The following is a 408,470-nucleotide window of genomic DNA, read 5'->3' as shown; positions in this document are numbered from 1 at the left end:
ACGCCCAGAAATGCCGTAGGTTTACGGAGAATGGGCACCGAAGCGTAAATTCAAGGTTTAATCACTGGTAAGGAACATTTACGTAATCACAACACTGCGATGCAACGTACACCGGGTTTAAAAGTATTTGTGTAATTTTTGTGCTGTTCGTTACTTGATCATGGGAATACAGGTGTGAACAGCAAGGAAACGTAGGGGACTAAAAAATGGCAAATCCCCAGAAAATAACTCCTGGGCATTGCATGTCATGGAGAGATCGACGAGGAGTCTGGTGCTTCATTAGCTCGCCAACTGGGCGTCAGGAACAGGTAACGAGCAGCAAAAAAGAAAAATAGGGGGGAAAAAAGGAAAATAAGGAGAAAAAAAAGGAAAGGAAGAAAAGAAAAGAAAAAAAGGAAAAAAAAACAAGGAAAAAAGTAAAGAAAAAAGAGCTATTATTGTGACACTAACTTCGCAGATTTAGTGAAACTTCATGAATATAGAAGCATTGTATATTGTCTTTTGTAACAGCAAATTAAAAATTCTTTTTAATTAAGTAGCAATAACAAAGTCTGATACCACAATGCATTTCATACATGCAGAAGAATGTAAGAACCCCATAGCAGGTTAGATTAGATTTACAGATAAATATTCTTTCTCAAGGGGTTGCCCACCACCGGTATTTAGGAAGGATTCTAAAAAACAGGATGTGCACAGAGCAATCATATCCCGATCCACAGTTTCTCTAAGCCAGGATTTGCTGTTAGACCACCGTGTTTAAAAAGCACTAGTGAAACTTTGCAGTGTGCAGTTTTCTACCACTGCTTAAGCCATTTATGCCCTTTTCTTCCAAAACATCTATAGAAACAATTTCCTTCATTTACCTGTTTATCAAATGAGAATTGCTTTCTTTTGCACCTCATCCAATGCAACTCCAGGCAACTTGAGACCTATATACAGTTATAAGCAAGTTTGCATAATATTACACGCACAACGGAGAAAAAAGTCAACTACTTAATTGTAGTAGAAAGTGGGCGTTGTAAAGATGTAATTTACATTTGGATACTTTTCAACAATGCGATATTTGGGATAAAAATATTAATTTAGATGTAAATTCTGAATTCAGTGTAAGAAAATATCAACCACAGGGTTTTATGGCAAATGCGGGTGCAAATGGCTTGATTCAGTCGTGGTTCAGCTATATTCAAACATAACCTATTTTATTGGGCAGACATCTTGTCAGTGAAGCTTCTCACATGCATGAAGATCTTTTATGATTATGTCTATGGTTTGGTAATTTAGCTGGCATTGAGGCCCTTGAACCCGATGAAAACTGGTAGACAATAGTATGAGGGTAGAAAAATCTCTCCTCTTTAGTTTTCTGATTAGAATTTTTTAAACTGCTGTAGAATCTGCTTGATTTTTGAGGAAGAAAGAATTCCTTGTTCTTTTTTGCAGTAAGCTTTTTTTTTTCCAAATCTTTCAGATACTTCTAAAATAAAGATGAAAAAAAATAAAGATGACCGTAGTCACTGCAGTACAGGGTAGATATATGCGAACTATTTTGAAATCAAATGGTTAAATTTATTTGGAAGTGCAATTATTAATTGAATATGGAAAGCTTTAAAAGTATATTAGCACTTCCAATTAAAAGCCAATTTAACAATTTACTTTCTACCAAGCTGCAGATGCTAATCCTTTTTTCTCTTCTGTATCCCAGTCTTCTGGTTCTGCATACATTCCTCCACTCAGCCCCATATGTGATTTCCTCTGCCTGACCCAGGGCCCTCTATCTAACTCCAGAAGTGGAGAGGCTGAGTCCTAAAAGTATCGAAAGGAGACAAAAAGGATCAGGAAAACAAACTTGCTTTTGCTCTAGCAAATTCAGTCAATCCCCAGACATACTTCTTCCAGCCTCTCCTCTTTGCTCCTACCTGTTAAATCCTACACATTAAATCTATAGCTTCATGCTAAATCAAAGCTGATCAACATCACGACTTTAAACCTGCTGGTTTGGGCAATGGTGGTGTTGAAGCATTGTTTCAGACCTTATTGCAAAATTGCCTCCCCAGAAACTCAGCAAACACCTGGACACATGTCGAGTTCTGTGGTGCCACACCTCAACACCTACCAGGCAGAGCACTTCATGGCTCAACTACCTGAAACAATAGCAGCTGTCTAGTAAAAATCCCCCCAAAAAATCAATTTAGTGTCCTGAGTCTGTCGTCTTCTCTCACATTACTCATGTTTTGTAAGCTGATGCTTCAATTTCTGCTAGCTTCCCAACTACTAGAGAATTTTCAGTCTTTCTGTCATTATCTATTTGCCCACCACTAAGACCCTAGAAATACCAGAGAATTTGGTGCTTAAATAGTAAAACTCTTGTCCTATTCAGTTAAGCTCTAGGTTTCAAGAATCTTTTTCTTTTTGTTCTTCTGTTTTCTGCAACTCTTCTGGTACACTGCCAGTCTATAATTCAGTCAGGACATTTTCATAATTTTGAATGCTTCTTTTCTACCTTTATCTAATTTCTTTGTTTATGGCCCATTGCCTAAAATTCCTGGATGTGACATGCAAGTTATCTGCTTTATGCTGATGATGCTCATGTTGAAAAATCTTAAAGTTATTCTTAGGGGACAAATACTGTAGCATTATATTACTTCAAGAATGATAACAACTTTAAATTAAATTACATGGCTGTAAGGGAAGTAGGAAAGAGAGAGATGGAAAGTTCCTCATTATCACTCCTTCAAAATGCTAAAGTAAAATGGGAGTCATTGCAAAATCCAATATAAAAAAAAATCTCCTGGATATACTAAAGAATTCGATTTTACACAAGCCAGTAATACAGAGAAGTTATTACAGAGGTATACTCAGAATAAAAGATTGCAAAGAGACCTCTGTGAGGGCTAAAAATAATAAATTGAGGAAAAAGAATCCCCAGTAATCTCAGGCTTTTGAGCAACAATATGGTTCTTTGATCCCCAACCAAGGGTATATTAATTCCTTCCTGTTGAGTTAGATTTGCTGCAGTTCCTTGATGAGTTAGGCAGGAACTAGTATCTTTTTCTAAACTATCTTTGAAAAAAAAAATTGCAGTATACCATTTTACTCATTCTTTTCCTGTTTACTATCACTATTATTGTAAAGAAATACAGTAAAAAGTTTAAATACCTACACAAACTGGGTATTAAAGCACTGGAGGTTTTGTGTCAGAAACAGAATACTGTTACTACCACTATTATGAAAATTACTCTGGTTTTTCTATTATCTCTCTGGTTCTATCTATTATCTAGATAATAACATAATAAAACTCAGGCATGTTAAAGCAGTGAAATAAAGAGCATGTGAGTACAGAGCTGAGCAAACAGCTGAACTTTCCTTTCACCTCTGCCATAGACATTCTACTTACGCAAAGCGCTCTCTGCATCAGGATTTCTATCTATAAATGGCAACATCAGTAGTTTCCTTGAGGGATGTTAGAAGGCGTACATTGTTAATATTTATAAAGCATTTTCAAACTGTTGTATGGAAAAGGTTAAAAAAAGCAAATAATAGTATGCAGAATAAGGATATTTTGGTTATTCTGTCATTGGCTATGGTAGTCTAATTTTCATATTCTTTTTACAGATTTTCATTATTACTTGCTATTTTTCTCTTCTCTTCTTTTTCTCCGACCCCCATTTTGTACTTCATATTTTGAATTTCAATGTCTGTTGCTATGACAACACCACGATCTGACTAGTGCTGCCTTCAGACCCTTTTCAAATCTACGTTGTGCTGTTTAAAACTATACATTTTGTGTTTAAGGTGCCTGGAGATTTCCTTAGAATAACCTCACAGGGTTTTCCCGATCATAAGGTATGGTGCAGATATGCATTCCTAAATCCTAGCACCTGTCATTTCTTTTCTATCCCTGTACACATTACTTTGAATAATTGCCTGTCTAGGACATGGCTAAATAGAAGATGGTGGGATTAACAGAAGGAAGCATATTTGTCAGTCTTTCCTTATATAAATATAAAAATATATATATAAAACACATATATAAACATATACATATATATGTATATACATATACAAATAGGCAGGCACATGTACATGTGCACATACACAATTTGTTTTTCAGCTGTGTGCAAGCTGGAATCTTCCACAGAACTTCCTAGAGAAGTAAAAGAGGCCAGCAAGTTCTGTTTAATTTTAAAATAATGAATTTAAACTCAGCAGACACAAGGAAAGATTGACAATGATGTGAGGGAATGTAAGTCATGTTTTCATAGAATCATAGAATTGTCTAGGTTGGAAGGGACCTTTAAGATCATCAAGTCCAACCGTTAACCTAATACTGCCAAAACAACCACTAAACCATGTCCCTAAGCACCACGTCTACCTGTCTTTTAAATACCTCCAGGGACGGCGATTCCACCACTTCCCTGGGCAGCCTGTTCCAATGTTTGGTAACCCTTTCGGTGAAGAAATTTTTCATGATATCTAATCTAAACCTCTCCTTGAACAACTTGAGGCCATTTCCTCTTATGCTATCGCTTTTCTCTTAAAAGGAGCTAGTGATCCTTGCTAATGCCCGAATACAAAAAACAAGCATGTAATGGAGCAGCCGCTCATAATCCAAAACTGAGGACAAGCATTCAAATCTCTGATTTTCTGAGACTATTTACATTCTTGATAAATTTGCTGCTGTTATCATTAATTAGAGTCATAGGCTGCAATCTAGCAGGTGGTAGCAGACACACTGCTCGAGTACTGGAACAGACTCACTATAATCTAAATGTGGGATCTAAATGATGCACTGCATCAATTACTGATAAGGAAGGGGGCAGAAGTCCCATAGATAAGTTCCTGAGCACTTAGTCCAATTTAAAAAATAATTACAGAGTTTATGCAAAGTCATTACAAACACTGGGCCCCGTTCCTAATACGCCAGTTTTATCCTGTGCATCAGATAGCATTGCAGACTGGCACATTGTTTTCATTTTCCTACCGCTAGCTCTGTGGACCAAGCATTGCTCATACATAATATTATGCTCCTTTTTATAAAAAAAAAGTGTTCTGCTGTGAAAATTTGTTTCAAATTCCCCTTCAGTTGCTGTCTGAAGAGCTAGTTACTACTCTTCAGCTTGAGGAATAATAATGTCTCAGCTAAATGTTTCTCCTTGAAAGTTATGGGATTTATATCTTGCTGCTTACTTACCTGCATTGGAGAAAGGTGTGAATGTTTATAATTCACATAATACAGAAACCACCTTAAAAGAGTTCAGCAGTGTTAAGGCAAATTAATTTTCCAACTGCAAGAATGTGTGACAGCCACACGTTGGTCTACCTAAGTAAAAGCACACCGCGCTTTCTGTTGATGTTTTCTCTTGGATTGTAGATTCATGATGTGAAATCTTTGGATACAATACCTTAAGTCAGTATTGCTCCCTCTGCCATCCTTCCACTACCACGGGTTCCCCTCCTTCATCTTCAGAATGCAGTTTCCCCACTAATGCCCCCAGAAGTGTTTATGCAACTGTTCTGCAAAGTAGATAAGGGAGATGACCCAGCTTAAAAAATAGTCTTGCTATTACTTTTAATTATACATAATTTCTTTATAAAAGTCTTGTTACGCTTTTTGAAACCAGATGTGTTCCCTATCTCCTTAACACCACAGCCAGACAACTAGTTGGACTAGCACAACTCAGCCACAGAAGTCTAGGTAAGAGCAGTCTGGGAAAGGGGATAAGTGGCAATACCTCAGGCTACTATTGCCACTAAAGAGTACAACTCCTGAAGGAGCAGGCTGAGATTACTTTCTTGGTGGCATCATACTGGGCTCCAAGCCTGGGACAGGAAATACACCTCTTTTTCAGTGAATTTGTTCACTGCCTTATCTACTTTGAGGAGGAGACAGTAGAGCAATGCACATACTAAGCTATTTTGTATTCTGAAATAAATCACGGCCTTCACTATGCATACATTTGTATGAAACAGTTGTCAGCATATTTAAAAAAAACAAACACAAAATACCTTGAGGCAAATTCCAGCTTAAAGTATTCCTGCCTCTCTCCTATAATGCACATTCCTTCTCCTGTGCTGCAATATGCTACTACTCTAGATTGTGCTGACACAACTGTTGATCAGATTACATTGTGAACAAAGCTGATAAGCCTAAATAAAATCCTGCAACCAAACAAAAAAATCTTTAAGAAAAGACTTGTTAATCCATGATCTAGAAGTTGAGCCTTTGCCTTGAGACATCAGCATGTTTTCCAGAACACGTTGATGATTTAATCCATCTGAGCAGGTTATGATTATACCTACTATGGTGAAGGACAGTAGCCTTTCGAAAATGTAAGCAGCAGCAGAAGATAAAGGTCAACCTCTTGATTAACGTGAAAATCCCCAAGAAGGCAGACAGGAAACAGAAGGGAAAGTTTATAAAACTACACATTTCTTGGGTGTTCTTCCTTTAAGGAAAAGCTTTTGCAATTTTGTATAAATTGGTATCCACAGCACCATGGCTGGTTTAGTGACTTGACATCTTTATAGGTGAATGATGATGAGAGGTGTTTCTTGGAGTTAGTGTACCAATAGGTGTAACTCTTTCTCTAAATCTCTCCCTAGACCTAACAAACAAGATGCACACACCAGGTTTGTGGAATTAAATTACCCTACTTTTATTTTAACCTTTGTCTGGTGCCAAGGGTAATTTCAGTATGAAAACCTGTATAAATCTTTTCCTCACTTTCTCATTTCCCTTCAGAGGAAGAGAAGGGAAGTCTGACTACTTCAGACGGTTCTTCCTGAGTGGGGTTTAAATTTCCCCATATTTTAAAATTTTGGTTTTGCTACCTAGATAGAGCTCAAGTAAAGAGCCAAAGTATTATTGTTGCCCCTGTGCCAGAAACATCTTACTAAAATCCCTTGTCTTTCATAACAGAACTGTCCTGTCTGGCAGTATTTTTCAGTACCTTTTAGTAAGAGTACCTGGAGGAACACCATGGCATTGCAAACTACAGAGCAGGAGAATTTAGGAAGAGACAATACTGGAGTTCCCAAGGCAAAAAAATGCCAATTTAGTCATTATTTACTTTCAAGTTTTTATGGAGAGACATAAGAACTTTGTTTAGAAGGTCTCTAAAATGGAATTTCTTCTTATCAGAAACTGCTTTAGATTTCTGGAGGTCAGTCCCCTGGGAAACTTTACATGTCATTACTCTTCTTGAAACAGAGCATATTTCACAACTAAAATTGTCTTTCAAGTTTTATACAGCCCAGCAATAATAACAACTGGGTACAAAGAGATACCTGCCACACAGTTTCTGTCTCTCAGAGTCCATCCCAAACCTCTTCCAAGTATATAAGAGCTCACACATCCTTGCCTGGAAAGACCAGCTAGTCAAGTCTGTGAATAAACATACATACATTAACAAGTAGATTCTCTCAGAAAGTGAATTGGGGAAAAAAAAAATGAGAGAGAAGGGATCAATATCTTTCTCACATTTTTATACAAACTCTTCTACTACTACATGCTACTAGTAAAGTTATAGCAAGTTGATTAGCTCATAGCCCTGGAAATCAAGCTGGTGCTTCCTAGCATATCTAACATGTTGTGCCACTGGACATTCAATGAGTATTTAGCAGATTGTACCCCTTTTATGTAGTTTAGATAGCCCCTGGCAGGCCTACACAATCTTTTAAGGGTGAGTGCATACACGCACACTGTTACGTGAGACCTGTGGTCAGTGAATCACACTGAAACCAGCAGTAGGATTTGGAAACAGGAGTTTTATGCAACAGCGATCATTATTCCACATAGCGAGAACCTTTTCCTGTAGGGTACTGATATCCTGCATATTGAAGCCAATGTATATTGACATCGATGGAGTGGGAGCACATCCAACAGCCGACACTATGAATTCCACAGCTTGCAGCAATATACACCAAATGAAAAACAGGCAGATATCCATCTTCCAGCTTTGAACACCTGCAGGTGAAGCCGTAACAAATTGATTAGTGGTTTTTACTTTTTTGCCCTTGTCTAATCAGCTACAGTAAATCAATTGTGCCCTCTAGAATCCAAAGCAGGATAAGACAGGCTTCTGACTTGATTCAATTTCATTATTTAAATACAGAAGTCAGCAAAGGATATTTGAAAGGAAAAGTTTATCAAAATAGTTTGCTTTGTTTCATTAATGTTTCCCTCATCTCTATTTTATTCATATTGTATGTAATCATAAATAGTGTTTCTTGTAAAACACAAGATTTTTTCCTGCTCTAATATATATTCTAGGATTATGTTGATACCGTTTCAGCAGAAACTGCACTAAAATTTTTGATGTAAATGCCAAGAATAAAATGTCTATAGCTTATCAGCATTCCTCACTTACTGTTAAATATCAAATTACAGAAATTGCTTGGCTAGTTCATATTAAATATCTGGAATAGTGTTTGTGCTTAGCTAAAAAATAATCTTTTTCAGCTGTAGGAAATATTGTTTTGATCTGATTTATTATGATCCTTTTAGGTAATCGGGATAGCACATTTAAAGACACATTCTGTTTGTTTCATCTGAGTCTCTTTTTATATATTTTATAAATGCAACAACACGCCTAACCTTGAAAAGAGTGAAATATAGCAAGACTCATCTCGCTGCATTATGGTGAGTTTACTTATTGAGGAAGACTAAATGGATCTTCAAATAAAGTATATAATGCAAGATTTCCATTGGCAGCTTCTCTGTAGATGACCCAAATAAACATATCTAAGTATGGATGTCTCACATTATTATTCTGTCTCAGTTCAAGCAAGACATGGCATCATTATTATCTGGAACTCCCTCTATAATAGTTATGAGAACTGTGAACCCCACAAGTATTTGTCACCATGTGACAAGGTTAGATGGCTTGTTCCCAGGCACCTATATTTAAGTATTTGAGTTGTACACAAGTGCAGAGAGCTAGCCACCTCAAAATGTAATCAAGACTAGCCAGGTGCCAGAGCACAGTAAGGACCAGCTGCTTCCTAAGGGTCAGTATCTCCCGGGCCTAGGGAGTCAAGGGGAAGCCCAGAGATGGCAGTGCAGGGACTTCACCAGCCACATCACCACCCTAGGAAGGAAGGAGGGCAGGTGCTGGGGGGGAGGGGAGGAGGGAGGGGACTGGTAGTGAAGGAAAGGCAGCCCTGAGTCCAGGGCATCTCACAAATCTATGAGGACGGGGCAGGTCCAAGATAGAGCCACCCAAGGAAATCAGCCCCCACAGGTCATCATTGGTAGGATCTATGGGGAGATGTGGCTGGAGACCAGTGCTCCTAGATAGGGGCCAAAGACCCAGGGCTGAGCTTAAATGGAACCCCTGTGCCCATGAGGGAGGATGGCAGTCCATTGCATGGGTGGGGGTCCCAATAGGGCTGATCAGAGCCACTAAAGTCAGTTAGTGCCTGTGGAATAATTACTAAATTGGCCAAGAATACAAAAGTGCAGCATTGTTCACACATTAAGGAAAGTCATAAAACCAAGGGGCTTCTGAGGTAGAAGAATGCAACGTTTGTGATTCTCTGTACAAGGCTGTTTGCGAAACTACAGGAGGGATGGAACGGAATGCGATTGTTCCATGGCCTTCCCTTGTGACGAACAGCAGATATGGGAACGAGATGGTACTACGGAACAGATAAGCTGCCTACTTGCTTACTACAAAATGGATAAGCGGCCCTACTTGCTACCCGAGCCAACTTTTCATCAAATGTTGATGAAATGCTGTCCTTTGTGCGAACTTTGCTCATTACAATGTACCAAAACACACCTCCATCCCGGAGGCTACCTGCCTCCAAGGTACGACCACTGCTCCTTGAGTACACCAATCATAGTAAAAGTATTAATGACTAAAGTCACTCAAACTCCACTTTGAAGATAAAAAAATAGTATAAAAATAGCCCCAGAGAGGGGGGATATCGGGGAGGACACCATCGTGAACAAGTCGAGGAGAACTCCATCACTGACTTCCGGGAGCAGTCGACGGGCTGAGCCTTTCTTCCCCCGCATGGGGACACCTTTGGGTAAGACTTAGGTCATACCGAGTGTTTCCTCGGGGAACTTAGAAATTTCTCTAGGGAATCCCTATCCTACATTTATAGCCAGGCTGTATTGTTTATAACTTTGTCACGCGTTTTGTGTACTTAACAATATCTTTATTTGCACGTGCTTTGCAGACAGTGTATTTATCACCGGCAATCCTAAGAACCTATATATGTGTTGTTTAAATAAACTGCACTGTTTAAGTAGCTGGTCGTTTTGGTTTCTCACTGAACGTGACCAAAGACTCAAGAGTGGCCATGCTAGTTCAGGAGCACGACTAGACTGAAGGTGCAGTCCACTATTAGTGTATCCAAATTGTAATAGTTTAATACATATTAAACGCGATTGGACTGATAGTGCTGAATTGGGCATCACTCAGAACTTAAACCTAGCCGCACCTAGCCTCCCAGCTCGGTGAGGAGCGTTAGAATGCAAGGGGGTTTATCTTCTGCCAAAACCACCTTTCACACAACAGTGCCCTAACAGGAGATTACCAAAAAAGGGTATTTTAGGGAGATGGAGACCTTCTTCATGGTTTTCTGCTTCACTTGCTCCAGTTTGTCAACATTTCTTGTACTGGGTGTCCAAAACTGGATGCAGTAGTACTCTAGATGTGTTCTAACATGCTGCGTAAGGCAGGGTAATCACTTCCCTTAATCCGTGCTTGTGTTAGTATAGACCAGGATGCTGTTGGCCGCCTTTGCTGCCAGGGCACACAGCAGACTCATGCTCAGCTTGCTGTATACCAGGACCTTCAGCTCTTTTCCAGCAGAGCTGCTCCCCAGTTTGTTAGTTGTTGCATCTGTTAACAACCTAACCTGGATACAAGAATATTGCAGGAGAGGGCTTTCAAAGCCTTGGCAGACTTGGAATATAGTCAGTGAATGAAGCTGCAAACCACAAAGGAAAAAAGTAGTTCAAAAATTTAAAGGTTAAGACAAATGAATGTTGGTCACAGGAGTTGAATTCTATCCCTGCCTTTGTTGTACAGACCTCACAGTGTGTTTGCATGTTAGTAGCAGTTCTCAGAATCATGAATTTCATATTTCATAGAATCATAGAATGGATTGGGTTGGAAGAGACCCTTAAAGATCATCTAATCCAGCCCCCCTGCAACGAGCAGGGACATATTCAACTAGATCATGTTTCTCAGAGCCCCATCCAACTTGACCTTGAATGTTTCCAGGGATGGGGCATCTATCACCTCTCTGGGCAACCAGTTCGATGTTTCACCACCCTCATAAAAAATTTCTTCCTTATATCTAGTCTGGATCTACACTCTTTCAGTTTAATCGCATTACCCCTTATCCTATCACTACAGGCCCTAATAAAAAGTCTGTCCCGATTTTTCTTTGAAGCCCATTTTAAGTAATGAAAGGCCACAATAAAGTGTCCTCAGAGCCTTTTTTTCTCCAGTCTGAACAACCCCAACTCTGATCATTTTTGTGGCCCTCTTCTGGACTCGCTCCAACGGGTCTTTCTTGTACTGAGGACTCCAGAGCTGGACGCAGTACTCCAGGTGGGTCTCACCAGAGTAGACTAGAGAGACAGAATCACCTGCCTTGACCTGTTGGCCACACTTCTTTTGATGCAGCCCAGGATATGGTTGACTTTCTGGGCTGCGAGCATACATTGTTGGCTCATGTCCAGCTTTTCACCCACTAATACCTCCAAGTCTTTCTCCACAGGGCTGCTCTCAATCCCTTCATCCCCCAGCCTGTATTGATACTGGGGGTTACCCTGACCCACATGCAGGACCTTATACTTGGCCTTCTTGAACCTCATGAGGTTCACATGGGCCTACTTTTCAAGCTTGTCCAGGTCCCTCTGGATGGCACCCCATCCCTCAGGGTTGTCAACTGCTTGGTGTCATCTCAGCTTGGTGTCATCTGCAAACTTGCTGAGGATGCACTCGATCCCACTGCCTATGTCATTGATGAAGATACTAAACAGTACCGGCCCCAGTACTTATTCCTTGTCCTAGAGTACTTGATGTGGCAACTTTAATGAATTTATTTTAAGATAGGTCTTTATAAGCAATAGAACAAAATTTCACTAAGTTCTTCTCTTCCCTGCAATCCTGTTTTTCATGAAGTACAGAAATAATTTTGTAACTTTAAATATAAGCAGGGATAGATATGTCTTTTCTGGTTTCTTCATACTCTTTTTAAAACAATAGCAGTACCTAAAAATGTTTCTCACATTCATCTTCAAATACCATATGAATATTTAATAGTCCGGTTTCAAATCTGCATATGGCCAGCTGTCACAGGATGGCACTACAGAGAATCTGGTATAACTTTGGTATAAGCTACAGAGTCATATCCTTCCCTAAATCTGAATTTGCTTGATAGCCTAGAGATATAGCTATTGTCAAATCCAGGAATAAATCCTTTTTTGCTTTCAACTTGAATCTCATCGCTTGGTTGGCACAAATTGTCTTCCAAAGATAACGGGTGTTCAGTCCCACCAGTGAGCAAGCTGAAAAGTTCTTTCTCTGTTGTGAAAGTCTGTAACATTTATCCAGAAGATCTGCAAAGGTTTGTGGTATATTCATTTGGGTTTTGTTTTATCTTTCTTATTCTGTCTCTGGAAGAAACTCATAGATAGCTGCAATTAAAAATTATTATCCAGTGAAATGGATTAAAAATAATCAGACTTGTGTTTTTTCTAACTGTAAATTAACAAATTGATAGTATGTATAGATTTAATGGGCAATAAGATCATGAAACTGTAAAATAGTCACCAACGTAGGTGACTATCAAAGTCCAGCTGTTCACTTACTAAGTTGCTTCTTTTCATTTAATTAGTAGACATTCTTTAAATTTTCACATAAAATCACCTGCACTTTTATTGAGAAAAGGGAAGATGAAATTTCCCTTAGATGAAATTTAGCTTAGAATCCACCTCTTATTTTAGTATGATAAATGCCCCGCATTCCATCTGTGTATTAAATGTTTAAATTTTCTTCTCAAGCTCCTAGGTGGTAGCTATGAATTCAGGCATAAATATCTGATTAAGATTGCATAAATCATGCAATGCTTTCCAGAGTACTTTTAAGATTGGAATGCCTACTAATAAAATCTCCAAAATTTGTGTAGCACTGATCATCCTCCAGAAACAGAAAATGCTATAAAAACTGTGCACTCAGTCTTCTATTCCTGACTTACAGTAATAGCAGTGCAATCCAGATCTGTGGGTGAAGTCACTTGTGATAAGCCAGGAAGGTTACTTTCACAGCTATTAAATCCTGAAGCTCCTAAATGCTCTGGATATACCTATCCTAGTATATTCCCTGGCATATTTTTGCTCTGTGCCTAACATTGACCAAAATTATCCTTGGGCATGATTTGGGAGTCAGAATTTATGGGGGCCTTCTCCCCTCTGACAGGTAGTTTGCTTGCAGCTCCTTTTGGAGACCCACCTAGTGACTTGACTAGAATAGCTGTGGTCATTTTGTGCCAGTTGGCCTCAATATTCAGGAACGCTTTCCTCGCACATTTCGTTTACTGGTGCGGATGAAGCCTCTGAGTATACTTGGCATCAGCTGCAGTAACCCTCAGTGGTGTTTCAGAGAGCATTCACATCTGTAGGGCAGGAGAAAGGGAAGAGGGCTTCTTATTCACATGTTTCTTCTCAAAGGGACTCTGATTTGCACATGCTGAAGTGACCTAAAACTTACCCCTTGTCAGAATGATCTCTGCAAAGTAGTATAAAAGCACTTCCCAACTACTAATTCCCTAAATATGTCCCAGGCTGTGAGTCCCTTAAGACTTACATACATTGCCCTCTGTCATTATGTGCTGACACTGCAGCCGCTGAAGAACATTGTCTTCAACATTGCTGATGTCTCAGCATCACTCAGAGAGCAGACATCATCTTGTCCAATGTTGACTGCATACTCATATACTAAATATTACATAAAACATTAGTCATGCACAAACTGTATGATGATGATGATCAGGATCTCTGATGTGTTACAGCCTTTCTACTGAGGGCAGATAATAATAATAGTGATAACAGAGTTGATCATAAGCTTTTTTGCTTGGACAAATGTGAGTCAGCAGGGTTTACCATCTAGCCCTCATTTGTTAATGAGGCTTTGGGGTCACAGTCCCAATGGACTGCTCCAGCTGCCAGTGGCTGAAGTACATAAATAATCTTTTCCCATGGCCGCATACTGGAGTGTTAAGAAAGGTGTCATAGCACTGGAAGTATCTGGCCAGGGGAAATTTAAGGTTTCTTTATGCTACCAGATTAGCCAAGGCAATCTTAACAGAGTAGAATATGATTCCAGAAGTCTTTTTTGTGCTACACGTGAGGGAATGAGGTCCATAGTTATGAATTATTTAGTCCATTCTTGCATATGGTGCCTTTCAAACAAAATAAACAGTTGAGCTACACATAGCAATAATGCTTCAAGAAAAGAAGTGAAGAATTTGTGTAGGTTTATTCAAAATTGTAAAGAGTATCTGCTTTTGACAAGCATTCCAAATTGGAGACTGGTTAGTATGATTTTTAATTCTGAGATCTCTTGAAAAGGTTTTGGGGATCCTTTAATGACAATAAGCTGTCAGGCCTAATTGTTGTGCCCCACTTTAAAAACTGTACCTTTGAATTGTATGTCCCTTTGAATTTTGCACTACAGCACGTGACCAGAAATATATTAGAGAAAAATGTCACTTCCAAAATCTTTCTTTAATACCACTTCATTTCATACTCATTTTGTTCCTCTTATCCCTGAAGATAAGAAGAACCCTTCTTGTTTCTCACACAGACAATTCCAGCAAGGAATATCATACTCTGATACAAATTCTGATACAGAAGAAGAATATTTTAAGTGAAATTGGAAATGTAAGGAAGAGCAAAGAATTACTACGTGTCAATGGTACAGGAGTATTTTCCTGCTGTAATTTATTTGCTGTTTGGCCATGCAGGCTGATGCATAACATACCCAGAGCTATGCTGGGTTTTTTTGCTGATAACACTTTTCCAGCCATTGACGTATCATGAAAGTATCATTCTATGGAAATCTCTTTTCTGCTTAATTTTCTACTTTATTGGATTTTTCTTCTCTTTTGCTTCACTTCTTCTAAGCTTGATATTTGTACTAAATGCCAACTGATTTTTTTTTTTTTTTTGCTTGCGCTCTAATGATATTGTTGGTTCACTGTCTTACTGTAACTAACAGCATTTTATGGTAGCTAGAGGATTTTTAGATTTCCTGTCACTCCTGTATTTGTTGTGGGTTTTTTTAAAGAAAAGTACTTTTCATCCATTGTTATGAGAATTTGTACATGTTTTCTAGATGTGTGTTTGCAAAATTTATATTTCTCTGATTGATAGATTCAGGGCAGTATACATCATGTTACACTTCAGAAGTAAAATTATAGAATTTTTCCTGGGATACCACCTGTTATCTGACAAATTTATATAGCTGCTAATGTTGGTCTCCGTGAAGGGATGCATCTACTGGAATAAACATATAATCTGTGTGCTGTTCCACAGAACCATCATATGAATGAGGTGCTATATCTTGTGACAGCTTTTGTAAGCATTAGAAATACCAGGAAGAAATTTTGCTATGAAACATATTATGTATGACCTGCTTCACCAGTCTTGGTCTTGTAAGCTGCTGTACAAGAACCTCCCATACAGGAATTCTGACTGAGCGATTTTCTATATATCTTAAAATTATGTATTTTAAAAAAAAAAGTGAGTATAATAGCTCTAAATTTCACACAATCAAACTGCAACTTTGAATAATTGCTCAAACTTACTAGTAGACAAGAGGACTGAGTTACATGGAGTAGTTTTTATTTATATTCAGGCTTGGAAAAACAAGGTCACCGGCATTCTGAACTTCCCCCCTCTGTTTCATTTGACCTGCCAATCAGATTTTTTGGAGTGAGAGTAGATGTCCAGTATTGTGCCTGTTTGGTGCGTGTTTCCTCTGTTAGTGCTAGCCAGGCTGCTCTGACAGTTTGGTGAGGTAATGCAGACTCTACAAGCCTAGACTCAGCGACAAGTCGACTTATAAGAGTGGCTTTCAATTAAAAATGTAACAAAACTGGAGTTAAAGACTGTATCTGTACATGGTGAGTTGCCTATTTTTGAGACTCAAATGTGTGAATTCTCCGATTTTGAAGGAACACATGCTTTCAGCGAAACTTGATCTCTTGATACTTATACACACATTAAGGAGGATGTGAAAGAAAGTCAGGAATGCTGCATCACATTGGAACAGGCTGTCCAGGGAAGTGGCTGAATTTAAAAGATGGGTGGACGTGGTGCTTAGGGACATGGTTTAGTGGTGATTTCAGCAGTGTCAGGTTAATGGTTGAACTTGATGGTCTTAAAGGTCCCTTCCAACCTAGATGATTCTATGATTGTGATTTTGGCAAGCAATTTAATTTCTAATATTCCATTCTTTTTTCTTGAAACCTGTCCTGCATCTCATCACAATGGCATTTTTGTTTGGGAAATGGGCTTAGCATCTTTTTTGAAAAAGCAGGCAATTTCTACCAGCAGAAGTGTGAGATCTAGGTGCAAAAGAGATATTGACAGAATATCTTTCTAGACATCCTATTCATTGTTTTCCATATATCAGAATATACAGAAAAATTACAGTAAGTGCAGCAGGTATTACTAGTGAAGCTTTTGGCCTAAAATCCACAAAAATTTGCATTATACTAGAAATTAGTGTTTCTGCTGAGTTCTCTTGAACCTCCTCTTCCCCTTTGCCCAAGGTGAAAAATCAGATCTGAATAGTTGCTACAGATTTATATTAAAAAGGATAAAGCCTTTTGTTACACTTAACTGACCAAGAGAGATTTCAGAAGTATTCAGGCATGCTAAAGCTCATCCATTGCGTGTGGCAACTTCTTGAAGCTTCTTAGCAAACTTCTGCCAGTGTCTGAAATTTCTGTTAACTTCTTTAGAGCACTTAAATTTATCTAGAGCAGAGGATTTCTAAAATTGTTTGGAAATCTAAAATCCGTTGTCAGGACAATGAAGATAAATTATGAGAACTTCCAACTCCATTATGGTATTTGGTGCCTTGAACACTCAATGACATGCTGTATACTGTCATGCGGTGTCTTCTTAGACGCATCTGTTTGTACTTGGTGTGGATGATGAGTTCAGACAATTCCTTTTTTGGTTCCACGCAGACTCTTTCAAGCTTTACAATTATGGCTGATCTTATGTCTTGTCTCATTCTAGCCTTGCTTCTGGAAAGATGCCTAATGATTCAGGTGAAGTTAATATACTGTCCTAAATTAGGAATAATGCTTGATATCTTTCAAAAATGGAACATTTCTCCAGTGAAGTGAGACAGACTTACTTAACTTTACCATTATCTGTAACTCAATGTCTTATGCAATCTGCTACAATTTTGACAGCTATAATTTTGTTCTTCCTACGTTACAGTCATATTTGATGTTCACATGCGTCCTGTCAATGTGGGAAAAACATAAAAATGTAAGAGCACTAAACCCAGCAACTAGCAGATGCCAACTACAGAAGTCTTCGTTATATTTACTAAGTAACTATTCATATTTGTGAGCTCCGAGTGGTTTTTAAGGTGGATCAATTAAATCCACTTCCCCCATATTCATATTTATAATTCCTAACTTTTAACCTTTAAACCCATATCTAAATAGAAAGGAAGCCTCAAATATATAAATTAAAATATACCTTACTGCTATTAAGGTTGATCTACTTTATACCTTATCAATTTGCCTTCATTGTGAAATGATGTTATGTATAAAACTACAAGACTACTATAAGAGTACTTTTATCTAATTATCTAGTAATTTAACCTTCTTTGCCTTTGCTTTTTGTTTTATAGGTTTGAGAAATTATAGAATATTAAGATTGTTAAGTACTGTCTAGGAAAAGTGGTGTCCCGGGTTTATATTTTTTTGTAAAAACCCCAGTATTCTGCAAAACTGAGGATAAACTTGTAAAAATTTAGGAAAATGTAATTAAAAATCCTTCCCTATATCTGTTTGTTCTGCAGAGATCTTAAGAATGTTCCTCCCTCTAAAGAATTTTTTGATAATAAGAAAAAGGAAATTTATTGTTAAAGAAACATATGTCTAAGAATCTTTAGCCCATGTTTTATTAAACACTTTCTCTGAAGCAAGAGGGTATAAGCTACTGGGACACTATGAAACTTGCAGACTTTGCTGATTGACTTGTTAAGGGATGATGCAGCAATCAGAGCGATGAAAAAAATCAGACAATCGGAGAAATGTCGACAGAATTGGAAAGGTGACTTTCTAAGGCAAAACCAAACTGTCAATGTGAATTTTTAATCTACTTTTTATACTTAATAAACACTGTAAGCAGTCTTTTATTTGTTTAACTAAAGTGTTTAAATTGAAAAAGACACTACCGTAGTTAGGCATAATTTAATCTCAGGTGGGATTAATATTCTTCAAATAATTCAGCCAGCAAATTTTTGGTTTCATTCCTATAACTTGTATTAGATTGGTGCAATTAACTTTTTCTTGAGATTCTTTTAACTGCATTCATTTTATATATCACTATTACAAAAAAATCATTTGTCTCTGGTAGGATCCCACACGTTTCAAAGGAGGAACCAAAGTGAGGTGAGAGAGGCAGGAAAAACACTGCAGCAAATCTATTGAATTAGGAGATCAGCTATAACATTAGACAAAACTATGGCCATGGTCATGTGTCAGTGGAAGGAATTAAGGTAGGTACAGCTCTTTTGAGCTTTTTCCATATTAAACATAAAAAGTATATTGAAAAAAAAATTGTCACATATTTATAACCAAGTACTCAACTGTTGGAATTTCCAGATTTTGGATTGTCCACATGCCTTTATTTCCGCATCTTCTGGCATGCATTATGAGCCTGGTTTTAATTAACTGATCACATACGGTCCGCCTTCCACCACCACCCGCCCGCCACCCCCTGCAGGACTCTTGTCTCCTGCTGTGCACAGTATAATGATAATGCTCACTGAATGAGTAACTATTCATCATTTTGTTTCTTTGTTATTGTTCAGTGTATGGTCCCATGCCACATTTTTAAGTTCTGCTCTGAAGACAGAATTTTTAATTTCCTCCTGGGCTTTTCTATGGTGCTCATCACTACAGTGTCTGAGTGCTTTACGAATCTTAATGAATTTATCTTCATAGCACTTCTGTGCACTGAAGAGGAATTATTATTCTAATTTGACAGAGAGAACTGAGACAGAATAAATTAGAAAATATCCACTATTTTTGACAGTCAATTTGAGGTGCTTACGAGCTGATTTTTCAGAGGGTTTAATATTATACAATATAGGATACCTTCAGTGCTTGTTGCCTATGTTGCAGATGGAGGTACTTAATGTTTTCAAACCACAGCAAGGGTCTGGAGTTTGAAGAAAGAGGAAAACAGAGGTAGTGACACTTGCAAAAACGTCTGTTCAAGTGATTTGGCTGTGCGACATCCAAGAGAGAGTGGGATACAGTTGTTCAGGGCACCACTCCATTCCCATGAATTTTCAGACAATCCTTTCTTTTCATCTAGTTTCTACTGCATCCACTGCTGCACATCTTCCAACTTCTGCAAAAGTAATGTAGGGATTATACAGCATCCTACTCTGTGTAATTCTGATTTGTCCCCAGAGCAAGACTATCCAGAGAGCACTGGAGGAGGAATAAATCTTGTGTAAAATAAATTTCCAAATTATAATGCAAAGACACAAGAGGGATTTATTAAGTTTGTGTAGGAAACTTCAGTAATGCTTTAAGATACGTTTTTGCATGTGACTTCCTGGTTTGTTTTTCTTTTTTTTTTTTAAAAAAAAAGCAAAGCAAAGCTGTGAACTGTATGTCACCATACATACAGTGTATGGTGTATGGCTGTGCCATGAATTTCGTGTGTGTCCTGGATAAACCATGTAAGTTCGCTGTCATTTTCTACTCCGTGGACTCACCTGGCTCATGCTAAGTCTTTAGACAGCTCAGAGTTGAGCTGGGGCAATAGTGTCTTTAAATTGACTGACAGTAAAGAGGACTTGTGAAGGATTTGCTGATAGTCCAGGAACTGTAAGATTTGGGACTTATAAATTTTAATCTAATTTCGAAAGGAGATTGTGCCACTGTGAGCCCCTATCCCTTTTGCAAATATGACTCTTTCTGGTGTTTTCCCTCCAGCCCGTGACAGCTCCAGTTTTGTTCCGTCGTTCCCGTTTTGAGCCCTTGCTTCCACTAGGTGCCCCTTTCTCCCTGTTCATCACAGTTCTTACCATATTACTCAAATCTGCTCTCTCCTCTAGGGTTCCTAATCAAGCCTCAGGCTTCACAGAAAGACCTCAGAAAGAAGGGCTTTCAAAATACCCTTTAAACCAGTCTTATCAAAATGTTGCTTTTTACCTGTGAGGACCTGTATGCTCACAAATCCATTTGTTATTCTCCTGTTTAATGCATTACAATTCAAAATGTTATTGTTTCTATGCTATTTTATCTTAAACCACCTTATTCCCTCTATTGATAAATAACCTGAAAAAAAGGAAGATCATTAGATTACCAACTTAAAAAATTGTATTACTAACTTAAAAATTACTAACTTAAAAAAAAAAAAATCATGGCTGTGCCATGAATTTCATGTGTGTCCTGGATAAACCACGTAAGTTCACTGTCACTTTCTACTCTGTGAACAAAACAGGGGTAGCAATATTTCCATTCTTTAATCCACAGTTTTCCTTGTCCATGTCTACCATGAACATGCTTAACATTATTAGTGTGCTTAATTCCACTATTTTCACAGGGTCAGAGGCTGAAGCTTTTTTTGCCCCTTGGCAGTGCTTTTGTAATAGGATCCTGGTCTCAGTAAGGCCCTTTGAACTCTATTATAGTTCCAGCAAATAACAGCAGAGCGGCAGCAGTTATTAGATAGTGCATGAAACATACATGATGCTGTGTGAAAGATTAGCTATAGCAAAATTGCCTTTCTTTCCTGCACAGGACATTATATGATGATTCAGCTAAAAGCCTCTTTGGTAAGTCAGTCATGATATATGTGGATTTTAAGAATTTAGTGCATTTATTTTAGAAGGAGAATATTGTCTTTTTGTTTAAAATGAGAACATATCTGATGCAGACATGCAAAAAAAATAGAACTGTTGAAGAACATGAAAATTAAAAGTTTCTTCAAAGGAAGCAAATGGTTTACAGGGAAGAAAAAAGAGCAGAAGGTACTGAGGAAAATTAGTCTTATGGAATAATGTAAATGAGATTTTTACTTATATGTAGAATAAAAGAAGTGCATAGTAATTAGGATAGGTATGTACATATTAATATGTTGTCACTGAGTCTTGCAGATATTCATTACTGATAGTTATTATTACTGAATTCTTAAAAAAAATTCACTGAGAAATCCCTCAGTCACCATTGTAGCACCAGTTCGTTCCAGTTTCAAAAAGTGAATGGTTTTGCATGGCAGTGGGCATAACAACAGCAGCACAATGGAAAAAAACTATAAATCGTTTAGAAGAGGAGCTGGACAGGAAAACACGTCAGGGAATTAATGCATGCAGTGAAAAGAGGCACGCAGGAATGTTTCTTTTTCACTAGTTTTTCAGTAATATGGTTTTGATATTATTTTGCTGGAGGACAGGAGCTGATTACACCAACCCACACATAGTAAGAAACAATATATGGAAGATGCTTCTTAGTAACCCCTCAGGCTGCAGCAATTCTGTCTTATCGTCATTGGCTGTGTGGATGTATTTTATCTTCCAACATAAGCAGTTAAACTCAATAATCCTATTACTGTAGTGAAGTAGGATGCAAGAATCCTCCAAAGCAGAAAAAAAAGCCACAACTAAATTAAATACATTTTGAGACATCAAAATATCCTTTAAAAATCTGCTTTATGCAGTGCTGGGATTTCTGCATAGATTTTTGTTATTAAATAAGCAAGTGCATAATCATTAAATTATTTGTAGTTATTCTACCCTGAAGGATACTTGATGGGATTCTGTGTCGTGGTTCTGCTCAATCTAAGTATCAGGCAGTTGCAATTAGGGCAGCCTGTGAGGAAATACAGGTAGAAACATTTTCAGGACGACAGCATGCACTCATCTTGTATCTGCAGCTCATCCTGCACAGACAGTGTGATCAAGCATCTCATTAAGAGCTTGGTAGGGACTGCGGCATGGTTGAGAGCAAATTGATTAAAGTTCAGTCTGGATATTAATACTAAGATGATGAGACTGGGGAAAGCAACCGGAGGATATGGAAAAGATGTCAGCCCTTTTACTGAGGATGTGCATCCATCAGTTGTCACTTCAGCTGACTTCCGAGTTGGAGTGCATCTTACTAGATTTTCTACAGCTTTTACATCATCATGTAGCTGCATGAATCTGGGTGGAATTTTATTTACTTTTAAATCTGGATCAGGTCACAATATTACAGCGGACTCTCCAATTTTGGAACTGATACAGAAGTAAGCTACTTATTTGTAGACCACAGCATCTTACCATGAGCACTTCCTGCAAGGTTTTTTGCGCTTGTATTCTGCTAGTTCTGGATAGAGCAGCTGTGCTGGCTTGAGCTGATATAGTACAGAGCACTGAAGCTTGAATAGCGTGGGATCTGACATCTATAAGATGAGAAGTAAGGATATTGGGAGGTACTCTAGGCACACAACCTCTGGACAAATCGCCTCTAAAATGGGAATAATGTTACTCATTGTGGCACTTCTAAAATAACTTTAAAATCTTCAAATAGAAGGCCCTATGAATTTTCTGGGTTTTATTTTCTTATAAATAAAGGGATGATCATAACAATATTTTCTATGGAGCTACTTGATTATGTCTTTCAGTGAGCTCTCCTGTACCTCCTTCATCTGACAAGGTTTGGTTTGGGTGGGGTGTGGGGAACAGACTCGTGGTCAGAGACTGTGGCACTTCTGACAGAATACTGATAAAAGGTCGGACTGGGTATCAGCTCTGTGATGATGAGGCTAGGATAGGGGAAACAACGTGTAAATTTATTGAGATACGTTTAACAAAAGCTGTGGTGCATTTAATAGTTGTCTGCTTTTATTTCTGGAGCTGCTATATCCAAATCCTTCCCTGTCCAAGCTCTAGTAACAGGTATCACAGTGAACAGTACTAAGGAATAAATCTGGCTGAAAATGTATCTTTTTTCCTTGGTAAGTTTTCAGTTTCATCAGTTCCTTGGTCTGCCTCCCCACTTCGCTACAGGAATGCCAGCACCTGTGTGAAGACAAGTTTGGAAACAAATGTGAGTCTAAAAGAACTGTAGAGCTGCTGTTGTAGCAACCATCATTACCAATCTATTCTTTTCCATATTCCAGTATTTGAGCCAGAAGCAAATATTTTTATCTGCTTTGTTATATTTTTAAAAATACCTAATTTCTATATGTTAATGACAAAGTTTTTAAACAACTAGTCAAAACAAAAATACAAGGATAAAATACCCATGAAATGTTAGAAAAATTAAACTTCCCATTAAAATAATATGTAGTTCCATTTCAAACTTATTATACCAGAAAGGAAGAAGGAAATTTCACTGTATCAATAAACATAGAAAATGCTGACGAGATTATGTACTTTTTCTCCCATACCTGAAAGCAGTCATTGGGGCCATTGTAGGCCAAAGGCAGCACTGGCTGCAGTGACCATGAGATAGTGGAGCTCAGTGTCCTGAGAGGAAGGGCGAAGGCAAAAAATAAGATTATATCACTGGACTTTAGGAGAGAAGACTGGCCTTTTTGCTTGGCAGAGTCCCATAGGATAAGACCCTGGAGGGAAAGGGGACCCAAGAAAACTGGTTAATATTCAAGGATCACCTCATGCATGCTTAAGAGAAGTCCATCCCAAAAAGCAGGATGTCAGGCAAGAATGCCAGGAGGCTTGCATGGATGAAAAAGGAAGTCCTAGCAAAACTCAAACACAGAAAGGAAGCATACAGAGGGTAGAAGCAGAGACAGGCAATATGTGAGGAATACAGAAACACTGAGCAACCAGGGATGAGGTTAGGAAAGCCACAGTCCAAATGGAATTGAATCTGGCAAGGGGTGTCAAAGGTAACAGAAAGGGCTTCAGTAAGCATAGAAGCAACAAAAAGAAGGCTAGGGCAGACTGCTGAAGGAGATGAAGGACCTGGAAAAGGATGAGGTACTGAATACCGGCTTTGCCTCAGTCCTTACTAGCAAGACCGGCCTTCATGAATCCCAGGTCCCAGAGACCAGAGAGAAAGTCTGGAGCGAGAAAGATGTGGAAGATCCTCTTCCTTGGTGGAAGAGCATCAGGTCAGGGAATACTTAAGAAAACTGGACTTACATAAGTCCATGGGCCCTGGTGGGAGACACCCATGAGTGCTGAGGGAGCTGCCTGATGTCACTGTAAGGCCACTCTCAGTGATCATTGATCGATTGTGGTGACTGGGAGAAGTGCCTGAGGACTCAAGGAAAGCACATGTCACTCCTATCTTCCAGAAGGACAAGAAGGATGACACAGGGAACTTCAGGCTGGTCAGCTTCACCTTGATCCCTGGAAAGGTGGTGGAAACCATTTCCAGGCATATGATAGACAAGACAGTCATTAGGAGTAGTCAGCCTGACTACAGTCTATAATGAAATGACTGGATTGGTAGATGATGGGAGAGCAGTGGGCATTGTTTACCTTGTCTTCAGTAAGGCTTTTGACACTCCTGTAAGAGTGGCACTCCTGTAAGATCCTCACAAAGAAGCTGTTGAAACTCGGGCTTGATGAGCAGACAGTGAGGTGGATTGAAAACTGGCTGAATGGCCAGGCCCAGAGAACATACTGTAAAGAGTCCTGCAAAGGATCATAAAGATGATGGACTGGGACATCTCCCCTAGAAGGAAAGGCTGAGAGAGCTGGGACTGTTCAGCCTGGGAAAAAGAAGGCCCAGGGGGATCTTACCAATATATAGAAATACCTGAAGAGAGGGTACAAAGAGGATGGAGCCAGGGTCTTTTCAGTGGTGACCAGTGACAGGACCAGATGTTCAATGGGCACAAACTGTGTGGGCACAAACTGTGTGGGTGACCGAGCACTGGCACAGGTTGCCCAGAAAGGTCATGGAGTCTCCCTCCTTGGAGATATTCAAAAGCCGTCTGGACATGGTCCTGGGCAACTAGCTGTAGGTGGCCCTGCCTCAGCAGGGTACATTGGATCAGGTGACTTCCAGAGTTCCCAGACAGCCTCAGCCTTTCTGTGGTATGATATGGAATAAATTACATTGTATTTTCTGATTACTTGTTATAGCTTATGTTTATTTTATAATCCATTTTAGTGTGTCATGTACGTATAGTACTGCTATAATCATTTCCTTATGCTGACACATTTTTCTTGTCTATTTCTTGGAGAAGAGTCTAGTGTGCAGTACTGGATGTTTTAAAGCTCTTTGCAGTTCTAAAAATGAAGATAACAGGCAGGCAGTTTAGAAAGAAGTAATTCAGCAGCTTCACCTTTGAGTTCTTGAACATTTCCCTGTGACTAGTGACTGGGCTTATTCTAGGTGGATGGGACTGGTTAAACTAGGTAATATGAAAGTGTTCAGCTGGATGTGAGGGAAGACTACTGTGACATGGTTATAGAGCTCAGTAAAGGAGTACTCCTGTAGGAAGTCAGAGTTAAGTACAGGAAAAAAGGGTTACAGGTCAATGTATTCCTCTTTTAGTTCACAGAGGATGAGTGTGGAGTGACTGATGGCTTAATATTGACTGATTGAAACTGGCTACGTTTCACATTTACTGCAAATGGTGACATTTCTCACACAAGATGGCCAGTCTGGCATTTTTCCATCCTCCAGAAAGCAAAGATCTTCTGAATGAAGAAGGAATACTTTGTTCTATTATGTAATCTTCTCACATTGATTATTTTTTTTTTTTTTTTACTTTAAGAGGCTGTGTTCTGGCCATCTGGCTGCCTCTCACTTTATTTGGCTCTGTTATTGAAGCAAACAAGATAGACTGTTGAAAAGACCAATATTATTTAGAGCATTATTGAATCTTAAAGACATTCATGCTCAAGTTTCTCACTCTTCTGATAAGCTTTGTTGGAAAGAAAAAAGGCTGGAAATTATTGCATGTGATTTTGTCAGTGTCTGTGAGTGGAATTTTCAAAATTTCAGTGTGAGCGCCTGAGTCTCTTTTCAAAAAATGATCTCACACTAAAACCAGATTGCCAAAGCTATGCATATCCCAGATCCAAAAGAATATCTAAGCTCCTAATGCCTGTTTAAGCCCTCCACTTTCTACAAATTTCCTTAACAATGTAGTAGCATTCTAAATTTTCTGTTTGTTCTATGACTACTTATCTAATGATAGAAATAGGCACCAACTCCTACTTTGAGAAGAATCTATGTAGAGTATGTGCCTAAATCTATAATCACCCATCTATTAATGAAACATGTTGGAATGATTCAGATAAGAGATGAAAAACAGTTGTCATGATCTATTTGGAAAACGTTGATTACTCAAAAAGACATAGGATGTGGCACTATACGCCAAAATTGACATTACCTGCTTCAAGTCATTTACAACCTGGAACCAAGTTACCTTGAATGCATATGGATTATTTTCTAATAAGCACATAACAATGTCTTATAGACGTCATATAAATGCCATATATCACTAAATGTCACTGAAGTGGTGGGTGAGCAGCTCAATGCACAACATATAATGTGTAGGGTGAAAAAACCCACCAAGTTACCAGTCTGAGTGACATATTACCCTTGCATGAAAACAGAACTCAGTCATGCAACATATACTTGAGGCTTCACAAATGGATTTGTAAGTCTTAGTGGCTGCCATGCTGAGGCACTTAAGCCCAAAACTATAGCTTTCCAAATTCCAGGCAAGCTGCAGTCTATCACAAAGGAAATTTAAGGTCAATAAAGGTCTCAGTTGCTGACACCAGCATGCACTTGGTACCTAATGTTAAATTCTGGGTATTCTCCTGATATAGCTCAACTTTTTCAGTGCTGACGACATCGCTGCCTATCAACTGCCAGAGCTCTCTCCAGATCCATGACCCAATCCTTGCAGGTGTGGTGCTTGATCCAGTTATTTATACACCAAACAGAGTCACAGCCTAAAGAGATGCAAGCTTTAAGCACGGCAAAAAGTGGCAGGAAAAGCTGCTAAAAGTGCCTTAAGTCTGTAGTATAGTTTGATGGTGAAGATATGTATGCTTATGAGGGAGGTGCGTGTCTAGATCTCCTTCAGACAGAAGAGACACCCAGTGCTCTCAAAGACCAGGGAGTTTCCAGTAGGCTTTCAGAGAGAACACTCTTAATGAGGGAAGAGTACGACATATCTCCAGGTTTTATGTCCACCTCGTATTCACTTAGATCCATTATAATAAGTTGATCAAAAGAATTAATTAAAAGTGTATTATTGAATTGTGATTATATTAATTGCTTTAGGTGTAACTTGAATTAGTCTTTCTTATATGATATGCTAATCTGAAAGTTAGTAAAGCTAAGAAGCACTGTCCAGCAGGAATTGGCTATTGTGTGTATTTAAAATTAAGGATCTTAAGCATAAATGGCATTTGGAGTCCATAGTTTATGCTGTCCATCTTTCTAAAAAGTTACTGACACAGGCATTTTGCTTGCCCAGAGCCTGTAAATTAGTCTCCAGGCTACTTTTATACTGGTTTAACAATTAATAAGAGCTATGATACTTGAAAATTTAAAACACCTTTTTATTCAATTAAATTTTAAGGACAAAACCCTTTCTTATGAATTATTAAAGCAGTAAAAAAGCAGGCTGGGGACACTGGGATTTCACTCTGGTTCTGTCAAAAATTTTACCTTACTGTCAAACAGATGCCTAAAAGAATTAGGAAAAGAAACGGCGAATGAAATTTTTTAAAAATGTATTCAGTTTAAGCAATTGTAACCTCTATGTCAAGTCTTGGCCATCATTAACCAGCTGAAATTGTTAAGTTTGTCTTAGACCTACAGTCCAATATTAGCTTCTACCAAATACTTCTCTTGTTAGCTAGATACGTTTGTCATCAACATGTAACAATTGCAAAAGAAAATGGTTGGATGACAAACCATTGATTGGGTGGCAAATCCTTTGCAAACATTTTTTTTTTTTCACATCTCTTAAATTACTTGGATTCCCCCTTTGCCAAGATTTGGTAATGAGAGGAGCTTGCTACAAAAGGGTTGCTGTGTCCTTTGCACCTGTTTGGAAGGCGATGTTGTCAGCTACCCTATCATGTCAGTTACTGAAAACCAGTGGCTTAAATTTAGGCCAATTAGCATACCATATTCAAATGAAGCAACAGGGAAGCTATCCACAAGTTTAAGGACAGAACAGCCAGCAAGTCTGTCCAGAATCTTACATCTTTACAAAAGTGCTTCCAAGCAGATGCACGTTCCCTCTCTTTCTAAGAGCATTCAAATCCACATGTCACTGTATTTCTAGTTATTCACAACAATGAAAGACTGGAGCCGTTTAAATTTAAGAACTGGAAAGATCTCAGTACCACTTTTTGGTCAGTGGTATCAAAAACTACTGAGATGATCAATCTTGTCATAACTGAGAAATGTTATAATTTTATGGAAGTTTCCATGGATAACTCTGAAGAGATCTAAAAGCAAGTTGTCAGTGGCCTAGGAAACTTGAAGTCTCTAGCTTCTTCAAGGGTTGCTTCAGCATAGGCCTAAGTAGAGGAAAACATTCTCCCTGAAATGCAAAGTTATTTAATGGAAAGTTTGGCTGACAAAGGTGGGCTATGTTATGGTCCTGAGCTGTGAACATCTGGCTGTGAAGTATGTTGACTTCACCACATATAAGTGACTTGTACCAGAGATCTGGTGACAAGCAACTGGAAGTTGGTAAAATCATAGATGGCCACAGCTGTCTTATCATGTGTTGCGTGTTGCAGAGTTCTTAATCTATTTTCTATCTGAGGGATGTTTAATTTATCGTACATGAAATAATGAATTCATAGAATGAAATTCTTCGTAATGAATTTCCCACAATCACGAAAACTCTTTAATGAAGAAATTAAACACAACTAATACACTGGTTGACTATTTGAACTGAGGAATGAATAAGTTTAGTGACTGAACTTCTCTTTTGTCTAAAATAGAGATGAAATACAGACAGCCTGGATAATTATTTGTTTAGGTATAACAGGAAGAATTAATTTTCAATAATTTTTATTCTAGGAAAATATGCTTATCGGAAAAATATCAGGTTTGCAGTTTTTGCCATGTATGCCAGTCTCTCAGGAGAGTCTTTAATTGCATATTATAAGCAAAGGCATTCAGTCCCTTAAAACACATTAAAGAAAAGTTAGAGCAGGTACCCAAAGCTCCTTTTGAACTGATGAAGATGCTGAACTGTTTTTGTTAGAGGTTTATGAATAGAATCTAGCTAACAACAGGCCACAAAACTGAGAGCACAGACACAATGAGCTGCATGGGTTTGCCTCTTTATGCTAAATTTATTCAGTTATTGGATCCAAGATAGAGGGATCAGGCTATTCCTAAAAAGGGCTGAGAAAGCTGAGCTGTAAGGGATTGAGTAGCATTTTCTGGCTGCCTCTTCCTTTTGTCTCAGAAGAGAGAGAGCTAAAGGCGAAGGACCCTGGCTACCTGAAACCTACTTGACTGGAGATTATTTTGCTTACATTTACAGTGCAGTTTTCATTTGACGAATGAAATGGAGGGAAGGGCCTGGCTACATTTTGGAGCTTCTATTAATTCCTGTTGGAGTGATATGCCTAGGAATTTAAAGACCATTAATTTCGTCACCATGAGTTAGAGGTTGAACGTTTCATACATAATTCTTTAACATGGTCTTCCTGCGCAAAATATATCCCCATGTCCAGAAAGGTTACAATGGCAACTGACTGGAACCTTAAGAAAAAAAATAGAAATCCATCATACCAGAGAGTTTTGGTGATCTGTCACTTTGTGTAGCCAGTGAGTCCTTGCAATCAGGAAAGCAACGGTCCTTGTATTCATGACAATCATCACTGCTCTGCGCAGTGGCTTCCACTTCTAGCCAGTCCTTTCTATCTGTTTAGTAATCTGATCCTCTATAGACTTGGGAAGGCTTTGAGATGTGCAGTATTTGTAAATAATAATCAGTCTGGGACATGTTAATTTCCAAATAGCATTATTCTACCAGTGAGATGATCCAGTTATCTCCAGAGCACAGTCCTCCAGTATGGTTGGCATGGGAACATATGCGCAGTCTTTTGTATTTACATGGCTTCTGCTGACACTAAGGTAATATAAAGAACTGACACTATTGCATAGGAACAGGGAAAGTAGGGCATTTTAATTATAGCATGGCGACTTAGTAATTTCTGCCCTACAGGTCATTTACAGTACTTTAAAATTACTCCTTTTCTTCCACCTTTCATTATTGCATAAGAGTTTTTCTAAAGTCAAAAGTCAAGTATTTATAGCTTTCTAAGAGAGCTTATAAGACACACAAACCAAAAACCTGTTTGAGGTTAAAATTTATAGTAAATTTATCTTACATAAATCATGCCATCCTCCTGGCCAAACACCACATCAGCTCCCCATGTTCTTTCTTTGCTAGGTAAGGATTAACCACTCTCTCTGCATTGCTTGTTCTCCTTTCTGGGCAAGAGAGGAGCATGCTTTTTCACTGCCACCTGAGCTATGTGTCTTAGTTTTGGTTGTACTGTTTGGTCAAATTAGCAACCGTACCCTCTAGTCTTCAGCCTTTGCCAAGTCCAGCTCTTCAGTGTCAGTGAGCACAGGCAAACAAGACTCTCTCCAAGCCACGCAAAGTTTCTACCAGGTACCAACTCACTGTCCCTACTTCTTTTTTATCCCAGTCATAGGTGAATCAGCCTGCAGTTGGAAGGAAGGTTCTTACTACCTCCATGGAGCAATGTATTACAGTACAGGTCTAGACCAATTAGTTTCTTGGCAAATCTCTCTCTTTTTTTTTTTTCTCTCTGATACTGAGGGTGAAACATTTTGAAATATCCAATGGATTTTAATGAGTTTGGCAAAATAAAGCTAAGACTGTTCTTTAATGAGTGTTAGCATTTAGATATGTTAATATATTTATTTATACTCTTCACTAGCAATCTGGTTTTTGCTGCTATTGCAGGTAAGATATTGAACCACCTTCAGTCTGACTTCAGTCAGTAAGATATTGAGACCTTTCAGTCTGACTGATCAGCCCTCTGCTATGAATTTTATATTTACACAGAAAATGCAAAAATAAATTATTCAGGAAACAAAAATAAGAGAGCAAAACCCCACAGAACTGAGACAAGTCTTCCTTTAATTACTTTTTCTTTGAAAATTTGGTGCAGGTGAATCTGGGATAGGAATAAATTCATGTGCAAATGAACTCGGGGCAATTTTTTCATTTTTTCCCTCCAAGACATCCTGGGAAGTTTTCAGGACTACAGAAAACTAAGTGTAAGTTAAAATCTCGGTTTATTAATCAGTGGCAGATTAAAAATGTGGGTTTTACTGTAACCTGTGTGTTTTCATGCTGCTTATTCCTCTGTCTCCACCCCATGTGAAGCCATTTGTTGTGTAAACACAACTACCTGGGAAAGGAGGACAACAGGCACAGACACTAATCTGAATTCTGAAACTTCCGTTTTGCCAAGTTGTTGGTCAGATTGGTTCCCTGTTTTTATCCACAGGATGTCCTCACAAGCAGTTGTGCTGGCAACACTAAGGATGGGGATAGCGGGGGATTCCGTGATGCAGAAGTAGGGCTGGGTCAGCGTACTGGTTTTGGCTAGGACAGAGTTAAGAAATGAGGAGCAGCTAAATCAAATGTAGAATCGTATCACTGCTGAGTGTGGACCTTTATTTTCAGGAAGGAGACATTGCAGCAAAGTATGTACAGACTATGGAATTTCAACCATACCAGGGACTCTGATGGTGAAATTGAGTTTATGGGATCTATTGACTTTTTTTTCTTCCTCATCTCAAACATCATTCAGGATAATAAAATGATTAAATTTTCAAGACACCAGCAGTCTTCTCTCACAATAGCTTCAATTTAAAAGCTTAGCTCATAGATCTGCTGTGATATAATATAACATCAGTGCTGGCAAAAATATAAAAATGATGCCATCTATTGCTGGATTGGATACAGATGTCAATTCTTTTAACTGGGCAGATTAGTTAATCTGAATTGTTCACAGCAGGAGTAGGCACGGTATCCTAAATGTTCACATCCTGGATTGGCAATCACGGTGGTCCAATGGTTACTGAATCATCACTGAAAACATCTGATAATCACAAATTAGACATTTAACAACAGAAGACCATATTTAAACTCAATGACAATGTCCCATGTCTTTTTTATACCATGCCAGTTCAAAATTTTTATGAGAGATAATGATGCATTACATGTAAAAATATTGTTACAGTCAGTGTAATATGTACTGTGATGCTTATTTTACATTACATTCAAATAATTTCTACGGTTTTGACTCAAACAGCTAGACAAAAGTCTGGAGTATTGCCAGTTGTTCTAATTAGGAAAAAGAGTGCTGATGCCCTTTTTAACAACTGCATGTATTTTATTCAAAAGTAGCCTGGTATTTTTCGTGTTTGCATTAACTCCTATTTTCCTGAATGCTGGAAGAACTGACCAAGAACATTTATCCCATGTTCATTATCTTATGCTGTGTCAGTTGTGCCCACGTCAAACGCTCATTCTCATGCCTGTTTTTAGGGCTAAATCCGGGTCTTCATGTAAGTCTTCAGCTTTACCTGTCAAGTTTCACACCACAAACAAAAGGTGCATTTGGCTTCTTACTCCCAGGCCCTAGTAACAGCCTTGGCATCTCCTGCTTTTGCAGTGTGCTGCTATGGCATCTCGCCCCGCACCTGGTGTATGCAGGAAAACCAGGTGTATGCAAGACATCCCGCTACCACAGCCCTGAAGGCAGATGCTCACTTTTACTGATTTAGCTTACTATTGAAATGTAGGTTACGGAGCATCGTTCACTAGGAAGAGATGAAACGTGTACTCCATACTGTGGTTGCTGAACTGCAAACTCTAGGAGATCCTTGATTACTGGAAAGAACATCCTGAAAAAGGGCACAATTGTGTGATCCCCACATCATGAGGATCGTACTTGATTGATCTTTTCACTTCTAGCAGCAGACAGAAAAAGGAACAGTACACAAAGAGTTATAGTAGTGGAACAGAGAAAATATGCTTCCAAAAACCCCTGAAATCAACCTATGTAAATAACGTTGAACTGACTCTGGAATGCCTTTGCTTCCATTCTGTCTCACTTAAATAAGATTGAGTATAGGCAGCTGTTCTATACAATGAAAATAGCTTGTTACAGTTACTGGCAAATTTGGGGCAAAAACATTTCTAAATTAGTCTTCGCATTTAAAAATTTTAAAGGAGAAACAAATGTTTCTCTGTTGGGCATGCCATCTTGTAAAGGGGAATACATCCATTCAAGTGCCTGTTCAGAATCAGGCAATTAATGTATTTGATCTCTTTATAGCCTCCAGCCAAGATCCGCATCTGCCAGTTTTGTGGAATATGCTGGGGTGGGTTTCCCACTGTCTCATCTGCTGAGGCTTGTGAGCTACACATGAAACACCTGCACTTGAGAGCCGTTGCAACTGGAAAATTTCTATTTCAGTTAGCATTTATTTTTACAATGTTAAAGGAAAAAAAAAGGTTAAACAACTTCAAGCGGGAAGGGTTGTAAAAGGGCTGTAAGATGGTTAATCGCAACAGAACAACTTATTGACGCAGTACAACTAATGACTGGTGAACCAGATCTATCCTGCAGGCTGCTGGTATCCAGCCTCATATCAAGGGCACCTGAGTGCCTGCCTGCCCTGCCGCAGAAACTTCAGAAGATGCTGCAGCTGGGGCTGCTATGACAGAGATCCTGCTGCTCAGGTGTCCTTCTACACTGACAGAAGCAGCCGCAGCTGCACAAAGAGAATAAGCAGGGCTCCGGCCTTCAACTGCATCCACTTCGGGATCGTGCTGGGGATGGATGAGATACGCAGCAGTGGTTGCATCTTCACATCCCAAGAATCTTCTCTGGAACAAAGAAAGGTGCGTTTCAGTAATTTCCCCCAAATAATCTGATGGTAGGTATATTCAAGCATCCCTGAAAATCCCAACCCTGACTTTTCTTTTAAAGTCTTAAATAAACATTCAAGTTAGTATTTGTCATTTGCTTTTAAATTCTGTCTGATGTTTTCCTCGAAGTAACAGAAAAGGAAGGGCTGCCTCCGTATTTGGAGCTGAAAAGACATTCTTGCTTGTTACAGGATGTAATGCTGAAATACAAGGAGAATGGTCTGATTTCAATCAAACGACATTTTAATAATTTAGTCTGCTTAATCTATTATTGAAAATCTCTCATAATGCAGCTCTAGAAAACCTTCCTATACTAAACTGAGTTTTTTTCTGGCATTGTATCAGAGGTTTCCAATATTCTTAATTAATCATAGCTAGGTTATAAACCCTATAAAATTAACAATATATGAAGCTTCAATATTTCATTTGATCTTAATGAGAACGGTCCACTAGAGCCAGTAAGTTTTTCAAAATAGATTAAGCTACAAAAACCAAATAATTAAACACTGATTTATTTTTAAAACCAGACCATCTCTGGCAGATTTATTCAGCACTTTCTACAGTTGGACTATTAGTATGCATATGTAAGACTTTATTTAAAAGTTAATCCTCTGAAACACACTTCCCATGGAAAAAAAAGTATATCAATATTTACTGATTGTGCACCTATGAATTCTCAAATGATTTGGAGGCCTGTAGCTCTGACAAGGTTATTGGAAAGGAAGGTGATCCTTTAAATTCCAGCAAGAATGTATTCTCATTCAGTGAAGGTCACTTATCAATCAATTGAATGTCATTTCATAAACACCCCTGAACAACTGTGTTCTATTATCTAAATGGGAAGGAGAGGTGTTAATGGGTGTCTAAGGGATGAAATCAGTTTAGCTTGGAGGCACTCAGCTGTTAGAACAGTTGTGAACATGTCTGGCTGCTAATATATGCTGATTAGTATTAATATCATACGATGTCTGAAATGTGGCTGGCATGACATTTCTAAACCAATAAATGGTGATTACAGCTCTGTTTTCTTTATTCTCTTATTTGAGTAATCGCTTCTGGCTGTGTGGACTATCAGGTTTGCAGCACGGGCAGTACTGAGTTTGAAGATCTGTACCCACAGACAGCTTCTCGTCGCTGTGATCCTGCTGGAGAAGGAAAATAAAGAGAATTTGACCTGTTATTTACTGGCAGCAAAGGGTTCTGCATAGCCCACTGAGAAAGTAACAAGGATTCCCACTAAAGTATTAGAAATATAAGCATATCATAGTATGCTTGATGCTTATGCTGATGACATATACTTGATGTGTTGATGATAACAAATTGGAGTTTTCAAGTGTTGAATTACAGAAAAACTTGCCTTTGTAGTCCAGTCCAGTTTCTCTTTGTGATTTTTTTTTTTTTTCCTTAACGTCATGCGGATATGGCAGAAAAGTTTAGTGCCAGAGGGAAGACAACACTGATTAAAAATATCAACAAAACAAATGTTTTGTTGTCTTTGCAGTTGAGTAACTTGTCTACTGTGCCATTTCAGTAAAAGAATGCAGAGGGATTGGGAAAAATCAGGGATGTCCAGACTCTCTGTGCCATCCTGGTGTATTTCAAATACTCTAGTGATGGCAGCTCTGCAACAGAGGTAAACTTGGGCCACCTGTCCTAGAAAAAGAATCTCTTCTAAGAAGCCTATTCAGAAGAAGAGACAATTAAATCGGTTCCCAGAAATATCTCGGTCTGATTCAAGAGCATTCAGTGATTTCTGAGAGAATAGACAACAAAGAGTCAGAACATGAGGGGGGAAAAGCAAAATATTAAGGAGTTATCATTAAGTCCAAATAAGTGCTACAGATAAAACCGGAAGTAGAAAAAGATAGGATTTCAAGTTCCTATAAAGAAGATAGGATCCTGAGAGAAGATAGGTTTTCAAATATCTTCATCTAAGCTTGATAATGCAAGTTTTTTAAGTCTGGGTCATTGAGGAGCAAATAGCTAAATTGATGAAAATTACAAATAATTCAATTTTTATACACGGGATCCCTACTTGTGAAAATAACAAAGTGTACATACTTTATGTGCAAGGGGAAACAATTTCTAAAAGCTGCCAAGTCTTCCTAAGGATTGTTTTTAAACATTATATTGAATCTAAACTGTGTCATATAGCTTAATTTAAAATACTCTAATTAGAATTTATTCTAAAAAAAAAAAGGGGGGGGGACAAATTGGAACAATTCAAAATCGCAGTACCTATTACATGCCTAACACAACTTCCAGGTTTGTCTTGGATATTGAGTCAGCCAAGGTCAAACTGGAAAACATGTTCAAATGCCTCAAAAAATAAATTGCGAAGCACCAGTTCCAAACACAGTTGTCCCCCCACTATACATGAATGAGAGAAAATTATCATTTCATGATGCTGGAATGCCATTAAGGAACATTTGGGGTAATAGGATCCATCACATCACCTTGGGTGAGTTATACTTTCTGTCTTATCTACTTGTCATACAGGGAAGAATAGTCAATTTGCAGAGAAAAAAAATTACATAGAACATAAGTAAAAAAAGAGAGAAACACTTTCGCAGTATGTCTGTAAGAAAGCAAGATCTCTGTTAATTGATGGAAATCAGTCCTTAAACTGTATAGAAGAACACTGGGAATAACTGCAAGTTGATTCTCATGGTGATAATCTATATTTTTTAACATGAAAAATCTATTGATCACATTTTTTCTTAGCTTAGGGTAGCTTGCACATGCATTCAACCCCTGGCAACCTGCTCCAAACAAAACCAAAGTCTTCACCTCTTATGTGTCTTTTTTTTCAGGTTAATCCAGCAATTGTGTGTATGAATTCAGAAGGATGGACTGATGGGCTTTTTACTGATACAAAACTATGGGGTAAGCAAGGCTGAAGCATGTGGATTTCATTTGTAAGTAATTACAGCCACAGTTTAGTTTTCCTTAAATTAAACCAGATGAAATAAATATTACTAATTAATTTAAACACAAAGCAGTTAACAGATACAGATTTAAGGCAATGGTATAGTTAATTCAGTCGTGGTTTTTATTCCAACTCATAAACGTAATTATTCCTTTATTTGTCTTTACAGTGAAACTGTTGAAACTCCAGAGCTTGGGAAAAAAAGAGAAAATACAAAAGCAGATTTTAAACAATCAAAGAAAATAAAAGAGGAAGAGATATTATTAAAAAAGAAAAAAAAAGATTCAATGCAGAAAAAGCAACCTCATACTCTTGTCCAGTATAATTCATGCATTATAAGATTTAAACATTAACATTTTCCAAAGATAATTAAGTAAATAGTAAAAACGATGGAAAGGAAACTCTTTTTTTTTTTCAGAATTAATCTACTTTCAAAACAGAATTTTGGAACATACAGAAAATCAGCAATATAATCTTAATGATGTTCAAAATAATCTTAAAAATATTGTTCATGCTCTAGTATTTCTATTGAGACAATATGAAGACTTTAAAAATCTCCCTTACATTTGGGGCAATTTGATTCAGAAGTAAAACTGGATAGCTGTTTTTTTTGAGCTACTTCAGCTATGCCCGAACTCACTTACATATTGAAAACCAGGTAATATTGTTCATAACAGTATTTCTTAGTTACCAAAAAAAAATTGAAATGAGATTTCCAGTTGCTGAGCTTATAAAAATTTGAAGAAGCAAATTATTTAATAAAGTTACAGGCTTAGGGTTTTTTTTCCCCTGCTTATTTTGAAAACATTATTTTGTTAAAAATATATTTTTAATGTATTTCTAATGTGAAAGTTATAACTGCAAAACAATACAGCAATTTAACAATTTAACATGGTCAGAAATGCTATCATTTTACCATGTATTTAAAATTATGCATCTCTTTAAAAACCTTTAAAAAATAGATTTTGAAGGTATAGATTTTTTTTGAACCAAACAGAATAATAAGCTTTTCATCCAGAATAAACAAACATTATTTAGAAAAGACTTCAGATGATCTATTCTTAAAAAGTGTAATTGTTTTTCTTTATTGTAGTATTTTAAACAATATGTATTTTTAAGAATATGAAATAATGGAGGTGTGTTAGAGAACAGAGGAGGATGACTGAGAATCATCTGGACAAGTGGGTACCTTTCAGCGAGGCAGATGCCTGAGAGAAGGCAAATTTTCATTATCATCTGTGTCGAAAGCCCTCTGCATCTTCTCTGAGAAGACCAACACAGACACATTGCAGTTTCTTTGCCTCTTGAGGAAACATGAGGGATGCAGAAGGCATACCTGTGAGCAGTAAATTGAATAAAAAACAGCTTTGGGATGAAATGTCTTCCTCCTGTGCCACCTGTATTTCATGTCGTACCAAAGCCTTGCCTTTAAAAGTTTTAATAGCTGTTCTGCGAAAGGGATTCAAGATGTAGAGAGTTTAACCTTCCTTGTAGTCTTCATGGACTTGCTATCTTAGTCTATAATATGCATCATCTCAATCATAGCAAATTTCCATGTTCATGAAATAGCAATGCCCAAATTCAGGCTATTGTGTTGTCCGTAATATACATCATTTTACCTTTTCAGTGCTCTCTCATGGGAACCACAAAGCTTTTTTCTTGTAATAAAGGATGAGCAAGGAAGGGTACACTTTTTGTTTAAGCATTCACAGCTGTGATAGAAGTGGATGGCCTCATTACCTGATGGTCCGTGATGCTTTCCTTCTGTAGTTCTATTGAACCAGGTTTTATGTCACTAGTATATCCCATGGCCCATATCTTATCCTATCTCACGGCCCATTAAAAGTCTTTCTTTGAATTCATGTGTCTTAGCCTAAATTTTTCAATAAAATTGCTGCCATACAAAAGGTTCTGCAAGAAATAGAGGTGTACATGATATTAATGACATAGGCTGAATGAAAAAAAAAAAATGAAACAGAAATATTTGGGAACCATTTTATCTCACTCCAAACTTGGTTGTTAATCAAGAATCTTAAATGAGATTGGACTTTGAGAGTACTTGGGTAGGAGATTTAAAAAAAAAAAAAAGTCTTATTCAGAAGAAAAACTATCTAACTGGGCTTACAGAAAAATCCAATATTTTGTACTACTGTTTAATACCACCTCTGCCCCATGATGTTGTCTGGAGTCCTACCATCCTTATTTCTGTAGTATCCATTGGGATGCTGATGTGATAAAACATGAGTAAATGGAATTTTAATAGGTGAAGAGGTCAGATCAGATTTAATTAAGAGACTACTTCTACTGCCGTGACAGAATGGCATGGCACAGAACAGTTTTTCCACAAAGATCTTATATGTGGTACCTCTACCTACTCCAAACTTCAAAAATATCAGTTAAGTGGAGATTATGATTGAAAGAGCTGCAGGGTTCACAAACATGAACACAATGAAGAAACAAAACCACAGCAATGAAAGTAGTGTTTTTCTGCCTATCTGGGCATGCTAGCTGGATTTGCTAACATACAGCATAACACTACACTCTAACTGAATATCTGGGATGTATCAAGACAAAGACCCTTTTGTATCCTTATCACCTGAAAAAAGAATTGTTATAGGTTCAAGAGACAATTTAGGATTGTACTGTATAAAAGGGGAGATAGATATAGATATAGATGATATAGATATAGATGATATAGATATAGATGATATAGATATAGATATAGATATATGTGTGTTTTTTACCTTTGACTCATGACTTCTTATTAATGGCACACGAGGTTATAATTTCATAGACATGCTACTGACTTCTTTATGTAGATGTTCAGTGCTTTACAAGAAATTACCAGAGCAAAATATTTTCATAAATTAATTCCTACTCTTCATTTTGTATGTCCAAGTATAAATGCAGTAGCAGGGTGGCAATGACCAAGACAAACCATACCACTGTGCAACTTTCTAAGCTCTGATGGATTTGGACATCTGGATGTTATAATTTTCACTGTGCCTAAAAGTCATCATATAAAAGAGATAAAGATTGTCTCCGTTTTGGCCTTAAGCAGCACATCGCTGACAAAAGTTTGTCCAATTAGTTTATGCTGTGGAACAGAATTTCACTGTATTTTCTAAATGTGCAGGAAAAAAGACAATTTAAACCTACCGTAGGTCTCAAGCTGGTATCTCCTAAGGCTTCTAAGTTCGCAAGTAGCTAAAAACTGGCCTGTTGTGTTATGCCCTAAAGCAACACGGCGGAGTTGAAACTGTGTCTAATTAACCTCCTGCTAAACTTGAAATGTCAGGAAGGAATATCACTAAACCTCAAAGGCTGTTTAACTTGGTATATATGGACAGTACTAGTTTCTCTAGAATGCAAGTCAATTGCACTAAAAATTGACTAGACAGTCATGGATAGATAGTTTGTATCTAAAAGCTAGGATTATGCCAAGAGGGAATTTTAATTTTGTGTTTATTTGCAACCTAATGGCTTAGGCAGAATCTAGTATGTGAAAGTACTTTTCTGCTCTACAGTTTTTAAAGTGAAGTTTGTTTGTAGGCAGTTGCTTTTTTCTACTGTGGAGCTTTCTCCTGCTGTATGTGCCTAGAACAATTTTAATTCATATAAATGTGGTAAAGAGAAGTGATCATGTGTAGTAATTTTAATCTGAACATTTTATTTATGTGATTTAATTCTTGATCCTCAAAAGCCATATCTGGATGTTATTCAAAAATATTAATTAACATTTTTCTAGGTAGCTTAGTAAAACCAGATGAGAGGAAAAATGGAAGCTTAGAAATGAAAATGCCCTCTATGAATCTCTGCGTGGCTCGGCAAATATTAGTTGTCACATATTGATCTTGCACATGTGCATCAGAAAATAGAGAATAGGAATTTCAATATTTTAATTGCTTATGGTCAAATTTACATTTCCATATGCAAGAAAATTGATTGTTTCATTAAAATAAGATTTATTTGACTGGAGTCCAGGAACTCTATGAACAGGGAGGCATATATATTGTTCCCAGGTTTGTCTTTCACTATTTATAAATTATCTTGCTCACATTCAAACAAATTTGTTGGGAGGCTCAAGTTTAACAGCAACTCACCCTCTCTGGATAGGTTTCACTGTAAGGACTAAGATTTAAGAAGGTTGGTTACCAATCCCACCCTGCCTCGGCTGGCCTTCCCTCCCTCCTCAGAAAAAACCTTAAGTGTATTTTACCAGCAGAAAACTTCATTTTCTTCCTTCCTAAACGATACTGGTATACACAGCATCTTCTATAACTTCCCAAAGCTGACTACTGTGGAAATGAATGATCCAGTGGTCAAGGTCATGGATGAGGAGAAAGTGTCTGCCTCTAAGGAACCTATGGAAATACGCATAACTCTTTGGAGTCCTGCAGGACATGTAGAGAACTCTCTATCCACCTGTCACTACTTTCAAGCCTAAAATGTAACAGATGAGGACGCAGATTTAGTTTGAGAGAAATAAGAGTATCCTTCCATCTCTACTGTCCGTGAAAACTTACTCACCATTCTGGACTTCACTTCCCCTCACAGCTATTTTCCTTTATCTAGTGCTACAGATGAAGAACACCAGTGTTAGCTCTGAAGGGTGACAGTTGGCTCTGGCAGAGCTCATTTCCTTAGGCTTAGCAATACAAAAAGATGAAAATACTATTTCTGAGGGTTCTGCCCACTTTTGGTTCTGAGAGGATTTGATAGTTTTGGACAGGACTGACAGTGCCTTCAGAGCCCTGTATGCGTGTTAATCACATCCCCCAGAGTTAGTGTAGTGACCCTTGCTAGAAACTTTTGTGGTGCTTTCTGCAAGACAAATGGAAGGGGGTTGTACATTAGCTGAAGGCACAAATTAATGTGGAAATACCTCCGCTATGTTTTTTCAGGATTTTGAAAAAAGCTTTGCGGTATCTTTTATGGCAAAGAGATCCTGAATCTGCATTCTTTAATTCTAGCAGACAATATACTGGCTGCAAGCCTTTCTACTGAATGGGATAGGCATCAAGCTTAACCACTGCACTGTATCAATTTATCATTTCTGTAATCTATATCTATTTTTCATGGGTTACCCTCTGCCACCTAAAATACTCTCTTCACTTCATGGATGTGACAAATGGAACAAGCCCTTGATCTTTCTTTGTAGGCAGAAGTATACCATAAAAAGTCTGGTGATTACTGAGGACAAAATTATGTTGTTGATTACATGGAGTTCAACAGCTTTGTGCTTTTAATTTTGTCTTTTCATTTTTATTTTTAGTATTTCTTCTTGCCCCATATAGACTATCAAATTTTAAAGAGTGTGCTGTTTTGAGAATACTACTACTACTACTACTCCTCTTGTGAGTTTTTTTTTTCAAATGAGCTATAATAATCTCAAGAAATATATGTGAGTAGCAATTATCACTCATAAATAACTTCTAATACTCAAAAATGATGGATACCTGACTTTTCCCCCCTCCTCACCCAGATACAATTACTTCCTGAGATAGTGATTTAAATTGAAAGAATGTTTATAAAGTAACAGTGAGATTGTAAGAATGCAATTCTTCTATATTTTCCATTTTACTGACAGCCAGGTGTCTGTTCTACCTCCCAGAAGACCATGCAAATGAGCAGGCAAAATAATTCCCAAACAACTCTTATGGGACACATTGCTCTGCCTCGCTGAGTTGGAATTACGGTTCCTAGTGAGATAAATGGGTCCTGTATTTAAAATGTCTTAATTACCACCTGCTTGACAATATATTTCTTAAATTTGGCAGATTTGTGGAGCTTCCTTTTGTTTTGCCAGGTGTTTATATTCTGTCCTTGAAATTTGAACTCAAAGTCTTACTTTTACAGAGGAATTTGACTCTGTCCTTGAAACTGTTTCACATTAAAAGTAATTTTTAAACAACCGCCTTTGGCTCAAAACGGAAAGAAGTGAGAAAGAGAGAACTAGTGGCTAGGTCGGACCTCAGGGCAAGGAAATTACTTTCCTTCCATTGCAGAGGCAAGAGATAAGCAGTTAAACTGCTTTGCTGCCTTTCACCACTTCTCATTGAGAGTGCATTCAGAAGTAACTTTTGTGGAAAGAGACAACTTCTCTGAAGAGTAGACTGACTAAAGAGGTTGCAAAAAATAGGAAGGAAGAGTAAAAACCAAGCAAACAAAACTAGAACATCTGCTTTAACTTCTGGGAACTTTTGTTAAACATGTAAAATAGAAAGTCTGAATAAGTAAGTTCTCCAGTATGATGAAGGTGTGCTTGGATTGATAGGAACCCACTGAGACTACCCAAAACACAGACACCAGAAGTCTGGTGAAATAAGAGTACAAACAGATCTGCTTCATAGTTTCAGCGGAGCTTGTGTGTGCAAGGCATGCCCTGCACCTCCAGCCATCCCCCATACATCTACTTGTCCTCTTACTTTGCTATTGAGAGGAGGCAGTGAAAGCAGATGTTTCCCTTACATGAGGAAACTCCTCCATTGGAAATCACAATCTGGCTTAAGTTCGTTTTTTATTGTTTGCATACTTACCTGGAGTACTGTGTCCAGTTCTGGGCTCCCCGGTTCAAGAGGAACAGGAAACTGCTGGAGAGGGTGCAGCAGAGAGCTACCAAAATGATTAGGGGACTGGAACTCCTCTCTTATGAAGAAAGGCTGAGGGATTTGGGTCTCTTCAGTCTGGAAAAAAGACAGCTGAGGGGGGACCTTATCAACACTTATAAATACTTAAAGGGTGGGTGTCAGGAGGATGGGGCCAGGCTCTTTTCAGTGGTGCCCAGCGACAGGACAAGAGGTAACGGGCACAAACTTGAGCACAGGAAGTTCCACCTAAACATGAGGAGGAACTTCTTTCCTTTGAGGGTGGCAGAGCACTGGAACAGGCTGCCCAGAGAGGTGGTGGAGTCTCTGTCTCTGGAGACATTCAAAACCCACCTGGATGCGTTCCTGTGCAACCTGCTCTAGGTGACCCTGCTCTGGCAGGGGGGTTGGACTAGATGATCTCCAGAGGTCCCTTCCAACCCTATGATTCTACGAACAGCTAAGAGAACCCAGCCAACATACTCTGTAACTTGTGACAGCCGGTCTGTTTAGCACAGGGACTGCCAGATTTTTAACATTTTTTGTGTTTCATTTTCTCTTTTCACCTTAAAGAAAGTCAAGTCAAAAAACTGTGGATCTGCCTGTCTTTAGAAAAAAAACCCAACACTTGACCCGCCCCCAATAACCATCATTTTATTCAACACAGTTTTTTGATTTCATATGTAATATAATGGAGGAAACCTAACAGCTGTGGGTGGAATCATGTTGCAAGACCTTGTGTGTGTACCAGAGTATCCCCTGAGTTGTATATAAAGGCTGTAACTGTTAATTTTCAATTAGGTTTGTGGGGGGTCTTGGTTTTCTGTGTTTTTTTTCTTGTGCATTCTGCTTATGTGACCTTCTGGGAACACATCTGCATTTTAAATACTGTATGGCATACCAATTTTTGGAAACAACAGTCCACAGTATTTTCTTCTGAAGTGACATTCACAGGTCAGACTTGCTGAAAATCGTTCCACTGTCACTTCCCTTTACTTCAAAATGCTGAGTTAATTGCTTCTTTCTCAGTATCAGTGCAAGTACTTCCTTTTGATAACTTAAAGGTACGTAAGCAGTATGGCTCACGCATATTTTGTAAACATTCAGGCCTCCAAATCATTTTTTAAAAGGGTATTGCTGTCCAGAGTGTTGGGATTGCAGAACAAATTACATCTAAGTTTAAAGACATATTTGCAGTCATGGCTGAACAGTGCTGAGGTAGTAGTATGTTGATCTTTCACATCTGCACATGATGAAACAAGGTCAAATTGTATTCCATCTGCTCATTTTGCTATTCAAGATGATAGACCATCAATGCATTCTCTGAAAACTCAAAACCAGATATTAGCATGATTACCAAGTTGGAAAGAGATCTCCTACAAGGAATTACTCTTTTTAAACTTTACCTCAAAGGCTGAAAATCCAGGACAGGCTTATTATAAAGAGTGAATTCAATAATACTAAATTGCATGTTTATATTGAATATTAATGAAGTTCTTTAGGAATTGACTTAGAATTAGCTCACCCAATCAGACTGCAGGCAGTCTGTGCAGTTGCTGACCCATAATGATGGGATTCCTCTCAGCCATCCATTGTCTATGTTCTGAGTGGTTCTAGGTCGTTGATTTGCATAATGGCAATGTTATTATTTCCCAAGCTAAAATGAAAATGTGCATCTCTCTAAACTGATCACTACAATGTTGCCACTCTGACTGGCTCCAAGCCACAATTCTGAAGCCTGTTGTTTGTTTGCGTAGTCATGCATTCTCTGATCCAGATTTCCAGAGAGTTAAGGGTAACAAGTGCTTGTGTGAAAATAAAGTGATAGTTGAAAAGTTGAAAAAAATAAAGTTTTGATGTGAAAACTGAGAGAGAAGGACAAAGATTGTAAGCACCTGCTTTTATTACACCCTTTCTCCTTCCTTTTTATCCAATTGTCTTCCTTCCAAATTCCTTTCTTATGAGTGAGTACAGGTTTTCTCTGCAGAGTGTTCTTGCTTACCACAGTTCTTTATATAAGAAGAATTCCAGACCTAGTTCAAAATAAAAGTTCTCTGTAATAAACTGTCATTTACTTTTCTTATCATATTTGATTCTGACATTTCCCTCTTACTTGGACTAAGATGCTAATATATGAGGCATCTTTAATTTTCAAATGCTACATTTAGATCAATGTTAGAATCAAGCTTGAAACGCATAGAATTAAGATTAATTTAATATATTCATAACAGCCTAGACAGTGGATTTAAGACAGAAATGGGAAAAGGTGTAGGGGAAGCCTACAAGAATGATCAAGGGAATGAAGGACCCGTATTATAAGAGATGTCTAGAAGAGCATCAATCTTTGGCCTAACAACATTAAAGAGGAAAAAGGACACAATCTGTCTTTTTGAACACATGCATGACATATTAGGAAAAAATCCTATGGATATTGCTGACAGAAGACCAAATGGTTATAGAATGCTCATAGTATATTTAGGTTGTAAACTAGAGAACTGTTTCTGAGTATTAAAAGCGTTCTGCAACAGTTTTTCAGTAGGAGTAGCAAGGGTTTGGGTTTCCTTATGAACGTGTTGGTATAGCATGTTTGTCTAAAATAGATGAAGACTGGATATGATGAAATTATCTGAACAACAGGTATCTAAAGCTCAAATCTGGCAGAACTGCTAACAGAATAAAGGGAACACTGAAAAACTTGTCTGTTGCTGGTATTTTAAAAGAATTTTATCTCCTACTGACAGGAAGTAAATATCTAAGGAAGAAAAAGCCAATAGGGGTTTGTCAAGCAGAGAACACCAAACTAAGTTTACATGTCTCTTTTGACACACGGTCTCAGTGGATAAAGGCAATGCAGCATATCTGAATAAAACTCACCTAACTATACAGCACAGAAAATTCATGGAAACCGCAAGAAAACGCTGCCTTGTTAACAGTATAGAATAAGGGAGTACATTCTTTTTATATCAGGCAAACTCACAGCAATGAATGTACTGATACCAGGATTCAATATGAAAACAATGTGTTTAGTAATGGCCTAGAGTATGATGTTAATGGAACAATAATTAACTTTAGTAATGAGAAAAAGACAACGGTACAGCAAATACAAAATGTTCGATGTACACATGGTCTTATTTTTCTCATCATGTTCTGATCTATGTGCTAGATAAAAGTTAAATATAAAGCACCTTGCTATGATTATTATTTTTCCTTGTAATCTATTTCATTTTTGTCTACAGAAAAATCAATGTAAGCTATACCACATGTCTGATGCCAGAGAAAAGGCTGCGTAGGAGAAATTTCAGGAGTGATTCATGAATCATTTTTGATTCAATACGCTGGGATTAAAATATTTCAAAATTATTTTCTGCTCTTGTGACTTCATATAATTTAAGTAATTCAAATCCTAGTACATTCCGCTACCTCAAAATCATGAATGCTTCTCTACTTATCTTTTTATCCCAGTTAAATTAAAAAAAAAAGTATAAGCACTTACCAAAGCTGCTCTAGACAAAGACTTCTATTGGTAAGGAATGGGAACTAGTTTTTGCTGAATGACTTTTTCATATTTTGAGTTAAAGAAAAAAAAAGGAGGAAGAGAAGCTAGATTGAGTTTCCATCCTTTCTGCTTGGGACAGTTACATGCAGGAATAACTTCAGGACAAAGCTTGGACGAGAGAGTCAACTAAAAATCAAAGAAAAGAACTGGGAGAGAAAATATTCCGGTTTAGCTATATATAAAAGAACCATATATTTTATAGCTTTTGCTGCCTGCTGCTTTAAAGTTTGCCTTTAAAAGGGAAAACTGAACTAATAAATATATTTGAACAGTGTTTATGAAATCTACATAGACAATCTTCATGTGACCTTACATTTGTAACAAGAATGAAAATAAATTTTGTGAAAAGAATTGAGTCAGTTCTGAAATTGATTGAAAATTAAATCCACTGAAACGATTTTAAACTACAGAAATGTAGTGTAAAAAAAAATAGAGCCTCCTTGTTTGGTGAAGATACTTGCAAGTCTCTTGTCATGCCCAAGAGCAGAAAAGAGTCCCTGCTAGAAAAGGAATGCAGCAGTTAGTTACCTGTTTTTCTTCTCCATGTAACCCTATATACATGTCTAGCCTAACCCAACTCAGTTTTGAAAAGTCATTCCTATAATAAAAATGTAGTTTATTCAAGGTAATTTTTACTAGAGCATATCATAGGTTAATGAGAATTTCTGTGCCTTCTTCACCTAGCTGAACTCAAATAAGTTTCTCAAATTGTCCTTTAATTGAATTTTGTACTGTCTTGCTTTAAGACTTATTGCTGCAGTATGTTATGAAAACAGAATAAACTTCAAATCCGAACATTATCAGAAAAAGCTAAAGCTCATCCGTTATCAATGATTCTTGTTCCAATGGCAACTTAGGTATGGAACGGTACTTAAACAACACAAGTATAAAATGAAACCAACTGGACAGAGAAAAATCCATTTTTTTCACCTCTTCAAGGAAACACCCTTTAGAGGATAGAAAGAGCAGACTGTAAATAGTTTATTACTTGATGCTTCAGTCTAATGCAAAGGAGCACTGATGCTGACAAGTCGTCACGCAGCCAACAGTGCCAAACGGCTTACTGTAGCCCAGCAGTTTCTCCATTTGGAGACATTAACTCTTAGAAATATTGATGTGGAGGAACAGAGGTCAGTATATAACCTGCTGTTTTCAAAATGCAGGCTAGACTGAATAGGACAAGGTACTCCCTTCAGGATTTTTCACTTCTGGAAAAGAAACAAGCCAGCATTAAGTACTGAATTGATAGTAAATGAAAAAAGTTAGAGATGCTTATGAAAAAGCCTAAATATGTGCATCGCTAGGTTTAAATTCTCTTTCCTCTTCACTTCAAAATGATTTAGTTGGAAACTTTCACCATTTGTATCTACTGTCACTTCTATCCCAAGCTAAAACATACTTCTGGCACTAGATTCCAACATGGTCTTTGGCAGACAGCCATTCAGTTGGTGCCTAATCCCATTGCATTGAGGTTTCACCAGTTTAGTTCCCCGAAACTTAAGTTCTGACTTCTAGGCAGGAGCCAAACCTAAATTTTAACCATGCTAAGCTTCTTGGTACTCCATCACATGTATTCCAGTAGGATTTAGATACCAGATCCTCCTCTGCCATCTCTCATTTGATGCCCACTGTGACAAGTATATTCAGAGTGTGATGATTTCTGTGAATCCAGTTCTACGTGTTCCTAATCCTCTATGTGCAATGAACAGGATAACTAAGACACTTAATTCTAGATTATCAATGCCATTGGAAAAAACACTTAAGTCTTTAGATCATGTTGTAAATCTATCCTTTTCCTTTAGCACTTCTATACTATTAGTCCAAGAACTAGCTTTTGCCAGCTTTGCAAACAACATTTTATTTGTATTATTTTGAAATATAATATATCAAAAGTTTTATCCTAATTTCTTATACTGTAACTTCAAACTAGCTCTAACTTTTGAATACCCAGCTTCTGTTGAATATTCTTTTTTCAGGTACTAATCTTGGAATTAGAAATACTTTCGTTTTTATCACTGGTTTTTAACTTCTATTATTTCTTAAAGACACAACCCACAGAAGAAGTAATAATTCAATCTACTAGCATATGTTAATAGGTGGTCCATGACTTATCATCTCTCATCCAGTATGTAAGTGCACTGTCCGGGCCAGTTCCATATAGCAAGTAAACTACATTACTAGTTTTGTGATCCACAGAATCAGTTTGTCCATCTTCAGGAAAAGGATCCTGTCTTCTTCGGGTTGTGCTGTTTTTTCATCTGCTTTACATGATGCTATAGGCTGATGAATTCAGAAGCTTGCTGGTCCTGCCTGCTGATTTCTCTCCTCGTCTATGTTATTTATAAAACTGTGAAATCTTTCAAACTTAATCTTCCTCTTAATCTTTTTATGCGCTTTTCACACCTTCCCACAGCTACTATCTCATGTGATGCTGTGTTTCTTCTTCAAGAGCGTAATTCTTCATTTGAGAAGGGTTCATTTTTAGGTTACTATTTAGGGTCCATCTTCACCTGAAACAAAAGATCTTGGATCTAAAAGACAAGCAAGTAGTGTCTATTGCCAACTGACTGATGGAGAGAGGGACCCCTTATCAAAGGGGGCCGATGGTGTAATTTTTAATTTTTTTTTTAATTTGTGGCATAAAATGTATGTTTTTAAATTTTTTCTAGGGTACTAACTAGTTACAGCAGGGGGAATTTTCACAGCGGTTATACTGAGTCAAGTACAGTTACTACCTAATTGCTTTGCTCAAGTTAGTAATGGCAGCTGGAGTATATCTGTTATATTAGCTGTATAATATGATAGCCATTATTGATAAATTTCTAACATTTTCCAATCTTAGTAAAATGCACATACTACCTACATTCCTGGTGCCGGTGGTGGGTGATTCCTTGGCTGTTGTGTATTTTGGGAGACGGTTTCACTGGTGGTGTAGCAGCATCACCTGTTGCTGCTGGCACCTCCCACTGATACGAAATTGTTTTTCTTGTTTGGGTTTTTTGTTTGGTTTATTTTTCTTTTTTATTTTTAGGTTCCTCGTTAATTAATTTTCAGGAATTAGCCGGGATGCTGTTGTAATTAGTTCCTCTGCAAACTTCTGAAAAAATCTTGCTGCTGATTTGACTACTTTAAGAAAACACAGGTAGAAAACCAATCCATGGTTTACTAGAGTCCCCTAAACCATTTTTTAAGTCTAATATAATTCAAATTATCTAAACTTTTCTACTGATACATTTTTTAACCCATTGTCAACTAAAGATGGTCTACTCAATATGCAAAACCCCTCAAATTTGTAGGGTATTATAACCTTCAGTATGGTCACCACCCAGGAATAAGGCTCAATATTATTATAACCTGGAACTTGTACGTTTTATGTTCTCTCACATTTTTTAAATTGCCAATGCCGCATCTAAATGTCTCATACTATAGAATATGGCTTTAACCTTGAGCTCACTGTATCTGAAGCAGTTGCTGTCATTGAATTTTAAGTGAGTATAGAATCCATATTTATAGATAAGCTTATGGTGTAAATTGTCAACTCTCTAAAATGCTAAGCAGCATTTGTTCAAGATGAAGCTGATAGCTTTGATGCAACAAACTCACAGAAAAGAAATACATTTTGAAGTTAATTACCAACAAATCTCTGATTCATTTCAGTGAGATCAGGAATCAGTCCCAGACACACATATGTGACCCTTCCTATAGTTCAAAGTTGACCTTTTCAACTTTGGGGGTTCTTCCTAAGTATTCTTTATGCAGCCAGTAACGAAGCTGTTAAGAGAGTTTCTAAATATAAAGGCTTTTTTCCTTTTAAACACCAAAAGTTTCTTCTTTTGCATGTGGTAACACCCTATCAGATGCATGCAGAAATACAGAGTTAAAGCTAAAAATTAGTGGTTGCCTGTAGTGCCAATGATCATCATTTAATTTTATATATTCTGTATGTACAGAATGCAGTGTCAGCATGCAAAAACCAGGTTTAAATCTTCTAAAAGGACAAGTAGGCTTAAAGCAACTATTATTATACATACTATTATTATATAAACTCTCTATTATATATACTATTATTATATAAACTCTCTCAAACTAAAAAAAAATGAAAAGTACTAATAAATACTAGAAACTCTCTCAAAAGATACCTTACTGAATACCAAAAGCCATTATTCCATAAACAGAAGTTACACTGCGCAAAAAGTCTTTTAAGGCAGATGTGGTGATAAAGCATTTTTCATGGTGAATGTGCTTTTAAATAGAGTATAAAACATAGAAATTAAATATCAATGAGTAGATTAAATATCAATGTAAAATGTAAACATAGGCTCTCAATGAGCAAAATTAAATGCATACCAATGGCCACTACAATCAAGGAAACAATTAGGCCTCCTTAAGTCCTATATTCAGTTCATGATAGAGACCCTTGTCAATTCATTGTGTGAAGGTTTGGTTTTTATAGCTTAAGTGTCGGAAACATCAATGTAACTCGCTGAACACTGCCTGCCACAGGTGGGACAATACATCCGTATTCAGTACCTAGCACCTTTGACACTACGGAGCACAAATGTGGCTTTGCCCTTAGGCACTGGCTGCACCACAGTACAGTATCCCATGGGATAGTGTATTCACACAGGATATTACATCCACAGCTTTCAGAGCTAATGCCAAAGAGCTGAAGATTTTTCTGCAAGTGTAATCTCGTAACGTTTCAATGACTTGCCTCTGAGTTGCTCAGCACAATGAAAGGACGCAGCAAAAACAGTTCTGGGCAAACTATTGCACTATATATGCATCGTATGCCCCCAGCAGCATAACTAAGTCAGTAAGAGCATTGCTTTGATCACAGATATTTGACAATAAGATGCAGATGGTGAAGCTGTAGATGGCAATGTAGAAAGAGCAGAAGTTTCTGCTTTGTATTTGGAACAATGTTGGCGGCTGTAGCTGTAAAGAATGGTATTGTGGGCAGATAGATCAATCCCATACCCTTTTTTTTTTTTAGAAAAACATTAACAGCTTTAATTCAAGATAATCACAACAGTAATACTCCATAAGAATGGAAAAGCCAGTTATATATAGAATTGTACCTAGTCCCAGGACTGGCATCTTTCAGAGGTATGATTGAAGAATGCAAAGAAAGAGGCCAAGAAACAATCAAATCTGGTCAAAATAATTTCACTGTAAGATGAAACCTGTAGTTCTGTCAGAAATATGTTTGTCCAACAGGTTGACAGTGTATCGATTACTGTAAACCTGAATTTTTTGCAGACACTTTATTTGGTACCATCTTATACTTCAGTTGCCTAGCACAACATTGTATCTGTCAACGATACTTCATAATTCCTTTATGCATGTCATACTAATACTTACTGCAAGGTACAAAATACATGCAATTGGATTTAAAATTCTTTCTGGCAGACCTTAAAATGGTGTCAAAGATGTGAGGTTGCTGAACAGGGTGCACAGATTTCCCAGGAAACAGGCACTGGCCCAGGATATTTTTCTCAGTAACTCCATGGAAGTCAAATCTTTACTGATAAGCTTTGATGATAACGCAGCAGGAGATGCTATGCTTGATGACAAGTTGCTGTTCAGTTGAAATCACTTCCCTGGCTAAATGTTTGCATCCAATGTGAGGCACTTGGATTTCTCATTGGTGTATCAAATTCATATACTGAGAGGAAACCAATTCTCAGATCTGCAGTTTAGATTTAGTATTTCCAGTCTGACAAATTAAAAACACAGCAATATTTTGCACCTTCCTTTCATAGCCAGAGGCAGACCTTGCTGGGCAGGCCCATGCAAGCTCATCTTGTCTAGGAACCCTCTGCAATTGCAAGGTTTGGGCCACACTTAGCACTCCTTTTTGACCCTTCATCTTGTCTCAGGTGTGATGTGCTCCTGGAGCCACTGTGGCTCACCGTCAAAAAACAGCTGGCACTGCAGGAGGAAAAGAGTGCAGCTGACCCAACCATGAAAGCTGGTTCACAACAGCAAGCAAGAAAGTACTGTAAACTATACAGCTAACTGTAGTGACATCTCAGAAAAGAAAAGAAAAAAATAAAATAAAATGCCATGGTGTATGCACAGGTCTGCAACAGAGTTACCAAGAACCTATGGTCAATGGGGTCTGGATTTGGAGTGGGACTCGAGTTTTGGGTTCTCACTCTCCTTCCACCTCTCTCTTGTTATCTAGGGAGAGATTAAGCTTTTGAAAAGCTGTAATAGAGGAAGACTTAATGTGATAGTTCATAGGGGAGTTTGTTTTTCTGGTGTGTAGATCCCTACTGTAATTCACTGTAAGTTACTGATTGTAGCAGAAAATAATTTGACACTAGCCCATGGCCTGTCGTGTTAGCTCCTGTCATCTGTGAAGCTATAAATAAAATGAGATCATCCTATTCAGTTATTTTCAGCTCGTGTGTTCACTAACGATATCCCTATCCCCAGTAATGAGTCCCTTCAAAATGCTGCACAAAATACTCAGGAAATGGACCACAAATAATAAATGCATGTTAAGCAAAGAACATTGTTGCCTTTTTTGAAAGCACTGTGACTCAGCAAGATGACAGAAGCAGCTAGTATATAACCTATAAAAGTACAATGCAAATTATAATGGGACACCAGTTTACTGAAAATTTTGGAGTGGTTCCACCTGTACAACAAAGTGGCATTGAATGTCTAAGGTTGCCTTTTGTTTGAACACAAACTAGGACAGAGCAAAGTTTTCAGAAAACATGGAGACAGACCGAAACGAAAGGACTCATACACGAATTCTTCCTTGTTTTGTCCACTGTCCTGGCAAGGCAGTCCTCTTGTTTAGCTCATCTTGAGGCAAAAAGCTTTTACTGGCCACCTGAGTTGTCATGGACTTTCAGGACTCTGGGCTTCTCCAGATCCCTATGGAAAGCTGGTGTTTCTGTCTGTCCTTTGTCACTGCTCTCTGCTTGGCCTTGCCCTCTAGGTTGTCATTGCCTTCTCCTGTCCCAGCCCATGCCGCAGGGACCCTCAGGGAGAATATGGTCTTTTCCCTCTAAGCACAGAGCAGCCCCAGGCACAGCAAAGTGGCTACCACCTGTTGAATACACCCAGCTGTGAAGCATTTATACTGCAAACTCTGAATGAATAAGCAGCTCTACAGCTACACCAATACTTAAGCTTGCTTGCCACCAGAGCAAGCAATCATCTGTGATGTTGTGGTTTGGGCAGGGCTGGCCACTAAAATAAATGACAGATGCTGTCTTTTACAGGACATGTGACACAAGCAGGTTCACGGTGCGCTGGGTGAAGAACTGGCTGAAGGGTAGAGCTCAAAGCGTTGCAGTGAATGGGGCTACATCTCGCTGGAGACAGGTCACCAGCGATGTTCCTCAGAGCTCCATTCTAGGGGCAGTTCTGTCCAATATTTTTATCAATGATATGGATGCAGGAGTTGAATGCACCATTAGCAAGTTTGCTGATGATACCAAACTGTGAGGTGCTCCTGATTCTCTTGAGGAGCAAGAGGCCTTGCACAGGGATCTAGAGAGACTGGAGCATTGGGCAATTATCAGTGGCAAGGAATTTAACAACTCCAAATGCTGGATTCTGCACATGGCATGGAGTAATGCCAGGCACAATTATAAACTGGGAGAGGAGCAGCCTGAGAGCAGCCCTGCAGAAAGAGATCTGGGGGTGCAGGTCAACAGCAGACTCAGTAGTGTGCCCTGGCAACCAAGAGGGCAAACGTCATTCTGGGGTGCATCAAACACACCATGGCCAGGGGGTCAAAAGAGGGGATTATCCTGCTGTATTCAGAGTTGTTGCCACCTCATCTTGAATACTGCCTGCAGTTCTGGGCCCCATAATGTAAGAAGGATGTGAAGGTCCTTGAATGTGTCCAGAGGAGGGCATCAAAGCTGGTGGAAGTGTTGGAAGGCATGTCCTGTGAGGAGTGGCTGAGGACTTTGGGCTTGTCTAGTTTTGAGAAAAGAAGGCTGAGGGGCAAACTCATCAGTCTCTACAGCTTCCTGAGGAGGGTAGGTGGAGAGGGAGGTGCCGATCTCTTCTCCCTTGGGATCCAGTGACAGGACACCTGGGAATGGCTCAAAACTGCACCAGGGAAGGTTTAGGGGTTTAGGCTGGACATTAGGAAACATTTCATTACCAATAGGGTGGTCAACCCTGAAGTGGTCAGGCAGTTGGACTAGATGTAGGTCCCTTCCAATGGAACTATTCTATTCTATTCTATTCTATTCTATTCTATTCTATTCTATTCTATTCTATTCTATTCTATTCTATTCTACATGGGTGTTTATGACAGTTTCATGCATTATTTCCACAAAACATAGAACAGCCTCTAACTTGAACAAAGAAACCAAAAGATTCTCCATCAAGTACTGCATCACTGCATGGGGTGTCCATGCCCAGGTGCTGGCAGAAGGGGGTGCAGGGGTGGCTTCTGTGAGGGGATACTGGTCCTTCCCCATGCCAGACACAGCGGATTCCATACAGCTCCAATGAATCCACTGCAGGGCACAGCTGAGCACCTCATCCAAGATGGTGGTGGCTCTGTAATAACGTATTTAAGAAAGGGAAAAAACACTGCGCAGCAGCTGAGAGAGAGAGGAGTGAGAAAAATGTGAGAGAAAGAGCCCTGCAGACACCAAGGTAAGTGAAGAATGAGGTGGGGGGAGATGCTCCAAGTGCTGGAGCAGAGAGTCCCCCTGCAGCCCCTGGAGAAGACCATGCTGATGCAAGTTGTCCACCTGCAGCCCATAGAGGACTCCATGCCACAGTAGATGGAGGTGCCCTGAAGGAAGCTGCAGCCTGCGGGAAGCCCACGCTGGAGCAGGCTCCTAGTAGGAGCTGCAGCCTGTGGAGAATAGCCCACACAGGTGCAGGATGTGTCAGGATCTGTCACTTGTTGGGAACCCATGCTGGAGTAGACCACTGCTGAAGGACTGCACCCTGTGGAGAAGACTAGAGCTATTTTTTTCAAACAATTTTATTCCTATGAGTAAGTTGCTTTCAACTTTTACTTGACCCTTGGGAAGCTGTGGAGCAAGTAACATGATAAAGGGAACGTCCTAATTGCACTTCCTGTCAATATGGGCTGCAAGGGCAGATGGTTTGTGTGGCCACCACAAGTGCTGTTTTCAGATCTTCTGAGCAATATATCGCTTGTGAACCAAAAGCTGGGATATACTGATATTACACTGTAAAAGAAAAAAAAAAAGACAGACAAATTCTAGTAATGACTTTAAAATGCCGTCAAATCGAATGCAGTGCATATGAGGAAGAAGGATGGGTTTATAATTTTCCATCTACATACTAATTAAGACTCAATTTTCTTGTATTTTGGAGCCTTTCATGCTGATAGATCACAAGTTGTATGTCAAGAAATAATATAAAATTGTCTGAAGACTCAAAATAAATCTCTTCAAACTGGAAACCGTTCCCTTTTCATCTCCAAATTATTTCACACACTTTGCATCATGAAGTCTTCAGAACATTTAATCCTAATGAAGTTGAATCATTTCAGACATTTTAAGACACTTCAGCATTTTAGGATTTGTCTCAGAGATAGCATTATTCAGGGATGTACGACAGTCCTGAACACTCCTTCCCCCTTCCCCCACATGAGGTTCTAGTATTAAGATGTGGAATTAAATTCATTCCCAGCCCCCATTATGGGGGAAATGAGGTAAGTAAGGAGATCATAGGAAATGACTGGCAAGTTTTGTTCTGCTACAGCTTTCCTATGTGACGATAGGCTGTCTTATCCTGCCTGTGCCTCATAGTCCCCTTCTGTGCATGTAGATAACAGTTTTTTTCTCTCTTCATGGTAATGTGAATCTGAATTCATTAATCTTTAGAAGTCACTTTCTCCTATAAGAGACACACTTGCTGTGTACTGCTCCCTCAGTAAACCGGGAAAAGGCTCACATTATTCTTTTTTCTTTCCTGCACTTTTGAAGCCATTGCTATTTCAATGTAGGCTAAGACTTCCTTTCCAAGACAGCAGAAAACCCCTTTGTCCTTCTCTAAATTGTGGCTGTGACTGCCGGTGCCAACATCACAGCTCTTCCTTAAGAAAATCTGTTTGAGAGCTGTGGACTACAAAAAAGAGAACGGGAGGCTTATCTTTTCAATTAAATTCCAAAAAAGATAAGTATTAGGTAACTGCTACCGAGGCATCCATTTTCCAGTTCATCTATACTGTTCCCAAAAGTGCCCCATTGATGTGTATGAAAATTCTTAACAATTAAGTATGAAAAGTGTGTTACCTTTGGAACAGACAAATCAAATGATCAGCAAAAAACTGATTGGGATGGCTGACTTGGGTAGAAACATTAAAATGCTTTTGTTGATAAGAGATCCAAGTTTCATGGCTTAATGGCTTCCTGGAGTGGTGCGCCTGTAAGTGGTATGCCAGCTGAAATGGGCATGAGCAAACTGAAGTACTTGTACTTCACTGTTCTCTCACATTCAGATCAAAGCTTTAATCTGCAGCCTCTGGTTTTAATTATGTTAAAATAACTTTAGAGAAAACACTTTTTTTTTTTTAACTTGAAATACTATTCGTCTTAAAGAAAATACTTCGAATGTGAATTCCACGTCTCATGGAGGAAACATGAGATTATTTTGTGCGTGCCCTAATACTGCATCTGAGGACTTTAAAAGTTGTAGGTAGGACAAATTGACCTTTCACCAGCAGAGATTCCCATGGGAGAAGGACTTACCGAGCAAACACGCCCCAGCTTGCACTCTACTATGTAGCCCACCTTAGTACTGACAATCCTATATCAACAAGTATCTGAATACTTTTAAGACAATGCAGAAAACAGTAAAATGAGGCATCTTTCCTTTGGTCTTAACTCTATGTTCCAGTTGTCTTCCTACCAAAACCACAGCTTCATCAAGTTGTTCCTACAAATCCCGCCATCATTGCTACCTCATTCCACATCACTACACTTCATGCAATAATACAGCTTGATTTCGTACAGATAATTTCCAGCATCTACTGCCAGCCCCTGCGCAGAAAGTGTCATGATACATCTGAGGCACCTGTTAAAATAATATTTTTTGCTTTTCAAAGACTTGTCGCTGTGTTCTGGAAGAGCATAAAGCATCACAGGTCAACTTTAACTCTGTGTTAATAATATTGAGAAGTGACTTTATCTTATTTTAAACATCCAGATTATGACCAAAGCATTTATTTGAGTAAAGAACTTCATTCTGAATATGTAACAGGAAACATAATCATAACCAATTCAAATTGACATCAGTGTACAAAGTGAAGAGTAAGACACAGGATAATCCATAGGGAATATAGACCTTTAATTAATGAATATTAGGCACTACTGCCCAAATTAACTGCAGCGGAGAGAGTACTTCTCAAGCAGTAAAGGAACATTGTATGTGACAAGCAATTTGTGCAATTACTTCAAAATAATCCCACTTTGTAACAAGAGAGTTTGCAGGTTTCTGAAAAGAAGCTGAGTAAATATTAAATTTCAGAAGTATAACTGTCATACTGCAAAATTAGGTAGCATATGCTCTAGTTCTTGCAGCCACTGACATGAAGTTGTTTTGCTACTGATATCCTATAATGGTATGACGCTTTATGCAACTACCAGAGCCGTGTCACCCTGTCCTTTGCTTGTACTGCAAAATGGAACCACCTCTCTCTGAATCCTCTGAATTATATTTGCCTGCAGGCTAGGCAGTGTCATGCACTGCACACGCGGCTAGAAGATGAATTTACTGTACTTCATGGATTGCAACAATATTATTAGGAGATGTAGACTTTGCCAAAGAAAAAAGCAAACACAACCCATCAGGGTTCAGGTGAGCAAAAGACTACACTTTCATTTAGATTTGTGAAAATACTGGATACATTCATGCAATGAAAGAACATTCACACGTTCACATTTACGTTTTTCTTTAGGTACTTTGATCATCTTGGTGTATGCCCAAGACACATTTTCAAAACTTGAGTTAGACATTGAAGGCTAAATGTTTTCCCCAAGTGATCAACACCTACAATGGGCACCAGCTTTCAAGGCTTTTTTAAAGCACCTAAAGAATTTTTCAAGTTGTCTGCAACACCCTGAGCAGTTAGAGCAAGAAACGCATTTTCTATGTAACATTTTCAAACAGTTGTTTTGTGGATTTTTTTTTTTTCTTCTGAAAAAAACTGTATCAAGCAAGCTAAACGTTTCCTGTTTTAATACTTGGAGAAACACTCTTCAAATGCTGCCTTATTTCTGTCTCATAGTTCCTTTAGTCTAAAGGAAGTCTCACAGGTTGTTTTTTTCTCCCTAGCTTTGTAGCCCTTGTATATTTAAACATGAGTGTGCAAACTGCACATTAAATCTCTGTCAGAGAAGTTGAGCCTAAGCGGCAAGAAGAGCACCTCTTTCACAGCACGTTTATGCACAGGTGGGAGAGGCTCCTGCCCTTGCTCACTTCCTTGAAGGCAGCGCTATGGTCTTTCTCCCGGCCTGGGATGCCGTTTTCCGCACAAAGCCTGTCACACGCTCAGGACAGCCGGTTGCATCATGGGATCTTTTCACTCCACACCCACGTGCCAGATACTGTTAGACAAACGCACGGGGAGCGTGAAGCAGCAGCCGATTTCATAAGTCTCGCACTGAGCGCAGAAGACAATGGCTGTCCACAGCTGTCTCTGGCAGCTCCCACACACTTGTTGCACTTCTGTGGCATGGCCCTTCATTTAATCTTCTACTGCAGCAGAATTGTTGCGGTACGTAATTCGGGACTTGGCCTTAAAACCTTAGGTCACACATGGCTATGCTAGGCTTTGCACGGGGATAAAAACTGGAGAGTTGGCTCTGTCTATCCAACATTCAACAATGTAAGTGCAATATTGCATATAGCAACTGGGACAGTTTGATGCTAAGGCAGAACATTCGTTATTTCAATCAGTCTCTCTCTCTCTTTGGAAACGCACTGGTAGGAAAAGTTAAAATGCGCAAAGCTTATTTTGTTCACTTTTTAATTCAGTTAGTTGTGTTCCCTCCCATCCCTCAGCCATGGGACAGCACGGAACCCTATCAGGCTTGTGCACCTAGAAATATGTTTCCTTTTCTAGCTAGGCTAGTTGATCTCATAATTCATATCACATGCATTTCGCTGCCGTGGTGACAGATGGAAGATAGGTGCATTTCATTCGATATGGGTCAACCCTGTAGGAATACATCCTATCTTACTAAAATGTGCAAATGCAGAAACGTAAACTATCCTAACACCAGCATTCATATAAGTTGTCCAGGTGGCTCTTGTCTTCCTGGACTTCCTATATTTGTCAGTTAGATACTTCTTTAGTTTTAGCGATATGCATTTTACGAGAGTATAAATGTTTAACATAGCTGCTCTTATGGGAGGAAGGTGATGAAATTTTGAGAGGTTACTGAGAGACACAGTTTCTCTGAAATGTGGTGCTGCAGCTGCTGCTTCCAGATAAAGGGCCAGTTTGCCTGTAGGTTTTTGCCAGCAGCAGTTAACATGAATTCTGGCAAAGGCCCCAATTTCTTTTCAAAGACAGAGACTGCAGGGAGTTGGCACTGCCTAAAAATGTTGCTACAGAACCAAAGGCTACCTTTTAAAAAAATCTTTTAGCCATGATTGATTGTATTATTTTTTTTTTAATATACATCTGCCAAGGTTATAAGTTTATACCATCAGCCTAATAGACAGATGGTAACTAGGCAGAATAATACGGCAGTGGGACTCATCTGTTTGCAGCCATTCTGCTGTTTGGCTGCTTGAAACGGAAACATTTGTGGGCAGGACAGAGGGATGAAGAAGAGTCCAGACAGGGAAGGAAGAGCATGACCTTACTAATTTATAAATTTATCATAAAGATTTCTTACAAATTTTGCTTGAAAGTGATTCTTCAAACATCCCTCTTCATGGAAACTTATTATGGGCTATCTTACTTGCTATCTTGGGGGTTGTCAAGACAAAATCCTCTTTAACCTGCCCCACTTATTTCCATCCAAAAAAATCAGAGAATCTTATCTTGGCAGGGGTTGTTCTCACACGGCTTTAGCATCTACTTCTACACTTAGACATCCTATACCTAGAGAGATTGTATTCTTTGTCTGTGTGTGCCTGCAATATAATTTTCCTGCTCCTGTTCCTTAGAGGTATATGGAAGAATGAGGAGTGGCATGGGTGGGATGTGGTTTGTTTCATTGTTTGTTTGTTTGTACTTAAAGGTACACACATGAATACTATTTGGGAGCCATCCCCTAAAACACCTCCTGTTTTTTTAAAATTCCTACCATATCTTGTAACACTATTAAATTACTGTGATTGCTTTTATTATAAATCCTTTCCAAGACCACTCTCCAACACAGATTAAATGAAGTGAAATCTGCTGACAAGCCTTGATTAGAAATAATGAACCCGGTTAAAATCAGGAACTACTTAAAATGTCATTTTTCTGTGCATTAAGAACTTCTCATATAGCTTCTTCTTTCTTTTTCTTTGTGTCCTTGAAATGACTGTGACCCCTTTAGACAAAAAATGAACACAAACCAAAAATCCTGCAAGAAATAATCACCCAGTTTCTGGAGTACTGGGTAACTGTTCTGGTGGCTTGCCACGTATTCAGGTGCAAAATTTGAGCATTGCCCTAGCGTTGCCAAAGACTTCCTCTGCTCCACCCAGTTGTAAACACATACCAGTCGCTTAGACTGGAACGTCAAAAGCTGCCGGTATGATGCTTCCCACATCACACCTTTTCGTGGCGCTGCTTGCAGGAACTCCTAGCTTAACTATATACACTCCAGGTAAAGTAAGTAAGCCTCTGAGCTTTGGAAAACACTTAGCGAGGTAAATGGTATGTCTACATGGCTGTCTGAGCACAGAATATCACCCTGCCCCCTCTGGTGTATGCGGGACAAAGGGACGGGGCACAGCTCTCGTCCTGCAGCAAGCAGTCCCTTGAGGGCAGGTGGGGTGGTCATCCAGCTCCCCACTGCCTCCTGCCACATTTTAGTAGAAGGCAGCTGCTGGCTGTAGATGCTCATAAGCCTGTTTCAAAGTGAATTCTTCTAATGTGACCTAAACTTGACTGATACAGATTTGGTCGCATTTCATATTCACTTTCAGCTGCCAGAGTCTTAAAAAGCTATTGCTCCTTTCTTGACACACAGTGTTTGAGTGTGACAACAGGAACGTGTTCAGCGCACACCAGTACATCAAATGGATGCAAACAGTCTGTGATCTTAAAAGTACCATACGCAAGCCCAGGACAGAAAGCAAACTTCCTACATAGATAATTAGCATGGAGCAAGAGACACCACATCTTTTAGAGGAAGTAAATGGTCACATGCTTAGCTTTTCCCCCTTTAAGGGATTCAAAGTACACCTGTCAGTTTACCAAAATCTGCCGTAAAAGATGCACAATTAATCTCACGGTCTAGAGAACTGCATTTATGAGCAAAAGAGTCTATCTCTGGTTATGATGAGGAGGGTATTTATGAATCCAGTTATGATTCCTCTTTTCCTTATTATGAATCCTTTTTTTTTTTTTTTTTTTTACCCCATTTTTACCTTTTTATGGTCTTGCAAGCCTCATAACCCAGTTTGGGAACCACAGCTCTATTTTAGAAGCAACTATCATAAATAATAAAAGGTGGTCATGTTACCAGAAACTAATTTCTCAACTCTGTCACAAGACAAGAGCATTGTAGTTGTGATGACCACTTATAACTTGCATTGAACCTCAGGGGTACTGTGGAGTCTTTAATCTAAGCAATGAAAAGATCTTCATATACCCATATAACCCAGTGAAATAAACCATTTGGGATGGTGAAAAAAAAGCATTTATGCATAAAGCAGATGGGATTTCCATGGATATGTTGAAAATAAGAGTAGCCCAAGTGTTCTGTTTAAGATAGCTTTTATTTTGATTTGGGCTGGGTTTTTTTTGTTATTTACACAAGGCTTTTCACATCTTGTAAAGAAGAAATTCGCTACAAGGCAACTGTAATGATTCTGTGAATTACTGAAAGAAATATAAAGTGAATACTTAGTAAGTTATCAACTTTGTTCTCTCCTAAGGCAGTAGCCCCTTCAAAGTTGCATATAGTTTTAACTTAAAGATGATACTTCATAGCTAATCTTTAAATATCTGGATATAAAAGATGTAAATTCGGTGCATTCTCCAACACTTAAAAAAATTGCTAAATGGAAGCAAAACACTGCTGACATTTTTAGCATCATCACTTCATTATAGGACAAATCTTAATTGGCAAATGTTTAAAAAACAAAATACCCTGAAATGAAGGATTTCCTAGGAAGTGGTGTTGGAGACTGGAATGCAGGTGTTGTAATGCTTGTAAATAGATTATTACTACACGCTCACTAGAGAATCTCCATGCTGAGAGAGAAGGAAAAATTATAGCAGGTCAGAAAACTGTGAAACATGCGCCCTCTTTTCTCCTACCCTCCCTTTAATTATTGACAGCCTGTCATTTAGGTGCTGTGGTACAATGAATAATAAAACAGAACTCAAACTGCAGTTCTCGCCGGGATTCACTCTTCCAAATCAAATACTGCCATCTTCAGGGAGACCGTGTTTCATGTTTACCAGCTCGAGGGCTTTTTAATTGCTGAGCAGATCATCACCTCAAAGAAACAAAAAGCTCGTTACTTCCATGCTCTGCCAGACAAGGGATTGATACCTTGCATAAGACGGAAGGGGATCTTGAGAGGTTCTCTTCTACCTTAGGGTATAGGTTTACCACTACCTAAACACACCTAGCTGTTATGCTGAGCAAAACATTGATGAGAACAACCAACTATTTCTCTTGTTGTAATGAGAGCTTAGCAGTTAAGATTATAGCCATACTTGAGATGCTAACTGCTGAAAGATTATAGCCATACTTGAGACGCTAACTGCTGAGTACTTTCGAGTATGCAGACTGCATGTTGTCAAACACATAACCAGGTCATTGTAGAAGCAGAGTGTAAATTATTACAGTTAAGTGGGTTAAAATTATGTGTCAAATTTACATATTTTTTTCTACCCTTCCAATAAGTAGACCTTTAAGATGGAATTTGAATAACAGATGTTTATCTCTGCAGTACAAATCAGAAAAGGCAATTTACCCCAGCAAACACGTAAATTGTTCAATATAGACTACCCAAGTATTCAGCAGAGCACTGATATTACCTTTCCTTTTACTTCTACAATGCCCTGAATTGAGATGACCTACTGTATTCAGCCATAAAGATCACACAATGAATTAGACAGTACAATAGTTGAAATGAAGACTAAGTCTGTAAAGGTATAGATAAGCAGCCAAGTCTTTCTTTTAAACACTGAGAAACAGATTTTCTAAATTCCTTATTAGAGTGCAAAATCAGATACTTCTGTTTTCCCCAAAATATTTTTTTCATAATGTGAACCACTGCTGCTCTCTCACTGTACTGGCAGGATATGATATGATAATACATACATATTGTATTCAGTGCAAACACATCAGAATGCCAGCCAGCAAAAAACAAGTCAAGAGCAGCCAGATCCTGACCACTGCTTTCAAACAGGCCTGCAGGCCAGTTTAAATTAGGCAGGCTTTTTATGTTCCTTAATATCCTATGAAGGAAAAATCAAATTCTAGGCTACGTCCTCACAGATTTTATGATGTTTCACGTCTTGTTTGTGCTGTTTCTAACACTGTAATCTGTTACTAGGTGTGAGTTCTCTGATCTCTTATCTCTTCTCTATGCTGAAATATTCTTTCATACTTTCATATGCTGCCTCTGTGTTGGGGAGCTTATCCTTTAAAGTGACTCCTCCACCCCCCAAAGAACTGCTTTTTTTGCAGAAGAACAAGAATTTTATGATATAATTCATCAAACATATCATGACTTCAAAAATCTTCTTCTCCCCAACTTCTCCACCTAATCCTGAAAAACATACTGAAATATGAAACTTCCACACTGCACAGAATAAGATTTGAATCTCTACTAAGTTTTCACGATAACAGCCATGAGACATTAGTCCCCTCAAATTCTGTTTCTTCTCTGGGCCTACTGTAAGAGCAGGCCCTGTCTCATGCTATTTTCCAAATGTTTTTTTACTATTTCTGCTTAAGCCTTTTGTGTCAGAAAAAGATCTCTGACTTCTTTTAGTCTCTCCTGTACTCCCTTTTTTAATTTCCTTGTATTATGAACCAACTTGTAAACTAGATAGAGCTCTCAGGTGTTCAATAGTTGTTCTAATTAGCCCTCGTGGCTGCCTCCCTGCATTATTACAAGGCATGTAACATGTAACATGAATGTTGTTGAATTATCTTTTTGGTTGGAGTTTCCTCATCCTGGAAAATTGCCTCCTGGTCCATCAGGAGCAGGAACTCACAACCGTTGCTGAATCTGACTCTTGCACAGAAAGGAAGAGCTTACTTCTTCAGGTCCTTAGTAGTGAACGTTTTGCTCTTTGAAATATGAAAATTTGACATTGTAAACTGTTGTGAAGCAAAGTCAGTAAGAAATTTCATATGAATTTTTAATATTACAAAATATCAGATACTGATACTTGATGGGGTGAGGAGGAGATGGAGAAATAAAGTATTCTTGTGTACGCTGAATAAAGCTCCAAGGAGTTTAGTTTTCTGTGAACTAACACATAAAACTTTACGAAAATACTTGCTTTCTCTCATGTTTTCTGTGATACAGTATGTAAGTAATCTAAGTATAATAACCTGTGGTTATTTGTCTTAGTATACCAAATACAATCACCACAGGCCTAAATAACCTTTATTAATCATTTCATTAGAAAAATAACACAAAAGAAAGGCAAATTTACTTTATGAAAATAATGCTTTGAAACTCTGAGCTTAGTACTTGCTTTAATAGTTGTAGAAATCAAAATGTAGGCAAATGAAGATAGCTGAAACTTATCCATTGTCCTTTCCCTCAGCTGCAGCATTGGGTGAAAAAATGAACATAATCAGCCTGCTGTTAAGGAGTTGCTCAAGTAGCCCAATGCTTTCACTGTGGAAAAATAGGATAAAGTTTACATGCCCAACTGTACTTCCACAGTTGCAGATAAAATGGAAGTCTGTATTACTAATAATTTCCAGCCATGATCACAGTTATGACAGGCACTTATGGAGGTGGGTGCCATCTTCCCAGGTAATCTACAGCTAGGTCTCTGTCACTTCCTAGAAAAGCCCAGCAGTTTCATGCATGTGTACTGCAAATCACCACACATAGGGTGTTTGCAGCTTCACAGTGGAGATAAATCCTGCTCTGCTTCCACTCATCTAGAAGAGCTTCTTCAGGATCATTTTACACTTATAGATAAGAATTTAGATCTTCTATTTCACAAGTAAGACAAAATACACTTCCTGTCATCCATATTCTGTAGGATGTGAACGAAAAAGTGCCTTCACTGTCTTACATGATCTTCTGGGAGCTGCTCTGAGCAAATTCTGCTGGATTTAGTCAGCATACAACACAACGGACAGCAATGCCTGTCAGCCTGCACCCCCTCTACTTGCCCAAGAAATAGGCTCACCTCCATTTTTATTCCAGGGCCAGGAGAACTAGGCAAAGTGAGAAAAACATTGCAGAGGGATAATTTGAAATTTGAGGCTGAAGGAAGATCTTGCTCTTGCAATCAGCTCTTGTCTTCTATCTCTTTCCTCCCTTCCCTTTTTCCTCACTCCTGTGCCTGAAGTTCCATACCAGTGCTCATCCAGTACAGCACAGTGGACCACATCTCTCTTACTGCCTTGTTGCCAGCTAACACATGTCTTTCTCTGTGGAAAAAACAGTCAGGAGGAAGAGCACTTTCCCCAATCCCTGCACCATGCTCTTCACCAGCAATAGCTTACTGTTCGGTATTGGTGTAACCTTTGCAGCTTGATAAAAACTGTAGGTCTACAGGAGTGGAGGACTGGGGAACCTCCATTCATACTCATGTTGACTGAGGGTATTGTTGTGGTTTAATCTGGTAAGTAGTTCAGCCCCATGCAGCTACTCACTCAATTTCCTCCCAGTGGGGTGACGCAGAGAATCAGAAGAGTAAAAGTGAGGAAACTCATTGGTTAAGATAAAGGCAGTTTAATAGGTAAATGTGCAAGCTAAGCAGAATAAGTAATTAATTCACTGCTCCCCATGAGCAGGCAGGTGTTCAGCCATCTCCAGGAAAGCAGGGCTCCATCACACCCAATGGTTATTGGGAAAACAAATGTACCCCCTTCCTCCTTCTTCCCCCTAGTTTTATTGCTGAGCATGCCACTATATGGTCTGGGGTATCCCTTTGGTCAGTTGAGGTCAGCTGTCCCTGCTGTGTCCCCTCCCAGCTCCTTGTGCACCCCCAGCCTGCTCGCTGGCGGGGTGGACTGAGAAGCTGAAAAGGCCCTGATGCTGTGTAGGCACTGCTCAGCAATAACGAAAACATCCCTGTGTTACCAACACTGTTTTAGTCACAAATCCAAAACACAGCCCCATACAGGCTACTATGAAGACATTTACCCTATTCCAGCCGAAACTGGTACAGGTACCAAAGGCAGGTCTGTGCTAGCTCTTATTGTTGTGTAATTTATTGCAGGCTTTGTGGCTTATCTACAGACTACAAACATTTTTCTTTCTTTAACAGCACATACCCTTCAAAATTTGTATTTCAGTCATGACTGCGGTTCTGTAAGGTTTCTATAGCGCTCTATAGAAACAGAAAGAGAACAAGGAAGAAAGAAGTGAGGCTACTGAGTAGACGTCCAGATAACATGGACAAGGTCACCTCTCTGCAAAGGATCTTCTGCCTCTTCCATTGGCTTCTGCTAATTCTTCTGGGACCTTGACTGATGTATTTCAGGGATGGCCATTTATATTAGACATCATTAATATTTGCTGCTCTGTAGTTTCTTCCTCTCACCCAAGAAGGATTTTATATGACATTCAGCCAAAGAATTCATCCAAAACTCAGTGTTTTTTTTCACGTAGGACGACAAGTAACAACAACAATACTGAGTGTTGGTGACCAAACGGCACACAATGGCATCTAGCAATCCAAAACAAATATGCAGCTTCCATTTGTATACAACTTGTCAGTACCTTGCATCTCCCTCTTAGATACAGTTTTCTATCATCCAATTATCTGCTTAATATTATCTTTTTACATGAAGTACGCACTCAGACTTCAGTCCATTACAGTCCCATGTGATCAACTCATGTTGTTTATCTTAAATTCTTTATTTTCATAGCTGGTCTGCCCATCCTCATTGTATCAATATCATATATGTAGTGTGTACACCTCATTAATGTTTCGAATGTACACATCTTGCTTGTTTAGTCTGTTACCTAACTGCTTACCAATCATCGCTGCAAGCATTCCAGCACATCAGTTGCATAGCCACAATAATTAGACTTCCTGTTTTTCAGGTTTTTTCAGTGTTGTTTTAGCTTTCGCTGAGATAAAAGCAATTGCAAAGCAGTTAACACACTACAGGCAAAAGAAGAAAGCTACGTTGATCCCAGAATTTAACAAACTAAGCTGCAGATCTAATACAAATAAGCTATAAAGGCATGAAATTGGGTTCTTAATGGACAATTAATAAATTTAATCTGATATCCAATCATGAAAAGTGTGAGATTGTAGTATAGCTTTTTCATGGGCGTGGTCAGACCAAAAAAGCTTTAAAATGGAGATTGGTAAATGTAGTCAACAGGATTATGCAATGTAACTACCCATGATTGAATTGACTCTGGAGGTGTCTCACAGACCTGTATTTTCATATAGATTCTGAAAAGATGAAACTTGATTAAACATATGCATATGATCAGAAAACAGGACATAGTTTTTAATCTGTCATGTTAACACTGGATGTCTCAGAACGTGGATATTAGGTCATTATTCCTTTTACACAGAGACCACCTGTTTATCAGGCATTACATCTTGCTGTTCTCAGATGAGCAAATGTTCAGATGAGCATTCGTAGCATAAGTTACTACTTTCACATTACAAACTTTCCACTGTATCATACCACAGATTTCAAGCTCTTCAGAGCCTGAAGTGCACATAAAGTGCCTGGGAAAATGAGGCTTATATCTCTCTTGAGTTTTCTATGAGCACGCTTCCAAGCAGATACCATAACTTACTGTCTTGATAAAAATGTTGCAAGTTATCCATACTATAATTGCCATATACACGAACTTTGATGAGAAAGTTACAACAGATTGTTGTAAAAATAGCAATAAAACCAAAAATATACCAATAAGGAAGAACTTCAGGTCTCTACTTTGTATTTACTTTTATGCTGTTTCTAAACCCAAGGTGCTGGGGTTTAGCAATTCTGCAACTTCCTTCCATCTATTCCTTAATCATGTTCCTAACACACCATTTAAAAGCAAATCCATGCCTTAAGAACCTGTTCTCATGAATTGGTAATTTTATGAACTGTTGGTGGGATCAACCAGCAACAAGCTATGGCAATATTTCTCATAGACCCAGTTTCCTGAAGGTCAGTCCTGAAATCCAGATGAACATGCACTTATGGGTATCAGGCCCAGATAGAATATGATAACTATTTTTTGAATTTTTATTTCTTGTGTTCTTTCGCAGCTCAAAAATTAAATACCATCCTACTCTTGGGTCATCAACCTGTGTGGCCTATTTAAATATGCACAGAGATAACATTGAAAAATGCCACAATCTATTGCTATATATGTAATAAACCTTTAATATCATAAATTTAGGGGATTTTACTGCTTAATTTCTAGATCGTGTTAGTTGTAACTTTCAGGCTTCCAACATTACTGGTTTTATGACTTCTAATTTCATGAAATAGATACAGTGATAATGAAGAAATGAAGTGTTAGTTATATCTTCCTTCTGACATTAATGCGATGAAGATTTCACAGCTGTTAAAGATCATGTAATATTTCATCCTGCTTCTACAGCAAGCAGTTAACATGCTTCCCTTGCATGAAGCAATAGTGACATCCAGTGTCAAAACCCTTGCACTGATCAGAAGCACCATACACTTCTCTATGTTTCTCACTTATCGTTCAACGTTATCATTTAAAATTTGTTCAGCTCTTGCTGGCTATCAGAAAAAGGACAGTCTACCATCTTGAAAAGTGGTCTAAAGCCTCCCTGTATATGTGCATGTTTGTATTTTAAGTCTTGTCTAGATTACTAAAAACAAACTAAAGCTTATTTATCGTACTGACACCATTTTCCTTTTGAGATGAGATCTTGATCACAATGAATTTGTTTTACAGTTCAGAAATTTTAGCGGATGGTGCCTTGAGAGAAATGGGTTTCAACTTCAGATGGAAGAGTGAAAGCAATGGAAATAATCTGGCTGCCTACAAATACTACAAATCCTTGAGGAACTTTGAAAACCTACTTAATTGAAACAGCTAGATGACTAGACACAGATACGTATGTTTAAGTAACAAAGATACTCCAAAAGAATGCTGTTAATTAGGATGTGGGTAAAGGTTACATTTCATCACAGCTGGTGAGTCCCTGCCCTGCCCTGCCTGCCCCATGGGGACCCCCTGTGGGCCCTGATGCCCTGGCCTCCATGGCATCTTGACAGCACCATTGGCTTGTAACTTGCCTACTTACTGTGTTCAAAAGTTCAAATTTCACTACATGGAGCAATTTCAGAAATAATATAATTTCTGATACACATTATGTCTGCTAAATCCTTTGTGGCAGTGGCCCAGCTGTACAAAATATTCCATTCTCAGGTAACAGTGGCATAAAACCACTGAGAGGATCAATCTACTTAGAGGGGAAGTAAACATACTGAATGTATTTATGGTAAACACGGTTGTTGGGGTTCAACCCTGGCCGGCAACTATGCACCACACAGACCCTCACTCACTGCCCTCCTCCTGCTCCCACCCCAGTGGGACAGGGAAAGAATCGGAAGGGTAGAAGTGAGAAACAAACTCATGGGTTGAGATAACAACAGTTTAATAATTAAAAAGAAATAATAATAACAACAATAGCAATAATAGTAGTAGTAGTAGTAGTAGTAATAGTAATAATAAATTTGTAAGGAAAAGACGGAGGCGGGGACAAAGAGAGAGGAAAATAGAACCCAAGAAAGACAAGTGATGCAAATGAAAACCACTGCTCACTACCAACCGATCAATGGCCAGCCAGTCCCTGAGCAGCAGCCCCCCCCCACAACCTTCCCCCTAGTTTTATTGCTGAGCATGATGTCCTGTGGTCTGGGGTATCCCTTTGGTGAGCTGGGGTCAGCTGTCCCGGCTGTGTCCCCTCTCACCTTCTTGTGCATCCCCAGCCTGCTCATTGGTTGGGGCAGCCTGAGAAGCAGAAAAGGCCCTGACTCTGTGTAAGCACTGCTCAGCATAAATGAAAACATCCTTGTGTTACCCACTATTTTCAGCACAAATGAAAAACACAGCACCATACAAGCTGCTATGAAGAAATGTAACTCTATCCCAACCGAAACCAGCACAACAGCGAAACAAATAGGATTTTGCAAAGAAAGCACATGGCTTTCTCTACACAAGAGAATACTGATAGGTAAAAAACCTATCTGCTGAGACTCCATCCATTACATGGGGGCATTCAGCTGTCTAAACAGGGGATGCCATAGAGCAGCTGGTGCCCCTACAGGCCATAGCTATGCCCTCTGTCACATACCCCGTTCCTTTGTGGGCAGCTCTGTCACTCAACACATCTAAGAAAGAGCTACAACTATTCGTAGGCAGTTGAATCCCACCCTCTGAAACTTCATCCAGGTGACCTTTTCAATATCAGATGACCAAAATACATGATTCTACATATAAATGACAGAATTGGCTAAATCCTGATCCTGACAACATTGGTGAGATGAATTCAGTAAATTAAAATAGCAATATAACAGATGTGCAGAAGAGGCAGTAAAAATGAGCAACAGCAGTAGAAATTAGAAACACAGTACTCGAGGTGGGGCCTCACCAGTGTGGAGGACAGGAGGATGATCACTTCCCTAGTCCTATTCACCACACTGTTCCCGATGCAGGACAGGATGCTGTTGGCCTTCTTGGCCACCTGGGCACACTGCTGGCTCATATTTAGCCAGCTGTTGACCAACACCGCAGCTCCTCTTCTGGCAGGCAGTCCTCCAGCCACTCTTCCCCAAGCTTGTAATACTGCATGGGGTTGTTGTGACCCAGGTGCGGGACCCAGCACTTAGCCTTGTTGAATCTTATACCATCGGCCTCAAACCATCAGTCCAGCCTTACCACAGCCCTCTGTAGAGCCTTTCTACCTACAGCAGATCCACACTCCTGCCCAACTTGGTGTCATCTGCAAACTTACTGAGGGTGCACTCAGTCTCCTCATCCAGGTCATTGATAAGGATATTAAACAGAGCTGGCCCCAATACTGAGCCCTAGGGAGCACCACTTGTGACTAGACACTAACTGAATTTAACTCCATTCACCACCACTCTTTGGGCCCAGCCATCCAGACTTTTTTTTATCCAGCAAAGCACATGCCCGTCCAAGCCCGAGAATTGAAAACTCTATCATTGCTATGCCCAAGATGGTCTTCAGCCACCACAACACTCACAGGTTCTCTGTTCACCAAAATATAAACCTTGAGATAAGATTATTTTTCTCTAAACATTATTGTCTCAGTTTCTCACTCCTGCTCCGTGGACAGTTAAAATTCATTTCTTGTATCTCGTGCTGGAGCAGACAAACAACATGTGCTACACCGATTCCGCAGAAGTGGTTCTGAAAATGTTTATGGTTCTAATATCTGCCAATACAACTGCCAGTGGAACAGCTCCGCTGTCATCTTTAGGGCCAAAATCTTGTTACCGGATAAGTGACAGTGCATAGAATGAGTAGCATATGAAAACTGACCATTTATGATCTTAGTTTTCTTTCCTTCTTTTATTCTGCAATCTTTACAGCAACAAAAAAAAAACCCTCAGGAGCAGTGTCCCAAAGACCAAATTCAAGGACTGAGCTGTAGTTATCAGGAGAAAAATGACAAGAATTACGTAGGAAAATTATCTGAAGGTGAAATTGCTTCGGAAAGGCAGATGAGATGAGACGTGTCCTTGTCTGTGTTCTGTGCAAGTCAACTTATTTCAAAAGGAGGTAGCAGAGATGGATCACGTCAAGGTAAATATTAGAGGAATGGGAAGAATTCCATGATATATATGTGTATGCATGGTGTGTATACATCTCAAAATAATGGGTCAATATATATCAGACATGAAAGTGACATGCAGAAGTCAGGCACCCTTGACAGCATTTCTGTAGGAAAAACTAGTATGTGATGATATAAGTAAAGACCATGCCACAATGACTATTCAGAAGCTGCACAGCCAGATTTAAAAATTATATTTATTTTGAATATTTGACATTGCAAACATTTATTCTGAATGCCATTTAGTTTGAAGTCTTGACTTGGACTTCCATCTTCTCTTAATGTTGTCTTTGTTTGTTCTTATTGAAATATACATTTCAAAGCTGAGGGAGGAAAAGACCTTGCCAAATTTTTGCCAAAATTTGCTGCAGTTTATATTGATGGGTCTCAGTGACTTATAAATTCAGATAAAATATTCTACTGCTCTACTTTTATTCAATGGTATATTTAGTATTTTTCTCATAGCAAACATATTTTTACTAAGCTGTTGAAGACTAATAATAATACAAGTAACAAACAAAAATAATAGCGTCACAGGTATTTTAGTCCTAACATAACTCGTTCCTGGGAAAAAAGCAAAAAGACCTGCTTCACAGTATGTAATACTGGGCATTTCTTTTGCTACTCTTTGTTATCTAATAGTGGCACTGCACCATACATACTCTAGCTATAACTTGCCTTCTCCATCCTGAAACACCTTTTACTAAAGACAACATTCAATATGTATTTAAACCTATATATGTAAGTCAATTTACACCAATAATTTAGAACTGAGTGCTGAAACATGCAAAGGAATTTTGCTAGGCATTGAGGATAGTCCTAATTGAAGCATTATGGCCCATTTTTGCCAAGCTTTATATACTCTGGGCACTTGCAGGGAGGTGCAACATGCTGCATTTGGAGGTGAGCGTCCAAGGAGCAGGGGCGTACAGGGATGGAGGCCCTTGTTCTGGCTGAACAATGATTTAAAACAGCAGAAAACAGGTATTTGCCCGAGCACGTCGGTGGGAAGAAGGCATTGACGGAGAAAACTTGGTGTGGGTCTCAAAGCTTGTGCCACCCTGTCGCTCCCAAATCCCAGCCGTGGTCCTGCACGGATGCGCACCTCAGGCACCAGTGGGCAGGAGCCTTCTCATCCTTCCCTACAAACTGTGACCAAAAAAGCCTTTATTTCAGGTATTCAGAAATGCGTTAAGTATTCTATACATATTATATACATATAATAATACACGAACATGCGTATGATATGCTTAGATACTGACTCCATACATCTGGATTTATACACACAGTGCATTTAAACAATGCCATGTACGCTGCACGCAGTGGCTACGCCCGCCCGCACCCCAGGGGTGTGTGTGGCAGTGAGTGCGTGTGGGGCGTGTATGCGTGTGGGGCGATTAAGGGGGTTGTGGGTGGGATGGGGCAGGGGCGGCCCGCGCCCCCCCCGCGGAGCCGCCACCGGCTCCCTGACGGGCGGCTACGAGGAGAGGCCGCCGGGCCCGCCTCTGCCGCCGGGCCCCTCAACGCCTCTCCCCGACGCCGCCGCTGGCGGCTGCACCGTGAGGCGGCGGCCCGGTAGCGGAGCGCCGCCCCCTCGCCTCCCCCGAGGGAGGTCAGGGCGGCGGTAGCGGAAGCTTCTCCCTCCCGGCGCCGCGTCCCGGAACCAGCCCCGCCGCTGCCGCCTCCTGTCCTGTGCCGGGCCCGCCGGCTGCCGCCCCCGCCGGCAGCATGACAGCGCCCGCCGCCGCCTCCCGCAGGTGACACCCCGCGGGCCCTTCCGCCTCTGCCGCCTCCTATATGGGCCACCTGCTCTCCAAGGAGGCAAGCAGCCTGAGCCGGGACCGCGACCGCCGCTGCCGCCGGGGGAGGAAGGTGCCGCCGCGCAGCCGGAGCTGCTTCCTGCGCGGGCCCTGCATGCTCTGCTTCATCGTGCACAGCGCCAGCCCGCCCGCCCCGGACCAGCCCCTGCCCGCCGGGGACCCCCTGCTGCCACCGCCGCCCTACGCGACCCTCGCCAGCGCGGAGCAGCGCGCCGCCCGCCGCCTCCTCCGCCTGCCGCCCGCCGCCTGGGAGCCGCGGGGCCGCTGCCAGCGCCTCCTCCTCTCGGGCCTCCTGCCCTCGCCGGTGCGGGGCCTCCTGGGGCCGGTGAGGCCGCCCGGAGAGGTCGCCTCCGAGATGGTGTGTAAGCGCAAGGGGGCCGGCCTGCCCGCCTGCCCGCCCTGCAAGCAACCGCGCTGCGCGGCCGCTGCTGCGGCGGAGCCCGAGGCCGCCGCCTGCCAGTGCCCCGGGGAGGCGCAGCTCTGCGCCCTGCCCGCCGCCGACAGCTGCGCGGCGGGCGGTGGGGGAGCGCCGGCCCGAGAGGCCGCCGGGGACAGCGGCGGCGGGGGGCAGCCCACCTCGCCGCCTCCTCCCGCGCCGGAGGAGGAAGGGGAGAAAGAGAAGGAGAAAGGTGGCGAGGAGCCGCTGGAGCACCCCGGAGACTGCTGCCGAGAGCCGCTGCCGCCGCCAGCCCCGGACATTAACCAGCTGCCGCCCTCCATCCTCCTCAAGGTGGGTCGGGACGGGAGGGCGGGCTGGCCTACTCCCTCCCCGCGGGGAGGAGCGGAGGGACGCGGAGGCCCAGGGCTTGGCCTGCCCCCGGGGTGTCGGTGTCCCTGGGCGGGCTCGGTGGCTTCTGGGGCCCGGCAGCCGCCACCTGCGGCGGCTGCCGGGACTGAGGGGAGGGAGCAAGTCGTTAACTGGAGGTGAGGACAAGGCCATACTGCTGGAGAAGCTGCCCCGTTCTTCAGCCTGGAGAAGGGAAGGCTCCGGGGAGACCTTGTAGCAGCCTTCCAGTACCTGAAGGGAGGCCTACAAGGAAAGATGGGGAGGGACTTTTACAAGGGCATGTAGTGGTAGGACGGGGGCTAATGGCTTCAAGCTGGAAGAGGGTGGATTTAGGCTAGATATCAGGAAGAAATTTTTCACTCTCAGGGTGGTGAGGCACTGGAACAGGTTGCCCAGAGAAGCTGTGGATGCCCCATCCCTGGAAGTGTTCAAGGCCAGGCTGGATGGGGCTTTGAGCAGCCTGGTCTAGTGGGAGGTGTCCCTGCCCATGGCAGGGGGGTTGGAACTAGATGATCTTTACAGTCACTTTCAACGCAAACCGTACTGTAATTCTATGACATATTTTTTGACTCATACCTGTTAACTTTGTAACATGTCCTTCACAGGTAGCTTATTTATATCGCTGATGGAGTACTCAGCAAGGGGGACAATCACTGTATTTAGTGCTTCTGTGTAGGTCAGAACTACATAGATAAGTTTTCAGTGTTGGCTGGGGGGAAAAAGGTTGTATTACTGTGTATTTTGAGTCAATGTTGGGTTTACCGGTTTCACAGTCAGCCTGAGTATTTGTAGCCCTCTTGAATTGCATGCTTTCATAACCTCTTACCCCGTACCTTCAAAGAACAGTCTCGCTTTTTTTCCTGTCCCTTTTGCTTTCTTTTGGTTCCTTTAATACTACTTTCTGTTGAGAACTACTTTTCAAGCTACTCTGTTGATCTAGTCAGCATGCTGCCTTTCTGCAGCAAAGCCTTAGGTAAAAGGATGAGTCTGGCTGTAGCTGAAGCCTGTGATGTTTTCCACAGTTTGATGCAAGTACATCTTTAAATTTTGGGGAACAGAGTTTCAGTATTACGGCAGCTTGCTCTGGGGTAAGATGGCTAAACTTAAAGCAGGGCATGATAATGGCGGAGACTCTTCTTGTTCTTTGCATACTGCAACTTCTAGAACCCCAGTGTAGAAACTACTTCCTTTACTCTTTTGTTAACAAACAATCTATTTACCTGTCTGTCTTGCAGATAAAATGAATTCTGTGGCATTTTCAGTTTGTTTGTTTTGGTGTTTGTTGTTGTTTGGTTTGGGGTTTTTTTTAGGTACATGTGAATGTGTTAGTAGGGGTACATCATGTTTTATAGATGCACTATCCAAATTCCTTTTTGGCAAATATTTAGAACTCTTCTATTATTCTTTCAAACTATTCTTTGAACATAACTTTTTCTTTGATATTCAGTTGTTTTAGGATTTCAAACCGGACTGACTTGATTAGTGTGGCTTATACACTTTTTCTGATCAATGGTATGAGTACTTTTCTGTGGTTACTTTAGTACTCAGTTTCACTTTTTCAAAAATAATAACCTGTAACTGTCATAATTCGTTTAATAGTGAAGGTATGTCATGCCCATCTCACTATGGACTAGTTTAAATATTTTTCCCATGTGGTTTTCTGTTTTATATTGACACAGTACCTCATTTGTATGTGTAATTTCAAGGGTTTTCTTTGACATATTCCTCACCTCCTGCAATTATTTTGTCTCTTCAGTCTCCCTGTAGTCCAGCAGCTTCTGCAATGTTTTTGAAAAAGGCTGCACTTAATTCCAGCAGCTGGAAGCAACCTACTCACCTGTTGGGGGGGTGGGGGGTGGGAGTGTTGTGTGTGTGGTTTTTTGTTTTTTTTTTAAATTATGTCACACACACACACACCCCCATTGTTGCCCCCTCCCCCATTTGCCCTTCAGTCCTTAGCTAGACTTGTGGGTTGGGTTGGTTGTTTTGTGGTTTGGGTTTGGCTTTTTTTGGCTGCTTCCAAAACATCCTATTCTGTTATGGGATGTATAATTTCAGATTTCTGATCAGGTGTCTTGTTAACTGTATTATGCGGGTGCCTAAAGGCCTTCATGTGCTAGGTTTTGATACAGATAGACTATCCCAAATAGAATCCTTTCTCCAAAGGTGCCACTTTACTATGAGAGGGTGGGAGACAAATATACCCAAAGTCTTTACTAAACTTTTCACAGTAGGCAGTGGAGACACAAACCTTCATACAGGGACAAGAGATTCCACCTTCAGAAGTCTTGGGAGGAAGGTCCTGGGTTTTTGTATGTGTTCCTTCCCTTAATTCCCATCTCTGCGACCTCCTGACAGCACAGGAGTGGCTATCACCCGTGTCTTTATGTGGGCTGGAGAGAAGCCCAAAGAAACATTTTAGGATTTCCTAAGTAACAGCTGGCTGCTTAGAGGTGGCACCATGGCCTGTCAGGTACTGTTCTGTTGTTAAGCAGTTGTTAAGTCTCCCCTAAGTGAAGGATACGGTGCTGGACGGAAGGGTTTGTCAGACTGAACTTGGCCTGCAGGTCGTCGCATGGGTCCTACTGAATCGGGAAGCTTGTAGTGCATTGTGCCCGTTGATCCTGTTCCCCTGGCTGGGAAGAGGCCTTTTCCTCAGCATGGGGGGCCAAAAGCACAGATCAAACATGCTTACAGATTGCTTTGCTTTTCATTTGGTCACTGAACATATATCAGAAAAAAAGTGTTATACAGTGGGCAAAATTTCATCTGTAAGCTTTGTAGATGAGGGTGATTACCTTTGACTAAAGGGTAGTTTAAATCCATAATCTTTAAAATCTGAGGGGAGCTAAGGAGTTACAAATCAGTTGATTTAACTGTAACCTAGAGGGATATGTGAATGAAAGAAAATAAGGGAGCTATTTGTAAGTGTGCAATGCAGAAGATTACAAAATCTTGTGCTATATATCACTAAGTTTTCAAAACTTTGTGCTATATATCACAAGTGTGGACCTGCTGCGATTTCACTGCTGTTTATTTCTGGAAAGCAGAAATTAATCTTCCTGTTGTAGCACTTGCCTCTTTGCAGTGCTGCTGTTGAATAAAAAAGTTAACTGGTGTAAAATGGTCTGCAGACTGAGTGAACTTGGTAATGCTGATTCAAACACTTCGGATTTTCTTTTGAGCTGTATTAATAGGAATTGTGCATGTAGAACAAGGTACAGAAGTTCTCTGCTGTGCTTGGTGCTTTTAAATCCTCTGGTAGAGTACTGCATTAGATTGTGGGCACAGGGGTCTCCTTAAAAAATCCACAGACAAATTGGAGAGGCATCAAAGGAGAACTAGAGGTCGTGGAAACATGGCCCGTGATGGTAGTTGGAAGATTCTGTTCAAACCGAATGACACCTCTGTTCAGAGGGAAGACTGAGATGCCTCATAATCTCTTATTATGAGAGAATTGATAAAAAGTCCGACTGCGTTCCTGTCCTTTGTCAAATAAAAAGAAATCATAAGCTTAATTTGATGTGAGGGAAGTTTAGGTGAGATACTTGGAAAACAACACTGTGAGAAGATTTATGTCTTGACAGAAGTGGTTTCCTGTTTCTGAGTTTATGTGAGGAGTTGAGATTTTTATGTATTAATTCCTTTTTTTTTTTTTTTTAACAGCAAGGAGGATGCCCTTATCAGGGATGTTCTAGGCTTACTTGAACTTGCTTCAAAACAGAGAAGGGTCTAGAATAGATGACCTTTTCAATGTCATCTTTCTTGGTTTTGCTGCTTTTATTTTTATAAAGCATGGACACATGCTGCTCTGCAGCAGAGACCTTGCGCGTTTTAGCTTAGAGCTAATGCACTATGAACAGACGATAAGTGTGTGTATGTATTTCATTTAACTTAAAGTTTTCATAAATATATTATTATTTGAGTCACTACTAGCTCCTTTTCTTGCATATTTACTCAACGTTTTTTACTTATTTTTCTCATTCTTCCCTTGCTGTAATAACTTGCATGTTTGCTTTTGTTGCTGTAATAACTTACATGTTTGCTTTTGATAATACTGATATTAAATGCAGTGCTGGCATTGCTAGCAGCACTGCATCTAAGATTATTTGAGTGATATGAAGTGGGTTTGATAGACAAGAGCTAGACCTTTAGTTTTGTCTTCTGATTTCTGAATGCTGGCATTTATTTTTAATAAACTTGCACCTGAAAAGACTGGATATACATGTTACAGTTGCACTGTGATTTTATTTTTTTATTTTTTTTTAATTTTTTCTGGCCTAGTCAGGAGGCAGAGGCATCAAAATACATCATTTGGATGTATTTATCCACAATTTCATGGAGTCACTATTGTAATACCAGCTTTTTTTCCTTCTTAAGCTGGCGTTCCTATCAGTTCAGTCATGTAGAGTTTGCGTTGAGCCTTACTTTCAGCTCTAGCACTGAGAAAAATGGAAGGGGTTTTGAAACTTTGTGGCTGATGCAGGGAGGTAGATGTTCATTTATTTCAATCTTAATTGTTCTGCTGAACTCCTTTTTCTCTAGCGATGGACAACACAGCAAGATCGCATTTCCCCCCCCCCTTTTTTCTTTTTTTTTTTTTCTTTTTTCCCCATGAAGCTTACTGTCACCCTGTGATTGCAGCAGGGAAATGAACCACCTTTAACTTCACTGTGCTGGTGCTGGGCTTCTGGAAGTGCAGCTGAAGGGTACAGTTATAAAGGAAAGGTGCGCCAGTAGACTAGTAACAAAAGCAAAGGTAGTGTATGGACGTTACTTCAATGATAAAGTTCTGAAAGATGTCCTGATACATTTTGTGATTTGTTGCATAATTATAAAAATAAATAAGTATTTTGCTTTCTACAGGGGTGTGTGTAAGGGTGACTTTTGTGTAAGCATGTATGTTTTCACATTACAGAACGAGAGTTATGTGATGGAGGAGACAAATATCTTGGAATTAAATTTTTGCTTTTTCCTGAAGGCAGATGCCTTGACACTCATCTCACATGGCTGACAAAATTTTCTCCTATTGTTGTTTAGGTGTTGCTTGGCTTGCTTTACATCCCCGAAACTATGTACTATTGCATGGAGAAAACTAATGGATTGCAAGATGTGTAGTGTTTGAATGCAAAGTAAATTAAATATAGGTCTTGCTTTCATTTCCTATTCATTTATTGGGTGGCTGTTTTTGTTCAGGGTGCCTGGACTGTGTTTGGTCTTTCACAAATTTTTTGTATTTCGGTGTCTTCGCTTTTAAACTGTTGTGATTCAGAAGCAACACGGGTGTCTTTTAGTGAGGACAGATGGACAGTGGAGGACATGTTCTTTTGCTGTTAAGGCTATGAACTTTTTGGTTTCAAAACAAATCTAGTTGATGCAATGTAATGAAAACAGTATCATAGATATCTATTATTCTTGGATACGGAAGATTTTTATTGAGAAAACTTGATTTGCAAAAATCTTTACCCTTCTAGTTAGATTGAAAGATCTTTCAAATGAGAAAAATGGACAGAAATAGGAGATGTGTGGATTCACCTTTTACAGTCTGTCTTCTGCCATGAGGCCTATGGTCTATCTTTTGTTCATGTTCTTAAAGTTCACGTTCAGAAACACACTCATCGTTCTTAAAGTTGGTAGTATCTTTAAAGAATGGTAGTAGGAATCAACTGATTTTTCTTGCCTCTGTTCCTAAGGCAAAAGCTTCTTAAGTCTTTGCAATCAATAATTTTAACGACTTGACTGCGGTTTTTAAAAGTCTTTTATTTTTGAATAAGAATTGTCTTTTGATAAGTTAAAATTCTTTCTTGAACTATGCTTATGTTTCTTTCATATTTAGTTTGTATGATGTGAATTCTTGATTTTTGGTTAACTTGATGCTGAGGATATTGTGTCAGCAAACACATGCACAATTTCCTAGTGTTACACTTTTTCATAGTAACATTCATAGGTGTGATTAACTTTTCATTGTTTCCTTTGATTACAAGTGCAGTTAGATATCTCCTCCACTTGATTGAACTCTGTTTGAGAAACTTGATTTATGGCCAAAGTTATCAAATACTTACAGATAAACTTAATTTAATGCATGAATTTATGGTATTTAAATCTTATCTTTAATCTTTTAAGAGAAAATATTTATAGGCTATTTGGATGGGGCTTTGAGGCGGGTTTTTTCGTTCTTTCCCCTGTTCCTGCTGAAATGCTAACTTTGAACTTTTGTACTAAAAAGTAGTCCTTTTTTGATATATAGCTTGAAATACCTAGCATACATTTAATGGAAAAACAGTGGGGAATTGTTAAGGGTGTAATGTCTGAAGCCTGTCACATAGGGACTTGATGGTGAAGGAGACAATTACATATAAGAACTTTTATTTCTAGCTTTTCTGGTTCGACCCTTCAATAATATTTGTAACTTGTTTCTTTTGAGAGTGATGAAGGATATTTCAGTCTCGCTGGTGCTTGGGAAGGGGGATTAGACAGGGAGTTGAGGAGGGGAACAGTGAGTATCGGGCATGTAGGTGTACATGCCTGAGTACAATTTTCAGGAATTAAATGCGTTAACTAGTGCACCCACTGCCCTCAGAACGTTATCTATTGTAAGCAGGAGTTAAATGAACAAGCTTGGGAGTAGGAATGATTTTGGCTTTCAGCTGTATTTATACAGCCTTAGGAATTAAAAAGTAAGTTAAAATTCAGGATGATTAAGCTGCCATGTTATCAGTACATATCTAGAGAATGAAACTGGTGAAAGGATGGTGAGGGTCATCAGAATGAGTTGTAGAATTGTATCCATTAGTGTGGTATTTTAACTAGCAGGTAAGATAATCCCTTAATATAAGGACGATGTGCCACCAAACTGGAATATGTATAGGCATTTCTACTAAATTCCATTTAGTGTAATTCAGTACATCTTCTTTTAACAACTGCAAGCTCTGAAGAGAAACTGAAGTTTTACACGTCCTGGTTTTGTCTGGGATAATTTTCTTCCTAGTAGCTGGTATAGTGCTGTGTTTTGGATTTAGGATGAGAATAATGTTGATATCACACTGATGTTTTAGTTGTTGCCAAGCGGTGCTTATACGAAGTCAAACACTTTTCTGTGTCTCACGCCACCCTGCTAGCGAGCAGGCTGGGGATTCAGAAGAAGCTGGGAGGGGACACAGGACAGCTGACCCAAGCTGCCAAAGGGATATTCCATACCATGTGACATCATGCTCAGCATATAAAGCTGGGGGAAGTTGGCTGGAGGGTGGGGGCCAGCTGCTGCTCGGGGACTGGCTGGGCATTGGTCAGTGGGTGGTGAGCAATTGCATTGTACATCACTTGTTTTGTATATTATTTTTTCATTATTATTATTCCTTTTCTGCCCTATTAACTGTTTTTAACTCAACCCATGAGTTTTACGTTTTTTCTGATTCTCTCCCTCATTCCACTGTGGGGGGAAAGTGAACAAACAGCTCTGTGGTGTTTAGCTGCCTGCTGACTTGAACCACAGCAACATGGCATCATTCAGAATCCTTTTACAGTTGGAACTTTTATAGCTATTGCAGACAACAAAACCAGCAAGGCCTTCTCTTTGAACCCGTACTGCTTGTGTAGCTTCTGTGTCTGCTCCTGGAACTTCAGAAATTACTTTGTCAGCAGCTACTTTTCCCCTGGTGGGAAGTGCTTAAGTAGGATACGTGATACACTCTGGTTATTGTTTCTCTAAGAAGTCCGTTTGCAACACCTGTACACTCCCTACTTGTCTCTGCAGCTAGAGTTAAGTACAGCATGGACTAAAACATGACCACAAGTGCTTTCAGGCATTTCTTCCAGAATAATATTATCTGTGCAGAAATACTGTTTGTGTCCAGTTCTGAATCAAACTTGCATTTTTATTTTTTTTTTTTTATTTTGGCATTGCTGCTGTTGCAGTAATGCATGTATGTATGTAATGTAGTAGCAGTAGGTGGTCTGTGATTTGTGAGGGCTTTCAGCTTTTGGTAGAATGGTAGTTGGAACAAGAATTATTTAAGGGCTTTCATATTCACAGTGGCAGCTGGATTAGCAACAGTCTTTCCTAATTCTATGTTTGCTATGTTCTTATTTTAAGAACTGCAAGCTCTTGTTTCTCAAAGTGAAGGTGATATTTACACAAATAGGCAAACTTATTTCCCACTCTAGCAAAGATTAAAGTATTTTATAATGCCAGCCTTGGAATCCCTTCTTAGTATTAATTAGAGTCAGCCTGATACCTGTCTAAATATAATACGGATCATATTGTCTTGTTCACTTCTGATGTTTTTGTAGCTTATAAAACATTCAGTCTTCTGTTTCATATTGTTCATGCTTTTAGTAACTTAGAATTTCTGAGAATCATCAGACTGTCATCTTTTTCTAATGCTTAGAATTACACTTTTGCAGTAGGCGTGTCAGATGCCAAATTACCACTTAGTATTTAGTGCGTTTTCCCTGGTTGACTGGGGGTGATGGTATTTTTTGGGTGCTGATCACAGCCACCTCCTTGCTCTGTGCGTGGATTCACCAGTTCAGACAAAGAACTGCAGGGTGGAAGCCAGCATTGATTGTCTGCCTGTGTTCAACTGATTCCCTAATAAGAAACATCTATTGACTCCTGTAATGGTCAAGCAAAGGCCTGTGGGGAAAAACAGGATTCATGCACAATCCTTCAGCACTGTGAGGAGTGTTACGTAAAAGGTTGTGAGTTTCTCATAGCTAGAAGATGGGAGTGATAAATCTTGCAAGCATTTACAGAAGGGAGTGAATTTGACTTTTTTATTTGTAAATTATTACTTCCCCCCACCCCCTCTATATTTTGCAGATCTTTTAGGAGAATCAACCAACTCCCCTTTGCCAAGGGGGCTTAGAGGGTTATACATATTTAAAACCACTAAGCTAAACCATCCCCTAGAACAAGGGACAGTAATGGTTTTACTGTTGACAGTTGATTGTCTAGTCTGTTTGAAAGACCACCCAATGATGGAAATTCTGTAAGTTACCAGGTATTATATTCCAATCCTTCAATGTCCTTAGTTTAGAAGCCTAACAAGTTTTGAGACTAATTGTCCAGCCCACCACAAAGAAGATGAAAGTGGTGTTCTCACTAGTTTTTTTACCCCCTTTGCTGTACCTTTTCCTTGGTTAAACAGTCCTAGTCTTTTCTTTGAATGTTTTCATGTCTTCTAGACCTCAGTGCCTTCTTATGGACAGTCTTCAGTATTTTCAGATTTTCTTGAGCATATTGCCTGAGATTGGCTATAGTGCTTCTACTTAGTACTTGATGTCCTCATCAGCTGAATGGGAGAACTGTTTCACGTTTTACAGTCTGTACTCCTGTGCAGGTATCTTAATCCTGTGATTGCCTTTTTACATTATAGGATGATGTGTAGATTGAAGTTCATTTGTGGTTACAGGGTACCTTCATATGTAACTCTTGACAGACCTTCTTTTTATATTTATTAATAAAAAAACAGCACTTCTGAGGAAGGGCTGAATATAATAGACATAACAGCAATTTATAAGCCTGCCATAAAGTTGGAGTTTATTCTTTTGTTTCAGGCTGCTATGTTGCTCAAAACCTTGGGGTATAAAATACTAATTCAGTGCTTAGTTTCCTTGTGTGACACTGATTTGCTCTACCATCTCATGCCCCCTTCCCACAAGACTGATGTCCTGGTTCTGGTGGGGATAGGGTTAGTTTTCACAAGATGGGATACAGCCCCACCTACGTACCCCCAAACCAGCCAAATGGATATTCCTTACCATGTGAGCCATGCTCAGTATATAGCTGGGGAGCTGGCTGGGGGAAAGGGCAGAAAGAGTGCATCAGAGTGCAAGCCACCATTTGCTTTCACTTGGAGGGGTGTCCAGTACACCTGGAATTGACTGCCCCAAGCTGGGGTGAAAACACAGCCCTAACATTTGCCATGGAGTGATCCAGACTGCACTGGAACAGGGTGAAGCTCTGGAACACCTGCAGTACGTTGGTAACATCATTGTGTGGGGCAACACAGCAGAAGAAGTTTTTGAGAAAGGGAATAAAATAGTTCCAATCCTTCTGAAAGCTGGTTTTGCTGTAAAATGAACTAAGGTCAAGGGGCCTGCACAGGGGATCCAGTTTTTAGGAATATAATGGCAAGATGGATGTTGTCAGATCACAATGGATGTGATCAACAAAATAGCAGCTATGTCTCCACCAACTAGTAAAAAGGAAACAAAAGCTTTCTTGTTAAAAATGTTGTGTGAGCAGATGCAGGCAGGATGCAGGAACAACCACAAAACCGTGGGTGAAAGGCAAAGAACAAGTTTAATCTTGATACCTCACAGAGCAGGGAATCTCTGAAGCAACACCTGGGTAGAGTCACACAAGCAGGGGATGTGGACACCGCGGAGTGAGAGAGAGTCCTTGTTAGCAAGAGTCCTTGGCAGTGAGAGAGTCCTTGTTAGCAAGAGCGCGCACCATCTCCCTGTTCTTGCTGGTATTTAAAGGGTTCAAACAGGCATAGTTTTCCCACTGTACTTTGATCTTCTTCAACAACAGTCCAGGATTCTCAAGCAGCTAGATAAGGTGTCTCTGAGTGCATCACAGACTTATGTTATCTAAGTGCAAGTGTTTTACTTGCAAGCACCCAAGACTGAAAAACGATTAGTGTGATATGTGTTTCCCAGAACCCCGGGTGTGAATCACTTGAGTGTATTTACAATTCTCCTTGCCGATCTTCCGATCATCCGTTGCTTTCCCACAAATGTGCTGTACACTGCAGCTGGGGAGAACTGTCCTACCTGAAGCCTCTGGCAGAAAGCACCAGGGGAGACCTGAGGTCAAACCCTAGGGTTTTGGAGTTCGAGATACAGAGGATCCAAAGCCTGCTATACTCCAACAGAAAAAGAAATATTGGCAGCATATGAAATGGTTTGAGCTGCTTCAGATGTGGTTGGTACGGAAGCACAGGTCCTCTTAGCACCTTGACTGCTGGTGCTGGGCTGGATGTTCAAAGAAAGGGTCCCCACCACATATCATGCAACTGAAGCTATGTGGAGTAAGACTGCACTGATCACACAGCAAACTTGAATGAGAAACCCCAGTTACGCAGGAATCTTGGGAGTGATCATGGACTGGCCAGAAGGCAAAGATTTTGGAATATCACCAGAGGAGGAGGTGACATGTGCAGAAGAGGCTCCACTGTATAATAAACTTCCAGAAAATGAGAAGAAATATGCTGTTTACTGATGGATCCTGCTGGATTGTGGGAAAGCAATGAAGATGGATGGCCGCTGTGTGGAGTCCTACATGATGAGCTGCAGAAGCCAGTGAAGGACAAGGTGAATTGAGCCAGTTTGTAGAGGTGAAAGCCATCCAGCTGGCTTTAGGTATTGCCAAATGAGAAAAATGGCCAGTACTTTGTCTCTATACTGACTCATGGATGGTGGCAAATGCTCTGTGGAGGTGGTTACAGCAGTGGAAGCAGAGCAACTGGCAACACAGAGGCGAATCCATCTGGGCTGCCTGACTGTGCCAAGATATTGCTGCACCGATAGAGAATCTTGTTGTGAAAGTACATCACGTAGATGCCCATGTACCCAAGAGTCAGGCCACTGAGGGACATCAAAACAACCAGCAGGTGGATTGGGCTGCTAAGATTGAAGTGGCTCAGGTGGTTTTGGACTGGAAACATAAGGGTGAATTATTCATAGCTCGAAGGGCTCATAACATCTCAGGCCATCAAGGAGGAGATGCAACATGCAGATGGGCTTGTGACCAAAGGGGTGGACTTGACCATGGACACTATTGCACAGCTTATCCATAGTGTGAGACATGCGCTGCAATCAAGCAAGCCAAGCGGTTACAGCCTCTTTGGTATGGAGAACGATAGCTGAAATATAAATACGGGGAGGCCTGGCAGATTGATGATATCACACTGCTACAAACCTGTCAAGACAAGCACTGTGTGTTCACAATGGTGGAAGCAACCACTGGATGGCTGAAACATGCCCTGTACCCCATGCCACTGCCCAGAACAGTATCCTGGGCCTTGAAAAGCAAGTCTTATGGTGACATGGCACCCCAGAGAGAATTGAATCAGACAACGGGACTCATTTCTTCATAGACACCAGACACCTGGTCCAAAGAGCATGGCATTGAGTGGGTATGTTCCATCCCCTATGATGCACCAACCTCTGGGAAGATAAAATGATACAATGGACTGTTAAAAACTACACTGGGAGCAATGGGTGCTGGGACGTTAAAACACTGGAATACACACTTAGCAAACGCTACCTGGTTAGCTGACGCCAGGGGATCTACCAATCGAGCTGGCCCTGCCCGATCAAAACTTCCACATACTGTAAAAGGGGATAAAGTCCCCATAGTCCACATGAAGAATATGTTAGGGAAGACAGTCTGGGTTAGTCCTGCCTCAGGCAAAGGCAAACCCATCTATGGGATTGCTTTCGCTCGAGGGTGATGTGGCTGGATGGGAAGTCCAATGTGTACCTCATGGGGATCTGATTTTGGGTGAGAATAGCCAATTAATCAAATTGTATGATGTTAATTGCTAAATAACCCTGCTATTGTATGTCATTATTACTGTAATTACTAGATACCATACCAATGGTACAACAGTAAGAATCACCCAAACCAATGACCGGTGGACTTTGGTGAAACTGAGTGAAATACAGTGGTGGTGGGATCAGAACTGACCTCAGCAACTGGCACCCAGCAACATGCTTGAGACTGACATCTTCAACCCACAGACCGTCGGCATGGGCTGCACTGGATACACCAGCTGCGGGCTCCAGATACAGCATGCAGCATTCCAGCACCACATGTCATGCCTGGCCTGAGAGACTGTTCTAACAGATGGAGCCTGAGGTCATGGATTAAATGAACACAACAGACAGTTTAGAGGGATGGCCCATAAACTAAGGGAATGGTATCTCTGTGTGTGTATATATATATAGATGTATCAAAGACAGGAAAAAGTGGTCATAATTAATTGGAAAGTGTAAGCATAACACAATAGTGTAGGATATGGGGTGGATAATGTCCTGGTTCTGGTGGGGATAGGGTTAATTTTCACAAGGAGCTGGAATGGGGCACAGCTGGGTTGGCTGACCCAAACTAGCCAAATGGGTAGCCTTGCTGAATATATAGCTGGGGAGCTAGGCAGGGGAGGGGACAGAAATTGCCACTTGGGAGCAGGCTGGACTTCGGGTTCCAGTTGGTGAGCAATGGTATATTAATTGTGTTGTGTATATTCCTCTACCAGTATTATTATTGTTGTTTTCCTCTTTCCTTTGTTGTTTTCTTAAACTGCCTTTATCTCAACCCCTGAGTTTTGCCTTTTTCTTCCAATTCCTCCCCCTATCCTGCCACTGGAGGGGGAGTGAGTGAAAAGAGTGCTTGGTTCTTTGTTGCTAGCTGGAGCTCAACCATGACAACCTTTATAACTCTTCTTTTAAATTCAGTTAAGAAATGGAAGGAAAGGTTTTTCAATCTGAGTCAGAATGGGAATGAAAGCACCTTTTAAATGTCTTGCAAATAACATTGAGCTATTACTTGTATTTGTAATTCTTTATGTATGTCATCTCAGAAGCACATTTGAAATTTGGTCTAAGAAATGAGTGCTTAAGTAGGATATGTTCTGTTGTTGGTTGTGCTAATGTCACTTACTAATATTGTCAGCTGTTGTGGGATGTAGGTTTTTTTTTTATTGTCTTCGACTCATCAGTTTGGGGGCAAGTTCTAGAACTGTGTGTTGCAGTGCATGCTAACACTTCTGTCTTTTACAAGGCAAGTTAGTAATACAATATTTCTTTCTCTAAAAATGATTACTTCTGACAAATAATATTTTTTTTCCCTTTCTTTACAGATATTTTCCAATTTATCCCTGAATGAGCGTTGCCTTTCAGCATCATTAGTCTGTAAATACTGGCGTGACCTCTGTTTAGATTTTCAGTTTTGGAAGCAGCTGGATCTCAGTAGTCGTCAACAGGTATGAAGGTATCATTGTGGAAAAATTATGTTTTGGCGACTTAGAATTTGTTCACAGAATTTTTACTCTTGAACAAAGGTAAACAAACCCATAAAATGGTGATATCTATGCTTTCAGGGATTTTTCTGCTAGAGGCTGAAAATGTCTGAATCCTTAGATTAATTCCTTTAAATGTAGCTTCTTTTGACTGAGATCAGTTGTTAAATAGTGTGAAGACAAGGGCTGTTTGAAATGGATTGTGAGTTACTGGTCTTCGGTCTGCATCGGTCGTGGTAGTGCCATTTATCAGAACTATCTGATCTTATAGTAATCGAAAGACATACATGAGCTTTTCTGACAATGCTGTAGTTTGAAGAATGGTCACCTAACTGGTGCTTGCTCTGTCTGTTTTAAGAAATTTTCTTCAATTTGTCTTCTACTGATGTGGCTTCTACCAATCAGCAGGCAGATTGTGTCTTTTTAGGCCTTTTGTGAATCCTAGAATTAAGTATGTCTGGGATTCATGGATTTCACTTAGTGAGGTCCTTAAAGAGCCTAGCCTTAGATTGTTCAGGTTAACTTTCCTCATTGGAAAACTTTTTTAAGGATGCCTGTGCTGCTTGGCCACCCCCTTTAGCTTTCTTGTTGTTTAGTTACTTGCAAAGGTTTATAAAATAATTTCTGGAGAGTTTCATGAAAATACAGGGTTCAGAGGAACAACCATTGGAGGGTCCCATTTGAAGAAGCAGCAGCGTGAACTCATCTGTGTTGGACATAAATAGTCTATGTGGAATAATATTCTCAGATCACCAATTCATAAGAAAGCATGCAAGTTCTCTTGCTTCTAGAGATACTAGTTAACTAGAGATACTTCTGAACCTCTATGGGAAAGCTACGTAGCAGATGGTCTGAATTTTCTCAAGTGACTCCAAAACACGCTCAGACCAGAGGTCCATCTTTTTGCTCTGTTGGTACTATGCGTCATATAAGTCGTCTTCACTGTCTTGAGGTGTAGCCTGGTTTCTTTTAATGGTTTTGCCTATTAGGCGTGTTGGGATCTCACTAAGTTTGTCAGTTCTGACATTGGCTTAAGAAACCTATCTTGCAATTTTTTTTATTGAGTTCCTAAACCAATATTAAGCACAACTGTTATCCTTCTCCGTGTGTAGGGAGGGTTTGGTGGTTTTGGTTGCTTTGGTTATTGTTGGTGGTGTTTGTTTGGTTTTGGTTTTCTGTTTGGCGGGTTTTTTGGGGGGTGGGGGGTGTTTGTTTAGGTATTGTTTGTGGGTGGGTTTTGGTGGGTTTTTTGATGTTTTCTAGCTAACAGCTCCCTAATGAAATAGCAAGAAAAAAGATTAGACTTGCTGCTAATGGAAAACAGATTGAGTGCAGCAAAGAGCTTGTTTCTCAACTGTGTAGGAGAAAAACAAAAGGGATTTGTGTTGCTTTCCTGCCCTTTCCAGGCTTAAAGCTAAATCTCATCTATGCTAAGTGGTGGATAAGTATTCCTGAATGGTTTTGTTAGAATTTCATCGTGTGTCACCAGGTTTTTTGAAACTAAACTTTTAAAGTGAGAGAGTTCTATACGTTGTGTCTTACCTGCTTTGGTTTTATTTGTTTTGTTTTAACTTGAAAGCTTGAGCGTAAGGAATATCTTATGTTTCTTACCTGCTTTGTAGGACTGGCTTCTCTTAAAAATTATTAGCACGTTAGCTAACTACAACGCGAACAAGTACAAAGTGGACAGAATCTTTTTTTTTTTTTCCAAAGGAGCTCTAGGAAAATAGTGCATGCATCTGATTTAATGGTCTTGCATAGACTAACACTTAAAATATGCAAGTATTCAGTTTTAAAACTGAGCAAATAACAGAAGGAAACTGCTGGGGTTTAATTAGCTTTTTTTTGTTTTGTTTTGTTACTGTGTTCTTTCCTTCTCATCCCTTTCATTCACTGCTACCTTAAGTGACTGTTTTCCATTAAGAAGCCCATTGTTACCTCCTGGTTTTGGATGATTACCAAAGCCTAAGTGAAAACCTGTTGCATTTCAGAGACATGTAAACCCTTTATTTCTTTGTAAATGATACCTTAGGTACGTGAGTGGAGTGCTGTTATAGAAGGGCAAGCAAATCCTTTTCTTATAAATGATGGAGGATTCTTTGTCTAAAATATGAAGAGGACCATTAACTGTTATTCTCTCCAAGTGCTGGAGCAGAATTCTTTAAAGATAACTATAAAACTGATTATACCAGTATGCTCTTATCCTGGAAAACAAATCTTTGAATTCTCCCAATAGCTTATGGAAATACATCTGACAAATAGTAGTTTTTGTTTTAATTAGATTAAAGATGTCTATGAAAAAAGTTAAATTTGAATATTTGGATTTTCTTTGCAGGTCACTGATGAGCTGTTGGAAAAGATTGCATCAAGAAGCCAGAATATTACTGAAATCAATATTTCTGATTGTCGCAATGTATCTGATACAGGAGTATGCATATTAGCAATTAAATGTCCCGGACTCCTAAGGTATACTGCCTACAGGTGTAAACAGCTTTCTGACACGTCTATTATTGCGGTTGCCTCTCAGTGTCCTCTTCTTCAGAAAGTGCATGTAGGCAATCAAGACAGACTGACTGATGAAGGTCTAAAGCAGGTAACCATCTATTCCACAAATTTCTTTTGTAAACTTAGTATCTTTCAACTTCTTACCAGGTGCAAAAAGGGACATGAAAGAAGGTACCCTCCTCTAAGGTTTAATTAAAATCAGATAACCTCTTTTACTTTAAAAGTTGGTTTATGGACATACTTTCTTGGTGCAGTGAATGTTGTTCTCTTGAGACTGCACATACTTTTTTTTTTTTTTAATTTTTTTTAAATAACATCCAGGGATTAAATGATCCCTTTTATAATGAAATCTCCAGTTTGACATCCTGTACTTCAACTCTGGCTGACTGAGTTTTCCTGAGCTTAGTTGCTCTTTGGAACCAGTGTTTAAGTAACACTTTTGTTGTATCATGAAAGCTGAAGGTGACTGAGACCGTTATTAGTTAGGCATGAGGAAGGTTTCAACAACTCTCTCTCTCATGTGAAGAGTTATGTTAAATCAGATATGCTGTCAATGGCCTAGCATACAGGCATTGTTAGCTACTTATATATGTGCCCAATAAATAACTTAGCTCTTATGTGCTGCTCTTAGCTCCATTTTGTTGGCTGTAGTTAGCAACTTCATTTTGTCATGCGTGTAATTATAATCTTTCTTGTGTATAGTACTTACAAAACCTGTAAAGAAAGATAATTTTTAAGGGATGGTGGAGAAGTAGAAAGAAATCTCAACTCCCAGCTGTCCATTTCAGTCAAATCCTGTTGTTTTTTTTTCCTTTATGCTTAAATACTTGCTTTGATTTCATTAATTGCAGCTGGGATCAAAATGCAGAGAATTGAAAGACATTCATTTTGGGCAATGTTACAAGATCTCAGATGAAGGAATGATCATTATAGCTAAAGGCTGTCTGAAGTTGCAAAGAATATACATGCAGGAAAACAAATTAGTAAGTACATATAATGATTCTTTTTTTTCCACAGTGTTTTCATTGTCAAAGCTTTCTCTTGCTTTTTATCTGTTTAAAACTTCCTTCTGAATAGCTGCTTTTTGCCTGTGAATTGCTTAAAAATGTTCTATTGCTGTGAAAATTTAGGTTCTACAGAGATAGCTCAGAAGATGACTCAAAGTACAAGTTAAATTAATGCTACTCCAGTACATATTAACTTTTGGTTTTGACATGACATTCCAGGAGTTAATTGTTAGAGAGATGTCTAATTTGTGTAGGAAAATGCTTAGTCCATTCGGAATCTTTCTTTTGTTTATACCAGTACATTTTTGTACAGTAAAAAGTGCAAACTGATCTAAACTAACAGGTTTTTGGAGGTAGGTTTCTTGATTACAAATGGTACACTGGGCTAGTCTTCTCTTGAAATTTGTCACTTTCTCATCAGGATGCAGTACAGTAGTGTGCCTGTGCTAGTAGTTTCATTAGTCCTTAACAGCTGCCTTCTGTCTTATGTCCTAATTATAAGCAGTCTCTGAAATGATGGTTTCTAATGTTGAAAACCGGTATCTACTGCAATGGTATAGTAGAACACTGGCTTTAAATTTTTTATTTTTTCCTGCAAGTAGGTGGAAAAAACACCTTGCAGTTAAATTCTTAACTATGAGTTAATGTCAGGGTTATAACCGTTAGTTTGAAAACTGCTGAACTGGGCCAAATAAATCGCATTTGTAAGAAAACAGCATACCTTGTACTCAGTTATTTGATATTTGTCTTCAAACAGACAAACACATACTAATGTGTAAGGTGGTTCGTTTGAGAATGGTTTCTATTTAAAAAAAAAAAGAAAATAGACACCACTTACTGGTTTTGTTCGGAATTGCAGGAAGTTGAGAGATAGGAGATAATGGCCACAGCTAAGATCTTGGAATAATTCAAATGCAGGAAAAAAAACCAGTGTGTCCCCTCTTCCCTTATTGAAGCAAAGTCTTGAGTACTGTCAAAATTAGTCCTTGTAATATTTATCTTCATGCATTAAAATCTTTAATTAAAAAAAAGAAGTTAAAGTTCTGAGAAGCCTGGAAGGAAAGCATATTCCTGAAAAAATAAACTGGAGAAAGGCAGGGAAATTCAAAGTATTATTTATCTTTGAATGAAGGAATAAAAACCTGTTGTGCATAGTCAAGGTGTGCATAGTTGCACATGAAGGATTACTTCATTGTACATAGAGATTATTGTATATATAAATACCTACATTAAGTGCATTCTCCTTGGAAGGTATGTGGGTAAGGTTAATTTGACCTTTCTTATGGATATGTCTTACACTTCTTGCCATTGAAGTTTTCATTCTCTTTATAGTCTGAAACATAACCTAAGAAACTGACATTACCATTGTTAGTTAAACATTCTGTGGTTTTATCATCTGAAATGTCATCCAGGGTCACAGTTGGAATGGGACGTAAGAAGTACCTTCTTGTTTTTAAGACAATCAGAAAAGATGTTGCTCACTTGCACTGTATTTGGTTGCCTTCATTATTGGAAATGTAATGTTAATTTTTCATTGGAAGTAAGACAAAAATATGTACTCTCAAGTGAATAGGAAACTTCTCATTATTTTGTCACTTCTGAAAATTTGTCAAGCGACTTAGGAAAACTAACCCTATGCACAACTTTTCATGAATGTAGGTTTTTAATGTCTAATTTTATTTAAAGATGCTGCCCAATCTTAATTTTTCAGGAAAAAATAAACTTGCAGCAAACTTGGTTTAGCTTTGTAAAGTCTAAATTCAGCTCCTTAAATCTTGGTCTAGAAATGTAAACATGAAATAAGTTATAAAGCTGTTATAAACTCCAGGGTGCTGAATCTTTAGAATAAAACAGCACTTCAGTGATTCAACTAAATGACAAAGCTGCAGAAGCTGACATGCTTTCTTCTTGCTAGGGGTAAGAGACTTTCAGGTCTTGCTGGAAGTGTAATTTTGGTGCTCTTTTGGCGAAGAAGGTAGTTTGGGGAAGTGTGTGTTTGTTTTCAAAATAAGTATTCATTCTCTGAAATCAAAATATTCTGTGACAAGAAAAGTGTAGTTGACATACGAGGGCTTGGTTTGTAGATTGTCAGTCTGCTATAGGAAGAAGGCTCCTTTCCTCCCCCGCCCTCTCCCCCTTTTTAAACAGCTTCTGTGAGCGTACTGTAAATTGAGTCTGTGTGTTTTGTTTTGTGTTTTTTTTCTTCCTTTTTCAGAGGTGCTCAAAATCATGTGTCTCTTACAGGCAATTTCTCTTAATTTCAAAACGCATAGTCCATTATAGATGGTACGTGATGGCTGGGTTTTCATGTAGGCTTGTCTCAGACTAATGGATTTTATACTTCAAAAATACATTTATACAGAGGCAACCAGCAGCTAAATAATGCCTTTGTGAGTGTTACTTTACAATGAAATGTGGATCAGGCAACACAGTTCAGTTGCTTCATCTGTTGCTAAGTAACTCCATTACGAGACTGCTGAGCAGAAACAGAGAAAGAAGAATTTATGTTCTGATTGTTTAATGTACTAGGCATTTCACAGAAAAATAGACTCTTTCCTTTTTTTGAAATGCTGTTTATGTCATGGTAGTAAGTGAAAGATGCAAGTTAACAGCTGCAAAGGATGTGTGAGGAAAAAGTTAACATCTCAAGGTTAACTTAACACAAGGTTGTTGTTGTTTGCATGGGTGTTTATGATTTGTGTATCTTCAAAGTATGTTTATTATTTCCTCTGCCCTTTGAATGGCAGAGTAGTTATATGGAAAGCCTCTTCTCTGAAGCATCCTGGCCAAATTGGGAACCTAGTGGGGGAAAAAAATAAAAAGCTGGATTTATGAAGTGTGCCAGTATATTGAGTTGTCTTTCCTTATCTGTCCCCAAGCAGTTTGATACAATCAATCTCACAGAATTTCAGTGTGAATGGAAAACAGATTATAACTCTGTCCAGACAGAACTAGGAAATTTCCTAGCTTGGTTGAGTTTAGCGGAACTTCTTATTTTGTGGTCATGGCTGGAATGGAATGCTGTGAGTATAACTTTCATGTTTGCTTCATATGAATGATTGATGTGAATGAAACTTGTGGAAGATGAATTGGTTAATTTCATTGTTAGCTTTGTACCAAACCCTTTTTTTGTCCTTCCACCCCAGATAGATAGTACTAGCTTCACCTGCAACATCAGAGAACTGCTCTGCACTAACATGCAGTACTGTCACTGAGACGTGGAGTGGGGCTGTACTTAATCTGAATTCTTAAGGAAAATTAACATGTGTCATTGCAGCCTTCCGTAGAGCACTGGAGCCCTAAAAGGTTTTGTGACCTCTTTGTAGAGGGATGCAGAACAAGCTTGTGACTACAGTGCACCAATGGGAACGGCTGCCCCCAGAAGCAATTTTGTACAAGCAGTGTGTAAACTATCCTTTTCCTCATTGTAAGTAGAGTAGCCCTAGATTGGGGAGTTCATTTTAGAGCTGGGAAAATCCTTCTCCACTTAACTGTGTTGATTTTTTTTTATGGTAATTTCTTTTTCATTGCCTTTCCCTTCTGAGTGACTTAATGGCTAAAATTATCGTACAATGATTGCTAAAACTTAGCAGGCAGGAGTTACAGACTTGTAGCTCACTATTGCACGCAGTGTCTGTGTTTTTTCATGATGAAGTAGATATGGATGAGGAGAAGGAGGTTCTAAAGGTGAAAGGAGATAAAGTTTTAGATACTATAACAGGATGACAGCATTGCTATCTCTATACTTTTTTCCGTTCCTCTCTTTTCTCTTTGTCAAGCTTGGTTAGGGATAGATGAGAAATAATAGTGTAACTAAGCTACTACAGTTGGAATTCTGGGAACATTTGTCCCTCTCCAATATAATGATCTTGTGAATTAGATGACTTAAAGATAAATAATTTGTCTAACGGTTCCCAGATACGTTCATTAAGATAGTTATGGTCTAATGACCACGTTTCTATTTCCTTGTTTGTCTTTTGACTCTGTTCGGGAACAGTGTTTAGTGTGAGAGGTCTCAAGATAACCAAATTTTGGTTCAATTGGCAGTGTGTTTGATAATCCTTTTTTCATGCTCAATGTGTGCGACCATTTTTATATTAAATATTTTACAGATAATTACTTAATGGCATCTTTAAAGATGAGTATTCTGTTAATGTTTGTAGTTTGCAGTTTGTAGCAGAGAATACAGAGTAGAAACTTGAGTCAAGTGTGACACTATATTTGATAGAAACTATGGTACCTAAGACATGTGAATAATATACTTTTTTAGTTTTCGTAAAAAAGAACTAAGATGGACTAAACCATTTCAGTTTTATGTCACATAATTAAATACTTAACATACCCTTTTAAAGCATTGACTGGAATGAACCTAGTGTAAAAGCCTATAGGACAAAATAAACTTAGTTTTCATGTTTTCTGACTAATCACAGCATAGTGTACTCTTATTTATCCATCCATATGTATTTTACTGAGATTCCCCCCCACCTCCTATTTTTGACTTTGGGAAGCAGTTCTCTTTCTTCTTCACACGTCAACTACAAAACAGTTACTTCAGCAGTGTGCCCAGTGCATGACACAGGGCAAACAGGGAGAGGATGCTTTGAGTTTAGTCCAGGCAGATTGTCTGAGGAGAAAAGTCAGTATTACGAGGCGTGTAAATTGCGCATCATCTGATGATGTGAACGACTGAAATTTAGAATAAATAGAAGTAGCTTACTTTTTCACTGGTAACAAGTAAGTGGAAGAGACTTTTGGGGAAAAAGTATTCCTAAAGTGTGTCATTTCCCTGCTCTTCTCTCCCTTCCCCCCACCATATTCCATATGCTGTTTCAATTTTTACATACAATTACTTAAACCTGTTTTTCTACATGGAGAAATGTCAGAAAAAGGATTGTTTTCCTATGCTGCTTTGTGAATAGTTTCCCAAAGTACTTGCTAACTAGTTTATTTCATTCTTTTGAGGATTTGAAAAGAACTGTAGTTGTTTCAGACTTTTCCCCTTAATTTTTATTTTTTTTTTTAATTAAAAACTCATGTTCTCCAGGAGAATGTTGCTGGTTTTCTTTGGAGACACAGAATGCACATACAGGACTAGTTATTTGCTAAACGTATGCATACATATGAGGATGATGCCAATACTGAGATTGATTTCTCTACTGTATATGATAGCTGTGGACAGTGATGCTTCATCTTCTGTCAAGTATTAAATTGGAGATTTCTAAAGCAAAAACTCTTTACAGATGACATTATTGGTACTGTTCACTAGTAATGATAAATTCACTCTTGTATTTTAGTTTGTCAAAGGTGTTACATATGCATCAAAAATTACTAATGTACCATAAAAATAATGTTTAGTGCTTTTAAAATGCATTGAATAACTATACTGAAACTAAGCTGAGATACAGGAAAACATGCTTTCATAAAAACTGAGCTATCTGTTCAGTATTATAAAAGGCGCATCAGTTTCAATAAGCCCTTCTGAAACATTCACTTTGTTCATTTTTGCAACAAAATAAAATGATTTGATCGTTTCTTCAGAAATACAACCTTATTGCTCAGAGTTTGATAATTTCTTTGCTTTTTTTTTCTATTTTGAACTGTTGCATTTTGAGTTGCACAGTTTCTGTAGTACTATTCTTAAGGTAAAACATTCGTGCTGGGTTTGATGTTAATAGAAGAAAAAAAAAGTGAAGGTTGCGTGCTCGTGCATAAATATGTAATTGCTGTAAAGACACTTGAACCATTATGCAGGTGTCAGACTTTTATTTTCTGCATAAATATTTCTGTAGTCTGGCAATGAATACACTACTTAGTCGTCACCCTTAGGTGGCGGTATTGACTTTGTAGTGGTAACAGGTGTTTGAGGTCTTGCTATGGCGGATTACCAATACACAGCAGATAACTTCTGAATATTGTGCTAGTTCCACAGATCCTGTTTTCGATTCGGCTGCCACGATCACTGTCTCAGTAGTTCTAAATATCTTCAGACTGTTAGTGTAACAAAGCCTGCTCAACTAAATAGCATTTGACTCTTGCAGTGCAGTTATATGTATTCTTATTGAAGCATTTGAAGAGGTTTGCTTTGTGTAGTTTGTTAAATATCAGCAAAAAGGAGGGAGGAAACTGATAGAATCTGGGGACTCTGTGGGTAGTTTGTGGGGTATTTTGTGTTATTTTGAAACAGAGTGCATTCAAAGAACATACGATGGAAACGTGTATATCTTGGAACAGGTTGCCCAGAGAGGTGGTAGATGTCCCATCCCTGGATACATTCAAAGTCAGGCGGGATGGGGCTCTGAGCAACCTGGTCTAGTGGAATATGTCCCTGCTCATTTCAGGGTGGTTGGACTAGGTGACCTTTAAAGGTCCCTTCCAACCCAAACTATTCTAGATTCTGTAGTGCTAGATATACTAAGTATGAAGTAAGTGAGTTGAAACTAACTGCTATGGAAGATCCTGAGCAAAACTATGGAGAAAACCACCTATTGTTCCTTGATTTGCTTTTTACTCATTCCTAAATAAAAACATCTTCCGCAATGATAATAAAGTTTTGAACTTGTGGCTTCTTAAAGGCCAAGAATGCGTCTTCTGGGGATGTGTAGTTAAGAATACAACACCGGAAACTTTGTTTTTTGAAGCAAATTATTTTATGTGCACCTTGTCTAATAGTGTGGATTCTTATTTAGTACATTCATTTTATTTTTTTTTTATAGTGTAAAACAAAAGTGCTTCAAGTGTCTCGCTTCAGTTATGTTTCAAGGGTACGTGTCAGAGAGGCAAACTAATTCTGGTTCAGCCCTTAATGTCAGATAAATTAGGAGCCCCATAAAGTAATAATTTTCAGCTTAATGCTTAACACCACATTTTGGGTTTTATGCTGAAAGTATTTTTCTGTCTTGTATTGCTCAAGGCATCTGCAGGAGGAAGTTTTACTCAAGAGTTGCAAGGTGTGGTTTTTGTGTTTTTCTTTTTGTATGATTTCTGTCCCCACGTCTTCCCCTTACAAACATTTGTCTTCAATGGGGAAGCTTTGTATTTAAGGGGAAACTTCCATAAAATGAAAGAGAACTTCATTTTAAGATGAATTCAGTGTTTGTGAAACTCTTTAGACTGACAGCATTGGAAACTGAAGTCCTCTTTTTGTCCACTGAACAGGTACAGCGTCAGCAGCAGTGCAAGCTTCACCCCACTGCCTCACCACTGTGCTGCAAACCCTGACCTAGAGAGAGACCTCTAGCAGGGGTTAAGAGGCTTGTTCAGTCTCCATGCTCACTCAATCGTTACTGTGGCTGCCACCGGGAGTACCCAATTGTGATAGTGGATAGATATCCACATCACAAGAGCACCAGGAACTGGACTGAAAGCACCAGCTTATTTCATAAAAACTACCGACCATCTGTCAAATGATTTAACTTCAGTTACCACAGACCTGGGCCACTGGTAGAAGTGAATGGCTCCATGTCCCATTGCCAATTCCCCAAGTTCAGTCTCTTTATAAATACTAGTACAGCTTCTTTATACTATATACTATGCAGAAACAAAATGTGTGTATAGACTGGAAGCTTCTTGTAAAGCTAGTTGTATACTCATTTCAAATGCTTGACTGTACATGTAAATACTCAGGCTTAATAATAAGGTCAGCTATGTGGTTTCACTACTCTGTGCTTTTTTTGTTTGGTTGATTGTTTTTTTGGTTTTGTGTGTTTTTTTTTCTTTTTTAAAAAAGCACTGCATTTAGTTAAGTTTTTAACCAAGTATTTGATGTTGCGAGTTGACTTCTCATGTAAAGTGTGAGTGTGTGTGTACATATACATCTTAAAAGGAACTAAGAACTGCAGTTATAATCTGTATTGTTGCATTAATTATGTTTTTTGACTTTTGTTAGGTTACATGTGGTAGATTAATGGCTCTACCTACTCCACAGTTTAAAAAACTTTCAATTTTTATATGGATATAGAATCAGGTATTATACCACTTACAATAATTCTTTAGGCTGTAATTTGTTACCACTTTTTATGAATATTTTATGTATAAAAATGTGTAGTGCATACACTGTAAATTAACATAAAAAGAACTGAGGAGTGGAAAGGTGGCTGATAAACAGCTTTTTTCTACTTCTTGATCAACATTTTAAGATGATTACTTATTTTATACTTGCAGATTATATATTTTGTGTACAATTTTTTCAGAAAAAGCTAAATACATTTATTTATACATTCAAGTGATGTCTGCTAATGCCTGCACGTTAACAATAGGCATGTTAGTGAACTTTACATCAGAGTACTGTAATGAATAGTATTTGCAATAATGAAGATTCAGGTACTAAAAATCCAAATGGATGGACTTAATGCAAAAAACCTAAAAACAACCCACAAGCAAATTGCAGCAAGGTGGGAGTCAATTTTTATGCTTTCTGTATAGTTATTTAAAGAGCCATTGTATATTGTAATTGAAATACATATCAAAGGCATTGGCAATACAGAAATGGATAGTATTTATAGGGTATTTCTGTATTTCTAGAGCATGCAATGTTTTGTTTTTATTAAGTGCTCTGTCAAACTGCAAATAGAAAGTTAAAATGCAATTAGTAGTCTGCTCAGAAGATGCCTGTAGAATTTCTTTACTGTTGTAGTATTTTGTCTAATTTGACCTGTTAGCATTTTGTGGAAAAAAACCAAAAAACCAAACAAACCCAAAACCAAAAACAACCATTGACTTCAAAAGAGGCTTTTACTGAAGCTATAAACCCTCTGTAATAGTATGTAACTGCTGTACTGAAAAAGATGTATGCAGTGATTTTTTTTTTCTCTGGATTCAAGTAATTAATAAATTTTACAAGAAAATTTTTGCTTCAGTCTGCTTACTGAAATGATAAATTTATACTGAACTAAGCAAAATGCTTCAGTTTTATTACGTAGGGTAGATTTATATAAATTTTAATGGATATAATAGATCTTAACAAACTAGAATGTAGGCACTTATTTGGATTCTTTGTGTTTGGTTTTTGTTTTGTTTTTGTTGTTGTTGCTGAACAAGTTATTTGAGCTTTTAATCTAATTTAAAAACTTGGTGACCAGGTATTGGTAGCTGGATATGGAGCCTTTTTGATTGTTTGAAATACACATATTTAATTGACATTTGGGTCAATGGTCCAAGTATTATTACACTACTTCGTTCACAGACAGAATTCTATGATGCTAGAGTGAAAAATCCACTAAAATGCATGTTTTAATAGAATGTCTGCTGCTAGATATTAAAGGCACCTAAATTGAACTGTAACAAAAATCTTCAATTTCTGTAGGGTTTTTTGGGGCAGAGGGGATGGTTTGGTTTTATTTATTTATTTTTTTAAAATCTAGTGCTATCTTGTGTCAGAGACCACTGGCAAATTCCAGATGAATAACTTGTAGTTCTTCATTTGTTAAGTCAGTATCTTGACCCTTGTTGTACTCTGTAAAAATCTTCAGCCATTCACTTAAGGACAGCAATAAATCAAAACTGATAATATTGCTCCCAGTGAGCTGTGATGCCTCTTACTGAAAGAGATCACAAGTATGATGCTGTGAAGCAAGTCCTTAAAACTGTCAGTATCATTATTTTAAAATGGTGGTAATTTGCATCCATCAAAGATAATACAAATGTGTTTTTATTTGTATAGGACAAAGACAAGATTATGTAAAAATAATGAATGACAGACAGGCATCTTTGTTTATATCATTGGTTCCAGCAAATTCCAGTTGAACTTATTATCTTTATGGAGCTAGAAAAATGAACACGTCAAATTTCTGAAGCTGGATGAAAACACTTTGTTTCCCAAAGAACTCGACTGTAACTTTACATAGCTTAAAGTCTTAAGTATGAAAGATCAAACCTTGTATGCAGTTAGGTGTAATGGAAGTAAGTTCTACAAATGTCCACATTACCTCTCCCATGCTGCCATAGTGACAAGTGTCTGGGAACAAACAGATTCATGTTCTCTCATGGGTGTTGTGAGGTGCTTTCTAGGTGGTTATGTTCACCAAAATATTACATTGTTGGCAAATACATTGCAGTGCAAATCGAGTGGGCATGGAGAATGAACTGATTAAAATATCCTAAATGTTGTCTTTTTTGAGTCAAGGTTAAGTTGTTGTTAACTTTCGAACTGCAACATCAGTACCCAGGATGAATAAATTTTTGGATTTTCACTTTGCTGAAGGTTTTTCATTGTAAATTCATCATCCATGTTTAAACCTGGCTTTGGTGTTCTGTTTTTTATGCACTTGCATCATCCCTAGGAATTCCAGCCTTATTTACTGTAGAATGTGCTATGGTATTTCAGCTGTCACTGTTCTTTTTATCCAGAATGCTAATGCTTAAGAAACTCCCATTTGTCTGGGCTTTAGACACAGGTACTGTTGTACTTACTGTAGCTAATCTTCAACATACTGTTCTCCCTTTCAGAGCTACGTGCAGCTTTTGCCCTGGTATTTTTCTCAGAGGCCTTAGTTCCTCCTTTATTCTGTTTTGTATCATAACTCCTGCCTTCCCGCCCCAAAAAAAGTCTGAAAATTCAGTTGCGTCTGAGGCTTTCCTTTAAGATTGTCTTGCTGGTGTGCCTTTCAAATACCAACGTGTGACTGTCTTCTGGTCTCTTTGCTCCATTGTATCCAAATGTGGTTTTGTCTATGTGGGGCTTGTACCTTCGTCTGACATTATGCAGAAATTATTGTTTTCTAAAAACATGAAATTATTTTTAAACCTTTTAAGTTTTCGAGGGGTGGGGGTTATAGATACTTGTCTGCCTGGGACATGAACGCAGTGAGTGTAACTAAACTGAGTTTTGGCTGGCATGGAGTTAAAATTCTTCATAGTAGCTCGTGTGGTGCTAGGATTTTGGATTTGTGGCCAAAACAGTGTTGACAACTGAGCAGTGCTTATACAGGGCCAAGGTGTTCTCTGCTTCTCGGGCTGCCCTGCCAGCAAGCAGGCTGGGGGTGCGCAAGGAGTTGGGAGGGGACACAGCCGGGACAGCTGATCCCAGCTGACCACAGGGATACCCCAGACCATATGGCATCGTGCTCAGCCATAAGACAGGGGGAAGAAGGAGGAAGGGGGGGGGACGTTCAGAGTTACGAAGTTTGTCTTCTCAAGTAGCAGTGTGATGGAGCCCTGCTTTTCAGGAAATGGCTTAACGCCTGCCTGCTGATGGGAGTGAATGAACGCCTTAATTTGCTTCACTTGCATGCACAGCTTTTGCTTTACCTATTAAACTGTCTTTATCTCAGCCCTGGAGTGTTCTCACTGTTACCCTTCCGCTTCTCTCCCCCATCCCATGGCGGGCAGTGAGTGAGTGGCTGCGTGGTCCTAGTTGCTGGCTGGGGTTAAACCACACCAGTGGAAAAGATTCTGCAGGTGTTCTGTCTCATACCAGTTTGGTAAAATTATGAGAATGGTTTGAGAATATTTTCTGTCTAAACTACAAAAAAGTAAATTAGAAGAAAGTCTGGGTTAAAAAATTATGGTGAAAAAGATTAAATGTGAGTGGGAAATATTTCTTTTTAAATGTTCTTCTGCTTAAACATAAACATTTGAGCATTGTATAAGCTGAAATGCAAAAGTAATAACATTTTGAAGGCTGAACAAAAAGTGATTGCTAGTGTTAGTATTATCTAACTAGTACTTAAAGGTGGTAGGACAGCATTGGTATTTGGCGGGCTAATCTATACAATAAATAAGAGTGTTTCTTTTAAGTTTCAGGCTGGTTAATTGAGAATGAAACAAACACACACAAGTAAATGGTGTGAAATGAACTTGCCCTTCTGGTAACTGCTGGGTTGGTAAGCTGAGCTGACTCTGCAGTCAGCTTAGAGAAGGTGATGGGTCTGTCAGGCAGCATGACCAATGTAAGGGCATGAGGGTAAGCAGGAGTGGGCAGCCGTGAACTGTTAAGTTAGCTTTACTGTTTCATTAAACAATACTATTAATTTTGAGACCCTCCCCATACTAAAAAAAAAAAAAAGTTCTTACAAAGTATTTTCCTCCCTCCCAAAACAAAAAAATTATTCTTTTTCGTAAGCCAATGGGCCTGCTTTGATGTGAGTCAGCGTGCAATGGCAACTGCAGTTCTCCAGACAACTTCCACTGACTACTTTCAGGGATGGCATTTCCACAGTGACAATCGCACAAACGATGCTGCAGTTAAAGGGGTAGCTGTGCCACTGCTCTTGTCTCCCTTATTAACATGAATACCGTGTGCCCAGAGGATTTGTTTCGAGGCCCTGTGTGTTTGGATGTGTTTCGCTTCTGATGCTCTACGAGTTTTGCAGCGGGGGTAGGGTTAGACAGTTCACTACAGTCAGGCTTTGCAGCAAGAGTGTAGTTGTTGCAAAGGAGGTGTTTACTTGGCACAGAATGTCAGCTGTGCGACTCTTTGCATCTGTGCAGTTCCCTTCTGTTGTATTTCCAAATCTGTTCGTGTTTGGGGACATCTTAGAGTTTTGAAAAGAAACTATTATGAAGGCAGTTTTACAGTTTTCTTTACGATCGCCTTAGTACTTTTTAATACTTTGTTTGATTTACTATTTAAAATACATGAAAATTAAAGTTTTCCGTTTCACTGAGGTTATCTGACTTTTTTTTTTTAGGGGGGTGATAGCTGCTAATCTTGTGAAGCCTCTTGAAAATACAAAAGACTGCTTAAGCATATAGGGAATTTTTACACTGTATAACACAAGTAAGAGGTTTGTAATTGTGTTCTTGAAATTGGATGATTTCGATACATACTACATAAATCTGTTTAAATATAGTTGTTCTTTCATGAAAATGTGAATTTCTAGAATGAAACAGTGCTTGAGAATTTCTGTGGTTTTAGGCATTTCTGAAAATAGCTTAATGGTAGATACTTCAGCAGTTCCTATTTTATAGATATCAGAACACCTGTATGTGGTACCATTTTCTTTCGGTTTTAGTACTGCCCATTACATCTCAGAATACTTTAGAAAATTTCTTCTACTTATAGGAGTCATTCTTGTGCTAATGTCTTGTTTTTCTCTTTTTTTTTTTAAAGTGACTCTTAGCACTGTGCAGTCTGAAAAGCACTGTACTGTTCCTCTAGCTCATAGATCATAATTTCTCCTGTTTTTGAAGTATTTGCGACAAACTTTCAGTAACCAATGAGTTTTGCAGTGCATTTAAGGAGACAGAAATAGTATGCATCTGAGCTAAAGTTGTTTACAGAATGTACATCTTTGAGATGTTCTTTGCCTTTTTTTTTTTTCTACTACAGAAGTTTTATCTCACTTGGGAAAGGTGTTGCAAATAAACTATTATGGAAGAGTTGCTAAACCTGACCTTGTGTTTTTTCAGTTGTGATACTAGTCCTCAGTGAAATGAGGTGCCTGTAGAGATGATTGATTTTTTTATTTTTTTTTGTCTTGCTGGAAGAAAAAGAAATCTGGACAGTGTGTTTTAAACTTGAATTATACTACTTTGATACTTAAGCTGTTGTCCAAACTGGAAACAAAGAACATGATCGTGCTTTGGAGAAAGTAATCTTTTTTGGCACAAGGTAGCAAAGGTCATGTGATTATACCCGGTATGGCTGTGATGTCCTGTGAAGGTCTCTACCCACCTCCTCCATATTCCTCATTTCTGTTGTGGGTGGAGTTGTCCGGATATTCAAAACTTCAGATGGCTTTCAGATAGCGGGAGTAATTTCAGACATTTCAGATAACTAGGGAGTGCCTCATTGCTTTCATGCAGGTGACAATTTAGCTGCATTATTGTGTGGACTCAGTAAAGGACAGAGTAACGTATACTTATGTTTTCGTCTCTTGTAAAGTGCTCTCTTCTTGGGCTGAAAAGAATTATGTAAACAAGGGATATTCTGTATTGGCACGGTGAGATACTGCTGGTTTAGTTTCTTTTCGTGCTGCTTTTACATGGAAGTAGTCGCTCACTCAGCGGTATCTTGGACTGTAGAAGCAGGTCTAATGTATCCATGAATCTACATCTTACTTCCATAAAATAAAACTTGGGGGAGGTAATGCAAAAAGTTGCTATGTTAAGTTTTTTTATTTATGTTAACTTGGGATTTGATAGTAATTTGCTCTCATCCTATGAAGATGATGATAGTACCATTTGTATGTCAAATTACACACAAGTAGAAGACTGAAACAAATACTTTAAGCTCCAGTTCTCGAACTACAGTTACTTTTAAGGAAAATTCCAAGTACATTTTAAGTAGTGTTATAACGATAAATAACTAAATCTGGATACCTATTTTGACCATTTTTGTTGATTTTAAGCTATTTACTTAGTAATGCATAAAAAAAGTGGTATCAGTGTGACACTGATTTCATGATTCATAAGATGCAAATATTTCTTTGCAGAACAATTTTTATTTGTCATTTAGTACTAGCTTTTAAGTTTGAAGATGAACGAGATGATAGATGTGGCAAAACATATTGAAGATACTAAATGTACATTAAAACCAGTTGAAAGCTTGGTGTTTGTGGTGGTATAAGCATTTTTTGATCTGAAGACTATTGCTGATTGCATTTGGTTTACATTCAGATGCTACTAGCTGTGCAGAAATTTTTGTAGTATAGTATATGTATAAATTTTATACCCTTTTTGGCATGTTATTTGAAGAACAAGAATTCAAATATTTCATTCTATAATGCTATTTGGTTTATATTTTTAAAGAAAATATGCAAGCAAAAATGTAATATTTTTGTCTGGTAGTTCAAAAAGAAATTTCAATAGAATCTTCTTGAATTAAACATGTTTTGTATCTTTCTATGGCCAGTATTAGTAGGAAATGCTGCTTTGAAAGAAGATAAAGTTTGATGCATCATAAAAGGCAACAGGTAGATCAAGGATTTAGATACCTTGCCTTAAGACTTTGTGCCCAAAATAAATTGTTCCTTTTATCTGGTAGCTCTATTAATGATGTCATTTTTTTTGCACCCAATCTGCCATGCTGGAATCATTGGTATGCTGTGACTGTGTTTACTAGGACAACTGACTTCTGCACTAGTTAATGTTCATTACAGGAGAGTAATTTGTTTCTGACAAATCTTAAAAGTAACATTCAATTTCTCTGATTTCTAAAAGTTGAAACCAGATTTTTTTTTTTTTTTCAGGTGAGCACTGCAAATTATTTTCTTTGCTGAACTACACGGAAAGGGAATATAGTTATTACTAGTTAACCTGTTTGTAGTTGTATTCAGAAGACACATGATTATGGTTTTCTTGATTTAAGCTTGTCATGCAGAAAAGTTAGGCTCATGAGTATAAGGAGTAATTACTAGTCTCTTATACACCACAAAATCAGCATTTTTGTAAAAGCAGCTGTTGATTTTGAAAACAAATATTATTGAAGAACTACCAATTAATCTAATTTTGGTGGCTGTGCAGTTTGTATTACCTACATAAATATAGCACAACAATTTCCATTTTAAGACCTTTCATTTTTAGTTTCATAGAGCATTCCCTCCTTGATTACTTTGGACAGAAATTTCCCTTCTAGTTGAGAGTATGTGTGTGTGCAAATATTTTCTGTAGAAAAGTTCTAATTTTTCACAAAACAAGTAAGAAATGTGTATGAATGTCTGCTTATTAATCCTGAAAATTCAGTTTTTTCTGTACTAATTAGCAGCGGAAACCACCACAATACGAACATTTTCTGTTTAGGATCTGAAAATATTTGGTAAGGCTACCTGAAATTTCTTTCCCTAGATGGTGTGCTGTAAGTGTAGGACCAAGTAAAAGCAGGCACTAGTGGTTTTTGTGTTATTTTTTTCTTGGTTTTGTTTTCCTCATCTATGTTTTGTACCTGGGTGGTTTTATGTGAGGAACATAGAAAAATGAGGAAACGGGGAGGCTCTTGACTATCGCTCTCATGTAGAAGATGGATGCAATAATTTAAAAAGAGGTCCCACTCCTCTCTGAGAGGCTTTCCATCCCTGTAGCAAAAATTAGTGGAGGGAAAATACTGAAGAACAGATCAGTGCAGTACCATAACACTCCTTTTTTGGCAACTTTAACTAAGATACCAAACTTTTGTGTTGGAAAAATTATGAATAAAGTTGCTTGGTGGTGGGATTTGAGTGGGTTTTTTTGTTTGGTTGGTTTTGGCGTTTGGGGGTGTGTTTTTTGTGGTGTGTAGTTTGGGGTTTGTTTTTGTTTTTGTTTTTTTTCTTGGTGATCAATTAGGCTATATTGCCTAGGGATTTAAGGGAATGAGAAAAGTTCTGAAAAAGCCTTGCTGGACACGTCCTCAAGACGAATAAATTACACTTTCTTTCACAGAAGTTATATGTTCTGTGATACTGAAAAGAGACTTTATGAGGGGTTTCTAAACTTCATTACTACTTTTTTTTCCATGGATCCCCTTAAAGTTGAGGCCAGGCCTAATCAGAGGATAGGTCAGTTGTTTTATTGTCTTATAAGTGATGCTGCTCTCCAGCATTTCCTGTCTTACAGCCTGTTCTGGCTTTTCTCTGGTGGAAAAGAATGGAGAGTGGTGTCAAATTGCCCCCAACCCAGCTTTTTTTTTTTTTCCATTTTTGGGACATACTTAAATCATCAGTGTTATTAGTATTATTTCTGACAGTAAATGTTACCTGCTTTTATCACAGAGGGTTACTAATTCCTGCTCCTCATGACCTTATCTTAAAGAAAAAAAAGTTACCAAAGTAATTTATTCCATATGGGTATGGAATAAAAGGTGTAAATTATGAGTATCAGACTTTAAAAAAATCATTCTTGAACATGTTCCATGGTGCGTAGTTTCCTCAAAACGAAAAGGTGGAGGGGGAATGACATCTTAAAACATTGAGGCTGCTGATAGAAATTATGAGAAATTGTTTTGGTTTCATCTTGAAAAGTGAAGTCTCAGACAGCTGTACAGCACAGTGTGGAAAATTAAATCACTGCTGAGCTGGAGTGTTTTTGCAATAGATAGACTTCCACCATATAGACTGCAGGTATAAATTGACACAGATATTTTCCTCCTATGCTACCAAGTGTATTTTATGAGCGTTTACCAATGCATTTCAGTTATACAAAACTATCTTTAAAAAAGACAAATGTGTTAAGTAGAGTAAAGACTAAGAACTGGCTAGTATACAGGTACCCACCCACTCCGTGGTGGCATGTCATTTATAATTTTGGGAACTTTGAACTTAATTTTCATGTACTCTGATGTCTTGATGCAACCCAATCTGTTATATTAACACCGTGATTTTTTTATCAACTAAACAGAAAAATTTTATCGGTGAGTTTTAAAACTATTTCTGTATGAATTTATGAGCCCGCAAGTGCCAAAATCAGTCCTTAGACTTTTTATATGTGAATTACACACATAGTGAAGCTTTAAATTACCCACTACCCATTCGCTGCTGTTTGTATAGTTCTTGAATTACTGTTGAAGTTGAAGGCATTTTGTCATGCAGTATTCATCTTGTTGCTTGTTTTCCTCCTTCTAAACACAAACTTAATAGCATGTAAATAATTTCAGTATCGATTCATAAAATGCTTAGATTCGCTATTTTAAAATTTACTTACTTGAAGTAAATTGTATGCATCTGTATAGGGTGAAGAACTCTACTATGTCAAAATTATGGTTTTGTTTTGGTTTTTATTTGGCTTGTGTTTTTTTTTTTTTAAAGGCCCAACACGCAACATTATTTGATGAATTTCATGAGTTAATGCCAATGTGTGAGTTCTTCTGATGGATTGAGACTGACAATTCAGCCTCAATATTCTACTACTGTTATTATGAGTGTGTTTTTCCTGACCAACTGTTTGGCGTTGGGGCAGAAAGGAGGAATTTTGCTCTAGCCTAATTATTGTATATTTCAGGGGAACTATTTATTTGTTATTGTAATCAATGTTGGACTGTGGGGTGGTTTTAGAGTCTCTTATGTTCTTTCAACACTCTGCCTACTCCCCAGCTAAGCAAACAAAAACAGAATTCCAAAGTTTCAGATAAAAGGAAAAATCGGGCTCTTGTGTTGATTGAGAATTTTGATTTAAGAGTAGCAGAAATCCTGACCCTAATTTAAAAAAAAAAAAAAAGTAAACTTTTACATGAAGTATGGGATTTTTTAAAATTTCTTTATATAACGAAACTCTTGTATATCCACATTTCTCTTCAGCATTTCTCCTTTGAAAGCTAAATCATTTTGCAGCAGTTTTATGTTTGTTATTGAATCTAATCTAGTTGTTACAGAAATAGCATGTCTTTTTCTTTTAGCAACTAACTCACTTTTTTCTATATAGTGCAAGTGGTATATATCGAAAATGTTTATCGTTAGTTATTATTTCTCTCACAAAGATTTTTTTATTTATTATTATTCTGTCTTGCAAACTGTTTGAAGGAGGTAAAGGGCTTCTGCCTTTGCAGACCTTAATTCCTTTTTGAATTCAAGTAGTAGAGTACAATTATGATGCAACTCCATAATTTTTACCTTGCTGTTTTTCTGTGTTACTGAGATCCTTTTAAGTTGACTGAAGTGACTTCTCTTTTCTTTTTGTATTTTTTTTTCCCCCTCAAGCATTCCTTCTGTTGAGCACTTTTCTTTTTGCCTCGTATACTTTCACAGTTTATTTGCAGTTTTTACTTATCGACACCAAGTTTGTTCAAGGTCAGTTTGGTTAGCTTTAAATCTGTCTGATGCCATTAAGAATGGTATCCTCCCTCCACCCAGTACAAAAAAGTAAAATTTCAAAAAGATGGCTGTTTCCCATCAGAACAAGAGCGTTAAGACTTCTATGAAGAGGGAAACAAAATTACCAGCAAGAATCCCGAGTTAAGGGCACCCAGCTGACAGTAGGATCTGTTCCGCTTTGCACAAAACAGTTATTCGCTAGGATTTGATCTGTAGAGGACAAGCTGGTGGGGTGGGGTGGTGGTGGTGGGGTGGTGTGTGTGTGGTTTTTTGTTGGAGGCTTTTTATTTTTTCCTCCCTCCTCCCCCTGCCCCGAGTGTTAGTAGCAGGTGCACACGCGTTGTGTGCTCCACCATTAGTGCAGTACTGTGTAGGCCTGGCTTACATGTAAGACAGGCTCAGACTTGGCATTATGCCGGTTGCGTTCAGACAGCTTCCATTTAGTCTAAAGTAAAGATTAGCCTGAACTAAATCCTGCATTGACACAACTTTATGCTCAGTCATTGTAAATGTACCTCAATGTCCAGGCTGCAGAATCTGTACGCTGTCCTTTATCTTGTGTGACAGGGATAACATGTCTCTCCTTCTTGCTGTTGGTCGTCTGTTTCCATGAAAGTTATAATTTCAATGAACTTTTCAACTGTTTCTGGAAAAGTATCTAGCAGTCTCTAAATGCCTGCTGTCTTTCTATATTGCTTTGATTATCTTTCAAGATTGCTAAACTTAGGTTTTGTTCTTTTTTCTATTATCTGAGGGTTTTTTTAATTCTACAATAGTTGAATTATTTGCCTTCTAGGGTGTGTTTAAAATTTTGCATAGGTTCCTGTATGCAAACATGTCTCATCAGTTTGATTCCTGTGCATTTTATTATATTCTGTTCAGACAAATGGAGAAGTAAGGCAGATACTTCTCATGTTTTTTTTTTCCCTGGGTCTTGCAAATGTTTTTGTCCTTCTCGTGATTTTCTTTTAAACCCTGTAGTGTCTTGTTTTAATTCAAATCAGAGACAGATCTGGTCCAGATTAATTCTCACAATTTTGTGTACTTGTCTCCCAGTATTATTTTGTTCTGAAGATCTAATTGTATCCATTATATTCATCCAGTAACCCACTTTTTAGGTTAAAAAAACTCCCATTTGCAACAACGATGCAGGGATATAGGCTTAAATGGTCAGGCAAAATGTGATTGTTTCATTTGAAAATGCTGAATTTTGTCAAGAAACCGTGGTTGTATTAAAGCTTGTGAGGATCATTGTCTGTCTTTAAGTTAACCAGCTTCCTTAAATACAGTCATATGATTGCAGTGCTTTAGCATTCCCAATTTGTGCAAAGCTTTGCACAAAGTCTGACAAATCCATTTTCCTTTACCAGTTTGGGGTTTTTTTTTGTCTGATTTTGCAAGAATGGACTTCAGGATTCTGTAAATCATGATGATGTTAATATAGCAGCCTAGAGCTTCTTGATGGAAAAGTGCTGAGCAGAGACCTCATTTTCTATGCATTCTTTCACTTCATTTCAGGATTATTCTAGGATGCATGTGGGGTTGTCAGCAGGTTATGATGCACTATTGCTGTGCATGATTATCTTACCACATGAACTTCAGCAGTCCCTGACAGACACTGTTCCAGGTTTTCAAACATCAACAGTTAGATTCTAGAGTTCGATTACTATTTTTTTAAGAGGAAATAATTGGAAAAATGAGTTACATTTTCAACAGTACTTAGTTAAAATTTAAATAGTGAATGGAGGCACTGTTTCTGAATCATGTAAATGTTAATTAGACTTACAGCTCTTTAGAATATCTGATTTCAGTTTTGGAAATGGAGCAGTTTACGTAGTTGAGTTCCTAAACTCACGCTTAGGTCCTCAAAAAGTTATTTCCAAAGACTTTTAGTACGTACGGTTCCTATTAATTTTAAAATATGAGTATGCAATGCTCTCTGGAAGTCAGGACGCTTTTATTTAGCATATCAAATGTGTAATCTTTAAGAATAGACTCTGATCCATGTCATGCAAATCTTTATTTATGTAGTAGTGGAAAAGTGAGATTGTATCCTTTGAGATGTGAGTTTCAGTTCTTTAACTGGGCTTCCAGGCTGAAAAAGCTTTTGTATCTTTCAAATATATGTTACCACACTGAAATTCAAACACCACCACCATTAAAATACTTGTAATTAAAAGCTAAAATAGAATCCGTTTTATCTTATTTTACATAGTAGTACCTGTGTAGTTTTTATCCTTTTTTAATATATTCTCCAAGTAACGTGACCTGATTTAGAATCCTCCTCTGCTTTTCTTTACCTGCTATTAAAGGACACAATAATTCCAAAGGAAAAATGGATATAAAGAACTCACTCATTTAACTCTCAAAGACTTCTTGTCAATAAAACAAAAATCATATCCTTCCCCTCTCACTTTCTCTGCCCTTCCAGTGCTACCAGCCAGCTGGCCTTTAGTGACCTCCTATAATGTCAGTTGGAAAACTTTAATAATAATAGTTGGGGTAGAAATAGTGCTTCTTAGTTTAACTAGAGGACATTCACTGGCTTTTCTTTTCCAGGGAAAGAGGATTTAAACAAACTTTCCATAACATTTGCTGGATGTGTATTTCATAGTAACCACCATGAAGTTCACCGCATTTAAGGAGACGATGAAGCCGAGATGAAAAGATATAAATTCATGAAGGCTCAGCTTCACAGCTGGTGTATAATCCTTTCTGTTGTCACTGGTGCCCTGGCCCCGGTACCCAGCAGAACAAAGGGAGCTGAATTGGAAATGGTGGGAGCTGGGGAGCCTTTCGCTGGCAGCACATCTCATGGCCATAGGCCTTGTCAGGGCGCAGTGTGATACCCTTTATTCTGGGTGACAGATGCGAGGTGGGTTCTGCGAGGGGGAAGTCATTACTAGCGTGAGGGCAGTGTCAGATCAAAAGTAACCAGCGATCAAACAAGGTAAAGGGCTGTGGAAAACAGGCTTTCTGTCTGGCCTCAGCACCTGCCAGATCACTGAGGGGAATAGTCCTTGTGTGTCAGGTTGCGTTGATTCCCTTTGATGTACGGTGAATGAGTGAAGATGGAGAGTGAAGTGGAGAGGGAAGCGGTTTATTTCCTGTTTTTTCGGGGCAATTAAAGGTGCTTTGCTATGTAATGCTGACATGGACTTTACAGCCGAAAAATCTCTGAAAGACCCCTGTTTGAAGCGAAATGTTCAGGGCTTGGGTTTTCTGTTTCCAGCCCTGTGTCTCACTGACGAATTTTTCAATGGCATTGCATTTCGATGACTGAGGAAAAAGCAACATTAATATTTTATTTTATTGAAGAAAATGATAAATTGTTATAATTCTATTACTTTTTCTAAGCTGTTTAATGAATTACAGCATACAAGAGATTAATACCATGTGAATTTGCTCTGAACTGCAGGATTTAGATTTTTAACTTTTTTTTATTAATGTGCTCATTAAGGCATGTGTTGGGCTCAGTTTCTGCATTCTGTTCAAAATTTCATAAATTGATCAAAATTTATTTAAACATGAATGGAGATGCAGAAGTTATGCTACAAGTACATATTTTTTTATGTGTGAAGATTTTTACTATAATTCAGAATATAAGGTCTGCCTAGCTATAAACTAATTATAAGTTATTCTGTATTAATATTCCAAGTGTGATGATAATATGCCATACTTGGTGTTCCATAAATAGCATTCCACTTGTTAAATATTTATCTGTATATATACATGCCTGCAAAACATAAATAATTTTATAGCTTTAGTTTTTCATGGTATTTCATGACATAATTCTGTAAATTATTGTATTTTTTTAAGCAAGCTTGCTAGAACTTAAGCTAACTTCCTCATTTCTGCATCCTTTTTATTCTGTTAAAGATATTTTACAATACTTTACAATAAGCTTTTGTTATGGGTGGCTGTCATTATACAGCAAAAGTAGTGACAAAAAAGTTTATTTCGTTAGGAGGCATAATTGTAACATTTCAATTAAAAATTTGGTTTTCCACTCTCAAAATAAGAAGTATGCATATATATCTTGTAGAGTGTTTCTTACTGAAAATAAATTTTAATCAAATCAACTACTAGAAATTGTTCCCTAGTTTAACAATTACATAATCCTTTTTTCTGATAATGATAATCTAAATTTTCAATGTTTTCTAAATGAGATTCCCAACTCTATTTTCTTTCTTTTTTTTTCTCTCCTAATGAATATGTGTTGTGGCAGTTTTTGTTAGGTCTGGAAGTGGGACTGTTTGTATATTGCCAGATATTTCAGGGAGTAAAGGGGTCCATTATCATCTCCCTTGATAGCTTAGAATAAAAACAAAATGAAACTTGCTTAAAAAAACTCCAGCAGTTTTATTATCAGTTGGGAAACCTTTACGTAGTCAGTATTGACTAAGCAAAACTGAAATGTCTGTGCAGCTCTGTAAGCATTTGAAGGATAGTGCCAAATTAACAGAATATATACTGTATTTATTAACAGTAATATTTGCGCTATTGCAATGCCTAAAAAAATACTGGTGTTCTGAGATTGTTCTGTACATTTGTGGCAGGCCTTTTGTTCTTGATTGTGTAATAGTTCAGCTTTCATGCAACTTTTTAAGTTCTGTATTAATTGACCTCAGTCTTCCATTTCAAGTGACCATATGGTTTAAAGTCAAAATAATTTTCAAAATAATTGCAATCAATGACTAGTATTCATATATCTTTTGGAGAAATACATGTTTAGTTTGGTTTATTATTTTCATCTCTGAGCTACAGAGAAGTAAGTGGCACTCACAATCTTAAGTTCCTGTGAGCAGTGAAGTATAATACAACTTCAGCTGTGGTGCCATCTGAGTCCTCATAGTAATCACTTTGTCATAAAGAATTTAGAAGAACCCTGTTTTATTTTGCCTATAGTTTTTATTGCCTTAACAGATTTATCATTTCACATCTGGTGAACACACACATGATAAACATGACGCATTTAGGTGTCGTGTTTGTGTTCTGAAAGTTTATGTTCTGATTGGCAAAAAATAAAACCCTACCCAAAACAAAAATATCTTCCTAAATTTGTTCTGCATTCTCTCTGGACTTGCAACCAATGGAAAACAAACAAACAAACAAAAAACAACTTGTGTGAGACCCTTCTGAAGTAAATGTGCTGTTTATACTTTTTTTTCTTTAATTTTCTTTTTTTTCATCTGTGTAGACTACTAGAGCTACTTAATGTGATATGCCTGTTTTGTAGCTCCAGATTTAGGCTCAAATTAAACACAAAAAAACCCAAATCCAGACACCAGAAATTGCCTGAATTTTATAAATAATGCAGGCTTCTGTATTACGCTTATTTTGTTTGTTTTGAGATGCTTCTCATAAAGCATTGCATGAGTTTTAGAGGTAGCTTTCATGCCTCTAGGAATTAAGGTATTTTTCATATTATTAAACTATTTATTCTGAATTGTTGTTCCACCTCCTTCCATCAGTGGGTTTTGGTTTTCTTATTTTTCAAATAAAGGTTTTCCTTGTGAAAAGTCTGCTTTTTAAAGTAGTGTGAGCCGGTGCATCTGCTTTTTAATCCACAGTATTTTACACTTTATTCTTCCATGCTTGTCCAACGTGTCTAAAACCATAATGACTTGTGACGATAAATGCATGATTAGTTGCAGGGAATATGGAACTCTCGAGGTTTTATGTTCTTCTGTATACTAACTCTCTCTACATTTGTTTCAAATTTAGGTGCCTTCCTCCTTTTTTTCATAGCATTTCTACCTTGTTTAGAAAGGTAAAGTTGAAGCTTCCTCTCATGTTTACTTTTGAAACCTTCTTTTTTTTTTTTTTTTTTTTTTTTTTTTAGTCCTGAATGCGCAAAGAATTTGCCTTATTTAGATTTGCTTTTTTGCTTTACTGTCGGGTCACATTTTTCCACTACAAAGCTAAATAACTGTTTTGAGAGTTAAAATGGAAGTTCTGAATCTTAGCAGAAACACTGAAATCATCTGAGTTTCTCTGGTTTAGTTACCAAAGAGAAATTTGGATAGATGTAAAGCTGAAAAAAATATGACTAAATGAAGGGTAGAGGGACACTTTTATCATATAAATCCAAGCTAATCGGAACATTAGACTTCAGACATAATAAAAAAGGCAATCAGCCAGCCTTTTTAGCAAATAGTTACTAGAAAGGTCTAAGTCAAATCTTTCTGCTCAATGAAAATCAACAAAGAGCCCCCCATGACCGTCCAAGTCCCAAAACAAGGGTTCCTTGTTTTTAGGGTGCTGTAATTAGAGAGGAAAATATCACATTAAAAGTGTTTTAGCTAATACAGGTAAAGGTCTTTGTGCTTGGGAGAAGAGGAAATTGAAGGGAAAGGTAGATTTAGAACACTGAATAAAAATAGTTCTAGGTACCTAATGTATTAAAAAGTCACTTAAAAGACAAATAACTTGAATATTGAAATATGTACTAACCTAAAGGTAGAAATGAAGTGTATTCTTAAATTTGCAATTCTGAATCACACAGAGTCATGTAATGGTAATAGTCCTACCTATACATTCAAGATTTTTTGAAGGCAGTGGTTGTCTCTTAATCTGGCTCTTAATCTATAAACCTTGTTTATACCACTTACTGTGCAAGAGCATTGCTGTTATATAGGAACAGTAGCAACTAATAGGAGTCAAAATGGTCATTCTGTTCTATGCTAGTTGGCAACATAGCACAAAACTTGCCATAATGGCATTGGAATGTTATGTGTGGTCTTAATCTGGCATTGGTATGTACACAGTCATCCCTCAGTACTATAAGCATAAATTATTTTACTTACTAAATGAGTTCAGAAGTAGTTTGCATATTGACAGATGTTTAATTCTGTAGTCTTTTGAAACTGGTATGAAGTGATTTCCCTGTACGTTCATGGTACATAGTGTTTTTAACTCTTCTGAGATATCTGATAAATGTATCACAGTTTGAGAAAGTAAATTAAGGTATTAATTTGGGGTGATTCATTACTTTGGATGTCTTGAGAAATGTTCTGTTGTGCCCACTGGATTTGCTTTAAGAATTGTTTTTCCTAAGACTTCTCAGTATGTGTAAGATTGTAATCATGCTTCCAATTTCAGTGTTTTCCTCTTAGCAAGAACTAGAGCATATCTTGCCCCAACTATTGCGAAGTCAGTGCTGAAAGTACAACTCTGTGTGTGGGTATGTTGGATACTTTAGGTACTTCAATAAGCTTTCTATAATAGTGATGCAATTAATTTCCTGAAACAAGATAAATTTGTGTCACAGGACACTGACATCCTGTTTGTTTGTTAAAGCTCAAGGCCAGAATAATGGTTCAAGTCCAGATAATGGTTCATCTTACATTTTGCAGTACTTGAGGAAATTATTCAACAAAGCCTCCAACTGAAAACCTGTATAGTATCTACTGATTTCAGTGTGTTGCGGGTTGGGGCTTTTTGGTGCGTCTTCAGTTTTATTTTGGTTTTGCTTTGTTTTTTGTTTGTTTTTCTCCTTAAAGCCACTTCACTGGCACCGTGTGCTTTCTGCATTGTTGCTGTAATGCATTTACACAGGGTATGGTCTTGTAACAGGACAGAGCTCATTGTTAAATATTCCAAATTATTAAAAAAGCACCCATGAAATTTTAAATGTGGCAAAAATTACATTGCAGTTTGGCACATCAGAAATACTGCAGCTATTTGAATGAAGATCCCTTTGATCTGCAAATACATCTTTTTGATGTGTTATTTATGTACTAACTAATGTTAGTACACATACATTGCGTAGATATGTGTAACTGATGAAGTAGTACGTGTTAGCGGGATGAGCATATCAGTAAATTTTTAAGGATTCAGTTAAAATGATTGTTCTAACATAATTTTCGTGGATTAAAAAAGGCTATTAACTATTTTGTTAACAGTGAGTACACTAGTGTTAGTACTTCCAGCATAAGGATTTGCAATTACAAATAAAGGCTGCAGACTGACCTTACAGACTATACTGGAACTGCAGCATGCCTTAAAAATCCTGCTCGAGCATTCTGTACTTCAGTGAATAAAACGACTTTGAAATCCTGAGAAAGATTGTTTGTATCTTCTGCGCGTTTTTGAATACTCTTTCACAGTTGGTGGTGTATCTGCTTGCAAGAAGATGTCACTGAGGCAGTAAGATAAGACCCTTGAGGTGTACCAAAGTATTGGCTACCACTTCAGTTTCTTATCTGTTTGCCGGAGTGCAGTCAAAGAAGAGGAGGGGAGGGGTGGGGGAAAAGGAAAGCTTGGACAGTTTCCAAGGCCCCAGTGTATGTGTATGAGAAGTTATAATTGCAGGCTCTGCGAGGCTGACTTTTATTGGGCAGGCTTTTCTGGTGGGCTTAAAGCCCCCCTCCATCCCTTCCCAGGTGGTAGCTGGCTTTTCATAGCCAGAATTGCTTGAGGTTCTCAGACATGGCTAAATGGGACCTCCGCCCCGAGGTTCATGTGCTGCCAGCTGAAAGTAACAAATGAGAACAGATGACAAAACAGAAGTGCGTAGTAAGAGAGGGGAAGAAGAAAAGCAAAAACAAAAGGTAGGAATAAGAAAGAAAAGGGTAATCGTAGCGGAGGAAGGGATCGCGAAGAAATGAAATGGCGGTAAATAATGAGCTCTAGGAAGTTGTGTTTGTGTGGCAGGCACTCTTTTTGTTGTGACAAGAAATGCAGTAGAATTTGCATTTAATATTTTGATGATGTTTGTTATATAGTGATAGTGTGCTTTGTAATGATAAAACAGTTATCAGGATGGTGAAATTTGAGGGGTATTTAGTGGTATTTCTTGTCAAGGCCATGTGGTGGTTGACCCTCTTGTAATAATTTTGCAGGGTAGCTTATGTTCCTTTTTGAAAGAAGTTTCTTCAAATATTTGGTTTGGTCTTCTTTCTTATTTCTATAAGATGTGTCTTTGAGGTGGCAAAATCCTCTACAATTTAGAGGTCCTCTTAACTTGCAAAACAGATATTAGTGAACACCACAAAAAATTATTTACAAAAAAAAGAGGAAGAAAACTGAAATTAAAGGGAGGGGAATTAGGTCTGAAAATGAATTGAAATAATTTCTGTACTTGTCATGCCAACACGAGTTCAAAATTAGTTGTTTTTACGTTACTTTTAAGTCTTTGTTCACTGTTCTGAAGGCAAAGGATGCCTCTTTTTTAGATTAGATTGTTTTTCACTCAACAAAAAACTTAATTGTGGTTAAAGAAGCTGCTTATTCTCTTTGATCTGCCTGAACTGTGTAGTATATAAAGTTCTGCTCCTACTAAATCAAGTCAGAAATTTGCCACATGTTTCAAGTTTGAGTATTGATCTCATGTAATTAACTTTGATTCTTAAGATGAATAACTCACTGTGATTTAGCTTAAATATTAAATATCGTAAAGATCCCATAGGATTTTATTTATTTATTTTTTTAATGCAGAAGCGTTTAAAGTCTGAAATGGTATCTGAGCATGGTAAATAGCAGATCATGTGTCTGCAGTCTGCATTGGCTATTTTGAACATGGTGTTTGTGTCCCTTATATTTAAGACTATCTTTTAATATTGGTTGCAATATGAACTGGCTTTATTGTATGAAACTATAATAAATGTGGAAGAGTTTAAAATAATGTACAAGTATTTATGTAAACTTCTAAATATAAAAGGCAGTAGGTACTAAATAAACAAAAAAGTGCCACGTGCAACCTGACTCATTTGCTTATACTTTTAACTTTAAACCTGATGAATACAGTCTACACTTACTTTGGCAGTGATGAGACCTTCCATTAACATCTGCATTTGTAATCTTCAATACAAATCTTTGATGGTTTAAAAAAATAGAAAATAGCTACTGTAGATAAGTGGTGTGGATTGTTCTCATCCATTGTCCTTTTTTCTACATCAATTTAGATGACCAGACTGGTTAGTCTTGCACTGCTAAAACACAAATAAGGAAGTTTTTAAAACACCAAGCTGTAATGTGAAGACAGTTGGGAATGTGGAAATCGATCATTTTAAATTTAGTTTGAGCACGAGTTAAGTAATGTGAGGGATGGAACAATCTTGTTGCAACTCGTACTCCAAAAGGAAAAAGTAGTTGTGGATGGGAGACGTGTGATCTGGCAGATGAATTTTTAAAATGTGACTTGCTCATCAAATTCTATGAAATCTAATACTACTTTTTCCTCATCCATCTATTCTGTTTTTACTCTTTCTTGAAAAAATGTAATAAACTTTACAGCAAAGTATAATGATGGAATGCTAGTCATACAGCACTCAGGTTATTTCGAGGGTGCTGATTTCTGCTGCCTTATGTACAACTAGCTCATTGCCTCATTAATATATCTGATTACTATTACAAATTTATACCAGTCATTTTTGTACTGTCAGAAAAGACTTTTGTAGAAGTTAACAGTAAAAGTATGACCTAAACATGTTGTGTGTTTCTCATCTATGATTTTGCAGGAGAAGGTTGGAGGAGGGTCTTAAATTACAATCTTGTTTCATTTACTTTACGTTCATATTCATATTGCTGGATTACCATTATGTTTCCTATTTTCAAGACATATGAATGAAGTCTTTATTTAAAACAAAGAAAATCTAAGAAAACATTTGATGTGGTAGGCATGCCTCCCCTTCTGCTGCCGGTTTTTGTGAGAGGCAGTGCTTTTTCTTGAACATGTTAGTAAGGTCTCACTTGGCATATTGTTCACTTATGATGATTTGATCCTTATCCCCAGAGTTCTACTTCTATTATTTTTCTATAGTTTTAATTTTAATAGTAAATTTAATAGAAATGTATTATCAGCTATATATATTAGTTGTTAGGATTTTTTTCTTGTACGTTTCCCTGGGACTTACATTAGCCCCGGGTATGTATTTCGTGGCTTTTTGCTCTTCTATAACTCTATTCTATGCTTAAACAATTGTGGATGTATCTAAGATGGACCCGGCTTTTTCTTTTGTAGTTCTGGTAAGTCTAATGAACATAACTAACTTCAAGGAAGAAATGCTTATTTTATTATTATTCGCACCGCAAATATCTACAAAGTAAAGAATGAGTAAATTAAAACCTTCAGGAAAGGATGTAAGTTACTATCTATATTATGTTTACTAGTTCAGAAACAGTAGTTTGAAGCTGAATGCAAAAAGATGTTAACCAAATAGCAAAGCAGCATGCTTTCTGTATTTTGAATTTCTTTTTGAGACTGGGTTTAACTATTTGAAAAATTAATATTTTAATTAAACCTCTGTAAGTACAGCCTTTTAGGTTCAAGCTTTTATTAAGGAAATAGTGCTCTTAGTTCAGATTTAACTAGAAAATGCTTTACCATTCAAGAAAATACTATTCTAAAGACTTGTTATTTTGTTGGGGGTTTTTTTTGTGCAGTGACTCTAAAGGCTATGCTAAATTTATCAAGGTGCTTGTTTTTAAATTTTAAATAAGTTATTTCACAATTAATCTGTTTTATTTGAATGTACTTTTACTTATCAATACAAAAAATGTTCTAGTGAGTGTCCGATTTTTCCTTTTAAAATTTTTTTAAATTTTAATTAATTTATTTATTTTAATGAAGACATTAATGCTATTGTGTTTACTGAGCTTCCCCATGAGCAAAAAGAATTTGCAGGTTATGCCAGTCCTATCTGGCAATATGGTTACGTGACAAAAAGCTGAGATTCTTTTTTTTTTTTCCTGTTTTTAATTGGAACGTTGGAGAAGTCAATGGAAGGCTACATTTTGCTCAATGTCCTTAATTGTTGCATTTTGTGAAGCGAGTAAGATGAAAATTGCAACGTCATAATCTATGTGCTTTTAATACTAGTCAGCATTGACTGGTATTCTAAATAACGGTATGTGTAACAGCATCTACTCAGCAGCGTGTTGTTCTGCTTTTCAGTTCATATGAAATGTCATCAAAATCATATCAGTGTGCTACTACAGTAACTGTCTTAAAACAAATCTAATATTTGATAAAATAATACTGCAATTAACAATCTGTTTATAATACTTGCAATAAAGTCTAGAAAAAAAAGATTGTAAAAATACTCTCTTACTTCAAAATACTTCATCTATTTCTGCATTTAAGTCCTGAATTTAAGAATCTTCTGGTTTCTAAGAGGTGACATGAGTGTGCCAGTAATTTTGCATAACAGAAAATTGTTCTGTCTTTATACAGTTAAATGTGTAATTAAATGTGTAAGTTAATGTGAATCTGTTTATGCAGAAGCTATTTAGCATTTTCCGACACAGATTAAGTTAATTTTTAAGTGTTCTGCAATGGTTTTTAAAGACAGAAAAAAACCCCTCTGTATGCAGAATTGTGAATGCATTATTGAATTCCCATCAACTGTATGTTCAATATCTAGGCATGCACATGAGGGGGGAAGGGTGTGTGTTTACTTTAATTTCAAGCTTTGTGCATGTTGCAAATTCTGAGAAATAGAAAGAGAATTTGTAAATTAATGCAAGGACTTGACATTTACTTTCCAATAAATTATTGTACGTAAATTGTTTGGGGGTAAGTGCGACTTGTATGCTTATTTCTGCATACAATTCAATAACTGAAAACAAGTCTGTTATAAGCTTTTATGTCTCCTAAATTGAAGATGTGGTATACAGTACGCGTTCTCAGGTAGCTATCTCTTAATCACTGTAGATTGCATGCGTAACAGAAAATATTTTTAAATTAATGAAAATAGTACCTTTTACATAAAAAAAGTCTTTGAATAAAAACTGCAGCTAATTAGTCAGTATGTAGTATTATTCAGTTATTATTAAGCAGTATTTTTATTTTAAAATTACTCCACATGTTCTGAACAGTAATAGAAGACAAAAATAATAATACAAGCTTAATAAATTTGATTTTATTCCTGAGATTTGTATGTGATTAGCCATTTTGTGGTTGTTCATCAGAATTGTAATTTAATACATAATAAATGCAATCCACTAAAAAAAAAGCAATAGTTTTAATTATTATCAACAGTGCAGTGGCTCTGTAGAATAGTCATTGCCGTACTTCGAAATTGCAGAGCTAGTTTCATACTGACCGTTTGTATATGCTGTTGTCACACAGTTTGCTTGTTAATAGTGCCTATTCTGTAATATTATTCCAATTTAAATAGTTGTACTTATGAAGTATTAAAAATGAATGTATTCTGTATCACGTAGTAATAGAAAGAATATCCAAATATTTTCTATCTCGTTAAATTACAGAAATAATCTTGAGGGGCAATACACAAAGAGTTTTAGGTTTGATGCTCAATAGCTTTGTATTAAAAATCAGTTGTTTGTGCTAACGTATCTAATGTAATATTGTTATAGCTGTAGAACATTTAGTGTGCTCATTAGTTAGCGATGTAGTTGTTGTGAAGATGGTTAAGGTTTGTTAATGAGGAGAACAGTAGCATGATACTTTCGGTGGTTTTGGGTATCTTGAGGTCCTTAGCAAAGAAAGACTGTTATTTACAGCATTTCTTTTTCCTGTATGTGTTATAGGCAATTGTTTTGTTCCTGTGATGAGATAGACTATCTTCTTGCTGCTGTGAACATTAAAGTAGCTTTTTTTTTGCATAGCTTTTTTTTAGGTCTTCCTTTGTCTTTTGTGCTCTAGTGTAGCATCGCGCTTTAGGTTCACTATTTTGAGAAGGTTATTTAAAATACATGTTTACTTTTGTTTAGGTAAAAGTGACTCAGTGTAGCTGAAAAGAACTAATTAATACTAAAGGTCAGGCTGTACAATATAAAATACATCCTTATGTGATTATTTCATGGTAGGTTTTTTTGCATAGTAGGTAAGTGTTTTGTTTGAGCACAAGTCCCTTTTTATTCTGTTCTTGGCTAGTGTTACACTGTATGATCCATGTGGTGCTGAGAGGGAGTAGCTCCATTTGCTCTATTTATAGCTCAAATAAAACAAAACAGATTGCCACCTTACTATTCACCATTTTTATCTCAGTATAATAAATCTGGAGAAAAAGAAAAAAAGGTACATAAAAGTAAGCACCTCATCACAAGAAAAGGGCTTCTTTTTAAAGAGGGTCTAATCAAATGACACTGATGAAAAGAGGTCTTTGAGTCTTTATTATCTGATGTAGATGGCTGGGCTCTCGAATTTTGTACTTATGAGTCACATTTTTCAATGCAGTTTGTCAAACTAGAATGTGATTAATCTATCTGTCATTCTGAATTGATATTGGGGAACCTCGTCATGGTGTACATAATGATGTATGACTTTGTCGGCTTTTGATAGTAATATTATATTTACAACTAACAAAACTTAAGCATGCATCATTTTGACCTTGAAATCAGCTTATTCTGTTGCCTTGATTTGTGAAAACGTGTGGCTCTTGATAAAAAGGAAAACGAGCACTTTGCTGGAAAAATGTAGCTTATTTAACTTTTTGCACTCATTAATTAAGAATACTTCTTGTTGCACACCAACTCATGTGCTAACAATTTGAAATTTGATTATAATTAATTTTTTTTTGCCCTTCCTTGCTCCTTTTCTGTATGTATCACTTGAAAGACATAAAAATATTTTAAAATAGCATTAGTATTTTCAGGTACTACCTAACATACGAAAATATTATTTTACAATTTTATCAGGCAGCCCTGTGCCTAAGAAAAGTTTGGGACTGAAAAGAAGTGGGCAATATATAGGCAATATATATATTTGCCTGGGAAGTCAAAGTGATTTTCTTCACTGACAGTGGGAGCTGGCTAAAAGCCTGTAGAATGTCAAGGCAGAGGAAACATTTGTTCTGTCCCTGTGATAAGCTTTTCTAGATACTGTAACACTGGAGTTTTCCAAACAGGACAAGCTTTCCTTGTCTTCTTGGGTAAATCACCTAACTCCTTTGTGCATCGATTTTTTTCCCCATTGACACAACACTGCCAATAAGAGCTACCTCGTGAACTGTTTGAAGAAGAATAAGTATTTTCAGTCTGCTTCAGGATTGAGACCTAAGCCCCATGGAAGGTATAATGTGAATTGTTCGAGTCTTGAAAATAATTTAGCTGGGAGTCAGAATAGCTTCTAAACTGTATGCTAAAGTGTTTGGTAATGTTTAAAAGAAAGGAAAACGAACCTACTCATTCAAGTCCTAGAATTGCCTGTCATAAAATCATACAGATTGGAATGGATCTCCAGAAGCTATCTATTTCAGCCTCCTGGACAAAGCTAGAGCAAATAGTTCAGGTCTTGTCCAGGTGAGTTTCGAATATCTGCAAGGATGAAGATTCTACAGGCCCTCTGGGCAACCTGTTCCAGCATCTGACCACCCTCTTGCTGTTGTTCTCTTGCTAGCACAGCCTGTTACTCATTCCAGTGAGGCAAATACTTGGAATATCCATGCATCTGCTGTGTAGCAATATTTCGTTTCACTGGTGGAGATGGAAAAATTCCAGTCAGACTGTAGTGCTTGATAAATTGAGTAATTTTTCCAAAAATAGGGAATAATTTTGAAAATAAAAAGCATGGATTTTTTTTCCTCCAGACTTTGCGTGCAAATGGACAGGAGATCTACATATCAGTGATTAAATAATTATTAGCAAGAATAGAAACAGCACTAAAATTTTTATGTTTTCAAATATTAACCTTTATTTATATATAAAATAAATATATTGAGAAATATTTTAATAAAGGAGCATGAAGGATGACGTAGAGATAAATGGAATGGAAAAAAAGTAGTTGCAATTTGTAAGAATGTTATTGTCAGTTCATGTACTATGGTGTATTGTGGTGGAACTGTGTCTGAAGAGTTAGTTCATCTGGCAGTTTTGGGGAGGCGTGGTTAAAATAAAGACAAATTAATGAGAAGTTTCTTGTGCATTTTTAAGGCTAATGAGCAAAGGATATTGCCCTTTTAAATGGATTACTAAGATACAGAAATATAAGCATTTTAGAGAAAGTTCAGTTATAGTGCCTTATTTGGAAGACTTTGTTTGGTAGAGAAATACGGTTGTAAAGAGCGTGAAAGAACTGAAGAGATGAGGAACTCTGAATGTTCTTCCATCAGGTCTGAGACTGATCATAGGTTGTTTGGGTTTTGTTTTTTTTTTTTAGTAAATGAAGCTTTTGGTAGGGACAGTAGCTGGTTTTCTATCCATAAATTCATTGGATTATATTGCTAATTTGCAGTGTGATTTTGTATTGGGAGGAACAGCATTTCTGACAAGCCAAAAGCCTGATGCTGTGTTTATGGTATCTCTGTACTTGTGCGGGTGCCAGAAAAGAAAGGGCAGCCTTTTGGGTAGAAATGACAATTTCAGAATACAAAGAACAAAAACTCCACATAACCATGGAAGTACTTATGTAGCAAGCACAACTTACAGACAAAGTGAGAGGTATTATCCTGTACAGTAAGGAAGCCTTTTAGGAAAGTCTTCAGAAATCTTTGAGGAAATGTGGGCAGCAGGAGTTGATCTATGTACAAATTTTACTTTTAATGAAGGTAGCAATACTATTAGACAAATGCACCCACCTCTCATTATTTTACTGAATGAACCACTGCATTCTTTGCCGTTTTTAATATGAAATACAGGAAAGAGTGGAGGTAACTTAAACAAACCAGCTGAATATTAGAAAGGATGTGTGCTGGAGAATTTATCATTGTATTTGTGGTTGACAAGCTGCTTTGTTAAGGACATTGATCTGAAAAGAAATGGCAGGGGACTCAGATGCTCTGAAATGTATAGTAATTTTTAATATAAAAATAGGACCCTCAATTACAGCTTGCTGGAACTAAGAATTAGAATGTGTTTAATTATTTTATTGTATTTCTACATACCTGACAAAGAAAAAATGAAAGGAAAATTACGTGAGTAGGTGCTTCTGCTACAGTTAGTCTAAGTTTTTAAGCTCAGTTCACTGGATGAAGAGTGTTTTTAATTATAAAATTGTAATGGGAGACAATGTTTTTTTATGCTGATGGGATAGATAAAGGAATTTTTAATCTCTTCTATAGTGTTTCATTATCTGATTTTAAAGGAAAACTCTTACACTGTTCATTACTCTTTTATTTTGTATATAGATAAAACTGTAATTTTGTGAGTAAACCTCAGTAGCTTTGGTCAAGTAAGATACATTTGACACTGTTCACCCAATGCACTTTGAAAGGTCGTTCTCAAAAATTTTTTTTATAAGGTTTAGCTTATTCTGATTAGGCCAAAACATATAAAGTGTGCCTCTTTAGATACGCTGCCATTCTGTAGAAGTGTTTTATGTAATGAAAACGTAATAAAAACCCTCTCCGGGAGTTAAAAAAAAAAAAATTAAGATCTTCCTTCCAGGAACTGCCATCCAATAATACTGAAAATCCTCTTTGTAATGCATTTGATTTTTTGGAAAAGGACAGTATCTTGTCTTTAGCTTATTGGCCAGAATGCTTTGAATGATAATACCTAGCTCTTATATAATTCTTTGCATTTCTAAAGTACTCTCTAAATATGGAGTAGTTAATCCTTTAGAAGTGTATCGATAATAAACAACGAAAAGCTTAATGAAACCCAGACTTTTTCTGATACCTCAGATCCTCAGGCCCACGAAAATTGAAGCTGCGTTTTCCTTCCTATAGGTTGTTTTTCTAATCGTATTTTGATGGCAAATGTCTGTGATTAATGTGATCTTTTTGAGAGTATTGTAAATAGATTTATATTCTCAGAATTCATTTGTCTTAGGTCTTTTACAACTAGGGGATTGTATGTGTACTGCCTGTTCTTGTAAACATAGAACTAACTGTCACTATAACAGAATAATGGCAGGGACTTGAATAGTGCCTACTAAAACATTGTCTCAGATGAAATTAACGTTAACAGTTTTTCTTCTTTTAAGTGGTCTGTGAGAAGATGACTAATACATGGAGATCTGTTAGTGCTCTAGTTCTGAATTTCTGGTGGCCTTTAAGTCATGGTTACTAAGCAAGAGTAAAGGGTGCTGTTATTGCACAATTATGAACATGAATGATTATGGTTCATATGGTTAGCTGTCACTGAATGTTATGTGGCTTTTATGGAAACTACCAAATAATGTAGCTGGAATCAGGTGCAAGCCTGTTGTCTCCAACTTCAGAGAGCTAGCGTAGCATCGTATACAGCTGAGTCAGGATCAAGAGGGTGGAACACCATGATTACTTCTTTGTTCTGTCTTTGAAAATTCTCTTTGTAGTCTACAGTGTACTTGAGGAGGTAAACCCAGGGCTTCAGTTGGACACTCATAGCCAGAGAACCACTATCAATAATATTTGTATTAAATACTTACAAAAAGAAATGTACAGTCAGTATATCTTCTGCACTAGTTAGGAATATTAGGCTGGAAATATCATTCAAATAGTTTCTTCCTGTACTAAAAGATGCAGTTGTTATTTTGATCAGGTCACTTCTGAATCATTCTGCTATTGTATAATTCTGTTTCCAAATTACCCTAGCTCATCTGGAAATTTGACAACATACGATATTTTGTGTTCTACAGGTTTCATGTTCCTGCCTTTGTCCACCTTGTGTTAACATTGAATTCCTTTCTTTTTTAGTTCAAAAGTGTTGCTCTGTCATTACACCAAATGAATGAAGGAATAGTAAGGATAATTTTTTTAATTGTGAATCCAATTTCAGTGGCTTCTTGTAGTTATTTCAGTACATAAGTGTTTGCATTCTGGACTTTCTGCTGAAGTATATTTGTGCAGTGTAACTTTCTGGGGTGCTTGCTGCTGCCCCTTCTCCCTGACCTCACCCTCCCACCTTCCCAACCTCGAGTGCAGCGTCATGTAGAAATCAGGGAATAAATTAGTCTGTCACAGGAGGGAGGAAGTGTAGATGCAGTGTTACACCTGACGAAGTAAAACATGTTCCCCTCTTTTTCCTAACTTTCACAAGGCCTTTTAAAAACATATTCAAGAACACCAAAGTTAAGAAGCACATTTAGAGTGTGTAGGTATTTAGAAAGCAATAGAAAAAACAAAGCAAAGATGTTTGAGGTAATGAGTAAGCAGTACAACTTATATTAATTTGAAATTTTATCTGCTTATAATTACTTCCGTGAAGCTAGTGCAAATCTTCATGTTTAGCTTTAGAAAGCTGTAACTTGGTGTTTCTTCTCCCTTTGAGAGCAGCTTTCTTAATTCAAGGCTTTCAGCAGTGTTCTGTCAATGTAAATGTCTTTAACAGCATTTGTATTGTCATTTTGAGTAAGATTTGGAGGGTGAAGGAGTACTGTATTAAATATAACATTCACAGTGGAAAATCGTAAAGTAACAAAATGTTTTGAAAAACATTTTTACTGAGATTTCTAAACATTTTTCGTGTCAGTATATCTTTTTTTTTGTTTCGGCTAAAATAAAACTTAAGTCAGTTCTTCCTATATGGAAAATAATTGACTGTCTCATGTTTTGCTTCTGCTCTGCAGCAAAAGTTGCCATGGTAAAATTTGCATTAAGCTGTGGACCTGTTTTTAATTAAACATATCACATGTAACAAAGCAGTATTTAAAGCAGAGGTTAAAGAAAGTGTTAAAGGTTAAAGAAAATAGCCAGTCTACCACAGTATAAACATGAGACAGATACGGAAAATATTGAATTTGGAAATTACTAGTGTAAATTCTTAGAAGATAATTTCTTTAACAAACTGTGGTTTTCAAATTATCGATTTACCTGTGCTTCAAAAATGCCAATGTATTAATGTATAACATTCAGGGTGAAAACTTTGACTATCTATCAGTGATTGGTTGGCAACATGAATGAGCATCTCTGAAGAATCCTTTTACATTTCACTTTAGTGTACTCATAGAAAGATCAAACAGGCGTAGCTAGGAACGCGTTTGAAATAGTGTAGGGAAAATTATACACCTGTTAATCCATGCTGTTATTCTCATATGAAGTGAGAGTGATAGGTGATACTAGTTATTTCACTGCTCTGCAATATACTTTATGTGAAGTTGACAAATAACATGGTAGGATTCTTTACAGAGTTACAGCAATGTTTAAAATGACTGCATACTTTGGATTTGTAATGTGTTTATAATTGAATTGTATCTTTAGTGTCAAAGTTAGCTGGTCAAAAATTAGGAAAACATGATTTAAGGTTGTGCATGTATCCTTTCTTAGCCTTCTTGACATGCGTACTCTGATACAGTTTTTAATTTAAAATATCATATTTTCCATTTCTTACTTCAGAACTTCACTGTATTCAAACACAAAATGGATGTTGCTTATATTAGTGGGAATTTAGCCAATATTTTCTTTTCACTTATTTTTCAAATTTTGGCCACTGGTCATATTTAACTGTTTGCTCCCCTGTTCATATGCTGTTCTGAAGGCAGCATTTAGGCAGCACAAGTCTCCTGTTCACTCACAAATATAAGTGCCTCACAAATCTCAACTGACTAATACAAAAAAAGATGCTGCTGAAGGAGAAAGTGAGGACAGGGTTGAGTCTAAACGATCCAGCAGCTAGGGTGACCAGGTTGGGAGCAACTATGACAAGAAAGTTGCAGCTTCACTTCTGTAACAGTTTGGAGAAGACAGTATGAAAAATCTGCTGCTGAACGAGGGGGATTGAGTTTCTTAAACAAGAGATTTTTCCAACCTATTTTGTCCTATTGAGTGGGGCTTTTTTTTGTGATTTTAATCATTTAATATTCTAAAAGGAGAATAATGAAAAGCAGACAAAGCTAGATGTGTCCCCATTTAGGAATATTTCATGATAATCTATCTTTCAGATGATCTTCAATAGAACTGTGAAACTTTACTGCTGTAAATGCTTCAAGAGCCAACTTTTGTGTATTGTTAATATGCTGTAGGCTGGGATTCTGTTGTTCATAAACAAGTCTGGGAAGGAATCGAAAGTTTCATTCAGTTTTTTCTTCATATTCATGCCAGGACTATTTTGTGAGATCGAATGCTTCATGAAAACGTGATAGTTGCTGTTGTAATGGAAAAGAAATGTTATATTTCTGTGTCAGTTTAGAGGAAGGAGTTTAAATTTGGTTCACTGTTGTTGCATGTTTTGACTGAATGTTACAAGAAGTTTAAAAATAGTAATACAGTCTGACTTATTGCGAGAACGACAAATTATTGTATGACATAAGTATATGAATTTGTTTTTTTTATGAAAGTAATAAAGAGTCTAGGACAGTGGATTGATTGTCCTTATGTTCTTGTGTTCACTTAAGATTTTTGTTGAAAATAAACAATAGAATATCTGTAATTCAGATGAATCCTATTTGGTGTGTAACTCTAAAGATTTGGAGTACTTGTTTTTCCTCAGAATCCTTAAAAAAATCCCAACTTGCTGTGTGTTGCTTTCTCTCTTCCTGTTGTAAAGAATTAAAGAATCATAAAGAATTAAAAGAATGAAAAAAGAATTTTTTTCTTGACCAAAAAACCCTTACTTTTCTAAAGACAGATTTGTTGCGTGTTGCTTTCTCTCTTCCTGTTTTCATTCTTTAAAAGAATGAAAGGAATTGAAAAGAATAAAAAGAAAAAGAATGAAAAAATAATTTTTTTCTTGAGGGGAAAAAACCTTACTTTTCTAGAGACAGAGAAGTATATCCCAGAAATGGGGTGCCACTATTTTGGAGAGGTTATTTTTTCCTTGAATAAAATTGCTTTCAACCGTATGATTTATAAGCACAGCTATGGTAATAAAGAGATCTTTTCTCTTTTGAAGTACCGCAGAGTGAGTGACTTCAGAGAGCGCATACATGGTTACCTTAATTTTACAGTTCTTGAGTTGTTCCCCCCAACTGTTTTTTTTTGCAGTGAGGTACCACATCAGCTTAAACAGATCTAATGTTTATGGTTCCAAAACAATGCATTAGATTGAAAATGACTCTTAACTTCATATGCATAAGAAAGAGAAGATGATAGAGTTCAGAGCAAATAGTCAAATTTTGACAGGGGCTTCCCAAAATGCAGAATATTTCTTTGACAATAGGTATAGTTGAAGATAAGATGATGATGAGTTGATGATTATGTTTGATGATAACGTAAAAGTCTGTGACGTGTTACTGAACTACATGCTTTGAGTTACCTATGGCAACAGGTATAACGTTCAGTATGAGCATGCTCACAAATCTTTACTGTAATGATTCAAAAGTACATATTTTCCCTATTAGAGCTTCATTTTGCCATAGGCATAACTCTTCAAACCCTCTTGTCATCTGTCAGTGTATGAGCAAACAAATTTTGACACAAATCAGAAAACTGTGACAGTTGAGTGACAAGCTGTCAAAGGTTCCAGATCAATTGTACAGTTTATTGCCTTAAACTCTGCTAAGCAGATAAATACCAGGAAAAACCCTGAAATTAATCATTACAAATACTGCAGAAATTTCAGTGATTTAAGAATAACAGATATTTGAGGTTCTTAAGTTATTTCAGCGCTAGAAAGAATGTTGCAGGAATGTTTTTTATAGAAATCATCAATGCTAAATAACACTTCATGTCTTAGGAATGTTACTTTGAATATTTTCAGAGATTGTAATAGAAACACGTGCTAAATTTTAGGGTCTAGAGGAAAAAATGGAAACTGAAAGGTCAGTAGGCCTTTTTCATCTTTTACTCTTGCAAATACTGTGTGTGGTAGCCGAGCCTAATGTTTGGATGCACTTAATGGGAAGGGTGAGGTTGATGGCTGACCCCAGTGTGTTGCTCCTGCACCCTGCTCTCAGAGTCCAGCTGGGACGGAGTTAAGTTTCTTCATGGCAGCCTGTACGGTGCTGAGCGTTGCGTTTGTGGCTGAACAGTGTTGATAACACACCCATGTTCTGGCTGTTGCTGAACACGTGCCTGCACAGCGTCAATGCTTTATGTCCAACCCCATCCCTTCCAAAGGTCAGTAAACTGGGAGTGGGTAAGAGGTTGGGAGAGGACACAGTGGGAACAGGTGACAACTGACCGAAAGGGTTTTTCCGTACTGTATGGTGACATGCTCGGCAGTAAAGCTGAGGTAAGATGGAGAATGCAGGGACACTTGTAGCTATGGAGTTTGTCTTCCCAAACGACTGGTACACATACATTCTGCTTTCCAGGAAGTTGCTGGGCAGTGCCTGCCACAGGGAAGCAGTGAAAGAATTCCTCTTTTTCCTTTGCTTCCATGCATACCTCTGGATTTTTCTTAAATTTTATTTAAATTCTAATAAGGAGTTGAATAATAGATTATTTATTATGAAAGAATTAAAAAGAGAGGCATTTTATTTGCCGAAATATATGCTGACTTCAAATGTACACTGAAATTATTAAAAGCATTGAGAGGTTGCATGTCTTCCAAATTAGTTAATAATCTTCTCACATGATGAGTATCTTTACTAATAACCTTAATACTTTTTCAGTTTAGGAAAATACTTGACAACAGTGTAGCATCAGCTATTCAGGCACTTTGTTTTGAGGAGATCACAGAAATCATAGAATACTTTGGGTTGGAAGGGACCTTTAAAGGTCATCTAGCCTGACCCCCCTGCAATGAGCAGGGACGTCTTCCATAGATCAGGTTGCTCAGAGCCCTGTCCGACCTGACCTTGAATGTTTCCAGGGATGGGGCATCTAACACCCCTCTGGGCAACCTGTACCAGTGTTTCACCACCCTCATTGTAAAGAATTTCTTCCTTGTATCTAGTCTGAATTTACCCCCTTTCAGGTTAAAGCCATCACCCCTCGTCCAATTGCAACAGGCCCTGCTAAAAAGTCCATCTCCATCTTTATTGTAAGCTCCCTAAGTACTGAACGGGCACAGATGGGGAGGCAGGAATAAATGCCACATAAAAAAAGATGTTATTCCTTAATGATGTTTATATTTTTCATGTGTGAGAAGTTTGGGTTCAAAATATGACTAGGTACAAAAGTTAGTACAAAACATTGGGATGTGTTTTGGGTACAAAATGTTTTGTTTCCCGGGAACAATATAGCACTTGAGAAGAGTTTCTAAAAGTTTACTTGAATTCAGAAGCTCTGCAAACCTCTGTGATGCACTCTTCTGTTGCCTAAGAAAATTATATACTAGTGAACATTTTGGAAGAAAATCCCTGTAAGCTTATCACATAAAACTTCCAGCTGATTTTAAGAACAAGGGGAAGAAGTGGTGTGCAGTGGTGGCAGGGTTTTTTTGTTGTTGTTTTTTTGGCATGTTTTGGGTTTTTTTTTTTTGTGGTGGTGTTTTTTTTGTTGTGTTGTGTTTTTTTTTTTTCCACAAAAGAAAGGCTTGGATGTTATTTCTCATTCCTCGATGTTGCTTAATGATGAGGGGAAAGTAGTTCAGTCCTTCCCTGAGGCTGTATTAGGTCTTTTGGTGTAAGTTTTGCAAGTAAGAAGAGAGGTCTGTGTTCTTCCACCTTGTAGCTGCAGCAGTGAAAGGAGATACGATTGATTTGTTTACAACAGTATGTTTTTCTGAAGTGGAAGATTTCTCACGTTTTTGTCGAAGGCATCTATTTGGGTATCCATTCAAATCTAATTACAAAAGGAGAATAGTGTATTTTTTTTAAAGTAATTTAAAGATTATCTGAATTTTGAAGATAATCAGATATTCACTGAATCTAAATATCAGTGATATCACTGATGTTGATGAATTCCAGTAACTAGAAAATTATTGTCAGTTTTCTGACTGATCTGGTTACAGTTCTAGTGGGCACAGCACGATATGGTCTTTTTTAGGTACTGTCATTGCAGTACTAATTCTTCAACTATTCGTGCGTTTGAGCTTTGGATTTTCAGCCATACCCGTTGTCTGAAAGCACTTGAAAGATGTAAGCATACAGGGAAAGAATGTCTTAAGTTGGTAGAAATCAACAGAACTAGCACAAAATGCAAAAAAGGTAAGTGACTTGATCTTCAAAAGTGTTGAGCAAACGAGTAATGAGGTACTTACAGTAAATGTGTTTTTACCCCATTATTAGATTGTATTAGATACAGATTTTAGGTGGACTGTTTGGTTTTGTTCTAGCATCTGCTTTACAGTCTGTGTGCCTCCTGGGATTTCTTTGTAGCACCATTCCATATATCATGCACAGAGCTTGCAGGTTCCTCAAAATTGTGATCCCATTAGAAAGAGAGGGATCCTTAAAGAAACTTGGCTTTGGAAAATTAATAGAAGGAAAAACATCCCTCATACTGTATGCAGAGGTGTCTGAAAATACTCCTTGGCTAATGTGGGGCTAATATATATGTGATGTATTTTATAATGTAGTGTGTATATTATATTTTTATAGTTCAAGGTGTTGTTATGTAGTAGCACAAAAGTGTTTCTTAGGCTGAGATTTCATGTATAGTTTTATCTATATAGCTTTGCAATGCTTTATATAGTTTCATATGCTTAGGAATTCAGAAGCGCTAAAGGGGGAGAGGTAAGCTTTATAGAAAAGTACGTGAAAAATTATTACCACCTTGAAAGACCAGGTGTTTTTAATACCGGGGTTGTTCATAGTTTTGTGTTGTAACTCCACTTTGTTCTTCTGTAGTTTAGCTTCTGAAGATACTGCTTTAACCTTTAGAGTAGCCTAATTGAAGTATGTGAAATTATAATTTATAGTTGAAATTATTAATGAATAGGACACCGTGAATCTGAACTGAGAGGTGTGTAAAGCTAAAGCAGTGCTTCAGTGGTAAAAATAAAGGAGTGGGCTTGAAGAGATTTGCAGTCTTTCGTGACATTGCTTCAGATCAGGTCTGTGACCTGAAACAGCTGAATCTGCGTCTGTGTAATGGAATAATACTACAGTTTTAGTAAAAACTGTGGAGACCGGCTAATGAAAATCAAAGCTAGGTAATGTTTTTAGCAATATGAACCTATAAATATAACTTTGCTATAAAATGCTTTTATGTATTAGGATCCAGAGGTGTGTGTCAGGGCTTGGGTTTGGACCTCGACATCCTGGACTCCAAAATAAGGAGAAGCAGTAATTTAGAAGCAATCACTATTAAGAGGTCAGCATTTAGTTGCCACCTTCAGATACATTAGGTAAGATCTTTATGTTGCTCCTGGCTGGTCAAATCCCAGACGGTTTGCTGTGTTCTTTTCTAGGTTTTGGGGTTTGTTGTTGTTCATTTGTCAGCGCAGTGCGTGTCTGTGGCAAGGTGCTGACTGCAGGCAGCTGCCACGTGGCCTCCGTGAGAAGTGGCCGGGGCTGCCCTGAGCTGGACACAGACAGTTCCAACTGGCTCCAGACCACCCACCCCAGGGCACGGCTGAGCCCCTTGGCCGAGGTGGTGGCAGTTCTAGGAAAGAGCATTTAAGAAAGGGTAAAAAATTCTGCACACATAGTGTGAGAGAGGAGTGGGAAAAGCGTGAGAAGCAGCCCTGCAGACACCACGGCCAGGGAAGGAGGAGGGTGCTCCAGAGCAGAGATTCTCCTGCAGCCCCTGGAGAAGACCATGGTGGCACATTTCCACACTTGCAGCCTGTGGAGATGCCATGAAGAATGTTGCAGCTATGGAGAGCGTGTGCCAGCGCTCTCCAGGAGCTGTGGCCTGTGGAGGGGAACCCACGCAGGAGCAGCTTTTCCGGCAGGAACTGCGGCCCGTGTGGGACCCATGGTGGAGCAGTCTGTTCCTGAAGGCCTGCACCCAGTGGAACAGACCCACGTTGGAGGAGTTCATCAAAGACTGTATCCTGTAGGAGGGACCCCACAGGGGGAAGAGTGTGAGGAAGGAGGAGCGGCAGAGAGGAGCTGTTATGGACTGACCCCAACCCCCATTCCCCATCCCCCTACACCCTTCAGGGTGGGCAGGAGGTGGAAGAGTCAAGTCTGTTTATCCTGTGATGGTGATTGCTCAGGGATCTCTTTAACTTGACCCATGAGGTTTTCCATGTTTTGTCCCCCACCCTGTTGAGCAGAGGGCATGAGAGAGTGGCTGGAAGGGTGTCTGGCAGCCAGCCATGGTCAGCCCACCACTGTCACTTTTGCTTGTAACAATTTAGTGTGCTATCTTAGGCAATGTCTGTAGCTGGTACAGATCAGTAATTTTCACTTGGTGCCTGAACCTGTCCAAACGTTAAGTTCCTGTTGGAAGCTGATGCCTTTTTGGCTCAATTTTTAGCGAACAAAGTTGATCTGCAGAAAAATTTCCTCTTTCCTGGCAATTCTTTCAACTTTGACTTTGTGAATCACTGAGGAGAGCTCCTTTTAGAGCATTTGGACCTGTGACATTTGTGAACCTGGCTGTGAATGAGAAAGCTTTCTGATCTTGTGTAGAAGATTTACTGTTCTTTATACAGAGATACAGGTGCTTCCCAAGTACCCTATCCTGAAGCACACTGTGTCAGCATGACCTGATTAACAGGGTTCCCATATGAATTAGGATGTGCTGGTTTCAGGGACTGAAAGTAATACATTTCTATCATACCTAGACCCCAAATGAGTAAATGCTCTGAATCTTTGCTGGCTTCTTCAAAGCCCTTCTGGTTATCATTGCATTGTGCAATACACCTGAACTCAGTGTCAGGGAAAAATAGGTCAGGCACACTTGAGTAGCTCAGCAGGACACTCTGTCTGTGATCAGGTATGTCTAGAATATATGTGTTGATTACAATTTCTTTATTAATTTTTTTAACTTTCTCTTCTGCCCATTGGGATGACCATGAATCACCAGCACCTGGTACTATTCAGAATCTGTAGGATTCTCTGTCTGTTCATGGTGCTGGCTATTATTTTCCTGTTACTTAGAAATTGTGTTCTCTGCTAATGCTCTGTCACAGCACCTTGTAAGCAGAAAGATTGAAAATACTTGTTGTTGGAATGCAGTATTTTATTCTTGCACGTTATTGATCCATAAACACTTACAATCTATTGTAAGATTGCTGTTGAAAGACTGAGGAAAAAATTAAGAAACTGCACTTACAAAAGTCATCATTATAATGACAGGCAATTTAGTTTGAGGTAACTGGAGCAGTAAAGAATGCAATCAATCATATCAGCAAGTATCTTTACAAATTTTATTAGTCTGACAAATGTTATACAGATCATCAAGGTCATTTCATAGTGAAGCTGGGATATTGTTTCATATTCTTACAGCAACAAGAGTGCTTTGAATAAACTGCATGTCCAGTTCCCTGGAGTTCTTGCAGTGCAGTGAAGCAATGAGACAGGAAATAAAAACAGCTGTAAAATGAGGCAGTCACTTTTTCCTATTTGTGTATGGCACATTTTCAAGCTAATGGTTCTAAGGGCATGCAGTGGTAGGACAAGGGCAGTGATTTTAAACTAGAGCAGGGTAGGTTTAGATTAGACATTAGAAAGAAGTTCTTTACAATGAGGGTGGTGAGACACTGGCACAGGTTGCCTAGAGAGGTGGTGGTGGCCCCATCCCTGGAGACATTCAAGGCCAGGCTTGATGAAGCCCTGAGCAACCTGATCGAGTTGAACAAGTCCCTGCTTACTGCAGGGGGGTTGGACTAGATGACCTTTAAAGGTCCCTTCCAACCCAGCGCATTCTATTGTTCTGTGATTCTATGAATATGCTGGCAACCATGACTACAGTTGAGTTATGTTTTTATGCTCTGACTACTTGTCATAGTTTAAACTCTGCCAGCAGCTAGAACTATGCAGTTGTTTGCTCACTCCCCCCAGTTATGATGGAGGAGAGAATCAGAAGAATAAAACCAAGAAAAAACTCGTGGGTTGAGGTTAAGACAGTTTAATAGGAAGTGCAAAAGCCATGCACGCAAGCAAAGCAAAACAAGGAATTTATTCACTGCATCCCGTTGACAGGCAGGTGTTCAGCCATCTCCAGGAAAGCAGGGCTCCATCATGTGTAACCATTACTTGGGAAGACAAGCACCATAACTCTGAACGCCCTCCCCTTTCTTCTTCCCCCAGCTTTATATACTGAGCATGATGTCACATGGTATGGAACATCCCTTTGATCATTTGGGGTCATGTGTCCCAGCTGTGTCCCGTCTAAACTTCTTGTGCTCTCCCAGCCTGCTCGTTGGCAGGGTGGTATGCGGCGCAGGAAAGACCTTGAGTGGCTACCAACAGCCAAAAACATCAGTGCGCTGTTCTCATCCCAAATCCAAAACATAGCACTACACTAGCTGCTAGCAAGAAAGGCAGCTCGTTAACTCCATCCCAGCTGAAACCATGGCACTGTTTCAGCAGGGTGGCTATTAGACTACAACATTTCCAAAATTTTCCTGTGTAGTAATGTTCATTGAATTCTGCCAAGTAGTCCAGACTCCTTGGAATTTCTTGTTAAATCTCAAGGTTCCTAAAGTCTAGGAGACTTGACTGATTATATTAACTGGTGTAAGGAATACATGGAAACATATGGAAGAGAGACCTGTTGTGTCAGGGAGGCTCATTGCTTGCTACTGTAGCTAATCATATGATTCAGCGCTGTGCGGAAGTATATATATGTTTTCATCAAAAAATTAGTTACATTGCTTATGCTATTAATACTGGGATGTTTGTTTGAATTCCTAGTCTTTGTTACGAGTCTTCCCACATAAGATTTGTGGTGATAATTGTCCTTAGCTAAGATAATCTTTCCTTATGTTCTCACCTCCTGGTATATCTCCGGTGAGAGATCAGGTCCTGGCTTTATCCTTGATAAACTGTGCTTTTTTGATTGAAGTCTCATTGGCTTCCATTTCATTCCATGATTTTGGCACCTCTTTTCTCCATTTGTCTGGTGATGAGTGAGCAGAATTGCAAAGAACTTGCTTTACATGCTTTTACTGAATGCGTTGCAGAATTGTGTTCCTCCTCACTTCTAGGAAAACCTTACTTGATACTTTATAGGACAATTTGTCTTTTATGTGGCTGCATCAAATTGGTGCTGGTACTACTAATCTGTAACCAGGCAGTAAGGCAGTATACCCGGTGTTTTCTCCTCTGATGTGTTTCTAGCTGATGGATCTGAGTTTGTGACGGGAGTTCTAGTGTCTTTGTAAATAATGCTCTCCAGTTTCATCCTGTTTGCTTTACTCCAGTTCTCCATGAACAGGCATTTTATTGTCATCTGTGTTGATTATACTCCCAGCTTCACCAGTAAAGTTCATTGCATTCTACTTTTTGGGGATTGCATAGTCGTCTTAATAAACTAATACCTACTTCAAGACTGTTATTTTACAAACTCTGCTTGTAACTGTTCACCCAATCCAGCTCAATTGTTCTGTTTTCAATCCAGTCCGTTGCTATCTCCATCTCAGCCAGTTCCTTTCTTGTCTTTTAATTCTTATATTGATTTCCACCTTCCTCAGTTTAATAACTTATTTTGTGGTATTCTGTGAAGGGCATTACTCCTAGAAATTGTTGTTGCTGCATTTTCTTCATCCAAGAAAACTCCCCCAAACGGTTGTAAAAAAATAGACATGCTAAGTTGACAGTAGCTGACTTTGGGTAAATGTGTGGTTCAGGTTTTTTATTTACCTCTGCATTCCTTTTTCTTTCCTTAAAATTTGTTCTGATAATTGTTTGAATAATTTATACCAAGGAGGTCAGAAGAAGAGGAATTGAGTTAATGAGTTTGGAGAGCCAGACACTGGCTCTCATTTCAAGGTAATGAGACTAAGACAGCTAAGGGTCCAGCTATCCAAGCATAAAGGAACCAGGTAGGAGATGATTTTTATGATTATCCAGCTGATCATTCTGTTTTTTCTGAAGAATGAGGTTGCCAAGGAAAGCCTGAAGAGGGAGGTGTGAGTCCTCATTTAGATTCTGCTAGTTCTGCAGATGTATGAGGATGGGAAAGTGAGTTGGGGATGGAGAAAGACAAGAAACAAAAATAAATTTCTAGCACCTTTCCATATATTACATTGGGAATAGAAATAGGATAAATATTCTTCTGTTTATACTTACAGGTAGGGGGAACTTAATTCTTGCTGTCTCTGTCTCTCTTTTCTCCCCCCTGCCCTCTCCACTGCCTCCCCCCCAAAAAAAAAATGCTGATGCAGTACAACTGGAAGTCATTAAACAGTGTACTTGGGCACTACTGATGATTATTTGAGAGCTGACCTAATTGATTGCTTTGCCAGAAGCTGGAGATGTTGAAGATGCATTGATTATGCAAAGCATTGGATATTGTGTAGTTTGCTGTTTTCACAGAATTGCAGCTGATTTGTGAAGGAAATCATCAAAAGATTTAGGAGGTTGGCAATAGTTTGTGTGTTTTTCAGTAAGGTAATGGCTCATCTTCCCTTATCGATCTATATAGCTTGTTTTACGGCACTGGCATAAAAAATTACTTTCCTGATTGTAATTTTCATAGTTACCAATAGGGAAGGGTGGGGTAAAGGTGAAGAATGTTACACAGGCAAAGATTAGAAAGATCAGAAACAAAATAATTTCTTTCAAAAAGTCTTGTTGATTATCTTCACTAGAAAAAGATGCTCTATGTCTGTTATTTTATGTGTCTGTTTAGAATTGGGTTTATTTGTTTGAAGGTGTATTGGTTTTGTGGTGGTATGTTTTTGTTTTGGTTTTTTTCTTTTAAACTTTGACTTTCTTATACCGAAGTGGGAATTTTTGAAACACTGTGTACTGGTTTCGTCTGGGATAGAGTTATGTTTCTTCATAGTAGCTTGTATGGGGCTATGTTCTGGATTTTTTGCTGAAAACAGTGTTGATAGTGCAGGGATATTTTAGTTACTGCTGAGCAGTGCTTACAGAACCCAGGATGCTTCTGCTTCTCATGCTGCCCCACCATTGAGCAGGCTGGGGATGCGCAAGAAGTTTCAGGGGGGCACAGTCAGGACTCCTGACCCCAGCTGACCACAAGGATATTCCAGACCATATGATGTCATGCTCAGTAATAAAATTGAAGGGGGAAGGGAAGTCGGCTAGGCTGCTGTTGCTCGGGGACTGGCTGGATGTCGGTTGGTTGGTCGTGAGCAATTGCTTGGGGATTTTTTGTGCAATTTTTTTGTCTTGGTTTGGAGTTGTTTCCCTCTTTACTGTTCTCTTTTCTTTTCCTTTTTTTTTTTTTCTTTTTCCTATTAAACTGCCTACTCAGCCCACGGGTTTTTACACTTCTGCCATTCCTATTCTCTCCCCCACCACACTGGATTAAGTGAGTGGCTGTTTGGTGCTTAGCTGCCTATCAGGGTTAAGCCAAGACATACTGATTTAGTGATTTAAGTAAAGTTGAAGAACCTTAAAACATTTTTTCTTTTTTCCTGCTTGCTTATTTCTTACTTTTGTCCTGTTTTGTGGTTTTTTTTCCCCTTTCCTTCTCTGTGATGGCCTAGAGACTAACAATGGTTTTGATCTCTATTTTTGGAATGGGCTGAACTCTAGGAAGAGTAAGCAGGTTTTTTTCTTCTCTCCTTTTAAAATGGAATTGCTGAACTTCAGCACCCTCTTGTGCTGGTCCTGCCATTATCACACAGCATGCATTGCTTCACTCAAGCCTGTCAGCCTTTGGGTTATGGATCCATGTGATGACAGGTTCTTCTGCTTCAGCCTCTCTGCATGAAGGTCTGGTTCTGCATGAGGCTTAGTCAGAATTGTAGCCTGCCTCCAATCATAACTAATGCAGCAGTCCCACTTGAATTTTTCATCAGCAAGGTGCTGTTCTTGAATGTGTGTATGCGGTAATAGATTTAAGTAATCTAAACAGATCTTTTGTATGCCTTTAGACAGCATGTAAGGATAAAAAATCAATTCTAACTCATGTTCACGTTCACATCATGTCACCTGCTTGCTTCTAATACCTTTTGTAATGTCTCAGTCGTAACTTTCTGGGCCTGTTTCAGGTTTTGCCTTCATACAATGACAGATGACATAAGATGACATACCTTCATTTCTAGTTTCTAAATCTGCATGCTTTTCTTGGAGTTGTATATTCCTACTCCTTCTCTTTCTGCTGTGTCAGTTAGGGCCCTTGAGAGGTGATTCGTCTTCCTATTTTAGTCTTTGGCCTTGGAAATATACAATTATTTAATCCAGATGACAAAAAGGCAAATGGCTATCATTAAAATGTTTAAGTGTCTCCCTGACTGTATTTTATTTGTGCTTATTGTTACATACTCTCAGTTTATTTTGCCATCTGCATCCTAACAGCCTCTTCAGACTTAAGTCTGATATATCAAATTTAGTGATATGAATGATACCAACCAGGTAGACTACTGTACATACCATTTTCTTATCAAATAACACTGATGACTTCCTTGTTTGCCCAGCTTTCAGAAAAGAAAAAATCAAGATTGCTTTAAATACTATGAGAACAAATAAAGCAAAACAAAACCCCACTGTTTTTGTGTTTTGAAAAACTACTTGGTGCAAAGGTCTGTTTAAAAAAAAAATCAACTCAAAGAAATAAGTCTGTTATGAAGAATTTGGGTAGATTATCTGTTACCACCTATAAACACCATTTCTTTAATGCTTTTTGGAGGTAGTTGTCTTTCCTTGCTGCTTGGAAAGTTTTGGGAAAAGTTTTAGGTTTTTTGGTTTAGTTTGCACTTTTGTTTGTGTTTTAATGTTTACTGCAAACATTAAAAAAATACAGATCAGTTTCTATTTCGATATTTTCATTTTTTTTATCACAAGGTATAATAGTGCGCTATTTGTAGCTGAACAAAGAGAGATGTATAATGAATAAAGCATAGAATGTGCAGATCTTTTGCTTAAGAGTTTTCTTTTCCTGGGCTAGAGGTGATTGTTTGCTAAAATTTGTAAATTAGATTTCTACTGAAGTGTATGCAAGAATATGTATATCCTATGCGATATCAATTTTTATTTTAACTTTTTTGAACCGAACTCTGTTATCTGGATCTGGGTCCTTGTGTAAATGCACATTAAATCTCTATTTCTGCTGTTTTAATTTTTTTCATTGTTGCTATATTTGGAGGTCGCTTGTACCAGTTACTGCTGATATCAAACTGTGATTGTAATGAAGTAGTCAATCACAGTAGTGAATGCTGAAGATTACCATTTTAATGACTAATTTTCCTGCAGCTTTTTGTCGTAGGCCAGTACCATTCATGTAATAACTCTCACAGGGTGTAGCGTGTTTACTTCTTACCATAAAATTTCTTGGAGACTTCTGTACCAATTTGTAAATGTAGGGACAAGACTCTCAAGCTGCTATTAAGAGAATCATGATGTCCAGCCTGTTACACTAGAATTTTTGCTAATCAGACCATATGTACACTGATTGTAGTTCTGAGTAGATCACAAAGCATGAAAACAAATGTATTTCATACAAATGCAAAAGTTAGAGAATGATATTAAATCACATCCTCTTTCTATTAGTCTTTTCATCATGTCTGATGCATTCAAGATTTTAACTATTTAATGATTTAAAGCTCATTCTGCTTCAGTGTGATAGAATATGTCGGTTGGCGTACTACTTGATCAGACTGCTGTAACTGTTTAAATTAAATTAGTTGAAATACATGCAGTTCACTAAGAAAAAAATTACAAAGGAAAAATCTCTTCCTGTTGCTTCTAATTATCAAGTGTTTCCTTTCAATGGTAGTTCTGTTGTGTGAAGATCATTTATAAATCAAACCAAAACGATTTCAATTTCTATGCAATGTGTCTCACTTTCACTGATGAAATATATATAGCTCATGCTATATTTCCTGAGTTCATCTGAACTTGTGATTCCTATCTGTTCTGAATACAGGTGCTTTGAAAAATATGTCCTCTCCAGTTAGGATTTGCATTCTGGCTTTACCTCGTTTTTGTAGGCTGGAGTAGTATGGAATAGTCTAGATTTTTTGCTAATGAAGCTTCAAGACTCCTAGTACTCATATTGAGCAGGATGATTAAGCAGTACTACTGAATACCTACACACTGTCTGTTAGCCAGTAATAAAGATATAATGTTCATTAACCTATATTAACAAGAAGCTTTTTTTCCTGCACATATAATTCATCCTTTTTTCTTTTTAGAAGAACTTCTCATAGGGAGAATCTAATCTCATTTTAACACCTTACAATATCAGAGGGACATCTACAAGGCTGGTAAAGTTCTCTGTCCTCCCTAAGAGACGCATTAAAATAAATTCAGCCAGTAACCTTGTTTGTGTCTGAAATTTGAGTGACATTCTGAGTGTTTTTTTCTTCTTTGTTTTAAATATAATGGCATATATTGTATAATAAGTATGTTACCCAAGAAGGCTATGTAAATTTATTTGAGCAAGATGTAATTATTTTAAGAAGCTCTTGTGGTATCCCAATGAGTGGTAGTGTCAATTAAAAGGTTTGTATTTCTTGTGAGCTTTGGTCTAGAATGTTGGGTTTAGATATTATATACCCAGTCATTTAATATTTTTCAATAAAATACCTTCTTCCTTTTCTCCTTGTGGAGTCAGGTTATTGAAGTATAGAACAGGAAAAACAACTAATTATGAAAATACTTTCTTTGGCCTTTGCAGCTGTTAAGAAGCCCAAGCTTCATGTTGAAGAGCATAATTTGCAATATAAGACTTTTTTCCTTCCCCCTCTTAGTACGTATATTTATCCCATCACTTTTAACATATGGTGACTGTATGCTTCAAATGGAATCCACATAATCAGAATTTATCAGTTCCCTGGATTAAATTTATTTTTGTGGATTGGGCAGATAAAACTTTTGCACCTGTGACGTATACTGGACAATTTTGGAAAATCTTGTCTTTCTATGCTTGTGAAAGAGGGGGAGGTGATGAATCTGTAAAGAGTGTGTATGGAATGCCATAGGATGGAAATGTCTTGAAGGTGGGTTGCAAGAAAGGTTTTGGTGTTTGTGCCCACTTTCGGCTTCTGCAGTAGCAATCTTTAGATATTTGCTGGTGGCAGCCTTACCTATATGTTACAGCTGATGATATCAGCTTCATGATATCACATTGTATTTCAGTTGTGTAGTTTTATGTATGGATAGTATGAGTAGATTCAACTTAAAAAAGCAATCTGCTTTTTGCGTGAAAAACAGATGCAAGTGCTATGATTTCTTTAGTGGTTTTTATGGTATAGAATGTACTGTGTGTATACATTACACCACATTTCAACTGCTACAGGAGTTTCCCTGCTCACTAAAATTACATGGTATCTCTGAAACTTGAAGGAAAGATTTGAACGGGAGTTGCGTAAATTTTCTAGTTGTACTAAATGTCCTAAGTGTCTTAACTTTTTTAAGAGAAAATGTTCACATTATTTTAAAAAATTACCTTTTTGGTTGTATTCACGAGCTCGTTAAATAAACATGTGATATGAAGGGTTATATCCTACTTTTCCTCTTAAGATTTCTGGATGATTTTGTAGACATGAGTAAATAGCAGATATTTGCTGTCTTTGTGTGCATATTTGTCTTCGAGGTTACAATGCCTGTGTTATCACTGTTGTGTGTATTAACACTATGTAGGTGTTACAAGCCTGTATTATTGATTTCATTGCATACTAGGAGTATACCTTTTTGTGGGCAAGATGGAGGGATTTGGGATTTTGGTTAGATACATCACCCTCTTATCAGTGTTTTGGCTTTCTTCTGTTTGTTTATCACTTTGTTTCATTGAGCAAACTTCTTTAGACATACTGAAGAATCTGGCAAATATTTATCCCTATAGCATACCACAATGGCACATATAGTAAGCTTTATTAGAAGGAGAGTTACAGCACGTTCATACTGCTCTGTTGCTCTGTTAATATACAACTATTTCTCAGTTGATGTTGTGAAATAGCTGTGAGAATGATGCCTAAATTGGTATTTAAATTTCTTACCTGAAATAAAAACATTGAGGGAATAATAGATTAGTTTTCCTTGTGACAATGATCTGACAACAGAGCAAGCTCATGCTACGATCGTGGCGGTGCTTTTAATGAAAGGAACATGGATTTGTCAGATTCTTGACCAAGTAAACTGAAAGGGTTTATTTGAGCAGTTAGGAGGCCTTCAGAAGGTAACCAGGGTAATGAACAAAATGAAACAGTTAATGTGTTTGGTGTGTGAAAATATTCTTGGAACAAAGCAAAGGGAAGTAAATTAACAGTGTTCAATAGTTTGCAGGCATAATGACCTAATAGTTGAAGGTTTGTGTGTGAATAAGGCCTCCTGTATTTCTGAACATTAACAATGCTCTTCTGGGTCTGTTTTAGAGGGGAAAGATTGTGAGCACAAAGCAGCTATGTGAATGTCTGCTGTAAAACAATCTTCCATCCCCTTTAGCAGCCTTGAAGTTGTGGTAGAATAGACAGGTCAATGTGCCATAGTACGTAATTTTAATGTGAATGATGAAATTGTGTAGGTGAAGTGAAAATAGAAGTTAATTTATTCACAAAAAGATTTTAAATGGGAAGGAGATCCGTTCTGTTAGGATGAACAATAAAGCTGTTGGATAAACTGGGGTTTTGTGTTGTTTTTCCACTCATAATATACAATAGGAAATATGCTTGTATAGCTGTGGGGGCATTAGAAGGGGAGACAATACAAAGTCATCTCTGTCACAGAAAGGGTGAATATTTGTTTCATACACTCCTTACACAAGGAGGAAACATTAAGTGGCTAGACCAATAAACCATGGACTTATTTTGCAGTTACATGAAAATATTTTTCTTCCTTTGTATTCAGAATGATACTAAATGAAAACTCCTGATATGTATTTCTTAGCATGTGGACACATCAGTCTTTTTGATTCAGTATTATGAATAAAAAAAGATGGTCAGGATATTATTTTTAATTTTTAGAAATTATTATGCATTGTTCTGTTTAAAAAATATGCTGAGCAACACATAGTTTTTCCATAACCTTTTGTGAATCCACAGTATTCATGATGCGTGGTTCTCATTACATAATTTATAATACAGGAGCACTGTCTGCAAATAAGTGTATAATTTTTAAAGTTTTTCTGAAATTTTAATGGTTATCAGGTTATGTACGCATGCCATTTCATGAAAGATGTAGAGTTTTATTTTGGAAGCAGTGTTTTGCCAATCCACAGTAAACACATTTTGATAATAAATTCCGTCTTTCTGTAGGAGGGTGATATTTTCTAAGCTGGAGAACTGTTTTTACAATTTTATTTTCATCTTGCAACAAACAGTTTAGGGTGTGCTGATAGCCCTCTTCAATATAAGTATATTGAAACTGTAGTTTATTAAATTGTGAGTTAATGGGAATCAGAGATAACGTATATTGAGAATTGAGATTTGTTTTCTAATCCAGACATTTAAACGAGTCTGAAGGTAGTGGTTGTCTATAGTTATTTATTATTTCAAACTTAATATGTTCCAAGTGCGTTGTTTTGTTTAGTATTGATTAATTCGGGTTAAAATACATAGGAAGAGGAACTCGCCTGTTTTGATGGCTGTATCAATCCTCTTCACTCTTCTTCTCCTCCCAGCTGTGAGGGTGTGTTAGCACAGCGTCGCACAGAGCCTCATCAAGAGAGTGCGTTCTGTTGAGGTCTGAGGTAGCCAGGGTGCACAGGGCAGAAACTCCAGGAAGACGTCACATTCACATCTCAAAATGAGACAGCCGCAGAGTTAATGCTTCACAGCAAACACATAAGGGAGTACTGCCAGACCCAGTATTGTATTTTGGGATGCTGCTTCAGGCAGCTAAGGCCTCCTCTGAGTCCGTGCTTTAATTAGTTATATTAGTCTTGTGTGCAGTGAATTGTTGATTCTGATGGCATGGCTCATATTGTAAGGTTCACCTTACAGTATGGGCTCTACTTCTGTATTTCATGTTCACATTTCAGCTTAAATGGTGAGACCCATTTCAAGAAACAGGTTTCTGAAATCAAATAACATTTAAAAATTAAGTTGATATTAAAATACTGTAGAATATTTTTTCCTTTCCTTGTTTGTAAAAAGCCACTTAAATCGTTGAATTAACAGTCATCCCTTTCAGTTAATAGTGAAAGAAGTCTTACTGACATTAGTAAGCAGCGGTGTTCTACTTTATGAAAGACTGCACATTTGTTTTGTACAAAATCTTGTTTTTATGATGAAAGGAAACAAATGAAAGCTTATAAACCCAGATTGTAAAAAGTTGTGCTGTACAGACACATATTAAAACACATACTAAAAAATGGAGATAGTTTCCTTTTCAGTTAAATTGTTTTCTTCAAAGATTAAGGAATAGAAATATTTATGTTTCTTAATTTTGGGTGCTCACAGAAATTGGCAGTACTTCTTAAATCTTCCCTTACTGCTGCAAGTTAAAGCTGACAGTAGTTGAATTTCTTTTGTGATTAAGTAAATGGTTACATTTAACCATATATGTTACTGAATGTAAAGAAATACATAATTTGTCCAATGGCATTTAGTTAAGATGAGCTTTGCTTTGCTGCCATTCACTAATGAAATTTGGGTGTCCTGAAAACTTGAGCATGATTAACAGATTACCCTTGCCTTATTTTTGTCAATGTTCTGTAATTGCAATAGGGGGTCATGAATTAAACGCATCTTTGCCAATAATAATTACTTTGTCACAGCTTTTATGACAAATGTCATTTAAGTTGATGCTTGTGGAAAGCGGACTATGTATCACTACTATTCAATAGGGAAAGTCTTTTCCAGTTTAAGTCTGAAATAAATCTTTTAAATGTAAACTTTTTTTTTTTTTTTTTTACCTTTTGTGCCTTTTGTTTCCTGGGGAAGGAGAGGAAAAGAACCCTTTATTAGGATTCGTGTGTGTTTGTGAGATATGTTTCTGACATATTCCTATTTGGTTTAAAATGAGTTCGTTTTATACTCATGGTCAATCAAATAGTATAATCTATTTCTAATAAATTGTATTATTAAAATAGGCTTAGGAACTGATGCTAATGAGTGCCCTGTAATATTTTGTGGAACCTTAGGATCAAATCTGTGTGTAAATACTTTGAGTATTGCAGTCTCCTGTAGAAATGAATTTAAAAAAGAAGTTGAATTTGTATTTGAATTCAAAAGTGATTAAATTAAAAGAATTTGCTTATAATTTCTTACTCATTGGAGTAGGAAGGTATATGTAATATTAAATGGTTGTAAGTTTAATAGTGTAAAATTTACTGGTATTGAGCTTCTGGTGTAATATCGTGATCTCTGTCTGACTCTCTGTTAAAAAGTTATTTTAAAAGTGTTAGTCAAAAGAGAGACAATGTTTTCTTTCCCTGTGTGGCAAAGAGAGATCATCTGATCATAATTCTTTGCAATGATTAGCTTTTATTTACATCTTTACCCTTTGACAAAGTGCAATAAATTCACCAACTCTTATATTGCATCATGACAAGCTGTTGGTGGTTACATTTTAGGATAGAGGTAGCAATGCAAATTTTAAACTGAGCAGGAAGAATCTACGTAAACACACACCTGTAGTGAGGCAGTTTCAAAACTATTTAATTGCTGTGGTTTTTGATTTTTTTTTTTATTATTATTTAATGACATTTAGTGTCATTCCTGCTGATAGAACAGCCTGGCTGTCTTTGTTTACAGTAGGTACAGATATTTCTGTATATGAGCAATTTCGTTGCATCATGTTTCTTTTTTTTGTATGTATTTCATCCTTGTCTATGTAATTGAGCTCACCTGTAAGCTGGTGATCTGAGTTAGTCCAGGATAAATGCCTTCATTGTGTGTGTTTTGCCTGTATCTTGTGAAATGAATGCATTTCAGGACTTTTGGTAAAGAGGAGTAAAACGAAGTTATGCCTGAGGTTAGCCTAACTGCACGTTATGGTCAGTTATGGCATGCATGGATTTCAGGGAAAACAAACCAGGGAAAATGCACACTGGGTATGTGCTATAAAACACAGTATTGGAGGGCTTGGCCACACGCTTCAGGCAGGGCAGATTTCTGAGTAGGTTGTATGTGGGCCTTGTCTATAGTATCTCTTTTCAAACATAAAACTGAGTTTTGGTAAGTCCTCCCTGAGCCTTCCCTTCCTGTGCTGCCCCTAAAAAGATATGGGTAAGCTGGTGTCTGACCAAGACAGGTAAAGAAGGAACTGGGAGAAAAGGAATTTCTTCTACCATTGGTGCTGACTTCTGCAGTTGATACTTAGGTGTTACGTTCATGGAAGACAGACTCTCTACTTACAGGAGAACATATTTCACTCTGGCAGAGTTTATCCTGCTAGATGTCTCTCTTAGGAATATTTTCATGTTATGCAAACTTTTATTTATATGTTTTATATGGAAATAAAATGCACGTTAAGATGTACTTAGATTGCAGTGCACCTGTTTAAATAAAGTGAACGTGGTGTTCATTCTGTCTGGTTACTATTTATATTCCTATCTCTCTTTTTCGGTTATTTCTGTTTGATCTTCTCTAAGTTTTTATTAATTGTGGGGTTTTTTTATTGGAATTTAAGTAGCTTGTGTTTTTGTACCTCAAACTTTTTTTTTGAATTATCATCTTTGCTTCAGAGCTGTTCCTTTTTGCTCCTCCAGTTACTGAATAGAATGTAAAATAAACTAATACTTGTAGAATCTAATTCGGAATGGTCAAAATATTGAATTTCTGTAAAACAATGCAGAACTGGAATTCATATATAATAGGCTGCAATACATAAAAAGAAAATGATTAAACCATATCTCACTTATCATAGATCTTTTTAATAGGAGCAAAATCTGTGCCATTAGTTCCAGACCAGCGTATTTCCCATTCACAATGCTTTAGTGCATAACTTATAAATCTGTCCTCATCATCCTATATTACTTTTTCAAAGCAAGACTAACATCAAGCAAGACAGGATGAATGAAAGTCAATGAAGGTCGACTAGGCAATCCAATTATTAAAGATTCTTGGAAGAACAGTACCATGATCTATAAAATAATTGGGTGTGAATTTCTGTATCTTTGTTGACAAGGGTTGTTTCTGTAGAACTGCGGTATATTTTCTATGGTATTTGTTTTTAGATTATGCTAGTCTGATCCGTTTGTGTAGTAGGTCTGAATGTCTGTTGTTTATACTCTAAAATATTTGTTAGTTTGTAGAAGCTGTATTTATAATACAGATTTCACGTACCTGTTCTATCTCCTGGGTGGTGAAGAGGCCTTTGAGGAAAATGTAACATACAGTTACGTTATTGCAATATGAAGAGACAGTGTTAAGATTACGTAATGATTGCATATATGCCATTGCTAATTTTCCATGCATTTTTTTCATCAGTCACTTACCTTTCATTCATTCTGCAGGACAGGCCATCTCTTGGGAGCATAAAACACATCCATACAATAAAAGAGGTTACTATTTCTGGTACCTACTAATAGTAGGAGTAACGAGCTGCCCTGCATGTTGGAGTTTAAATACAAAAGTTCAAGTATGTATGTAAGCCATCTATGATAGACACTGTAGATCATAAAATAGGAGAAAGTAATTAAGCAGAAGAATAGTTGTTTTCAGCCTTGAACTTTAAATTTAGCTTTGTTGCTTCTATTTCAGATCTGTCTGGAACTTACCTACTTTTTTTCTCCCTTATACAAATAGGTCTAATGAAAAATAATACTTCTGCATACAAAACTTGTTTTATTATGTTTTTTGAGCCGTATATAAATAAGGACAGATAGGATTCAGTTACCGATTATTCTAACTGAAGTCTAGGTAATTGTACTTGACTATAATGCCATACATAAGCTTATAAATTCCAGACCACTACATGTTATTACTGTGCCCTACCCCTTCAAAAAGGAGAACAAAAAGACCTAATATAAGTTACATTTTTTACCTTTTCATCTGATATTTAGTTTACAGGTGTTTTGATTTGGTATTTCTATACATAGTTTCTTATATTCATTTTATGAGAAGCCATTCTTGTGAATTTGCAAGTGTGCATGTGTATATGTGTATATAGAAATACAGATGTATCTTTTACTTCCCAACTAATGCAATCACAGGAGAGTGTGGCCATGTGTTAAGAGTAGCTAACCAAACAGATTATCACGTGGCCTTCATTACAGGCTGGTTGGGAATCGCATTGATAAAATATCAATTGCTATAAGTGACATAGGGTCTGAAAGAGAAGTAATATATTTCTAGGCACTGATATAGTAAAGGATGCTGACTGTGAGATTACAGCGCTGATCAAGAAAATTTTTACAGCGTTTCCCAATAAAACTTGAAGTCACCTCCTGCAGATGGTGAAGTTTTGTTGGCTGGTAGCAAAGGATGGGATCTGGTATTGAACTAAAGACAGCAACAGGCTCGATGCATTGCTATTTTATTTGTAAGTCAAGATTTAAGAACAGAAATTGCTATTTGCAGTAGCAAAATGCCTGTCTAAGGTAGTGATTTCTACCACAGAAATTGTAAAGCGTATTCAGGTAATGTTACGCGACTTTTGATGGATAGTAAATGATTTTTCTACACCTGGAAAATCATGAGGCTTGTATGGCATGCAGAGGTAATGAAGAATCTTTTTCTGACTAGATAGGTGCTGCATATCTAACGAACACTGAAACGATTCACTGCTAATCTGTAAACTATTTAATATATATAGTCATAATCTGTTTTTTCACAAATTTTGTTTAAAATGCAGAAAATTCCATAGTACGAACAGAAGAATTTTAAGACATAGTAATTTTATATAGTAATAGTAATTCAAAATGTCATTTTTTTTTAAGTCTTCATGCACCCAAATTTCAGCTATATGTAAGAAATTATTTGTATTTTGAAGTTTTAAGCTCTGTAATGAATTTGTGATGTTAGGCATTTATGCTATTAATTTTTCATTACTACGTCTTCTTGCTAGCTAGGGTAAACCTGTCTGCAACAGAGAATCATACTCTAATCCTCTGGAGAGAGAGGAGGGTAAGATTTTAACAGGGTCCTCTTAGATTTGTACCTGAAACAGAAGGTTTAGTTTATCTTCTACATAGAAGACAAACTTTTTACTTTTCCCTCCCTGCTGTGTTGCTGGTAGAATGGTAAATAGTACAAATCTTGTAAGTCTTTGATTTCTGATAATATGTGTCAAAGGTTATTAGTCAGTATCTTGAAATTCCCAAATAGTTGGTGTGGCTGTACTCAGCTGAGAGGAGCATGCAAAAATAAAAATGTAAGATCATGTCAGACCAAAATCAAAGAAACTTCTTGCTACACTGTTGGGTTGGTTTTGGGTTTTTTTTTGTTAAGTAGATAGACCTGAGACATGGGTCTGTGCAGATATGACATGACTGTTACCCAATTTGTGATTGAATCTGTTTAGCTGACCCTTTTCCCCCTCTTTTTTTGGCCTATTTTCAGTTTCATTGGCTTCTAAATGCACAATCCCAAAAGGCTTGCCTTTGCTCACTGAGAAGTTGTTACTTTGAGAAAACTCCATTAGAACTATATCCATATTCAGGAACCCCAAACCCATACAGATTATATGTGGTGGTGTACCTATAATCTTGTTGGCCTCCCTTATCTGTGGGCTGTCTTTTCAGAAATTGTTTTTCCAGAGTCTTCACCAAGGTCACCATATGCTGCCAGTGTGCAGTTAGTCAGGCAAGTTGGAACTGTGGATAAACGTGATCCGCAGCACACTGGGAATAATGTTCCTATGTATGTATTCACCTGAGGCTCAGCTGTGGACTACATATTTCAAAAGCTGTTTTGCTTCTGAGTTCTGTGATAACAAGAAGACATCCTTACAAACCCAGAATGTCCTCAGTGTTCAGGATTAATGATTCCAGACATGGTGAAACATTCCTGAGCAGTTTGGCTAAAAAATAAAGGCTTTGTCCCAAAAATCAATATGGTGTTTTGCATTACTGTCATTTGCACTGGGAATATATACTTCTCAGGAAAAAACCCACCTTGTTTAAATGAAGATATGCAGGTGTCTTTAGTGTACCCATGTCAATATTATATTGTTCAGAAATTTCACAAAATGTTGTCCTTTTTAATATTTAGTCTACCTACAAAGCATTACATTTATGCAGCAGATTGTGTTTCATAGTTATTGAATTTTATTAGACAGATTAATTATAAAGGAAAAGTTGTAGAAACAATTAAATCACAACAATAAAATAGGTAACATCTCCATTCAGTTGATAACTGACACAGTTGTGTATTACCATGAGATACAAGTCTGATGTGGGAACCAGATGTAATATTATCTTTAAGTTAAAATTGTCAGTTACTTTGTTTTAGTAAAAATGTTTAGAAAAGGAATATAAACTTAAGATGTCACACAGTTCAAATTCTGTGCAGAGTCAATGATGGGTATAGCACGAGTCTGCAGGATGCAATAACAGATTTGTTAGTATTTTCATATTTATATATCGTTTATGAGAATAGTGAATAGAATGGTCTCTTAGGTTGTTTGCAGATAATATTTGAATTTGTGATCATCATTCTCTCTTTTCTTCTGTTTCTTCTCCTTCTCCAAGATGATGATTCCCCTCTGTTGATGATGATTCTCTGATGTTGGTGATGATTCCCCATGCAAAGTTGATCTTTTTCCTTCCTTTTCATGCATGTATATGGATGTGTGTGCATACACGATGTTTTCTTTCAAACTCTTGAAACAAATAATAGTATTGTGAAGAATAACAATGAAAGTATTAATGAGCAGCTTGCCAATGTTACAGAGAAACTAGCTAGACTGTGTTAAGTATGGGTTCATATCACCTATTCAACTGTTATATCTTTTCTGCAGGTGACAGATCAGTCAGTGAAAGCTTTTGCTGAACATTGTCCTGAGCTGCAGTATGTTGGTTTTATGGGCTGCTCCGTTACATCCAAAGGAGTCATTCACCTTACCAATGTAAGTATTGTAACTATTTTTAGCTAGTCATTAGCGTGTTTAACTATTGCTAAATCATAGGTATCAGCCAGGATAAGTTTATACATATGATGAATAACACTGTCATGGATAGAAATGTGACAAGATAAATGAACTTTGCATTATTTGAGCAGACACATTCAGATTTCCCTGTGTAAAAACATTGTAGTAAAAACATATTCAAGGGGTGATACTTTTTCTCAGAAATAATAATACTGTTCAGGTCAAAAGTCTTTAAAATGCCTAATTACATCAGATTCCATTGCAAACAAAACAAAATTCCGTAAACGGAAGTGCAAAATTCTTGGTGCAAGAGATTTAGACAGACACCTTACTGCAACAGTATGTCCCCTATGCATGTACGTTTTGTATATATCCATCTTTGTATTTTAATGTAGACAGATATAGACAGGTTATGTAGATTCATAGATTGATTCATAGATTGTGTTTTGTTGGAAGGGACCTTTAAAGGTCATGTAGTCCAACCCCCAAGGTTAAAGATCATGTAGTCCAAGGCAATGTGGGACATTCCCACACAGGTCACTTTTGAGGTGCATGCTTTGGTTACTGCATTATTGTGGCCTAGATTTATTGAGCATTTAATAGATGTTTTATCCTTTAACGAAGTGACTTTATAATCCCATTTATTTGATTAAAGAAAAGTCAAGATCTTGACTTTTCTTTAATTAACATTTAGTTTTGATGTTCATGTGGTTTAATAATAATAAATTATTATAAATCCTGATTTACACAAGAGTGACAATGTTATACATGGTCCTTCAGAAAATATCTAGGAGGCCGCTGTGTCACAAACTTGGAAAAGTCATATGGGATAAGTAATTGGGGTATGTGCTTTTTGTTGGGACTTGGGGATTCCAGTTTCCTTCCCTCGGTCTGTATCTATACAAATCTTCATTAGGCTATTACTGCAAAGGCAGTGATGCAGTAACACTGAACATTAGGGATTGTTCAGCCTAGAGATGAGAAGGCTCCCAGGAGACCTTATTGCAGCTTTTCAATACTTAAAGGGAGCTTATAAGAAAGGTGGAGACAGACTTTTTAGCAGGACTTGTAGCAACAGGACAAGGGTAATGGTTTTAAACTGCAAGATTCAGACCAGATAGTAGGAAGAAATCTTTTACAATGAGGGTGGTGAAACAGTGGCACAGGTTGCCCAGAGGGGTGTTAGATGCCCCATCCCTGGAAACATTCAAGGTCAGGTGGGACAGGGCTCTGAGCAACCTGATCTAGTTGGAGATGTCCCTGCTCATTGCAGAGGGGTCGGGCTAGATGACCTTGAAATGTCTCTACCAACTCAAACTATTCTATGATTCTATGATAAGGTGCCTGTAAGGTTTGCTAAGTATTCTTTCACATATGAGTGACTTTCTGTGCACTATAACAAGGTATTTTTTTATATTTATTGTTACTTTAAGCTGAAGTATATATGCATTTAATATAGCCAAGTGGGATGATGGTATATCTTGAGGCGAAAAGAGCGAGTAGGAGATTTTCCCAGTCATACAGTGAATGGGAAATTGTATTGGAATTCTCAGCCTTCTTTACTCAAGCTGTTGAGAAGTGATATCTGCTTAATCTTGCTGCAGTGACTTCAGCCAGTTTCCACCTGGCTCCTCTGTCAGGTGTTACTTCCTCCTAGTACAGCAGGCAATTTGAACTAAAACTCTGAATTGTACTGACGCATCCGCCACAGACACATGTTCCATTTTTACAGTTCTTTGGAGGAAATAAGCTCCAGCAGGGAATTAAAACAAATATCTGGGGAGAAGTAACATGATCTTTAACTGCTGCATCTGTCTTTTCCAGAATTCATCTGTTGATGACATCATTTTTTGTTGTAACTGTCATGCATTTCTTATGGTCTATTTTGTGTTGAGTTCTTAATTAGTACTTCATAAGTGCTTAGTGATAATTCCGGTCCCATGTTCTTAGAGAATGCGGAATCTGTTCTTTGCTCTACCTGGCCTGTGGGTGTGTCCTGCAAGGCTGTGAAGAGGTAGTTACCTACTGTCCTTCTGCTCCGTGTGTGGAAACTGGAGATAACAGCACTGGCCTCTGTTGTAAAATCGCTTTGAGGCTGATGGATGTATAAAAATTAAGTGCTTTACTATTACTGTATTTTCCCCCTAGCAGTGTTAGCTTTCTTTAAAAATACTGGCACTTGAAAATTCTGAATTACAGTGCTGCTCAATCGCAGAGCTTTTTATTGTGGGGTATGTAGTGAAAATGTTGTATGTTTTAGAAAAAGAAGAAATATTCACAGTTTATTTTCATTATTTTTCTACTGAACATAGTGACATTCAAAAATGTCATGCTTCTTGAGCAAAACCGTGTTATCACACTAGTACCTTTTTCCTTGAAGTTGTTATTAAAAAAAAAAATGCACCTAGAGTAAATAATGATTATTGGGCAAAATGAGAAGCACTGCATGTTCGTACACTGGGAGAGAGAAAGGGGAAGAGGGAGTGTGTGTATATGCAATTCACAGTTAAAACTCCCAATTGAAGCCAATGTTTTCAGTACATCCCCAGCTATTGTTTCCTTGTTTTATCTTTTTTCTCACTTGTTTTATTATTTAATTATCTTTCCCTAGGTGATTTGTTTTTTCTTTTTTTCTTTCTTCTTCCCCTCCTCACATCTGTGTCTCTCAAGAGTTTATCACTGCTTATTTTTTACTTTTCACTTTCTTGTCCTGTAAGCACAGAGATCTATGCAAACATGCAAACTACCTATGCGTGTTAGGTAGTTGCCTTGAAGATGGAATAAACAGATGGGTAATTTTTATTCATTAACCAATTGTGAATAAGAAACTCTGTATGCTAACTAGTAAAGTAATGATTTTTTATTTTATATCTTTGGCCCCAAAAGTGGTGGTATTCTCTTCCCCTCTTGTGTTAATTGCCTCTCAGCAGTTTAATTTTTGCACTTCCAATAGAATATTAACAGCTGGCATCAACAAATCTCAACATCTAGATGTAGCTTTGTTTCCAAGGCACTTCCTTGGCTTCTTCCCTTAACTTGTGATACATATGCAAGAGTAATTGCTTTGTAGCAGCATACGTCCGCGCTTCTACACCATGTACTTCTGAGAGACTGTGTCTGGTAAAGTTTATTACAGATATTTTAATCTAAATATGTGTGAATCCTCGGACAACATCTTAATAGCAAAAAGTTCTAACTTATTCTGCTAGTCACCAATACATGAAGTCAGTTTATCTAAGAACTAGTTTTGGAATAATGTGATCTTTATTCTTTCTTTGTGTCGTAATTGTTACCTAAGAGTCATGTCCAATCTAACTTAGTCATGGCTGTGTCTGAGTTGGTGGCCAGTATGAAGTCAATCAAAATTCAGATTTACAGAGCAAATATTTACGACTAATTTGGTGCAGACATTATCAGCTTGACAGGTATATAATGATAACCTGCACATGACAGGATTGATCTTGCTAGAGCCTTTTCTAAACTGAGCTACTGTATGGTCCCTTTCTTTAGTAACTGATTTATTTTGACATGAAGTGCTCTTTTTATGGTAACATTTCAGCATACCATCTAATCTTAAAATCATTGTGGTTCTTAGCTAAGAACATGATTGTTCTTCTTTGTCTAGGTCTAGAGAAAACAATTTTTTAATCAATTTACATGATGAACTGTATTTCATAAGATTTCCTTCTAAATGTTAGTCTTCCAATCATAGGAAAAAGTCATTAAGTAAGGATTTCTGAACATTCTGGGAGATTCTTTGTGATGATTGGCTTGATACTTTAAATGACGTGGTGCTCCAGACTGTGTAGGAGAATCTTCTTACATCTTGTCAAACTAAAGCTGAGCATTTTGTTGAATGAACATATCTGTGTCCCTCCTAAGAGATTCTTCTCATAGTTTTTCAGAATTTGGTAGTTGTGCTCAACTGCTGTTTCTTTCACGTTGAAATGAAGTAAGAAAGGCATTGCAGAGAAGATTGATAGCATAGTTGAAGGGCTTTCAGTGCTCTGTGGGTGTGTGAAACTTTCAAAAAAAAAAAAAAAAGGTTCCTTAGAGGTACTTGAGAGTAAATAACACAGAGAGAGAGTAAACTATGACTCACCAATAATGTAATTCAACACAACTTTTAGACTTCATAAACTGGAAATAAGTGTTGTCATGTGGGTTCTATATGTGCAGTCTATATGTGTGCGCAAGTAGCTCCTCTACAATGGGCCTTAATGTTAGCAAGGAGGGCAATATATTTTTGTAACATAATTTGTAAAAGTATGCATGCAATAAATCAAAACCCAAATTATTATTATCAGTTATCTTGGAAGGAGTAGCAGCTTGAATACAAATGTGATTCACTTTCTTATTGTGTTTTGCTGTGGTACCTTACAAAACAAAGGAATCTATTGAATGAACTTGCTTCCTTAATTAAGATAGATTTTCCACTCCCTTTTCTCAGACATGTTTTTTTACAAATACGTATGGTCTTCAAAACAAACCTCTGTTTTATTTTTTGTAAACAATGCATATTAAATCTTTGTGCTTATAATGCAGATTTTGAGTGTTTATTTCTTATTTAAGTAGTGGGACCTCAATGTTCTGCGATATTTAACTTTTAAAAGGGAAATTAAAAGTTGTGAATGTGCAGAACATTAAATCAGTCTATGGGAAAATAGTCTCCTCTGTAACTATTAAATAATTTTCCAATTCTTTAAACCATGTATGATTACTGTTTCAGGAGCACAGTATATCTCAATAATATAGTTCAGTTACTTTAGCTCTTAAGTAAAAATTAATGTATGTGACCTTTTTAAAAATAGTTTATAGATTCTATTGGTATAATAACAAAAAGAATGTGATTTAAAATTTTTTCAGGTTGTTATTTTTTTATTTCCTGTGATCATACATTTGCTTTTGGGGGCTTAAATCAAGCAGTTTATTCCCTGAAGACACGTATACACAGAGAGTGTCAAGAAAATTAAGCTTAATTAGCAAAAGATGGGAATTTAAAGCTCATTAAGTCCTTGTAAGCGCTTTCCTTCAGAAATAATTTGGCTTTACTTCTGAAGAGGATTGAACTTACATGAATTGTTTAGTGGTATACTTGGCAGTGTTAGGTTTGCGGTTGGACTTTGTCTTAAAGCTCTTTTCCAACCTAAAAGTATTGAACAAAAATTATTTTATCATAATTTAAAATATTTGACATCCAAAATAGTAGGCAATTTCTTAAAAATAGTAGTATTTAATTTTTTAATTTCAATATATTTTTGAAAGCACTGAATCTCTGTTTTTCAAACTTTCTTTGTCCAAAACCATTTTGTGATCTAAGCGGTTCTTTTGCATGTGTCATTCACAATGGAATAATTCCCTTTCAGTACAATCTAACAGGCCACTTCCTCACAAAACCTTTAGATACTGGGCTGTCAGTTCTGTCTGTTAGTGGGACTGAGAGGAAGGGAACAACATCCTGTTCCCTTCTAATCTCATTCATCTAACTTGACTCCCTCTGAAATTTAAATGCTATTATTATACTATCTCATACAATTTTAACACTGAGTCAATATTCAGTAATTTCAGCAAGGTTCTGTACTTGTGTAGCACACAAAATTAGCTTAGCTGGGTTTGCTCTCTCTTAATTCTTTTATTTTATTTTCTATTTCGTATTTTAAGCCCTCTGTCTACTATTTGCGTTGACTGTTTTATTGTCACATTAAATATTCCTTTCTCGGTTAAAATATTTTGTCTGCTGGAGCTGAGTTTGAAGTTTAAATTCTGCTCATGCTAAGCATTCTTTGTACAGCTATAAAATTAAGAGTTGAAAAAAGTTGTGAATATCTGTAGAGGTAAGGCCCTGAAATTACTCAATAAAGTGGTATTGCTGCATGAAGAAAATTGGTTTTGATTGAAAAAAACCCAACAAAACAGAAAAACTTTATTCATCCTGGTGCCCTAAGATTGAGTATTTAAGTAAAAGAATGTCCTTTTTCTGTGGAAGAATGCTAATTATAGGTATGCTATTTTAATCTTGAGATTTATGCATGGACTGAATATTCGAACATCCCAACTGTCCAGTTGTCCGCTTCAGAGAAATTTATTTTTTTTTATATCATACTACTTTTAGATGTGAGGGTTAGAGGTAGAATGTAAAACTTATGTGATTTTTCTTGCCATTTTTTTATAATACTAGTGAGTAATAAAGAATTCAGCATTTTTAGTGTTATACCCTTAGAATTGCTTTTTCAGGTAAAATATAGAGTAGGAAATTTGTCATTAAAGTATCCATCCCATTTTTTTTTTAATAAAAAATGGTTACATATGTATTTATAACAATTCTCTGACCAGTAACAAGATGTTGATACCTCTGATTTAGATAGGCAAAGGGGTATTCCTTTCATCTGTCATGTTTGGATCAATAAAAAATCATGTCAGAAAGTCCAGTACTTAAAGGAACATGTATCCAGTTCTTCAGCTCTTGAAAGTCATTCACTTATCTGAAATGGCAATAATGAGGTTGTATAGTTCAAATTATACTTGAAGAGTTTGTATCAATCTGGTGCAGTCTCTTCAAACTTCTAAGACAGTAAGGTTTTCTGGATGAAGTATGTTCTGCCCAATAAAAAGCATTATTAACCGACGAAGTAGGTCAGGTGTCAGGTAGGCTGTTTAAAATGATTGAACATGGTTAAGTTACTGTATATTGAATATAGTGGTAGACCATTATTAGTAGGAAGGAAAGAAACAATGAGGGAATGATCATTCTCATCTGATGGTAAAGGATAAAATCTACCTTGGAAATCCTATTAATTTGGTCAATAGGAATACTAGGAATTCGGTTTAGTTTTTAAGTCTACCCATGCAATGCAAATGTCTTTTTCCTGCTGCATTCCTTATTGCCTCAATGAGGTAGATACTCTACTGTTACCTCTTACCTAATTTGAAGCCGTGTTAGGTACTTTTCAAAGAAGCATTGATTGATTTATCTTTAGTGTAAATTCATGGTGCTTGCTCTATATGTAATAAAAATGACAAAAGAGTCACCAGTATTATCACCTGCTCATAAGAAGATGTTGACGTGAAAGAAAGCATGTTTTAGTGAAGAATTCTGTTTGGTGGGATTTTTTGTTAGTTTGTTTGTTTTTAATGGGAAAATTTTCTACTGTCTTTGAGATCTGCTAGTAAATATTTGTTTACTGTCATAGAGCGTAGGCATTATTGAATTGTCCAGTAGGTTTATTCCTATGTCATAGGCATTGGCCGTGTTATTGCCTAATAGTATAAAGGCTGAAGTATCTAATAAGAATAGCTGTATGAATGTGAAGAAAAGTCAAGTTGGTCTAAGCGTCCCCTTCTCCTTGTAATTTGTGCAAAAAAAATGAGGAATTGGTTGTGATCTTTTTTTGAGTGCATAGAAGGTAAGTCTTTTAAACTTCCTGCTAGAGCAGTATGTGTGAAATGCAGAGAGACAGAGCTTTGTAAAATCTGTCCATTTTACCAACACGATATCAATCATATGTGCTTTTCAATCATTATGGGCTTAATCCATATTTCAATAAAATCAATCATTATGTGCTTTTCTCCCTAATAGGCAAATAAGATTATCAGAACTTCAGTAGTTTTACAACAAGCACCTCCACAGTACATCTGTGGTAGTATCCTAATAACAGGAATATTATTGTGCTGCTTCCTATAGACATACTCTGCAGTTGTTTCTCAGAGGTCAGGTTCCTTAATTTTATGCTTGTTCTGCAGAGTTTTTGGAAGCAATGTGTGGTTTATCTTCAGCTTTAGTTTGGAGAATGTTAAAAACTTCTGGAACAAAACACCGGAACACCAGCTTCTGTAGAAGACCACCTACATTAGAAGTCTTCTTTTTTTCCTTTTCTTTTTTTCTTTTTTTTTTTTTCTTTTTTTTCCCCCCTTAAATACATTGACTTAATAATTAACTACTGAAGTGGACTGGTTATATGATCTCAGTTGTATGCCTTTACTTAAATCCTTAGTGACTTAAATCACTGAATAGGATTATTTTTTCTCTTTTACAGGAAAGGTAAATTTAATTAAAGTGTCAGTATTACCTAATGCAATTATTTTTCCAGAGATTAACAGAGATTATTTCAGACAGTTTAAAAAGAAAACAGCACTTGGAGGTTATTACGACTAAACTGATCTGTTATTTAAGAATACTGCAGAAATATGTAAAAATTTTCTTCTCTGAATACGTAGCACATAAAAGTAGTAAGAAGGTTTTGTTTGCTTTTGAAGGGCATTATAATGATTAACAATAGTAATAAATCAGATTAATCAATGCATAAATCTTAATCATGTTGTGTGACTCCAACTTTTGTTGTTCAGGATATTATTGATGGGTGTGCAGGTGAGACTACAGTACAAATACTGTACTTTCTAGGGAGTTTCTAGTATTTACTTAGTTTGAAAGTCTTAGACTCTGGATTCTTTAATCATGTACATTTGAATCTAAGCACAAAGGTGCTGTCTCCCCTTCCTTCCATGCCCTGTTTTTCTTATAATTAAATGTGTTCATATCTTAGTACCTTGGTATCTTACATTACATTACACTACATTAAAAGGAGGAGGGTCTAGGACCCTATTTTAGATGTGTTGGACCATGAGTGAAAGTGTCTTGATATCATGGAGTAACTGAGTGTCTGAATTCTGAATTTGCTAAAGATGGATACTAATAATATCTCTGATATGTTTCCTTTTTGTGAAAAATACAGTAATCTCATCTTTCTTGACTGGCTTGCACATCTTATACATGATTCCAAAAAGTTTACCAGATTTTACATCATTTGTGTATGTGAACAAATTTTTGATTCTTTCTTTTGTCTCTTTGTCTCAATAGCTAAGAAATCTTTCCAGCTTGGATCTACGTCATATCACAGAACTGGACAATGAAACCGTGATGGAAATAGTAAAGAGATGCAAAAACCTTAATTCCCTCAATCTGTGTCTGAACTGGATCATTAATGACAGGTAACTTCATTATAGCATCTAAAAGCAATATAAAGCAAATTTAACTAGTTGTATTAGTTGACAATTTCTCACGGCTCAGGGGTTGGAGAAGATCAATAAAATCAAGCAGTGTTTTCTGAGTGTTCGTTCTTGCTTGTTTTGGGTAAATCATCTAGACATATTTTACAGAGTGTGTGTATATTTCTGTAGTGGAGAAAAGTTTAGTTATAACTGGATGGCAGCACTGATCTGTTTCATATAGAGTTCATGAGAACGTGCTCTTTACCACATGCGATTGAAATGTACAGTTGCAATTATGACTCCTTCAGCAGGTAGCCACGATTTAAACAGATTCATATGCATACAAACAATGAAGCATATTTTTTACTACATAAGGAAAAATATACTGCTTGTCGGTTAAGTAGTGGAATTCATGGGGTTTTTTTAGAAAGCAAAAAATTCTTCTTTTTTTGGCAAAGGGACTCCCCAGAATGAGACTGAAAGAATAACAGGGGTATTGCCTTAGGCTTTTCCTTTTGACCAGCTGCTGTATTCTGTCCTTTTGATCAAGTAATTTTAGCATTAAATAAATGTAGACAGGTGATGTATAGTTATATTGCAGATCAGATGAAAAATTAAAAATATTGAGAATTTAAGAAGTGGAAGCTTCCTTTTAAAATGAGAAAATTGAGCAAAGCCACTACCTCAAGGTGTGCAGGACAGGACATTTTGAATAACCTTTAACAGATTGGTTTATTATAACTGGTGCTTTAAACAAAAAGGAAAAAAACACTTTTAACAAAGACAGTTCTGAAACAGTTTAACATAAACCAGAGTTATGTGTTTCAGCAATTGTACTACTTCTGGTTAGATTTTTTTTTTTCTAACATACTCTCTTTCAGGGTTTTCTGAAGTCTTTAAGAATGTGCTAAAGTGTAAATGAGCTTAGACTTTGGTGAAAGCATAACGTTCTAAAAATACTAAAATTGAAATGTGTTGAATAAGAAGTGTCACTGAACTTTTACTATAACTCCTTTTAGCCTTTAAGACTGTTTTGCAGTTTTATAGGTTTAGGTCAGACCCTTAACGTAACTTCAACAGTTTTGAAAGCATTTAGTTGCCTCAGATCTTTCTGTCTGTACAGCCTTATTTTCATATGCACAACAAGGCTACTGTAATGGAAAATTTTAGAATATGTCAGAAAAAATAGTAAGAAGAAAATTATAAATTTAAGAAAGGCACGTTCCAGGTTTTAATTTAAGTACTTAGCAATGGTACACCTTTCTGCATGAATGTTTTGAGCAGGACAATCTGCTGAGTGTGATCCAAACTGATGTCAAACTGTTATTGAAATTACTTTACTAGAATTACTAGAATACGAAATATATCTTTTAATCATATGCCTATGACTCTAAAACTTCATATTGAATGTAGTTAGAGTTATGAAACTTAAAAAGAAAAGGAAGCCTTTTTCAGCAATGACAGATAACCTTTTGTTGTATGTGAACTTTTAGGTTGTTGACTTTTATCTCTGTAGTTCTTTCCATTTTGTGTTTATTTCTGATCATACCTGTCAGTACCTTTTCAACATGTGACTAATAACTAAAACTTGACTACAAATTTAAGTTCAGCTATTTAAATTAGCTTCTAGCTAAAAGCAAACAGAGAATTTAGAAAATAATGCCTGTTAAATCTTATTCATAGGCAGTCATTTGGCAATTTGAGTATTTTTCCTATTCTGCAAGTGAGATGAAGCTCTAAATACTAGTCTTAACTGAATAAAGTAATTTCCTCTACCCCTTCTAAATGCTGAATTGCGAATTGCTGAAAATGATATAAAAGGAACGTGATACAACCACTCAACTTTAATCAACGTAGACACCAGTTCAGCAGAGTATTATGAGCATATTCACTTTGAGAATATGAGTGATCCTTCAGAAGTTCACAGGACTGTTCAGGTACTTACCTTGAGTAAAAACTCAAGTTAGTTTAAACTAAGTAAATTAGTTATTAATGATTTAAGGCAAGATGAGCTTTATTTTTTTTTTTATTTGATGCTATTTGATGGCTTCTAGTCAGGGGGAATGTCAGGTTCTGCATCTTGGTACCTTTGAGTAAACCTTTGTTTGTCATTGTTTCCAACACATATGAGGTAGCAGCAGTCTAATGTTTTACCTGACTCTTGGTGTTAAAATACAGATAATTTCCACCACCTCATCCCTCACAGACCCCTTTATCAAGCCTGCTTACTTGTGAGATCCAACTACACAGGGCTTGTATTCCAGACTTTTTTCAAACTTAACAAGATGCTTTTTTGTTCTGTCTAGGATGACTGAGGATTGGGGTTTTTTCAGAATCAAGGGTGAAAGAAAACTAGAAGGTTCTCAAAAATACCGGTATAGCTTAAAGATGTATCTGGGAAATATCCCTTAAAGGTAGTTGATTATTGGTATGTTTTACAGCAGAAGTAAATCACTGGTTTTAAAACTTTATTGTAGGTTTCTTTATTGTTTCCAGAAATCCATAAAAATTCTTTCCATAAGCAAGGCTGTGGCCCCAGAACATTTATAGTGCTCTCTTGCTTGTGACACAGTGTTAGATCTAATGCTGTGACCATTACATTTCTTGCGAAATAACTGAAAGGAATGGAAACAGAGTGCAAGATCTCTGCATGGCGGTCACTTGCTAAGATTTTTGGTGCAGCGATTCATTTGCATGTGCAATAATTAACAAGAACTATTATTCCTCTGCTTTGATTAAAGCTATTTTTGTTTTTGAAAGTAAGCATCTAAAAGGCTTATGTAGGGCAGCAAAAAATAATTTATTTTACCTGAGGCAAAAAATATGTTCAGTATGTTTAGTTGAGATCCTCTTGACATTAGTTTTTAAATTAAAGAAAAATAGGTTCTTATAATGACTTGTAAAAAAGTCTTTAAAAGTTGAGAGTTAAGCAAGATCAAAACAAGAGCTATTAAAGTAATTTAACATAATGATCTTTTCTCTAAGTGTTACAGCTCCCTCAAAAGCTTCATATACTATTTATCATGTTGGTTAAGTATGTTATAGAAACAATCCTACTACTTCTTTCAAATATGAACAAAACCAAACTTGCAAATCCTTTTTAGTATGCATCATGAGATTATCTCAGGTTTTTGGAATTGGAAAGGAGTAAAAGTGAGCTCTCTGTACATGGTCATGTGAGTAACATACTTTGAGGCTTGATTTAAATAACCTTATCACCTTGAAGTTGTTTTAATGGTCGCTGCATTTGTTCTTTTGAATTTCAATTGATATAACAAAAATAGTGACAGTTAGAAATAAATCTTATGAGGGATTCAGGAAAATATAGTATGATGTACTGGTAGAGTTTTCAGGGATGCGTGATTTTTCTAGTATTTGAGGAACATCTGCTGTATATTTTATCTGTAAATGATCAAGGAGCAAGCAGCAGTTAATCTAACATTTTTTTATGAATCTTATCACTAAGGACTTTGCGTTGCAATTCACTTCAATTTCTGTGTTAGATAATTCACCTAGAGATAGACATTTAAAAGCTCTGCAGTGACTGTGAAGAGTATTTCTGCTTACTTAAGTCATCCTTCTTACTAAAACACTCCCTTAGTAATATTTGTATAGAGGATGTTTGCCAGCCCCTGTTGTGTCTGTGGTTCTTCTAATAAACATCATGGTGCAGGGAATAGTGCAGATAAGGTAAGGAACTTTATCTAGAACTACGGTGAGATTTTTTGATGCCATAGCACTGCTAGTCATTCCAGGATAAGGTTCCACCTGCATAACAAAATTAATGGTGAGTTTTGCAGTCACAGCATAATAATTTTCCAACCATTTGAGAGCTTTAGTCCTCTCTCTGTGGGTGGTGCCAAGTGTTCTTGTAATAATGTATCGAGCACTGTATTTTTTCACATAATTTATCACACACCGATTGTAGAGGACTTTATTAGCAGGTGCTGAGATTTGCAGAGCATCTGGAGGTTGTGGAGAGTAAGCTATGGTTGTGACTTGGAGGCAGATATGCAGTATCTGCATGGCATAGTAAAAGAGGGAGTAATGTTGGTTGTTGACCTTGTAGTGGTATCTCTTACTGACATCAGCCTTCTGATTAGTGAGGTGGGGGAAGATAAGCCTTATGTGTACCTTCTTGAGCATTCAGCACAGGTGGGAAACTTGGATTTAATCTAATTCTACCAGTTCTGAGAAAACTGTGTCCTTTTATAGTGCTTTCATGAAGTATCACAGTGGATAAACCAGAGTAAACATTGCAAAGGGACAGTCTCCCCATACTGTAATGATTAAGACTTGTTGGTGAGGATTCTACTTGGAGTCCACGGTGGAGGAACTTGGAAATACAAACTTTTGACAAGGGTAGTAGTCAGAAAGTCAAGATATGGAAGAAATTCAGAGGAAATGTGGTAAATTGTTGGAAGCCAGGCCATAAGCCTGAAAACCAAACTGTTTGTGCAGCAGCACAGTCATGAAAAAAGAGCATTTTCTCCTTTGAAGAGGCTCCATCTGCTTTATTCTGCTGGGTCACTAATGCAGCATCATTTTCTCAGGATTGGGTGTCATTCTTGTTGGCATAGAGCATATGGGGGTTTATGCATTGTTACTTAGCAGCGTAAATTGTTAACATGGTCTTCCATATGCCAGAGAACTGTTTAAAAAAATTTGTGTTGACTGCCTACCATGAGTTCATGTGAACCCATGTAATCAGCCTTGGGAGCATCTGCTGTGATCTGGATGTGTTGTGGGTAGAGGATACAATGCTGAAGATGGTCTCAGCAGGTGATTAGCTCACTATGTTTAGTCGCAGAGCTGCCGGCATATGTGAATGCCTCAACATTTCATTAGCAGACATGAGCATCAGAATAGCAGCTCAGTTCTTCCAGTATGTTTTTAATAAAATGCACGATTAGTGAATGCTGGAATTATTTTCAAGAAAAATAATAAAATTAATCTTTTACTGAAAGTCTTAAGTCTCTGCATATTTGATATGAAAATTATTTGAATAAAGTTACTTCTAAACTGAAAATTTCTAAAGCTTTCACTTGCCTATATTTTTGCCCAGGCAAAAATGTTCATTTTATCTGTGGTGACTGCAAATGCTGATGTTGCGTCTTAGTATTCATCACCTTTGATCTGACTGAAGTGGAAATGTGCTTCAGGAGCGCTGATACTTATTGCTGTCATTTTGTATAATCTGGACTTGGGGATATAGTAGAGCCTTCCAGAAAAGTAACTGTACTTTTATATGATATTTGTCATGAATCATTCTAGGTGAATACTAGCATTTCTTAATTCTAATTTAATTTCATCTCTTCAGTGTTATCTGAAAGATGATCTCCTTTGCGTTCTCTGAATATTTATCAAGTGTTTAGTCAACTACATGAAAAATTGAACTCCATAAAAAGTTATATAGTGTAACACAAATTAATTTTACTTTTAAAATTACTTATTCTTCTGAATGTCATACTTTTTAATTAAATTTGTAAGAAAATTTGCTTCACTCTGCAGATGTGTTTTTTAAATTGATTTGAGGCTGACTGTCACTGTCAGGTTTTTTTACATTTCAAAATAAAGCGTAGAATTTGGACAAAAAAAAAATTGGCGTGCTTTCATGAATTATCTACTTTAAATTCTGGGTGTTTTTTTTTTTAATTGATTATGAAAAAACATATGAAAAAATAATCCTTTCTGATTTGTCTGGAGTGGTGGGTTGTGCAGAGTTGGGTGGCTGAGAGATGCCCACCCAGCTGCTCTGTCAGTCCTCATCCACCAACAGGACGAGAGGAGAAAATAAGATGGAAAAGCTCATGGGTTGAGATAAAGACAGGGAGATCAGGCACCAATTACTGTCATGGGCAAAATAGACTTGACTTGGGGAAGATTAATTTCTTGCCAATTAAGGTGGAGTAGGAGTGAGGAAAAGAAGGGCAAAAATAAACCACCTTCCCTTCCCCTTCTTCCCAGGCTCAAATTCAGTCCTCTACCTCCTCCCCATGAAGCAGCCCAGGGTGGTGGGGAGCAGGAGTTGCAGTCAGTTCATAAGTCTTCATCTCTGTCCTCACACTTTTCCTCTGCTCCAGCATGGGCTTTTGTACTGGGTCTATGTGGCAAGGTTTTGGGAGTAGAGGGGCTGCAGGGGTGGCTTCTGCGAGAAGATGCCAGAAGCTGATCCTGTGTTGGACAGAGGCAGTTCCAGCTGGCTCCAAAACAGTCCCGCCACTGGCCAAAGCTGAGGCAATCAGCGGTTTGATAACATATTTAAGAAGGGCAAAAACCAATGTGGACAGCAGCCAGGAGAGAAGAGTGAGAATACGTGAGAGGAACAGACACCACGGTCAGTGAAAAAGGAGGAGGAGCTACAGAAACTGGAACAGCGATTCCTCTGCAGCCTGTGGTGAAGACCATGATGGTGCAAGTTGTCCCCCTGTAGCCCATGGAGGTCTATGAAGGAGCAGATATCCTCCCTTTAGCCCATTGAGGACCCCACACCGGAGCAGGTAGATGTGCCCTGAAGCTGTAACCCTTTGGAGAGCAGGCTCCTGGCAGGAACTGCCCATGGAGAAGAGCCCATGTAGGAGCGCGTTTTCTGGCAGAACTGTGCCCCTGTGGGGAGCCCACACTGGAGCAGTCAATTCCCAAAGGACTGTGCCCTGTGGAAGGGACCCACGCTGAAAAAGTTCATCAAGAGCTGCAGTCTGTGGGAAGGACCCACACTGGAGAAGGCTGTGAAAACTATCTCCTGTGGGAGGGATCCCGTGTTGGAGCAGAGGAGGAGCATGATGAGGAAGGAGCAACAGAGACAAAGTGTTATGAACTGACCACAGCCCCCATTCCCCATTGCCCTGTGCCATCTCAGGGGGGAAGGTGAAGGTTGGGAGTGATGTAGAGCCCAGGAAAAAGCGAGAGGGGGAAGAGGTGGGGGCGTTTTTAAAGTTTTTATTTCTCATTATCCTACTCTGTTTAATTGACAAGAAATTGCATCTGTTTCTCCAAGTCAAGTCTGTTTTGCCCATGATAGTACTTGGTGAGCTATCTCCCCATCCTTGTCTTGACCCATGATACCTCAGGGTATCTCCATCCACTCCATCATGGAGTCCTCCACAGGTTGCAGTGTGGATATCTGCTCCAGTGTGGGCCTCCATTGGCTGCAGGGGGACAACTTGCTTCACCATGGTCTCTTCCACAGGCTTCAGGGGAATCTCTGCTCTAGCACCTGGAGCACGTCCTCCCCCCTCTTCTTCTCTGACTTTGGTGTTTATAGGGCTGTTTCTCCCCTACTGTCCTCACTTCCCTCTCTCACACTCTGCTGTGCAGCATTTTTTCATTTTCTTAAATATGCTTTCCCAGAGGTGCCTTCCTCTTGGCCTGATATAACTTTACTAAAGTATTTTATGGTAGTTTCTTTGACCTAAACATACAGAAAACAGAAAATAACACTGTTGTGTCTGTTAGCTACTATTCTTCCATAAATAATTTGTTTTATTCTTGTCATATGTTGGCCTTGTCTAACAGCCAAACATCCACCTAGCCACTCATTCCCTTCTCAGCAGGACCAGTGGGATAAAAAAATAAAAGGAAGCAATTGGCATGAAAAAGCTCAAGGATTGAGATAAAGACAGGGAGATCGCTTACCAGTTACTGCTGAGGGCAAAGCAGATTTGACTTGGGGAGAATAAGCTCTAATTTATTACTAGTTAAAATAGATTTGGTTAGTGAGAAACAAAAAAGCAAACAACTAAAGCACCACCTTTCCTGCTTCTTTCCCAGGCTTAACTTTATGTCTTCACTCCTGAGTCCTCTTCTGCCCTAACCAATAGAGGAGCATGGGGAGAGGGGTGTTACAGTCAGCACATGGTGATTTCTCTCTGCTGTTCCTTCTCACATGTTTCCTCTGCTGTGGTGTGGGTTCTTCATGGGCCACAGCTCCTTTAGGAGTATTCATTTACTCTGGCATGGGCTGTTCCACGACCTAGTTGCACTAGTGCAATGGAGCGCCTCCACCTCCTCCTTCCCTAATCTTGCTGTTTGTGCTGCTGTTTTCATGCTCTTTCTTTTCCCACTTCCTCTCTGTGTGTAGTAGGATTTTGGCTTATTTTTCATAGAATAATAGAATAGTTTGAGTTGGAAGGTCATCTAGTCTAACCCCCCTGCAATGAGCATGGACATCTCCAACTAGATCAGGTTGCTCAGAGCCTCGTCCCACCTGATCTTATATGTTTCCAGGGATGGTGCATCTACCACCTCTCTAGTCAACCTGTTCCAGTGTCTTGCCACCCTCACAGTAAAGAATTTCTTCCTAATATCTAATCTAAATCTATCCTCTTTCAGTTTAAAACCATTACCCCTTGTCCTATTGCAACAGGCCCTGCTAAACAGTACATTTCCATCTTCCTTATAAGCTCCCTTTAAGTACTGAAAGGCAGCAATAAGGTCTCCCCGGAGCCTTCTCTTCTCCAGCCTGAACAACCCCAATTCTCTCAGCCTGTCCTCATACGAGAAGTGCTCCAGCCCTCGGATCATTTCTGTGGCCCTCCTTTAGACCCACTCCAACAGATCCGTGTGTCTGGAGAAGATCCATGTGTCCTCCTGTGCTGAGGGATCCAGAGCTGGATGCAGTACTTCAGGTGGGGTCTCACCAGAGCAGAGTGGACCTCCCCTCACCTGCTGGCCATGCTTCTTTTGATGCAGCCCAGGGTACAGTTGGCTTTCTGAGCTGCGAGCACACATTGTCGGCTCATGTCCAGCTGTTCATCCCCCAGTACCTCCAAGTCCTTCTCCACAGGGCTGCTCTCAATCCCTTCATCCTCCAGCCTGTATTGGTACCAGGGGTTGCCCTGACCCAGGTGCAGGACCCTGCATTTGTCCTTGTTTGACCCTCATGGTGTTCACATGGGCCCACTTCTCAAGCCTGTCCAGGTCTCTCTGGGTGGCTTCCCATCCCTCAGGCGCATCAGCTGCACCACTCAGCTTGGTGTCATCTGCAAACTTGCTGAGGGTGCACTTAAGTCCCACCATCTTTGTCACTGATGAAGATACTGAACAGTGCTGGTCCCACGTTACCAGGGGCAGGATTTTTCCCTAACCAATTAAAATATGAAGGTGCATGGTTCTTCTTACTATGCTTATTGAAACAGATATTCTGTAATATTTCATTACAACACTGAGGTAGCATCTAAGCTGCAGTGTTTCATTTGATAGACTTGAGGAGCTGTCACTCATAGCTTATTTCAGTTAAGTGGTATCTACGTGCTTTGTTTTTGCTCTCATTGTGCAACGTGGTGTGAGAATGAATGCAAGATGAACTTCCCACAGAATCTTGCAGTAGCCACACATTTGTGCTATTCTGTATAACTTCGGTTTAGACATTACGTTACTTTTCAGTGCAGTCTGCAAGTGGTTTAAAAAATATTTGGTCTGTGGTTCAACACACGTCTCAGCAGTTATCTGCCAAATCACTATCCTTATCAGAGTTAGTAGACCTTTCAGTTTCTGGTTATAAGCACTGAACCCACTTTATAAAGGCTTCTGAGAACAGTTTCTTCGGCATTTCTATCAAAGAAATTATTTTTTACAAACATTTGATTGGACAGATCATTCTCATACTGTCTGCAGAGTTTAGCCAATGATAAAAATCAGAATGCGTTTCTGTAATTGAGTTTAACTGTCAAATTTTTGACGTTTTAGCCTGCTAATTCTGCTTCTCTCTGTAAGTGGTATTAAAATAAATAGTTTTTTAGGAATCAGTTTCTGGTGGAAATGGGTGGATCAGAAAGAGTAAAACTTTCAAGCTATTGTCATGATTTGCCACCCTTTTATCTTCCTTTACATACTTGTAAAGTTGGGAAAATAGCCTACTGTTGTCACACTGCTGAAATGTATGATAAATGAAGCTCTGTAAATAGTGAAAATATGAAGAGGGTGATTAAGTCTGACAATTCTGATGTAAAAAAATCAAGATTATAAATATCTCTGGTGATTAGTTATTAATTTAGTGCAAGAGACTAGCATCAGCCTAAACAATTTTATGAGTTGTGGCATAAAAAAAATTTTGGAAGATAGGTATGCACTGGTTAAACCAAAGGAGAAATTGCTTAGACTTGATTGCTAATAATTAAAAATGGCAGACTTGACACAAATGTGGCTTGATTATTTTCTGTATGACATTCCTTACAGAAATTAAGAAAGTGCAATGTTCCCTGAAGGCACGGAAATGACAATGTGTTATAAATCTGAATCCTTAGTGCATCATGAAAACTGAAAAGTTTTCTATGTGTATCATTTCTGTATAGATAAAATATTTGCAATGTTATAATTCGAAGTAGTACAGACAAATAAAAAATCCAACCTACTTATGCTCAGAAAAGAAAATGTAGTCCTTATTGCAATTACTATTGGATTCTCACGTTGCAACCTACAAGTCACCATGCAGCCAGAATAGGCACAGTACTTGAAAAAGAAAGAAAGGAGGTCTGTCTTAATGATTTACTGTGCTGACTGTATTCTTTAGAGTCTGCCATTATATCCATTATAAAAAACAATTAAAAGGAGCATACCCATGTTCTAAATTTGCTTTAAGCTATTCCTTGCTGCATGGGTTACGAGCTCAAAATTAAAATAATTTCACAATTTTTTTGGTGTTTTTTTTTGTGCGTAAGTGAGCATAAGACCTATGTTACTGGTGGGACCATGCCATGATATAAACAGGAAATGCGTTAGATGCTAAATGCTGATTGCCTTCAATCCTGATGAGTTTAACTCAACAATCCCTCCTTTTTCTTTTGTTAAAACCAAAGAAGGCTGGTATATGCTGAATTTTCTATGATGTTAAATGTAGTTATTTTTGTGTGCTTAGAATTCAAGATTAACCAATAAGTACTGACTTGTAAAGGACATGAGAATTTAATATAGCTTTGAGAAGTTGTAGGAAGCTTGAAGAGGAAGATGGTGATGAAATCAAAGTTGAGCTGACAGAAAGAATGACTAGGTACTTCTGGAATTGGTAGTAACAATGTGATGAGGAAAACAAGCAGTAACTTAAACGGAAAGTGGTCATCATGATCATGCCTGTAGGGTAGAGGTAGTGAACAAGAAGTGAATGATGCAAAGAAAAATGAATAAATAAAAAGGCTTAACAGTGACTTATGTTTGGATTGGAGTCTTATTGACTTCTCTGCATACCTTGTGATCATGATCTATTGATTTTCAGAACTGTGGTGAGGTGGTCTGAGACTTCTTTCAGTCCATGCATCTAGTTTTTAATCTCATGGAGTGAGGAAAAAACTGGTACGTGCCAGTAGGCGCAAACTGAAGGTAGATTAAGTGAGCTTCACCATAGAAGCCACCTTTCCCACTGGGTCCTGATTTTCCAAGGTTTATCATGAGGTGTTTGGACAGACCATTATCTACTGATTCTGTAAAATGTATTGGCCAAGCAGGACCTGAAGAAGGTCTGCAAGGAACGTAAGACATATTGACATCATCGTCATTGAAGTTATTGCTTACAGCAGAGTGAGAAGAGATTGGTTTCAGCTCTCATAGAATGAATCATATAATGGTTAGGACCTCATAGTGAAATAATTCTTCCTGATACGTAGTCTAAATCTACCCTCTTCCAGTTTGAAGCCATTACGCCTCGTCCTATCACTACCTGCCCTTGTAAAAAGTCCCTCTCCAGCTTCCTTGTAGGCTCCTTTCAGGTACTGGAAGGCTGCTGTAAGGTTTCGCTGGAGCCTTCTCCAAGCTGAAAAACACCAGCTCTCTCAGCCTGTCCTCATAGGAGAGGTGCTCCAGCCCTTTGATCGTCTTTGTGGCCCTCCTCTGGATCCGCTCCAACAGGTCCATGTCCTTCTTGAGCTGAGGACTCCAAAGGCGGTACTGCAGGTGGGGTCCCACAGGAGCTGAGCAGTGGGGGAGAATCACCTCCCTCACCCTGCTGCCACACTTCTTTTGATTCAGCCCAGGATGCAGTTGGCTTTCTGGGCCGTGAGTCCTCATTGCCAGCTCACGTTAAGCTTCTCGTCAGCCAACACCCCCAAGTCCTTGTCTTCAGGGCTGCTCTCAATCCGTTCTCTGCCGAGCCTGTATTTGTGCTTGGGATTGCCCCGACCCAAGTGCAGGACCCTTCTCATTCTTTGTCTCCCCCAGTACTAATTACCTCCTCCTGCTCTGTCTTGTTTCTTGTCTTTCCTTTTCCTTTCCTTCAGATTTCATCTAATAAGAGTCTAGTTTATCTTGCCAACGGCATTTAATAGATGATTGTGAGCCTATGGTGGTGGTAGAGTTAAGAGCAATGCCGAAAGCTGTGCGCTGGAACAGGTTTGCCAGGCTGCAGTGAGTCCAGCTGTGGTCTGTAGCCTGCTTCTGTTGCAGCATGCTTGAAAACATTGTTTCCAAGGACAGAGCCTGCCTTCTGTGTGTGGTGTCATCCTTCCTCCCCCCTCCCCTGCTGCCCGTGACACTTTCCTACTTTTTCTTTTTTTTTTTAAAGAAAAAGAAAAAAGGTTAAAAAAAAAAAAAGGAACAAGAAAAAGCAGGACTACGACCTTAATACCATCATCAATGTCTAACCTTAAATGGTTTTGGTTTTTACCAAAAGAGAACAGACAATACAATCTTTATATGACCTAAAATATTGCTAGAAAAGCATTTTCTTTGTAAATTCTCCCTGTTTCTGAGGGGGTAGAGTTAAAATAAAACTAGTTTACAAGTACTTAGGACTTTCTATTTCAGATTTCCATATTTTTTGATGAGTTTAAAGCATTTTTAAAGGTGGTTGTTGCCACCATGATCAGTCCATATTTCTGGTGCAAATCCTATCTTTAGAAAAGATGCCACCTGTGCTTTGCTGGGTCTGTTTGATTCTTTACAGTACTACTTCTGTTTCCATTGTGAAAAGAGCTCATATTAACTCTTGAGATGCTGCCGCTAGCTGGTTTTACCAAGACCTGCCAGTTTGTCATTAGTAAAGGCTTTTTCTAGATCTTTGATGATGCATATGGTTCCCTAATAAATGAAAAGTTCGCCTGAGAAAGAGAGATGTATCTTCTGGAGGAATGGCATCGCCACTAGTGTTTTCCTGGCTTCTTTCTTAAGTTTTCCACAGCCAGAGGGACAGCAAGCTACATTGAAATACAAACCTAATTGGAAAGCCGTTTAAATCGTGTGGCTAGTAAAATAAATAGATTTCTCTTTTGTTCACCTTTAGGACAAGAGTCTTCACAAATAGAAGTGGCAAGTCATTAATGATTAATACTTTAATTCCATTCATATAAAATGAACTAATGTACTTTTAGATGAATGTTCTATAGAAGTCAGCAAAAGAACAAGCCATACATGATATGTCTGGCATCACACACAAAAAAATTATGTGTTGAAATAGAACTTACACTTTTTATCTGAGGTTAGTGAAATTAAAGTTTTGGAATGGTTTCTGATATATTTTGATATTGTTTCCATTTTATTTATCTTTAGTTATTTTTGTTTCCAGTGTATGTATTTTAAAGCTTATGCTTTTGTTTCTTCATTTTATTTCATATTTTTGTTGTGTGCAAATGCACACACATATGTATAATATAGTGTGTATGTAACAAAGAGAACTTTGAACATAATATGCTCTGTTTTCTGGGTGGGTGGTAACAGATTTTTGCATTTGGGTAGGCATGCTAAAGGTGTTGAGTGAAGGAATGGTTCCTATTTAAGGATGTCTAGGTTTAGATAAGAGTTACATCTAGGTAAGTTTCTAAATCTGAGTTTCTATAATTCGCTTTCTTCAGGAGTAACATATAAGACAGTCATATTTTTTATTTGAATTCCCACCACGTTCCAGTTTCAGACTTAACCAAGAGTTAGGCAAGCCAAACCCTTTGTGCCAACACCTGAGGCAGGGTGCAGCATCTAAAAAACGCATTTGCAAGAAAGATGCAGTCATTTGCTGCTTGTGGACCCTGCCCAGAGCAGAGTAGAATGGAACCCAAAGGCTAAGTGTGGTGATCCACCTATTATTAAACAAATGGGAGTTAGTTTGTAAAACTGAATTTCAAACTGATGGATGTGCACAGTTGTGTAATTGGATGTGTAATCTATTAATTGTTCTGCTCCTCTCTGGTTGTTTCTTGCTGCAAATTACTATTAGGTAAACTGTGTTGAGTTATGCAATACTGCCAATGCATGATGATAAGCTCCTTGAAAGTCCTCTTCAATGCTGCTGAAGTTGTGCATTGTACCTCAATCCAGAAAATCAAACATGAGTTGATTTAAGAAAACAGGGGCGTGTGGGGAAAGCATACTGGATTGGAAGAATAGTGAGCTAAATTTGATTTTCACAATACTAATGGGCGACAAAAGCCCTTTCATAGTTCTTAATTAATGCTACACTTGGTATATAATATAAAATGCATTCATTCAGACATGTTTTCAGCATGTTTATAAATCATATATTGATTGACCTAGAGTCTAAAAAACTTAATTTTGTATTTTTTTGATTAGTGAGACTGAAAAGATATCTGTTTATATGATTTAGAGTGAAAGGCATTCTTGAATTATTTATTTCCTTACTACAATCTCTTCAGGTAAATTTTACTCACAAAGTCTAGATACCAGTCTATTGTAGAAGTTGCTTTTCCATGCTGATCTTGGCAGCTGTCTGGCAACAAGGCATAACAATAAGCCTGTTAGACTGAACAGCATATAAAATGTTTCTACGCAAGGTCTGTCAGATGGCATTCAAATATTCATGACGTCTTTTCAGATGTTGAACGTACCTTCTTACTGCGAATAAAGTACTCAAAGCAGAAGGTCTTACCTTCAGAATTTTATTGCTTTATTGTTTGCAATCTATGTATTTCTTTTGAACAATGGTTTTCAGTGGTTTATTTTTCTACAAATCTGTATGCAGTAGTTCTGATTTTTCTTAAAGTGATCTTTTAAATTTTGAAATACGCAGGCTATATGGATAGAATTCCTTTCCTCAGGTATTTAATATAGCCTGGATGTTTTGTTATACTTGCATTTTAAAAACCGCAGAAAAAATAAAAACATTAAATAGTTTAGTTAAAAATTCAGATTATTAGTAGTGTATTATGACTATACTTCTGTGTTTACTGATATATGACTCAATTCACTTAAAATAGTTTATATAGATAGTATGAATCTATAGTCATTTAGACTCTTCTCATATAAACGCTTGTAAATCCAGTTTTTGGGTTATAGCAACGTTTGAAACTTTTAGCTAATAGAGCAGAAATGTAATCGATCATTTAGACTTTAAGGAAAGTGTTTCTCTAATCTGTATTGCAAACTGTAGTCCCATTTCTACTTTCAGACATAACAATTAAATATTGGCCAGCTGAATTTGGCTTAGAAAGTTTGTGCCATCCTTTAGCATTTCACAGGGGAAAAATAAAAAGTGTGTGCACAACGTTTCATCCATTAGTTGTCTTCTGGCCTGAGACTGTGGCAGGAATTTAAAATTATATTAGACTCCCCTGGGGCAACCAAACAAGAAGGAAGAACATTCTGTGAAACATAGTTGTGCTCAGTGGTCTCCATTTGGACTGTTTTCCTTCCTGTTTCTGGTCCCTGTGTTGATGACAGTAGCAGCAGAATTGCTAATATTTGTTACAGCTGACTGTAATGTACATTCCTGATTTTACATAATAGCAATAGTAGCTCAGAAATTTCAGGTTACCTTCAACCCTCAATTCATCATTGAACCACAAAAATTTGTTTTCTTTTAGTACTCTGTAAACTTCCAGGGCAAAATAATGTTGTTTTTTTTTTAAATTTAACATCTGGAATTCAAAATAAGAGTATTGAAATACAACTAAAACCTAGATTTTCCTAGTAATATCTTACTTTTCCAAACGTTACTTGAAAACTAAAGCTCTTGCCTTTAGATAGATGAACCTCTTAAACTTCAAGTCATCCCATTTGCAGTATCAATTAATCATTTTTACAAATTGTATTTCATGATATTTTCTGCAGCTCAGTGAATTGCAGTCTACAGGAATTACATTTCAAAGCATAACTATAATATAGAAGTGTTCTTTAGACAACTCATCAGAATAACTTCTTCTGTACTCGCTCTTCTGCTTACCTGTAATGCTAAATGATTGTCTTAATCATATGCTCTAAGCAAAAAGCTAGAAGTTCTTACTATGAGGACATTCTTGTGTCATTCTGTCCTAAAAAATGTGTTTGATTATTCTGATTACTGTATAATTGGTGTAACAAAACATACTTTGTCTCTCTGCTTAACAGATTTCATTTTCTAAGTAAAACATTGTTTTGTTTTGAAAAAAGAAATGTCATGGCGATATTGAAGGCTATTAAGAATTTGCTTAAATATTTAAAATATTGAGGTAAAATTTTAAAATAAGCATTTCAGAAAAATTTTCAATATCACATATGCTTTTATTTTTGCCTGTAACATTGTTTTGATTCATTGCTTTCCTATATAGTATATGTAGCTCAATAGTCAATACTGTCAAATATATGCTGAGTAAGATTTGTAAAAATGTGTTCTGATTAGCCCTGATCTAAATGGTGATATATTAATATATCTATGAATCTGAATACCTATGAGTTTTATGAAATAAATAAGGTGAAGAAATGTGAAAACTGTGATTATTTTTAAAAAGCAGTACAAAAGTTAGAGTTTGAATTTTCACTGTTATATCCATTTTTTTGCCAACATACCAATCATAAACATAGAAATTGGGGTCTTTTGGTTTTGTTTTTTTAAGTATGGAAAGGTTGGTCCAAACACCTCAATACAATGAATGTACAAATCTGTACTGTAATGTATACTAATACAAAATGCGTACCTTTTAGAAATTAAAGGATATGCTGTTTTCACATTAATTTGATTTTTGTTTTTATTTTTCCTTTTGTTGTAAAATAGTTTTCCGTAACTTTGCATTACAAATGGCTGTAAGTGAAGGACAGACTTTGTAAAAAACCTTCCTGAAGCATTTCTTTGTGTTGGCTGACAAAATAGAAACTGCAAGGATAGAAATAATAACAGGTGCAATTTTTTTTTTCCTTCTCTAGATCTTGCCCTAGTCTCTGATCCTTTCATTTACAGGCTTAATAAAACATTAATTATTGTTCATTCAATTTTTAGTGGCTTCAGTTCAGATTTGATTGTTTACACACCTAACAATCACAAAATTTAGCATTTAAGTTCTCCTAAGTTTATCCTGAATTTCTGAGCATATTTTCCATTTGTATAAATAACATACTGTATAGGCTTTTTGGGTTGTTTTTTTTTTTAGTACATAGATGTCTTTTGGAACAGAGATAATTAGTATGGTTATAAAGCATTATTCAAAATGTAGCTGAACAATGGACTTTTTCCTAGTAAATTAAGACTTTTCTAACAAGTAACTATGCTTTAAACAAGAATTATATCAGGAATTAAAACATGATGTGTTGGATATAGTTTCATGTTGTTAAAAATAAAAATGCACTCTGTGATCTTGAGATCTTGAGATCCCAGAGTAGCTGTGGCTACTTAGTTGGACCAGAAGACAGTGACAGTGGTCCCGCAGCTGGGAACAGGTTGAGGGCTGGAGTTGCCCCTTGGCAGTGGCTGTGGTCTGTGGGAAGAACTCAGATGGGTTTAAGGCTACTTGTCTGCTCCGAGCCACTCTGAATGTTATGGATTACAGTGACATTATCTGATAATATTCTGTTAGTTTTGTCTCTGGGATATTTTTTCTCTAGTACTTGTTTTTTTCAGTGTGTCTTCATGCACTGTCCTGGTATTCCCAGCAGCTTCACTTAACTGTCCTTTAAAAAGAGTTCACTTACCAGTGGTTGTCCTTTCCAATTTGTTTGGACATTTCCCTTTACTTGCCTTTGTTATTTTTTTTTGTTAGTTTTTGTAGCCAATACTATATCTCTTGTTTGTACAGCATTTAACACAATCTTCATCCCAGTCTTCATGTTGGCAAGACGATGCTCCAGCCATATGCCCTAGCTCGTGATGGATGAGAAGGCAGGCTGCTATGCTTCTGTGTCTTAGTGAACTTTCAGTCAGAAGCTGTGACTCCAGACCCTGCATGCTACTGTTGGACAGTGGATGAACAAAGCTGGTGTTGCACTACAGTTCACTGGTGGTTTAGGTGATGATTTTCAAGTAAACATTTCCCTAGACCTTCCCAATGCGTATTTTTGCAGCCCCTAGGGCCTAAGACAAGGACTCAAAAATTGAGCTTACAGCTAAAATATGTCACTGGATCTTCAGTTTAATTTCAGGAAATTATGTTATCACACTGCTCTTTCAGGCTTCATTTTACATAGATACTTTGAGTATTCAAAGGGTAAAATGAAGTGTTGTAAAGCAAAATAAAGCTTCTCCTTCTGAGACTACAAATTATGCTGATTATTGTATCAGGAGAGAAGGCCTTATACGCATGCGCCCTTCTTCCTATGCTGCCTATTGTCTGTCACAATTACTCCTTTTCAGCAAACGCCTTGAAAATAATGATATTAAATAGATACTTGCATCAAAGTGACTTTTGTTATAGTAAGTCATACGATCATAGAAAGATTCATATGTATTGTTCAATTGCATCTTAAAGGAGCTACAGGAAAAGCAAATAGTTAATTTTTTTAGGTACTTTGGATGAGCATCAGCTCTCAGTTTACAGTGTTTTAAAATCCACTGGTGATATAGTTCAGGTAAGTAACCCAGCTATCTTCAAGTTAAAAAACACTATTTGAATATATCAATGCAGTTGTAAATGTCTAGAGACAAGAGTTGCACAAAAATTCCTCTACTTTGGAAACAGAAATTCTTTCAACAAGTACATACATTGTTAATTACTCTTAAAACATATTTTCAGAATGTGAGAACTGCATGTGATTTAAACCATTATTTTTACTTACACTGTTTACTTTGTGTAAGTACAGATGACATTTTACAATTTTTACCATAAAGATTTCATCATCTGATGTAAGTAATACTTTAATGTTTCCTGAAATTTCAAGATACTTTTTTTGCACTGAAATATGAAATACTGTATGACATCTATATACATAATATACATACATGCATACATGTTATGCAGAATTTTTTCAGGTGCTTCAAAGTGAATTTTTGTGCAAAATTTTCCTTAAACACCATATGTTTGAATATAGGAGGGGAAGTTTTACTGATAAATGTTCAGTGTCAAGACTTTTAAAGTCATACATCAAGACCAAATAGTATTCTAGAAATATTAGATTAAAGCTGATAATATTATATTATTAAATCTGTTTTATGAACTTATTCTCCGTCTTAGAAAATTGATGTGACTTCTTCAAGCTCATCATAACATCACTTCTAAAACCAGCATTAAAATCCTGATTACAATTACACATTCTGCAAGACATTCATTTCACTGTTTTTCCACATGTGCATTGCTAGTGGTTGTCCATGGCTGTCTCATGAAGAGAGAGCATCCTAAAACAGGATACTCTGTAATTTCCTATTAACAGTCATGGATATTTTGTTTAATGGCGTAGCAGAAAGATCAGAATATATTATTTTTCTGTCATCTCACCTTTGGTATCACACAGTAAGTATCTGCGGAGGTAATGAAAGGGGTAATGAAAAATGAGGAGACAGTTCTAATACTGAATTATCCGATGGAAAATCCAACTGTTACGAATTGCTAAAGCCTTCTTAACATGCACAGGTGGTTTAGACTGTATCTGTATAAAACTAGATACATATTTTACTACTTAAAAAGCAGGAGCTCTAAGTGAGACAAAGGATAAGTGAAAGTGTGAATTGTCAGGAAAAAACTCTTTTATTTATGGTAATAACGAAGGGCACAAATGTTCATTTAGGACACAGTATTTGGGAGATTGGATGATGTAGAGTATTTCTAACATATTTGTCACTTTTTCTTATAGTACATGATTTAAGACAATTTTTTTCATTCCAGCTTTCATGAATGTAAGTGTAAAATGCTGTTCTGCTATAACATCAGCATGAAGAGGTGATTGAGAATCCCATACTTTTGCTTTTTATTTAGTATGAGTGGGAAACGATAGAGGTGATGATTTGTCTAATTGCTCTACTGTAGTTACAATTATAGAGAAAAGGTCAATCTAGTCATTGTCAATTAAACTACGAAAGAAAACACGTTTATAGCCCTGGAGAACCATTATGTCAATTTTATGCTGTTCATCAGTGTATAACACGTTTCCTAGGATATATAAATCTTATCTTTCTTCGAATTACAGCAGACTTGCTCTATTACAGGCACTTGGTGCTGCTGAGTAGAGATAACCTTAAGTATTGTCTGTTAATTGCACATTCTTTCATTGTCTCATGTTTCTCAAGATTTGTGTACAGTAAAGCCTGACTACTTTAAGGAATAGAAACGGATGTTCCAGATTGAAATTTGACCCTTCTGTTTTCACATAGTTAAGACATGATGGGTGACAGGACAAAATCTGTAGCTTTTAGCTGCTATAGTTGTGTTGGTATCAACTTCAACAAATTATTATGGGACACTTACTAAAATTGCAAATGCCCTGTTTTAGGTACCCTCCTTGCCCTTCGGGAAAGTTTAGTATCTCATGTGGGTACTATTGCAGGGAGTGCTTCTTTTGTAAGGACCTTGTATACTGTGGTTACTCTTAAGTGACGAGCAAGCGCTACAAGGTTAATCAACCAAGTGGAGGCAAATATTAGGTGAAATTCCAGCCTTTATGATTGACTAGTACTCATTTTGTCTTTCTGTCCTGTATTCTAGTATAATTAACAAAGTGACCCTCTTTTGATGTGTTCCTTCCCTTTCTCACTTTGACAGTTTGTTCATGGGAAAAGTCATATTGCCCAGGACCATATTCAGGCATAATGAACAAATGCCTCTGTTGTTGTCTGCCATTCTGACACTTAAGCAACCCTGTGTCTGCACTTTTGGCTGTTATCTGCGGTGGCAATACCACGTCTGTATTGGTCTGGCTGGCTACTGCAGCCACCTCTAACTGACTTAGTCAAGTTTAGCTCTATATGGGTGGACAATTGTTGCAGATGGAGTGATGCACTTCACCCCTAGGAAAGAAGTAGCAATATATTTATTTATACAAAACAGAGATTTAATAAAGTTTGATAGTAAATGCAACAGTGTTTTAACAAGATTCGATGGCAAGGTGCACTTGGTGATTTACTGCATAGAGGACAGGGTCAGACAGAACTGTCAGGGACAGTGGAGTCCTCCCATTGAGTCACAAGGTTCAGTAAGGACCCCCTTGTTTTCTAAACTCCTTCTCAGAGAGGATTCTAAGGGCAGCTGGATCTGATTCTAGTCCCAGACTTGGTCAATGGTTTATGTCTAAAGGATTATATATGCACAATCAATCCTTTACATCATGTAGTTAAGATTTCAAAGTCTAGCATGCTATTAGTTACTGAGCATCTGTTGCAGCAAGAAATTTCTGCATCTCCAGAAATAACTTTGAGAGGTCCCTATTCAAGGGGAGATCCTGATGTGCAGCCCACTGCTCTGCAGGACAGCTCAAAGGGCTCTTGGGCTGTTCACTATTTATGGGGGTAAGATGATTGAATTATAGTCATATTTGCATATTGACCACAGTACCAATATTGTGGTTATTTAGGTGAGTGATTGCTCAAGTTAGCCCTTGGCTATAGTGTTGTTATGTCTCCCCGAAACCACCTTTGAGCCAGGTGCAGCCGTCACGACTGTGTGCATCCATTGTGACCACCATGGGCGGTTATTGCTTGGGCAGGTTTATGGGAGATAAAGGTCAGGTAAAGGTTGGGTTGGTGGTGGAGCACAACCACCACAACGATGTAAATTGAGTTTGCTGTGCTATGCAGCTTTAAGGAACGATTATGAATTTTTTCATCTCTTGTTGCTCTGATAGGTCAAGCTTAGATCGGCCCTCACAATCAGTCTTCTGGTCATGATGGTGCGCACTAACATTATTGGATATGGAAGAGTTTGGCACAACCATAGGAATAATGGGAAATAGTGCCATGCGTTCAAGTTCCATTAGAGCAGAATTTGCCATTAAAAAATGGGAGCTTGAGAAGAAACAGTTGAGTATTTTCCAGCAATCCAGTGTTTTCCAGTGCTGTCTGTCTCTTATGCAGCTTTTAGGAAGACTTTTTGTCAGGTGGAGGCAACAAAAATGAAGAACATGGTTTCTTGTTAGTAAGCTGCATAATGAACTTTTTGTGAGTCTATTCCACAATTGCATTGATGACATAGTAGAGAATAGGAACAGTAAACACCATGAAACTGTTTCTTACCTACACACTAAAATATGCAAAATAATTTGATAAACTTGTTCTTTCTTTGTTAAAGGGAATGAACAGTTTAATAGAGCGACTCTCACTGTCTTTAAGTCATTATTTTCACTTCTTATAGCTGAAGACACTGTCTTCCTCACCTGCTGTTGGATTTTGTACATAAAAATGATTAAATAGTAAACCTTAAAAAGACTGTGTTATTACATGAGGAGAATAGATGTATGCAGTATTTTGAAATGTAAAGGAATATATAATAAATTAGCTAGTCTGTTTCTTTCTGCCCTCTGTGGTGGGTTTTTTTTTGTGGTCTGTGTGTTTGTTTTTGTGTAAACACAATCTTTTACACACCTTTAAGGCAATATTTTGCAGGTTACTCTAGGAACACAAAGATTCAGTAATGCAGTACTCTTTAAATGAGAGTATGTGAGAGAAAAACAACAAACCAGCTCTTGATTGAGAATAAAATACTAAATATCTAAGTAGTAAATTTAATTCAAAATTAAACAGTAAAAGTTACTGACCATTTCATCAAATCCATCTGAATGAGACAACAGCACTCAGTAATGCAGAGTAAATTCTATTCCAGATTCCTACTTCATTTAAAAAGGTGACATTGATATGGAAACTCATGTGATGCAAATATAAACTTATACTAGATAGTTAAGAAGGCCTGGTTTTTTCCTGCTTATGAAGACTTTGAGACTTAATCTTTATATTGAACTTGCAAAGTCTGAAATGGTTACAGAGTTACAGCAAACATCTAGATTGTAATCTATTCAAAATCTCAAACTGATAATAAGGCTAGACAAAGAGTATTTGTAATGCATAGTAATATTAAATATTGAAATAGTTAAGCTAAGTTTGATGTAGTACATATCAAAAAAGACAGCAGTATCTTAACCATGACACTGGTTTTTCTACTTTTTTTCTTTCCCTTCTGTACTGTTTTTCTTTCACTCTTGATTCTCTCCAGGATACGTACACAAAACAGAGGTCAGTTATCAGCATAATTCAATATAAGTACTCTCCTGACAGCCATTTTAAGTGTGGTTATGTTTCTGTAGGTTGTCCTGAAAATGTATTTTGCGCTAACAGATTGTTGAGAACTTTTTTTTATCCAAAAAAAGTTTCAAGGACTGTCAGTGTATGGTAACATGTTATCTGCAAATTCTGTTCTTATTCAAATAATCATCAAGGAATGAATTAATTTTAAGGAAAATGTTCAGATGTTTAAGACCACTAAAAGTTTCATAAAATTGCTAATAATTTCAAAGGAGTTGCACCAAAATAGATAGGTTGTTGAGGGGCAAGCTGACAGAAATGAGAACCAATTCAATGAAAACAGAAAAAATGCCTTTTGAAGACTTACAGTTATAATCAAGGTTAAGGTTGGTATTGAAGTTGCTATCGTTTTTCTTTGTGAAGAGATCAGTAGAGGAACATAAAATGATATAGCAATATATGATTAAATATTTGTACATTTGAAGTCCTCATTTCTTTTCTTCAATGGAAATCACTCAAGATATAAAAATGTGAAAAACTGTTTTCTACACTGTTGGAACATGGAGAAAAAATAGAGTTTTTCTCCAAATAAGCCAATTATTAATCCACAAGCCTGGAAATACCCTAAGAGAAAAGCTGAGTCTTTCATCGTATCTCAAGAAGAAAGATTCCCACTGTGTCAGACCACAGGTTGTTTTCTTATGTTGCCAACACCTAATAGAACTGTATATGTCAAAATGGAACACTGAATCAAAATTAATTTTAGAAGCAATCTAGAAATTGACGTAACCTCTCAATTATGCCTTTAATGTAAAGAGTTATTTTGTTAATGTATGATAGGAACATAGGAAATATGAACACTGGTAATATCCTGTTGAAAGGTGAATTGCTTTTGGGATGCATTTTCTAGCAACGTGGTGGAGATATTCACAGAGGTATTCATAGCAGTGGAGGTATCCAAAATACCTAGAAGCAAAAGATCCGAAGTCACTATATTTAGAAAGAGCACGTAAAACAGTAACAAAATGCGGAGACATAGACAGCTGCTTACAGCTGGGCCCAGAAGAACAGGAGCTGTGAGTTGGCTGCATTTTTTTTTTTTATCCAGGTGTGTAGATTGGCATCATTAAAAAGAAGGCATGTGGCAGAATGTCCATGCAGCTGCTGTTTCTTGTGAAGCCTTGTCCATGTGTCGGCTGCCTGACTGCAAGTTCTACTAGGCTCTCCATAGGTTCCTGGACAATCTTACCTTGGTATATTTGGTCAGAGCAGGCTTTGGAGTTATTTCAGCATCCCATCATTTGTTGTGTTTTGAACCAACATCTTTGCCATACAGTGCATTTTTGGTCACTTCCTTTTCAGGGGTCATGGGGAAATCCTCTTGAAAGGCCAAATCAACATTAGATGGACCATGGTCTTCTCTCTTTCCATACTCAATATACCTCTGTATAGGATATTTTTTGGTTGTTTTTATGGCTTTGTTTTGATTTTTCATAAAAAAAAAATATGAAATGGTGAGATCTAATAGAGTTGGTATTACTAGGAGCAATGCCTCAGGATTGCAGGTATTGTGGGTGTGAAGTGGGAGTGGAGTGAAGGTCTTGTCAGACTAGAGTCTCCCACTTATTTTTCAAAGGAACGAATAAGCTGATAGTGTGTGGGTCTAGATACTGTGTCTAGATATTTATATTTGTATTAATTTATATTTTAGGTCAAGTTGTAGCTGTTGTAGGTCTGTTGTTGTAGCTCTGGTTACAGAGTCAAACATTCTCTCTTTACTACTTTCAGCAAGAAGCTTTAGAACAACAGGTTGCAGGGGAGGAGAATTATGCCAGGTTCTGGAGGCACTATGGCCTTTGCACTTCTGTGTTGTATGGAAAACAAGGGATGAGGTGGAAGCTGTTGAATTTATTGTTATTTCATAACCTTTGAAAGGCCAGGTTTTTAGGATTTTTGTTGTTTGGGGGCTTTGATAGACCTTGTAAAATAATTTTCCATTACTTGTGTGTTTCTGAGCAGCAACAAAGAAGTAGACCATGGACACCTGCATTGCTTGTCTTGAGCTCTTGGTACACAGAGCAGGATACTGGACTTTTGGGAAGGATTGATGGATTGAGACACTGAAATTAACAAGCTGAAAGTGTTGTGTATGATATTCAGTGTTCAGGTTTGACCCACTCTTTTTGCTAAATGTTATTCATTAAATAATGTCTGCTCAGGTTATGAAAGAGTCATTGAATCTTAAAGTTTTACATTAGTTTCACACTAAATAGCGAGTACCTAAGGAAGGGAGATTTTATTTTCGACATCATCCTGTGTTGCAAGCAGAATAAGCTTTATACGTAAGAGAAAGAAGAAAACATTATGTATTTATTTGCATAATAGTTTGGTTAAAAAAGAAAATTAAGAAATGCTGAGACATTCTGGAAAACTGTATGGTCCTGTGAATATGGTATCAGAGTTGAGTGTTATTATAGGCTTTACTGTTACTGTCTTTTTTAGCTTGACTAATTTAAACTGTCAATGATTGTGTTTCTTCCTCTATAAATTAAGAAGGGGAAATTATCTATTTAAGGACTACTAATTAAAAGATCACAAATATTTATTGTTTTATCTACAAAGCACAGCTGAACAGGAGAGAGATCATTCATTGTATAAATTTGGAATTGAATTTAAGAAAAGCAGAAATGGCTATATTTCAGTATCTAATAATTTGAGTCTCTGTCTTAAGATGTAAGAGTCATACCATACATTATATTCGTAGTATTTGTAGCTCTGCAGGATTCTTTTCATATATTGAAAAAAGACTCAATGAAGTAGAGTGTAGTATCATTTATTTATAAAGACTGCATTTTATAGATTAGAGATTTACTGTATTCATTTTTCATTTGTGCTGTGCTTCCCAAAAAAAAGGAATAAGAATCTATTAAATACTTGCAGAAAGAGCTCAGAATGCATCACTTGCTGCACTAGTACTGGGAATTCTCTAATACTTAACAGAAGTTGCGATTTGTAGTTGTAGTATTCCCTTGCAAGGGACATAACACTTGATTGCTTGGGAGGTTTCTTCTTTCTTCTTCATGGGTAGTCTTGTCACGTTTATTTCTTTCTCAAGCAGCAGAATAGGGACTATGAAATATTTATTTATTCATAAATTTGAAGACTAGGCTAGCTCATATTTATAAATTCAATTTTTATATCCTTCAGAATGAAGTTAATATAATCTTTCTTGTACTTCAGAATCTTACTTCTATTTTTTCCATGCATTTTGCTTTCTTAATTTGAACCTGGGTTGGTGTTATACATTGAAAGAAATTGGTAAGAGATCAGTCAAGAGTCATTCATTATTTGTATGTATATCTTCTAGGTGTATATAAAATTACAGCTAGTAAAATCTGTGGGGGGATTTACTACTTCCCTCCTTCCACAAAAAGGAGGGAAGTAGTAAATAACAGTGACGATAGACTGTTGATGCCAAGCCATCTTGATAATTTTAGTGAACTAAGCCCATGCTGAGAAAAACGCATTTCAGTATAGCTGTAGACAAAATTGTGTATTTAGTACTGAAGAATGCAGAATATACCTACACAATGGGGAAGGAGTTACACCTTTGAGAGCAGTGATTGTGAAACAGATTTAGGGATTATAAAGAGTAAAGTCAACTCAAGCCACTATCTAAATATGACAGATCAGCATTTGTTGAAAGGGACAAGTGGGAAGGAATTTACTTCATCTTTGCATAAACCCTTAAAAAGGATAATATTACAATGTGACAAACAATTTCCATATTAATGTTTTTTAAAATGAAGGAATATGGGCTTCTAACATTTCAGAAAGATTCAAAGGCAATTGACTTGCAAAACAGCTGTAGAAGAATTTTCAGGTAACGGTGAAGTTTTTAAATCTGTAAATAGGAATGAAAGAGCTTGTATTTGGAAATAGACATTTAAATCTGAAATTAACAATTTTAGATAATAATTCTATCTTAGAATGAATTACAAAGGAAAGTGAGTTCTGCATATTTTTTTTTTTCATTTTCAGATTGTGACTGACATGTCTTAAATTTTCCATAAACCACTGGCTTACAAGTGTACAGTATAATTAGGATAGGATCATTCACCTGGACCTCAGGAGGTCTGTAGTTCAACACCCTGCTCACAGCAGAATAAGCTGTGAGACCAGACCAGGACAGTTGAGTAGAGTATTAAAGTCTCCAAGGGTCTGCACAACCTCTCTGGGCAATTCGTACCACTGCTTGATTCTCCTCATGGGGAAGAAGCCTGAAGTAGGTGCCCAATTTGAAACTCATTTCAACTTACACATTTTCTCAGTCTACCCACATGCATTCTAACTAAGAGCCTCGATCTGTCCTGTTGTTGACCTTGTAGGTACAGGAAATCTGCTTTATGTCCCTTCAAACCATCTCTCCTCCAGGCTGAAAATGCTCCTCTCCCTCCACCTCTGCTCACAGGGCCTGTGTTCCAACCCCAGACCATCATGGGCCTTCTTTGCTGCCAGGGTGCGCTGCTGGCTTATGTTCATTTTGGTGTCTTCCAAGACTCCAGGTCCTTTTCTGCAGAACTACTTCCCACCCAGTCAGTACACGGTCTGTACCATTGCAAGGTCCTTCCCCTTGCAGACAAGTGCAGATGAAGATAGTTAATAAATTTCAAATTGATTTACTGCAATTATTTCATTGTTATAAACTCTGCTGATGCTTGAAAATCCTCAGAAACAGGAGTTGTTGTATAGGATCTTTGTGTGACATAGATGGCTTAGGATTGCTTGGCATTTGTATCAGGAGTTTGGTGGATGCACAAATTTATCATGGCTCACCTCTCTATCATAAGATGACCTTGTTGGATGTTGGTCCAAATAGTAGCAGCTAGTTCAGAAAGTTGTAATAGTGTCTTTTGGGAGGAAGAGAATGCCAGCTGTTGGTACTGTGCCACAGAACTCAAAGAGTGGGTGAACGCAGCATTGTTTAGGTGTATAGAATGTCAAATTTAATTTTACTACTATTCCTGAAAAATATTCACAGTTTTTGCATAGCTACTGCATGCACATTCTTAGCATTTGTGGACATACTTTATAAACAAAAATATTGTACAAAACTCTTTGTCTGTTTTTTATTGGTAAATCCAGAATATTTTCTACCCGTTTTCTGGCTTTTTTTAAAGTGTAACATGGTGCCCTAGAATAGATCCCTGCAACTTCCCTAGGACTGTCATATGCCTGCCAAAATTGGGCAAGAATATATGTAAATTGTTTTATTTCTCTTCATATACTATTTTTTTTTCTTTTTTTTTCATGTAACTGAGAGCGTGGCTATAAGTGGGTATTACATAACCTATAGTAGCCTTTAAAGAAAGTCTCATATAATGTATGTTTTAGGCAGTGATTAGCCTCATAAATTCTGGTTCACAATGCGTCTGTGTAATTATTGTTAAAGCCTTAGGATATTAGCAGGACATTAAACAGGACATGTTTTTTTCTTTATATATTGTGTAATGCTTCTGTAAAGTCTCAGAAAAAAAATGGTATTTAGATATAATTAACCTAAAGAGCTTTTAAGAGATTACAAGTTGAGCAAGGCAAAATGGCATAAGCCTTTCATGTTTTATTAAAGAGCCTTCTTGAACGGTTTGTACTGTCCCATGGCTGCAGCAACTTAAATGTGAGATTCTTCTTTTTTTACTGGGTGTAATCATGATTCTGTTTCATGTTTTATGCAAGCCATGTCTTATGTAATCTTTTCATTTGAGCCTTGTGTTTAACTTATTCAGATTTCATTTTTTCTCATGGGAAAAGAAAGAAATTCAGGAAAGAAGCCAAGTAACTTAAGGAATTTGTGAGAGCATATTTGAAGATGAGATACTCAGCATAATACTGACAAGGTGTAAGTGCTTACAGTAGAGTTTATGGATATATATCTTTTCCAAAAATAAAAAAAAAGAGGTACATTCTGCTTATTGGAACACTTGGAAGGCATTGGCAAAATGCTAGGGCTGATGACAAACTAAATGGAATTAAACATTTCTTGAAGAAACACCGAGGAACATTTATTTTCAGTTTGCACCTCAAGGTGTTTGGTGTGGTTATTTAGAGAAGATGGGCTTAGTACCAGTAATTTTTTATTTTTACAGGAAGAGGCTGATAATAATACATGAGTAAATTTTATTCATTTTTTCATGAAAATCTGGAGCTTTGGCACTCAACTCTAGTAGGCACTTTTTTTTAAAATGAAGTGTTATGAAGAATATTGATGAAGTTATGCTCACAGATGTAATTTCCACAGATTTTATTAAAACCTTTAATGTTTTTTATTCTCTCTTTTAATGGAGATTAATATGATTAATACAGATAAAGAAATACTTTTGCAATTCTATTTCTTACTGACACTTCTGTGATAAAAACATTTCCTGGAAAAAGCTGGCAGGATCATTTACGTATGCTTCACCCATATTAAAAATAACTAATACCGTCCTTGGAACTTTAAAATAGCATTTGGTATTGATATTACAAATGTGATGTCTTCTTCTTCCCCCACCTTTTTATTGTATTTAATTTCTGTCCCCTTTTGTATTTTGAAATTAATATACGTAGAAATTATTTATGGCTACAGTTGCCTGAGTTTGAACTCAAAAGCTGCAGAGAGAGATTCATCCTGAGTCCTGAAAATGAAGGTGATTGACCAAGACTGAGTAGAAAGAGGATATTCACCTGGTAGCACTTTGGAAAGCAAGGCAGGAAGTTGCCTCCTACTGTGGCGCTACTCAAAATAGTGCTGCCATGTGTTGCTAAGAGGCAATGTTCGGTCTACCACAGAAGAAAAAGAATCACAGAATCACAGAATGGTAGGGGTTGGAAGGGACCTCTGGGGATCATCTAGTCCAAATCCCCTGCCAGAGCAGGGTCACCTAGAGCAGGTTGCACAGGAACGCATCCAGGCGGGTTTGGAATGTCTCCAGAGACGGAGACTCCACCACTTCTGGGCAGCCTGTTCCAGTGCTCTGCCACCCTCAAAGTAAAGAAGTTCCTCCTCATGTTTAGGTGGAACTTCCAAAGTTACATTGTGTCTAGGGCTCTTAAGCAATACCAGGAGAATAAATTAATCTCTGTTACTATAGATTTGCTTTCCAAACTAGCTTGAGCAAAATACTCCTGTGTTGCTGGTTACTCTTGCTGTCTGAAGACTCTGCATATGGAACTTTTATACTCTCATTAGGTAACACCATGGATAATCATTATATGGAGTGTGTGAAAGTAAGAGCAGTGGGGGTCCTTGTTTCATGAAAAGGTGATGAGCCAAGAGCTTTATGGGTGCTGGAAGACTATCACAGCAGGGATGTATATTCTATTAAGAGATTCTGCCAAAAATAATTCTGCTATGCCTGATAGACATTAGAGCTCCCTCATCTGAAGTAACTAATAATCTGCTTTTTTTTCAGATTGTTTGTATATGACTCCAAGTAACAAAGTTATTTAAAAATAAGCACATGAATAATCCTATACTTCTTTTGATTGCTGAAATCTTGCTAATCTCATTTGGATATATTCAAGTGATTAACTTGAGCATATGCTGAAATATTTTGCTGAATAGACAATTGGGAGAGTGGAAGAAGGAGTTATAATCTCCTTGTTCTGCAGTACTTTATCTTTCAAAAACTGGACTTGAATGAAATTGCTATTCTGAGGAATATCTAAAAATCAACTTTTATTTCATTGGCGAGCTGATTTAATTAAGAGAATTGCAAATGTTAGTTCACAAAGCTTTATTCTGGGATAGAGGTGCTTGACAATGACAACAAGCAAATGGTTGTGGAATGTCTGTACTGGCACTTATGGTGGTTAAATTTACATTGCTTGTAAGCCCATTAATACCCACTTAAGCTTATTGAATTTTTATCTGTGGAGACAAAGGAAGCCAGATGTATGTTGGTTCTACAAGATCCAGACACGTGTTTCTTCAGGGCCTCAGTCTTATGACCACAGTTTTTCTTAGTTCTCAGGGATCTGCATTATATTAGTTCTGTTGGCCCAGTTCACTCATCTCTTACTTTATCTACCCTATAAAAAACATCAAAAATTCTGATTTGTGTGCAGTGGATCTGCACTAGGTTCCCTCTCTGTAAATCTCTGTGCCAAATGGCAGCATAAAAGGAGAAATATTTTCTTCAGAAGTAGCTTTCTTGGTATTATTTCCCAAAAGCTTTTTTAAAAAGAGATGGCGATACAAGATTTATGAATTTTGCTTTAGCCTAAACCTGAAAATCTTGTCTTAGAGTTATATTTTAATTGTACAGATACCAGATACCTAGAGGACAAATAGTAGGGTTTTTTTCTTCATAATACTGGTTGAAAAATGGCTGAAGCTACTGCAGTATGCCAGTTGTCATCTTAAAGTGTGCGTGTTCACAATAAAATCATAGCTCAGAGGAATACAGACCCTTAACTTTTATGGATGCCGTTAAACCATGCTGGTGTTTGTCAGTGTCTTTGCTTTATTTCTTTTCTTCGCCAGCTGCTTTCCTAAGCTATGACCCACCCGAGCTGTGGGGCGTTGCAGGACCTTGGAGAGCAGCTGGGGCACCCGCCAGCCCGGGCTTTGGCGAGCAGCTCCCCCGTAGCCTCCGGGCTTCCCGATAATGGAGTATGGATATCTGACTAAGCATATCTCCTAATGTAAGCGGGGAGCTTTAATGAAATAATGAAATTTAGCAACTCGCTTGGAAACACGTGTTGAGTGGAAACACAATTTGACTGTGACTTGTCAATAAAGTGTTCCCCAAAAGTTTCTAAGCTGCTGTGTGAAAACAAGTGTCCCAGAAATACGTGACGCAACGTGATTTCAGAGAGCCCTCCAAAGGGAAAAAAATTATTTTCTGCCTTGATCATAATGTTCCTGTTTCATTCAACAAAAAGTATAATTTTTTTTGTTTTGTATTACATTGTCTCTACACCATACTGTGTACTAATGTAGTCTGTATACATACCTTTCATTTAGCCATCATACTATTCTATTTTCAATTCTTAAAAACACAACAAAACAAGAAACTATTGATATAAAGTTTTTCTTTGTTCTTTTTTTCAAATTTTAAAGTGTTTTTCAAAAAAGCAGTAATTTCAATTAAAATGCAATTACATATAAAATGTAGAGACAAAATAAGTCAACATACTGTAACAAACTGACATTTGTAAAAATAATTGCCTAGTATTTTGTGGACCGAGATTGTCCCTTGAGTTGCTTTGAGTAGACTTGCAAAAAAGATATGGAGCATTTGGAAGTTAAAACACAAATTGCTTATAATTCTGAAAATTAATACAGATTTAGCTCACTAAACACCTTTTAAGACTCACCTGCTGCTGGAATAAGCTGAGAGAAAAAATTCTCATAAAAGAGGGAGAAGGAAAACATTGACTGCAAAAGATTTAAACTTATAGTATAGCCTCTAACTTTTCTCATGAAGTTGTGATACGGCTTGCAAGAAAGATGCAATTCTGAAGAAGTACATGAATAAATAAATAGAAATATTTGTGATTAATAAAATTCTAAATATTCCTTCTATTATCTTACCATGTGATGATTGAGTTAAATCCCTTGTATAAGGATCATACAGCCACAGTGCATTTTGATTTTAAGCTACATCAATGTTTCTTAAATAAAAATCTTCCTGAGAAGGCACCTAATGACATAAAAATAAAATAATAACTAAATAGAACTTTGCTAAGACTGTTTTTGAGTACAAGCTGGAAAATACTTGGGAAAGAGTTTGTCAATGGAGAATTTAGGAATTAGAAGGAGATTTCCAAAGCCTTCTGGAACATTTCATAAGTTTAGGTATTTGAAAGATTTGGAGCACATTGCTTCTTATGCAGTGTTATTTTACCCCTTTACCTTTCCAAGAAAGCCTTAGTTAAAATGACATTTATCTTATTTTATATTCAGATAGAGAAGGGGAGGTGCAGAAGGAGGGATGTCTGTCTACAGGCATTCTAGACTTTAATCTGTGCTGACAGTGCAAGATTGCTGACTTTTTTGGCTCATACTAACTGCTACGATTAAGGATGCAAAGTTAAGGCTGCAAAAGGAGAGTATTCATAGGTGAAAAGTCTGTACATAAAAAGTGGACACCTCCTGGGTGCATAACTAGATATATATGTCCTGAATCCTGCACATCAGCTGTGTGTTTCAACATTTCAGTCCCTCACACCTACCTCCAAAACCTGCAAAGACCTAGAGGAACTGTCAGCAGTTATTTCGCTTATGCCCATAGAAACCTGTGCTTTTTATTCAATGTTTTAAAATGTAAAGCAATGATAGGGCAGTGCTGCTAAGTGCATGTGTTCTGATCTGCTTCCTGTAACTGCCAGCTGCAGACCAGCTGTGCTGACCTAAGTGATGCCAGGACTGCAGTCAGTCAGCCCTGCAGAGAGTCTCCGTGTGGACAGGCAGCAGCAGGGGGAGCTCAGATGAATGAAATTTGTTTTTCTCTGACCTCTTTTGCAGGAGTAAGGTAGGCAATGTGGGCCCCGGTGACAGCCTGACTTCGTATCCGTGTGAGAAACCAGAAATCATACACGGTTTCAGTAAGAACTGTTCAGTCTGTTCTGGGGTTTCTCAAGAAAGTCAGACAAAATGACTGTGTCCAGTCCTAGTATCCTGGTGTTCTAGTTGGGGTTTTGTGTCTGTATCTCTGATGCTGTCTTTATGATTCCCATGGAAAAAGTTATGGTTTAAGCAGCCTAATTTTTCTTGCTTTTATGATCCGATAGGGTTTGATAAATATCTGGTTTCAAAATTCCATGTTTGAAAATAAAGAATTTTCTGCTTACCAACTCTAAGCTGAATTTTCTCCTCTCTTCCCCCCCACCAGTACATTAGCAACAGAAGATGATAAAAATGAAAGGAGGTGATGAGAGACAGAGGAGAACTGCAAGCCCAGCTGTGTAATTAGATTGTAAATCCTTTCAGGCACAGTGATAAGGTGATAAAGCATAGGAACAAAACAGGTTATTCACTGATGTTACCAGAATCACCATATTAACCTGCTGTCTTCAGAAAGCGTTATAAGGGTCTAATAATTGTTTTGCATCACTTCCTCTCCCAAATTTTTTTACTCTGCTATTGATATAATTATTTTTTCATATGTAGTCTTGGAACTTGCTGATGTTGGGGTTTTTTTCATATAAAAAGCATATTGAGCTGTGAATTATGTAAAAAATCATCAAGCATGCTGCAAAGGGCAGGAATACAGTGCATGCCCGAAAAAAACAGAGAGATGATTGAAAGTAAACACCTTTATCACATACTCTAGCTGAAGGGCTCTGCCAAGGATCAAGCCACTTATTCTAGAGTAAGTAGAGTATGTAGTTTCTTTGCCTTCTGTTTGCATGTTTTATACCTAGAATTCTCCTGTCTCGATGAATTCTTCTTCCTCTACTGGTCACATACTGCTTCCACAGTAGAGAACAAGACTGGTAGAGGTCAAAATCAGACCCCTTAGTGCAGCTTATAAATGGCTTAACTACAGTTCTAAATGGTTTCTAGAGCTATCGTATGCTTCACCATGTGTGTAGTAATTGCCCTGAATAATTTCTTTCTTTGTACATCTGCAACTGCCACAAAAAAAAAATTATGCCCCAAGGTGCATGTTCATATTCACAGTTTCTTTGAAAACAAGAGATAGAGATATTTCTATGTCACTACATAGTGTAGATGAAAAAAATATTTTTATACTCACATGGGAAATTCTGTGGTGCCCGTACCTTCCCAAACCTATGACTTTGACTCATGTTGCCATTGGATTAGCTGCAGGATATGAGCTTTCCTGTCGTCCTTTCTGCACTTTTTATTGACCCTAGGTATCTGATGTCATCATTGCTTCTCTTATGCTTGTCCTGCTATTGCTTATACCTTTTTTCTCTCTGCCTCATAATACAATAGCATTTTCTTCTTGCTTTCCCTTCTCTAAATTTGGTGCGTAAAGATGCTGTTTTGTCAATGTCCAGAATTTCTGGTCTTTGTATATTTCATGACTAGTTACTGTTTTGAGCTTGAGTTTTTCTTGAGTATTATTTTAAATAAACTTCCCTGGATTGATTAACATTCACATACTGAAATCAGGTTTGTATTTTAACACTTTTCCAGCTTCTTCCTGTTAGTTCACACATTCTATTTTTCACATACAGAATTCTTCCTTTGTATGTTTTCTTTTTATCCTTCTCAGTAGCACTATTCTTCGAACTGCATCCTGTAACTTTTACAATTCAAAAATGATGCTGCTCTCTCCTCTCTGCTGAATTTATTTTTATTGTTCCCCTCCATCACATGTATCCCCATAGATTTTGTTTTGCTCACTGTTTTGAAAATAAACTCAGCAGTGTATCTTGATGTTGTGGATCTAGCCATTGGTAGCTTACCTCAACAATGCTAGCTTGATTAGTCGCATAGTGAGTATGTGATATGGTCAGGTTGTCTGTTTAGATTCCGTTAGTGTGCTTGTGGATTCGACCAAACTCTTCCAGCAAACCTGGGCTAAGACATTTGGAAAAAGGATTTGTGAAATATAGTTAGAAACACTGATCTTTAGTGGCTAGTACAACTGAAATTCGTATTAATCTCATTATGTAGTCATCAGCCTCTATGATGATGTCCCAATCTATTTGTATTCAGAAACCGGTAGTCTTGATTGTAAATGGTTGCTGGGTTGTGCCTTATTGACATGTATATTGTGCGTATATTGGAAAGCGGGCAGCTTGCATGTCTGTGGTTGTCAGGCAGTCTTATAATACATGGTAGGTTTTATTAACAGCTCTTAAAGTTCTTCCAGCTCATGGCTTTTCCAGCACCAGACGGCAACATCTCTGTGGGACTCCACTGAAAACTGAGAAACTGCATGAGTTCTAAGGGATTGGTGCCTGAGTTAATCATGGTTGCAAATCTAGTTAACACTTAAAACATTTGTTACACAGCAAACATCACGTGCGATAAGTGTCATGTAATGGAAAAGTACATGCTGCATTCATACTTCATTATATCAGTAAGTGGATTTTTTAAAATAGCTTTTAGTTTTACAGTAAAGAAGAGATGTAGTTTATCCAGAAAAACTCTCCACATGAACTGATCCTATCTTTTTAAATATCAGATAGGGAAATGTATCTTTTAAATTATATTAATTAAACATGGATGCAGCAATTATCATTGTGATAACATTGCTCTGGCATTATTTGATTATGCATTTTGTGAAAATAATCTTTGTATTTTTTGTCCCTTAAATAATTTATAATTAAAAAATGTTTTTCTGAATATATGACTTCATATACTGAAGCTCATTGTTGAAATCATCATCATCTCTGTGCTGAAGTGTCTCCCTATTGCTTCTTTTAACAAGTGATATAGGAGATCAACATCTCATTAAAAGTTAAAAATGCATTGGAATAGCATGGTGCTATGAACTTCTCATGATTTTCAGATGTGCTTTGTAGACTTTTATTACATTTGAAATCTCATGACTGAGGTGACAACCACCAGAAGAATTTTTGATTATTTTTTTTTTAATATTGGAATACTAGTTGCTTCAGGGCAAGGTATAATAAGGTGACAAAGATGTTAACCCTTTCAGTTCTTCATGTATTTTACAGTGGTTTTGATTTGATAATAAAGCAATGACCAAGCTGGTTTGGCTGCAAGTGTCCAACTATTTACATCTGCACTTATGAGATAGAAGGTGTATCCAGTATTACCCAGGTGAAGCTATTCTGTCATTACTCATACATCAGAACTTTCGTAATGCTAACTAAATCTGTAACTGACAGGTATGCATTTGGGAAACATCTAAAGGAATTTTTTGTCTTCTTTAACAGGATATCTTCATCCCACTTTAGGATATCAGGATTTTTTTCACATAGTATCTACATAATAAGACTTTTAAGAAAAAGAAAAACAGCCCCCCCCAAAAAATCAAAAACCACTTTTGACAACTTCTGCATGGCTTCTCCATCGTTACTCTCCATAGCACAAGAAAACTTTCTTTAAAAATGCCAGATCTTTCACGTAATGTCAGTTCAGTTTTGAGTGCATCAAGCTTTTCTTTCACTGACAAAACAATTATATGTCTAGTTTGGAGAAAAGGAGGCTGAGGGGTGACCTAATTTCTCTCTACAGCTTCCTGAGGAGGGGAGTAGAGAGGAAGGTGCTGAGCTCTTCTCCCTGGTATCCCGTGACAGGACACCTGGGAATAGTTCAAAGCTGCATCAGACATTAGAAAACATTTCTTTACAGAGAGGGTGGTCAAACACTGGAACAACCTTCCTAGAGAGGTGGTTGATGGCCCAAGCCTGTCAGTATTTAAGAGGAATTTGGACAATGCCTTTAATAACATGCTTTAACTTTTGGTCAGCCCTGAAGTGGTCAGGCAGTTGGACTAAATGATTGTTGTAGGTCCCTTCCAACTGAAATATTCTTTCTGTTCTGTTCTATTCTATTCTATTCTGTTCTGTTCTGTTCTGTTCTATTCTATTCTGTTCTATTCTATTCTGTTCTATTCTATTCTATTCTATTCTGTTCTGTTCTGTTCTGTTCTGTTCTATTCTATTCTATTCTATTCTGTTCTGTTCTGTTCTGTTCTGTTCTATTCTGTTCTGTTCTGTTCTGTTCTGTTCTGTTCTGTTCTATTCTATTCTGTTCTGTTCTGTTCTATTCTATTCTATTCTATTCTATTCTATTCTATTCTATTCTATTCTATTCTATTCTATTCTATTCTATTCTGCTCTGCTCTGCTCTGCTCTGCTCTGCTCTGCTCTGCTCTATCACTTGTAAAACTTGTTTGCAGACAGTACAACTCATATAAACCCAACCAGTTGTAGGTAAATTCTTTGATTTGATTGGAGGACTCTTAAGGTGAGCAACAGGTTAAGCTTCCCAAAGTCTGCAAGACTCAGTTATGGCTTTTGCAGCTTTGAGTCTCTTAGACAACATCTAGGAGATCAGGTGGTATGTGAGGGTCTTATGTCTTCCCATTCACAGAGTCATGGTAGAGGTCTGCAGGGACTTCTGGAGGTCATCTGGTCCATCCTCCTGCTCAAGCAAGGTCACCTAGAGCAGGCAGCCCTAGACCATGTCCAAATGGCTTTTGAATATCTTCAAGGGTGTAAACTCTATAGCCTGTCTGGGCAACCTGTGCCAGTGCTCAGTCACTGTCACAGCGAAAACGTGTTTCCTGATGTTCAGGAGGAACCTCCCATGTTTCAGGCTGTGCCCATTGCCCCTGGTCCTGTCACTGGGCACCACTGAAAAGAGCCTGGCTCTGTCCTGTTCGCACCCTCCCTTCAGGTATTTATATATATTGATAAGATTGCCCCTGAGCCTTCTGTTCTCCAGGCTGAACAACCCCAGCTCTCTCAGCCTTTCTTTTGAGGGAAGATGTTCCAGTCCCTTCATCATCTTAGTGACCCTTTGCTGAACTGTGTCCAGTATGTCCATGTCTCTCTTGTACTGGAGAGATCAGAACTGAACACAGTACTCCAGGTGTGACCTCACCACTGCTGAGTAAAGGGGAAGGATCACCTCCCTCAGCTTCCTGGCAACACTCCTTCTAATGCAGCCCCTTAGCATTCTTTGCTGCAAGAGCACACTGCTGGCTCATGTTCAACCTGGTGTCCACCAGGACCCCCAGGTCGTTTTCTGCCAAGCTGCTTTCCAGCTGGGCAGCCCCCAGCATGTACTGGTGGCTGAGGCCATTCCTCCCGAGGTGTTGGACTTTGCACTTACCCATGCTGAACTGCATGAGGTTCATGTCAGCCCATTTCTCCAGCCTGTCTGGGTGGCTCTGGATGACAGCACGACTCTCTGGCATATCAGCCCCTCCTCACAATTTCATTTCATCAGCAAACTTGCCAAGGGTGCACTTTGCCCCATCATTCAGCTCATTAATGAAGATGTTCAACAGGACCTGCTATTAGGAAGCTCCTTCTCTGACATCCCTGTCCAGAATCAATTCCATTTGGGCTTTGGCTTTCCTAACCTTATCCCTGAATGCTTCGACAATGTTTCTGTATTCCCCCCACATTACCTGTCCCTGCTTCCACCTTCTTCATATTTTCTTTTTCTGTTTTGTGAGATTTTACAGGAGCTCCTATTCCTATTTCTCTTATAGAAAGACCTACATGGAATTGCTGGTATTCCTCCTGCTCATACGGATCTTTAAACAATTATCAGCAAGCATACTTTATTCCATTTCTTTCCAAGAGGAAATAATATTCCAATTTCTGCAGGAGGAATATTGGGAGCCAGCTCCTTCATCTGCTACATGAGGTGTTGAATTTCCTGAGTTACATTTATCCAACTTTTATACAAATGTCTGGGTGTATGAGATTTCTTTGTTTAGTGTCTAGGACTCTTATTTTATATTCTTGTCTATCTTACCTTATTTTTAGTGATCATAGGAAGTTGTGTGTGATCTCATTTGAAATGTAGAATGGTATCAGAAAACTAGGTATTTCTTCCTTTGAATAATTTTCTATTTCTTTGCATAGCCGGACAAAATCTTCTGTCTTTAAGGCCAGCCAACTTTCATAAGTAGGTAACTATTTTGCAGAAAGTGAGCATGAAGGGTAATAGTGTCTCATTTCTGAGAGTTTGACTCTCACTCAGATAGTGGGAACTCTTTTCTTTGAACCCCTTGCCAGGAGTTCATTTTTCCTAGCACCACATGTGTGGGCATTTTGTTTGGATGGTTTTGGCCAGTTATTCTTTTATTATTGTTCATGTGTTTCTCCATTCCATATAAACAGTTCTGTTCATATGGATAGCACTGAAAATATCAGACTGTAAAAATAAAATGTTAGTGAGTGTAATGACTTATAAATGAACACTTCTATCTAGCAATATTATGCCCAGAGTTTGGGGTGGGTTTTTTTTGTTTTGGGTTTGGTTTTGTTTTTTTTCCACAGGATATGAACTGATATAATAGACCACTGTGGCTGGGACGGTTTCCTGAACAAGCTACATCTGTGGGAAAAGAGTATTTACAGGTTTTAAAAATGATGAGCTTTCTAAAGCTGTATTGGCTAGATTTTGTGTTGTCAGCAGCTGGAATATTGTTTTCAGTTCTTTGTCTTTTAAATACTGCTCTGGGACTTATGTACAGTGTAATTGATAAACGCAGAAAGATTTAGAATTTTATATTCTTTAGGTTGCCACACTTATGTGGAATAGAAGAATGAGACTGGGAAAGATATTTTCCTCTGAGGATGATACAGATTATTGCCTGAATCTTTACACCTCCTAAACCTTTTTTACAGTATATTTTCATACAGAGCTAGTTATGTAGCCAAGATGTTGTTATAGAATAATATTTTAGGATAGAAAAAAGCCTTACAGTTGTTTTGTTAATACAGCTTTAACACAAACTAGATTTGTGTATGCTATTTTGCTCATAAAATTATAAAAGGTATTTTGGGACAAGAGACACCATGCAATCATTCCTTGCCCACTGAGGACATTGATGTTTACCACATAAAGACCTCATAGTTCTGCTAACAAACCATAAACCCTTATATTGGCAAACAGTTGTTCTCAGTAGATGATCTACTTAAGGGAATAGATATATAGCGTATGTGTGTAGGGACCAAATGATGCCTCCTCCTCTTTAGGCATTTAAGCTTCAAAACAACAAACATTCCCTTACTCCATTGTCAGGAGGCATGTAAAGGTTTGTCAGCCTGTGAAAAGAGAAAAAACAATGGTTACTAATTAACAGAATCCTTTGCCTATGATAAGAAAAATTTCTTAGATACTTGAATGTGCTGCATATATGTGTGCAAGTGTGTGAGTGTATATGTACAAAGTATTTAATTCTCCTAATAATATCTCTTAATAATGTCTGATTGCGTAGAAATTTCCATGCAAATAAAGTCAGTGCATTTTCTGTACATCAGAGTGACATATTGGTTTCAAAATGCTCCCTTCAAGGGCAATACAAACATGGAAAATTCAAGACAAGCTTAGCTGAGTCCTGTGCTGTGAAGTATGAAGAATGGAATCTTTGGTATTAGGGTTGGTGTGTTCTTCCTTTAGTTACCTGTCATTAACATGTTATGTCCCTTTGCAAAGAGAATTAGTGTGACACCCTGGCAGGATTAAAGTATCTAGAACAGAATGTAGATACACTAAAAGTGTATTTGTACAGTCTAGAAAATAATACAAGATAGAAAGGACTTAATGGGTACAGGTAGAACCCACAGTAATAAATGTAAACCTAAGTATTGTCACACAAACAGAAAGACTTGCATCTGTACACTTGCCCAGCTCGTTTAAATATTTTTTTCCTGTTGAGCTGAGATGATATAGATAAGGCATTTTGATATTAATGAAGAGAAGACAAAACAATAAACATGGTGTGTCATATACGACAACAGAAACGGGGGCTTATTTTCTAGAGGGGGAGAGAATAAGTAAGCATCTTTTGTCAAATCAGATCACACTGACACATCACTCAATAATTCATCATGGCTTTTGCCGCTCCTCCTTTGAATGTTCCCACAAAGTGGAGTAGCAGAGAATATTATACTTGAGACTACTTTTAGTGGGTTCTAGGTTTCATATGTATTTATTTTAAAATTTTAGCCAGGGCAATACACCAGCTAAGGACTGAGATGGTTCAAAACCAAAGTAAATGGAGCTAAAGGAACTAAATGAAAGAATTACAGGATGGAATGATAGTGTGTACTGAATTAAGATATTATGTATTTAATGCTTTATAGAGAATTTTTTCAGATATAAAAAAGCTTAATGGACTAATAGGTAGGCTTTTAGGTTCACAAGGACGGCTTTAGTGTTCTAGTAGTTAGGTGGAGTAAAAACACTGTAATCATTCTGCAGCAGAAACCATTTGGCTTATAGATGGAGGCATCAGACTGTGCTTTCCAGCACTGAATTATCAGCATTACTGTCCTTCATATTGAAAAGTGTTACAAAAAAGAATTTATTCTCTTTTCCTTTTCTGATAAGCTTATTGATGAAGATGAGTATGGATTTTAATTTTTAGGTGTTACAATTACCTCTGTTTTTCTGCACTATACATAGGTTAAGTCTGTTTTTTCCCCTTGTACTGGAAATGAGTTGTACAGAAAAACAGCCTTGTTTGTGTATTTATGACCAGTTCCCAAAGTTCCAGTGAAGAGATTCTCTGGTCTCCTGTAATGCATTGCCATGTCATATTCAGAAAGTTTAAAACAGTTTGGATAGTTGTCAGTTCAGGAAAATATTCCTGTTCAGCAAAGCAAGCAAGCTTCAATGTAAATGCAGTACGAGCCAAGTACTTAATTCAGTGCTTAGCTGAACAAGGATGAACTTAAACATCGTGCTTTCCTGATTTCTTCCCCAAATGAACGCGTAGATCGATCTATGACCATGTTTTTATGATTCCACAGTGTCCGGTACTCCTTTCTTAAGTGTTTGGCCCATGTTTCTTCAATTAATGTTCATATATCTTAATCGCATCTTTGCAATGTCAGCCTATTTCCTAGCTTCTCTCTTCTGATCTTTTTTTAACCTGCTTTGTCCCTTGTCTTTACATATAGTAAATGAAGGTGTCTTTCTGAATTTCCTTCCTCTATTTTTCAGTTTAAGGCTCCTTCAGCTGATTGCAGGCAGCCATATAAAACAAGTCTGTCAAGAACAATCTTCTTTGTGAGTGTCTTCCAAATGCTGAACTTGCAAAACACCCATATCTTGAGTTTTCATAAATTTGTCAATTTTTCCCACCTCCCATCAGAATGGGAAGAATCTCTTGTTATCAAGGAGTTTGTGTAAGTGTTACAGAGCTAACTTTAGGCTTAGATTCATTATCTTTCATGCTGCAGCATAAAATGGAATGATTACGGTTTGATTTTCATATTAGAGAATGCATTGGTAGTTTTGCAATAATTTTTAATTATTTGTAAAGTGACTAAAGTTGTGAAATCTGCTAAGAAAAAATAATGATTGAAAGCCATTATGCCATTATTTGTAATCAGATTAGAGTATTATCCCCTAGATTATAAGAAAATCTCATTAAATGGAATTTTCTCCTTTAGTATTGCCTACTTTATATAGTCTCTTTCCATTACCCCCAAACCAAAGGGAAAATCAAAAATAAAAGAAAAAGGAAAAAAACCAAATGTAGGAACAAACATTGCTGTCTTTCTCTGCCACTTATGAACTCAGTGTAACAGATTTTCAGTAGTGTTAAATGTGGTTATTGACTTCAAACTCTTAAGTTCAATAAGACATCATGAGACTGTGTACCAATGGGAATTTAAGAAGGAAGAAGAGAGTACTCCTTATGAGTAGTAGTATCATACTTTCAACTGGACAGAGTTGAGAGTATGATATTACTACTTTTCCAAGTATAATGTTCCAGGAAACCACATTAGACTATGTGGTAAAGTAATTAAAGAATATCTTATACTCCTGCACTCCTGATAGCAGGTACTGGGAAAAGGGAGTTTTATGTTCCAAGCACAAATAGAACTATTATAACTCCTTGTAGTCTCCCCATAGTCTTTGTGTTTCTCTTGAATAGCTGTGCCTGTATGTGTGGTGTTCAGCAACTTGTCAGTAGTATGCTTTCAGACGCAGTGAATCCAGCCAAAATCACGGCAGAGCCAAGGCTCCCAGTTGTTTGTGGCTGATTGTTAGTATTGCGGATTGTATCCCTTTCTAAATTTCTATCTTCTACAAAGCAAGTATATCTATAAGAATAGTTTTAAAGTGTTTCTGTCTTACTAAAGCATATGTTAAGAACTGTGGAGTTTTGAATATAACAGCTTTATTTCCTATTATGGGGTATAAAATTATTTTCTTGCATAATTCGCTTCCGTCAGACATTATGTGATCTGTATATAGCTTTCCTTCAGTAACAATGAAATTCAGTTATGACAAATGGTGATTTATATTTAATTTTCATTAATTTTCATACTGAATTTATAATGATTTTAAAAGGAAAGACTTGAACTTATTTGGAACTTAGTGCAATGACTAACTTAGTGGAATAACTCATGAGTAAGTGAAAAGCACCTTAAAAGTAAGCAAATTTTCAAGGTTGCAATGCCACCAAATATTTAAAGGGCACAATAAATCAATAAGCAGTTGTACAGTTTCTTAGAGGTGGTGTAGGCAAAAATTAATAAATTTGTAATTGCATCATGAAGTGCCAACTCTTCTATTAGATTTATTGTTGAGTATTTGCTACAGTGGGAACAATCAGAAAATCAATTAACTTGCCTTCTCTTTTGGCATTAGTTTATGGGAATTGTTGTATTTGCTATTCAATGCAGATTCTTCAGGAAAAAGCAGAATGTAACTAAGAGAGACTTTGATTGAAACATTAATGAATAGGCATGGGTGATTAAAGTAAGATATTCTATGATAGTACAACTCAGATATTTGTGTAACACATTGGCTCAAATTTAGGGTCAGCTGTTTTTATATCCTTCGAATAAAGTCTTTTTGAGTCTTCTTATAATCAGAATGCATAGGGTTTTTTAAAATGAACTGAGTATATCTCAGCTGAAGCTCTTTGTTAGGAAGTATATAATATATTTTTAAAAATATATAATCCAGGCTGAATTGAAGCTTATATTTGTGCAGCTTTAAAATATCTGCAGATAATTTTTTTCTTTTCTAGAAAACGTTTTAGTCTTAAATTGAAAATAGACATAGGAACAATGTTTCTTTTCAGAGTAAATCTAACAAGTTAACGTTGCTTTAGACAAACTTTTAAATGCTTTTTAGTCAAATCTGTGAACAAATACAGACTTTGGGCTTTTCTCGTGTTCAAAGAATACATGTATTTTAATACTTTAGATAATTACGGCATTCTGAGAAATACATTGAATAATAAGATGATTTTGTTCTAACTTAGTACTATAATTTGTTGTGGAAGCCATTATAATACTATTACATTAGCTCAAATTCTCATTTTGTATTTTCATTGGTGTGCGTTAATTGCTTAAGACAATTGAAATTATTCTAAAAATCATATAACATTAAATCAATAATGAAGGACATTGCGACTTCTATTTTTCACTTTAGACACTTGAAAACTAAGCTATTCTTTTATTAGGTTTTAGTCCCTTAACCCTTTTTGGCTTGTTTCCGTCTGCGTCCTGAAAATCGCTGTCTGCAGATAGTTGTTTATATGTATAAATTCACTGGTTCATTCTAGTGCGAAACAGGTGATTCTGGAACAATAAGACATGTTAGTGAATTTCAAGCAGTTTTTGCTGCTGAAATGGCTGTGTTGAAAATGAAAAGAGCTTAGATTAGCACTTGTTCGAAGTTGCGTCATTGTCAAAGCTAGAAACCTAGTGCTAGTATGAATTGTCACCTGACTGTATAGGCACTATAAGAAAATATACTGTTGTAACCAAAGTATTTGACTAGAATAATTTTAGAAGTATTAAAATGTCATCCAAAGTTTTGAGGTTTTTTGTTTTAATTTTCAAAGAAAAATACATGCCCATCTTTGCCACTTCTCGTTTCTGAGTTTTCTCCTAATTTTGACCCTCTAGTTTGCAGCATCTTGAAGAATTGAGCCCATATCTTCTGCATAGTTGAATGTCTGTCTTGAGTCCTGATTCTGCCTTTCTTAATGATACAAGTCATTGTGCCTCATTTTGAAATGTGTGATAATTAAGCTCCTGCTTTTTATTTTATCAGTATAATCTTCTGTGGGCCTTTTGTGCCTGTGTTCTTTATGCATATGAATTTGAGAGTGGGAGGAGAGGATGGTAGACTACATGAGTGGGTCTCTTCATTTCAGTCACGCCGTGCTCGGCATGAGCACCTCAACTCAGCATTTCTTGTGACGCTCAAGACCTAAAAGACCATGCGATACACTATTTATCTGCCAGTACGCTGTCCTGTAAGCAAAACCCTGTAGCCTCACACTACCTCACAGAGAATACTCAAAGCAGATCAGGGACTGTGATGCGAGAAAAAATTTGAGAAATTTAAATCGTTTTGAACTTTATTTTCAGATTCAGAAGCTAATCTTAGGGGAGAGGTGATTGGCCATAAATCAAACAATAAGGTACAAATCGTGCCAGTTGTATAAACATTTATTTTGCCAGCAAATTAATTAAATGCTGCTTATTCCTCATAGGACATGAAGACGCTTCCAGGAAACATATTAGTAGCCACATTACACACGTTCAAATACTAACTAAAGTATACAGTGTTCTGTTCTCTGTTCTATTTTTGATTAGATGTAAAGAGATTCAGTTATACCAATTTGATGGTTCATTTGGGCTAAGCTTATTCACTTAGAAGTTCTGAGTAATGAAAACTAACATGTTGCTTACTTGTAAATAATGGATTTGGAGATTTTTTTAGCATCTTCAAATATGATACAGAAGAATAATCTGATTGCCTTTTTCCCAAGGACTATTCTGAAAGCCAATCAAAATTGAGTAAAGTTGTAATGAAGAGCAAGTGAATAGAGACTTCTGATGATTTTTTCACTGTAGTTGCAGATTTCTTTTTCCATGATTGGATAAAATATATTTGTTAAATATAAAAATGGAAGCATTATAAAGAATCTGGAAGCCATATACTTAAAAATCAAGAAGGCCTTAATATCATATATGAATTTCTGCTTTAATTGATTTGTTTGTGCTTATCCTCTAATGAATGAATATTGTTTGTGAAATGAGTATTGTCCAAGTTCTGTCCTTCTCAGTCATATGCCTGCTTACACGCACTTCACAACAGTGCCTGAGTAAAGCATGTATTTTGTCTTCCATAGTATAACGTCTAAAGGTGCATATAATGCAATTTCAAATATATAAATTAAAATGTAAGGGATGCAAACTTAAGGAAACTTTTCCCTTCTGAAATTTGAAATAGACGATCTTTGTTATTTCAGTCATAACATTGGATTAATTGTAGAATTCTTCCATCTTTGTTTTATTATCATGACTTTTTTTAAGGGAATGAAGGAGATGAAGAATTCAGTTGAGAGGCTGTCATCAGCAGATCTTCCACATAAAATACTCCGATCTCTAAATTCAAACATTTCCCAACCATTTCTGATTTAGAGAACTTCCAGAACCCAATCTGTAAGAGATTACCTGTAGTTGCATTTCAGATCTCTAAAAATCTGAGGCTTTTTCCAGAAATGAGATGCTAAAAAGCTGTGGCATTGAATTAATCTAAAGTATGAGGGTTTCAAGTTGACAGATTTAGATACCACAAACTTCTAAAAACTACGCAGCTTCTTCAGTTGCCTTAGTCTTGTTCTCATTTTTCAAGACTTACTGACATGCATCTACACAATCAACGCTGAATGTTCTGATTATCTGATGAACTGAATTTGCCAAGGACAACTTCAAGCTTCATTTGAATTATATTTGTTTGATGTTGTAAGAGTAATTTTTAGCTTTTGGACTAAAATGGAGAGTTGCCATGGAAAAATGAATGTTTGGACATTCTAAGTATTTGGTTAGGGTAGACAGTAATTTGGAGCTGAGCTGTAAGAAGACACAAATAATGTCTAGTTTACCGGCGGCACTGTTTAGCTTTTTAGTTTTTATCCAATAAATGCCATTTCAGAATTTAAAGATTAGTCAGATTGCTGTTCAGGATACTGTATGAGATTTTTATTATCCCGTTTCTCCAGCCAGTAATACAGAAATGATCTGGTGCAAACTTTGGGGCCAGGCTGAGGAGTTACCAGTGTGGTTGTTACATATAATCCTTTCAAATACCAGGAATATGTTTTTGAAAGAAAAAGGAAGGAAACTGACAGTCTTCTCCAGATCACACAGACCTATATATTGTACTCTTTCTATGCTATAGTGTATAGTATATGTAACTTCTATTTCTTTTAAATTTGTCCTGATACTATACGGCTTTTCATTTTCCACAGCCCGTTCTGTACTGCAAAGCAAGTAAAAGTTTTTTTAGGATAGAACTTCTATTTCTAATTCAGTAATTAAGTATTTTCCCACTTATGCTGGGTGATAATGAAATTCAAGAGAAAAGTAACTTGTTGTAGTTCAAAAGCCACTTCATAAATCAGAAGAATTAACTAGGAACAGTACTACATCAGCACCTTATGCCAACGTCTGAGCTCTGCATGCAAAACACTGGCTCACAGAATCATAGAATCGTCTAGGTTGGAAAGGACCTTTAAGATTATCAAATCCAACCATCAAGCTAACACTCTTTGAGCTCCTTTGATTGGACCTAGCATTCAGCTTGCACTGAATGAGCTCTGGCCGAAGCTTGACAGGAACCAGAGAATGTCAGTATGTGTAGTAATGAGTAGTGGAACATGGAAAGGCTCAAGTATGTTGGCACAACCAATGTCTCAGTATGATGAGCTAAACATAAGCATTGTTCACTGAGAAGTCTGTGTCTTTTGAAAATTAAGTCTTGGCAACTGAACATTAGGTCTGTGTACACATATTGAATTTATTTGTCTTTAGGTTGTGGTATTTCATTCTTAATTAAATACTTAAAGCAAAGTTCTAAAAAGGTTCTTGAAGGCGTCGTCCTTTAGCTATGCCCTGAAAGAAGTTGTTGATGTAAGGATGACAGTCTTCTCCCTTTATTTGGTAGCATTCTTCAGTTCAATTCAATTCAATTCAATTCAATTCAATTCAATTCAATTCAGTTCAGTTCAATTCAACTCAATTCACATCAAAAGCTTTAAGAACAAACTTACTATACTATCTACATTTGCTACTACAAGCGAGCATAGAAATGTATTTCTGTTGGTTTTATAGTGCCTACAAATTCTGTAGTAAGAATGAAATTTGCAATTAAAAATGTAATGTACAGCACATTTATATCCTGAATAGCCCTGAATTTGCAGTCACAGTTTCAAAGCCCCCCCAGAATAAATTTGAAGAACCTACATTCTCAACAGAAGTCTGCTGTGTGAGTGCAGAAGAATAAGAAAAAGAAGTTATTGTCTATGGTCCTGCAAACTGATCTGCTGTGATTTATAAAATTCTCCTTCTTGGACATTTTCAGCACTGTTCTTTTTGTGCCCTGAATTTAGTAACTTAACAGTATAAGAGATAATTGAGAAAAACAATCAGGTTAATGAATACAAGCCTTTTACTGTGCATTTCAGATATGACTCACTATTGCATTTAGTGGTTCTGCAGTCATGTAATTGTTTGTGGGAAGTGTCAGTCTTCAATAGATCATGCAAGCTCCCTAGATAGTAGAAAAAGTATTAAAATTATTTAAGGAAGCAGAAATCATTACTATGCATAACTTTTGAACTCTGAGCTAACTTCATGGTGGGGAGGAATTTGAATGTTTAGCAACTGTTGTTATGAGAAGTAGTAATACTTCTTCCATGAAATAAATACACTTTTACAAAATGTGCCAAATCTGTATTCTCCAGAGCCTTACTGAGCAAGTGGCTGAGGCATAGAAGTCATACAGATGCATAGGAAATGTTGCTGGCCTTTGTTGCTTTGAGCAAAACTATATTTACCTTGCAATACTCGCCGTGTAGATTCTTACAGTTGAACAATAACCCAGAAAAGTAAATAATTTGTGTTTACATTTATTTATTTTTTACATATTGGAAAAATATTAGTCAACTTCAGCGTTCTTACATGAATTCAGCATCTCACAACTGCTTTTTAAAGTGCATCTTTTAGATTTCAAATTTTCTGAAGTTTTGCCATAAATTTCTTTAAATTTCAATGAATAAGCTTGTAATAGCTAAAGAAACATATGAAAAAGAACTTACATACGCTGTAGTGTCAGCATTACATTAAATGCCTAATACTCAGTATTTCAGTTGAAATAGTACTGGCACTGTACTCCTGCTTTCCTCTTTCCTTGATCATCTAAAACACATCTCTCTTTGGCCTGTCTTCAGTGTTCACCCAATGTGCCTTCAATTCATTTAAAGCAATGTTCTCCAAAGCAACGCAAGCTGATTATGGCCAAACTTTGTATTATGAGTAGTTCAGGATATTGTAGCAATGGGAATCTGTGTGGTTTAACCCTCTCTGGTTTTGGGTTGTTTTTTTTTTTTTTAGTTAAACTACCCCTGTGTAAGGTTATTTTCACAAGCTACATACAACAGCAAGAAGAAATGAACTTTCTATGTGTCAAACTCTGTGATCTTCCTTTACACTACAGTGCTTGCATGAGAAGATTGTGATGGAGTTATGATGTCTGTGTTTTATAATAAATGAAGTACTTACTGGAGAGTACTGTGATTTGAATGTGTATACCTACCAAAAGTTGTTCTGACACATTTATTTAATTGCAGTCAAGCAAAATTAGCAATGTTGGATCAGTCCAATGCATATGATGGGGGAATTTGAATTGACAGTAGTCTTCTCGGTCACACAAAGTGACATTATTTTTTGAGTGTGACTATTATGTTATTTACTTATTTGTAGACAAAAATGTTAGTAGAATGAAGCTCTGTAGTGAATTTCCATTTTGAAAGCAAAGTTTGTTTTTCTAAAAGTCAATGGAAAACTATGACTTTTTTTACACTGTTTTGTAATCATAAAATTATAAATGGCATTTGCAGAGATTAAACTGATTTAAAATATTGTGGAGTTCAAAAAAGATAATTAGTTGCACTATAATAAAAAAAAAGTAGATTCACTGTTGGCAATCCTTCCACATGTACGGTGGAAAAATGTGTGCCTGACATGTTCACCTAGGAACAATAATTTTTGTGAACTATTTTCTTTTTATAGAACCATTTTGTAATTAGTACAGATATTACTGGTTTTACTCACATTTTCCCTAACTGTTTACCAAGTTAATGATTTGATAGGCTTTGTAGAAGATTCAAACAATCACCAATGTGTATATAATTCATTCTGTGCTTAAAAAATTCTAGAGGTACTTTTAACTTGCTTATGCAGGAGTGTGTTTCCCATGTGATTCGAGTCTCTTCTTTAAATCAGTAGTCTCATGACACTCAATTTGTATAGAATAATGGGTGAGGGGAAAGCATGTTTGAGTATTAGAGGTCAGTTTATCAGACCTGTACTTTAATGATGTGAGTCAAGAGAATTTTTATAGATGTCTGTTATTGAATCGTTCCATATTGGCAGTATAATACTGCAAATTCCTTATAAAATCATGATATATTTCTTCTAATTCACTCAGCATTTCGGGTGAAATGAGCTCCTGTATCATTGTAATACGGAAGTTAGGGGTTGATAGGTAGTACTAGTGTACTGAGTCATTTGTGCATTCCACTATCTAATAATCTGTGCTTTGTTACTGAGCACAAATGGAAATTTAAATGCTCATTTTAGGAGCACTGTATGTCTTCCCCTAAGTTACCTAGTGATTCTGATTTCATGTTTATTTAGATTACAGTAAACTATTCAACTGGGTAAGCTCATAGAGCATTTCAGTTACACCTAAAACAAAGTGAACTTTAAGAAGGTGCATTTGCTTTTTCTGTGCTACCTGATCTTCTACAATGTGACTTCTGTATGCTGTGAGGTGGTTAAAATAGGGACATCCTCAGAGTTCAGGATTTGAGAGCTTGTAGAACATTGTTAATGGTTAAATATACTTGTTGTGGGTTGCAGGTCTCTCTATGTAGTCTCTTATTAATCAAAATGCAGCAAGAGTGCCATTTTGGAAGATGTTTTAAGTTGTCAGTACAGTAGTTATGAAAAGTCGTGAAAAAAATCCTGTCAGAAGATAAAAGTTGTTAGACTTACTCATAATTATTGGGGAGCGGGTGAGCTAAAGAAATAGTAGCACTCAAAGTAGTGAGAGTGTTTATAATTTAAGAGTATGTAGCAGTGCAAATTGTGTTTGTGGCTTTTAGATAAGTTGCAAAGGGAGTTTCATATTCAAATTCAAAGCAAATATTTTTTACCATCTTATATCAGTGTGCTCTAGTTGCATCTTTCATAGTTTTTCTTACCATGTCCGATACTTAAAAAAAAAAAGAACAACTGGCATGCATTTTTACTTTGTTACAGAACAGGACAGCAATTCTAAGAAACAATACAGACCTGTTGCACTTGCATTATTTGGATCATATTTGTTTAAAGTGTAACAGTAGCAAATTACTATGTAGTAGCAGGATGAATGGAAAAATAGTTTGAAAATCTTTTTGTCTTATTTCAGCTGTTTATGGTTTTATTGAAGTCAAAGGTGGTTGTTAGCTGCATTTATTTATTTTTTCTTCTAAAATACATTTTAAAATACATTCCAGTCCGTCAGTAATACTGCGTTGCCATTCTTATTCCAGTGAAATGCCTCAGGATAACAATTACTGTGCTGAAATTTGGAAAAAAAAAAAAAATCAGATTCTAAAAGGCTCAAGTTTGACGATATACTTCAAAACTGGGAAAAAGCTTTTAACATAATTAAAACTTATCAGGCTTTCTTTTCAGGAAACATTTTTTCTTCAAATATCAATGCAATTTGTGATAGGTTATTAGATGCGCTCTTACCTTCTGGTTTACTGTAACTCCTGCAAAAAGATTAAATCATCCATCTATATGGGTACAGTAAACACAGTTAAGGACTCCTAAAAGCATACTTCAAGATCAACATGTAGTAAGGGAATTCCTCTCTTGTTCCCAGGAAGAAGACAACATATCTTAACTGAGCCTCAATATGTGATACTCAAGAGATGTCTCTCCCTTGCCAGAATAATTTTAAGTTTTGAAAAACAATGAATAGAAAGGGCAATATTCCATCACTGGATTCCAGTGGAGAAATTACGGAATATAGAGACAATACGTTTGCTGTACAGATATATTTTATTTTGTAATTATTTTTACTGTCTGTCTATTTTGTGTTTCGAGTGTACATCACTACAGCCGAACGACAGAAGGTATTACAATATGGGCAGAAGAAATACTATCACATACGGAGTTTTAAGGAGTAATGATAATGAGTGACCACAAGTCAAGCACTTAATGAATTGGTTGAAAATATATAAGGGGATATGCAAGAATATAATCCATTGTAACCTGGTATAATGATACTTAAAAATATAATTTTATTTCTCTGTTAAAAAATTGTCGTAGCAAGTGGATGAGGTTGCAAGCTTACTCACACTTATTAATTATACTAAATTTTTAGTTTTAATTAGAGTAGCTCTTTTGAGACTAAACCTTTTACCATTAGGCCGTTTGAAACCTATGAGATAAAAAGGAAGAATTCTTTCAGAATATTATTTACATGATTTTAATTAATGATTATAATCTCCATGGTCATTTTTGAAAAAGAGCATTTAATCCCTTAACCAGTTTTCATGATTTGCATTTTGCAAAAACATGTAACCCCTGCAGGCTTATTATCTCCGATTTTTTTCAAACCAAACTTATTATTAGAGAATTTTATTTTGTTCCTGCTCCAAGTCCCATTTCCTATCATAACACCTGTTTCTCATGCAGAGTGAACTGATTGGTAGAAAAGTAAAGTTTGCTTCCTTTTGCCAAGACAGAACATAGCCCTTGGCAAGGTTACCTTTGAAAACAGTTTTTCATGCAGAGACTGTATACAAGCACTATTGCTGTTGCCAAGATCCTCTGACTAATGAAGGTTCGGAGCAATAGTGTATTCTTTCTGGTTGCTGGCGGCACGTATATGTAGCATTTCTTCTGAGAAAAGGCACTCTAGTGTTTCAAACAGAAGCTAGAAGTTTAACCTTCTAGGAGGAAGGTCAGTGTTAGCTTTTATTGATAACATAGAAGAAAGCAACTACATAGGAATATGAAAGATAAATTCTATGGCAAGCTGAAACTCTTAAAAACAATGAATTTTCAAATTTTTTTAACAAAAATCAGTTTTCAGTTTGAAAACTTTTATGTTTACAAAGTTACTTCTTTGAATCTTAGAGCAGGCTTATGCTTAATGTTCCATACTGATGATCTGGGGAACCAATTCCTAACTAGGAAGGATTAGCATATAAACTGAATTTAAAGGTCAGGTCTTCAGGAACTCACTCACAGATTTTTTTTTTTCTTTTTTTCCACTTAATGGAAAAATGTGTAGCAAAAAAGATGTAATATTCCTCTTAGTACCAATTTTGTTTAGAGACCCTGGCTATTAAAATTCATTTTTTTCCAATGTGTGCAGCAAATAATCTTGTGTGTGACATAGGATGAATACTCAGGTATCCTCAACTCAGATTTTTAAATAGAAGCTTCCAGTAAAACTTGTTTAAAATGGACAGGCTGTAATCTATTAAGAAGCCAGGAATTTCTAAAGTAAAATGTTATTTAAAATATTAAGTGTCTCACAGCTGTAGAAATATAAAGTATATATTCTAGCAACAACTGAGTAAATGAAAATAAGATGAGGGAAGTTACTTCAGGCAGACAAAGTAGTAGCTACTCTGTGGATGTCCTCAGGTAGTTAATAAAAGATCTTAACTCTCAAGAAAGTTCCTAGTGAATTTCTTGTATTACAATTGTTAAGAAATCACAGTAGTCCATTCACATAGAGCACTCTTCAAGAATTTAGTTAACTTATCAGCAGCACTCACGGGTGATTAGAATTGGCTACATATTAATGGCAACTGAATGCACCTTTTATAGCTGTCTTTTCCCATACTCTTAACTAATCTCTAGGAAAGACTTCTGTGTTTTTTGTCTCAGATTACACTTAACTGGTTGCAGGAGGCTTCTTTTGTTTTGTAACATTATATGGCAGAAAAAAACATAAATTTTGTAGTTGTTGTCCCAAATCAAAATTTCTATACTTCAGCTTGATAGAATTTATTTTGATTGTAATAGTAATCCCAATAATTTATTTTCATTGCAAATACATTTTTTTGGGTATTCAAAGCATCTCTGTCATGTATCTTAGCCTTAAATAATAATTGTGCTTTGAAATTTACTCTTAAAATAGATTTTTGTAAGGAATCTTTGGTTTGTTGTTGTTTTTTTTTTTTAACTGATATTTCACTTTTTACTTAAACATCATCAGTGAATATGTAAACTGAGGAGTTCCTATGAGATCTAATTTTGATACTGCACCTCTTCAAGTCGTTTCAGATATTGTCACTTTTGCTTTCAGATACGGATTCATTTGCACTCTTTGGCTTGTTGTACAGAAGCAGCACAATGGACAGACAAGCTAAATTTTTTGCCTTCTTTTAAATTGCCAACATAGTGAAAGTGTAAACATCCCATCATACCCAGCTTGCGCGTGTAGACACATGGTGAAATTAAATGAAAACAAGGAGTTATCATCTTTGAAAAATAGTAACCATCAGTTAATATTCCTGTGGGAATATGCTTTAAGAGATGTAGCTAAGGGACAAAATGGCATGCAAAAAGAGACAGCAATAACCCTTCTTACCAGGGCAAGCCTGTGGCTGCAATCCTGTTGAAAACAATAGTATATGTCATAACAAATCTGAAAGTCAACTTTAAATTCTCTGATAATCTTGTATTTTTGAACCTGAGTGCTGCCTTTTCTATTACATTTTAACAGGCCTGTCTATATGGGATATTTGAAATGCCTTGTGTTTGTTCTGTTAGCATTACTGGAGACCACAAAGATCTCACTGGATGGTGTTCATAACTCTATCTAGTTGATCTGTCTGTCTTAGAGAGGGTAATATCTCAGTACCTCAAAGGTAGTCAGTCACTACTGAGAAAGTGAAAACTCAAAGCTCAAAGCCACCTTGGGTAGTCAGTGTCTCTCCCTTACCTCTTTCTGATTAAAGAGAGAGTGCTTGCTGAAGTTAAGCTTTGTGACTATCCCTCATGATACTGATAATCTTGCAGGACCAATATTCAAAATGCGTTTTTTAACTAAACACCTTAAGGTGCGTATTTCAAGATTCATAAAATTGCTTACACACTCATCTTATGTAACTTGTAATTTGTGGAAGATGTGGTAAAATTTGCGCATGTAATAGAAATTGAACCCATTTTTTTAGATGCAAAGTGAATGCAACCCTTATTAAGAAGCTGCAGGATGCAGTTTTTCTCTCTTCAGGCTTGTCATTTACTCTTTCAAAACATGGAACATCTCTTGTTCTGATTAAATAAAACTGTTTAATAACAAGGTCACAGATTGGCTGTTGCATTTAATACTTCATTGAACCATTGGTTTGAAACTGTCTCTTCTGTGTTATCTTGACATGTACATACCACAGAGTTAAGCATGTCTAAAATAATTTTAAAGCTTCCTTTGTGTGCTAGTAATGATCTTTGAAATGAAATTTACTTGGGTCTTGACTAGCAGGAACTTGACTAGTTCATCCTTTCAGTTTTTTTCAGAAAGAATTTGGTATATATTTTCAAAATCAGTACATTTCCTTGTTTCATCATCAGTGGTGCAGCAAACATGAAGTGCTTCCTTACAATGAGGCATATATATTCTGTTACATATATAAAAAATGTACTGTAGAATCTCGAGCTTAATTTCAGTATCTTGACTTCAGATTTTAATTGGATGTTTACTCCTGGGGCATGAGGCTGAAGTGAACAACACCGTAGGAACAACACTGTTTCTTGAGCAAAGTTAATTACTCTTTCTTGAGTTTTCTTAAGTCACTTCTGAGTAATGGTTGTGTAAATTGGAACCATTGCTATAGCTGTGTGATAAACAAGGTACCACCCATTATTGTATAACATACAAGGTACCAATACACTTGATAATTCTCAAACCTTAATGTGATAACTGATAAAATCTCTGAATTTATACAAACAAGTAACAGGACAAGTTGATTATGTAGCTCCAAGTCATTGAATTAGATACTAAATTTTGTTACTAAATGTTTGTGATAATAGTTTCATATTTTCAGTAAGTCTTTTCATATTGAGTCCGCTACACAACAACCAGTTTTTAACAATCTGGAATGCCATTAATTACTTAAAAGATATTTCCCCATCAACGCCATAGGAAAAAAAAATAAAATTATGCAATCCTAACAGAGAAATAACAGACTGAGGAAATCTTTTGGAAACTAGATAGTTTGTTAGTTTGATACTATGCAGAAATCACTTATCTTCGTGACTGTGTCATTTCCCCTCTAGCAAGTTGAGGTATGGCCATCTCAGGTTCAAACAGCAGCTCATCTGTCAATTATTTAGCAGAACCTGAGAGAGATTTGGACAACAGCCACTGAAATTACCCAAATAATTGCTCATCTGATGAGGAATTCCTTATGTAAGATTGCTGGTCTGTCCTCAGATAATCAGTGATTCAGTTTTTTACAAATCCCTGATGCTTCTCTGAGAGATTCAAAACTCAGCTTTTACAGTTTCATTACATTACAGTATAGATGTGTGCATGAACCAATACTCTTTCAGCTATTCTCTAGCTTATCTAGTGATCTTATTTACCCTAACATAGCAAATGCATGACGTGGAATAAGTTGCAGACTAACTGAAAAACGCAAGCAACAGAAAAAAACCCCAAATTATTTGGTTCCTTATTTCACACTTTAAAATACAGAAACAAGAGCTGTAGCCCTTTCTTCTTTTACATATGTTAACATTTTCTGCAAGCTTGTTCAACATAATACATTGGATAACCAAGGCAGCTGGTTAAGCTGAGGTTTACAATGGTAAGTTCAATGTTCTGATTTTAATACAGAATCCCAGAAGTCTATGGGGCAGGAATCTGTGTGGATCACCTGGTCCCACCTGCTTCTGAAAGCTTAGTTATGTTATCAAGGACCCTGTTGAGCCAAGTCTTGATTATTTCTGTTGGGGGAGATTCTACCACTTTGGGGAAACCTACTCCAATATTTAAGTACTCTCAGGGTTGGCTTAGTCTCTTCCCAGTGGAAGACTAAAAAAAATACAGAAGAAGGAGAGAGGAAGCTGTGAGTTTTATGTCATTCCCCACTATTTCCCTACTGACCCCCCGCCAAAAGAAAAGTCAAGTCCTAAATTATGAGACTGTAACAATTAGCAAAAATGCATTCCAGAGGAAGCAGGTTGTTTTAATATTTCATTTGAATCTGATTAAAATTGCAGCCAAGAAGTGGAGCTTGTGTGTTGGTTTAGTCCTTTATGTCAGCAATGACGAGTTCAATCATACTTTCTGTCATCTTTTAATTGTTAGTAATTCATCAAAGAAAAATCACTACTCTGAACTTTGAACAGCAGTTCTTCAGGGAATTTGTTGAGACGTTCCCAATTTCAAACAGTATTGAATAACTCCTGTTGAAAAAGTAATTATTAGGTCTTTTTCCGTTGTGTTTACAGGACAGCCAAAAATACTAATCGATTTTGAAAAACATAGGTCATAAAAAATATTATTTTTACACTTCACATTATTCAAAAACCATTTCTTATTGCTAAAACGTATAATAAAAATGCAGCTTTTCTTTGAAAAATTACAGTAGTTTTGTATACTTAAAAGCAGCAACTAAGACCAAGTGTAACTTAATTTGCAGTTTTTTACTGATGAATGTCTAATTCTGTGTTCTTTTCTAGAAAGAACTAATGTTTAAACTTTTATCACTCAGAGTGAGTAGGACACCCATGAACTAATACTAAACCTGATTTGACCAGAAATTTGCACTCTTGCTTATATTCTATATAATATTTTCAATTTGTAAATTATATTTTAGAGTGAAAATCCATTTATTTCTTCGGTATCTTAATCTTCATAGATATTCCTTTACAAAATGAAACAATACCAATACATTTTTGTTAGTTTTAAACTTTTATAAAATAAAAATAAATTTTTAGTGTTGGAAGAAAAATGCTACTAATGCAGGTAGCATTCAGTAAGTTATTTGGAAAAGTTTCATTCTTGAGCACTTTGATGTTAGAAACCATATGCTTTTTCACGGTCTTCTCAAGTGGAATATCAGGCATAGCTCAAGTATTTGTAAATGGGCTTTATGCTTAGAAAAATCTAACATTGCTTTTGAAAGATGTTTTAGTTTTTAATAGAAAATTGCTCATTAAGAGTAGTATTTTTATAGGTTACCAGTCTTCCTATTCAATTTTTTATTTACAGCACTAAACTTTAACAGAAGTTTATTAATGGAGGCATTAGTTCATTTTATATGCTTCTCTGTAAATAATTGTCATGTGTAAAAGCCCATGTTCTGAAGGTTTATTTATACTGTTCTAGTTTACCACTTCATAAGACCTCTCTCCATAATGTTACGTTTTCTGAAGATTCTTGTTGAGAAGCTGCTTTTATTACAGTTAAGATCCCTGCTATGGTCCCACATTTTGACATAATCGTTTTATAAGAGATTTTTCACAAGATCACTGAAGAAGGTCTGGCTAATCAAGTTCAATTTATGCTGCTGCTTCTAAAGCAAAATATATACAACTCTGGAAGCTTGTTGTGACCTCCTGATCTCCAGATAAATTCTCTAGCATTCATGTTAAAATTTTCTGGAAATATTGCATGTCCTTTTTAAAGCTTGTGGATCGCTTGTCTTCATAGGGCAGTCTTAGAAGATTTTGTGTAATGAAATGGCTCACTACCACAACTTTGCAGCTAATTTTTCTAACTTTAGCATCACAGCACTGTGCTGGTCTTCTTCAGCTCACTACTGTTGTACTCTTCTATTCAAACAAGTACAACATATTCTAAGGCCCTCTCCACAGCACTACTGATGTACATTATTGTGTTGCTTTCTCAAATAAAACCTATTGAGAGCAGCCCCAGTCATCAATGTTTTCTCCCTGCAGCTATTTTTAGCCTGGATTTATGTATTGTTGAAGAAAGGCTGAAGTACAAAATTAATTATAGCTATTTGAGGGCAAGAGAATAAATACTTTTCTGTCAATTTATTAGAAGAAGAAGAACGCAGGGAAGTGTGAGTTCATTCCTTAGCAGGAAATGTGAGCAAATAATGGATAATTTAGAGAAAACTGAAATATTTAGTGACTTTTACAAGAATTGGTTGGCTTTGAATTCCTGCCTAAGCATAATTTTTTAAGTTTAGCCTGTGTCTTAGGTTGTTTTCCTGCATAGACAAGTAAGCTTAGGGGCAGGCTCAGAGGCAAACTCCAATAGCTTCAGTAGTCAATCAGAAAACAGCGGTTGAGGCCAGTGGGCAGCAGGAGCTTTGGTTCTGCAACTGCAGTGTATGAGCAGGCAAAAATAAGTGTCAAGTTAATACACTGGATAGCGTAGCACTGGATAGGCTAGTTATCGGGGAATGAAAAGCAGGATGAAAGAGGTTTGGGAGTAGTAACCATTGGGTGAGACTGACCATTGGGCTGAACAATGTCCTAGTATTGATTCATCTTCAGTTTATTACAAATTATAGTTTACTGGTACTTTTTTCCTAAAGTTATTCCCTACTCTGTATTTTCTCTATTGATTATTTTGTAGTGGATGTAAGAGTAATTATGGGAGCTATGTAGGTTTGACTGTTCCTAAACAGATGACTTTTCGCTTGTCTTCATTGAATTTTATTGTATCTTTTAATCATTTCCATAACTGCTTGCTATCATTCTGAATTCTAATTCAGCCTTCCAAACTGCTTTTTGTTTTAAAGAGCACATATTTTAGTCCATCATCCAGGTTAGTCTGAGGCTTTGTTATTGTTGTAATTGAGGTAGCCATCTGTTTGTAGGTGATTCCTTTAGTGAAGTCTGAAGTAAAAAGGGCGTTTAATCCTGGTCTTTCAGCATCACGTGTTGACATATTTCCTTAGCTATTGAATGATCTAGCAGTCCTTTCCCAGGTCTTCCTGTACCTATTGAGTATATTTACGGCATAGGTTTTGCTGTTCTTTGTCCCTTGCTAGTTTTGTTTCAGCTTGTGGCCGGTCCTCTCTGATTTTATCCCTAAAGTGTTAGTCTTTTATGCTTACTTATTTGGCACAGTATCCATTTCTGTTTATTCACTTCTGAGTTCAGGATTGTTGAAGAGTTATGATTTATCCACAATGGCTTTTTCTTGCTATTCTTCCTCCTAATTCTGATAAATGGTGCTTGTTTGACCAGTATATTTGTTTCCCTAATGACTGGAAAAAAAAGAAGGAAAAAGAGAAAGAAAGGAGACCAGTTTGTTCAAGACTTGGAATACTTGGAATATAACCAGTTTGTAGTGACTTTCATTTGACCTCTTACTTCATAATCACTTTCATTAAGTTGTCTTCAACTTTAATTCTCAGCCCTCTAGTTACAATGTGTGCTAAAAAGTCTCAGTTCTAGTTGCCTCCTTTGTTGAAAATAGCCACAAGCACATTAGAAAACATTTGGGAATTTTCTGTTCTCTTCTGCAGTTGACTGAAGTCTCAGGTCTCCCAATTCAGATCATCCTTTTCATAAAAAGCCTTATTTGTGATGTTGTTCTCTAGCAAATTCTTCCCATGAAAATGCAAAGTCCTTGCCCAATCTGATTCTGAACTCCAGAAAGTTTCAACTGAATACTCCTCAGTATAGCTAGTGTTACTTTTTTTTCTTAAGTAACATTAAATATTTTTAGAATTTGGAAATTACTTCTTATCTTATAAGCTCGAAACATTTTATTCGGAGAAAAAAAAAGCAATTGTGTCCACAGCTTTTTATTTCTTTTAAACCCATTTGAGATACAGCGTAAGATAAAGCCATAGATTACTACGTACATGTTTGTAATGTTACTCTCTTATATTCTTTATAACCAGTGAAAAATCAGTAATTAATAGCCTATCTTAGTATGATGATTAACCTTAAGTAACTAAGAATGTGGAATCTTACTCAGATTAGGAGAGCTGTTGACGAGGCTTGTCTCACTAATGGAATCTATATTAAATACTAATTAAATAACTGTGTGAGATGGCCCTAATATTGTGAAAATATAGCTAGGATTCTTCTTTTTGATTCCAGCATTTGTGAAGTGTGGTAATTTTACATTTCCATAAGAAAGACATTATTCATCTTTAATATAGTTTGTGTGTTAATGCATTTTCTTTTTCATGTAGGAGTAAATATAATAATTATCTCCTAAATAATAAAATAAGTATTTTTCAGTTAACAGATTGTAGATAATTTTTTTTTCCCCACAGATGATTTCACAGTAAGATTTCTACTGTCATTTCTTGGCCTAACATAGTGCAGTCAGTGATTATTTTGACGGGGTTTTACCATAGTGGCAAAACTTGAATTCTTATGATACATAATCTATATTTAATTGCTTTGAGAATAAACTTCATCAGAACTTTATGAAACAATGCCCTGGAATAAAATGCTTTTTGGTTTTTAAATCTAAAATACCCGTGTAGAAGAATATTCCACCTGAATCTTACAATAAAACTTTTTTGGATGGCCTTACTTACAAGAGTATTTTTGTCATTTATATCCAGATATAAAACAGTTGTTCTTAAGTGGAAATTGTTAATTATTGAAGGGTTTCTGCCATTACATAATACAGGACTGAAATAAGTGGGTATCACTCTACTTGAATTTAGAGGCTCTTTATGTTATGAAAAGGGTATCCTCAGGATGTTTTATGTATTACAAAGCATAGAATTAAATTATAAATTAAATAAAACCATTATATGTGCCTTAGTCACACAGTAAAACTGATCTGTCCAACAAACCAGTCAATATGGCTGAACACTGGTACAGTAAGTGTTTTTTAACTAAGTTATACATATGTTTCAAATAGTAACTCAGTTACAGCATAATATTTTTCTGTGCTGTTATTTAAGATAATGCAAGTTGCGTCTTGTTAAGCTTTGTGAAATTAGGAATTAGAGATTATAGAGACTGGATTTAAAAAATTAATGTAAAATTTGGACTGCTTTACAGCTTAAAAACACTGCAAAGGACCAAAAATATGTCTATGTATATAAACCCTGTATATTCTTCTATGCATGTATACAAGCAGAAGTTTAAAACAATGACCAGTGGATTGCCAGTGGTTGAGCATACTTCTGCTACCGGTTTTCTGAAGGAGCTTTTTGTCTATTGCTGACAGCATTGCTCTCAGAGAAATGGCTTCTCAGGTTGGGAGGGTCGCTGTAAGGCAGGAGAGGATGTGACAGAGCTGTACAGCAGCGTTGCAGCCTACGTGAGCGGGGCTCCCTCCTGCATCAACACCTGCAGCAGTCGTGATACAGCAACCCAGGACCCCCATGAGGGGGAGGTGCTTTTGGCACAGTGAGGGGACATCATGCCACAGGCTGTTTGTCCCCAGCTCCCTGGAGCTGCGCTGGCAGCTGAGGGGCTGGAGTCACAGTGACGCTGTGCTGCCATGCTCATGGTGAGGATGCAATACCAGTTCAGATTTCCACGCTACAGTCAATAAGGATAGAGAGTTTCATCTGGAGGTGTAAATGTATCATCACTGTCTTTTCCTTTCTGGAAACACTTTTCCTTACTTACAAAGCAAATACAGTATTTTCATACACTGCTTCTAAGTTTGTTATTAGGCTTAAAGTTCATATAGAGGTCAGGTAGTTGGTCTGGAGAGCGTAAAATTTGAATGGTGAATCTGATTGATAGGTTAGGACAAAATGTATGGAAGGACAGCAGGGCATAGGAGGAATTTTTGTTTATACATATGTCATGATGATTCAAATAGCTTCAGTGTACTAAATAAATGTATTCTAGTGTAACTATATGTATGTTTGTGAGGAGGCAAAATAACATATCTCCAGTAAGCTGTAAGAATTTGTATTGAGAACATTAAGTTCAGTGATGCTGTTAGTGAAGGAACAGAGGTATTCAAAGGTGCTGTCAGCATAAGCAGGGAGGGTGATACAACATGGCCCTTCTAGTCATAGCTGTACCAGCCTCCTCCTCCTCAGGGCTTCAGAGCCATGCTTCTAGTGTCCCTGTACTCCTTTACTCTGCTTTGTAATGAGTTTCTTCTAATAGCTCCTGCGTGTGTGAGAGAACTGCTCCAGGTCAGTGTCACAGAATCACAGAATGGTAGGGGTTGGAAGGGACTTTTGGAGATCACCTAGTCCAACCCTCCTGCAAAAGCAAGTTCACCAAGAGCAGGTTGGACAGGAACACGTCCAAGCAGGTTTTGGATATCTCCAGAGAAGGAGACTCCACAACCTTTCTGGGCAGCCTGTTCCAGTGCTCTGGCAGCCTCAAAGTAAAGAAGTTTTTTTCCAGTTTGTGCCCGTTGCCTCTTGTCCTTTTGCTGGACACCACTAAAAAGAGTCTGGCCCCATCCTCTTGACACCCGCCCTTTAGGTATTTATAAGCATTGATGAGATCCCCTCTCAGTCTTCTCTTCTCCAGGCTAAACAGGTCTCTCAGCCTTTCCTCATATGAGAGAGGCTCCAGTCCCTTGATCATCTTCGTAACCTTCCGCTGGACTCTCTCCAGTAGTTCCTTGTCTTTCTTGAACTGGGGAGTCCAGAACTGGACCCACTACTCCAGATGCAGCCTCACCAGGGCAGAGTAGAGGGGGAGGATGACCTCCCTCGACCTGCTGGCCGCACTCTTTACTGCACTCCAGGCTACCATTGGCCTTCTTGGCCACAAGGGTATACTGCTGGCTCATGGTCAACTTGTTGTTTGCCAGGACTCACACATCTCTCTCTGAAGAGCTGCTTTCCAGCAGGTCGGCCCCTAAACTGGGGTTATTTGGGGTTATTCCTCCCCAGGTGCAGCATCCTACACTTGCCCTTGTTGAATTTCACCAGGTTCCCCTCTGCCCAACTCTCCAGCCTGTGCAGGTCCCTCTGTATGGTGGCACAGCCTTCTGGGGTGTCAGCCACTCCTCCCAGTTTTGTAGCATCAGCAGACTTGCTGAGGATACGCTCTGTCCCATTATCCTGGCTGTTGATGAATATATTGAACAAGACTGGACCCAGTACTGACCCCTGGGGAACACTGCTACTTACAGGCCTCCAACTGGACTCTGTGCTGCTGATCACAACCCTTTGAGCTCTGCCATTCATCCAGTTCTCAATCTAACTCACTGTCAACTCATCTAACCCACACTTCCTAAGTTTACCTATGAAGATGTTATAGGAGACAGTGTCAAAAGCCTTGCTGGAGTTGAGGTAGACAACAACCACTGCTCTCCGCTCATCTACCCAGCCATACTACCCACCAGTTATGCCATCACAGAAGTCTATCGGATTGGTCAAGAGTGATTTCCCCTTGGTGAATCTATGTTTATCACTCCCGATAACCTTCTTTTCCTCCAATCCCGATAACCTTCTTTTCCTCCACTCCCGATAACCTTCTTTTCCCCCACGTGCTTAGAGATGACATCAGTGAGATCTTCTATCACCTTTCTAGGAATAGAGGTGAGGCTGACTGGCCTGTAGTTTCCTGGGTTCTCCTTTTTGCCCTTCTTGAAGACTGGGGTCACATTGGCTTTTCTCCAGTCCTCAGGCACCTCTCCTGTTCTCCATGACCTTTCAAAGGTGACGGAGAGTGGCTTTGCAATAACATCTGCCAGCTCCTTCAGCACTTGCAGGTGTATCCCATTGGGGCCCATGGGTTTGTGGGTATTGAGTTTGCCTAAATGATCTCTAACCCAATCGTCCTTGACCAAGGGAAAGCAGTCCTTTCTCCAGACTCTCTCTTTTACTTCCAAGGGTCTGGGATTCCTGGGGGCTGGCCTTAGCAGTAAAGACTGAAGCAAAGAAGGCATTCAGTAACTCTGCCTTCTCTGCATCCTCCGTCACCAGGGCACCCACCTCATTCAGCAGCAGGCCCACATTTTCCCTAGTCTTCCTTTTGCTGCTGATGTACTTGAAGAAGCCCATCTTATTGTCCTTCACATCCCTTGCCAGATTTAATTCCAAGTGGGCCTTAGCCTTCCTCATTGCATCCCTGCATGCTCTGAAAATGTTCCTATATTCCTCCCAAGTGGCCGGTCCCTTTTTCCACATTCTGTAGACTTCCTGCCATGCCTATCTTGTCTCATGCCTGTCTTGTGCAAAGGAAGTCTCTAGAGTTTCTGTGGAACAGTGCTATAGGGAGCAGGCTTCCTTTCATCCCACTTTAAAGCTTCAAGGGCTAAAGCGTTGCCTTAAAGGGGATCCACACTGAGGCTCTTACTGGGTTGTCGTGTTAGTGCAACAGCAAGAACAGGAAAAAAACAAAGTTTCCAAAATTTATTTAAATTACAGTAAATGGGGTGACAGGGCAGAATCGCTGTGTTTATTGTTATTGTGTGCTATGAGTGCACAGTAATAAACAGAATATAATTATGGAACTCTTAATGTGATATGAACTATGTAGTTTCATTTATGTTGTACTATAGCATAATTTTGTATTCAGGAACCCCTTCAGAGACATTGCCTTAAAACCTTTATATTTTTACACACATTGAGGTTAAAAATAAAATTAATTTATTTCTGTAGTTATTAAATTTATAATGCTTCAGGTATCCCTGAAACGTCCTATACCACTGCATCGTAAGTACATACCACTGATATATAGCAATAAAAAGGGAAAAATAGAATAATACCATTTTCTCCAATTGAAGACAATGTTACCATTAAGGGAATCTGCCCCAAAGGTTGTACACATTTCTCAGATATGCCACATGAGTTACAGATACATTTTGTGTTTAACATGTTTCTGTAGAACAGTAAAATATTGATTTTGCCTCTAGCTTCCTTGGGATTGACTTTTCATCCCCAGAGTTAATGTTAAAAATAATATTGGTTAAAGGCCACCTCATGGTCTCTTCTTTTAATTGCACATCTGGGTACGCCAACTTACACTTTTAATGTCTAAGTTGCAGTATGGTTACCTCCGTCTAAAATATTAACCAGATAAGTCACTTCTAACCTTATACTAGCAACACAATGGTCTGTCTCCTTTGATGAAATACAAAATTAAATCCATTACTCAAGACAGAGCTGTAATAACAGCATGTATCATTTGACATAAAGTGCTCAAACTTTGTAAAGTGCAGAAGTAATATCCCTCTTTGGTCTTCGTTTAACAATTGTGTGCTTTCACAGGCTTTTCAAGAGAACATTTTAGACACTGGAAGTGCCTGGAAATCAAATCTTTATTAAATATTTATGGAGGAGGACACCTAATGACTTCTAGGGGACCCTGCAAAGAGATTCAGTATCCGTAGAGTGCACTTATCATTGTTTGTTGTTATTATTGTTGTTGTTATTAATTATTTAAGTGCTGGCAATTTGCTCAAAGCTGTACAAGGCACAAAAATATTTTATTCCAGCCTTTAAAAACTTTGTCTCAATCAAACCAATGTGTAAAGTACACTAACTCACTGTGGAACAGACACATCAGAAAAGCAAGCCTGCTTACTGAGGAGAGCACCTTTTCACATTGCTTCACGTTGCCTCTTTTTTCCCTCTGCCATCCTCGTGTATCTGCCTTGGAAGAGCAGAAGCTGCTGCAGGAGGCAGATGCGTGCTGTTGGAGAAGGAGTAAACGAAGGCCACTGTTTGCTTCCTCACATTTACAGCAACTTCAGGGACAGCTCTTTCGTTTCTTTCATTTCCCCTGTGACATCTTGCTGGAGAAGATGGGAAGGGGCGCTGTTACTGTCTCCTGAAAGAGGAGGCCTGTGTACCCAAAGGCTTTGCAGACCTAAGGACAGGTCAGGAAAAAAGAAAATGGGGCCAGAGTTCTTTGTGGACTGGGCCCCTTTAGACTCCCTTTTCTACCAGAATAGCAGGGTGTAGTTGTTTCTGTTTAAGAGCTGACAGATATAGTATGCTGTGCATACATTGGCAGATTCGGCTGGGGGTGGGTGTGGGGGTGGGGAGGGGAGATAGAAGAAAGGCATAGTACCCAGTGCTGCTGGTGAAAAAAAAGATATTATTTTTAAGAGCTATTCAACATCTAGGCTAAATAGGTTCTCATAAGATTTTTAAAAGACAAAGCAGACTAAAATTATGATGAGGCTTGTTTTGAAGGACGATACCATTTTACAGAAAGTGGCACATTGTAGCACATGTGTTTCAAAATAGTTAGGTGGGCTTGATACCAAACAAGCAACTAGACATTTTAACAGATTTTGTGGAGAGAAACAGGGAGGAGACAACACTGAATTGAAACCTCTGACCTTAAATAATGAGGAAATAGTGCAGAATAAAGTATTATTGTCTCCCTTGAATAATATTTCTGTAGGTTCAGACTTCTGTTTTGCAAAACAAACTAGCAGAGCAGAATGAAGAACAGACTGCAGAAAGAAGTTTGAGAATCATCAGCATGTGAATGAATTTACACAAGAACAGAGGATAAAATGACAAAGAGGTGGAAATGGGAACCACCAGTAAAATAAAATTAGAAGAAAGAGAAAGCATCAAAAGATATGATCACTGAAATCCCAATACAAAAGGGGTGTTCAAAAGCTTTGGAGAAAAAAAAGTGGCCTCAAGGATTTTCTAGGACAGGGAAGTGGGACCCTGTGAGACCACTTCATTTGAACTAAGCTGGAGCAAAGCATGCAAAATTGGATTGTAAGCAATTCAAATGAGAAACAGTAGATAAAGAGGTGGATAGGTGTGTATTAGTTCTTGCACGTAGCTCCTCCAAGCTGTGTTTAGTACAAGATAAGATGAACTCAAACCATTGTGTATATTAGGTCTTTTATGTTAATTAGGAATTGATTATGTTTTACTAGTACAGTCCTGATTCATGACGCAGCTACAATGGTATAACAGATCTATGTGTGTTGTTTAATGTGTATCTGTCAGTTGGCAAAAGAAAGACTTTAATCTAACTAAATCAATAAAACATTTGCAGCTTGGTGCACAGTTACTGTTGGTTTTGACCATTATCTGATTTTTCAAATACTATTTAAAAATAGAAAGCTTTAACCTTTTAGCACCAATGGATTCCTGTTTCAGTTTATTACACATTTCCAGATAATTTAATGTTGGAGAATGTTTACTTCTTTAAAAACAATTACACTGATTTTTAATATTCCTTTAGTTTGTAAAGGAGAACAATAACCACAGATTTGAACTCTTTTGTGAATTTAAACAATGTAAGGTTTTTCAGATGTTAAATGGATTTAAAAAAACAGCAACTGAAACCGCATATGTAAAGAATGATCACTTCTAAAATTAGATATTGAAAATCTTAGTTTATTGCAGTTTTACACTGCAAATAACACAGGACTATCAAAAACTTAAATATGATCTTTTGCCTCAAAATTAGCATGATGTAGTATGTCATGCAAGTTACCTGATATAAATTTGTACCATTACGTGCATGGAGTAGACTTTGGAATATGGTGGGGAAAACTATGGGAAAAAACACAGAGGAAATGGTGATAATTTTAGTTTTATGATCACAATGATAACTAATGGAAGATGAGGTGATGTTCATCATTCTACCTGTAGTTTATATGGACATGAATATGTTGCACTTCTATAAAGTTTACAAAACTGCTTTTGCTCCCAAGTGTCATGTTGCATAATAAAAAATGAAGGCAGAAAGCAGTCACCGAGTTTTGAGAGATGAAATTGTAAGGCTTTATGAAAATTACAGGAACATAAATATGTAAATTTAGAAGACTAATAATTTATTTTAAATTCATTCTCTGTTTTGAGGCAATTACCAAGTGTACTAGGAATATTCATCACAAAACTATGTCTAACCTCTTATACCACACAACTTCGTAGGAAGCCTGTTTCAGTACTTTACTATTCTGACAGTAATGTGGGGGAACATAAGCAAAACAATCTCTGCTACAAGATTTGTTTTTCTTCCGAAGGTCATGGAGAACAATATATCAGAGTGTCTTTTTTGAGAACTACATTTGGCATACTGGAAATCTGTTGTTACGTGTCTCCATCTTAGCCTTTCTATGAGACCACCTAAACCCAGTACCTTTAACATATCATTTAATTGCTAAAAATCTGTCTAGAGTTGATTTGTCCATTTTGGAAATGGCGGTCCTGGGCTGGAAACAGGAGGTAGTGTGAAACAACTCAACAGTAGGAATCACCTCTTGTGCCTCACACGTCTTACTTCTGTTAATACAGTGCTGAATGAGATTCACTTGCATGATGCTGGTGACTCTTGAGTAGTCCGTAATAAGTTGAAATATTGTGCCAATCTTCGTTCTGTTTGGTTTTATCTTTACCAAAGCGGAAACAACAAATCTCTGTTCTTTTTCTCTGCTTTAGTCTGCAGAGGGGTCTAAATTTGTGTATGTTTAGAAAGAAAACAGATGTTGAAATCACAATTTCATTTTATATTATTGTATCTTGAGTAATAAATTACTTTCAATTATTCAAGGCTTGCCCATGAATTCTGAAGTACTTCTGGGCACAATTTGAGTTACAGGAACAGTGGGAAAATAGTGTTTAGAGTTTTTTGTCATATGTAAAATATAATGTTTAACTCCATAACCAAAAAGGATAACAATGTGATTAATAGAAGTTTTGTTGTCAGTTTCTTGTGAGGGGTTGTGTAAGAGTAATTTTGGGAAAATTATTGTACTGGAGCATGACAATTGTGTAAGTAGTTTGTAATCAGAAATCTTGAGTCACATAGTTGTTAATAATGTATTAAGTCTATTGAATATATATTGCTACTACAGCTGTCAACGTTGCCATTTCCATTTTCTTACCATACAGACTCCCTCCCTCCCTCACTTATCTCTCTTTCTCTCACTCTTATTCCCCGCCCCTCTTTTTGCCTTTCTGTTTTTTCCCTTTCTCTATCTCTCTTCCTCCCTGTGTTTTTCCCTTCTTGCTGCACACTCAGCAGTACAGCAGAAACTTTCAGACCCTTGGTCGTAAGAAAGTGCAGAAGGAAAGTGTCAGAACTTCTGGTGCTCTTTTAATATTTGCAATATGAAATGCAAGTAGGTCTCTTTACAAATAAGTTACCAGGAAAAACAAAACCAAGTGAAAAATTACTCTTGCTTTTAAATTACTGAATTTAAATAAAACAAAAAGGTTGAGATCAGAGCTGAGTTACGATGGGAAAACTGAAAAAAAAAACCCAGTTTGATTGCCCAATGCTGATAAGAACTGAGAGTTCCACTGAAGCAAAGTCATGATGCCCGAGATTGTCTGCAGAACAAGCCAACAAGATACACTTTCTCATCAGATAGCACCGGTTCAGGCTTATCAAAATCAAATTAGCAAGCAGGAAGCCAGGATTCAAACACTGTTGGTTGCTTTTGTGCTTTTACTTGTACACCTGATGTTTCTCTTTGGGTACTAGTCAACAAAGCATGAAAATTCCTAACTAAATGATTGAGAAGTCTATATTTATATGACACAGTGCAGTGCTCCAAGTCTGCTAGGACACATCCTACGTTAATGCAGCCCTCCGTCGTGACTGGTTTGTCCTACTAAGGAGTGGTATCTGCATCTGCACTTCACTGCATTGTGCTATTTAGACAGTACCTAAATTTTATTTTTTTCTTTGTGAGTTAGGAAGATATACTGTATTATATATATATGTTTCATACATACTGAAGTATTCACAGAACTCAACATACATTTAATTGTATTCTTACTGTTTACATTTTATTAGAAAACGATTAAGCATGAGGGTTTTTTTCTATCCTGGCAGTGTGTGGGAAGCTACATTTCGATGAGCATTGGAGTGGTTAAAGTGCACAAAGCAACATTTTCTGATTGTTTTTCAAGTAGTTAAGAGTTTATATTAAATTTTATTCTTGATCTACATCACGTATTCACAGTTAATTTTACATAGCTTTATTTCTGATGCAAAGTTGTATATAGCTAGATTTTAAATAAATCAGAAAGATAATTTGAGATGTGTGTTTATATGTGATTTTCTATCTATATATCTCTCTAAATATATTTTAACATTTAAATAAATTCTGCTTCTCTTCCTCAGGCTGAAAAATACAATCCATGTAAGTGTTCAGCCTAAATTAAGGAAAATCATGTAGTATCAAGTTGCATGATGCATTATGATTGGTTTCCCTGAACAGAATCACTAAGTATGAACTTAGAGCTACTTAGATTTCTATTAAAAGGTGTTCTCTGCAAATAGGGAGGGAACAAAATTGCTTTTTAAACAAAATTTGAACCAGTTGGCTCTTGCATTATTTTTTAACGTTAGAAGTAATGTATTCTGTGGGATGCTCATTGTGCGTGAAAGAGATACACACAAGACAAAGAATTGTCTTACGAAGAGATGTGAAACCTGAGGTAGTTTTTGTGGTTAACATTTTAATGGTGTAATTTACAAAGTTAGTCATTTAATTGATCTGTGATCCTTAGCAAGTTTTGAGGATGCAAGTGGTTCCTCATTGGCGAAGGTTGTGCTAAGAAATGCCAAGTTCTTTCAGTACGTTGTTGAGGCATGACAGATTTACTTCTCATCTTAAAAAACTTTCTGTATTATTGATGCTTCATGTGCTGTCACTTGATATTGACACCCTGGGAGGTTGTTGCCTTGTGTCCTGTCCCTGTTTTTCTGATTTGCAGCATTGGAAAGGCTGTAGTGAGACAATTCTTGCTATGTATTGCTGCCTATAAATGTTTTTGGTAATCGTAAGTTTAAACCCTGAAATAGGTATGGAAGGGGTACTGTATTGTTACTGTTGTTAAGTGGTCTCTTCTAGGATTGCTAGAGGTCAGGTAAATTGCTGAAATTAGCAGGTGTGTTTCTTTTCTTTCTGTACTTTTGACTGGAGATTGTTGATTCATCTGCAGATTACATCTGTGGAAGGACAGGGAACAACTTGGATGTGTTTTTATTTCTTTAAATCTTGTTTTGGAGATTAATGGGAAAGTGCTCATGATCCCTAGAAAAGTTCTTGTGCATGATTCTGTCCTGTGATGCATGTTTTTCAATATTCATCATTTCATCAATAAATAAACATGCCAAGCTGATAACTGAAAAGACTGTAATCATCCAACTACTCACTAGTCTATAACACTAAACAAGTATGATATGGTATTTCATTTAAGAATAGGTTGGGTTTTTTTTATTTACACAGCTTTTATAAAGCTGTGAGCACTGAAAATAGAAAAGCTTCTTAATTTTCCTGAATTCATTTGTTTGGAGTGCCAGGAGCAATATCTTTGTGGTGCTGAGTATAGCTGTCCTTCCTATGTTACTTTAACTTGGAGAAAACTTTGGGTTTTCTGAGACAAAAATAAAGTGATATGAATACTGATGTTTTATAAAACAATTGCAAACCTTTGTTTGCGTGTTTATTCTTGATATTTTCTTCATTTCTTCTTGGGGTTTTGGTAGACAGTATTTTTTACTAAATCATCATCTTTTTTTAGTTCTTTCATGGTTTACTTTTTTTTCCCCTTCAAATTAAATGTTTTAAAATATTATTGACACAGGCATTAAATAATGTGAATAAAATTATATTAATGAAAAACATTTTCAGATGTTAATGGTAATAAATGAGTTCAGTTAGCATTGAAGAATCAAACGGCTGTAGTAGCCAAGTCTTATCCAGTAGCTTTATTATTACAAAAAAAATGAAACCATCCTGCATAGTATGGATTGCTTATAATGTCTGTCATTAAATGACTGAAAGAACTTCCAGACCCTACTCAATGAGATGGCTTTAGAACAAACATCTGTTAGAATATAGCATAATAATTTGATGCCTAATCTCAAAAAACATTATCATATTTTCGTATATGTCAGTGCATCACACACATCAAGAATATAGTTTTATAAATACTGAAAAGAAGTTTTAGGAGAATGAACATCTTTATAAAATATTTTTAAAATATTTTTTACAGCTACCTGGAGGCACTAATCTCATGTTTCTCTAGGTTCATTCTAATTTACTATTTTTTCTGTCATATAATCATATTTTTCTAACATTTATATCATCTTCTTGTTTCAAGGTACATTTACAGTCATGACAATATAAGGGAGTATGCAGCAAGTATTACTTTTTCATCCTTTATACATTCTTTTAGTCCCCACTTTAAAGTTTCAATTAGCCCAATAAGCAAATTATTGTCCTTTTTAAATGTGAGCATAAATAACACTTTGATTCTACCATTTAGTTTTTGTGGACTTTCAGTGATTAAAAAAAATGCATTGTTCTGTTAATTAGTCGCTTGAAAATCAAGTCATTATTATAAATTTACTCAAAATATTGAACGGCAATAATTAGGATGGATAGATGAAATTACGCTTTCTGTTTTTCAGGCAATCCAGGAAGTTCAACAAATGACCTAATTTAGACTTTTGTCACAAAGTGAAAATGGTTGTTTTAAGAGCAGCAGCTATTGTATTTACAAAAAGAGACATTCAATCTTTTATATTAGACAGTGTTTGTTATGTTGGCTTTTTTCATTTAACACTTTTGTATTGATGAGCAGATATCTCTCTCAGGTGATCACTTGGACCACAAGAGTCATATGCCCTGTTTTTATTGAATTTTATACTCACTGCTTCTTTTATTGATATTGCATTGTCTGTAAATTATTAAGAACATTTTAAGATTTTAATACAGTTGTGTTGTTTTCTGATATGGGATAATACCTTATACTTAGTGACAGAGACTGATCTCTGTAAATTGCTTTGTTTTAGTGTATCTAATTTTCTTCCCCACATGATCTCTAGCTATTTTTGTGGCCTTTCCCCCAGTAACTCATGCCAGTATTCAAAGGGACAGTTTCTGAATGCTGTTGCTAGCCCAGCAGTGTATGAAAGATACATCTAAAGTGTAGGATTGCAGGTTTTCTACTGTTGCGACAGAGATTTGTAATGATGTGTTGCAAGGCAGGGGTCTAAATAACTTCTTGTTTTCTGAGAATGGAGAAGTGAACTCTATAAAAAATTTTCATTTTGATGTCTATTGTACGAGTATAGAATCTCAGCGTAGATTACTATATATGCTTGGACCTCCGTTGGTGCTGTTAGCTTATATAACCTCATATCAGTTTACAAGAGTGTATACTGGCATTATTTCTTAGATTTCTCTAGTTTGATCACACTTCAGTATTATTTTCTTTTACTATAATGACTTCATAATCATTCATAGCTCTTTTGTAATTGATTAACAACTAAAAGAAAAAAGGTGTAATGTAATTTAAATTATTTTTCTTATCATGAATGTATAAACCAGTATTAAACTATATAATCTGTATTAACCAGTACAATCTTCATGGCAAGATTGCCCCTTTGTAATCTGTCCTCTGTCTGGGGCAGGAAATAATTGCATTGTCCCTTGATGAGAAATGAGGATACGTCATGTTTAAACATGGTTGCCCTTCCTGTTCATGCTTTTTACACTTACATTTTTAACAGCCAAGAAAGCTGAACAGAACTGTTAATTTATTTCAGAATTTTGTTTCACAGTTTCCTATGCAGCTATTTGATGATGCGTTTGGTGAGAAAGGGCAACATTTCTTAGGTCACAGAAATTGGTGGAAGCACATGCATGTTTGAGTTTTATTTTAAATATGAGCCTGCAAAAGATGTCCTAGTGGAAATCGTTTTTGCTTTGGTCTATGAAGCAGATACTATATTACAAAATGTCTGTGTGTTTTGAGGGGTTAAATTTGCACACTATTAAATGAGCTACAGCAGCTTTCACACATGCATTAATTTAACAAATGCATTTGTGGTTAAGTGCTCCCTTGACAATGAAGGGAATTGAATCACCAAGCCCCAGAGCTAAAAACCCCTCCGGATTTAGCCAAATAGCCAATGCTTTGTAACTATGAGTTTCAGCAGATCATAGGCTCTGTGTATTGGGACAAAGAGGGACTTGTATTACGCACTTACTTTTGGAATAGATATCCACTTATACTGGAGCCATGGTGCAGATAGTCATCTCTCAGAGATGCTGTCTTTTCTAAATGAGGGAGCAACTCTTTTAGTAACATGGTGGCCATCACAGTGTGCCCATAGCAATATGGTGGAAGGGTCTTTTGGTGACAGAGATTGGCAATGGAAAAACTTACTCATGGATGGAGCTGTCATGTACACCAGGTGGCAGCTAAATACACTGTTCCAGATACCCTTTAAGAGGGCACTTCAAATCGGCCAGGATGTCATGTTGAGGCATCTTAAAGTTTGGCATGTCAACTTCAACTGCAGCCCAGAAAGCCAGCCGCATCCTGGGCTGCAAGAAAGGAAGCGTGGCAGCAGGTCGAGGGAGGTGATTCTGCCCTTCTACTCTGGTGAGACCCCACCTTGAGTACTGCATCCAGCTCTGGAGTCCTCAACACAAGAAGGACATGGACCTGTTGGAACGGGTCCAGCAAAGGGCCACGAAGATGATCCAAGGGCTGGAGCACCTCTGCTATGAGGACAGGCTGAGAGAGTTGGGGTTGTTCAGCCTGCAGAAGAGAAGGCCCCGGGGAGACCTTATAGCGGCCTTACAGTACCTGAAGGGGGCCTACAGGAAGGATGGGGAGGGACTCCTTATCAGGGAGTGTAATGATAGGACAAGCGGTAACAGCTTCAAACTGAAAGAGGGGAGATTTAGATTAGATACTAGGAAGAAATTCTTTATTGTAAGGGTGGTGAGGCACTGGAACACATTGCCCAGAGAAGCTGTGGATGCCCCATCCCTGGAAGTGTTGAAGGCCAGGCTGGATGGGCTTTGAGCAGCCTGGTCTAGTGGGAGGTGTCCCTGCCCATGGCAGGGGGGTTGGAACTAAATGATCTTTAAGGCCCCTTCCAACCCAAACCATTTTATGATTCTATGATTCTGTGATTCTGTGCATGGTATTTGCAGCAATTCTTGAAATATCAGAGAAATAATATTGGTTTTGGTCAGTGGAAGGTGGATTACTGGCAGGTTGGGATTTTTTTCTGTGAGCATTTCTGTGGTAAGTTTGCCATGCTATGCTGAATTACTTCTCTGCGGAGAGAATTTCTATTTTATCAATCAGCTTTATCTGGATTTGAGAGCTTTGGGATTCATTTTAAGTAGTAATGGTGTACAAAATAGTGCCCAATTTATTGTGTAAAAGTAGAAAATGCATAGCAGGGTGTGACTCATCATTTCATAAGTCCTCTGCATTTTGGTAAATTCATCTGGATTGCTGATTTTGAGGGCGGGGGGAAAAGCTTTTGAGAAGGGAGGATAGGCTAGCAACATTTCCGTGTGTTAAACCAAGGGAGGTTCTTACCGGCTTTCACTGCTTATGTTTTAAGCTCCTTTTCAAAATATTTCCCATCCTAAATCTCAATATTATAATATTATGCCTGTTTTCTTTTTTCAAAAGAACAGATTTACAGTTGGCACCTGTGGCCTTCAGGGAGCACAAGGAACTTAGGTGCAAATTGTGGAGGTAGTTTTCATATCCAAAGACTTACTTGTATAGCTGGCACTTACAAGAGTTATTAAAGGGTAAGAACCTGTAGATTGATTGTTTCTCTGCTCCTTAGAAGGTGATGCATTATATGCTGTGTTTTGCAGAAAGGATGTTATATCTGGACTGTGACCATTTTGTTCTGATACATTTTTATTCCTGCAGTTGTCTCTAAAGAGGGTAACATAGGTTTTGATGGCTGATATTGAGGGGCATTTTTTTTACTTTGGCTTGGATAATTGCAGCTATAATTCGGAGTTGTTCAAAACTTCTTTCTAAATGGCCTTCCTAGTCTCTTGACAAGCTTTATTCTTCAAAATCTCAAGGCAAGGAGGTCGGCTGAACTGCACTTTTCGCCTGCATTTTTGAGGATTTTCTGTAGGTTGACCGAGACTCCAGAAAGAAGAAAACAGTTCTTCTCCTCGTGTAGTATGTGGGCATTTGATAGCTTTTTTCTGAGGTATTAATGAATGGTTTAACCATTAATCTCTTTTAGGGAGATATTGTGGGCTCCATCTTCCTCTATAGGAAGAACCACTTAATTGTTCTTTAGGCTCCGGCCTGTTAAGAGTACAGATAACTAGTTTGCTCATTCCAGTATGAAGGTGGATGAACTGTACATTTGTTTTCACTGGGATAGAGGAAACTTCTTTATTGTTCATCATGAGTCTAAACCAACAACAAAGTAAATCCATGATGCCCTGGAGGTCATATTGTGGCATTCTTTTTATATGTCTGGCAGGAAGACTTGTCAGCAGTTATCTTCCCCATCTTTCTACTCCAGCCCACTTTATATCATAGAATCATAGAATAGCTTCTTCCAGAGCTTGTTTAGGGAAGGGCAAACTGCCCGGTGGTAAGGTGAGAAGAAAAGAATATAGCAGGCTCGATAGTATGTCGATCAAAAGCTGGAAAGAGCCACTGTTTTTTTGGATGTTTTTAAATTGTTGGCTTGGCCAATGAGTTTGAAAAAGTAAAAGGGTAGTAAAAGGTTTGGGAAACTTTAACCCTGGTGGAAGGAGATATTAATCCATGATCCTCCTTTTTCTAGCATGGTTCTTAAACAGACTGAGATCTCTAGGTGAAGGTCAAGGGTCCTTTATTTGCAATGTAGATTCTGATTGTGCTTGAAGGTATATTGTATTGGTTAATTACAGCGGTGGCCTTCAGTGTGTCACATATTTCTGTGTAGGTGCTATAATTTTGCTGGTACCAAAGTTAATCAGTGTTGTTACATACTATACCTTGTTTTGTACCCTGTGGATTTCTGTACCATGTATTTCTCAGTTGATGACTGCTATCCTTACCGTTTCTGAGCTGAGTGTGTTTGTCTGGAGGCATTGTTGCTCTTTCTGGTAATGAAAAGTAAGAGATGTTGGAAATCAAACTAAAAGAGCCACTTAAATGAAGGAAGAAAATAGAGAGTGAAGATAAGATACACACATGACATGCTCCCTGCCCTGGATTATATGCCAAAGGATCTTTGCATCAGCGTATGCAACACAACAGAAAAGTTGAGTGTGGGAGTCGAAGTGAGGCTCATGAGCATTCGTTCTGTGATGTTGAAAAAAGTTTAGACACTTGCATAATAGAAGGATGAAGGTAAAAGCTCTTTCTTGTTGAAAATCTGGGACAAAATACTACTGCAAATATTTTTTACAAGATGTCAGGAGTAATTTTCAGTTTCTGGGAGTGTCCTGACTAAAGGGGAAAGTCTAGTTACCTTATTTGAAACACAAAGGTCAGTATAATTGTAGATCTTCAGCAGCACAGATATAAAACTATTTAAAAGTATACATTTGCAGCTGTATACCCCACTTCCTTCAGGTAATGCTTTCCCACAGACACTGAACTGTTTGAAACATTTGAGGTTTGTAGTTTACCATGAAACACTAGAAACAAGAAGTTTTCAATACCCAGCTTCAGGCAAAACGTATCTCCTAGGGAGCATAGATCTCTCTAATCGTCCCCAGTTTCTTCTATGTGGCTTCCTCTGATGAAAGCCCGTTGTCAATCCTATTCTGAAATACCATTTGAGACAGTTTGTACTTACATGAGGTTCTATTAATTTTTCTTTTCATTGCAAAAGATCCTTCCTGGCTTATTACAATAGCTACTGTACATTAAACATAGGGATATTTTTAAGATTTCAAAAATTCATGAAAAGTGGCTCAAGAGTGTTCTGCTTGGCATTGTACGTTGAATTATCTACTTAGTTTTGTTGCCATAAAATTCTGTTATCAAGATGTTTTCTATTTCGTTCAGTTGGCAAATAACCATACTGTTAGAAATACTACTGTTTTTATACATAAGGTGACTGAAGCATCTGCTTTCAATGCACTTAAAAGTGGGGTTTTTTGCAGAAGGAGCAAAGAATATGTATTTTTCATATCTGAAATAAATGAACTGATGTTAAGAGGCTGTGATTTTTAAAAAGGCATGTGTAGAAGTGAAATCGTATTTGCTGTATTTATTCCTGCAGTAAGCTAATATTGGCTCTGACACATATCTAGATGTATGATATACAATGTGCAGAGGTTCATTTGGAATCTCCATTTTTACTGACTTTTCCTGAGGATTATAAAGGGTGCTTGTGCTCCCACATGAGGGTTAGCTGTATGGAGGAGGCGACCTCTAACGCATGGCTTGAAGCCCTTTGATCTGCTACAGATAGTAGCCTCTATTATTTGTATTGAACTTCCCACTTATTTTGGAAAACTGGAATTATTTTTCTCCTGTCTCATGCATTCCTGCTAGATGTTTTAAGATTCAGAATTTCAGCTGCTTTCATGACTACCGATTGCTGCCACAGTTTTCTGAAACATCAATGTCAGCATGAAACACTTGAGGAAGTGTTGAGACATCTTTCTGGAGGACTGGGAGGAAATTTTACTCATTTTTGAACTGAACAACACTAAAAGCTCAGGATGCTGTTATGTGTCAGTTTTCTACAATTTTCTAAGTTTTGAACTGGAATATAGAGTGTCCATTCCTGTCTGCCTACCCCTCACTTGTAGATAAAAGCCAAAGAAAGGCAAGTTCATGTAAAACTCTTCAGATAAATTTAGTTTTGCGTCCCACTTGGGCACATGTTCTTTTTTGTGGCTTCCTGTCACTTTTCACAAATTATTCCATGTGACTATGTAGCAACTTATATTTTCAGAAACAAAATTCAGTATTTAATTTACATGTATTATCAGACGAATTTATCTGGCTTTTTTTCATACGATTGCTTGGATGGGTATGTATCTATTTGCAAATGTAGTCAGGTGTGTACAAAGATAGATGTTAAAGTTATTACTCAGTCCAGACAGTTGTCCAAAAACATGGACTGTTAGTGTATTAAAGCCTGTGTAATACTTATTACAGAGCATCTTGTAATATAGCTACTTGTATTCACTGTTCAGTGATGGTTAGGTTAATTACTTGTGTTGGGTTTTTTTCTTGATTTTCTGTAATTGCACAGTAAATGAAAACTATTTTGAACGTCATTTAACATAAAGTAAGTGTTTTGGGTTTTTTTATTTTTCAAGCTATCTAACTTGTAACAATTTATTTGTGAGATCTATAAATTCATTTTTCATTATTCCCTAAAGACAGAAGATTTTTTTTTTCTTCTTGGAATTATTTATAGTATTTTTGGGGGTACTTTATGTTGTTATTTTTATTTATTTATGTTTAATATAAGGAGCTTGAACAGAGCTGTCAGCAACTATTTTTTGCCTGGTGTAAGGTATTAAAAAGAACCTTGAAACCTTTAATTAGGCCTCACATTATTATGTTATTGTGAAGTATACAGATATACTAAGTAATGACAGGGAAAAATCTGCATTGATAATACTGTTATGTGGTTGCATTTTTTCAACAGATATAAGATACAGTGTAAGCATCTGGGTTGTTAACTGCTAGATTCAACACATGAGTTAAAACAGTCTAATTTTCTTTTTGTTTTTTAATATTGTTGTTTCCAAAGGTATTTTTTAAACATGATTTTCTTTAAATGCTTGTTGAACCTAGAGAATTCTTTTTCCTACATGACACTTTATCTAGCTCATTTATTTTTATACTAGGAAAGATGTTTTTTCCTGATGTCTTAATTTGTTTGGGTTTTTTTGTGTTTGGATTTTTTTTGTCACTTGATTAATGTATTACAGTATGTTATTTACCTCAGTCTGGGGTTTTGGAAGCTTTTCATGGACTATATTTCTCCACCTACTCTCTTTCCCTTTGCTATAAAAGAGGAAAACAAATAACTTTTTGTTTCTCTTTGTTTTTCTCTTTCAGATGCTAGTTTTTGAGTGTGAGTTTGTAGGGGATTACAAAGTATGGTAATAAGTTGTTAATTACCTCACTGTGATTGTCTTCAAAGACCACTGCTGAAGTATATGAGAATTCTTAAGAACAGCTTATCAAGAACCTTTATATGCCTTTGACCCTAAATTGAGTGCTTTTAAGATTAGTGGCGACTTCTGTCTTCCTTGATCTTGTTGGGTTGAGAGGCCTACAAAGAATTATTTGAATGACTGAGGTTTTGCTGGCTTACACAAATCACTGAGATCATAGCTGAATCATTTTATGTGAGGCATAAACAAAATTTAGAACTGTTATATATAAACCCAAGGAGTGTGTTATTTTCTTTGTTCTTTTTGTCCTATGTTTTCTTACAGTAAGAGGAAAAAGAGATTTTAAAAGCTCCTGCATGTTTGCAAAGCATCTTTTTTTTTCCCATTCCTTCAATTCTTTGAGAATTTTGGGTGGAAAGCTTTAATCCTTTGAGTTTATTGCAGTAACAACAGGTACAATGAACTTTACCTTTCTTCCTAGCATTTCCTTTAAGCAGTTGCAGGCGTAAATTCTTCTTTTATGACTCTTTTTCTAATAGACCTAGCAGGTTAAGGAGGTTTTCCAAACTGTTTAGGAAATCAAATACTCCCACTGTACAAACATATCCTGAAAATTCTCCTCCACTGTATTTGGCAAACATCACTGTTTTCACCTTTAGTAACCCTCAAACCTGACTTGAGCTGTTAACTTGCCATCTCTTACGTTAAGCAAAATTAGTCGGGATAAGTCCAAATGAAAATAATTTTGAATGTAAGTCAACATGTAAGTGGATACTGGAGAGAGACTGTGTGGTTGAGAAAATGAAAAGACAATAACTAGTTTCCCATCCCAACTCCTCAGAGTAGTTCCCATCCTGACTCATCAGATGCCATCCCATCCTAACCATTTCAGATCATAGCCACCTGTGTACAGTGATTTAGTTGCCTTCCTCATTGTCAGGGAGTATGCTACAGCATGCAGTGGTTGTCTAAGATAACTGGGCAGAGACACTGTGTTCCATATCAGGAGCTATTCCTCTGTTGCAGCCCAAGTCCATCTAGGCTCCTTTATCATTCCCTCTCTGTTTTGTTGTGGAAAAAACCCAGACCAATTAAGCTTCTGGGATGTTTAACAGACAGCATCATAGGCATATATTTAGTATGGGAACCTATGTTGGTGGAATGGTATAGCTAGGTGAAATAGAAATAGGTCTGGAGGACTTTGGCTCATCAAGTGAGTTTTTGTTGCTTTTAATTGAAATATGAATGTAAATGGTCACCTCTTAGCAATAGGACATGTCCTTATCTGCAGTCACAGATCAATTGTGAAAATTTTGATTATATGGTAGTGTAGGGTCATCTTAATTTCTGTGATTAAAATAATTCTAGCTGCTCTTGGTTTTAAATTTAAGCTGCAGTTCAGCCAATAGATCTGTAAAGCCAAAAGATCTTACAGAAGAGGATTTTGTAAGAGCCACAAAGATCTTTTTAAAGGAGAAAGGTGCTACATAAGTAGATACTACTACTGTTAATAAGTATGTGCAGGATTGTATGTGTCAAGGCATTCTGAAATCCCTGTGCCACAGCTCATAGTCTTATTTTTGAAGTAATGAGCCCAGAGGGTGGCAGTGAAGGCAAAGTTATCCAGTTTTGTCCAAGCATTTCTTACAAAGACGAGTCACGCTGAAAAGTAGAGACATTTTAGAAATCACCAGGTTACCACTGGTAAAAAGAAACTGGCTGAGAGGAAAAGGGAAATGTCTTTCTGTTTCCAGCTGCCTACAAGACAGACACACAAGAAACCAAGATCTGAGATTACTGTAATCACTGTGGTGTTTCGTGCAGGGACAGACCTTGGTTTAATAATTTCTCGTACTGAAGGAGAGTAAAAATGTTTCAGAATAATGTATTGGGAGTTGATGGTAGTTATGATAGCTGGTGCCATCTGATGGGCAAGAATTATGGCTGTTTCTTTATTCCTACACTAATGAAGTTATTAAAGGACAGAAAAGTCTTCAAATCTGGATTCAATTGAAGAGGTACCTGGATTTCAGTTAGATAGCTCTCTTACTTCCACATACTTTGCGCGATTTCAGTTTCTTACACTATGGTGCTAAAGATTGTGGATTATTATTCTAACAGCATATTAGAGTAATAAAGGTTTATTGATAATTTTAGGATGCCTTTTATGTTGCATCCATTTCACTGAAACGCTATTCTTCTAAATTATCCTTTAATAACTGTTTATATCCAAAATAAGCTTAATTAAAATTCGTTTTAGAAGAGGGGCTACCTACTTTAAACACTGACCTATGACTAATTGATATTAGCTAATTATCTGGATCTGAAGTCAAGGAAATCTATGGACAGAAGATTCATGCTTTCTCTAGTAACTATAAAATCCTATAGAACATCTGAGTGAGAATGACTCAAAGGCATATACTTTTGAAATTGATTATTTCTGATGAATGCTAAGAGGAGTGCCCCAAAAAGCATTTCTTGTCACCTTGTATATTACTTACAGGTCTTTGTGCTGTAGTCAGAGTGTGACTGCAAGTAAATCCATCCTTGACGTGAAAAAGTTGGTATTCACACTTTTGGAGTTTGTCTTTAGAAGAAAACTAGCATTGTTTTATGGTGGACTGGCTTATATTCACATTGTGTATCTCTAATTTATATACATGAAGTGGCAATGCTTTGTTTGCTTCCTGTTACCAGTATATCTGCACACAGAATGCTACTGTAATATCATTAGCATTGTTTTCATATTCTTATACCAAAAAACATGGGAAAATCCTTCATTAACATAAGTGTAGAAAAATAAGCAGATACTGTATATCTGGTATGTTTTCATCTATGTCATTAATTGGAAATATTGATGCATTAAAATATGTTAAAATACATCTTTGACAGCCTAACATTTCAACCTTGAAATATTTACAATACATACAAAAATCTTTATCTGAAAAACTTAACATTAAAGAAGACCACAAAGACAGCAAACTGTGTCATAATCGTCATTTCTATCTAAATTGATACCTGCGTATTATTTAAACTATTTAAATATACAGTTCAGAGGTCTTGATGCTGCAGTGATTATAGCTGACACTTTAATGTTATCAGAAATATTTACATCTTTAGAAAACAAGTTAACCCTCACATGAAGGTCATCCAAGTGAAATATACTTACGTAATTCAAAGATGTTTTCCTTCTTGTACCTTGCTGAGCTAGTGTTGGTGACATGAGCATGCTTGTAACTGTATCATACAATGAGAAGGAATCTTTGTCAGCCAAGAGTAATCAATTATAAATTTTAAGTGAAAATACAAACTGTAACCAGGAATCGAGAAAAGTCTATTAGGAAAATTCCATTAGGAGACAGTCAGTCACATTCTGCGCTATTTGCGGTTTTGAAAGATTACAAAAATCTTACTTTGTAAGGTTCAAATACGTAAGCAACATATTTGTAGGAAACAAATATTTCAAAAACTTCTTCATGAGGTGCAATTATAGAATGAATTTAGTGGTGACTGAATTACAAATTAAAGGTATGGATACAAATGCCTTATCTGTTTTTGTACCTATAATGATCACCATCTTGTTTGACCACATATTAGATTGGGAACCTGCTCAACTGAAAAATATGATTGGTGACAGCCCGAGTTACAGATTCTGTTAGTTTGGGTCTATACTAGATTGATCTAATCTCAGGGGATATGATGTTGGTTTTCCTGTGACATGTAACCTGTACTCTTCATGATCTGCTCCTTCAGCTGGTTGTTCCACTTAGCAGGGAAACATTATTTAATGTTGAACTAGGTTAAGTCTCATTGCTGTTCCCAACTCCACCACAGAGTAGGTAAATTTTAAAGGGGACAGAATTGTCTTGAAGATGCTCGTACCTTATTTCATCACAATGATGAAAAAAATTGTATCTTGAGGTGCCTAGGATATGGTGATTAATTCTGCCAGAGCCACACAAGTCAAACAGGAGAGGGTGATTGCATTAAATCAACAGAGAAGAAAGATCTCCAGGCGTATGAGCTCTGCTTACTGATACTCCCCTCGGTTTTGCTACAAAAAATAAGCAGAGTGACTGTCATCATTTTCTCAACAAAGCCAGTAGAGATACTGTACAAAAGTTTAGCCGCATACATGAAGAATTCATCCTGATGCCAGAAGGAAATAAGTGAACTCTTTTCTAAATCTGGGATTAAACCCAAAGTCGCTGAAATCAAAAAAGGCATTAGGATTCCACGTAGTAATGGAGTTGCCTTACTGAAAACTTCATAAATGCAATTGTGTAACAACTGGCTAGAATGTGAATGTGAAGAGTCTGGCTCTGCTTTTTGTGGCACAGTTTGGTAGTTATTTGTTTTAGAAGAAACTGGTATCTTATCTTTGGGTGAATCAAAAAATGCTACTTCGTTCCATTCATGGCCCCAAGCAACAGATTTAGCCTGCCATATCACTACCTATATGTTTCCTGGTACGTCCGAGACCAACATTAAGTAAAATGCATCTCCATAAGCATATATGATGATAATTAGTAACAGAAGTACTTTAAGTTCTTGTCAGCACTTGAAAGTAACCAGTAGTGGAGATAATGAAACCTACCATCAAGCCAATTTGAAGGCCTAACACTGTTTCTGGCCACATCACAGAGAATCTGTACCTGGAGTTGTAGATTCAAAACTACTTGCCATGGCAAAGAATTTGCACTTACGTTTTATGGAGAAGTGTGATTTTTCTTTCATGTTGACGATCATTGTCTCTAAACCAGACTCATTCTGTGTACTTGATGCTGTAACAGACAAAAAATGAAATTGTAGCAACAGGTAGAAACTCAACTTTCAGTCCAATGTGAACACGTTGCCTATGCTTTGTGAATTGCCTTGGCTACCAGTTCACCTCCTAATGGAATTCCAATCCTGCAGCTAGAAAACAAGTGTTCACGTCTCCTGTACATTTAGGATCTAAAGACAAATAGAAACTCAAATTTACCTGTGTCTGTCTTAGGTGCAGGCAGGTTAGTAAGAATATAAAGGCTTTTATCCAGATAACCATTTGAATTTATAGTATATTACTAGACTATGTCTAGTAACGAGTAACAAACTCTTTTATGTGTTCTACCAATAATCTGGGAATTACATGAGGCTTCCAGGTGAACCTTGGAAAATAGTAATTTAATCAGAACTAAGAGTGTGAGAGCATAATCTTTTCCAATTATTTTTGTCAGTATAACCTGTGAATATCTTAGTACACGGTGGATGCTACTGAAAACAAGGTGTCCTCTGACACAGTATTTATTCTCAAAGTACGGATTGTGCTTATGTTATTTTAGAGATTTCTTCGTACAGTTTTTCTAACGAGGTACAGCAAATGCAGGGGCAGCCACAGAAATTCTGAACGCAATAGATGTCAGAACAACTTTGGCAGCCATTATCTGCTTTGAATTAATTTCTTAATAACCTGAAACATTGTGTTGAATGGTGGACATGTTTGCTCCAGCTGACCATCAGCATGCTTTTGCTGTCTGGGTTGCTTAGCTGTCTGGAAAGAAAAGTGCAAAGTGAGTTTATGTCGTCCTAGTACCGTTCCTTCTGTGATTTCTCAGAGTTGCACATATGGAAAATATGTAACATTTTCCTGCCCCCCGCTGTTTCCATCAAGCGCACACGCTAGTTACTTTGCCTTTCCCCCATCTTCCCTGGTGGGTGAAGAAATGTGCCTGTATTACGTTTATACAGAAATTACTTCTTACACAGAGACTGGCAATGCCAGCTCTGTTTGACCTGCTTTAAGTGACTGACAAGTTTTAGAGCTAAGACTGATGTGGTAACACTGTCCTTTCCTTGGAAAGCTTCAACCATCAGCAACATTTATTACCTTAATGCAATATATTTAAAAATAAAAGGTGTATCTTTAAAGTTGTGAATTAAATAAATGTGGCTTGCTCTAACCTTAATTTAAATATATTACTACAGGAAAGTAGGGAAAGGCAGATCTACCACTAAGTGATTTCATGGGGTTTTTTTTATATTTTATTAATAATGGTTTATTAAAAATTCTATGGAATGATAGTTATGTATAAAGATTTATGATACGTCACAGAATTCTTGCCCAAGTTCTCCAGAGAGGCAAAAATACAACCCATGGAAATTTCCTTGGCTTTTTTGAATATGTAGATTTTAATTGACTACATAATTTCTAATGGTTTAGACAGTTGCACCCTTGTGGGTCCAGTTGGATCAATTTAAGAAATCATTTGAAGCTGTTTCTGATTGTCTTGCAGCAGAACATAATAATCACTGTCATAGCTGAGATGCCATTAAGGAATTAGATGACTATTTCTGTTCTGTTTCAGTGCAAAGTTAGCTGAGGCTTGCCGGAAAGACATCTAAACTTAGACTTGTCAAGATTTAGGGTATTTACATCAATGAACAGAGAAATTCAGCTAGAAGATGATATGAACTGTTCGTTGTGATGGTTTCTAAATGCTTCTCGTACATTAGGAAGAAAAAATTATCAAACTCCTAAAATTTCAGTGAAAGTCCTTCTACTTGTTCTTAAGTTTTTTTCTCTTGTTTCAGGTGGCAATTTATTACATTTTTACAACTAGATAGCTTTTGGGGTTGCCAATGAGACAACTCTGCAGATGCAAGTGCAGGCAGATAACACTAAGTGATGTTTCTTGTACAAAAATATAAACGATGCTATGATACACCAAATATTACCAGCATGCTCAGTGAATGCCCTAAAAAAATCAGAACTATCTCTACAAGACTCGGGGCCCTAAGACAAGAGGAACTGAAAAAAGTTTCTTCACTTATATCTTACTGTGTAAAGCGTCTGTCATCATATTACATAAAGCTAATTTATAATTCTCTTGTGCTTTAGGACTTCTGAATTCTGCAAAGATGTTCAAGGTGCCAAAAATTGTTTCTGTTGCTGCATAACTGTCTGGGAAACTGCATTTCCTATGAGATTCAAAGTGGTCACAGGGATCGGCCTTCAGGCTCGGTTAATAAAGCAAATTTTTACAAATTACATATACGCCATGTAAAAACACATGTCCTTGATTTAGGTATAATAGTTCTTAAGATTTAGGTTTAGTTTACAGGATTTAACTATGAATTAACCTACCTGTTGAAACTTTTCTATTTTTACCTACAACAGCAATTTACACTAATTTTCTGAATGATTTTTTGGTAATACTTTGAATCAGGAACACAAAGAAATGTCTCCTTTATTTCATTGTGTTTGTAGTTGCTCAGTTATGAATTTTCCAGCTACTGAAAATTATAGTGTTTTCTCACTACGGCTTAAAAGGGTACAGAATATCCTAGTATTCTATCTAGCCAGATTTTCCAGTAAGAGTACATGAAAAGTTATTCTGTTAAGTACTTCTACAAATTGAATAATATTAGGTGAAGTTCATACATTATTAGTTGGTATTAAAATCTGTATTTACAGAATATAATTGGCAATTTACTCAGATTATGACACGGAAAGAAATACTGCTCTTCCAGTTTCTAATAAATATTTTTGCTAGTGTCTTGTCTGAGTTAAAAGGAGGCAATTTTACTTCATACAAGGCACAGACAGTACCATCAAGTCTTTTCTTGTTGATTTCTCCAAGCAGTGTACCATTAATAGAAATGCTAGCCAGACAGCCTTATGGAAGGGAGTTCATAATAATTTCATGAAGAGGTTCTGAAATTCGCCGTAAAGCCTTTAAGCATTTTTTTGTAAAAGTCATTGCTATCTCTGGGCATACTCTCTCTCTAGGTTAAAGTGAAGTTTCTAAGAACCTTGGTATTCTTATCAAGATTTATATAGTACTTCATGGCAAATCAAGACTTTTAAGATTTTATTAGGCATGGAGGGTTTTTTCTCAGCTAAAATTTGTACACTAAAATATTTCTGGTAATGTAAGGTGTATGAAATATACCAAATTTGACATACAAGCTTTGCTGTGATGATACCCTTTGTATGGGACCATAGTGTACTGGCCTTGCCTGAGAACTGTAGAATTCAGTTATTGCTTGCATTCTTTAATCTCTCTTCTTTACAGCATTTGTCTGAAAATGCATTGATCTTGATTTTTCCTTTCATCAGTTTTACTAACATCAGCAGCATAAAATTAATGTAACATCTACCAGTTTGCTCTATACTTAAAGTATACAGATAATTGCACCCTAAATCAGTTCCAAAGATACATGAATTATGATGAGTACTGGATTATTATTTTTTTTTCCTCTTTGGAGGTTCCTTCCTCTTCTTCTGCTCTGTCATCATTTTATATAAGCAGAAATTCTCTACAAACTTGAATGTCCTTCAGTAGTAGAGGAGAAAGATCAGATCTGATGATAGGACTGTTTTGCAGAAAGCTTCCTTATGTCCTGTAAAAGACTTTACTATTTTTACTGTCTAATGAAAGAGATTACCTCTCCCTGTAGGACTTCTTCATCTCTTATAAATTTTGATCATGATAACTCTTAACAATACTACTGCTGCCAAGAATGGGCTTGAGAATATTTATCAAACTTCACAGAACTAAGCCTTTACCAATACTTAATCACCTCTGTTTACAACAAAATTGTCATGGTTTGGGCCGGGTTGGCCAATGACAAGATGACAGATGCTCTCCCCCACCTCTCGCTCCAAGGAGAAGAAAAAGAGAGATAGAGTTATGAGTTTAGAAAAAAACTAAACTACTTTAATGAAATATTAATAATAAAATTAAAAAAAGGATATAATGAAATAGATACAATATAAATAAATATATGCAAAACTGTATCAAGTTCCTAGGGAGATGTCACTGGCAGGAACTGGGAAAGTTCCAGACTGGACTCAGTGACAAATGGGAACTGGAACACACTAACCAGGATCAAAAGGCAGATGAGCTGATGGGGTCCTCCCCAGATGCCAGCCATTGAAGAAAGAGAGCCATTGAAGAAGAACCCACAGGAGAGGAATCAACCTGACCCCTTTGATCCCTCAGCTTTTCTACTGAGCATGGCAGATGGGATGGAATACAAGATTGGTCAGTTTGGGTCACCTGGCCTGTCCCCTCCTCCCCACAGGTGTGACCCCTCCACAAGGTGAACACCCAGGTCAGCCGACCCTGGTTGACACAGCAAGAAGTAACAGCAAGAGCCCCTCACTGAACAGAAAGTTGGCTCTGCTCTACCCCAGACCAGGACAAATAAAAAAAAATATATTTATAAAATGTATTTCCATCTCCGTGGAAAGGTGAAACTGAAGTAGAGGTTTTGCGGTTTTCTTAAAATTAGCAGGAGAGGCCCTTGATGAAGTCCATTCTCAGTCCACATCACCCATTGACCGTGGTCTACACTGTCATTTCAAGGAAGGGTGGTCTTTAAAGGTATCTATAAAAGAGTAGCTGGTAGTGGTTAAAAAGAAGTAAGTAAGTGGCACAAAGGGGATTAAAATCTCAATAGATTAGTTTAGCTGCCTATGTGCAAGGCTCTGTGCAGTGTATGTCAACCTCTGTGGTATGAAATCAAGAATAAGGCAGTGAATGTGGTGAAATCTTCTTTCTTATGTGTGCAGTCCTTGTTGAGATCAAGAAGTACAGGGCTGTATAAACACTGAATACTTTATTTTCAAAATATCAAGTGAAGTTTTTTCATTTTTATAGAAAGATTTTGAAGTTTATACAAGCATTCTAAAAGGACAGTCTAAAGAACATTTTTGGGAAGTTACAGCACAGCGGTACAGTTCCCATTTCTTATTTTTACTATTAAACTTGGAAGCTTTTTTTATGAAAGAAGGCTATTTTGCATACAATAAAAACAAATTGATTGTGAATACTCTTTATACTATACCTTAATGAGATGACACGAGACTGCTTTAATAAAAAAGAGTCTGTCAAGCCTGAGGCTGCTGTAACTCCATGAAAAATCTTGAGGCCTGAAGCATGTAAATATAATGTCTAAAAGGCCAGGAAGAAGTAAAGCTGCCCCTGCTCAAAGCGCAGTATTTCCATGCAAGAAATAGTGCAACTGTGCCGTTGTATGCCCTTGTGTGATTTGTACTGGGAGAGAGAGTTATAGTAGTACTTCAGGCTTTCCTTCTCCTGAATGTCTCTTCTCCTTTGCACACCTCTGAAATTGCAGTATGTGTGGTGGTGGTCTGTCTCTGAACTTCTTCCCATGCGCAGCATCAATTACCGATCATTTCAACTAAAGATTCAGCCAGAACACACATTCAGCATCTGAGTGTCACCAAACCCTCTCTGTACACTGCAGTACACTTTATGGAAATTAAAGTGAGGCAGTGGGACATCAAGTGTCTTGTGCGAATTCACAAGGATTTGCTTATGCGCATAGAAATAGAATCTAAAATTTGCCAACTCCTGATCCTGTCTGTAGCTACTATGCGGTCACTATTTCCTAGATCTATACATTTTTGCATTTGCAAGTAGATAACATTATGATAGTTACCTTTACGCTTGTCTTTGGAAAAGCCATCATGAATTAACTCTGTGAAGAAGTAACATGTGTGCAAGCAATAACTTTTTACACCAGCACCCTAGTATAGCAGAGTAATCCAGCTATATCATAACTGTAAAGCAAGAACTTTACCAGTTTTCCAGTGGAAAGGCACAACTGAAACAGTTCAGGAAGGAAGCCATTTGTTTGTATAATACAAACCATAATGCTCACTAAGAAATGTACATTTGTTTGCTGGTAGTTAACAGTTCCTTGGTTTTGCTTATGACAGTGGACAAGTTGCCACAATGGATTTAAGAAAGTGTTTGAAGTCCTGTATCAAATGGTTTTTTTCATCTCAAGTCTGAATTCCAAAATATTTCAAAGTTCTTAAAACATAAGAGATACTATTTAATTGTTTTCCAGACTTTAGTGTGATTAGCTGTGGAAAATCAGATCCATGAGGGTTTTAGAATAAAATTATTTTTCATAGTTGTTTATTTATGTTAAATCCATTATGGTATCTAGTTCCTCCAAGTCAGAAAGGAACCAAAGGCCACATGGAATAGTACTACATGTAAATGTCAGATAGTGGAACTAAACAATTTGCTAAATCTCTCCTTTCTTGGCTTAATTGCTTGCTGGATTTACATGCAGTCAGGGTAATAGGAATTATAAAGGCATTTAATTTTAGATAAGACTGCTAATAAATATTTGAAAATAGATATTTATTGCTGAAAGACAGGGCATAATAGCTTAAGCACAGTGGTGATTAATTTATCTGTGTAGCTCTCTGATTGGAGCTTGCTTGCACCTGACCAGCTCACAGCACAAGCGGACACTGTGGGACTCGTCTGCCCTTACCTCTGTAGTTTGTGAGTTCCAGTGTGAAAAAAAGCTTATCTATTTCCCCGTGCTGTAAGTGGCAAAACCATTTGGTAAACCTAATTTTAAATTACATTGATTTTCTAAAGAGTACCTCCCTGCTAATCAGAACTTAATGACTGCCCTAGGATAATTGCTGTTAACTTGTATAACTAGTGACACTTTGCATATTGGCTCCAGACAAAAAGTGCTTTTCAAATTCAGTTTGTGCTTTTGATTGAAGGTCTTACCCTGTTTTGCTGGATGTATGATTAATATTATTTCTTATAGATGCAGTTCCTGGTGTTCAAGTTAAAAAAAAATTAAATTATGTGTTTTGAATGTGATTGGAATGTTGAAATGGCAGTAAAAACTGTGTATGAGGAGAACTGAAAGGCAAGTAAAAATCATACCTCTTATTAGTATTAGGAAATAAATACATTGGAAGAAATATGTTTTTGATAATTAAATCAAATGATCAATAAAAAAGAATAGAAGAGAATCGTGAACCAAGAGTACATATCCATCAGCATGTGAAGTTCATCATTTATTGCTGTGAGGTTTTACAAGGGTTTATAGATCTCTCAACAAAATGTTAGTCCTTTCACTATTTTATCATTCCAATTATTCCAAGTGCAGAAGGCCTCAGATTACATCAGTTTCTTAAGACTCTGTATGTACTTCTGTGGTAATAGGTTTTTTTTTTGTTATGGGAGAGACTCAGTTATTATATTGTATTATTGCCTTCCACAGGAATTTTTAAGTCCTCAAAACCAATGACTGCGAGTATTATTATATATGCAGCTACTATTTTATGCCTGAATTTAACCTTTGAACCACTAATTTTTGAGGAGCTCCGTATGTTTATTTGGGAAAGTTTTCTGGTTTTGCATTGTATATTTTAGTATTCTTGTTCTTTCCAAAGTCTCTTTTGGTTTACAGTAGTGATCTTGGTTATGTTTTGAAGGATAGTAAAGGTGTTCACTTTACTGGTTAGAGACAAATGTATGCCAGTCAAATGCAAAGTTGACATGTAAACAGTCTGTTGTTCATTTTTTATCTTACCAGGGGAGTGTGTTAATGATTTAGGTTTTCTATAGCTCTACAGTGAGTGAAACTCAGTCCCTCAAATTGTGATCTCTTAACCAGTATATGGCAACTCCAATTAGCTTCACTCGGGGCTGAAAAGCATCTCAGACTGTAACAAGGTCTCCCAGGACCACTTATACTACAAATACTGTAGTCATATTTTCTCATTAGTTCCTTTCGGTTGTCACAAATATGATTTTCCAATGTTTTTAGAATTAGACTGAAAACATAAAAGCTGTGTATGTATATGGAAAAAACAACTATTTTCCATAACTCAAGGATCTTTCATATCTTTTCTTATAGGTAGAAGCTTGCACAGTTTAATTCATTAACCTCAAGCTTTTTATTTAAGTCAAAGAATGTAGGGATCATTTGGCTAAGAGTAGAAAATTACAGGGTTTTGAATGACTTCTTTTCTAATTTGTCTTTTTATTATTATTATTTTTAAGCTCTTATATTGTGCATTACATTATGGAAATTCAGAAGCCTTGACTTTGTGAATTCATTGCACAGATTTGTATGTGGGAGCTGTCAAGACGGTGGGCCTAAATTTGAAGTTATCAGTAGACATATCTGTGTCTTGGTCAGTCATGCAGTTTTGTTGCTTGTGAAGAAGAGACTTGTTTGCAGAGAAGCTTTATACCAGTAAATCTTTGTACACCTAAGCAATTTTTGTGGTCATGTATACACACTAGCTGTGAAGAGTAGTATATGCAAGTACATGTTAATAGACAAATTTCCATAGTTTCTGTAACCCAGATTGAGAGTTTTTTCCTGGCTAATACTAAAATAATTTGAATACTGAAATTGCTGGAATTTTAGCATTATAGTTATATCCTTTTCTTCTTGAGATTTGTTTAGCTTTTCAAGTAAGAAGACATTTTTAGAAATTATGACAGTAAGAGAGAATCTTAGTTCTGTTGGTCCCTGAACATGGAACATGATCAAGTTTGGGGTGTTGGAATGTTGATGGAAACATCACAGTGCTGAGCAAGCTCTAGTTGTCTTACAGACATCTGTGGTCTTGTAACTGTATTTTGTATTAACAGTATATAGGTATGTTTTTAGTTATATTCTTGGTTTCTGATATATTGTTGGATTGGCTTGTTTATGTGAAATCAATTTCTGCTCTTTGCCTTTTTCTTGCTCCTGATTGCACTGTAAATTCCATAGTGTGTGATATTAATTTCTTACTTTCAGAATCAAATGCAATAAAACTGAATTGCACATCAGTCTATTAGAGAATAGTATTCATGAAATATTGACTAATCTAGAGAAAGCTTGGCGTAAGAATTTTTAGATAATATTTTCAGGTTTAAAGACTAAGCAGTTTTTTCCTAAAGTAAGTATTTTATGTTCTCTGTTTTGATATTTTCCTATCATACGTGGTTCTAAATAATACTTTACAAAGTAAGAAATGAAGAGATTTTAGCTTTGGCCAGCTCTGATCCAGACTTGAGTATTATCAAAGCTCCAATTATAGTCTTGTTTCTTTATTCCTTGGCTAATGAACCCTTGTCTCATTTTTGGTAGTAAGTTATTTTGAGTGTGAAATTAATTTTCTTCCTGGAAGAGTGTTTATATTTTAACACATTTGGAGGAAAAACATTAGAGAAATATCTGTGTCCCAGTAACTTTCACTCCTTCATCTAGACATTGCATGTCTTTTTGTTATTAAAATTAGTAGGATGAGCTGATAATAGCCTGTTGGGTAAGGTTGGGTTGAGAAACAGATCTTCTCTCTGCCCTGGCACACAGCTGTTGTTACCATGTTAACCATGTACCATCGTGTTAGCTCCCTGTGCCATTTTTTCGGGCTCAATTATCTGTTTTGCTCACTTCTGTCTGCTTGAAGTAATAATTTTGCTTCTATTTACAGCATAATCAGTATTGTGCTGATGTGTTTAAAGTTAGGCTTCTTTGTTGTCTAATACAGTAACATTGTAAATATAAAGACTTCCAAAGATAGATATGGCAATAATCTGATATAATTTTGATGGATTATTACAACAGAATTAACATGACTTGGTCCTTGCTTTCTAGAAAAGGTTAATTTCATTTTGTTCTTTTAACCTTTTTCTTTGCTGTCATATTTAACAAAGATTAAAAGGTAAAAGCAATAAGTCCACAACTACTCTTATTTTTCCTTATGTTGTAAAGAAATCAGTTGTTACGGACAAGTATGTATTGTGTGACCCCGCTACAGAGCAGAGGCTAATGAGGCCTTTCAGAGGCTGAAGTTTTTCTTCTGTCACTGCAAGTTGATTTACATGAGCATGATCTATAGAAAGGGTAATAGAAATTAAAACTGAAATTAGATTGACTTATGCAAGTTATAGAAGGCAGGCAAAAAAATTGATAAATTCAATATTTCAGCTATATTTATTTTTTTTCTTCTCCAAACTGGAAGTGTCATTACCTCATTCTTTTAGATGTTAGGTGATTTTAATATTTTCAAAAAAAAAAAAAAAAGAGGCAAAGCTACTTTTTTTGCCTTTTTTTTTTCCTTTTTAATGGAAATAGCTAAAGACTGTGAACAGTATTTCATTTAGGCTCCAAGATGTCACTAAGAACAGGATTGGAGTCACTCAATCCACTTGAAAAAACTTTAACCCTTAGAGCAGGCACTATCTGGAAGGATTAAAGGATATAATTATAAAGACCACAGAGGCAAATACTTTTGTCCTTTGCTCCTGGAATCAAGTGACTGACTGCGTCTAAAATTTATTCTGAAACACTGCATTTCTAGCACTTTTTATTTGTTATGACAAGCTTGTAAATATGTAATGGCACTCTTTATGGGTGGGGGTGGGGCAGAAACTACAACTTTCTTTTCTTCACAGTTGAACTGATTTTGTTTGAAGCCAGAGAATGGCCAACATACTGAGATTTAAGTATACAAGGATGCTGAAGTATGTACATGCAGATATGTCTGTGTGGAGATAATACAGATTTGACCCTGATTGGTTGAAAATTTGTGTAATTTGTGTAAGGAAAATAAGGTAGTCTTTTATATCACCTTGACTGTGTTGTGGTATTGTTAGACACTGATCGCTATAATGTATTTTTGATCAATTAATTTCTCTCAGTAAGTAAAAATTATCAGAAATAATTTGAAAACTTTTTATAGGTTGAAAACTATTTTTATAGGTTGAGAGTTTTTATCCAAGGTAAGAAGCGTTTCATAATCTCAGTACACTGCTAAATGATATATGCGATAAGAATTAATAAAAGCTTTTTTTTACTGCAGTGTCCATTCACTTTTAAATTATATCATATTTGTTGAAATGTATAATGAACATACTAATAATAAAATACAGGATAATGATTTTCTATTTAGTCATATTACTCATACTAGCAATAAATTCTCATTATTAGGAAGTTAGGAAGTATTTTTTTGGAATAAATAACAAAAAGTCTTTCTCATAGCCTAGTTGATCCCAATAAGCCAGTTAACAAAGATGACTATCTTGTTCAAAACCATGTCTTGCAGGAACAGAAGTTTTTCATGTATGTAGAATGTGTTTAATGCTTTAAAACTTATCTGATTTTTAGGAAAAAAAACTGATGAAAATGTGTAATTCTGAGGTTAGTTTACATTTAAAAGCATAGTCCTGGTGTAGCTTCTAGAAGAAAAATAACTGCCATGCTTGCTAATCTTCTTAGCAGAGAAATTGCAGGTTTAAAAAACTATTGAATCTGGAGGTTCACCCTGTTTTTCTTCCATGTCAGGATTACCATGTTAAATATTTCTCTCCTTTCTTTGTGTATTCATGAAGTAACGCAATCTTTTCCCAATGAAAAGCATTGCAAAAATTTTCCAAATATTAGGCTCTTACAGTTTTCAAGGGTTGAAAATTGATGATAGTGGTAAAGGAGATATGATTAAGGTACTCTGTCAGAGGCATGCTGTTTTATTAGTAGTAGTGAATTTTCATTCTAGATGTTAGGAGAAGGAAGCAGAGAGGGGACAAATAGATATGAAGGGCTAACAGTCAGATATTGTGTTATTGTAAGCTGTAAGGATTAGGTGGTTGCTTTTAAAATATAAAGTGGGCAGCACGAACAGTTAAATCAGATTGGGAGATAATCTATTGGTGGTGGTACGTGGAGGAAAAAGGTCCCTGAGGGTGTAGGTGTATTTTCCAAAAGTTATGACAAATTTAGCAATACCTAGTTTTTTCAAAATTGTCAAGTAATTTAATTTTGTATACTGTAGGAGGGTTGATTTAAGAGGCAGAGTAGGTGATTGGGTAATTGATCTGAAAATTAAAGAGGAATATATTGGATCAGAATAAATTTTTATGATTTATCCTATAAAATACACTTTTTAAAATGTCTCTTTGTAGAGAATGGCACAGTAGTCATGTTAGATGATCTAATGAACAGCGGTGCACTTACATTAAGGGGACTGAAAATATAATTTATGAACTACATTTTTGAGTGATACACTGTAAACAATGCAGTTGTAAGCATAACATTAATATAGACTTGATCGCAAGTATATAATAAGCTCCTATTTTACAAGACAATTTTAGTTTTCGTATTAATTTTCTTGCTTACAAGAAATCAAACGAGATTAACAGAAAAAAACTTTTGTGTTTCGTTGCAAATTCATTATAGTTGTGACAAGGCAAAAAATTAGCTGTCTTCTCATGTATACAAGCTTCTCTAGCAACATATTGCAACACCAATGACATGTAGCGTTTCGTGACCTGATGAATACTGACTCCTGCAATAATCACAGAAGAAATACAAACATGATTTTGAAATTACATTTTCTTATCTTTTGTCCTTATTACGATGTACTTACAGTTCTTCCCTAGAAGAAAACTCTCAAAGCTTAAATCTTGTAATAGAAACTTTCTGAAGTTACACAGTAATGAAGAAATGGAAATTCACATTTGTATTGTTTTCCTGTATATATTTCAAGCAACTGACATACTCAAAGACTTATGGGAATATTGATATAAAAGCATTCAATATAAAATAATATTTTTCTCCAGTGTATACATGTAGCCATATGCATTTTCAGTGAATTGAACGGAACAATTCAGAAAATGAAGAAATTGAGATACAGTACATTACACTTGTGGATTGTGCTCTTGCTGTTTAAAAACGATCTATTGTCTTTTAACTGTGATTTTACCGTATGTGTCTTCCAGATGTGTGGAGGTGATTGCCAAAGAAGGCCGGAACCTGAAAGAGCTGTATTTGGTATCCTGTAAGATCACTGACTATGGTATGTAATATACCTATATCTTTGGTTTTGTGAAGATTGAGCTCTATTAGCTTTGCACAGGGACTCTTATAAAAATGTTAGAAATGTATAGGTAAAAATTTTCAGAACCTTTATCCGTAAAAATAAGAAATGTACAATAAGTGTTTGACATGCTTAAAAATAGCTGTGATTAGAAGTGTGAAAGTCAGTGTACCTATGTGCTGCAAAGTGTTCCTTACAGAATTGACAGTTACAGGGCAGACTGGGTAGAGTGCCCTTTGAATTGTCCTGGAGACCAGGAAAGCATTTGAGAGAAAATCCAAAAATACATGTGTGTTTCTAGATACTGTAAAAGCATAACAAAGCAACTGTGAGCGTGGATTAATTGCCTATTGTAGGCTATAAAATTTGAATGAACTTGATGATCCCTTAAAAATGCTGTTATGATTAAGTAGAGAGGAGCACCTTAGGAATTAGGCTTGCTGTCTGATAGGCCAAATAGGGAGTCAGAATTTGTATTTGGAATATGAAAACTTCTTAGCGCTTGAGTGTGTTTGCAGAGGCTGCTTTGGTTTGTCTTGGTGGTTTTTTTTTCAAATAGGATACTAACCTCAAACGAGACACTTATTTCTGCAACAAGGCCTAATTCTCAAATGTCTGTTTCCCACTTACGTGCCCAAATTTCAGTAGGATTTACAAACTGTACCTTTGAGATGTGCATTTCAGGCTTTCTGATTATTTTGTTTCTCATTCAGTCTTTTTTTATTTTAACTTTTTACTCCATAGCTTTTATAAAAAATTACTGTGTCAAAGCAATAAATTACCTTTCCAGTGGTCACAAACTCATTCTTTTATGCTCCCCTTCAGATTTTGCTCTTCACTGGGGTTTGCATGGGTGCATTCACGGGTATGTTGGTCTGCAGAGTGCAGCTGGTCTCATGTCGGCAGCATTTGAATGTGAGCTGTAGCTCACATGAGAGGGGGAGCTTTGGGGCATGGCAAAGGAGAGGGAGCATGTGCCTATAGCACCATTTTTTCTGGTCTGCAGTTGTTTGTACTTCCATTTGCAGAACAGATCTTGCCAAAGTTGAAAACATAGATGTTCTTGGCTTGATACCACTTGGCCAAGATGAATTTGTGCATTTGCGAAATGGAAACTGTCTGCTGGAAATTCAGGAGGGGAATTGTCTGTAGAACACAAAGTGACAATGAAGGTGCTTCTTATCACTGCTGTAGGGTCAGGGGTGCAGGACCTCAGTGGGAAGTGAGGCTGTCCATTTGTGTATTGTAGATCTACTAGCTGTACATTCATCCCTTCTGATTTCGACAACCCATGTATAAAGAATTATTATGGGAATAATGGAGTCCACATCTTGCGGAACAAAAATTTCTCAAACTAATTTCACCCTTTATTGGCTGCAGTTATTGAGAGGAAAGCAGGATTTCTCCCAAAAGTGGGGAAACACACACTGAGAAACTGAAGTAAAGCAAGTGAGGATAGGGAAGGTCTTGCTTACGAAAGAATGGAGAGAGGGGAAAGGAAGTGTCCATGGCTAGACAAAAAGTGGGAAGTGTGCTTCACAAAATGAATGAGTGGAGAGTTCATGGAGAGTTTGGATGATTAACATGGCAACCATAGTCATCCAACCTGAGCTTCTGTTGACTTCTGTGGACTAAGGCTCACGTGTCACTGCTGTGTTGGATTCTGCAGTCATTCAACGTTATTGCTGTCAGTTACCGGGACTTTGAGAACATTTTCAGGGGGTAATGTTGATACTAGGTTTTAGTATTCACTTAAAAATAAGGATCTTGCTAATAAGGATCAGTAAGACATCCAGCAAAACAGCTGTGATACTGACTGATTTTGTATACATTATTAAGACTAATCGATTACCATTATAATCTTCAGCATATCTCAGCGTGTCAGCCTGACAAATATGTTCATCTGCTTGTGATATCTGAGCTGAGAATGCAAAATAAACTGTAGAAAAGTAGAATTCATGAGCATAATCTATGCTTTGTTAGGAAGTCAAAACTTTGACTTAGATTAAAAATGTGATAGCAAGTGAATATTAATGCGTTCAACAGGATTGTGGCAGGGTGGAGCCAGGCTTCACCCTTTTCCTTTCTTCCTTTTTCATTTATTTCCTGATATTTTAGTAACAGACTTTCCCACATTTGGTTGTGGTGCTGTTAAGTTTAAAAAGTGAGCTCCTTACAGTGGTGAAAGTTCAATTTGTTCTTGAACTTCCTTTATCAAAGAAGCTGCCTCTCTTCTACAAAGGGAGGAGAGCAGCCTTTCTCTTCCTCAGATGCTTTTCAACCTCTCTTGTCCTCTGCACCTTTGTATTTGTGGCAAGTAGAGGAAATCAGCTGAGAGGCATGTGCGTGACTTCTTGTGGGTTCATTCAGGTGGTCTTCCGTGGTCTTACAAAGATTTACAACTTTACACACATAGTTGTTCAGGCTCCACCAAGAAGCAGGTAAGTAGCAGCTGAAGCTCTGTGAGGCCGTGACTGGGTGGGAGCATACAGCCATACGCAGCTGTGCTTTTTCTGTTTGATAATCCTGAGGGTGAAACACATGATTGTCCTTGCTTTGGAAATTAAAATCTTAACACCCATTTTAAATTATAACTGGACACATTTTTTTCACTGGGTTTTTAAAACGTACCTGGAGCTGGTAACCAGATTTCTTGCAGCTTGATGGAGTACAGATGCAGGCATGGAGTGCAGATGCAGGATTTTTAAAGCTCTCTTTGAAACTGTTCAACAACAATTTTTGATGCTACAGCAGTTAGCAGAGTTTTGACCTCTGGGACAAGATCGTAATTGCTTAGCAATTCAACTGGAAAAAAAAATAGTGATATTGCTAATTTCCAGAAAATTTTGTAATCTTTTAAGGCATTAATTAAGAAATAATAATAATAATAATAATAATTGCAGTAAATAAAGAAAATAGTTACAGCAAAAACTGTTATTGTTGCCCTGCAATTAATGCTATAAGTATGTATGTGAGAGGTAATTTCATGTGCTCTAGCGAAGACTATGAAGTGTGAGCTTCATCATTTTATTCATTTCATTCTTTTGTTTTATGATTTCTACAATAAGACAGTATGCAAAACTGCCAGACAGACATGCTTATATGCAATTAATATTTTTAAAACAGACTAAAATACTAAATTTTATTTGGAAGCCTAAAAGATTAATTAAAAACCCTTCACCCTAATAATGTAGCCACAGGCAGCATTACTTTCTGTGACATTTAGCTGCCCAGAAAAATGTTTTATTATGTTATACAAAAAGACAGAAAGAATAGGATTCAAAGAGGAATTGAAGTATGTGTACGTATTAAGAGTTGTTAGCTTGTGAAAAAAGAAAAGAAGATAGTGCTCTATTTCATGTTACATTACAAAAAGGTTAATTTTGTATTTTTTTGTATACAAAAAAGTATATTTTAATTACTTCTGAAAAATTTATAGAATGATGTCTTTGTTTATGTTTGTCTAGCATCATTTTCTAAAAATCCATTTTTAATTAATGGTGTTTGTTACAGTCTAACATGCTAGGTTGCTGAAAATTAGTTTAAAAGTTTCTTTACATCCAGCACATTGTTAAATGCTGCATAATCACTAGAATTTACCTAGACTGACAGGAGAGACTGATTTAGTGTAATCTTTGAGATAAATACCTGTTTGCCCAATAACAGACAGTGAAGTTAAAGCTGACATTAGTTCCTCAATATCATTTTGCCCTTTTGTTAAACAATCATGAATTAAGCATGGATTGTCATTGTTATCTTTGAATTTCCTGCCTTTTGTTGATTTGTGTCACAACCTTAACTTTACTTAAACATAGGGGGTTTGTATTTAAGCTTTTACTAAGAACTAGTAAGAAAGCCAGGCTTTCTCAGCTGTGGGGAGACTGTGTCAAATGAATTAGGTTGATGTGAAGAAGTATAGCAGTGAGCTAGGGCAGCAAGCGCACACAGAATTGTGCAACTGTCTTTTCAATTTTATGCTCTAGTTCTGGGTTTTATTGGTATCCTTAAAACTGGGAATTTGGTTTAAGTAAATTATTACTTATAAAGTTTGTAGTGGTGCAGAGTGCTGTGCACTCTGAAACACGTGAGATTTTGTATTCAAAGATGAACAGATTTGATGAAGCTAGCCTGTGAAACAGGAGTAGATGTTTTAAGGGTCTGAGCTTGCAGTAATGCTAAGTGTAATTTTACTAAGAATTACTCAAAAAACTGCATTATTACCAGTAATAAAAGATTAAAGTCTCTAATACTTAATACTTTACTTCCACTTTAGAAAAATAGTCAGACCACTGTTTTTTGTCTGTATGTGCAGAAAGTCTTTTGAAGGCAAGCTTAAAATTTTAGGCTTCCAGTAAGAGAAAAAAGAAAAAACAAACAAACAAAAAAAACCAAACCAAAACAACCATGACCACCACCACCCAAAAAACAAGTTTTGAAAAAAGTTTGGAAGGAAATGCTCAAAATCAGCACTCTGTACAGCTGCACCATGAGAAATCACTTAAGAAATGCCTGAAAAACTAAAGTACCCAAAATGTCATTAATAGGAGTGCGGTCAGCATAGTTCGGTGAATATGTTTACCTCACAACGATTCCTGTCAAGTAACCTGCAGAAGATGGCAGTTGTCTCGATAGTTGACTTGTAGAATTTCCATTACCTAGTGGTTCTGGATTTTGCCTAACTTAAAAAGTCTCTATTTCTAGCTGTAAAGTAATTGCACAAAGCTTTTCAGATGAAATGCTTGTCACAAGGACCTGAGGTTTACTGTGGTATTTTACTGATACCTTTCACATTCTGAGTATTGAAAAAGAGCTCTATAGTTACGTAGCCTTTTTGTTTTCTAAAATTGCGAGTATTCCTTTTTCATATTGCCTATTTTCATCATTTACTGATATATTTAGTGTCCCTGAGGACACATGATTTTTTCAAAAGGTTTTTCTTCTATGAGGATGTTTGCTGAAGCAAAAAACAAGCTTCAGCAAGCTATAATTGAATTATATAGTTTTTATTTTAAAACAGCTGTTACAAGTAGATGTCTGAAGGAATAAGCGCTTATACTGAGTCAAGTCCTTTTGTCACAAGACAAAACATAACTGTAGGTTGCATTTTTTTCTTCTTAACTAGATTATGGGTTCTTTTCTGAGAAGTGAGATACAGCTAACAATGTTAAAATAGTTTTCCAAAATGCTGTTAAACTCTAATGTTAAACTCTAGTATTTAGGCTACATAATCTTTCTATTTTAAAATAGAATATTTTAATTATCAGGGGATCAGGTCTTCCTACTGAATAATACAGATAAACCACATGAGAGTCGCTTGAGTTTTCTCTCCAATATTTAGCATTTGTCATGTAAATCGCAAAGAATAAGCATACTGTGGGTATTTCCTCATAACAGAATGTTTCATTTCTGCTTCGCTCTTGGTTTAGCATATCTTTAGCAAATCCTTGATCTGACTAGAACTATTTCTTTCTTAATTTTAACCTTTTTAAATCTATTTTTAAATCACCATGTCTTTTGTGCAGTATTTCTCGGAAGGGAAATACATTTTTTGTGGGATAAATGCAGCACTTATGGATAGACAGAATGGAACATGTAGTAAATACATTTTTGAGTTAAAAAGATTTCATCCTTACACATTACTGGTTTGCAATCTCTTACTTAATAGATATCATTTAAATAAATATAGCTTTCATTTTCTCTTTCAAAATTATTTTGAATTGCTGCTATATCGAGTTCCAAGTTTCCCTTCTTCTCAGAATCCATCTTTCCCCTATTATGTTTTTCTGTGCTGTGCCTATTTTCTGCATTCAAACAGCGATCACACTGAGAACTGTGTGCTTGTGGATAAGTGTACACATAATCTTTTAAGGACCAGGGGCTCTCTTGTTTTTAGTGGTTACGTATGTTATGCATATATGTATGTCTGTGTGTGTATAAAATGGTGGTATTATATTATCTAATTACTTTATATATTTATTACTATATACATTTGAAAGAAAAAGATATATATGTATGTATAAATATATGTGTATATATTAATTTCCTATAAACTTATTTTTTCTTCCTCTCACAAAAGCATTTTCTCTCTACTTTTTGTTATGTTATTTAATTATTTAGAACCCTGAACTCACTGAAGTAAATCACCAGGACTGATGATGTTTAATGCCAAATTTTGAGGTTCTTTTGGGCTTAGTTTTAAGGTTCCTTTTCCCTGGATAGGCTGCAACTATAACTCCAGGAGACTGTAATAATTAATAACCTGAAGAATAAGTAGGTGGTAAGCGATCTGTACCTTGTTGTATGCATTAATGATACTTACTTTGGCAAAACCTCTAGCAGTTAGTAAAGTGGTTTTGTTTGCTTTTATATTAAAATGTTCAGAATTCTGAAGCAAATATTCCTATAGAAACTGTGGAAATTAATAAGGATCAGTGAAAGCTTATTCTAGCAATAGGGTTTTATGTAGTTTAATGAAGCACAGCAATACACAGTATAACTTATTGTCCCTTCCTCCATTTAAATGGCATTACTGTTTATGTTGGAGTGTGCAGAGTGAAGATTTTGAGTCTTTTCTTGTATTTCAGTACCTCTGTGCATTTCCCTCTAGCTAGGAGAAAAAATTATAGAGTATACAGCTTTTGTAAGGACGTTTTTCAGCTTTTTGGTCTGATATTTTCTATTCCTTTTATGTTGTCGTTTTAGTTTGGAGGAGTTGTTTATACACAGCCTTGCATGTATTGACACCTAATTTTATTTCCAGAAGGGATCCTGTTGGCATTGAAACCGAAAGGATTATTAATGTGAGGAAGGATAGCTGCATACTCATGTGTTCTGGGATTCGAGCCCTATCAGAGGACATCTTCTTTAGTTCTGCTAAGAGTGTTCAAGAGTGAATAGATAACTTTAGTCACCTGTCTGGAGTTTTCAGTAGAAATTGTTAATAAGAAAAAGTCAAATTAAAACTTTACCCAAAGTAATCCCTGAAGCAGAAAAAAGCCCTTGAACAGTATGTCAGCACCATATATTATTCATAACGATCAAAAACCAAATTTTCTTTGTGTAAATTTTATCAGTGTTCCCAATGTCACTAAAATTTCATGCAGTTTTCTTTAGGAGTTGATTTGAGATACCACCGTGCATTTTCAAGACCCATTCAGTGAGATAAATTACTGCAATAGCATATTTCTCAAATAACAGATAGTTGCAAATCTTTTGTCCTACAGTACATGATAAATGATTTTCTCTTTGAGCAATGAGATGACACAAACTTCCAAACTTTTTCTTGTCATACTAGAAGGTGGGTTGTCCCCCGTCATCTTTACTCTTAAAAATAATGCGGTATAATAGCCAGTTGGAAAAGACTGGATGCACTTTTGAATCATCAAGATGAACAGAGCAGAAGTCTATGATTTCTACACACTTTGTTCCCAATTGGTTGTTCTAAATGTGGAAAATGGAGATGTGTTGTACTTCGGGTTTGTTTTGTCTCATAGAGAGATCCACAGGTACTGTTGTTTTTATTTAATTTCTTCTGTGGGAAACTTAGTGGTTTGGGTTGTTATTTCAATTTTAGGAGACAAACTTAGCAGTAGTTTATCAATCATAATAGAAAGTTTACTTTTGTGCTTTTTCATCTCTAGAGAGAGGTGCTTCCGTTAATCTTTGGAAAAATGCACCTCATTTCTGAGTAGCAAAACACAAAATTTATTTCTGATACAACAAAAATTGAAATGGCCACAACCTCTGCCTATGTTGCCAGAAATACATTTTCAGGTTCTTGTTTATTCATTTGCTGTATTTACTGTGTTAGGAAGCTATACTGTAATACTGAACTTTCATTTGACCCAGGACCCAGCTTCTGTTCTCTTGTGATATTTGTATTTCCTGTTTTATATGACCTTTAGAAAATAACATAAAGCTTTATTCTGTCAGTGCTCATGCTAATCCCTGTACTGAAAGCAGTGCACTTGGTGCCTCTTCAGTGAGCTACCACACAGCAAAAATATTTTTGAAATTATAATATCTAAAATCTTATTGCTTGCAGCTCAAGACTGATTTGAAGTGCAAATAAATTATTATACGAAAACTATGTAATTACGATCATATTATGAACATTAAGGTCATTGCAATTTGGTTTTGTACGTTGATAACCTCCCCCCAAACTAACAAATACATGTATTGTCACTTTATATTTTTATTTTATCTTTCATTTCAAATAGTGTCTGTTAATTTCACACTGCAATGGAGAATACCATTGCCAACAGAACATTTGATTTGCAGTCAGTGGTAGATTTACGTGATAAAAACAACTGTGGAACTTGTATTTAACATGAATCTATTTGTGGTTTGGTTAGAATATAATTTAATTTAAAAGTTTGAAACATTTAATACTTTCTGACAATCACCAATAATGGCTCACATTAACACACTGTTGCTATAGTTCAGTTTTAGATTTAATTCATTGAACTCTGAATTAATTTAAAATTTGCCCCTAAACACTTTACTTCTTGAGTAGCAATTACCAGTATACTTCAAAATATTCATACATTATCTATATTTAAAATTATTATTACTTAAGGGTTCCTCTCATAATTCTAAATTTAAAAGCAGCATTTGTGTTTTTCTTAAGCGAGAGAAAACAGAACTCAAAAGGAAAAAAAAAAAAGGAATTTGCCAAGTATTTTCCTATACAATCAGTTATAATACAAAACTCTGGCTGATATACGTAATCATACCAGTGAAGAGTTGCACCATATTTTAAAGTGACTGTGCTAGTTTGTAGTTGCAATTTATTTCATCTAAATTCTAGGAGCCGGTTTTATGATCCCCTTTTTTATGCACTATAAAATATATTTTAACAAATTACATTTTAAAATTAGTATGTTACTTCAGTGTTGCCTAAATAAAACCAATTAGTTTCTTCAAACATCATCAATAAGGGAGATTTACATTCAGAGGGCTTAAATACGATAACTGTTGTTTAAACTTGTTAGCAAGTAATATAGTTGTTGCAACATAATTACTCAAACTAAGTTAAGACTCTAAAAATATTAATTTTTGGTGGTAGGATTGCCTTTCTGTATTCTATTTTGTAACTTCTCTTGACTAGTTGTTGAATTCCAGTAATACTGAGATTACTGAAGGGAACATTCATTTTGATCATAATCTATCTGACTGCCTGCCTTAAAAAAATATATGAAGAACTTCATGGAGGTACTAATAATGCAGTTATTTTGAATGCCCAAATTTAAGAAAAAAATGATTCTGTTCTTTTAATAATTTCTGTAGTCTCAGGGATTACATTAAGAGACAATACCTAGAAACAATTTTTGTCTTTAAATGCCTGCAAAAATCCTGATTTAAGATACTGATGTAGTTCACTAAAATAAAAATAAAACCAAATGGCTAATATCACAGCAATATGATAAATATTGGTTTAGAGCCTTATGTTTTTAATAAATAATTAAATGTTTTTAAGAATGGAAAGGAGATTCAAATTCTATATCCATTCCATCTCTGCCTTGTGGCATATTACCGAGGCCTCATTATGTATGTACATGAATAGATCTGTTATGCTTAAGTATGGCATCTATGGCAAAATACTTAAATATCAAGAAATAGGTACTGTATCATTTTTTAATTCATTTTAGTTTGAAACATGAACTATGAGTCAACAGCAAAAACAGCAATAAAAATTGTAATAACATGGGTTTTTGTCAACTTGTCAAAGAAAGAGGATGCACCCAAAATACAGTTTATGTTAGGTAATGAAGTGAAATGAGTGGTACTTCTGCTCTGCGTTCCTTTGATTGTGGTGGTTCTGGGTTAGCTTTGCTGTGACAAAAACATTTGATTTTTACCTCTGTAGTGGAGCATACGAAGAAGTTCATGTTATCTTTGTAAACTGTAAGCTCTTTCCACAAAACAGTACAAGAGAGTGTAGAAACTGCTCTGTTACTGATGTAGGGAACATGATTCACCTCATAAATAATCTGAAAGGCAAGTAACTATTGTGATTTCAAAAATTAATACTTTGGCATTAAAATTTTAAAGACTTAAAACTTCAAAGATTTGAAGAGTTTTTTATAAAAAAATTAGCCTCAAAGTAGCTTTTAAGTTATATATTTTAGTCCCTCATAAGTCAAGTGGGATCATTTTAGCTTTTGAAATGTCAAGTATCTTTCTAAAACGCTGAGAGAACAAGATTGCTTTATTTGCAGTCCTCTTTGGCTTGGTGCCATTGCCCCTAATTTTTAGCTCTATATACTGAACCATATTACTTCTAAGTACAAGATGCCTAATACAGAAGTGTAGTAAAATAATGTCCAAAAATATATGGGTACAAGACTGATAGCACAAAGAGAAAGAAATAAAAGTGGATGAAGAGAATTCTTGAATAATGTAAGAAAACAAATTTTATATATATGTGAATTTTTTTAAAATATGCCATTTGGATTCTTCTGTTCATTTTTATACCTATTTTGTAACTGATAAATGAAATAACTTCTGTTACGTCAACCTGTTTAGATGCTTTAAAAAAAAATACAAATACTGGGAATGTATGAATGTTATTAGCGAGATATAATGATTCAGTTTTACGAACTTCTAAAACTTTTCAGTAATCTGAAGGTATTAATACTTTTTAGCTTTTGTCCAGGCCAATGTTTTGTTGGGTTTTTAAAAACTTTTTAAATAGAATTTATGTTATGCATGATCCAACTGTATTATCTCTTAGGAACTTGGTAGTTCTGTCATGTATGGATTTTAGAATAAAAGTGAAATGCAAAAGAAATTTTCAATACTACCAAAATTTGAAAGCACTGAAATTGTAGGTTACATTTTGCATTAATCATTTTAATTTGAATATGTAGTAGCAGCATCTCTCTCTGCTTCAAGTATGGAAGCATATATGTTCCTTGATTAAATCTGTAGGCCTGCATCAATGTAATAGTCTAGTGTCAAATTTATGCTTAAAAACACTGAAGCTCTCTTTTTTTTTCTTTTTGTACCATTTTAGATGGTAATGAATACAAACTTGTCAACAGTGCTAACAGTTCACAGTCCCTTACCTGTGTTTTCTTAATGAATTCCTTAGTTTGTGCATCTTGCTTTTCGAGAACCTCAGTTAATGCGCCTTAAACTAAAGGATTTTCTCAGTTTAAGCATCTGTCAGGTATGTTAAGTTGTCTGCTCACTCACACACAAAGAAAGCATCCTAGAACGACTACTTGCTTTTTAAAGAATTGCTGTCCTCTCCTGAAGTTTAGCAAGCAACCAGGAAGCAAAAACAACAAGGATAAAATAGGAGTTTTTCATCAGCTCGTTTAAGGTTTGTAAGAATTTGTGAAAGATCTAGATCTTGCTACATTAGAGATTGAACATGAACATTAACCAAACTACTTACCTGGTATGATCAAAGGATCATAGAAATTTCGGTTGAAAGGGATCTCTGTGAGTCATGTAGTCCAGACTTGCACTCAAGGTGGGGCCGTTACCAGTCCTACATCAGGCTGTAGGCTCTGACTGGCTATTTCTTGAAGACCTCCAGGGACAGAGGTTCTACTACATCTCTGAACAATGTTTCAGTGCTGCACTTACACTTCTAAAGCTTTTTTTTTTTTTTCCTAATACCCAACCTAAGCCTCACAAGCCACACTGTGTTGTCATTGACCTTGTTACACCTTTTGTTGAGCTCTTGAGTCAACTTTGATTCTGTCATTTTCATAACCACCAGTACAACTCAGATCTTAATGCAGTACTGTATTTGTGGGAAGAAGAAACGTGTGTTGGTTTTGCATTTGAACTGAATCTGGAACTTAATAAATTTAAAAGTGAACAAATGTTAACAAATACTCATTAAAAGAACTTTCTACTTCTTGGGTAGCCAACCAATGGCTTTTCCTATCAGGAGCTTTTTATGCTGCATATTTATCACATTGAATTTTTCCTTAGGCCACGAGCAGTTTTTTCACTATTTCCTTTTAACTTATTAACTTATGATTTTGAGGAAAAAAAAATAATGCCTTGTGAATTAATTGTATTTGTTTTCTTTTTGCAGCTAGCTTGAAATATCATTAAAAGTCAGTGACAGTGTTGCCTATAGCTTTGTTTTAAACCAGTGGGGATATTGTAAAAAAAGTAAAAGCTTCTTTTGGCTGCTTGGATATTGCTATATTTTCATGTTGGTAAACCACAAGTTCTTTAAGTTTAATTTTGGTTTGAAAGCAAACACAATGAAGAAAACTCCTTATATTTGAGCAGCAATACAGCTTAAAGTTCTCTAACGTCCTCACCTGCTAGCCCTGCTGGTAGTATCTCTGTTACGGAAAGTGAAAAGAGATCATAGTACTTAATGGGTACCACCACATAGCATAATTAACTTAAACCAGTTGCTCGTCTGGTGTAACAAATCCCAAATTATATGTATGGTACATCTCCTATGCTCTTCTCACTTTTCATCTGAATCTCTGCTATTTCCCTAGAAGTTTGTATCCATTTTGACCAATGAAGTGGAAAATAACAGTGGAATGTAACCTTCACTGTTAGTCTACCATTGGGCCTTTCTCTTTCCTTCTTCCCCTGTAAAACTTTGTTGTCTGATTTAGTGTGTCAGTTTTTTCTTGATTTTCATGATTTGCATGGTTTCTTGATGTTAAGGACAAACAAGAACAGTGTAGCAGAGTTTGGAAGCTATTTCCAAACCTAACGATGTCCTAAAGTGGCATTGCCGTACCTAAGTTTTCAGAACTTGTTCACATAGAGGAAGCCAGAACTGCTGACTGGGAACAGGATATCCTTCAGGTTTTTGGGTACTTCAGATGGCCAAGTGGAAAGGTGACACTAAATGGAGAGTTATTTGGAGCTACTTTTTTAAGGAAAAATAAGCACAGTAACGTATTTAAAATTTCACTCTCTTTTCTTTGATTTGTATATCTTAGTTACATCACATTCATCAGTCAAAGTGATGGTGGCTGGTGTGTTTTGTGTTGAATCTGATGGCACCGGCACATGTGAGGAGTTCTTTCACTTCTGTACTAGAAATCAGTGGAGGACTTTGTTCTTTCTGGGACATGGGACTGCTTAGATCAGGGTAGTTCTTGTATATGGTCAGAAATTGGAAAAATATATTCATAGGGAATTGTCAGTGAAAAGGAGGTACTTTATCTAGGGTAATAATTTCAGCAGCTACTAAACAGTGTTATTACTTGATCCAAATCTTGAATTTTTTGCCTGTACATCCTTGAAAGAAGTGATAATACCCACAGATTCACTTTGGCTACTTAAATGATCTCTTCTGTTTCTCTTTGGTAGTTTAGGCACAAATCACTTCTTTGTTTTTCCTAATGTAGTTCAACAATTTTATATAAACAGAACTTGTTTTCTCTACCATGCTGTGTTCTTGTCAGATAATTAAAGGAGGATTAAGAAATCGTTCTGGTCAAATGTTATTACTAAGAAAAAAGAAACGAAAAAGAAATCTATTTTGTCCTTTAGTCAATAAATATAAAAGTACATCTTGAAAGTACTAGAGACTGCAAACTGAAAGAAACCTAATTTATAGAGGTCTCTATTCCCCCTGCAATCCATATTTTCTTATGAGCTATGATTTATGACCAGTGAGGTTTTGCACGGGTTCTGTAAAAGAGGCTAAAAGATACACTGGCTTTGTATCTGCACAAAATCCTTTTGTGATTTTATGTAGAGGGGTTTGCCAACAGCTATGTGTTTGCACATGTATGCATTTACCCATAACTGCACATGCATGTGCAAACATGCACACAGAGAAATACCTTGCATTAATGTTCTTTCTTTATACTTGTTTCTTATTTATTATTCGTATACATTATCATTACTTAGGGTACAGAAATAGCACACATTTTACAAGGATGTCTTTGAAAGAGAAGAAAGAGGATTAAATAGCAGTTTAAAATAATTTTTTACGTATTTTACTTACTTGTAATGCAGTCGAACATTTTGTAAGTCAAGATTACTGGTGAATTTCTTCACATGCATTCCTGTTATTTTTTAATCAAAATAAAAAGGTCAACAATGTAGTCTTTCTGGTAAAATAAAGTACAATTTGATTGCTTTCTGCTAATGCGTAATGCCATTTAATTTGATTTTAGAAAGAGGAAGGTCTCTAATGGAAGGGAAATGGACTGTATAAATTAGGTGCACCCTCTTATATTTACTTCTGTTCATGCAATTGTAAATATTGCTGCTAGTGCCAAACAAAGAAAAAACAATACTTGATTTGTAAACAATTTTGAGAAATATGAATGAAGTGTGTAGGAACAAAACCTGTTTCAAATTTACAAAATGCCTGAATCTCATTGAGGTATCTTAACTATGCTATGGTATTTTAAAAAAAAAAAAAAAACAAAAAACAAACTAGAGGCAATTCTGAAAGCTGTGGAAACTAATGATACAACCCATCACACAAGAACGCAGTTGCCCAGTTCCTGGTGATTTAATTAATTATATGGGTCATGTGGAAAGATTGATTGTTTCCGATAACATACAGGTAGCCTGTGATGCTTTTTTAGTATAGGTGCACATAGCTCTTTCTTTATACAGGTGAAATTACCTGTCCACACATCTGTGCTCTGTTCCTTAAGTAAGATGGTCAGGATTCTCTAATCATCCTAGTTGCAACTTTGTGCATTGTCACTCATCTGATTACCAAAGATTCCAGTACTGGACACTTTGAAGCACCTCGCAGTTTGCAGATAAAAAGTCCGTAATCTTGAATCAAGATTTAACAAAGAAGCATTTGTGTAGTTCCTATGGGAAGTGGCTTAGAACTGCACGCAGAAAGTTAAGCTTATTACTGTACTTGATAATGGAGCTACTGACAAGTCTTTTGTTGAATGAGAGTTGGCGCACATCAGATCATGAAAGATGGAAAGCCTTGTTGGTTTTTTTGCTGACATAGACTTTAAATCTTGAACATCTGATGATATCACATAGGGAATAAAAGCAGCTTTAGATGTATGGGAATAAAAGCAAAAGAATTCAAAATAAAACCAATCAGTCACAGCAATAACGTGCAGCCACGGTTTAGGGAGAAAATCCTTGGACTTTTTGCCGTCAGCTGGAACCTTGGTCTGTCCTGGAACTCAGAAAAGATTCTCTCTGCTTTTCAAAGTTTTAATTGACTATGTAAAATATTTTCAAAATCTTCTACACTGAATACAGCATTTATGGTAACTTTCAACTCTGTTGATGGTCTCAAGGCAGTCTTGGTCTGTTTTGGAGACATCGGCCTTTACTGTTATGTTCCAGAATGTTTGGAAAAAAAGGAAAAAAATCAATTGTTAAGTTTTGCCATTGCAAATTTGGATATATGTTGCTGAATTTCAGTGTCTTTGTATGAGGAATGTTACTGTAGGTGCCTTCTTACCTAGACCTGTCCTCTTTTCACTTCCTAATGTTTTCATAAGTGCAGCATAGGTATTTTCAATCTCTTTCATAGTTAAGAGCCAAAGCATCTTTTCTCTGATGGGCCAGACAAGATAGCAGGCTCAAGTGGAAGCCATTAATAGGTGCTGTTGGACCTTGGGAATAATGGAGGAGAAGAGAGGTCCAGGGATTTGATTGCTCCAGCAGTTTGATTGGCTTAAATGGAGTTAGGACGTAGTTTCAGCCAGGGAAATGTGGGCTGTGACATGGGGAGCTCTGAGGCGAGACCCTCAAGAAAATTGGGGAATAGGGGAGTCATGGTCTTGTACATGGAAAGTACTTATATATTAAATAATTTTGTCTCAGGAACAGGAAGAATAGCAGGTATGGATGTTAAAGTGGAAGGGGTGGGACAGGGTCTTCAGCAAGGGTTAGGGGACGCCCATACCACCCCTTGCTTTGGGAGAAGAATACACACACAGGTATGTGCCCTTATCCTTCTTATTCCCTGTACAGGAATGTTAATTCCCAACCCATTCAGCCTCTCTGTTGCTACCAGAAACGTAGTATGCAAGAGTGCTTTTAAAAGCACACCCTCTTGCCCCCCAAAATTAAGCATTTAAGTCAGCCTTATCTCTACTATGATTACATTCTTTCTTTTTCAGGTAGAGACTGAGAACTAGAAAATGGTATCAATTTGCAACAATGACACATATGCATCATATATTCAAAACCTTTTCTTAGAATCATATGCTTTAGATGATGGCAGTTTCTAGAGGCTTAGAAGGAAAGTTTCAGAGAGTCAGATCTGTGTTCTGAAGCCATGGAACCTCTTGCTGTCTGATGCATTGTAGAGCCAGTATTCATTTAGTTTTAAAGCTCTGTGTAATAGCAAAGTGGTTTTTTTCTTAAGAAAAGCTATTTTGAAAAAAATAGAGTATTCTAGGCCATCTGGTAGAAATACTGACAGTAAGAAAATTGCCACGCAGTGGTGTGATATTGGAGTCAGAAATTTACAGAAAGCCAGACACTTTTCTTAGGGTTTTTTCATTCTTCATTACTATTGTAATTTCAATCAGTCGCATTCATAAACTCTTTAGGTACTCTTCCACTTTAAGTGTGCTCACTATTTTAGTAAGTCACTTTTTGTGGCTAGATATGAAGAATCTCTACTGTCTTTATACCCTTAGACTGGAAGTTTTAATAGATGTCCACCTCTATTTTCAACTTACAGTGGCAATACAAACATCAGCTTTACCACACAGTCTTGTTTAGCAAATACACAGTTTATAGAACAAGCATTTCTGCTGCCTCTCTGTTGGTTTTATTGTTATTTTCAAATTACAGTTTCTCTTAATTTGCCATTGTTACCTGCATATTTACAGGAAATTGTCTTAGCTTTTGTAGATTTAAACCGCTTGTTCTTCAGATATGCCCCGTGCCCTCAGTTTTAATTTGTTCTTGAAGCAGAAAAATCCCCCGTTCAAAAATGGCTTCTTTGTGATGGTAAAGAAACTTAGTTTTTTAAGTTGTTCTTTCCAGCAGCATGCTTATGTCTAATTTCAGCTTTCAATATTTGGTACTTATATTTATTTTTTCCAAGCATGTGTTTTCCATCTTACCTTAGTGTAGGAGTAAGCAAAACAAATACTTTCACATTTTAGCTGTGATAGTAAGGACAGAATGCATCTGAAGTTGGGTTTTTTTCTGTTTGCAAACAGCAGTAGAAAAAAAGTTACTTAGTTCTGTCTTAAACACTTACATGTGTATTTTGTGACTAGAAAATAAGTAATCTGATTAAAACTAGACACAGTATTTATGGGTTCTGTACAAACTCTTGGACACACAACTTTTAAGCAGATTTCAGAAATACGGTTTGTGTCATCCAGTATTTGAAAGCTGCTTTGTGAGCTTCTTGTGAGTATCAGGGTTGTCAGTTTAAAAGTGGAATTAGCTAACAGACATTTTAAAACAATTCTGTCTATCCAAATAGCATCTGAGCACCAAGAGAGCAATATTGATTGATAAAATATTTGTTGCTCTGTCTAGAATCTTTGGCACCAATTCATTGGTCTTACTGAAGAAAGGATAGGCTAAAATTACATAAAACTAAGTTAGGTGGGAAAAATAACTGCATTTGTGGTAGGATTACATAATATACTTGGAGCTGTTTTATGTAATTATGAAAGTATGGATTGCTCTTATAAAGTATAAGTAGTCAGAGTGACATTTTAAAGGGAAAATGAAGATTGAAAATAAAAAATGGACATAAATGGATGTGATCCAGAAAGCTCACAAATTGATCTGTTACTCTAATAGTTTAAATAGAGAACTAAAAGCTTCTTTCTATTTTGATTCATGAACAAAGAAAAAGTATAAAGAGATGTGAAATATTAGGAAAAACTCTCTCCATTGAAAGGAACCTGGGAAATAATTCTCTAGCTATCAGGGTCCAGGAGACATCTTTTCTGTCCCGTAGGCACAGGTAAGCCTCAAGCTGTCTGGCAGCAAATAAACAGGGAAAATTATGCACAAAATACGTCTGCTTTAGACTCCAAATTAGGCAAGCTGACCTGCCGTGTCGCCACTTCAGAAAGAAAAATGGACACAGCCTAATGTAAGAAGCTTTGCAAATGCGTTAGTCAGAAAGGAGTCTCCAGGACAGGATGGAAAAATACAAGCAGCAGAGAGAGGGATTTATTTTCTCTGCTTTGTAGAAATTGGCTTCCTGAAGTTTTGCTTTTGGATATCATAGATGACTAGAATTATTTGGAGCTTATCAAATCCCTCTCAGCCAGCAAAATAAGTAAGCAATAGAACATACGATATAAAGAAGCAGACAGTTTTCATGAGAAAGACCATGATACTTTGTGCCTGGAAAGTACTATTTCATAGTCCCAGATGTCAGCTACACTGTACAGGCACAAAACCAGTCATCCATCCTGCCTAAGTGTTTCTCTATTGTCTTGAAAACTGACATTTTTTATTGCCTGCAAAGTTCTGCATTAATTATCAAGCTAAGACGACTCCTTTTGGTAACACTTTGGCTTCCTGCAGAATTGTAACAAAATTAATGCTGAAATAAGTTCCTGTGGTTTTTACACTTGAAAGATAAGATTGTGTGATGTGGGAGAGATAAGTGATGCGATTGCAAGAACCCTGAAAATTTTTCTTCTTCAGGTCTTTATATCTTCTTGTCTATTGCAGTGGTAGCACAGTTCTGAAGTCCCTATGCCTTGACATAAAAATCCAAGCCTGCCTGCCATGATTTCATGGTTGTCAGTGCAAAGTAGAACATTTTGCTCAGTTTCTAGCATTTTCTTTGTGCAGAGAGTATTTTTCAGTCAGGTTGTTCATTCCTGCCCACTGTTACTGCATGTTTGACTTCTGCTCAGCCTCTCTTCATGTGGGTGATGCAGTTTCCTATATTTTCTTTTATTGCTGCTGGTAGGCAGGACAAATTATTCATTTTTTGAGATGCATAATAACTGTCTACTCGAGGAGTTAGTGAAAAATAAGATTCAGTTTGCTCTCTCCGTTGAGGATAATTTTTGGTTTTATATATCAGGGTAGGTCAGAAGAAGGGCAGAATCAAGCCTTAAGGAGAAATAAAGGCAGAGATTGAGAGAAAAGTTTTGAGAAGCAAGAGGTATTTAAAGGAAGGTGGTGGAGGAAGGGAGGGAGGAGGAGGTATAGAATATATGAAAAAAATTAAATTGTGCTTTAACCTGTAATCTACCCTAGTTCTCTGCTTTTGAATTGTCTTCCCAGTCTTGTTACCTACTGGGGAAGACAAATTCCAAAATTGACTGCTGTCACTTTTCCCTTTATTCTACTTCTTACTGGGAGAAAAAATGAATAAAAAATTGATGTTTGGGGATATTTATATCTCTTGTAGCTTACATAATAGAAAGTATATGTCCTCTATTGTTACTAGTACTTTCCATGTACTATTCAAGGAGCTTTAAATGCTTTATGTTCTCTATGTGTGGGATAAGACTGATTATGCATACTTTAAGATGCAGGATAATTGTCTACTCAAGGCGTTAATGAAGCATAAAGTACAATTACTAAATTCATACCCTGAATTATTTTGCTATAGCTTTCCTAGTTAGGCAGACCAGAAGAGTTGTAGAGCTATCCTGCACCTTCTGGATCAATACTATATCATGGACCATCTGCAATGCAACAGCCTGACCTACTTCATATGTAATGAAATGGTTTAATATCATCTCTTAGCCCTAGCACATAATGAGCAAAGTCTTCTTTAGGCTGGACTCATAATATTTTTAAAAGAATGTTTCTGTGTTTTATTTATGAATATTAAAATCACCTTTCTAACTTTCATAAGGAAATGTTACGCAGCTACAAGAAAACTGGAAGAGAAGATAAAAAAGGAAACAGTTTATCAAGTGTGAAACCTTTTTGTAACATTTTTCATCTCAAGCGCGTAAAAGATTTTGTTGAAGAATTTTTATTTTGTTGTTGATGATCTTTTGTTTTTACAAACAGCTGTCACAGGGTATGCTAGGGTGAAGCCTAAACCCCTTGAACAAAGCTTTAAAATGGAATGGTAACTTACCTGGTCAGCAGTGTTTTGATTTCATCACTTTAATATCTCATAGTCTCTAGGGAATACAGATGTATTAAATTGAAAAAAGGGATGATGATTTTATCAAATAAGCAGTCTCGTAATTGTGATGAGATAGTTCCATGAATGGAACAGTTTTCCAGACGTGCACTGATTCTTCAGCAGATTTCTGCCTTATGATTTAGACAAGTAGAAAAGTGTTTGTTGAACTAGCAAGGAAAAAGACCAATTTCTAGTATTGTAGGAAATATTTTTCTTACAAATAAATGATCTATACTGAGGTAGCAATTTATCTGGCATTGAACAAAACAAGCTGTTTTCAGGATTTTTTTAGCAGTTGAAAAAAATTATTAAAGCTAAATGTCTTCATGCAATGTGTTCACAAACCAAAATCAGTCCTGCTTCTGTTTAAGGCAAATGTAGTTCGGGGAGCATCCCTGTTCATGAAAATATTGAAGTACCAGCTGCTATGAATAGAGATGGCTTTAAATGCAAGCTTAACTTTTATTTGAAAGTAATGCTTGCATTTGCTACATGTAAGAGTATTTCTAGTTATGTGTGGTGGTGCTTCTTTATTTATCAGCGGTGTTTGTTAATAGCCTTATAGTAAATGTATCTGAACAAGTTACGTACACAGCTACGTATGATTTGTCTCCTTGTGAGGTTGTGTTGTTTTGGGTTTTTTTGCTTTATAAATGTTGTTGTTATAAAATGCAGTCCAAGCACTGGGCAGGTACTAGAAACATTTTCTTCTCAGGTCAGAAAGCAGAAAAACGTGGTGTGTGTACTAGAGCAATTATTGACTTGCTTATTTTCAAATAATGATATAATTTGAGGTACAGGGAAACTGAAAGGTTTCATAAGCAAAGATAAAAGATACCTGTGCTTAGAGGTCTTGAACTCAGTAGCTGACACATTAATTTTCTATCTCTATTTTTGTTTCAGTGAATATTGTTTTTGATGTATGATACATTGTTGTGTTTTTTTAAAGTGGAGGATAGTTATTTTCAACAAGTGATAGTTTTCAATGCAGATTTTATCAAATATTCACTGTAAATATTATCTGTTTATAATTTATAAAGATATGTTTTATTGTGGCAATCATAACTGTAATCCAGCTTTGCAAAATTGTCATGATATCGTCTTTTACAAAAAATGCCTAACAGCATTTTTATAATAAAAATATGTGTGGACTTGGTAATCCTTTTTCCTCCTACCCATTCAAATGTGCGTACTGCATGCAGACTCACCCCAGGGCTATCTTTCTGTAGCATCTTAAAACTTGTTTGCACAGCTATGTCCTTGGATATTTTGTTCCATGTGCACATCATCTCAAATACATACATACCTCTATCCACGCTCTATTATACTACCAAAAATTCTCCTTTTTGCCTGTATGTATCATGCTTAACCAAGACAACCAAGCCATCCCACTGATTGTTTATCCCTTATTCTGATTGTGTCACATGCAGACCGTCTATTTAGGTTGCTACTTGTATTCCTCCATATGAGAAATATTTTCTGTTTTCTTCTGTAGGATATACTGGGAAATAATCATTATTCTGAATATAGCTGACGTTTTGGTTTCTTGCTGTGGGGAAAGATTAAGAGAATCTGCTAAAAGAACGAGGAAGCAAGACAAAGACTTAAATAAGCAGTGTATCAGTAAACAAGTGCAATACACAAATTAGCTGTACAGAAGCTAGCTGCTTGGCACGAGCAGTTATTTTAGAAGCATATGTAGAGGTTCTGTAGGGAGCACACTGTCTATTCCTCATATGTGGGAGATTTTACTTCTAGTATTTTTGCATTTTGATGTATATATTTGACCAGCTTCTGCCATTAACTTCGTGTGTACTGCTAATGCTGTTACTGTCAGTGGTATAGGCTGTAATGATATAGGCTGTCCATACTTACTTACGCTCAGTGCAGTAGTGGTTCGTTTTTTTCAGGTGGTTCTTTATGAAAAGGTGAGTGACATGCACATGAAATAGTAGGTTTTTCAATACTACCTTAGAAGCTACAGAAATGACTTTTCACTTTAACCTTGCTGGCAGTCTACTTCCTGGAAGCAAAGAAATAACATAGAATATCAATTGATTGTTTATAAACCTGGAAAAGTTGATGTTATGTCAATAAAAAATAGCATGTTAAGTAGTGCTGTTTGCCACATTACTAAGTAGTTTGTAATGTAAAAGGGAGAAAAGCTCAAGAGGCCAAATTGAGATGCTTCCTAGCACAGTCTCTAACATATCAAGGAATAACACAACTTCAGAGGAGTCAGACTGTTCTCCAAGGTAACCCAAGAATAGCTACACTGTCTGTACCTAATGTACTGGATTTTTAGTTTTCTCTTGAGACAGCTGGCAATGTGCCATAACAGCCTGATGCCAAAAGTAAATGGCTCATCCTCCCTAAACACCCTTATATCTCAGCTACAGAGGTGTGTAAAAATCCTTCAAAAACAGAAATCTGATCACAAGACTGAGACATCTTTTTTCAATTAGTTTGGTCACTGAAGTTCATCAGTCATCTTTACCCTGTCACAAGAATTTGTGATAAACCTGTCTCACATGGATAGACCTAGTTTCATGTGAAACTGGGATGCAATGGTTTATTTTTTTGTCATTTCCTTTTTGACACTTTAGATTTAAAGTTGTCCATGTGGTTAAAAAGAAACCTGATATTTGCAAAACTGCTTGAGAAGGAATTGTTTTGTACCTGTGGCGTAACAACATAGTGGGTTATAGTATTCTTCACGTTAATTTGTTCTGGTTCCATAATAAAGTTAATTTGTTCTAGTTCCATGGTTGATTATGTTTATAGGATGAAGGAGGAAGGGCAATGTGGGGAGAGAGAAGTTATAACTCTTCATGTCCTGGTTTAAACCCTATATGAGTTAAACACTGAGATTTATTGTCTCACAAAAAACTGACATTAGTTGCATGATCTTCAATATACCACACTGAATATTTAAAATTAATTTACCAGTGCTTACCATGTATCTGTTTTGACTGGGACTATTTCTGTGACAGAACCATCTGGAATGGATATGGACCAAAACTTAAGTAGACATATTACTTTAATTTTTAAATATGTTAGCATCCTGGTACTGTTTCCCAGCATCTTGTTCTGTAAGAATTAGCTCTGCTTTTAATGAAGATGCAGCATGTTCATATGATTGTAACTGCTGCATATATAACCTATTTTGCAAGAGATGTGTGCTAACTGGGCCAACTGAGCCAGAAATGTTAACGTGACCTTTTTATTGTGTATTAATTAACCAAGATTTGAGTTTCAAATACAGAAACCTCAGTCGACTTAATCCCATGATACGTAAACTAGAGAATTCAAGACAAATTCTTGAGTGTCCTAAGGCTAAATCTATGATAGAAAGCTATAGCAGTAGGCCTTTCATTTGGATTATTTCAGTTTGTCTCCCTTTTGAATCTTTCTCACTAAAATGTATTGTTAGAAGTTATTGGAATATTTTATAATCTTTAATTTCCTTTCCCATGAGTATGCTTAAGGCAGAGGTAAATATGTATAGCCGCAGTTATTTCAAGAATTGTCTATATTCCAAAATGTCATAAACAGCAGATGCTTTATCAATAATGGGACTGCTGTCTGATTATGTTACTTAGGCATTACTCAGTTTCTGCAGATTTCCCCCTTAGGTGTGGAACTTCAGTACAGCTTAGCTTCAGTTCTGTATTTGTGTGCATTAATCTTCTTACATCAAAAACAGAAGGGAAAATTGTTATGCAAGGAAGATGGAAAGATGTTTGGTGAATCTGAAGAATGTCAGCATCATAGAAAGAGATAGTTCTTCAAAGATACAAGTTCCAGTGAGGAAGTCCGGCTGACAACTTAATGATTAGGCCAGGAGCTAGTAGTTGTTTTGGGGAGTTTTAAAATTCAACCTTCTCATAGTGATACCGCTTGTTACTAAATCTCATGACGTGCTAGGTGCTGTATGAGTGCATGCTTATTGTTTAAAAGCTAACATTCACAACTTACACATCTAATAATTTATGCCTGGTGTAGGTAGAAAGTGAAGCTGTTTTATAATGGAAATATGACAGAACTTTAGCTGGAAATGCTGTGCAGGGCGTTGGTGTAATTAATCTCCTGTTCTGTACTTTTAGGTTGTTTTCTAGAAATCCATTAAATATGATAGGAAGATGGATTGTGGTCTGTTGCTGAATGACATTATAATCAGTGCATATGGTAATTAAGATCAACTTATAGAAATGTTGTCTGCCGACAGTCCCCGAGTTGGCTAGATATTTGGAATAAACTGAGGTGGGTGGTACCTAGTAATTTCAGAAGAACTTCTAGTTGTACAAATACATTCAGCATACAACAAATATTTTTCTGAACTTCTGATTTCTGTTCATATACATGCAATTTCTCCAGAACATGTTAAAGTTCATAGCAATGTTTCTGATGCTTAAATGTGAACCAAGGCCTTTAGAGCTGTAAAATCAAACATCCATTTACAACATAAAGGACAAGATTGCTGTTTAACTAATGATACCTCCTTTGTGAGACGTTTGTATTACTGTCTCTCGAGTGGATACCAAATGGCACAGAATTTATTGTTGTCATCATATTCTGCTTTCTTTAAGGACACTCTAATGCAAACAAAACACAGAAATACATGATATTTAAAAGGAGATATGACTGTAAGTATATATTCTAGGTCATGAAAACAACTTAAAACTCGAAGTGCAGATGCATGAAAAATATATCCCTTTCGCTTCAAGTGTAGCTTGACAAACGGGCCAGTAGAGCATCTGTCAAACTGCAGCATGGCTGAGCAATGGCTCTACAGTTGTTATGCATTGAAGGAAATCCACACAATTTGTGCACTAACCATGTCCTTGCTTTCATATGTCTGTAAATATCAGTGGCTTACATAAGTTTGAGCTTTAAAGAGGTTGAGAATTATTTACAAAATGGACACTATGAGTGTGAATGTAAATTTGTGTGTATTCGATATGTGGTCTATAGCCAGCCATCAAAAGATGCAAGAGCGCTGCTTTGTATTACATTTTATTTACATTCTTCACAATTTTTTAAGGGACTGCTTATTTAAGCATCTTTTGTTTGAAAAGGAAAACACAGCAGCTGAAAAGATACCCAAGATCTGAAATGTGTAGTCTCTTGTAATATTCTTTCTGGCATGTGTCATGGGAGAATAAGTGGTATCAGGCCCTGAAGTTATATTAACACTGAGTATTTTGAACCTGAAGAAGAAGCTTCAAATAATACATTCCTTTGCAATCTTTACTCAAAGAGAGCTTTAAATACAACAGGCATTTGTCATTATTTTGGTTCAGTTTTGTTACTTGCATCAAGACCCTGTCATGAACTAGGACCCTATTGTGGTGTACTGCAAGGCCAACATTTACACTTCGATCTACACAAAGCAATGAATTAAAAATAAAATAAAAACAAAACAAAGGATGGATTGTAATTGTGATGTTCATTAAATTGCCCACTCAGAAAAATCAGATGAAAGTTTCTTTATAGGTGGTAATAGTAGTCTCCTTTGTTACTACAATATCTTAGCATTCATAAAACAATTGCTTCATACAGCATTTTACAAAGCAGTAGCTTTAGGATTGCAATTTTGCGATATTTAGTAGTCATTGCAGGCTAACTCTTTTTTGTTTGTCAAAATGGCTAATTATTCTGCAGAACAATACAAGAAGAAAAATGTTGCTTTCCCCATGTTAGGTGTTTTATAGACCATTCTGTTTGAAATCCAATGGCACCTGTAGACTTCAGAAGAGGGACTTGACATTTAGAATATGGTCTTAGCACCAGAGACTGCCCTCCTCTGGAAAATCCACTCAAGTTAAGCTAAGTTACAAATCTTTGGAGCATTGCAGCTCATACAAGCTTCTAGAATTTGCAAGAGTGAAAAATATGAAGCCTTATTAGTATTAGGCTTAAGTCCCCACTGCTCCCTGACCTGACCAGACCTACCATGGCCACAGAACAAAGAACAAATCAGGGAGAGTGCTTCAGCGAAGAACTCATCCTGCCTTGCCTGTTCTCCCCGTTTGTGGGCTGAGCCAGGGCTGGGCATTGTGATTGAAAGTAGGGCATTTGTCTGTTCTTTGCTGGCAATAATCCTTTTGCTGACAATTTGGTATCTTGACAAAGAAAGCTCTGTTTCCAAAGCTGAGCAGCCAAAACTATACTGAAGGGAAGGGAAAGGGAATAGGAAACAGTTCAAAGAATATGAACTTCCTCAAGGGGGGCAGGGGCCAGGGCAGGGGGCTTGAAGGGGGAGAGAATGGGGGAGTGGCAATGCTGATCTGGTGACCAGCAAAAGGACACGGGTAAATGGAATGAAGCTGCGCCAGGGTAAGTTCAGATTGGACATTAGGAAAAGGTTCTTCACTGAGGGGATGGTTGGTCACTGGAACAGGCTCACCAGGGAAGTACTCATGGCGCCAGCCCTGTCAGAGGTTCAAGGAGTGTCTGGACAGTGCTCCTAGTCATATGGTTTAGTTTTAGGTAGTTCTGCGAGGAGCAGGGAGTTGGACTTTATGAGTCTGTTCCAACTTGAGATATTCTATGGCTCTATAAATATTTATGAGGTTAGGGTGGATAAAGTGTGACAGACCGCGAGAGTGCTGGATTTCATGAAAGGGAAGGCCTTCTGATGTGTGTGCTGTGGAGTGGGCACCAGTTCTTCCCAAAGGTGTTGGGTAGGAAATAACTGCTTTTAAGTTAGGACAGCTCTTTGACAAAGGAGTACCGACTCCTGTTTTGAACGCTTCAGGATGTTGGAAGAGATAGAGCAGCACCCTGGCCATCCTTTTAGAATGAGTTGGATTGAAAGTGCTATCAGGTACCATGTGGTTCTGGGATTTGGAATTGTGGCCAAGAAGCGTCAATATATTAGTAGCCAAAGGTGTTAAAAAATTCTGACCAGCCTTTGATGAGGACAAGGTTATTCTTGCTCCTAGGAAGAGATTCGGGTGTTTGCAGCTTAGTAGCCAGATATGTGTGTAAAACCGTTATGAGAGAATTAAAGAAGTGGGACAAGCATGTTTGTATAAATAGTCATTCCTTTGGTTGTCAAGATTGTATCCTGTATCACCAGAAATTCATTTAAACAAGTATATGATTTAGCAAAAACATGGCTTAATTTTACTTGCATACCTGTGATTTCTATCAGGCACCATTTGCCTAGAAATTAGGAATACAATCTAAATGTGCAAAAACAACATTTCATTTTTTGTTTTATTGGTTAAATAAAACTATTGTGAATGCATGGAATGCATAAGAAAATAAAAAGGCTTATCAAAACATGTTTCGTACGAGCAGTCCAAATACACTGAAATTCTTTAATCTCTAGCTAGAGCAGGATTCACAGTTCACTGCCTACCTATTGCCACAGGTACTAAAAGATGAATGAATACCAAATTGTAGGACTTAAAACATGACAAAACACATCTTAAACTCTTATTTACTGTCTAAAAGATTTTCTGTTGTTTTTGAGTAAATACAGTCCCCGTATGAGGAAAGTGGAGAGTTTCTTTATTCACTCATGTTTCCATCATATTTTCCTATTGTGAATGTTAATAAGGTGGTGCAGGACATTCCTTAGCTATTTAAGAGTTGTCCATAGTACAATGCATTTATTTTGATATATGAAGGAGTTTTTCAGTAAGAACTCGTTAGATAAAAACTAAAAGTGCGTTTGTGTGCTCTTGAAGCATGTCTGGGCTTTAACTGTGAAGTGGTGGTGTAAGTGCCAGGACATTACAACTTAGTCATAGATGCTTATGATGCAGTAGCTTCCTTTCTTTCTGACTGAAATACATGATCTCATGGGGTTTTGGGAACTTCTGTTTCTTTCCCTGCAGGGATATTTAAATACAGCAGATCACTTTTTGGCCTAATTTTTCTTCTGCTTTCTAAGTAAACAGATGGTAAATGGCATTCTATATTTTACCTTGAAATCTTTGTGAAAAAACACTGTTGAGTGTTTAGGGAGCGCTCACCCTGTTGCATCTTAGAGTGGGCTCACTAAACTCACTGCCCATGTAGGTATGTTAGGTGACTGACTTACAGCCAGACTTTTAATTAAGGAATGGAAGGTTACTTTCACAGATAAAAGCCTCATCTTTAAACTACTTTCTGGATTTCTTATGAGGCTGTGGGCTTGGCTGACCATCAGTTTTGGGGTCTGGAAAAAGTGGGAAACTGCACTGTGGGTCCTACTCGGCATCCAGAAGGATGAGATTTAAATTGCATTGTTACAGTATTTTGGAAAGTCCCGGTGAAATTATAGGAAGAGGCTATTGAAGGGTTTTATGACCCACATGTCTGGTGTTTGGTTCTTCACAGTCACATGATATTCATTTATTGAATATAATTATTACGATAATATAGTCATATTTTTGTTTATGGGCAGTTCTCTACCATCTTCCAAGATACTGACGTTATGACAGAATTAGTTTTCTACCATATGCAGGTATTAAAGCATGAAGCGTTTCACAGTATTTGGTCAATTGTTTCTTATCATACGTATCATTTCTGTGACAAAACTGGCTTTTAGCTGATGTGAGCCCTCCTTCAGGGTGCCCTGCAGCACCTTGTTATAGTTTTTGCTGAATACCACTCATCTTTTCACTCTTCCTTTAAGTATCTGTTGACTACCAAGATGTGTTTGAGTCCCGACTGGTCTGCTTAGATCTGCTTGCAGAACTACAGAGCTGGGAAAAATTCCTTTCTCTTACATTTTTTGGTGTGTCAGATTTTGGTAAAGACCCCAGAGTAAATGCCAATTATCAATGCAAGTGAATGCATTAGATTGCATAATGCAGCCATTCATACCAAGATTATGCACCATGTGTCTAATTAAAGAGAACTTCCCAGGTTCTTGAGAAAAAACTTATTTGATAGGCTAAATCATTATGTTTTTTCTTTTGTGTAGATAATACTTGACAACTTTTTGTATCCTTTTCTTATTTCATTATTATTATTTTTTATTTTCTTTCTTAGCATGGAATTACCCGTTGTGAATCCTTTTTGACTATAGTCAGCAAGGGGACAAATAACCTTGAGATACTGGAAAATACTGAAGGCTAATTCCTGTTGTGGTTAGGATGCAAAAGTATTGTTTGTGGCTGGTAATCAGCCTTGCAACCTTGAGATAAGTATTTCAGGGAGATGTTTTGCAAAGTGCTTGATGGTCATCAAGCGTTCTTCTTTGTGGAAACCTGGACTGGGTGGTAACACTGGGAAACGGGAGAGCATCCTTCTTCTCTGCACATATGCAAGAGTTTCTAATGATAGAATTTGGCCTTAATCTCAGTACCTACCATTTGTAAGTTCATTACAAGGTGCTAAAAAGACAGGAAGATGGCGGGGGTGGATGGCTGGGGAAGTGGATACCAGCTAATGGGATGGAATGCACTGCTAATAAAGCAGGGGAAAATCTGGCAACCTCATCAGTATTCTATCAAAGCATTTGATTTTGTGGAACATACTGATATAACGTATCAGTGTCATGAGCAGTGACGCACCTTTTGCTTTCAAACTGAATGTGTGCCATTTAGGTTTATTTCTAATGCTTGTTACGAGAGTTAATAGGTAAATGTTATTTAAAAAGATGCCCCTAAAATTTAATTATTATTTCAAAGCTGTTTTAATCATGTTTATAAATGCTAAAATGTTATGAATTGAACAATTGAATGAATCATTCCATCATTGTATAATTAAGACTGACTAAAAGTAAAATTATATTTTAATGGCCCTCTATTCCCATTGAGGCCAATGGCAAGAGTCACATTGACGTCAGAAAGTGCAGGATTAGGCCTTAATATGATCTTTTTTTTGAGTAACCTCAATATAAAATGCTCTGTTTTTTTTTTTTTTTGAAGATAAATGTTTAGCTGACTGTTTAGTCTCTAGTTCAAAGCTTGTAGATGGAAAAAATGGTTCTGAGCGAACATAAATATTTTTCTTAAAATCTAGCAGATATTATCATTTTTTCAGCCCTGAAAACAGATTATTAAAACATAGATCCCATTGCCTGAGGTTTGTATATCTAACTATGTCACTGAATATTACTAAAAGACTAACCTTTTTAGGCAGTGTAGAATTATTTGGTGGGAGCAACATGAAAATTTCCTGGCTTGCTTTGAGATGCATCTATCTCTGATTCTGTTCCGGTGGCACACAGCTGAGTGAAGCTCAGTGCCATTTCGAAGCGACAAGCTGAACTCAGCCATTTTGGGCTCAGCTCAGCTCTTCGATTGTTGGTGCAAGTTTGGATTCGCAAAATTGGAAATCTCAGTGGAATAAGAAAGAGAGAACTACAGCAGGGTGACATTTGTCTCAGGGACATTAAGAATGTCAGTCCAAGGGACTGTAGTAAAATGTGGAACTGAGAGAAGTAATATGATTGATGTTGCGGTTCACAATCCTCCTGCCTTTTAGCACATGCCCAGGCTATGACTAAGTGAATGAATTGATTTATTTTTTTTCAAATCCTGAAACAGAAAAGAAAAAAATATTATTTTTTATTTAATAAGGTGAAAGAAGACAAATATGAGATGTGTTTGATGTTATATTCCCTTTTTTTGCTGATTATTCCTCGTATTTATATGAAAAGCAGAGAAAGGGAAGCTTCTGCTCTGTTCCACTCCAAAGATGGATTTCTCACTCCCTTCTAATGTTGCATCACTGTTTTTTACAGCTAACTAAATACACTCTTAGTGTGTAAGCATTTTATACAAAATTAATCAGATCCAACTGGGAAGGACTGGGAAAGATCAAATGTTGAATATTCTATGTAGGGAATGGTTATTATCTGAGAATGTAAGAAGTTTTGTTTCAAATTCATGGCCTGACTCAGGTGGACTTTGAAGTTGTGCTTTCTGTATCTTGGTGATTTCTTGAACTGGGGAATTAAGAGGGACAAGGAAAAGAAGAAGAAACAATAGAAATCATCAATTGCTTTTCTGACAGCCTTATGCAAGCAAAATGCCAACCAAAACCACTGGCATGTTCCCAGATACTTTTAGGATGGCTGAAAATGTTTTGTAAGAAAGTTTGTCTCGTATCTAAATACAAATAATTACCTGTTATGAATCTTGTAATCTAAATATACTATTTTGTAGGACTTGACATTCAAAAAAAATATTTTTTATGGTTTTTGAAAGATTTTATATCTGTGACAAATTCCTTAAAATGAAATAAGAAATAGCAGTAGGACATTTTTCCTGTGAAGTGGAATATTGGTGCATAAAATAGTTTGAGTCGTTGTGCTACAGAGATTAAATTTGAGATCAAAATGTACGTTATAAAGAGCTCTTTCTTTCCAGATACTTACTATGAAAGGGCGTTGCTATATGCATAATTTTGTAGCTGTCGTAGTGTACTACATGCAGTTTATTCCCATCACGAAATACATTTTTTCTTATGGAACATTGTAAAATGGAAAATTCTTTGCAGCTGACTCTCACTGCTACTGTGGTGTTAATTCTAAACCTATATTTTTAGGTTTTAACAGTGTAACCCAAGACATAAAGAATGCATCCCTGCAAGAAAGCTAATGGCAGAGTTGACCCACACAACCTTCTTGTAAATTGGGACAGAGGTTTGTAACCCAGCTAGGTGTAAGGAGTGTAGCTTAGAGAGAAGAGTGATCAAGACAACTGGAATAAGAATGATTTGTTCAGTTCATTATTCAGTGCGCATCTTATGGCAGAGTGAAAAAAAAACCAGACATAAATCGCAGTTCATCTTTCCCCGTTCAGGATTAAAAAGAAAAGAAAACTGAAAGAGCAGTGTAGTATAACTGTAATCTAATATTGTTTTATATTCTCTCCACTATTTCTTTGGAATCAAAGTTTTTAAAGCACTGGTGAAGGTATCCACACAAGCTCTTAAACCTAGGTAATTTGTTTCATCTGACTTTAACATGTTTTACATATTGTGCATTTAATAATGAGCGAAGTAGCTAGGCCAATAATAAACCAGTACAATATAGACAAAAGAGAACACTGATTTAAGGTCATTGTGTCAAATGCAGCAAAATGCTCTGTTTAGAGCATGTCAGGAATGGCTTTACAATTAGCACTAATTACTGAGAAAAAAATCAAAACAGCAGCTTTAAGGAAGGACACTTTTCAGTGCAACATCAAAGCCATGTCTCTGCAGAATAGCAAAGCTATTTAATTGCACTGAAGTGCTAATTGGATTTTGAGGTGCTTTCATGTGCTTCCCCCAATTAGCCAGTCATCCCTGACCAAATCCACCTAAGAAGAGATTATGAGTTTTAAAACTTTTGTCTGCACAGTTGCGAATGGAGCTACCTGTGTAAAAACAGTAGTGCCTTCTTTTTATGTAAATTGAGGTCTTTTGGGTCATGTTACTAGCCTTGCAGGGATGAATAGATAAGGAGCAAAGCAACCCCACACTATGTGATAAACAATTATCTAGATATTCTGTCATTTAGGTATCAGTGCAAGAAAATAGAGAAGCTATAGCTAACCCCCTTTTTTGTTACTTGTTCATTGGTACCTAGTGTTTAAAGAGAGATTTTGATGCCCGAGGAAAGTCGTGTCTACAGAGGCTTTATCTGTGGCTCTGCGTTTCTGTTAATTACACAGAATGATTTATTTTCAGTATTTTTTAGGTAAGAATTGCGGTCTTTTCCTAACTTTCTAAATAATTTAATTTGTGTTTTTCATATTTGTAACAATTACTGTGATGATAATGTTTTTTTTCACTAGCCTTATTTATGGCTTTAATTAACATCATACACATTTATAAAAGCACAAAAAGTTAAGATAGTGGTGACAATGGATACGGTGACACAGTTTCAGAAAAGCTGTCATTTGTTAGTAGTTGAACTATGTCAAATACTCATAAACCATAGTCCCTATATGCAAGGTGCAGATGTACTGTATTCCTATCAAGATTTCTTCTGTGTCCTCAAGAGTTTTGCCTCTTCCTCCTCCAGATGCTTAGACAACTTGCTGGCATCCAGTCATAACTGTAGTGAAATCTTGAGGAAGCAGAGACTTTTCAACCTGATAGAAGAGAGGAATAAAGCAGGTTTACCTAAATAGGAACAAAGTGAAGTCCTAAATCAATATGCATTTTTTTCTGTGTCTCACTAAGCTGGAAGAGTGACATCATGCATCCTTGAAGAACTCTGTGTGAAATCACATGAGAAATTGCACACAAAAGTCCTATTGAGATTTCCGTAACAGGGCAAAAGGACTTGTGTAAACCAGAGTCCACCCAGATCACCAAGATCTTGCCATGCATTGTGGTGGTAGGACTCATCGCATGGCTACTGTGCCAGTTATCCTAGCTGAATTCTGAGTATTCACACTAAATCCCTGGTTTTGTAGTCACGGTATCCTGGATGGTGCTGTCTTAACTCCCTGTGTGCTACAGAGACCTTGGGATGAGTCCACTGGGTTTTTTACTTCTTTAGGATTAGTTTTTGTCTTCAGTTAGCCAGTTCAACTGGGTGCTGCAACGTCTGCATTAAGGGACTGAAGATCATGGAATCAGAAGACTGAATAGGAACGAGCATGATTCTGTGACCCTTGGATTGGAGGAAAATGTTTGAGTTTGGTGTCAAGTGTCCTACTTCCCTCATAAGTTCGTGCATTTTACATTAAACATGCAATTTATATTAAATATGCACCAATGAAATATAATATGGATGCAGTTTTTCCCTCAGACTATGGGATTTTGTGTTGCTCTTGGTTACTTGGTAAACTATGGGGTTTGCTATTGCTCTGATGGTTGCTCGAAGTTGAAGTGCTCCATTGAGAAAACACCCTTGACGTGTCCTTATGTTGCACACTTGATATTTTGTTGCAATTAAGGTCTTTCACCCAAGGCTGCCATAATTTAAGAGGCAATGTAAGCAGCAGGCCTGTCACACTGATTTCAAGATTGTGTTTTTTTTTTCTTTCAGAGCATTGCAAGACAATATATTCCTGATTAGTCATTTGAATATTTGCTTGACTTTAAGGGAACATATAGTTCCCTTGAAAGCACTTTCTTTGGAGTTTTTGAATTGAGTTTGGATTTGAGAAACATTTATTGTTTTTAGAAACTGTTGACTTCACCTTGTAAGGCCCAGTTTCATTGCTTCTTGACTGTGAGAAGACACCCAGCAGACAATATCACTGGAATGAGTTGGGTAGTACTTGCATCCAAAATACATACTTGCATGTGAATTGTTCTTGAGTTGTGGTTCATTTTTATTGCTCTCACACAAAAAGCTACTATGCTAATGAAATGTGAGAGTTTCAGGGCCCAAAGTACATAATTTTCTTACCAGACTAGACCAATAGGCCAATAAATCCCGCATCTAAGAATAACTAGGATTACGTGCTGTACAGAAAGATGAAAAGGAAATAACATTTCCATAGAGGAAGATTAATTCTAACCCCAGCCCGTTAGCGATCAAGCTACAGCGTTTTTTGAGAAGTTGTGGCACGAGGAAGTAAATGCTGTACTGTAATGTTAACACAGTCCAATTGTTTATTCAAGTATTTATATCATACTTTTCTGTTAATTACATATTTTATGTTTATAATGAAAAGTAAATGTCACTGCTTCCTCTTTTGAAAGTACTTAGCAAAGTATTTAGAGTATGCAATATAGCTGTGTAAATGCTATTGTTACTAAATTTACCATTTCATGACTTTTTTATTGTATGTTATCAGTCTACAGTTGTTGTTACCTTACATTAACAGGAAATTGGTTTAAGATTATAGCCTTAGTTTTACTACGTTTTTCCTTTCTACCTATAGCAGTATATTCTATGCTTTTACCTAATGTCATCTGAAATTCTTCTAGCTTTTAGATAAAACATACACTAAATATATGCATATATAAATCTGACAACATGCACTGTATCCCTACCACGTGCTGTATGGCTATGTTTATCCTTTTTGAAAACCAGAACTGTTACTTATCCAAGGAACAAGTATCATGAAAACAGTAATTCCAATATAAGCTTTCAAGCAAAAAGGCTTGTCCCATTTTGTGTTTATTTCTTGTTGAATTATTCCTCTTTTTCATAAACAGTTTTTATATTGGCTCAGCTCTTGGCCTTTACTCAACTGAGACTGGCAACACTTAAGAACCTGCAATTTAGTGAGTTAAGATTATTTGTTAAATAACTTAGAAGCAGAACTGAAAAGTCTCAGTATTAATAAGCGATCGTTTCAAATACAGCTGGGACAGCAGACACACATTTTGTATTTAACGCTTATTCTGCTCTTTCTCATGTAAATAGTTAATGCTTTGTTATGACAGAATACATGCTTTGCACCACAGCTTTTATGTCTACTAATGTGTTGAAGTGGAGTTTATTCACTGTTAGTGCCTGAGTTCAATCAGAAACTGTGTCCTTGTATGACCTTGGTCATTGGCATTTTCATCCTTCTTTGCTGTTCAAAAACATATTTTTAAAGGAAACTTGAAAAGCACCAGCTTAACTGGAGCTATAGTGTTTGGGAAAAATTCTTTCTAAAGTCTATGAAAAAAAGTTAGCTCAATTTGCATTAAAAGACTGAAGTGTTCCACTCCTTTATGCCTTTCTCTTTCTTAAATGATCCAGTTTTTCACAGTGTCTATGTGAACATCATTACCATATTGCTCTCAACACTTCAGATCCTGCCAGGGTCTAAGCACAGTGAAATACAATGGAGGATAAGGGTTTTGCTTTGCAACTGGTAGGAACAGCCTTTGTTTGAAAAGCCCTGAGGATGAGCATCCACTTTTTTGTTTTAAGTTCCATGAGGCCATGGTCCTTTTTAGTTTTCACCTCCCTATCCTATATGTTGAAGGACTGGAAGTGATTGGAAGTACAGGCTGTTCTAAGCATTCCTATATAATTTTTTTATTCTTATGAAATTCAAGTCCGCGGCTATTTTTTGTCTTTTTTTTTTTTTTTTTTTTTGGTAATATAAGTATTCTCAGTGTATTTTGAAGCAGTTCATATGATTCCTGAAGAGCATCTTTGTAAGACTAGGTATAGAGGGAACTTAAGAGTAGAGATCTGAATATTATCTTCAGAAAAATAAGCTCACTTTCAATGAAAGGATAGGTTTGAAATAAATAAGCCACAGATGATACTCTGTCACTATGAGGCAAATTTTTTGTTTAAAATAATAAATTAGAGTTTTCCTACAAGTTGGGGCATTTTTCATGGAGAAGGGCTGTTGGTGACACTTTCTAAAGTGCTGCAACATTTTACTAATTTAAAAAAGTCTACTTCAGATCGATTGCGACCTTATCAATAGGATAGTCTCATTCATCTCCTAAGCAGGCTGCTGTCGCATTGCACGCTAATAGCTTTCAGCTGCAGCTCCTTTTAGAAGATTCAACACTTAGTAGTGCTTTCAAATGAGCTTTAGAGGTAGGTGTTGCGGTGTGGGTAGCTTCCTTGGAGACAATGGTTTTCACTAGTAAATTCCTAATTTGCAAATGTAACTTACTAAACCTTAAATCACATGGAAGTAAAGTGTTTTCTTAGGGGTGATTAAGAAAAGTATGGTAGATTTGTAGTAAATAGTTTTCTATGCAATAGTTTATACTATCAATAAGATATTTACTTCAAATAGCTTTCCTAGTTGTACGTAAGTGTAGTGCAGTCCATAACTATGGCTTTTTGGCACTCTTCATTAGATACATGTTTCCAGTTCTTTAAATTTGTCCAAAACTTTGAGATTAATTTCTCCATCGGAGATGTATGTTTCAGCTTAACCTTCTGAAAGATTTCTGTTCAAGCAGTTTAGCAGTTTTCAAGAATTAAAGTAGGTTGTTTTGTCCATGTTAACCATTAATAAAGTAATTCCGTTGAGTGGCTGTCATGACTTTGAAATTACATGAAGTTTGAAGGCAGGGTCATACTGGTGTAATTGCTCTCTTTGTACAAATTCATCCACTTATGGCTAAATTATAAACTTTTAAAAAATCTGCTTGGATATGTTCAGGTGAGATTGGCCATACTCAGTCTGTGGTGGCTATTTTGTATCCCTTCACAGCTTTTCATGGAAATTGTCCTGAAAGAGGGAACATTTTGCGGAACGAGTCTTCAGGGCTCTCAGCTGGTTACGGCAGCTGGAAAGGAACCAGCCATTTTCCAAGTGGGGGAAGAGAGAAAAGAAAATCTTTCCTCTGCACCTCACGCTCCTTCATCCAGCACTCTGGATCCTGGCAAGCCAAAAGGAAGGACATTATTAGGAATGGGGAGGAAAGAGCAGAGAGGTTCAAAGTGGAAGTTAAAGGAGAAGGCATGTAAGCTGGGAAGAGAGTAGAAGGTGGTTGCTGTAAATATGGGAGAAGGGTAAAATCCAAATGAAGGGGAGGGATTAGAGCTACAAAGAAGGCGGCAACAGTTTGAAGTCTAAGGAGAAGAGGGTAGAAAATGTTGGGAGGTAAGACTCAAGAGCTGGTCAAAAGAACAGGGGACAACATGAGCTACAGACAACAAGAAAAGAGGGAGGATCAGGGCAAATGACTTTATACTCACTAGAGCATATTTCTCCAGAATGCAGAGCTTTTGTGTCAGCTTATTCTCAAGAAGGAGAAAAAGGATGTTGCATGTTTTTACAAGTCCTATTGATGGTATTTGAGGATTTTTTAATTTTATAGTTTTACCAGTCTTAAGAAAACTGTGGGAAAAGGGTATTTACCGTTAAGATTCCAAGTACTTTTTAAGATCAAATGCACCGGTAAGAAAAATTCTAAATTAATAGTTGCCTGGATATTTTATGTACATTGCACAATAGATTTTAAATATCTGTTGCATAACGCTTTTCATCATCTCCTTTGAACAGGATGAATTGTGTACTGAGGACCCATTGGGATTGCAATGAGACTGTTGTCTGTAGTACATCTGCTTCTTTTATTGCGGAAGTTGGAAAATATGTAGTGGATGAATTGGAGACTGTAGAAGAAAGTATAGTGTCATGCTAAGGCAGCTGAATGCTCTGCCAGAGAACTGAATTGCTGCATGCCTCTGCCAGAGGGTTGTTGTGTGATGCTGGGCAAGGGATGTATCTGGACTTCTTACAGGCCCCTCTGTGTTACAGTGTATTGAACTACTGTATTTAGGATGAGTAGGTGAAGTCAGGATACTCACATGAGGTTTGGTGAAAACTTCTGTCATCAGGCATTTCAACATTGTTTGATGGTTTCAACCCTCTGGCCATTTCTTCATTAATCTGAATCTCAGATCCCCGTGTGTAAAATTGCGATGATAAACATTATAGTTATGGATGTACCATCAGATCTTAATTTTTGTGAAGAACAAAGATACAGTAGCAGTATCACCATATCCCTAGGTTGTAAGCATAAAAACATACTGTATGCAAAAAAAAAAAAACACCTGCTTAGTACATTTTGAGATTAGTAAGAAATATTAAATAGATTCTCATACAGTGGCAAGCAATCTGTTCTGCACATTCAGTGTGGCAGGGGTTTGCTGGAATCTCTTGCTTAATTACCATTCTGTCATCATCACATGGAGGCATGAAGGATGAAATTAAGGTAAGCAGCTAAACTCAGTACTAGTTTATGTGTAACTTATATGTGTTTGGATTTACGGTGTTTCTTATCAGTGTGTGTTTGCTTGCATATTTGCATCTGTTTTCCCCATCCTACAAATATTTTTTTTTTTTTTTTTTTTAGTTTTTCAGCTTATTTCAGCAAAATCTCAGATATATTAAGTTCCAGAAACTTTAATGAAAACAAACTTTTGGATAAAAGAGAGAAATGCCAGTAGTTACCCCAGTTAGCAAACTGTGCAAAGCACCATGTGTCAATTTTTATTAGATGTCCAAAGATCGAGGTAAAAAAGAGCTACTGTGAATGCTGTAATTGTAGAGTGAATGCTATATTAGGTGTCAGATTACCTCATAGTCAGAGTTTCTTTTCAGGTTGAGTTCTTTAGTCCATTATGGCTTTTCCTTCCTATGTTGGTTCTCTAATATATAAATATAGTCTTAGTGTAATGCAATTAAAAACTCAATCAGCAACAAGACACATCCTTTGGAAACCAGGCTTCATTAATTCATAAGGTGATGTAGCTATTTGTTTTAATTATCTTTTTTTTTTGTTTTTTAATTAATGTGATTTTACAATACTTTGGGAGAAACACTGAAAACCCTTTTGCAGTAACAGGTTGTGCCACTGCAAGAACTCGTGGTTCTGTGTACACTATGACTAAGGCCATTAGATCCCATCATCGTGCACATCCCATCCTCAGAGTAGGACTCCTAAAGACTGGGTCTGAGCCCAAACCACTGGTGTATTTGGCACAGTATAATAACAAAATAATGAAACTTGCCATGTCTGAAAGCATTTATCTTTTGTTTATTGAAACAGTTTATTGAATTCATTACTCTGTGTGTAAGGTATGCCTTCACTACCTGGGGTAATGCCTGCTATCGTGATACTGTTATTTCCCATTCACACTGAGCTGCACAAGAGCAGTCATTAATCTGCAGTGTTACTGCACTATTTATCACAGCACCATGAGTGACACTAAAACCCCTAGCAGCAAACTGGGGAGTCCACTTATACAAGGCATTGTTTAAAAGCAGAACTAAAGGCTCCCTGAGGTCCTTGCGCTTCAGAGCTCGTGCTGCATGTATAAAACTGGAGACCAGAGGTAAATAAAATGGAAACAGAAAATACAAAGAATCAATGAGGCAATCCTGGTCAACATGAAAGACAGCAATCTCAGCATGCCAGTGGTATTGGTGATGATTGTGGTGATTTTTGGGTGATGGTGACTTTTGGGAGTCTGTGGTACTTAGTATGCTTAAACTAGAAAAGTTACTAGAGTCCGGAGGGTGAGAGATGGTAAGAGAAGTCTGACTTTTTTATTACTTGGGTCACATGCAGTTTCTGTGGACTGGTGTATATTTAAAGTTACTTGAGAATGTTTTTTCCCAAGTAGCTGCTCCTGAGTGATTGTGTGTGTGCGCTACAGAGTATGCTGTACTGGGTCTTTTATAAATGATGGGACCTTTCAGTATTCTGAAAGTTTCCCATGTGTCCTTTAAACTGTCTCCCCTTCTTCAGATTTCTGCCACTCATGTTCTTGGTCAGGATTTTCCAGGATGTTCAGCTTAGACCACTTTTTTTTTTTTTTTTTTTGACATTGGAAGAAGTACATGCTAATCCTTATGCTTTAAAATATTTAAGTCATCCAGTTCCAGTCTGTCTTAAAATTTCATCTTTTTCTGGTAAAAAATCTGTTTGTTTTCAGTAGTCAACGGAAATACGAAAGAGCCGTAAACTTCAGAACTCTTTTCTGTAATAAAACCTTAATTATTGACATTTCAGATACTCTTTCAAATCTGAGTGTGCCTGAATGTACGGAAGTGTATACTGGATATGAGAAATCCTTCTTACCTGAAGTCTATCTTACATGATTGTTTAAAAAAATTTCATTAAAAAGAAGATAATAGCTTTTTTGTTCTCAAAGAACATGAAAGAAATATAATGCCTGGGAAGGTGGAGGGATACAAAGATGATAACCTCAGTCTCATTGCTAGAGAAGGCAGTGGGTGAGATTGAAAGCAAAATGAGATAAAATTGGTCAGTGAATCTTGAAGTCAAACAGAAACATGAATTAGATGTACACTATTTTTAGGACAGAAAGAGAAATTGAGAAAATTATGTGACAGAGTCTGGATTATTTTCTGGAATATCCTGTCGGTACACTTAATAACAAAAATGCACACCTGTGTAGTTCAGCCAATTCTAATCTTGATTTTCATATTATTTTTTTATTATTTTAGAATGATGGAAACTAGTTTAAATAGTGGAGGTCCGTGGCAAAAAACAGTCCTTGTTTACTCCTTGTGTAAAAACATAATGTCTACATTGTGAGTGATCAGAATTGTAGAAAATACTGATGAAAGCCCTAGCAAAAATGTGTTGTCAGACTTGGGAAACAGGATTGTGAGAAGTGAGTTAGAATTCTCAAAAACATCACCTTGAGCCAGCGATAGAACTTGCTTTATGGCAATAACCTCTGACTTTATGCATGGATAGGCTGGTATGCTGGCTTGCTACAAGGCAAAGGTCTTGATGGCTTCCTCTGCTGTTAAATATGACCTCAAAAACAGTCAGTTCTTCAAATATGTATTCTTGTGCTACATAGAAAAGGCAACGGTTTTGAAACTCATTGTTATAATTCAGATGTTGCCTGTATTAATATATGGCATCTGGAATTACAGACAGCATGTTAATCAACTAGCATGCCTTTATTTACATGTGGTGATTGTCACAGATAATGACTCATGAATCACTACTGTGCATGAAATATAGCTTACAATTACTCATTACTAATATTCTAGTTATTTTCCAAGTGTTCTTTGTATTTACATCTTTACATACAAAATTACACTTATAAACCAAAAAGCTACCTATACATTCATAAGCTCCTTGGCACTATCCTTGTGTGTTAAATATCTTAAATTTAAGGAAAAACATTGCTAAAATTAGGAAGGTACTATGTAGTGCAGTGGACAGCACGAAGAAGAAGAAGACAAAATTCTTGAGAATGAAGTAACTGCAAAAAAAGCAAACAAGTTTGTACATCTAGGAAATGCTGAGCATCTTAGATTAAATATATTTCTAGCACAACCAAAATGAAGGTGAGGGGCGTATATATATAACTGTGTGTGTGCATGAGTATGTCCGTGGATGTGTATACATATATACAGAAAAATTCTCAAAATGATAGTTTCGTATTTGGCAAAGTTTGATGGTGATAATTTCCATCGAAAAATATTTTACTACATCTTAAGATGAGAGAAGAGGGAAAATTTTCTGACAATTACCTGTAAACTGTCTTAGAGCCTTGTGCTAGTTTTATACCAATTGACAGCTTCAGCCACATCACCTCAGAATATCCGGTGAATTTATGACATTTATGTATCTTTCTTTGTGCAAATATGCTGCAGTCAGGAAATTAAGTAAGATTTATGTTCACAGCAAACTCCCAACATTATGCTTTCTTAGTTTTTACCAAACTTAATCAATTACTTGATGCCAGTGAGTGCTACCTACCACCCTATGCGACAAGATGCAGAATGGGTCTTGTGATATGGTGTAGGTGCATGAACCCTTTCTTCTGCAATTTGCTCCTATGTGAAAACCAGAGGACTAAAAGTCTTGGGCTACTGTTGGTAACAGTAACTTGAATATTGAAATTATTTTAGGATAGGGAGGATCTATTTCTGTGTACCACAGAGCCATTATTTACTCTCAGCTAAAATGGCCAAGTTATTTACAATTGGGTTTACATCCTCTGCAAGCTGAGAGTTTATGAAACATGAATAGAATACCACTCTTTTGTGCATCACTTCAAAGATATTGATGAGAAATATCAAACTTCCACTTTAGTTATGGTTTTCTGTTCCATTTAATTTTTGTATGTTATAGGAGATTGGTTCTAGAAAACAGTTTGTTTTCTGAGTGGTACAGCCAATGAAGCATGGTCTCCTCCATGGATTTGCATTTGTGAGCTTAACTCATGTTGAGCCCTTGAAGTCTAAAAGCAAGGATGAGCTCACCCTGCAACTGTTTCCTCCATGAGGGCATTGATGGGTCCTCATAAAACAGCTCTCAAAAAACTCGTAAGAAGTTACCAACTTTGAGACTCCTCCTCTGTCAGACTTGGTTGGGATTGAGCAATGAGTCATGTTCCAATGGGGCATTGGACTTCGCAGATTTTCTTGTTTTGTGGAGGCTGGGAAGAGGGAAACTTGGGCACGCAGACATACGCAGGCACTGCATGTGCTCAGTTTACCCTCCCTTTCCTTAGGGCATCAGGCCAAAGACCCAGCGCCAATTGTTGACAGGTCTGATCTCAGTCCTACTGCCCCTAGTGACCATGCGGACAGTATACGTAGGTGCACAGTCTGCTGTAGAAATTTATGAAGCCTGGAATTTACCACAGTAAATTTCCTGCAGTGACTCGACTAAATATGGAAAAAAGTATGTCATGGCAGTCTTCATATGCTGTAATCTGTTCCTTTGTCCTAGTAAATTAATTCTGTAGTCAGCTCTCCAAATCAATTTACTTCTAGTTTTCAAAGATTCAGTTTTGGAACTGAGTGGAATGTACTGTCATTTACATTATGATACACAACTATTAAGAAACTAAGATAATCAGTGTTAAAAGAGCTGAAATTAAAAATCCTTTACAAAAATTTCAGGATTGAAACATTCAGCAAAAACACAGGTTAATGTGTTTGATTTGGTTTGTATGTTGGATTGTAAGAATATAAAATAGATGGCAGAAAAGGCTGTTACTGACTGTGATACTTCTTAAATTTTCTTCTAGTAAATTCCAAGTTTGTGGTTTTTTCTGCACTAATTATTTTGTTTCTGAAATAAGTATTTCAGTGACATCACAAGATGTGTGGTGCACATTGATCACAGATTATAAGTAAATTCAAAATCAGAGGATAATATACTTTTAGGCATAATTTTATTTATGGCTATATTTTATAGATTGAAATATTTTTTAAATCTTATTTTAGTAAAATAATGAGTTATTGTAAATGAGATTGGTAGTAATATTTTATCGTTTATCTTTTTGGGTTCTCAAAACAAATAAAGCAGATGTCTGAAATCATAGCATATTGTGTTAATACACTTCAGGGCTTTTCTACGTAGTGATGAATTAGTGTATATAAACACACATGCGTGTGGGAAGTATAACTCAGATTGCATTCATCTTCGGCTGCTGTCATAAACCAAGGGCAGAAGAAGAGAAATAAAATCATGTTTGATCTAGTGTTGAGTTATATATATTTCATTTCTATATTTGGAGTTTAATTTTGCAGATCTCTTCCTATAAGTAGTCCCACTGAAGTATATTATGTTCAGTGTGCAAAAAGATGCATTTATCTGCATTGATAGAAAGTAACTGCAGGTTGTGTAGTTACTTAGGTGTAGAACCTCTGCATGTATTAATTGTGTTTACAGTCACGACCTTAATTGGAAATTTGTGCTTCTTTTGAAGGGAATGGATAGAAGTATAGAGGGAGGCATCAGTTACCGGGCAAAGTTACCTTGTCCCTTAATATCCTGCACTTTTATTATCAATTTCACCTTGTGTGAGCACTAGAAGGAAAGAACACACTGCCTGATAGCGAGATAGATCTCTCTTTAGGAGGATTGTTATTTTAGCCTGGTGTGTTTTAGATGGATAAACAACGGCATAAATCAACTGAAAATGAACTAGCTGGTATTTTTTTTAATCCACATTTTGATAGATAATTTTTTTAATAATGCATAATAATTAACTTATAAGAACTGTATGCATTTCTAAATAAGGACTGCAACTGCAAAACCTTACTGAGATTAAACATCTTATTAAGTGCATACTAAATAAACTTCAGATAAACAGATTTTTTTTTATCTCTGTGGGAACACATCAAGCAATAGAATAAGAAATAGTGACATAACACTGAAACAGCATGAAAAATGTAATTGTTGATCAATGAAAGAACATCATGCTGTGAAAATGTTATTACAAATGGCAGTAGAGAAAAGAGCTTTTGACTAGACTCTCACTGGACAATTTTAATTTTATATGTATGTTTGGGTTTTTTTATTCCAAACCAATAAATAAAAGTGTGTAGAAAGATCTTGCAAAGTCAATACCAATCTCATCAGTTCTCTTTTCCTTATGAGCATTAACACTTGTTTTTAGTTATACTTTATAATTTTAGACATGGCAAGAAAAACGTGACATGAAAAAGACCATAAGCTCATTTTACTTTTCCACAAGGGCATTAGTTTTTCCTCAGTAACATGGAGGTTCCTCTGCAATTGGATTTCAAGATGAGGGCTTGAGTCTTAGGGGTTCAGAAATAGCTCATCTCCATGACATCTGTTTCCTCAGACCTACAGGAATCTTGTAAGTTAATGCTCTCTGTCATTAGTGGCCTACCCACTACCTTTTTCTATGCCCATCGTGTGTCTGAGTCTCTAGAAGAGCCAGAGCTGTACAGAGTGATGACAGAGTAAGATGGCATGTGAATTGTATTGATTCCAGCTGTCTCTTTGCCAGTCTGTGTGTGAGGCTTGCGTGGATTCCCTAACTAAAATGTCAGTCTGCTCTGACAGATGGAGAAGACAATCCTCTTTCAGCCCAGGCCTGGAGAGTACAGTTTTTTAGTACCAAGCTCGTAGCCTGCGCCTGGCCTGATAGGCAGGATGGATGTCCAGAGTCCCACGGTATTCCAGAGCAACACCGTGGCTCCGTCAAGATGCGTGCTATTGAATTGCCTTTAGTGGACTAAATTCAAGAGTGAATGTTCTGGTTTTTTGCTCGGTATCACATTAATAAATCTTCACCACTTTTCTTAGGAAGAGAAGAAAAAAAGTGTGCGTAGTCAACACCGAAGTCAAGAAATATTTCTCCTTTTTTAAAAATCATTGCTGAAAACAGCCAACAGTGTGGAAGCACTTCTAAGGATAGCACTGCACAGAGTTCAATATAACATTAATTATTCTCATGCTACTTAATGCCCACAGGTATTTCAAATGCACAGCGAGAACGACTGTAAAAATAGAAGAAAGTCTTTAAATTATACAGGTTTAAAAGTGAAACATATGGCTATTTCCTGGAAGATATGTTACTAGTAATATGGCATATGGGTGTCCATATGGAAAGGATTGCACTGCCAGTGCTGTAGAGATTAAACTAATATATCACTACTAAGGAGATACAAAAATGTGTCTTAGTCACTTGCTGATTATCAGTGTTGGTAATGAAAGTTTTTGGTTTGTTTATTTTTTTTAAAGCTGCAGCATAGATAAAGTGGTTATTTGTAAAGGCATAGATTATAAAATTGTAAAATACAGCTGTAGGGTATTGGGATGGATTCATAACCTGAATCTAATTCAACTTACTGCATTTCTGTAACAGTGTACTTACTGTACTCTGCATCAAAAAATAAATCTGTTTATATTCATTAAAACAAAGTGATTCATGCGGCAGTGATTCAGTTACACTCCGCAGTTATGTTTCTTAAGCCACTCCTGAAGTTCTTTCATTTATTGTGTCCTTTCACTGGGAAGAATTCAGTGGGGCATTTGTGTACTGCCCCATTTTCATACCTGGCAAACAACCAATTCTCTCCTGTAACGTTTTTCTCTACCTTATTTATTTCCTTCCTTGTTCAGACTTTGCTCATCTTTCTTGCTATTTTATGTTGGTAACATTAGGAGCAGGAGGGTTTTCCTCTACATGATCTTGAGTGATTAGGAGAAAATATCCAGACTGCCCTGACATTGCGCTGCATCAGGAACATGAGAACTTCCCAGCAGTGTCTTGTCCTGCATTTGAGTTAACAATTTTGAAGGCTAAAATTTGTATTGTTATATATTTGATCCATCACAGACAGTAGGTGCTTCAGAAAGATATGATAGTCAGGTACAACACATTCTTACTTATGCCTAGGGTGGATATCCTCCAGCATAAACGCTTGGCTGTGTGATTAGTTTGCAGCTGGGCTGATTCAGATATTATTCACATTTCTGCCTACCTTTATTTTCAGCAATTGGGGATGTTAGTGATGGTGGCAAAATCAAGATTGCTGGCATAACTTTGTAGCACTTTCATCAAAGATCTCTCAGATTTTTTGTTAGCCTTGCTAAGGTTTTCAGTAATGAATATCATCTTAAAATAGAGACATCTTAGAAAGAAGCATTCATAGGATTTTCTGGAGTGTGTGCTTGAAGGTATTTTTGCAGGTAAGGCTAATAAAAAGTAGTAACATTCCAGTCTGATTATGTTAAAGTCTGTGCCCAGCACAGGATACCTAAGTGCCAAACAATGTACAGCGCACGTTTCTTTTTTCTTTTTTTTTTTTTTTAACCCGTGTAAATGGATTACATATTTATCTGAGGTGTGTATCTGCAGCAGCCTTCTAGACAATGCCTACCTGTAGCAATTAAAGAAAAAAAATAGCCTTTTCTGGCATGCTAGAGAAATACTAGTCATGCAAGACTTGCTTTCGGTGCTAGTCTTGCAGTGGTTCATACAAAGTCTACACTAAGATGAATGACAACATGAAATATGGCAATATCTATAATAAAGAAAACATATATTTACTAAAAAACTGGTAAAAATATGCTAAGCAGATTTTGAAAGTGATTAAAGCTCTCTAAATTACATTAAAGTAAGATACAGGGCAGAAAACAATTCTATAAAAGAATCTTAAATTAGGTGGTTCTAAGTTAGCGCATTTGCACCTTTTATAAAAACGCTACCTGAGGTGAAGTTTAAACCTGTGAACTTTTTTTTTTAAACATGATATTTTAATAATGTGGATTTTGTTAAAGCTGAACAAAATAAATTACACTCATAAAAATTTTAAAAGCATGACATGACTATGTTATGACCGTTCCCTATGTTATGACTATATTCAAATAGCACCAATTTTCATAGAAAATACGTAAATAATTGTTCAAGTTGCTTATGTTTGCCTTCCATTTTTAGTCAGATAGTGTGGGATTCATGTCACCTTGTGTTAGCCATGAGTCTAAGCTATCTGTGCTTCCTCAGCTGGCGAGGAGCGAGACCTAGGTCCCCGGTATGATTCATCTGTTTCAGGCATCTTCAGAAGTACCCCTCCACTGAGCTGAGTACACAGCTTATTTAGACAAACAGCAAAGATGAGACTTCTAACTTCCCATGGCTAAAATAAGATGAGATTAATCCATCCTTAATTTTCATTTTAGATTTTATTACTATACCTTTAAAAAGATAATACAGCTTTATGTTGGCAAACAATTCATAAAGTGTTTAAATGTGAAAAACACCTGATGATATCATAAGCAAATATAGTCCTATCTTTCATAATGAGTAATATCAGTAGCATTTAACATTAACCTTAACAATGCAGTTAGATGCTGGATAATTTGAAAAGAGCCTACCAAAGAATACCAGCATCGGCAGAATGCCAGGACAATTAGGTAAAGACAAAGTTGCTTAATGAAAAAACACTTAAAACACCCAGCCCCTTTTTTAATCACTTTTTTAAATTGCAGATGTATTTTTCTGTACCCTAGTAAATTATCAAATCAACACGTACTGTAGCATTTTTACAGACTTCTTTTTAAAGCACTAAAATTCAGCAATTCTGAATTTTCTTTCAGAAATACTAGCTACAATTGTTTCTTTTATCCTCTTAAAAATTGAGAGGCAATACAATATCTAGTTCAGTTGGTAACATGTTATTAAATTTCTCTAATTGCTTCAGTTTTAAGCATATGCAACCACTAACTTCATTGTGCCTTTGCTATGAGAAATGTCTTTGTGAGAAAGGTAAGTTTGGATGCTAAAAATTAGACCAGCCGAGACTAAGGAAATTGTAATGGTGGTGATATCAGGTGTCAAGGGAGGGATTCAGACGTGTATCCTGCCCGTAACATCTTAGCTGATTCATCAAGTAGGATTGGGGTCAGAAAGGCAAAAAGGTATTTAAACAGCTTTTTAGCTAGAATCATGGAATTGCACTCAGAGTGCCAGTAAACTTAAGGAAGAAGAGAAGGATAGCTGCAAAATCATAAAGGAACAGCAGAAAGTAGTCTGGTGGAAAGAGAACATTAGGAGCAGAAGTGTCACATACAGTTGTGCCAGCTGCAGTGAGTTTAGGTTAGTGTCTACTAGGGATTCTTGCTCTGTTGATTAACAGGAATGAAAGCCTACCCGCTGTAGCTTGCCTTCTGTATTCTAGTAGTTGTGTATTACTTTAAAATCTGGAGCTAAGAAAGTCAAGGATCATAGAGTTAAAAAGCTGTTCATGTGGATTTGTGCAGATGCCTTCAGTGCCTGTAGCTGCGCTGATTCTGCTCGTGTACTGCGGATGTGGAATAGAGGTGTTTATGAGACCCAGGGGTACAGCTATGTTATTGCAGGCTGGGTAAGACGCTGTGTCACTCCTGGACTCCACAGGCTCGCTCCCGAGCTCTGAGGTGTGGAGGACTTGCCCTGCACCTGTCTGTAGATCCATGCCTCTCAAGACTACAAAGGATGAGCTGGTATGAAAACTTGCTGAAAAGCATGCAGTGGCTACTGTTTTGACGGGAAGGAGAAAATCAATCTTGACGCCTTTTGCCACTGGTCATCCCTCTTGTGAGGCTCACTTTAAAATATATGTGATGGAGACTACCACCAGGAAATTCCCAGGCTAACTGAATTGATACGTAAAAAAGAAACCCTTTTTGAATACTGCAGTAGCATTTTTTAATGTCTCAAAGAGATGCACAAGTTTCCATTCCGAGAAGTGACTTTTTAAAATGCCATGCTAAAATTCTACTTGTATTGTATTTCTTTGATACCCAGACCGTGTTTCCTTCAATTCATAACTATGTGTTTGGGGTTTGTTTTTGTTTTTTTTTTTTCCTTTCTCCTTTTTCTGCTGGTCCTGCAAAATCCTTTGTCATCTGAACATTAATCTTGGTTGTACTGTGCTTCCTCCCAAATGCTGGTTACACAGTGTATGTACCCTTTATCAGCAGAGGGGTACCCAAGTGGAAGCCAGGACAGATTTCGGTTTGCATGCAACGCAACTGCATATGCTGTTTTGCTTCGCTGCCTTGGGGATTTAAATCTTGCCCGTATGAGATGTTACACTGTTTTAATTAAAATGTTTTTAAGTCAATATAGTTAAATCTGTTCAAACTCCTTATACAGAAGCACTTAAACCTGCTTAACCTTTGCTAGAATTGGTTTAGCTAACATTGATAAATTGCTGAAGTAAGCTAAATCAATTTAAGTGAGGTCTTAGCTGGGGTAAGTGCATTTACATTAGATGTTTGCACCAGTTTAACTGGATTTAAAATCAATCAGTTTAGTTAAATCAATGCATTTTTCCTTGTATAGGCATGACCTTACTTAAATAATTTTGTTGTTTTGTGAAGCATGGGTCTTACAAAAAACAAACCCTACCTTTCTGAAATACTTATTTTTGTTTCTAAGTAAATTGGCTGAAGATTTGAGTACATAGTTGAGCTTAGGACAAGTTTGTCATATCTGTAAATCATGTTTAAGGCTCCCTGGCAGTTCTATGCAGGATGGTTTTATTTTAGAAGGGAGGAAACTTATTCACCTTTTTACAACTGGGAGGTCTAGAATTGCTGCCAGCTGACCTGAACTTTTCTCAGTGTTTCAATCATGATGATGTGTACAAAGTAACAAATAATTGCTCACTTTTCTAATTTGTTGAGAAGCAAAAATATGCTTATAGAATGATTTCACTGAAAGAAGCTGTTTAAGTTATTAAAGAAAATGTATTATCTGTTCTTTGTTATCTGTTACTGTGGATTTAACTGATAGCAGTAACATAATGTAGGCATATAATTTGAAATCCTTGATCTTTTTAAATATAAATTCTGAAAGTCCATCCAAAAAACTGATTGTTGGAATTCTTTTTTGAAAAATTTTCAACACTTCTGCTTTCTGGTCCTGTATGAATTCTTATAGAATAATCTTGGGAACTCAAGTCCAATCCCCTAATGTCCTTCCACATCCAAAAATAAATCCCAAATATCTGAGAAGGAAAAGCTGATGTCCTATTTAATTGTTGTTCCGTCCTGAGATGTGTTATATAAATGTTGCTGTACACTTTGTCAAGAATTAGAATTTTTCAAAATTTTTTACTGTGCTTGGGTTACAGTCACACTCCTTGGATTTAAAGAAAAAGCTGAAGTAGAAATATAATTTGGTTTATGTGAAGAACTTTGGGTAATAATTTGGGAAACTGTATTCAGCTTTATTTTGTAATCCAAAAGTATAACAGTGTACATAATAGTAAGCAGGGAAATTAATTTTTAGGGTTTTTATAAATATATATGTTTAGGTTTTTTTCTATCCCCTAAGATTCAATTAACAAATATCTACCTGTAATTTTTGCAGGGAACTGAAGTAATCTTGATCTTTCAAGTCAGAGACTAACTAACTGCTTTTATTTTACATGCCAGAAAATTACATTTTAATTGTGGTTTTAACAAAAACAATTTTAATGGATATACTTTGCATAATATGATTACATATGTTGCTAACCATCCATCTATAATAAACGTCAGTATTACTGAAAAAAGCTGGTGTTAGGTGCCTGTGACTTCTTAGCTAGAAAGGCAATAGGTACTTTGTGTCAGCTTTTAAAATATGTTGGAAGATATGTGCTGTGTTACTTAAAAATTGTTTATCTCACTGAAATTGTCAAAGACTGCATAATAAAACTTCAAATTTGTCATCTTTTGTTCCACAAAAAAAAAAAATAAAAAAAAAACAGATAGGCAGTGATCCTTTCTTAGACAAAGGTTCCCAGGGGAAAGTAATAGTAATTATGGAGCGGCACAGCTCTTTGGAAACAGCATTTCCAGGAGAACAGAGGACATCCATTAGTCCATGCAAATGGGTCTGATCTCCCGTAATACCCTTAGGATTGCTCTGTTTTTATGCATAACCCCCATAGTTTAATTCACATCAGGTAAAATGCTAGAGCCCTCACAACTGAAAGACACTGGGGACCCTATGCAAGGGGATTAGGTTTAGTGTTTTGTTTTCTCTTCTCATGAACTACCATCTGCAGATGTGAAAAATCGAACAGACTTAAAATCGTACTGTATCAGCATAAACTCAAATCTCTTCTTCACCTTAGAAAAAGTATATTATATTCCTGAGATAAAAGTTTTTTCTTTATTTTTATATATTTCAAAATAGATCTGTAATACTATCATATTTTAAGTCTTATGCCAAATTATTATCTTCTCCCAACTGTCTATTAGTGTAATTAAGTTTCCATTCTATAACTCTTCTTGATGGGCTCTGGATACTCTGTGGTACATACTGGGTACTGGGTTTTTGCCCAGTAAAGCTGGAAATCTCAGCTATTAAATGAACGATCCATCACTTTTTATTTTCGGCAGATGCACTTTGTCAGGAGTTCTGTTTTCATATCAAAGTTCATCATAAGGAGTCTGCAGTACTTGTAATGCATTTGTGCTGATTTCTGTACTCTGGGTTCTTTTGGTACTACCATGCTGAAATAGCCTTGAAAATGTTCCAATGAAATTTGCAGCTGCACATATATTCATAGCACGACTGAAAAAAAAAAAAAAAGTGAAAGTATCCCGGACTCATCCAGTTTGATCCCAGACATGTGGTTAGCGTCTCATTCTTAACTTTTAATGTAGATTTCTGCAGTTGGTTGTGAAGGTGTAGCAAACAATTCAAAATTGTGGCACACTCTGGCGTGTTTGTCACAGTTATTTTCCCAGCTGTTTAAATCAGCCTCTGCCAAATACTCATTGTATATGTATGAATGTTTTTATATAGCTCGGGGAGTGCTCTCACTATATGCCTGTCTTATTATATCTAATTACACTAAACTGTAGTCTCAGTGTTTTATTTTTGTTTACTATGCAGTCTTACAGGGAATTTGAAGGCAGACCATTTAGCTACGCATTTGCTTGAAACTGTTAAAGCTGTTAGTAATTCATGTATTGTTTTGGGAAGAACTCCCAGGACTTAAAGTATTTTGGTTACACAAAATTGAGGCATACAAGAGTTAAGAGTGATAAAATTTTTTGACATACAATCTCTGAATCCCTTTCTTCCCAAAAATTGAAATAGAAAGATCACTTGCTTGGGTACAAAGTACCAGAACTGGTTATTGTGTCTTTTCGGTTGTCAGAGTGCTCGAAATTGACAGTCAGGTTTCTTTTTACTGTTGATATGGCGAGATCCTTTGAGGGACCATATACAGTCAGAAAGAGAGATGGAGAAAGATTTTACCTTTCATTGCCAATATTTTTCGCCCTCCATTAAATGACCTGTGGATATATAAACCATAAAAGACTGTGTTTAACAAAGCAAGGTTTGATTTATTTGGTCCTTTATATCTAAAGTGATTCTATGCTTTCAGTATGTAATGTAGACATTTGCCAAATAAAGCGTCTTTTTGAAGAAGTCACTTTAAAATGGGTAACATTTTAAAGCTTTAAAGAAGCATCTATATGCTGTTTGAGTAACTGATGTAATTATAAGTAGGTATGCAACTAACTGAAATGTGAAAGTGCTCGTCTTAGAAATGGGAAAAGATTGATTTCTATTCTCTTTGTAAGAAGTAATTCTGGATCAACAGTAAGCCTGTTAGAGAAAAGAGATCCTTTTTCTAAAAGCATAAACTGTCCATCCAGCTGCTGTCAACTTGTTTTAATGCCACTGATCCAAAAAGCTGCAATCAGTTTTAAGGGCTTTTGACTTAAATTCATTTTCTTACATTAGCATTTACTGAAGAAATAAAATTGCTCTGTGTTTAAAGACAGTGCCTGTGTCTACAGGTAAAATGTAATTTTATTGTTATTGTTTAGAAAAGAAATCTCTTATTGAAAATGAAACCAACTTCCTGCTTGCCAAATCAAATCATAAAACAAAACTACCTTACATAAATACAGCATAAAAAAGTTTTAGAGCCCTGAGTGGAACGGATTGCTACTGTATACTCACTTCACTGCAAAGCTAGTCAAAGGATTTGGTTTCTTTTCCCTTTTTAATCTTGGTAAAAGCTATTCCTGAGAGTTTGAACATGCACCATAGGTGTCCTATTTTCCCATTATTTGCCTCTACATGCTTCTGCTCTTCACGAGACTTTATGATACAACCAGGTTTCCTACACCAGTGGTCAAAGAGAAACAATATATTCTCACAGTTATTATTATTTAGAATCTCTTTTGTTATGGATGAGAGTATGTCCAAAGGCTGCTTTTCCCAGGACAACGCTAATGTTTTTAAATGGCCTCTGCAGGCAACCGGAACTTCAGATCTCTGAGAGTGACACATGCAGCCCTGAAATACTTTCTTTTCTGCACTTAAATGCCAAAGAAGGTCAGGAAAAAAAACTAGGTGGAAAAAGTGTAATTCATGCTGTTGCGTGGGAAGAGGGATAGTGCTTGCAGAACAAATGCTCAGCTTTGAATTAAAAAAGTGTTTTATTATTCCTCTCTTCCCTTTCTGGCATTCTGCAGCAAAACTTGGAGTGGCTATTTATTGGTTCTAAAGATGCAGAAATGATTAAAGAAAAACATCAAAATAATGAACAGTGCATAATAATGCCCTGTAATTAATGTCAATTAAATTTGATTTTATGTTTGTGTTGCATATGGAGAAGTCAGCATGTCAAAAGACTAAATAAACTGGGGGAAAAAAGTCAGGAGAGCCATGCTTTGTTTCTGTCCCTGTCACAGATTTCTTTATGGCTTAGGAATTACATTTAATCTGTCTTGTTCTGTTTTTCTATCTGATAAAAATACCTTTTCTAAACGGGCTTTGAAATGTTATATTCTACCTACGATACCAATGCTACAGGCAAGCCTTTATTCAAGCACGTTTTATTCTAATTATATGTTTACATTGGAATAGTGCAAGAACCTTACCCAGACTGTAATCTCATTTTGGTGCATCACCAGTAAGTGTTCCTAGTATAGACATAGAGAAATTCTTTGACACTGCAACACAGCACATGAACTGCAGACTCCTATCAGTTGCCATAGCGTAAATATGAAATTTAGATATGAGTTTGTTTTTACACTTGTTTCTATTTTCTGTGAGGAAATTGGTACAGTGAAGAAAATGCTAGAAACAGAAGGGCAGACAAAATAGTGGAAAGTTGCTGTGGAATTACTGCGTACATGAAGACTTTCAAGTCTTCTAAGCACTCAGACTTTTTTTTATGCGTTATACCATTAAAAGTGAAAAACAGGGACCAAGTTTTTCCATATGAAGAGTATCGCCCGTGTTTCCCAGTTATATGGATGATACGTGATATTAGATGTACTGCATATGTTGTAGGAAGACACATGCATAAACTCCTTAGTTAACCTTGAAAAGCAATGAAGTTTTTGAAGGGTCAAAACAAGCACACTATGCAAAATCTTGAGGAAGCTGGTCCTTTGATAATGGGAAAAATTAACTTCAAAATTGTATTTGTTTTATCTCTTTTTTTTTAATCTTTTCTGATAGTTACTGTATTTACTAGTATAGTTAGTATTTACTGGTATAGCAAAACCTTCAAATAAGTTGATATTCTTTTCCAAGTTGAACGATAGTTTTTAATTTGTGTAAAATAACATTCAGTTTATTCAGTTTATCCTCTTAGCAGAAAAAAAGATAAAAAAATACCACAAATTAATCAGGTGTAGGGTTTTTATTCTTTCTGGAAGCAGACTTCCAAAATCTCTCTAGTCAAAATAAAGAGGACCTGATCCCATTCCTTCAAAAAAAATCAGTGCAAACTTTATAGCTGACTGTTGGAGAGGTATTGACCCCGAACAGAGCACTATTTTTGTAAAGCGATTTTCAGAACTCCACGCAATAGTTCATCAATTGAGGAAAAAGCCTATAATCAAAACCTATGCACATACACAAGAGGGAAATCAGCTTCATCCTGATTCTTTGACATTTTCTTGCTTTTGAATAGATATAAATAAAAGTGTGTGTATCAGCTTTTCAGTAGTTACCCTGCAATCAGCTGGCCTAAAGAGACATTTTACAAGTTACATTTTTCATCATTTTTTCATTGAACGTTGCACTTGGTCTTTTTCTTTCCGTCTGTTTCTGTCTGTATGTGCGTATATTCATAAAATGGAAGGAGGAAAGAGCAAAAATGTAATTAACAAAAAAATGAGTTAACAAAGGAACCTGTTGAAATGGGTTGTAAATTATCATATTCATCTATTACTAATGCAACTATTTGACAAGAATCCTCAAGTTTGCAATTAGAGCAGTCAGAGCATGGTTTTTCTAATCTGTGAAAGCTATTTTATAAAGAACATTCATATTCCTCCAAAATCTTGTTTAAATAGCTTAGTTTGATTTAATCTACACATATTTTACATTTAGATTTTAATTCTCCAATAAGGAGAATTTTTATTTCAGCATTTTTCTGAATGATATAGGAAATTGCATTTGAAAATAATGCAACTGCACGTGTCTCATTTACAGTCAGAAAAATACTACTACTCAGGAAAAAAATAAAGCTAACATGATTTTTAATATGTTTTGAAATAAATTCTATGGGCTACCTTTTTGTTCTTCAGTTACGGAGATACTAAAACTTTGTAATTTTAAAATGCAATGTCAAATAGAAGATTTTGGGTTTGTATATAGGAAGGTCTTGAAAATCAGGATCTTGATGAAAAGCAGTAGGTTTCAGGAAGAAATCAGCAAATTGTGCTTAACAAGAACCGCCTTTGTAATAGTCCACATCCCAAATTGTTTTTAAATGGGCTACTATTTTTCATAAATATTCCCCATTAGCTTCTCTTTTGGTCAGCTTCCTGATCTTGATTCACCTGATTATACAGGTTTCCAAGTGGTCTAGTCAATATGTAATCTCTTCTAATGTGAGGTGTAAGGGTGAACTCTTTTATGCCCAAGAACCTTTTTGCCTTTATTTCCACTGCCCTTTTGGAAATCACTTCAGTGAAATTGGCAGTGAGTGGTGCACACATACCTGTTACATTGGTATACCTGGCCAGGCATTAAAGTATTTCTTCTAAGTTCTGGTGTCTGACAGTTTACACTACCCTGAAAGCTGGATCACCCTTTTCAAGAAACCCAAAAAGTTATCTCAAATTTGATTCAGTATTTGTTCGGTTTCATTATTTGTTTGTTATAGTCCCCTGGAAATTGTTTGCCCAAGCTTCAAATTTTGCTGTTTTAGGATTCTGTGCTGATATGGTAACACCTAAAGCAGAGTGAGGAATCTGTTAATGACAGTCGTTGCTCATGAAAGGAATGTTGGTTTATATACATTCTACTTGTCAGTAATGAGCAAAATTCTACAACCTGTTATGGGCATGGGAAAACCTTCCCGCTGAGATAAGCGTTTAGAGCAATACAGTATTTAATGTAATTTTATGCAACCACAAAATGGTCCAGATCTTTGGTTGTGAAAACCAGGATAGTGCCATTGAAGGCAATGAAACTTCAGATTATGACAGGTTAGGTCTCTCTGAATGACTGATAATGCCTATTATCATGTACTTGTGCTGCCATACGAAGATACTGTTTTCCGTGCATCTGGAAAATGGACTGTACCTGTGACTGAGAGCAAAAATGTTTAACAGACATGAAAAATTTCTCATGTTTTGCTTGAAGCAAGCTTCTCTGTGTTTCAAAGTGCTCCTGACAGCCTGCAATGCTGAAAGTAACAATTCTTAGCTATGATTTTGTAGAGTACTTCCTCAGAAACAGCTTCTTTTTCTTTGGGAATAACCTTCACTTGTTGCTGAGGAAGAATACAGCTGAAGCCATTGTCTGGATACATCTGTAGAATTTCTTTTGGAAATTTTCATATAAAATATCAGTTCCAGGAGAATTGTCATTTTTGGATCACAAAGATAACGTGTATAACAGAATTGCTTTACACAAATACAAAACATTCACACACTAGGATTTTCTTACGAGTTCTTGAATCCCAGGGGGATCATTAATGCTGAACTCTGTCAGTTCTACTGCCCATTTGGCTACATAACTGATGTTTGATAGTGTACACCTTCAACCAAACAGAAATGGCCACTGTTATCTCTGTAAAGTTGCTTGAAGAGAACAGTATTCTGTAAAAGTATCTTACCTGAAAGGGTCCTTATCATGGTATTGAACACTACTAGGCATTGGTTTCTTGATGATGTATTACGCAGACTGCGGGGGGCTGCATGTGCGTTAGCTGACAAGTTGCTGCAGCGGGAGTTGTACATCTGGCACCATCACTCCAGTGACCAGCATCTCACTTCTGTATCATGTTGGGTCTACACGAGTTCAATCTCAGCTGTTAATTTACTTCAGAACTATAGTATTTCCCACATGGCAGAGAAATTCTCTTAAGTGTTGTTTCAAAAAAATGTGTATTTTACATTTACTAAATTCAAAAAAAAGAAGACAAATCTTGTTATTCTTTTGCATTAGGAAACATCATCTCATTGAGGTGAAAGGCTATAAAATCATATTAAATTATTTTTCCAGTGCCTTTTTCCCCCTAGTATTTGATCTACCTAGTTGGGACAAATATATTAAAAAAACCCAGTGGTTATCTATGCTCACCAGTATATTTCGTGTCCTAGCATTGTGGTTAACCCACTTTTGCTAAGATTATGTGTGAAGTTTATCTGAGCATAGTCTGACTAGCTGAAAGATTTCAGAGGTTAAATAGAATCATGTCAAATGGATTCATTAGTCTATATAGTTTACAGTCCCTGTAGAAATAGAGCTTGCGAACGGATGGAGGGATGAAGTTGGCCTTACATCTGAACTTTCTAAATCTATTGGCAGTGAACATATATTCTAAGGAGAAGAGCATCATCTAACTACTAAATAAAAATGCAGGCAAGTGGGAAATAGCATGAAACCTGTGCTTGGGCCCTGTGGAACTGTCGAGCATCTCTTCTAGTTGTTCTGACACAAGGAACTTGTACAGCTCCTAGTGGAGCTATGCTGCTATTTCCATGGCTTTAAAGTTGCAACAAAATCTTCTAGCACTGACAGATTATGCTTTGGAGGCCTGTTAAACATTTAGCCATGGTGAACACTAAATATGCCTCAGCAACAGGTTTATTGCTGTATGAGGTACTTGTTTCAGATGACTAGGTTGCATGTGTGGCATTGATCTGAACTGGTGAGCAGTTCAGTTGATTTAGAACAGGTTATTATATGCATTTAATTTCTGAAAATTGTCTCTGAAGTCTTGCAATGCAGAACACTTATTCCTTTATGAAATTGTTTCTTTTAACAGTACTCATTAAAAGCATTTTGGCTACATGACTGTATTTTCAAAAATTGAGCAGCAAACCCAATAACGTAAGGCTTAAATAGCTGAGATTTTTTTATTCCTAATAGTGTTTGACATCTTTGAGGTATTTAGAATAAACAACAGGTAACATACCTAAATCTAGGAGGTTTTTCCACTGATATCCAAGTTTATTATGTTTTTCAACATAATAAAGTAACTCTTCTTGTACAGTTAATACGCTCCCTTCTTTAAGATCATCCAGTATTTGCCCTTAGTCAGTGGGGAAGATGCCTACATTTTGGTTTATAATAGAACCCAAACAGTTAAAGTCAAGTTTGCTTTTTTCATTGAGATGAAAGAAGAAATTTCTTTCTAATTCAGGTGTATAATAAGGAGATGTATAATAAGAGATAAGGAAGAGGGCTGCCTACACAGCTATCAAGTTATTGAATATAAAAGTGATCATTTTCAGCAAAAGCGATTAGTTTAAAAGAAGAGCTCAGATAATTGATTTTATACCGGATGATACTTACATTTGCTGGTAAAGCGTTCTGTATATGAAATTGTTTCAGTTGTTCTCTGCTTTGAAAAGATTAAATAGAAGTAAACAAGCAGGAATTATGTTTGGTGAGGAGGCTTCAAATTTTTTTTTCCTGGCTGTTGTCTACACTCCATTAACTCTTGTCTTCATCTGCTGTCTTGAGAGCATATTAAGGCAATGTACTCTTCTTGAAGCTATGTCTGAAACCTGTTCTGAGATTCTGACTAGAACAGAATATTGCTGCCTGTTGTTTCAGTGGATTCTTTGCAGAGCTTTTTGCTATATACTCCAGAGTGTGCTCTAGTTTTTAGGTAGTTTTTAACTTCATTCAGCATGTTGATTTTACTGTAAGAGCTCATATGATTTTGTTTCTCTAGGCATCTTCTGGCCTATAAGTTAAATTTAGTTCAACGGATAACTTCCAACAACTAGAATAGGCGAAGATATTATAGTGTCTCATTGTAAAAGACAGATGATTTCATTCAATGTCTTGGGACCCTGGACTTTAATCTCCCAATGAACCATAGAGCGTCTGTCTTTGTAAGTGTAATGTTCACATTTTTATCTTTCTGTTGAGTCTTTTCAAAGAAGGAGTGGGTGTCTGTGGAAGGCTTGGGGGCAGGGAGTGTTTCTTTCAATTTTTTAGAAATTTTGAGCCAAGTGATGAAGCAATTGATTCTTTGGATGCGTTGTTAATCTCTTTAGGATGTCCATACAGATTTGGTTATTACATTTATACATTTGTGCATTTAATAAATGCATGCTTTGTTTAAAGTTAGGCATCTTTGATATGTATAATATGGTGTATTTGCTGCTTTAAATGTGGCAATAAAATTGCCAACAAGCTCTTCCAGGCTTCTAATGCATTTATACAAAATATAAATGCACTGTTGTTGTAAATATACCTACACCAATGTACCTGTTGTTTCATACCAGTGGTGTTCGTCCTTTAATTTGTGGATCTCTCAAAATTTTCAAAGGGAAATGTGGACATTCTAGAAATATGTATAGATTACTGTATGTCGTGTTTGAGTCTGTGGTGGATCCTTCAGAAGTATTCCAAATCCCTACAGTCCACAGAACACTGAAAACCAATGCATTATACCAACAAAAAGCTAATCTCTGCTCATTCATCTTCCTTAAATCATGAAGTCATAAACTGAGAGGTATTGTAGAAATATGGATTAGTCGCTGTTGCATTTGAAAAATATAAAGAAACCTTTGCATTATAAGCAGTTTTCTTCTTTTTTTTTTTTTTTGTGACAGATTTACAGTGTAATTCTGTTAAAACTGTTAATTGTCTTGGCTGTACTATTTTCTGTTTGTGTTATGCTGTCACCTCTGGCTATTAGAATGGTAAAGGAAATTTGTACCTGATATAATTCAGACTTCTGTCTATAATTCAGGGCAGGTTAGATGGGACTTCGAGCAGCCTGGCCTAGCGGGAGGTGTCCCCGCCCATGGCAGGGGGGTTGGAACTAGATGATCTTTAAGGTCCCTTCCAACCCAAACCATTCTATGTTCCTATGATTCTGCTTCTCCTTTACTGAGTTTAAAACTGCAACCAAAATATAACTTGATATGCAACAAGATATACTTGAACATGACCGGATTAATTAAACGACAGTCTGTTGCTTACTGTACTATTTATCAGCCCTTACAGGGGCCATCTGTTTATGACATACTTATGACTTGTCTCCTTTTAATTCATCTACTGTTCTTACAACTTTCAGTGTAATTTTTGCCAAGAAAACAGAATCTATTTTGTTTTGTTTAGCTTTTTGAGGTGGGAATAGGAGAAAGGTTACTTTCTATTTATACAGACATCCCAGAAGGGGAATATTTATTTAAAACAATTTGATTTGTGTGGAAAATTTAATGAATTCTTAGACAAAAAGGGACTGTGACTTAGTGATGTACGTGTAATTACAATTTAAGAGTAAATTCCTAACTTGTGATCTAAATGAAAGGTTTTCAGTAAAGGAATATAAGTTATATTAATGGTATGTGGTAATGCCATTCTCCAACATAGTCAGTCAGAAACGCACTCAATTTTGAAGAAAGCAAGAATATACGTGAGCTAGGGCTTTTTTCACTGAAACAGCTACATGAAAGTTAAGTGTCTTTTTCATCAATTTCACTAAAGTTTAGAAGACTGAAGAAGAGGTCTTGCAGTTTGGGGATTTCGTTTGTTGAAATTTTCCGTCTTAAAGGCTTCGGGGTAGACTTTGGCATAAAGTCTATGGAACCTGGAAAATAGAAGAGCAGAGAAACTTTGACATCTCCAAACCTCTAGCTAGCTTTTCTTTTTTCTCTTTTTCCTTACCTTCTTTATCATGGATCTGTCATCCTTTGAATAGTAATAGGCCAATAGCAAGGGAGAAGAAAGTCCACAGATTTCTTCTGCTTACAGCAGTTTGGTGGCAAAAAAGTTCATGGCAATTAAGTGGGTAAATGAAGATCAGCATCTGTAATGGAGTTTGTGTCTCCCACCACTAGTGAAAGTTAGCTGCTGTACATGTGTTAAACTCTTTTTATATGTGAATAAATAACTTTTTTTTCCCCTCCAAGATAAGGCTTGCTTTAATGAAGCAGCATCAGTTTCCTGAATGTTTAATGTGGCTATGTGTGGAGCGCAGTGAAAGAGGATTACGGCTTCTGTTCGGTGTACCGTTTTTAAAAGATGACTCCGTATACCTCTGAAGTTTATATGATGCTAGCTTCTCAATGACATCGTACTCATTTCCTGTGTGATTCTGCAGCTAAAAAAATTTGTGGACATAATTTATTTGCCAAAGTAAATTAAAAAGTAGAGGTATGGATACTTTTTAATTATCCTAATTTTAGTGTCACTTGCATTGGAAAAAAGTCAGTATTTAATAGTATATGCTCATTGTTCTTTTGGATTTGGGTATTCTTCTGGGTTTGATTCCATGTTGAATTTTACTGTTCTATTTACAGATGAAGCACTTAGTTTTAATAATTACTTAATACAGTAGGAGCCATGATGTTCTTGAGTATGATTCTGAGCAGCAAAAGGGCTGGAAACAAAAACAAAGTAGCAGACAGAACTGACAGAAAATATTTTAAATGGCTGGCTTCAGAAAGCCGGAAAAGCTATCATAAGTAGACTTACTGGAAGATGCTGTTTCCTAGCAGCGTCCTGACTGATGTCCTAGCTAATAATGGAGTTTACAAAGTAGGTTCTATGCAGCAGCATATTTTTTTGAACAACAAAAAAGTTTAAGTGCAAGGGATAGAGGTTTACAGCAGTAAGCACAAAGTTGTAGCACAAGTACTGGTTTGGATGAAAAGAAATTTTAACTTTTTTTGAAACAATTACTGTCAATATGATTGAAGACAGAGATAGTGAGGCAAAAAGCAATAACAACAGAATGTGGTGTAAGTTCATTTCAGGTTTGGGGATGTATTGTCTACAATATAGTAGAACAAAAGACATCCAGAATAAAAGTAATGCTGAGAAAAACAGAGGTATTGATCTATTGCAAGGATCAAAATTATTTTTTTACACTACATGCACAAAGGTGTGTTTGGTGTTGAAAATTATCTGTAGCAGCACTGTTGATATTTCTGAGAGTAATGTTCACAGAAACTTACGGCTAGCAGGGAGAGAGAAGAAAAATACTTCTTTAACTTCTTGACAAAAGTTTGTCTTGCTTTTTTTCCTCTTAACTGTTGAAGAAAAGAGGAACTATGGATTTGGGTTTCAGTGTCATTATACTGACCTTTTCTTTTTGTCTCCTTCATGCCTGGTCAGTAGCTTTTGTGAACATACAATTCAACTAAATAGGAATAGTTTGGGGATTTCAGTAGCATGTAAGTTAGCTATAAATTTGGAAATAACTTAGCAACATATCTCCCACAAGAAAATTGCCTTTATACATGCGTACACTTGGAATTTCGTGACCTGGAATGTTTAGCGAGGACTGGGGCCCTTTCACCCATTCACCAAGTGGTCTGTAACAGAACGTAGAGCCATACAGTCTCTGAAAGCTGTCAGAGGACAAGCCAAAGAAGGGTGAATTTATCTGCTGAGATCATGTATCTCGGAATTTCAGTTGGTAGCAGTTCAGCTTTCACTTTCATGGTCGCTGTTATGCTAACTCTACAAGTGCTTGCCCTTCTGGATTACAAAACAGAGAATGATTCACCACATTCTTCCTCATAAAATTCTAAAATTCATGCTCAAAAGTATAAATAATATTGAAAGGAATTATTCTTCTGGCAGAAAGGAGCAAATGTGTTTTTTCAGCCTGTGTGACTGCTTACACATCAAGAAAACACTTCAAAACTGCTGCAGATGTGCTACAGATAAATGCCTGCCACTTTCGTTCAAGTTTCCATGTATACCAGTCTCCATTTGGATAATGTTTGAATGTTTGGATCCTTCCCATGAGCTGAAATTTGCTTAATTTTTAAAAAAATTTACCTGATAATAGAACAGACTGCTTCGACATTCTCAGAAAGATCATTCTTACAGAAGACAAGGCAAGATTTTGGACTCGTTTATCTGAATAATACCACTGTTGAAGGGAAGGACTTCTCCTGTGACAAAGTGAAACAAAGGATTTTCTGAAAGACTTAAAAGTAGATCCAATAGATTTTTCATGGCGCCATTTTTAGAGTGCAAGTTTTAAACTTTGAGTAAAGATACCAGAACCTGAAATTTCCAGTGGTTATCTGACTTAAGATGTATTTCTGTGTCACTGTCATCCCTATAAAATGACTTTCACTTAAGCTTGCATTCAGTACTTTATTAATTTAAGCATATATAGAGATATATGCATATGTATATATAACTGAACATGTGTCATTAAAAACTTCCAAACATTATTGAGTACTGTCATATCCACAGTTTATAAGGGACCTTTTTCTTCCTCCCAAGTTTCATCACAGATAATACTCATAGACATTGCCTATCATTTATGGCAAACATGTATTTAATATGGGTTTCGGACCTGCATAAAGAAAATGTAATACTTTGTGTGTCAAAAATTGTTATTGTCATGACAGCACAAACTGTAAAGAAAAAAAATAGCTGACACACAAATGGACTTCATTACTCAGCCACATAGCTCCCAGTATGTAACTTTCGTTGACCTTGTACTTGGGCCACTGGTTGTATGCCAATTTGCAAATGAAGAGTTATCTTTTTCAGTATTAAGGAATTCTGCTTTTTGGAAAAATTGGTACCTGATACAAAATTGGAGAAGTTTTTATATTCTAAACTAGTGTTGTCTTTGTGCATCCCAATTCTTTATCTAGCCACTTTTAAAAAAAACAAAATTACTTCATTAAAAACTTGATTTTTGTTTCAGTGTTTAGTTTCTTTTGAACAAGGTGTCCTGAATGAAGTTGTTAGGTAAGCTATTACATTCTTACATAACAACATAAAAGGGAGAAACTTCCATGTTTATATTAAGCAGTCAAAAGGAAAACTAATGCCCACTAAGCAACTTAGATAAGCAGTCACTTTAGGAAGCAGCAAGGCTGTGCATTTTTATTTTGTGGAAACCATATTTATATTGTAAATTTGGAATTTTATTAATGCATAGAAATTACCTAATTGGCATAAACTTTTCTGTATTTTCTGATCTGGTTAGATAAAAATACCAGGTTTTATCAGAGAGAAAAGGTTCTACTTTGCTAAACTGCTTTCCTGTATAGTTCCCAAGAAAATGTCCTTTGTTATTAAGGGAATAGATTAGATGCCTAAATGTGAAGTACACTGGAGAAATACTTCATAAAACAAGTATTTTTCAAGCCCTTAGGAACTAACATTTTCTGTTTGCATTTCATCATGCTAATTATTGTTTAAAGAGTTCCTTAGGTGATTACACTCAGCTAATTTTATGAAGTTTCATTCCATTCGTTTTACAGGACAGCTAATTAATGCTGAAAATGTTATTCTTCTGAGGAAGATTGTGTAACTGTTCAGCTACAAACATCTTGCAGATGTACTGTAGGTGTCATTTGAAGGCAGTTTGATGACCCCACTGAAATATTCTTTAAGAAATTACAGATAAATTCATTTTTTTCATGGAAACTCAGCTCTAGCTGTCGAACTAGAATATTCACAACACATTTCAGATATTTAACAGGAGGATCTTCAAAATGAGTTCCCTGAAAGTAGCTCCTTCATTATTTTTCAAGCTTGCTTGTGATGATTCACAGTATGGAACCTTTTTAAATTATCTTCATTTCTCCCTGTCAGTTGTACTCACTCTCAGCATCCAGTTGTATTGATTTATATGAACAACTTCAGTTTCATTAGTCATAATGAAATTAATGGCTAGTTACATCACTTTTCTCTGACTGTGTTTTCCAAAGCAGAACAATATAACTGCATTGGAACGTATTAAATGTTATGTTAACAGACACAAAATCCTGTGTTAAAGTTAATTTATGTTGAGCTGTGGAGTGATACGTGCTGACAAAAACAGAAAAATGCAAAATTGCGGCTGACAGTCTGTCCTTTCCTGATTGTATAGATTTGTTGCAGCACATGCAGTATGTAACTTCATGCTGTGATTTGAGACCCAAGCAACAATCAGCACAATAGGAAACAGTCAGAGCAGTCTGTCAGACACTGCATCAAATTTTATTGTCCTTTTTTGATATCTTTAAAGATCTAAAAGATACTTTCAGTAATATACTTTCCCTCAGCAATTTTAAGAAAAGTATTATGTCAGTTCCAGGCTTCATCAAAGTAAAATACATATAGATTATGTATAAAAGCATCTTATTTTATTTTTAATAAAAAGGTGACATAGGTTTACACCTTGACAACAGCTTAAAATATATTTTGGCAAATATACATGTGATTCTATTGTGTATTACTACACATCTGGAAGGTTAATCCGGACCTTAAATTGGTTGCATGAACCCTCTTCACACCTTCTTCCATGGCTGTCCAGTCTCCTCTGTTTGTGAAGATTCAGCTCTCTGACAAAATGCAGTGCTTGTACTTCTGCTGATCACTGCAAAGCCTTTAATAACAAATGGTATTCTCAGAGCTGTCTTGAACACTCATGTACAAATGTACTCGGGCATAATTAGATAAGAAGTCTGCACAAGCTTAAGGTTGTAAAATAGATACTATCACTGCCTATATTCATTTAATCATGCCATGGCCTAACTTCATACCTTCTCTTGTCCTACTTGGTTTTCCCCCATCAGCAGTGGAAATAGAAAGAACATTGTTCCCACTATACTTGCACTACTTGTATTACTCCTGTGTAATCACATTTGTTGGTGACTGTCTTCAAAAAGAGGTTGCTTCTGGTCAGATTCACTTTGGGAAGAACTATGTTGTCCCACAGCTAGACCTGTCCAAATGCTTTTGAATCACAGAATTATAGAATCGTGTCATTTGGAAAAGATCCTTAATATCAAGTCCAACCGTAAACCTAACACTGCCAAGTCGACCACTAAAACACATCCCTAAGTCCCACATCTATATGTCTTTTTAATGCCTCCAGGGGTGTTGACTTCACCACTTCCCTGGGCAGCCTGTTCCAATGCTTGATAACCCTTTCGGTGAAGAAATTTTCTTAATATCCAGTCTAAACCTCCCTGGCACAACTTTAGGCTGTTTCGTCTTGTCCTATCACTTGCTACCTGGGAGAAGAGACTGACCCCCCCACCTCACTACAGCCTCCTTTCAGGTAGTTGTACAGAGCAATGAAGTGTCCCCTCAGCTTCTTTTTCTCCAGAATAAACAAAGCCAGTTCCCTCAGCTGCTCCTCATAAGCCTTGTCCTCTAGACCCTTCGCAAGCTTTGTTGCTCTTTTTTGGACGCACTCCAGCACCTCAGTGTCTTTCTTGTAGTGATGGGCCCAAAACTGAACACAGTATTCGAGGTGCAATCTCACCAGCTCTAGATCTTTAGAGAAATTTTCTAAATATGATAGCCATGTTAATGTTAGTTCCTCTGTAGATTTCAAACTTCTTTTTTAAATGCTGTGGAAATGTTGTAATAGTGTCTCAGTCATATCACTAGGTATCTTCTACTATAGCTGCTGTTTTTCAGATTGCTTTTCTAATATAAGCCTAAGCATATCTTCATTTCTTAAATATGTTTTAGAATAATTCTGGCTTTTCTGCTCCCATCTGAAGCTGAATAATTTCTTCTTTCTCTTTATGGATTTCTTGAATCTTCTCTTTTTGAAATAGCAGCTTTCAAACTGTTGTGCTCAAGACTGTGGGAAGTAGCCACTGGACCACTATTAAACACACATGTCTTTTGCAGACAAATTTGACAATTGGGATATGCAGTGATTTATGGGATATATTGAGGCTTGGCATTGAAGTGATTTGTTTGTTCACATTTTTAGCAGCTCACTGCACAGCCAAATTATTGCAGATGTGCATGGGGCAAGTAAAATACAATGTTTGATGCCAACATATTATTGGTTTTTTTTAGGAAAAATGAAAAAAAAAAGTCCAAAAGTAGTTATAGAGGAAACATAATGTGTCAGGGAATGATGTTCCAGGGCTGTAAAGAGTTTTAGTAGAGATGTTAATATTCTATGTTATCATATATTCATGGATTTGTGTGGGCTATACAGATATGTCTGTGTATATACATGTAGAATTTTTTCTTGTTTCACTTTTTAAATTTCATTCTCTTTTCTGTTCTTCTCTTCTTTCCAAGTGTGTTATATTTCACGATCACTCACTTTCTGTCTTGCCTAGCCCTTTCACACTGCTAGCTGCATTTTTATAACAATCCATAGTGTCTTGAAGTCCACAGAAATTTTTTTCATCTGCTCAAGTGCTGTTCTGTCAAGCCTGTATTCCTAGTTCCCAGGCATACAACTGTACAATGTTATGCAACAATTCTAACCCTGTTGCATGAATCTCAGTTTTCCAGTCTTCACTTACCATTTTGCAAGAAGAGTAAGGAGAGTGAATATGAACAGGCTGAGCTAGAAAAATAGATATGCAATTCTCTGTTCTTCTAGAGAACTTTAAATAAAGGCATTGGGTGTCTTTCTGGGACTTAAAAAGTACTGCCCACAATATTTGTTGAAGTGCATAAACAGGCTGTCTGATGCAAAAACCTATATTTGAGTTTATTACCTGTTACTTTTTATGTGTTTTTGTGAACAGTCAAATATCTGCCCTCTTGGTAAGTACTGAACAGTTATACACTAGGATTTTTACAATGAAAACCAAAACTTTCAGTAGCCATTTTCTTCCGTTTTTAGATTGTATACCTAAAATTTTATTTTTGTAAGCAGTTTCTGTCTTGTAGTAAGTATTTATTTGGCTCCTTTGTCTCCATTCAATTCAACTTTATGTACTAAAAATGTGTCTATTGTACTCTATTTGCTGCTTAGTTCATGGAAGCTTAAGAGTTGTTATACTGAATCATGGTTTAAGTAGTCATTGTTCTCTTCTCACCATCAAACAGTGTGAAATTCTTTAGTGCATGACACAGAAGTAACATGTGGTCATGCACTTATTAGATGTTCTTCCTCCTCCAGTGTTCTAGTCTTTTTGATGTGTAGTCTTTCAAATTGTTAAATTTATGAGTCCTTTTTGAAAGGGCAAAATGCACAATTCTGTTGTTCTTCCGCTCAGGAACTCTGTTTTCAACATTTTCGCTCTGTGGCAGAATGAGTATAGACCTCTGTCACAGATGTCATCCTTTGTTTCAGCAAGTATTTGCAGACCATCAAGCAGCCTTTTCAAAGTCAGTATTTATTAATCAGAAGAATACAGTAGCTAGAGTCTTTTGGTGAGAAGAACAAAGCTAAATTTGCAAAAGGGTATGTTCCCACATCATTTAGGATTACTTTCTGTCATTCTCCAAAGTAGCACTCTCTTATCTTGGCTGATCCCACAATTGAACAGACTAAACAGTTAAATTTCCTTGCTGTGAAAACATCATCTTCTGTTTCTACCCCCTCTCTTACAGTCCCATGGGACTTAGAACTGACTAAAATTTTGCTTTTTTGACAATTGGCATCTCAACATCCTGATTTTTTTTTCTTCTGTGAAATTTGGACTTGCCAAACCCAACCTATTCACCAGAAGTTTGGAATAATAAGAGATGATAGTAATATAGATAGATAAAAGGTTATTGTAATATTATGAATTATATATATGCATATTATATATCTACAAATATATGTATACTATTATGTAATAGTTTATAATTGTCTATTAGTAAATATTTATTTAATAAGTGATATAAAGTATATTTTCTAGCTTCTGCCAATTTATCATCTTGAGCTGTTCCAGCAGAACATTAAGTCTGTATGTGATATTCTGCATTCCATGACTGTCTCGATAGCCCCTGCAGCGCTCCAAGATCCAGCTTTTTCAAAGCATTCACTGAAGTTCATAAGCAGTGCATACACCAGTTCTCCAAACAATGCCAGATTTCAAAAAAAATGGTTTCTTTCCCCCTCCTCTAGGTTAATGTGTTGCATGAACCTCACATCATTCAGGGTTACAGCCTTTATTTTTAATGTTGTCTAGATCTGGGTTTTCACTATCATCACTAGTGACTGCCATCTCTGAATGCTACTGAGCTCCTGGGTGCAATAGCAACTTGGAGTAACAGCTTTCATAGATTAGGTACTTGTTGTTTAAATACGCTGAAACCCCATTATGTGTTTTGAAAAGGTTGTCTTTAAATTTCCTTGTATATTTCTTGCTCCTGTTTTAAGGGGTTCAGGTAATTTTTGGGGTCTTTGTTACCCTGACACAACAACGTTTCTGCCTTTGGGCTGGAAAAGTTTAAGAGTCTATAGCACTTCTTCTCAACACTCTCCTGATGCAAAAAAAGTTACTTACATGTATTTTGTCATAAGACCATGGGTTTAAAACCAGCGGCTACTACCACTGTCGCCATCCATCTCTGAAATAGGCATTTTTAATTTTTTTTATGAAAAGTCTGCAGTCAGGACAGAACCAAATATGCTGCATGCCTTTCAGTTTCCAGTACTAGTATCTTTGCATCCTCGTATTGAAGACTTTGCAGTTCTCTTTGTTTCCGTTTGGTTTTTTGCTGATGGTATGCATTGAGAAAAAGATGTTGAAATGGTCGAAATGTCACAGAGCCTTTCTTCTGCACTGATAGAGTTTATTTATAATACAGACCTATTTAGCATTAATTCATTGTTGTCAATGTTAAAATTTCGTATCATTTTGTCCATAGCTTAGCCTTGTTCCTAGTGTGGACTTCTGGGGAAGTAGCCTTTTAACAATTGTTATGTTAAAGATGATTTTGAACAATCACACTTTTCTGCTTTTTCAATGTCATTTTTAGTTTATGGCAGAGTCCTACATTATAGGACAAAAGGTAGGTTTTTTAACAACCTTTCTACAAATATACTATTTTTTGTATGGTTTTAGTCTGGCCAATAGGCAAGCTAAAAATGTAAAGCAAGCACTGAAATTAATTCTACTTGGGAAATCATATTCTTCTAATTGTCCTGTGTTTCTAGGGGTTTGAACTGTAGGGCAAAAGCTGATTTAGCAGTTGCCCTTTTTCTATGTACCAGCTAACAAAGTTGGCGTTGAGTACAGCAGTGTATATTTTACCAACTTAATGGTAGACATATACCACAAGTGTATCCTGCATAACTATATACCGATTACTTTTATGTCTCTTACAGAAAAAATAAAATATTTACCTGTATTAAATATATTTCATATAAAAAATAAAATGAAATACTTTTTCCATATAAAAGCAATCTCTGCCATCTTTCCTGTCACACGCTTTAGGTCTTTTTAGATCCTTGGGACTTTTCTTGCCTCCACAGGTTTTCTTTAGGCTTCTTTAAGTAACCAATACTTTCAATAATGAGATGTTATTTTCAAAAGGGAAGCCAGAAATACATTGTTTTACAATGTATGTGTTATCTCTTTCAAACAGATTTTTAGTCAAACTTAACGGTAGTATCACTAGTTGTGTGCTTTGCCACCATACTTCCAAATAAAGGTCAAAATATCCATCCAGAGAGAAGGGATTTAACCAGATTTCCTAAACTTTTGGAGAAAACAGGTTTGCTCAAGGGATACAGTCTGTCTCCTTTTCATTTCCTTGAGGCATCTTATTAGATTAGTTTCCCAGTGTGGTCGTGCCCCTATATCCTTCTGCATTTTATTGCAGTCCCATACTTCATTCTCAAGAAATGTTGCCCATAGCCACATATGCACAAAGATATAACAATAAAATTATCACAGGAGACCTCCATCAGCCTGAGGCAGGTGAAGACAATAGAAAAAACAAAATACACCAAGTATGTTAAAATGCAGGCTTGCCATCCAGAGAGATGATACAGCATTCCATTGGGAAGATTTTTGAGGCTGGGCAACTTTTTTCTAACCTTCTTTAGGATTTACAAAAGCTTAAGTCTTTACCTATTTACATACCTTTCTGGTTGCTGTGTTATGTGAGGACTTGCTATAAATATTAAAATAACATTTGATTACAAGAATAGTGAAGTTCATGGTTACCTCCTCTACTTATGTATTTACTTTTATTTCAAGGGAACTGCTCATACAGTTAAAACCAGGAATGTATTTAAGTGCTTGATTATAAATGAGATTGGCTGAGTTCCCTAGTAGAAAGTCGGGTCTTGTACAAGTTCTGTCTCTCTTGCTTTGCTTTTCCATGGTGGCACTGAAATATAGCTGTTACATGAGGTCATGTTTATAAAAGAAAAAAATACATGTCATACTACCTGAGCAAAAGCCTGAGCAGAATTAGACTTTTGACTAGGCAGCCAGCACAAACTGAAATTTTGGAGTGATACACCCATGGTAGCCTTTATTTGGTAGCAGATGAAGTACAGTGCTTAATGCATAATTTATATCAGTGTATGATGAACATTTATTTAGTCATCAAAATATCCTTAAAAATTTGAAATTTTATAAAAAGTTGTATCATGCATTGAGTTTGTACAAATGTTTCTCATTTAAGGCAGAAGCAATGTCAGTTGTGAGCTGTGATTCCTCTGCTGAGTGAGCAAAGTAGCAGAGAACTCAAGCAGTGATTTCTTCAACCACTGTCTGTTGTTACAGCAGCAGGACATCCTTTAACGCATGGAAATGGGATTAGGCATGTACTTTGTCTCTGCTTGTAACAGATCAGCTAAATTGCAAGACCTCCTGTAATTTGCATGGCAGATAACCATCAAGCTCATCAATGCAGGGGGTAAACACAAATCCTATCTGTTAGTTTTGCTTATTGCATCAAGATTTCCTCTGAAGAATCAAATTCTGTTGCCCTAATTCAGGGGGAAAAAAAATGAAGTCACTGAAAAGTTTTCTGAGAAGAACTTTTTATAGGTATGCACTTGTAAAGAGCCTTTTCTATGTATAAGCAATGTTTATGATTACTAAATATTCAGTTCTTAATCTGCTGCATGCTGTAGAAGATATTATTAACGCATATAAATTAATGTTTAATTTGTAAATATAATAATATATTAAAATTAGTTGGCATTATATTGTCTATATAGTCAACTGTCTTTTACAATTGACAAGTGTTTGTGTCTAATTGTGGGCTAATTTATAAATTCCTGTGCACAAATCACTGGAAGTGCAGTACCAAACTAATTTTGGTGACTGGTAAAGCTTCAATGCATTCCAGGGTTTATAGTTCATATGCATCATTTACATCTTTTTCTTTTGTTATTAATTCAATAGAAAAATGTAAATGAAAGATAGAAAAGACCATTTAAATTGGCTTGTTCAGTCTGCCTTGTACAATATTTTCTTTGTAGCCTCTCCAGAGCTATGTCCACTCGTATTTTTAATAACTCAAGCTAATGAGAGTAGCTCCATAACTCCAGCAACAGGAGAATATTTCACAGTCCACTAAGCTGAACTGTTACACCATTTTCTTAATATCTAAATGTATAGTTTTCTTTGCTAATTTTCTTTTTATTACATCTGCTTATTGCAATTTTAGCTCTCATAAACTTCTCCCAATTCTTTTGTACATTAGGCTCTTCAGGAGCTAGTAGATGGCTATCAAAGCCACCTTAATGGCTTTTGGCTATATAATAAATAAAAGATAATGGAAAGTTCCATAAGAAGACTATTACTTGGTAATACTTGGTATTGTACTTGATTCTAGTCTGTGTAAAATCCTTAGAGAGGTTGGAAATTTTAAATTCTAATTCTTGGACTTTTAAATGCTTTTGACATTAATGATAAAAAGGACTTAATAAACAAATGCTAGAATGTTTTTTGCATGAATGCATATATATGTGTAATGCCCTGGTGTCAGGATGATGTCGATCATAATCAGTTTTTAAAAACATTTCTATCCAGTCCACACTGAAGGCTGACCAAAATGCAGTGCCTTTTATGTGTGCAGTATGTTAGGTGACAGGAGAAAAACAGCAACACAATTAAACCTCACAGAGGTTTATTTTCAGTTAAATTCAACCAGGATTTATTGATTAAGGAAGTGCTTTATTGCATAGTAGGTACATGTCAGTAAAAAATGCTTAATTGGATGTAATTCTGCTTAATACAGCAGATTTCCAAACAATTTTATTTGGTAAAATTATGCAAAACCTGGAGTATTTGTTTCCAGCTTTAAATATACATTAAAATTAAGAGTGGACCAAGTATCAGTTGTTCATACCAAAGATACGTATGGGTCTTTTTTTCTGTTGTAGTGACCTTATGCTTGGGAATGGTCATGACTAAGTTACAAATATGAGATCACTGAATTTTTTTTAACATAGTAGTTTAACACATCTGTTTCGGATTTAATTTTCTTTTAGTATATATACAAAACCAAGGAGGAAAGCGTCAAGATGACACACTGCCAACTATAGTTTCCCAAAACGATCCTGCAGAATGGATACAGCAGTCTCATCCCCGCCGATTTTGTTAGATGTGAGAGCTGAGTGCCTGCCCAGATCAGGTCCAGAAGCAGTTAACCATGGCAACATTCACATCGCGGCCATTGGTTTCACAGTTTACATAGTTAAACAGAGACCTTCCTCTCTGACTGAAGCAGTCGTTTCTGTCTGTAATAGCAGATGCATTTAGCTATGTCACTTTAACTTAATCAGTATAAAATAAAATGAGGTTAAATTACTATTTGCTTTTAATGGTGGTGCACTAAGGACAAAATTGGTCTTATTCTTCCAGCTTGTTCCAGCTGGTCGTCTAAAAGGTGCTACCTCTGCCTGCAGACCTGGCCCTGCATATGTCCTTTCGCCTTCTCAGCTACAGCAAAATATCATTACAACTGGAAAACATTTTTGCTTAATACAGCTCAAGGCTGTGGGGGTGATTTTCCAATTCCAGTTAGAGACATTACACTTTATCTTTTGCTATGTAGGAGCTGTTGTGTCAGTTGATTTCCATTCCACCAACCCAGCGCCGGAAAAAAGAAAATAATGAAATCTTGGTTTTGCCAAAATAAATGGGAGTTTAAAAAAGGAGAGAAAAGAATTGGCTGCGTTGCTAAATATTCACATACAAAGAGGTTCATATGTCAAAGCCAGCATCTTTAAACTACATAGTGAATTTTTGTGTACCCACTTCTACTTACTTTCAGTGCATCACGTTCTCCTGTTCGGTCACTTCCTATGATTTTAAGCCTGGTTTTCATTAGTATTGAAGCACACTTTTGGCTGTTCTTTACAGATGATTGTGCTACAATTTCCTAAGTCACAGAATCCAAACTTACTTTGTAAGGCTTTTACTGTATGTTTCCTTATGAAATTACTGCCAGGCTTTCTGAGAGTAGCAATGTATTCTGATTATTTGGGCAAATGCAGAGAGGAAGAAGAGCTGTTGAGCAATGCAGACATTTCCTTAGCTGAAAGTTGTGGCTTAAAGTATTTTACTCGTACAAGCGGAAGAACTGTGTGTTCTCAAGACTTATAAAAGAACTCAAGGATGGAATAGCCAAGCTTCTAACTGCACTGTGTAATCCTTCACTTAAACCTGCTTGGCTACCACAGGATTGCTTGGCAGAGCTACTTCAAAAAAAGTTTCAGTGAAGATCAGAAAAATATTAACTGATAAACCTGACATCTGTATAAAGCAAATCAGTAGTAATGTGGAACACGACTAGTGAACGTATGAATAAATATGGCATATCCAGGAAGAGCTGACACAGCTTTTGTTAAGAGAGGTTGTGCTTCGCAATTGTATCAGAAAGTACTTTGAAGTGGTGAGGAATCCTGCAAGGGAAAGACCAGACAGACAAAAATACTATCCATTCACCAGTCCCTAATCTAAAATATACCCCAGCCATGGTTAGCCTGAGATATACCTCATGCGCAGATTAGACACGCAGATTGATTAAAGCATGAAATTTTATTCAGTTATTGGCTTATACATGAGTGTGGAACACAGGTGAAGACAAGAGATTAACAGTTGTCTGAAAACCAGTCTGGAACTTCTGAACTGCAAAATGTATTCACTTAGAAAGTCCTGCTCCCCAAATGTCACAGACGGAATGTTTTGGTTTCCATTCCGTTTTTTGTGTATCATATTGATACATAACAGCATGACCTTTTTTTATTCCATTTTGTGTTGTTCTTCTAAGTATTGTTTCTAGTACCAAAAAACATGGTGTCTGTCTCGTGGTATCATTAAAGTTGTGTCTCCTGATAGTTGACAAATATAGTAACTGACAATGTAGTCCAGAAATCATACATATACACTTCCATATATGGAAAGTTACTTATGCTTTCCAAATCTCAGGGATGACCTTTTTCATTCTTTTAATACTTCAAAGAAGTAACACGAATAGCAGTTGGCTGGTTAAAGTATAAATGTTCAGAAGACAAGCAGTGAAGGCCAGTTTTGCAAAGACAGTTCATGATCTGATAATTAGTTTGTAATTATTTCAAAATTTAAGTCCTTTTTCCATTATGTAAAAGGTAAAAATATTTTTATCTTTATATAAAAAATCCGTAAAACTTAACTGAGATTTCGTTAAGGTCCTATTCTAGAAATTAAATGTTTTACCCCCTCAAAATGCAAAAATACAGAGTAATGTGTCAAACAATGAATTGACATATTTTAAATTATATTTTGTTATAAGCTGGTTTTCTGTGAATATTCTGTTACAAAATGGGATATATAAATAAGAGAATCTTTTATTCTTCCAATTTGTTTAGTATCTGCATGTGAAGATACCTGCATGAAATTTCATGCTCTAAGTCATCTTTTTGCCACATTCAGGGCAGCTTCTTGGACTAATGATGCTCAGGTTGTATGTTCAGCTTGGGCATTCTGCGCAGAGTTTAACACCCTTTTTTGGCCTTTCAACAGCATCGTCCCCTACTTCCTGTCTAATCTAAGCCTTGCAAGGAAACTTTGAGAAGTGATATATCTAACAGTATTCTCTGTTGATTTTCTTCTCTTTATCATTTTTACATGAAGCATTGAAAGTGACAGAATATGATTGTAACTTTACAAAAACTAGCAAAAATATTCAAATACAAACAGTGACTGAAATTTTGTTTAACTGACAATATTCTAATCTAATGGCAGGCTTTCAGTATTCCTGCACAGCTTCAAGTCTATAACATTTTGTGTGGATTACAATAATCTGTAATTGCTGTAGTTTTTTGTTATAGCAAAATATATGCAGAAGGTTTCTGACTCTTTCTATAATTTTTATTTCAGTGATATTTTAAAAGGGCTCTGTAAAAATAAAATGTTCAAAATTTATGTTCTGCTATACCTATGTTTTACGTATTTGCAAAGTTAGGACTTGTTTTCTAGGGCTGAACTTGGAAGAGAACAGGAAGCTTGTATTGTCCTACAAAAATCAATGAAACCATAATGAAACTACATAGATGATTGTATCATAAGTTCATTATGTCAGTTATAAAATTCAATTATCATTGCCCTTTTTGGTGAACTGCTGCAAGAAAAAAATTATATACTACTGCACCTTCCACAGCTTCTGAGAATGTATTTGGCCTCTTTTGGCTGATTTTGTTTGCAAATCAAGTCCACCTAAGTGTTTATAAATTATCAAATTATCCTTACTGCTGTCAGCCATCAGTACAGGTATTTGCAGAACCACTGCAAGGTCAGGTGCGTTCTTTCTTTCTGCTTCTAGATCTGAGTTACACCCTGATTAACTAAGATTGACATCTGACATATCAAGAGTTACCAGCTCTCCATAACTTAGGTGTTGGGGTTTTTTTTGTCAGGTTCTCCGGCATGAGCAGAACTGGCTCACAACTGCTGAAAAATCATTCCTTTAAACATACTTGCATTATTTGTGTCCAGTTTTGGGCACCTCAATACGAGAGAGATATCGAGGTGCTGGAGCGAGTGCAGAGGAGGGCAATGAAGCTGGTGAAGGGCCTGGAGAATAAATCTTATGAGGAGCGATTGAAGGAGCCGGGACTGTTTAGTTTGAGGAAGAGGAGGCTGAGGGGAGACCTCATCACTCTCTACAACTACTTGAAAGGACATTGTAGAGAGGTTGGTGCTGGTCTCTTCTCACAGGTAATTAGCGATAGAACAAGAGGGAATGGCTTCAAGCTGCAGCAGGGTAGGTTTAGGCTGGACATTACGAAAAGATTCTTCATAGAAAGAGTGGTCAGACACTGGAATAGGCTGCCCAGGGAGGTAGTGGAGTCACCATCCCTGAATGTGTTTAAGAGTCATTTAGATGCGGTGTTACAGGATATGGTGTAAGGGAGAACTTTGTAGAGTGGAGTTGATGGTCGGACTTGATGATCCCAAGGGTCTTTTCCACCTAAATGATTCTATGATTCTACGATTTGGACTAAGTTACTCATTCATCTTCCTTTTCAGCAATTGCATAACTAGAATTAAAAACTGTAAACATCCCACCCCTTGGCTACATGCAGATGGCTGACTTCTACATCAGAAACCTTGGACTTTTTTCTTGGGCTGAGATTTTAGCGGCCGAAGGCTGTTGCTCATTTCTGTTAATAAATCCCAACTTGACTAAACAGTTTCCGAGCCTGTATTTCCTGAAGTGTTTGTGTCCGTGGTGACCATGGTGCTAGCGATTTGCATGCTTTCTGTAATTCCAGGCTAACCATGTCCTGACAAAGCCTTCCCAACCTGTTCAGATCCCTTGTGGTTTCTCCTATCTATCTCCTATCTATCTCCTATTTTTCAGTCCTTTCAGAACTTCCAGATCCTCTTTCCTTTCCTTTCATAAAGGTTCAAGTTTTTATTTTAATTCCTCCTGGCCTTTTTCATTCTTTTTTATTTTTTATTGGAAAAGAGTTTGTGAAGGAGAAAGTGAGACATATCGTTGTTATTACATCATCAATATGAACAATGGGAAACAAATGCAATTTTAGAATATAGTTATAAAATGAATTATATAAGAATCCTGCAGGGTTTTTAAATCAATTTGTTTTATTTACACAGAAAATGTCCTGTTATTCTCTGTGCTGTCTGTGCAATATTATTTTTCTGAAAAAAAAAAAAAAAGTGTTAATAGTATAAAATCAGTTATTTTCTCTGATGAGTGAGGTAGAATTGTTTCGATTCCATAATTATTTCAATTAATTGATCCTTGATCCTTCAAAAAAAAAGTAATTTAAAGAATTCCTATAGAATATCTCTGCTAATTGATCTATTTATCTTGATTGATAGAAAATATATAGGAAGATCTGTTTTATCTATGTGTTTCTATGTGTTTGCACATGTGTGTATTCCTAATTTGAAGAGACAGCTATTTAATAGTTTAAAAGGCTGAAATGCAAGATCTTTTACAATGTACGTGACAACTGCTTCTCAAAATTTAATTTCAACATCACTTAGTGTATACATAGAACTGAGTGTACCACCTCCACGAGCTATAAAGTTCATATCTTTAATATCTTTACAGCTCTGATAGCCATTGGACGATACAGCATGACAATAGAGACGGTGGATGTTGGATGGTGCAAAGAAATCACAGACCATGGAGCCACCCAAATTGCACAAAGCAGCAGGTCTCTCAGATATTTGGGGCTGATGAGATGTGATCAGGTAAGAAGCATTGGTGTGAACTGGTGCCTGCTTCTGAGTGCATGTGAGAGTGAGTGTTCATGAGTGTATGTGTGAGTGAGGGAGAGAGACAGGAAGATTTATGTTTTTCTGTACAAATAGGTACTGTGGTAACTCACTCTTTTAGTGTACTGTGTTCACACGTTTAGCTTAAAAAGTATCTAGAGTACTAAAAAGAGCATTATAAATTTTTGCTGACATGGATTTTCAAAATACACCCACAGGCTACACCTACAGGCTGAGGTGCTCACAAAAGTTTTATGTAAAATCTGCCCTCTAAGAGTTTTGAATATTTTGGGGTAAAAGTGATTGGTATGTCGTGTCATTATTATGACAGACTACTTTCTTTTTAAAAAAAAAGGGGGACCAAAAAAAAACAACAGAAAAATAAAAATATTTCAGTGTTACTTCCAGATTGATTTTCTGTACATCTGTGTTCTTGATTATATATAAAGGTTTTGAAAACACAAGGGCAAGGATTTGCGTAAAATCATAATGCTAAAAAAGGAAAAAAATACTGAATTTCTTATTATATAGCTTTTCTACTTGGAATATATTAAGAATTCCTATAAGTTTTATCACTTTATCATTAGAAGAAGAGAGGGTAAGATGATCTAGCTCCATCTCACCCTGCATGTAAGCTTCAGTAGTCATGTCTCTTTCGAGAGAAGAGAGATAAAGAGACCTGGGAACACAGCAGAAATAGCTAAAGGTTGTTGGAGGTTTGGAGTCTCTGATCTCAAATCTTCATCAATACATGCAGGGATTGTTTCTCTTCCAGCCATCATTAACAAAATGTCCAGCCTGTGATGGCCATCATAAGCATATCTCTCAGGCTTGCAAATTTCTGATTGGATACAGCCTGTGGAAACACAGGTTTTTAGTCTAAGAAACTAGCCTTACCTTACCTTACCTTACATTCCTTGCAGTGCTTTATAGAAGACACTTACAAAACCCAGTGTTTCAACTGGTAAGGAACAATAATTTCCAGGTCAATCGTAAAGTTAGAAATACCCTGCTGCAAAACCAGCCTTAGACAGTTTCCAGTTTGAGAGGAGGCTGAGCACTTCAGAAGAATTGCTCTGTCTGTTAAAGCTGACTCCACTTAATCTCCTAAACATTAGTGTTTTATAAGAGCCAACAGACGAAAAGAACGTGTGAGTCTCTTTGAAGGATTGTGCTAAGATTATGTACTTAAAGAATGTTCAAAGGGTTACTTGACCTTGGGAATTAGACCTGACCCTGAATCACCTGATCAATTTTACACATATATTTATTTTGTGGATTTAGCTCATGTTAAACAATCAACAAGGATCTAATAAGTGCAATAATTTTATCCTGTCTTCAGCTGCTGTAGAAAATCAATTATCTTGATGCTGAAAACAAGTTTTAGTACCTCATCAGTTAAACTGTATGTACTACACTCTGTATTCCTCTAATTGCTGGTTAACGCTTTCCTAGTTCTTTACAAAGGATTACACACCATCTTTTGTGTTATGAAAGTCAACTGCTCAAAGGAAAGAAAGAAATTTTTTTTGAGAAAGCTTCAAGGAAGATAGAAAAGCAATGTTGACAACATGTCTGCAAGCCTGTGTGTGTGTGTTTGTGTGCATGTATACGAATGTTCAAAATACGGTAGCTAAAACTTGTTAAGACATGAGTAAATGCTGTTACAGCTAGGACTGTAGTAGTAGGACTATCACTGGGAGTTTTTTTCTTCCTTGTAAAGCCTTGATGGGAAAAATAGTTCCACAGGCAGAATGAAGTAAGTATCCTTGACTTAAGAGTTTTTGGCAGCTAGAAGATGCCAGCTCCCTTTTTCCACTGCAAAAGAACAGAGAAATTACTGAACAAAATCATGTCTTCAACTGTCTCTCCCCAGTATCATGCAGAACTAATTTTTTCCAGTGGCTGCTCTATTAAATTAAAAATGTCAGAGTCCGGCACATCATTAAAGAGAATTCTTGGATGGTGCAGAGGGTTTATTTACATGTCCCATTGACTGAAATTCTTGTCTTTGGACTATTGTCAGCTTGCAGTGAAAAGAGGGTTAGAAGATTTGCCCCTTCTATCCAGCCTTCCTTTTCTAAGGTACTGTTTTCCTAGTACGAGGTAGCATTTATGGCTTTCTAGGAATTCCTAGGCATTAGAGAGGAAGTACTTAAACACAGTTACATAAGGAACATATGTAAGTAGACTTCAAATGGTTACCACTAAAATACCCTTTATGACCCAGGCTCTTTGGAATTTCTTTGATATGCAGTTGACATAAATTAGAGGCACCAAGGGTCCTCCCAAGAAAGATCAGAGAGGCTGCAAGCCTGGGTAAAGGCAGGCTCTGTTTTATGCCATTGATTATCTGAGTGCCTCCAGGCAATATGTTTCAGTAGATGCAGAGCATTATTGATCCACACCATGAAAATAATCAAATTATTCATTTCTCATCAAACTGCTGTTGCCATGACCTTTCTTTTTATCATGTTTCCTACCATCTAACATGCACACTACAGGAGCAATATGGTCTTTGGCTTAAAATAAATGTCATTGTGTTGAGACGTCTCATAAAAAATGCTGACTTTACCATGAGATCATCATAATGAGGGCATATATTTAAGCTGCAACTTTTCTAATAAGCATTTCAACACTATTTTTTCAACATTTAAGTGTTGCTAAATAGCAATGTAATCACTATTTACAAACCACATACAGAAAAAAGTCAAAAATTATTAAATGCTGAAAGTCTTTCTGAACTATCCATGGGATAATTTTCATTTAGAAAACATGTTTATGCTGAGATACACAAAATCTAAATATTCTTTTTAATGTAAAAATATTAGAGACAAGGCTACTGAGCAAATGTCTCTCTATTTTCTGATTTTGCCTAGCACCTTCACGACTTGGCAAATATGACTTTCCCTGCACTACACAGCAGTAGCGTCTGGGGCCCGGAGAGAGCTCTGAATGAACTGGCACTACTGGAGAGGTGCAGGGCAGTGTGGGCACACAGGCATAAGTCCTGATAGCAGCTTAACTGCCAAAGTACAGCACCTTGCCCAGGACAATTATTACTCAGCGAAGTTCATGAGATACTGTCATATAGATGTGGTCAAATAATGTATTGCTTCCATTTCTGTGAGTCGCTCGGGAAATGCTAGCTTGATCTCTACAGAGTCCTGCGTTGTACAGCATAGGTACAGTGAGACACATACATACCATTGGTTTTCTGTGTCAGATACGCTTCTGAGAGACTATCATCCGGACCTCCAAAAGTATTTAGGCATTGAGAAAGTAGACCCTAAATATTTTTAAGTACCCATATATTTGAACAATCAAATTCCCCTGTTACCCACCTACGAACATCAACAGTTACTCGGAAGCAGCTAGGACTCTTCTCCCTTCTGATCTCTCTCAAGGCCCAGGGTATCAACTGTGCGCACACACATACTTGTGTGTGTATGTGTATGTGGGTCTGTCCAGGCACCTGACAGCATTGGGACTGCACAAGTCACAAAAAAGAAATTTTGCCATTCTGAGTCTCCATTTCTTTTGAAAGCGGTAAGAGATAAAATCAGTAGTTATTTCAGGCTTAAGCAGGACATTTTAGAATTTTGTAATTGGAAAAGGCAAAAAAGACATTTCTGTTTTGCATTCTGGTGTTAGCGCCTACGTTCGCCCTGTGCCCGACTCCCAGAAGTGGTGAGCCAGGCTTCGTTCCCCCGTGTTGCCTCTTCCCAATGCTCTGGCAGCACAGTGAAACCACGAACTCCCAGTTTCTCCGCTTAAAGGAGTGCTGCGCTGTTGTGGGCTGAAGCCCAAGGTTGTGTTTTGGGACCTGACGTGGGTGTGTGGGAACACGCAGCTGGTTTGTGTACTGCCAGGGTACACTGAAGCTCTGATTTGTCACCTCATTAAATACCGAGACAGGCACAGAGTTGTCTCCAGAACCAGGGCTTATATTCAGTTCACCTCAGTTCAGTCCCCCCATAGCAGAAAACGAACATGACTATCCGCTCTTCAAACCAAATTTTAATTGTAACTCTGTATCTTTTTGTATCACAGCTTAGAAAACTATGTGTATTTTAAAGTATAATTCGTCCTTTCCTTTAAATACTTTAAATACTTGGATAGAGGTGTGGGCAGTTATGGGGTGCTTTCTTTTCTCCCACAAACACTGACATCAGGATTCCTAAGAGCCATACTTGCATCCTAAGGGCAAAATACGATGCCTGCATCAGATTTACAGAATCAAATCTACATGTTTCAAGATTCTTTTTCTAAACACAAATGTGTACATTCCTACCCCTAAACTGATCTAGATATTATTTACTTATCGTAATTACTCAATTAATTATTTCTAAATATTTTGTATTTCATATTTCCAAACTACATCTGAGAAAGAGGGCGATGTTCTCTGTGCTATTTATTGCTATAACTCCTTTTAAATATGTCTTCGTAACGCTTCTTTATTGTGCTTTCACAACAACCCAAACAGCTTTAAATAATGGCAGTTTGAAATCTTCACCTTTGTGGAAAATGGCTGGGTATCACCTAGGAAATAGTGGCTAAAAACTTGATCTGTTTTTCTGGCTGATAGCTTTGCTGGTTGAACAATGTGTCAGAATAACCTTTCTGTGGAGTTTGCAACTTTTCTCACACAGATTTTCATATTTCGAGATCCTTTTCCTGTAGCTGTGGTGCTATTTGCAATGGTTATCAGAAGTGCTATCATGTAAATGCAGGAGACATTTCTTGGGAAAATATGCAGAAAAATGACACTGAACAACAGAGGCCTCAAAATGCAACATTCACAGCAACGTGTGAATGAAATGAAGTGAGTCTGACAAAGTTAGCTATGAATAAATACACAACTTCAGTTAATAAATCATCACAGCCTTCATTCCTTGCTTTTTTCTTTTTTTTCTTTTCTTTTTGAGAAATTCAGGTTGCTTTTCATGAAAATACTTCTGAAAGCCTGTAGCTTATTCCACATTACTTTTTCAGATGAATTGTAGCATGTATTTCCTGTTATAGTTTTACTGAGATGTTAGAGCACAGAAATTGATGGTCAGTACAACTGACAAAAAGACAAACTCTTTTATATTACCACAGACAGGACTGAAGATAGGTGACCCCTAAAAATAGAAATGGTCTCTCAAGAAATCATGTGCCACTTAAATAAGAGTAAGATTTTTAGAAAATCAGTAGATTTTTAAAATAATTTATGACTTTATCATTCTAAAAAATCTGTTTTAGAAATACATGTAAATATAATTCCTGTGCAAACTGCAAATCATTAGCCTAACTGGGATGCAGCTTCTGTTGTATATAAGGAAATGCCAGCTAGTGAAAAAACTCACCAACTTAGGGCAAAAAGAGTTTTCCATTTAAAAAATATATATATATATATTAGTAAACATGACCAGACATTTTTACCCTTCATCCGCAAACTTTTAATTTACATAGATAGTCTGTAGCTGAAGTTAAGTAAGTGAAGAAGAGGTAAGATCTTAGGTTCTAGAGATATGTCTTTAAATTTCAAATACGTTTTTGAGCTAAACTGTTCTTAATCAACAGCAGAACAGCGAGAGGACAGAGACATGGCTTGTTTTAATATAATTATCACAGCAATTTGCCTTCCACCTTCAGAAAATGCTAACTATCATTAGTCTGATCAAAAACCCTGACAAATTGCTACCATTTCCTCTTTTATATTTTAAGGGGTTCATTTTGAGGTTTGAAATGATGGTTTTGTGATACTGAAGAGGATGGAAAATATCCAATCCATCCCTTTAAGAAAAATTCTATAGCACTTATTTTCTCTTAAATCACTATAATTTGCTCAAGTTACGTTGCTGAATATTAAAAAGGATATGCTGTATTTTTTAAAGTTTTATATGTATAATGTAGGAGCTCCATTGATACCTCTCTCTATGAATAATGAAGATTTTAGATTCATAAAATCTGTGAGTGCCATTAGAAGGAAACTACAGTTATCCTTGCTAACCTACAACAAAAGAAAAATAGCATTTATTTCACTTTGTTTTTCAATCCAATGATTTTAAAAGACTGAACAAGACTTTTTTTTTTTTTCCCCAGCCAACTAGAGTAACGGATCCATTACTTGGGTGAACGAAAGCATCTGCTAAAATATAAAAAAGGATTCTTTAGACAAATTGAGCTTTTTGGACTTCTAGTTTAACTGTTTCTTTACCAAAAGATTTTTTAATCTTCCAGGCTGATAGTTCAGAAACATATCCATGGCAGTAGGCAGAAGAGGAAATCTTGCTGAGTTAATGATTCTATCCTTGTTTTTAAAAAGCAAACACCCAACCATGTCATACTGTAGCAGAAAGATGGGCCCTCAAGTACTGATCATTGGTTCAAAATCAGGATAAGGCCAACTATTAAGGAAAAATGCAATGTGAAGTAGTCATCATTTTTATTATTTAAAAAAAAAAGAGAGAATTTTTTAGAAGCATTGTCCCCTGGAACTTGCAGTCATTTTTGCCAGCTGGCAACTTCCTGAAAATGATTTCTCTGTTAATTTTGCAGGCCGTCGTTTTGACAAGTATTACAATAATGTCCTCAAATTATTGTTAATGTAGCAGAATAGGAAGGAAAATATTCAGTGCTATTAATTCAACAGGCAGAAAGTGATCTGAAAGAATATTTATCACTGTATAAATAAACACTGTCATTTCACTGCATATGGTTCTTTATTAACTGCAATTTTTACAAGTAAGAACAAAGTAATGCACAGCTGCGTCATAAATTTGAAATACTTATGATACTGGTAATATTTTTACCATTAAATCTTGTATAGGTGGAGTCTAGAAGTTCATCAGATTGAAATAAGCAGAATTAGCAAACCGACCAACCAGCCAAATGAAAAGGCCCCTTTAGAATGGTTTATCTGATTGAATAGAAAAGTAAACCCTCACAATAAGCAAGGAGAATTGAGAATGAAAACTTTATCACTTATACAACTTTAATATCCAATATAGTGTTGTCAGTAATGATTAGGCATTAGGCATTTATGAAATGGCTCTGATAGAAAACTATGAAAACTCACAAAGACCTGAAATGGATTATTTTGTTAGTTTGCAATAATGCAGTGACTGCAGTAATTGTGCAGGGACTGGCAGTTTGAGGCAGTATCATTCACCTGTGTGAACAACTACAGCAATGAATTTCATCCCTCTAGGACTCTACCTTTCTGTTGAGATTTAAGCAAAGAACTGTAAAGGGGCTATACTCCACTAGCAACCTTGCTACATTTTCTGAAATCCTTCCAGAAGTGCTGCCATTGAATATAGAAGGTTTGTGTATACTGTTTGTTTCACTTCACACAGCAGAAAAGATTACAGATATTTCTGTTTACCCGCTCCTTCCCCTTTCCAAATATAAGTGGGAAATTAATTGCCAAAATTTGACACAATTAAGTTGTGGAATGTCATGATAATAATAGTACATCAGACTGTACTTGTCAATTTCATTATTTATGAGTCCACAAATACAGTGTTTGTATGTGCGTGCATGTGTGCTTTTTCTTTTCCTTTAATAACAGTATCCATTAAGTTAAAATGCATTCTTTGCTGAAATTGTAAGGGACTTTATTTGGACTATAGGATATTGTGCTAATATTGGTAGTGCTGTTATTTTATTAAAGTCCTAAACAAAGGTTCTGCCCCTGGGCATGAGGGCAGTCACTGAAACTCTGTGGAATATGTCTGCCTTAGCTGATCAAGTGCACTTCACACAAAACGTTTCCAGAAATCTTTAATTTTGTTATGGCTACAGGCAACAGTTATAATTGGGCCACCTGAGAATACAATTCATTCAACTATTAGCAGCAAAAAAATCTAACAAAGTGCACTTTTTATAAGACATTGACTTGAGGAAGCAAACTACAGCTTAGTGAAGAGAAAGTGTATATGAAAATGTGTTTCTCAATAACTCCAAGTGTGTATATTTTGGATTTTATTGTTAAAACATTAGAGAAATTAGAATGTAAAGTGTGTCCGAAATCCATCATTGTGGATACACACAATGACTATAGAGTCATTTCATTGTCCACTTCATACAAATTTGGCTTTCCTGTAATACTGCTCTGTGTATACTGAGACAGAAACGCACACAAATTTCAGGACTCTAATGCTGCGATACCGCTCCATCAAGAAAAATGTCAGTAACGTGGTAAGGAAGCCCTTTTGGAACAAAGTAATTTGCATTACTTTTGTGTCAGGTTGGTTTTGTGATCCTTTATATCTACCAATGTAATGGTAATACTTGTGCCCCGTTGACCTGTATTATCAAACATCATGTGTATGGCAGCCCTCAAAATCTTTTTGTGAGAATGTTACTTCTCACCTGCTAACATTTCCCTAAAATTCTCTACAAGCACTAGATTTCTGAAATTAAGCTAGCAGTTCTATATTTTATTGATGCCTTTCTGCACAGATATTGCAGACTGGCCATATTGTAACTTGGCTTATTATTTTTTATTAATGACTGGCCTATACAGTTATATAACTGAAGGTACATACCTGTATTTTCCTCAGAAAGAGAGTGCCCGTGATGTCAGCACTCTCCAAAATCAGCTAGCCACATGCCTGTTCCAAGGGCTAGGTTACATACTATGCAAAAATTATTTCAGCAGTCCATCCCTGTATGATGTTATGAACCATTAAGAAGCGTAGGCAAGTTTTCCTAAGAAGATCTAATGCTGCACCTTTGCACTAATCCAGTTTTGCAAGTCTGGGGTTTTTGCATGGGAGCCTAGGTTTGAGGGGCTTGGGTTTGTTTTTTTTTAATTATATGGCTACTTATTGATTTCAATTATTAACTCGGAATGGAGGTAACTTTTTATTTTCAATTATCAAGTGAACTGGATGTTACCCTGAAGCTTTTCCTTACCTAGGAAACCTTTTAGATTTGTCAGTGTTCTTCCACTTCACATGGACTAGATGGGTATTCATGTTCTTCTTTCCCAGATGAATTCCTAATTATCACGTGAGGAAGTATTCTTTTTCTCTAGTGCAGATAATATTTAAATACTGTCTGCGTAACCACACTATCACCATCAGAGGAGACTGAGGAGATTATCCCACCCCAGATAACATTTGTCACAAAGTCAAGGATACTGTCCTAGGAAATAGGTGATATGTGTTCAGATGTCTTTAAGGAAAAAGGATTCAAAACTGTGACTTCTAGGTAACTGCTCTAATTGAGTCAAAAGGCGATGATATCACTTGGACCTGCCAGGTTCTGTAACCCATCATCTCCTTTGTTGTTTTTTTTTTAATCTATTTTTTTGGCCTAGAATAAATTTTTATTTCAGCAAGAAAAAATAAGTCTGAAACCAATCTTTGTCGATGGGGTTTTTTTTCTGTTTGATGACCAGGATTCACACAAACCTGTTACTTGGACTCTGAATGATAAGGACTGCATTCTTTCATGATGTGTTAAAACATAATTGAAGGGGTATGCAAATTCAAATGAATGATTATGTATTAGATAATCTAACTAGTTTGTCTTCAGACAGTAGTCTTCCTTTTGACAACTCAAAAGATGAAGATTAATGAAAGTTCTGTAGAAGAAAAATATAACGTTTTAAAGCACGTTGAGATGCGAAGATTTTTAGTTTTCATTTATTGAACAAGACTGTTCAAGCTCAGAATGGAAAATTGCTCTGTTTGTGTTACGAATTTATTTTGGGAATGGCATTCAGTACTTTTGTTTTATCACCAGCCAGACTGCATCTTAACAAAGAGACAGAAGCTTGTGTTCTAATGGTTAGGCCTAAGACTTCTTTTCGTCTGAATCCTACCATTAGGGGAACTGATGACAAGGATACTAAGGGAGTTGACTTAGATATTATTTATCTCATTCATTAATGAAGAATAAAATTTTGCTTTCTCTATTTTCCTACCTTTTAGGTAGTGCAGCTTTAGTCCAATATAAAAGAAAGTTTAAAATACTAAAAATTTTACACTGTTGTAGTGTTTGACCTCACTTTTCTCATGCTGAAATAAAAACTTTCGAAATCTTCTGATAGGGGATCATTTGTGGCTTAACTTTCCACATTTGTTTCTCATCCAGGGATCCATGTAGGTTGTTCCACTGCCAAATAGGATCTTTTTCTCCCTCTTCTGTTGTGTAACCTTACATTGAATTTATTTTGTCCAGCATAATTTTTAATTAGTTGCTGTTACTTTCTTAGGATTAAAAATATTTACGCTTAACTAAAAGTTACATATATTTGATCATTTGTCATGGAACTTGGTATGATAATTTCTTCCTGTGTCATGAGAGTAAACTACATTTTTTAAACTTTGAGTAATTTCTTTCTGTAACTGTTATGTTTCCAAACGTGTATGTAGGATTTGTTGTTACTTTGCTGTTTAATACCACTCAAGTTATTGTCTAGGATCAAACTAATAATTTAAAATGTTCATTTAACACTCTAGGAAAAATGAAAAAAACCTTCTACTATTCATGTATTAGTCATAAAATAGCTGATTTTGTCAGTGTCACTTCTGCAATGGTTTCACCGATCTTCTGCGTGCTCAGCTTTATTTTGTAACTGTATTTGGCGCTCAATACTGGAAGTTTCTTTCTCCTGTTTAGTAAAGTCGCAATAGTAATTATTAACAATTGTATTAAAAATTTTATCCAGTAATAATTGTATCAGAAAAAACTTAGGACAAATGGTTAGTCCTAATTGGTTTACCATAGATTTCTTCATGAGTTTTAAGACTGAAAGATACTGTCGTAACATCATCTGGCTTCCTGAGTATCATGGGCCATGCTATTTTGCTGAAGTTGGCCTGGTAGTAAATACATTAGCTTATATCTAGCTAGACTGTAGCTTCTGTAAATGTCTCGAGTCAAAGACAGCAGGACACAGAGATAGTGTCCACCAGAGCATGGATATCATTACCTATGTTCCTGTATTCAAACATCATCTTTGTAACAAATTTGCCTTATTTCTTGTTTCCTGTAAGAGAAAATCTGCTTATGATATTGGCTCTAAAGCCATAATATCCATACTATTCTAACAAATAAAGCCCAACAGGTATGTGTCAAATCCTAATGAGCTCTGTCTACTAGTAATATTTGCAGATATATAGTAGATAAACAACAACTTTTCTTTAAATTTCACACTAAGCAAGAGCAGAATGAACAGCTGTCTGTGGTGAGCATCTTCGCTGTGGCTGAGTTAACCAATAAGAGAAGTTTCTGGCAGTATGATAGATTCTGCCATGGCTCTCTGCACCACAAATTTAAAGAAAAGATGCTTTTGACTTTTTTTGAATAGGCAAAAAGTAGCAAAGACTGCTGCTTTAGGGGATTCTTCCCTTCCAAGCAGTATTTCTGTGAAGTGTTACTGACAGTTTGAAAGTATGTATTCAGCTATAAATATCAAATATTTCGGAGGACTTATGCTCTCTCTGATTTCATTTTGATTTATTAAAAGTCACTTCTTGTTTTTCAGCACTGGAAAATGTTACTGTAAAGTAGTAATTTGCCAAAATGTACAGTTTGTGCTGTGAAGGGTGGTTAAACCAGTTTTCTATCCAAATCAGTCTCAGCTAGATGAAACTTCCAATGAAGATTGAGTGTTTCTATTATCAAAGTAGAAGAACTGGGTATTAAACCTTTCATTTATCCTTGTCATTGAGTGCAATCACTGTTCAGAAGGATGCACTCCTTTTTATGTTTTAAGGACAAAAATATTATTAGATACTGTGGTCACTGTGCTTTAAAAATATCATTCCCAAGATGAATCTTTGAAATGGTAGTAAACATTTTAGTCTAGTTTTTTACTTTTGGCCTTGAATGTGGAACACTGTGGGGAAAAAAGCAACCGTTGGAGTCAGTTATCCATCCTGCAGATCTAGGTGGTCCAATATTTAAATGTAATATCGATGCATTTTAAAACGCCCAAGTGTTCAGCAAAGATTTCAAAGAGAGCTACCTAGAACTTATGGTTCTTAGGTTAATCTTTTATTTATCTTAAGGCTGAAGAAAGCTGTCTACTTCTGTGATATGAACTGCAATCAGCTTAAAAAGAATTGACAAATTAATCCCCTCACAGCGCTGCAATGGTAAAGGTGTTAGGTTTAGCTGGAGTTGTCTGATTGGCTTGTCTAATCAAGAATAAAGGTGTTACCTTTGATGTCTAAGATTTAGGAGGTACATCCCAGACCTGACAAGCTTGTATGTTTTAATTATTGATCCCAACATTTCTGCCCACAAAACCCTTTGTGCAGTGTTAGCCTCACACCAAAAGGCCAAAATGAAGACTTCTACCAGTGATGTATGTGAAGACATGCAGGACTTTTAACCTCCGGTAAAGTTGACCTATATTGGTAATTGGTAAATTGATCTACCTGCAATATAGAATAGTTTGCATTCTTTTCCTGTGTTTAGTCATGTTATCCCTTATTTTTCATTGCAACCACATTGATAGCTACCACACACTGCAAGTTCATTTCAGTAAGGTTAATTGCAGAGTTACTACTTAGTATGTTTAAAAGTATCATGACTGTGCCGTAAATTAATTAATAGATGTAATCAATTTTCATTTACCAAAGCCAAGAAAATCTTACATTTCAAACCTATGTCTGCTTGAACGAGTTTGAATAAATATACTTCTATTTCAAGATAGAAATCTGTTACTCTGCGCAGCACTTCATTAAACAGGATGGCTTTTCTTTCAGTAATTAGGTTTGGGGCTCTGTGAGTGGCCTGCATAGTCAAGCATGGAAGGAAAATAGTTTAACAGGTAGTTAAACATTGTTGCAGTTTTCTAAACAAAGCTGTTTTCAAATGGAGATATTTGCCTTTCTTGTTTGCTCTCAATCACAAATAATCATACACTATTTACTAGGATGCTATATAAAACTTCTCCCTTTACAATAAAATCGAGGTGTGTTGGTTTTTTTTCTCTAACAGAGCATTACATTCTTTATATTTGTTTTGCGATAAATGCATGAACACCTGTAGTATCAGTGAAGAGCCCAATCCTGCAAGTCCTCCCAGGAGTCCAAAGTTCGATCATTCCTTTAGCTTGCATAGCGTTGCCCCTTTTATTTGCTTTTTGCACATCACAGATTCTTTTCTTCGGTTGCAGGTGAATGAAGCCACAGTGGAGCAGCTGGTGCAGCAGTATCCACATATAACCTTCAGTACTGTACTACAAGATTGCAAGAGGACATTGGAACGGGCTTATCAAATGGGCTGGACACCCAATATGTCCACTGCCTCTTAACCGCCTATACCAACGTGTTCCACAGTTCCACTCTGCTGCATTCAGTAGATATAATGGGGATTGCAGAGGGTTCACAACCTTTCATATGATGCAATATAATTGTGAGTTTACAGAGGTTACAGTAAAATGGCAAAAGCTGTACACTGATTTTAATGTACTGTACAACTAAGTACTAATACTGAAGCAAAACTTTAGAAATGCGTCGCATTTTTCTTTGCATAAAAGATATAAAAGCCTTTGGCAGTTTTCTTGAAGTGGATTGCTACTAGTTCTCATTATAGTTTGAGTTATAGAATATGTTAAGCTTGTTTTCCTTTGTTTACTTTACTTTGCCTTGGCCATGTGTGTTTCCTTTGATTTGTGAGTGGTAACTCAGTGCTAGCACCAGTGCAGTTGATCAACAGAGGCCTGTGTTGAAACTGGGAGATAACTTGATCCTTGTTATTTACTAAAGCTACCCCAGGAGCTTTTAGATGCACAGTAATAAGAAAATCTACAAATAATTGTGATCTTTAATAAACCTCTTTATAATTATACAAATCATTATTTTGAACAGAAATTTTAATAAATAATGATAATGACAGAATTTATATTTAATGGACAATCTGAATTCTTTTCTTTCTACCACTCAACGGAATAGATATTTCCTTTCATTTTGTTCTGTCTAAAAGAAGAGATGCTGTAGAGATTTCCAGATCTTTCCACCTTGCCATTTTTATAAGTGAGTTAACAGTGCTTAACCTAACACTGATAACCAGCTCCCACTTCATACAGTCAAACAGTAATTGAATACACCAACTATCAGAAATAAGTTAACAGACAATGTTTAAATATCTGATTGAAAAGATTACTTTTTTTTTTTAAAAGTGAACTTGTCTCCTCTGATTATGCTGTTATGTTGCTGAATTGGGAAATCCAGATGAATGGGTATAAGCCAGTAACAGGATTCCTCTCGTTTCCCATGTGGTTGTTACTTTACAACAGATCTTACAATGCAAAGAGTGCTTGCTTTGAGAAGGCGGTCTAAACACACGTCCCATCATGGGTATCATTTTGTAGGATCAGATGCTTCATCATACAGTGTATGCAAGAAAATACCCAGAGTAAATACACAAAACGATTAATTTCTGTGTGTCACATTGCATTCTAAGGACTTAAATTTGACATGGGGATAGTTAAAATACGGACATTGCAGCTTCAATTTGAAGTTGCATTAGCCTTTATAGTATTACCATTTGGTTAAGAATGTTTTCAGGTGTGTAACACTGGATATTTGTTTTTAACATTACAGCATTTTAGTCCAAAGTATGAAATGCTTAAGCTGAAAAGTTGCCATTATTGTCAAAATGTTTTGCTAATCCAGAAGGTCTAATGCAGTATAACCTAGAAGCTTGTTTAATATGGCTGTATAACTCTCTGTAAAACTGTTGATTTCCATAGCATAATTTTTTACAACAGAAACATCAGCTCACAGTAATTCCAGTGAGGGTGTTGAATGTTTTCTTATTAGAGTTTTCAAAATGGGGATGAACTAATTTCTCTGGAAAAAATATATGGTAAAGTTTTCGCTTTAAATAAATGGTAAATACTTGTGAACATGTGTAATGCTAGGCTTTTTATTTACTCAAAAATGGCAACAATATTTTCAGAATAAAGCCAATGGAATATATTGCAGATACAGGATAGAATTTAGTCATTTTTCATTTAATGTCTTTTTATGAGTGCATTAAAAATATTCACACAATTTGTAAGTTTCTATTTTTTCGTGAAACCTTTGATCTTGCAATGCGTTTTAATAAAATAAAGAAAAAATATGTGGTGTCTTCTATTTATCTGTGCTGCTAATTGTACTTAGACTAGGCTAAGAGAAAGACTGAAATCTCCAACCTTAAATATGCAGAACTCGTCTGGGCATGGTCCGTCCTGAGCAAACTTATCCAAGCAGGCCCCGTTGTGAGTGACAGAGTTCGACTAGATGAACTCCAGAGACCTTTTTCGGTCTAAAATACTCTATAACTCTAAGGGGGTTTATGTATTACTGTTCCAGTTGGTCATCTCTTTTCCCTTGTGCCATTATTTTTCTGAACATATTGATCTTTATAGATCTCAGTGTGGCTAATGAATTTCCATGGATCTTGGCATTTACATGATTTGGAAGTTTATGTGGTACAGGAATTCTAGATGGAAATATGTTTTTCTAACTGCAGTGTTGCCACAGGTAGGTCTTTAATTTCCTTATAATAAGTCAATGTTTCCTAAATGATTTTATAGGAATAAATAACAGTATTGCACACTCTTTACTTTTTGAAATGTCATTTAGGGGAAATAGCATTTAGGGGAAAAAGAACAGGTATTGCCTCTTGTAAAAAGAAAAATTACCCTTCTTTTCTCATACTCAAAACTTAAGAGTGGATTCAGAAACTCACAGGTAGTTTACATGCTGGATATCCTAGGTTCCAACAGGCCCGCTTTACTGACAAAATGTCTTTGTTCCTTCATGATCTTTGTGCGAACTTGCCATTAAGATGGATAACCTGTGGCTCAGCATTTGCCTTATCAGAGACATTTCTAAGCCAGGGAATCTGGGCATGTTCAGCCTGCAGAAGAGGAGGCTGGGCAAGCTCTAAGTGCTTTCTTAACTAAGCAACAGATGGTTGTAGAAAAAAGACAGATAACCTTTATTTTCAGTCATTCACTCTTCTAAATCCAGGTAAAATTCTGTTCTAATACCACTCAAATCATTCACTTGATGGTCACTCCACCCACCTCTCACCACTTAAAGGCGATGTGGAAGGGAGTGTCCTCACACAATCATAGAATCATAGAATTGCTTAGGTTGGAAGGGACCTTTCAGGTCATCTAATCCAACCATCAACCTAGCTCTGACAAAAACCATCACTAAACCACATCTCTAAGCACTATGTCTACACGTCTTTTAAATACCTCCAGGGGTGGTGCCTCAACCACTTCCCTGGGCAGCCTGTCCCAATGCTTAATAACCCCTTCAATGTAAAAATTTTTCCTAATATCCAATCTAAACCTCCCCTGGCACAACTTGAGGCTGTTTCCTCTTGTCCTATGGCCTGTTACTTGGGAGAAGAGACCAACCCCCACCTCCCTACAGCCTCCTTTCAGGGACTTGTAGAGAGCGAACTTCCTCATCAATGTATCGGTGTAGATTAAGGGGACGCTGAGCTACTTCCACAATAGTGTCATGAACCTTTCCACAGCTGAACGCGCTCTCAGAGTTCCCAAAAGTAGCTTTCCGATGCCAGTCTTGCTTGCATCTGTCAAGAAACCTAATTACATCTTGTTCAGTACTGAAATAGAGCTTCATTACAGCACATTTGTTATGGCATAACAAGGTAGCTGAGGTAAGGGATATTGCAAGGAAGGGAGGCTAATGGGAAGGAGTAAGTGGAGTTGGAGGAGCAACGCAGCATAATTGAGAGAGATGACCGTGTGTGGCAGAGGAAGAAATGGTAGCACTGACGGGTGTTACCTTAGAATGTCAAGAAAATGCTGAAGAGCCTTCCAAAGGACTAAAAGGGTACAATAAACAGGTCAGCTAGAATCACAGATGACATGAGCATGGAAAGGCTGAAAAGTAATAACCAGTGGAACAAGAACCACCACGTTTCCCCATCTGCTTTAGGGGTCAGCTGCTCTACTGAGGTGTCTTCAGCCATGTGTTGAGGCAGGCAGTTTGCTGACTAAGACCTGGAGAATATCACTGAGCTGGGATTTGGGTAAGCCATCATTAACTAGATTTGACTCTTACTCTCAAATGGCTGAATTGATATTGGGTAACAATTATCAATTGGGATTGCGGAGCGAATCGGAAAAGTGAAAGTGAGAAAAGTCATGGATTGAGATAAAGACAGTTTAATAAGTAAAGCAAAAATCCATACACACAAGCAAGGCAAAACAAGGAATCCATTCACTGCTTCCCATCAGCAGGCAGGTGTTCAGCCATCTCCAGGAAAGCAGGGCTCCATCACGGTTACTTGGGAAGACAATCCCAAGATCCCAAGCCATCACTCCAAATATCCCCCCCTTCCTTTTTTTTCACCCAGTTTTATATGCTGAGCACAATGTCATATGGTATGGAATACCCCTTTGGTCAATTGGGGTCATCTGTCCCAGCCGTGTCCTCTCCCAACTTTTCGTGCCCTCCCAGCCTACCTGTTGGCAGGGCGGTGTGAGGAGCAGAAAAGGCTTTGACTGCTTAGCAACAACCAAAAACATCAGTGCGCTACCAACACTGTTCTCATCCCAAATCCAAAACATAGCACTACACCAGCTGCCAGTAAAAAAGTTTGCGCTATCCCAACTGAAACCATGACCTTCTCCACCCCTTATTCCATACTATTTTGTGTCATGCTCAGGTCCCATACTATCCCATACATCCTCATTAACCACCACCCCCTTTCCCTTTCCCGAGCTCCAGTCATTAAATTGTGTGTAGTTCTGCTGAGGAAAAGAAATAGACATTTAACTGCAAAAGTCTATCAAAATTAAGCTAAGGGCTTACTGATAAATATTTGTTTAAGCTCCCAAATCCCTGTAATCTGTTATGCTTCAACTGTTCTTGAGGTACTATATCATCTTTTCTCTGCTTCTAGTCAGCCTCATCCTGGGAAGTAGCATTGAGCTGACAAGCGGGTGTATGCAGAGCGAAACATTGAGCTTTGCAGACAGCTGCTTATTGATTGGACAACTGCACACAATTTCTTTTCTTTCTTTTTTTTTTTTTTTTTTGAGAGAGAGAGAGAGACAGAAATGCAGAAAATATTTAATGCTGGACATCAAGTCCGAAGCAAATGAAAATAGTCTCATTCCATTTCATAAAATAAAGATTAAAAAAAAAATGTATGTGTCTTTCTAGATATCCATAATGTATTTTATATATCTCATGCTTGCAGAGCTAAATTCAAGCAAGAATAAAATAAAATACTGTTTCATAACTACAGATCCAGATGATTAGTCAATGAGAAGAATTTCTGACATTTCACTTCTGAGTTGTTTATTCTGCAGCCAAGAAATTTTGGCCAAACCGACTGCCTCCGCTAAATATCTTCAACAAAACTACAGGCATCAATAACCTCAGGGTAAGAAACTTACACATATGTCAAATATCCACACTTCAAACAAATGAAACGATTCATTTGCTATTGTGTTTCCGTGACATTCTTTGCTTATGCTCCTTCAGGAATTTAAAAACATAACGTAATATCCCATTCTTGAGCTCTTCTGCTTTGCTTGATCTGCTGCTGCAATGCTGCAGGTCAAAAAGGGGACCCAAGGCAAAGTGAGTAAGGAAACAGAGCTGTCACATGGATGAGATGTTACACAGCAGCTAAATCAGAGAACTCCAACATTTCATATTACAGCATGAAATATCTCATCCTAACTCCTCATACAAATGAAATGGGCTGCTTCTTTTGGTAGGGAAAGAAGAAAAGAAAATGTGGACAGTGTTGAAGTCAAGAATTCACTGGCTGTTCACTAAACAGTGTTTATACCAAGAATGTCTGTCCTGCTTTTAGCAGACAGCTCATTATTTTATGGTTTTTTATATTTCCAAGTCTTGTTTTACATAAAACTGAGCACACAAAATGGTTTGAGATTCCTTACCTCCCTGTGCTTGGCTCCTTGCATGTATTGTTCACAGATGCAATGGCTACAGTTGATCTGAGCTGCTAAAGAACATTCAAATAGCTCAGCTGTTCCTCTGCATCTTCGTCTGCATTAGGCTCAGATTAAGATGAATAAATAGGCTAAGTCCCACCACTGCAGCTGTGGTTGCTTGACTATCACAAGCTGGAATAAGGTAGCACTGAAATAAAGGTCTGTGTAACAGCTGCATCTCCACAGTTGTCAAAAAGAAACTCAGGCCAAAATTTTTTTATTTGTTGTTGAGTTTTTTGTCAAGGCTGTCCAGATTATGTAGGGTAAATCCAAGTATTCCAGCTTTATAAAGTTTTACTAATGGGATTGTGTTTTAGATTTACTTCTGGGAAAAAAACAACCATAACAGCAAGCTGAACTATTTCTACTTCCATGTTCAGGCAGGTCTTTTTATATGTAGCTTATGAAAAGTGTTTGTGTATAAATAAGCCTTAGAAGTCTTAAAATTAAAAATTTTGCAAGCAGGATTATTGGACATTTCCAGCTGCTATGAAGTTACAAAGGCTTCTGGACTAAAAATTTCATAATCTTGTGCTTTCATCGTGTACCCTATGGCAAAGTGCTACAGCCTTTGGTGTTTTCAAAATACCAACTGTTAGAGAAATCTGCAAGGAATTTCTTAGCAACACTAACTCCCAGTAAGTACAGTTGACTTGTCCCAGGTGCCTTGCTCTGAGTTCTCCTTGAATCAAGATCAACATCTCAGTCCTTACCTTTGATGGACTGAAAAATTGTCTTCATGCTGTTGTTTCAGTCTACAGACACCTTTCTAGACCACAGTAAAGCATGATGTGTGAGGCAAGGGCTTTGAACCAACATAAACTAAAAAATTCTCTGCCCTAAGGGATGGGTTGTGTTTTTTTTCTCTAAAATAGGCAGCAAAGTCATATTTATAGACAAAACAAAATGTTTCATATCCTTCTTTCTTTGGAGACAGATGAGAAACAAATGTAGTGAATGTTAATGGCCTTGCTTGATGCTTTGAAAGATGCTCAAATGCTGAGGTGAATGAGCAAGCTAGAAAATAGAAAAAATGTTTTTCTTGAAGACAAACTTGCTACAAAGGAACATTTCTGATTAGGAAGCAAATGCACCTGGAAATCTTTAATGGCAATGAAAATGGTTGTAACTAAAGAAAAATTACTTTTTAATGACTCTGCAGAAGTGTGAAGAGAATTCCAGAGTCCAAATGCCTTCACAGTCTTCCCAACAGAAGAACAAAGGAAGGGTTTGTTCATTACAAGTTTTCAAATTTTACTCTTTTTTATTAAAGAAAAATAGGGACCCAGCAATGAATAAAGATTAATACAATAAAGTTTAAATTCAACATCTTCGAGGCAATAAAAGTCGTGACAACCTAGGGAAACTGCGGAGCCTTCAGACCAACGTAATTTAAAGGGGTGGTAGGACTGAATGGAGTATAAAACAGGCCTGAAAACCAGGAGATACAGCTTCAGTCTGGTGGTGGCCCTTGACTAGGCACTGTGTTTTTTTCATCCCATGACATTAGTTTCTGTGCTACACGTCTCCCGGTAACATGAGCAGAGTCAAGAGCGCTGCTGGGCTGTCCCATAACTCCAGCAGCCACCGGCACACTCTTGGCCCACAGCTACTGACTCTCTCCTAAACAAGTTCAGTGTGAGAGATGCCCAATAGCCATCTCCTCAGGATCCCTGGATGCAGCCACCGCTTCCTGAGGGCAGGAGGGTTTAAGGCATGCGTTGTCTTGTGCCCATCAATCTCAGCTTGGTCATCAGTTGAGCCTTCCTGCTCTGGAGTAGAAGTTATCACCAATTCCCTCTATGCTCTGAATGAATCACTACATTTTAGCAAAATTTTCTGAAAGCAGAACTTAAATTAGGGAATATTTCTGTATTTAGTGCTTTCTGCAGCAGTACGCATATTGAAGTCTTTCGCTAGCATAAAGAGCAAATGACCTGATGGCCTTTCTGTTTGAATATATGCCATTTGCTTTATGTTCACTTGTGTGTGGCTTCAGAAATAGTTAACAGTAGGAAAACTATTGGTATTGCGTTAGCCAGAGATAGGAGGAAAATGCATTTATGGATCAGTATAATCCAGTCATTGGTTTATGGTTGCAAAGTCCTTCAGGGACTGTCACAAATTCCCAGCTGTCCATGAGTGCTCGATTCTGCAATTGCATCTCTGAGCTGTCTGCAAGGCATGTAAAATCATATATAGCCAGGCAGCTCCCTGTGACTTTGCATCTGCAAAGGCTTGAGAACTATTCCAGCTAGGGTATGCAGTAAATTAAGCTCAGGAAATTTGCCTGTGAAAAATTTGCCTGTGAAAAATAAAGATACTGGGTAAATCTTCTATGGGAGGTAGAACTCTCTTTAGCAGAGATAGACCTGAGCAAATGCAGGTAACTATTAAATACTGAAATGATGATCAGCCCTCAAAAACTTATTTTTCTGACCTTTGTATGTTTGTGAGTATGTGTACCCATCATTTTTTAAATGGAGTTCTGTTGATATTCTTGAAAACTGGAGAGAAATATTACATCTGAATCCATTAAAAAAATATATATAAAGAAAGCCATCTTAACTTTCTTAAATATTCTATAGCTCAATACACCATGACATAAGGATAAGATTTGGTACTTGGCAGAAACAAATATGCCTTGTGTAGGATCTTTGCCAACAAGACAGAATATGTTTGGGAAGTGGCAAGGGCAACATTAAAGGAAGAGAAATTCTCCATAGATCAGCCCATCTGTTTGTTTCTAGTCTGGGAAGTTGCCCAGTATACCTGGGGGAGGAGAAAGGTTTCCATGGTGTGAACATGTGGGGATAACAGAAATACAGGAATTGGGCAAAAAAAAAAGGGAGGGGGAAAAAACCAAACTTGGGACAGATAATGATCATAAAAGGTAACTCTTTGCATCATCAGAGTGTAACAGACAAGAATCACAGATTACTACTAGCATTAGACAAAGGGCAAGAATTTCAAAAGCTTCTGCAGGATTTAGGTGACTAAGTCCTTGAGGCGTTTTGGAAATTTAGCAGAGGATGCCCATATACCATTATGATAAGGGCCCTAGAAATGTCTCTCTTGCTCTTTCTCTTTGTAAGTCAAGCCTGCACCAATAAAAGCAAAAATAAAGGACTTTCTTCCTGCATGTACCTCTGTTCTTCCTTCCCCTTGTTTGATGATGTCTAAGAAAGGGATGATTCTTTTTCCCTGCCAGAAAGCACTAGTATTTTTACTAAAATAAATAAGAAACAAGTGATATGCAGATTTTGCTTCCTTTTAGGATGTCTGTAAAACAACCAGTCTAACTTGCTGACAACTACATTGCAAAAACTACTTTCTTAATTCATTGACTTGCCTGGAGTCACCCCTAAAGAATTTTTTTTAACCATAGCCTTTATTGTTTAACGCAGTTAAGCCCACTTCTAAAGCTGTTGTTACTATGCTAACATTTTTATATTGGTTAGCTAAAACATAACATGAAGGACACTTCATTGTCATTACATCAATCTATGTACTTATATATGTGTTAATGAGATTTATCATAGAATCATAGAATCTTCATGGTTGGAAAGGACCATCTTAGTTACACCTTGTTCTTGATCCTTTGCTTAGAAAATACTTAGTGTTAAGTGCGAAGTACACAGCATTAGCATTTGTACTACCATTAGTATTAGTGCTAATACTCAGTAATAATGAATCTTCTTTGTAGGTGAAGTCACAAAGCATTAAGATCCACCATAAACTTCCATAAAGGAGTAGAGCCGCTACCTTTCTAATTTTGAGCGAACTTTTGCCTTAGTCTTTTAAATAAAAATGCCATTAGACACATCGGATATATCTAAAATATGTGATGTATGTTGTAGTTACCCATTAAGTAAAGTAGAGGAGCCCGCAGCTGGAAAGTGCCATATCTGCACTTGGATTAATGGACCAGGCTTGAAGGAGTAGTTGAGGGCTACCCATTTGACAATCCTTCAAAACGGAGATATCATGAATTTGGGCTGCTTTAACCTCAGTTACAATCCTAATACTCACACCACCTTGGAACTTACCTCCTTACTTCCCTAGGTCAGGATTTGTCCCTCTAAGTGTACATAGTCTGAGCTGAGGACGTACAGAAGGCCAAAGAGCACTAAAAACCCACAAACACGAGGGTGTCTACTATTCAGTGTAACTTGAGTTCTGTCAATTTCTAAGACTCTGAGGAGGCTCAATTTTTTGAAGCCTGTGAAAAAGCTACTGGAGAGAATAAATAAGATTTTCTCAGTAAGCATAGCTTTTAGAAAGTCCTTGGTGCTGAAAAGAGCAACAAGGTCTTCCTCAGGTCACTCAGGAAGTAAGAAAAGAGTTAATACTACTTTTTAACAAGTTTCCACTGAGACTTAACAATGGCTTATACAAGAGAAAACATTCAGAAATTATTTTCACTCCTAAAATAAACCTATCTCTAGTAGCAGTGCAAGGCACAGTAATAGAGTAGGTATGTAATATAAATTACAGTTAACCTTTACCTGAAATCTTCAGACCAAGAACACGCTATTAATCAGAAGAGAACATTTTAAAGTGCTATTTAAGCAGTTGATTGTATTTTCTTCTATCGAGAGCTGTTGACACTACGATATTAATACTTCTAACAAAACTAACAAGAAACCTTCTAAATTTGATGCTTTTTTGTATTTTAAGTGGTTGCAGAAGTAAGTCCTCTTCCTTCAAGTTGTTCTAACAAGCACAGTGGAAAATCACTTAATCCCTTCTGAACGGAGAAAAAAAAAAAAAAAGCTGTTTTCTTCTGCCCTCTTCCTAGATGCTAGGTGCAATCTCTTGCACAATGTTCATGCTCCATGGACGTTTTTTTTTTGTTTTTTTTCCAAAAAAAATCACTGTCAGTCATCTTGGTATTCCTTTCTTCATTTCTTACTATTTTAAAATGAATTTTTGTTTCTCAGCTTTGATCTGTTCAATAGAAAAAACAAACTATAAAACAGACAAACAGAAAAGAATCTGCCATAAAGCCTAATCCCACCGAAATCAACAAGACCAAGAATTCACCAGCAAGATCCATCACATGATCCACACCCACACAATCCAAATGAATGGCAGACAACCTACTGTGGCACTGGGATGTTTTCTATGAGTTTGCTGGTTAACAGAAAGCCATGTTACTGCTGGTACTCATGCATTCACTGACAATGAACCTGTTAAATAATATTGCTGGGCACTTGCACTGTTATACCCATTAATCTAAACGAGACTTGGTACTTGAGTTTAGTTGATATGCCATATGCCTGCTGCTCTTTGTGCTGTTTCAGAGTCATTCACTTCAGACTTCACGTATTAGAGATTTTGGGAAAAATGAATCTTTTGTTTCAAAGCTGCATTTAATAAAGTAATGAAGAAGAAAACGCCCAAGTTCTCTTCTCTGCCTTTCTGGAGCTCAGTCTCTCCCTCTTAAATCCTGCTGTACCTATCTTCAAAGTTAAATATGTTTGATACGTTGGATTCTTTAGCATCTTCCCTTTCTATCCTATTCCTACTCCACTTCCTCAAGGAAAAAAAAAGATCTAGGCAGAAGAAAGAAATGTTTAGGCTCATCTCAGCACAGTAGTATTTCTTCCATTTCAAACCCTTCTTTATTTTGCTTTGTGGCCTGTGGCTGTGAAAAGGGGAACAGTTTCATGTTGCTAATGGAATAAAAATGATGGTGTGCTGCTTTTTACTACCATTTCTTCATCCCCAAAAACAGAAAAACAATAGACCTTTGCCTCAGAGAAATTATAGCAGAGATGAATTTGGCAACATGTAATGAGATGAACATTTTTCTCTTTTTAACCACACACACCTTTTCTCTTTTCAATCAAAATTTTAAACTGATTTTTCGATAGCATTTGCATTGATAAGCAAGTGGACTTTTTAATAATTTACCCATGTTGCTGCAAAAAGCCGGGGCGGGGAGGGGGGGTGGGACACAGACTGGAAGTTTAAAACACGAAGGAGAAAAGTTAATTTAAAGTGATGTTTGGTAAAAAGTCCCCTTTGAGATCCTGTTGTGTAATTGAACAGATTAAGAGAACTGACAGTAACTTCACGGTATGCCTAAGTGGAGGTCTCTACGGGTCAACTCTCGGATCTTGTGCCGACACGTTAAACAAGTTTGTCAATTTTCCATCAGATTGATTTTTCTCACAGGTCTGGAAGCCTCGTCTCATTTCATCTTATTTCCACAGGGGTTCTTAACATTGCAAACTGCCATTTACTTTTGTCTCAAAGTGTGAGGAATGATTTTTATCTCCGAGTGGCAATCACGGCAGGCAGCTCCAGCTCTGCTTATAATGTCGCACATTGTCCTCCCTCACCAACTGGGGTTTCTTTTGTGTTTTTCCCCTCTTTGGGAATGATGTGGATTTTTAGAATACATTCAAAATAATTATTAACAGAATGTACTTAGGGCAGATGTCTGTAGTCTCTGAAGTGAACAAAAAAAGCAACAGAAACCGTGGGGTTTTTTCTTTGCAGTTTTCAGCGTAATGAGGGGTCAGCTTGAGAAAATATGATGTCTCTGGGAAGGTCACGGGGAAGAGTATTAACCTCTCTTTACATTTCCATGTCTATTATCCCCTCCTGTTAATGTCAAGGGAAGTTATGTGCACAAAATAAAGAGAGAGCATGCTTCTGAATAGGTGAAAGCTGCTGCAGATTATAATGGTATATATTTGGATTAATTGCACTAATGACAAGAATCTACTCTTACTCTACACCAAGTTAAACAAGAGCAAAATTTGTCTGCAAGCCTGTGGGATGTGATTATGTTCTCATATGGTTGTACAACCATACAGTCCCCTTGACTCAAATTAAGCTACGCTGAACTTAACCACTTGGTTGACCTAATGACCTCTTGCTGGATGAAGACCACCATTTATATCAGTGGTATGATGGTAAAATCATAGGAGACCCCAAACCCCATGTTTTCTCTTGCCTGCAGCTCTGGTAGTCATTTCACCTTGTGAAAATTGGCAGTAGTCAATCATGAGAGCCATTATCACTGTCATAGTGTTTGCAAGAATTTCTCACAACCATCAATATCTCTGATAAAAAGCAATGAGCTCAATTCTTATTTTTCTTGGTGCTAGTTCTGTCAAAAATGTGGAGATACTCATCATCTTCTCTTTTGGAGCCTTGTACAATGTCAAAGTTTTAATACAAATGAGAATAAGGTCCATTATTTTGTTCTCTGAAATGTGATATACTTGTCTTTATTAATTAAGTGATAAAAGACAATGTGAAAAGTTACAAAATCATTTGGTTATAAGAAATTCATCACTGTTTTGAAATATTTGCCACCAGTTTAGAAATCTATGTAAAAAATATGGAAAAAAAAAAAAAAAAACCAAAGCCAAAACCAACCCAAAGCCCAAAACTTGTAGTGATGGTTTTTGCCACCAGTATGTCTAGAAAGCAAAGGAAACCTGAAGACTGGGGCTGTTGAACTGGTGGCAAATATTTCACAGGGCTACCCAGAAGGAACTACTGGATGCCACCCCAACGCTGAGCAGCTGGCATGAGAGATACTGTCCCCTGTCAAAGGTCTTTCCATGGAGCAGGTGTGCCTGTGGCTGTGGTGGTTGCTCAAGGTATAAGGAAAGAGGTGGGTAACCCAGGAAAGTTGTAGCAGTTGTAGCCACACTAGACTGCCTTTGCACTGCGGAAGAGGTAGTAGGCCTGGCCACCACCTGGGTGAAGAGGTGCTGCATGGGGGGAGGCTGGGGCAGGATGGGGACATGGCCTTGAGATCAGTCCATGGGGCATGGTGGTGGGGAGGTTTGGAGCCAGGATCACATGGTATTGAGGATGTGAGGGGCTGGGGAAAGGTGGGAGGGGCTGAACGGTTCTGCCCTTCTTCCTTCCTTTCCTCCTTCCTTCCTTGTTTAGCCTCGAGTGGACAGTAATGATCCAAGGGTGCTTTTCCTAGGAGAGTTGTTACTCTCTCCACAACCCATACAGAGAGATGCTCTCGTGGAACTGACTTGCCAGAGACAGAAATGTGTTTAATGAGTTAACCTTAAAAACCCCTGCTGAAAAAAAAAATTGCTATTTCTGCAAACAACAGAAAGAAGGGGATATCTTATAGATACATTTTTTCCCCCAAAAGATATCCATATTTCCCTAGTTCTATTTTACATTCTTTTGTTACAGCTATTAGGTGCCCAAAACAAAAAGACCTGAGCAAAACTCCTTCATTTCTGCATTGTATGTGAGTGAGTTACTCGACCATAGCGAGGGATGACTTTGTCATGCTGTCATGGCTGTGACAGGTCTGTTTGGTTTGCATGGGCCGACTCAGCACATGTTATTTTTTGGCAAACCCTCTGCAGAGTCTCCTGGGTGAGCACTTCCTTTTTGCCTGGATTTGCAAAAGGAACAGGCAAACGTCTGTGTTGCCTTGTTACAGCTTAATATGAAAATACACAACAGCAGACTGTGCTAGTAGAAGGGCATGTAAACAAGTATTTAGAGGCTTTTGATCACGGTGTAGATGCCCCTAACAGCACTGCCTGAAATAGTAATCTGTCGCAGAGCCAGTTGAGTGAGATAAAGCAAGATAGTTTAATGAGCTTTAAAATATAAAAATAGGTTTTTTCAGCTGTTACCAGTTTGTGTGTAAACACTCCCCAAAGCTGAGTCTTCACCACCTGAATGAGGAGCTGCTTCCAGCACTGCCAGGCTGCCTGGATGACGGGGCTCAGCACGGTGACTCCGTCTCTACCAGCCCTCCCCTGGGGTCAGGTGCCCCAGCCCACCTCCCCTGTCCCACATACCTGGTCACCTTTGCCAAAGGGAAAAAGCCCCTTCCACTGTGCCCAGGCAATGGCAATAAGAAGACACCATGCCCAGGCCCTGGGCTGGACGGTAAGAACCAGATAAGGTCTTTTTTGTGGACTCCATGTGTATCGCAGAAGGAGAAAATTACAGTCTACTGGTTATTTAGGCATTTCAAGCCCAGCACGAGTGTTTAAAAATCTTCTGAAAACTTCACTGCAAAGTTAGCTTAATAGACACTTCTCACAATTAAATATTTTAGACACCTTACACTTTTCCCATAATTCCAACAATAATTAGATCACAATATGGATTAATTTCTTGTCACATCCAATTTTTAGTGGCAAGATGTTTTGAGGGAGTGGAACACAAAAACAAGTTGCTGACATTCGTAAACTCTCCCTTTTGTAGTACATGTAAACATAAAATAGCTGACATTTGGCTCTTTTATCCTTCCATTCCTGCTTGTTCAGTGCAAATATTATCCAGGCAGACGTGTTAAACAAATATCATATTATCTACAAATACAGATATATAAATCTCATTGCCCAGGTCAGCAGCTCAGGACCAAACTATCCTGCTGAGCAAGTCTGATATGTAAGTGACCTTGAGCTAATTGCTTTCCCACTCTGTTACATGAGGGTCACTGTATATTCTAATGTCACAAAGTTTATTTATTTATAGGTAGCAATACTGTATCAATACCAAAAAGGTAACCTCTAAATTATATTAATATAATTTTATGGTGTGGAATTGCAGAATGATTTACAAGCAAATTTGTGACACTGTTTTCTGGTCTCTGTAATTGTACAAATGTAATCAAGCTGTAACAAATTTTTTCATCTATTTTTGGGGTGGAATGGGGTGCTGAAGTTGGCAATTTATTGTTCAGTGGCAGAACCACAACCTCTGAAAACTAGCATGAGCTATGCCTGTTAAAACTCCATACTTCCCCGTGCAAATATCCTCAGCAGTGCATTTCTTCATAATTTTTGTCTTAGTGCTGTCATCTTTTAAGAAATACTGCAGGAGAGTTGGCTGGTACCCAAAGTGTCTGTCCTGTGCATTCATTGCTGAATACCAAATGCTCCAGTATCTCAAGACCCTTTTAAATAAGAATACTGCTATTTTATGCTTTAAGATTTTTGTTGGTATGTGAAATCATGAATAACCAAAAAACCTTATACTTTGCTTTAATGGCAAGCTGTATTAAGTAATATGATGGCCTCTGTGGTGACTCCTGTAAGCACTGCCAATGCTCAGCATATCCCAGGATCAAACACCTCATGAGAAAGGACTGAATTGATTCACTGTTTCCTGCTTTCTTATTGAATGCTTTTATTTTCCTGCTTTCTTATTGAATGCTTTTATTTTCTTTCATAAGCAAGTAAAACTCCAATCATATAAAATGAAGTGGCTATGGAGAAATGGCAGAAGTAGCTAATTAGAAGAACCATTCTCCTCTGGGAGCTGATTCTGGAAGAACTGCACAATTTAAGGCCCTGATTCAGGGACATGTGTCAATACTGTGGATAGTGCTTAATCATGAAATCAATACTTCAAATTAAGCGCACGTGCTTACCACTTGGCCAGGAGCTGGTTTGCAACAGCATTTCCATACTGTTTAAGAACACAGTGCTAATTTCCTTTGAAATGTTTTCTTCTTGTCTTATTCAACTCTCTACAGAGCTGCTTTCGCCTCCTGAGCCTCAGTAAAATCTGAAGAGATCATTACCAGTTGTGACTTTGATCCACTTGGAGAGGGGAAAGCTTTGGCGGAACATTTAGCTGTGAACAGGTTTTCAAGACTTGACTTCCAGACTCATGCTCAGCAACTAGACATTGGTGGCAGTGGTGGATTCTTGAGCATGTTTTCTTGTGAGCAGCAAGACCGGCCAGAACTTACTTATGTTTGGGATTTTTTTTTTGCCTTTCTGATGGTATCAGCAGGCAGGAAAACACACGATACATTTGGCCACTTCTCAGAGGTTTTCTCAGAATCTGGGCTGTGCAGCCAGCGTAGCAGGTTAGCCACAGCACAGGCAGAGACACCAAAGCAGACTGAAAGGCTCTGAGCCTTTGCTAAAATCTAGCCTGCAACTGCAAAAGTTGAGAGAAAAAAAAAAAAAACCAAATAAAAAAAAACAAACCCCAAACCCATGAGATGCTGAGACTGACCTTCAGAGATCCCAAACTGGTCCAGCTTGCACTGAGGCTTTCTTCTTACCTTGCCACACTTTGGCAGTCTCCAATACCACACACATTGTTCATCCTGCAAGCTGTTGACCAAGCTGTTTGTGCCCTAACCCTCTGCATTTACTTCATCTTGGAGACACTGGTCTGATCCTATGCTGGTCAGGAACCCAAGGCACAAAAGTTTCACTGTACAAAAGGTAGGCAGATTGGGGGAAAAAAAAAAAAATGTGTACAGTATTTCTTATTCTGGGCTTTGGTATTGATGTGACAGAAATTCAACATGTGATAAAATCTGACTAAGACAAATATGTGTGTGTATAAAGATATAGGGGGATAAAGGTACGCACGAAAGACAGGACAGAGGTCTGACATCTGAAATAATGAGCCACTATAGGTGAGGATAGCAGCAGTGATAAGACAAATATTTAGACTACAGGTAATGCTAGGAGAAAAACACTGTTCTTATTTATTATGGGCAAAGCTGGCTTCTCTTAATATATTAATCTTTTCTTAGACACAGTTGTGCATGGAAACTCTGATAGCATGTAGTTTAAGTGATATATTTTATGGATTTCTGTAGGGCAGTTACTCTTCCCCAAGCAGGACAGTTCATTTTGAAGTGGCCATTGCAGGAAGAGCAGAGGTAAATGACTTACTATTCATATCATGCTTGCAGTATGCATGAAAGCATGCTTGCTCGCAGTGGCCTGACACTGGATCTTCACCTTCTGAAACCCAAGCTGATTCTTCACATTTGCTTCAAAATTAGCAAGTGATTCATTCCAGCATGCTAGCAATGGCAGAATACCATCTTGAGAACACCTGGAGCCACATTTTCTAGAGCTAAATGCAAAATATGTATTAAATCCAAGTCATGATCTCACACCTCAGATAGTATTAATGAAGAAAAAAAATAGGTTGAGCTTACATGTAAAGCCCATCCAGAAATACCAGCCTGTGAAAAACAGTCCCTTATCATCTTATTGGCAGCCTACCCAGCTGCTTGTGGTCTCACCATTTGGAAACAAGCTATGAAGACCTCATGCAGAGACACTATCTGCTTGGTTATTAATAGTTACCTGATATTGCCACTGTTGTAGTCCTAGTGTGTTTCCTCATGTCACTGTACACGCTCACATACTGGAAGTCAAGGAGTAGTGCATAGGTATAGCAAACTGCATTTTTGTAGTGGAGTGTGGTTGCAGCTCTGAAACCATGCCGTGAGGGCCGCAGGGCTGACTGCGGGGTCAGGTGGCTGTGGGGCTGCGGTGGGTTGACCTTGGCTGGCTGACAGGTGCCCACCCAGCAGCTCTCTCATTCCCCCTCCTCAACTGGACAGGTGGAGACAATAAGATGTCAAGACGAAAGGCTTGTATGGGTCAAGATAAAGACAAGGAGATCAAATTATTTACTGTAAGAGTGGTGAGACACTGGAACAGGTTGCTCAGAGAAGCTGTGGATGCCCCATCCCTGGAAGTGTTCAAGGCCAGGCTGGATGGGGCTTTGAGCAGCCTGGTCTAGTGGGAGGTGTCCCTGCCCATGGCAGGGGGGTTGGAACTAGATGATCTTTAAGGTCCCTTCTAACCCAAACCATTCTGTGATTCTGTGATTCTATGATCACTCACCAGTTTCTCTCAGGGACAAAACAGGCTCAACTTGGGGAAAATGAATTTAATTTATTGCCAATTAAAATAAGTTTGGAAAGTGAGAAAGACAAAACCTAAAACACCTTCCTCCCCCCACCCTGCCACCCAGGCTCAACATCTCTTCTTCATTCCCGACTCCTTCACCCCCTCCCTGCAAGTGGTGCCAGGGGACGGGGAACTGGGGATGTTGTTAGTCCATGACAGCCCTCTCTGATGCTCCTTCCTCCTCGGGCAGCTTTCTTACCTTCTCTCTGACAAGAGATAGGCCCAGGCTGCATTTTTGGCCAGCCCACCTGAGCATGTAAGGAGGCTGCATAATGGCCCTGCCAGGGAAAGCAGCACGTGCCTTGCAGACAAAGACTTAGTAAGTGCCAGAACTCCCAAGACCCAAAAAGGAGCCTAAAAGTGAATGTGTGCACATTTCCTTCCCTTCTGGGTTCTGCAGGGCTGTTTGCAAGGAGTTTGGAGAAGTGGGTTTTCCCAGCAGGGAGCAGACCTCTGGTTGGCAACCAATAAAGCAATCCTTTAATATTCCTCTGACTGAGCAAAAAAAGAGGTGTGTACTATAAATTTGTATTGAAAGGACGCTGTCCCCCCTCCTCTGAGGAAGCGCCTGCCTAGAAAAAGATGGATAAACAAATAATCCTCTGGTTTTAATGAACACATCCATTATATCAGCAATAGTTATGGCAACAGGAATTATGTACTTTGAGGCAGCATCTCTTGTGCCTTGTAAACACCTCAGCCTTCTGTCAGGGCCCCCGCTGGGGCTATTTACAGCTTCAATATTACAAGGTAGCTACTGTCTAATTATACACAACTGGATTGGTTTCTACCACTCAGGTCCTTGGTTAACCCTTAATAATAATTAATTTTTTACTGTTAGGCTGTATATCAACTTAAAACTTTCAAGATGCTAAGGTGTCCCAGCAGAGTAGAAAACCTATTAAGATATCAAGACATGCATGCTTTGCAACTTCTGTTTTTGTTAGTGGTAAAAGGCCCCATAGAAAAAAAAGAAAAAGAAAAAAAAAAGAAGAAAAAAAGAGAAAAAAGGGAGCAGCACAAAGTCATTGGAACTGGGATTCAGAGCTTATGCTTGCATTTGCATTGCAAGAGGCCCATTGTCCTCATTAACTTTTAGGGTGTTTTAACGAAGAGTTAGCCTGCACTCAGGACTTGGTTCCAACATACGAGTGTGTTAATCAGATCTACATTAGGCAGCCAGTATGTGACATGCAACCCTGGCTCAGTGATTGAGGTTTCCTTGTTGCTAAGCTTGGAGAGATTTTTATTTGTCCTGTCAGTGGGGGCTGCAATCTTTACATGAGCATTTATTTAAGTCTTCTTGTAAACAGACATGGGCTGCTTAGAGGAGATGAGGTGAAGCAAAGGGGATATCTGCTGCTAATATGGCACGGTTCTTCATAGTGATGCCCTTTTAACCAGACGATCAGAATTATTCTCGGGTCCAGACCAAGAGGGCAATTAGGACCTTCTGCTCAACCTGCACCCACAGACTACATTTCTACACTGGGAAAAGGCGAAGCAGTAGAAAAAAACTGCTAATCTATTTCTCCCAACATCCCTCCCTTTCCTCCCATAGCATTTGATTAAAACAATAGGCTGGGCTCTGCTTTCTTTGTCACAGGTTGTAATCAAGCAAATCAGAGAATATGCATTTCTCTCAGTGCAGGGAACATTCAGGGATACAGAAGAACAGCTGGTGAGAAGTGAATGCGGACCCATTTGACAGGAAGGAAGATCTACCCCTGAGAGCAATTCCAGAGGAAATAAACATCAAAATGAATGACTTACAAGGCACTGTAACCTCATTTGTTGGCAAATTGAATACTCTTACCACACATATAAATATTCTTGAGCAGAGATCAGATCTTGTGGGCTCACAGCTATTAAAACAGCACGGTTTTAACTGCATGCGAGGAGAGGTTGAACAAACATCTTAGTTGTAAAACTCATTAATGAGCCATCATAAAACAGTGAATTTGAGGGTATAAATGCTAGAAAATCAAGTCAGGTCTCACAGTATTCACACATGGATGAACAGAGGAAATAGCAGTGAGAAGAGCACCCCAGATAGGGCAAAATACCTCTGCTGGGTGAGCTGTAAACCAACAGGGTGCTCTTGCCATACAGAACAGGTCGTAGGTGCTCTTCAGCAGGAGGCAGGCACGAGGACGATGCATCGTTCAGACCTGAAGCATTTGTGTGCAAGGCACAGGTCTTTGGGGCTGACCCCTGCTGCAGTGTGATAAGCTCAGGGTACAACAGCAGGGAATGATGTCTATGTCCAAAGCTGAGAGTCGGTGAAAAACCAGATGGGCTTCTAGATTCATAGTACGATACCCAGAGTGGGACTCTGGTAGATGGTGGAATGAGAAACTGCTAAAACACAAGGGATCTCAGTTTCTCTTGTATGTGCTATCTGGCTAAGGTTGACAAAGTATGTCTTGCTTTATCACCTAAAGGGAAAGGAATTAAAGGGAAAACAGCCTATTTTGGGTCTCTCCAGGAAGAGAAATATAGATTAAGTACACAGCTTTGTTAGCTCTGGGAGCCATTTCTAGAACTCTGTGTTTTAACCAGGAAAATTATTACATTATTAAATAAACCTTTGGATATTCATTCACATTTGCTTTTCCTCCTTCATGTTTAAAGCTTCAACAACTGTGGCAAATGCATGTAGAGGTGTGTGTCAGCCCTGACAATGCAATTTACATGACGCTTGTGTTTCATCCTCTCTCTTTAAACCCAGGAGAGAAGGCTATGATTAATTTAATGGTAAGGCTTCCTGCATTTATCAAAATGACTAAAGCTAGGGTTTTTTTTCTGTGGACGTGTGAACACAGAATATTTATTGTCAAATTTTCAAAAGGCGTACTTTTTAGAGAGAATAGACTTTTCAGCACACAGTTGCTGTATTTCCGAGCCTAGATCAGACAACGTTAATTGTATCGTTACTCATTTGCCCATGCAAATGTGGCCACTGGATGTTTACACTGGTGGATGAATGTGATCGTATGCAAAATGAAAACCATTACAAATTCAGCATGATGTACCTGAAACCATACAAGAAAGAACAGCTATTCTTACAGCTCTCTCTTACCGATATGTTCAGTTTCTATTTCTTTCATTCGTTACAGGGAGATATTGCAAGGTTTATGAGCCTCCCTAAATTTGCCACTGGACTTATCTACGAAAGCATGACCTTGAGAAATGCATGTTCATTTCTCTGAATTAATATTCTTTGCCTTTTGCTCATTTGCAAAGCTGCATATTGTTTACATTTTTTTAGCTAATTTCCAAAATAATTTTGTTTTGGTTTTAATTTTTTGTTCGTATAATGTGGGTCAGAAGTGACAAGAAATAGTTTGTCTGTCCCTAAATATTACCTCACAAAATTTTGCACCAATATACCAAGGAAAAAGCAGAGTAGAAGGAGGACTGGGACAGAAATAGCCAAAAAGCAGCTCCAGAGTGTCTGGCAGTGATACAGTGTGCAGCATTATAATGCCATCATACCCTCTCAGCATGCTCCTTTATATAAGTTGAAGCTGTTTTTTCACCTTCTCAATTGCAACTTACAAAAAGAAAAGAGTGTATGGTAGAGTTCTCCTATCTAATGTTTAAATTCAAACTTTTCCTATGAAACTCCTTTTTTATTATTTGGTAGAAAAGCTTCAGATGTTGCCATTTAATTTTTTTTTCTCCTTCTCCTGCTTTTTCCTTTTTTGCCTATGCCTGGGCAGGCTAGTTTTTATTATTTCCATTTGTGCTTTTACTTTTCTCAACCTTTCCATATTTCATACATTTTTGTGCTTAGAAAGGTTACAGAGTGTCAAAAGAATAGAGATGCTGCAGAATTTTTACTCTGCAATTTGAAACACTGCAGAATATTTGAAAACTGGCTGAGCAAAAAGGAATGAGGAGATAAAAACAAAAAGGAAAAAACTTATTTTATTTTATACAGAGACAACAGAGGAAAACATACAATAAATACAAATTTTGGTTTTGAGATAGTACAAAAATAATGGTTTTGTTCCCAAATTTTTCCCAAGTCCCTAGGTAAAAATCAACAATTACATTTATAAACCGAAATATATCCATCTCTTAAAAAATGTTCTAGTATGAAGGGAACATTTAGTTGAAAACCCTTGTCCTTCCTGCTAAAATGTCTTATTCCAGTCATGAATACCTAGATTTTCAGTGATGCTCCTATTTCTGTGGTCCCACTGTAGCTGCTAGAGCAGAGGTTCAGTGGTCAGTTAAAACCATAACCTGTTTGATAGATACTGGTAGATACTGATGCTTCATCACCAGTATTATAAGTGGGTAAACTGTGGACCTGCATTACCTTCAAGAAAAAATCGAAGAAAAAATTCCTGTATGGTCTAATAAACTACAAGGTCAAAAATTCTTGAAATGTTATTGCTTTAAAAATTTATTTAAACAAAAATTTCCATAAGCAGTCATATAATTGTCAAATCAGAGAGTAACCATGGTACACAGCTTGCACAGTAATTTAAGACACCATCTCAAGATTCAGACAGTCTAATGTATGTGTCTCCTCAGGTTTTGTACAGGGTTCAAATCACTGCATTTTGTAAACTCCACTGAGTAATCTCTGTGTGGGGCAAGTCCGGTCAAAACAAAACACAACTCAACAGCCTGCTACACATTGCAGGCCTTCTGCCTCGATGGGCCCTTGAAAGAAAAGGCTTGTCTTCAGGAATGTTTGGGAAAACAGAGAAAGGTTAAATAACAGGGTGTTCATTAGGAGACTGTTTCAAGCACAGTACGTGCCTCCATGAGTCAGATTTGGGGCTGGCAGGTGGCACAGGTACAGCACTCCTCTGCTGGCAATCCAAGTTAGTAGTCAATTTGGGAGCCTTGCTTCTCACTAACCATGGATGAGATCCTAGCCCCGCAAAAGTAAGTGGTAAAATTCCCACCTACATAAGCAGGGAGGCTTTTAGGTTACGCCTTCTGCAAAGAAAGGCCAAAGTTTGTACTCTTATTGTATTGATTAGAGCTGCAAAAGCTCAGAAAGAGATACTGGCAAGTCTACGTCATGTCCTTGGCTTGGGTTTCGTCTATCTTGCTGCCATAGTCTGTTTGTTTGTAAGATAGGTGTAAAATTGTCTACTTCACAAGGATCTTCACTGCCTTAAATTTATACTTTGGGATGAAAGTGGCTCCGTAAATGCAAAGTAATAATAATCATGTGAAAATTTCAAATTCTACCCTCAGTGTTCATATTTATGTAGCAGCAGGCTGAAAACATCACAAGATAAAAAAACAAATATAGACCTCCAGAAGTCAGTTTAAACCCCCAGCCAGTGCACTCCCTAGCAATATTCCCCTATTGCTCTGCTGGGTGCTATCAAATGATGTGACAATAAACAGAGGCACTGGAAATGGAGCAACAGCAAAAAAAATCAGGATCTCTTCATTGCCATATGAAAAAATATCCCCCAGTGTTTCAAATAAATTCTCATTTCATTGAAGTCATCTTTCTATGAGATGTATTAATATATTTTTAAAAACAAGCTCTCTGACACACTGCAAGTTCCTTGTTGACTCATTTGGTGGCCCCTGACAGAGCATCAGGAGAGCTTTATTTGGAAGGACGCTGGGGGGGTCAGATTAAACAGGCTTCTGACTGCATTCAATTTTCTCTAGTTTGGGGAGATTTTGCACCTTTCTTGGAGATTGTACCAACTGGGATTAGCACATTCCATTTCCTGAACTCCTCATAAGGCTGAAAACTAAAGAAAATTAAAATAAAGGTCAGTGAACTTGGCTACGCTTTTCTCTTGCTAAAAATTTATGCATATGTTTGCTTCTTTTTGTTTTGATCACATCTTGTTTTGGCAGGCTATACGTATGTGTGCATGTGTAGGGCTTTCACGTTTTTCCATTCCACTACGTAACCCTTGTGCAGATTCATCAGGATTCATCCCATTTCCATTCACTTTTGTTTATGGAAACAATTTGTGACTAACTTTGCTTTCACTCTTTCATCAAAATTGCTCACTTCTGACGACTGAGGATAGCCCAAGGTGCCCCTTTGTCTGGCTTTGAGTTGGCGGTGCCCCCTTCCTTTCCCCGCTACCCCTGGGAGAGATGTCTTCTCCTGCCCAGGCTGCAGGGCCGCACTGTCCTGCCCGTCCTGCTGTGGCCCCACAGCCCGTTGTGGTTCACGCCCACACACACACCTTGTGGGGTCGCTGAGCAGGCCCAGCGCCAAAAGTGGTCTTTAGGAAATCATCCTAAAGATGGGATGTGGGAGTCTCTGTGGGAGTCTCCCTTTCGCCAGCCCACGGTGCCAGCGGTGGGATTTGGGGGGCAGGGCACTCGTCTCTTTTGTTCTGGACCAAGGTCACCAAACCCATGTCACCGAGCCCATCAGTCAGTCACTTGGTAGTTAATTTGGGTCATTTGAACTGACTGGATTTAAATCAGTAAACTGATTGTCACTACCAACCTCCTGAGCCAGCCGCTAATCTTTACATATTTATACACCTGTTTTTTTCTTATCGTAGTTCTGAAAAAATACACAAAGGACTTTTTTTTCTTTTTTTTAATAATACCAGCACTCACCTCTTGGAACAGATCTGAGATCAGGCCCGCCAGCTTTAAACTGTACTTGCTGGTTTATGTACACGCTTTGGAAAGTACATGGCAAGTGCATGAATGATGTCTGTGGACGAGGTTTTGCAGCTAAGAAAACCCCCAGGGGCCGGGCAGAGGAGGCAACTCCTCAGCGATGCCCGCGCAAGCCGAGGGGAGCAAGAGACCATGAGGGCTACCTTAACAGCCACCCACAAAGCCTACACAGAACATTCATCCTGGGGCCCAGGGTCAGTGCACACTCCCCTTTGCTTGCCTGCAGCACACCACTCGTGCCATTTGTTTCTGTGTTCAGAGGCCTGTTGCCAGTTCTCCATTAGAGTATCGTAATGAGGTTCAGCTTCTGTTTGATCGCCACAATGAATCTGAGCAGCAGAGCCCAGAAGTCAAATAAGGGCAGATACTTTATGCAACTGGATCTGAAGTATGGCTGAGCCCAACTAAACCTAGAGGGGACCGCAAAGGGTAAAACGGCTTAAACTGGTCAGGCCTTAGTGCTTGTCTTTCCCCTTCCTCTAATTCCATGTTCTAAGCATCTTGGGCCTACAAAGAGATTTACAGCATATGCCATTAGAGCTTCTTTTAATTTCCTTTTTTCTTCCTCGCTAATATATTTCAAGTTAATTTCAAGTTACATCTCACTAACTCTGAGGCTCCCAAAGCACCTCCGCTGTGCTACTCTGTGTAGGGAGTCATACTCTAACCTGTCACCTTCCCATTTCACAGTGAGTTCAGAAGAGTGAAAAGTCATGGGAATGCTGTTCTCTGGGATATACCACACTACCCATAACTCATAACACAGTAAATCTTGGGAAGTACAAAACATCCGGCTCCCATGGCTACAATTCTTGCTTCTTGTTTTGTAGCGCAGTTCAAGTGAGCAAACTAATGCATGGATTTGCAATCTGTAATTCCCGCTTAGCTAAGAGATTAAAAAGGAAGATTAAGATCAGAGCGAGGGAGATTTGCAGGTATTATGGGCAGAGAAAATGTTAAATATTTGAGTAAGTAAAATACGTAAATGAATGTATTTAGAGTTTAGGACTTTACTTAATTTAACATATGTCAAGAATACTTCCCAGTCAAAATTCCTGTCAGCAGTTCAGGGGCCTAATAACCACCACTGGAAAACGTACTCTAGTACTGCAGGAGATTAGGAGCAGTCTGCAGACATTTTGTACTCAAGGCCTACTTACCCGCTTCCATTCACGGAAAACCTGGCACCAGGCTGAGCACCATCTGTGAAGCTCTGCACGACAGAGGTCTGGGGAGGCTCTTGGGAAGATGTCTATTTCTCATCACATGTGTAATTTTTACTAGAAAACAGGCTGTGGGGAAAACCTGCAAATCATTGAAACATATGCTACCAGCGGAAGACAGGAAAAAACGCTGCCCATGTCCTATTGCCTGGCTAGCCACTCTGCAGCTGTAATATGGAAAGAGAGGTGAATCTCAAAGGGGTTGCTAGAAGAAGAGATACCTAGCACACTAAACTCCAAAAGCATGAGAAGTAAAGCCTGCATGCAGTAGAAATGGACCATTACCAACACACTGTTCAAAGTGCTGAGGCAGGACTAGTGGTGTAAATATATTAGTGATTGAGAATAAAAGAATAAGCAAGAACACTGAGGCATTTTCATTGGTACAGATGGTACTGTGAGACACTTCAGAGGGCATGACAAAGCTAAGGCAATGAACAAATTAAATTATCTGGTGGAAAATATGTACTGGGAGGAATTTTGGAAGCACTTGTGTTAATTGTTGTTTTAGAATAACATCACAGCACATCAGTCTGATCAGCTCATCAAAAGACTCTGTTTGCTTATACAGGTATGGAGAAAAAGCTAGACTTAGAATGTGTAAGAAATTAAATAGAAACTAATATCTAAAATTTCATCATGTCACTATATACAGCAGCACTGAAACACCTCCACTTGGTATTCTGCTCTGCTCATTTTCCTGTGTCAGTTAGACAGAAAAAATTAATAAAGATTCAAAGGCTAGATATGAACTAATATGTAACTGTCCTGACACTTCTGAGTTCAAGTGACAGGCTGTCCTTTCGACTTCTTGGTGAACTGATTAATGTAACTATTAATGAAAAGAAAATGAAGCTGAGCGGCAAAAGGGTAATGCCATCTCTCTCTTCCTCATCTATTGAAGAAATTATGTCTTCAATTACGTAAATTAAACTATGGCCACTTCTTTTCCCAGGTCAACGAGCACCCATGCTACCTCCCTCTCCCCAGTCTTCACAGTTAAGAACGAATACAGCACTGAGAAAAAATCGTATGCTTCATATGCCCCTACAATGTTAAAAAGTCACACTATAAAAAACTGTCTCAAAAAGCCACTGTTTTCACTGCAGACTCATGCAATGGCCTGCAGCGTAGTCTTGGAAAGGGTGGCAGACAGAGCCTGAGTAATTGGGAACTGTGATGTCGATGATGGTGGTGATGCCGCACCACAGTGTGCTAAACTCGTGCCCTTTAGTTACCAGAGCTCTTGAAGAATTCAGCTACGGCAATCACATATATCAGGAGGCTTAGTTCAGCCAAGTGATAAATAGGGCAAATTGGGTGCAGATCAAAGGGTTTTTCGTAGCATCCATTCACAGGCATGGGCCGACAACGGCTTGCTAAGTAAGGACGTGGCAAGGCATGTGTGAAAAATGATTTCTCCGGCAATAATTCTACTGGTGGCAGATAATCAGAAATTTAAATGTTATTCTCATCTTCAGAGTGTTCCTAAAATAATGGAGGATGCATAAAACCATTTGTATTTGAAGAGAGAAGCTAAATAATTTAATGTTACAGAGCAGGATGCACAGAACTGGGCAGATAAATGATGAAATCCCAGTGCAGTCTATCTTGTGCAGTTGCCACACTAATTACAGATCAATTACTTCCCAGTTGTTTGCAACCTTATCAAAGAATAGTAAATTTACTGAAAGTAAAATGTGATAAGATGTCTTTTCATTATTACAGTAGATTTGTTGAAACAGCTCTGACGTTGAGATTAATAAAAGCTTTCCCAAAGGTAATATGATCTGTATGTATATAGTCAGAATTTTAAAAGCTGAAAACATGATCCTAGGCACTATCATAAGATTTTTTGCTTCTATTAATTGTTATCATGCAAACATCCTCAACACAGAAGAGGCGGAGGAAAGAAGAAAATGAGCCTGATGATAAACTGAAAGCTTGTTATAGAAATATAAATATACCATTTCCCTTCCACAGATCAGATAATGAATGAGAGTCAAGTACAAAAACTGAGAAAATCTGCAATTCATATTTTAAGGAGGGTTGCAACAATGAAAAGGGAGTGCGGGGGAACAAGGGATGACTTTTATAGAATATTAGCATGGAGAGAAGAAAGCAATGAACCTACAAAATGTTAAAATGACGGAAATACAGTGCTGTAGTTTGAGAAGAGCCATTACACATCAAAATAGCTTGACTGTTTCCTCCAGAAATTAAAATGTCTTAACTTTTTTCCCCAGAATTTCCACTGACTTGCTGTGTAAATCCTGAAAGCTATGTCTGCATGAGTTTGCATATCAACAACTTTACACTCCCAGAACTTGTTCTGAAGGTAAATTTACAAATATTTACTGATCCCAAGTTTTGAGATTCTGGAGAATTATTATGATTGCAGTGTTACTATCTTTCAGTTGTTTTACAGCTTTTTGGAGGTGTTTTGCATTTGGTTTGTTTTTTTTTCTGTCAGCCTTGGAGAAAATAGAGTTTAGCTTGCACATATCTGACTGCAATAATTTAATCTTTCTTTGTCATTTTAACGACAGGTTAAAAAAACATAGTTGTTACTTGTTGCTGTTCAGCTCCTCGGGGACCACCAAGGCACTCTTACGGGGGTGGATCCTGCTATACCATCTATTACTCTAGGACAGTTTAATGAACTGGTGAGTTCCAATGAGTCTGAAGCCTCATTTGTACATTCTCCAGTGGTACTATGGATATTGGGCTGCTAGTCTAGACAAGCTGTAACACTGGTGGTGTTCAGCAGGAGAAGAGGTACAACTGGGCCTAATTGGTTTCCTGCATGAAAGGGGACAACTCTTGGGCTGAGCAGCTTAACTCAGAGACCTTCCGTGCTGTCTGCCCTCCCTAAGTCTTGTCTTCTGGAGGGAAGATTTGGCACATGGGCTGAAATGGAGCTGAACAATTAGGAGATCAGGATCCCATGGCTCATTGCAGCACTCTCCTATTACTCAGACCAGACATCTTTGAATGTCAATTCTCCCAAATGGAAATAGCAGCACTCCAAGATGAAACAACCTTTCAGGATGCCAAATTGCTGGTGGTTCAGGTATAGCAGATTTTCCCCAGACCTTTTTAGTGTTTGTTTTCATCAGCTCAATAACTTTTTTAATTCTTTCGGTCATAATGTATGCAATGCAGAAATACAAGTTTACTGATTTATATTGGTGTTGGATGAGGTCCTCTATCAAGAAGACTCATTCCACTAACTGACCATAGAGATGACTTGTATATTGAAACTAGCAGTCCTGGATACCATGGCTCTGAATGTTCAGAAAATAACAATGGAATGATTAAGATGGTTTTTGTTCTATGGAACTCTGCCATTTATGAAAGGGCAATAAAAATTAATTTGTTAATGGTGGTAAAGTGTTTTAAAGCAAAAAATAAAATTTAAATATGATGTATTGAGCAATGCATTTTTCTAATGAAAAGTAATTAGGAAATAAAATTACCTATTATTTTAGTTAACATATATTCCAGAAAATAGAATAAGGTTCAATTTAGTAGGTAATTTTTTTTAATAAAAAATTGAAAATATGGCTTAATATGCCATAAATTTATGAAGAAGTAATTTCATCTCTTCAAAAAATACAGCTTACTTCAGAATAAGTTAAAAGAATTTGATACAAAGATTCAAAATCTGGGAACCTTGAAATTCAGACTGTCTAATTCTATGGCTCTGACCATATTTTATCAGGATGTGTGGACCATGCTACGAGACTTTGAAAGAGACTTCAAATGGATCCAGATCCCTGCAATCTTCCTCAGCATTTCCTGTTTCACTTAAGCAAAACTTTCTCACAATTTTAGATCTGATTCTCAGGTACCTAATTCATAGAATCATAGAATGCTTTGGGTTGGAAGGGACCTTAAAGATCATCTAGTTCCAACCCCCCTGCCATGGGCAGGGACACCTCCCACTAGACCAGGCTGCTCAAAGCCCCATCAGGTGGGCCTTGAATACTTCCGGGGATGGGGCATCCACAACTTCTCTAGGCAGCATGTTCCAGTGTCTCACCACCCTCACAGTAAAGAATTTCTTTCTAATATCTAATCTAAATCTACTGTCTTTCAGTTTAAAACCATTACCCCTTGTCCTATCACTACATTCCCTGACAAAGAGTGCCTCCTTATGTCTCCTGTAGGTCCGCTTTAAGTACTGGAAAGATGCAATAAGGTCTCCCCAGACCCCCTTCTTCTCCAGGCTGAACAATCCTAACTCTCTCAGCCTGTCTTCATAGGAGAGGTGCTACAGGCCCCTCATCATCTTTGTGTGCCTCCTCTGGACTTGCTCCAGCAGGTCCGTGTCTTTCTTATGTTGGGTACTCCAGGTGGGGTCTCACGAGAGCAGAGTAGAGGGGCAGAACCACCTCCCTCAACCTGCTGTCTTGCTTCTTTTGATGCAGTCCAGGATGCAGTTGGCTTTCTGGGCTGTAAGCACACATTGCTGGGTCATGTTGAGCTTCTCATCCCAAGTCCTTCTCCTCAGGGCTGCTCTCAAGCCATTCTCCACCCAGCCTATATTTATGCTTGGGATTGCTCTGACCCAGGTGCAGGACCTTGCACTTGACCTTGTTGAACTTCATGAGGCCCACCTCTCAAGCCCGTCCAGGTCCCTCTGGATGGCATCCCTTCCCTCTAATGAATCAACCACACCACACAGCTTGGTGTCATCGGTAAACTTGCTGAGGGTGCACTCAATCCCACAGTCCATTTTGCCAACAAAGATGTTAAACAGCACCGGTCCCAATATCGACCCCTGAGGAATGCCACTTGTCACTTGTCTCCACTTGGACATCGAGCCACTGACCACAACTCTCTGAGCACAGCCACCCAGCTCATTTCTTATCCACTGAGTGGTCCATCCATCAAACCCATGTCTCTCTAATTTAGAGGCAAGGGTGTCATGTGGGACAGTGTCAGATGCTTTGCACAAGTCCAGGAAGATTATGTCAGTTGCTCTTCCCTTATCCACCAACGCTGTAATCCCATCATAGAAGGGGTTCTTCTTTTGTACTTATTTCAAACATGCAAGACAGGATTTAGCCCAAGAAAATACCTGGGCTAAGATTCTAAAAGATTGATTGTTCGTATATGCCCCAGCCTCTCCTGTAGATCTGTCCCCTAAGGATCTGGTAACGTAACCTTATCAAGGCAACCTTCACCTGTGATTTCTGCCGCTGAGCCTTGAATTTGAAAGACACTATGCAGTCATGGTTGAGATGTCATTACTAGGACTGTAACAACCACTAGCAGTCAAGACACTTGTGTCTCTGACAGAGATGGAAAGTAGTATTATATATACAACAACATGCATAAAAGGTTACTTTTCACCTTTGCTTAGCTGTGGAGGATGTATCTCACTTCAGGTATTCTCAGAGAGACTAATAGCCTTTTGGGAACTAGAGCTTGTTGTAAGGAACTGGGACTGGTATCCTGTGCCAACTCTGTTCAAGGACCTTGAAGAGTCACACAAATTTCAAGGACTTCAGCAATCCCATGTGCTGTCCTAATTAATTTTTAAAGAGCAAGTGTAGCTATTGACAATTTTGATGGCTTAAGATCACTCTTTTTCTTGCTTTAACTCCTGCTTGTACTTTAGAAGCTGGGAGCTTTTGGAAGAAATGTGCAGTTCTGACTCCAGAACTGACAACAGTGCTTATTGAACTGGTTAGAGCTGTGTTGCATCTGGCCCACAGTTGCTAGTAAAACCTATTACAAAAGAGAGCAATATCAGGAGTTACGTAAAATCTGAGACAGACAACAAAAACTGTTGAAGGGGTGGTAAGACAAGAGAGGAAATTGCATAGAATAAGGTTGTTTAACTAGGCACAAAGAAACAATAGTGAAAACGTGAAGGAGTTTTTCAAGTAATTGCAAGGCACTTATGCAAATTATAGCAAAACTGGAAGCTTTTTTCTTTACCTTTGCCCCACAGCATGATAGCTTACAAGGAAGTACAAGTACACTCAGAACACAAACAAGGAAATCATGATTCTCCTGGTGAGCAGCCAGCCTATGGAGTTCACTGATGTGGCGGGTGTCTGAGTTAACTACTCTGCATATTTGAAAGATCTTTATAAACTTATGACAGCCCACAATATTTATAGGTTTGCAAACCAGAACAGCAATAAGTATAGTATAGAAGCTCGGTGAGCAAGAAGACACTCTTATGTTCAATGCGCTTGGGGTATCTCCCCTGCTTGCACACAGGCACATGGAGCTCCTTCCAAAGGCTCTGGTGTGGGTCGTCGTATGAGGAGGGAAACCAGTCTCAGTGGAACTGCTGCCATGATCCGGCATAGCAAATCCTGTGCTGTTAAATCAAGGCTTTAAAGCGATTTCCCAGTATTCAGAGAGGCCCTTCCTTTTTAGGCAACAATGGAAAATAATCTGGATAGACCCTGACCCTTAACCCACAACAGTGAATGTCTCAAGCATGGTACAGCGGATCAGAGTTGTTCTTAGTGCCCTTTGCCCTTTAGCATGTCTGAAAGGCAAACTTCTCACAGAATCAGAGATAATCACTACTGAATGCTTAGCACCCCTGGGCTTTCAGCCTTAGGGCACGGGGGATGGAAAGATGACCTCCTCAGGACCCTCCAGCCTTTTTCCTTATAATTCTATGATTCAAACTGTCAACTAGAGATATTCCAATGATTTTTGAGCTGAACACAGGATGAATGTGACTTGCATACCAAAAATATTGCCCAAACATTATTCATTAGCATGTAACTTCTATTAACGAGCCACGTTTCTTTCAGTCTTGTCACTCGATGTGCTATAAGCATCTCATACTGAGCAGATGCTGACCCTGTGTGTGGCGGGGCCACTTCACACCCAGGGCACTGAAAAACTGAAGTTGCTCAGAGTTGTCCGAAGTCCAAACAGAGTTTTTCATGATAAGCAGATGAGTAATGGTTCAAAAGTCATAGATCTGATTAAACTGTTTCATACATATTACCTATTACCGCAAGGCATGCAATCACCCTGCCCCAGGGTTTGTCCAGGATTTCTGGAGTTTCCCAGGTGTGTGGAGGCCAGATGGAGAACTATTTAATATGGGTGGAGGCTAGTTGGCTGACAAAGGCCCTAAGTCTGGTAAACTTGCATTTCAGCTCTCTCCTGCAGTTGTTTTTTTTTCTTTTTCTTTTTTTTTTTGTTACAGTCTTCTAGAGGTCCTCAGTTTGGGCTATACGAGGAACAACATTTATAACCAAGTTGCCCTTCTGTGATAAAGGAAAACTATGCACGGCCAGCATTGACAAACACATAGCCAGGGCCTAATGATTCAAGTCTACAGAGGGGTGCTGTGCTGGTCACCCTTGCTTCACTGCTGGCTTGCAGCATGTCCTCCAAATGATCCTCTGTAAGCAAAAATCTAGTCAGGAAGAAGTTTTATATGTATAAGCACTTTTTCTTCACTCTTAGGAAAATTAAAGGGCCTGACTTTTACAGCATTTAGTAGTGCAATTTGGCATGGCACTACTATAGGGGTGAGAGGTTCCTCCCTTCCCTTCTTCCCTGCCCTGCTGTATCCCCAGATACACGTCATTGCTGTGATTACTCTCTGAGGAGTGGATTGTGGTTGCTCCTGACAAGTCCTGGGTGTACACAAGGTAACTTCTCTGTAGCACTCCACACTTTCTTTTCCAGGTGGACTTACAGAATGCAACACCAAAACCTGAACAACAGCCCATTTCACAGAATCACAGAATGTGTTGGGTTGGAAGGGACCTTTAAAGGTCATCTAGTCCAACCCCCCTATTTCCTCACATTTTCACAAGCAAATTAGAAGCCTCTGTATTTTTTTTTCTGCCTGTACAAATATCCTTCCAGATAATGGCTGTACTGTTTTGTGTGCCCTAACGTAAGGAGGGGAGCTCTTGAAAACTTGGTCTCTTCAGAATTTAAGTCTCTAAATTCTGCCTAATTCCTTGTGAGAGGTAATGGGAAGTGCTAGGACCCTCTGACAGTCTTCAAGGAGGAATTCAGAGGACCTGAATGAAGCCCTGAAGGGAGGGTCCCCCCAGATCCTAAAAAGACAGATGGGATTTGGACTGTCCTCATGGGACCCAAGGTTTATAGGGTTCACTATCCTGGGGTCTGTTGCTGTGAACTTTCAGTCATAAATTTTTTTATCAGCATGAAAATCACTATAGAATTAATGTAATGTAAGTAGAAAGTTGAATATCCCTTAGCTCTCTGCATTAGATTTATGTATTAAGTTACCTAAATGGACCAGTGTCCAGTCAGGACAGCATTTTCCGGACTCCTGACTCACTGGCGGTCTGGGGCTGAAGCTAGCTAAGTAATATTGTAATAATTCTTACAAATTATTTAACAAATATTAAATTATTTTCTTGAAAGGCTTCTTCCGCCACTGCTGATTTGTATCATGGTGCTTGAAGTGCTCTGCTTCCATTTAAAGCTTTTTGTGCCTAAGCCTCTGCCTTGTGCTGCCCTACCTGTCTTGATCTTTTTGCAGCTGCCACTTCAGAATTTGAAGATAAGGGGCCATCTAACATAGCAGCTTTTTTTTTTTCTTTCCATGGCCATTAACGTTTTTTCTTTTTTAGTTCCTTTTTTTTTTTTCCCTAAAAAGGTACCTTTGTCTATAGCTTCCTGCTACAACTTCAAGGAAGAGACATTTATCTATTACCTTACTGCCACACTGTGAAAGTCATGAATTATGTTCGTCTACCCAGATAGATTTTCACCCTGCTTTCAGTAGGTCTCCATTAACCCGCATCTGCCAAATTAAACTGACAGGTTTAGAAAAACTTGACACAACAGATTCTAAAATTAGGTCTGCTACAAAAATCAGAGGGATTGAGACCGTGGTTTCCTCCCTCTGTGCAGCTTTAGTTGAATCAGAGTGACATGATAATACAAAGAGGTAAAAGGGAGAAACAATGTTTCAGTCCTCCTTTATAGTAGGGTTTTGTTATTCTTGCTTTAAATTTCAGTGACAAAAGTGGTTCAGAAATCACTAACAAGAGTTTTCTGACATAGATGTGCCTTGTGTTCCTTTACTGGGGGCTTTATTCCTTTTTTCTTTTCTCTTTTTTTTTTTTTATTTTTTCACCATTCTGAGGACTCCCAAGGATGGTATGTAGAGCGATTGTTGGGAAAGAAGGGAACATCATTTTAAAGAAAAATTGCCAAGCTTAATTGGCCAAAAATTGACATGAGCTGAAGTTCCAAAAAATGAAATCCCTACAGCCAGTGTGTGTTCACCGTGAAGTGCAGTCAGGGAAATCAGGAATAATATTTTAAAAGGACTTTGGCCACAGTTCCCAAATAATCAGCTGTTTTAGCTGAAGTCTTGGCATTGAATGCATGAACAGGCTTGAAAGCCTTCTCCGTACTGAGAACACTGGGGTGAGCGCCGTGTTTGCCTGGTGCATGGGGACCCAAGGCAGGAACAGTTCCTGAGGTCTGGGGTCTGGAGGTCTCCTACTGCCAAAAAAAAAAAAAAAAAAGAAGAAAACTGATTTTGGTGAACTGCTTGAACTCGAGCATACTCTTGTGTGTTGAGCATAGCAGTGTGTGTTGCACATGAACGGACACTTCACTGCTGTGAAACATCAGGTCACCTCAGAGGGATTCTTTGCAACCATGTAAAAGGGAAACAGTATTATTAACTAAGATTTACTGTCTTCAGAAACCAAAGGAAACAGAGGAGCTGGCATAGCAAAACCAGGCTACCCCAAGATTACACACACTGTTTTCTCCCATAAAACTCCAGGAGCTGTTTGAAAGGAACACTGGATTAACAAATATTAACAAATGCCAAATCTTGCCCTTACTCAACATCTCTTAATTTTTACCACAGAGTTCTTTACGGAGCTCCACTGCTGAGGAAGCCCCCCAAATCTTCAAGGAAATGCAAAAGATGAATAATTTTTTGTTTCTTAAAACTTTGCAAACACTGAAACAGACAGCACTGACTACATAGAAATAATATTTAAAACACAACAACTGTCTCTTAATTTTCCCTTCTGAAATTGAAAATCAAAAGCAAAGGAGAAAAATGGGAAAGTTGCTATGTCACAATCCACAGTTTGAAACAGAACTTCTAAACAGACTTTTCTTTCATTAGGTGCCCAAGGAAGACTCCTGCCATACAGTGCATGTTCCAGTTTGCAGAACGCTGCGCCTGTTTGTTGTTTTCTTGCTTCAAGGACTACTGAGATTACTAAATCCAGGGGACCCAATTAAGTGTTCTCCTTCTGTTTTTTTTTCTGGTGTTGCTGTTTTACAGTTCCTGGAGAGGCTGGGACCTACAAACCTCAGTATATCTACCTAGCAAATTGTTCGGCAGGTTATGTTTCTGTGGAGGTAAGATGCATCACTTCATGGAGGGCTAAACTAAAGCTGCACTTCGGAATAGGGAAAATACCTTTTTATTCCATAATACCACTGTTTTCACTGAACAGCAGTCTTGCACTGTTCTTCACTCGGAGTAATCTTTGATGCACTGAATGTCAACATTTTGGTATTTTTATATTTTGTATTAGCTCATTGTCAATATTTAGTTAGTTTTACAGGATTTAACATTTTCTAGCAACAAGATCTCATGTTACCATGTGTTTTCCCTGCAGTTGGCTACATGGATACAAGTGTCTGCATCCCAGAGAGTTTAATATTTTAAAATTAATGTAACACATGTAATTATCACAGGCTATCATTGGAGTGATTTTAGGTTACTTTTACCCTAAACAAAATATAAAGCTGAACTATCTGGTGGTTTCTTTATCAAACTCCAAATGAATAACAGCAGCACTGAGCAAATGAGTTTTATGTTGATGTATGCTGCAGCACAGTCTCACTGGACTTGTTTCTCTGGGATCACCTGTAAATCTAACATTTTCCCCTGGGTATTTCTAAATACTAACAAAATCATTCAGACTTCTGCCTCCCCTTGAAGAACTATAAGAAATTTTGATTATAAACCAATAAATCTTCACTCAGTAGACTGCTTTTTGTTTGTTGTTGGGGTTTTTTTTTTTCGCAAAAGTAGTAAGGACTGTGTTGGAGATTTTATTTTGGTCAGAGATCAGTGCCAAACCCCCAGAAACTCATTTTAATAACTTAATCAAACATCTTTAAGAGTAGATTGTTCTGTGTTACCTTTCTGAGTGGCCTCTCACATACCATACTACATTATAGCATGTGCAGATCTCAGTATGTGTTCTTGTGCACATGTATACACATAACTTGGTCTGCATAGATGTGCATGATTTATCTGTATCTCAGACAGGGTTGCACAGGATCAAAAGCAGATCTTTCACCAAGAATACGTTAATAACCTCTAGAATAGTTCAGATTCAGACCTGTTGAAGCCAGAATTCAGAGAGAGGGATTTTTCTGTTCTATAATATGTATCTCTGTATTATTGTGTGCCAAGGACACCTTCCTATAGCCCATAGCATTTTTTTTAATATATATTTTATTTTACTTTTTTTTACATAGCATATTTTCCTGAGCAAATGTTATAAAAACTATATTCAATAGGTTTATTTTACTATACAGCTAATTTAAAACTGCTATGTGCTGGTCCAATTTAAACAACTGTAGGAGATCAGGCTGAAACGAACAGAAAAAAATTACTTCCTCCAATGTTGACTTTCAAATTGGTTGAAGGACCCTAGAGATTAAACGATGGATGTTTGGTATCTCTCTGTTAGGATCATTTTTTATTTTTAATAGAAAATTTCTGACTGAGACAAAAAGGCCAAGCAAGTTAGTGCCTAGCAAAGTATATCTCATGTGGATAAGGCAATGGGAAAATAAAAAAATCCCAAGCATCATACAGCACCTCAATCCTTTTACATGAGCCAAGCATCTTTGGAGCTAGTAGTAATTCATCCATCTATGGATCTACATCTGTTAGCTTAATAGGTGACACAAGACTGGATTTTAAATGTGTCTGACCCAATAACCAGACTTATGTAACAGGCTTTTCAGGAAGACAGAGAAGGAAGCCTCAATGTTAAGAAACCCTAGCTCAAAGTATCAGTTCCAGCAGCTCCAATGGCTAACATTGAACATTTCTGTCTGTCTGTCAGTATAACTTTCCTTTGTGTTTGCCTTACTCTGGCTATCACATTTGCACTAAGGGTCCTTTTGCCCTGCCGTTAACCTATGTGAATACACAGGTGTGTGCATAATACATGAACAAAGAAACACTATTGTTTCAAAGAATTTCTTTCTCATGGTTGTTGCTGCAAAAAAAATGCACATCACATGCAACTAGTTTTCTTAATCACTGCTGAAATGTTACTGATATTATGTGTCCCACTCTCTGTCACTCAAACTACATTAAAAAGCGTAGTAAGTTTCTGTAACTCGGTTGTTCGTAATAAAGGTTGTATCTCGTTTTCTTTTACAGGGCTGATCAGGCAGAACAAGATTTTGTTCTTCCTGTGTGCTGGTCTAACTCCAGTGACTTCACAAGAATTACTCTTGATTTATTCTGGTGAGAGATGAAGCAGCTGCTGATTTTCTACCTTAGATGAGTTGCTGGCACAATAGCAGAAATATTATATGTGTTGGAGAAAAAAAATATGGTGTGCAGAAGCAGAATGTCCCACACAACTCAGTTAGTTTAACTTAAGAAATGTTTTCTCTCAGAAAATGCCAATAAACTAGAGCAACATTTTATTTAATGGTGTGGAAAAATTCCACAATATAGCCATATGAGAAATGTATTTAATTTTCTTTTTTCAAGCAAGTCAGCAAGTAAGGCAAGAGTGCATATTACTAAGTTTGCTAGCAGAGCCTAGAAGAGCATATTGAAAGATCCCCTGTAATGCAAATTGGACGCAATGCTAAGATGGAGTGCTTTGTGCAGCTGCAGAGCACTTTGCTGAACTGATTGGTTTCAGATGCTGTGAATCTCCAACCTTGTTATTGGCAGACATTAAAGCAACAGTGTAAGCCTTTTGTGTCTTATTCTCTGTGATTATACAGGACGTGGTGGGACAGAATAAACATAGCAAGGCATCTTTGCGCTGGAGACGGTTTCAGTGATAAATACAACCCTGGCATAGGGAGGCACAACTCTTGTTGACTTCAGTCAGTGCTACGCTGGATTACTCTCGGGATGAGTTTGATCCTCAGTCTCTTTCTAGTAATGAGTGCTCTGGCAAGAGCATTAAGTACTACAAGCAGAGAATTAGCAGCTCCAGTATTATCCATGTTGTCAACAGACAAGGAGAGCAAGCAGGAGGCAGAAGGAAAATATTGTGTGTGCTTTGCTGGTTTACAAATATACACTGATTGCATCAGCAGCAACACACTGACAAAGTTAGGACTTTTTCCTGCTCCCTTGTAAGTGTACATAGATAATACATATTTAATACATTTTAAGGCATGTATTTAGATGCATTAACCGCAAGGAAAAGTAGGTGGTTACATAGAGAGGACTGTAAGAGGACTAGATGTGATGCCGTCTTTGAGAGTGACGAAAAACATTTCATAAATACCAGTTGCAAAGCAGTATGTATCCTACCTTGAAAATAGATTGTCAATATCTTAACATGAATAAGGAAGCTCACGTTGACAGTACAAGAAGTCTGGGAATGTTTATGTATGTTCTTGTTAAAATTGGCGTGTTTAATTCCTGTCTGAGCTCCAGGTAAAGCCTTTCTGTTCAATATGGTTTTATTTCATGACAGGGCAGGGAGGGCTATGCTCTGAAAGAAAGTACTAAATTTTAATAACCTCCAAATAAAAAGAAAAAGATATTGAGACAGAGAAAAAAGAAAAAAAAAAAAAAAGAACGAGCAGCTGGGATTAAATGAGACAGAAAGAAGTAACAAAGAAATTGGCAGCCAGAGACAGGTGAGAAAAGAACAGAAACACGCATACCAGGTTTTCAGAGACATGTCCCCTCTCTCTCTCTCCTCTACACACTTAGCAATGACACCACTTGCAGCCAGCGCTCCCCCTGCTCCTGGTGTATCCCTCTGGCCGGGGTCCAGCGGGAGTTCGACCAAGCTGGGGGCCAGAGGGAGGCACGGGGGAGGGAGCTAAAAGAATGCTGGCTGCTTCCCTTCCTCTCTCGAGTGCTCCTTCCCCTCCACCCACCTCATAGCAAATGGCTGTGCTTTGCCCATGGGTCCATGACAGCCCATGCCCAGAAAATGAAGTCTCGATCAGTGCTGTCAGCTGAGGAGGCAGTGTCTGTACCACCAGGCCTTACCCCCCACCACTGCACCACGGAAAACTTAGTCCCGGAGATACCCGTCTTTGAATTTTTCTGCCTTTCTCTGTTCTTCCTCCCTCTGTTCTATTTGCTCTTTCTCCTTTTCTTTTCGTATGTGTTTCTTAGGGCACGGGCCTGATCTTTTCCCGTCATTTCCAGAGCACCAGACACTTCCTATGATTCCAGGTGAACAAGAGTCTTCTGAAAAATCCTTTTGTGGAGTGTGGGGGATGGCTTGAATCTTTTTTCTTTTTTTTTCTTTTTTTTTTGGTGCTAATCACACATTTCCCCCTGAGTTTTGAGCTTAGATGACTATAAAAGAAAACTGAAGACTGCTGTTAAAGTCTGTGTTCTAGCTATGCATGGGTTTCTGATTGAAGCTCAAGGAAATTGTACACTGAAGACAAAGGCCATTACACATTTTCTGACAGAGAGAATATAGCCCTAGCGTTTGTTACATTACAGCACCTGAAAAGAAAGGGGCTTCCAGCTAGTTAAGGTTTGTTTCTGAGCTAGGTGAAGCTGTGCAAGCTGTAAATGACCAATAAACTCTTTTCAGTATAACTGCACTGGGAAGTCATTCCAGGTATGTCTGTGGACTCAGTTTTGTAAGTTCATCTGTATAAATGGTTTATAGAAATAAATGTCACATTCCCTGGTAAAATAAGAGATACATGGAGCATCTATCATGAATAATGCAAGCTTATCAGAGATAAAAGTACTGATGAATTATAGCTATAGTTTCCATATTTACTACTGCAAGCTCTAATTTTTTATCCTATGAACAAGTAAACTGTGAAGGGATGGATTGATTTCTGATAAAACAAGAGCTGATAAAAGCCCTGGTACAGAATGAAGTATATTTGCGTTGTTTATAGCATGCAATTAGTTTTTCTCCCTAATCTCCTGACCTTCGTTGCTGCTGCTACTAAGTCAACACTATCCCCTCCAATGAAGTGACACTACAAAGCAAAATATGCACTTCTTCCTGGCAAAGGTGATATAGGACAAACCAACATAAAAATAGGTTTTATCCTAAGCTATAGGTCTTCTGCCAAGTTACAGAAGCATAATTCCCTTGCTAGTCTTTCCTTCAAGGCAAAAGAGATTTAAAAGAACACTCTGAGACTAGCTTCTGGGTTTTCATCTTAACTAGTCCATTTTGATGCAGTGGAAATCAAACACCATACAGAAAATAAAATCATATACTTAACCTTGAGGTAGTCATTGATTCAGAGAATGTTTGTTGGAAGGTTCCTCTGGAAGTCATCTAGTTCAGCTTCTCCCTTGAAGCAAAATTATCACCACCTGTAGATCGGGCAAGGCATGTCTTTGCCTTGTCAAGTCATGAAAACCTCCAAGAGTGGAGATTCTACAACCTCTTACTATTCCAGTGCTGCACTTACGATCTTTTTTATGAATTCTTCCCAAACATTTATCTGAACCTCTCAGCTGCAATAGGTGTTCATTGTTCCTTTTGATGTCATTTTCTTCCAATGTAAAGATTTTGGCTCCATCAAATCATAAATTCACTTCCAGCAGTTGTAGGCTGCTATCAGATAACCTCTGTGTCACACCAAACAAGCCTATCTTTCAACTTCTTATTGAAGGTCATGTGCTCTAGGCTCCTCTCTTGGTAGCCTCTATTTGACACTCTTTCTCCTTACGCCTCTTGATATGGACACAGTATTTTAGGTGCAGCCTCACAGGGGGGGCTGAGAAATGATGTATAACAACTCCTTTTGATCTGCTGTCCAGGCTCTTCCTAATAGGCAGTGTGCACTTTCCCTTATTTGTGATGACTGCAATGCTGGCTTATATTTTACTTGGTATTCACTGCCACTTCCAGACATTTACATCAGGGCTGCTACTCAGCTAGTCAGTTCCAGCCTGTATTTATGTATGAATTAGGCTTTTATGCCCACATGCAGAATTTACACTTCTTGAACTGCATAAGATGTCTGTTGACCAATCCTCAAGTTTCTTGAGGTCCATCAGGATTGACATTTTACTTTACAGCTTAATAATCTCTTTCCCTTCTTTACCGTCATCCACAAATTGCTTTCTTAGTATCCAAGTTGCTGATGAAATTATGGAAGCTTATAGACCTCAACTCTATTTGTTCCTAGCTGCCAACCAGATACCAAGCTATTGATTACTACTGATTAGGTTGTCTTCCTCGTTCAACAATAGGCCCATGTTTTATCCAAACTTACTTTTGCTACTAGAATACTTACTAAAGTTGCACTATCCCTTAAGTCTAGACCTGGGTTTAGCTCCAACCTGAGCTTTCGTCTGTCTCCCTAAGTACTTGAGCAAACAAATCTTAAATTTTTCGCAATCACTACAGGTGGCTGAGGCATGTGACGTACTTTTTCTAACCTGTTTTCCCCATCATACCCCCATAATACCCCCAGGGTTCACTGGTCTTGATCCAAAGACCACCAAAAGACAAGCCTCTGATTTCATACTGGAGCTGTACCATCAAGAAGCTCCTTTATACAGGACGCAATCTTCCCTCCTCTTCTCTCCCCAAAGAAGCCTGTGCCCATGATGCACACTCAGCCTCTGTGACTGTGCTCACACTGTAGCCCTGCAACCAGTTGTGACCTTGCAATTCTTCCTGACTGTTGCTCAAGTTCCATACAGTACTGTAGAGACCCTAGAGATAAGTCTCAGAATGCATTCGCCTCTGAGCACAGAATTGATTCACCAACCATCAGCCTCTGTCACAGAAATACTCTAACTGTGGCAAAGCTAATCAAGAAACTGATCAAAGATCAGGGGCTTGATAGAGAAACACACTAAAGCAGAAACAACAATCTGTTTTTAACAGACAACTCTGATAATTCAGAAACAGTCATTGGCCCTGGATAATGGTTAGTCTTGATCTTGCAGAGATGGCAAAATTTATAATGTACCCACAGCTAATACTACTGGTGGCTGAGGCACGGGACACTTTTTTCCAAACATCCTTCCCTTCCCCCTTAAGTGTCTGTGTGCCAAGACTTGAAAGCAGACTACCTATCACTTGGATAAGCATAGAGTTACCGTTAAGTCACAGCGTGCGCCAGCCCTACCTCATGTCTGGATTTCATTCGGTGACCCCAGTCCGACAATGAATTCTACAGGTAGAATATACAGGGCGCAAAACAGCTGCTTCTTCTTTTTCTCTGTGTTTACTGGCCATTATATTCAGTTTCCTCATTGGCATTTCTATTATTTCACACTTTACTTCCTTTGGTACTCTTGGATGAGTTTTATCTGAGCCCTGTCGTTTCCTGTACTTGAATTACAGGAGCTGCTCCTTGGTATTCACTGTAGCATTATATCCATCACTCCAGTATTTGCATACTTGTCTGCCAAGGCCATTATGCTCCAAAACCTATCCGAGTCCCTCTTTTTACCCAGTAACTCTTTTGGCCATCTGTCCCATTGACAGTGCTCCATTCCAGCATGTAATTGAAGCCACAGTATTCTCCATGATAGCTTCTCTGTGTTTACCTCCGCTTTCTTCACAAAATCTGTCAGGACAGGTGAGGTTTGCTCCAGTCTACAATGTCTCGGACAGACTAACAACTGTTTCATAAATATTAACCTATTCACTTCAGCCCAGTACACCAAGCACATTGTAAAGAAGAACAATCTCTACAAGCATTCCTCATTCTTCTCAAGTTGTTCAGAATAGCTGCTTTTTAGCCACATAGTCTGTAAATGTAACTGTATCCAGGGTCTGGTGGTTTGTGGTTTTCATCTCACCAAAGAAATATATGAAAGTTTGCCCCACTCTAAACTGTTGTTGGCGCCTATTCAAAGGTGATCATCCTGCCCAACTTAAGTAAGGACTGGTGAAGACTTACTAGAAAGATGTCTATTTATACAAGCAAACGAATCCTTAAAGTAGTTTCTTCAAGAGCTGTTATCATCACGCTGTGTTTTGCAGACTGATTTAGACGCTATTTATGGACTATTGATGTTCTAAATTGCATGAATTTGTAAACACAGGAGCATTATCACCTTATTTTCATCAGGCAATCCTTAGTGGCACTTCGATGAATTATTTCTTTTTAATGGGAACTCTGATACAGGTATACAAATCTCAGCTTTCTCTGGGATCAATTCCTCTGCACTGGTTGAGAAGAAAGTTTCAGCTTCTGTCCCATCCCAAGGAGCATCACAATGTACCAACACTGAGAAAGTGCCTCGCAAGCTTACACTATTTTTACAAGTAACTTCTCTTAGCATCTGCTTTTTATTGACAGATTTATTGGGAGAGACAAGACACTGTGCTAGATGGTTTGGTCTGATCTAGCAGGACTAATCTCATCTTGTTCTGTTCTTGCCTTCATGACTCAAAGTAGAGCCTGAAAGGGTAATGCAAGGGCCCTGTCTGCTACATACCCTTCGTCTTACTGTGGGCAGCTGCTTGCAACCTACTGAGTTGTGCTCTGCTTCTTAGGTAATCAGTTTGCTCTCTGTAGAATTATGATTTTATAAGGAAACAAAAATAATCTGTGAATGAGAAGCCAAATTTACTCCTGTCTGTGTTAAAGGTGACTAAGGCCACAGCAGGAGAAAAGCTGCAGAATAGGGGAGAGTGGCTGCAGTGAGACAAAATGGCATACATTGTTCTTCTATCCGTAGATATGCAGGGAGCTGGGGAAGAGGCTGAAAAGCAGTGCCTTTTGGTAGAAGGCTGCTGTCAGCATGATCAATAGCTGTAGTGACAACCCAAACTCCTGTGGACTGCTAGCAACAAACACAAACTTTCTCCATTCAGATAAATTCCCCTGGGGACAGAGGGTCTGTTTGACTCAAAATATGCATTCTTTCTATTTCTCTGCTCCTGTTGTGTTGAAATAGACAGTATCCCTTTCTATTTTGTGGTAGTAAGGCTTTGGGACTAACTCCTCAGAAGACAATACTTCAGGTAGAGTATTTTGTTGTATTCAAATAAATTCTTTTCCTTAATACTCAGACATATTCTTGGGAAAATAGGACTACTTGTAAAACATAAAAATGCAAGCCAAACAATTTCTTCCCCCATTAACTTGAGAGGTGGCTGTCAATCCTCAGGTTTTCTTATTTAATAGAATACCGATTTATTACTTCATAAAATGTTTATGTTCCGACAGTCTTCCCCTATGGATCTCTCTAACGCACATCACGAAGTCGGCTTGGTTTTTGCACTGTGTTCAGGATTGTCTTTTTATAGCAGAAATAGCAAGCAGTTATTTGTGCACTTGGAGTAGTAGTTCATGCTTTATGGTGGTTTAGGGTAATGTGGAGTGAAGGTGGTCCAACTACAAAAGCATTCCGTTTATCTGCTACAAGGTAGCCTATCATACAGTATGTTGCATTGTCAGCAATATTATTGCTTCATGCACTGAGATGACTGTGCCTACCCATTCCAGCACAACATTTTAATACTTATACAAAAACTGATATGTTTTTGTATATTAACAGCCCCCCTACACCCACAAAACCTTGATATTCTTTGCTGTTTTCTCTTAAAATACCCGTGAAATGCTTACTGGATTTTAGACACATCAGATCAACAACCCAATGACCTATGTTTACCTACTGAACTGAACAGGAACAGCTACTGAGCAGATACAGGCACTGTGAAAAGTGGGACATGCTCGTAACAGGTGATCGAGAAAGCCTGTACAAGTTCCCAACAGTCTCTACACACTTTCTTTTGTCTTGTCTACCTGGAGCAAGACCTCTGTGTATGCTATTGAACAGCTGACGCAGCTGAAGACTTGGATTTGATTTGAGACGGTGATCATTGCCTGTGAGCATTCACCTGGGGTCAGTTTCTGAAAAGAAATAACATACACTTTCCCAGCTTTGGATGTTCCTGAGGATTCGCAGCACTGCTTTCCTCTTTCACTGTCTGACTGAAGGGTGTTAGTAGTGTGCTGTGGAGGAAATGTTTCCTACCTCTATATTCCTCAGTAGATACATAAAAGGGTCCCAGCTCCAGCTGCCACCTTCTTTAAGCACAAAATCCTCAGGAAAGAAAGTCTTTCTTTTTTAACACAGAATCAGTCAGCTGATAGCTGATAAACACACAGTGGGCAAACAGCTGGCTCAGTGTACCAACATTCTTGCCACAGTAGAAGCATAGGTTTAAAATGTGCAAGGGTGTATTTATTCACTCGGGCTACAAAGAAATGAGTAAAAGTAACAGGGAGACTCATTTTGTGCCTGGTAGGTTGGTATCTTTTTTGCTGCTGTCTATTATTGACTAGATCACATCATTGACTGTGATGCTTCAAACACTGTAATTCATCAGACAGATGCTGACTAGCTACTTGTTCATTGTTTATTTATGAGCAGGGAAAGATTTCCAAAGGTGTTCAGATAATTTGGAACCCAGCAATCAATACGTATATATTTTTTTAGGTTACAAAATAATAAACCTAAGTTAAATTATATTTTCTTGTATGAGAGAGAAAAAAAATGAACCCTCAAGGGGCAAACAAACTGTTGTTACTGAAGGAATTACCCATTCAGGATGGACTTAGCTGCCTAACTCCTCATTAACTATTTATCAGTTCCTTGGAAGGAAAAATCTACTATACAGTGAATTCCCATCAATATTTAATATAGCAGTGCCTGGAGCGCTGCACTGAGTTTCTCACTTGTGCAGACGGCATAAACAAAGTATATACTGCCACATCTCTTAATGGGGGAAATCTCAGATAAATCCCAAGGCTTCTTTCTTTTGTTATAGTTTACTTTATATACTTCTCAGAATGGTTAATGACCTGTTGCTGAGCATTTCTGCAGGGTTCATGCCAGTCTTTTCCTTTCACACACAGCAAGTGCGCTTATTGATCATCAAGCAGTTTTATCTGAAAGCCAAAAATACACCATATTGACTTAATGCTACCATCTTCTGGTTTGGAAAGTACCTTTGCTAGTCTCACTAGTTGTCCATTTGTTTAAATTCTTTTAAATTTGTTTAAATTGTAATAAATCTATCACATCTGAGGTTATTTTTGTTTTACTACCCTAGTTTTAGTCCCTGATATAAAAAACACACGCTATAAAAATAATTAGGCCATGTTCATTAATATATTTTCTTTCATTTTCAGAATCATCACAGTCAGAAAACTTCACCAAAAGCTTTCTACCTCTTTCGCTATTTCTATACCGTCTTCCTGCCTACCCAGTTCCTAATCATAGATATTCTGCCATCACAGTTAAATTTACAGCTGCCATATTACAGCTAATTTGGTTTTCATCACACTTTTAGCCAAGCCTCAGTTCTCAAGCTCTTCCATTTTTCACTGTCCAGGGCCAGTTCCTGACCTAGTGTGACACTGCAGCAGGGAGAAAGGAACATATTAGTGTTTCACTCCGACAGTGTCACATCTGTCTAACCTGTCCTGAGACAGAAGTGTAGGAACTTGTTTTGCACTGCTCTGTGGCAGAAGATTGTCATGACATTTGTGAGGTGGAAACTTCACAAAGTAAGGTGCTGCCCACTGAAGAACACTAAACGACCTTGGTGTCAGTACCCTCAGCTATCCCCAACAACTGTAGCACGGGTTTTTTCAACCTCAAAGCAGCAGAGACTGCCACGGATCGGCCACAGATAGAAGAGAAAGAGTCAAATGTGAAATCTCGAAAAGACTAATAAATTAACTCAAATTAATACTATATTTAAGGTTACCCAAACTGCCTTTATTTTCATATTTATTCTGTCACCCTGTTTGCTGCAACCTAACAACTCTGCTTTGAACTGTCTGCAGAAATACCGTGCTCTGAGACGAAGATAACAAAAATATTATTCTTCCCAACAGACTTGTACACAGTAGCCTATTCATTCCCACTTGGGCATGAAGTAATCTCTGTTACCTATCTGCCACAGCAGGCAATGGGGCAACAGACCTAAAGAAAAAAAAAAAGTTATTTGCCTATTCTCATAGCTATCTGTCATATACAATAATCTGCAAAAGCCTTAGCAGCCAGTGGTGATGTGAAGCGAGTTTGGCCCTTTTGATTTGATTTCCCTTACAGCCTCAAAATGTTTTGCCTTTAATTCTTTTTCTCTGGCTGCTCATACTGCTCCATGATGATCACAAATTCTCTCCTTGTTTCATTTTGCAGCCATTTGGGAACACAGTGGCAACATGCCATGAAGATTGAGCTCATTCCACTTCATTCCACTTACTCGACTGTTCCACTTCATTCTTTAGTCTCCTCAAGATTTATTAGAAAGTTTTATCTTATGCAGCGCCCAGTCCTTCTGCCAGATGTACACAGAAGCTCTTAAAACTCAAAGCAATCTGTCTGTCAGAGGAGCTGCCAATGACCTTTTTACAACGTTGTTGACCTGTTAATCTAGAGCTGTCACTCAGAATGCAGAACTCATTGTATTTCTGGTAGGAGATTCCCCAAGAGCACATGGTTTGACAAAAAATGGCTAGAATTAGCAAAACATCAACAACTTTTAGGCTACCATTAGAAATAAGGGTATCTTACAAAATTAAAAAAAAATTAATTATGGTATTTACCAATTGCTGTATGTTATTTTCAGATGAGGGACTTGACTCAGAACTCTAGTAATGTCTACATTGCTTTTTACTTAGTTCTTCTTTAGGGGGGAGTACAGTGTATTTCTAGCAGATAAATCAAGCCCTCAGATGATCATAATGTATTTTACAAATTTGAGTTGTTGGCTGGGGAATTCTGTATCCATAAAATTGTGAAAAGACAGTCAACTGCAGACAGCAGGAAATAATTTGAGAGTATTATCACCAATGTCTTCTTCTACTGGAAGTCTCCTGCCCACTTGCATTCCTATCTGCTAACTATGGTTTATAAACCAGACCTTACATTTATGTACACCGGTTTGCCTACTTCACAAATGCACTTGAGTATTAATGAAACATAAGTAATTGTATATGAAATGTTAGTTATGATACAGATTGAACATTTGCTCATCTTCCTGTCTTTCCCTCAGACAGTGAATTACAATGTGCTGAACAATTAGTTTTCATGCACAGCTCATTAATTTGGAAGAAACTTGAAATTATTGTTCTGGCTCTATCATTTCAGATAAACTGTTTTTCCATGGTTTGGGGG

General features: G+C 37.2%; 1 protein-coding gene and 1 long non-coding RNA gene across 4 annotated transcripts; both read left to right on the top strand.

Moving 5' to 3' along the window:
* Positions 1-34,082: 34,082 nt before the first annotated feature.
* LOC141736301 (uncharacterized) lies at positions 34,083-37,604 on the top strand. The gene is made up of 3 exons (XR_012584935.1): positions 34,083-34,153; positions 36,994-37,066; positions 37,279-37,604. It is a non-coding gene; the product is annotated as an uncharacterized LOC141736301 (long non-coding RNA).
* Positions 37,605-75,071: 37,467 nt separating this feature from the next.
* Positions 75,072-360,696, top strand: FBXL17 (F-box and leucine rich repeat protein 17). Of its 3 annotated transcripts, XM_074570083.1 has the most exons (9): positions 75,072-75,957; positions 89,886-90,008; positions 92,380-92,637; positions 93,401-93,532; positions 157,688-157,795; positions 166,671-166,801; positions 266,088-266,164; positions 345,433-345,575; positions 358,732-360,696. In XM_074570083.1, the coding sequence occupies exons 1-9, from the start codon at positions 75,205-75,207 to the stop codon at positions 358,867-358,869; spliced, it is 1,863 nt and encodes a 620-aa protein (XP_074426184.1). In that variant the 5' UTR covers positions 75,072-75,204; the 3' UTR covers positions 358,870-360,696. The 3 variants fall into 3 exon arrangements, with proteins under 3 accessions (XP_074426184.1, XP_074426186.1, XP_074426185.1); XM_074570085.1 differs by lacking the exons at positions 266,088-266,164; positions 345,433-345,575; positions 358,732-360,696 and adding an exon at positions 184,720-184,743; XM_074570084.1 differs by lacking the exons at positions 266,088-266,164; positions 345,433-345,575; positions 358,732-360,696 and adding an exon at positions 171,017-172,392.
* The last annotated feature ends 47,774 nt before the right edge of the window (positions 360,697-408,470 follow it).

This window comes from Larus michahellis, chromosome Z, assembly GCF_964199755.1.
Source record: "Larus michahellis chromosome Z, bLarMic1.1, whole genome shotgun sequence".
Classification (NCBI taxonomy): Eukaryota; Metazoa; Chordata; class Aves; order Charadriiformes; family Laridae; genus Larus; species Larus michahellis.
This window is presented reverse-complemented; position numbering and strand designations above follow the sequence as displayed.

Bases quoted from the DNA above. Each gene is read 5' to 3' on its own strand.
- FBXL17 (XM_074570083.1), top strand. From the start codon at position 75,205: ATGGGCCACCTGCTCTCCAAGGAGGCAAGCAGCCTGAGCCGGGACCGC. The intron at 75,958-89,885 runs GTGGGTCGGGAC...CTTTCTTTACAG, and splicing joins CGCCCTCCATCCTCCTCAAG to ATATTTTCCAATTTATCCCT. The intron at 266,165-345,432 runs GTATGTAATATA...ATATCTTTACAG, and splicing joins CTGTAAGATCACTGACTATG to CTCTGATAGCCATTGGACGA.